The sequence below is a fragment of the Urocitellus parryii genome, chromosome 4, assembly GCF_045843805.1.
Source record: "Urocitellus parryii isolate mUroPar1 chromosome 4, mUroPar1.hap1, whole genome shotgun sequence".
NCBI lineage: Eukaryota > Metazoa > Chordata > Mammalia > Rodentia > Sciuridae > Urocitellus > Urocitellus parryii.
The window spans coordinates 107,389,113-107,833,674 of NC_135534.1; the positions used below are offsets into that span (position 1 = coordinate 107,389,113).

Sequence of the window (444,562 nt, forward strand, 5' to 3'; positions counted from 1 at the left end):
AGGATGTTATACCCAGGGTTGGGTCATGGAGCTTGGGATGCCTCTGCAGAGCCAGATGGGGAGGGTGGAACAGGTACACCAAAAAGTTTTAATTTCCTCCTGAAAGCTGGGATGGCCACTGAAAGCTTTTAAACTTAAATATGTTGATCAGATCAGTTTTCAGGCTTAATCCTTCTGACTGCTGTGTGGAGGATGGTGGGTCTCTATGCAGGCTGGAGCCCTGGAGAGTGGCCTGGGGACATGGGTGATGCAGTAGGAGAGGCTGGGGCAGGGCACAAGGTGCAGTGGAGACTGTGGCCCCAGAGGCGGGAAGGAGGCAGGATCTGCAGGACAGTGGGCCACACTGGACTGGATTGAGGGTGGGGGTGGGAGGCCAGCCTTCAGATGACTCTCAGGTTCTTCATGTGGACAGTTGGCCCCAGGACAGGGCAGCTAGGGTGGTCTAGACTGTGGAGGAAGATGGTGGATTCAGCTCCACGTTAGACGGAGTTTGAAGTGACTGAGGAAATATCCGCGTGCAACTGAATATACATGCCCAGAGCCCAGGAGACACAGGGCTGGGGCGCAGAATTTGGATCTAGATGTGGGGGTGAACGCCCTTTGGAAGAGCATTTCATGAAAAGGGAGGGATTGGAGACTGAGCCCTGAAACCACCCACACCCAGCACCAGGGCCCACCAAAGAGGTTAGAGGAAGTAGCCATACACAGAAGGATATCCAGGGCACAGCGGTGTCACAGGAGGCCAGATAGGAGGGGACCATAGAAAGGGGGAGCTGTCCTCAAGGTAAAATACTACAGTGAGGTATAGGTAGGGCGAGGGTAACAGTGTTCAGTGAATTTGGCAACGAGGACGTTTCTGGATGTCTCTCTTAGTCATCCCTGGGCATGGGCAGGAGGCAGCTGCAGTAAGAACACATTGGACAGGTTGGAGGGGACATGCAGAGAGATGGCCTTGATGGCCCATTAGGGAGGAAAGACTAGGAGAGGCTCCCGGGGGCAAGAGGACCAGGGCTCAGGGGGCTGCTCCCACAGCAAGGGGATGAGTGCAGGTTACTGAGGGGGGACTTAGAATCTGAGATGAAGAGGTTGGGGTGACCAGCCATCTGTTTAACCCAGGACCAAGGGACACTGAACTTCCCTGCTAGCCCAGGATGGTCCTGGGCAGACCTGAGGTGGGCTGGCTTCCTGAGGTGAGCTGGTGCTCTTCCGTAGCTCTCCTGGGGGGCTCAGATCTGCATGGTCTGCCAGTTCCTGGGCTGTAAACGCTGCCCCCTGCTCCTACCTACAAGTGGACTTTAAGCTTGGAAGATGGCAGTGCCACTGCAGAACCAGGAAGGGGAGTGCCCACCTGCTCTCCCAGGCTGCTCAGAGCCAGCCCCGGACCTCCAGGAGAAAGCATGTGGGCAGAGCCACCAAGGAGGTGGGGGCTCCAGGATAGAACCTGGAGGCAAGAGAGGCTGACCCTCCACGGAGACCACAGGGGAGAGCCAGGGTGGGTCAGGTGCAGATACGTGCAAGGAGGCAGAGGAGGGATTGGGGGGCAAGGCCACCTCATGGCCCTGGTGATCCCAATAACAGAAAAGATAGAAAGGCTTTGGGCAGTTTGGAATGACCTGGGGGAAAGGAAGGGGGAAGCAGCAGACCAGGGCCCCATGCTCCCAGCAGTATTCCAGGGCGGGGCGCTGGAGGGCGGGGCGCTGGAGGGCGGGGCGCTGGAGGGCGGGGCGCTGGAGGGCGGGGCGCTGGAGGGCGGGGCGCTGGAGGGCGGGGCGCTGGAGGGCGGGGCGCTGGAGGGCGGGGCGCTGGAGGGCGGGGCGCTGGAGGGCGGGGCGCTGGAGGGCGGGGCGCTGGAGGGCGGGGCGCTGGAGGGCGGGGCGCTGGAGGGCGGGGCGCTGGAGGGCGGGGCGCTGGAGGGCGGGGCGCTGGAGGGCGGGGCGCTGGAGGGCGGGGCGCTGGAGGGCGGGGCGCAGGAGGGCGGGGCGCAGGAGGGCAGGGGGCCACGCTGGCACTGTGCAGGTGCCCCAATGGTCCCTGGTGTTTAGAAGCTGGCGTGGGAGCTGAATGAGGTAGGCTGGGTAGGTTTTGTAGGGTGACTGAAGAAGCAGGGCTGGGCATGGCTCATGGTCATGGTAGAACTGTTGTTGACTGTGGACTTAGGACAAGCCAGAAAGGAAGGGGAGCCTTCCTGTGGAGGGAGCAGAGTGGGCCAGGGCTGGAGCCTGGAGAGAAGGGGGAATGCAGGAGAGGAAGGGGGCCAGACAGGGTGGGTGCTGGGTATAGGCAGCTCACTGGGGAGGGTGAGTCTGGGCTGGCTGGGGGAAGATGAACTGTACTCAGGCGCTGCATAGTCCTGCAAGGACAGGCTGGACGTGAGGTTGGGCATTCAGACCCATGTCCAAACCCCCCATGTGGGTAACACGCCTCTGTGAAGCTGGGCTGTCCTCAAAGGGAATGGATGAAGGGGAGGGTTCAGGGAAGGCCCGGTGTTGGTGGCAGCTCTGGGCAGGGTCTTGAGGCTGGAGGGGTATGTGGGGAGCCCTGGAGGGGACCTTGGGCCCTCTGCCCAGACCTCTCATTCTGGCAGCAGACCTGGACACCTGTGCAGGAGCCCATCCCTCGTGGCCCTGCCAGAACCTGTCTGCTCCTGCCTGCTGCCTCTGCCTCTCCTTTGGGCACATTTTGGAGCTGGAGCAGAGAGGACTCCTGGCTGGTGCAGTTTCAGACCAGCCACTTGAGCGGCTTAGGGGAGGCTGAACTGCTTGCTCTGGAGTCTGACAGGCTGGACTTAAGTCTGGCCCATCACTGAAACCCGTGGGCTGGTGGTCAAGATGCTCAGCCCTCTCCAGGCCTCCGTTTTCTCATCTGTGAGAGAGTAGGATGACAGCACTCACCTCACAGGTTTGGACGAATGACCAGTACAGACGGTCGGGTGCTGCGCCTGTTGGAGGGGACGGTGTGTAATGGTTGTCCCCTTGTGACATTGCGGATGCATTGCTCAGTATGGTCAGAACCCCCTCTCATCTGTATCTGACTCCTCGAATCAGTACTCAGAAGCTCTTGGCTCACTGTCACCAGCTCCAGCAGGTAGAATGTGGGTGCTGAGGGCCCTGCCCCTTCCCTGAAGCCTGACTAAGTTCAGTGGATGATTAAGGGGCACCCTCCCTGCTATTCTGGTCGGCAGCTGAGAAGTCTCAAGAGTTTAGATCCAAGAGTAAAATATCCCCTCATCTCCTGCCCAGACTTTCTGCCCATTTCCTGTCCCAGAGCACACACCACTTTCTAACATGCTGTGTTTTACTTATCTGTGGTGTTTACTGTCTCTCTTCTCTCTCTAGAAAGTAACTTTGTGAGTTTGTGTTTTGTTAGTTGCTCTATCCCAGCATCTGAACAGTGCCTGGAATACAATAGGTATCAAAAGTTTAATGAATTGATAAATAAGTGAGAGCCCCTGTAGGATTTATTCTTGCCATTTTATGTTGGCCTCTTGGTTTCTCAATCCTTATTCCAGAATATTTTACTGTTCGCAACGCTGATTAAGATATACTGGAGTATATCTGCAGTCCTGCCCCTTCCAGAAGGAAGAGAACAAATTATTCTATCTGACATAGGATTAGGGTATGCTTCACAGGGAAGGCAACATTGAACTGGGCTTTGAAGGATGAATAGGAGTTTTCTGAGTGGGCAAAAGGAGAAAGGATATTTCAGGCAGAGACAAAGGCATGAACAAAGATACAGTGGCTTGAAAGCACACGAAGTGTTCAGAGAATATTGAGGAATACCCAGATGTAAAGAATGCGTGGTGTGTGTTGGTGGGCTGGAGAAAATAGAGACCGTGGGATGGGGTCTTGCTGATGTATATAAAAATTATGAGAAGAGGCAACAGTAGTTGACAGCCCAAACTCTGGAGCCAGGCTGCTGGGGTTCCAGTCCCAGCTCTGCCACTTACAGCCATGTTCTTCATTTGCTGTAAATTGGGGATAATGATAGTACCCACCTCATAGGACTCTAGTGAGGATTAAATGAGTTAAAATATATGAAGCACTTACTACCTGAGCATAGTAAGTGATATAAAACATTAGCCATTATTATTATAGCAGGAACTGAATGCATGTTGAATTTTTTATACCTGTATCCACGCACATCTGCTTTCATTTGCATTGCCACACACATTCCTACCTTGCTCTCCATAATGAGCAGTCTGAGAAGAGAAAAGTGTCGCTGTGCCCTGCCTCCTTCAGTGGGCACGATTTTGCTTTTTCTCTAGTTGGCATGAGTGCACGTGAATATGATTTTTAGCATGCTTGACTGGCTCCTTTTTGCTAAGGGGCCACACTTATACCACGGTGGGCCAAAGCCAGGCACATAAACAGAGACCAGGACAAACAAAGGTAATGAGGAAGTCTTTCTCAGGGGAGCGGTGGAAGATTCTAAATGCAATTCCGGAAACACTGTGCATATTATTGAGAAACTGTGGAGAGGGTGAGCCGTGCCAGGAAGCTGAAGTTATGCAGATGTTTTCACAAAGAAGAAAAAGGTAGATTAAAAAAAAAAAACTCTCAAGCAATAAGTGTTAGGCCATTTTCCTCCAACATTTTGCAGGAGTGTTTGAAGCAGCTGGTTTTGGAGCTCTGAGAAAACGAAGAGATGGGAGCAGGGTCTGCAGCGGTTCATGAAGGACAGGTTAGGTCCAACTCATTCCCTTTCCCGTTTTCCAAAAGCTCGCACGTCTAAGCATCTTAGACACAGGGGGTCTTAATGGGAGTAGCCTCAAGTCCATCCTGATGGCATCTGTGAGAAAAAGATGAGGAGCTGTCTTTGCCCTCTGAGGCAGGCAGGTGGATTCCTCATGGGTGAGCCAGGGGGCTGAGGCACTGAAGCAGGATCAGTCCAGGTAGGCAGGAAGAGGCCACATAGCCTGTTGATGCATTGAGCTCATCTTGTCATCATGTGACATTTATGAACTGGGACCTTCTTGTAAGTCTCCGTGCCATGGGGCATCATTCTTGGGCCTGTCCCGTTTGACATGTTTATCGATGGTTTGAGTGGCAGATCTTCCAATTCCCACACAATGCCAGGCTAGCAGGGAGGAGGAGCTATTCCACGAGATGGCATAGTCAGAGGTAGAGTGGTCCACAGGAAGAGCAAGGGGCCTGGGCCAACAGGAGGAGTTAACCAAGAGCACAGGAGAAGCCCTGCATCTAGATTTTTTTTTTTTTTAAATTTAGTTGTAGTTGGACTCAATATCTTTATTTATTTTTTTATGTGATGCTGAGGATCGAACCCAGGGCCTCGCACGTGCTAGTTGAGCGCTCTACCAATGAGCCACAACCTCAGCCCTGCATCTAGATTTTTTAAAAAAATTAATTGCATGCCAGGTGTAGAGAGAGTCACATACCTGTAACCCAGAAGCTTGGGAGGCTGAGGCAGGAGGATTGTGAGTTCAAAGTCAGCTTCAGCAAAAACAAAGCAACTCTCTAAATAAAATATGAAATAGGGCTGAGGATGTAGCTCGGTGGTGGAGTGTCCCTGAGTTCAATCCCCAGTACCCACCCCCTCAAAAAAATCAATTGCATACATACAGGCTGGGGTGGCCTCTGTTGGCCTCATTCAGGATGGAGGGGCTGAGGTGGTTTGCCCACCAGCACCCTGGCCAGGTGGGAGCTGAGGGGGAGCCTGTGTTCCAGCCGTAAGCTGCTCACACTTCTGCACCCTGAGGAGCACATGGTGAAGCAGGGCTTCACTCAGACACGTGGATTAAAACCACAGCTCTCCCGAAAGGGCACTGCCAGCTGGTCAAGGGAGCTGAGACCCATTTCCTGGGAGGCTACCCTAAAGGAGAAAGGACCCAGTCAAGTACTTGAAGGGTTGTAGGAGAGCTCAACTCATTTGTGTCACTGTCCCTTATTCTTGGCTCCCAGTCTGTGGCCCCCAGGAGCCCTCCTTTTTCCTTCTGCAGTCCTATCACCCTGGAGTGACCTGGCTCACAGGTGCTTTGGGGATGAGAATATGGGAAGCAGGAGAAAATGTGGGATGTGGTCAGTGGGCGGAGGAGCAAAAAGCTGGAGATGTTTCAGGATTGGCAAGTTCCCAAAGCTTCAGAGGAACCCGTGGTGCCCTGGATAGGGATGTTTGCTTGGGGACAAGAGAAGGCAGGTGGGTGTGTAGGAGTGAGATAGGTAGATACTGTAGGACAGTACCCCCTGGGGGTGTCCTGTCTGGAAGCACAGTGAAGGAAGCCAAGACACCTGCCTCCTGGGAGCTCTCCCCATCCCGGAGGCGGAATTAATCACCCCCCTCTTTAGGTCTCCACGCACTCCGTACCCTCTGTATATGTCATCCTGCATCATGGATGGGCTCTCACGAGCCTGCTCCACCACTGCACTGCTCCCCGTGGCCCTTTACAACCTGCCTCTTGGCCCCGCGCCAGGCGCAAAGTAGGTGCTCAATAATGAATGAGGGAAGCTGTTGTAGACTAAATACATGTTCTTCTGCGTTCAGGCCGGGACGTCTACTCACTTTTCTTAAACAACAACTACCTTCAAATGGGTTTTCAGGGATATGTAGCTCCACATCACACAACAGGAAGGACCACATAGCAGGCTCAGGATTGGTCACCAAGGCCATGTTCAAATTAAATCCTCATCTTAATTATTTGGCCTTAACAAAGAAAAGTGGGTTTTGATGTCAGAGCCATAGACCTCCATAGATGAAGGGGCAGTCTCTGTAGCACTACGGAGAGGCCTGGCCTCCCGCCCGACCCTGTTCAGTCTCTAGAGCAGCACATATCCCTCCTGTTGGGTGCCTGTCCCCAGGATGTGGCTTCTTACCCGGATGGGGTCACACATCACTTTGGCACCAGGGCAGTGGGAGAGGACCTATTTCTGGAGACCGTGCCCCTTCTGTGCAGGAACAGGTGAGGCACTGTTGTTGGTTACAACAGGTGCCTGCTCAGGGAAGTCCAAAGTGTCCACAGGGCCCCCGCCCGGGCTCCCAGGCAGTGTCTGACTCCGCAGTGTCTGACTCCCTTCCCATGAAGTCCGTTGTGCAGCTCCCCTCTCCCAGCACAGGCATATCCAAACCTTCCGTGTCCTTGGGACTTAGCATTCCAATCAGATTTCCCCTTTCTTTCTCCATGAGTTAGAATCAATTTTCACATTAGTAATGAAATTGTGTGTATTGCATTAGCCATTATCGTTGGCTTCCTTGTGGCTTTGGGCTGACTGGGCAGACTGCCTCTGGCCCTTTTCCGCCTCAAGTGCTGAGATGGGCCAGGCATTCAAGTTGGCTGCTTGTCTGAGGCCTCACATCGGCCAGTCTTCCCGGTGAACTACCTGTCTGTCCCTGGAGGAGGAGGGAGTCAGGAGGAAAGAAGGGTGGGGCTTCTCCACAAGCAAGTCCACGCGATACAGCTTGCGCGTCTGTCATCCGAAAATCCAAAATCTGAAGTTCAAAATCCAAAACTTCTCAATATTGTCATGACACAGAAGTGGAAAATTCCAAATCTGACCTCATGTGATGGGCCAGCCCAAACACATGAAATTATTAAAAATGTTGGATAAAGTTATCTTCGGGCTATATGTATAAATGGTGTATGAGAAATAAATGAATTTCGTGTTTAGACCTGGGTCCCATCCCCAAGATATCTCATAATAATGCAAATAGATCTGAAGAACTCCAAAATCTGGTCCCCTGGGAAACTCACCTTGTCCCTGACAAGGAAGTCCACAGGACAGTCTGAAGGATGTCAGTGGGCTGGGGGCCAGCTTAGGGACTTCTCTTCTTGTTCTCTGGGTTGGGAAATTTTATACAAGGGAAGAAAAGGAGGTGGCAATCATCTTTCCCAGAGTGCCTTGAATGTACCTGAAAGCAGCACCACTTCCAGAACAGGTGAGGCGCACTCAGGAAGGGGACTCTAACTGGGGACACTCTGCAAGGTTTATGAGGTGGCACATGGAACACTGTGTGGGGGACAGTGCCCCTCAGAGGGACCATCTCCTTATGGAGAGAGTGTAGCTGATGAAGGTGTGGCTTTTGGAGCCTAAGGAACAGTGCTGGGCCTGTCACCCACTTTGGTCCCCTCTGTAGTAAAGCTCTTCTTGGGTAAAAGGTCTGGCAAATCACGGGGCAGACCCCTGATTGTGAGCTGCTGGCTTCTTTATCAATAGTCCCTATCCTTTACATTTACAAAGGGAAGCACTGCTGGAAGTAATTCCTGCTACTGTGATCTGATTTGCTTTTTGCCACAATGCAGTAAGTGTGAGTACTATTTATGTACCCCTCTTGGAAAATATTTATTTATTTGCCTGTTTATTTATTGTTGTACAGGGGTTTGGACCCAGGGAGGCTGCTGTTCCACTGAGCTACAACCCCAGCACTGTTTCTTTTCTCTTTTGAGACAATCTCATTCTGAGTTGCTGAGACTAGCCTCGAACTCATGATCCTCCTGCCTCAGCCTCCCGAGTGGTTGGGATGACAGGTGTGTGACACAGCAGTGGCTATGGGTCCCTCTTTGCAGATGGACTCCCAGTCCAGTGCTCCCCCCAGGATGCACCGCTGCCCCTTGTGGCCATCTGCTGTAAGGGAAGCTGGCCAGGGAGTTAATTAGAAGTATTTTAGGTTCAACAAATCTTATTTGATCTGGAGCTTAATTCGAGCTGCCGTCAGCAAAGTTATTATCATTACCAGTATGTTTAAAGTGGTTAAATATTTAAAGCCATGTCAGTGTCTCCCAGCTGAACAGGGTCACCAAACATACGCAAAACGCCTGCACCAGGGCTTGCGGGGGCGGTGGGGGTGGGGGTGAGGTGGGGGTTCTGCGCAGGACTGTGTGCCAGGGTGGTTTCTTGGAGCTCCTTGTGGGGCTGGGCAGCTAGAGGAAGTGGAGCCACAGCTCTGGTCTGCTTGGTTTTCAAAGCCTCTTCAAGGTTACTCACAATGGCAATTTTAAAATAATTGAGTTACTGTGGGGCTGAGTCTTCGACTTTGTCACAGGTGGAGGAGCTATCTAGTCACAGGGAGTGAAGGGTGGGATGGATGGGCCACTTGTTGGGGCTGGGCCAGGAAAGTCACTCTCGCAGCCTCCTGGTCTGTAGGAGATGCTCCCAGGTTCCCGGGAGAGAGCCAAGCAGGTTCATGGCCTGGGCAAGCGGCTGAGGATGAGCAGGGTAGTTTCACTGTGAGAAAGAGAGTCATGGTGCTGATAATCCAACCAGAGTGCAGGGTCTGAGGCATCCAGTGACTGGCAGAGGGTTGGGTCATGTTGCAGGGCTCCTTCCTGGTGCTCATCCTGAGTTCCCAACCTGGGGCTCATCGACACCCAGAGGGTTGCCACCAATTGCCACGGATGGATGGGAAGCCTCCTGTGTTGTATGCAAATTGTGAATACATGTATTTTGGGGCACAAGGTCAATAGCTTTCATTGCTTCTCAAGGGGGATTATGGGATAAAAAAAATAAAATAAAAGAGACAGACTCACTTGTTTGTCAGCCATATAAGGCCCTTTGCCATCTGCTCCAGCCCCACTCTCCCGCATATTTCTACCCACTCCTACCCTGCAGCCTGGGACCCAGGCACAGGATTAGCGGTGTCTTTCTGGAATGTCCTGGGCTGGTCCCTCTGTCTCTTTGCCTCTGTCCACATGCTGAAGTCCTGCTCATGCTCTGAGACCCCACTCAGCCTCTGCTGACAGACCTTCTTTGGACAGAGCTACTGAGTGTCCACTGTAGCACTGAAGTTTGAACAGGTGTATCGGAGCACTTGCCACAGAGTGTTGAAGCTATTTATTCCTGTGTCTGTTTCACCCCAAAGACTCAGTACTTTTCAAGGGCAGGGACTGTCCATGTCATTTCTGAGTAAGTCTTTTGAGTGAACTCTCAGTAAAATTTGATAAATTGACTAACCTATTTCAACCAAAAGACCACGACATGTAGTTGTCAATAAAAATGCTTTTTAATTGGAAGAGGCCACAACTAAATGGGAAAATATACTCTAGAATAATGAATACTGTTGAACTACACATATTATCCAAAGCAATCTACAGATTTAACACAATCACTATCAAAATAACAATGACATTTTTCATAGAAAGAGAAAAAAATCCTAAAATGTATATGGGACCCTAAAGGACTCCAAAGAGCTAAGGCAGTCTTGAGCAACAAGAACAAAGCTGGATGACATCACGCTTCCTGATTTTGAACTATATTATAAAGGTGTAGCTATCACAACAGTTTGGTATTGGTGTTAATAATGGACACATAGACCAATGGGATAGAGAACCCAGAAATAAACCCACACGTACATAGTCAACGAATCTTCAACAAAGGTGCAAGAACACATGGCAGGGAAAGAACAGTCTTTCAGCAAATAGAATTGGGAGCACAGATATCCACACAGGAAGAGTGAAATTGGACCCAAATTTTACACCATACACCAAAGTCAACTGGAAATGAACTGGACTTAAACATAAGTCCTGAAACCTCTAAGAGAAAACAGGGGAATCTCCTTGATGTTGGTCTCACCAATGATTGTTTTGGATGTGACACCAAAAACAGGCACAAAAACAAATGTACAAGCAGAAGTGCATCGGATTAAAAAGCTTCTTCACAGGCAAGGGAGTAGCCAACCAAAAGGAAGGAGCCAACAGAATGGCAGAAAATACCCCAAAGTCACATATTAAGTGAGGGATTAGTATCCAGAATACATAAAGAATCCCTATGCTTAATAGCGCCAAATCCAACAATCTGGTTTTTTAAAAATGGGCAATGGTGCTGGGTATGGTGGCACACACCTGTAATCTCAGCAACGCAGGAGGATCACAAGTTCAAAGCCAGGTTAACAATTTAGTGAAGCCCTGAGCAACCAAGTGAGACCTTGTCTCAAAATCAAAAAATCGAAAGGGCTGGGGATGTACTCGGTATTAAAGTGTCCCAGGTTTAATTCCCAGCACCAAAAAAAAAAAAAAAAAAAAAAAAGGGCAGTGAACCTGGGAAAAAGCCTTTCTCCAAGGAAGACTTAGGTAGCCAACAGGTCTATGAAAAGATGCTCAACACCATTCATCACAAGGTAAATGCAGAGCCAAACCACGGCGATAGGTCATTTCACACCAGTTAGTGTGGCTACAATAAAAAAGACAAAGTAACCAAAAAAAGGGCAAAAAAGGGCACCCCGGTGCATTGTTGGTGGGGTGTCAACAGGTAAAGCCATTGGAATCTGAATTTGGAGATGAAACCCTATTCCCTGGTGGGACCGGAGCTTCTCCACTTCTGCTGGCAGCTGGGCTGGGCATAAGGTTGCAGGCCTCTGCAGCCAGAAGTGGTGCCGCTCTTCATGCCCTCCGTGTGCGGCAGACCCCAGCAGCTCACCATCCATTTCTTCTGACGTGGATCTTGTCTCATGAATTCAAAGAATGAAATCCATAGGCCAGGATGAGTGAGTGTAACCATCCGATTTATTGAAAAATGGAAACAAGAACAGAACTCGATAGCAAGTTCTCTCCCGCCGAGTGTGCTAGTTAGGGGTTGATATAGCACGTGGGCCATTGCTACGGGTCCAAACTTATGCTACTTACGAGTTTGGAAACGTACTAACACTATTGTTCAACTCTCAACTCCCAACTTCCACTCAGGTCTGCCCCACCTCCTTTTTCTCACTGCAGGTCAGGAACGGGAGGTGGTGGTGGGACCAGTAGGCTGGCTGCATGGCTTGGCAGCCAGGGCACAGTGTCACCATTATGGAAAACTTATGTGGGTTCCTCAAATAATTCAAACATGATCCAACAGTCTTACTTGTAGGTATTTATCCAAAGGAATTGAAATCAGGACCTTAAAGAGATGTCTGTGCCCCTGTGCTCATTGCGGGATCATTCATAGTGGCCAAGGTCTTGTCCATTGATGGATGAATGGAATAGAGAAAACGTGGCATTTATATACAATGGAATATTATTCAGCCTTAAAAGAGAAGAAAATCCTATATTTGTGACAGGATGGATGGACCTGAAGAGCATTATGCTAAGTGAAATAAGCCAGGTACAGAGACAAATTCTGGGTGGTCTCACTTGAATTTGAAATAGATAGAAGGCAGGAGTAGAAGGGTGGCCTCCTGAGGTTGGAGGAATGGGGAAGGTGAGGTATTGGTCGGCAGGCACAGTGTTCTTACACAAGTCCTAGAGAGCAACTGTGCCAGATGGTGCTTACAGCTGACCATACTGTATTCTGTATCTAGAATTTGCAACAAGGGTAGGTCCTATGTTAAGTGTTCTCTCCACATACAAATAATAATAAAGAGCAGGAGAGAGACCTGGGGAAATACTTGATGAATTTTTTCAGTGTATACTTATCCCCGAACTCAGTTGTTTGTATACATCAAACACATACTGCTTTTACATGTTAATCAAACCTCCATAAAGGGGCCCTTTGTTTTCAACTTGGCACACTCAACACTGCTGGGATGAGGTGGCCACATACTCCACATTGTCCCCTTCCACCTCAGCAGTAGCTCTTTGCGTTTGGAACAGGTTGGGTTGAGTGACCAGGGGGCAAGGAAGAGAGATGTCCCTGTCCTGTGGGTCCTGAACGCTCTGGGAGTGAGAGGTCAAGGTTGGAGATGGAAGTTTGGGAGGAGTCAACAGACCCCTTCTAGCCAAGGGGTCATAGGGAGGAGACTGAGGAGCTCGGGAAAGAGGCATCAGGTTGAGCACAACCCTGGTGCCCAGCTTAATGCCAGGCAGCTGGCAGCGTCATTGCAGCCCTGGGCTACAGGGTTCCTGCTTTCTCTAACCGAGGAAACCGAGGCAGAGCAAATGCACAGCTAGCCAGGGGCAGGGATCCCTCCTTGAAGTTTAGGTGTCATTGATTCTGGTGGCTGAGGTGGGGGAGTCCCCACAGGGCCCTAGAGATGGAGAGAACCAGAGGAGGTGCAGGTCTGGCATGGAGGTGGCCCCACCTGCTGCCCGTGGCTCCCTGCGGGATCCAGTAGGTCAGCCACACGCTGAGCACTTCTGTGACTCTTTCCATAAGACCGAACAGAATCAACCAGAAAAGGAGCTTGCTCACTCAGAACCACCTTATCACTAGTCTTTAGAACGTTCTTTTGGCTGAAATTATATTAAGTTCATTTAATTGAAGGTTATTTTCCTAAGATAAATTTTTTCATTATTATAAAATGATGATATATGCTCATTGAAGAGAGTCTGACAATACAATGAGGCAACTGTAAGAGGATGGAAATTGTTCATAATCCTATCATGTGTAACAATATCAATAACAATAATAACTGACATGCATGGAGTAATTGCTGGGTAGTAAGTACTGTTCTAAGTGCTTTAAGACAGCACAGGTTGAGTGAGCCTAATCCAGAATGCCAGCCACCAGAAGTGTTTTGGATTTGGGATTTTTTGGGAATTGGAATATTTGCATATACATAATGAGGTATTGGGATGGGACCCAAGTCTAAATGCATAATTCCTTTGTGTTTCAGCGTGTGTAGGCTGAAGGTAATTCGTATTACATTTTTAGTGTGTGTTTTGTCTGTGACCCATCACATAAGGTCAGGTGTGGAATTTTCCACTAATGGCATCATGTTTTGGTGCCTTTTGGTGCCCAAAAGGCCTTGGATTTTGGAGCATTTCAGATGTTTGGAGTGAGGATGTTCAACTTGTATTAACTGCCCCCCTCCACGCCTTTTTTTAACATATGAGAAAAACAGAGAAGCTCAGTAACTTGGTAGAGGCTACACAGCTAGGAACTGATGAGACTTTAATACACAGTTCAACTCCAGGGCCCAGGCTCTTTACTTCTTTCTTTTGTGAAACAATAATGGCAATGAATTTGGAAAGGAAGGAGATGAAACTGTTTATTGAGTTTTACTTACCGTGGACTCCAGAAATCTTGATTGTAATTGTCAGGTAGGGACCACAGGCTTTAGATAACAACACCTAAGTGTTCTTTCACTCAAGCTTTATGAAGACAGAAAAAGTTATTGAGACCGCTGAAGTGTGTGGGGTGGTGATGCCATGTGCTGTGTGCTTACAGAGCACATCCCTGGGTGGGCAGCCTCTGTCCCTACCCAGCAGGGGCATGGCTCCCGGGGCTGGGTTTCATCTCACCTCTCACATGGGCCTCTGCTTTGTGGTCTGGTGTCCCACCTGTGACTGGTACCCCTTGGTTTCTCTCTCTGGTGTCTCCACAGTCAGTGACCCAGAGTCCTCGGGCTTCATGGGCTTGTCAGGGCATCATCCCTGAGGCCTGGGATCCGTGTCTCGGCAGGTCTCTTGGGGTGCATCTTCTAAGGGGGACCCACGTATGGAGGAGGCAGGAGATCTCACAGGCAGGTGCCCTCCCCAGAACCATCTGGTGCAGCCAAGCTTCGCTTTTTCTGTGTGATTGACTTGTCCCCAGTTGACACAGGACTGTGTGCAGTGTCCCTGGCAGTGGCTGGGTGTAGTTCCCAGGACTCAGGAAAGGTGAGCCAATTTGAGATCTGCCATGAGGGGTGTTTTCCAGTTTGGAGCATTTCTCCCTGGAAGGGCAAAGGACTTCCTGAGGAGCTGAGCCTGCCTGTGCCTCCGGGGTGGAGACTGCCTGCCAGGTGAGGAAGCCGGGCCTCTGCACCTGCCGTTCCAGCAGCCTGACTCTTTCCCTCTAGAGATTCACCCAGAGGAAGGGAATGCAGGGTGTACGGGAGTCCAGCAGCAACAGGGCTGGGTGCTGCACTCGGGGTCCCCAAGATAAAGGGTGGAGTCTGAGGAAAGTACAGTGCTTGGAAGGGGCCTGGGACCTGCCTCCTGCCTCAGCTCCCGGGTCACGAGTTAGCAAGTGGCTCAGCTTTCTGAGTTGCAGACACCCTCACCCCAGCCTTCCAAAGTCCCCTCCCCATTATTTGACTCTTAGGAATGAGGATGGAATAGGTGGGGGTCTTCTGGCCTCTGTGCTATTAGGAATGAGCATGAAATGGAAATGCAAGGAAAAGATTCATAATCTTGTGGAGGAACCAAATGTGACCCATCTCTGATCCCACAAAGTTCTGGGCGGAGTGCAGCCTCGCCACAGTGAGGTCCGGTGGGGGTGGCATTGCCGACTGTCCAGCTGAATCTCTTGCTCCCAGAGCTCCCTGGCACCATGCCCCTGGGCTCTGGCAGCGAGTTCTCCACATCCTGTGCCTTGCATGCCTTTGTGGGGGTGGGCCATCCACCCAAGTCCCAGCTCCCTTTCCCTTCCACTCATGCGAGGAGCCAGCTCCGTGGGCATCTTCTCTGTGAAGCTCCACCTGGAAGCTTTTCCTAGAGCCATCGACCTCTCTGCCTGCAGGACACCCCGAGCAGCCTCTCCTGTAGCTCCTAGCATCCTCATGACTGGACCATGGGCTCCTGGAGGTCGCAGGCCTTGCTCCAGGCATCCTTATGTCTAGCTTCTAGAGCAGAGTGACTGCCACATGTGGCTGCATGTGTGAGGGACAGAGGTGAATGAGCAATGTGATGCAGAGTGGGGCTCGGTCAGCATCTGGCTGCAGGTGACCAGATGCCCATGTGGGCATAATTCTCTCAGACACGTTCAAGGCAGCATTCAGATAAGTAAGAAAAAAGGCTTTGGAGGGGACTAGAGCTGGTGAGGACGGAGAAAACTTCTTGCTGGCAGCCGCTCAGGTGTGGATTTTGTCCTGACACAAGCAACTTGGTTTTTCCACGGTTAACACCTGACGTGGGAAATCAGAAAATCTTTCTTAGGGAGAGACCAGAAATTATATGAGCTTGTCATTATTATCTTTTAATTAAAAGATAGCAACTGCCTGGTATTTGGTAAATTCAGGCCCCTCCCCGTGGGTCTACTAATATGCTGGAATCTGAGTTTAATGTGCTAAATTTATTTTTTATAAGAATCTGTTACTGAACCCGCTCAGTGGAAACAGCCTTGTTAGGGCTTGAAGAAACTTCTCATTAGTGGGATAAATGTGCCGGGGTGAGGGGGGCTGCCGCCCGGTGCTGCTGAGCACAGCTGGGCTGGGAGACTCTCGGGGTACCTGTGGGAACACTCACGTGGGGACCGCAGTCCACAGAGGAAGGACACTGGGCATGGGCACCCTGCCTAATGTCTGTGTGAGAGTGTGGTCACCGTGTCTGGTATGCAGTCACAGTGCAGGCCTCCCAGTCTCTGAGGCCCACACTGCCCCCTACCCCTCAGGCACCCAGAGCTCCTTGCTGTGTGAGAATACTCCACACGCCTCGCTGGCTAGGGTAGGAGTGTAGGGGAGGACCCAACACCTGGACGCCCAGTGAGGGGACTTTCGTTCTGATTAGGGGCTGGCGGTGGGCTCGGATGCCGGGGCCATTCGAGCAGAGCCTTGTTAAGTAGAGAGTACTAGGTGGAGATGCGGGGCAAAGGGCAAGGGGATCCCAAGCACAGGGACAGCAGGGTGGACCTCAGTGTGCAGTAGAAGTGGGTGGAGAAGAGGCTCCAGAGGCAAGTTGGCTCCGGATGGCCTTGCTCAGGGACTTGGACTTTCTTTTCCCGGAGTTGGGTTTAGGAGAAAGATTGACACATCCTTTTGATGTTTGGGGAAGCATGCTCTGGTGGCAGCGGGAGGTTGCATGAAGAGGGGAGAATCACCATGGATGTGGAAACTCCAGGGCAGAGGCCTGACCTTAGGGCCACCTACCCCAGCACCAAGACCCCTGCCCTTTATAGACAGGGTCCTGGAGCCCTAAGAGGTTAGATGAGTTATCAAATATCATTGGCAGAGGTGACCAAATGTGCAGCGGGGAGAGAGGGCTCTCTTGCATAGAGAGGGGAGCACATGTCGCCTGACTGACCTACGACCATACAGTACCTGTGTGACGTGCTGGGTGGTGTGTGGCCAGGATTTCGCGCTTCCCCACTTTATCATCCAAGACAGTGATGGGATCCCGGGGGCTTGGAAGGATGCTGTGTTTCCTGGCTGTTTGTTATTGGAAAAGACATGCCCACGGGGTGCTGTGAGTGGGTTGATGTAGACAGACACAGCTGTAAGGAAGAAGGGGCGACACCTGCCTGGGTGCCGCAGCAGCACCTGCTTGGAGGCGTGGGCTTAAGAGGACATGAGGGAGACAGGAGGGAGGCCCAGCCAGAGCCCCCACCAGAGCCCAGCTGCTCTGCTCCCCATAGGAGCTGGGACAAGACCCAGGGAGGCTGAGGAGGGCTGGCTTGTGAGCAGCTGGCAGAGCCGGGGTGCAGAGGAGGAGCTGGGAGAGGCGGCAGCTGCTGCAATGAGGGGACACAAGGGACCCTGCTAAGCAGAGTCCCCGGGGGGCTGAGGACTCTCAGCTGAGCTGCGAGGGCTGCCTCTATCCTCGGGAGCCCCTCTATGGCTTTTAGAAAAAAAGCTGCCGCTGGATTTTGAGGTGTGAAGATGGGAGGGCGACAACTGCTTCAGCCATTTTACTATCAATAAATTAGTTGCTATCATTGAAGCCAGTTTGAGTTGGGTTTTCTGTCACTTGCAGCGGGTTTGGTTCTAAGTGCAGTGAAAAGCCATTAAAGGATTCTGAGTGGAAAAGCCACAAGATCTGATTTACATTTTTCAAAGGGCGCAGTGGCTGCCACAGGGAGAATGGGCTGTGGAGGGGTGACGGGGAAACAAGAGACCACCGCGTGAGGCTGCACTCAGGTGGGAGAAGAAGTGGCTTGGACTTGGCGGCTGCAGTTGAATGGACAGAGTGATGGTAGGAAACTCCTGCCACTGCTGGACTGGGGCTTTGGTGGGTGGAGGAGCAGGACGGGGCTGTTCCAGCGACTGACCAGGTCCAGGTTGGGTGGGTGTGAGTTGGAGGGAAGCTGTTCTCTGTAGAGCAGTCTCTTGCAGAAGGTCAAGGCTAGAGGTAGAATTTGAGGGTCATTGGACATAATGACCAATGATAATGAGGAGAGTGGAAGACACTGTAGGGAGGAAACAGATGTTGAAGAGAGGGCTGTGGTTGGTCCTGAGGCACACCAGGTGGAGGCGGGGAGGTCAGCAGTGGGAATGGAGCAGGGGTGGCCTCAGAAAAGAGAGGCCAGCCCAGAAAGCGCATCTCACTGCAGCATGGAGGAAGGAGTGCCCAGAGGAGCGGGGAAGGGAGAAGGGTCCTGTGGTGCTGAGAGGCCACTCAGGAGAACATGGAAACGTCTACAGCATGGTCATCAGTGACCTTGCTATGAGGTCAGATGGGTGACTAAAGCATTCGCATGGGAGAGGAACAGGAAGATGAGCACAGAGAGTCCTTTGAGGTGTGCTGTGGTCAGGAGCACAGGCTGGAGGAAGTGTGGGGTCAGGGAAGGCCTTCTATTTTGGGGGGGATGTACAAGACATTGATCCCAGAGATGCTTAACCACTGAGCCACATCCCAGCCCTTTTTTAAAGACATGCCTTGAACTTGTGATCCTCCTGCCTCAGCCTCCCTAGTTGCTGGGATTTCAGGCATGCACTGGGGCCTTTGGCTTTCGAGTTTTAAAGACAGGGGAAGGCAGAACATGAGTACCTAGTGATGGAATAACCTGAGTGCAGTGGGAAGCTGGTAGTTTCCAGGTGGGGGTAACTCCCTGAATGAAGGGCTGGAGGGAGTGAGAGATTGGCGTTCAGAAGACAAGTGGCTTGGCTGGAGCAGGAACTATTGTGCCACTGTGAGGAGGGAGGATGGAGATGAAGCCAGGAGGAGGTGAGCAGGTAGGGCTCGTGGTGGAGGTGCCCATGTGCCTGTTTTCCCAACAGACTGTGAGTGCAGGGGAGGCTGGAGGAGAGAGGAAGGGCAGAGCAGCCTGGGGGAGCTGGGTGATGGTGTTGCTGGGGCTGGCAGGAGGTCATAGAGCATCCTTGAGGGCCCTTTTGAAGCTTGCAGCTGCAAGTTGAAAATGCAAGGAAGCCGGGTGCAGTGGCACACACCTATGATCCCAGCAACTCAGAGGCTGAGGCAGGAGGATCCCAAGTTCAAGGCCAGCCTTAGCAACTTAGTGAAATTGTGTCTCAAAATAAAACACAGTGACTGAGGAGGCTGCAGCTCAGTGTTAGCATGCACCTGGGTTCAATGCCCAGTACTGAGAGAGAGTGAGAGAGAGAGAGAGAGAGAGAGAGAGAGAGAGAGAGAGAGAGAGAATGCCAGGAGACAACCTGCATTGTGGATTTCTCCAGAAATGCTCTGTTGCTGGTGTGGGCATTGGAGATAGAGAATTAGGTCTAGGTGGACTTGGGATTTAGCTAAGGAGGGAGTCAAAGGAAGGAGAGAGAAGGGGTGAAGGATTTGAGGTTATTGGCAAGGGAGGGGTAATAACGGGCTGTCATCACACATACCCAAGATTCCTCTAGACAGGGAAGGTGCTGGGAATGAGGGCTTGGGATCATCAGCAGATAGGCACAGGGTTCAGATGAGATTGGCCAGCAAGAGCACGAGGAGTTACAGCAGGGACAGCAGTCAAACCCTGACAGCCAGCTTCTCAGCCGTGGGCCTTTGGAAGGACAGAGGAGAATGGGGAAACCAGGAGAGGTGGCGCCATGGAAACCAAGAGACAGGAGAGGGGTGGCAACCAGGTCCCCCACTTCTGAGGAGTCACAGGAGGTTGAGATTAATTCAGAGGTCACTGGTGACCTAGGGGAGGACATCTGCAGAGGGGTGTGTGTCTCAGGGAGAGACAGGGAAGGGATGGAGTGGAAACAGTGAGGGGTAGGGAGGGAGTGAAATTGTTGGAGCCCACGTGAACTTGACCTGGGCCTGGAGAAATGAGAAACTGGCTAATTTTCTAAGAGGCTGAAGGGAAAAGAAATCCTGGCTTGAACTTGGGGGTTATAATAAACAAACACATGGATCCCTCAGGGTCAGGAGCAGTGTGTGAGAAAGCCATCTGGATCTGGAGAGAGGACAGGTTAAGAGGGGTCAGGGAACAGGCTGGGAGTGAGGACCGTGTGCTGTGGAAACTTGGGCAGGTGAGCAGCTGTCAGTTGCCTTGGGTGTCACAGACATTTCCTTCTCCCTAGCAAACTAGATGGTGCACTGGCAACACCGGCAGAGTGCAGGAGGGGCAGGGCAGGAGATCTGGGAAGGTCAAAGTCAGGGTCAAGTTCAGGTTTCCAAACAGAAACCACTTTGGAAGGTTTTGGTGCAGTTGAAATCAGGATGGATGAGGGGATGCTTACACTTATGCACAATGTTAAAAGGCTTCTCTCTCTCTCTCTCTCTCTCTCTCTCTCTCTCTCTCACACACACACACACACACACACACACACAGTATCTGAAAGGCCCTGTGCTATAGATACATGTAAGGCCATGTGAACAAAAGAAAGAAAGGTGGATAAACATGAATGTTTGAAACTTAGAAAATCTAGGGCCAGGCCCAAATAAGACCAGTGAAAGTATCTTCAGATGAGTTTTGGAGCCAGGATGTCATTAACAGAGAAAGTGCGTGTTCTGAGACAGCCCTGGGAACTGGCCGTGGCAGCTGATCATTCTTAACCTACGCAGCATCAAGTGAGTTCGGCCACTTTTTAAGAGTTCGTGTGGTGGTCAGTCCTTTGTGTTGAGTGACAGTGACTCCCAACCTAGTGGCCCCTGCACAGACTCCTGTCTCTATTTACATCTTGTTCTTCTCCAAGTCAAGGGGGGAGGCCGGCCTCCTCTTTCCTTCCCTTCTCTGGTGAGTCAGGCTCAGTTGGTGAGCCCTGATGCATCTGTTCCCTGCTTTCAAATGGAGAACGTCTGCTGGGCTCCAGGGTAAGGACAACAGTGGAGGAAGCGGGGGAGGGCTGGTGCCACCACATTTCAAAGCCAGTATCCCTAGAGGTGGCTTGCAGAAGTCAACAAGAAGGAGCTGGTTGCTTCTGAAGTGGGTGAGACATGGGAAGCTCTCTGCAGTCCCAGACCACAGCTGCTGTCCCCATGTCCTGCAGGCTATGCGCGTAATGGTCACAGCACTGATGTGGCTGTGCTGACTGTCCATCTGTCCCATGACTTCATGCTTAACTTGTGCAAATGGAAGCTAGAAGCTAAGCCCTAGAAGGTGTGTGCTTTTTGCTGGTTGGGATTTCCAACGGAAAGCCCAGCAAGGGGCTTCCTGTTTATGCATTAGGTGCGGGAGTGCTCATTATTGGGTGATGAACCAAAAGCCAGGCGAGGCAGCTAGGGCCAGATGAGAAGGAGAAAAGCCTCTCTGGCTCTGACACAGCAGGCAGAGGTCTGCCTTCATTTCTCCGAGTCTGATTTGCATCAAGGTTGCTAAGAAAGCTTCCTACCAGGCTCTGCTTATGTACTCGCTTCAAGGAGCCAATATTCAAATACTTTCTCATCTTCTCGCAGTAAAATCCACTCTGTGGCTGAGGCTACCGCCAGGTGCACTCAGTGGGCAACCTTTCCTCTTGTGGTCCACCTGCCTTTCCCAACCTACCCACTTCTGGGGAGGCTGGAATAGGCACATGCAGTCTAGAAGCATCCAGTGCCTAGGAAGTGAGATGTGAGGGGGGGTGGCCTTTCCACTTCTTGGGAAAGCTGCATGTTTCAGAGAATGCAACTTCCTCTTACCTGTCATCCTGAGAGGCCTTGAGGCTGCTTCCCCGTCACCATTATCCGTGCCCCTGCCCATGGGGAATCACGGCCATGCTGGGCCGTTTGTCTTGGGGCAATAAAAACTGCTTTACCTTGGAGTTGACAACTTAGGCAGCAGCAGTGTTTATCCAGCCACTGCCCACTGTGTACAGGTCGTATTTCTAACTTTTATTTATAAGTTCACTCTGGGCTACTTGAGCACAGTTCTCATAGAAATACATTTTCAGGGAGGGTGAGGTTTCCGTGCCAGCACCCACAGAGCCCTTTAACTTGGATTAAAGTCAGTTGTCAGATAGTCAGAGGGGCAGGTCTAGGTCAAGGTTTAAACTGAAGAAAGGTGGGGAGGACAAGCCCGGATGGGGAGCCTCATCGCCCGCCCTCTGCACTAGCACAGTCTGTCACCTGCATTCACGAATATATTCATCCATGATGCCTTTCCTCCTCCCCCACCCCAGAGTCCAGCCCCAACCACCTTGTTTGTCCTCCCTTTCAAACAGACCCCCAAATCTAACCACTGTTTCCCTCTGCCAGCTTCCCTTCTGGCCCAGTGACCACCCTCCCTTAACCTCCCTGTTTCTGCTTTGCCCTTCATGACAGCCAGCATAAACCCTTCCACATGCACACAGGATCCAGTCCCTCCATGAGGACAATACAAAGTGCCTGTCTCCCTCCCCCACCTCCTCGCCTGGGCAATTCCACTTACCTCCTGCAACTCCATGAAGACGAAGAGGCAGCAGACTCGGGTACACCTGCTGGGTTCTGGATTGGCCTGGCTTCCCTTTGGCCCACCCAGTCTCTCTAAGCCACCGGGTTCCTCGGCCTCCCCTAGGTAGCACCAGTCTTGGGAATGGATTGAACCTTGACCTTTACTTTAGGAGTAAAAAGAAATAGTACCTTCTGCTCTTGCGGGGGCACTTGGGGAACACTGTTGTTCTCAACTATGCCCCGCAGGTCATAATTACAGTGATTCATCTCCTCTCGCCTCCTTCTCCCTAATTGTGAATGGCAGTCCCATTCCCGCCCCTGGGTCGGTTTAGCTCCACTGTGTGCTGGGCCTCTGACTCTTCCGCCTTAGTCCCTACATCTTGCCACACCTTCCCCGTCCCTCTCTTCCTTCTTGGTGTGAGCTGACATCCTCCTGAGCAGCTCTTCCGGTCTACAGAAGGCACTGACCCCTGACCCCTGCTGCAAAGCCACCGGCTCTCAGTGCTGTCATAGGCTGGGTTTTATAGCTGCTTAGAATTTGGGAACTGGAAGAGCCCTGTGCCCTCCCTCGCCTCTACCTCTACCTTCACTCTTCCCCGTCCTCACATCCAGCCTGCCATCTTCTAGCTGCTCGCTCTGCTCCGCCATGTCAGGGCGAAGCCTCCTGTGTCCGAGTGTCCTCTCAGGCGGCACCGGCCCTGGCAGCCTCCTCTCGCGTCCCCTTGCTTACAGTTTCCAGCCTCCAGTCTGGGTGACAGGAGTACCTTGCCAAGACAATCGGAATTAATTTTGCAAGTAAAATTTCATCAGACGACCTATCAAGCGCTCCACTAAATCAAGACATATTATGTCTCACGTGTGCCTGAGCCCATTCATCACGTAAGTCAGCCTCCGAAACACCAGCCAGGCCAGGGCCACGGAGGAGCAACATTCTCGTCTGAAGGCAGAAGAGGTCTTTTTATTCCCAGATTTGCCCCTCAGAGCACTTCTCTCTCCTCCCCCAGCCCCTCCCTCTCTCTCTTCTCTTTTGCTGGTGATAACATCAGAAGATATTGGCCATGGTACTTGGAGTCAGACTCAGTGGACCTGAAGCAGAATCCCTGTTTTGACACTTATCAGCTGTGTGACATTGAGAAGTTACTTAAACCTGTCTGAGCCTCAGTTTTCTTTTTCTTTTTTTAAATTCATTTTTACATTGACTTTTTAAAAAAAATCTTTTCTTTCTTTCTTCTTCCTTCCTTCCTTCCTTCCTTCCTTCCTTCCTTCCTTCCTTCCTTCCTTCCTTCTTTACTTATTTATTTATTTTAACGTGGTGCTGAGGATTGAATCCAGAGCCTCACACATGCTACGTAAGCGCTCTACCACTGAGCCACAACCCTAGCCCAGCCTCAGTTTTCTGTGTCAAATGAAAATTATATTTACCTTTGAGGGCTCTTCTGAGATTAAATGAGATAAGCTAACATGAAGCGTGTTTCAGTAGGTTCTTTATAAATGTTAGTTCCTTTCCCCTGCATGAAGTAAGCTAAAAACTCCATGGAGGTCTTCAGTTCACAGTCATGTTGGTGTAGCCACGTTCGGACACAACGTAAATGCTAGGGAATTAACAAATGAGTGGATTAGATATAAGTAGTTGCAGGTGTTTAGCCAACAGAGCGGGTTCAGGGGACATTTGGGGCCCACAGAGAAAGACATACAGAAAGTTTTAGACTTCCAGGCTGGTGAGGCCTCTCTCCATCTCATTCTTTTTCTTTTTTTTTTTTTTATATTGTTTTAGTTGTAGTTGGACACTACACCTTTATTTTATTTACCTATTTTATGTGGTGCTGAGGATCGAACCCAGTGTCTCATACGTGTGAACCAAGCACTCTGCCGCTGAGCCGCAACCCCAGCCGCTCTCCCTCTGATTCTGTCTTGCTCCAGCTTGACAGTGAGTGGTTTGACCAAGACTCCTGAGATCCTTGAGAGGCCTCCCCATAGTGACACGAGGGGCCCTCATTTTTTTACTTTGTTCCTTCTTCCTATCACTTCTTCAGACAGTAGCTGACTAGAGCCATTTAGGACCAGGCAAGGGAAGATAGAAAGCCTTCATGCTTATCAGGTGGGGTGGCAGCTGGCGACGCAGACTCATGGAGAACTCTGGGAGTGTGGCCTCCATGGCGAAGCATGGGCCCCCTAAGCTAGGTGGTGGCAGCCTCCTGAGAGCTGAGGAAGCCAGGACCTCAGCCCCCAGGACTAACTCTGGAGGGAGTCCAGATGCCTGAGCTCTTCTCCTTCCTTGACCCTGGATAAAGGAGTCACATGGGCCCAGCACCCTGGTCACAGCCCTCTTTCCTGGGTGCCTGCCTGTGCTGGACCCTGAGCAGGCAGAATCCACTCCTGCCCACCGTAGACACCTCGTCCTGACTGGTCAAGGTGCTTACTTATGCTATAATTTGTATTTTATCTGGTATTTCAGCAGATTGAAGCTTATTCCTTTAAGCATCCAAACGTAAAACCAATATTCTGACCGCTGTGATGAAATGTTTCTGTCTAAAAGGGTGTAAGAAGAGTATGATTGTTATGCACATTTCCTCAAACGGCATGCATAGAACACCATTTGATCATTTTTTTCATTACTCAGGGTCATTAATATAAACACCAGCTCCTACTCTGTGCTCCAGCGAAGGTTCTCCCAGTGGCTGGCAGGATCTTCTGGGTTCTCTCCACCCTGCCACGTTGCCCAGACTGCTGAACTTCTTGAGCCCTTTATCCACTTCTCTGTTTTTCTCTCCTCTTCCCTTTCACTTGTCTCTCGCCTGCGCCAGACAGCTTGTTCTGCACTGAGTGCATATAAACCGAATCAGCACGGGAGATGGGCTGGGAGGGGGGCCTGTTCAGAGGTCTTTTTGTTTCCTGCTTGATATCAGGACAGAGGGGAGTCCCCTAGGGAGGTGGTGTCATTGTGCTGCCTGTTGTGGCTGCTGCTTGCATACATGCCCAGCTTTCCAAACAGACTGTAAGTCTGTGGTAGACAAGGGACCCCACCCCGTGTTTATTACGCTCTCCATCCCATAGGCTCTGTGTGTAGCTCATGTACGCACGTTGAACATGTCGATGAATCTACCCAGTAATGAGATATGGGATTAAATTGAATATGAAGTTGTGGAACCACCAGAAAGAAAGTTTCCACCATGCACCTAAAAGAGACAGTATGACAGTAAAGTCAGTCAAATTGGGGTTCTGGTTCCAGATCCTCCATTCTACCAGTTGGCTAATATTAGATTTTTCCACGCCTTGGTTTCCTCCAAATAGTGTCTCATAGGGTTGGGTTGTAAAATTTCAATACCTGGACATAATATCCATTGATACTGAGGCTCAAATAAAGATATTCTGCTTGCAGCAGTGTGGGAAGGGGGTAAGGAAGGGAAAGAAATCCTCGGGGGGGGAGGGGCAAATGAAATCCCCCAGAATTCATAGAGATGCTATGAATTCTGGGGGATTTCATTTGCCCCTCCCCCCGAGGATTTCTTTCCCTTCCTTACCCCCCTTCCACACTGCTGGGAATATCTTTATTTGGCCTCAGCTCTCAATGGATATTAATGTGGAAATGTTAGGGCTGGAGATTTCCACAGCCTTTGAATAATAGACATTTGGAAAATTAAATATTTCTGTCAAGTGTGCCATAAATCTTAGCTGTTTAGGAAGGTGAGAAATTAAAATTGCAAAACAGCTAGGGAGGGAGGGAGCCAGTCCCTCCCTCTGTGTGGTCCCAGGTGGAGAGGGAGATGCCGAGTAAGGTGGGTGGTGAGCATAATGTCACAGCTGAGGGGCATCTAGGGATAGGTTGGCTGCTGTGGGTCATCAGCATAGGAGACTTTGAAGTCCAGCCAGTTTGTTGTTTTTTTTTATTTCCCCCAGTGCTGGGGATCAAACCAGGGCCTTGTGTATGTTAGGTAAGTGCTCTACCACTGGGTTGCACCCCCAGCCCTCCAGTCAATTTTTTGGGGGGTACTAGGGATTGAACTCAGGGGCATTTAACCACTAAGCCACATCCCCAGCCCCCTTTTTATATTTTATTTAGAGACAGGGTCTTACTGTATTGCTTAGGGCCTCACTAAATTGCTGAGGCTGGCTTTGAACCCATGATCCTCCTGCCTCAGCCTCCTGAGTGCCTGGGATTACAGGCATGTGCCACCATGCCCGGCTCTCCAGTCAATTTTTTCATAATTATTTTATTTGTGCCTTACACATGCTAGGCAAGCACTCTGCCACTGAGCTACAGCCGCAGCTTTCAGTCACTTCAGTTTTGATACCGAGGATTGAACTCAGGGGCACTTAACCACCGAGCCACATCCCCAGCCCCATTTTGTATTTTTTATTTAGGTTCAGGGTGTCATTGAATTGCTTAGTGCCAGGGTAAGTTGCTGAGGCTGGCTCTGAACTCACGATCCTCCTGTCTCAGCCTCCCCAGTCACTGGGATTACAGGTGTGCGACACTGTGCACCGTCCCTCCAGTCAGTTTTGATGAAGGTTCTTTGTGTTCAAGCCTGCATCCCTGCATCCCTGTTGTCCCTTCCTTCTGTCCCTCAGGCCTGGCCTTTCTTGCCACATGCCCACCTGCAAGGCCCTGCTTTTCCCCACCTCAGAGGAAGCAGTCTGGTGCCTGCCCTGGTGGTCGTCTTTCCAATGCAGGGGGCAGTGGGGAGCTATTCTGGGACTCTCCAGAATACTCAGTAGGCATCCCAGCAATGGTTCTCAGGTTACACAGGGGGCAGCCCTTGTATCCCAGTCCACAAGGGTAGAGCAAAGGGAGGGACAGGATTCTGTCTTCCAGGGAGAATGACCACCTCACATCACCTTTCTCTCCTCCACAAGCCCCAAGGTGAGGGAGTTACCTGTCGCCTGCAGTCTTCTCTGTGTTGCTCTTTCCCACCTGGGCCAGATGGTGACTCGCACACATTGCACATGTACATCCAGTGACTAGCATATGATTTGGTGGCGCATGATTTGGTCACCAGTTCTTTGTGACTCACTTCAAAAGGGCTACAAATATACCAAAGCATATCTAGGGAAAACAGCCAGGGTGGTGAAGGACCTCGGAACCATGCCATGTTCTTCCTTTCATCACTCATTTACTCCATGATTATGACTAAGTGATTAGAATGTGCCAGATGTGCTTGATACAGAGGAGACGCAAATACTAAAGGGAAGAGTCTGGCCACCCTGTACCAGGCACTGTGCTAAATACTTTGAATACATTAATTCTTTTAATCCTACCAGCATTAAGATATTATTATCCATTTTTAATAAGGAAACTGTGATTCAGAGAAATTCAAATGCCATCCCAGAGCTAAGAATCAAATTGACATCTGACTAACCCCCAAACCAAAACTAAGGAGCTCACTGTCTATAGGAGGAGAATGGGAGTATATTTAGGGCTGCTATGGTTTGGGTATAGTTTGTCCCCAAAGGTACATAAGCTGGAAGTTTGATCTCCAATTTAATATAGAGAGGTAGTGGACCTTTAAAGAGATTGTGCCTACATCAGGTGCAGTGGCACACACTGTAATTCCAGCCACTCAGGAGGCTAAAGGAGGAGGATTGCAAGTTTGAGGTCAGCCTGGGCAATTTGGCAAGATCCTGTCTCAAAATACAAAGTAAAAAGGGCTGGGGTATAGCTCAGGGGTACAGCATCCCTGGGCCCAATCCCCAATACCAAAAAGAAAAGGAAATGAGGGAGGAAGAAAGGAAGAAAGAGAGGGAGGTGGGGCTTAAGGGGAGGTGATGAGGGCGAGGCCACCATCATGTTGGATTTAGTTCTGCTCTCCTGGAGGTGAGTTAGAGCTGAGTTAGATCTTGAAGGACAAGACTAGTTAATTCCAGAGCAGGTGTGATAAAAGAGCCAGACTGGCCCCTCCCTGCTCTCTTATTTCCATTCTTTGTCACCAAGTGTAATTTCTTCTGTACCCCCTGCTCAGGCTCTCAGGTGGCCCTATTTTATGATGCCATTGCTATGTTGGGAAGTAGTCAGAAGGCCCTCACCAGAGGCTGAACAGATGGGGCTACCTGATCTTAGAATTTCAGCCTCCAAAACTACAAGTCAAAGCAATCCCCTTTTCTTTATATGTCCCCCTGCATCATGTATTTTGTTATAATCGAAGACTGACCAAGATGGGGAACTGACTCAGCCTTGGATGGATGGCAAAGAACCAGGGAGGGCATCCTAGAGGAGACCATGTCTGAGCTTATGGGAGGATGTGTAGGGCCAGCCAGGGGAAGAAAGGGAGCTAGGATATTGGGGCAGGGAAGAGTTTACACAAACACTCAGAAGTGTGGGAGGTCTTTTGTTTAAGTCAAGGTAAGCGGGCTGGAGCCAGGGTGCAAGAGGAGAGAGAAGAAGCCAGGAAGGTGATAACAATCAGGTCACAGAGAGCCTCGAATACCAGACTTATACAAAAGGGAACTGGTTGACATCCTCTGGTGATGGTAGTGTGGGGCATGATAGGAGGCAGACACATCTGTTTCCAGGTGCCCTGGAACCCCAGCTTTTCTAGGCTGTAAAGAACAACTTCTGCCATCTGGATGAACCCTGTGCCCAAGAAGAAACTTGAAAAAGGAGATTAACACAATCCCTGGGAAGAAAGCAGGATGGAGAGCAACTTTAACTTTCTGGTTTATAAAATGCAAACTTGGAAAACTGAGTACCCAAGGCTGGATTCAGTCTTGGGCTCTGTTAGAAAGAGAAAGCAACAGCTGTGGTCTTGCGGTTAGGGGTGGGATGGAGGGGTTTGTTTATTATAGGGCTGGCTGCCTCCTTCAGTTCATCAACCGGAGCACTTCCAGAACCTGTCCTTTGGTCCCCCTCCATGCCAGGAAATCAAGTGGCGGCTCTGAATATCCCTCCACCCTTCCCTGGCGGCTGGGGAAGTACACAGCTCATGTTCAGACAGCTCACGAATCCCTAGGGCTTTCTCTCTGCTGTTTGTGCCAGTTCTGGCATCTATCAGTCCTTGGGGTCGGTTATATATCCCAGGCTGCTCTGAGCACAGCCAGGATTCAGTCTGCCTCCCCTCTGGTGACCAAGGACTGGCACATTATCTATCCATCTCAGAGTAGGCGCTCTTGTGGTGTCTGGGCACTTAATACAACTACCCTGAGAGCCTTTTAAAGGCTGGGGATCCTCAGAGAGTGTGCAATGGAAAAGCTGGGGTCGGGGGAGGTGATGCCCAAGAGAATGGGGTTGCCGGTCTGAGGAAGGTCTGCAGGGCCTGGGCGTGCTGGCGCGGTGGCGAGCCCTGGAGCAGCAGCCAGCTCCATCTCCCCACGTGTGCTCTAGGCCTTCGTTACTCTGGCAACTCGCCCCGCTCAGACGGCACCAGGCAGCTGAATCCAGCCCCTTGTTACGGGGGAAAATGCTCTCATTGAAGCGCCGGAGCGGATCTTCTGCCTTTTATTGCAAGCGGCGCCACCGGCTTCCATTTGTAAACTTATTAGTGTGCGCGCTCGGAGAGAGGGCCCAGGAATCCCGGCGGCCATGCAGGGGCCGGGAGGAGGCGACGGCAGCCGCATGCTAATCAGGGGTCCGCTCTGCTACTCCTTCCCCCCAGCTCCCCAGCCTCAGCCTTGACCTCGCTCGAGCCTGCCGGGCGGCCCGACGTTCCTCTAGGAATGGGGTCCAAGCGCACGGGAAGGCTCTTAGGACCCGGAGAGGAGACAGTGCCTCCTGGGGGAGCACGCCCTCCCCCTACGGGGACGGGGGCGGCTCCCTGCCTCGCCCCGGGGTGCCGTGGCCCCCCGGGCTTCCCGCAGCCCTGGCAGTCGGGGCTGGCGGTGGCCGCGGCCCCTGCGCGCCGAGGCCGCCCGCCGGGAATGCTAATGCGCCCGCTCCTCCGCGCGCCGCTGTTCTAAAGGGCAGCCGCCGCCGCTGGAGCAGGTAATTAGCTGGACAGATGGACCGGGCCCGACGCACCGCGCCCTGCTCGCCGTCTCGGCCCTCGAGGCGCCCGAGTGGGCTGACGAGCAGCGCGTGGGCCTTCCGGAAGCGGGCTGATTGGACCCGGCTCAGGACTCCGCACAAGGGCAGCTCTTTGTTTACAGCTCCTCTTTCCTCCCCTCCCCGCTTCCTTTTCGCCCACCGCCTCCCTTTTCCGGTTATCTGCTTCGCCCGGGGGCGAGGGTCCTGTCCAATCGCCCACCTCCCAGCCCCGCCTCTCGCTCTTCCGTTGGGGACCCGGTGCCGGTGAGTCTGTCGCACCCACGTCAGGGCCCAGGCAGCGCTACCCGGGCAGCGTGGGAGGACGGGCTGCGGAGCCCACGTCATCCTGGCCCTGGGGAGTGCTGTGTCCTCCCTCCCGCCAGCGAGCCGAGGTGCCCCGTCCGCCGCCACGCGGGGCATGCCTGCCATGTCGCCACCAGCTGCCGACCTCATTAGGGCTCCGATCATGGAGGAGCGGGTGGTTAAAGGACCATAAGAACCCAGCTAAAGTGGCCGCAAAGATATTGACAGCCTCCCTGGAAACCCACTTTCCAATGAGCTGCTGCACCCCCTCCTCCTTTAATTAGCAGGAGGGAGCTGGACAAGTTGTTACAACTGCAGGGAAAACGATAAAAGATGGCTTTGTATTAGTGTGGCAAATTTTATTAAACCGAGAGAAAGGGTAACTGAAACATGACAGCCGGGTGTGTAGTGCCTCCTGAATTTGTAATAACCCAATCTTGTTCTGAATCATCCCTGCGTTGGCAAACGGAATATAAAGCATTTAACAGATCCAGTATAGTAAGAGGTACAACAGAGAGCCTAGGAGCAGGGAGGGACAGGTGGGAGACCACTCCAGCACGGGGCAGATCTCAAGAGTTAATGAGACTGGAGCAGAAACACGGAGTGTGGCCTAAGGCTTTGTCTCATTAATTATTCCTGCCATTATGGCTCCTTTCTACAACTCTTTCCACTTATAATTCAGAGGTGATATCTGGCCACATGAGAAAACTTAACTAATAGCACATTAGTTGGAAGGGATGGACGAAGCCATTTCCTACAGGGAGTAAAAAGCAAGATAGGATGTCTGAGAGAAAGTTGAGATAGTGTGGTCAGTCTGTGCTTGGAGTGTGACTTTGTTACTTAAACTGAGAAGGAAAATGACTGTTTACTATGCATTAGCCCTGTTGCATGTAAGAGTCCTTATTTCTATGATAAGGATCTGAGCCAGGCCCACAGAGGTTAAGTAAATGGCAGCCTGGATTTCTACTTGGGTCCTTCAGACTCCAAAGCCTGTTCTTTGCCTGTTACCCTAGGCTTCAGATTTTATTTGACAAATGAGAAGGGGAAAAAGAAAAAAGCTTCGTTTGCAGAGGCTGTTTAGTAAGAAATTGTAGTTGTTAAGCTGCAAAGGATTTCAAGAGATGTTCTGATCTAGGTAATATTTTTCTATTTTTTTATTTTTCAGAGGAAGTAACTGCCATCCAGTTAAGCATCCTGTCCAGGGGGTTCCAGCCCTCAAATTTCTTCCTACTTCATAAGGCCTGAGATGTTAGATAAGTCCATGCTGGTATTCAAACAGGGATGCTTTAAGATGATTGCAAGCTAATCATGGACTACGTCATGCTAGCATATTATGATTTGGACTCTCTGGAGTCGGAATCGAGAAGATGTTTAGCATATGCATAACTAAGTCTTCCAACAACTTGCAAAACCCTTTTTGATTTTAGGTTCACTTTTCTGAATACGAGGTAGGATGGATCACTGGCTTCATAACTGCATGAGCAGTTAATGAGTTGATGTCCACTAACTGAGAGTTTATAGGGACATGTCACAGGACTGCCCTTATTCTTTGGCATTTTTGATGTGTTGACTATTGGAATTAAGACTCAGAAAGCTCTCAGCAGGATGGCAGCAGGGTTGGGAGGTGATTTAAGGGTTTGCAACAGACACGTGGAAACCAGATGGAGGCCTGGAGTGGCAGGACTCAAAGGGGACAACAAAGAGAGTGGCCTGTGCTTCCTGAGCAGGGGAAAGGAGTGAGTAAACAGTGGCCTCCAGGACAGAGGGACATTCCTGACCACACTGGGAAGCCCATATGTTCTTCAAGGACACTTATGCCTGGCCTTATGTAGCAAGATGTCAATAGGAAGAGTGTGACTCCTAGTCTTGTGTGACACTGTTGGGCTTTTAAAGAATCACCTGTCCTATTGCTCTGCCTAAGGGGAGAATGGATTGAAAACATCCCAAAAATCTCCAACAAAGATAGCCTCTTCAGGGGACGCAATCACATGTTCCCTTACAGTAAGACAGTTCCTTCTGGTATTCTGCCTAAGTTCTTACTGCTGCTGTTTTCTTCATTTCTGTCCTCAGTGGAGACTAAGATATATACCACCCTCTTCCCAGCCACTCTTTCTAGATTGGAAGGTAGGTGTATAGGTCTCACCTCTGCTCTCACTCAGTCCTTCCTGCCAAGGACAAAGCTGCACCCTCTGGGGAGTTTCTCTCCCCACCCAGGAGTGATTCACATGTCCTTTTCCCCAGCTTGGAGAGGAAATGAGCAAAACACTTCTGTTAAAAAAGGACAAAAATATGTAATACAACCCCAGGCTCCAGTTTGGGTTTGCAAAGTGGAAAACAAAACAGAGCCATTTTCCAGGTACTTTTATGTTATTGCCTCTATAATGTGCCCCAAAATATTTTTCAAGTGATTCATCCACAATCCAATAAGAACAAAGGCTGTTGCAATTCTGATGAAAGGAACTGAGGTGCACTAGCGAGCAATTGGATTTTAGGAAGGGGAAGAGGCACAGGTGTTCACAGCCGTTTGCCTGCCTGAGGCACCAGGATCTGTGCCTGGGGCCTCTGCTGCTCCTGGAGGGGCAGCTGGCACTTCCTCAGTAGGACGATAGACCAAGCAGGCTGCACCCGCGGTGACGGGGATTCGTGGTGCAGCCTTTTAATTCCAGTGCACTGGTTTCCTGCCCCTCGAGGATCTCTTTATAGTCTGCAAATTGTAAAAATTATTATTAATAATAAGGATAAAAATTCACATGTGAGGGGGTTTCCAGTTTAGCGCACTGCCTTTGCCCACCATCTGACCTGACCTTGGTCACCACTCGGGGATTGGAATAGGTGCTGTCATCATCCGCATTCTGTAGGTCAGAAAACTAAGGCTTCAAGATGTTTACTGTTTTGTCCAAGATGAAGGCTCCCCTTTTCTCTTTCATCTCCCATTTCTTCCTTCCTTCCTTTCTTTTGCAGGACTAGGGAGAGAATCTAGGGCCCTCTGCATGCTAGGCAGGTGCTCGGCTGCTCAGCTTCTGCCCAGGTGGATATTGCCTTGTGAATGTCAGGGATTTTTGTTGTTGTGGTTGTTGAATTTTGATAGGGGTTGGGGAAGAGTGGCTCTCCTCAGCCAGTGGCTCTCTAGTAGCCCCTGGGAATAGTTTCCCCGAGGTCAGTCTCTTTGGGGGATCAGTCAGTTCCAACCTGTTTCCTGGAGACTTTGCTCCAGGCACCTCTGTTCTTCTGTCTGTCCCACTTGCTCCCTAGGCAGGCAGTCCAGCTGCTCTCAGCGGCCTTCCTCTGCTCTCCTCAGCCTAGGGAATCCCTCTTGCCTTTCTGTGACTTGTGTTCCCTGTTTCTGGGGTCTTCCACATCTTCCTCTTTCTTGGTTTGGTTCACTCCACTTTTTTTTTTTTTTTTTTTTTTTATTATTCTGGAGGGCAGGTACCAGGCATTGAACTCAGGACACTCAACCACTGAGCCCTATTTTGTATTTTATTTAGAGACAGGGTCTCACTGAGTTGCTTAGCACCTCACTTTTGCTGAGGCTGGCTTTGAACTTGCAATCCTCCTGCCTCAGCCTCCTGAACCACTGGGATTACAGACGTGTGCCACTGCACCAGGCTCACTCCATTGTTTTGACGGAGCACGTTCTCCGGGAGTTTTCTCATGTTGAAAAGCTGCACAGCAGCCGAGGACGTTATGGTGACAGTCCTTGGTATGTCTCTGAACATTGTCTTCTGCACTGGGCACACAGTAGTCTCTTTTCCCTGATTGGGTCTCCTGTTTTCTGTAGCCCATATGGTCCTTTGGCTTAGGTGAGTCTATCATCTTGCTGGAGGATTCTGATTTACAGGAAGGCCAGTTGGTAGCAGGACTTCGTGCACATCACAGGAGTAAGTGGCAGAACTGTGGACTTGAAGCCAGATCTGAGCCAGAAGACCTGCTGTTCTTCCCTCTGGCTATGATCCTGACCCCTGCTCCTGCCAGGGCAGGGAGAGCTCCCACCCCCAGCCGTCGCCACATCATCCACCTGGCTTTGCTCACCTGTCCTCATCTCACTTCTTCCTCTCCAGTCCCCTTTCGATGTCTGTCTCTGGCACCCGGCCTGCACTTTTCCCTTGGTACCATCTACGCATGTTTTTCAGAAGGAAACACCAGGGTCCATGAAGTGATTTGGACTTTTTATATTTTTCTGGGTGACTTACCCACTTGATGGTGGGGAATGATGTTAGGAGGACCAAGGTCATCTCTGTCTCCTCCCTTTGCCTGTTATATGGCCCTACCCTTTCCCCTCTGAATTGGCAGGAAGTTGCGGGAGGCATTCTGTCAGTCTGTGGGGGCTACTAGAACAAATTATCACATACCAAGTGGCTTAAATAACAAACATTTATTTCTTGCCATTCTGGAGGCTGGGAAGCCCAAGTTGCTGGCAGAGCTGGTGTGTAAGGCCAACATGCAGGTTTACAGATGGCAGTCCTCCCATCTTCTCGCATGCAGAGCATAGAGCACAGAAAGCGCATAAGGGCACTAATCCCATTTGTGAGGGCTCCACCCTCCTGACCTTCTGACCTCTGAAAGGCTCCACCTCCTAATATCATACCTTGGGGGTTAGAATCTCAACATGTGAATTTCAGGGAGAAACAAAATTCCAGTTCCCTTACACATCTCTTCTACAATTTGCCAGATGGCCCTTCCCTAGAAAAATATATAGGCTTGGTTAAGTGGGTCAGAGAACAGTGCCCTGGGGTGGGGTCAGGTGGGGACCCCTGTGTCCCCAGGTCCCTTGCAATTCCCTGAGCTTGTTGGGGTGAAAGCTGCCTCCTTTTCAGGCTGTGTGTAGAAGGACTTGCCTGGCTGTGGGGAAGCTGCCCCCCTCCTCCTCCTGGTCTTCTCTCCTTCCCCTCCTTCAGTCACTTCCTGAAGCATTGTCTTCCTTGGGAAGTTTTCCAGGCAGAGTGGAGCAAGATGGCAGTGCGTGCCAAAAGTCATGCATAAATAAAAGCCACAGATAATTCCCAAGCCCTGCTTCAGCCATCAGTTTCCATCTTTCGGGTGACTAGCCCTCTCCCGGAGTTACTGAAGGGAACAGCAGTGACTGATCGGCGTCTTTCCCCTTTTCATTTCCTCTGCTCCCTCCCCCCTCTGATTGAGGTCCAAATTAGTAACAGAATGACCCCAGGAAGGCCATTAAATGTTCTGCAAGAAGATGGAAAAGCAAGGAGCCTCAGTAACCCATAAATTAGATCATCGGGCCTGAAGCCACGGAGAGGTGACTTGACTCCCTTCATTCATTCATTCATTTGTTCAGCAAACTATGGATCGAATCAAGTTCTGGGTTCTGGTGTTAGGAAATCGGTGTCTCTCAGTTTGAGGAATCTAAAGTATATTTAAAGCAGTGACCTCTTGTGGCTTGTCATCACCCCAGGGCCATGATCCACGTGGGTTTGGCAGTTCGATACAGTGTCCTGGGTGTTCTACTGCTTGGGTTGAAGGACAAGCGGGATTTGCAGAGGGAGAGCCCCGTAAATGTTTGTTGTTGATGATGGTGATGCTTGGTCAATAAAGCTAATCCTGCCATTGTCATCGGGATATAAATCTTTAGTCATTTGTGAGAGTTTCCCCTTGAATGTGAGGCGGAGGATGCTCAATCAGACTCTTTACTGTCTCCGGGAGCTGGGGCGCCATGAGAAAACGCTGGGCATGGGCTGCTGAGAAGTTGAGAAGATAACAGGGAGGTGCCCCATTGGTCTAGCCTCCCTGTAGCCCCATTCCTGCCCCCAAGATGCTGAGGACCCTGAGCCTCAATTCTGCTGAATAGGGTGAGCCCAGGACTGGGAGTAGCAGGCTCTGGGCCTGGTGGCCATAGGCAGTGTGTGTGTGGGCCTGGATGAGGAGCCAGGAAGCCACAGAGGCCTAGAGCTCGGGGCTCAGGGGTCCTCTCTAGCCAGGAGGTGACCTGGCTTTGCAGCTAAGACAGTGCTCTCCTGGGTCCTTGCCCACACTCGGGGCCTCAGTGGAGCCCAAAGAGCAAAGCCCCGGGCTCCTGCTAACTCATCTTACCCACTCCCAGGCTGGGCTACCCCGGAGGGCCTTAGAGCCCTGAGAGCTTCCTGGACAAATGCTGCCACCATTTGACCCAGCTATTCCCCTTCTCGGTCTATTCCCTAAAGCCCTAACAAGAGCATGCTACAGGGACACTGCTACATCGATGTTCATAGCAGCTCAATTCACGATAGCAAGACTGTGGAACCAGCCTAGATGCCCTTCAATAGATGAATGGATAAAAAAAATGTGGCATTTATATACTATGGAGTATTATTCTGCATTAAAAAATGACAAAATCATAGAATTTGGAGGAAAATGGATGGCATTAGAGCAGATTATGCTAAGTGAAGCTAGTCAATCTTTAAAAAACAAATACCAAATGACTCCTTTGATATAAGGGGAGTAAACAAGGACAGGGTAGGGACGAAGAGCTTGAGAAGAAGATCTACATTAAACAGGGATGAGAGGTGGGAGGGAAAGGGAGTGAGAAGGGAAATTGCATGGAAATGGAAGGCGATCCTCAGGGTTATACAAAATGTCATATAAGAGGAAAGGAGGGGTAAGACAAGATAATACAAATGGAAGAAATGATTTACAGTAGAAGGGGTAGAGAGAGAAAAGGGGAGGGGAGGGGAGGGGAGGGGGGATAGTAGAGAATAGGACAGACAGCAGAATACATCAGACACTAGAAAGGCAATATGTCAAGCAATGGAAGGGAAACTGATATGATACAGCAATTTGTATATGGGATAAAAGGGGGAGTTCATAATCCACGTGAATCAAACTGTGTAATATGATGTATTAAGAACTATGTAATGTTATGAACGACCAATAAAAAAAAAAAAAAATGCTGTGGCCCAGCAATGACACCAGTGCCTGGGGGTAGACCGTGCAATGTGAAGTTAGTGCTTCGTCCTGTCGTTCCTCCATAAGCTCTGAAGAACGAGTCGTGAGTGGTGTGCCTCTTCCCTGTTCCACGCACGCCCTAGTCCCCCATGGCAGGGACTCCACAAATGCCCGGTGAGCCACACAGTGGCCATGCTGGGGGATTAGGCCTGAGTGGCTGGGAGCAGCCTCCAAGATCCAGTTGGCCCAGCTGGCGACGCCCTTGATGGTAGGTCTTCTCAGAGAGGCTATGCTGGAGGGTGATGACAGCAAACACATCTCCAGCGCTGCCTAGGGGCCGCTGCTCGTGACCTCACTCGACCCTCAAAGCAGCCCCTGAGCCGGCACTCGTGACCCCTTTATACAGAAGAGGAAACGGAGGCCCTGGCTCACTCCTGTTCCTTCTTTAGATTCCAGTTCCAAGCGTCACTCCTTCCACCTGTCGGTCACTGCATTTCTTGTTCCCCCGGCTATTGTTCACCTGTCGCTCTTCCCCAGGGCTGAAGGCTTTAGGGCCTGTGCCTGTCTTGTGCACTGTTTGGCTCTCAGTTGTCTGGCTCATGGGTGGTATGGAGTCGGTGCTCAATCCTGTGTTTGAATGAGTAGATGAGCACTCTTAGGGCATCACTTGGTCTCCATGGATGCACTTCATCCACCAGTCTAGGGAGGACATTTTACTGGGCCTCCCCACAGGGCCTATTGACAGAAAGTGTCCCAGAACCAGGCATCTCTATTTCACAGGTGTTTATTGAGTAACTACTATGTGCCTAGGTCTACACCAAGTGATGAGGAAGGAGTCCCTGACCTTGGGAAACATCTAACATTGAGGGCGTGGGGGCTACAGACTACATCGGCAAAGAAATCCCTTCATTTGAATTTCTCCTAAAGCTCTTTCGTATTTTTGGTAAAATAATCTCTGCTTTGCCCCCTCAGACCCTGCCATGTCCACGAGTTCTCAGGGAGACCAGTAGAGATGAGTAAGTTCTGCACCTCAGTGTGGGCGCCCTCTTTTCCTCATTGGAGGACATGAGCATTTTGGCAAATTCTGAAGAATGCGTGTTTTTCCTGCTCAGCCTGTGGCGGGCTGACGGCGCCTCAGCGTGACTATCTTTCCTCTTATCACCCATGCTGCTCCTCCTCTCTCCCTGCCCAGCCGCTGCGGTCTACCTGACTTAATTTTCACACGTATTCAGCGGCTCCTCGGGGACCTTGTCTGCGTGGTTCTCCTTCTCTTCCCTCTGGCGTGTGTTGGGTGCCCCCACCCTGTCTGGCCCTCCTCCCCAACTGGAACGTGTTTTGCAGGAAATGCAAGGGGGTTCCTTCCTCAGTGCATCTAGCCAGGTGTTGCTGCAGCTGAGGGGGTGTGCTGGTGAGATTGAGGGTGGACTTGCCATTCGAGCCCCACGCACCTGCCCAGGTACAAACAGAGACAGGGCTTCTCGTTTCCTCAACCTCTGCCATTCTCCCCCCAGAAATTACAGGCAGCTGACATCCTGCTGGCTGTCCTGCAGAGTACAGAGTGTGCCACCAGCCACTCCTACCTTCACCTTGTGCTTAAGAACCCAGCAGTGGAAGCCCCTTGGCGTAAGGAGGGCCCTGAGAGGCAGCACCCAGGGTTTCAGACAGCGTCATTCTCCTGCAGCTGGGAGACGAGGCCCCTTTTATTTACTGGGAGGCGACTATAGGAAAACAAAGTATGAATGGCCATAATTTACTGGGCTCCTGGGTAAATTTGTATTTCATTCTGATTATTAAATGTGTCGCCTAATTGCAGCTCTAAAAAGGAATAGTCCATCTTCCCCGTGAAAGCCCAGAACTGGCTGATTGTTGTTTAATTAGTCGATTCCAGTGGTCGAGGGGTGAGTTTGGAATTACAATTACAGCTCCTATTATTTCAGGGAGATTGCCGAATTAATTAGTGGGACAATAGGATTCCTCATTGTTGACATCTTAAGAATCCCAAATAATAACTTTAAAATTGGTTGCAGTAATGGACGTTGAAAATAGATTTGTCTTTGCTGGTGAGACTGGACTTGAGGAAGACTGGGGCTTCCCCTGTCTGCTCCCTTCCCGGGGAGCGAAGACCTTCGACTGGCGTGGGTGGAAGAAGGAGGCGGGATGCACACACCTGCGCTTAGCTTTCTCATGACCTGGGCAGGTGGAGACCCCATTTCAGAGATGAGAAAGAAAGAAGACAGGAAGGAAAGGGTTCAGCCTCGAATGTGCAAGGTTTAATTTAAAATCAATGAAGAGGTAGTCTGTTTATAGCTCTAATGGACAGCCACCCTGGCCAGGAGCAAATATAGTGCCTCTTGAGAGGGCCCAAGGCCATGCTGAATGAATTTTTTTTTTTTTTGTGGTACTCAGAATGGAGCCCAGGGTGCTCTACCACTGAACTATATCCACAGCCTTTTTTATTTTTTGTTTTGAAACTGGGTCTCGCTAAGTTGCCCAGGCTGGCCTTGAACTTGCAATCTTTCTTCCTTGGCCTTTTGGACTCGCTGGGATTACAGGCGTGTGCCACCAAACGTGGCTTAATGGGTTCCTATGAGCCTGTTTTTCCCCAAACCTCTCTGGAAACACCTGGTGCTGGGCCACCATCAAGGCTGGCTATTATTTGGGTCCCGGTGACCTCCAGTCTTCCTTCTGGTCAAGGTCTTACTGTAGTCCTGCTGGAGGTGGGTGGGGAGCTGCCCGCAGTCCCTCTTCCCTTCCTTTCATCTTTCCCCTCTCCCCAGGAATCACCAGAAACATCTCTACTCTGGATATAAAAGAGAAATATTGCACTTTAGCATGAGCTGGAGAGGTGATAATGAGGATACAGGAAAACTGTTTATCCAGGTGGTTAATATTTGAATAATCCTGAAGGTCATGTGACATCTTTCTTTCAAGGAAAGATTTCTCCCTAGCCTCAGGTTATGTGCGTAGAGATGGGACAGATACAGGACTGTCCCCAAGGACATCTTGTGGATTGGAGCCTGTGGCTGCTGTAGCCTAGAGATGCATGTTAATGCCTGGGGTGGGGAGGAGTGGGTGGCGTGCAGAGGACTGAGTAGTCGGCCGTGCGAGGGTGCCAGGGCAGGGGTCCTCTGGGAAGAGCAGAAAGGGATGATGGAGATCTTCTGGTTTAGGAGGGGCTTCTTACTTCTGGTTCTGAAGACATTTGCCCAGTGAAAGATGGATGGGGCGTATGCCAGACGTGCTCTCCTGTGCGCTGGCCTTTCCCTTAGCCTCTCTAGCATCTCTCCCTGATAGTCCAGGACTAGGTGTCCTCAGGAGGACAAAGGGCTGGGGAGCTTCTTGGAAGGCAGATTATTAAGATTTAATGGGACATTTCCTGCCAGACGGGGGATTATAAAATATGGCTAATTTAGAGAGCAAGGGGATCACTGAGTCATATTGCCTGTTAGCTGGGAAAGGCCAGACATGAAGTTATACCGGTCCTCAGCCTCCTGCCTGAGGCCCCCGTCACACCACCAGGCTGCCACAGGCTGACCCAGAGCTACCTGGGCAGAGGCCGCCCTCCTCCTTCCCTTGAGGCTCCAGTGCAGGTGCAGCCGCTGAGGGTTTAATGACGACTGGTGATGCTGAGAAGGGTCCAGGCAGCCACAGCCCCCCTGTACCATGCACAGAATGCCCAGCTCAGACCCGAGGGTCACAGCCACGACCTGGACTTCCTTTGCACACCCTTGATCCCCTGCTGTGGATTTTCCAGAGCCTCCATCTGGCAGAGTCCAGTCCATTCAGCAGCGTGAGTTGAAAGAAGTGAATTGGAAAAGGGGCGGTGGCTGTGTGTGCGTGCAGGCATGAGCGTCAGTGTGGGTGTGTGGAGGTGCGAGACAGAGAAATAAAGATGAATGCAGAGACAGCAAAGGCCGGAAACAAGGGGACGCAGGGGATGGGGACAGGGAGAGGAGAGAAGTGAGTGCAGAGAGCAGGGCAGAGAAGAGTCCCTGGCCTCCTTACCCCCAGGGCTGGCTGTTTTGAGTTGATCTCTGCCACGTCCACTAGTCACAGAAATGAGAAAATGGAAGAGCAGAATTGGGTACATTTCAAGGATAAGAAATGGGAGGCCAGAAGTTGCAACAGCAGCAGATCTGCCGGGGCTCTCCGGTCTGCCTTCCAGTGGGGCTGAGATGAAGAGAAGGTGGGCTTTAGTGCGGCCCCCAAGGTGCACCATGGAACAGTCCCTAGATGTGGACCCCTAAAGGCTGTGCCCCTCCCCAGTGAGGATACGCTTGCTCACTTCACAAGGGTGAGACAGGTGTTAAATGACACAACACTGCCACAGGGTCGAGAACAGACGGGGTCCAACAAGCCAATGTGCTGTCTCCCTCCTTCCTGTCAAAGGGGACACAGAGATGCTTAGCGCCATGACAGACACAGGCTTGGCACTTAGTACCACTCCGGGAATTGAATTCTGAGTCCCAACAAGCACTCAGGAGCAGCCCTGGCAGCTAGCCTGGGAGCTGGGAGTGCTGCAGGCCTGGGAGTCGGCTGAACTGGCCAGCAGTCCATGTTTCCCAGCACCCTGCCATGTCTGCCTTCTTTCCCCACTTGGCCATCTGCATATACGCTCAGAGCCCGAGGAGGAAAGGGTTGCAGATGCCCCTGGGCAGCCAGGCTTGAGCTCCGGTCCTGCTGTTGACCTACTCAATGGCTGTTGGAGTTCTAGGTTCAGTTCTCCACCCCACAGTGCAGCAGGGTGGGAGAGGCTGGTGGCAGTGCTGTGCTGTTTCCTGCATGTCTGTGACATCTCCCCTCAATGAGTGCCTAGGAAGCCCTGGAGGCAGACTCCTGCCTGAAGTTGCCTGTCATGTTAAGCATTTACTGAGCACCTACTATATCCAGGTCGTGCCTAGTATGGGGACATAGCAGTAAATAAGGCTGCAGAGTAGTCTGTGGGGGAGGGGCAGGGACAACCAGTGGTTAATAAGGGAGCAATTAGTGCCAGTACAGAATGAAAATCCTAGGACGGACGGGCAGGGGGTGTGGAAAGAAGGAGCTTTTTGGGAGACCTCATTTATGTCAGATGGGGATAGGTAAGAAGGAGCCAGCCACACAGAGATCAGGGCAGGACCTCTCAGGCACAGGAAAGAGGCGGGAGCAAAATCCTCAAGGTGGGGCGCCCTGGTGTGTTGGGGAGAACAGGCAGGTTCCAGGGTGGCCTGTCGTGGGGGATGAAGGGCAGTGGTGTGAGGCGAGGTCTGAGAGGCGGGCTTGGCTTTGTGTGCCAGGGAAAGAATCGGTTTTTATTCTAAAATGAGATGAGACGACTTTGGAGGGGTCAGGCAGGGGAGTGACATGGTGTGATTTATTGTCTGAAAAAAGTAATTTTGACAGCTTTTTAAGAATCAACTGTAGGGGAGGCCATGTTAAGAAGTGCCGAGTCGCCGTAGGCTGGGTGAGAACTGGCAGCGGCTCAGGCAGAGCATGGCCCTGGAGGCAGCAGATCTGAGTGGGCAGCTCCGGGTCCATGCACCTGCCAGCTGTCACCAATATGCAACTCACACACAGCGAAGCTCACTATCTAGCGTAAATTCCCTGACTTTTGGCCAACCAGTAAGCCACGAAGCCACCACTACAACCAAGATATGGAACATCTCAGCACCCTGCCAATCCCCCCAGGTCCCACATCGTCAGCAGTCACCCGACTCCCACCCTGGGCACCCATGGATCCTTTCCTGTCCCTTCAGGCGTGCCATATAACGGGACCAAGCCGTAGATCGATGTTTGGGTCTGAATTCAGGACTCAGCACGATGTAGCTGAGACTCCTTCAATTGCTGCAGATCAGCTGATCACTCATTTTACTGCTGGAGTGCGTGCTGTGTATGGAAACGCCAGGTCATTCACTGACCAGTTGAGGGACATGGGGTTATTTTCAATTTTTTGGCAATTTTAAATAAGGCTCCTGTCCGCCTCCGAGTAGAGGGTATTGCATGAATGTAAGTTCTCCATTTTCTGGGATTGCCAGGTTCCATGGTGTACATGTGTTCACTTTATATGGGGCCACCACTCTGTGTTCCAGAGGGGACATGCCATTTTGCATTCCTACCAGCCATGCCCGGGAGTTCCTGTTGCTCTGCATCCTCACTAGCATGGAACAGTCACCTTTTTTTTTTTTAATATTTAGTTTTTAGTTGTAGTTGGACACAATACCTTTATTTTATTTATTTATTTTTATGTGTTGATGAGGATCAAATCCAGGGCTTCACGTGTGCTGGGCGAGCGCTCTACTGCTGCGCCACAACCCCAGCCCCCCTGTAACATTGACTTTTTTAAAAAAACCTGAAAAAAGTATTCTCTCTCTCCTCTCTCTCCTCTTCCTCTCTCTCTCTCTCTCTCTCTCTCTCTCTCTCTCTCTCTCTCTCTCTCTCTCGTTTGGTTGTGGGGATACAGAGACATCTTGTTGTGATTTTGATAGCATTTTCCTAATAGCGAAAGACAAATCTTTCCTTCTGTTTATTTGCAATCCCTATAATCATCTTTGATGTGTCTACTTAAGTCTTTTGAACATTTTTGTATTGGTTGTTGCTTTCCTGTTATTGAGTTTTGAGAGTTCTTTATCTATTCCAAATACGACTCCTTTAACTGATGTGTGATTTGTAAATATTTTCCTCAGTCTATGGTTGTCTCTCTATATTTATGAGATGGAGCAAAGATTAAAACACACGATTCTTTGATCACAGGCTATCCTCAGAGAATGGTTCTAGAAGATAGGGTCTTTGAAAATCTTGTGTTGATGGGCCAGAGTTTGTAGTTTTTATTTTTGTAATAAAATACACAAAACATAAAATTTACCATCATAACCATTTTTAAGTGTACAGTTCAATAGTGTTAACACATTCACATTTACAGTCACTCTCGAGAACTTTTTCATCTTTTAAAACTGAGACATGAAATAATGAAATAATAGCTCTCCATTCCCTCTTCCCCTCAGTCCCTGAAAAACACTAGTGTTTTCTGTCTTGTGAGTTGGACTTCTTTGGGTACCTGGAAGTGGAATCATATGGTATTTGTTCTTTGTGATTTCACTTAGCATAATATCCTCAGGGTTCACCCACAGAATAGCATATGTCAGAATATTCTTCCTTTTTAGGACTGAATAACATTCCAATGTATGGATAGACCACATTCTGTTTATTCTTCTATGGATGGACATGGGCGGCTTCAACCTTTTGGTTACTGGGAATAATGCTGCTATGGACATTGTGCACAAATCCCTCTCTGAAACTTGTTTTCAATCCTTTTAGTCTCTTTTCAGTCTCTTAACAGTGCCTTTTGAAGAGCGGAGCTAATTTCAGTAAAATCTTAATTGATCCAATTTTCTTTAATGGATTGTGCTTTTGGTATTACATCTAAGTACTCATTGCCTAATCCAAAATCACAAATGTTTTCCCCAAAAAGTTTTATAATTTTAGATTTTATGTTATGACCCATATTTAGTTATTTTTATTTATGGTGAGAGGCATGAACTAAGGTTCATTTTTAATTTTTATTTTTTTACAAAAGTGTATACAGTTGTTTTGACACTATTTATCTGTTGAGTTGTTTTTGCATTGGATAGGTTTGGAGATGGAATTGACAGGACTTATTTTTGGATGTAGAACATGAAGGAAAATTAAGAGTGGCAGTAGGGGCTGGGGCTGTGGTTCAGTGGTAGAATACTTGCCTAGCATGTGCCAGGCCCTGAGTTTCATCCCAGCAACACACACACACACACACACACACACACACACACGAGTGACCCTCAGTTTCAGATTGAGCAACTGCTTGGGCCAGGGTGCCAACATATCGTGATATGGGGATACCTTAGGTATGAGTTGGGGGTTGAGAGTTCAAAGTTACTTTTTGGAGATGTTCATGTGGCATCAAAGTACCTGTCAAGGACACCACTGGAGGTATGAGTCTGGAGGTCAGGAGGTATAGCCAGTCCTAGAGCCTGGCCGTAGGGCACCAGGAGTCTCCCACAGTGACGGAGAGTGAGGCAGGAGCACCCGGGAGCAGAGAGGAGCCTTAGAGGAAGTCAGATGAGTGGGTCTGAGCGGATGAACAGCAAGAGAGAATCTGGGAAACGGCATTTCAAGGCAGCAGCCGGAGAGAAGGCGTGTGGATAGGAAGAGAAGGTGTGTCCTCGACAGGTGCTTTTATGACACGTGAGCATCTCCACAACGCAACTTTTTTAAAAATATTGTTTTTTAGTTGTAGTCTGACACAATACCTTTATTTATTTATTTTTATGTGGCGCTGAGGATCAAACCCAGCGCCTCCCACGTGCTAGGCGAGCGCTCTACTGCTGAGCCCCAGGCCCAGCCCCCCCCACAATGCAGCTTTGAACCCCCACCCCAAGCTTGCATTTCCCCAAAGTTTCCCCATCTTACCATGGGGCACTGTTACCCAACCAGTTGCTCAAACCAAAACTGAAGAGAAGGCAGGGCCGGTTCAGGAGGGGCCGTATTTCCAGAGAGGAGATTGGGCCTTCTTACATAGGCCTTGGGGGATCAGTGAGAAGCCTTCTGTGAGAGAGAAGGCCTTGCTTCCTTCTTCCCTCTGCCACGTGTGTTATGGGCAGCCCAGAAGGCCTCAGTGTGAGTTAGGGGGCAGGGGGAGCAGGAGGGGCTCTGCTCAGTGTCAGCTCCTGCAGTGAGCCCCGGATCTGAGGCTACGTTTGTAGGCCTGGGCGGGGGGTCACGGTGACACTTCAGAATGAGTGCCTGTCTCTCCGGTCTTCCCTCCCTCTGGCCCCACAGACTGCCCTTCCTCTGACCTGAAGAGTGTGTCTGTCCGTAGGAGTCCTCTGATGAGGTCAAGTCCTGCAGTTTAGAGGAATCTCTGCGTTGGCCTTCCCTGTCAGGTGTGTGCTGGGGGCTGAGGCTCCTGCTCCTCTATCCTCCACTACAGGAGCAGGGGTCCCTGGGCCTGGCAGCCCGGGGGTTCAGACTCAAGCCTTCAGTGGACTGATGTTGGTCCGATCCTTCATCCATCGGCCTAATCAGACCCTGTCCACCCTGACAGGAATACAGATGTGCTGCTTCTTTCTCACTCTGTCTGAAATTGCTTTGTAATAACAGTAGGAGTTAGAGAGGCATTTTTATTGATTAAACAATCGAGGCGATTTGTCTTTACAAAACTGAAAATATAGAGGTGTCTTTTTCTCTCTCTGTATGCATTACACATGCTTATTTATTAGAAGCAACAGTCTCTGCTTGTAATCAAGCTGATGTTTATGATGGGGCCGCTCTATAATGCCGGGCTGATGACATCGCGGAATAGGAATGAAAGGAAGCCCTAATGTAATGACACTGACAATCAGGGGTGAGAGGCCTGGGAAGGCAGCCGGCAGGAGCGAGCTGTGGAGGGAACCTTTGAGCCCTGTTGATATGAAAAGAGGATTCTTACAGTGGGGAGAGGAACATGGTTCGGGATCAGATGGCCCAGGGTTTGAATCCTAGCTCTGCTTCTCATTGCTTCTATCACCTGGGAGAAGTTACTTAAGACTCTGACATCCAAAATAGGGATAATGATACCTAATGAGACGGCATATGTGAAATGCCTGGCGCAATAGCAGATAAATGCAGTTATTATTATCGTGATCTTTCCAGAATGGGGTTTGAGGTAGGAATGGGTGAGCTGAGGTGCCTAGGCCAGTAACTTGTGTAGGAAGCAAGTTACTAGCTCTTGGTGCATTTTCAGGCCCAGTCCATTCATCCTAGAATCTTTGTAAGGCCAACTGGACTCAATTGGGCAGGTTTGCTTGGTCTCGTGGCCTCGGGCCTGGTGGACCTCCTGCTAGAGGCTGCCTGGCTCTCATGCTGTAAGTTGCAGGGTGACACAGTCACCGGGAAGCTGGTGAGCTGCCGTTCCGATTGGGTGGGAGGAGCAGGGCCTTGTCATACAAGGACGCCACTACTGGAGCCACCAGCTGCATTATTAAGAGGTCTTTCTAATATCATCCTGATAGGGCGTAATTGCTCCAGCCCTGCCGGGCTCAGTATGAAAACCGCTGTCAGTCACTTGGCTGCCGGGATTCGTCAAACTGTATTCACAAATTTCATTTATCACCCAGGCTGTGTGTGAAGTGTGCAGGCAGACGGGGGGCTGGGCAGCTGGCTGACTGGAGGTGAGCAAGACGGGGAGGAGAGTGCCTGTGTCTGGGGCTGTGTGGCTGGGCTTGACCTGCACATGGTGACTGTGGGCATCCAGTCAGGGACTCGCTTCTGCCTTCAGGTTCCTCAGTCCTTGTGGCCAGGGTCTTCTAGAGGGGGCTTCCTGGACTGTGGTGTTCTTGGGGTTGAAGGGCAGCCAGTTCTGCACTAGCTGTCAGGGCACCGGCAGTGACTGCCACGTAGACTGCAAGGCTGGGAAGCCTTACAGCAGAAGCAGGGTTGGCAGGAGATCAGTCAGAATCAGTCCTTCCAGAGGTCAAGGGTGTGAGTCCAGGGTCCTGATGTTTGGTGTGGTGTTGGAGAGTTTGGCAGCAGGGGATAGTGTAGGATGGGGCTCTGGACACCTGGGGCCAGGTGAGAGGTTGTCCTGTGCAGCATTTCTGGCCTTTACCCACTAGATGCCAACTCCCCCAGGTGTGACAACAAAACAGGTCTCTAGACTTGTCAGGCGTCTCCTGGTGGCAGAGTCGTCCCCTGTTGGGAACTGAAAGTGTAGGGAGTAGAGATAAGTGTGAAGATGTTGGCGGGATCAAGTCTATAAGGGCCTTGGGTTTTGGCTTATGAGAGTTGGGACTTTATTTTGGGAACCTTGTATGAGCAGATGATGCAAAGACTGTGGCATCAAGAAACTCTCAAGGAGAAATTTGGTTCAAGATGGCACTCTTTTCTTTTTGCTTTCTGAAAAAATTATTAATTTGTTCTTTTTAGATATACATGACAGCAGAGTGTATTTTGGCATTTTATACATTCACGGAGTAGGACGTATTCTAATTAGGATCCCATTCTTGTGGTTGTCCATGAGGTGGAGTTACCCTGGTGGTGTATTCATACATGAACAGAGGAAAGTTGTGTCCAATTTATTCCACTGTCTTTCCAGTTCCTATCTTCCCTCCCTTGCTTTAATCCCTTTGTTTAATCCAATGAACTTCTGTCCCCCACTTATTGTGTGTTAGCATCCACATACCAGAGAGAACACTTAGCCTTTGGTTTTAGGGGATTGGCTTATTTCACTTAATATGCTATTTTCCAGATCCATCTATTTACCAGCAAATGCCATAATTTTATTTGTCTTTAAGGCTGAGTGATATTTCATTGGGTATATGTACCACATTTTCTTTATCCATTTATCTGCTGAAGGACACCTACGTTGATTCCATAGCTTAGCTAATGTGAATTGGGCTGCTATAAACATTGATGTGGCTGTGTCACTGAAGTATGCTGATTTCACATTCTTTGGGTATATGCTGAGGAGTGGGATAGCTGGGTCAAAAGGTGGTTCCATCCAAGTTTACTGAAGAATCTCCACACTGGTTTCCAGAGTGGCTGCACCAATTTGCAGTCCTACTAGCACTGTATGAGTGAACCTTTCCCCCACATCCTCACCAACATTGATTGTTACTTGTGTTCCTGATAATTGCCAGTCTGATTGGAGTGAGATGGAATCTCAGTGTAGTTTTAATTTACATTTCTCTAATTGTTGGAGATGTTGAGCAGTTTTTCATATATTTGTTGACCATTCGTATTTCTTCTTCTGTGAAGTGTCTGTTCAGTTTCTTTGCCCATTTTTTGATCAGGTTATTTGTTTTATTGGTGTTAAGTTTGTTGAGTTCTTTATATATCCTGGAAATTAATGGCACTCTTTTTTCTACTGTGGATCACACAAGTGAGATTCTCTCTGAGGCCCAGCAGGAAACAGGAAGTTGCTAACCAACTTGTAACAGATCCCCAAACAATCCCTACCTAGTTACACTATGTTAATGGTTCTCAGAGTACCAGGCATGCAGAATCAACTGGAGGACTTGTTAAAACACAGATGCTGGCCCCTATCCCCAGTGTTTCTGCTTCAGTAGGGCCCAAGAGTTTGCACTTCTAAAACATTCCCTGCTGGTGCTGGTGCTGATACTGACATTTTTGGTCTGGGGACCACACTTTGAGAACCTAGTTTTGATTCCCTGCCTGGGCCAAACAAAACAACACTGCTAGCCATCTGTAGGTGGGCAGCTCTGACCTCTACCTCGAACAAGTCAGAGTGCTACCTTGGCCACCATTTAAATGGTAAAGACCTTTTTAGGGAGGATGTGGCAGGTTGGAGACACCTGATTTGAGCCCAAGGTTCAGCTGGGGAATTCCTGCCAAGTGTACCCCGGGAACCTCTGGGGTGCTGCCACCCGTGTCTTGCTTTGGCAGTCAAGCCTCTTGAATTTGACACAACCCCTGCAGAAAGACAGGGCTCAGGTGGTTTGAAATAGGAACAAAGGCAATGAGCTGGCTGTGCGTGTTTGCACTCCTGGGGCCCCTCACCACCCGCTGCCTGCTCGGCTCCTCCAACCACAATGACTTCTATCCTAGGCAGGACATAGGCACATCTGTCTCTTTTAATATATATTTAAAAGGTATTGATAACCAAAAGGCCAGAGACACAGAGGTCAGCTTGGGCGGCTGGCATTTTCCTGTGTGAAGCCTTCTTTCTGACTTTGCTCATAGAAGGCCAGGGCAGGAAGGGCCTCGAAGGTCACTGGACCCTAGGGTCTGAAGGGAGGTAAGGACTTCATGGTGATGCACCCTAGGAGGGGCAGGAGCAGCCCTTGGGCTAACACACCCTGCTGGCTTGAGGACCTGCCTATGTCAAAGCTGCCTGGTGGGGAGGAGGGCGCATCCGTGCCCTTGCCATCCAGGAAGCCTGTGTAGCAATCACAAACCATTTTTCCTCTGCTCTCTCCACCACCATCAATACGAAAGACTTCTGCGACCCCCAAAGGTGTGAGGATTTCTTCCCACCCATAAGCAAGCGGTCATTTCTGTGGCGGACATCCCCTGTGTGTCCTCTAATCCAGGACAGTTCTGACACAGTCTCCCTGGAGGCAACTCACATCACACATGTTGGGCTCAGTCCCCAAGATGGCACCTCCACTTCAGATGCCCGTCACAAGCCCAGCTTGTTTTGTTTGTGCTTCTCTCTGACAGGCTGTAAACTGGGGTTCCCCCTCCTTGGGTTTGATGGATTTGCTGCAGCAGCTGTCAGAGCTCAGGGAAGCACTGCCACTGCTTCCTTATGAAGGATGTTTTAATGAACAGCTGGATGAAGAGACACTGAGGGTGAGGTCTGGGAGGGTCTCAGTGCCGGAGCTTCTGTTCCTATGCAGTTGGGTGCCCACCCTCCTGCATCAATTGTGTTTTTGGTCACTTCCTACAGGCCCCTACATGTTCAGCTAATTCCCTTTGAACCCTGTTCTTTTAGGGTTTTTTTTTTTTTTAAATTCTGGAGATTGAACTCAGGGACACTCGACCACTGAGCCACATCCCCAGCCCTATTTTATATTTTATTTAGGGACAGGGTCTCACTGAGTTGCTTAGCACCTCACTGTTTCTGAGGCTGGCTTTGAACTTGCAATCCTCCTACCTCACTCTCCTGAGCCACTGGGATTACAGGCATATGCCACTGTGTCCAGCTCATTTTGGGTTTTTATGGCCACTTCTTTACATAGGCATGGTTGACTAAACCAGTGGACATTGGTGATCAACTTAACCTTCAGCCCTTCTCCCTGCCTGAGGTTGGGAGTGGGGCTGGAAGTAACCAGTGCGCTAATCCTGCCCTGGTCGTTCCCCACCAGCCTGATCTGGAAGGTACCTGGGGACTTCCAGCCTTGGGTCAACTTGTTATTATACAAAATACACTTAATGCTTTGGAGATTCCAAGGATTTTAATTGTAAGCCAGAAAATGGGGATGAAGACCAAGTTTACATTTCACAATAGCACCAAGGATTAGTTTCCATTGACTTTTCTTTCCCTTTACTTTCAACCCTACCCCAGAGCTGCAGCTTACCCCTGCTTCTGCTTCCTCTCCACAAGCCCAGGAAGCCACATCTTCAGGCCTCAGCACTCGGACTCTGAGGCCATCGTGCCTGGCCGAGTGTGTCCTCACAGCTGCAGGCTGTGTCATTCCACGGGAATTAGGGTGGATCATGTCCCAGGCCTCTTACCCTGCCCAGAACTAGCGCCCTGCAACTTGGGTTTTGCCTTGCACATCATCTGGTAGCCAGGGACTGCAGCTTCAGATAGTCCTAGTGACGGTCACTGCACCCTGACATCCAGGTGACACCTGCTGCTGGCGTGTCATCTCGATTATTGCTGCATTTCCAGGCTGAGCACAGTCCCTGGAATGTAATTGGCACTCAATTCAATTGTCTAGTGAGTAAATGGATGAACACATCTGCTTTGCTCATTCTCTTGATTCAGACTCAGCCCTCTTCTTGGGAACTCCAAGACTCACCAGACCATGACTCGTGCACGACCCAGTGGCCTGTGTTGATAGACTCTTTGGGCCCCTGGAGGCAGCCTCTGCCGAGGGGTCCCTCCCCCAGGCCCATCTAACCTTCCATTTGTGAAATTCTTAGTATATGGCAGGCACTCGCTAAGGAACTTACACACATTCTTGATTCTCTCTGCAGCTCCTGAGATGGGTATTGAGGTCTCTGTTTCACAGGTGGGTTAAATAGAGATGAGAATTCAAGGAACTTGGCTTAACCAATCCTAGCCACACTCCCTTACTCATGGTGATAGTTATTGCCAAGAGGTGGCATATTCAGTGTTAAGTTACAGGAGATCTGGCTCCTTCACCTGCTTCCTTCTCAGCCTGTCCTGGAGGGGTAAACTGAGGCAAGTCACCATATTGGGCCATCTGGCCATATTTGAAACAAGACGACTCTGGTGACTACATTTATATTCTGTGCTCTCCTGGCACACCCCCTCCCTTCTGTGGAAGATGTCACCTCTCATGGTGATGCCCTCTCTTCCTGCCTTCCAGGCCTGAAGCTGGGCTTCATGCCAGCAGATGGGTCTGGGTATGAGTATGCCACTGATTGACAGAGCAGCCGAGGTTCCAAAGAGCACCTGCATGAGGCTCTTCTCTATACTACTCACCTCGGGATCCCTCTTCCTCCTAATGTCTTCTCTATGTGGCATTAGCACTAATCATGTCAGAGCTTTATCTTGAAAGTGTGTTGGAGGGGCTTACCAGTGCATACACTCATCGTTGGCCTCCGCTACCTCCTGCCTTCGCCTACCCACATCTTTTCTGGAAATTTCATACAGCTGTGCCCAGCTTTCTTCTCTCCCTGTCTTTGTCCCAGGCATCTCTGTTTGCATTGGCTCCTGGATCCATGCTTCTAGACAAACATTTTGGGTGTAGGGAAAGTGCTGAGGCTTCCCTTTTGGCCAGCTGCAGGATGCTGGAGCCATATGCCTCTTGCATGTTCCACTCTTCCATGTTCGCGTCGGCCCAGGAGCTCTTGTTGTCTCTGAATGAGCCAGGGGAGAGATCTCGGAAGAGTAATTAATTTGAACAGATGTGTGTCAATGTCCTAGGAAATAAAAGATGCCAGTACAAACCACCTGTGCATGATCTGGCCACAAAGCACCAGGAACGCAGGTGGACCTCTCTGCAGGAAAACCCAGTGGATGAGGCTGTTTGCATTACAAAATGACTTCGCTTTACAGGAGGATTTGCTGCCTGCTTCCTTAAAATCAGAGCTCTTTTGGCTTATTTAAGTCTTTTATAGGTCATTAAGTACTTGACAGAGAGGCTTTAGGGACTGGAAAACTTTTATGTTCAAGCTTAAGAAACAGTGCCAATTACGGATCCTTCAGAAATGAAGATGTAGCATCCTGGAAATTGTACATAAGTCCCTGGGGAAATTGCAATCAGACTCGCCCAGAAAAGTGCACACACCTCTTTAGAGATGATCACCACCAATGAAGGCTGAGGACCCTGTGTGGGCGCAAGTGTTCAACTTTTCTGTGCCAGTTTGCTAATGGATCCTCTGCTCCTCTCAGCACCACACTCCCCTGGGCTGGGAGACTTCTTAAGTGAAAATCATAGCACAACTCAGTGGCCTTTTAAGATTTTTTTTTTCTTGTATGATGTTTTCTATAGTAGGCTTCCTTTCACTCCCCAAGGCTCCTATGTCCTACCTTCTCTGACTTGAGATCTCCCACATCACCTCCCACATCCTCCCCCTGAGCTCAGCCTCACCTCAGCCTTCACAGGAGGCAGCGGGCAGCCAGTGTCTGGGAGCCGGCCTGCAGCAGCCCTCAGATACACCCCTCCAGAAAACCTGGGGGCCTGACCTTCTGCATGTGCTCTGGATCCTATTCCTCTCACCTTCTCTGGGTCTCACCAGGAAAGGGGTGTGCCATGTTCTCTGTTGCCTTCAAAAAAGCTACCTGCTGAGGAACCTTCTTCTTGGGCTCCCTCTCTGCATCGGTGCACTCCCTTTCAAGGCCAGTGTGCAAGAGCTGGGCACACGCTCTGCCTCTACTTTTTCACTAGAGTCTGGCACCTGACCCCACTCACCCACTTGTGGAGGTCACTAGTTGCTTCCATGTTGCCCAGTCCCGTGGACACTGCAGCAGCATCCACGTTCTCTCCTCGGTGGACACACTTTCTTTAGGCCCACTCCCCTGGACTGCCCCACCCGGGCTGGCTCTTGTTGTCTCCCTTTCTCTTTATTCTCCCTTTACTCTTGTCTAAGTATTGGATGTCTCCAGTCTTGGCTCCAGGTCTTTTCTCACCAAGGGATCTCACCCACAGCCATGCTTTGAATACCATCTAGAGCAATGACATCCAGCTTTCTCTCTTGAGCTCTGCTCCTGCAGTTCATCTGCCTCCTTACATTTTCATTTGGATGTTCTTCAGAGATCCTGAGCATATAAAAAAAACAAATTCTTGGTTTCTCTTCCCAAGTCTGCTTCTCCCTAAACCTTCCCCTATCTTAGTAAATGGCACCGTGGTCCATGGGTTTGCAAGCCCCAAAGCATGGAAGAGATCCCTGATTTCTTCTTCCTTTCACTCTCCAACCCATTTCCCACCAGTTCTGCCATTTCACCTCTACCGTGCGTCTCAAATTTAGACCTTTCTCCCTGCCACCCTTCAGCCAGGCCACCATCATCTTTTACCTGACCTAGGATGGGAGCCTCCTAGTTGGTCTCACTACTTTCTCTCTCGCCTTCTGTTTTTCACAAAGCACACGGCATTTTAAAAACCATGCACGTAAAAATGTGAACTGTTTCCTGCTATACTTCTGCTTAAAAGCTTTCCGTGGGTATTCATTACTGTTAAATAAAATCCCAGCTCCTTAAAGTGCCTGATAAGGGCCTGTGTAATCTGGCTCATCTTATTCTCCAACCTACCCTTACATTTTTGCCCAGATCGGGTGCTCTCCTGAATGTCATTTCCCACTATCTTTCCTGGTAGCAGAGCCCTGATTTTGTTCAGATGTGGGGGATTATTTTTCCATGAAAGAGGTGGTGACATTTGCCGGGAAGTGGAGTCCTTCTCTGCCTGCAGGATTTGAGCTAAACCCTTAATATCACAACTTGGCGACCAGTGGTTGGTTTAAGGGTGGGCCTATGATTTAGTTCTGGCCAATGGAACTTAAAAGAACGTTCCCTGGTGACTTTGAAAGATGGACTGCCTTTAGAGGAGGGTTGTACAGGAGGAGGAGACGCCTCCATGGGCATTTGACTTAGGACCTCCCAGCAGCCAGAACAAGAACCAAATAAGCGTTTGTTGTTTATAGCTCACTCAGTCTCTGGAGCCCTGTCATAGCAGCAGAAAACAAACCATGACCATGGATGAGGATGCAGCATTGAGCATGGCCATCTTACAACCTTGAAGGAAGATCGCAAGAAACAGGTCCTAGGAGACTCCATTGAGTTTCAGAATCAACCTCAGACCCCACAGCCTCCCTACATGGGATCATACATGTCTTTACAGCTTCAGGCCCTTTTAGGAAACTGAGCACATCTTGCTGACAGTTCCACACTGGCCTCCAGTAGTCTGGCCAGGCTCTCTCCTGCCTGAGGGGGTTTGCATACCTTCTTCCCCTGATCAGAGACTCTCCGCTGCTTTCAGCCAGCCAGTGCTTATCCAACCTTGAAGGCTCAGATCATCCTCCACCATGAGTCTCTGCTCTTTTTGTATCTTTATCTCTGCTTCTTGTGAGTTCATTAATAGTCGCAGCTTATTGTAAAAGTTCTTTTTCTTTCTTTCTTTCTTTTTTTTGTGGTGCTGGGGATTGAACTCAGGGGAGCTCTACCACCAAGCTACTTCCCCGTCTGTTCTGGGATCCTCCTGCGTCAGCCTTCCACCATGGGGAGTACAGGTGTGGACCACTGCACTGGGCTATGAAATTGCTTTTTGTATTTATCCCCCATCCCAACTGAAAGTTCCTTGAGGGTAGAGACTTGCTCTTGTGCACCACCTCACTGAATCAACTTGCAAGGGGCTCCACTGAGGGAAGGGGCTCACCACCTCTCTTATCACCTGACTCACTGCATGCAGAGAGGAGCAATTTGACTTATGTCCACCTCTCCATCCATATTCTCTGCTACACGAGGACTTCTCATACGTTATACTCTAGCCACACTGGCCTGTGGTATTGCAGTCTCTCGAACATTCCTTAGTTTCTGCCATCTCTGGACCTTCGCATATGCAGCTCTGTCTGCTGGTACAGCTCTCCTGTACCTGGACACTCCCACTCCTCAGGGGTCTCAGTCAAGATGCTCTTCTGGAAGCTTCTTTCCCTAGATCATGGACCCTTAGGACCCCGTTCTCACCCTCCAGAGCACTTATCAGACTGTACTGGAAGACACTGCTTGCCCGATTCCCTAGACTCTGGGCCCCTTGTGGGGTGCCTTTCTTATCCCTGGATCCCTTACACCAGCCTGAAGTGGAAATTAGAAAATTATGACATCACCAGGTACAGTGGTGCACACCTGTAATCCTAGTGACTCGGGTGGCTCAGACAGGAGCATTGCAAGTTTAAGGCTAGGCTTTACCACTTAGGGAGACTCTGTCTTGAAATAAATAAATAGATAAACAAACAAACAAATAAATAAAATGATTGTGGGTGTAATCTGAAGTCCCCCAAACTGAAAATAAAAACAAAATAAAAAGTTTAAAAGATGATTGCATCACCTGACGTTTTTGGCTGCCCACCATGTGTCAAACGTTATGTTGAATGTTGGGGATACAAAGATGAATGAGAACTTGCCTCTCTGCCTACGTTCTAGAAAGGGAGACAGGCCTATTAACCAGTGAGTGTAATGTCACACTGTGAGGAGTGTGGGAAAGCAGCTGTGGGAGCCGGCACTCTGCCTGGGAGGCAGGAGATGGGGTGCTGGGAACCCCACCCCGCTGAGGCAGGTGTCAGAGGAAGGTGGTGGGCTGGTTCAAGCCTGCAGTCATTTCGAAGAGGAAGGGTGGATATTTATATCTATGTCTGTGTGTCTGTATGTCCATGTCTGTGTGTCCATGTCTATATGCCCATGTCTGAGCTATGTCTACATATAAAATATATGGAGGAAGGGGCCAGGCTGGGAGGTCAGGGAGGGTGTGCAGGGCATATGAGGGTAGGAGAAGGGACCTCAGCAGCTGGACTCACACTCTGCCCATTTCTCAACTCACTTGGTGCCACTTCATGTGTAAATGCTGGTGAGGGGTCAATTTGGGAGGGGGCTCAGGTCCCTGGCTCGCAGCTACTCACCGGACTAAACATAGCAGCCTCGTGCCAGGCCAGCCCCTGTAAGCTGAGTTCCCGAGGCCCAGGTTGCCAGAGATGCCTATACTCACCTTGGAAGGCTGATGCTCCCTTCCTGAGTTCCCATGTGGCTGGGTTCCTTACCTGCTTGGGGACCAGTCCCTTCCTGCTATGCTGGGAGTGGCAGTATCCTGCACAGGGTTCTGGAGGGAGTCAGTAAGGTGGGTCTGCAAAGCTCTTCCCTGGGCCTGAACACTGGGGGACTGGGCAGTTGCCCATTCCTGTTGTCCTCACTCTCCCCCTGTTGGCTGGCTCTACCAAACAGGTGTCTGCTGCTCTGCTCTCTGTTCCTGATCCCTCTGCTGAGCCCAATGGCAGGCTGTGGCAGAGTCTCAGTGCAACTTCAAGGCAATTTCTTTAGCTGTTTTTTTAAAAAAAGACAGCAAAAATCAACTTGCTTCCCGGTCTTCCTGGGGGGAGTCATGTGAGTGCCCTGCCAGCGTGTCTGCACTAAGGGGTCTGTGAGGGGCCCTTCCAGGTCCCCGCTGTGTGTGTCTGCTTATCTAACAAGGCCCTCACTTGGTCTAATTTTCTGGGCAGTCTTCTAATATTTTCTTAAAGGATGTGGAAGGAACAGGGAACGCCTGGCCCCGGCTGAGCCCCTCCTCGGCAGTCTCCGAGGGAGCTCCTGAAGTCATTCTGCAGCCCAATTAGAAGCCTGCCTAGCTTTTAGGAGTGGGAGCGCCTGCCGACGAAGACTCCTGTTTGGAGCCCTAATTACCGCTTGATGGAATGAATAAAGACGTGGTGTTTTCTGCATTTTACTTACAGAGTTGCTGATGCGGTGAATGTTGGATGAAACGCCTCTTTCCTCAGAGAGATTAAAAACTAAGTATCTCAGCGACCCAGCTGAGCGGCTGTTTCAGACACTTTCCCTCCTGCCTTAGCTTGGTCTGGCAATTTGAGCAGGTCTGGGGTCAGGGAGAAAGGGCCCCTCTAGGGACCATTTCTCTACTTTCTGCAATTAAGGTAGAAGGCGTCTTGATCATCGAGTCCAGCTGCTTCAAAATAAAGACAAGCATTTACTGAGCATGAGTTGTGTGGGGTTTCCCTGTGCATCCACTCAGCTTCTCAGGACAGTGTTATGGGATGGCTTGTTGCACCCATTGTGCACATGGGGAAGCTGAGGCTCAGGTCAGTGTCTTGTCCAATGTCACACAGCTGGCAACTAGCAGAGGGACAGTTTGAACTCAGCTTTCTGGGGTTGAGGCCGGTCTTTCCCCATCCTGGGGACACTTTCCTAGCCTGCTTGGTAGAGTCTGCTCAATGCTGGAGGAGCCAACCATTTTTTTGCCTTAATGGTGAAGGGCAAAGAGAGTGTGGTGGTTAACTTCTACTGCAGAACAAACCTCCCCCAAACTTACTGGCTTGAAACACAAACTGGATTGATTTTCACAGTTCTAGGTAAATGGCTCTTTTAGGGCTAAGCCGGGTTGACTGAGGCCATCCCTCTAGGATGGCCTCATTTGGTATCAGTGGGCAAGGGCCATGTGCCTCTCATCCGTAGATTTCATATATGGACATAAACACTCATTTTCCTCTTTGAACATGACTTTGCTGGCGGAACCTTGTCTATCTTGACTCATTCTCATGGTGGTAGATTCCTCAGATCAGAAGAGGGAAGGATGTTTACATCCTGTTCTATTCCTTGTTAACATCTGATCATACAAAGGAAATCACGGGCCCAGATTCAAGGGCTGGACAACAGACCCCTGCTCTTGGTGGGAGGGGCTCAGAAGCCCCTTGGCACAGAGGGACACATGGGAGACTTTGGGGCCATCCTGTAGCCTGCCTCAAAGGTCAAGACCTGCTCCTGAGAAGGCCATTTCACAACTGCTGGTCCTATAAGCTAAGAACTGGCCCATCCTCTCCATCTGGACAGGTTGTCACCAAGGCTGATCCAGACAGATGTCTCAGATTTTTTCTTTTTCTTTTTTAACATGCAGACAGTGAGAATACAGAACCTCCCTTTGGTAATTTATCCATGTTCTCATAACCAGCCATTATCTGCCATGATTTTTATTTCTCAGGACCAGCTGTTTCAGGTGTGTGTGTGTGTGTGTGTGTGTGTGTGTGTGTGTGTGTGTGTGTGTTTGGAGCTAAGAGTAGGGAAGGTCCAGGCACCTTGGCTTATAGCTTCCAGAATGAAGGAGGGGACAGCTGGGTGTGTGAGCCTACCCACTTCTTTAGGTCACAGTGTGTTCTGGTTCCTCCTCCTAAACTCAGTGTGGCCCCACCTGTGATCTAAGACTGTAGTCCAGAGAGCTGTACAGCTCAGCTTCTGCATTCCCAGCCCCCAGCCTCTCTTCTTGTGCTTCCAAGGACAAAATGACCTGTTTGCAGAGCAGGAAATGCTATAATCAGATGTTTGTGGCACCCGTTTCCAGGGAGTTGCCTTGGATGTGACAGGGATGTGGTCCCTTGGGCCTCAGGTCAAGGCTGACCAGCATCTCTCCTTCTACCTGGGAGAGAAAAAGGCAGTGAGAGCCAAGTGCATTTTGGGTCACCCCCACTCCAGCCAGGTGAATACCCCGCCCCCCTGACTCAGTAGCTCAAACAGCTCAAAGAATGCTGTGTTTAAAAATCAGACAAAGTTTAGGTTTTCCTCTTTCCTGTGTTGTCTTGAGCACCTAGCACAGGGCCTGGCCCAGGAGAAATGCCCTTTGACCTCATGCAGGGGTTATGGAAGGACTCCAATGGAAGGCTCTCGGGAGGGAGGTGCTGGCAGCTGATTCAGGCGTGCTTGTGTAGGGGGAGTGAGACCCTCAGTGTGGGGACCCTGAGGCCTGCTTCATTTGCCTCTGAGGAGTGACCTTCTCCATCCTTCCGTACCTCTCACCAGTGGGAGCCCTGCTGACTCCTGATGCACTGTCGGCTTTTATGGGTCCCCTTAGAGACTCAAGGGAGCCAAAGGTCTTATGACTTAATAAGAGTTTTCCTGCAAATTAAACAAATGTCAAAGCAGGGCCAGAAGCAGTGCCTCAGGTTGACCCGGGAAGGCTTCTGTTCTCAAGGCCTCCCAGGAAGGCCCACCGGGCTCTTGTTCTCCTCAGACAGAGGGCTGGGGAGGGGTGCGGGTCCTCGTTCTGCCTCTGTGTGTGTGTGTGTGTGTGTGTGTGTGTGTGTGTGTGTGTGCAGTCTGGGCTGCAGGAGGTCCGGTTCCTGAGGGCCCGACTCCTCCCAACACATCCAGCCAAGAGGGTCTGCAAGGGTCCTGGGAGCCCTGACTTTATAGGTGGCATTTGGAATATGTGTAGCCAGTGAAATCAGAGTGGGTCAGTGCATAGCTTTCTTCAGATTCTCAAAGAGGTCGGTGACCCTGAAAATATCAAGAACTCATGATCACTAGTTCAGTCCCCTCAATTTGGACAAGAGGAAACTTAAGGCCCAGACAGGGCAAGGGACTTGATTCAAACCACACAGTATATTAGTGACTTTTTGCTTAAAGATCAAACTCCCATGTTTTGGGGGACCCTGTGGGGGGAGAGCTTTTTCTCATTTGCTAGAGATTTGCAAGCAGCTTGTCTCTTAATTGATGGTGACTTTTTGTTGTTGTTTGTGGTTTTTTTTTTTTTTTAAGTTGGAATCACTCCCAGAACTAAAGGGGCTGAGATGAGCAAAATAAATACAGAATAAACAGGCTCAACGTGTGTGTGTGGGGGGGTGGAAAGTGGAGAGTGGCTGAGTTGGGTGAAACTGACTCAGAGCTGAATGGGAGAGAGCGAAGCTGCGGGCCTGTGGGCCTCATCCAGGCTTAATGAGATGAAAAAGAGCAGCGGGAGTGATAAAGTGCCGGCCGGAGTTTCCATATTTTGTTTCTGGTACCTTGAGGCTAGGGGCTTCCCCTTCTCTAAACAGGATTGAAGCGTGACTCCCACCTGTGAACCATGGAGCCTCGCCCTTGCTTCTCCCTAGGTCCCTCTCAGGTGCCAGCCAGTACCCAGCCTCTCATCCTCTTCTTTCACCAGGAGCTCCTTAAATTTCTAGCGTGTACCCCTTAAAGCATTGGTTGGGGATCCTCTAAGGCCAGCCCCATGTGTGCGGCCTCTCCTCTCTGGGTCACCCTTGGCCAGCCGTGGCGCCCCTTCTTCAGTTTCTCAGAAACCAGGAAGATATTGAAAACATCCCTCTGCTATTTTCAACGGATGGGGCTTTGCTTCCTGGGGGCACTCTTGGTTTGGTTTAGCAGATGAATGGAAGCTATAGGAATTGATTGCCATCCGCTGGCTCCTCGTGGGCCCAGCAGCCCGCTCAGGGAGCGCGGGGCCCTTCAGAGGAGTGGGTGTTTGGCCTGGTGGGGACCTGTCTGAAGAGGAAGGAAGGAGAGAGCTGTGAGCAGAGGACTGTCCGACTCCCAGCCCATGGTCCTGGTTGAAGGTTTGGTGGTGTGTGAGGGTCATTGTCTTGCCCTCCCTTCCCAACTGCATTTTCATTTCCATCTTATTTATTAATAGTAGGAGGTATATCCATCATGTTCAGTATCAACAATAGAGGCCTGAGGCAGACAGGAGGAAGAAGGCCGAGGTGTGATTTGAGACGAGGAATCTCCAGGGCCGCACTCCCCCTTGGGTAGCAGAATCTCCCTGTGCAGAAACGCTGTTGTTCTGTTTGCTTGGAAATGGCTTTGAACACCTGTAGGTGGGGCAGGCGTTTTCCAGCAGTGCCACAGGCCCCCTCTCCCCGGCACTGTGCACCTGCTGGATCACACTTATCTTATTGGCTTGGCTGGCTCTAGAGCATGAGTCTTCACGTCTCCCCCCAGTTCTGCATTCGGTGACATCAGGTTGGTTGCTTGAAACTGGCTTTCCTGGGTGTATTCACACTATGGAAATCAGCAAACACTAATCAGAGCTTTTTATTTATTTAATTAGTTTAGGTTTTGAAAGGCGGTTCGCACGTACGCCACTGCCTGTCGGCATTTTCTTTTAGCTCTCTCTGAAAGCCCTCTCCAATTTGTTCAAGGCATGTTCACCCAGGCAGGTTTATTTAATTCAATCTCTTTTACTTCTCATAACACTGAGCTTGTCAGAAAGATAAAGAAACACGCGCTGGGGCGTAGGGCACAAAGAGTTTGGGTTCAAAGACAAGTCCTTTGCCTTCAAGCTCAGTGCTGCTTGATGCTTAGCTCCTTGGTTCTCAGCTGGGGAGGTTTGCCCTCCAGGAGACTTTAGGTAAGGTCTGAAGATGTCTTTGGTTGTCCCAATTGGAGGTGGCACCTAGGCAGAGGTCAGGGCTGCTGCTGAACATCCTATAGCGTGCAGGACAAGCCTCTCAATAAAGAACGATCTGGCCCTGAATGTCAGTAGCGCCTGGCTTGAGGAGACCTCGCTTGGCTGGTGGCACCGCCTCCTATCACTCCCCTTCTTTTTCTGCCTCAAAAGATGATGACAAGCAAGCAAGCATTTGTCCTGGTCAGGAAGTGAGGCACAGGGTTTGGGAAGAGCTGGCTGCCCCGTGGATTTCAGAATGAACCCATGGGCAGGTTTCAGCTGTGACTGGACCTGTGCCCAAGGTCAAAATAAGGCAGGAGAGAACCACAGACGCCCCCAAGTAGAGGGAACTGGGACCTAAAGCCAAATAAGGACTTGGAAAGATTTTATGAGAAAAAGAGGAGGGTGGAGGGCGGGTGCTCCAAGATAGAGCCCCCTGGGAAGGGGCCAGCTGGTCTTTCCTTGCCCTTAAGCCAGAGCTGGGGAAAATATATACTGTCAAGGTCTGAGTGAGAGGTTTGGAGCGCCACCTCAGTGTTCCCAGATCTGCCTCATCATCAGAATCATGGCGGGGGTGGGGTGGTTAGTAAGGAAAAATATGCATGTGGTCAGATCCCACCCCAGAATGGCCAAGAAATGGGGCCAGCACTTGGAATTTTTAAGAGTTCCCAAATGATACTGATGACCAGCCAAGTTTGGGAACCCCTGGGGTAGATGGACATGTCATTTGTCAGCGAGGGCTGTCACTTGCTGAGTATTTGAAGGAGGCTGGGACTCAACACCCATTCATGCAGCAAAGTGTTTGAAGACTTGCCACATGCCAGGCAGCGGTCCAGGCTCAGCAGGAGGCTGGGCCCGTCTCCTGCCCTCTCAGAGCATACAGGAAAACTTACAGAATAGGGTTAGGCTCAGGTGACTAAATCCCTCGGAGCCCTGTTTCCCTCATCCGTTAAATAAGAGGAATAATCCTCAGAGTGCAAGGTCCTTATGAGGATTACCTAAAGAGCAACGTGAGAACTGTAGCGAGTTCCTGGCTTCACATCTGAGCTTGTGGGTTCTCTATAGCTGCCTGTTGTCCATGGCTCCTTTTTTGGGGGTGAGGGCTTGCTTGGGACAGAATGCAGGGCCTCCCACAAGCTAGACAGGGCTCTCTCACTGAGCCACACCACCAGCCCTGCCCATGGTTCTTGCTCCAAGGTCCTTTCAGTTTCTTCCAGTTCCAGTTCCTCATGTGCTGCCATCCCACCCTGAGTCAGTGAGCCCAGCTCTGAAGGTTACTGAATTGTGGAAGACCTGGCGTCCTCCTCTGAGGGCTTGTGGTGTGGCAGAGCTGGGTGTGGAAGGCCCCAACCCTTCATTGTACAGAACACAGGTCATGCTGTGCACGAAGCAAGGCCCACTCTCCAGGGGCCTGGGGCGAGGACACCGAGTTCCAGAGGATTCTGCAGGATGAATAATGTTCCCCGGGTGGGCAAAGTGGAGAAGGCTAATAGGAGCTGGGAGAGATGTGCGAAAGTAGGAGGTGAGACAGCGTGTCGAGTGAGGGTCTCTGTACTGCTCCCTCTGGAGTCTCTGCACCTTGGGCCTTGCCCTCTTTCCATCCTCTTCCTCTCCTGAGGCAAGGCACACATCAGGTGGAGACACTTGAAAAAGTTCATCTGCTTGGTGCTTGATTTATCCTTCAAACCTTCAGTAACTGATTTCCAGTCTCATAAAATATTAAATACATCCATATATTGAATATCACATTTTGATATGTTTTCACGCCTCATTTGCCACCGAAGTCAAGGACAGATTCACATTTTTCATGGCATGGGGCCCAGATTTGTCCTCGCACAGTGTTTTATGATATCCCCTCACTCCACCCCTCCATGGCAGCCCCACATTCCTCCGCGTCTCACTTGAGCAGCCACATTGACAGCCCACTTGGCATGGACCATGGCAGGCCCAGGGCAGAAGGGCCACATACATCATCCCTGGGGAGAGTTATTTACATAGCACTGTAAACATTTGCGAAAGGACAAGGTCTCTGCCAGACATCTCCAGATTCCCCATCAGACAGTGGCGGGCAGGAGACCTGGAGGACAAGCTGCCTGGCTTGGAGTCGCTTGTTAGGACTGGCATTGGAGGGCTGCAGGGGACCCTGATGGGAGTTCAGTGTACACCGGAGGCCAGGGCAGTTCACACAAGGTCTTAGAAGCCACAAGGATAGAGCAGTCTGGGCTGTATCCTTCACACCGTGGGGGAGCGCTTCCACCTGATATGGGATTAGGAGTAGGGCAGGACCAGAGGCTGGGCAGCCAACGGCCAGGTGAGAGGCAGGGGGACCAATCAGGACTGATTTGGCTGTCCAGGTGATACAGGATGAGGGCCGGACCTGGCTGCAGGAGGAGGACACAGTGTGGGCAGGCTCTTGCCCTGAGTTCCCCAGAAGTATCCTCTGAGGAAGGCTTCAGGCTGTGCCGGGTTCAGTTGAGTGTTGACTACAGGAAACCCACTGGCAGAGTGAGGCCCGGAGGGGGACGCAGCGACTGCCGAGTGGAGAATCACTTTGTGGACACATGGCGTCAACTCTCTTGGGCCTCTGGGAGACAGTGGGGGGCGTGCATCTGGGAGTCCCATCCACAGGAGCAGGAAGCTTCTACTTATCATCTAGTTTCCATCGTCACTGGCTGAGGGGTCTTCCACATCAGCACCGCAGCAGGAGGCCAAGGGGAAGCTCTTGGGTGCTTGCTCTTGGGTGGGATGGGAGCGTCTGTAGGGGATGACGGAGTCCAGGTTGATTCCCAGCATAACTGATTGGAAGAGAGAATTTGGGGGAGTAGCCATTTGCGGGGAGAAAGGGAGATGACTCAGCTTGGCCAAACTGGGTTTGGGGTGCCCATATACAGCCACGTGGAAACATCCAGTAGGGAGCTAATTGGTGAGATCTAGGATGACAGGGGCGTGGGTGTGTGCTCTGGGCCTCTCTTGGGTAGAGAGGTAGCCAAGGCCGTGGATTCAGATGACGCCACTTATATTCACAGAGGAAGAGCAGAGAGCACCTGACAGGGAAGAGCTGGGAAGCACCAGGCTTTCACGGAACAAACTAAGGAATAAGCCCAGGGAGTCAACTGAGGAGTAGCAGGAAGGTAGGAGGAAAAAAGGCAAAACACGAGCCAGAGACCACAGACCCCAGGGAGGTGAGCGCCAGGAAAGAACAGGTGCTGCCGAGAGAGAGGGGTCAGGTCCAGTGAGGACAGAAGAGTGTCTGCCAGGCAGTGAGGAGGTCACAGGGCCTCTGAGGGGTGGGAACAGAAACCAGAGAGCCCAGGCAGCTGTATGAGGCCCTGGAGCACAGAAGTGTCAAGGTCAAAGTGGCATTATAGAAAATCATTCCAGAATGGGTGTGCAAGGTGAGAGGGAGGAGAGGCTGAGGTCCGAAGGCCAGCAAGGTGGCTGCCTGGAGTACAGCAGGCGGCTTATCAGAGAGGAGGCTGTGGGCAGGTTGCAAGGAAACTTGCTGGGGCTCTGGAGTACCAGGCCAAGGGGGTACGTTTACGTGGGCTTCAGTGCCAACTCTCTGATCACTTGGCAGGGAGCCTGCATGCATATGGGTACATCTGTGTCCATGCTCCAGGGCTAAATGCTGCCCTAAATCACATGGGCAGTCTCTGCCCTTCCCCCTACCAAGAGGTGACCTTGGTAGTGATCCTAGCCCCCCTAGGGCTCCCCCCCCCCCATTGTGGAGGAAGCTACGATCCACCTCAGGGAGTGATGCATTTCAAAGTGCTGCGTGGCTTTTCATGAACCTGGTGGGTTTTAACTATGGGCCAATCAACTAGCAGGACCAGTCTCTGTGGAGGCCCCCCAGGAGCTCCCAGAAGCTGCCCCACTGCCCTGCCCTGCTGCTCTGCCCCACTGGGCCTTGAGCCCCCAGCCTCCCCCTTCTGGAAGCGCCCATGTGTGCTGACCTTGGATGCTTCCACCTCAAGGTGGGAGGCCTGGCTGGGTGGCAGCCTGTGGACAAAAATGTGACCTGCCAGCAGGAGCCTTTTCTTCTGTTTCCTCTTCAATTCAGAGTCTGTCTGCAACCCACTGGCAGGGAGATTATTGAATCTGATTTGCTGAAACACAATAGCAGATTGACTTTGTAGCCACCAGCGCCTGTAACAAACTCCAAGTGAAGTTTGGATAGCACGATTGTGGGGTAATGACATTTTAATTAGATGTCATATTTAGTCTGATTAAAATTGGAGGCCTGGGGTGGAGGCCCAACCCTGAGCGCTCCTGGCTCCCCCTTCCTCCTTCAGCTGGTTTTGGTTGTCCCCTCTCAGAGACTGCTCTCCTTACCCAGCCCTCCACCTCAGGGCTCTCCTATGAGCAGTTGGGGTGCAGTGGAACACAGCTCTGAGTTAGCAGCAAGTTCCAATTTTTCCTTCTGTCCCTCCCTGCTTCCCCTTGCTCCCACTCTGCACTTCTTCATCGACCTGCCTTCTATGCTCTCTTCTACATTTAATGTTCCCCTCCTTTCTTTCCCTGGGCAAGTCACTTACCCGCTCTGAACCCAATCTTTTCATAATGAGGGATGAAGACTAATGGGTCTCTGTGGTCCTTTGGTCTAAATGTGGCTCCTCCTTAGATCCATCCCTCTTTCCCTCTCACCTCCCTTCTTCTCTCTTTCACTTTCTGCCTCACTTTGTTTTTATGGGCAGACTGCATTGGGCCCAGGCATCAGCTGTGAGTGCCCAGAGCAGGAATTTCCCCCTCCACAGTAAGGGTGGAGGCCCCGGGCTTCCTTTTATGATCCCTGAACCTTCCAAAGGAGATGGATTTAGTGAGGAGCCGACTTGCTCCCCTCCCCCAGAACAGCCAAGTAATTGAAGAAAACATGAATGTTAATGATGCATTTAGCATTTGGAAGTTAGAGGGGTGATTAATATGTTGTAAGTTGTATATTAACACCTTCACAGTGGCATAATGAAGACAAAATATACACTCAGAGATGAGATTGTTTATTCTTGTGTGTAGCGCTCCTGGTTGCCAGCCCCATAAGCCTCTGAACACACCGTGCGGCTGCGTGTGTGGTGGGAGGGAGTGGGTGGAGGGACAGTGTCTGTTCTGGCATCATGGTTGCCGTGGGTGGGCTCTCTCTCCTGTCTGGAGCTGGTTCAGGCAGCTGGCGAGGAGGATGGAGGGCAGAGTGGGGCAAGGACTTGGAGTCCTGGAGGGGTCTGATGGTGGGTGGGGACTCTGTCATTTAGCAGCGAGCATGCTCAGGAGACAAGGCGGCTTGTTCTTTGTGGTCCATGGGGCTGAGTTTCAGAGGTGCACTGGGGCAGGGGTGGGTGAAATGAAGGAAGAACAGAGGCGACAGGCAACCTCCGCAGGGTCTTCAGCTTCAGGGACTCTGGGGATTGGCCCAGGGTTTGCCCCTTGGCTCTGGGGAGGTCTCTCCCAGCATGCCACAGGGGCTCCTTGCTACAGGTTATGCCTGGCCGGTGCGCCTGGGTCCAAGCAGCGTTCACTGACTGGAACCTCTGAGCCCTCCCTGCCCCCTGCCCTATCTGTGCTCACTGAGGCCATGTGGACTAGAACCTCAGGGTCCCAGAATGTCAGGGCAGGGAGAGACTTGCAAGTGCATCCAGTCCCAGTCTTGTCATTTTCAATTTGTGACTGAGGCCCCGTGAGTGGAAGAGACATTGGTCTGGATGGACAGCTTGCAGCAGAGGCAGGAGCAGGTTGGCTCTCTCCTCTACTGCTCCTCGGGGACTCAGGTTGGGGTGCTGAGAGCTGAGTACTCCCTTGGCTCAGTTGTCCAAGAGGGTCACTGAGGAACTCAACCAAGAGCTCCAGAATATGGACCAGCAGATGGGTGGTTCCATCTCTGTAGGCCTTGGTCTCCCTGTTGTCAAATAGGAATAACATTTTCTATACTATAGTCAGGTCACTTTCATCTTAAACAATACACACACCCCAGAATGATTAGAATTAGTGTGTATGTGTGTGTGTGTGTGTGTGTGTGTGTGTGTGTGTGTGTGTGTGATATACCAAGTAAGTATTGTTTCTGGCATAAAACAGGTAGATACTCAAAGATGATGGTACCGAGAGTGTATTGTAATTATTGTTACTGTTCTCATCATCATTTTTACCTTTATTTATTTTAAAAATATTTCTTCTAGTAGATGGGCATAATGCCTTTATTTTATTTTTATGTGGTGCTGAGGATCAAACCCAGTTCTCTCATGTGCCCGGCAAGGGCTCTGCCATGAACCGCAACCCCAGCCCTGTTCTCATCATTATCTACTTTCTTGGCCATGGCCTTCATGGCCGCCTCCTGCTTGTCTTCGGGATTCTGCTTAGTCCCCACCTGCTCTGGGCATATTTCCTCACTGCCCCCTGCCTTGGTGGGTTCCGCACCCCCTGTGCTGTTGGGTGCTCCCCGTGGCTATTGACTGCTGAGACTCTGCTCCCCTCCGTCCCCATCTGACTCTTGAGCTCAGTGAGACCAGAGACTGTGCCTCCTCTTCTTTGGGGTCCTCGGCGCCAGCACCGGGTGAGTGTCTGTGGACTGCGTGCTCTCACTGCAGCCTGGGAAGGCTTCCTGGAGGAAAGCCAGGGGGTGTGAACGTCACCAGCTTCTCCTTTCCAAGATCAATCTGAGTTCTTTTGTGCAGCACAGAAAACACTATGCTTTGGGGTTTACGGCATCCTTTCCTAGCACTAGGGTGTCTGTGACTCGGCTTGCCTCCTTCTAGGAACAATTGTAACTTGAGTCCTTGCTTCTGGAAGCCTTCCACCGTAAGTCCATCTTTGCTCTGTTGCTATCATGGTGCTTGCTTCATTCTCCTTACATGCTTGTCACATTTCGCCTTATCCTATAGTCACTTGCTTATGTGACCTACTTCTGGTAGGTTCTTTGTGTGTGTAGCCCACGTTGATCCCTGTTGGACACCTTGCTTCACTGTGAACTGCCATAGTGTCCACACACAGGACATTTTACTGTGGGTAGAGTTCAAACGGGGTTTTGTTAACTCAATGAATGAACAAATGATTTTGTACTATATTTGTAGTATGGAAGCCTGTTTAACTCTTACCTTGTTAAACTAGCTTTCCTGATAAGTTCCATGAAAGCAAGGATTTTACTTAATACTTCTGTATCCTTGTAGTACTGGGCAAGTAATGTTTAATGGGAGATGATTATTGATTGATTTTTCTCAAATTTCCTATCCTATTGAGACTTTGGAAGCAAAAACCAAAAAACTAAAAATTAAAAAAAAAAACCCAAAAAACAAAAAAAACGTATTAGCCTCTTAAGAAGTTCCAACATTGGAAAGAATTGACTGAGTCTGAGTCCCTGTGATGAAGTGTATAGCATGTGGGATTCTATATCGAGAGTGGAAATCCTGAGGTTTCCTGATCATTTCCTGACAGGCACTGATCACTTTAATGAAGGCAAAAGGTCTGAGTTAAAGGGAATTATTCGACTTGACAATTGAAGGTGTAAATGCAGCCCTCATTAATGACTTGACTCATTTTTGAGCTGCCTTGTGGTGGATGGTAACTGGTTTTGGGCTTTGTCTATGACAGAAAGAGGAGAAGCCTCTGCTCATTCTGGGCCAGGCTGAGGCTACCTGAGGGCTCTCAGCTTCCACCATGTGTGTGGTCATGGGAGGGGAGAGGGAGGTGGAGACTTGGGGAGGACAGATGTGTCATGGGCACGTGATATGATGTGGACTAGAGTATTTGTGTGAGAAATTTTTTTTTCCAACCAATTACTTTCATGGTGAGTGGGGTCTGTGTGTGAGTGGTGACAGGTTTGGGAGAGGCAGTTGGGGACCAGAAGGGCTGGTCTCTGCAGTGGGAAAAATGTGAAAATAATGAGGATGATAGCAACATGTACCTGTAGTGTGATTAAGATTGCTGTGTCCTGGGTTGGAGAGACCTAAGTTGGTCACTGAGCTCACGGAGCCCTCGCTCACTGATCTGGGGTAAGTTGTTTCCACTGATCCTTTGCCTCTTGTGGGAGTATCGTGATAACTACCTCTCTGCCTCTTGTACAGAGAGACATGGCCCCCTGCATGGGACTAGAACCCTGGTCTTGGGAATTTATATCCTTTGCTTTCTACACACTGCAGCTGAGGTAAAGGGGACTATCTGTTACTTAGCTGATGTCAGTAAGCACTTTGGAGATGCAGAACTCTCCATGAGGGCGCATCCCCTTCCCCTGTGTGAATGTGAAACATGAGGCAGACAGAACTGGGAGGATTTCCTGGAGTGCAGGCAGCACGCGGTGTGCGCGTATGTGCGTGTGGATGCATGCATGTGCATGTGTTGTTCATGCTCCTCGCGAGGGTGCTGCAGCAATGAGGGGCAGGGACCATTGTATCATTTGGGGGCTTGGAGGAGATGCCCACTGTGTCTTTCCATCCCAGAAGTGTTGTGAGTCTGTCTCTGGTTGGAGGTGACCCAGGTCCTGGGCAGGAGAGGGACTGCGTTCTGAAGTAGCACCTGTGTGGTCCAAGGGGAGAATTTCTGAGCCTGCAGGCAGGTGTGGCTGGGTTTTCTGCACATCGCCCTGCTCCTTGTCTCAGGGTGCCTGTAGCAATTAAAACTGTTCTGCTAATCCTTCTGGCAAAACTGCCGGCCCCTCTGCAGCCTAGAACCGGGGGCTCTGTGAACTCGGAGACACTCTGTTCTGTTTTGACTCTGCAGCACACAATCTGTTTTCTCCCAGGAGTTCTGTTTGAGCCTTAGGTTGTCAATCATTCGCCCTCGCCTCTGTTCCCTCCTCTCCAAGAGCAGACTGTGCCCGTGTCCTGGCCAGCTGCCTTCTGTACACCTTCCCTCTTTGTGGTTGATGGGTACAGGCCCTCAGTGCAGGGCCCCGCCCACGCCCCATGCTAAGTGTGGCTCCCTCTGAAACAGGCCTCTAAGTGCAGGTAGTTATTTGGGAGGACAAGAGAGGTGGTTGTGGTTTCTCAAAGCCCAATCATGTGTCACAGAGGAACAGAGAAGTGAGACAGGGTAAGGAAGGAGGTAATAATGCAGAAGACCATATAGCCATGCACGGCCAGGGCCAGTCCCACTGGAAGATGGCAGGAGAGGATGTAGAGAATCCAAAGGTGGGACATTCTGTTGGCTTCCGACCCAGTCACCCCACTTGGGGCCTGCCCTGTGTATGTGGGCTGCATGAGCTCCAGAGACCAGGAAGTTCCCAGGTGAGCCACAGGTGCCTGAGCTGGATGCCACTGGTCAGTGAGTGAGAAGGAATGCGGGCTTCTCCATCCACTCTGAGCCTATCTGTAGGCCAGACCCCTGCCTAGTCTGGTGGGGTAAAGGTAGTTCCTGTGGCCATAACCCCACTCCCATTGGATGCCAGCTGCCCTCTAGGTTCTAGAAGCATCTCTGAAATTCTTATTTCTGGAAGGTATTGGTAGTGGTCTGATTTGTAAACCCACCAGTATGCATTCCATATGAATTTTTTAAGTGCCGAGTCCAGTGTTGAGTACTTCTCCTGAATATCTCATTTCTGTCCTCTTGATATCCCGTGAAATAGGTATTGCTATTTTTATTTTCCATTTGAGGCAACCCAGGCAGAGTGCTTGAGTGACTTGTCCCAGTTTACACAGCTTAGAAGAGGCAGATGGGGGACCCTCAGCAGGTCCCTACCTAATATTGCCCCAGCTCTCCTGTCAGATCGCAGGGTGCCTGTACTTGGTCTTGCCAAACGGCGTTTCACAAGGCACTGAGCTGCTTGGTTGGGCTACCTCTGTGGGCCTTCTGTGTACAAAGACACCAAACGAGATTCCATCCATCTATAAACCCGTTAGCTACTCCCCTGGATCATGGATTGATGGGGCCTTGGGCCTCCTTGAATGAAAATTGCCTTTAAGTTAGGCTCAGAGGAACACCCAGCTCTGGCCTTTTGATGAATTTGTCTCTGTCTGGCAGGACTGCTCTCCTCAGTTCCAGGAAGCCTGGCCATGCCAGCTCCTGCTTGTCACTCCCTTTGTCCAGGGAGCCCTGGAGACCTCGCAGTAGCACACTCTACCTGCTGGGCCTGGCTGGCATGCTCCCTGCCCCTGGGCCTGGTGCAGCAGCTTTGCCATCAGACTTTGTGGTGGCAGTCATGGGTGGGGGATCCCAGGGTCCTCTTCAACTGTGTGCTCAGTCTTCATTGCAGTCTTACGGCTGACAAGCCCCTGGAGGGAGGGTCAGGAGATCTGGATTTAAGTTCTGTGAATTGCGTCTGTCCTCATTCTTCTCTCCTCTGGACCTTGTTTCCTCATTTGCTAAGAAACAGAACCACTATCCCTTTCTGTCCCCAAATCATAGGAGCTGGAAGATCCAGGGACTGGCTTACCAAGAGGGCAGAGGCTACAACTGATCCCAGAGGCAGATCCTCCGGGGACTGACTGTTCACCTGCTGACAGTTCAAACACCCAGTGTCATTCTAGTTGTCCCAGATACCTTGGGTCCTGCCAGTCCTAGGAGCTTCGGATGTTGCTGCCCTCAGATCTCCATGGTGACAGGGAGGGGGGCACAGGAGGAACCTGGGGACCCGTGTATGGAGGATGGGGAAGAAGACTGTGGCCTCTGCTAGTCTGAGCCTTTGGAGCCTGGGCCAGCCCCAGGAGGTAAAGGGTCTATGCAGTGGACCAGGTCATGAGGGATTGTGACTCCTCACTGTCTCCGTCCATAATCCCTTCACTAAGGGATCCCCAGGTCCATCTTAGCTGGAGCTCAGTCATGAGGTCAGCAGTGCAGAATGGAGTTTCATAAGGGGGTGTCAAGGAAGAGCCATTAGGTCCCTCTCAAACTGGCCACAACAGACATGGCCCTCAGAGAGCCGTTATTGGTCTTCTCATCGGTTGGAAGGTGGCTACTGTGGCCCAGGGGATTTGATCCTGATCAGTTCAGTGGGATGGAGAGTCAGAGGTTGGTCCCAAAGTGCCTCAAACTGAGGCCACTGGGCTCAGTTAGAGGTGCTGGATCCGCTTAGTCATTCTGACAGCTGCCCCCACCCCCTGGCTTGTTGGCCATATTCTGTTTTCCCTGATAAGGAAGCCCCACAGATATAGCACCTACTGTGTGCCAGGCACTGTACTGGACTCTAGAGTGCTTAAAGGCAAATAAGACAGAGGCCCTTCTCTTGAGGGGTAGAACCTATGAGCAGAGACCTGTTGCATACACAAAAAGTTCTGGACATCTGCAGAAGAGCTCTACAGAAAAGTGTCACAGATGGAGAAATAGCTGAAAATTTCCCAGAGGAGGAGGACTGGCCAGGATAAAAGGCAGGAGGTGGGGTTTCTGTCTAGGGAAATTGCCCAGGCATCAGTGTGGTGGGCGGAACGTATCCCTTCCCAGCAAGAAGGAGATAGAGAGGGTGGGTGAGTCTAGACCTGCATCAAGCACCTGGGGACAGCGCCTTGTGGCCCTTGACCAGGAGGGAGACAGAGCATGGCGTGGGCAGTGAGTGGAGGGGTAGGAAATGGGCATGCATGAGGTTCCAGATTGTTCCAGGAGCAGTCGGGAAACCAAAGGGCACCGTATGCAGCCAAGTTGAGATCCTGAGGGAGCAGACAGATTTCAGACATGGGAACAGGATGCTCCCATGTTTCCAAATAATCCTCTCGGTGTTGGGCAGTGAACCAGAGTGCCCTTTGCACTGAACAAGCTCATGGTCTACTGTCATTACCCACACGGGAGGTTCCAGTGTCCCCTCTGCACCAAGCAGTTGTTTGGGCTTCTGCCATGAGCTTTTCTCAAGGCTCCTCCAGCCTCTACTGGAACGGTGAGGGAGGGCTCCAGGTGTGGACAGGTGTGATAAGGGCAGAAAGTTCCCCTGACCCAGAGGTTCTCAGCCCTCCGAGTCTCCTGAATGTTGGGAAAATATCACATACGTGGAGTGATGTGGTTTTTCTGGGGAAGAATCTAAAACCTCAGTCAGATTCTCAAAATGGTCTCTTGTTCTCCCAGAGGGATAAGGTCTCCAATAAGCTGGGCGAGAGAGGACTCTGTCCACTTTGCTCTCCCTTTATTCCTGGTGTCTAGTTCAGTACCTGGCACCTGTTAGGTGCTTAATAACTAATGTTGGGTGGTTAGTTGATTCAGAGGCCAATGGTTCATGATCGGGATGAACTTTTAGTGCAGATGTTCACATCTCTATGGAGCATTTCTGGCTTCATTTCTTTAATAAGTATCTGTTAAATTCTAATTTTGTGCCAGGTACATAGCATTATGACTTCTATGGCTGTCACTGCCACTACTGCTTTCTCCCGCTACCATGAGCCACCACTTCCTGGGCATACACGATGTGCTGGCATTGTGCTGGGCCTTTGCCACGTGATATCATTCAGTCCCTACGCCATCCAGCACAGGAGGTGTCTGTGCCTCTCTCTCATGACGAGGCTCAGAGAGCCCTGGGGTCACTTGCCTAGGATCATGCAGCCAGTGAGTAGAAATGCTGTCATTCCAACCCTCATCTGCCTGACTCCGAATCCTGTATCCTCAGCCATACTTTCTCGCTACAGCTGGGTGGCTCAATGCTGAGAGAGTCTCTCCTTGCCCCGCCTCTGCAGGCTGGCTGAGTCTTCCAGGGCTGGGAGAGACCATGGAGCACCATCTTCAAAGTCCAAGGTCAAAGGCCCCATCAAGTAGGAGAGGAACGCGGTTGCTCTGAGTCCTGGTGAGGTCGGGAAAGCTGCTGGGGGTGGACCTGATGGGCCTGGAGGGCGGTGGTGATTCTGGAACCATCTCCCCAGCTGACCCTTTCATGTGGTCCTTTTGGTCATTTTCTTGTCTGTGCTCAGCTGATTGCTTGCCGTTTTGCAGGCCCTTCTGCTTGAGAGGATCAGGGGATCAGGCACTTGGAGCTGTCAGGGAGAAATATTGGAATCATTTGAACAGGTAATCATAGGCTATTGTGAGCTTGTTTAGTGCAAGGAAAAGATCACAGTGTAGAAACCCCCTCCCAGATAATCAATGGGCACTGTATCTAAGGGATTTCCTGTGGGGCAGACACAAGAAGGTTTCCTCAGAGCTCTGGCAGTGGGGAAAGGGTCTGGGCTATCAGGAGACCAGAGGGAGTGGTGGTCATGACCTCTCAGGGGCCAATGAGAGTGTGTAAGCTGGAGCTAGCATGCCCATGCCTTTGCCTTAGACTGGGAGTTCAGAGACTTTGTTCTGGTAGGACCTCATTCAGTCATGACGTAGGTTTGAAATGTTGTCAACTTTCTGTTACTATAACAAAGTACCTGAGATGATCAACTTTTAAAGAGGAAAAGTTTATTGTGGCTCACAGCTTTGGAAATTTCAGCCTATGAACCATAGACCCTGTTGCTTTGAGCCTGTGGCAGCATATCACACCTGGAAGCAAAGTTTCTTGGCTGCATGGTTAGGACTCCAAAGAGAGGAAGAGACTAGGGTCCCAATATCCCCTTCAAGGGCATGCTCCCCAGGTCTGGAAGACCTCCCACTAGGCCTCCCCTCTTAAAGGTCCCACCACCTCCCAACAGTGCCACAGGCTGGGGACGGAGTCTAACACAGGAGCCTTTGGGGGGCACTTATCCAACAACTTGGCCAAGTGGTTATTTGAGGCTCATTTTCCTCTCCTCTGAAGTGAGCTGTTTGCATGGTGTTGGTCCGTTCTGACATTCAGGAATTCTATGATCTCTAGTGACTGTGCAGTTGGAGTAGCAGGATGAAGAGCCCATGTGATTCTTAACGTGGGTGTGGCGTGCAGCTTGTGCTTGTCTCTATGTATATCTATTATTATTATTACCACCATAACAAACATGCAGCACGTTAGGCACCGTGGCAAGGGCATTATCTCCTTTAATCCTCACAGCAGCGCGTGAGTGAGGGGCTGTCATCATCCCCATGGTTAGAGATAAGGATGACCTACCCCATGTTCTGCGTGCTGTTGAGGGCAGAAGTGAGATATTTATTGGACTGTTTAACTCCGAAGCCTTAACCACTGGGCCAGTGTGCCCATCTTGTTTGACCTCAACTCAGCAAGAAAAACGCTTCCAAGCACAGCCTTGACTGTGGTCCATGTATATCAAACGGAAGCCCTTGGTGCTGTGTGCTCTCCTGGTTCATATTTTCCTTAATTTTTTTTTTCTGGAGTGTCATTACTCGAGTAGTTTCCTGTGACTGCTGTAACAAATGATGACAAGCTGGGTGGCTTCAGATAGCAGAGATTCACTCTCTCATAGTTCTGGATGCCAGAAGTCTGAAATCAAGGTATCAGCAGGGCCTTGCTGTCTCTAAAGGTTCTAGCGGGAATCGATTCTGTGCCTTGTCTGGCTTCTGGTGGCTTTAGGCCATCCTTGGCCAACCCCCTCACTCCAGCTTCTGCCTTTGGGGTCACATCGCCCCCTGCTCCATGTCTGTTATAAGGTCGCACATGATTGCCTTTGGGGTCCCCCTACTAGTCCAGAAGTGTTCCTCCTTTCAAGGTCCTTGTCTTAGTCTTGTCGTTTGCCATGAAAGGTACAGTGGACAGGTTCTGAGGAGGAGGTTGTGGTCCTTTCTTTAGGGACCTCTTGTTAAGCCACTAGATTTAGGGATCAGTGGACTCCGTGTATTCAGTGTATTTCAGCAGCTCAGATGGTCACATCCTTGGCCAGCAGGAGCCCCTGGAGCAGCCCTTGTGTTCTTTGGGTCCTGCAGCCCGAGAGCTAGTCTTTGCTGTGACAAGAGGCTACAGGGCCACCGCGCGTGTTCCTGGCCCTTGACATGGAACTTCTCCAAGTCACTCTGATTCCTTTCTAGATAGGACTCTATTACTCTCACTTTCCATTCTTATTAAAGATAAATACTGATTATAATTACTGCAGTGATGGCAGGAACCTTCTTCAGGATTGTGACCTACAGTTTGGAGACCGCTGTATGAGAATGTTCCGCCTTTCCTTACTTTCTTCACAAATTGAGGAACTTCCTTCCCTTCAGAAAGTGAAGCACTCCAGAGACGAGGCCCTGGCTCTTCCCTGGCCCCAGGATGGGGTCTGCACACAGGGGACCCACACTTCCCAGCCCCTCCCCACCTCCTTACTCCACTTCCTGGTCTCTGCTTCTCCTCCGGGCTCCTTGCCCACCACCCCCTCCCTCCCCTGTCCCCTCCGTCACTGCCTGGCCTCTGCTTTGCCATTCTAAGAGGCTAATGTGGAAATTGCTCACAGATGGCACAAACAATATGGAAAAGAGCCTCTCTCTTCATTAGAGCAACACAAGATAGTGTTTTTAAATGATTAAATTGTTATCGTAATAATTATGCCGGAATCCAAACGTCTTCTCAAGGCGCTGCCTCAGCCTCTTGTCAAGGGCTTCCGAGGCTCCCTCCAGGAGTTTGCAAGGTGCAGCACCAACAGAGAGCCCATGAGCTGGCCGCATGGTCCTTTCTGTGACCTTCAACACAGAGCACACGGGAGGCAACTCTTTGGGCAGTGTCTGCCTGCATTGCTGCTCCTCACCTGTCACCAGATGAGGCCAGGTGCTAGCTGAGTGTGTCTTTGGTGGCCAGCCCGTCCCTTTGGTCTCCTCATCTCCATCCAGGTCCTGCTCTCGCAGGTGCTCCTAGAGGGCCTGTCCTACCCACTTCTCTCTGCTGGCCATTCCAGCTCCCAGAATCCTTTGCTCTCTCAGCCCCCTTCCTGGAGTGGAGAGAGGGCAAACTGGGTGAGGTCTTCTCGGGACGTTGTTGGAGGACAGACACTTGATCTCATCCCCCGCCACAGCACATTGGCATTTTCTGGAGCACCTTGGGATTGCCTTCAGCTTCGTTCTTCCTTCCAGGCCATGAGAAGGCTCCGGGCTTGGCTCCTGCCCTGAAGCTCCTGTCTCCACTGCTTCCCGTCTCTGGTTACCTTAGGGAAGGCAGTGGTGGGGACTGAGGAGACAACTAGGAAAGATGACATACAGCATTAAAAGCCAAGGCCAGCAATCATGAGCCTCATTTTATATCCATAAAATATGTAAAAATCAACGTTGGTTTCATTTGGTGGTCACCCAATGCCCTGCTAGGGTGTTTGGGGAAGAGGGAAAGAGGGAAAAGAGGAAAGATCATTGGGAAGGGAATAAATAAGCCTCTGGCCAAGGAGGAGACACAGGGGACAGGGCAGAAAGGAGGAGAAGGGCCCAGGGAGGCTGCAGGAGAGAAAGGGCCTAGAGGTGCAGAAGCTGAGGTGCGTTATTAACTAGCGTGGGGCTTCCTTTTCGTCGAGGGATGTAAAGAGCCATAGCTCTTATCCTAACATCTGTGATGCACTCTTCTTTTTTTCTAGATCTTTCTGTCTCCCCTTTTAGTAGGGACGCTCCATCTGCCCGGTAGAGGGAACATTTTGGTCTGGGCTTCAGTGGACAGAAGTCAGAGCTGGCTTGTGTATTCTTATCTTCTTCTCCCCCCGTCGCACAAGAGCCTGGGAGGTGGGAGAAGCTGGCGTGTCTGGTGGGTGGTGGGCGGCTGGTGGTGAATCAGCACTTCCAGGTGGAAGCGGGTCTGTTGGAGGATACAGTTATTGGGGGATGGAGCCCATGGCAGATGGGTGTGGGGAGGTTTCCTTGATGGCCACCCTCTGCCGTGCCCCAGCCTCCGTGAACCAAGGCTGCTCTGTCCCTCTTCCGTTTCGATTCTTTCTTTGATTAAGGGCCCTGACACAATATTTGAAGAAATATAAAAGGACAAGTTCATTCGCTGGGATGGAATTACATTAAGCAGGATGAAATTAAAGGCTTTTCATGGAAAGAGATCTCCAGGATAATTTGATGGAAGACTTTAATTATTTCAAAGTGCCCCCAAAAAAGATGCTTTTAAAAAGAATTCATTTGGGGGAATCACATAAAAATATTATATATGTGTATCTTTTTGAGTTTTATAGCTATGGATTTAGATGGCTGCCAGCAGCTCAGGAAAGCAGGGATTTGGTTCCTGGCCCCCTGTCCTATGTGCTAGTGACAGGTAAAGCAAGGCTGTGCCAGACTTGGGGACACAGACTCAGGAAGGGGAAATGGGTTTATATTACTTAGACACCAGGAAGAACTGAAAAACTTGTTGCCTGCTTTAATTGACTTGGTACAGATACTTTCTTAGAGGAAAGTGAATCTTTCCCCTACTCTTAGAAGAGGGAATGGTATGTCTATGTGAGTGGAACGTAGACTGCTCAAGAACTTGTTCCGTCCCAAGGTCACATAGCAGAGTGGCTCTTAGACTCCTTATCCTTTGTTCTTACCATCTTTCCACTGCCATATTGACCTTGCCTTTAGGGCTCTGAGTTCTCAGGCTTCTCCTGATCCAGGCTTTTCCAGGGAACCCTAGGCCCCTAGAGCCCCTCAGAGTTCTCTCCATCCATCCCTCGGCCTGAACACCCACCTGGGTTCAATCTCCAGGATTCCAAAGCTGCCAGTCATTGCCCTGGACCCACCTAATCTGGGCTTTCAACCCCTTCAGGTGTCATCAGGACAGGAATGATGGAGTCACAGAGCCAGGACTTTGTGGGAGAAATACACTAAAAAGCTTGCCTGGTGGTCTGCCCTGAAGAAACGGGGCTTGATGTGACTGAGAGGGAGCCAGCCTTAGTGGGGGTAAGCACTGATGGCTGCATACAGCTGGCTTCTTTACGTGCCTCCATGAAGGACCAATGGGCTCTTTCACTGCTTGAGGCCCGGGCCCTCCAGGCCATGGCACCTGAGAGACCGTGGCCAGGTGGCTGGCAGGCCTGGCCCTGCCATGCGGATCCTGTCTTGGGACCTCTGGGTTGTGCAACTGGAGCAGCACAGTTCAGTGTCCATCCATGTCAGCTGTCACTGTGTTCCCTGTTGAGTCCCCAGAGCTTTGCACAGAGTAGGTATTTCATCAGTGTTGGCTGATGAATCAACATTAAGAAGCCCCGATTTATGCCCTCTTTCCCCACTTCTACTTAACATAGTTCTTGAAACACTGGCCAGAGCAATTAGACAGATGAAAGAAATTAAAGGGGTACAGATAGGAAAAGAAGAACTCAAATTAGCACTATTTGCGATGAAATGATTCTATACCTAGAAGACTTGAGAAATTCCACCAGAAAACTTCTAGAACTAGTAAATGAATTCTGCAAAGTAGCAGGATTCAAAATCAACGCCCATAAATCGAAGGCATTTCTATATATCAGTGACAAATCCTCTAAAAGGCAAACGAGGAAAACTACCCCATTCACAATATCCTCAAAAAACAAAAACAAAACAAAGGGCTGGGATTGTGGCTCAGCGGTAGAGCGCTTGCCTAGCGAGGGCGGGACCCCGGTTGGTACTCAGCACCACATAAAAATAAAGGCATTGTGTTGTGTCCGTCTACACCAAATAAATAAATAAATAAATAAATAAATAAATCAATCAATCTTGGGAATCAATCTAAAAAAGGAGGTGAAAAAAAAGGAGGTTTCTGTACAATGAAAACTACAGAACATTAAAGAAAGAAATTAAAGAAGATCTTAGAAGATGGAAAGATCTACCTTGCTCTTTGATAGGCAGAATTAATATTGTCAAAATGACCATACTATCATATACAGATTTAATGCAATTTCAATCAAAATCCCAATGACAATCCTCGTAGAAATATAAAAACAGTCATGAAATTCATCTGGAAAAATAAGAGACCCAGAATAGCGGCAATCCTTAGCAGGAAGAGTGAAGCAGGTGGCATCACTATACCAGACCTTAAACTATACTACAGAGTAATAGTAACAAAAACAGCATGGTATTGGCACCAAAACAGATGGGTAAACCAATGGTACAGAATAGAGGACACAGAGACTAACCCACAAAATTACAATTATCTTATATTAGACAAAGGTGCCAAAATCATACATTGGAGGAAAGATAGCCTCTTCAACAAATGATGCTGGGAAAACTGGAAATCCATATGCAGCAAAATGAAATTCAATCCCTATCTCTCACCTTTCACCATGCACAAAACTCAACTCAAAGTGGATCAAGGACCTAATAATTAAACCAGAGACCCTGTGCCTAATAGAAGAAAAAGTAGGCCAAAATCATATTGGATTAGGCCCCTATTTCCTTAATAGACTTTTATAGCATAATAATTAAATTCAAGAATTAATAAATGGGATGGGTTCAAATTAATAAGCTTCTTCTCAGCAAAAGAAACAATCAGTGAGGTAAATAGAGAGCTTCTAGGTTGGGAACAAATTTTTACCCCTCACACATCAGACAGAGAACTAATCTCTAGGGTATATAAAGAACTCAAAAAGCTAAACACCAAAAAAATACAAATAACCCAATCAATAAATGGGCCAAGGACCTGAACAGACACTTCTCAGAAGAGGATATATAATCTATCAACGATACATGAAAAATGTTCAATATCTCTAGCAATTAGAAAAATGCAAATCATCTCACTCCAGTCAGAATGGCAGCTATTAAGAAATACAAACAACAATAAGTGTTGACAAGGGTGTGGGTAAAAAGGCACACTCATACATTGCTGGTGGGACTGAAAAATGGTGCAGCCAATATGGAAAGCAGTATGGAGATTTCTTGGAAAACTGGGAATGGAACTACCTTTTGACCCAGCTATCTCTCTCCTCCGTCTATACCCAAAATCAGCATACTACAGGGACACAGCCATATCAATGTTTATTGCAGCACAATTCACAATAGCTAAAATGTAGAACCAACCTAGATGTCCCTAAGTGGATGAATGGATAAAGAAAATGTGGTATATATACACAATGGAATATTACTCAGCAATAAAAGAGAATAAAATCATGGCATTTGCAGGTAAATGGATGGAGTTGGAGAATATAATGAAAAGTGAAGTTAGCCAATTCCAAAAAACCAAATGCTGAATGTTTTCTCTGATATAAGGAGGCTGATTCATTGTGGGGTTGGGAGGGGGAGCATGAGAAGATTAGACGAACTCTAGATAGGGCAAAGGGGAGGGAGGGGAAGGGAGGGGGCAAGGGGGTAAAAAAGATGGTGGAATGAGATGGAAATTATTACCCTAAGTACATGTATAAAGACATGAATGGTGTGAATATACTTTGTATACAACCAGAGAGAGATATGAAAAATTGTGCTCTATATGTGTAATATGAATTGTAATATATACCGCTGTCATATATAACAAATTAGAATAAAAAATTTTTTAAAAAAGAAGCCCCAATTTGTTGGGCGTGGTGGCACATGCCTGTAAGCCCAGAAGCTCAGGAGGCTGAGGCAGGAGGATCTTGAGTTCAAAGCCAGCCTCAGCAATTGAACAAGGCCTGAAGCAACTTAGTGAGACCCTGCCTCAAAATAAAACATAAAAGGGGCTGGAGGGCTGGGGTTATGGCTCAGCAGTAGAGTGCTCTCCTAGCTCGTGCAAGGCTTTGGGTTCGATCCTCAACACCACATAAATAAATAAATAAATAAATAAATGTAAAAGGGCGGGGGGGGGGGGGGCTGGGGATGTGGCTTAGTGGCTAAGTGCCTCTGGGTTCAATCCCCAGTACAAAAAAAAAAAAAAAAGAAAGAAAGAAAAAGTAAAGAAAAGAAGCCTCAATTTATCTAGCTCTTCTTCATTCACAGGGAATGAACCCTCGCCATTATTCACGAAACTGATTTTAGATGGAAATCCTCATCTTGGATTTCCCAAAAGGACAAGCCACTCCTCGTGGCGCATGGAGAACTCCAGGCTGGAGCTCCTGCCTGGGGTCTGGCCCCAGCTCTGCTGTGCAGGACTCTGCCAGTTTGGCGCTTCATCTTGGAGTCCCTATGCCCCTCTCTGTGGGCTGGGTGAACTCTCCCCCTCCCCCCTCAGTCCTGTGCAGACAGGAGACACAGCTGCCCGGCAGGTCCTGAAGACCTCTGGGAGCAAGGCCTCCTGTCCAGAGGGTCAGGTGCTGCCACAGCTGCTGGGACCTAGGCAGCTGGGACACAGGGCACGATGGCTTGGGTGGCCCTTGGGGAGCTGTGCACCAGGACCTTGTTCAGTCGGACCTGGCCCAGACAGACAGAGCCACCCCCATCTGGGTGCGCATTCCTCTTTCCCGGCATGAACTTGTTCTTCGGGTCATAGTGAGGAGTCAGGGTGGAGATATGTTCCACACACAACCCCTGGGCTCATGTCAGGGTGCCACCAACAATGGGCTACATGCCCAACCCAGGAGCCTCAGTTTCCTTTTCTGTAAATTGGGCCTCTGAATGCTCACATGGAGACATAAGAGCACTTGGAAGAGTGTGCAGAGCTCTGTCAACACATAGCTCCGGGGAGAGGAGGTGGCTTGTGGGGTGAGGGAGGTGCTGAAGGACTGCTGGAGGCCCCGCACGGTCCTCACAGGATGTTATGCAGATGCCCCAGGTGTAGTGAGGAATTCAGGGTGGCCACTGCTGGGTAGAGGCAGGTTGAGTGGGCTCTCTCCTTGTCACCTGGCCCTCGATCTGACATCTCTGGACCAGGTCAGATTCAGGTGCTGTCTTCTCCCCTTCTTGGAGGAGCCATTGATTTTGCCCCAGAAATAGATCTTTAGCCCATGGCACCGGGAGACCCCCACCACCCCAGCACTTCTCACCATCTTGTCACCACCCTTTCCCTTGGCTGAAATAAGAAATGTGGCTCTCAGCCTGCTTATTTGTGTTCCTTGGGCCCCTTGGAGACTATAGGTTTCCTGAAGCTAGGAGCTGAGTGTCCACGGGTCCTCTGGACAGCGTGTGCCTCATACAGAGACAGGCTTTAAAGGACAGTGCTCCGGGTGACAATGACACAGGTTGTCAGCTGCATCCCAGAGGTCCTGTCCATTTCACTGATGGGTGGAAGACGAGAGGTGAGGTCAGCTCCAGAGGAGCCCAAGAAAGGCAGTTCCCTGGGACCCAGGAGGGTCCAGAGACTTTGGCATGGCATGGGCTCTTGGGTGGGAGGGGCTTGTCCACCGGGGCGAGAAGCTCCATGCTCGGTTCTCTTTTTCTTATGCCATGAAAAATAGATGTGCAGTAAAGAGGGTTTCAGGGAAAGAGCCAACCTTCTTCCCTCCCTTCCTTTCTTAAATATTTATTGAGTGAGCAGCGTATGCCTTATTCTTTGCTAGACACTGAGAGCAGGAAACACGTCTGGTGCCCTCTCAGGAACGCACAGTCTAGTCAGGAGGATGAAATGACTATTGTGCAAGGCAGGAGATGCAGGCCTGCAGGCCCAGGCAGAGTGTCGAGCTTGGTGATGCCTGGTGTACCCAGGAGGGCATCCTGGGGGAGGTGGCTGGGTGCTGGGCCTCTGAGGACCTGGAGAGGTGGGAAGAGTCAGGGAAGCACACAGGGAGGACACAGTGGTGCCGGACAGTGGCTGAGGACCTCAGTTGAAATTGCGTCTGCACCTCCACACGTGGACAAGTCACCTTCCTATCAGTGCTTCAGCTTCTTCATCTGAAAAATGAGGATCATAATAGGACCTACCTTGAAAGGTTATTTGGGGATTAAATGAAATAAAATAGGAACCACCCAGGGCCAAGCCCCCTCCATGGTAACCACATTAACAGGACGGTTCTGCTGTCCTGCCTGCTGGGGGAGCTGTCTGCCCTCTGCCTCCCAGTTACTGCTCCTCTGTCCCCCTCAGACTCTCAGCCTCAGCTCCTTCCCTCTGATGAGACGGCACCTGGGCTTCCCCTCGGGCAGGTGTGAATCAAACCCGGCTTCCTCCTGCTCTGTCCTCCCGCTGTGGTTTATACTGACAGCTCCGGCCACCTTCTCCTCCTGGTGTCTCCCCATGCCGGGTGGCTGGGGAGCTGGCCTTTCTCTAGGAGAGGGGGACGCAGTCTCTCAGAGGCCGTGTGACCCACCCCCTCGTGAGCCTGACATTTTGTTTGCACCGGGGCAGAGGCCTCTGGGCTAATTGGGCCTGTCCCAGCTGTTTCAGCGCTAATCCAGGGTCATCGTGCCAGCTGTCAGAATGGTGAGTCTCAGTGCACAGTGCCCAGCCCAGGAATGAAAGGAGCCCGGCATTAGTGCTGGGGACAGGTCACTGTGGGCACAGAGGAGGGAGTGCTCTTCCCAGCCAGAGACTGGAAGCCCCAGTGGGCTCCTTCTGCAAGTGTCACTGTGTGGTTCCCTTTCTCCTTGCCTGGCAGTGGCTTGCAGGGTCCCTGCTCTGTGTTGTGCAGACCCTCAGAAGCCTCTCGCCTGCCGCATCTGGAGTGAGCAGAAGGCTCAGAGGCCCTGTGCTGGAGTCAGGCCCCTTGGGAGTGGCCAAGCCCTGCCTCCAGTGATCTGCTCTTTAGCTCAGACAAAAGACTGCCTGACCACTTTGTGGTGTGTTTCTGAAACAAATCGAAGGTTCTTGAAGAACAGTGGCTCGGCCTCCCTGGGGGATCATGTGTGCTCCTGGCGGCCCGCTGGGAAGGGGAGGCAGGCTTTGCACCCACACCACTTCTGTGGATGGTTTGGAGCCAGTATCATCTCCAGCTTTTCCTGCTCTGCTAGGAAAGAGTGAAACCCCAGGAGCAGCAGACTGGATTCCTCTTCCAAGGGCACGGGCCTGGGCTCTGGGGGACTGGGCCCCTGTCTCAGGAGCTATCAGGTAGGGGAAAATTGTGACCATCCATAAATTCATATTGTTTTGAGAATAAATGAGCAGTTGACTGAAAATTTATTTGCTTACTTTAAACTTTACTTTTGCTCCTTATCTGCAATACAATTGGCTGCTAATGAGAGGTGGTGTCCTATGTTGGAAAATATGCCAATAAGAGTCCTGGACTTGGGCTCTTGGGTGAGGCCACTTTTCTTACCAGGCCTGTGTCTCCATCTGAAAAGTGAAAGAAAGTGTGTCTACTCCATCTCTGGGTTCTTGGTTAAGAACTCCATCTGAGGTGGAGGAGAGCACGTGGGCTATGGCTTTGATGATTCTGGGTCTGGGTTCCATCTCTGGTATTTATATTCTAGTTGGTGTCTCCTTCAGTTTTTCATATGCAGAATCGAATAATCTAGCACCTGCCTCTTGGGGCTGTTGTGACAATTAATAGAGATGCATATAAAGTTCTTAGCACAGTGTCCAGCTCAGACACCCTCAGTAGGTGCCAGCTGTCCTGGTATTTTTGTTGGGATTATCATTGTCATTATTTCATTGTCCCTTCCAGTTCTGACAGTGCTGGGTAAGGGGCTGGCTGGGGGTTCCTGACCACTTCTTAATATTAATCTGTGTGGGGATCTCTTGAGGGTCTTATTAGAGGGCAGATTCTGCCTCAGATTTCTGTTTCTGGAAAGCTCCTGAGGATGTGGATGCTGCTGTCTGTGGGTCACACCTGGAGCCCCAGATGTGGATGGCCTACATAGGTGATGTGTCCTCCAGGGCCTCCAAGTCCAGTGGGAGACTCCTAGCATCCAAGGAGAGATGTGACGTGCCTAGTAAGTCTCACAGCCCTGCAGGAGGATGAGCACAAACATCTCACCAGACAAGAGTGAGGGGCAGGGCAGAGATCCGAGGGGACCATGTCAGGACAGTCTTCCTGGCTGAGGTCATGAGAGAGATTTTGATTCTTGCATAATTTAGGGCTGTTATGATTGCCTCCTGAGTATTGGGCTTTCCTCCTTGGTTATACTGGAGACTCTCAGAGGACAAGATCTTGTCTCCTGTTTCTCTTTACTGCAGGGCTCCCAGGATAGTGCTGGACTCGTAGAAGGCACACAGGATCTATCCACCCAGGAGCCTGAGCCTTGGGGCTTGGTGGGGCGTGGGGAGGAGAACGTGGACTTTGGAATCGGGTGGCCCCAAGTTTGAAGCTCAGCGCATAGTGTGCTATCATGCAGCAGTCTCCAGCAAGCTCCCTGCCTCTCTACACTGCCTCATCTTGAAAAATTAGGATGCTGACACCCACTGCTGTGGATGAAGTTAGGTGACCCCTCAAAATTCACATGCTGAAACCCTAGCTCCCAAAGTGTTGATATTTGGAGGTGGGCTTCAGGGTGGTTAGGTCTTGAATGTGGAGCCCTCATGAATGAGATCAGTTTCCTTATAAAACACATCACCCCAGAGCTGGGCTTGGTGGTGCATGTCTATGATCCCAGTGATTTGGAAGGCTGAAGCAGGAGGACTGCAAGTTAGAGGTCAGCCTGGGAAACTTAGTGAGACTTCTGTCTCAAAATATCAAGCTGGATGTGATGGCTCACTCCTGTAATCCCAGCCATTTGGGAGTCTGAGACAGGAGGATCACAAGTTAGAGGCTAGTCTCAGCAAATTATCAAGGCTCTAAGCAACTTAGTGAGTCCCTGTCTCAAGATGAAAAATACAGAGGATTAGTGCTCCAGTGGTTAAGCACCCCTGGATTCCATCCCCAGTACCAGACACAAAAGATGAATGCATTGAAAAAAAAAAAAAGGCCTGGGGGTGTAGCTCAGTGTTAGAGTACTTGCCTCACAGGTGCTGGGTTCCATTCCCAGCAGTGTGTGTGTGTGTGTGTGTGTGTGTGTGTGTGTGTGTGTGTGAGAGAGAGAGAGAGAGAGAGAGAGAGAGAGAGAGAGAGAGAGAGAGAAATGTGAACACATATTCAGAGAGCTTACTCTCTTTCCACCATGTGAAGATACAAGGAAAAGTCAGCAGTCTACAACTGGAAGAGGATGACCCTCACCTGAACCTGACCTTGCTGGACCCTTAATCTTGGTCTTCCAGCCTCCAGAACTATGAGAAATAATTTCTGTTATTTATAAGCCACGCAGCCTGTGGTACTTTGTTGTAGTTGTCCCAACTAAGACACCCACTTCTGAGATTCATAAGAACTAACTGAGCTTCCCTGAGCTGGGACCTGGTTCACAGCAGAGCTCCATGCCTGGTGGTGCCCTTTCTCCTCCTCCATATCTCCATTCTTCCCCCATGTCCTTAGCTAAGTCGGGTCATGTTTGAACCCTGGAGCCACTTAGAGCCCCATGCTCCACTCCAAGGGCCTTGCTGTGTTGGCCAGTTCTGCTTCTGCATTAGCTTAGGCTGTGAAAAATGTCACTTAGGCTGTCACTGGTTTCTTTTTTCCCCAGTAACCCACCCCACCCTTCATTCCTGCCCCTGTTTCTCTTGTTGAAAACTTTGCTCATTCAGGAATAGCACTCAGGTCACACCAGCCACACTTCCTGGGGCTGTGGTGGAAGAGCACCCACTGAACTGCGGGGCCATGCTTCTAAGAGTCCCCAGCACCCTGCCCACACCCCCTATAGGCCTCTGTGTGTTCATAGTACTCAAACCTTCTCCAAGGCACCTGGACACATCCCTTCTGTGTGCTGACATTGGGGAGCTGGGACACACTTCTCTACTGCAGAGGGACGCCTGGGTTGGGGCACTGATGATAATGCTTTGTTAAGAGCTATGGCTCACCCACTTAGAGTGCCTCACTATTCCCTTTGGCTCCTGCAAACAAGCTCGAGGTGGCCCTCTCGTCATCGTCCTCATTGACAGATGTGGAGACTTAGAAGTCCTATGGTTCTCCCAAGGACACAGTAAGATGGTAGCACCTTGGTCATCAGCTCCCCTTGTCTTGAGTCCATGGGGAAGACTGGAGTCAACTGGGGTGTCGTATGTTCAATGACAATGATTCAGATTCTTTTTTGGCCTGGCGCTACATTTCAGATGAAGTGCCGTCAGCAAGGTAATTATCATTATCAGCATATTTAAAGTACTTAAATATTTGAAATCCTGTCAAGCTTTTATGACTCTCTAAATCAGAGACACAGACCTGGGCAGGCCTCATAGGAATTCTAGCCCTTAGGAATCCCAGCCCTCTCCCTGGGGAGCAGAGAAAACCTGGCCTGAGGCGCACTCCCTGGAGGTGCCTGGTCTCAGCGCCTGCATGAGTGTGTGCACACATGATCTGCAGAGCCTTTGGCTTAGAAGTTTCCAGCAGAGGACTGTCTGATATGAGGCTGCTGCATCTGACACCGATGGTATTCAATTAGGGAACTGAGAAGCTTTCAACTTTCATCATTTATTGATAAAGATAAATTCTAAGCATTAAAACTGTTCAGTTTTGTCCATTTTAAGAGGGAAATGAAAGAGACATGTCCCCTAGGTGAGAGGGGATGAGCTGTCAGCATCAGAGGGCCCCTGAGCAGGGGGGTGCTGGGAGAGGACCCGTCAGTCTGTCTCCTTTCCCTGCTGATGCTGTGGTGGTTTGCCAGGGAGAATCCTTCCTCAGTAGAAGAAAAGGTGGAGACTTTTTGAGAGAATGACCCTCCTTGCTGAATAGACCAGCAGGGCCTATAAAAGACCACTACCAACCTCTTTGCTTATGCTATGAGCTATGAGCATAGGGGCCGACTGGGGGCATCAGGGAGGGACAGACCAGTAGTTAGCTGTGCGGATATTGGAGGTGGCTGTGTGAGGTGGCTTTCCATCGCTGTGATAGTGCCCGGGAAAATCAACTTCCAAGAGGAAAGGTTTGGGTCCCTGGTCCATTGGCCTGTAGCCCCCGGAGCTGTGGTGAGGCAGCACACCATGGTGGGAGGAGGTGGCAGAGCAGAGCTGCGTGCCTTACGGCAGCCAGGAAGTGAGCAAGAAGGAGAGGAAGAGGCCCTGGGTCCCAATAGCCCTTTCCAGGTCCTGCCTGCACTGACCTAACTTCCTTCCTCTGCGCCCACCTACTGAAGGCTCCACCACCTCCCAAGAGCACCACTGGCAGGTGACCAAGCCATTAGCAGATGGGACCCCTTCATAGTGGACAAACCGTGTGTGGACAAATGTGGATTCAAATCCTGGTGCCTCCACTTACAAGTTGTGTAGCGCTGGACTTGGGCGGCGCCTTTCTGGACCTGTCTCTATAACGGGGCTCTTCAGACCCACGTTTCTGCATGTGTACATGGCTCGAGAACAATAATGTCTGTAAAATGTTTGGCATGTGCCTGACCTGTTGTAAGCCACCTAATAAATGGCGAGAGGGGGACTCCGTGCCCTGTGTTTCATGGCACTTTCTCTGTCACTCTAGTGCTGTTGGACTATTAGTTGTCAAACATGACAGCTAGAATGCACTGAGACCCTACTGTCCGCCAGGGCTATGCCTGATTCTGCAGCTGGAATCCAAACCAGGTCCCCTAGCTCCGGAGGTGACGCTTTGCAGGCTGCAAATGCTGAAGCCTAGGAGAGCTCCTCCTTGTAACACAAAGGCCCCCCAGGAGTCCTTTCCTGGGGAGTCCCCTAGTTCTATCTGCAGAGCCTGGCACAGGCTTTTCTGGAGACAGCCTCTCAGACCCCAAAGTCCCTGAACCCTGCCAGCTTGCCTTCCCTAGAGATGCTTCAGAGAGACCCTTTGTTCCTGAAGGGACCCTTTGTGGGTGAGCCTGTCAGAAGGGAGACCTGGGACTGTCTGGAAAACCCAGTGACCTGGAGACAGTGGCTTTGGGAACTGAAGAGAGTCAGGAGCAGAGTCAGGAGACTGCAAGAGGCTCTTTGCAAGAGCAGGAGGGACATTCCACTCCTACCAGCGCTTCTCTCTCCCTCCCACCTGCCAGTCCTCCTGCCCAGCACGTGGAGCCACCAAGCCCAGCATGTGAGCCACCTGCCTGCGTGTGCAGGTGGCCAGCCTGAGTGACCCTTCATCTGCTGCCTGTGGAAGTGAGATGCCAAAGTGCCCCCACGTTCAGCTGAGCTCTGCCTTGACAGCTGGGGCCCAAAGCCCAGGAGAGGATAGACCTGTGAGGCCAGGACCTCTGTCCGCTGGGGGCTTGGCTTCCTGCCCCTTCATCCTTTCTTGGGGCAGAGAAGATGGGAGGGCAGGAAGGGCAGCCAGCATGACCTGGGACTCCCTGAGGAAGCCTCACTTTACAGTCCCCGCAGCGCGGCTGGTTCCTCTTCTCCTTTCCGTGAATTCTTCTCCCCAATAATGAATGTGACTGTGGAGTCACAAACCGAGGCCCTCCCCACCTGCTCAGAAGCGTAGGCATATTTGGGCAATTCTTGGAAACACCACAGAGCTGTCCAGGTTGCACTAGATCAGCTATGCAGATCGAGAGGCGGAGGCCACCGTCCCTTTTATTCCTTGGCAGCCTGAGAGTGTGGCTTCCCTCATAAGACCAGCACCAACTCAAGGTCCCTGCACACAGCTCCCCTCTCCAGTGGAGTGTTTTGACACTTCTGTTGTCACTTGGGGTTGACCCCAAGGCCTGGCTGCTGCACTCTGAGGCAGAACTGTGCATGGAGCTTACAGGTGAGATGCTGTTGCTCATTCTCTGAGAAGAGGGGACACTTGGCAGTGTCACACAGGACTTCCATGACATCAAGTGAATTGAGGGGTATTAGGAAAGTTTCCCCCCACTCTCGTCCCATCTCTCCTCACTCCTATTCCTGATGCATGGTAGTTATTATTTTTAGTTAAAGTAATTCAGCTTTATGGAAAAGGAAGTCCCTGTGGAGGGGTAATTTGGTTGAACCACTATCAGTTTTGGATAGTTTAGTATGAATTAATGAATGTGATGCTTTCCTGTTGACTGTAGAGTGAGGGGGGTGATGAGCGGTTGGAAGGGGCATGAGGTCACTGGTGATTATGGAGAGCCAGCGAAGGAGGGGAACTGAGGGTTCACAAGTGTGACCTCTGCTTTGCCAGGCTATCTCTTAAAATTCTTTCAATGTAAACTTTTCTACAAAGTAGTTCAAACACCAAAAACATACAAATCCTAAGTGTACAGCTTTGAATTTTTACAAAATGAACACACTCTTGTATCTAGCATCCAGTTTGAGAAACAGTACCCAGTTGCCCCTCCCAGACTTCCAACCAGTCACTGTGACTCCCCCAAGGTGCCCACTGTCCTGACTTCTTCTTTTAGTACTGGAGATTGAACCCAGGGGCACTTAACCACTGAGCCACATCCCCAGATATTTTTTGTATTTTATTTACAGACAGGGTCTGACTAAGATGCTTAGGGCCTCACTAAGTTGCTGAGGCCGGCTTTGAACTTGCAATCCTCCTGTCTCAGCCTCACGAGCTGCTGGTATTACAGGCGTGCTCCACCATGCTCAGCCGCTGTCCTGACTCCTAATACCATAGATAAGTGTTGCTTGTTTTTGAGCTCTCGGGGCACCCATAGGGCAGTATAGATACTCCTGTTTGTCCCCATGGCATCTTGCTACATTCCATGAGGCCAGCAGAGTTGCACAGTGATATTTCCAGCTCCTAAGCCAGTATCTGGCAGTGGTAGATATTTAAAAGTGTGGTTGCTTCCCACCTTTGCCTACAGTTCATCTCAATACCCAAGAAAAACAGCTTGTCGGGAGCCTTGGGCATCTATTAAGATTCTTTCCTTAAGAGAGACGTCCGGGCTCTGGGCTCTACCTGGGTCCTGGTGTCCTGAAATTGGGGCTAAAGTCTGAAAATTCAATCTGGCCTTCAGGAGCAGGCTTTTCTGGGAGTTCCACAGGGTGCCCTCCCTCCCTGCTGCCCCAGCACAAGCCGATGCAAAACCAGCTCTGACCCTGTGTGTCTTTGAGGACCCCCATGCTGTGGCCCTCCCTGGCCCCAGGCATGTGGTGGCCAGCTGGGAGGGAAGAATCATGAAGAACAGCAGAGAAAGAGAAGATGCAGGATGACAGGAAGAAGAAAGAGAAATAGAGAGGAGGCGAGAGGGAGAGAGGGAATCCAGGAGTCAATCTTTTTCCACTGGTTTCTAGAAGCACAGCATGGGGGAGGGCCAGACAGGCAGGGAGCTGGTGCTCCCAGGGGGAAGCGAGTGTCCTCCTGTTTGGGCTGTATTGTTTTTAGTAGCAAGTGACAGAGTGGAGGCAGGAACATGAGCCTGTGGAAATGCAATGTCAGGGTGCCCTGGTGGGACAGGGTTGTTGTTTTTTTTTTTTTTCTCCCCTGGCGCTTGGCAAATCCCTTTCACAGGCAGAGCGAGTAGCTCCGCTGCCTCTCCGGCTGCCTCTCCGGCTGCGCGGTGTTGATTGAGCAGGTTATTCTTTATTCATACACCTTTTGCTGAGCTGCATAACAAATGCGCTGTAAATTCCAGTGCTTTAGAGAGACTGATACAGAAAGCAGGACTACCTCCAGTACTAAAGTGGAGGTTGGTCAAACTCCACAAACATCAAAGCCATTTGCGTTGCTATGGTTCGGAAGTAAACATTACTTCTTGAAGAAGATCTGTACCCAGAATAATTATTTCTTGGAGTGATTTGAGGGTAAAGCTGGTTTATGTCTTCATTTCCCTTAGACCAATATTTTGCCCTAGTGGGGTGTGTCAGAGTGCTCAAAGCCCACGCTGCAGAGTGCCCCTTCTTTCTCTGGGGCCACTTTCTCTGCACAAATGCACCTCCCAACCCCCCTCATCTTGTTCCTAGAGATGCTGTCAGCATCCCTATCTTTGCATTTGTTAATTGATCAGTTATGTAGTGCTTAATATGGGCCACGCATTCTTCCAAGCTCTTTAACAAATACCGACTCGTTTAACCCTCACAACTCTATGAAGAGGTATCTGCATTTCCAAATGGGGTAAATGAGTCACAGGCAGGTTAAGTCACCTGTGTGAGATGGCACAGCTAGTGGATGATGGAGCTAGAATTTGCCCCAGCGTCCAGTGTTCTTTATCATCACACCCTGTAATCTCTATGTTTTCTCTAAGTGGTAGGTGAGCAGGAGACAGCCTTTTGTAGGGACTCAAAACAATTTTCTGTGCCTTTCTTAATGTTTCTATCCAAGGTGGCCCTTCACTTTGGAAGAGCAGGGGATCAGCTCCTGTGAGACTGGTCGCTGTCTACAAAGCACACACCTGCTCATAGGCTCAGCTGCACCAGCAACACCATGGACAGAGATGGGAAGGTGAACTTGGAGCACAGGCCAGGAGCCACCTGAGCTCTGGACTGCAGAATCTCGAGGCCCTGCTTGCTACACACACACAGCACGGGTGGTTCTGGTGTCTCTGGGTTGATTGTCCCTTTCTCTTGCTTTTTCCTTCCTCTGTTCTGGGGAGGTCATTTCCCCCTCCCCAGACTCTGCGCATCATGTGGCCCCACCGCCCGAGCAGTTGCTAAGTCTGGAAGGCTGCCATCTATTCTTGCTTCCTATTTCTCTGGGATCCACATCCATCTCCAGCTCTCATCCTCCACCACCTCTGTCTTACTTATATTGGCCCCCTCTCTCTCCAGGACTTCTTCAGGACCCACCTAATGAACCTTCCAGACTCCAGACTAACTCCTCTAAAAGTATTCTCAAATTGCAGTCAGAGCCATCTTTCTGTAAGAAATTCTGACTCTGCCACCCCTGAGCTTAAACCCTTCCTGGCCGTGCAGCACCCTTGGAATACAGTTCAGACTTCTTAGCTTGGCCGTTAAGGACCCCTTGGATGATGCTGTGGGTCTGTTCCCTCGGGGCAGCACCCTTCTCAGCTTTCAGGATCACTAAAGCTGGCTGTTTCCTCTCCCTTTGGGCCACACTTGGGCTGTTCCCTCCACCCACCCCTCCCTGTCCCTCTGGCTGATTGCAACGCATTGTTCAGGTCTCTACTTAAATGGCCTTTCTTCTGAGGAGTCTTCTTTGACCCTCCAAGCCTGGCTTGAGTACCCCAGCCCAGTGTTCCCATGGCAACCAGCGATGACACTGTTCACTTAGGATTTGGACTTGATAGTGACAGGTATGTTTTTCCTAACATACATACTCTGTCTTGTGCACAGCTGTGTCCCCAATACCTAGGGCAGGCTGGTTTGTGGGAGATACTTTGAAAAAGTCTTAATGAGTGAGTGCTGTCATAAAAAAGACATTGATGGAACATTCTGGAGGCTGGGCGTTTAGAACAGGCTCTGGTACAAACTCTTGACCTTGATTAAGTCATGGAGCCTCATTTTCATACCCCTGAAGCCCACGCCTGTGCTGGATGGTCTCCAAGCTCCTTTGCAGTTCTCAGACCCTGGGATCTGTCTTCTGAAGCAAGGTTTGTGCTCCTTGTCTCCCTTGACTTCCAGGCTGTGAGGATCCACCCTCTCCCTCTCCGGGGGCTTCTGCATGCTGGTAAGCGGTGCTGGGTGGCCTGCCTTCAGCTGCTCTCTGGCCTTGGCTTCTCCTTGTATCCAGACAAGAACTTCTTGATATTCTCTGGTGTCTTCCTCTTCACCTCATCTTGTTTGCTGTCAAAAATTTGCAAATAGGAAGATTCTAATGCTGCCTCGCTCTCTGAATTGTCACAATAATCAATAGGAAGGTGTTAAATCTACATGCTCCTGAGGCTACCCTTCTGCTCGCAGAAATAGGAGACCCCAAGTGGCCACAGCCCCTGCCCAGAATGCACACAACCTTCAGTCAGACTGGGAGGGCTTCATCTTCATCCGGGTTACTGTCTACACAAGTGGCTCCCAGATCCAGCCAGCACATTCATGGAGCATCTGTTGTGTGACAGGAATTGTCCTAGGTGCTTTGGACGCATAAAGAACAAAAGAGATAAAAATCTTGCTCTTGAGGAACTCACCTCTTAGACGCATATTCAGGGGAAGGCGTATAAATTAGAGATTCTCTACACAAGTGAATTGTGTGATGATAGGCCAGGAGGTGAGGTGTCCTACGGGAATAAAGGGAGATGGGGAAGGAGGATAAAGGTCCCTGGCAGGGATTTCATTTGTGGCGTGGACCAGGGTGAGGGAGTGTGCCACCTCTTCAGGGGAAGGGTGCAAAGCCCAGGGCAGAGTGTGAGCACAGCCCAGGGCAGAGTGTGAGCACAGGCCCAGGGCAGAGTGTGAGCACAGGCCCAGGGCAGAGTGTGAGCACAGGCCCAGGGCAGAGTGTGAGCACAGCCCAGGGCAGAGTGTGAGTACAGCCCATGGCAGAGTGTGAGCACAGGCCCAGGGCAGAGTGTGAACACAGGCCCAGGGCAGAGTGTGAGCACAGCCAGGGCACAGTGTGAGCACAGCCCAGGGCACAGTGTGAGCACAGCCCAGGGCAGAGTGTGAGCACAGCCCAGGGCAGAGTGTGAGCACAGGCCCAGGGCAGAGTGTGAGCACAGCCCAGGGCAGAGTGTGAGCACAGGCCCAGGGCAGAGTGTGAGCACAGGCCCAGGGCAGAGTGTGAGTACAGCCCAGGGCACAGTGTGAGCACAGGCCCAGGGCAGAGTGTGAGCACAGCCCAGGGCAGAGTGTGAGTACAGCCCATGGCAGAGTGTGAGCACAGGCCCAGGGCAGAGTGTGAACACAGGCCCAGGGCAGAGTGTGAGCACAGCCAGGGCACAGTGTGAGCACAGCCCAGGGCACAGTGTGAGCACAGCCCAGGGCAGAGTGTGAGCACAGCCCAGGGAAGAGTGTGAGCACAGGCCCAGGGCAGAGTGTGAGCACAGCCCAGGGCAGAGTGTGAGCACAGGCCCAGGGCAGAGTGTGAGCACAGCCCAGGGCACAGTGTGAGCACAGCCCAGGGCAGAGTGTGAGCACAGGCCCAGGGCAGAGTGTGAGCACAGCCCAGGGCAGAGTGTGAGCACAGGCCCAGGGCAGAGTGTGAGCACAGGCCCAGGGCAGAGTGTGAGCACAGCCCAGGGCAGAGTGTGAGCACAGGCCCAGGGCAGAGTGTGAGCACAGCCCAGGGCAGAGTGTGAGCACAGGCCCAGGGCAGAGTGTGAGCACAGCCCAGGGCACAGTGTGAGCACAGCCCAGGGCAGAGTGTGAGCACAGGCCCAGGGCAGAGTGTGAGCACAGCCCAGGGCAGAGTGTGAGCACAGGCCCAGGGCAGAGTGTGAGCACAGCCCAGGGCACAGTGTGAGCACAGCCCAGGGCAGAGTGTGAGCACAGGCCCAGGGCAGAGTGTGAGCACAGCCCAGGGCACAGTGTGAGCACAGGCCCAGGGCAGAGTGTGAGCACAGGCCCAGGGCAGAGTGTGAGCACAGCCCAGGGTGGGAACTCGCAGGCCATGTGTGCTTGAGGAACAGTGAGGCTGTGCACAGCATGTGGCAGCCATAGGCCAGGGCGTGTGGGAGCTGGAGGTTATAGCACAGCCCAGAACCTTCAGTTGAGTGTCCTGTGATTTGTTCACCTAGTGCCACTTACCAAACCCAGGCTGGTCCTGTTTGAGGTGAGCTGATCCCATGGTAGTGGAGGACTTTAGGGATATCCCTGGTGGCTGTCAGAGGTCTTCTCATCTGGGGCTCCTCCCTTCTCTCCTGGGTTCTCACTGGTTGTCTCTGAATACTTGGGTGTGGAAGGAAATGCTCTCTGGTCTTTTGCCGGCTGACAGGCTCTAGCTGGTATGTCGCACAGGGGTGCACCCTGGGGATCTTCTTGTGTTGTGTGTTCAGGTTTTAAACAGCTGTTTGGACCTTGGCTGGATCATTTTGGGGTACCTGTTGGTGTGGGGTGACATTCGGAAGGCCAGGAAGATCCTTAGAACCTCCTCTAGGGGGAAGTTGTTTGGAGAGTAGTTTTTGGCCGTTTCTCTTTGTCTGTTTACAACTACTTTGATTTCTGAAATGGACAACTTAGTTTCAATACCACCTAAGTCCTCTGGGCCACATACTTGCTGACAGCAGAGCTTTCAGTTGGAGCCCTATGACAGAAAAGGAATTGTCATCCATTGTGACACCGTGTGGCCTGTGTGTGTGTTTTTTGGATAAAAGATGGCCGCTTAGCAGATCTTTACACCTGGAGCTGTTTTGTTGAAGATCAGGTGAAGGAGAGGAAATCCCTCATGTACGGATTTTTATACTCCAACAAAGAGGGCACAAGGTTGATGGTGTAGGGAGGAAAGAAAGGCATTACTCCCCTCCCAGATAGTAAAACTCAGGGGGAAAGACAAAGGAAATTGGAATTCTAAATGCTTTAAATCTGTTCCCGTAGGTGTAGGAACGGAGGTACCACCAGGTCCTTTGGACTTTATATCTCTAGGGAATTTTTCACAGACATATTTTTGAGGGGTAGGGACTGAAGCCAGGGGTGGTCTACTGCTGAGCTACATCTCTGGCCCTTTTCTTATTTTCAGTTTTGAGACAGGGCCTCTCTAAGTCATTCAGGGTGACCCTGAACTTGCATTCAGATATTGTTAGACTTGTTTTTCAATTTCTTTTCTTTTTTGGGGGGGCCTGGGGATGGAGCCTAGGGGCACTTTACACTGAGTTACATCTCCGGTTCTTTTATTTTTTTTTTATTCTGAGACAGGGTCCCGCTAAGTTGCTGAGGCTGACCTGGAACTTGCAATGCCCCTGCCTCCGCCTCCTGAGTCGCTGGGGTTTCTGGTGTGTGCCCACGTCCTGCTTATCAGGACTTCTGCTTGCAAGCCTTTGTTTTTTTTTCCTTCTGCTACTGCTCCATTATCTAAATTTGCCTTTTGCTTCTTAATTTTTCTCCTGGAGAAGGGGAGCCTGTGCTAAAATGGGGAACAGCAATTCAAGAAAGGAGGAAGTATTTAGGGGAGAAACCAACATTTGGTACTCCAGCTGGATTTATGTTTGGTAATCATGGTGACTCAACTTGCACATACTTGGGAAAAATGGGGAAATTTAACTCAGAATGTCTTGCTTTATGTTTCCCTCCATGGGGGAACATTTGATATTCTTAAATTGGTTCTGTTGTGTGCTAAACGTGAGGTCTGAGGCAATAGAGCAAAAAAGGATTACATCTTCCTGCCTCAGCTTCCCGAGTAGCTGGCCTACAGGTTCATGTGAACAGGATGGCTAAGAACGGTGTCTTAGAGATATAAATTTTCCATCTTGTTTCAACCAAGAGTCAGACCTTTGGAAATGCAACTTTAGGAATTAGGATTGCTTAGGAGATGATCAAATCAATATTCTAATGGAAAACCTTTTAAAAATTGGCTAATGGGCTGTCTCTCCCTCTGGTGAAGGCCCACACTCTCCCTTGAATACATATTCCTTGCTTTACCCTAAAAGCTGTCACTTGAAATGGCCACATCCTCCCTTGAATGTATCTCTTACTTTACCCCAAGGGATGTCTCTCCCATGAGGAAGCCTGCATTCTCTCTTAAATACATATCTGCTTTCCTAAACAAATCTGTGTCTCTGAAAAAAAAAAAGGCAAAGATAAATCTAAATGGAAGCTATAGAATCTTTGCTTTCTGTTTGTATTGTGTGGTATGTCCATGTATACGCTTATGTTTGTGTGTTGTCTACATGGTAACTAATAGACTTGAAGAAAATGAGTGCTCTTACATTAAAAACATAACCATCTTCCCCCGCAAAAAAAAAAAAAAAAAAATCCCTTTCAAGTAGAGATGAAAATGTACTTTGCTGGATTAAACATGTGGATCAGAATCAATATAGCTGTTTGTTTCTAGGCTGCAGGAATGTGGTACCATTGTGAATTAAATTTGTAATATATTTAGTGAGAACTTACCTATGTACCAGCCACAGTATTAGGCACTTTGTAGTATTTCTCATTTGAAACTCCAACAGTTCTATGAGGTAAATACTATTACCTCTATTTTAATTTTATTATTACCTCTATTTTACACATGAGGCAAATGAGGCTCAGAGAAGTTACTGTCTTTGTTGCAGCCAGTAAGTGAGGGAGCTGAGATTAGAAACCACCTGTATCAGCAGCTTTCTGTTACTACAACAAAATACCTGAGATGAACAGCTTATAAGGAGGAAAGGTTTATTTTGACTCACAGTTTCAGTTTCAGTTCAATGGCTTTGGGGTCTGTATTGAGGCACATTACATTATGGCAGTTGGAGCATGTGGCAGAGGAGGCCTGTTTACCTCAGAGCAGCCAGGAAGCAAAGAGACAGGCAGGAGGGTCCAGGGTCCCCACATCCCCTTCAAGGAATGCCCCCCATGATCTAAGCTTTTTTTCACTATGTGCAACCTATTAAAGGTTCCACCTTCCAATAGCACCACAGGCTGCGGGCCAAGCCTTTAACCTGAGGGCCTTTGTGGAGTACTCCAGATCCATACTGCAGCACCAGCCTTCCAGAAGGAATGCACTCACCTGCTTCTCCAGACATGGCCTTGCCGTGGCCTGAGCTCTCAGGAGGAGGAAGGCTGTTCTTGCAGCCAGGGCTGTAGGAAATCAGAATCAATAAGCTGTTTGTTTCGGGGCTGTGAAGTCACCTCTCAGGTCACTAGCAAACCTTCCACTAGAAGGGGAGAGAGAAGGGGTTCCCTTTTCTTGCCTGCAATAGACAATGAAGTAGTCAAAGATAAGGTTGCTCTCTGAGTATATGTGAATTTATCCTTTTCTTCTTTGTCTTAGAGCATGTTAAGAACCTGGTGGAGCTGTGAGAATCCTGGGTCTCCCCTTTAGGTGCCTAAAATCTGAGGACACATGTGTGGTGTATGTACATGCACTTTGTGTGTGTGTGTGTGTGTGTGTATACGTGTACACGTGCATACATGCATGTATGGGTGTGTATTGCATGGAATGCATGTGCATGTGTGGTATGCAGTGTGTTGTAAGCTGTGTGTGTGTGAAAGGGTCTCAAGACAAGTGTAAGGGTCTCTTTTTCTGCAAAGCCTCCTGATCGTGCCTGGGCAGCCCTGAGAGCTCTCTGCCTGGTGCCAGCACTGCCTTGTGCCTGGACTGTGTTACCGCAGCTTCTGGCCTGTACTGGGTGACTGATGCCTGTCTCCCCTGCAGATGGGGAGCCCCTGGAAAGAATGTGTCACATTAGCGTTCTTTCCATAAACACATGTTGAGTGTGCAGATGTGCAAACGGATGTACAGAGGAGTGGACTTACGCCACCACTGCCTCCCCAGCCTTGGAGAGCCCATCATCTGTTCCTGATCACTCACGTGGGTGGGGGGTCTCATTGTCATGGAGGCTGCCTGCTTATGGCATGGAGCCCCTGGTCTGAACTCAGAAAGATGCTGAACATCCTTGGTGCCCAAGCTTACTAGGGGCCACCAGGCTGTGTGCAGCTGTGCTGGTCATCTGGAAGCGCCTTCTTTCTTCAGTTCTAGAGAGTTTCCTTGCCTACTGGCTTCTCCTTGGGTCGCATGGAAAATGAAAGTGTTGAGAAGTTGTTCTTCCCGTGGTTAATGTGTTCCATGCCCGCTGTGTCCCCCTGTGCTCAAGTTCCGGGCAATTACCCTCCTGCAGGGTTTTGTTGCTGAGCACAGCAGGTGGGCCTTGTTTGTAATTCACTTGCACCATTAACGCTGGGTTAGCACCATAAGGGCGCCTGATCCATTCAGTGCCCCCAGCCCCAGATGCCATTCGATATTGGGACGTTAAGATGGCTTTGGGGGTCCAACTGCTTCTCCCATTTGAAGCAATGAGAAGCTTAATCCATTGGTTGTCACAGAGCAGTGGCAGTCATCTACACTGATGGAAAATCTGTACCCAAACACCAGTTCCCTCCTCCCCAAATTGTGGAGATTTGGCTCTGGACAATAATAGCACTAATCACAATACCAGCTGTCAAGCATGGAGCACTGACTGTTTGCAGGCGTGCAAAGATCACAGCTGATCTTTGAAAGCAACCTAAAGGATAGTTAACATTCCCTCCATTTTATGGGTGGGGAAACAGGTTTGGAGAGATTGATCTCGTGCCTAGACCTAGTGAATAGCAGGGAGCTCTGTTTAAAGTGTGGAGTTGCTGTTGGTGACCGCCACATTGCCTCTAGTGGACATGAGTTGCGTAAAGCTTAGTGGGTGGAGGGGACAGGACAGATCTCCAGCTTGCCATTTTAATTACTTTTTTTTTCTAGCATTGCTATTATGGTAAGTCTCAGAGTAGGGGGAAGATGAATAGGATTTAAACATCCTCTTCTAGATTCACTTGTATTAATTAATCAATCATATGTTTACTGAGCTCTAACTAGGTGGAAAACATTGTCCTGGGTGTTTTATAGAAAACAAAGATAAATCATTCATCTGTTCAACAAATCTAAGAGATAGGGAACCAGACATGTATTGTAGAACCTAGCCCGGGGAGCAAGGTGCTGGGGGGTGTAGGGGAAGAATGCTAGGAACTAACCAAATACAGAGATCTCATTTAGAAAAAGCCTTCTCTAAGTCCGATTGTGTGTTTCCAAAGCATTTTTCATGTGTAACCTCTTCTTTGACCTTGAACAACAATGAAGTTATGTAGGGCAAGCAGTATGTCTTCGATTTCATGGGAAGCTCGGGTGCCAAGGGATTTTGATCAGACAGTGAACAAGTTCAGAGCCAGGTTTGAGGGCGGCCTTCTGACTCCAAGTTCAGACCCTTGTTTACAAAATCACCCCACTGTCAAGCTCCACATTTGGGACTGGACCTGCTTCAGACTCCTCAGTGTGCTTGATGTCCCATGTCCTGCTGAGGCTGGCTCCGGAGCTGCCCGGGCTCTGCCTCCCTTGGAGACTCACAGAGTACAAGCTTCTCCCCGACGCGAGGCTACTCAGAAACTTTTCCAGTTTGTGGGAAAATCCCAGTTCCCTGATGTGTGGGTAGTATCTGGTCAGGTCCCATCAGAGCTGGGTCGCCATGTTCCCGTGCCCTTCGCACGTGGCTAAGTGCCGTTACTCTCTAGGCCCTTTGGTATGCCTGATCATGCCGATTTCCTTAAAGCGCAGCTCGGGTCCTGCCTTCCCTTACCCAGAAACCCTCAGTAGCTCTTTATTGCCTGGAGGATAAAATCCAACCTCTTTAACCTTGGCATTTGAGGCCTTCTAGAATCCCAGCTCTTTCAGAATCATACACTTTCCTGTTTCTAGGCTGCTCAGACACAATGGGACCTGGCAGCTTGGTTTGGTCACTGCCCTTGCTTTTCCCAGCACATACCTGGGAGGTGTCTTCCCATGCAGCATGTGCCTTTCGAGAGTCTGTGGCCTGCATTTTACAAGGTTCTTGCTCCAACTGCAGGGGCCCAGGGTGCTTCCCTCTTCGGTCTTCCAGCCTGTTCCCTCATTTGGTGGCAAAGGCTGCTCTGCCGCGTGCACGCTGCTTTGTCGCCGTGATGCATCCTGAGCTCTGGTGCGCTCTTACTCTTTGCTGGAGGACATCATACTTTGCCAGGAGCTCCTTGGGGGAAGGCAGCATATTTGAGAGTCCCCATGGCTGCTAGCACCCAGCATGGATGCTGGTGCAGTGCTCCCCAGTTGCTGGGGCCGGGATGTGCCCAGCTCATGCCCATGTGGCAGCCCCCTCTTGGAGAACATACAGCACTTTTTTTTTTTTGGTACTAGGGGTCGAACCCAGGGGTGCTTTACTGCTGAGCTACATCTCTACCCCTTTTATTTTATTTATTTTGAGACAGAGTCTTGTGAGTTACCAAGGGTCTTGCTCAATTGCTGAGGCTGGTCTTGAGCTTGTGATTCTCCTGCCTCAGCCTCCTGAGTTGCAGTACTTACAGGCATGCGCCGTTGCTTCTGGCTGACGTAGAACATTCTTGATCTTTCTCCCTATGTCTTGTGGCTGGATCCGAGATTTTGGAAACATGTATTCCTTCACCAAGGAATGTATTATCTTGTATACATGTATGCCTTCCACTTCCCCATGGTTGGCAGGTATGTGGGGGTGTTAAGTGAGAAGAAGCCCCTTGCTTGGCTGAGGAAGCCTAGGATTTTCCCAGGGCACCCTGTGACTGGAGAAAATGAGGGGAAAAAGCCTGCAATCCCTGGACTCTCATCCCACAGACTGATTGGCTGAAGCCACTGGCAGAGAGAGGGTGATGAGGCCCTGACAGGTTCTCTTCTGTAGCCTGTGACAAATGCAGAAGCCTAGGACAATTCCTGGAGAGAGTGCCCTCTGCATTCGGACCCCTGGGAGAACGCTGAGTATGATGGTTTCCCAGGCCTCTCCTGCCTGAGGGAGAGCCCTCTTCTTGCACAGATCCTAGGACCCATCTAAGTACCAGAGCAGGGGTCTCTAAGGCAAGTACTGGGACTGCACGTTTTCTCAGGAGGGTGATAACTGGGGCAGGGGTAAGAGAACAGAGTGAGTTTTAGGGTGGACTTCCAGGGACAGCTCTGAGCAGCAACTTGGCTTTGTTGGAGAGCCAGAGCACCTGGGATGGGGAAGAGTCAGAGAGTCTTGGAGAGACCAGGGCAGGCCCAGCATCACCGAGCACCTGGGCCTGAGCAGAGGGGTGATTAGGAGGGACCCTGACTCAGGGGTTAAGGAGAATGGCCCTGTCTTGGAATCAGCCACACAGAGAATCAGATGCTTTATTGTGTGTGTGGTTTTTTTAAACAATGATTAATCAAGTTTTTTAATTGAAAAAGCAATCCAACCTCTTTGTTAAAAATGCAAACAACAGAGAACACTTTAGAATGAAAAGTGAGTCTCCTTCCTGTTCCTCACTGTGCTCCCCTAACCCCCCTGTCCAGGAGCAGCTGGCCAGCAGCCAGTTTCTGCTCTGCGCTCCTCATTGAGGGGGAATGGCAATTGGTGCAAATTGAACTGGACAGAAGGGACCGTGGGAGAGACCACGCATGATGCTTTCAAGCAATTCCCAGTGATTGTTCTGAACTTGGGTGACTCTAGACTAGGTCTGTCATTCTGAATTGCAGGGGGACATCACTTACTTTGCTATGGACTGTCATTTTAAAGTTTCTACATGTCCTATCATCTTATTCCTGACTTCTGGGAGTGCTTGGAGCCTGGGCCTGGGTTTCTTCAAGAAATGCTTGGGTCTGGGGGTAGCTGCTTCCTGACCTCTGCCTGGAATTTAGGGGAAAATAATAAAGTCTTACTTTATGACAGTGTTATCACAGGTGTCAGAAAGGCTGATGTGCATGAGAAGTGACCATTGGCAGGATGTGTGTGGTGAGATGTCCACTTGGGTGTGACAGAGCCAGGTCAGGGAGTTCCGTGTCTGTGACCCAGCAGCTCCCAGCCTCAGGGCTTCGTTGTCACTGATACTGGTTAGAGTGCTTTCCTGTGGTCTTGACCTGAGCACCATCATCTGAGTCTAGAATAATTCCTCTCTGATTTCCGGTGGTGAAATTCTGACCGTGTCATCCTTTTGCACAACTGCCTCCGGACCCCTGCCTCTTCTCCAGGCTGAGTGGCCTGCACCTTTCAGACATTGTCATGGAAGACTGCAGTACACACAGGAGACCAGCCCCTGCAGGACAGCCCTCCTCCTTCCAACACCAGAGAGGCTCCTAGCAGAGGAGAAGGCCATGTTTGGGAGGTGATTTAAATACCATCCTAAAAGTTGTTCTGTCCACCTCTCTTCCCCCTGCCCACTCCATTCCTCTGTGGACACTCCTTTGCAAGGTATTTCGGCTCTAAATGTGTTTCACACAGCTCCAGAACTGGACTGTTTTGTTTCAAAGTCTCAGCTCACGTGGTCTCTGCCAGCTCGTCTCTCCTGGGGCCCAGCCTGGTGGCCTCAGATAAATGCCAGGGCCATTTTTCACCATTCCCAGCCAGTCCTGCCCTTCCCCTCCGACCCTGTGGTCCTCGGTCCACCTCCCCTGGCTTGCTGTGCTGGTGATCAGCTCTCCATCTTCTTACCGCTAACCACCTCCTTTTCAGTGGGAAGGAGATGGGGATGCTGTGGCTGCCGCGCCTTTTCTGTGAAGGGTGCTGGGCCCAGCCTGAGGTTCATGGGGAAAATCAGCTTAGGCTGCACTAAAGACAGAGGGAGCAGGCTTTTGTCTTCAGAAAGGACATGCCTACCAGCAGGGCTAGACCTCACCACAGCAGATACAGAGAAACAGCCCTCAGCTTTCTGCTCTGTGTGGACACCTTGCCATTTCTGAAAGCCACCATGCCTTGTCCTATCAGAGGCCTCTGGTCTCACATGCTGATTTCTCTGCCCTGATCTCCACCCTGCCCCACCCCACTGCCCCCACTGAAGCTAACTCCTGTCAAATTGGTCATCCTCAGGGAAGATGTCCCTCCCTGACACCTTGCACTTTCCCTTTGCCATCTGTAAAGATGGTATCTACTTATCTGAAGATCTGATTCATAGCCGGGTGCCGTGGGGCATGCCTGTAATCTCAGGAGGCTGAGGCAGGAGGATGGCAAGTTCAAAGCCAACCTCAACCATAGTTAGGCACTAAGCAACTCAGTGAGACCCTGTCTCTAAATAAAATATGAAATAGGGCTGGGGATGTGGCTCAGTGGTTGAGTGCCCCTGAGTTCAATCCCCAGTACCAAATAAATAAACAAACAAATAAATAACTAAATAAAATAAACACTCTAATTCATGTATCTAAACAGCCCAGACTGGAAGGTCCATGAAGCCAGGGATTGCATCTCAGGGCCTGGAAAACTGCTTGTCATGCAGGGGACACTTGGCAGATGCAGTCATTGAATGAGGGAAACACAAATTGTACAGCGACACCGAGTGCGTCAGTATGCTTTGGGCAGACCAGGGTATGGAAACAATACATACCATTTTGCTTTAAGAGTACTTTACTCATTTGCAAAGCAATTCTGCATCCATTATCTCATTTGAGCCCCTTAGCAACCCTGTAAGGTAGATGGCATGACAGTAATTTCCCCACTTTACAGCAGAGGAGATTGAAGCCCTGAGAGGTTAAGTGGTGGGTCCAAGGTCATGCCAGTCTCCTCCTGCAATCTGCTGGCTTTCCTTCTGTGCCAGCCTGAAGCTCAGTGGGGGGAGGAGGGTGACTGCTTCCGGGGATGTTGACCTGCAGCAGCACCTTGAATATGTGAGGGCTGTGGATTCACACTACTTACAAGCAGGCGTGGGAGACCATCTTGTTGGGAGAAGATGTGGACATGGGCCAGGGAACTCTTATGTACAAGACCTGGAGGGAAGTGTTGAATGGGGATGGAGAGGTGAAAGGAAGGGAGTTCACATTTATCAATAGCATCATACCTAAGGTCCAGGCCACAACTTTTCCAGGGGTCATTATCTGAGTCTTTCAATTGAGGAAATGAAGCTCACAGAGATTAAGCAATCAGCTTAAGGACACACAATGGCAGCTGGGATGGAAACCCTGGCCTCTGGTGAGGGATATTTACTTAGAGGTGCATCAGGGGCATCTTTCTGAAATCTCCAAGGGAGTGGATTAGAGGGGAAAAAGGTTGGGTAGTCATTCCTCTTGCCCAATAGAGCCTGAAAATCCAGAGGCATTGTTCCTAGTCCTGTGTCTGGGTGCTACCACATCCCTGTACTTGGAGTGCTCATGGGACACCCTCTCTAGGGTCAGTCCCATGCTGGGCAGGCAGCTTGGCGGCTGCTCTTCAGTTCATCCTAAGAAGTCAGACCAGGTCCTGCTCCTGGGGCAGGTCCCGACCTCCTGTGGCTCCAGGGCAAGCTGTCTCATCATAACTCATCACAGACTCCTGGGGGCATCTCCTGTGGGAAACCCTAAGTCTCCTGACGGCACCGGGCTGAAGGTTTTGCCAGAGAGCCCCCTCCTTCTCATTGGTCCGTTGCTGCCCCTGATTCAGCAAGATGTGCAGATGGCCGGTGTCCACTTGCACTGTGCTGGGCTTGTCCTCCGACATCATTATGGTCATCCCAAGCACATTCTGGCATCTCCCCGGGGCCAACTCTGTGCTCGGTTCTGGGACACAAAGAGAAGGTGGGTGTTGAAGGGGGTGGAAGAGAGCCGGGTCCTGGAGCTGAGGATGGCCCCGTTCCTCCATTTGCCAGTGTAGTGACCTTGGCAAGTCACTCAACCTCTCTGCCCTTGGCTTCTGCATCTGCAGATGTAGAGGCCTATCTGCCTCCCAGGGGTCTTCTGAGGAGCAAATGAGTCCAAAATGGTCCTTTGCTCATAGCAAATATCCAATCAATATTATAAAATTCAGTTCTGAGAACTGTGGAATTTCAGAGCTTAAAAGAACCTTGGAGAACATCTAGTCTAATTCCCTCACTTTATAGCATCAGAAACTGAGGCTCAAAGAGTTGACTGACAGAGTGAGGGGGCACGCTGGCCCCCAACTCCCAGGATAGTCCAGCTTCCTCCCATCTCCTACTTATTACCATGGAAACTATATACCTACCAAGTGCACCCAAATGTATTAGGCCCCAAAGCTCACCTCTAGGAGGCCACAGGGCTTAGGGCTGCCTCTGTCCCCTTCCCTGGCCTCCCCTGCACTCTCCAGGCAGGTGCTGGCTGCTTCTTAGAGTTTCTCCCAGCCAGGGGGAGTCAGAGAACAGCGGAGAAGCCCACATCCATTTGTCTTGAGGAGCCTGGAGCGTCAGGAGGGGTAATCAAGATCTTGTTGCCCATAACTGAGAGAAAACCTGTAATTAATCTGGCTGCCCCTCTGATTTCCTCTGTCCTCCCCGCCACCAAACACTGTCTGGTGACTGTCAGCTTCCTCTCCATCCCACCCCAGAAAAACACGATTAATGATGTAGCAGCCTATGAGGTGAGAGAGAGAGGGAGAGAGAGCGAGCGAGCAGTGGAGGGACTGCAGACGAGTCAGGAGGGGAGAGGTCATTCAGCACAGCCGGGCTGCAGGGGTCCAGACAGAGTGTGCACCTCAGAATGTAGTGAGCTGTCAGCAAGCTATACCTGTCACGCTATCGGCCACTGCGCGTGACTCAGCAGGCGTTTATTGAGCTTCTACTCCATGTCGGCCCCATAGCAAGTCAGGTAGATGCATGCCTGAAAGAGATGCTCCTGCCCTGCAAAGTTAAGTAAGCACTCATTCATTCAGAGTCCACAGCGTTCCTTTGTAGCAGCCATGCTCCAGGCACTGTCCAAGGTGCTGGAGGTGCTGCCAAGAATAAGAGAAAGCTCCTGCCCGCCTGGGGCTTGCATTCCAAATAGAACATATCTCTTTGATCTGAAAGAGATATTTGAAGGGTGTCTCTCCTAACTTCGGGAATCAGAGCAATCTTGCCATTGTGAAAAATGACTAATTAGGTTTCCCTTCTGGAAAAAATGGGGAATGTCTGGAAACATCCAGGCAGGTACCAGGGAGAGCAGAGGGGAGAGTGCGGAAGCCCCAACTCCCAGTCCAGCTCTCTACAGCACATCTGTCAGGCTGTCTCAGTTCCGTGTGATAAATGGTGCCCTGGAGCCATGGTCAGTGGAGGGTCAAAGGAGGAGAGCTTGCAGGGGTGGAGAAACGGTATCTGGATTATATTCCTCATGGGCAAGGATGCTAACTGTAACTCACTATAAATACATGGTGGCTGGCAGAGTCGTCCACACACATTCTCTGATTGGATTCTTTCGTTATTTCGACAGATATTTTGTGAGTGCCTACTATGTGCCAGCCTGTGCCAGGCACTGGGGACACAGGTGGACAAGTCCGAATTGTTCCTTGCTTTCCTGGTGCTCATCATCCCAGAGGTAGGCATTCTTCTTCCCATGTTTCCAGTGGATAAGGAAACAGGCTCCAAAGGGTGCAGTGCCCAAGATCATTCCTTACAAGATTGAGAGCCAGATCCAGCCTGACTTCAGTCCAACCCTGACTCTGTATCCATTGCGGTTGGCATGGCTGCCCCAGGGTGTTCAGAACAACGCCCTCAATTGTATGGGAAGGGTATGTTTCTCAACTCTTTGTTCTCTGAGGTTGACTGTATCCCCAGAGCCTACAACAGAGCCTGGCATATATTACAGCCTCAATAAATATCACCGAGCAGATAAGTGAACTGTCAAAGAGGAAAGAACTGTAAAAATCTGGTTAGGTTGTATAAAAGTAATACTAAATACAGTCACTTACATCAAATGCTTTCTAAGTATGCTTGATCAGCAGGCTGCATAACAATTATTATTCAGATGGCTAAATAGGTGTCAGATTAGCCCATGTAAATTTTATTTGATGACAGAACTACACTCAATTTGAGCAAGTTCGGCTTATGTCGTTCATGGCCCTGAAGACTGGAGACCACATTTCAGAACGGTGATGGCGGAGGTCTGGGGCTGCCTTGGATTACAGCTGTGTGACCCTGAGCAGGATGATGAGAAATAATCTCCTCCTAAACTTTACAAGAATAAAACAAACCACCATGTTGAACGTGTGGAGGGCTCAGTGGTTTGGAAATTTTTTCCATGTTCTTTATTGTATTTAATCCACCACACAAACTGTTACAGATGAGGCAGTTGGGCGCAACATCAGCGAAGTGTGACGCTCAAGGTCACACAGAGGCAGGGCTGGGCAGGGCTCTGACTCCACCTCTTTCTTTTTCTGTCTTCACTTTTTCCACATGAGGCAGGAAGGGATCCTTCACAAAGAAATTTGATGTCTTAATTTTAGTTTAATGTTAAAATGAGTCTAGTCTAAAACTTAACAGCTTGGCTTTTATTAACTAAAAATATTTTAATAATTTAGGGCTAAAAAAAAAAAAGCATTGATCTTGGAGAAACAGGACAAGACCCCCTTTTCCATCTGGGAAATCACATAGCACTTTCCTTGCCAGGACTGAGGGAGGCCTGTGTATGCAGGCCGAACACTCCAGATCCTGGATCCTGGACCTTGAAACCTCACCAGAGGGACAAGGACTCAGTTCCACCTCTGTTGAGCTCACATGGTAGTGAGGAGACAGATAATCACTGAGTAATCAACTTTATCCATAACAAGCACCAACGCCCAGCTTCCCTTGAGACTGTTTGCTTTAACCTGTCTCTGCACTAACACCCGTGAATTAGGGGGACAAAGATTCTGGGCCTGACTTGCCAACAGTGCAGTTGCTTTATCCCATTCCTCTCCCCTTTATCTCCCTCTGTCTTCTTCTAGCAGGGGATTGCTTAAGGCCTTCCATTCATTGAGCAAGTAGGTACTGTGCGGACATTGTGCCTAAGTAGTCTCTGGGGACCCAACAGGAAGCTGGAAACAGCCCTTGCCCTTAAGGAGCTACAGTGATCCCAGGCAGAGACACACAAAGGCGGCAGCCATAGAGGGAAAAGTGCTGCTGTCACAGCCACCATGGTGGCAGTGATGGTGCAGGGAGAGGGGACACTGATTCTGGCAAGTGGCAGGGGCAAGGAGGGGAGCATGCTGCAGGGAGAGGGGACACTCTGCACAGGAAACTGCAAGTCAGAGAGGCGGGATGCTATTAAAAAAAAAACCGTTTTTTTTTTTTTTTTTTTTTTTTAGAAGTACAGCATAAAAAGAAAAGGCCCGTATCCTGGAAGCCCTCATGCTAGTGCACACCCTAACCGCTAACTGGACTTCTGACCGCGCAGCATAACTTTGCCCATTTTGCACTTTGGGTAGATAGAATCGTGTGCCTGGTTTCTTTTGCTCATATTATATTGATGAGAGCCATCCTTGCTGAGGCCTTGGCTGTTGTGTTGTGTTGACATTTCTGCATCCCATTCCGTTGTGTGAATATGCAGTATGTTTCCCCTTTCTGCTGCTGGACTTTTGCGTATCGTCCAGTTTGAGGAAATCCAAAGAGTGCAGCTTTGAGTGTTCCAGGCCAAGTCTTTGGTGAGCATATCTGTGCATTTTTGTGGGAGATGTAGCCAGGAGAGGAGTTGTTGGGTCTTTAGGGTTTATGAAAGGTGCTTGTAGACTGGTTTCCCAACGCAGCCGAATGCATTTACAGTCCCACTGACACTGTGTGAGAGTTCCAGTTGCTCGACAACCTCACTAACACTTGATGGTGTCTTTTTTTTTTTTTTTGGTGCCATTCTGGTGAGTAAACATATAATTGTTAGGATATAAAGTCATATTTTCCTGATGCCCAATGAAGCAGAGCTCCTTTTCAAATTTGTGCAGGTCATTGGAATACATTATCTAGTGAAGTATCTATTCAGATCTTTTGCTCATTATTCTATTGGATTGTCTGAGGGCAGGAGAAGGAAACATTCAAATGTTTTCTGCTTTCCTTTCCTGAGATTAGCATATCCAGGTGCTCACCAGCTCTATTCTCATCCTTGTGATGGGGGAAGAGCTGCTTGGTTATTGACTCTGAATCTTAAGGTGCCTGAGAGGTCTTGACAGTGGGAGGGGGATAGTAACCCTACTGCCCTGGGGGGAGGCGTTCCCCTTCACAGCTCTGCAGTTGATATCAGGAAGGAAGGGAGGAGTTGGTGGAGGAAGCTGGGGAGGGGGTTAATTTTTAGCAGGCCACAGAAGCAGGCGTGGAACCTTCTGATGGTCTGCAATGTGTGCTTCTGCCCTTGGTATTTGCAGCCAGGGAGGAACTGGAATTCTCATGGCCCCTCTTCAACAGCTTCTCCTATGTTTATGTTAGCTTAGTTATTCCTCAGGTCAGCTCCTCTAAGAGGGGTCATTGTCACTTTTACAAAACAAGAAAACTGAGACAGCTGGCGAGTGGAGGGGCTGGACTTAAACGCAGCCTCTTCCCCACCCCACTGTCTAGCACGGGAAAATGCCGGGGGCCTGGGGCTAGGGGTGACCCTCCCCCCTTCCTCTTCTGTTCAGTCTGGGGTGCTGTTCCTTAAGAGTAGGTGGAAGTCCTCATTCCCTAGTGGAGATTTTGAAAGAAAAGGAGGTGCTGTGAGTCCTGAGCCTCAGTTGCAGCACCTGCCCCCAGTGGACCAGGAGGCCGGTGGGCATGTTTTCTTTGGGCCTGGTGGGCATGGGGAGGAACGGCATGGCCCACTCCTACAGGAATTTCTGGTGTGGGGTTGTCACCCTCCCCAGTGGCTCTCCCTGGAGGCCCTGGTCTCTGAGCTGGGTAAGGGCGGCTCCCAAGCCCCTAGCACTCACCTGCTCCTCTGCTTTCTCACAGAGTTATGTCATGCCCAGACCAGCAGAGGGCTCCATGAGGATTTATAGAAGATGCCCGGCCTCTCGGCGCCTTTGGTGCTGCTTCCAGCGTGGCTCGTGATGGTGGCCTGCAGCCCACACTCCCTGAGGATCGGTAAGTGTGGCCTGGCTATGTGTGATGCTCCTAACCATTACTCCAAGGATCCATAGGCGACATCCGGGTGCTGCCCAAGCCTTGCAGGAGGCTGCCCGACCCTGCACTGTGCCTTCCTGAGTTTGGCTGAGGCAGAGGTGGGGACGGAGGAGGCGGAGGTGGTGGTATTGAGGCAGCAAGAGGTTGACAGATCTGATCTGGTTGACTTGAGCTCCCCTGGTGATAACTTCCTGGTACAGTTCATGACAGAATCAGCCTACCCATGAAGAGGCAAATATTAGTGACAAAGAAGGGTGAGAATGGCCGTGGGGGTTCAAATCCAGGGCTAGAGGTAAGAGAATGGGTCACTTCTTCTCTTCTCTGACCAATCAAAGAACCCTGGAGATGGTGGTGTGTCCTTGGCAAATTGGATGAATCCAGGAGTCTGCTTGGTGACCCTGCCCTTGGCTTGCTGTTTGCTGGCTGTGGCTTGATTCTGAGAGGAAGGGCAGGATCCCTTCCGTCTCTCCCTGTCCTTGTTGCTTGGGTGGGTAGCCAGAGCTGCTACCTGTACCATCAGCAACTCCAAACCTGGAGCCGGAGGTCGGGGGATCATGTGTCTCCTCTCTTGCTGGGACTGAGTGAGGCTGGCCAACTGCAGGCCAAGGCATTCCAGATCTCCAGTACTGGGGACTCAGTCCTGGCTGCAGGGCTGAGGACGGTCTAGTGCAGCAGGCCCAATGTGGGCATCAGAGGGCTCAGCCAGAGAACCTGTGGGGTCAGGTCAGATGGGAGGGTGTCGGTAGTTTCTACATGTGCATGTGGGGTGGGGGCCAGAGTGGACAGATGGGTGGGCCACAGCAGTGATAAATCTAACTCTGTGTTGGTTACAAGAAGACCCACCAGCAGGGACCCACGGACAAGGTTGGGTGACAGCCCTATAAGAGTCAAATACCAGGCAGGTTATCCAGATGGATGACCACATGAGGCTTCTCTTCACAGACTAGGGTGGGAGCCATGTGTGGGTGACCTAAATGATGCTGGATCTGGATCCTAAACCTGATCCTAAAAGGACTTAAAGTTTAAGACTAAATCCAGGGAAAGGACTTGAAACTCCAAGATTCCTCCAATTGCCATCAGGACTGGTCCTAAGGGCCGAGATTATGGTTGGCATGTGGTGATGGTCCAGCACGGGCAGAGGCAGGTCAATAGCTGAGACCCTGGCCAAGCCAGGTCGGAGGCTGAGCCTCCGGGTCTCTGAGCTGCCCCTTGTGATGCCGTGGGCATGTTTCTGTGCATATGTAGAGGCTCTGCTTGAAATCAGAAGTATGCACAAGTGACTCCACTCTCCTCTCACCCTGCCCTGACTTCCTGCTCTACAGTCTTTATAAAAAAAAAATTAGGGGGAATTAAAAACAAAATCTTCCCTCCCTCTTCTTCATTCATTTCTGCAGCAACTTCAAAATCTAATTTAATTCTGCTTAGTGGCAGTGCGAAAATGGTTCATATCCTTAAGATGCTTATTTATAAGATGCCTACAGTTATTCAGCATTTGCTGCAAGGTTTTCTAGGCCCTCTAAATGAGCGGATAAAGCGGTAACCCATCAATTTCCATTTGTCAATAATGGGAAGCGGAAAGGGATTGAGCCAGAATTGGGAGTGCCTCGCAGCCTTGGCTCTCCTGACACTTGTTCTCCTGGAGGGAAACAGAAAGTGGAGCCAACAGATCCCTCTCTTGGCTGCTGTGCTGACAACAGAGGGCTTTGCAGGGACCCCGTATGCTCCCACATCCACACTTTGCCCGGTGCTTGTTCAGCTGTCAATCAAGACTCTGCTGGCCTCCAGCTTTGGTTCATGCCAGGCCACTTCCCGTGATTTCCAGCTGAGGGCCTGCTGGCTGACAAGGTCAAACCGGCCCCATCTCCTGCAGAGACCAGGAAGCAGAGTTAAGCCAAGGAAGAGAAAGAAAAGAGAAAAACCCAAACAGCAATGCCAGGACCTGTTTTCCTGTCTCCTTGATTATCTTGAGAGTTAGGAGCTTTTAAAAATCTTCCCATCCTTGTGGATGGAGAGGTGCTAATTACATGCACTCCAGAAGGGAAGTGGAGTAGGGCAGGGATGGAAAGAGAAATAGGTCAAGAAAATATGAGTAGCTGTGCCTCATGGTAGGCAGCCGTGCACGCAGGTGGGCTTGCTGGGCAGACTGTTTTGGGGTCTCCCAAGTCCTTGAGAGTTTCCTGGGAAAGGGAATCACTGCTCCCAGCACTGGAGTTTTGGGGGGTTTTTCCCCAGTTCCCCAGTCTCAGAGTGGATGGCTGTCAAAACAGGTCTGCACAAAAGGACCCAGAATCTCAGAGATAAATGGTCCAGCCTGCTCCATCCTCAGCCCCGCTTGTCGCTGGTGACAATATGGATGTTTGTAAAGAAGCCGCCAAACCCATTACCCTGTCTTGTGATGGCTGTTTTTCATTCAAGTGAGGCACAGGGTGGGAGACAAAGCCAAACTGTCTATTGCAGTGTCCAATGTTTACCCTCAAATGAGGTTTTGGGTAAGAGAAAGGGATTTTATTTATGGCTGCGAGGCTGCCCGCATAAATTCCCCAAACTCACACGCATATGTCAGCCCCCTCAGCCATCCATCTTCTGAAAATATTCTTTGATTGTGTTTCTGTCCCTCTGGGTCCTGAGTGGTGACTGTGGAGCCACGAGTTAATAAATGTCCCAGGAAGACCCCACCCTGTCTCTATAGAACCTCCATTACTTAAAGAGATCAACTGTGGTCATAATATGTCAGAGACGTAAAAGGTAGTAAGGATCCATTATCCAACCTGCTTATTTTGCAGATGAGGAAACAGGCCCAAGGGTCAGTGGTTTGGCCAAGGTCACATGGCAAGTGACCTGGCTAGCAGTGGTCAGCTGAGAGCCTGTTGCCCTTGACTCTTCTCTCCATGTGCCCATGGGTGAACTCCCTTAGCCACTGGGGAACAGAGTCACCTTCCACAGTAGGTGAAGATTATTACCTCTTATAGTGTTCTCTAATTTCTTCTGGAAAATTTCAGACATTAGCCAATGCTGTCCTAATGCAGGGAACTCGGTATGTATTCTCTAGGCAGATGGACGCAGGGATTTCCAGCTGCCGCATTCTCTATCCCCGACTCCTGCCATGCTGAATTGCTCGCTGTGGCCCGGCTGTACCAGGAACTTGACTCCAAGCTTTGCCCATGCCCTTCCTGTGTCATAAGTGCTCTTCCTCCCATTCCATTCCCCTCTGCTTAGAAAGCATCTCCATCAACTCTCCTGCATCACCACTGGCTTAAACTGTTCTCTGCAAATCCTTTCCCAGTATCTTCCTGTCCTCCCAGGGAGAGTTCATCTTTTCTTTAACATTCTCCCATTCCCGCTGTTACATACATTTGTTCCTGCACTTATGGTGCAATATTCTAATTATCACAGCATTTTCTTACCAGACTTTGGACTCCACTGGAGGCTGGGCACATGGCGTATGCACATGTGTGGCTCCAACTCAGAAAGAGTGATGGATGCGTCCATGGCCTTTCCCAAATACTATGTTTGGTACCATGTTTTTAAACTGTTTTCTTCCTGTCTTACCTATGTGCAAAGAGTTAGACCTGTGGGAAGAAGTAGAAGGAGTAGACAGGAGAAAGAGGAGGAGAACATGTCCATATATCTGTTTTTCACAGAAGAGAGAATAAGAATTGGCTGAATGTCCTGATTGGGTTCTATGGAAAGTTTTGGCTGCAATAATAAATGCATTGATTCAATTATTCATTCATTAATTAATTCAATTCATTTATTGAATGCAGTGTGACAAGCACTGGGGATATGGTGCTAAATGATAACAGTCAAAATAATCACTTGCTGTGGGAAAGGCTTTAATCTCTGTTGGGCCGAGAATATTCTCTAAGTTGCCGAGGCTGGCTTTGAACTTGAGATCCTCCTGCCTCAGCCTCCTGAGCTGCTGGGATTACAGGTGTACACCACCGTGCTCAGCTTGGGATCTCTGATTATTATAGAGATCATATTAAGTACATTTTGTTGTGTTTGGTAAAGAAATTCAAAGATAGACTCATTATAGCTAACATACTCTTATCTTGCTTTTCTTTAACACTTTTACCTCCAAAGAATTTCCTAGAAACATATAGTGTAGCTGACAGATGAGGAAGCTGAGGCTTAGGAATTCCAGAGGTTTGGGAAGTCCTGCTTGGTATGGGTGGCACCAGACACATCGGTGAGTTATTGCAGCGATTGAATCTCTTTTCTGCTTAAGGTTTCCCTGCATGGTGGAGCAGCAAGTGCTTGGATTTATTGGACACTCTGCCTTACTAGGACCCCCGAGCACTTTACAACTACATTTTTTTACTTAGTTGCTTTCCTCCAAAGAGCTTGAATTCTTTGCAGGGAATGTTCAACTTAGAACATTCAAATGTTATAAAGATGAAGCTAATAGGAGAATTGGGGGAGACAAGAGGGAAGAATAAAAAACATTTTCTGTTGGCCTTCTGCTGTGTATTAAATATATGTGACACACCAAGATGCTTGGCCTAGTTGAGGGTTTACCATGGGGTTTTTTGAGTAGTGGGCTCCCCTAATAATCTTACCATGTGATTTGATTTATGAAATTTTGATCGGTGCGTAACTTTTCATCTTGGTTCCAAATTGAGTCATCCATATAGACAATCAATTGGTCTTTCACATTAGTGACAAATAGAAATTGATGACTTTCTCCTTCATCTGTCACCTAGAAAGGGAATATAGAAAGATTTCTGGGACATAAATCTCTCTTCTGCTGAGTAATTTAGGGGAGTCTGTGTCTGCTTTATTCATGCCTGTATTCCCAGGGTCTAGAGCAGCACCTGGCCCACCGAGGGCTTAGTCATGGTTTGCTCTGTGGGTTTTCTATGGGAAGCTCTGAATCTTGAGTTGACCTTTCAGTTCTCAAATTTCTCTCCTCCCGGAATGCTTAAGAATACTAATCAATTTTATTGTTAGCCCACAAAATATATAGTTAGGAGCATGAGTGTTTTGCCCGGCTGGGATTACAGGTGTAATCCCCCGCTCCCTGCCCCGGTCAATGTCTGTATGTGTGCCTGCACAGACCTCTGCATGCATCAGGACCTCTCTCCTCTCCCCCTTGCTTCACCTCTGCCACCAGCACATTTTTAGGTGGGCAAGGGAGGACTGGCTGCCGTCAGACAGGCACCTGGCCCTGTTCTGTGTGTCATTATCCATCCTCACTCAATTCGGGAGCATCACACAGGATGATTTCAGGGTGTTGACCTCCCTTCCCCTTTCCAGAACCCAGTGTGAGCCACAGACACACGCTGAAGTCTTTTCTGCTGAGAAGCCAGGGATGGATTAGGCCTAGATGCTTCATTTCATAGAGGAGAATTACTGGGGTCCCAAAGGCAAAGTGAACTGGCAGAGGCCCCTTTAGCAGCACCAGGGCCCCTGACTCTCAGCTGCCGGGTGGTATCAGGGTATTGGGCATTGCATGCACCAGTTCAGGTCCCCCAGCATCTGTGAAGCAGGTACAGGGGAACACATCTCGTGGAGGCAACCTGAAGCTCTCAGGGTCTGTGATTTGCTCAGGCTTGTGCAGTGATAAGTGACCAGGTCAAAGTGGACAAAGTGAGTAGTATCTGAGTCCTGAGTAGCTTCTTGGCAGTCCATTCACAATGGGTGACATCTCAAAGCCAATAGGGGCCAGTGTTCTGGTCCCTGGGCCTGACAAAGTAGGGCTGAGCCAAAGAGAACAGGCAAGTAATGACAGTGAACCTTGGTCAGTCTGGCTTATGTGTTCTGTTTTCTTAAACATTGTGCTTGGTCTCTGCAAGAAAACTAAGCAAGGTCCCAGTGGCAGGAATATCAGAGATGAAAGGGTGGGGCCCTTGGTCCGTAACTGCGAGTCCTAGAGATAATAGAGTTGATTTCCATATAATTTTGGTGTGTGGCTGCCTGTGTTCATTTGTGTTAGGGTGACCTGGTTCCCCCAGGCCTCATTTTGTCCCTCAATGAACTTCCCTTTTGGATACAGCAGATTTCAGGCCTGCCTGGCAGGGTGGCCGGTGGCCTAATCAGCCGCATTGGGGTGAACAGAGATCACCATGGCACTGGGAGAACCAGCACTGGTGATAACTTCTCGGAATATCAAAAGCCTGTCTCCAGCTCTGTGACATGCTTTACAAAGTCTCGCTTTGTGGAGCGAGTCATTTGCAAGCTGGATTTGTGGGGCAGGGGGCGGGAATGTAGAAATTATGGAGAGAGATTTTGCTTCTGTGTAAAACAAAATTGCTCACCAGGCAGAAGGAATGGGCTCTTCTGGACCCCAGGGTCCCCAGAGCTGGAAGTGGCCACAGATAGGTTGGAAAGGGATTTTAGTATCGGAGGCAGGGTTGGACCTGTTACTTCCAAGACCCCTTCCAACCTGGGATTCTGTGATATAATATTTTAGCCTTTGGTCTCGTGCTCTCACAGGAAGACATTTCAGTATCATTGTGTCCTCATTAATAACCATTAACAAGAGCTTAGATTGAGGCAGCCATCTGCCTAATTAAAGCTATGACCCCATTTGGTTCCAATTGCTTGGCTAAGCCAGGTAAGACACACAGCCCTGCTGATCCTTTAGTTCTGTCGGTGTGGACCTGGCCCGTCTGCTGCTTCCCTTCTCCCTGTGGACCCTGATGGAGGAGTTGGAGAAGCCCAGGTGATGGAGGCAGCTGCTTAGATCTCAGCCACACTGTGTGTGTGTGTGTGTGTGTGTGTGTGTGTGTGTGTGTGAGAGAGAGAGAGAGAGAGAGAGAGAGAGAGAGAGAGAGAGAGAGAGAGAGAGGGAGAGAGAGGGAGGGAGGGAGGGAGGGAGGGAGGGTGGGGTATGCTCATGTGCATTGGCAGAGCCAGAACGTCCCATTCAGCCTCATGGCTCACCTGCATGCGAGCCCGTGGTCACACTTGTCTGAACAAGCAGGCACACTTCCGTATATGCTTCCTGGGGGGGTGGTGGGGTGCACGGGTGGCAGAAAGCTGCAGACAGCTGTGCTTTCTCCTTCCACCTTGACTCCTGGTGGGCTGGGCTGAAGAGGCTCATTAGGTTCACCCTGAGAGAATGCTATGGAGAGGGCCCAGCCTAGTCGGCTGCTGGGCGTGCATTGGCCTGCACAGTCCCCTGGCCAGGGAGACAGTGCCTCTGTGCTGGCCTCCAGAAGGCTCCAGCATAGTGTAGAGGTTAACCCAGCTCATGGGCTCTGGAATCAGACTGCCTGGTGGTGAATCTGAGTTCCTCCCTTGATAGCTGTATGATTTGGGGCAAAGACTTAATTTCTGAGTGCCTCGATTTCTTCATCTGTCGCATGGGGTCATAGTGCCTACTTTGTTTTCATGAGAACTTGAGACGATTCTATGGAAAAAGCCCTTAAAGTGCTAGCCAGGCCTGTGCAGGCGCTGGGAAAGCGGCCTCTTTACTGAGAGAGAGCACTGATGGACGAGCTGGTCTCCATCTCTTCACCTTCCACTGCCCCTTTCCCTCCCCCGTTTCTTCACCAAATCTTGTCTCTTTCTTTTTTTTTTTTTTTAAACCTGCTTTAAATTCACCCTGTTCTAGGCGATGGGAGTCCCAGCTGGTTTGGAGAGCTCTTACTTCCAGAATTCTCCATGTGCAGGTGGGCACGTGCTCTGTCGCACGTGTCTCCCTGTCTTCATGGTACTTACCCACCTGTTTTATGCAAACAGTTTTTTAAAAACCTCATTTTAATTCCATCTACTCCAGGAGCCCGAGAGCATCCTGAAGGGATGGGCTCCAACTTCTGTGTCCTCACAGCACCGTGGACTCTCCACACGAGAGTTTCATCCCAGGCACTGGCTAATGGATTTGAATGATCACCTTCTCAAAGACCCCCTTTAGCCCCGTCCTGTTCATCATCCCTCTCTATTTTTCTCCTTCCTTTTACAGCAAAGCTCTGCAAAATAATTGCCTATTCAAGTTGTCTCCATTTTCTTTCTCGCTCTCCCTATCAATAGGACTCTCCACAATCAGACTCTCAGCTCTCAGTGACGCCCCTATGGCTAACTCAGGCGATCTGTTCCCAGGCCTCATCTTACTGGGCTCAGCAGCAGCATTTGGCCTGTCTTCCACTGCCTCCTGCCTGCAGGACTTCTTCTCTTGGCCCCAGGACCACATCTCACCCGGTCCTTGCTCCAGCTCTGTGGCTCTGCCTTGGACTCCTTTGCCGTTCCCTTTCCATGTCTTGATCTCTGCATGTGAATGTGTCCCAGGGCTCTGTCCTGAGGCTTCTTCTCTGTCCTCACCCAGTAGGTGATCTTGCTTTCTTCTGGTCCAGGTGCCTCTACAGGACATGACTCTCTGTCCTCACCTCCGGCTCTGACCTTGCTCCATGACTCAGTAACTCACACCTCCGACTGCCCACTCACATCCCCACTTGGATCGACAGAAGCTCAACCTTGACATGTGTTAAACTGAGCTCTTGATTTCCGTTCCAAGCCTGGTTCTCCTGCCGTCCGTCTTCCCCGTTTCATAGATGGTAATGCTGTGCTATCTGATTGGACTTGGGCTCTGAACTTTGGCCTGTCCGTAGTTTCCTCTTCCTCTGCCATCTGACACCCTCTCCATCCGCAATCCTGTTGGCTCTTCCTTCCAAGCACAGCTGGTAGCCCTTGACCACTTCCTTCCATCTCAACCATTGCCGTCCCAAACCATCTTCTGCCTCCCCTGCATTATCACGAAGCTTTCCTACCAGCTTCCCTGACATCCCCTGCCCGCCACACCATACTAGGGATGCAACTCAGGGTGCTTTACCACCTACGTTCCCAGCCCTTTTTATTTTTTTTTATTTTGAGGGTCTTGCTCAGTTCCTGAGTCTGGCCTTGAACTCCTCCTGCTTCAGCCTCCCGAGTCCCTGGTGTGTGCCACGGTGCCCAGCTCTCTGTGTCTCCCTGATGCGATCGCTTTTTTCTCAAAATGGCAGCAAAACAATTCTCCTAAACTGTAAGTTACATCACATCAGTTCTCTGCTCTGGCCCATCACTGGCTTCTTGTCAGAATAAAACACAGTCTTCATAATGGCATGGGGCCCTCTATGTTCTGGCCCCACTGTGTGTTCCATTCTCCCGCCTTACCCCTCTGCCTCTTGCTCACACCACACCAGCCCCAACCAAGACACACTCGCTTCTTTGTTTTTCCCCAAACATACTAACTGGGCTTCCACCCCAGGTCCTTTGTACCTGCTGTTTTCTCTGCTTAGAAAATTCTGGATATCTGCATGGTTCATTCTCTCATAACCGGTAGGTCACACCCTGACTGTCCTTGGCCCCTCCCCTGTCCCCATTACTTTCTATCTGCCCCTGCTTTATTTATTAATTTTTTGTAACATTTATTGCTAGCTGGCATTCTTGTCTTACGTGTTTCTTGTCTGAATCTTCCCATGAGGAAAAAGGCTTTGTTTTGTTCTCTGCTGTTCCCCCAGCACTTGAAATGGAACCTGGTATATAGAAGATGCTCACTAAATACCTGCTGAATGAATAAATGAATGATGCAGAGGCAAGGGAGGCCCCCGAGGAGCTTCAGAGTTGAAGGCACAGGCTGGTGGTCTTCCTGACGGAGAGGCACCTCTTCCCAAGCATTGCTTGTTGGGAACAGTGCCGTGATGCAGTTGGCTCCCTGTCCCCTTGTTCTCTGATTCCTGCAGCCAAACCCCAGGTCCTGAGGCTGATCTTGCTCCTGTTCTGAGGAAGCCCAGGCCAGCAGTTAAATGACTCAGCATTGACATGAGTCTTGGCTGTGGATCTTGCTTTGTTCCTCAGATCCAAACACCAGGTTCCTGGCTTGTAATCCACCCCCACCAGTGTGGCCCTTGCAGTACCCAAGTCTCTCCTGTCATCATGTCAGAGACCTCGCTTGAATACTGTGACTGTGCCCAGACCCCCCTGGGAGCATGTCTGGCCTTGTTGGTCTCAGTTTCCCAAAAGCCCAGAGACCTGCACCTGGGCCCAAATCCCAGTGGATCTCTGCCACCTGCTGCCAGTGCTTTCCTGACACTGCTGCTCTTGGCCAGGAGTCTGCTTGTTGTTTGCCAGGAGACTTTACCAATTATGACTATCCGCTTGTGCTTAGGTTTGCAAAATCCGAAATGGCGGCCGGGACCCAAATGTCGCCCATCCACCTTGAATAGTGATGACCATTGATTTTCTTTCTATCAAGCCCAATTCTGTCCCTCTATGCGGACTGTTCAGACTCCACCTTTCCCCCAGGGCCATACAGAGCAGTTCTGAGGCTGTTCCCTGTGATGGTACCTCGGAGACCAGAAGCACCGTCATTTCCTGTTCTAACATCTTCTTTCTCCCAGAGATCCATTATCAGGGCCGTTGTTCCTTCCATCGCATTGCTGGGCTTCCACTCATCATCCTGGCCACCCTCCTCGGAAAGGGTTTTTTTTCTTCTTCATAATGAGGACAAGATTCCCCAAATTAGAGGCAGGCACTCCCCTCCTCTGGTTCCAATGTCCGCAGGCACCTGCTCCCACCTGTGGCCTCAGTGCAGAGCCTGTTGTTAGACCCCTTCCCAGCAACCCTGGCTGCCCAAGCTCTGGTTCTGGAAGGCCAACCTGGGACTCAGCTGTGAGACACAGCCCTGCTCCTCCCAGACTGGGCTTTGCTCGCAGCACCCGGGGCTGCGGCTACTGCAAGGTCTGAAGGCACCTGTGTGAAGGGGCTGGGTGCTGGGTGGGTTTCCTAGGTAGAGTCACCTCTGTGACTTCCTCTGAGCTATGCGTTCTCAGGCTTTCTAGGACATGGTCTTTTGAGCAGAGTGACACAGGCAGGGGAGGGAGTGCCACTTTGCTGGCAATACTCATAAATTTCCCCCAGCGGCAGGGATCTAACAACATGAGACTTTGAGCTTTCAGCTCACAGATGAAAGAACAGGGATTTTCCCAGAGATGACAGAAAAGGGAGGCATGCAGCCCCAGGGGCCTCCACAGGAAGCTGTATTAAGGAGTCACTCCAAGGAGCCACCAGCCACCATCCCATGCTGGAGCACGGCTGCAGTGGGTGCACCCAGGCCCCTGGGCAGCCACCCGGAAATCTCAGGTCAACGGCCTGGAGCAGAGAGTGAGCTTCCCCAAGCTCATGGGTAAGGAATTCTCCTTGCACTTCCTAGAGTTGTTGGGGTTTCTGAAATTAAAGGGATCTTCATCTGGGAACCGTGGTTGAATGCAAATGTCTCCCTGTAGAGCCAATTTGGAGAACCTAGAGTTCTAAGGGAATCGAGGTTGCCTTAGAACCTCAAGGCAGTGGAGGTGGTGGAGATGAAACAGGGGAGGAGTCAGTTACCCATTGGAGCTTTCCCTTTATTTAATCGACCTCTTCCTCAGCTGTCACAGGAATGATCTCCCGGGGAACAAGGTGGCTCTTGGGAGGCTCCTGAGAAGGTGAGGCAGGGCCACCACCTCCTGGAGACTTGCTACTCTTGTCTTGTAGTCCCCACCTGGGTGGGGCTCCCTGCTGGGTCTCGAATGTGCGCCTGTCTTACCATGAAGCCATGAGGATGGACACAGTTCAGGTTCAAGTCTTCGCATCCCAGGCTTCATGGGGCAAGTCCAGTCTCAGATTCAAAATCCATGGGCACGGGTCAGGCATGGAGGCACAAGCTTGTAATCCCAGTGACTTGGAAACCAAGGGAGGAAGATTGCAAGTTTGAGGTCAGGCTGGGTATTTTACTGAGGTATCTACTCTACCATGGGCTGGAAGTGCGGCCCATGGTAGAGCACCCCTGGGTTCAATCCCTAGCACCAAAGAAGAAGAAAAGAAATCACGTACCCAAATACTACTTACCATCTGTGTGCACTTAGGCAAACTCAATTTCCCGTTTATAAACTGGAGATGACAGAGTTTATCACCCATCACTGTATTAATTAAGAGGAGCTATATAACATATCACACACAATGTGTAGCATATAGTAATACTCAGTAAATATCATTTCTGTTCTTTCTGCTCCTTTCAAGGAATAGTAGTTTGCTCCACAGTGATGGCAAGTAACTAGATGGCCTTCTAGGGACCCAGAGGGGTCTGGGCTTTACCGATACATAAACCTAGCATTGAACTATGGTTTCTGCATGTGACCTTGGGCAAATTAAAGTATTTGGTGTCTGTTGCCTGCTTTCAGATAGGGATAATAAAACTCACCTTATATAACTGTTGAGGTTTACGGGAGAGAAAAGGTGTAGAAGTCAGCGAGCGGAATGCTTGACAGTCATAGGAAGTCAATAAATAATAGCTGTTATTGGTGGGCCACCATGGTTGCTGTTGCTGTGGTTTTCTATTACTGTCATAACAAATTACCACGAATTTAGCAGCTCAAACAAGACAAATTTATTACCTCCGTCTATAGTTGAGAAGTCTCACTGAGCTAAAACTAAGATGTCGGCTGTGTTCTTTCCTGGAGGCTCCAGGGGAGAATCCATTGCCTGCTCTTTGGGGTCTCTGGAAGAACTCACTTCCTTGTGGTTTTATGACCAAGGTCCCTGCTTTCTTCCTGGCTGTGAGCCGAGAGCCCTTCCCAGCTTCTAGTCTACTGCGTCCTTGGCTCTTGGCCCTCTCCCTCCATTTTCAAAGCAGCCCTTCTCACCTCGAGGCCCACTGGCCTCCTCTGGGACAGGTTCTCCAGCGTTGAGGACTCCTGGGATTATCCAGGGTCATCTCCCCATCTTGAGCGCAATAACCTTAGTTGAATCTGCAAAGTCCCCTTTAGTGTGAGGGACTAACACACTCTCAGGGTGCAAGGTTTGGGATGTTCACAGCCTTTGGGGCCATTATTCTGCCTTCCACAGCCGCTGCTCAGTGTGGAAGCCTTCCAAGGTGGGAAGCTGAGCTATTCAGAAACCTCCTCATGAACAGGGCCTGATGCGTGGGCTGTGCCCTTGGAAACTGTCCCTAGCCCCATCCTTGTCCCAAATTACCCAGCTCCTGTTTGCATGAAAACCAGGCATCCAGAGCGCTGAAGCCCATGTGTTTCCTTGATGGGTGGCGGGTACCGCACATGCTGGCCACATTCCCGCAACTGGAGATTGTGCCAGCAGACGAGAGACAGCCGGGAAGGGGCTGTGTAACAGGAAGTACTTTATCACGTTGATTTAATAATCTCCCCGCTTCTAACATGTCAGGGCGCCAGCAGAGTAGCCTACAAGCTGAATGTTATCTGAGGCTGTCACGTGAGCTCTGCTGGGTTCTGCTTGGAGTGATGTGTTTATTTCTTGCCATAGGGCCCGGAGAGAATAATGTCCCCCCAGAGTCCCAGCAGACTCTTATTCTACCTGTCATCTTTCCAGAGAGGCCAGAGTCACTTGTGCTTCAAGAAGCAACTGCTGGGAGCAAGGGGTTCAGAAGCCCGGGGTCTGCAGCTGGTCCAGCCTGTTCCCTGTCTCCTAGAACTTAACAGAGTCCTGCTCTGCACTATGGTTGTGGGAAATACAAAGAAATGGGATATTTTGTGGGCCCATGTTCTAATTTGAAGTGGCAGGGCTACCAGACACGCGGGACCTGGAGGGTCGTGCAAACCATTTGTTACTCCGGTGTTGACTCTGGGATGCAGCAGAGGTGACTATGGTCCAGGGACTGTGGGCACATTGGCATATGGATTTCTTTTTACTCTCTTTCTGGTATTTCTTCTGTTGCCCCTCAGAGTAGAGGGAATGATAGGGCAGTGGACCATCACCTGAAAAGGCTGTGTCACAGGAGAGGGAGTGACATTGTGTTTACTGAGCACCTACTCTGTGTTCATGACTTCTGTTAAACTATATAATTTTTACAACCTTCAGAGGTGAGCTTGATGGTGTCTGGAACCTGGATGTGGAAACTCAAGCATGTAGGGACCAAGGTCTCCATGCAAAACGTGGAGGACCCTAGATTTGAACCAGATGGCTTACATGCCAGGGCTGTGCTCTGTCCCCATTGCCTTGTGGACCTGCAGGTGCAGGGAGAAGGTGGGCATGACCAAGGCCCACCCCAAACCATTGTGACATCGGGTGTCTTTAGAGAAGCAGGACAGATTCCACACAGAGGCCCCCAGTGCCCCCAGCCTCTGCAGGGGTCCCTTTCAGACACTTGAAAGAGAGAAAATCAACTCGAAATTGAAGTACAGAAGTAGTGCTCAAGACACCTTTAGGCTAAAAATAAGAGCAGAGGCTGCTGTGCTCAGAGGGACCAAGTCTCATGCTGGCTTTATTTATAGCCGCTTATTTATTAGATTCCAAATGATGTTTAACCAGGAATCATATGGCAGTGATCTTTGATTACTTATGCGGCTAATGGCTGAACATATATTATTATTGCTATTTATTTAGCCCTGCTAAATGTACCGGGTGCTTCTCTCCCATGAAGCCACTAAGGAAAGGGCCACGGGAATAGGGAAGTGGCCAGAAGTTGGCCTTAGAGACCAGGTGAGGGGCTCCCCCAGGAGGATTATTTTAAAAGGACCAATCCTTGGAAATGAGTAGAGGTGGGAGTGGAGAGAATTCCCTAAAAGGGAAGGAAGAGTTTGAGGCTAGAATTGGGATTTTCGGAACCAGAAATATCTAGCCTCATATTAATACCAACATTTATGGAGTGTTTCTTATGTGCCAGGAATAATACTAATGCCATTCAAAATTATTTAACCCTCCTTGGTCATTTTACAGATGAGCTCAGAGAAGTTAAATAACTTACCCTAGGTCACACAGCTGGTAGGAGACTGGAGCCAGCATTTAAGTCCAAGCCTGTCTGTCTCTAGAGACCGTGTCCCCATTATGATGCTCTGCCCTACTTCAAAGCCCGCAACCTTCTCTTGTTTTGGTTAAACTTAACTTTTTGAGTAAACAGCCCAAAAAGAGAATGGGAAGCATGTTGCCCAGGAGCCTGAGAAGGAGCGTGAAGATGGGGGCTGTTGACTTCCCCTCTCCTGTGGAGCTTTACAACCGGCTAGGGAGGACCTGTCAGCTGTCCCTGGGGCACAGCCCACCCAGGGCCCTTATTGCAAACCTGGGGCAGCCACTGGGGTGGGACAGGGAGTGCCAGGCTCAGGGTTACGAGAAGGGCTTCTCCGCCTCCTGGTGCTCCCTGACTATGCCACCGAGCGCAGCAGTGGGCCAGTGTGTCCTAGAAAGGGGGCAGGGTGGGGGTGTCCTGGGCTCAGCCGGCTCCAGGCCACAGCATCTGCATCTGAGGCGAGAAGGGGCCCCCACGGGGAGAGCCACGCCCACCCACCTTCCCCGCCCACTTCTGACCTGCACCCCTGCGCTGTCCCTGGCTCCCAGCCTCACCCTCACCTAGTTGTGTTTCCCCTGGAGAAGGCCCAGAGGCCTTTCCCGGGCATCAGAAGCCTCTGCAGGCAGCCCGAGGATGGTCTAGGTTCATTGCTCAGCCTCCCCTGGCCCAACCTCGTCCCAACCCCATAAAGGCTCCCTACCCAGCATCTGCTCACTGTGCTGGAGTCACAGAACATCCCAGCCGCTCAGTGGCTGGGCCTTTGCTCCCTCTGCCTGGAGCACCTGTCTTCTCGACTGGCCAGGCAGAACTGTGCTCATCATTCAAGGCCTGGCTTACAGGTGCTCTCCCTCCCCAAGGAGCTCTGCTGGTCTTTCTCATTCTCAGTGTGGGTGACTCGGCCCTCTCCTCACGTGGCACAGTGGCGTGGTTCCAGCAGGGGTCCACCAGAGCAAAGACCACATCCTATTCCCACCCACTCCCCCGGCCTGGTCTTGTTCACAGCGGGTGTCCTGGGGCTGGAGTTGCCTGACCCCTCTTCTCCCCAGCACAAGGGTCACGGCTGATACTCCTGTAGCAAAAGACAGGTGAACCAGAGGAAAGCATAACATATTTATTTAATCAGAGTTTTACATGACATAGGCGCCTTCAGAAACGAAGCTCCAAACAGGGAGAACTGTCTGTTTTATGCTTAGGTTCAACAAAGAGTGGGCAGCTGTGCACAGAAGTGATCAGAGGAATGGGCGAAATCCGATGGTAATAGGCTGGGTGGGGGCAGCAAGCCCAGTGTGTCTAGATTATTCTTGGCCTCTCTGGTGTCCTCTCTCCTGGGTGTAGGACAAGACTCCTCTGGAATGAGGGTCTTCAAAGGAGAAGGGAGAGAGGAATTATTCTAGGTTTTGTGGATTGCTTTGGGGAGAAGAAATTGAGTTACTATGATCTGCTTTGGGAAAGAGGAGTTCTGGCTTCTGTGACCCACTTTGAGGGTGAAATAGTGATGGGTTACAGGAGGACCAGTGCAAGTCAGAGACCTGCTCCTGAGACCCTTTGAATCTTCTTCGGTTCAAAGCATTCAATATGCCAAGGTGCCATGTTTTGGGATACTGTATTCTGAGCCCAGAAAGTGTTTAGGAAACTTGGTTGAGTGATTAGATGATGGGTTCATTCTTATTCTGGGCTGTCGTGGGAGAAGTATTTGTTCCACCAGGGGCCGAAGACCCACTGGTTTTTAAAATGGGGACATTAGGGCAGGAGACAGAGACTAAATGAGTCAAGTTGCACAGCCTGAAATAGAACAGCACAGAGCCCGATCCCCGTGGTTGGGGAGGGAGGGAAGCTGTTAGCTGGCTGGCTGGGTGCGGAGGGGAGGAGAGGAGACCTCACCGAGGGCAAGAAGGGGACTTCAGGAGCTCCCTTCCTGCGCCCTCTCCTCCCTCCAACACCACGGTCAGTCTCTGGCCTTTTCAGTTATAGCCAAATACATGGTGTGAAGTATTTGACCTTTAGAAGGAGGATTTGTGTGCGCAAGGCCCTGCATCACAGGGTCCCCTGCACTGTGTGGCTCTGATGTCCGACTCCCTCTGGGGAGGACCACCCTGCAGCGCGGTGGCCCATCCTTTCACCCCGTCTCTGGCTGCCATTCCCTTCATCTCAGAAACACAGCCAGCGGCTGCCTGGGGTTTGGCCAGATGCCAGGGGACTTGAAAAGAAGATCCTCGGACAATTGCAAAGAAGGCAGCAGGGGGAGGATGATGAGCGGGGGTTCGGGGAAGGGGCCAGGGTAGGACCAGCCACTAGGAAAGCTCCCGGTGAAGATGGAAGCCCAGGAGGAGGAGAGGCCCAGGCTGTGCAAGCTGGTGAATCTGCAGGGGTCAGGTCCCCTGTCTGAGCGTCCGTTTCTCCCCACCATGGTCTCCAAGGTCCTGTCAGGTCTGAGATTCCATGGGTGCCGTTCCTCTCTCTGGAGGCGACAGCAGATGCACTTTCTCTGTCCTGCTCCTCCGCCGTTATTTTCCGTCCCCTCCCTCTTCTTGCCCCTGTATGTATTTACTACCCACCTGGGTCTAGATGATTCCCCTGCTTAAGTGCCATTTAGCTGTTGGCCGCCCATTGGCTCAGTTTTATAGACACGTTCGTGAGGCACAGAGGCCAAGGCCTGGTTTTGGAGAGGGAGGGTAATGGGAACAGAGAGCGGTGGCGTCCCACTTAGATTGGATTTTAATAAAGTTTCCAGCCAACCTAAATCATCCCCGTCACAGGAGCCCAGCAACCGCCGAGTGTGGGGTCAGCTCAGGGCTGCTTCTCCCGGCTGGGGACAGGCAGAATTAAGAGCTGGGGGGCTGGAGGTGGGCAGCCCTTGGAGAGGAGATGTCCAACTCAAGCCTAGTGTCCCCTTTGGTGGCCAGGCTAGGACTGTCAGAGAAGGGCTCGAGGTAAAGGCTCTCGGAGGGGAAGCCGAATGCCTGCTCTTTCGGCAGCTGTTAATTAGTTGCAGATGATGAGATAATTCATAAAAATTAGCAGTGATTTCCTTCATTGTGTTAATATCACCGGGCAATAAAACTGCTGTTAAGGATGACTTTTCTCTGCATCAAGGAGCAGGATGTCAAGGAAAAAACAGCCCTCTGCAGGGGTGGAGGGAGGGAAGAAAGGAAAACAGAGCGGTGAGAGATGACGGGGAGTGATTTCCAAGCTTTGGCTGAAATCATCGGAAAGAAGTCAAATTGAAATGCAAATCCTGGTGTCTCAGAGCACTGGCTGGGAAGAAGTGCATTTGGTGGTGTCACCTTGGCGGCCACGGGCAGGCAGACGGTGGTGGGGAGGGCTTCCCCTGCTGCTCCGTGGAAAACAAGATGGGGTAACCAGAGGCAACCCAGACTTCCACTGTGCCCGGGCAGGGAGCTGGCCCCAGCCCACAGGACAGTTCCCTGGAGAGCAGACACACTTGCTTATTCAGCCTGTGGTGTGGTCTGGCCTTGACCTCCTCCGTCTATGACTGTTGATGCTTTCACCAAACTCTGTCTACACTGGCCTCACATGAGTTTCCCAGATGTGCCAAGAGCCTTCCTGATTTAGGGACTGGCCCCCACCACTCCCTCTGTCTAGACCATGATTTGCCCCCACTTTTTTTCTTTCAGTCTGGTTAACTTCTATTTTTCCCTCAGATAAAACATCATTCTTGTAGATAAAGCTTCCTTGAACTGTATTCCTAGGGGCTGGCACAGTCCCCAGGCTGCACACTGGGAGTGAGGGGTGGGTGGAACGGTGGTCTCTTCCTGCTTAAACCTTGCCCAGGCTACATTTTCTGCAGGACAGTTCCAAAGTCAGTTGCTTAAGAATACGCTGTGATCTCACCCCTGCCCACCTTGCTGACCACATCTCACAGGCCCTCCTACTTTGTGTCTGCCTGGGCGATCCTTACTAATTCCCTGCAACCTGGTTTAAGTGTCAAGTTCTCCATGATGTGTTCCCCGACGCTTCCACCCACCCACCACCTCTTACTGCACACAACCTTTTGAGTCATCATCCCTGTGACTATGTTATGGCAGCAGGTTTACTTGGCACCAATCCTGAACTCAGTTGAGAACATGGACTAACACAGAGCGGCCACTCCACAAATTGTGGCATGAACAAATGATTAAAGTTCAAAAATGGTTTTAGTACTATTTAATCATCCAGGCCAGAAATGATGTCGGCTTAGGGGAGGGACAGTGGTGATAGTGAGAAGTAAACAGGTCTTTCTTGAAGTCAAATTGACCAGTCTTAGTGGTGGATGAGATGCAGGGGATGAAGAAGAGCTAAAATATGCCCAAGTGGGTAGCCGTGTCACTAATTAAGAAAGGAAGGAGGAGGAGGAGCAACCTTGGGGTTTGGGTTGAGAGATAACAAATTCCTTTTGGCAAATGCAGAATTTGAGATGCTTGTAAAACATCTGAGCGGAGAGGCCAGGGAGTCAAAGGGACATACAGTATTAAACCTCAGAAGAGGAAGTCTCAGATGGAGATACACAAAGGAGAGTCATTGGCATGTATGTGGTGTCCAGAGCCATGGGACCAGGCAGCCTTCTAGGGAGAGAATGTGTGAATGGTGTGAAGGGCCCAGGACCAAGCAATCTAAATGTTTGCTCAAAAAAGAAAGATAATCAAAGGCTCTTGGGCCATTTTGCAAAATAGACACAGTCTAGTGAATTCATAATAAGCCACAGACTAAAGTATATATCAGATTTAATCATCCAAAAGATTTTAACCAGCAGGAAGGAGCAGAAAGCTGTGAATTTTGTGTCTGGGGGTGCATATTGGTGAGATGATGGTAGGCTAGCCATAGAAAAGTAGAAAATGGTCTCAAGAGCCCAGCATGTCTTTGGGTAGACCAGCTGAGCCTTGTGATACTAGCGTGGCCTCTCACCCTGTTCTAGATAAAGCAGAGGTTAGCCCAGAGTGCCCTTGGCCAAGCTAGGAAAAATTATCCATTGTGAAGCCCTGGAAGATTCTCAAGGAATGAAACACAAACACAGACTTGTAAATTAGTACAGAACTTTTCCAGACCATTAACATTTTCTGGCGAACCGTTTTTTTTTTTTTTTTTTCTGGGAAGAACTCAAAGTGAAGCAAATGGAATATGCATTTGATTTAATGCTGGTCGATTGATCCACTCACTCATTCATACTCAATACCGCTATGAACAAACCACTATGATTCAAGGTTAAGAAGAAAAAGAAGGATAGTATTTGATCCCTGACCATTGAGAGCTTGTGGAAATACTACCAACATGTATGAAAAATTGAGTGACAATGCAAGACAATTTAATAATTTCAAGGGAAAACTTATTTAAGTGCCCACTGAATGGTGCAGAGAGAACCCAGCAGCAGGGAGCTCACCTTCCCTGTAGCACAGTCGTCAAGGGCAGCTTTTCTACGCTCACCTGATCCGGTGACTTATTTTGGAGGAGTGAATAAAGGGTGCTGTTGTATAGGAGTCAGGTGGACTGAGTGGAATCTGAGCCGCTACGTCTCTGTCTACGGAAGATGACATTTAGATCTGCTGCCATCTGTTGGTAAGCGTGGGAAGGAGCCTGGAGCACAGTCAGCGGGTCGAGAAAACAAAATTGCCAAGAATTAGGTATTGGGACAAGAGAGCTTTGGTTTAGTTCATTGCCGTGAAAAACATGGCTCTCTGGCCAAGTCCATCGACATCCCGTGGGAGTGTGTCAGAATGCACAATGTCAAACCCTACCCCAAAGCAGGTGCTGCAGTTTAGCCAAATTTCCAGGTGATTCACAAGTTGGTTTAAGTTTGAGAAACAGTGGTCTAGCATTGGTGAAGTGGGATTCTGCTGGGGCGTTTCCCAGGTCCTTTCCCGGGTAGGTCCCGAGTGGCAGGGCTAGGACAAAACCTCAAAATTCCTATTTTTATTAAGTACACCCAGAGGATGGCTGTGAGCAGGACAGCTTTGAAGGGTCTGCTTGCTGCACGTGCATCCCCGGGTTGGGACAGCTTCCTCACCATGCAGGTGCCTGGTACTCATCCCTCACCATCAAACTCATTATTTGGAAGACCACTAACAAAATGGCATTTTCTTGGTCTTATTCTCTCCTTGCTCATTACCTCTCTGCAGCAGTTGCAGTTTGGATTGTTTCTTCGGAGCTCTCTCTTGATCTGGGGTTCCATCAGATGAAGCTTTTCTTCCTCAACTATTCTCAAACTCTGCCTCTTCCTTGACTCCCTTATGATTATTGTCTTCCTTCAACGGTTTGCTCTTCCCTCACCCTTTTTGGACAATCTGGTCCCCTCTGTGGCTGTGATTATCATCTCTAGGTAAATGGCTTCCAAGCCATCAGCAACCCCACATCTCTCCAGCTCCGGCTGCCTGCAGGAGGTTCTCCCGCAGGCTGTGATGCTGCTCGGGCTGTGCATGGGTAGTGCTACCCTCAGCATCAGCAGGAATGTGAGCTGGGACATCAGACACACTTGGATTTGAGTCCAGCACTCCTTTTGTCAGCTGAAGGTTTTTGGGTAGATTAATTCACTTTTGAGTCTCAGTTTACCCCTCTATTAATGTTAATTATATCTATGTCAGAGGATTATTTTGGATACCAAGTGGGATAATCGCTGTAAACCGCATGGTGCATAATAAGCACGTAATGAATGTTAGCTTCTTTTAAAAAATTATTCTTCATGATACTTTATTAAAATGAACTAGATTCCTTATACCTTTCCTTTTTTTTTTTTTTTTGGTACCAGGGATTGAACCCAGGGGTACTTAACCACACATTCACATTCCTAGCCCTTTTATATTTTATTTTGAGACAGGGTCTCTTTAAATTGCTGAGGCTGGTTTTGAACTCACGATCCTCCTGCCTCAGCCTCCCAAGCTGCTGGAATTATAGGCATGCCCACTCCTGGCTTATACATTTTTATTTTAGTTCTGTATTATTGCTTGTATTCTTCTCTTGGAATACCCAGCTTTGCTGTCTTTCAAGGCCAAACTCTGTGTCCACCTGGGCCAGGAAGGCTATGATCAGCCCATCCCCAACTCAGATTTTGCATAGATTCCTGTATCTCTTAGGGTCCCTACATCACTTTCTACCACGTATTATGATTGTTTAAGCACATGGTGTCTTCCCTATATGATTGAAAGCTCCCTTCAGGTCAGGCTTATTCCCCGAGCGACCTAGCCATTCCTGTGTCCTGTGCCAGCTCAGCTCAGCTGTTCTGCTGGTAGTGGACGGGCTGCGCCATCTTCCTCTGTGCAGGCCAAGCACATCACTCTCCATTTCATATGCTAATAGAGGGGAGCAGTGATGTGAAGAATCAAAATAGCAGACTGCCCCAACATTATTGCTCTTGGCTTCGGAAGGCATTTTGGTATTTCTGCTTCAGATTTACCTTGCTGATTATGTTTTATCAGGCACACATTAATATGAGTTTGCATTCCGTGAGCATACACCATCTGGGAAACTGAAAGGGGTGATCCAAGAGACTGCTGAGCAGGGGGAGAAACCAGTTTGAGATTTTTCAATTGTCCAGGGATAACTCATGAAGTGAATAACCAGCCCCAGCATAACTGAGAGTTGGTTGTTGTGTTATTATTTCTCTCTTCGCTTTCCCTGGTCAAAACCCTTTATGACAATTAGTCAAGGGCACACGAATCACCTGTCAGTGACATAATATACTTCTGGTGATAGAGCAGAAGCACTGTGTTTTGACTTGCTGCAAACTATTATAATCATGATAACTTACATTTGTGTAATGATTGGTCATGTTGAAGGGCCTTTGCACGTCTTACTTAGTTTTATCTGCATGACACTGAAGTCAGTGGAGTAGGTCTCCTTACTCCATCAGACAGACATGGAAACCAAGGTTCTGACCTAGAGGAGGACTGCCAGGCTCCCTTAGGGGCAGGGCCAGGACCAAGGCCACAGCCTTGTTCATTTCCCTCCCAGGTTCCAGGGCTGTTTCCACTCTTGCCCCAGCATTTCCTGAGCCTCCTCTTCTTTAAGATGTTGCTTATTCTCTTGTAGAATTTCCAGGTGAAACTTTTTTTTTTTTAATCATTTCCAACTTTCTGGTGAAATTCTTTATTTTTGCCCATTTTCTTTCTGTTGGGGGGGGGTGGAGTTTTCATATATGAGGTCCTTTTCTGTTGACTCTTCACTCTGGGTGACCTGGGGGTCTGTTGCTTTGGTTTGAGGGTTTTCCCCTCTCTCATATTTTGGCCATGTGGTTCTCTCTTTAAATATGTCTAATCTTTTTTTTTTCTTTTTAAAATTTGAATGCTGGATGTCACATAGGCTGTAGATGCCATGATTTTCCTCAGGAGAGGGCTGTTTCTTTGCTAGGCAGAATAAAACTAATGATCTTAATCCAATTACAGGCTGAACTGAGTCCAAGCGGGATTGTGTCTGCAGAAGGTTGTTTGCCTCTGCTTTGTCCCTCTCCCAGGGCACAGCCAGCGTTCACTGAGAGCCTGGTGTGTCTGCTGGGTGCCTTTTCAGTATGAGACTGTCCCCGAATCTCTCTTTGGGTTATAGAGACTTTTTTGGCTGAAGCTCACATTGGCCTTCTTCTCCCTTGAGCTTCAGAATTCTATCAATGACTTAAAGGAGGAACTGGCCGTGTATTTGGGGGCCCTCAAGTAGGCCGTGTATTAGGGGGCCCTAATTTTCTCTCTAGTCCTAAGATAAGCCAGAAGGTCTGTTGGCTTCTTTGTCTCCCAGCACCAGTCCTCTATTTGTGCAAAGCCTGGGTTCTCAGCCTTTTGTCCTGTACCCAGGAAGGACTGGGCACCGGGTGGGCCCAGGTTAGAAGCCATGACAGATCATGGGCTCATCTCCCTTCACCTTCCCTTCCTGCAGTCTTATCTTCTTGATCGGTTCTGTTCCAGCAGGTGTCTGGTGCTTTGAAACAGGTGAATATTGTATTTTCTCCAGCATTTCTAGTTCTTAGTAGAAATATTGATCTGCCACGAACTATCCCATCCTACCCGGAAGTCAGTCGCTTACTGTTATCATGTAAGAGCCACGGATTACAAGAGTGGTTCTTAGCTGGGGGTCTTGGGAGGTGACCCAGACAAGTGGGAGCAAGCTGTCCTCAGGCCTTCACTGGTCTCTGGGCTGCCCAGCCACGAAGGAGGCAGGGAAATGAATGGAAGTGGAACTACAGGCTGGGAGGAAGGCATTCATTAGGCTGAGGAATGAGTGTTCTGAAGCTCGGGAGGCCTCGATACTCCATCAGGTTTCTAATGATTTTGTCAGAGTGTTAATCCCCCGGGTGAGCAGCAGCATTTTGATATCAGCAAACAGATTGTGTTTCAGCCCAGATAACCCAATATGGAGTCCTGCATGAGAGCCGAAAATAATTCATCACATTTTAATGGGATTGGGAGAGGCCAGACAAGGATGATTTACGTTGGTGGGGCTCAGAGCAGGAGTGGGATGTGGGAGATGTTGGACGTGGGACTGGTCCAGATGTGTGTCAACAAGGACATTTGCTTGCGAGTGTGAAGGGGAGACATTGTGTACACACAGGGCGTCGCAGAGTTAGTCCCTTTTGTCACAGAATGCTTTCTGAATGCCCACTTTGGACCAGGTCCTGGGAATACAGAGAAAGAAGATTCAAGTCCTGCCCTTGAGGACTTACCATTCTGATGACCGAGCGGGCAAGTCCTTCCATGAATAAGGGCAGCAGTGAAGATGCTAGGTGGGAGAAGGCCACCGCTGCATGGGGACACTGGGTAGGGACAAAGAATGGCTTGAGCCACTGTCTGAACTGGTCCAGATAGATAGGGCAGAGGGCACTCCCAGCAGAAGGACCAGGGTGAGGAATGTGCTGCTTCATTTTGTGATAAGATGCTCTTGATTTGGCAGAAAACTGGGAGTGTCCCCGGCCTTTGCCGTTGGCCGGCCAGAGCCTCCTACCTGCCCCCCACCTCTTGGTTCTCTAGTCTTTCCTCCGTGTGTGTTGTGGTTTGAACACAGTTTGTCCTCTTATGTTGGCGTTTAATCCCCATGGGGAGGTGTTAAGAGGGTAGAAGCTTAATCGGACCATGATGTTCACAGGTGGGACCAATGGGAGGTGATGAGGTTTGGATAAGGTCTTCCAGGTTGAACTTGATGATTGGGTCATGGTGGGTCTATAAGAAGAGGGAGAGAAGCCAGAGGAGATATACATGCTTGCTCCCTGTCTCTCATCACATGAGTCCCTGTTCCATGTTGGGACCCTGCCATCAAGAAGGCCATCACCAGGTGGAGCTCCTTAACCTTGGGCCAGAACTTAGCCCAAATCAACCTCTTTTCTTTATAATGTACCCAGACTATGGCATTATGGTATTAGCAACAGAAAACAGACTAAGACAACATGGAACCCATGCTTTCATCTATTGTTGTTGACAACCCAGGAATTTCTTAGGGTTTCTGTAGTTTGTGAAATAAAGTGCAGACTCCTTAATGTGCAGGATATGACCACATTTTTTCCTTCATCATCTTCCTCCCCAATCCTATTCTGCACCTCTGTTCTCTGGTTTTATGGGCTCACTTGCTATTCCTGAGGACAGCCAGAACTTTCCTGACTCTAGCTTTGTTCATGGTATTCCTTATACCCAACATGGCCTTCCTTGACATCTTCACCAGATTGCTCAGGACCCAGATCCCATGACCTCCTTTTGGCAACATCCATGATGCTCCTAGAGAGTCATCTCCCCTCTGAGTTAGATAATAGTTCACACCTCTGTTCATGTAGATTACATCATGCCTACTTCATAACTTTCTGTGTTTCTGTCTGTTGGAGGCTGCTCCCCACATTCACCAGGGCAAACTCCTTGCAGGCAGAAAGACACCACACTCATGTTTGTGGTCTCTGTCACAGCTCACGTGGCACCTGGGGCATTCCTAGTACTTAATAAATATTTACTGATTAACTGAATAAGTGAGTATCAAATGGGCCTTCCATGTGTTTTGCTCTAGGTATCTCTTATTATAATTAAAGTTTTTTTTTAAAGTCAATTTCAGGCAAAGAGCAAGATAAATTTTATGTGAAGTTTGAGAAGGACTGTAAAAGTGATTTATGGGTGGAGAAGAGATTTTTGCAAACAGGTTAAGAAAATGCTCACAGTCACTTCTTCCTGCTCTTTCCATCACTGCAGACCCTAAATACAGATGCGCGTCTGCCCTCAGCAGCCCTGGCTGAGGCCTGGTGATCCTCAGGCAGAAGGTGCCCCTACCTGCCCATCTTCCTGGCATGTGAATGATTTTGTGTGAGGTGTTGAAGTGCCGTTGTTCCCTTGTATCCATGGAGAATCAGATCCAGGATCCCCCCCAACACCCGATGTCAAAATCCACAAATGCTCAACTTCGTCAAATGGCATAGCATTTGCATCTAGCCTTTGCATATCATCCTGTGTACTTCAAATCATCTCTAGGTCATTTATGATCCTAATACAGTGTGAATGCTATGTCAATAGTTGATACACGACATCATTTAGAGAATAATGACAAGGAAAAAATCTGTACATGTTCACTAAAGAGGCAGTATTTTTTCTCAATGTTTTTGGCTCATGGTTGTTCATATCCGCAGATGTGGAACCTACGGATACGGAAGGCCTGTGACTGGATAAAATGCTCACTCCTGGGAGTGGGTTGAGATGTTTATGGGTAGCATTCCCACAGAGAGTAGTGCATCCTGTGTTCTGTGCTGATTCATGCTCTTTGCCTGTCCAGGTAGGATCTCTCATGGCATGCCTTGGCAAAGCCCACTGAGGCTCAACCCTGTGACCTTCGTCTCCTGGTGTCAGGTTCCTATGCACAGAGTCAACCAGGCCCAGCAGAAGTGGCTGTACATGTCTTTTTTTTTTTTTTTTTTTTTTGCGGGGCGGGGGTGTACCAGGGATTGAACACTGAGTCACATCCCCAGCCCTGTTTTGTATTTTATTTAGAGACAGGGTCTCACTAGGTTGCTTAGGGCCTTGCCATTGATGAGGCTGGCTTTGAACTCGCCATCTTCCTGCCTCAGCCTCCTGAGCTGCTGGGATCACAGGCACGCGCCACTATGCCTGGTTGTGCCTGGCTGTACCTGTCTCTTTTCATTTCAAGAGTGAAGTTGAGCACGAGCAGCCTGGCAAACAGAGCCTGGTGCCCAGGCCCTGACCATCATGAATCAAATGCCTGGAAATAGCAGTTTAGCATGGAGATCCTCTGAGAACACCACAGGAGTGGTCCAGATGGGTTCCAAACTGGCCATTTCTCCCCAATGGGGATAACTACACTGGTACCTGTGGCTTTTGCTTTCTGATGCCTTTGTACCAATAGCCCAGTGTCTTGTCCCTCATCCTCTCCACCCGCCAATGTTCCCAAGGCCCAGATTTAACGGTCTCTTATTTTAGTTTCAGGCCATTTCTTCTTTTAATGGTGTCCCAAGCTACCTGAAATAATTCTTGCCCTTCTTTTATGTGGCTCTGTCTCGCATATTTATGGGAAGTTATCATGTCCTCATAGGCTGTGGTTCTCTGGGTTCCACATATTATGTCCCTTTAACCTCCCTTTATAGGTCAAGCCTTTAATTCCTTTAATCATTTTTATTACATTTCTTTGTATTCAATCAGCCTCCTTTTAAGAGCAAGAAAGCCCACACTACATGTGTTTCATTGGGCTTTGGCCCAATAGAGGGGCCTCTGGACCCCCGTTTTGGGCACTGTGCTCCTTTCCCTCTGATGAAGCTCTTGTGGCTTCTCCCCTTTACCTGGGCCTCTGCTGTTTCTGCATCCTGCACCCTGAACTTGCACTTCTCAGGGAGCAGTCTCATCCTCACTGTGGTCCAGTCCTCAGGCCTGACAAAGGATTTAGGGGACATCAAGAGCACAGAAATTAAGACCGGGAAGATCCAGGGTGGGAGCATAAGGGATCCAGCAGACGTCCCGCACCTGGGGTGTGACAGTCACCATGCAAGACCCTCATGTATATTATTCCAGTGAATCATCGTCCCCTCTTTGTAATTACAGAAACTGAGTCTCAAAATTGTGAAATAACTTTCCCAAGAGCAGACAGCTAATAAAGGGCACATCTAGGATTTGAACACAGGCTGTGAGATGGCCCCCAACCATCTTTCCTTTCTACTCTGTGCAGCCTCCTTTGAAGGAGGCAGGAGAAGGGTCCTGCAGCAGAACAGGATGCAATGGAAACAGCAGAACTCCAAGGTGCAGGTGGGAGAGGATTCTAAAGTTTCCCGTGTCCCCACTGAACCCAGACCCTGGGGACCAGCAGCTTTCTTCCTACGTGGCCTGATATATATAGACACCTCACTTGCTTTGGCCCAAATGCCTCCCCAGCCTGGACTCAGCTTACTTCCTGCTTCATGTCCTGTGGGCCACTGGGGACACCACTAATGGCCTTAAGGGGCATATTGGAGCTACTGTCTAGCCTTGGGTTTGGTGATTTTCCCAGGGGTTGATGCTGCCTCCAGTCCTTTCCTGCTCCCCATTAGGGCTGATGTGAGGGGTGTTCTACGATGTGTGTGATTACATTGGACGAACATGGCACCTCTGTGGATGGCCACCTAGACTGTGGGGGAGGATGTGATGGTTGCCGAGCCCAAGTAGGCAGAGTGGACAAGTTTCAGTGGTACCTGGTGTAACAGTTGACTCCCTTGCCTCTCGGTGGGGGCAGGGAGCCACCTGCCACTGTCTACTGTGCCCCACCTGATATAAGATGAAACACACGGGTGTTCCCATCAGAAGACATCCAGGGAAAACCTTGGTGGGCCCGGTGGGAGGTATCTAGGCCTGGGGGAGGCTGGAGAAGAGTTGGCCAGCTCAGTGCTGGGCAAGGTTTCCAGGCTTTGCTTCTCAGAATCAGCCCCTCTGGGGTGCATGTGCTTGTTGAGAAACCTCGCTGTTATCATTGTGCTGGTCTTGGAGCTGGGGAGACAGAGGTGAGTGGGGTGGAAGCCTGTGTTCAGGGAGCAAGTAGGTTGTGGGGAGATGACACATACAGGGGTCAAGGTAACTCAGTGTGTAACTTTAGGGATGGGGATTTGTCCGGGACCCAGCGGCCAGGCATCGAACAGCCTTGGATAGGAGTGGCAGAAGCTGGAATGATTTTTGAGGGAGATGTTGCCAGAACTGAGTTTAAAAGAAGAGTGAAAGTTGGCCAGATGACAGAGAAGGATGCTCCAGAGGGGAAATACAGGTGGGACAGATAGGTAGTGGGAGAGATTAGGCAGGAGAGGATCAGGGCCAGGTCACCGAGATTCCGTGGGCTGCAATGGGAAGTCTGAACTATGTTTTGCAGTAACAAGGAACTCTTACAGAGGGGTCTTAAGTAAGGACAATGTCATGGCAGTTACATGTTAGATAAATCAGCCCAAGGGTAAGATGTGGGATAAAACTTTAAAGAGAGAAAGCCCTACTGAGAAGCTATTGGAATAGCCCAACCATTTATCTATCCAAACACCCTCCTACCCACCATTAACCCTTTCAATGAGTACTTCCTGAGTACTACTGTGTTTCAGGTACTGGGAGAGCGCTGGGTATGAAGATGGGGATAAAAACGAGTCTCTGCCCTCCATTGTGGACATGGGAGAGGTTAGGAGGCCTGAGCTTCTCTTGCAGAGCAGCTAGAGAAAAGAAGCTCAAGTGAAGATCCTCTTGGGGATCAGTGTGATAGGATTTGGAGGTCCTGGGCCTGAAGGAGGGCCAAGCAAACTCCCTCATTCCATTTGGATGATGCAGTGACCTGTGGGGAGGGCCCTTCCCTTAGCATCTGCAGCTCCCTGGTCAAACATAGAAGCTGAGGAAGAGCAGTGTGCTTGCCACCCAGATTCAGCTGGGGACAAGTCTACCAGCACCCTTCCTCCGTGCAGTCCCCTGCCTTTATTCCCTCCCATGAAACCCCTGGAGCTGCTTGCTGGGTGGCCCACAGCTGAGGCATACATTCAGCCAGGGGCAGATAGTGAGCACAGCCGTGGTGGACATTTGGGCCAGTCAGCCAGGAGGCAGCTGGTAGACAGGTCAGAAGCAGTAGGCAGGGGTCTGGGCTGGAGGACAAGCTTTGGCACTATCAGTGGAGGAAACCACCAGAGCAGATAAGACGGGCGGGGGAGAGTGGTGTAGGGAAAGGAACCCTGGACTACATGTCAAGTTTCTTTTGTTTCAATCTTAGATTTGTTATTCGTACAGCATGACCTGAGACGGGCTCTTTTTTACTCCTCTGAGTCTTGGAAGCCCTCATCTGTAAAATGAAGTGATCAGACCAGACCAGTGGTCTCCAGACTTATTTTTGGTGGCTAAATCTTTTGTTCAAATAAAACCACAAGCAGCCTTCAACAGGTGGAAATCGAGCTGCCCTGGTGGGAGAGGAACATCAAGGACATGGAGATTGGACTCTGCTCTCGGTCTGTCGTACCTCTTGGTACCCCATTGGGCCCCGGAGGTGCTCTGTGGGGGCACAGTTTGAAAATAAAAAACATATGGGCCTTCCAAGGTCCATCCTCCAGTGCCTGACCCCCTGGAGCCTGCTTCCCAGCCTGGTGTTGAGTGCAGGAGGTGGAGACTGTGCCTCTGGCTCCCCGGAGCACAGTCGGGTGCAGGGAGACTGGGGAGAAGAAAATGCCAGCAGCCTATTCCCCGAAGCCCTGCATCATCTTTGACTTTCGGTAGTCTAATTAAAATCCAAGCCCTTTAATACGGTTCCCTTATGAAAGGAAAGAAAGACAGACCAGCAGCACAGGCCATAAAACACTGCAGCCCGTGACGCTTCCCTGTTCGCTCCTGTGGCTTCAGTGCCTTCTAGTTTATCATCATCAGGCTTCATCACGGGAACTTGATTATTTCCTTTTCCCCTTCAGAGCATTTAAAAAGGTATTAAAAATATCCCCGGTGTCCTCCTCAGCCAAACCCACTTCCTTCTCCCCCCTTTGAAGGGCCTGTGCCATTTACCATCCACTCTCCCAAGGGAGAGGACCCTAGTCGTCCTGCCCTCCTCCCGCAGGGGTGGGAGCCTGGCCCAGGAGGTGAGTGTTCCTGCCTAGGAGCTGGGCCAGTTCTAGCTGTCAGTGTGCAGCTGTGGGCCACCCCAGGGGGTTGGAAATGGGCCCAGGACCTTCAGCAACCCCTGGAGCCAAAGAGCCCCCTGAGGCGCTGGCCTCCCAAGGGGCTGCTCTGCTCTTTCCCCAGGCATGGCTCTCCCTCCAGCCCCTGTCACTGCTGGGTCCTTCTGTGAAGGGCTTTCTGTGGCTTGCCAAGGGATTGTTTGGAAGATGCATTTTGTCCATTTCCCCCGGAAAGAGACTCCAGTGTCCTCCCCAAGGGGCGGGGTCCTCACTTGCCCATTCCTAGGCGGTGCTCTCTGGTGCTCACGGCACTCTAGGCCATGCTTGTCAGCACTTCATTTATGCAGATGAGGGAGGGAGGTCAGCCTGTGGGGTCTGGCCTGCCCACTACCTCCCAGCCTGGAAGGCCACCACCGGTGGGAATTGGGGACTGGCAAGGCTGTCTCTGCCTTGTTAGTGGGCGGAGGCCTGGGGTTGAGCTGAAGGGAGCAGCAATTGGGTGAGCTGGGTGACCCGTTGATCAGCCCTGCAGAGGGAAGCACCATGGAGATTACTGTCCATGGACCTGGTTGAGTGCAACCCCTGGAAGGGGCATTTTGGGATGACAAGGCCAGAGTGGGCCCCAGAGACCTCATACCTTTCATAGAGACCTGCTCTGTGGACCAGCTGGATAGGGCGCAGGGTGGTCACACACCTCACCTGGGGGCCTGGAGGCCCTCTCTCAGGGGGATCCCCCCTGCAGGAACAGCTCTAGTGCTCCTCTCCAGCACAGGGATCTGGGCTGCCTGCCTCTGCAAGACGGGGCAGGGGCCCTTGGAGCGCCTCTGCGACTTGTCCTATAAATGACAATAGAGCTAACAAGCTCTAATTGGCTATTAAAGGAGAAAGCAGCCCTGTAGATGCTGCAGGCTAATTAACCCTGGGAGTGCAGAGCGAGAGGAAGAATCTCTGCAGGGACTGCGTGTGAGCGCATCTGTGCCCAAGCATGTCTGCCCAGTGGCTGCCAGGGAGACTGATGTGCCCCCGCAGCAGACCTCACACCGCCCACACAGCGTCCTGCTTGTTGGCCATCAGACCTGAAAAGAGCCTGAGACTTGTAAGATCCAATGTACTTATTTTACAGATAGGGAAACTAAGGCCCAGGGAGGAGGTAGGACTTACCTATGGCTACATAACTCATTGGTGGAGCCAAGACTGAGCTTGGATCGGGGAAGGCCGGTTGCCCCCGTGGTGTCTGGTGCCATGTGCAAAGGTCCGAACCTGGCCTGTGGTGTTCACTGTCTAATGTGGAGGCCATCTCTGTACATGATTATAGCCCAGTGTGCAGAGGCCTAGAGTAATGTCTGAGCACCATGGAGATTACTGTCCATAGACCTGGTTGAGTGAGTGCAACCCCTGGAAGGGGCATTTTGAGGTGACAAGGCCCGAGTGGGCCCCAGAGACCTCATACCATTCATAGAGACCTGTTCTGTGGACCAGCTGAACAGAGATGGGACCTCTGCTCTGCTTGGGGTCTCAGGGAGGGCTTCCTAGAGGAGGTGGAGTCTGAGCTATGTTTTGAGCAAGAAGGTTCTAGGTAGTTGGTTTGGCTTGTGGCAGGAAAAGTGGTGACAGCACACCGTGTCTGAGCTGGCTTAGCCACGCCTGGCCTTAGAGAGTGTGTTCCTCTAGCCCACCCAGCTGCCAGGGGTGCCAGGGGTGCCAGCGGAGCTGGAGGTGAGCCTCTGACCACACGAGGCTGAGTTTTCTCTACACAGAAACACTCTTGTGGAGGTGTTGGTGGCACACCTTGATGGTGCATGGGATTGGGGTGGCCATTCCTTGTTGGGAGAGGCTGGCAGTGGGGGTGGGACTCCCCAGATTGATCTCTGAGAAGGGTCTCAGCTCATCCTCCTGCCCTGCATATTCTCACGCCCTTTGGTGGTGCCCCTCCCTGCCCCTCCTCCTGCCACCATGCTGCCTCCAAGAGCCACCTTCCCCCGCTTCCAGCATGCCAGGGGCTGGGTTGGGGAGGTCAACCAGAGTACAGGGGATGTTTTGTGTGGTGTATTGTTTCTCAACTCTGTTCCATCCATTTTACACACATATTTTTTAAAAGCCTACTTCTAAAATGGAATTCAGATATAACTATTTTATATACAATTTAAAAATGCCTTAAATATAAGGGATAAATAAAAAGAAGATGACATAATAAAATGTGTTTCAATATATTAATGCTTGGGCATGACTACACTTATGGGGGCAAAAACATTCCACATTTCTAGAAAGTCCCAGAAGGTTCCTGTTAAAAACCACGGACTTTGGGGTTAGGGAAGCTCGGGTTCAAATTCCAATTCCAGTCGCTGTGACCTGAAGCCAGTAAGTCAGCCTCTTTGCAGCCCAGGCTCCTCACCTGTAGGCAGCACACCTAGATGACAGGCGTTCAGGAGCTGCAGGGTTTTGAAGCTGAGTTGCCTGCTCTTGCACCATCTCCTGGTCATATAATACCCTTATGCCTCACCTTTGTGCTGTGCTTCCCCTGTGAAAGCATTCTGCCTTCACCACGCCTCCGCAGCCAGATGTTCCAGGCTCCCTGGCTTCCTGTGCCCTGTGCGGCCAGCTTGGCAGCCAGTTCCTGCTTCCTCCCTGCCCTCAGCCCCAGCCCATCTTCTCACACCTTCCTGAGCCTCTGACTGGCCTGGGGCTTGTTTGGCTCCACCTGCTGTAGAGGAGGGCAGAGGCCACCCAGATGGCAGGAGCCCCCCTGATGGCAGAAGCCCATTTGCCCCCACCCAGAATGCATACACTCATTGTATTAATGAGAGGAAGTGGGGCTCTTGGCTTTTGATGGTCCCCAATGAGGCTTAGCCTGAGTCCTTAATAAATACTGATCACCCTCCCTGCTATAACAAAATGGATTGAAATCCTATCCAGCTCCGGGAAGACTTCCCGCCTGCATCTGTTTGCCTCATTGGCAGCCCCAAGCACGTGCAGCATCTCGCACTGTATATTTCCCATGGCCACTAGATGGTAATGGAACCAACTGCTTCAGTGTGGCACAGCTGCGTGTGACCCCTCTAACCCAGGTGGCAAGGCAAGGGCAGAGCACTGCCAGCTGTCCAATCTCTCCACTCTTGCAAAGCCTGGCTCACATTGTCTGTCTTAAGAAACATTCCAACGGGTGCTCCAGGGCTCCTGTCCTTGAATGTCAAGGACTGGTGGCCATGGCTGTGCCTGTAGTCTCCACAGCCCCAAGGCAGGGCAAGGTCTACAGCCAGGCCCACAGCCTTCAGTTCATCCATTCATTCAGCAAATAAAAATCTAGTGCCTTCTATGCACCACACACTGGGCATGTGTAGGTGAATTAAAACAGGAATTCCTCATTCCTCTCAGAGAATACAGGCAGTAAAGCCAGTGGTGTGTGTGTGTGTGTGTGTGTGTGTGTGTGTGTGTGTGTGTGTAGTCTGTTAGTGACAAGTACCAAAGAGAAAAATAAAGCAAGGAAAGGGAAAGGGCTTGGTGGGCAGGGAAAGTGGCATTTGAGTGAAGACCTGGAGGAGAGGGAGGTGGAGCCGTGCAGATGTCTGGGAAGAGCGCATCAGAGACAGGAAATAGCAGGTGCAGGTGTAGAGGAGACTTGGGGCAGGAGTGGGCCTGGGAGCTTCAGGGCACAGCCAGGCGGCCCCTGTGGCTGCTTTACAGTCAGCAGGGGGCAGAGCCATAGAGGAGGTATCAGAGGTGTGGGCGGGAGGGTCAGCCCACATGGTTCCTTCAAGCAAAATGGGAAGCAAAAGGTTTTGAGCAAAGTAAGGTCACGGTCTGACTTAGATTTTAATGGGCTCACTCCAGTTGCTGCATTGAGGATAGACTGGAGGGGGCAAGGAATGGGGCAGGGAGGCCAATTTAGGAGGCTCTTGTGATAATCCAGGTAAGAGAGGCTGAGGGCTTGCACAGGGAGAGCAGTAAAGGCAGGAGTGGTGAGATTCTGGGTGGATCTTGAAGATAAGGCCAACAGAATTTCCTGCTGGTTTGGATATGAGGTGAGAGGGAACAGAGGAGTCGGTGACTCCATGCCTCCGGCTTGGTACCTGTGAATAGGGAGCTGGCATTTGCTGTGACAGGGGAGGGAACTGGGCTGGCTTTGGGGGTGAGAGGAGTCTGAATTCAATCTTGGGTTGCTGAGCCTGGAAGCCAGTGAGGAGCCACGTGGAGGTGTCTGGAGGCGGATGGCTTGGGGGTCTCCAGTTCAAGTGAGTGGATTCTGGCGGAGGTGTGAGTTTGGGAGTCATGGACACATAGACTGTACTTAAAGCCCCAGGGCTGGGTTTGTGGGACAGAGAAGAGGACTTCCAGACGAGAGATCAGAGGCAAGTTGAGGAGCCCACAAAGGAGGATGAGGAGGAGTCGCAGGGGAGCCTGGTCTTCTGGAAGCCAAGCAGAGAGATTTCTTGGTCAAACACTCCGGAGAGGAGGAGGTCACTGAGAGATGGGCTCCCTGCTGTGGGGATTTCTGTTTCACCTTGTTTTCATGCTCCACGTTTTTATTTTAAAAAGGCTCCACAGGCCATGGTCTGGGGACATTTTTGTCTGAGTGGAGCTCGAGACCCCATCCCTGCAGAAAGCAGGAGGGAAGATTTGTGCACCTCGAAAGGAAAGAGAAGGGTACCAGTGCGCTTTCAAGCTCATCATCTCACTTGCTGCACACAAGTGCCGATGGGGAAGTATTTATAAAGAGAATGGGGTACAAAGAGGCAGCATGGCTAACTTTAGATCAGGGGCTTTTAAATTAGTGTTGGCCAATAGCACTTTCTTTGATGGTGGAAATACCCTCTCCCCTTGTCGGTGGGCTCCACGTGGCTGTTTATTCAACAGTTGAAATGTGGCTGGTGCAACAGAGCTGACCTTTTCATTGTGTTTGACTTCATTTAAATTTAAAGAGCCATCTATGTCTAGTGGCTACCTTCCTGGATAATGCAATTAATTCTAAGGGTCCAAATCTATATTTAAACGCAGGCCTTCTGACTCAAGGCCTGGATCTTCCACTCTACCTTCTGCTTCTCGAGAAGGAATGTTCCACAGCAGGCCAGGTCGGCTTGAACTGATGAGTCTAGGGGAGAGCAGAGCTGGAGAAGGAGGTAATGGATATGATCAAGGGACTCATCTGAAGTTCAAGGGTGTCCTAACGCCTTTTCCCTTGACTATCAGCCCATCCCAGGTTCTATGTGTGTGTGTGGGGGGGGGAGGGGGTACTTAGTCTGTGTGACCACTTATAAATCTTACCATCAGTCCGTCTCCTTCACGAAGCCTTCCCTGTCCATTCTAGCCCTAAGCACTCCAAATCCTTTCAAATAGTGTTATTTCAACCTGGTTTTGGACTCAGAATGAGGCTGGTGTCATTGTCAGTATTTCAGTTATGTTTGTGCCCTGTCTCCTGAATCACTTTATACATTCCTGCAGGCAGGTGAATGATGACCTGTTCTGTTTCCTGTTCATGGTGGGTACAGGACAGGATGGTGTAAAGAGACGATCTTTGCGACACCAGACACTAAGCATCAGACTAGACCCGATGCTTAGAAAATTGTGGGACCTCAATAAAAGTCTGTTTAATAGCTGAATGGCTAAAGTTAGAATCCTATAGACTCTTTTCAGATTTCTGAGTTTCTGCTCACCAGCTTTGTAGCCAAGAGCAAAATGCCAAGCTCTTTGAAATCCAATTTGTTCATCTTTCAAATGTGATGGCAGTGTTTTCTTGTGTTCTCAGGAGCACTGAATGAGAAAATAACTATAGAAGTTTTTGCACAGTGCCTGGCACGTAGCAGGTGCTCATTATGTGGTAGTGTTTCTTTGTATCTCTTACAATGATGTGCATTTGGTTCATTTTTCACCAGACTGTATCTTCTGCAAGCAAGGACTGTCTTGGACTCACTGATGTCCTCCACTTATACAAAGCCCCAAATATATCAGGTTCTTGGGAAAGCTATTGGATTTCTTGCTTGTTGGATACCTCTGGCCCCTGCTCAGGAGCTGCAGGGCAATAGGACACGACCCAGGATCAACAGAGAACATTTGTATGTGCCCAGACTTAGAAGGGTCATGGCCTCTATATCAGCTTAGAAGCCTGCTGGTAATTTACACTTGGACTCATTGCTTCTCCCCAGAGGGTCATTGAATTTCTTGAGATGGCAGGGCTGTCCTGGATAGTTTGCTGGAACATAAACTCCACGAGGACAGACACCTTTGTCGATTTTGTTTATTGCCGTCTCGGGAGCAGTGCATGGTAGGTAGTAGATGTTCAAGAAACGTTTGTTGGATGGAGGAACGTCCACAGGGGAGCATGAGAAGGAAGATATTAATACAGGAATCTGCAGACTCTTTTGGTAAATGGCCAGGCTAGATGTTTTAGACCTGAGTGCCATATTCTCTCCACTGGGGTTACTCAACTCCGCCGTGGTAGCTCAAAAGCAGCCATACATAATGAACGCTTGAGCAGGAATATGTTCCAATAAAGTGTAATTCACAAAAACAGGTAGCATGTGGTTTTCAGGTGTCCCAGCACCACTTGTTGAAGAGACTGTTATTTTCCTATTGAATAGTCTTGGCACTCTTGTAGAAATCAATTGGCCACAGGTGTTTTGGTCTATTATGGATTCTGAATTCTATTCTGCTGATTGATTTATTTGTCTATCCTTATGCCAGTACCAAACAGTTTTGTTGCTGTAGTTTTGTAGTTAGTTTTGAAATCAAGACGTTTGAAACCTTCACCTTTGTTTTTCTTTGTAAATATTGTGTTTGCCTGTTTAGGGTCCCTTGCAATCAATATGAATTTGAAGACCATCTTTCTATTAAAAATGCTGGTGGAATTTTGGTAGGGATTGTATCAAATCACTTTGGGAAGTATTACCCTCTTCACAATATTAAGTCTTCCAATTCATGAACAAGGGATATCTATCTATCCATTTAATTGGTCTAGTTCTTAGTATAAAACTCTTTTATACTCCTTAGTTTTGTTTACTCCTAGCCATTGTATTCTTTTTTTAATAATTGTTTTTCAATCATACTGGGACACAATATCTTTATTTTATTTATTTATTTTTATGTGGTGCTGAGGATTGAACCCAGCACCTTGCACAAGCTAGGCGAGTGCTCTGCCGCTGAGCCACAACCCAGCCCCGTGTTGTATTCTTTCTTTCTTTCTATCTATCTATCTATCTATCTATCTATCTATCTATCTATCTATCTATCTATCTTTTAGTTGCAGATGGACACAATATCTTTATTTATTTTTATGTGGTGCTTAGGATCGAACCCAGTGCCTCATGCATACAAGGCAAGCGCTATTATACCCCTGAGCTACAACCCCAGCCCCCCTGCATTGTATTCTTTTTAACGCTAATAAAAAAGGACCTGTTTTGTATTTTCTTTTCAGATTGTCCATTTCTGGTATCTAGAAAGTCCACTGGCTGGTCTTCTACACTATGACTGCTAACTTTGTTTTTTAGTTCCAGTAGTCTTTTGCAGATTTTCTAGGATTTTCTATATATACAAAAATGCAAAAGAATGAAACTGGACCCTTACCTTATTCCACATATAAAAAATAACTCAGTGAATCAAAAACCTAAATAGAAGAAGTGAAACTATTACAAGAAATCATGGGGATAAACATCCATAAATTTGGCTGTTGTGTTAATCATTTTTTTTGTGTGTGTGTGTGTGTGTGTATGTGTGCTTTACAAAAATACCAGAGACAATCAATTTATAAAGAAAAAAGGTTTATTTTGACCCTCATAAGTTTTAGAGGATTCAGTCAATGATCAGATAGATCTTTTGCTTTGGGGCCTGTGGCAAAGCAGCACGTCATGGTGGGGAGCATGTAGCCAAGCAGACCCATTCACCTCATGGCCAGGATGCAAAAAAGAGAGGAAGAGGAGGACCTAGGGTCCCATTGTCGCCTTTGAGAGCATGTCCCCAGTGACCAAAAGACGTCCCACCAACCCCATTAGTACCAATCTTGTACTGTGCCTTTAACACACAAGCCACTGGAGGACACACCATAGGAGGTGTTGTAATGGGTTCTTAAATCTGCTGCTTAAAGAATAGGCAACGAAACCCAAAGTAGACAAATTGGCCTTCATCAAATGAAAAACTTTTGTGTGTCAAGGGACATTATCAAGAAAGTGAAAAGAAAACCTACAAAACAGGAGAAAATATTTGCCAACTGTGTATTTGATAAGAGTTTAATATTCGGACCACGTAAAGAACTCTTACAAAACCACTACGGAAATCTACTCCCACTTATAACATGGGCAGGAGATTTGAATGGACATTTTTTTCTAAGAAAGATCTACAAATGACCGTCAAGCACCTGAAAAATGTTCAACTCCACAGATCCTTAAGGAAATGCAAATCAAAACCATAATGAAATACCACTTTACATCACTAGGAACACTGTATGTAAAGACTAAAAACTAAAATTAAAAACACCCAGAAAATAACAGGTGTTAGCAAGGATGTAGAGAAACGGGAATTTTCCTGCATTGCTAGGGGGGAGTTAAAATGGTGCAGCCGCGGTGACAAACGGCTGGCAGCTCCTCAAAAAGTTAAACATAGAATTGCCATATGGCCCAGCAATTCCACCCCTGATTCCTCAAGAGAAATGAAAACAGCTCTCCACATAGATTCTTATATACAAATGTTTATAGCAGCATTATCCTTAATAGCCCAAAAGGTGGAAACAACACAAATGTCCATCAGCATATGAATGGATAAACAGATCGTGGCAAATTCATGGAATGGAATATTATTTAGCCATAAAAAGGAAGGAAGGATGGATACAGGCTAGAACTTGGAGGAGCCTCAGAAATGTTTTACTGGGTGAGAGAAGCCAGATACAAAAGGACAGATATTGTGTGGCCCCTTTATGTGAGATTTACAGAATAGGTAGAACAATGGAGAGAACAAACAGATCAGTAGTTGCCAGGGGATTCAGGGAGGACAGGATGGGGATGGATTACGTTGAGGGCCTCAGATGTTATTTGGGGGTGATGAAAAAGTTTTGAAACTAGAGGAAGGTGGTGGTTGTACCACTTTGTGAATGCACGCACCACATTCTACACTCTAAAATGGAGCGACGGTACGAAATTGCATGTATTGTATAAACTGTATTTCAATTCTTAAAAAAATCCAGCAGATGGAGCTGGGGTTGTGGCTCAGTGGTAGAGTGTTCGCCTACCATGTGCGAGGCCCTGGGCTCGATCCTCAACACCACCTATAAATAAATAAGTAAACAAATAAATAAATAAAATAAAGGTGCTGTGTCCAACTATAACTAAAAAGTAAATATTAAAAAAAAATCAAGCAGATGACAGTGCTGCCGTTTGTTGACCTCTGTTTTACAGCAGCGTTTTTCAGATTGTAGGCCAAGACCCATTAGTGTGTTGAGAGCCACAGCCAAAGGGGCCCCAGCAAACTTCCAGCTGCCAGCTGATGATTGGCTCACAGAGGCCCCAGCAACATCTAGCTGATTGGCTCCTCCACGGAGCTGCTCATTGGGCTGTTTCCCTGCCCTTTCAGACCACGGAGCTGCTCACTGGGGGACTTCTTTGGCTCCGCCCACACGACCCAGCCAATCGGCCTCAAGAGCAGGAGGATTGTGGGAGGTGGTGAGGTTTGTGTGGGTGAGAGGCTTGTGGAAGCTGGTGGTGGCAGTTGGGTTCTGAGGGTTTTTTCCTGAGGAGCTGTTTCGTTTGGCGTTTGTAGTTCTAAAAATAAAGTTAGTTTCTTTTGACAAGTGGCTCCTGAATTGTGCCCAGACAGACTGCGGCATTAGTGGGTTGGGAAATCAGTTGAGTGGGTCACAAACAGCAATTTTAGAAAAATGAAGGGGGGGAATAAGGAAGAGGACGCACCATGGCCTCGTAGACAGTGACGTGTTCCTGGGTTGGAAGTTTGTTGTGGGTTTGTGGGTCCTGACCAGTGGTGTGATGCATATTCCTTGCTATAGACGCTGGTCAATAATAGCTGGAAAGCGACTTGAAAGTGGCCTTTTTGAGGGCTGTCAAATTCAGTGTCAACAGCTAAAGGCAGCCCACGTTGTCCACTCAATTTTTCCTGGAGGCCCGAGTGTCTTTGGCTCCTGACCTCCCCCTCGAGCACACGGAGGCCTCTGGGACATCACCCTCTGGCAATCCCAGAGGACTGCTTCCTAGCAGCTGGCCTGGTCTTTCTCTGGACGCTGGGCAGCCACCATGACCCAGTCCACTTAGCTTTACTTTCCCCCAGTGCTGGGGATGGAATCTGGGTCCCTCACATGTGCTAGGCCAATCTGTACCACCAAGCCCCACACCAGCCAGACCAAGTCACTTAGCGTCCCCTGGGGGGAGGTGCAGGAACCTCTTCCTGCCTGTTTGCAGGAGTCTGATGATCCATGCTGAAATCCATGCCTCTCCTGGCAAGGTGCAGAGGGCTCTGGAGCTGACCTTGATCTCTGTAGATAAGTCCTTGTCACATGTTTTGACCACCAGTCCGCTCCTCCAGCTGCCCCACGTCATCTACAAGATAGATTTCTTGTCTGTTCAATATTCAGGCCCACTGTCTTCTAATCCGGCTGAATAGGCCCCAGCTTTGCCTCCGTAGATCCTCGTTCCCAGCTGCCCGTCTCTTCCAACATGACCAGCGCGGCTTGCCTGGGTTCTGAGTGGAGTGGGCAGGTGTGGGTGTGGGCATGAGGGCTGCAAGCTCATGTCTGAATGTGACTCACTGCTCAGGCTTGCCCTCAGCCCCTTCCTTTCACCAGGCCTGGAGTCCTCCCATGGAGACCATGGCCAAGTCACAGTGGGGACGAGATGGACAGCCAGACTGCCAGGCTAGTTGGTGTGTGGTGTGCTCTGAGGTTTTAGGAGTACAGGGAACCCCTGAGGAATCCGGGTTGATTTCTGGCCCTCGAAATACTGAACCTGCTGGGACCTTTATGGCATAAGACATTCCATACTGTGGCAAAGCACTATGGGAGGTCAAGCGTGGGTAATGTGATCGAGACCCTGGGAAGCCGAGCCTGGGGTGGCAGCTAGCCTCTTTGTGACTGACAGACTAGCAGGCTTCCTGACTTCAGGCCCCTGCTCTGCAGGAACGTGATACTTGGTGGCCTTGCCTCCTATAAGTACTGATCTTCACTGTGACCAGCACGTCACACCAGGTGCTGGCATCTACATTACAGTGCTGTGGTCCGACACTGACAGGCCCCATGAAAGGAATTAATACCCGCAGATCCTCCGACTGTGGCAGATCCTAGAGCACCTAGCGCTCCTGGGACCACCTCGCAGAGCCTTTTCTTCTTCATCCACCTTGAGCCACCGGGCATGGGTGAACCCGCCAGGGCAGAGCTCTCGGGGGGACACTGAACTATGATGCCCGGTTACAGAGACCTGGGGACCAGAGGAAGGAGGAGGTAATGATATGAGAACCCCACAGAGCTGTGAGAAGGAGGCCTGGTGCCTGGGTCAGAATCTGAAGAACCTAGAGACCTGGAGCCTTCAGGTCTCCATTTATCATTTCATTAGTGAAACTCGCTGTCCTGGCCACAGACAACCAGGTATAGCTACTGCTCAGGGTGAAGTGGTGAGGGAAAGGCTGAGGTGTGGGCTGTCAGTGTGGGCTGAATTGATCCTGAGCATTGCCCTCAGCAGGCCCCACACTCTCGTCTAAGTGAATCCATGTGACTCTGTAACCTCAGAGCCCCCTTTTGGTGGCAGACTGGCAGGGTCCCGAGGCTGGGATCCCTGTGCCTAATCAAAATGGTTCCTGTTATCTACCATTGGTAACAAAGCACCTCACAATGTCATAGCTTAGCACAATAGCACAGGTCTGTCTAACTCACAAGTCTTTGATTTGAGCAAGGCACCATGGGGAAGGTTCTAGGCTCATTTCTGCTCCATGTATTATCTGTTGGGGTGGCTGGAGGATCTGCTCCAAGATGGCTCACTTCCATGGCTGGCAAGTTGGCTCTGGCTACAGGCTGGAGGTTCTGTCTGAACTAGGGCTGGGGCCTCTGTTCTTCTCCACGTGTCCCCTCCTCAGAGTGCTTGAGTTTCCTCACAACATGGTGGCTGAGGTCTGAGATTGAGCTCCCGAAAGAATTGTGCAGAAGCTGTCTTGTTTTGTGACCTAGCAGAAGTGACATAGAGTCACTTGCATGTGAGAGACCCCTTGTGAAAAAAGTCTTCATTGGAACTGTTTTTGTTGAGTCTCCTCCCCTCCTCCCACCTCTGGCTCAGCTCAGCAGACATCCCTGAGGAATCATCCTCATCAGGAAAGACCAGAAATATCTTGCTACTTAGCAGCCAGGCAGTGGGGTGGGGGTGAGCAGGGCCCAGGGGTGCTCACCCTGCAGCTGGCAGGCTGGTCACTGTGGGTTTTTTCCTTTCCAATCTCTGGTCCCTGGAACAGAGCCACATCCAGAGAGATGCCCCCTGCCTGGGGCTCCTTAAGGGACCTCGAGCAGGCTGCAGAGGACAGAGCAGCTGCTTATTCCAGTGCTGGAGCTGCCCTCTAAAGGTTAATTGCCCTCAGCTGTGAGGGGCCCAGAGCGATTGCCGAGATCCACGGTCCTGATATTCTGCTGAAGTCTTTCCTGTGCCCAGGCTCAGGAGCCCGCAGCTGGGAGAGTGGGACTGCTGCCCACGACATTCCTCTGCCACCCCTGCCCAGGGAGCGTTCAGAGGACCCCAGCAAGCCTTGCAGATGGTCCAGAGCAGAGCAGAGGCAGGGCCATCACCTTTCTACAGTTGGCCTGAGGATATTTATAAAACCCAAGAGCTTGGGGACCAACTGTGGATGGACATGTATAATGGCCCTCTGCAGAACCTGCCAGCTTGGGAATTTGGCATCATCTCTGAGGATCACCTATCCAGAGTCTTACCTGGACAACTTATTAAGTATGCAGACTCCAAGCCGGCTGAATCACCAGTGTCTGAATCAATTCTCCACATCTTAACAAGCACCCCGGAAGTCTGAGACCCAGTGCTTGTCCCAAGAGCAGCAGTGTCCCTCATCTCTCTCTAGCACCTGCTCTGTGCTGTGAGTTGTGTTAGATGTTGGAATAGGAGGATAAATAAGACAAGGTACCAGCCAAGGAGGGGATCATTATTTCCAGAAATTCCTGGACTGTTTTATGTTATGAAAACAGGGGTTCATTTCCCCAACCCTTCTCACCTGACAACAGGGTTTGGGAATTGCATTCTAGGAGAGTCTCTGTAAATGCTGACTTGCTTATAGAAAATAAAAGGTCAGTTTGACAGGAGTACTGGGGAACGGATGCCATCTGCTATGGCAATGTGGAATTTTAATAACCACACTTTACTTTTATATTTCTCCTCTGACTATCCCTGTAAACAGACAAATCTAGAAGTGTTTGTTCCATACTCAGAATGCTTTGGACAGCTGTTCACCCATTTCCCAAAGCCCCTTCCTTTTGAGGCTCTTTGAGGTTTTCTGATTATACCAAAGAGAGTCTCAGTTCTTCATTACAAAACAGAGCAAGAGCCCCTGACAAGGAATGAAGGGACCAGGATTTGAGGCCCTCGCAGTGACCCCTGAGACCTGGAGTGTGTCTTCCCGTCTCAGTGTTCCACCTGCCACATCACTGTCTGCCTCTGGGGATCCAGCAGATAGGGCTGCCAGGGTGCTTTGGAAATTGAGTGGCCCCTTCCCACATGCAAAGCATCGTGATTAGGAACCACAGCTTTGCATCTCAGTTTCTGAGGAGCTTCCAGTTCCAGCAGACGGCAGGCAGGGAGAGGAGAGGTGGAAACAAAATGAAACGATGACCCCGAGTCACATCTTCAATCCCGAATCCACAGATACAGGCTTCCTGCGTTCCAGAGAATCCGTCCAGCAACGTGGAGCCCTAGGTAGGACAGATGTTATCTGTACAGTGAGGAGATTGGACTAGATATTTTCTGGGGCCTCTTCCAGCTCTAAAATTAAATAATTCTATTATTTGCCATATGAGAAAACTGAATTGGACGGAGCCGAGAGACTGGGAGGTCAAAGGGCCTCATGAAGACCACATGACTCATTCCTGACAGGCCTAGTCCCGTGAGAGCCCCTGGCCCTCCACCCTCGGCTCTTCTCATAGGCCACAGTGTTTCCCTCTGGCCCCTCAGTGACCAAGTGTGTGTTGGTCACGAGTTTAGACCCTGTGGGGGCAAAACGGTTCCATTCTGGCTATGAGGGGCACCTGCTGTGGGCCAGTCTTTCTCGTGAGCACTGTGACTCATTGTGTCTTTCCGCATGGATTAGAATGTGCTAGAGGTTCTGTGCATGGGAACCAAACCGGAGCTGGAGCCCACTCTCCAAGGGAGAAAACGCACCTCAGCCTCCGTCCTCAGAGGCTTAAAGCCGGAGTCTCCACACGCACTCCTACTCCATGCTCTGAGCCGCTCTGCCAGCCCAGGAAGGCAGAGTGAACTACGCTGCCTGACCACTTCGAATGTCAGTGATTTGTATTATTTAAATGTCTGACTGTGTGCCCGGAGCCCCCTTTGCCAGAGACCCAGAGGTTTAACACAAGGGAGCCTTCAGGCTGATTCCCAGCTGTCTTCTCCTGAAGGGTGGGTGAGAACCCAAGTACCCTCCCCGTGGTACCTAGCATGCCACCTTGGGGTGGGGAGGTCATGTCAGCCACCACAGACCCCTGTTCTCCACTGTGGCCCAGGGTGGCCCATGCTGAGCTGCAGGAGGCCGTGAGCTCCAAGTCAGTCTCTGATTAATACTGCACCAGAGCTTGTCATGTCAGGGAAGTGTGGCTTCCTCCAGAGACATTAAATATTAATAGCAGCAATAGAGGCAGAGGGTAAACAAAAGTAAGTCATAAAATGTTCACTTGAGGGCAGTGGTGTTAACTCCGGCTGGTGAGAGGAGAAGGAGCATTTCAAGAGTGGAGCAATGGCCCTGAACGCCTTGGGTCTTAGAGACCCTCCAGGTTGGGGCCAGGTACTCTGCACTTCTCACCTCACCTGTCTCTGCCGTGGCCCAAAGTGTGCAGGAGAAAGAAGAGCTCATCCTGGTAGGACACACCCCTCCCTCTGGGCCCTGGGAGGCAAGGGATCTCTGCTGAGTCCCATGGGATGTGACATGTGTCTCTTCAAGGGGCATCACTCAGGATAGCCCAAGGTCAGGAGGAAAGGTACTTTAAAATCTAAGTGAGGAGATTCCCAGGACAGAAAGGGGCTCCAAGGCCATCTTTTTTGTTCTCTAGCTATCCGGCAAACCCACCTTGAACAGATTGATCCTCAGAGTTTTGCAGGAAAGGATTTCCTGAAATGTCCATTGCCTGAAGCCAATGGGAAGGTGTCGCTGATGAGCCTGTCAGCTGCAGAGGGCCTTGTGAGGGAAGGGGCTTCCTCCCCCGGGCCCTGAGCCAGGACAGAAAAAGCTTCCAAGCTGATTTGCAGCCCAGGGGAGACAGGAGATTTGTTCTGTAAGGGATGAGAAGCTCAGAAGTTCCAGCAACTGAATCCTACCCAGACTCTGTCGTCTGAGTGGCTCCATCTAGAATCCAATTCATTCATACACTTGTGCGCTCAGGACAAATTGATTTCGTGGCTTCACTGTGCAGTATGCTGGGCGAGAAGCTCTGGATGCAACAACGGGCAAAGCAGACAAGGGCTCTGCCTTCACCCAGCTACATTGAGCAGGGAGATACAAGCCAATGAGCAGTACCTATAAAGTGGACAGTACCATACTGAAATTGCAAGGTGCTAAGAGACCTTGAGGGGGGCACTCAGTTTGCCTCTCAGAAGAGCTCTGGTGTCCAGCATATAGTACGCTAGGATGGAGTTGGACAGCCAGGGACAAAAGTAGCAGGACACAAGACCAGAGAGGCAGGATTTAAAAGGAGAAAGGACTAGGCCTACTGACCTCAGGAAGGCCCCCAGCCAAGGCAGTCTGAGCCATTTTGAGTTCAATCAGGAAAAATCTCCAAACCCAGCCACTTATGGGCCTTGCGAAGGCCATATCAACAGAGGCCACAGGTCCTTCTGTTCTTTTCTCCTAAATTCACATTCACATCTCGCCAGGGGCAGGGAGCTCACAGCAGCCCGGTTGTCGGTCTGTTTTCGCAATGATGAATACAAATTGGAACCTCACCACTTCCTTCTGCTGGCCTGGCTCAGCCTTCATGGACCTGGCCATTCTTCAGAATGGCCCTTTCTACATCCAAAGTTATCAACCATAGTATTGCCAAGTTTTTTTTCCCCTCAGGATGAAAATTTCCTGTCTTTTCATTCACCTCTTATATGATTTGGTTTTTATGTGTGCTTGTCATCTGGAACCTTTCTACTTCTAGTATTGCTCTTCTAGAAAGAGGTGAGCATACTGGTCATGGTGTTCTGTGTTACTCTGTCTAGAGCGGAGGTCGGAAAAGCAATCCCCTTCTTTGTACCAGGCACTCTACTACTATTAATGCAGCCCAAGATCACACTTTTCCCCCCCCTTTCTTTAGCTTTTATTTTTGGGACAGGGCCTCACTAAGTTGCCCAGGCCGACCTTGAACTTGTGATCCTCCTGCCTCAACCTCCTGAATTGTTGGGATTACAGGTGCAAGTCACCATGCACAGCTTGTTCTTTCTTTCTTTCAATAAGTGACAGTTCTTCAGTAAGCGTGTGGTTCCAAAAACACATGAACAAGCAAAACCCACATCTTCCTCTTCATTAAAAACTCGTCCAAGCCAAGTGTTTTAGTCAGCTTTTTTTTGCTGCTATGACTAAAGGATTTGACCAAGACAATTGTAGAGGAGGAAAAATTTATTTGAGGGCTCATGGTTTCAGAGGTCTTAGTTTATAGAAGGCTGGCTCCATTCCTGGGGCTCCAGGTGAGGCAGAATATCATGGCAGAAGAGTGTGGCAGAGGGAAGCAGCTCACATGGTGATCAGGAAACAGAAAGAAAGACTCTATGCTCCAGACAGAAAATATATACCCCGTAGTCCCTCCTCCAATGACCCACTTGCTCCAGCCACACCCACCACCCTCCAGTTACCACTCAGAAATTCCCATCAGGGATTAATCCAATAATCCTTGGGTTAAGGCCATAACCCAAGCATTTATCCTCCAAACCTTGCATTGTCTCACTCGTGAGCTGTTGGAGGACACCTCACATCCAAACCACAGCACCAAGTGTCTTCCCGTGTGTGGTCTGCTGTTGAGTTCTTGAATCCAGATTGTCTTTACATTTTCCATCCAGGATTTCACTTAGTTGTTTTCCCTCTGTTTTGCATTCTGCTGGTCATTTTGAGTTTGGATTCTGTTACCTGACATGGTGAGTGTGTCCCCAGTCCTCCACCAGTGTTATGGCCCCTGCAGGAGGCAGGAGGAGCAGGAGGGAGACAGCGGGCTCTCCCTTGTATCCTAGCACGGGGCTGTTCAATCCCAGTCATGTGGTAATGGGCAAGTGCAGGAATCCCCAGCATGCTTTGTGCTTCCAGCCCTTCACCAGGCCGGGTTTAATTGCAAGGAGATTTATGACGATAGCTCCTAGGAGGTAATAGATGTGTCCACGTCTCTTTCATCCTCTGTGGCTACAGAGGATTTTTTTTTTTTTAAGGGAGGGGGAAGACAAGTGGGAACTGAACTGGGAAACTACAAGGTGGAGAGGTGGCTACAAATGACTTGATGAGTTGCAGACGCTGAGGTCGCCCTAAGAGAGGTTCACATGAATATTCAGAGTTCTGTGCGCTTAGGTAGCTGCTTTTCTGGTCTTATCTCTTCCCAGCAGCCTTGGAAGATAGGGGAAGGAGGACTCAATTCTCCATTTTACAGAGGGGGAAATTGAGTCGAGAATGGATTTGCTACTGATTCCAGGGACCAGTGAAGGTCACAAATAGAACTGGGGCTGACGTCTGGCGTCAGGTCTTGAGCTCTGGTCTTACCACAGAGCACCTGCTCCTCCAGCGTTGGTGACATCGCTGCCACTCTTCCCTCTTCCATCATGACTCATGAGATGACCAGTACGACAGGCAGTGGGAACTGAAGCCTGGAGGTGCCGCCCTAGTTCCTGCCGCCATGGCTGAGGCCGTGTGGCATGCCAGGTGCCAGGAGGTGCAGAAGCGGATGAAGCAACTGTCCTAATTTTCAACTGGGCTGACTTTATCCATGTTGGGAATTCACCCAGCCTGGAGGCTCCTCTTGACTTACACTCCAGGGGCTGGAGAAGGCAAGTGCCAAAGCCTGTGTCTATTGCAACCTGGAGTGAAGACAAGGGGCTCTCAGAAGGAAAAGCTGACCCCTGTCCTCCCCTCTCCTTCTCCCTGCTCTCTCCCTTCCTACCATCTTCCCTTCTGTCTCTCCCCAATTTATCCTATTTATTTTTTCTAACAAATCGATTATTAACCCATCGGTTTCTACCAATTATCTACTGAGCATCGACAGAGTGGCTGACCCTGAGGCGAATGCTGTGGACACAGTGGAGAACAGGCAGAAGTAGCTTCTGGCCTCTTGGGACTTAAATCTTGTGCGACAGGGGCAGGGATACCTAAGAGTAATTGCTTATGGCAAAGTGTCATGCCGTCCTAATTGGGGAGGTATGGGGTACCTTAGGGTCACTTAGCAAGGGCCTGTGACCTGGCCCAGAAGTTAGTGAAGGCATCCTAGAGGAAATTATGACTCAAAGACCTGAAGTTCAAATTAAAGGTGGGCCTTTGCCTAGATGAAGGGAATATGGTTGGATGCTCTGGGAAAGCCCAGAGCAAGAGAGCACATGAAGTTTGGAAATAAAGGGGGAGGTGGGGAAAGAGGATGCTGGAAAGGGAGCAGTGGCCAAGTCATGTGGGATGTGGAGTCCTGCTGAGGAGGGTTGGGCTTAGCCCAGTACAAGGGAAAGCTACCAGGGAGAGATGAGCAGGGGGACCCGGCTCGGATTTCTGTTTTAAGAGAGTCCTTTAGCTGCAGCAGGAGGATGGAAGGAAGGGGCAGGTGCTGTGTGCATGTCCTGCTGGCTCTGCAGGGCCTCCGGCTTTCCCGTGGCGCTCTCCATTCTGACAAGTAACTAGCTCCATGTGGGTCCAGAGCTCAGAAAAGAGGTGCAGGCTGGAAACTCGAGTTCACCGCCTTCCTGCTGCAACTCCTGCTGCATCAGGAGTCAGTGTATGGAGGAGTTATTGAAGCCAGGGATACGAAGCTGCCCTAGGAGGAGAAGAGGGTCCTGGCTAGGACCCTGAGGAGTCCCAGCCTGGGAGGGCAAGCAAGGAAATGGAGCCTGTATATTTATCTGTGAATAAAAGAAGCCCTTTTGGAATCACAGACCCTTTGAGACGCCAGTAGAAGTGGTAGGGCCTCTCTCAAAAAGCCAGAAAGGTCAAAGCGAGATTGGAGGTGCGAGCCCCTCAGCCTGATCCGTGAGCTCACGTGAAGACCCCCTGGCCTAGGTGGGTCTTTCCGCTCTTGATTCCACTGCTCCCCCTCTTCTCCCTTCCCTCCAGGTTTCCCTCTTCTAGACTTCTGTTTTCCCCACCGATGCCTTCCCAGTCAGGTATGGAGGATGACATTTGCAAAGGGCTCAGGGATTCTCGAGTCCCAGTGGCTCCACACCACTGGATAGGAAAGGTCGCATGTTGATAGCTTTATTCCACACCAGGCCCACGGGCAGCTCATCATCTCCCTTTTGTGGGTGGGTGAACTTGGGACAGATATCCCCATTTTTGAGACAGAGCTGAGGAGAGTGAAGCAGAAAATAGGCTGCAGCCTCCGCTAGGTTCCAGCTTTAATTTACTTCAGATGAATTAAATATACACTTCCTGAGCCCCAATGGATTCCAGGAGGGGGAAGTCACTCAAACCGTCACAGAGGCAGGACCATCCTGAGCAGAGAGAGCACCGTGGTGCCCTTCAAGAACTGGGTGTGGGGAGTTTGCTGCTAAGTGCTGGAAGGCTGGGGCCTGACGACGGTGGTCCTAAAGCAATGAGGGTAAGGGATCTGGGCTGTTCTGTAGGGAGCTGGACAAGGTTTGAAATGGGAATGACTTTATCAGAGCTGATGTGAAAGAACTAGAGCCCCTTGTGCACAGAATTCCACACCTGGATTTGTACTGATAAAAACTCATTAATTTACCCTTTGTGAATTGAGTGACTGCTACGTGGAGACTCAAGAGTCTCGATTCCAGAGATGCAAAGATAAATAAGAGGTGGTCCCCGCTGCAGAGCCGGCAGCCTAGCTGGGGAACAAGAACGAGGTTTAATAAGCCCAGACCCTTGGCATCTCCTGCTCGACATTCACCACTGTGCGCAGGAGTCCTTCCGGCAGTGAGAGAAGGTGAGCTCCCAGACATTTCCAGGAGGGGAAGCCGGCCTCAGCAGCCAGCGCTCTGACCAGGGTCATGGAACCAACCACACAGGAGGGAGGTTCCGCACGTGCTGGTCCCCAAACTCCATGTAGAGCGTCAGGGCCTTGTTGGCAAACCTATTTGCACAGCCCTGGGCTGAGATTTCAGCTCACAGAGTCAGAGAGGGCACGGGAAAGGATTAGGATGCAAATCCTCTAAATATTTGCTGTGGGGACCTCTCAGACCCAAGAGGGGAAAGAATGCCAAGGCAGAAGCTCCTCGTTGCTCTGACGGACAGTTGGAGGTCCAGCTGGGAGATTTCTCTCACTGACCAAATGACCTTTAAATGGGGGCCAGCCACCCTGCGCTCATCACAGACCCCATTGCTGTAATGTGAGCCTCCGGCAGGGGTTCACCGGCTGCAGCTGTGCTGAGGCAAAGTAAGGGAGGGTTGGAAAGGAGGAAGCAACCAGACACGAGGGTGGCAGCAGCCACCATCAGGGACAGATACCCTATGGAGCCAGGTGGCTGGGAATGTTTGCGTTGTCATGGGGCAGAGACCTGGCTGCCCTTGGGGCTTCCTCCCTGCTTCTCCTGCTGGTTGAACTTGCTCCCAGGGTGGGGAGCTCACCAGGCATGGAAGATAATGGAGAAGGAGGGGACCCATTTCTCTTTGGCCATGCCACCTGCCCCACTCCCCACCTCCTAGCTGTGCAGAAAGAGAGTAAGAGGTAGGATTTAATTTGAGCCTTGGTTGCATCAGCCTGTTGGGTTCTCATGTCCTTACTTATACCCAGGAAAATGACTCCCCTGCTTCCTGTCCACCCAAGTGACATGAAGAAAATAACTGAGATAATGAAAGAGAGAAAGTGGAAGGGGAGAAGGGTCAGGGTGTATGAGGGATGCTAACTGGAGAAGCCCTGGGCTTCCTGGGTAGGGACCTGCTCTCCCTGTGGCCCAGCCACTGCAGACTGTCACAGAGACTCACAGGGGCACGCCTCCCCAGCACCAGCTCTGCCCTCTCTGAAACCAGGCAGTCATCTGTGGCAAGGGGGTTTGAGGAAATTCTGAACCGAATTAAGCCTGTGTGGCTTTTTGTCTTCTTAAGTGTCTAGACACAACACCTGATTCTGGACAAGGAGATCATAAGTCATGCTCTTGCTGGGTGCTGAGAAGCTTGGCTTCTGCCTCCTGCTCTCTCCTCTTTTCTAACACCCTTCCTTCCTCCTTCCCTCCCTCCCTTTTTTCCTTCCTTCCTTCCTCACACAAAGGCAGGGCTCAGCCCTGGCCACAAGACTACAGTCCCTTGACTGTCTCTGGATTCTGATCAGGTGTGAATTTGCCCCCGATGTCCCCCAAGTCTATAAGTCAGAGCCTCCCAGCCGCTGGTCCTCTTTGCCTCTACCCAGGCATCTGGAAGGAGCAGAAAAACCTCAGACTCCGGGTAGACTGAGAGTGCTGTGACCAAGGGCTCTAATCGCTGAAGCATCCATATTCAGGAGAGGATGCTGGCCAGTTTCCATTTTCCCTGAGGACGGGGTGAGAAGGAGTAGGCTTAGGCAGCAGCCAGTGGGTTTAGGCTGGGGTTAGAGAAGAGCTCAGTGGCCCTGTACAGAGTGGTTTGCTCGGCTCCTTGCTCCTGTCCTCACCAGTGTTCTAAGCCAGCGACACTCAACGTCCAGCTGTAAGCACAGTCTCGCCCTGGCACGGGATTACTTCTGTCCCTGGGATGGAAGGCAGGAAGAGGGGAGTGTGTCCTCATCTTGAGCACTTGCCTGCATGCTGAAGCTGAGCGAGGCACCTTCCTATCCAGTGCCCCCTCGGCTCTGGTGGGCTGATAGTGCCCAGGGCGAGCGGTGAATCTGGCTGCTGTTGTCTGGGTCGCATTCTGGCGCCCACCAACACCCTCTTTGTCCTGCCTCAGTCACCTCTTTGCTGGTTTTTCCCTCATGTTGCTGGGCAAACTTTTATCCCTTCTCTCCCCTTCTGGTCTTCCTGCCTGGTTTCTGCTCCAAGCCGACTCTGATCTGAACCATTTCACAAGCAGCAGAATCCTTGGTGTTGAAAGCCAGAGTTGTTAATCAGTGGGATGATTTGCTAAGAAAGAAGATAGCCTCTTTCAGTCCTTTATAGAAAAAGTGCTTAAAGAATTACAATAGGTGTTAGAGTTTTATTTTACTTTTTAAAGATACCTGTCAGCTCTTGAGTTTGGTAAGTAATTTTTTTTAAGAGTTATCATGAACATTTTGAGTTTTAAATATATTAGATACAGGGGCTGGGGTTGTTGCTCAGTGGTAGAGCGCTTGCCTTACACACGTCAGGCACTGCGGTTTGATCTTCAGCACCACATAAAATAAATAAGTAAAACAAAGGTATTGTGCCCATGGTTCAACTAAAAAAAAATTTTAAAAAATATATTAGATTTTGAAGAAATCCAACAAATGAGATATTTCACATTCTTCTACAGATACACCGTGATAACTGAATAGCGTTTTATGCATGATTGAACAAATCTTTAATTAAAAATAAGTTTTAAAAATAATAGAAAGACGACAGTAACTTCTATGGGCACACATAAAGCACTATTTTCTACAATCTGTCTGGCCTAGTGATGGGATATGGGGGGATGGGGAGGGAGGAAGGGAGTATGGACCTGGAAGAAGGTGGAGGCTCTGAGTCAGGTCTAGATTCACATCCGTGCTCTGATACTCACCTGTGTGACCTTGGACCACCTTCCCTACCCCTTGGACCTTGAATGCTGCCTCTTTTGGTAAGAGACTCACCATTACCTCCCTCCTAGCTGTAGGTTTCAGACAATGAGATAAAGGATGTGAGTGAGTCTCCTGGAGCTGAGGCAGGCAGTTCCCCCACACTGCCACTCCCTTCTTCCCGCTCTTTAGGCCCCAGGAGCTCAGAGTTATTGCACACCCACCTTCTCATGCTCAAGAGCTACTTAATCTGAAATGAAAGAATTAGATAAGCTTCCCTCCCATCTAATATTAAAAATCAGAATTTACAAAATAGAAAATTAGGTGACAATGTCTAGACTTATTACAGAAGGATTATTCTTTTTGCCTAAAGATATTTCCTAAGGTGCTTTCACTCCAGAGCATTGTTTGCATGTTAGATGCTAATTTCCACCAGGCAGAGGGGAAAGGCTGAAAGCTAAAGGCTTGTATTAGGAACCTGTGTTTCCTAAAAGTGAATTTGAGAAAGATCTGGTGTAGTGGTCCCTCATTAGCTATGCTTTTCTTTTGTTTTCTCCGTGTTCTGTTAGCATGGTTGACAAGAAGTGCAATAAGATGTTGAGAGAGAAAATTGAGAGAGAGAAAGAGAGAGAGAGACAGGTCACGTTCACAAAATTTTATTACAGTATATTGGTATAATTATTCTATTTTATTAGTTATTATTAATCTCTTAATGTGCCTGATTTATTAATTAAACTTTGTCCTATTCATATTCATATGTAGGAAAAAAGCACAGTATATGTAGAATATGCTACCTGAAGTGTCAAATATCCACTGCAGGCCTTGCAATGTAACCCCCATAGATAATGGGGACTACTATAGAAAAGAAAATTTGGGGAAACTGGAATTTGATTGATAAAAATTCAAGTTGTTTCAAGAAATAACTTTTACATATAGCAAAGTTCATTTAGAAGTGAGTGTTGATGCTGTACCTGGAATTTGGAGTGTGTGTGTGTGTGTGTGTGTGTGTGTGTAAGTGTGTGTGTGTGAGTGTGTGTTTAGAGGGAGGCCCAGGGAGAGATTGGAAAGGAAGGGCTCCTATTGGTGTGTCCATTAAACCTACTTCTGCCTTTCACAGTCACAGCACATTAAGATTTGCTGAGGCAGAATTGGTCATGAAATCGATCAACACTGCATTTTGTGTTTGACTCTGGTTTATTGTAGACTGTTTTCTCCAGACATCCTCTGATGTGTCTTTGACCATGAGCAAACTGATATTGATCTTCCCTCCATGTTCCAGGACTTGAGGCTGACTTCCCTGCAGTCCTGCACTTAGGGGGTGACAGGAGTGATTTGGGATGGTACCTGAGCTCTCAGCTCCAAGATCTGGGTGGTGTGGGAGGAGGGCGCTGAGGATGTTGACGCATCCTTCATTGTCAGAATTAGCTCAAGACTGGCAAGAAACTAAGCTTGCAGGTGAGAGGTCATGGCACACGGCCGTAGATGGTTGGAGGAAGAGGCAGAGGAAACTGGCGAGGGGGAGGAGGTCCAGATCCTTAGGAGAGTCAATTGAGACTTCACATTTATTCTAAGAAGGTGGGGTATTTATTCTAAGAGGGTAGGGTTGGGAAGGGGCAGGGAGGGAAGTAGATGGAAGAGTTACATTTTAACAAGTCAGGGTGCAGTGTGGGTTGGAGGGGGAGAGACTGGTATCCGGAAAAAGACTTAGGATCTCACTGCTGTTTCAGCATGTGATGGTGGAGGATGATGTGGGAAGGAGAAGGAAGAGAGAAGACTGGAAGGACAGAAGAGAGAGGGATGAGTCGTTAAAGATGACTCCAAGTTATAAAATTGGGCAAGTTCATTCGTTCATGTGACCATTCATTCATTCTTTCAATGAAGAGTTTTTGCACAGCACAAGGTTAGCTGTGCTGCTCACTGGGGTGGGGGGGCATGTTTTCCTGGGTAGACCATCTAAGGGAGGCCTTTTTAGACCCACAAAAAGAGCAATTCCAACATCTGTGGGAGCATGTGGGGGGCAGTGGTCAGGAGCTTGGCAGGGGGCAGGAGAGTGGCTCAGGAAAACTTTTGGAACAAGTGACCTCTAAATTAGTCGGCAAAGTCAAATACTATAGTGAGGCAAGGAAACAAATAGTGGTGGGTAAGGCCATCTGGTTGGCAGCTAGAACACCACTGATGGCCTTTGCCGGAGCAGTTTCAGGAGAGTCAAAGCCATGGCAAAGAAGTGTTTTAAATTATGGTGTTTTCACAACAAATGGAGGCATGGTGAGGCCAACTGATCAGCAGACAATTGCCATTGAAAAGAAGTCAGCACACATGGTTCCCAAGGGGAAGGGGTGCACCATGTGGCACCGTGTGCACAGGGGAAACACAGGGATGAGTCTGGAGAAGGGGCAGGTGTGGGCAAGGGCCTTGGCTGTGGTTTCTGTGGGAAGGAAGGGAAGAGGCGGATAAGCAGGCCTGGGTTTGGCAAGGCTGAGTACCTTCAGCGGGTCTGGACACCTAGTTGTTTGATACATGGTTCTGGAGTGATCAAGGCCGGTGGCTAGTGGCCCAGAGGGTTAGCACCCCATAGAGGAGGTAGGTCGGCTGTGGACTCTAGATTGGTTGGTTTGTATTTAATAAACACCCTTGTAGGTGAGTTGTTTACAATCTCTAGGGAAAGGCTAACCCTGGGAGAGGCCATCTCTCTAGGGTCCCTTGCTTTGCTCCGGACCATTTCAATAGAAGTTAAGGATTTCTCGTATTTCCAGACGGCATTTTTCTCTTTTAAAACTCTCCATTTGATCATAGTAGTTCTACCATTATGGAGGCAATGGCATTTTGCAGTGGGATTAATTGAGAATCAGAAGGATTTTGAGGCTTTTCCAAAGAGACCTTGGCTCAGTTTAGGAGACTGATTCCCAATTGGGCTTCCTGGTCTGGGCAGCACCAGCAGACTTCCCCCAAGCACCACTCTCCCTTCATTTGCATGCACACCCAGTGCCTCCAGGTTTCAAGGAATCTTTTGCAAGTCTGCGTACTGTTCTTTCTATAAAGAAGGGGGAAGAACAGCCTGTGCTGGGGCCTTTGGAGCATGGAGTGAACCCAAATGAGATTTGCTCAGCAATTATGTTTTCCTTAATGCACTTTAAAGGAGGCGGTAACTAACAGGGCTTTATTCAGACACCAGCCATTCCTCATTGGGTAAATGGTGCTTCATAGCAGAATCCTGCACAAAGAATTCTGAAGGATTCGAATTCCAAAGGCTGCAGTGACCAGAAAGGGAGAAAGGAGGTGCTGAGAGTTGGGGTTTTTGTCCTGGCCTCTGATACCTGGCTTACCTTCCCCACTTCCAAGAGCTAAGGCTTTAGGGTGAGTTGCACACTTCCCAGTCTCTAGAACTGTCAGAAATAAATTTCTGTTGTTTAAATTGCCCAGACTGTGGTATTTTGTTATAGAAACCTGAATGGACCAAGATAGAGACAGAAGGAAAAATCTTTGCTCTTTAGAATCCCCGTCCTATTGGCCATAAGAAAGAGGACCTCAAGATTGGGACAGTTTGTAGCATGAGTGACCTTGACTTATGATTTGTCACCAAGGCTTATTGCCCAGACTTGTTTGCCATCTGAGCTCCCAACCCCTTTGCAGAAGGCACTGTTCTTCTACTCTCTGCCCTTCAGGGCTTCGCTTCTGACCTTTGACCTCTCCATCCACCCTCAGCTAGATAGCAGGCAGCTGATGGGTCTTGGCAGCTGGTGGAAGGTATCTCAGTGTTTAGCCCAGCAAGGGGAGTGGGTGATGGCCAGGACCTGGACACCCTGCAGCCTGGCCCTGGATCTGCCATTAGCCAGTCCTGTAGCCTCAGACAAATCACCGAGTCACAGAGGATCAGGACCACTGATTGGGGAACAGGTTCAGAGGAGTAAAGTGGCTTGCTGAAGGTCACACAGATATACTTTAATGGTAGATTGCAGGTGTTGGACCAGACTTTCAGCACAAGTGTTGGTTTTCCCACATACCATGCTTGTCTCCAGAAGAGGGCTGGTAAGTCTTGCCCAGCCTTCAGTGGACAGAATACCAGAACGAACTTTATCAACTGTGAAGCGCTCTGCAGTGGTTCTCAGTGGGAATGGGACCCGTTGTTTTAGACACATGTAAATTTTAAGGCATAACTTACATATAATAAAACTCACCTCTTACAACCATGCAGTTCTATGAGTTTTGGTGAACACATACAAGCATGTAAGCATAAACAATACAGAACAGTTGCATTACCCCCCCCCCAAATTCCCTTGATTACTTTGTTGTCAGTCTCTCTCCCCACCCCCAACTCCTGGCAACCACTCATTTATTACCTGACCCTATTATTTTGCCTTTTCCAAAAGGCTACAGAGTGTAGCCTTTTTGTCTGGCTTCTTTCACTTCTTTCTTTACGTTTGAGGATCAACTAGTTGTTGCCTTCATGAGACATTTACTCGTTTTTATGACTGAATGGTATTCCATTGTGTGAATGGACCACAGCTCTTCTATCCATTCACCAGTTGAAGGATGTTTGTGTTGTTTCCAGTTTTCTGTGACCATAGATAAAACTGATTTGTCATTACAATGCAAACGGAGTAGGCATTCTGTAAATTTGTTGGGTCAATTTTGTTTTTTACAGTGGCCAGGGCCTCTGACTCTTCACAGGCCTGGGTGCCAGGTACCTTCAGGATTCAGAATAGTCCAATGCAGTGAAGACATCCTGTCCTTCCAGTAAGACTTTAGGTATTCTACTAGACATTCATGTGTGATGAGCCAGTTTACAAATATCTAAACCTAGAAACTTTATGTGTCAATAAGCAGTATTTTTTTTTCAAGATTTAGTATGCATTGAATTTTCCATGAATGTAACTACTAGGTGAATGGAGAAGACCAGGCTTTGTTTTGTTCTGGATTTTATCAGCAGTTGTGCACCATTTTGGAAAATCACACCGTCATTCATCATGCCTGCCAACTCAGCCTGTGAGTTACCACAGCGACTCTCCTGTATTCATCTGAATTCGTAGTTGCTGTGTTCATAGTGATTCTACATAAAGGTGCAATCATCCGACTGCTTCATTATGTCTTCCAGTTTAGTCATGCTCAAGCATTTGCATAATGAAATACATATTATTTTATTATAAATTGCTTTCTTTTTTATTACCCCTTTATATTGTAGTTAGGGAATTATGTGAATTTTTAAAAACAATTAGGTATGCAGTTATATATAAATTCAATTTTCAAATAGAAAAGGAGTATTATAAGATATTTATTACAGAAAGGGAGTGTTGATTCTTAAAGAGTTGAGAGTCACTGCTCTTCCTAAGAGTTATGTGGTCAGGACACTATCCAGCTACCCAGACAGGGCCCGCATCTTGAGTGAAAGGTTTTGATTGATGACTGATAATTATAGGAAAATATTCATGTTCTGGGCATTGCTATGTACAGGGCATGGTTCTTTTGGTCATATTCAGAGGCATGCATGTGAACAAATATTTACTGAGAAACTGTCAGGTACCAGGTGCATTCTAGTAGTGCTGACGGTGGTGTTGGGAGTGTGTACAAATGAATAACATTTATACGTATGAGTGAATGACAAAGATAATTTTCAGGCAGTCATGAGTACTAAGACAGATAAAATGGGTATCAGGCTTACCTAGGGTTTCCCGGAAGGCATGTCTGAGTCAGATCTAATGGTGAGAAAGAGGCAGACTTGCAAAAATCTTGGAATAAAGCATTCTAACTGCAGGGAACAGCCAGGAAAAATGCCCTGAGATCTCAAGCATTTGAGCATGCTTTGGAGAGGAAACAAGACCCAATGTTGGGAACACAGAGAATATAGGAGAGTGGAGGGAGGTAGAATTAGAGAGAATAGCATGGTTTAAATTATGTAGGGTCTTATAGGCTATGGCTAGGTGTTGGAATGTTTTTGTTTGCAGCAAAAGCTTCTGGGATATGTTGAACATGGGAATAATATATCTGAGTTACACTTTAGAGAGATCACCTTGGCACCTTACAAGGGGACTGGGGTGAGAGACCAGTAAGAAAGCTAGTTCTGCAGCCCAGAAGAGAGATGGTGGAGGCCAAAGTTAAAGCAATGGAGAAGGTTAAATGACCAGGGCCTATGGATGTGATCAATCTTGGAGTGTGAGCAAGAGACTGAATCCTAAGTCTGAGCAATTGGGAGGGAAGTGGTGCCATTTAGGGAAAAGAAGATTAATGGAAATGGTTTAAATGGGTTTCTTTTGGCCAAGTTCAATTTGAAACACCTGCTAGATATCCATGAGGAGGTAGCATTGCTAGTGGGTATACAAGGTCAGATGAGAGCTGCAAGCTGCAGATGGACATTTGAGAGTCATTAGTGGGAGCTTTTTGGTAAAATATTGGCCACAGTGGCAGTATAGTTTTTGGATCTTCCCAAAACCCCACATAAAATAGAACAATGAGATAACAAAAACAAAAACTAGGGCTAGGGATTTGGCTTAATGGTAGAGCACTTGCCTAATACATATAAAGACCTGGGTCCAATATCCAGCACCACAAAAAATCAAAACAAAATAAAAGAACTACTTCAAAACCCCAAACTCATAGACAACATTTACAATAAAACTAGATGACAGGATATGTCCATAAGCTCCAAAATACAATAAGGTGGGGAGAAATTATTAATAAATATGAGGCTTGTCTGGTTTTGGTACATGGAAAGTAGAGGGAAGGTGGGCCTGAGAACAAGGAGCCTCAAAGCAGAAACAGAAAATGTGGTGGGTCAATGTGAGAACATCAGCCGAAACTAGGAAGGGCTCTGCTCACTCCAGTAGCAGATGAGTACAGGAGCCCTTCAGTGGACAGAAGGACCCCACACTAATAAAAGCATTTAATAAAACCTGACTGCCAGAGCTTCCTCCCAGGGTCCTTGCTGAAGAGAACCTTCTGGGAGTGGAGTAAAAATCAAACAGAATCAGGGCATAAAGACAAAAGTAAGAGAAACTCCAGATAAGAGTTGGTGAGGGGAATAGAACCAGGAAATCTCAGAGAGCAAGCCACCATATATTTTTTAACACTGTGTGGAACAACAGAAGTGTGAACTCAGCGGAGTTGGAAAGGGCATCTGAACAAAGCCTCTAAAAATGTTGGAAAATTTATTCCACAGAAAAACAAAATGATTTGATTCAAGGCCATGAAAGTTGCTACAAGAAAGAGAGAATGGAGAGGATAGCAACCCCATAGAAAATGATAGTGCACCAGAAAGATATGCTAAAAATAAAACAAATGACTTGTGCCAGTTAGATTTCTGTGGCTATGACAAAATGTGTGAGATAGTCTAGTCAAAAGAAGGAAAATTTTATTTTGGTTCATGGTTTTAGAGGTCTTAGTCCTTGGTCACTTGGTCCCATTCCATTTAGACCTTTGGTACAGCAGAACATAATGGTGAGGAGTGCATGATGGAGCAAAGCTGCTTACCTCATGGCTGCCAGAAAGCAAGAAAGAGAGAAGAAGAACCTGGGTCTCCATATCCTCTCCAAGACCATGCTCCAGTGACCTAACTTCCTCCCTCTAAGTCCCTCCTCCTAAAGGCTCCACCCATTCCCAGTAGTGCCACAGACTGGCAACCAAGCCTTTAGCACATGGGTCTTTGGGGAATATTCAAGATTCATGGGTCCTGGGGAATACCCAAGATCCAAGATATATCATATTATGTTATGTTATATTATATTATATTATCATCAAGATCCAAGCCATAACACCATAAGTATGTACACCATATGTAATATATACAAGATACTATTTAATGATGTGCTCAAAAGCCTTGTAAAATGATATAAGACATGGAAGACAATATAAATGTACAAAACCTTACAAGTAGGATGACAGAACTCAAGAAAAATTAGAAATGGAAGAAAAATATGATTTCATACACAAAAACTAAATCACAAGGAAAATGAGCAAACACTATAAATAAAGGCATAAAAAATTTAGAATCAAAAGGAAATTAATGAGATAGAAATGATTACTACTAAACATAGGCAAAGAAGACCCAATACATGAATAATAGACATCTCTGAAGGAAAAATAGCAATACAAAACCAAAACAAAGAAATAGAATAAATCCTAACAATTCTAATTAAAAAATTCCCCATGAAATTAAAAATATGTGTTTAAAGCTGTATATTAAAAGAGCAAACTGTGTACCTGAGAATACAGATCTAAAAGGACCAAAAAATATTTTAGTAAAATTACTGGGTGAAAGAGAAAAAAATCCTTTAGGCATCCAAGAAAGAAGAGTAGGTGCTTTTATATGGGAAAGGAAATGATATTGTCATCTGACTTCTCTATAGCCATATGTTATGACAGAAGAAAATGGAATAACACATTAAAGGTACTCAAAAGAGAAAATGTGAACATGGGCCAAGGATTTTATATTCAGCAGAATTGACCTTCAAGTATAAAAAGCATAAACTATTATTAACATAGCACATAAGAACTGAGAGAATATTGTTCCCATGAGCCTGTCCTTAGGAATCTGCTGGAGAATGAATGAGTCTTAGACAACCAAATGACCAGAGAGACATGGACACAAAGCAGGTTTGGACATCAGTTACAGGTAAGACCAGGAGAAAGTGAAGGCAACAGGGATATCATAGCATGTGTTGACCAGGTGAGCCGGCCAGGTGGACATAGTCTTTAAAATGGGGCCTGTGGAGATCATGTGTGCAAAGGATTTGCAGCTGTTTTAGTAATCATAATTTGCTCATGGCGGTGTTAGTATTCTTATTGTTCTCCTGAGACTGTTGTATGTATAATGTGGGATAAAGCAAGTGAATAATTTTGGGTCCTTCTATCATTTCTGTGTCCCTAAGGAGCAGGATTCTCAGTTCAAAAGAATAGAAGTACAGAATAGTTAGGAAGAGAGCACTGTAGAGCTGAACTTGAATTTTAATTTGTGTGGGTGTAGATAGATGAATGGGGAGAGAGAGGGGGGGGCGTATCTCCTCTTCCAACTCTGTCCTCTGAAAAAGGCCTAGAAACTTTGATAGATGCAATGAGCATCTTGTGCAAGATTATGGTCATGATCCAACATTTCCCATTGAAAGGAACCGGGGCTCCACGGGGCAATGGGGACTCAGGTCTGGGTAGCAGAGGTACAAGGTGAGCCTGGAACAGGCCACGTCAAAAAGTGTAGGAGCCAACTTAAAGAGGCTACCACTTGCTGCAATTTAGACTCTAATAAATTTAGACTCTAACGACAATTTAGACTCTAATAAAAATAGTAATTGCCTTGAATTGAAACCCATGTTTAAACGTGGGTTTAATATTTTTACATTAATGAGTTCATTATGACATACTAAAAATTAACTGATTGGTCATCTTCTGAGGAGGTCAGGGAACTAATTTGAAAAATGGGCAAACACAGGAAATAAGCATATATTCTGTCTTTCCTATCTGAACTATACTCCTGGGGAACCAAATAATAGATGAAGGACAGCGTCTCTGTATTAAATTATTCTGATATGTGAAGGCTAAAATGAATTATGGATCTAGTGTTGAAATTTTAGACATTGAGCACCAATAGCTGCTAATATTGAAGAAAAAAAAAAGGAAACTACAGACATATGTGCCTCCTGATCCCGATGAAGGAGCAAAGCATCACCACAGTCTTGGCTAACTTGAACCCGATGAAGCCTCAGAATCCAGCTGCCAAGGTCAGAAGAGCAGACAGGGGAATGTGTTGAACTGCCATGAGATGCAACACCAGCATTCAGATGGTGGGAAGCTCCACAGGGCAAATGAGCAGATGAATTGTCAAGGAAGGAAAGAGAAGAAGGAGGATTCTGTAAACTTACAGACTTAGCAGACAGCGTCTCAAAAACTAGGCAAGACTGGGAACACACTTGGTTGCTAAAAACCATGAAAGAACACAAAGACACAAGTGATTACACTGTAAGTCAGGAAAGTGGTTGCTTTCGGAGGGGAGAAGGGGTCTGGGATTGGAATGGGGCACATAAGGACCTTCTGGGTGGCTGACAAAGTTCTGTCTCTTAACTTTATAGTAATTTAATAAGCCATTTATTTGTTTTATGTGATTTTATGTGTAAAATATGTGTGGAATTTAAAGCTATGGAATGGATGATTTCATCTGAAAGAGATTTTTAGATAGGGAAGACAACCCACGAGTGAGCCTTGGAGATATTCCAACATTTGAAAGTCTGGTAAAGAAAGATTGAGGAGGAGCTATCATTGAGGCATATGTTAGTCTATTTTCTGTTACTATAATGAAATACACAAGGCAGGCCAACCTTATGAAGAAAAGAGGCTTATTCATCTAATAGTGTTGGAGGCTGAGATTCCAAGATTAGAAAGTCCCACAGCTTTAACCTCTGGTGAGGGGCCCAGGGCAGATGGCATCACAATGACAGGAGTGTGTGTGTTATAGGGACAAATGCGGCAAGGCACCAAAGATAGCAAGAAACAGTTTTATTTGGCTGTAGCCAGGTTCAGAGGGCACAGCTTTTGCTGTAATCAGTTAATCCCCTGAACCTCGAGTTCAGGGAGTTTCAGAGTTTTATACCCAGCATGTAAGGGGAGTGCAGTGACAATCAGAAGTTCACAGTCTACAGAAGTTCACATAAAAGCAGCTTTTAATTTTACTGCTTTGGGCAAATGAACCCTTCAAGGATAACACCTGAGAAAGGGAGAGCTTCTTCTCCCCTCTCTTTCCTTCCCTTCTGGCTAGTTACCATGGAGCCCAATTGGTAACTTATCTTAAAAATGTAGACATCCCTGTGAAGCCCAGCCCAAGGCCCGAGGCCTTGTTTGTTCATTTCTACAAACTACTACACTGGATATGTTTGTGAAAACCTAGTGAGGGGGTGTCCAGCACCTGGAGTGCTGGTATCTTCCCAGCCAGTGGCCAAGTAAAACAGGGCAACATGAAAATGGGAAGTTTATCTACAGTGAACTCTTGTGCAGAGACTCTTTTGCTGACAGTCCTAAAATCAACCATGGCGAAGATTCCTGGAGAAGCCCAGTTGAGACTTTTCTGTGGAGAAAGGGGGTGCCACTTCATGTGCAGGAGCGAGACATCACATTTCCAGACAAGAAGTCAGAGAGTTGCACGAGATGAGCTTGCTCCTTTTATAACACCCCTTCCTCAAAATCTATGAGAACTACCTTTAGTCCTTCTGAGAGCAGCGCCCCTGTTATCCAAGGAACTTCCTGTCTCTCACACTGCCACACTAAGGACTGAGCCGCCCTCATGTGAACCCTCAGGAACAAACCACTGAGCACAGCAGGACAGAAGGCTGGGAAGCAGCAGACACGGGTCAGATGGGGGGAAGCTTAGAGAAGTCAGCCAAGGGCTTAACCAGTCAGTGCCACCAAGGGGCTTGGTGGAGTGAGTGTGGATGAGTCCCCCGGGGTTTGGTTTAGTGCAATGACAATTCAATGAACCCCGTCCCCACGTGGAAGCCCAGTGCAGAAGGAAGGTCGGGGTGAGAATGGGAAGTGACGTGGCGAGTAAAAACGACAGTTCCAAGAGGGTCTTGAGGGACATAAAGGAAGGGTGAGGAGTGCATCAGGAAAGACAAGGCACAAGGTGATTCTACCCAACCTGGACGTCAGGGACACCCTGGTTGGAAGATGAGCTACAGGATCTGTTCTGCTGAGGTCCATCTGCACCCAGGGGCCCTGCCCTTGCCAGTGCGGGATGCTGAGGACAGACCTGCAGCCAGGCAGCCGGCAGCTAGCAGGAGCTGTGTGTGCAGGGCCAGGAGGGCACAGGCATCAGGCTTTTGGGCAACCTCAGCCAACTGTGGAAGGGAGATGCCAATCAGATCAAAGCTGTCAGCTGGGATTTCTGCTCTCTGTCACCACCTGCTTTGGCAATGCCGAGAGAGAATCAATTCTCCCTGTGTCTTGTCCATGCCTTCGCCTTGAAGGCCAGTCACAGCCATTTATTATCCCAGTGCTGGAGGAGGGCCTGGTGCTGAGGATGCGGCCCGCGGGGTGGTGGGAGTCAGCCAGCCGGGGTAGGTTCCGGCTGCTCGATGTTGAGGGGCGCAGCAGTCCCTGCTCACAAAAGTTGGGAGCCATGAAGTGGAGGCTGAGGGCCTTCACAGCAGGCCTGATACCCTCCTTAGAGCAACTTGGCAATTTGTGGACCATGATCCACTTGGGCCTGGATCTAGTGTTCTCCCCTTTGTGAATTTGTTCCCAAGGCTCTAGATCCCCGCCCCCTGTAGCCCCCCACACCTGTGGGCAGAGGCTGTCTAGCAGGATGGCCTAGTGATAAAGAGCCAGGCTTGGGTCTGCTCATCTACGTGGAAATAGTAGTGGTACCTACCCCACAGAATTATTGTCAGACACGTTACACCTAAGTGCTTGGAGCAGCGTCTGCCACACAGGTGGGGCCAATCTTGGCTGGTCTGGTCCAGACACTTCTGATAGGTTCTTGCTGCTTTACTGCCCCCTCTATCAGAAACTAATGACATTCCTGCATGTCTGAGCCTGGGTCTCCTTCTCCAGGTCTTACTCCATACCTAGAGTGCTCATGGAGAGACCTCAGAGATGATTTTCTAGATGAGAGAACTGAGGCTCTTTGGAGAGGAATCTTATTCTGCTGCTAGGATCTCTTCTGTGTTTCTCTGAGACAAAACATTTAGACACATCTTATTTAAATATATGCCTCTTGGAGCCATTGTGTTTAGGGAAACTTTGGAGTCCTAAATGGATTCAGGTGTATGTGTCTAGCAGCAGCCTTTCTACTCTCAGGTGAGGATACTGAGCATCAGTAATGCATATGCAGTTGTCTTCTAGCATTGGCAGTGAACTTGCTCTGAACTGGCCTAGTCACATGACTGTCTAACATCCCGGCAGCCAGCCTAAGCTAAAGGTGACTTCTGTGGCTGTACCCAGAGTCAGGCTAACAAGATCACACATGGACCAGACCCATTACCCTTGTTGTGGGACTGCAACTGACCCCACATGTGCTCTAAGCTGGTCCACCAGGACAGCCCATCTGTTGGCCCAAGCCTGCATTTGGAAAGTGCAGATGGCTGGTTTGCATGACATGGAACAGCTTGGGGCCTGGACTACATGGGCAATTGGCTGAACTTTTGCAGATCCAACCAGATGTTTGGCATCACACAGGGGCAGATTGTCTTTCTTCCCCTTCTGAGCCTACTGTCAGGCTCGGGGGAGTTTTAATAAATGCTGGAACCTGACTGGACTCCACAACTGTGAGGCCCAAGTGTAACATCTGATTGAAGTTAGGTCGCTGGAAAAGTTCTATGCCGTCCATGCATCTGCTTTTGATTTAGAGACCAAGGGGACACAGGATGATCACAGACAGCCTCTCACAGTGGCAGTAACTTCTGCCTTTCCCTCCACATGAATGGCAGAGCCTCTATTTAGAGTAAGGGTGGAGACTAGGGCATCCCTCAGGAATGTACTGACCCTACACCATCCATAGCCATCTCATGGCCCTGCTCTCAGCTGGGACTCTGAGCATCAGAGAGCTGTGGCTGTGTGTGTGTGTGTGGTGCACTTCCAGGAACCTTCCCTGGGGCAGGTTTCTGGTGAGTGTTCCATAACCCACTGTTACATTCTTCTTCTCCTTCATATAATTGCTAGCATTGAGCATTTCCCAGGTGCCACGTGTCATTCTGAGCATCTGTGTGTGTCAACTCACTTGCCATCCACAGCCTCTTCCACTTTGCAGTGGAGGAATTGGAGGCATGGACGAGGTAAGAGCTCCACCTCAGTGTTCTCAGCGGAGAGGTGCAGAGCAGGTGGTACTCTCTCAATGATGGTGCACTCCTGCCTTTCTGCAAAGAACAAACATGCAGATTTTCCTCCTCGGGTGACCTTCTGTTCATGGGAGTGCATCAGACGGGATGTTAACCTTTCGAGTCAGATGCAAAATGCCTTCTGTTCTCATGAATATCAATATCCACACGAGTGTGCCTGTGTGCAACCAGACACACACACATAAACAAATAGTTGTCGCCTTACCATTCATTCATTCATAATTCAATCATTCATTCGGCCAAACCACAATCAAAGCCCTCGTGAGCCCAGTGGTGGATGCCAGGGCTTTGAAGAGGACTACAATGCAGTCCCTGCCCTAGGGAAGTTCTCAGGTAAGAGGAGACGCAGACCTGTCCATATGCAGTACTCTAGGGTAGGTGTGGCCTCAGAGGGATGTGTAACCTACCAGGGGGACAGAGGACCCAATATGACCTGAGAATCTGGAGACTGAGATCTCATCTCAGAGAAGATGTTTTAAAAAGGTAAAAAGGTGTGTAAGAGAATCTTAAGCCCTGTGCATGCCTGTAGTCCCAACAACTCAGGAGGCTGAGGCAAGAGGATCACTTGAAGCTAGAGTTTGAGGCCAACCTGGAAACATAGTGAGACTCTGCTCAAACACAAAAATAGAATCTTGGAGTTAGCATAAGGAAGACCTGGATTCAAATCCTACCTAGCTCTGTCGATTCCTTCATGGGACATTGTTGCAAAGATGATGGGCAAAGGACCCAGGAGGAAGTCCAGCACCTATAAGGTCTCAGAGACATTTCCTGACTTTTTTTTTTTTTTTTTGAAGAATGAGCTCTGTGACCTTGAACAAGCTGAGTAAATTCGGGGCCTCAGTTTCCCCATTTACAAAATGGGAGTGATGGTATCTGCCTTGATTACCTCTAAAGATGAGAGTAAGGAGAAAACAATTTATAGTGGGTGCAGGGGCTTTAAAATATGAAAGTCAATCTGCATTTTAGTAATCAGCACAGGGAGGCCAGAGCAGGAGTGGTAGTCGTGGGAGCCAGGATCTCTGTGTTAAGGGCACACATGGCAGAATCAATTCCTTTAATAAGATGCTTGGCTGAAAGACCCTAGAGACTGCCACAGAGTCAAGTGCAATTCTCCTGGCACCCTGGTCTCTCCCGTGAAATGACTGTCAAGCACTTTGCAGTGACAGAGTCTTTCGTAAATACTTCCTAATAATAACAACCTACAAGATTTCCAGGGGGAGCGGGCCTAGAAGGAACGTTCATGAAGCTCTGGGTGTCTGTTAAAGTGTGGCTCCCTCTGGTGAGTTGAGCTTTGGGACTTGGGAATGTTTAGAAAGCTGATTGGGACCCTCTTTTCCCTGGGCCAGAAGGACCTGAACCCTGCAAGACTCATGACACCACTACCTCCTCCTGCCAATCAGTGAGGGTTTTTTGTTGTTTAGACATTTTACTTTGTAGTTTTAATTAGTAGGAGACAGGAAGAAAGTGCCGAAGGGCTTGTTCTCTGGCTGGTGGAGGGAGAGTGGGGCCGCAGACAACCTGACAGCAAGAAATAACGTCAGCCACCACTGGGGCGATGCCAGGCCCTGGCAGGCGGGTCCCATCAGTGTCCCCACATGGACTTTCCCACCGGCGAATGGAGCATCCTTTTTCCTGGGAAGAGGAGACGTGGAGGAAGCAGGAGAGATAGGTGGAAGGAGCTGGTGGCTCTGGGTGGAAGGGATGGCGTTTGTATAAAAGGACTCACGGGGAGATTTATGTGGAAGTTAGCACTGGGAAAAGCCATGGTTCTAAGTGGAATATTAATGGCATCCATTTTCTTGCCATCTCCTGCAGGAACACTTTGGAAGTGCAGGGGAAAAAAATCGCTTTGCAGTAATAACTGTTATTTATATAAGAGAACAGCATTGGATATATCAAAATGTGAGGTTTCAAGGTAATAACTGGACCCTCAGAATCATCATTATCTATTTAAAAGGCAATTTCTAGGCTTGGAAATTGATAGAAAAAAAATGGCTCAATCCTTCCACGGTGGTAAATAAATTTGTGTTTCATTTTTATGATTTGATTTCATTGTGAATCCGATGAGACTGGATGACTGAAGGGAACCGAGGAGGGCGTAACTGGCAATGACCTTCCTAGCACATCCTTATCGATGTCCACATTTGACTGTTGGGCAGAGGCCTCCTGTTTTCATCCTGGACACAGCTGGAGGGAAATCAGTGGAGACGGAGGAGACAATTCCTGCCAGCGTCCGTTGGGCACTTCTAGAGTCTCACTCCCAGCCCCTGTAATACAGCCCCTCCAACCTGCCAGGTTAACCACTATGGGTGAACGTTTTCCTGAATTTTTTCTATTCATAGTCTCTCATACATTTTTTTCTATTTTTAAAAAATAGGGATCATTTTATAGATACTGTATTTCAGTTTGCCCATTTCATTCTATTGGAATGGCTTTCCATATGAGTTCATAGGAGATTATACCTCTTGCTATAGTTTGGATCTTGAATGTTCCCCAAAGGCCCATGGACTGAAGACTTGGTCCCCCAGCATGGTGCTATTGGGAACTGATGGGAACCTTTAAGAGAAGGGGGGCCAACTTCAGGTCATTTGGCGTGTCCTTGAAGGGGATAGTAGGACCCCGGACTCTTACGCCATCTCTTGCTTCCTAGCTGTATGCTTCTTGCCTTGTCACAGGCCTGAAAACTATAAATCCATCTGATCAAAATGGATCGAAACCTCCCGAACCATGAACCAAAATTTTTTCTTTATGAGTTGATTAGTTTAAGTGTTTGTTATAGCAACAGAAAGCTGATTAATACATCTATTTCCTTTGAAAAGCTGTATGCTCTTTCTTTATGTGACTGCACCAACATTTAAGTAACTTCCCTTCTAGACGGGCATGTGGGTTATCTCCATCCCTGTACCTGAGTGTACATTTGCAAGAGGATTTCTAGAGAACAATTCCTAGAAGTGAAAGAATTGGGTGAAAGGTTGTGAACATTTTAAATTAGAATCAATTGGGGGTATTTTTCACCTTAAAAAAGAAAATCTGGCAATCTCTGTCCACTAAGTCAAATAGGTTCTCTTGATGTCGGGTCAGTGACAGACCTTTGGGTAATTAGTGGCTTTGCCCACTTCGGGGCCAGGGGAAGGCTGAGAAGAAGATGCAGCTGGTTTTGGAACATGGCTATTTAGCTCCTGCCCCTGCTGGTGGCAGTGGTGTGGCCTGGGAGGTGTTCAAGAGGGAGAATCCCCTTGCTCCCTCTGCTGTTAATGACCAGAGTTGTGGCGGCATGACAAGGACAGTCCCACACCAGCTTTGCTGCTGATGAGCTCAGGGCTTGATGTGCCTTTTAACCCCTTCCTGGGTGAAATAGGACCACACACCTCATGGTCATTGTAAGGACTGAGTGTGATGATTCTGTAATAGTGCTTTATAAAGTGTTGCCTAAATGTCAGTGTCTTTATCAATAAAGAATCTGAGGCTTTGAGCTGACTGGAGTGATCCCATCCTCACCAGTGTCCTGGGACCTAAAGGACAGATGCCTGTTTTTCCTTTTAGCCCTGTGACAAGTTATTAAATCTCTGTAAGCCAGAGTTTCCCCTTTTTGAAGACTTGAGAGAGGCAAGATTGTGTAAGCGGCTCAGTCCTGAGGAGATTAGTAGCACTTTTCTTTCTTTTTCTTTTTTTTTTTTTGAGGTGTCAGTAGCATCTTTAGCCAGAGTGCACACATCCAGCTTGGTACCCCTGAACAGAGATGTTCTTTAGGTAGAGCATGGGACAGGTGGGCAGGGAGGTGTGAGTAGGACAGGTAGATAGGTGGATAGGCAGGCAGGACCAGTGGATAGGGAGGGCAGGAGAGAGGACAGGTAGATGGGTCCTTTGAGAAGAACAAACTGTTCCTTCCCTCCCAGCCAGGAGCGGAGGGTCCTGTGCTACCAGAGCCCAAGACAGTGTGGAGTACTGATGCGGGAAGTGACCCAGGAGCCCAGGGACTAGGAAGCAGGTTGGGAGGGGCCTATGCTCACCCAAAGGCGGAACAAAGATCCCATTTTCAGTCAACTCCACTCCAGAGAAATTAAGAAATATTCACAATTCATGTCCTGGGGCCCCCCATTCTCTCTGCCATCCTCAGGAATGCAGGACCCTGCAGCAGAGAGTCAGGGAGAGCCCGGGTTTCTCACCTCCTCTTAGCACATCGAGTCCCTAGAGTTTAAACTCATGCAATTCTTGAATTAACCCATGAAGTGCTAAGTTTTCAATTCTGCAAATATTTCAATGAAACTGGCACAGGTGCATTAAAATTAGTTGGAAGTCATAATCTAGAGTTTATGAATTATTATAATTAATAAAATAACAAATATTATATTATCGCTGATCATTCACCTATTGCTCTTTGCTAAAGAATAGAATATTCATTTTAAAGTTACCATAAGTTGGACAGTTGAAGGTTTTGAGGTGTTTCATAAATGGGATGATGGGACATAATGTGTTAAGAAAGTCAGTCCAAAGGGAGGCAGGGTCGAAGGATGGGGATAGGTCAACAGAGTGATTAAGGCTATGGGGTTGAAATCCCAGCTTGACCACTGGTAAGCTGTGTGATCTTGTGCAAATCACTTAACCATTCTGAGCCAGCGTTCGTTCCTTTATTTCCATAACAGGGAAATGATGCTTTTCTCTAATCTCACTGTAAGAATTAAATGAGATAAATGCCTAGAACATAGGAAGCACTTGGTGAGGTATGGCATCCCCAAAGCAACAGCTGTATGTTATTGCCAAACTCTAACAAGCAATTAAGGTCCACGCACTCAGGTCTTCCTGGTATCAGCAACAGGGACTGCCTTGATGTGTTAACAACCCCTAACGAGGACCATGATCATCACTTAAGTAAACAAGCAATTAGGGGGTGGGGAGAGGCTTTTTTCCTCAGCTCCTTCTATTAATCTGCTGGTCGTTGGTTCACATTAGTTGGAAGCTGATTAACTGCAGGTCCCAAGTCACTGGGCTGCTTCAATTCTGAGTCAGACCTGCGTGTCTGTCCCCAGGCTGTCCTGGCTTGCAGCAGTCTCCTCCCCTCCTGGGATTTGTGACAAACCGAGTCAGTGTTCAGGACGGTGGAAGTGTCTGGCGGGAAGCCAGGCAGTGATGGAGAAAGTCCAAAACCCCATAAACACATCGCCCCAGATGTAGGCGGGAGCACTCAGGTGGCTTGAGGCTGATGAAAAAATGAGACAAATAACTAAGGAACCAATTTGGAAGTCTCCAGAACAGTATGGGAGGTGCAGGGTCGAGGAGAGGCGTGCCGGCTTCCGGGATCCCTGGTTCCATCTGTTATTCCCATTTGCGGTAGTTTTGCTTGAGCACAGCCTCATATTACCATGAAAATTTTTAGCCCTGTTTTAATAACATGAATATTATGGTCAGATACTTCAATCAGGATTTTATCAAGGTGCCTGGGAGTGGGCAGAGGGTTCACAACCTAGCTGGGCGTGCAGGAACACGCACACACGTGGGTGGGCACAGCCCTCAGTTTTCAAGCCTCCTCCTCTCCCAGTGTCCTTTCCAGACAAGACCCAGGGCGAGGGCCACTCAGGTTGGAATCCTTATAGGATGAGCGAACTTGACCGTCTGTAACCCAAGCCCATGATCCAGTAACTAAGTGGTTTAATTACGCTTATCACTGCTACCCTGAGCCAGGCGCCTCTGTGGATTAATGTAGCTAATTCAATATCCTCTCTAAGAAGCACTATCAGGGAACGCCATTCTGCTCTGAGGAGCAGCCTGTGGCCTCTCCCCTCGCCACCGAGGCCCTGGCTGGGTGTCTTGTGTTGCCTCTGGAGGTCTCTGGAGAGCCCGCTGACAGGTTAATCCCTGCCCTCCTGGCTCTGTCTCCCTCCTCCTGGCTGGGCTGGGCTGGCCATTGGAAACCTTCCCAGCCTCCCTTCCTCCTCCCACCTCTGTCTACCCCCCGCTGAGCACTTTTAATTTGCTTGGAATAATTGATTCTGTCTTCTTCTTGCACCTCATTTTCTCCTGGCTTTTATTTATCTTCTTGGTAGAAGCAGCTGTGGGGAGAAGACAGCGTTAGGTACCGGGTACCGTGTGGCAGGCAGGTGCATGAAGCTGCTCTGGTGCTGAAATCCAGTTTCCATGTCTCCCCCACGCACTGGTGACCTCAGGGCCGTCTCAAGTCTCAAAAGCACCTGGCACATAGGAGAGCTGTGGCGAGGGAGAGTGGAAACGATGGGGGAGCAGGGCTCTGCATTTTCTGGCTCAGGCGCGCCCCTGGCTTTCACCTGATGGCAAAGCCCTCCCATCCGTCCCTCACCCCTGCTCACCCTTCACAATAGCACCGGCCAATCCTCCCTCTGTAAAGCCCTCCCCATCACCTTTAGCTCTTCTCATGGAAAATGCAAGGTTTCCAATGAAACCACCAGACAGTGGATGACCCAGCGTCCCTTGGGAGTGGAGAGAAACTGGGCGAGCTGCAGCTTTCCATCTGCCTGAGAGGGTTGCAGCCACGTGCCTGTCTTTCCTGCTAACTCTTAGAAAGCCTCTTCGCCTTTCCCAGAACAACGTTGGTGCCCTTTAGCCAAATTCTGAGTAGTCTATCATTGTGGTGCGAGCTGGGAACAGGGTGGGGAACTGAGATCAAAAGCACTGGACCGTCAAACCACCCTCGAGCATGGTACTGGCCACCAATGCCTGGGCCGGAAACTTGGTGGCTTCCTGCTTTTAGATCCTTTGCCTTGGCTCTATGGCTATTTTTAAGATTTTAAGCCCCGTCTCTTCCTTCTAATGATCTGTGAGGATTGAAATTGGCCAGGGAGGGTCTAAATAAGCAAGAATGAGAGAGCTCCAGTGGGTGTGGGATTTTGTAGGCAGAGTTGGATCTATGTTCGACTCTGTAGTACTTCTCTCTCTCTCTCTCTCTCTCTCTCTCTTGCTGCTAACGCCTCACCCCAACCTCCAACATCAGTCTGGTATTCTGCTGATCTTAGAAACCTGGGGAAACACACAGAACATTCTGGCATTGGCAGGTAGTGTCAGTCTGGGAGGAAGCCCCACCTCTTTCCTGAGGCATCAGATGGGGAGGGGTGGGCAAAGGGGCCAGAGAGTCTCTATTTGCCCAGTTCACAGATGGGGGCGAGGAGCCAGGGAGAGGCGTGCAGCCCTGCCTCTGCTCTTGCCACCCACTGTTGTGGAAACCATTTGGCTGCTGGCATCAGAGCTATGTGCAGGTCTCTCCAGGTAGGAAGAGGGGGTGCAAAACGGAGCAGAGGAACTCTTCAGAAGGAGTGACACTGAAACCCCAAATGTCTGGGTCTGACTAAGCAACATGGGCTTAGCCAAGCAGCAAGCACAGCTTCCTGGAGGACAGACGGCAGGGCTCTGGACCATAAGTCCCGCATTGCTTCTCACCCAGGCAAGCTGCAGTAAAGAGGCCCCCCTGCAGCGTGGCCCTTCCACATCTCAGCCTTGGTAGGGCGCCATGGGTGGGCCATGGGCTCAGTGGGTTTTAGAATAATTTTAAAATTTACTTATTTAGTTTTATTTTTTGCTATTAGATTAGAAAGAGAAATCAATGTGGCGGTGGGTCTCAGGTGTAGGGTTTGGTACCCTGTGTGCCCTTTTGCTGCAGTCTGGCTGGCACAATTCATAAGCCACTTGTCAAGCAGAAACAAACTTTATTTTTAGAACACACAGGGCACCACATGAGCTATTCAGGAATTCCCTCAGAGCCCAACTGCCACCACCGGCTTCCTACAGAGCCCCTCAACCCCCACTCCTCCTGCTCTTGAGGCCGATTGGCTGGTTCTCGTGGGCGGAGCCAAACGAGTCCCCCAGTGAGCAGCTTCATGGTCTGAAAGGGCGGGGAAACAGCCCAATGAGCAACACCGCAGAGGAGCCAATCAATTGGAAGTTTGCTGGGGCCGTGGTGAGCCAATCAGCTGGAAGTTTGCTGGGGCCACTTCGGCTGTTGCTCTCAACACCCTTTGTCAATGTGCTTTCTTAGTGGAGCTATGGGGGAAGGAAGGCCAGCAGCCTCAGGGGTCCTGGTGCAAACACCTTATTTTACAGATGGATAAACCGAGGCAGAGATGAAAAATGACTTCCGTGAGGTAAAAGGCTACTTTGTGGTGGAGTTAAGACCAAGACCCAAGGCCCTTGACTCCCAGGCTAATAACTCCATGACAGGATGGGGGATATGCCACGGGAGCATCAGATTGGAGTTTCTTGTGTCTCACAGGGTGTTTCATTCACAGTTAGTCATAAAAAACATACTCTCTGACTTAGAAAAAAATTGTTGTACTGTGTGGTGTTGGTACACCCTGCCCCCTGCCCTGGTTATAAACAGGGATCTTGGAAACCTCTTTTTCTGTAATTACACCCCCTCATCTGGGAGGAAAGCTCCTCAAAGTGAGGTTCTCTATGTTCTTTTTTATTAAAATAATGATATCTTTTGGTCAGCCAGTCTGGAATGGACCCTGTAATGAGAACTTCAGATAAATGATTCCATGTCATCTCCATCAAGTCAGGAAATAGACACTGTTTATCCTTACCACAGAGGGGGAATCAGAAGTCTGAAGACATTTTAGTCATTTGTCCAAATCCCACAGCTGGTGAGTGGTAGTGTCAGGATTTGAGCCCAGGTCTGCAGGTTGCAAGGAAATACAAGCTCAGGAAGGCCTGTTCATTGCAGAGGGTTCCTTAAAACAGCATCCTTGTATCAAACTTAACTTGTGGGTACAAGACTCGTCGTGAGTCTCAGTGGAGAGCTAGGGGTTCTTTCCACCTTGGCAGGACCCCTAGGTGCACTCACCAACCCGGACCTGCTAGTTTGAGTGCAATTAAGCAGCTCTCTACAGCAAGCTCGGAACTCATGCCTGGCTGGATCCAGCAGAACCCTGACAGTGGCTGCCAGTGGGGAGCATGTGGCAAGGAAGCTGCTGAGCCCAGGGCAGGAGTCCAGGCAGGAGGTGCTACTGTGCCATTACGACTTAAAAAAAGACGAAAGAAAAAAGCCTCAGAGGTTCTCAGTGGCTCCAAATCCCAATTTGCATCTCATCTGGGAGTTATTTGCATAAAAGTCCTATTGGTTGCTTTATGAAATAAAATAAATAAAATGAATGGGCAGATGGGACTGCAAGCAGACTCTCATACCTGTGCTCTGAGGGGAAGTTACTGCTTCCTTGGGGGTCTCCTTAGAGTCTCCAAGAACCCTTAACTGCAAGGTTGTGGGTGTGGTGGGGCTGGGGAAGGGCAGGTTTTAGGAATCAGGCTCCAGAGGAGGCAGGGAGGTCAGGCTTTCAGTCAGGCCTGGATGCAGTATTAAGTCCCATGTTGCACTAGGACACAGTTGTGTGGGCCGCTCCAGATCTTTGGTGTCATCTTGAAGACAGCAGTGACTTCCCTTGAAGGGTCTCCTTGCTCCTCAGTCCTGCTGGGCTTCTGGGCCGCCTTCTGTGCTTCCCTGAACAGCAAGTCTCAATGTTGAGTGAGCAGGATGAGCCTGGGAAGCTTGCCAGTGTCCACAGACACGCTGTGGATGCCAGAAGTGAAGCCCAGGAGTCTCTAGCAGGCAATTCGGGGGCGGAAGCCACTTCCTGAGGATCTTGCTTCCAGGTGTGGGTGGCAGGAACTGGTAAGATGCCAAGTGTTCCCTGCTGGGTGGCAGGGCAGCAGCACACCCCAGCAAACCCAGGTCTCCACATCAAGCTCTCTGTGTATCTTTCCTACAACCTGGGAAAAGAGAAGACCGACTCTCTGTGACCCACGAGGGCTCTTGGACAGGCCAGGATCACTCAGCCAGGAAGCAGGAGGGTTTGATTTACAAGCTAGTTCCTCAGACTCAAATCCTGCAGCATTTTAGGGGGAGATCCTTGCAAATGAAGCCACTGCTCCACTGGCATAGTTTCCTGGTAAGTGGGAGTGGAGGGTGTGATCCTGCCAGGGGGGCCATCTCAGCAGCTATCTCTACCTTACCTGATGCTAAAGTCCTGAGGGACAGACAGGGCCACATCCAGAATCATACAGGCCACGAGGTGGGGCCAGGCTACCATCTGAGAGCACCAACCCCAGCTTGGTCTCATACTCTCAGGTAGTTTGACAGCATTGGCCTCCTGACCCTTAAAGTTCATCCCATTAAAATTTTCTTTCTCTTAAAGGTATTTTTCTTAAAGTACGTTCTCCAGGTACTTTCTCTTAAAGTGTTTTTCTTTCTCTTAAAGCTCTCTTGCTTTCACTATTTCACTTCTACCTTTTCTGGAACAATCAGGCAGCAAGGAGCACATGACCCTTCAGAGGGGTCAGGGTGAGGACTCCGTCTCCTCTCCCGGGTCAACACTCCCTTTATCGACCCTGGTTGTCACTATTTGCACAGCCAAAGCACCCAACAAATGTGATTGGTGCCCCACAGTGGCTGCTAAACCTGTTCACCCTGCTCCACAGGGAGGTCAGGGGTGGTCCCCTCCAACCCCCAGTGGGAGGCAGGAAGCTTTGCCTTGGCTAGAAGAAGTCCTTTAGGTGCCACTCGCTCCCTGGGTTCTGCCCTCCTCCTCCACTCTCTCTCCGTCTTGCAGCCTTCAGGGACATGGTCCTGGGGGAACAGGGTACCCTGTGAGTGGAGGCTGATGAGGGAGGAGTCCCCTGCTCTTCCCATCATGTCCTTGGCAAAGCCCAGGATGGGTGGTTTGGAGGTGAGAAAGCTGTGGAGTTTTGCCCAGCTTCCCCCAGAGCAGAACAGAGGTGCTTCCATGGGGCCCTGCTCTGCATTCAGCCCATTCAGGTGAATCCCAGGAATGTAAAAGAGGGACCCTGGGGGGGGGGGCGGCAGGGGGCCAGTGACTTTTGGCTGTAGACTGGGGAGTAGAGACAGATGCCAGACCCTGAACCAGCAGCAGAGCTGTCATCCACAGTGAGGGGTGTGGGGGAGGGGGAGGAATGAGGGGAAGACTGGGGGGAGGGGAGGAGGTAAATTAGGGTGGTTTTACTTAGGAAATGAAAAGGCAGCCAGGTCTGGAGACAGTAGCACCTGACTTCATCTGTGTCATTCACTAGCTGTGTGACCACAGAAAAGTGACCACATTTCACTGGTTCTCAATATTCTCTTTGGTAAAATTGAGATCACATCCATTCTCACTGGTTGTGGTTAGACAAAAATGAAATAAATGAGTCCCATCAGATAACAGAAGATGCATCCCTAATCATGTTGAATTGGAATGGCAGGCGAAATGCCTTGTTTTCTTTCTTGGCCCAACAGTCCTGGTTTTCACTTGCAGAAATTCCATATCCAGCCTGGGTTTGGGTGCCATGGGGTTATGAGAGGTAAAATGCAACTTAGGCTCCTGTCCCCCAACACTGGATGCCTGAGAAAGTTGAAATAAAAACCTGGCTCTTCTTTGTGTTTCATTTTTTAAATATCTTTATTGAGAGGAATTCATATACTGTACCATTCACTCATTTAAGATGCACAAATAAACAGTTTTGAGCACATTCTCAGAGAAGTGCAACCATCACCACAGTCATTTTTAGAAAAAATGTTGTTATCCTCAAAAGGAACCTCATCCTTTTTAGCTATTGCTCCTCAATACCCAAATCCCTCCCAGTCCCTGACAACCACTTATGTACTTTCTGAATCTGTAAATGTGCCAATTTTGGACATTTCATATAAATGGAACCATTTGGCATGGAAGCTATTTGTGTCTGGCTTCTTTCATTTAATGTATTTTCAAGGTCCATCCATGTTGGAGCATGCGTTAGTACTTCATCATTTTTCATGGTTGAATAATGTCCCATTGTATATGTGGACCACATTTTATTCATTCATCAGTTCATAAATACTTCAGTTTTTTTTCTACTTTTTGGTTATTATAAATGAAATGTCTGTGAACATTCAGGCACAGGTTTTTATGTGCACACTTTTTTTTTTTTTGGTGCACGCAGTTTTTTATTCTCTTGGGTATATACATGCTAGATCATATGGTAGCTCTATGTGTTTTGCAAACCATCTGCAACCATTTTGCATTCCCGTTGGTCATGTGTGAGGGTTCTAACTTCTCCACATCCCGTCTTATGTGGTTTTGATTAGCATTTCTCTAAGATCTAATGATGTTGAGCACCTTTTCTTGGACTTATTGCTCATTTGTAGGTCTTCTTTGAAGATTGATTTTTTCAGATCTTCTGCCCATGCTTGATTGGATTATTTGTCTTTTTTAAAATGTTTTTTAGTTGTAGTTGGACATAATACCTTTTTTTTTAATGTGGTGCTGAGGATCAAATCCAAGGCCTCACATGTGCTAGGCAAGCGCTCTACCGCTGAGGCACGACCCCAGCCCTGGATTATTTGTCATTTATTAAGTTGTAAGAGTTCTTTACATATACTGGATCATATATATAATTTGCAGGCATTTTCTCCCATTTCTTTTTCCTTTTTTTGACAGTGTCCTTTGAAGCAGGACTTCTGAATCTGAACAGCAAAAAATGTCAGTGTTGATTACATTGAAACCTCATTAATTTGGACTCTAGTAATTTAGAATTGGGTAGGGCAGAGGGTCAAAATCCATTCTTTTCAACAAACAGTTAAGAGACCAATGGTGGTCAGGGACTGTGCCAGGCCCTGGGGACAGGGAGGTGAGCAGGGCAGAGCCTTTGCAGGTCCCCTGCCTGCAGTGAGGAGAATCCCCTCACACCCTCCAGGCCAGGGGGCCAGGAGCTAATGGCACAGCTGGGTGCTTGGGAGCCCTGGGAAAGGAAGACCTAACTATTTAAAAAGGGTTTACTGAGCAAATGAGCAATAGAAACTGTTTAGGAAAATAAACAGCTTTTGAGGTCCCTGAGGCTTTCATTTCTGTTCTCACAGAAGACATGGTTGGGCTCGTCCTCCTACCCTCCTGGCGGAGTCGGTTTGGATGGCTTCCCTGCTCCTCAGCAGGCCCAGGCCGTTTCATCACCTTGGATTCTCATGCCATGCGGTATGGGAATTTACCACTTACACATGGCAGCTGAGTGGGAAATTAAGTGACGTGTGCAATGTGGCAATCACTAATTATTGGGATTGGCTTTGCACCGTGGAGCTCTGTTCTGGACTCCAGACTTGACTGGAAACTGATGGTGTGAACTTGGTGTCCTCCATAAGCCAGGAATGATGCTGGCCCTGGGGGTGGTAAAGCCCTTGGCCACCTGTTCCACATGAGACCAGTGTATGGCATTCTGTTGCCATGCTGGGACTCTGAGCCACACCAGGCTGAGGACTAGCAGTTTGAAGGTTTATTTTCATTCTTCAAACACAGTGTGCCTACTTTACACGCTGTGCCCCCACCTTCCAACAATATTGCTGGGACCCCATACCCCAGCCTGCTCTCCACTCTCCATGGATCTCAGTGGCTCTGTGCCCATCTCTAACTCCTGACCTTTAAGTCCTCTGTGGTGTCTTGATGTGGAGAAAATGTACCCCAGCCCACTTTGCCACATTCCACTGCACAGGTAAGAAAATCAGGCTGCCTGGATTCTCTTGGTTCCGGTTCTTTATTGTGCACCTCCTAGCCTCTACTCCAAGGGCAGAGTGAGGTCCACGAGTCATGTTGGACTCAAAGTCATTTCTTTTGCTGCCAGTTCTTCTTAAACTCTTAAACCAAGTTGACCATTCCTGCCTTTCCTTGCAGGGGGAATTTTCCTCTCCCGAGGCTCCTTAGTCCTTCATGCAAATGGACCCCAATAGTTCCACCCTGTCAGTCTTCCAGACTTTCCATTGATCTGCCATGGACGTGCAGCTCAGATGCTGATACCCAGACTCCTGGACAATTTTGTTATTTAGGAGGTAGGACGTGCGGTGGCTCATCCTGGCTCTAAGGTTGTGACATGGGTGGGACTGTCCCCTGTAGCTACTTGACAGGCTTTGTGCCATCCAAATAGCTCAATCCCCTCTCCACCTCTGTCTTCCACTGCACTAAACACCTTCAGCTGCACGGCCTGGAGGTGTTTAGTTCCTGAAGAACACAGTTCAATGGATCTAATTTTTTCTGCTCTTAAAGGAGGTTCAGCGTTCACCCATGAGTGAATCAAGTATATGCTCATCAACTCAATGGCCCGTGAGTGTCTTGTCTCATAGACACAGTGGCAGTGTTGGTGGAGCTGCCTCCTCTCTGAGCAGGGGGAGACTCCCAGAGGAGGCTTGAGAGGCCACTGGAGGCACACCCTTGGCCACTGCAAGCCACCAGCGTGGCAGTGATACTAATGATTCCTTGGAAGTAGTGTCTGGAAAGAGACCCACAGAGAGAGGGTCATGAGGTAGGACACAGATTTTTGTCTACAGGGCCATGCTACTCTCCTTGGGCTTCCAGGAAGTACGACCTACTCGAAGGAACCTGGGCTTTTTACCAAATCCCAGCTTTACCTGTTTGGGACTGCATCTTTGTGCAGAACTCTACCTTCTTGAGCTCCAGATGTTATGGGGAGTCACTCCAGAAAGCACTCTAAGTCCAAATTTCAAATCAAAAAAGAGCTTTATTTACCTGGCCAGGGACTGTCGCCCACCACAGAGACTCAAGCTCTGTAGGAGGACAGCCCCTTCCTGGTCCATCCAAAGAGAATATAAACACAAAATCCACAACTCAGTGACTTGCTTATTGTCATGTAAGAAAGCCAATCACAGAAATTAAAACATTAATAAGTGGGACCTGTGGGCTCTAGGCAGGACTGGACTTTTCCAGTCAGCAAACAAGTGATGAACAGAAACTAAAAAAGCATTAGCTTTGCAGTTCAGTTGACCATAGTCCCGGGTTCAAGCAGGTGCTAGACAGTCACATCCTGAATTTGGGCGGGGGAGTCCGCGGGGCAAGAATCTACTTCAAAGTCATGTAGATCCACAAGGGCATTCAAACTCAGGAAGTAGCTCATCACGACCACCGCTACATCCTGAGTAGGGTACAATTTGTGGGGTACAAAGTACAGAAAGACAATTTTTTTTTTTTATAAGAAAACAGCTTCATTTCAGTTTCTCAGAAACAGCTCTTGTAACCGTTTTTTATAGATGGCAGCAAAATGGAGTCTTAGGTCTGTCTCTGACAGTTCTTGCTTTATAATTGTCTTATCTCACTTGTCAAAAATCTTATATCTATAATCTATATTTTTTACTGTTCTATAACCTATAACTTACACTCTTATTGATTGTATTTATCAATACAATTGTGTATATCTATAATCTATATTTTTTACTATTCTATAACCGATAGCTTACACTCTTATTGATTGTATTCATTAGTTCCCACCACAACACAGGTACCCTCTGTGTGAGGTGTGGAAAACAGAGCTACCTGTCTCATGGGGTGGGGGATGGGAAGCAAATGAACTTACCAAGGATGGTGCGTGGCCCAGGGGAGCTTAGCAACTGTTAGTCTCCTTCTTGAGACTCTGTCCGCCTCCGCAGCTGTGGAGGGAGATGAGCTCTGGGGGTCAGACGGGAAGCAGCTAGACCTCAACGGCTCAGGCCCTGTATTCTATTTTTTGTGTTCCAAAATAGAACTTGGGTTCCAGAAAGGAGGAGAGAGCAACATTAAGTACTGGGTTTCTCTCTTGGGCAGGGAGCCACTATTCCTCCCTCCGTGTGCAGGGGCTGGTACCGAGTCTCAGTTGTCTGGAGGGAGGGTTTGGATAGGGAAATGTGGATCCCATGGGACTCCTTCCCTCTGGACTTCAGGGGACAGGTTCCTCCCCTACACTTGATGTTTCCAGAAACATGAAGCCTCTAGCTTTTCCACCAGAGCTCCCCTTGGCAGTGCCTCGTGAGAGGCTGCAAGCTCCTCCCAGTTCACAGAGGGACAGCGTGGAGACCCGTGTCATAGCTGGTAGAGGGGAGTTGTGCAGAAGAAGTGGCCTCCCCTGTGGCTCCCACCTCTTTAGAGGAATGTCTCTGTAGCCAACACTGAAGACAGTTTTAATTCCCAGCCCAGGAGCAGGGGGTTTGGCCTGGATTGCCAGCCAGGGCTGCCCTTGGCCTCCAAGTGACCCTTCTGGATCCTTTTTCCTGGGCATCCCTTACTGCTCAATGCAGCACCATCTGTGCCCCTCAAACCCCACTAGGAAACCCTCCCTGAAGCCTCACACTCTTCAGACCTCCCCGCCCCTGACCTTTTGGCTGTCCCAGTCTCTCCATCCTAAAGACCTAGTGGGGGCTATGCTTAGCATCTGCAATCCTGAAGCTAATTAGAAAACCTGTTGCTTTATGCTGGGTATTTGGAAGGACCTCTTAATGTATTGCCACTGTATTTGTCATTTCCCAAAGGCCCTAAGCCAGTGAGTTTCACACATATTTTTTTTTTTTTTAAACTGGTAAGATGTTACTTGTTTTGGAGAAAAGGGTACCGTCAACAAATAAATTTGGGAAATGCTGCATGTCACACTCCCCTCCTATAGGCTCCCAACCAGGGCTCCAGCATGCCCCTGTCCCTCACCACCCACCACTGCCTGCTGGGCACTGTAACAATGGCTCCCAATAATGCTGTTGTAAAGGCAACTGCGTAGCTTGTTCCTTGAAATCATGTAGGAATCAGACCTGGAGTTCCTGATAACAGTAGGGTGGCCTCTACTCTTCACACTATAGGGGACCCTGGAGTGAAGTATCGTGGTGGGAAAAGGGAGGGACAGCTGGACATAACCATCTGCTCCTCATTGGTCTCCAACGGGCATGAATAAATGGGAAGGTCTTGCTGCTTTACTCAACAACATCTCATGGGATGCTAGTGCTCTGTGGATCAGTCTGGGAAATTCTGCTTCTTGTGCCGTTTAGTTACCACCTAATTTCCAGGCACTGTGCTAGGCACTTGGTTCACAGTGGAGAACGTAATGAACATGATTCTTAGCTGAGATGGTGCATGAAGGCTAGCATGCAATGTAGACAACATGAGAGAGAAATGATGTGTGTTACCGGAGGATCTGTGTCTGTGGATGGGCATGGTGTACAGCACAGGGTTGTTACCTAGCCTAGGAGGTAACAGGTGACCTTCCTGTGACATTGCTACTTATTTTGAAACTTGAAAGATGAGTGAATGTTAACTGGGCAAGGGGTGGGGAATGGAGAGCTTTCTGGGCAGAGAGAATAGTATGTGCAAATGGTGAGAGTCAAGAGATGCTTTCGGCTGCAAGCCACAGAAAATCAAACTCAAAGCAGCTTAAACGATGGGAAAGTGGATTTGTCTCCACAACAGGAAGTCTAGCAGTGGGGAAGCACCAGCATTTGTTGTTCTGGTGCCCAGCGATGGCAGTGGGAGCTCGGCTCTCCCCGTCTCTGCTGTCTGCAGCACCTACTTCATCCTCGGATTGATTGGACCCCCCACGCCCCTGGATTGTGAGCTATCAGTAGCAATTGTTTTCCAAGCCTAGCGGGAGAGCAAGACCCAGCAAGGCAGCATCCTCTCCCCTCAAGTCTTAATGGGACAATTTGGATCACTAACCACCCTGAACCAGTTACTGTCAAGAGCGGGGTACCTAGTGCTGATTGACTTAGCCTCTTCAGGGAAAAGCAAACCACTGTTATGGGAAATGGTATTACTAGGCTGACTTACCAACGGTTGGCAAAGTTTTTCCACAAAGGGCTAGATAGAAGTATTTTCTGCTTTGTGGGTCTCTGTTGCAATTTCTTAAGTATCCCTGAGGCACTAGAGCGGCTATAGACATATGTAAATGAATGAGTGTGGCTGTGTTCTAATAAACCTTTTTTAGTGGATATTAATATTTTAATTTGACATAATTTTATATATTATGAAATAAGCTTCTTTTCCCAACCATTAAAAAATGTAAGAAATCATTCTTAGTTTGCAGATCTTCTCCCTCATCCCCCCCCTCTTTTAAACACACACACACACACACACACACACACATGCACAATAAAAGGTACAGGCTAGATTTGACCCAGGGAACACAGTTTGCCTTGCCCCTGAATTACACTAATCAGATCTCACTCCCTAAACTAGGTTCCAACCCTAAACTAGGTTGTTGTTATACACCGAGAAAGGGATAGGATGGATGGGGAGGCGACCTTGGACTCTTCCTCTGAGAACCTGATGCTTTTGAGGGTCTTCAAGAACATCCTGTGGCTGCACTGTGGACAGCATGATGCTCCATGGTGGACCAGGGCTCCACCAACAGCTCACAGATAATACTTCTCTTCTCCCTGCCTGGGGACAGCTATGGCTCCCTCCTGGCTTAAGCAATCTACTATATGACAAATTAATCTTTGAAAATGGTTAGCAGTGGGTTGAGGACTTCCCCTCTCCCTTCTAGGGAACACCTGAACCCATGCATCTGAGCAGGGTCTTCCTGACAACAAGGCTCCCACTTTTGTTGCTAGACCCAAAGGAGTTCCTGCAATTAGTCAGTTAGTCAGTAAGCAGTCATTGAAACACTGACTAGGTTTGCAGCCCCCCTGGGTGCAATAGAGAAGCAGGAGGAGTGGAATGAGCCTCCTTTATAGCGAAGCCATGGCATACAAAACAAACACACACAAATCTTCCCAAATCCTACAGTGCAGAGCTGCCTGGGTGACAGTGGCATGATAAAATGACCTCAACTCCCAGCATCTGTTTATGCCACACAGTGAAAGTTAATGAGGGCTGACCCTCAGCAAAACTGGGAAGTCAACCAAAGTTCAGCTGTGGCTCCAGCCATCGTTCCTGAAGACATGCCCCCTCTTTTAGTGGCAAACCCTTTCCCAGTCCCATTACCATCTCAGCTCTCTGTCCCTTTGCTGACCTTGCTTTAATTCTAAAAGCAAGGATCTGCCACGTGTCCTTCCTACTGGACACTCGCCAATAAGGCACACTTTTTTAAGAATGGATTTCAGTTGTATTCTTTCCTCATAACTATGCTTATATTTTGGTATTTTATACCTAATTTTCCATTTTATGCAATGAGAGACTTTGTCTTTGGAGCAATGGTATAGTTTGGGGTAATGCCTGTATCCCCTCAATATTTATGTTGACACCTGTTTCAGTCAACTTTTTTTGCTGTTGTGACTAAGATCTGACAAAACAATTTTAGGAGGGAAAGTTTATTTGGGGGCTCATGGTTTCAGAGGTCTCAGTCCATGGAAGGCTGGCTTCATTCCTCAGGGCTCACGGAAGAACATCATGGAAGAGTTGGGAGGAAAGTAACTCAGGACATTACCAGGAAGCACAGAGAGACTCCATTCTCCAGATATAAAATAGATACCCCAAAGGGATTCTCCCAATGCCCACCTCCTCCAGCCACACCCTACCTGCCTTCAGGAACCACCTAGTTAATATCTCAGCAGATTAATTCACTGAGTGGATTAAGGCTTTCATAACACAATAATTTCACCTCTGACTATTCTTTCATTGTTTCACACATGACACCTCATATCTAAACCATAACAAACTGATCACTGATGTGATGGTGATAGGAAATGGAGCCTCTGGGAGGTTTTGAGATCATGAACCCACATGAGATTAGTGCCCTTATAAAAGGCGCAGAGGGCGAATTGCCCCTTTCTTCATGTGAGGACACAGCAAGAAGGAGTTATTTATGAACCAGAAAGTGGCCCTCACCAGACACCAAATCTGCTGGTACCTTGGTCTTGGACTTACCAGCCTCCAGAATGGTGAGAAATAATAATCATTTAGTTATTACTCACTCAGTATATCATATTTTTTAAAAACAGTAACCTAAATGAAACAGATTGAAAATTTGTACCAAAATGTGGAGATCCTACTGTGTAATAATAGATGCCTGAAAATGTATAAGCAGCTTTGGATCTGAGTAAAGGGTAGAAGTTGGAAGAGTTTTGGGGTGACTGCTAGAAAAAATCTACATTTCTGTGAATGTACTACTTAAGGTGATCTTGGTGAGGGTCCAGAAAGGAAGGAGAACACTAGAGAAAGTCTCATCTTCTTAGATAATACCTAAGTGGTCACGAATGGATTGTGTGTAGAAGTATCCATTCTGCTCAGACAGAAATGAGGAACATGTTATTAGACAATGGAGGAAAGGCCACCCTTGTCATAAAGTGGCAAACAATGTAGCTGAATCATGTTTATGTTCCATTGGTTTCTGGGAAGGTAGAACTTGTGGGCAATGGAGTGGATCTTTGGCTAAGGAAATTCTAAGCAAAATTTTAAGGTGCATCTTGGCTTCCTTTGAGTGTTTACAGTAAAATGTGAAGAGAGACAATGAGTTAAGGATTGATTGAACATAAGGATTTGGAAAACTTTCAGACTATCCATATTATAAAGAGTGAGCCGTGTGTGGTGGTGCATACCTGAAATCCCAGTGTCTTGGGAGGCTAATTCAGGAGGATCGTGAGTTCAAAGTCAGCCTCAGCAACTTAGCAAGGCTCTGAGCAACTCAACAAGACCCTGTCTCTAAATAAAATACAAAATAGGGCTGGGGATGTGGCTCAGTGGTTAAGTGCTCCTGGGTTCAATCCCTGGTACAAAAAAATAAAAGAAGGAGAGAGAGAGAAAGCATATTGGGGAGAGAAAACCAAACCAAAGTTGTAGTCTGCGTAGATTGGTATAGATCAGCCATCTCAATGGAATCCACACCCTATTGTCCAAGGTAAAGAGAGAAACACCATGAAGGCACTTTGGAGATCCTCAGAACTGTTTCTCCTAGAGACCAGGGCCTGGGGCACTGAATGCTTTCAGAGGAAGGGACATGGGCACTTTAGTACTCACTCTTTGGTGCCTTCCCCCAGCTCTGATCCCCATGCTCCATAACTGCCCCAGCCTGACTCTGCAGGCCCTGGTAGGGGTACGCTGCATCTACTGGGAGGGAGTGATTACTTCTACCTACATTTTAAAGGAAGCTCTGGGTAGCCACAGGTCCAGCTAGGAAAGCTCCCTAGAGAAATGATCTGAGGAGCCAGAGGGGCAGGGCATGCCTAGGACCTCAGACTGATGGAGCTGCTATCATACAATTCCAGCCCAAGAGAGAAGCAAGCATGAGACTCCAACCCAGGAAATTGGTGATGTGGGCTTCTCCCAGCCAAGCCATGGCAGGGGTGGGTGCTCAAAGTGTGGGGAAAGGGCTCCCCAGACCACTGGGAGACCCAGTGCCTTCCCAGTGTGTAGGGAAGGCAGGAACCCTGCCACAGCAGGCCTAGAGGACAGAGCTTCACGGCAAAGATGATTTCTTCTTGAGGCCCAAGATTTTGGACTTGCCTGAGACCTGTTGCCCCTTTCTTCTTTCCTGTTTCTCCATTTGGAAAGGGAATGTCCATTCTCTGCCTGTTCCACTACTGAATTGTTGAATCACATAGCATGTTTGATGTCTAAGGTTCACAGCAGGAGAGCAACTTGCCTCAGGATGAATTCTACCTTGAGTTTCACCCCATCTAAATTTAGATGATATGTAGACGAGACTCTGGACTTAAGATAAGTTGATACTGGAATAACTCAAAAATTGGGGAGCTGTTGGATGGAAATCATGTATTTTGTGTGTGAGAAGGAAATGGATGGGGGAGGCAGGACAGAATGCCAGGGTGTGTGTGTGTGTGTGTGTGTGTGTGTGTGTGTGTGTGTGTGTCTGATTCATGTGCTAGGCATCAATGTGAAGGGCATCAGGATGGGCCCTTTATGAGGTGATTGGTCATGAGGGCTCCATCTCTATGAACCTGCCCTGCCCCTCGTCCCATGAAGGACACTGGGAAAAGGCATCACCTTGGAACCAAAAAGTGGACACCAGACTTGTCAGCTCCTTGATGGTGAATGTTCCAGCCTGCTGAACTGTGAGAAATAAATTACTGTCATTTAAAAGCTACTCGGTCTAAGATAGTTTGTTAGAGCAGCCCAAAGAGTCTTAGGCAGACAGAATTTCAGGCCAAAGTAAACATGGCAGGGCTGATCTGGAGCTGGGTGAAGAGGACAGCAGAAGCATGAGGATGTTAAAAGATATTTCGGTGTCACTTCACAGTTCAGAGTATGTACACTTGCTGTTTCTTACAAAATCCTACGATAGTAAGGCTACAGGGTGTCATCATTGTTCTGCTCACTTTATAGGTAAAGGACCTGAGACTCAGAGAGATGGGCTCCACGGCTAGTATTGGAAGGACAGAGTTGACTATGTTTTCATTTAGCCGAACTGCCCCCTCCCCAGCCCCTGGGCATCCTTACTTCCTATGCCAGCTCAACGGGGCAGCTGCAAGGACAAATCTAACTTGGATCTTTGACAAGCAACTGATTCATTAGATGACCCAAAGTTTAGCTGAACTATGAATACTGAAGATTCTTTTGGTTCCTTTTTATAGTCTTATTTTTTAAGCTCCTGGTGGGTGGGATAATAAATACATATTATTTTGTCACTGGATTCTATTTGTTAATTTCTTTAATTGGCATTTATTGAGCACCTAGTACATGTTAAGTTCTATGCTAGGTATTGGGGACATCAAGAGAAGACCTGTACTCCCCATCCTCTGTGACCAGAGGGCCAGGGTGGTATTTAGGGCATGGGCTCATGGAAGAAGGGAACCCAGCCCAGTCTGGGGGGATCAGGAAAGCAATCAGCTCAGATGCTGACCTTGGTTAGGAAGTGAGGATAGGCAATGAAGGGACTTACTGTCAGGGGAGGGGTGTGTGTGTGTGTGTGTGTGTGTGTGTGTGTGTGTGTGTGTGTGTTACATGGGAGAAATAAACCTAATTTGTATATTGAGGAGGAGAGGGAAGGTGGAGTGTGGTGGAAATGAACAGGAAGAGGCAAGAAGGGATGAGATCACTGGAAGGACTGGCCTTACACAGGTGAGGGGTACCTTTCTACTGGGACAGGAGGAAAAATGGGTATAAGTGTTGATTGATTGATTGATTTTCATGTAATCATCTAGTCCTATTAACTCATGAAACATGAACTGAATGCTGTGAGGTGCCAACATTGCTATGCTAGGTAATGAGGATATAAAGTTGAAAATAATGAAATTCAGTACATATCGGCTGAGCATTGTCCTAACAATAACAGCAAGTATTGTGTGTTGCTTGTGCGCCTGTTCCTGTTTGAAATGTTATGCATGTTTTATTTTACTTCATCATCAGAACTGTAGATGCTAATGTTATCATTAAATTCTTTGAGGGTAAACTAAGACAGAAACTAGGTAACCTGTCGGGGTTTTCACAGCTAGTAAATGGCAGAGACAGACTTTGAATTCAGTGAAGCCACTGAACGCATTGTCTCAAGGAGCTTGTGGGCCCCGTGGGAATAGACAGATGGGCACACAAACAATTAAAATATGGCCGATTTCCACTCCTGGAAGTGTGGTTGAATAGATAAACTGAAAAGGCTTCCCCTCTAAAATACCAGGAAATGCTGGATAAAATAGGATTAAAAAAAAAAACATTTATAGAAGGCTGCTGAGCAAGATGGGAAATAAGGAAAACCACCAGGGACCAGGAATGAACGAGAGCTGAACGTCAAAGTGGTGAGTGTGTGACGTGACCCTGTGCAGCCAGTCAGGGGCCTTGGGGTGATGCTGGCCTTGGAGTCAAGGGATTTGGATTTTATTGCCCAACAAGAGAAAGAAGGCAAGACCTTGGAACTGCAGAAGGCCAGAGTTAGGAGAACCCCCCTAAAGATGAAGTCCTTGAAGCCATGACTTCAAACGGGGACCCACTTATAGGTTTAGGGTGACTGCATGGACTCTGAGAGAAAATAATCCCCAAGAGACTTCATAAACACGAGGTACCCTTAATGTATTTGAGGTTTAAGTTTATACTTCCTGCTGACCCAAGAATCACCAAGTTGAAAAATCACAAACATGGCCACAGGATAGCAGGGCTCCTGGGGTTTATGACAGAAGCAAAACTAAACCCCTCAAATGGATCACCCTCAACCCTGGCTGCACAGGATTCCCACAGAGCAAGCACCTCTGAAGATGAGCTTGAATCCAAAATTATAACACCAGGGAGAACAGCGCCATGAACCAGAGTCAGTAGGTGGAACAGACGTGGGGATCAGGCCCCGGAGAGCTGTAGCCGGGAGAGCTGCTGGACAGAGCGGTTACAGCCCCACACGGTCATTTTCATACTGGAAGGAGGCTTGGGGCCTCAGCTCCTGGGCAGGGAAGGCCTCATTTAAGCATACACTGAAGGAGGGGCTGGAGGGAGTTGACCCAAAAGATTGCTGGGGACATAGCATTAGAGGGCGATGTATTAGTCGAGGTTTTCTCTCTGTCTCCCTCAGTCTGGAGACCCAGGGAAGATTGACGTTGCAGCCTGGGTCCTAAGACCATTCAGAGGCAGAATTCCCTCTCCCTCAGAGGCCTCAGTCTTTTTTTTTTTCCCTCCCCGTGAAGCCTTCAGTTGATTCGATGATGCCCGCCCACATTATGGAAATTATTCTTCTTTACTCCGAGTCTACTAATTTAAATGTTAATCACATCTAAAAAATACCGTGGAGCAACATCTAGACTGGTGTTTGATCAAACACCTAGGTGCTGCGGCCTAACCAAGTCGACACATACATCAACCCTCACGACGACGTGGGATCTGATTGTCTTATCCCCTCTGTGAACTGGGAAGCAAGGTAATCTGCTGGGAGTGAGGACAACAGGGATGCCTAGGAGGCTGTGGAGAGCAGGGAGTCGGGAGATGGTCACGTCAGGGCCACAGACCAGGGTGGCTGGCCCCTGTGGTCCCAGCTGAGCGTGGGCTAGTGAGAGTGTGTGAAAGAATGAATAAAAATCTAGATGAAGTGGAGGCCTGGCTGATGCTGGCAATGAGTGACACCCCTGCCACTGAGGCCAGAGAGGAGAAAAGATGAGGTTGGGTGCCTATGGGTGTACGGGGACACAGCAGGAGGGGGAGGCACCGGAAACCCCTCCTTCCCCTCTCCTTCTCCGACCTGAGCATCCCAGAAGGGTGGTTTGTGTTTTCAGCACTTCTGTTCATTTGGGTGGGTTTTGAAGGAGAGCCTAATAATGTGCCCTCCTTATCCAACGTCCTGGAGCATGCCCCTGGCCTCTTGTCAGCAGACCTTCTACACCTGGTCTGCTCACAAGCCCAGGTCTCCAGCTTTGGATAATCTGCCATCAGCTGAAAAATGTGGACACACACGTGAAAACACACACAAGCCATTCAAGAGACCCCTCCCCCAAGTGGCGAAGCGTGTGATGGCAGGAAGGAGGAAGAAGGGCCCGAGAGACCCTGCTGGGGACCTGTGGCAGGAGGACTGGGGATTGGCCTGGGTTCTGGTCCCATCTCTCTGGTGGCTCACTTAAATGAGGCCTCACCGTCTCTGCCCCCAGACCTCATGACAATTCAGAAGTATGGACGAGCTCTGTGAAGTGTAAAACTTGGCAGTTTTTATCCTTTGTAGGGATGCTTACTACATGGACCAAACAAAGGAAAAAGGATTTTGCAGCCTTCCTGACGCGGTGCGTGGGTTGAGACTTTCCATCTCATCCCAGCAGGAAGGCCTTCCCTGAGCAACTGCTGTATTCCAGGTCCTGCGGTGGGCACTTTAGATGTGGTTTCTTATTTACCCCTGATGACAACACCGCTGAGAACTCTTGGTTCAGACAAATGAAGTAACGCGCTTCAGGGCAAAAACTAAATGATAGAGCTGAATTGGAATTCAGGAGTGCCCGACTCTAAAATCCATGGTCTCCCCACCATGTGGGGCTACCTCTTGGGGTTTTTGCAAGAGACTTTTATGATTGACTTTGGGTCAGGCTGAGCCCTCTTTTGCCACCTGGTTGTCACTATTGCCTCCCTGGCAGGCTGTGCCATACAATAGTGTGTTCAGAAGACTTCAGAAGTTTGAGGACCTGGGTACCCAAGCCTTCTAAGTGTTAATAACCCTTAATAAAAGTGGCAGAGAAAGGTCAGTCTCCAGGTGTTGTGCCAACAGGAGATAAACCTGCCCCGGAACATCTGTTCTCTGTCATTGTTGTGGAATTGTGGTTGCAATGTCCTCTGATTAGTTCATGAATTAAGTGGAGGGGAGGCAGTAAAACAGACCGTGCTCCCATCTCGACTGCACCTCTGGGACCGTTGTGGGCTGAGAACCAGGTGTCAGGTGGGGGATCAGCAAGTCTCTGGAGTAGGGGAAGGGAGGGCTGTGTCTGTCCCAGCTTATGGGGAAGCTGAGTTCCCTACATTCTTTCCCCCTACTGGGCTTTGGAGCAAAGAAGTCCAAAGGTCCCTTATCTCTGATTAGTGGCCGTTGAGGAAGATAGCCCCAATACTCTACTATACTTTCTGTCCCAAAAGCAAGAGGTCATTGCATGCTCTTGGAGAGGAATTAAGTTGTATTAGTGACCTATTGGTGCATAATAAAGTACCCTCAAACTTAGCAGCTTCAAACAACAACCATTTATCACCTCTCATAGTTTGTGAAGATCAGGAATCCAGCGGCTTCGCCGGCTCAGACTCCCTCGCAAGGCTGTGGTCAAGTTGGCTAAGGCTGCAGTCAACTCAGGGCCCCCCCAGGATGAAGTGTCTCCTTCCAAGCTCACTTCCCTGCTGGCTGTTGGCCCTAGGCTTTATCACCTGGCCTAGCAGTTCTCTCCATGGGGCTGCTCTCAACAGGGGGCAGATTGCTTACTCCAGAAGAGAGAGAGAGAGAGAGAGAGAGAGAGAGAGAGAGACTAATATGGAAGCAAGCAGCACTTTCAGAAGCAACATCCCATCTTCCGCCACCGGCAGTTGGCCAGGCCAACCCCATACAAGTAGGAGAGAGCTCAAAAGGTGTGAATAGGGGGAGACAGAGGTCATGGGGTCATCTTGGGGAATGGCTGCTACATGGTCCTAGCAGGACTCTGCCCTGGTGGACTCATGTCAGGAACTAAAATCTTCACCTGGAAGGCTGCCCTCCAGCCCCCCAAATATGGCTATGGATCTCTCAACCAGTTCAGATCAAATTCAGGTTCCTTTAAATGGTTCACAGAGCTCTTCACACTTTCCTCCCCTCAGTACCTCCAGCCTCATTTTCTGGTCTTTTCTCTAGTCACCCCAATCCCAGCTGCACGGATGATTTATTTTCATTCATCTGTGTCCGTAGACCTGCCATTTCCCTTCTCCAGTCAGTGGATTTCTAAGTCACAGCCGAGGTTAGCAGTCTCCCTCGTGAAACATTCCCACGCAGCTCCCCAGAAAGAAGAGTTCTCTCCCTGTGCCCCAGAAGCACTCCATGCCTGTCTACAGCACGGACTGCCACACTGAGCAAGCGTGAGTGCCTCCTGCATGCCCATGTGCACAGTAGGACCAGCAGAGCTGTGAGCCAGGACACATGGAGGGTGTTGGGTGTCGAGTGCCGTGGACCAAAGTAAAGTGAGGCAAGGAAGGGTGAGTGGCCCTGGCAGAGGGGGTGGGGTCCACTCCCTGCACTGAACTGAGGGAAAGCCCTGCTGCTGAGGTGACATGATGCAGGGGCAGCAGGCAAGGCATTGAGTTGAGAGGATGTCCAGGGACAGTATTTTGAGTGAGTGTAACGTGATTACGGTCATGTGTCTCTGAATGATGGGGATACATTCTGAGATGTGCCTTGTTACACACTATTGTCATTGTGCCAACATTGTAGAGTGTACTTACCCAAACCTACATGGTCCACACACACACACCCACACCCACACCCACACACAGGACAGGTGGTGTGTGTGTGTGTGTGTGTGTGTGTGTGTGTGTGTGTAGTCAGCCTAATGTTCCTAGGGCCAAGATGAACAAAACAATGCGCACTATACTAACAGAAGATCAAATCAACTATATTAACATAAGATTAAATCAACTACAAGAGAAAATGGTACAATTAAGAGAGGCAGTAAACACATGATGTATGAGGCTGCTGCCGGTGTCACTTGGCACATACTATTTTACAGTAAACATTTTCTTTGTAAATAGAAAGTGCACACTCCAGAATAATGATAAAAACTGCAGTAAACACACAAACCAGTAACAGTCAATTATCGTTGCACTTATTGTGAGTATTGTGCACTGCACAGAATTGCACATGCTATACATGAATGTGCTTGGGAGTGACGTGGGTTTGTTTACCCTGTGTCACTACAAACATGTGAGTGACATGTTGCACTATGATGTCACAAAAGCTAGGAAGTCACTAGGTGATAGAAAAAAAAATTTTTATTTTTTATTTTTAAATTTTAAGCCTGAAATTGAACCCAAGAGTGCTTACCCACTGAGCTACATCTTCATCCCTTTTTTGTATTTTAATTGGAGACAGGGTCTTGCTAAGTTGCCTAGGGCCTCGATAAGTTGCTAAGGCTGGCTTTGAACTTGCAATTTTCCTGCCTCAACCTCCCAAGCCACTGGGATTACAGGTGTGTGCCACTGTGTCTGGCGGTGACAGGAATTTTGCCGTCTTGTTGTTAAGGTATAGGATCTGCATGGTACGGCAGCCCACTGTTGACTTAAGTGTCTTCTGCAGTGTCTGACTATTGCTGCTTGTGTTTCCATGTGAGTCTGTAAGCAACTCAAGGACAGGGACCATGAAGATATCAGTTTTGTCCATTCTGCCTCCTGCTGCTTAGCACAGCATTAGCATATGGTAGAGGCTGATGAATGAGCTCCTTTTGATGCACAGGATTCGAGGAGCATCTGAGGGAGACAGGATGGGACACCCAGGGAACTTCCAGACACCAGGATGGAGGACGAGGAGAGAGACTAGAACAGATAAATTTGTTTTGAGGGTTAAAGACTCGTGCTGTATATATCCCTGTGTTTTATAGACAGGGGTGAGATGAAAGCGAATTTAAATAAAGACTTTAGTCTGTATTTAATGATGTAGTTATTAGGCTGCTTTTGGCAATGCGTCCCCTGACATAAAGTTTTAACATCGGCCTTTTCAAATACTAAATTACCTTTTGGATCTGCCAGCTGTAATGATAAATAAAGTGAAAGTCGACCTCATTACCATCAGATTCATGAAGTGGGTTAACATTTGGTGGATTTAACCAGTTCTGGATGCTGAAAAATGAAGGCCACTAAATGACAGATTTTGATGGAGAATCAGGGGCTGGAGTCACATTTGCAGCTGAGTTCATTACACAGGGGTTGATGAGCCCCTGCTTTAAATCAATGGGACCTCAGCTCCCTACACATTCTTAAAATGGGGAAGGCTGTGGATGCCTTTGTTTGGCTCAGGCAGCTCCAAAGCACTAGCCAGGAGGCAGGGACCAGGAAGGGCTGCTGCAGAGGAGGTGCCATGAGGTGCCTTTGTGAGTGAGGCCCTGGGGGTCAGCCAGGGGTGACTTCCATAGACTGTCAGAGGTGGTTCCCTTCTCAGGTCCCTTCTCTCAGCCCTGGACAGTTGTCCCTCTGAGGGAGTCTGTCCAGCTCAACCAGGGGAGCTCCTTTACCCTTCACCTGTCAGGCCAGGGAATGGCGGAGGCTGGTTTGGTGGGAGAGGTTCTCCTGGACCTCCACTGTGTGTTCCTTTGTGAGCGAGGGGAAGGACTTCGAGAAAGGAGAGAATGCCCTCATGTGGTTCTTGCCTGTCTCCTGAGAAGGCCCATGGCGGTAGGAATCCTGCGATAGACGGGAGGGACCATCTACTCTTGGAGCAGGTGGTGTGTAGGTCTGAGTGAGCCACGAGGAAGGAGAGTGAATGAAGGTGTTTCCACAGGCCCTGTCTCTCCTCACCCCAGAAAGCCCAAGCAGGTAGAGTTGCTCAGGACCTGGGTAAAGTATGGCCGAGTGGGTGAGTTCATGGAGAGGCAAGAACATTCCAGAAAAGTGTCCCTTTAAATTGCAGGTACCCTGTTTGTGGTGGTGTTGGAGGAAGAAGAGTGAGTTAGCCAAGTAATGCTGGCCTAGATCGTGGAGACTGGATGCACATGTTGGCATCTAGACCATTCCAGAGCAAGGAAGGGGCTGCGTTTCCAGGAGCCAGATTCTGGACTCAGACGCCACACAGATCGAGACTTCTTAAAAATGTCAAAATTGTTCCGGTGGTTTATGGATTCTATTTTCTTTACCATCACCTGTACAAGAATAATAATAATAATCAATAATGATGATAACTATCCACTATAGAGGGCAGAAACGTTGGTTTTCCTCAAATCAAACAATCGCTTCCTCCCTCCCTTCCCGTCTTCCCTTCCTTGCAGCTGGGCAGCTTGCATTTTCCTTAGCACACAGAAGGTGATTTAGTCCACAGAACATTATGATCTACTGGTCAGAGTGCTGAGAGTAGAGCAAAAGATATGATTTTTAGTTTTAATCCCTGACACATCCACGGTGTGTCCTTGAGTTGATTTAAATCTTTCCAGGCTTCTGTATACTCATCTCTAAAATGGGACTGAGAGTATTTTGCTATTATAATCAAGGTTATGAAAAGATATAAATGTGTGAGAGTCCTTTGTAAAATATACAGCAAGACTTTTGCATTTTAAAATTATTTTTAATTATGGTAGAAAACACAATTAAATTTACCATTGTAAGCATTTTTAAGTGCATAGTTAAGTTCTGATAAATATATTCACATTGATTATTGTGCTATCATCAACCATCCACCTCCAGAACTCTTCTCGTTTTACAAAACTGAAACTACATACCCATTAAAAAAAAAATTCCCATTGCTCTTACCCCCAATCACTGGCAACTATATCCTTTCTGTCTAGAATTTGACTACTCTATGTATCTCACCTGTGTGGGACCAAACAGTGTATGTCTTTTTTTTTTTTTTTGATAGTACTGAAGATCAAACCTAGAAGTGCTTTACCACTGACCTACAACCCCAGAATTTTTTTTTTTTTTTTAATTTTGATACAGGGACTCAAAGTTGTTGAGGCTGGCCTCAAACTAGCAATCTCTTGTTTCAGCCTCCAATATTTGTATTTCTAAGATTGGTTTATTTCATTTAGCCTAATGATGTCAAGGTCTTAGCATGTGTCAGAATTTTCTTCCTTTGTAAGGCTGAATAATATTTCATTTATATATATATATATATATATATATATATATTGGTCTATTCATCTGTTGATAGACACTTGGATTGCTTCCATCTTTTGACCCTTGTGAATGATGCTGTTATAGGTACATAAATATTAATTTGAGACCCTGCTTTAAATTCTTGTGGTAATTCCACTCTAATTTTTAGGGGATACACCATTATTGTTTTTCAATGGCTGTGCCATTTTGGATTCCAATAGCAATGCACAAGGGTTCCATCTCCCTGCCATGACTTCTAATTTTCTATTTTTTGTTTGGTTTTGGTTTTGTTTGTTTTGCAGTAGACATTCTAATAGGCGTGAGGTGATGACACATACATATCAGTCATTTATACAAGTGACTGATTTGATGAGAGTGTGCCTTATTCAAAACAGAAGAGAAGAGGGATCTTAGCAGCTCTGTTAGGATGGGTACTTGCCTAGAAGAAGTCATGGTTTAGAAGTGGAACCGAGGCTCTGGTGCAAGTGTTTGCACTCTAGGCCAGAAGATGTTGACCTGTTGCCAACTGTGTCCCGGATGATGCTTGGCTGGGGCTGTGGTCCTTGGGCCTGAAGATCACTGAAAGAATGTGTGAGAGTCGCTTTTGAGTCAGACTTTGAAAAGTGACTGGGATTTCAAAACACAGCCATTGCAGAGGAGGGAGTGGGCTCTCACGGTGTGTGATGGAAATAGCGTGATTGAAGACAGCGCGGAAGCTTGTTCAGAGAGTGATGCTCCCAGCGTGGGCCCTGGATTAGCAGTGTCAGCAGCTCCCGGGAACTTGTGAGAAATGAACATTCTTGGGCACCGTTCCAGCCCTTTACTGAATCAGAAGCTGTGGGCGTGGGCCCGGCAATCTGTGTTTTAACAAGTCCCGTGGGTGATGCTGATGCACGCTCAAGTGAGTAGAGAGTACGAGAAGTCTAATCTGGGCAGGGTGGGCAAGGCCGGGTTGTGGGTTCTGGATCAGCTGAGGGAGTTTGGGTTGAGCTTATAACATTCAGCCACTACCCTCTGCAACCGGAACAGTATCCAGCTTCTTGCTATGGCCCAGAGGCCATCGGGCCACCTGTGGCTCCCCACTCCGTTCTTCTCTACAGTCCAACACCCTACAAGCTCTCTCTTACCTTGCTCCTCCCTCGTGGCTTCTCCCTCCTCATCGTTCAGGTCTCAGCTTAGGTGGCGCCTTGGTAAAGACAGACCTTCCTTCCCCAGCCTGCAGCATTTGCTCAGTCTACCCAACGTTCCAGCTCTTCCTGCCATCTGGATCATCCAGAGGGTCCTCTTGGGTGCCTCTCTTAGTAAGAGCACCAGATCCTTGAACTGGGTCTCTGTCCTATTCACTGCTCTGTTTCCAGAGCTTGGAAGAAGCTCTGCACACAGTAGGGCACCAGCACTCTTCAGTGAACCCTGGGATGCTTTGAAGCAATTCTGAATAGTGAAGTGACACCATCCAAGAGGTGCTTTATGGGGCCTCATGCAGCCTTACAGGGCAACCCCTCTTGTGGGTAGATGGGGTGGAGGGATGACTTCCTAGGGCAGGAGTGCAGTTAGGAGGTGACAGTGGTCTAAACCAGTGGTTCTCAACTAGGGGCAGTTGCTGTCCCCCAGCCCCACCGATGGACATTGGGCATATTGATCTGGAGACATTTTTAGTTATCACAGCTGGAGAGGGTGCTGCTGGCATCTAGCGGTTAGAGGCCAGGGATGCTGCTGAACTTTTTTGGGTGTCCAGAGCAGCCTCCTGCAATAAAGACTTATCTGGTCCCAAATATCAGTAGTGCTGAAGTTTTGAAACCCTACTGTAAACTAAGGTGGTAGTCATGGGAATAGAAAGGAAAAGAAAAACAATAACCACCACCAGTGAACGTTTTCCAGTCAGCAGAGAAAGCGTTTGTCCCATCTGTGCAGCATTGTGGCTTTAAGTCTCTCTGGCAGCAGAATCAGAAGACCCCTCAGAATGGGAAGCTCCCCTGAGGATGTGAGAGCCACCAGCCTCTCTTTCTGTGTCATCCCCCCTGCCCCCCCCCCGTAGGTGGATAGCATGCCTTTATTTTATTTGTTTATTTTTATGCGGTGTTAAGGATGGACCCCAGTGCCTCCCATGTGCTAGGCAAGCGCTCTGCCTCTGAGCCCCAGCCCAGCCCAGCCCCGTTCCCTGTCTCTTTCTTGGTGCCCGTCTCAAGTTCAGTCTTGCTAGCTCTGCGTTTCTTGTCCTCTACCCTTCCTTCTTTCTCCTCTTTCTTCTCTCACCTCCTCTTTCCCTTTCCTTCCCTTCCCCCTTCCCCTCCTCTCTGGTCTTATCCCTTGTTTTCCTCCCCCTCTGCACCTTTTCTCTTTGTCTGTCTCATCTAACTGCCCATTATGAAGATTTGAAGTTTAGTGGGTTTATGGTCTCGGTCCTTAACTTTTAAAGTGGGTAATTGCGTGATCTATACTAAATTAAATTTACTAGCTTTTTACTTCTATGGCATATGGCATCTGAACAGGGCTGCTTTTTATCCCCTGCAGTTAGCGATCTTTCTTTTCCCTTGTCCCTCTATGCATTCAGAGTAGTCTGACAACTGCCAGCTTAGCATCTCTCTCAGCCAGCAGCTCTTGAAGAAACTCAGCCAGTCAGCGTAATGCTACCCAGAAAGGAAGTCAGAGCCCGATCTCTGGGTTCTGGTGCAGAGCCCTGTTGAGCCCTGCTCTCAGCCTGCTCCTCTCCTCATCTCTGACTAATCTCCTGAGCCCTCACTTGAAGAAAGGCCCTTGGAGTTGGCCTCCCAACTGCTCCTCATTATTCTTCCACAAAGTGCTTCTCAGGGCTAGCCTGTGACACCTGCTAAGGAAACAAGTTAGTTTGAGGGGGAAAAAAAATACGATGTATAGTATTGGATTTTGATGGTGGATGGACCTGAGAGGTGTTTGATTCTGTGAATTGTCAGGAAGGGTGCTTGAGATCTCTGCAGGCTACTAGGAAGGTGATGTGGAGGTCCCGGCCCCAGGGGTGGAGGGGTAGGGAGACAACTTTCCAAATCACATTCTAGACACGGGCTCCTGGAGGACTTTGCCTGTCTCCTGGGCATGTAGAACAGTGACTGTCACCCCCCATCAGGAATCATGAGCTCAAAGTTTGACATATTTTGTTGATATGAATCTCTTCCTTTCTACCTTAGGAAAAGGGCAAAAGTGAAAGTGTGACAGATTATCTGAATATTTTTCAAGTGAATGAACACATGAATATTCCATTCTCGTCCCACTGGGGGTACCTCGCTTAGACGCTAAAGCCCAGTGTCCTCCTGGATAAATAGTTCCTGCCCTGTTCTGTCTCCTTCCTTGGGGGATGATGACAATGAATAAAAAGATCCATTACTTGTGGTTTGTTCTCCTGGGAAAAGAGACAGATAACTCCAAGGTGGAAACAATCAAAGTAATGGCCCTTCAGATTTTTCTAGCCATCTTCTTGCAAAGAACTCAAAGCAGTTCTAATTTGTCATTTTCTCTTGCTCGCCCTTTTCCCTGGGGTGGAGGGGAGATCAGTATCAACCAAATGCGTCAACCCTCAACCCGTTAGTCTCCATTGTCATTGCCGTTTCTTTGATCAGAGGTGACAGGGTCCTGTATTGTAAATTCTCTTGGGCATGACACTCATTTATTCAAAGCTTTGAGTAGAATGTATGACTTAGGGTCTCCCTCCCTGGAGTCAGGGGGGTGGCATGGTGTAATGGGGAGGGACTTGATGGAGACTGATGGATGGGTCCCAGCATCATGTGGAGTGCTGTTGGCCCAGAGGTAAGTGAATTCTTGGGCTGGCACCTGCCAGCTGCCCAGCTTTTTAGAGTCTGCTCAGCACATGTCTTATGATCTTTACTCTTACTCCCCACCCCATTGCCATTTCCCCCAACTAGCCCACGAATCTTTGTGAGCAGGTGCCAGAGCTGCTTCAAGTTGTTTGTTTTCAATTGCATCTTCCCATGCCCCCGCACTGGAGCCCGGCATAAGATAGGTACTCAATAAATGCTCGCCGGATTAAACTCCCCAGGCAGTGAAGCTGACCTGGGTTCAGTCTCCTCTGGAGTTAAAAGGCAGACCTTGCCTGGCATCCTTGTACACGCAAACCCATTAAAACTCCCAGCTGCCTCCATCGCTCCGTGTCCCTTCTGCCTTCATTTCCACTCTGTCCCACAACCCGGCCAGAAGGCTGTCACCAGCAGCCATTAGACAAGACAAACGGGCAGCTCCAGCTCACTATTTCTCGCCCGTCCTGGCTCTGTGTGCAGGGAGGCGTGAGTGTGGGTACGATGGGTGCTTCGCTGCCACAGTCATGCATCTGGGCCGGTCAGAGCTGCCCACTAGCACTGCCCCAGACATGGCAGGGGCTCCCTCTGTGGTGATGGCTGAAAGAGTAAACAGATGGGGACAGACTTCCCTGAAAGAAAACTGGGAGGGAGCTGACCAGATTCAGGGAAAGACAAGACCAGTTTAAAGCAGCTAACTGGGAATATCAATCAGATTATACGGTGACCTTACACCCTGGCCCGATTTTAAGGCACTAAATGTAGATATAATTGCTGGTTGTGCTAAGGACTTTATTAATAATTTTTCCCCAGGGCTGATGTCCTTTATTTAACTGTGGGAGTGTGAAAGGTTAAGATGAACCGTGATGTCAAAGTTGAACCATGAACTCATAGCAGGATCCACCTCTTAGGCATCTTGGAAGGTGCATGTGCCTGAGGGTGTCTAGGTTTAAGCTGAGCTGTTCTGGTGACACTGACACACTGACACGGTGTCCATACTCAGGTGTTTCCCGTTTAGGTGGCAGTGCTTCCAACACCATTACCGGGGCAGCATCAGTCCAGGCATGTGACCCACATGAGGCTCCGCTGCAGCCCTGAGCTGTCCTCGGCGCTGGCTCCCTCTCCTGGCCACCCTTTGGGCCCTGCAGCAGGCACACAGAGCTCCCATTTCATCTGGGGCATCATGTCCATCACACACACTCCCCTCTGTGGCCAGAACCCAGCGCTGGCGGGCACATCTCCAGAGGCAACCCAAGGGTGGCCACAGCTTCGCCCTCACTCCCTGGTGCAACCTACCAACACTTTCCCTCTGTCATTTCCCTTCCAGGTCCCCACTCACCTGTGGCTGCCATTGCCATGAAGGGATGGGACTCGGGGCTCCCTGCCTTCCTCGCACCCTGCCTTCCGCTGGCCTGGCTGTGCTCAGTGCCCACATACCCACCCCTCCAGTGCCTCTGGGCATCCTCCCTTTTCAGGCCTTTCTCCCACCCCTGGTCACCATCACAGTCCCCCTGGATCATGGCAGCTCTTGATCCTCTGCTTCTCAAACCTTACATTTCCAGATCCCATGGTCTGCAAACAGCCTCCTGGCCATCTAACTTTGAGCACCTTGCTTCTATGTCTCCTGCTGTTCTGGACGCCCTCGGGTCCACATGTTCAGATGTGCCTTCCCTCTGGTCTCTGCTGGGTCTCACCCGCTGGATAGCTTTTCTGGGCTTCACTCCCTTCTTTGTCCAGTCAAAAGACCACAGCCCATCCCTTCTCGGTCAGCTCACTTGTCCCCTGTCCTGCACACCCTCCTGATAACCTAATCTTGAGAGTTTTGACAGCTACATCCCTGGCTTTTGTCTGTGCCCTGAGACGCACGGATGGGTCTCCACTTCACCTGGGCCCAGAGGGAAATGCATTTACCGTCAGAGCAGCCATGTGATAGGCATTTTCATGTCACAGCTTCAAAGCTGTGCCCCTGAAGCCACTTACCCTATCATTGCCCAGTCTTACTTGCAGAAGAGCAAGAACTTACCTCACCCCAAATAAAATGGAAGGATGCCAGCTCAGTTCATCTCCATTCCCCTCCTACCCAATACTGATTGGCAGTGGTCTCTGTCACTCTGTTTAGACCTGCACCATCTAATTCAGCAACTAAGATCTGTCGAGCACTTGAAGTGGAGCTAGTCTGATTGGAGATGTGCTGTAAATATAAAGTACATACAAGAGCTTGATGTTTTAAGATGAAAACAAGAAGATAAAATAGCTCAGTGATTTTTGTATTGATTAGATGTTGACATAATACAATTTTGAAAATTTTAGTTTAATTTCATAATCTCATCTCTTTCTTTTGACCTTTTGCAATGTGACCACTAGAACATTTCAAAAGGCCCATGTGGCTTGCATTATGTTGCTGTGGGACAGCACTGAGTTGGGATATAGGCTGAGCCCCAGGAACAAAAAAAACACTAAAAGTTTTGGCCTCAGAGATAGAAGGGTATTTCTCCTACCCGTGAGTCTGGAGTAAGTGGCAGCCCAAGGATGGGGAGGGATGAGGGACGTTGCCATCGTCAACTTATGGTTTCTGTATGTTCCTGTTGTCACCACTTTGAGCAAACAGAAAAGGGAAGGAGAGTCCAGAGCACAGAGATGACCTGGATGTCCTGGTCACTTCCACTCACAGCTGCTAACCCAGAGTCAGCCAATGGCTTCTCTGAGCTCAGGGGAGGCTGGGGCATGTAGTCGGGCAGCCACGCATCCAGTTAAAACTTGGAGTGTTGCATTATTAACTGGAAGGAAAGGACACAGGACTGGGGGTTGGTGAGCAGTCTTTGCCACACCTCCTTTCCTGATACCCTGCCATCTTGGAGGAGGAACAGTCCCTTCTGTCAAACTAGTAAAGTTGTACTTGTCACAGCTCCAGACTCTTCTCTGTCCTTTTGCTGGACTTGCTTCAGAATATGCCCCACTTTCAACTTAAAAATCAACATGTTATAGTGATGCAGCCTCATCCATGTTTATAGCAGCTAAGCTATGGAACCATCCTTCAATAGATGAATGGATAAAGAAACTGTGGTATATGTACACAATGGAATATTACTCAGTCCTAAAGAAGAATAAAATTATGGCATTTGCCAGTATAGGGATGGAGCTGGAGAATATCATGCTAAGTGAAATATGCCAATCCCCAAAAAACCAAAGGCCAAATGTTCTCTCTGATATGTGGATAATAATCCACAATAAGGAGTAGGGGGGAGAATAGAAGTTTGTTGAATTACACAAAGGGGAATGAAGGGAAGGGAGGGGGCATGGGAATAGGAAAGAGAATAGAATGAATCGGACATAACTTTCCTGGGTTTATAGATGAACACACCACCAGGGTAACTCCACATCATGTTCATCCACAAGAATGGGTAGTTAAACTCCATGTAGGTATGATATGTCAAAATACATTCTACTGTCATGTATTACTAAAAAGAACAGATAAAAAATAAAAAGGAAGAAAATGTCCTCCTTCTTCTAACGTGATCAGGTTGCCCTCTCCACTGGCTCCTCCTTCCGAGCCCCTCTCATCTTAATTTGAAGACCCTCCCTGGGACAGCGAGATTGCCCACCGTGGTGCTAATCAGACACTGCCAAAACAAGCTACTTGACCCTTCATTCTCTTCTCCTTCACTTAGCTACCTGCTGCCATCTAAGTGTCACCCCCAATTCTCGGCTGGAAAGACTCTTGCTAATTTCCCCCAGGGACTTCCTGCTTGCCAAATCTCATGCAAAGTCCACAGTCTTTGTTTTATTTGACTTCTGTCTTCCTTAGATGTTCTGGTCTAACCATTGCTTCTCCATCTCTTCCCACGTTCTCTCCAAGGATCAAGTCTCCAGGATCTTAGACATGTTCCCCCTCTCCACAGCGCTGGCCACCTAGCGCTGGATCCAAATTGTCATTACAGCCTCACCTTCGGATTCCCAGATCTGGGTCTAGGGTGGACCGTTTCCAGAGAGCCAGACCAGTAACTTTGTTACTAAACACTTAACAAATATACACCAAAATCATCATCTTTGCCCTTCTTCAAATACAGAAAAGAGCAGTCTCATCTCTGTCACCCCATATCCTTTATCCTGCTCAATGACACATCTAAATAGAAAGTGAATCCAGGAGCCCATCCCGTCTGCACCCTCCCTCTGCAGGCTTATTGATTCTGACCCTCCTTGGCCTCTCTGTCTTCTCCTACCAGAGCACCCAGGCCAGTCTTCCTAGCTTACATTTCTACTCTCTCTCCAATATATCTTTAAGGGCGATAGGCCTAAAATGCAAGCCTTATGATGTCATGGCCTTTTGAAAGGCCCCCAGCTGTACCTCATTACCTTCAAGGTGTCACCCCCAATGCCTAGAGAGTCACACAAGGTCTTTCATGTTCCTTCAGCCTCCCCTGCTGGGCGCCAGCAGAGCCGGTCCGCCAGGCTTCCTCATGCCTCAGGAGTCTGCACACTGGAACACACTTTACATTTGGCTTCCGTGCCTTTCTGGCTGCCTCTTCTGTGAGGCCTGGTAGGTAGGATGCATTCGACCTATAGATGTTGGATACCTGCTGAGGCCTCCCCTAAATCTCCCCCCAACACAGAGAGTTTGTTTTCTTTATTGGTGTTTCCTTAGGATTTTGTGACTCTGTCTGTGGAAACACTTGCTTCATTGTACACCAAAGATCTGGCTCTGTCCCCAGCCCCCAGGATGTCCTTGGGAACCAAGGCCCAGTCTTCTTTGCCTGTGTGATTTCCAAGAACATGAACACCTTGTCCACGGCTGAAGCACAATAGGATTTTATCACATCACTTACCACATTGGGTTGTTGCTATTTGTTTATTGGGCCGTGTTCTCTCCTGGACACTTTGAAAGCAGAAACACGTCCTGTCTTTCTCTGTATACCTAGTTCCTTGATTAAGATACATGGTTAATAGGTATTGGGTAAATTAATAAATAGAGGGGCAACTGAGTGAATGAAAGCCTTTCCCTTCTCAGTGAGAAGGTTCAGGACTGAGTAAGAGATGAACAATAGGGACAATAAATGCTTTGAAGGATTAGGGGCCGGAGCAGCTCAGTGCTTGCCTGTGGTTAGGGTGCAAGGGGGGCATGAGCATGGGGTGCTATTTACATGGGATTGGATGTGGGTACCAAAGAGGCAGGAAGAAGAGACCACCCATACCAAAAAAGTGTGGGGGAGAGTGACATGCTGTGCTCATGTTCAGCTAGTGTCACAGAGTAGAATAGAATGAGCCTGGGAAAGCTCACTGGGGCCGACTGTGGAGGACCTGGTGGCCTGATGGCCTGGTAGCCTGGTGGGCAGATCTGCAGTGGACAGAAGCTGTCATGGTGTGAGAGCCACTGAGGCAGGGGGAGGAAGGCAGGGGGAGGGAGGCAGGGGGAGGAAGGGCGGCAGCAAGAACACAGTGTCCATGGGTGGAAGCAGATCAGGTCCCTTGGCAGTCCTCAGTGACCGAGCAGATGGAGTGGCTGAAGGGATGGGGAGAGCCAGGACATGCCGCCAGGGATCTGCACGTGGGCAACTGTGCTGCTCACTGAGGCCAAGAAGTCACCAAGAGCCCCCTTTCTATGGAAAAAATAATGGGTTATATTTGGGACAAAAATCTGGAAGAACTTCCAACAGGATCCTAGTAGCAGACAGAGTGGTGTGTGGATGAAAAATTGGGCCTAGAGATGGAGATTTTGGCATTTCACATGCAGCTGAGAGTTGAATGTAAGTTGTCTGAGAGAGAGAGAGAGAGAGAGAGAGAGAGAGAGAGAGAGCAAGGACAGAGGGCTGAGGACTGGGCCTGGCGTGTGGGATTTGGGGAGCACTCACAGGCTGAGATAGCAGAGGGAGGAGGGATGGGGAAGGAGCTGGGCGTCTGAGAGCCCGGGTGCTGAATTCTCTCCAGCTCTTGGTATGGCCAGTCAAGCTCTCTAATTTCAGCCATTCTGATAGTTTTGCAGTGCTATCTCATTCTAGTTTTCATATGCGTTTCCCGGTGACCAGCCCTGTTGAGCACATTCCCCACAGGCTCATCTGCCACCCGCCCGCATCACTTCTCTGTTAACGTGTCAATTCAAATGTTTTGCTCATTTTCAAAATTGGGTTGTTCCCTTATTATTGAGTCTTAGGAGTTCTTTGTGTATTCCGGAGACAAGTCCTTGATTGAATGTGTTTTGTATATAATATTTTCTCCCAATCGGCAGCTTGTCTTTCCTTCTGGTAACAGTGTGTTTTGAATAATAGACATTTCTATTTTAGATGAAGTTTCATTTACTAGATTTTTGTTTTTGTTCTTTGTTTTACTTCATAGGTTGATTTTGGTGTCATACTTAAGAAATCTTTGTTTAACTTAAGGTGGTGACTATTTTCTTCTAGAAGTTTTATAGTGGTATGTTTTACTTTTATGTCTATAGACCACTTGGTGTTCATTTTTGCATATGGTGTGAGATAGGGTTTAAAGTTTTCTTTTTCCCCTTTAGCATATGGATATCCAGGTATTCCAGTACAACATGGTGAAAAGACCATTATTTTTCCACTGCAGCTTTTTTCAAAATAAGTTTTTCATCTATGTATGGGTCAGGATAGTAATTTTGAGGGAAGGACTAGAAGTTGATATAGAATCCCTCAAAAGCCAAGGCGATTTGGCTAAACCATCTATACAGCATGTGTTGTTACCAGGTTAGGTACCAGGCTTGGGGATAGAGAGAATTAAGGAGTGAAGGTTGAACACTAAACTGATGATGAAAATGTAGTGCGAGTGTCTTCTGTGAAAACACACAGCGGTGGTGCTTGCTCAGCCTTTGTGTTCTGGGAAGGCTTCCTGGAGGAGGTGTCTGAGCAAAAGCAAGTGGGGACGGAATAGGGGGCAGTGAGGAGCTGGAGAGGGCCCCATGTCAGGGTAGCTACTGTCATTAACTGAGACCAGGAATATGGCAGGAAGAACAGGAGGGAAGGAGGGATGCTTGAAGCATGGTAGGGTTGAGATGCTCCTTAGACATGCAGACCTCACCAGATTGCTGGATGTGCAGAAAGCAGCCCCATGAAGGTGGGCACAAAGGAGAGAGATCATTTTAGGAAGCTTCTGAGATCAAGGTAAGAAGAGGGATCTGCAGAGACCCTGGGAATTCATCACTATGTAAAGGACAGGCAGGACAAGAACGTATCTGCAAGAATGGCCAGAGAATTAGGAGGACCTGGGAGGGTTGACTCTTGGAAGCCAAGGAGGCTGAGGGTCTCAGACAAGGAGTGCTCGGGCCTCTCGGGTGCTGATGAAGCACCAGCCAGGAGCAGCGCCCAGGATCTGGACCCAGGCTGCCATTGAGAGCTGTGCTCTCTTGGGAAAATTGCTTAACCTGCCCATTTCTCACGTGTCTGATCTGAAGTAACCAATTGTAGGGTTGTGTGAGGTTAAATGAGATGATACATTTGATGTTCTTAGAGCAGCACCTGGAGGTACATAGAGATGGCAGCCAGCGATATCATTGCACCAAGAATCCACAGTGTCCACTGAGTTTGCACAAGTGGTTGTTGAGGTTGACTGCGCCGTTTGCCTGAGGGGGCGGGGACAGGAGGCAGGGTGCCGTGGGTGGAGGAGTCCAGGGTGAGGTGAAGTCAGCAAACGTGGAGGGACCATTTGACCAGCCTGGCTTGGGTTGAAGGGGAAGCGAGAAGCAGAGTCCACCTAGGGCTGATGTGGTCAGGGAGGGCTTTAGCCACTTCCAGGCTCAGGGGGACATGCTTGTCTGGGAGATACTAAAGACAGAGGAGAGAAGGGAGGTAGGGTGAGACGTGGAGACCCCAGGCAGAGGAGGGAGGCCACGGGGAGCAGGGTCACCTGGAAGAAGAGCCCTTGTTCTCTGAGCCTGGGGGAAGGCTTGAGGGTGGGGAGTTCAGGTGGTGGCTCCAGAGTGGCCTCACTTTAACCAGTCTGAGGGCCAAGAATGAGGGGAGGGAGCTGGGCAGTGGTTAGAGGTGACAGGTCATGTTATAGGTTGAACTGTATCTGCCCCCTCTCCAAATTCTTATTTGGAACTCGTAAACCCCCATCTATTCAAATGTGGCTCTACTTGGAAATGGTGTCTTCATCGAGGTAGCAGTAAAGCGGGTCCTTAGGTTGGGCCCTCATCCAACATAAGGGGTGTCCTCTTAAGAAATTAGGACACAGACACAGACAGAGGGAGGAGTGAGAGGACAGGGCAAAGACAGCCATCCCGGCCAGGGAGGGAGGCTCCGGAGGAAACCAGCTCGGCCACAGACAGAAAGACAGGTGAGTGGAAGAGGCTGGTGCAGATGAGTGACTGGTCTCAGACTTCCAGCCTCCAGAACCATGAGAAAGTAAGTTTCTGTGATTGAAGCCCAGTGGGGAACGCTTGGCTATGGCAGTCCCAGCCAATGAACATGGAGAACACAGCCAGGAACTGCAGAGAGGGAGCTGGCCAAGGGCCAATGAAAGTCCAGTGTTGGGTCCCAGCAGAGGATGCAGGTGTGAGCTGGTGGTGTGAGCTGGTGGCATGAGTCTGCATGGTGGTATGAGCTGGTGGCGTGAGCTGGTGGCGTGAGCTGGTGGTGTGAACTGGTGATGTGGAGCCTGTGCAGTGGTGTGAGCTGGTGGTATGAGCTGGGGCATGAGCCTGCATGGTGGTGTGAGCTGGAGGCTGAGCTGGTGGTGAGAGCCTGCACGGTGTTGTGATTGCCTCCAGCAGCAGGGATGACCAGAAACAACGGGGGAAGGGAGGGCCACCGAAAGACAGAGGTGAGTGGAAGAGGCTGGTGCAGATGAGTGACAGGGCTGGGACTGTTTCTGGGGACCAGGAGCTGGAGAGGGAGCAGCCAGGGGTCAGCCGTGGAGCAAAGCTAACTGGCTCCCCAGGGCGCAACTCATCTCTTTTTCTTGTTAGCACAGGGCTGTAACAGGCTGAGCCCAACAGCCAGAGGCAGCGTTATGGGGACTGCCTATAAAGAACTCTCCAGTAAAACCTCTTGATTCCTCCCCTTGAAGAAGCAAGAGTTTTCTGAGTGCCTCTTCACGGTGAGCCTCCGGAGGAGCCCAGGGTTAAGGAGGCTGACTTCCCACCCAAGGGGTCACTCCTGGGCTGTTGAGGGACGGCAAGCCCCATTCCAGTTTGCACAGGTGAAGGGCGAACAGGAGGACAACCAGGGCCACAGAGGCACCCCCAGGTCCTCTCCCCTGTGGGCCCCATGAATAGAGGCCGCCCTCAGCCCTCACTTCTAGAGCTGACAGCACCACTAGGTGTCATAGGGGCACCTGCTGTGGGGGATGGGAATGCAGGTGACCTCACACTGTTGGTTCACTCAGGAGCAATTCACCAAGAGCCACTGTGTGTCCAGAACTGCAGTTACCCAGAGGGTCAGTCGTGGTCCTCACCCTCAAGGAGCCCACTGTCTAGGGGGGGATAGAGAGGCAGACATAAGGACACCAGGGCAGAGGCACAAGGCCATAGGGAGTTCCAAGGACAGGGAGTTCATTTGGGATGGGGATCTGGGAAGACGGGAAGGAGGGATCACTCTGGGCTTACAAACCATAAGCAGCTGAGGACTCTCACAGAGACAAATGGAAAGGTCAACCCCTCCGTGGCAGCGTCGGGGTGGCCGGGGGCTCTCAGGAAAGTTGTGAGGGGCTTCTGGAAAAGGTGAACCTGAGGGGAAAGAGGCCTGCTGGAGAAAGGAGGTCAAGGGGCAGGGACAGCATCAACAAAGCTGTGAAGAGAGAGGCTAGGCCAGTCTAGGTCTTTTCACGGGGCTCTGTCACTGTGCAGGTGGAAGGGGATGCTGCAGCCCCAAAGGTGGGTGGAAGCCAGGCTGTGCAGGGCCTGGGCACTTCTGGATGATAAACTGAGACCCCCTCTGGAGACTGTAATAAGGAGACCCAGAGGCCTTTGAGCAGGTCAGTGGCAGACACCCCTCTCCTGGGTAGTCATGGCCACACTCAGGGCTGAGCTGGAGGGTGTGGCAGTAGGCAAAGCCAGGCCCTCTCCAGGGCTGGCACAGGCATGGGACTAGAGCAGCAGGGAAGCTTGGGGTGGGGATGGGCACAGTCGCAGATCACCCTTTCATTGCCGTGAGGCTCAGGCTTCAGGGAGAACTGGGCAGAGACTACAGTGCGTGGGGCTTGTGGGGAGAATGGCTCAGTGGGAAGGCCACGACCCTGGCTCCTAAGCATGGGAAGACATGCTGAGTCTACCTGAGTTGAGGGACCACTGTGTGCTGCATCCCTATGGCTGGAAAGGGGGGTCCCTGTGTGTGTGTGTGTGTGTGTGTGTGTGTGTCGCCATCTCAGCCCTGGCCCCTGCAGTCCCCACCTCCAGCCTCACTGTGACTGCTGGTCGACTTACATGTGAGCAGTCCCCAGGGCCGGAGGATGTGCTGGCTCATGTTGCTCCTCATTTGGCAGCAGCTGGGAACTCTGAACATCCTGGCCTCGCCGGGCGCCTCGCCGGGCAGCCAGGCCTGAGGGACATGGCGCAGGCCAGAAGCCTCCGCTGCACATTAAGTCTCGAGCACGCGGCTCTCCCTCATCCATCTGGCCCCTCTCATGGGACTGCCAAAGAACAAGTGTGCTGTTTGGTAATTGCCTGGTGGGGACATGTCCCTCTGATGTCCCAAGACAGCCTGAGCCTCTACCTTGTCTTTGGTGTCCACAGCCCCAGAATCTGGTTCCTATTGTCATCCCAATTATCCTGATCCCAATATGTTTGATGCCAACCAACTACCCAGTGAGGCTTTTCCCAGCCAAAAATTAATCACTGTCTAGAACTAAAACCTTAATGAAAAATGGTGCCCAGAGTGGCATGGGAGTGGAGGACGGGATATGGGACCTTAGCGCATTGGCTGGCACCTGCCAAGTGCCTGTGAGTGCAGAATCCCTGCTAAAACCACCTTGTGGGTGGGAAATAAGAAGGGGGTGCAGAGGGGATCTCATGATCCCCTTTCATATAAGAGTCTCACATTCCCTAATTGCCTGCCGGTCATCTCTGTCTCGAGTGTGCCCAGTGGTGCCGTGAGCTGGTTGTCCATTTACACACTGGTGGCAGTCCTGCTCCTCTGGGTCTGTGCTAACACATCGGCTTCATCAGTTCTGGCTTCCATAAGGAGGTCCCCTAGACTGAGTGGCTTCAACAGTAGAACTTCACTGCTCCACTGGTCTGGAGTGGGGAAGTTCAAGATCAAGGTGCTAGCTCCTTGGGTTCCCTAGTAAGGATTCTCTTCCTGACAGAGGATGGCCGCCTTCTCACTGTGTCTTCACGTGGTGGAGTGAGCCTGTCTGCTGTCTTCTGAGAGAAGCACTAATCCTATGAGATGAGGGTCCCACCCCATGACCTCATTTAACCTCAGTTGCCTCCTAAAAACTTAATTTCCGAGCATAGTCACTTTAAGAGGTAGGGATGCACCATGTATGTGGGAGACACAAAGGCCATGGCATCAGTGGCACACAGCTTGAACGTGTCCTTTGCAAGAAGAGAACAGATGGAACCAATCAGCTCTGACACAGACCCTTTAATGAGTGCTACTTCCTTCAGTACAGCTTTAATTGTGCCTTTGGTGTAGCTATGATACAGGGACAAGTCCAGCATGACTCTGTAACTCCAGCATCCAGGTCAAAATGTTCCTGAGTTCCCAGATTCAGAGTGTGTGGGCATTGTTAGTCAGCTTTCCACCACAGTGACAAAATACCTGAGATAAGTCAACTTAAAGGAGGAAAGATGTCTTTTGTCTCATGGTTTCAGAGGTTTCAGTCCATAGTCATTTGACTCTATCACTGTGGGGCTGTGGCAAGGCAGAAATTATGGTGGGGAGCACATGGTGGAGCAAACTGGTCCCTTCACGGTGGCCAGGGAGCAGGGAGGGGGAGAGAGAGAAACAGCACATCCAAGGGACCTAACTTTCTTACCCACCTCCCAGTGGCTGAATAGACCAGAGACCAAGCTTCTATAAATGGGCGTTTGGGGAACACTTTAGATCCAAACCATAAGAGGCATTTTTCTGAGAAATTATTTTATTACAACTGATTTGTTAAATAACTAGTAGGCTGTTGTTTTAGTCAGCTTTTTCACTGTTGTAGCCAAAAGACATGATGAGAACAATTTTAAGAGGAAAAGGTTGTTTTGGGGCTCATGGTTTCAGAAGTCTCAGTCCATAGATGGCCAACTCCATTTCTTAGGGCCCAAGTTAGGAAGGACATCAGGGTGGAAGAGTGTGGTGAAGGAAAGCAGCTTAGGACATGGTACTGGGGAGCAGAGAGAAAGCGTTCTCCTTACTATAGACAAAATATAAACCCCAAAGTCATGCTCCCAATGACCCACCTCCCCCAGCCACGCTCTGCATGCCTACCGTGATCACCCAGTTAATCCCTATCAGGGGACCAATGCACTTAGATTAAGGCTCTTGGAACCCAATCATTTCAACTCTAAGCTTCCTTGCATTATCTCACACACATCTAAACTATAGCAGTTGTAGATGGAAAAGTTGGTAATATTGAGATCACATGGCCCAAAGGGAGGGATAGCTACTCTAATCTAAAGTCTGGCTGGGCATGGTGGTACACAACTGTAATCCTAGCAGCTCTGGAGGCTGAGGTAGGAGAATCACAAGTTCAAAGCCAGCCTCAGCAATGATGAGGCACTAAGCAACTCAGTGAGACCCTGTCTCTAAATAAAATACAAAATAGGGCTGGGGATGTGGCTCAGTGGTTGAGTGCCCCTGAGTTCAATCCCTGGTACCCCACCCCCAAAATAATAAAACCTCATGTAAGTGGGGTGGATGGAAGTAGGGAAATTACCTGGGGATATTTTTGGAGGCCCAGGCTCCAGCCTGTCACTGTTGGTGTCTCAGAGTTGATTTGCCTTGGAGACACTTCCTTCACAGTGCCTACAAGTCTCATGGGTCCTGCCTCTGCACCCTACCTTCAACTCATGTCCCTGGAGAACAGGTCTTCATGAGGAGGAAGGTCCAAAGTCAAGCCAGCCTGAGCTCACCTTCTCCTCTCCTGCTCGCCAGCTTCAAGATGGTGGACTCAATCGTTCACCTCCATGTGGAAATAAACACCCATCTTGCAGAGTTGTTTCAGAGCTTGAGAGAGACTGTACCTACTAAGCACTTACCCCAGGGTTGTCATTGGATAATATAAAGGTGATGTGTTGCGGGCCTGGGGTCTCTTGCCCATGATTCATGCTTGGTGGCATTACAAGTTCCAGATGTCTCTTTCCCATGTTCTAAATGTTTTCTTTGTATTTTTAACCACAAAACATTTTCCCCCAATCGAATCTTATGTGGAACCTTGGAATCTATAACCAGTGGATGTGGAGATGTATTGGTTGAAACTGGCCTGGGGCTAGATGCCCTCAGACAGCCTTCTGACCATCTCTAGGAGCCCCAGGGGTCCACCAAGGAACACTATTTGAGGAGCACTCCTCTATTTACTCTTTTCTTCCAGTCCTAAAGTTGGCATCCTGGTGTAGCAGTGTAATTGTTTCAGTTCTGCATCCCAAGGAACCCTCTCATCTGGTCTTGCTCCCTGAGGTCACCTTGCCCAAATTCTTCAGTCACACATTCACAGTCCTCTGGTCACTCCTGCACAGGGCTCATCACCTCAGGCTCGCATGGACTTTGCTAGTCAATTTATAGAGGCCCATATAAGGCCACCCTAAGTAATTTAGATTTAACTTTTATTGTTCAAAGGGGTTATGATATAAATATATCTACAAATCATAAAAAGTGTTTTGTAATATTCTGTAGTCTCCTTTCTCATTTGTGAAATGGTGGAAGTAAGCCTGGGAGCAATATACAGAAAAGACAGCACGGCCTGGGTCTCTCTGCCACCCCAGTCACAGAGATTCAAGGGCCATGTGTTAGAGAAGTCTGTTCAGCTTGATTCCCCCTGTTTCCTTCCACCTCTGAAAGATAAGTTGGACATTGATTTTTTTCTATAATGGTTTTCTTGTGATATATATTACATGTCATATAATTCGTCCATTTAAAGTATACAATTCAGTGTTCTTTTTACTGTATTTGCAGGGATACACAACTATCACCACAATCAATTTTAGAATGTTTTCATCACCCCAAAAGAAATATTCTACTCAGTAACAGTCCCTCTCCCTTTTTCCACAAATCTCCTAATCCTAGGCAACCAGTAATCTACTTTCTGTCTCTGTGGATTCACGTAGTCTAGACATTTCATAAAAATAGAACTTCTCAATATGTGATCTTTCATGTCTGACTTCTTTTACTAGTATAATGTTTCTAGGTTCATCCATGTCCTAGCATGTGCCAGCACATTGTCCCTTTTTATTGTTGAATTATATTCTAGTGCATAGAAAACCAAATTCTCTTATCTATCACTTGATGGACATTTAGTTTGTTTCCACTTTTTGGCACTCAGGAATAATGCAGCTATAAATGTTGAATACAAGTTTTTGTGTGTGGATCTTCAGTTTTTTTGTAAGTTTCCCTATCAAGAGAATGAGGATCTCAGTATCTAGTGAGTATCTATTATGTTCAAGATACTGTGCTGAGCACATACTATCTCATATTATATTCACTGTGGCCCAAGGTGTAGGGTTTTTCCAAGGGAGAAAACTGAGGTCCCAAAGCTAATAATATGCAATGAAACTAGGATTTGAACCCAGTTTTCTATGGTTCCATAACAGTAGCCTTTCACACTGCTTCCAGAAGTTGGGCAGCTGTTGGTACTTCACCACTCCAGTCACCCACACTGATTGTCACTCTGATAAAGTCCATATCATGGGCCACTTACCTACACTATTTTAATTGCACCCTCATTCCAGCCCTGTGAGGTTGTCCTACTGTTACTAATGTTGAGGTAAGATAAGAAGTTCCTAGAAGCTCCATAGCTCACCTGAGTGACATGGCTCAGGACATCAGAGCCTGGGGTGGCAGCATTCAGCAGTATCTGGCAGCTGCTCCTTGCTCCCACAGTTCTCACTTGCAATCCTAGCCTTCTCTAGTCTTCATCCTCCCCAGGAAGCATTTCTCACATGCCAAGAATTCCATTTTCAAAGGACAGCACATGTAGACATATGAGAGCCAAGGACCTCATTGTGCCTGAACCCAGGGACCTCATACAGTTGGGACCCCTGGTGGCCAGCCTTGGCATTGCCGGACTCCCTGCTACACATCTGCATCAGAATTCACTCCTAGATGTGCCTGCAAACCAACACCCTAAAGCACACAGAAAACTTCCTTGGGAGGTAGTTCTGAGGATGTCAAGGTGGAAAGCGATTTGTGGAGCTGCCTGGAACAGGAAGACGGCAGTTGAAGGGAGGCTGTAGAAGGAGGAGGGGTAACGGTCATGGGTAACGTATCAACTGTCTCCATGTGGTTGCCTGCCCACAGCTGCTATCTTGGACGACCCCATGGAGTGCAGCAGAGGGGAGCGGCTCTCCATCACCCTGGCCAAGAACCGCATCAACCGCGCTCCTGAGAGGCTGGGCAAGGCCAAGGTTGAAGTGGACATCTTTGAGCTTCTCAGAGACAGCGAGTACGAGACTGCAGAAACCAGTACGTAGAATGGACAGGGCCGGCAGAGGACGAGCTGGTGGTGTGAGCTGCACCTGTTGCCAGGCCTCTGATGTAGATATACTCAGGGGTGGGAGAGAAACCAGCACCTGGAGGTCCTATGGGGTTCTTGGCCTGCATGAGACTCCCAGGTTTTATTGGGAATCTTGTGTAGAATAGAACTGAGACAGAATACAAATTCATTCGTCTTCCCGTTCATTCATTCCTTCATATAGTGATTCATTCAGCCACTGGAAATTTTGTGCACACATCCCTAAATGAAATCTTGTGTATGATTGAGAAAGAAGAAGTAGAGCCCTCCCATGGGAACTCAGCCACTGCTTGTTGGGTCACTTGTCTTGCTTTCATGTGCTGAGGGCAGCATTGTAAAACCTGGGACTTCTTCATCTGTAAAATGGAAACTCTAGGCTCTTCTTCGCAAATGTTGCAAGTTATTGTGAGATTTAAACTACTTAACATATAAGAAAATCCTTTGAATTGCAGTGTTGTACAGGCATACACAGTAGGTCACTAAAGTCACATATCAGGTGCCCCTACTATGTGATGAACATTACTTTTAATTCTCACAGTATCTTGAGAGTTAAGTGTTATTCATCCTTTGAGGGAAAAAACCATGGAGTTGAAAGGTATTGAATAGTTTGCCTGATGACAGAACTAAAGAGTAGATCCCGCAAACCCAGTGCGTGACCCACTACGCCTCCACTGTGATGCTCTGGCACCTTGCAGCGGTTACCTTGGTGACTACATAGGATTAGACCCAAGTAAGTGGGCCAGTGTCTTGTAGCTAAGCTGAAAATGAACAGTTCCAGTGCAGAAGGAAGGTAAAGGGCTGTGTTAATCAACCCTCTGTTACTGTAGTAAAGTATTTGAGATAATCAACTTAAAAAGAGAAAAAAGGTTATTTTGCTCTACAGTTTTGAAAGTTTCAGTTCATGATTGATTGGACCTGTTACTTTGGGCCTGTGGAGAGGCAGAACATCATGGTGGGAACACCTGGTGAAGCTAAGTTGCTCACCTCCTGATGGCTAGGAAGCAAAAAAGAGATAGGAAGAGGAGAGGCTGATAACTTCTACGTGGGCACAACTCCCAATGACCTTAGTTCCTTCCTTGAGGCCCTGTCTACTAGAGATTCCAGCATCTCCCATTAGCATCACAGGGCAGCAACTCACAGGCCTCCAGATCCAAACTATAGCAAGGGTCCCTCAGCCCTGACAGATGATGAAATCTATTCCCTGGGAATTGAAGAGTCCCTGTTTCCTCCTTTTTCAACACATATGAACCTTTAACAACACTCAGTGGAAAAACAAACAAATGAAACAAATAATTTGCTTGAGTATTTATGCCAGGCATCTGGTCTTCCATACGAGCCACGCTCTAACCTGGCCTGATATTGTTGCAAGAAAAGAAACACATCCTCACTGGCCCGAGAAGAGCAGAAGGATATTGTAAAGAGGGAGGTAGGCAGTGGCTCCTGGACCCATCAGCCTCTCTCTCATATTTTCACAACTTTTTAATGCTTTTAAGCTGTTGCATCCAGACTCTTCCATCTCTGCTAGATTGGTTTCTCTGGCTTATCCATCATGTACTGTCCCATAATGGCAGTCCCACCCAATTTTGCTCTTTGTTCGTTCCTTCAGGAACTTTTATGAGCAGTTGTTCTATTTATGGCATGATTGAAGACATCATGCTTTGGGAACAGTGTGGAAACAAGGCAGACCTGGTCCCTGCACCTGGGGGGATTGCAGTCTCTCTTTGGAGTGCACATCAGTGGCAACCTCCCCTCAGCTCCTCTTCCTCTGGATCCCCAAGGTAGAGCATAGCATCTGTTTAGCTCATCTTGTCATGTGACCAGTGTAACAAGTTACAGGTGTTGGACAGATTGCCTACTGACTACCCTTGGGGACTGTATCTGTGCCTCATCTGGTAGCTGTGATGGAAGGTGGTTCATACTGTAGAGAACAGGGCCAATGAGTCCAGCAGCATCTATGGGCACAGATTGCTCCAGAAGAGGGTGTGGTGGAACAAGTACCGAAATAGTCGATCATTTATTCATTCAGTCAGTCAGTTGATGAGTATTTATCGAGTGCCTGTTAGTCTTTAATCTAGACAATGAGGACGCAGCAGGGAACAGATGAAAGTCCCTAGTTGTCAAGGAGGCTAATTTCTAGTAGAATGAAAGAAGATTCTGATTTCCCAAGATCATTCAAATGAAATTGGAAACACCAGCAATGACTTCTTAAGGCTCTCTTAGTCCAGTCTGCAGGGTTTCTTTGTCCAGGTCTCAGACAGGCGTCCAGATTTCTGTTGCCCATAGTTTGAAAAACAACCTGCTCATTCCTTTCCTTTGGTTCCTCTGGGCTTCCCTGGCGGGACCCGGAGCACAGATTTACCTGTGGTGAATGGTATCATTAGCAGATGGAAATTTCCTCTCCTGATGACCCACGCAGGCTGTCTTCTTAAAGTCAATACATCTAAAATATTAAGCCAGGTGAATCAGGGGAACAAAGGAAATTGATACATTTATTCCACATTACAGGGCTCTGGGTGTCTTTTTAGTGGCCTTCTTGTAGGCACTCAGTATTTTATTAGCAAATGCCTCTTGGTTAAGCTTTTACATCTCAGTGCGATTAAGGTGTGATTAGCATTTGTTAGAAAAGAGGGCTTCTGGATCTTTCTACCTCCAAGGCCTTTCATTGGATGCCAAAGCGTACCCCCACCCCCCATAGGTTTCACACACTACCCAGGTACTTCACGGGAAGATGCCAGCCTGGCTCTTTCCCTCCCAAAGGGAGGGGGTCTTGGTGCTGCTGGCGGAAGAAGGATGGGGTAGGACTGGACGTCAGTGGGAATAGGGTGGGAAGGAAGGAACAAGGAAAAGGCCAGCAGCTCTGTGATCCCTTCTTTGGGGAGCTTGTGTGGTATAAAGGTGAGGATCATGGATTTTGGGAACTGGATTGACCAGGATTAATCCTGTTTCTGCTGTTTATCAGCTGTGCGGTGTTGGCAGGCTATTTAACCATTTGGAGCCTCAGTTTCCGCACATGTCAACAAGGGTGCTGGTTACATTGCCTCATGGATTCCATCGTGGGGTGCTTGCCATATTGCACATGGCAGGAATTCAGTAAGCGGTAGCCATGGCTTTTCTTGTTGGCCTTGTCCTCTCCTGTCACAGTTGAGCAGGCTTCTTCCAGGCTGTCACGTGGCCCCCCTCTCTGTTTCAAAGTTGGGCCACACCCAGGGGCAGCAGTATCTCCAGGGCTCCTCTCAGGTGGCCTGCTTCAGGTTGGCCCCATTGTAATTGGATATTCCTCTTCTCTTTCCAGTTTTCTGGGCTTGATGCATCTGACAGCTTTGAGCCTTTGGAAGTTGGGGTGGGTCACTCATGCTAGCTGATGCTCAATGTCACAGGCTGTTTTCCCTGAGCTAGTGGCCCGCGGCTAATTTGGATTGTTTATTTTAAAATTTATGAGTACTCTGGGACCCTGGGAAACTGCCTCAGCCCCACACCTATCACCCTGTGGCCAAGGAAATCTGCTTCAAGGAGAACAAAGAGATCCTAGTGAGGATGTTTTTGGTTGTGGGAGGTGGAGGCTCTGATTGAAGTTGAGGCTGTAGCAATCCAGCAGGGTATAGCTGTACCCAGCTCTCAGTAATAGGTGGGTTTCTAAAAGCTCCGTACACACCATACTTAATGAATCACTTTGGGGGTGGGAGAGTCATTCCAGGGAAGCCGTGGTTATTTCGAGAATCAAAGATGATCAAGTATAAAGATGCTGGAGTCTGGCGGTCACCACTCTCATCTGATAGTTGAACATGAGACTTGGAAATGGGAAGTATCATGCAGGGCGTTAATTAATAGCCAACCTGGAAACTGGAAAGATAGAGGAGTCGAGAATCAACCCCTGTTCTATCTGGTTCAAACAGACAGATTTTCATACAGTGGGTTGAGTTCAAGTGAGGGTCACTTGTAAAATTTCCTCAGTCCACATGGGATCCCCCCATCTCTGCCCTTTCACCATTATTGCCTCTGGCTTCTAGATGTCTGACTTTCCAATTCCCTCCACACCACCCACAGATCTGAAATAAAAGGATGGACAAGACCCCGTAGGTCGTCTCCCGCCGCCCCCCACCCCCCGCCCTTACTCTTCCCTTCACTGTCTTATCTCCATCATAGCCTTTCTTTTGCAGGGAGCTCCGGGGAGGCATCACCCTCCTGTTCCACAGATCACTCTATCTCCTGCGGGGCTCCTGTATTAGAGCTTAACTAAGCGCCACCCCTTTACCACCCAGATGCCCCGAGGCACTGTCTCTGCTGCTGCCAGAAATGTTTTGAGGTTTAATTTACTGCAGAGCTAGAAGCAGGGGCCTCCCTACCAACCCCTGGCCTTTGCCTCTGTTGGTCTCTGAGGCCACGCGTGCCACCAGCTGTCCAAGCTGTCTCCCCTTGAAACCCAGAAGCACACTGGTTACTGGGGTCTCGTGCTACTGCAGTGCACGTAGCATGGGGCATGGTGGGTGCTATTCTGGCTCTGAGGGGCTGTGCTCCTCTTGCAAGGCCCCTGAGCTTCTCCAAGTTTCCATGGGCATGAGTTCCAGTGATTCAGAGCCGCCTCAACTAAGTGGGGGCTGGCGTCCCTCCCTCAGTTCAGTAGAATAAATCAAAGTCAGAGCAAAGCAAAAGAGTAAGAAGCTGGAAGATAAAGACATACAAACAATGGCGAGTCATTCAACAAACATTCCCCTTGCTCGACGTCTCTGAGTTACCTGTGTCACATACACATGATAAAGATTCAGAGCTGCATTAAATTATGACAATGTTGGAAATCATCTGCTCCAAGCCCTTTGCTTTTACAGATGGAGAAACTGAGGTTCATGATCTTTCCCAGGAAGAAGTTAAGACCTGCACATCTGCAAAGTGACATGATCCTGAGAATGTGTGGGTGGGGAGTGGCTCAGAGAGGGCACCGGGAAGTCAGAGCTAGGACACAGGCCAGAGGTCAGGTGAGGCCTCAGGAGCAGACCTTAGAATGCCCAATAGGTGACAAGAGGGGAGGAAGGCAGCTAGGGACATGGTGTAGTAAGTAGCATGAGCTGAGGCTTGAACCAGGACAAAACAGGGTCCATTGGGACAGGGTGACAGATTGGTATGGCTGTGCAGGAGAGTTTATGCAGGGGCAGAGGTGGCAGAGGGCCAGGTAGACGGGTGCTCACACTTGGGGCTGGATTCTAAGCGCTGGCTCCGCCCACACCTTGGGCTTCTGTCTTAGGCCCCCACATCCTCATGGGAGAATAATCAGAATTCTCCCCAAAATGGGCATAATGTTCTCACTTCATGAAGTCACCGTGAGGATGAAATGAGAGATGCTTCAAGGACTCAGAGCAGCGCCTGGCGTGGGCTGAGCTCTCGGTGAGCATCTCCGGCTCCCGCCAACTGTAGGAGAATCGACACTGCAGCTCCGCCCTCTCGGGTCATTCTGAGGTCTTCAAGTGGGATAGTGTGCCTGCCAGCCGGGTGCTTGGCGCATGGGAAACTCCAGTAAATGGTGTTGTTCCTCTTGCAATGGTTGGAACCAGGCTGGGGTCCTTCACAGTGTGCCACTAGTGAGGGAGGCGATGGCAGTTTCGAGTCCTCTGGTGTGTCTCTCAGGGAATTCTGACACTCTGTGGTGGAGCAGGATGGTATAGACCTGGGACACCCACCTTTACACAACCCCTTCCTTGGCTTGAGAACAGCACGTCCAATCTGTCTAGCCCACTGTCCACCATGGAGAGTTCAGTAAGGAAGGCGTTCATGAGAACGGATTGAGGTGACTGTTGGCCTTGCCCTGGGATGATCATGGCTTATCTGTATGCTCTGTGTGTGGCCTAAACAGGCACAAAGAGGGACCTCTCCCCACAGCCTCTGGGACTCTCAGGCTCTGGCACAGTGAAGTGTCTCGATGACTTGTGAAGCTAGGATTGTCTTTATGCCCCATAAAGCTCCATAAAGCTGCCCCCATCTATTCCTGGGCTCAGAGGGTGGCCGAGTGCTCATCAAGTGCTGCCCAGTCATTGAGGGGACTCAGGAAGCTGGAGGGACTCAGAGGTCCCTAGGGTCAGCCCCTCTGGGCCATCTGCACCAGAGCCACCCTTTCCCTCTGCTGTCCGGGAGGGACCTGTGAAGTCTCTGGGGAGAGCTGAGTTCCCCTGAGTGCTCCTGTCCAGCCCCGGTTTCTCAGGGGAGCTAGTTTCCAGGCCAGATCTGGCATTTGGAGGGGAAGAAGTCCCCCCACTGGCTGCCACACCGCATCCCAGTCCTTTATTCCAGCAGCTGCTCTAACAGTTGCTTCCGACTCCTCTGCTGGCTGGAAAACTTAGTTGCCATGGCAGTGCCACTCATATCTCCATGTTCCTTCTCTTCCCTCTCCCCAGGAGGCAGAGGTAAAGCTGTTTCCCTCCCCTGCTCTCCCTCCCTAAACTGCTCAGAGTCCTCACTCAGATGCCCTGGCCTATGGAGTCAGGGCCCAGGGAGCTCTACAGCTGCAGCCCTTTTTAGAAGGTCCCCATTTCTGCTGAGCAGGGCATCCTTCATAGGGAACAAAAACCACTTCTGTGATCCCAGCAAATACCCAGACCATGGCTGCTAGAAGATCAGAGTTCAATTTCATTGAACTCATTTTGGATCATTTCAATTCAGTTGAGCAAATGTCTGGCGAGCAATTCCTTTTTGCCAGGACTAAATAGATTGACCTCTGCCCTCAAGAAGCTTATAATCCATCCAGGGAAATGGACACATGGACATGGGTGTGAGGAGCTCCGAAGACAGGCCTACGTCCTCAAACCCCTGACCCAACGCATTTAGAATCCAGAGCTTCTAAGACACTGGCATGGTCATATTGAGCTCAGGCCATATGCTAAAGAACATCTCTAGTGACATGCCAAGCCCAAACAAATGCATGCTTGTATTCTTTTATTCACACTTTGTACAAGTTGAGTACCCTTTTCTGAGATGCTTGGAGCCAAAAGTGTTTCCAATTTCAGGGTTTTTTTAAAAAAAAAAAAAACATTTAAATATTCACTGCATAGACTTTACTTGTTGAGCATCCCTAATCTGAAAATGCGAAATACGAAATCCTAAATGTTTTGAGCATCATGTCAGTGCTTAAAAAGGTTCAGATTTCAGAGCCTTTCAGATTTCGGATTAGGATAGCTATACATCTGTCTATTTAGATCAGATTTTGCCACTAAATGAGTTTGATGAAAAACATCCCATCTCAGAGCCTTATGGATTATGGACTTCGGCAAGAATTTATTTTTAGGAGAAACTTCCTTCTGTTGAGAGCCAACATCATGAGACTGCTTGGGGCAGAACTTGGCTCGGAATTTAGAAAGCAGGGGAAATTTCCCTGTCTCCGAAAGGCAGCTGACTCAGATGTAGGGAAGGACAGATGCCTTGGGCAAGATCCCAGCTGGGTGTTAGAGGAGCAGTAGGAATTTGCCAGGAGAGGGCCAAAGACGGTGTAGACCACGGTAGACTAAGGATGCTAATGGACCCTTCTCAGAAAATTGTTTTAAAGTGGACAAAATAGTGAATGGTTCAGATGACCATGGAAACTAATTGTACAGAAATGCAGTTAAAATATTTTAATAGTCATATATTAACACCTGTGCTTCTTTATTAATGTATTCAATAGCTAAACCCAGCACTGGGTGTAACTTCTAGGGTAATTTTGAAGTAGTAATGAATATAAATGACATTTTAAGATATCTACAGCTCTGTAAAGTGATGCAAAAACACTGGTGATTTCAGTTGGTGACCAAGTCACAGACACTGTTACTAGACCATGGTTTGCTGCCTACATTCAAAATGGAAGGAAATTCTACCTTTCAGCTGGGGTTAGAGGAAAGAGCGATGTGATTCCCCCCACAATGTTCAGACTCCTGACCTCTCCCTCAGGTCCAGGCAGCAGGTTAGGAACCCCTGGTCTTGTCAGAGATAACCACTCAGGGACAGATAAGGAAGCAGATAGAACATTCTAGTCAAGCTGGCATGGGAGATGGCACCATGAGAGAAAAGGCCAGAAAAGCAGGGTCCCAGGAAGACCAGACTCACTTGAATTTTCCTAGTCAGCTGGAGGAATTCTTTTTATTATTATTATGCCATATTCCTTATAAGACATTACAAAAGGAGTGCATGCTCATATTGGAAAGCAAAGGAAGTAAAACAGGAAGAAAGTCACTCAGCGTCCCAGCAGCCAAGGCAGTGTCCATGACTGTTCTCCATGGGAGCCTGTGCTGAAGGAACAGGGCCCTGGAGCCTGGGGGTGGGCAGCTGAATCTTCACCCTGCTCTTTCCATCTCGTTTTTGTGTCTATGAAGTGAGGTGCAGTAATAGTACCTCTTTACCAGGTTGTGTTGGAACTAAATAGATAAAAGTTCCTGTAGCGGCGTGCTTTGAATGGGCCACAATTAGCACTCAATAAACACTGGTTTCAGTCACATCTTGTTCCAGTCATTCCTCGTGCATAACTATCCCCTGAATTTGCCAAGTTGGAGCCCTCCGATAGATGGACATATAATTTTATTTCCTGCTTCCTTCTCTTAATAATATTACATAAATATTTTTAATGCTATTATAAACTGCTCATAAGCATTTTAAATTCCTAAATAATATCCCATTTCCGTGTATGACCCACACTTTATATAACGATTCCCTTATGATTAGACATTTAGTTTATTTATGGAAAGCGTTGAGCGGGCTTCAGTGTGGTGGACAGTGATTTATTGGACACATAATTCCGAGTCAGGCCCTGTGCTCAGTATGGAGGGTACCAGGGTAAATAAGACAAGCTTTCTGACTTAGAGGAACATGCAGATCGTTGCTTTATTATTATAATTTGCCTCACAGTTTGGAGAAAGGATTGGAAATGAAGAATGCTGGAGACAGGGAGACCCTTTGGAAGACAGGTGGCCAAAGGAACTGACCAGACACAATGGCAGTGGTGTAGGAAGGAGAGGGTGCCAGATGTGAGCATGTCAGAAGGGCAGATTTGGCCCCCGACTCAGTAGTGAGTAAATAGATTTAGCAAGGAAGGGTCAAGGGTGGGCCTGGCTTTGACCTTGAGGAGCTAAGGGGAGAAAAGTTGAGTGGTTAAGAGCCTGGGCTTTGATGCCTGATGGATCCCCAAGGTCAAATACAGTTCTACCATATATTACCCACATCCAGTTGGACAAGTTACATTTTCTAAGCCTCAGTTTTTCTATCTGTAAAGTGGGGACAAGATGAATCTTCCTCATAGAAGTATAAGATCAAATTAGATTATGAAGAATATAAGCCAGGCTCAGTGGCACATACCTGTAATCCCAGCAGCTCAGGAGGCAGAGGCAGGAGGTTCGAAAGTTCAAACCCAGCCTCAGCAAAAGTGAGGCACTAAGTAACTCAGTGAGACCCTGTGTCTAAATAAAATACAAAACAGGGCTGGGGATGTGGCTCAGTGGTTGAGTGTCCTGAGTTCAATTACTGGCAGCCCCCTCATATATATATATATGTGACATGATTTACCAGGGACAATGAAAAGGGTTGAAGGAGCCATTCTAAGCACTTTGTACGTATTAACTCACTTTAATCCTTACAACGTGCCCATGAGAGAGGTGATGTTAGTATCCTAGTTTTAGAGGTAATCAAATGGGCCCAGGGAGGTTCAGTAACTTGCTCAAGGTCTCACAACCAGTAAGTGCCAGCCCTGAGACTCAGACTCAGACAGCCTCACAACAGAGTTCACGCTCATGAGGACCTTGCCGCCGGTGGCCTTGTTGAGTGTGAGGTGCTAGAAAGAAGGCCCTGAGGTCACATCCAGCAGGTGCTTGGAACTTGATTGTGTAACCAGGCCATAGGTTAGAATATAGGATCATCTGGGCAGAGAGGAGGCAAGGGCAGACTTCCAGATAGAGGGCGGCCCAGGCAAAACCTAAATTTAGCAGGTGGGAGAAGGAAGAGGAGTCAGCAGAGGAAACGATGCTCAGACAACTGGGTGAGCGTGAGGACTGGAGGGAGTCGTGAAATTCCAGCGAACAGTGGGCTCGGCAACAGCAGATGCTGCACAAAGAGACCTGGACGAGGACCAGTAACTGGTCATGGTGACCTTGGAGAAAGCGGATTCTAAGGACAAGGTGGGCAGGCAGACCTCAGCTGTGAGGGATTGAGAAGAGCTGGGTGACAGAGTGGCTGCCTGGAATCCTGCAGACGAAGTAGGTGGCTGTGAGAGCGCAGGATGAACCCTGGACAGGGTCCAGAGGCTGGAACCCAAATGCTGGCTTTGACTTTGATCAGGTGTGTGACCTAATGGGAGTCACTTTGTCCCTCAGGGATAGTAGTTCCTATTGGTAAAGAGGAGGTAGGAGTCCTAAAGGGGAGACCCTCATAGGGATACATGGGGTGACAAACTAAAAGCACCTATCGGGCCAATTAAGAGTTAGGCAGGCTGCAATCACTTGAGGTCACTTGCAAGAAAATAGCTTAAACCTAGAAGAGGCTCTCAGGGCTGAGGCCTGGTCCTCACTTCCTCTGCCCCTGGGATGGATCTGACACTTAGAGCTGATGAGTCCCCCTCAGGTGTCCTCTGCAGGCAGACTCGGGGTTGGCTGAGATTTGGGAGGTTGTGGGGTCCCTGCTGGAGCTGCAGCTAAGCCAAGAGGAGGCCTGGAGGATGTGTGGTTCGTGTGGTCAATTGCCACTCTGGGATGTGACCCCAGCATCTGCCTTGCTGCCTGGGCGCCATTCCAATGATTGCTTGGCCATGTTGGCCAGTGGTTAGGACTCTCACTCGGGAGAAAGAACATCCAGGGGGCAGGTGTGGCTTTGCAGCTGTCTCAAGAAGAAGCTTCCTGGCCCAGAAATGGCTGCCTTACTCCTAATGTGAAGTGAGGGAAAGTCTTTGTGAAATGAAGCTTTGGGCTTTGCAGACAAGGATGTCCCGTCATGCATGGGGAACTTTGAGGCATATTCTGAATGCAGAGTCTCGGTTCTGATGTCAAATGCCTGGACAGAGAACGAGCTCTTGTCCTCTCTCTTCACATTTTCCCCACTCTTCTCCCATTCTTCCTTTCTTGGTCTCTAACATTTTAATGTTCTAGATCCTTCCTTCCTCTTCTGACCATGCCCCACCCATTCATGCTTTTGTTGGACAAATGTGAACTGGGCACCTACTGTCTAGAAAATGTGCTAGACACTGAAGAAATGGGAAGCGGCAGTTTAGAAATAAGCATGGCTCTGTTCCTGCAAGGGGTTTGAAATCTAGTGAAAAGAGTCTGGCGCCTGCTCCTGGGGCCCAACTCGAAGCAATAAACCAAAGTAGAGGGGCTGGGGATGTGGCTCAAGCGGTAGCGCGCTCGCCTGGCATGCGTGCGGCCCGGGTTCGATCCTCAGCACCACATACAAACAAAGTAGACACAATTGCAAGTGTCTTAGAATACAGGCACAAAATGGGGACCTTGGAAGCCCCAGGCCTGGTTAGTTCCACCTAAATAACCCAGGAAGGTCTCAGGAGAAGGTGGCAGTTGAGATGACATTTGACAGATGACTGCCCAGAGTCCAGGAGGGAAGGGCACCTTCCCAGCGGAGGCAGGGCGAGGTCACAGGTCTGCTGGTGGGTCAGGACAGTGGCCAACATGCTAGGGAAGGAGGTGAACGGAGGGGCCCTTGACAGTGGGCCCCCTCTGCCTTGCATTCTCTTTTGGCTCCTCCTATTGAACCTGCTTTCTTGTTGTCTGTCTGCATCAATCCTGCCACCTTTGTTCCCTGTATTCCCGCCCTTCTTCCTCCTCTACTCTGGGTATCTGGAGGCGTGACCGCTCTGGGAGCTGGGCCCTCAATCCCTGCAGCACATGCCCGGGCTGCCTCCACCCCACTGCAGACGAGGCCGGGAGGGCATCTCAGGGTTCCTCCATTAGCCTCTGTCCTTTGGTGACAGCCCAGATGATTTATATACCCGGCTGGCTGTGGCCGTATGTTGTCATAACCTGGGTCATTTCCTCATTTAATACTGCCCATAAACTCCAATAAAACTGTCCTAGAGCCCAGTGGTCCAGGGGGAGAAGGAGGGACACTAGGTTTGGAAGGGTTGGAGAGGGGCCGGGGCTGAGGGTGGGTAGAAGGTGAGAGGTGGCCGATGAAGATTGAAGGACTCAAGCCTGCCACCCAGGGGGGCAGCTGAACCATGCGCCATCTGATGGGTGCCTTGCTTCCTTTCCTGTCCCTACCTCTGGCTGCAGTGTGTCAGATCCTCCCCAAGGGGGTGGTTGCTGTCCTGGGACCATCATCCAGCCCGGCTTCCAGCTCCATCATCAGCAACATCTGTGGGGAGAAAGAGGTGAGTACTGGGCTGGGGTGAGGGGATATCTAGAGGCTGAAGCCTGGGCCTGGGCCTGGGCCTGGACCCCAAAGGGATCATGGATTTGGAGGGGCCGGAAGGGCCCATCAAGACTGGGTTGGGCAGGGCGTGGTGGCGCAAGACTGTAAAGCCAGTTGGTTCGGGAGGCTGAGGCAGAAGAGTCACGAGTTCAAAGCCAGCCTCAGCAACTAAGCCAGGCCCTAAGCAACTCAGTGAGACCTTGTCTCTGTTGTGGCTCAGTGGTAGAATGCTCGCCTCACATGTGCAAGGCCCTGGGTTCGATCCTCAGCACCACATAAAAATAAATAAATAAAACGACCACATAGTCCTCGGTTTAGCTCACTTTGCTCCAAACTGTTTTAATAGGGGAGCCTCAGGGGAGATGTTTGATAATGGGATTTTCAAGCTGAGCTCCCGAGTCTTCAGAGTCCCATGGTGGTGTCTCCAGGGGCCTCTTGGTGATGGGGTGGAGAGGCTGGTGAGGGTGGTGGTGGGGAGGGAGGCTAAGAGGACTCTGTTCAGACACTGGGATTCTGGGGTAGAATGCCTTTAGGGGAAGGCACTGCTACATTTTATTACAAAATATAAAGTTTGAAAGCCTCTATTTTATAGTTCTTGAGAAAAGGGTTTTATTCTGTGTTCTTCCCTCGTTCACCGATTCCAGATTCCAGCGTCTGGTCTACTCCTTCAGGCGGGATGGGCTTCCTGGGCGGGGGAGGGGAGCTCCCCAAGTGTTGAGGCGCTTTCCTCTGGTTCTAGCTCCAAGAGAGAACAATGTGGGAGGGGCAAGTTTCTGAGCAGCAGCCCCTCTCTATTCTGTCCACTCTCCCCTCCTTCTTCCCTGGAGAAGATGGACTTGGAGCTTCTGAGAGTCTCTGTTGCTGGCATCTTTCTACGTCCTTCCTGGAGTCCGCCAGTCCTTCCCCTTCAGCTGTATCTGGGAGATGGGGAGCAGGTGGCCCCTTAGCCCCTCTCTGCTCCTATGGCCTTCCAGCCAGGTCCTGGGGGGCAGCTGCAGCTTGGTGCAGAGGCACAGGAGGGGCCAGGGGAGGAGCCTAGGGAAAAGGCAATACCTTACATCTGCGTTAGAGACCTGGAGTCTCCGGCTTCCAGAAGCTTCACTCCTGGCAGGTCCAGCTCTTGGAAATAGGAGGGGGCACCCCCTAACTGACAGACTGGATGCCTCCCCAGGGAGCTGCCCCTGTAGAAACGGGGAGCTGTGGACAGGCTTCTGCCTGCCCCACATCCTCCTGGAAGCTACCCCCTTGAGGTTATGATCAGAGGGTTTGGGAGTCCCTGAGCCTTTGTGCAGAATATTTACCCTCCCTATTTGATGAGCCCTAAGAATTGCTATCAGCACATTTGGATGCCTTGCAGCCCCAGGCTGGTCCCAGGTGATCTTGCTCCTCCAGGGGCTGGCTTGCCCTTCTGGCCTCCCACTGGGGCCATGCTGACAGCTCCCCATCCTTTCCCCTCCCACACCTAGAAGAGGGCTCAGGCTAGCCCAGGGCACAAAGCAGCTTCCGTCCCTCTCAGACCCTTCCAGCCTCTTACTGTCCTCAGCCCAGGAGTTTCTCCTGATATTTAATTGAAATCTTTCTGCCATGCTCCAAACAATAGCTCAGATATGTGGCAGGTCATTATTTCAGCGGTGGCTCTGATCTTCACCAGCCGAGGTCGCCAAGACTTCAGCTTCCCATTTTCTCTCTCCCTTTCTTTTCTCTTCTCCCCTATTTCTTTCTTCATTGGCTCTTTCTGTCCTCCCCACAAACCCACTTGAACATGACCTCCTGGTGGGATTCAGTGGCCATTCATCTCAGCCAGCAGATCCCTCAGCTCCATTTGGCCTTTGGGGCCCAAGGCTGAGCCCCTCACTTGTAGTGTCCCACCCTGGCCCTGTGCCAGGGACCAGCCTGCCAGGCTGCACTGCCCAGGGAGCTGCCAGACGGTCACCCCTCCTTTGTCTGGTCGTGTTCCTTCCTGAGCCACCTTTCCTCTCTGTTCAGATTATGCATTTCTTTTAATATTTTATGAGGCCGAACAGCCTTCCACCGATTCCCCCTGGCTCCTGGGAAAGCGGTGGACTTCTCACCCAGGAGTCCATCCCTTTAAATGCTGCTGATGTCCCTGTAGCCCTGGCGACTGGCTGCTCTCTGCCTTGATGCTCTCTCTCCACACTTCCAGGACGACTTCCTGGGACGCATTTGCAATTGCAAATCGATTATGGATTGATCTTCTTAGAGAGACAACTGGCAGGACGGGCAGGGTCCTCCCTGCCTGGGCACGCCAAGCAGCTGGCTGCCTTTGCAGTGCCCTGTGCTGGAGACCCCTACAGCTTCCCTTCCCAGGGGCCCCTCCACCCTTGGCCCTGCACTCACAGCTCTGGGATCTCCGTGGGAACTCTGACCTTTGGGGGAGAAAGGAGAGTGGAGGGAGAAAAGGCATTGCCCAAGCTCTGAGGATCTGGTGGGAGGGAGCTATTCCCACCCGCCCTTCATCCCGACATCTCATTGTATCTTCCAGAGCTCTTCTTAGGAAGTGCCTCTGGCTGTCTCCGTCTGAGTGAAGTGTAGACAGGTTAAGTGGTTTGCCCCCAAATCACACAGCAGGACCTAAATGCAAACCCAGGGCTACAGTCTCTAAAACCTACGCTTCCTTCATCTTCCTGAAGGACTCCCCCACCAAACCAAGGCTGGAAACCATGGGTTTGTGGGTCTCCCTAGGGGCTCTGCACTATTGGAAGTGCTTGATGCCCAATGCCCTAACGGGTTAGCTGCTACTGAAAATCAGCAGCCTGCAATGGCCACACCAGGAGACCTTGGCCAGAGAAGCTCAGATGTCTAAACCAGCCAGCCCCCCGCCCCCCACGCCCAGTCTTGAACTTCATCTTGACCCTCTGTAACCTCTTTTCCTGTCAAGGTGCATTGGTTCTTCATTCAAGATCAACTGTGTGGGATGCAAAGTGCGAGTGGGGAGAAAGGCCCCTTATGACACAGGCCAGCTCCTCTCCCGAGAGTCATCATTCAGGACTCACTGGTTCTTGTGAGTTCTGTGCCCCTGCTGAACAAAATATGGTCGTGTTCTCTCTGAAGTTCAAGGGCTAACCCTCATTGAATTCAGTAATTTCTCTCTCTCTCTCTCTCTCTCTCTCTCTCTCTCTCTCTCTCTGCCAAATCAAATCTTTATTCTCCTTCCACTCCAATTTCAGAAGAGTTCTAGTCTCTGGCCAACTTCTCCCCAAAACTTAAAAAGAATAAAGAAGTAGATTTCTTTTCTTTTCTTTTTTTTTAAATTTTAGGTACCAGGGTTTGAACTTAGGAGCACTCAACCACTGAACCACATCCCCAGCCCTATTTTGTATTTTATTTAGAGACAGCCTCTTGCTGAGGCTGGCTTTGAACTCGTGATCCTCCTGCCTCAGCCTCCCGGGCTGCTGGGACTATAGACATAAGAAGTAGATTCTTACATGGACAATCACAGCTCCCAGACTCCTGGCAGCACAACTCTGGGCCAGGCAAGGCAAAGAAAACTTCTGTAACCATTTTCTGAATAATCTAGTCTAGAATCCAACCAAGTCACCATCAGAAAGTTCTTCCTGCTGTCTACCTTCAACCTTACTGGCTTTAACATTAGGACAAACTCCCCCTCCCCTTCAGCTCTCCCAGCATAGGGTGACAAGGATGATCCTGGCAGAGTAAAATCAAGGTGGATGGCAGCTTATTACATTTTAACTTCCCTATTACGTACCAGATAGCCCAAGCTGACAATAAAGCAGACACTGCAGCCTGTTAATATCTCTTTCCCAGAAAGAGAGGCAGAAGGCAGGGCAGTGCCGCTCAGAAATGTCAGCAATAGATGCAGACAGAAGCCGACACTGTCCTGATGAAACCAGAGCAGGTATTTATTCACAGGAATCCATCCAGAGGCTTCTCCATGGTTTCTCTAGATGCCAGGTCTCGGTCCCCACATAGGCACGGGTCCCCTCCTGCCCTGCTGTCGCCTGGACATTCACCCAGGACGTTGGTTGGGAGCTGGTTTACACACCTGTCGACTGGGCTAAGGGGCTTCTCTCTTGGTCCCCAGGGGAGTGTTCCTCTCTCCTGCCATCTCTGCTCTGCTTTAGTAACTACACATAAAATATTATCAGGGCCAGGATTTCAAGACCCATTTGTCTCTGCCCAGCAGCACGCCCTTCTGAGGAGGATAAAACCTCTTCTTTTTCCTTCCCAGCTTGGCAGACCCAGCTCCCAGGCTCCCCGTATCTTTACACAGGTCTTTGGCCAAAGGGTTCCTGGTGGGGTCCTGGCAGGGGTGCCGTCTTGTCTCCCCACCCCCAGCCCTGGCCCCTGCGCTGGGTCCTGTGCACTCCAACTCCACTGGTGTGCACACAGGGTCGTGTCCCGGGACCCTCCCTCCACAGCCTGGTCCGCCCCTCACCCTTCCCTTTTTACTCACTCATTTTGGATGCTCCTTGCTGCCCATTTTTGCTCCTCCTGCCAGGTCCCTCATTTCAAAGTGGCCCCAGAGGAATTTGTCAAGTTCCAGTTCCAGAGATTCACAACCCTGAACCTGCACCCCAGCAACACCGACATCAGCGTGGCTGTAGCTGGGATCCTGAATTTCTTCAACTGCACCACCGCCTGCCTCATCTGTGCCAAAGCAGAATGTAAGTGTCCCCAGGCTGGATCCGCCTCCGACAGGTGGGTCCTGTTGATCCTCCCCTGGCTCCCTGTGCCCCTGGCTCCCCCACCAGGAAGGGAGGTCTCTCTCAGATCCCAGGCTGATAACCAACAGGTTCAGGTGTTCGTCCATGTGTACGCCTGCGCGCGTGTTGGTGTGTGTGTGTAAGACAGAGAAAGAGCCCGTGGTCCAGGTGTACCCTTTGCCAGGACTCCCTGGGCATGGCCAGAACAGAAAGGAACTAGGTTAGAGGGAGACTGGCCAACTGCCAAACCTTTTTGCATCTGCAAACTCAATTCCCACATTTTCAGCCTCATTGTTAAGGAGGTACAAAGAGAGAAAGAGAGAGAGAGAGAGAGAGGGAAAATATAAATTGAATGCATTTGTACTTGATGGGTTGAAGAGCTTCTTCCCCTGGAGAGCAGGTTTTGCTGATGGAACAAGGTCCAAGGTCAATTCCTGATAAAGCATTTTTTTTTTTTTGGTAAATGCAGGCTTTGGAAATGCACTTTCTGTGACTCTCAGACAATTTGTGACATAAATTTAGTGTTTATGAGATTTAGCTAATTTAAGCCCACGCCTCCCAGCAAATTGGAGCGTCTGTGTGTTTCTGCAGCTGCACCCACATGTGGTCAACAGGTGCCGGGCACTGGCTTGCACTGGGGACCAGTGCTTGAGCCTGATACCTGTGGCCTGCCCGGCTTTCTTACCCTGCAGGTCTTCCTGGGCTGCACTGGTAGAGCTGCTCCATCTTGGAGCCGGGCTCCCTTCTTTGCCTTCTCTGAACTGCTCAGAGTTCTCAAGTCTTCCCCGCATCCTAGAATCCCCAGGGCACCCCAAAACAAAAGCCCCCTCCCCATGATGGTCAGGACCACCTATGTCAACACCCGTGTTGCTGCCCGCCCTGGCACGTGTATTCATTCATTCATTCGACACAATTCCATTGGGTCTTTACTTTGTGGTACTCAAGAAACAAGTCACTGAGGCCCAACTCTATGCTTTATATGTACCTTGTCTAATCATTACAACCACCCAGTGGTTTAGGAGGAGTTGGGATCCCCATCAGAGGAAGTTCAGACCAGAGAGGTGCAGTGACTTGCCCAGGGTCACACGATTTGAGTAGCAGGGCCCACACTCAGATGCCGGTCCTCTTGCTATGTGTCCAGAACTTCTTCCAGAGCTCTGGAGTGGAGGCAGAGGAGACGTGACCCTGCCATTGGTGGGAGAAGGCACCCAGTAGTTTGTGGTCAGTGTCAAATGTGCTATGTGGCTAGTCGAGGAGCCATCCTGGGCACAGGGTGACAGGAAGGGCTTCAGGACCAGGGCAGGGCTTCAAATGGGGCTCGAAGAATCACAAAGATCTAGGTCAGTGGAGAAGTGAGATAGAGTGTGCCCGACGAGGAGGAGAGGAAGCAGGCCTCCGGAGCTCAGAGGCTCTACTGAAGTGGAGAGGGCCTGCGGAAGGGGCTGGGAGCCGTGGCAGGTGAGGGAGCGTGGACTTGGTTCTGCATCAACTGTAGGGACTTTAGGCCTCTGCCCTAGGAATGTCCTCTGGGTAAAGGCCATTCCAATCATGGGCCCACCCTCCAGGAACAATTAGTTTGGGGTACTAGTTTTGGGAATCCTGAATTAGATCCAAGGATCTGGGGACTCTCAGGCTTGGAAATAGAAAGGTGGTTTTGGGTCTTTTTCAACAAGCAGCTCCTAAGAAGGACCCACGAGATGGGCACGTGTAAGAGCAGGCCAGTCCTTCACTTAGTCAACCAACAGGTATTTATTTACTGGCCATATTTTATGTGCCAGGCACCGTGCCAGGCTCTGTGAGAGATAGAACAGCACAGTGTCTTTTCTCAAAGGTGAAGCAGCCTTGTTGGAGATCAGGCAGGACCTTTGCACATGAAGCAGTTAGGACAGTAAAGGATGGGTCTGAACTCCTAGGGAATGCAGGTGCCCTGGAGACTGGGGTCCACGGAGGGGGCTTGGCAAGAGCTCAGTGAATAGAGACTCCAACCACTTTGTTTATAAAAGAGGAGACCGAGGGTCAGAGAGTAGCTTGACTTGCCCAGGGTGCCATAACGAGGAAGTGGTCCAGCTGGGATTTGGCCCCGGTTCTCTGGATCATAGTCCCATACACCATCACCATTACACCAGTATTTCTTAAACTGGGTTCCCCCGGGGTTCTGTTGACCAGTGCAGTAGCCCCAAGTCACTTGAGACTCTTTAAATCTAAATCTGAATTCATTAAAATTAAATAAGACTAAAAATCCAGTTCCTCATCCTGACTGGCCACATATCAAGTGCTCACCACCTGTACGTGGCCGCCGCGGCTCTGTACTGAACAGCCCAGGTACAGAACAGTCCCATCGCGGCAGAGAGTTTACTGTACAACACCGCCGTCGATGATGAGTGCTACAGGGGCGAAGAAAAAAGTCTGGGGAGTCCTCCAGTCTGTTTCCACTTCATGCAGATCACAAGGCACATTAGCATGGACCCTCTGAGATGTCCCGTGGCCAAACCAATTATTTACCTCATTGTCTTCCAAATGGGTTTGCCTACAAGCCCCCGAAAGAATGCTGACGGAAAACTGCACAGGAAGCTAGATATTAAGAGACCGAAGGCAGGGACAAGATTTTCCTACAGTCTTCTTCAGTGCTGGGCACAATGGCTCACCAACCTGCCAGGAAGTTCTTTCTTTTGTCCAGCCACCAATCCCTCCTGCTTTTAGGCTGAGTTCTCTTTCCTCTGCTTCAGCTCTCACTGGGCTTTAGAAAATGAGTTGCTCTGCTCAGATGTTAAACGTATACAAGTCACTGAGCTCTTGGCCAGGTACCTTTGCCTCTGGCCCAGGACTCTTTCCCTTAGAATTACCACCTTGATTGACTTTCAAACAGTTCCTTGTGGAGGACAAATCACTTTCCATTTCTGTGTTCCCATTTGACCTCTTCCTCCTCCTCTTTCCCAGTCTTGCTAGAGCTGAGAGAATAGGCCTGGAGCCTTGCAGGGACTTAGATCACACCCTGGGTTCCATGGAAAATCCAGGACTCTGCCTCAGGGGCTCTGACCCTCAGTTGGGGCTGCCTCCTCCACACAGCGGCCCTGGGCCATGATCCCAACAAACAACCCAGAGCAGTGCCAGAGGGCAGAGAGTTCTCAGGCAGAATGGCTGTCCTGGAGGAGGTGAGGCAAGGCCACCCCCTGGGGCTCAGCAGCCACCATACACTGCTCTCCTGCAGCTGCTGCTGCTGCTGAGGGTCTCTGTCCCACCCCCCAGGGCCAGGGGAAGGAAGGCAGAACAGAGCCGGGAAGTTCAAGGGCAAAGGAGATTAAAAATCAAATCAAAGGACAGGGACTGAGGGGAGTGGGGCCCAGGGCTCTGAAGGAGACTCTCCTCCATCTTCCTTATTAATGCAAGGCCAGGAGATGCTGCAAGCAGAATTAGGAACAGGAATCTAATTCCCTTTTTCAGCCATCAGAATCAGGCGGAGCGGAGATCATTCCATGGGGAATCTTGCCACTTATCCTCCAGTTTCCCAAAAGTAGATTTTTAATAAGCAGGTTTTAGACCAAGTGGAGATATATTGTGAATCATGTTATTTTTTTCTTTAATGAGAAAAAAAAATGAGGGCATCTGCAAGTCCCCGTTTCTAAGAGGCTGGCGAGGAAGTGAGTGAGTGGCCCAATGTGGTAGGTCCTGGGAACTGAGGAACTGGTGTTTGGGCTTCCAGGGACAGCGAGCACCTGCTGGGCTCCCCGCTGGGCTCCCCCGGAGGGTCCGTTTGGTTGGGCCGCCTGGTGAGACCCTCAGGACGGGCCCAGGGCACAGGTGGGCCACGCTGAGTGTGCCCTGGCAATGGCTGTTCTTCACCTGCGTTTTTTACAAATTGGCTTTGGTGTTTCGAAGTCCTTTTTATGGCTCTGGACCCTGTGTCCCCACATCTTGTGCCACTTATTCACTATCTGTGTGACCTGGGGGCAGTGACTTCACCGTCCCCCCACCCCCGACCTCTGCTGTCTCGTTTATAAGGCAGGGATCATGGCACCTCCCTCCCAAGGTGGCTGAGGGGACAAACACAGAGTGGCTAACACGGTGTCCACACTGAGGGGAACACTGGCTACACACATGTTCTCCTTCACTGGATCCCTTTGAACGAGCCTGGCTGGGACCTGGAGCAAGAGTGAGCCGCCATTTGGTGTGATTCTCCTCCCATCCCCAGGTTCCCCAAACACAGTCCAAGTTGTGGGAGCAGAGAGATTTGAACTCCAGGAGGTATCACTCCCAGGGAAGACGTGTTGCCCAAGAGAAAGAGGCAGGATGGTGGAGTAAAAAGAGCCATCTTTGGAGTCAAACTGAGCTGTGGCACCATTTAGGAGCTGTGTGATGTTGAGCAGGTCACTCCACCTCTCTGAGCCTTCATTTCCTCTGTGTGATAGGGGAATAAGGCTGTTGGGGTCATGGGGAAGGAAAGTAACTGGGCCCAGAACACAAGCCACATTTAATGACTGTTTTCCATCCTGCAACCTTGGTGGAGGCAGCGGTGGTGAGGATGGAGCGGTAGGGTATGACTCCCAGGCCCCTGCATGAGAGTCAGGGTGGCAGTAGTGGGCTTTCCCCAGGCCACCCCCAGGAGGCGCTGTGGGAGGCCTCTGGCTCAACGTGAACCCTCACATCTGAACCCTGTGGAGGACAGAGTGAGGAGCTGCCGTCCCATGCCAACCTGAGTGGTGGGTCAGGAGCAGGGCCTTGGAGTCAGAAGCCTGGGTGTGGGTCCCGTCCTGTCCCCCAGGTCCTCCGGCTGTGACCTCAGGCCCTGGAGCCCTCCTGCCTCCCAGTGTCTTTCCTCAGGCAGTCGTGAGGGCCTGGTCAGCCAAGAAAGTAGAGGAGCCTCAGCCACACTGCAGGGTACCCAGAGGGGGATGCCTGCTGGCCCCGCTGGGAACGCTCAGGAGGCGAGTTCTTCCACGCCCGTCCTTGCCATCAGAGAAGGGACAGCAGGGCAGCCCCAGGCAGCCTCAGGCAGCCCCCAGCCACTCTGCCCTCCCCCAGACCCTGCCCTGCCTGCCTCCGTCCTCCCCTGCCTGCCTGCTCGGGGGCCAAGCTGTGAGGCGGGACAAGACAGAGGAGCAGGTGGCGGGGTCAGTGGCATCTGGCAGGTGAATTTGTTCTGTGTCCCTCTCTGCCTTGGACCAGGTCCTGGCCAACACGCGCCCAGGGGAGCACCGGGTCAGCACCTCCCACGGGTTTAAAAGAACCGTCTCTCCTGGGAACATCGGTGTCTTCCCAGGGCCAAAGCTCTACATCAAGGGAACCAGGCCATATTTTTAATACAGGGGTCCTCTGTGTCCCCCGCAGAACCGGCACTTGAGCATTTGTGTCCTTGTCCTGAGGTTGTGTCTGACCCTGGCTGTGCCTTTCAGGGTTCCCTGTCCTCCTCCTGCCCCTCCCTGTTTTAGGGAGGCCCCTGCCCCCGTTCCAGAATCCAGCCTTGCTCCCTCCTCCCAGAACAGCTGGCCTGCTGGGCTCTCATCGATCCACCCTGCTACCTCCTGAGTGAGGCTAATAGGTTCCCCAGGTCCCTCTCCACCTTAGACTTGGCAGGCAACTGCTGCTGGGCCAGCGGTCTGCCCTGCGGAGAGAAGGTTGGGGTGGAGGTGGAAGGGCTCAAGAGAGCAGATTTGCACCCCTCGGATGGCAAATGCCCTTGGTAAATCCCTTAGTTCCATTAAACAGAGGTGAGGAGAATGACAAACGCCTAATATTCTTAACATAATCAAACCACACTTTCTCCTTGGCAAATTTCTTCCACTGCCTAGAATTTAAAAGTATCCTAGTTGATTCACAGAATTAGAGAGTTTCTGGGCTGGAAAGACATCAATGTTTTTCCTAGTTCCACCTTCCATGCACTGATTGAATCCCCTCTACAGCAGTCCTCAAGAGTCAATCCCTCTATTTGACTACCTCCCGCCCTGGGGAACTCACTACCTCATGTGTGCCCGAGCAGCTTCACACAGCTCAGACCGAAGGCTCTTCCCTAGGTTGTGCTATCTCCCTGCGACACCCATCCACTCCGTGTGGCTGGCTTTAGTCCTTCAGGCTGCCAAGAACAAGTCTACCTCATGACTGCCTTCCCGTGCAGCCCTTCCTTCAGCTGCTACCCTAGTGACAAGCTGACAGTGCCTGCCAGGTGCTGCTGCTTCCCTGGCCTGTTAGGATGCAGATTCTCTTTCTTTCCCACAATCCAGTTCGTGCAAACACTGGGCACCTGTGCCCTGGGGATATGCAGGAATTTTTGAAATGGGATCCCTACCTTTGTTAGCTTTGCATTGCTGCAACAAAACACCCGACTTAGACAACTTAAAAGGAAGAAAGGTTTATTTTGACTCACAATTGCAGAGGTTTAGGTCCATGTCACTTGACCCCATAACTTGTGCTTGTTGGGAGGTGGAACATCATGGCAGGGAACTCGTGTGGGAGCACAGCTGCTAACCTCACAGGGGCCAGAAGGCAAAGAAAGAAAAAGAAGGGGGCCAGGAACAAACTATATATCCCTCAAGGGCACACCCTCAGTGACTCCCTTCCTCCAACTACGCCCCACAGCCTACATGTCCCCCCTGTCCCAATAGTCCATTAAGTTAGACGTCAATCAATGAATCAGTCCATGGATGAAGTCAGAGCTCTCATGATCCAATTACCTTCTAAAGGCCCCACCTCTGAACAGTGGGGACCAAGCCTTCAACGCAGGAGCTTTTGGGGACATTTAAGATCCAAATCACAACACTGCATAAAACCATGAAAGAACTCATGTAGACATTTCTCATTACCATTATATATAACCCACAAATACATATAGACATATGTATACAAATACATGATGATTCCAGTTATGATTTTTCCACCTGGCCACGGTGCAGTCCCATACTATGCCATGAGTCATAGCATCGGGTGCCCGAGATCACCAGGGAAAACGGCCTCCACTCTAGCATCCTGTGTTGCTCAGCCAGGATATTTGATAGGTTACATGCATTCAATATGTTTCCAATTTACGATGTTTTCAACTTACAATGGGTTTATCAACATAACCCATTGAAATTGAGGATTATGTGCATGCTATCAAGTATTGTGTATGGCTTATACCTAAGCTCCTGTTTTGAGGGTTAGATGATAAATCCTGCAAGAGTTGGGGGAAGGGAGAAGTAGGTGAGATTGGAGATTGGAGAGAAGTTTTCAGGGAGGAGATGGGGTGACAGGTGTTTGGGGGAAGAATGGGAATCAAGATTTGTTCAGCCCATTCTAGGTGACGGGTGCCCTTGAGGTCCTCCTGCTAACCCTGCCAGGCCACCATTCTGATTTCACACACGGGGACACAGAGGCACAGAGGAGCAAGGGCACTGCACTCTGACCTGCCCAGCCCGTGGGAGTTGCAGTCACCTCCCAGTGCTGTTTTCTTCTCTGTCCCCGGTGCTCTCCAGGTTGGGCTGAGGAACGGCTAGCTGGGGGGTGGGCCTGAGAGGGCTGCCCACCTCCCCGAGGACCCACTGCCATTCTCTCCTGCATGTCCCCGCCTGCCTCTCTGCACACACGGAGTGCTAGGCAGGATTAGGAACCCTGCTGTTTTTGTTTAAAGGGCAGCCAAGGGCCCCAAGGAGGTGGCAGGCAGGGGATTGAGCAGAGTGTCTGGGGTGCTCTCTCCCTGGGAGCTTAGTGTACCTGCCAGTTTTAAAGGGATGAAGGGTCCCTGGGCTGTCTCTGTCAGACATCACCATGCTGAGCATAATCCTGCTCTCAAGCCCCGGCTTCCCTGTCTCGTCCCATGGAATTTCATTGCCCATCTGAAGAATCCCAAGGGTTTTGGCCTCATTCCCAGCCAGACTATGAAGATTTTCTGTGCTGCACACGAGGACCTGTGGAGCTGGCCCTCCCGTGTGTCTCTCCAGCAGTGGGGCTGCCATAACCCCAGCACGCACAGGAGACCCTGAGGCCCCAGGAGGCCAGGTCTGTGGCCTCTCCTGGCCTCCTTATTAAAAGTGCCTTTGGGGGCTGGGGATGTGGCTCAAGCGGTAGCGCGCTCGCCTGGCATGCGTGCGGCCTGGGTTCGATCCTCAGCACCACATACCAACAAAGATGTTGTGTCCGCCGAGAACTAAAAAATAAATATTAAAAAAAATTCTCTCTCTCTCTCTCTCTCTCTCTCTCTCTCTCTCTCTCTCTCTCTCTCCCTCTCTTTCCCACACACACTCTCTCTTTAAAAAAAAAAAAAAGTGCCTTTGGGTCAGGTGTTCCGGCTTTTGTCCAGGTGAGGGTTTGCTTTTGGCATCGTGTTAGAGGAAGCTGTGGTGAATATCGCCATCATCTCACTTGTGAGGCAGAATGAGGCAGCCCCACAGAAAACCAAGTGAACTCAAACCGCCAAATAAAATAGGGACGTGATTCACACTTGCCCTTGGTATAGGTGCCATCCTGGACTCTGAGCTCCCAGGGGTGGGGACCTCATCCACCCATCTCCTCTGCCTTATGTCTGTCTTCATGGTGCCTGCCACTTAGGACAGGCCAGTAGTAAGCAGTGGATATGTGCCAGCTTCTCTCCCTTCTCTGTGTGGTCCTGCGTCAGAATGGGCGTAAATCAATACAAGAGAAACGAACTGAAGATGGCACAGCCCACTCCTGGCCTGTTCCCTGGTCCTCTCCCTCTTATGCCATTTCACAGATGAAGAATGAAGCCGTGAGGTTAGAAGATGGGGGCTGGTGCTGGGGGACTGCCAGAGGCAGTGCAGTATTGCAGGTCTCTCTGGGGGCCCTCTTGGGGGCTGAGAGGAAAGGCCAGTTCCACGTGGTGACTTGCCCAGCGGGGCCTCTTTGTAAAGATCTAGCCCTCCCAGGGCTTCCGCCTCCCTGCCCTTTCTCAAAACCAGGGACAGGATGATTAGGGTTTCAGTGTGTTAAAACAAAAAGACCCCAGCCCCCAACAAGTTGTAGCCTCTGTCCCTTCATTCCCAGACGCACTGTCCCTCATCCCCAGTACTATGCCTATTGCTACCTGCTTAATTTGTCCTGGGGGGTGGCCTGGTCTCATGGGAAGAAGGTTGGAGGCACATCAGAAAGTGAGAATTCGGGTTCCACTGGTGTCCCTGCATTCATGTAACTTAGACAAGCTGTGCCCTTTCTCTGCAACATGAGGAGGTGGAGGGTAGCTTTTTCAATGTCCCCTCCCACTCTATGATCTTTTGGACCTCAAGATTCAGAAGGGCACAGGAAAGAGTCTTCAGGGTTCTCTATTCAACACATCGCCAAATGGGCCAGCGTAGAAACAGGCAGTTTGGGGACCAGGACTGGCAGGTCATCCACAGCATGTGAGCTGAGTTGCTCACCCTCCTGCCTCTGTCCTCCTCTGAACTCCTGATATCGTGATATTTCATGGATTTCTGTGAGGACTTACATGAAATCAGTCATGTAAAAATTTTAGCACATTAGCTGGAACATAAAGGTTCAGTAAATGTTACTCACGTCATTGCTCGGGGAACAAATGCCCACACTTCTCTTTCCACTGGGATTGAGACCACTGCTTTTCTGGACAGTAACCCTCTGGCTACACATCTACCCGACCCCTGGACTATCTTTTCAGAGCCGAGGCAGAATTAGCACGCTCCCCTCTCAGTGACATCATGCTGGGCTCTTCTTCCTACCACAGCCCCAAGCAGCCAATAGCTGGGGGTGGAGGGTGGAAGGAGAGTCCTCAGCAAAAGATTCCTTTTTTCCATTTTGTTCTGGGCTCCGATTCTTGCCTGCTGGAGTTAGTTCAAAGCCTGTTCTCTTATGATCATCATAATGCCTGTCTTAATGCAGCCAGGAGGCTCTGAGGAGTTCAAAGGGTTTTGCCAGGCCTTTTTTTTTTTTTTTTTTTTTGGTCTGGATCTTGAGGGAACCACTTCTCCACCTCTAAAATGCAAACAAAGGTTTTCTAGAGCCTGATGTCCCTTCATGCGATTTCCAGGGTCCTAGTGCTTCACATGCTCCCTAGTTTGGAGTTCACACCCTCTGAGGCTCCTGCTGCTGTGATTCTCACTTTTCAGATGAGGAAACTGATACCAACATAACTGACCAGGTGAAAAAGTCCTGGAAGTGGGGAAAGAGACCCTGGCTGGGTGGCCTCTGAACCCAGTTCTCAGCCCCTGGGTACACTGCTGAAGGGAAGGGTTGGGGACTCTCACCCCACCTGACATTCCAAGCAGGCCATTCTCCAGCGAGCTGGGTAGGGGACAATGGAAGCTTAAGACATTCTTTTTATTTTAGATGGGATAACCGAAGCCCAGAGAAGCCAAGAAACCTGCTCAAGTCATGATATAGCTCCTTAGCACTAGCCACAACCCTACTTCCTGCCCAAGTCACCGTGTGTCCGTGTGTGCCCAGGCATCTGTTGGGGCAGGTGTGCAGAGCCTCAGGGACTTCCTCCTCTCTCCCTCTCCAGGCCTTTTAAACCTAGAGAAGCTGCTCCGGCAATTCCTTATCTCCAAGGACACACTCTCGGTCCGGATGCTGGATGACACCAGGGACCCCACCCCGCTCCTCAAGGAGATCCGGGACGACAAGACAGCCACCATCATCATCCATGCCAATGCCTCCATGTCCCACACCATCCTCCTGAAGGTGGGAGCCGGGCTGGGTGGCTGGTGGGCATCCTTCTGTCTCCTTCCTCCTTCCCTCCTTCCCTCCAGCATCCCTGCTCCATGGCTGTTCTTCAGCCCTGGGCTGGACTGAACCCTGACCAAACTCCCTGTGCTTCTCTTTGAATGGACGGTTCCTAAAAGTTGAAAGGAGAAAACAGGGTGATGGGTGATGCCCTAAGAAATATCTAACAGCTGGTGAGGCAGGGCAGCAAGCTTCTAAAACACCAATGCTAGACCTGCCAGGGCCCAGGGGAGAGGTCAGGTTCCTGGGGGGATCAGGAGTGGGGGTGGTGCACTTGGGGGACTCCAACAGAGACTGCTGGTCAGACGGCATAGAAACAGCTCCACATTTTGACAAGCAGGACGGTCACACCAGTGTGTGTTGCCCTGTCTTTAATCCTGACACCGCGTTCAACAGTTTACAAAGCGCTCCTGTGTAATTTCCCAGTGATGAGGCAGGTGTGCGGTGCTCAGAGAAGCAACAGAGGCTCTGAAGACGAGCAGATTTGTCTGCTGCCAGTCCTGGGAGGGGCAGAGCCAGACTGCTTGGTCTCCTGCCCGCAAGGCAGGAAGTTTCCCTGATGCTCCCGAAGACAAGGGGCAGCTACCTGGCCCTGAGTCGGAGCAAACACCCCTGGGAACTAGAACACATGAGGCGGGCCAGCCCAAGAAAGCAAGAACTCAGGTGGCTGAGGGCCATGGTGGACATGCTGGACACCATTGGGCAGCCGGGGAGTCAGCTGTCACCGGTTCCTGGGCTGGTGGTTGGGGTAGACATACTACCTCAGAGAGAGCCGCCTGCTTCTAGGCCGGCAGGCCATCTCTTCCCTGGCTCATCAGCAGCTCCCCCAACCTCTCAGGCATACTGGCCTCTTCTAATGCCATTTTAATTGCACATTTAAACACAACCTGCCATCTTCCACTGGGGGAGCCAGGCTCCTCGTTAACCTCTGCCAAGCTGTGAGGACCTGGTGGACTCTTGGATGATTGTCTCTTCCTCTCCCTCCCTCCTTCGCTCTGGTCCTCCCCTCCATGGCTAGTTTTTGTCTGAGACTTAATAAGAGATTTGAATGAGCGTTCCCAGTACTGAGGGCTGTCCCTTCAGCCCGTTGCTATAGTAATTTTCCACAGCACCAAGCCACGTCTGTCCATGGGTATATACCCAACGCACACTCACACACACAGACACTCTCTCCGACACATCATTTCTCTCTTTATCTCTTTCTTCTCTCATGTCTGGACCTGTCATCAATGAAGTCACTAAGGACGGAAGCTCTTCCCCAGGTCCCAGGAGATGAGAGACACAGGGTGAGGGGTCTTTCTCAGGGAAGGTAGGAGGTTCCGCTTCGTAGTTCAGTGTCCTCCAGCCCCAGGTGGAGAGTGGGACTGAACAGCCCTCAGGTGGGAGCCTCAGAGGGCAGCCCCCTGCCCAGGAATGTTCTGTGGCTCCTAACGTACGAAGTTGGGCTCCCCTATCCAATGCTGTATGACTAGTTCATTGTTGACATTTTGGAAAGTACAGAAAGCACATAGAAGAAAATACAAATCATTCATAATCCCATCCCTGGAGTTAACCATTCCTAAATTTTGATGTCTCTTCTTTCTGTTTCAGTCACATTCCCCGCCAGATTATTGCACAAACATTTTTTTTCTGTAAATTGCTTTTAAAAAACTTAATTATGAGCTATGTATTTTGCCCATGTTGTAAAATATATTTCTACCAATATTTTAATGGCTGTGCCATTTCCTATCATATAGACGTCTCGTAATTTATTTAACCATCCCCTTATTGTTGGAGAGATGGGTTGTTTCCAGTCTTTTGCTATAATAAGTAGTTCTGGGATGCACATCTTTGTACATAAATCTTGATGCACGTTCATGACTATTTCCTCCATGTAAATTTCTAGAAGAGGAACACTGAATTAAGGTGTGCATGTTTTTAAGGACATTGAGATGATTTGCCAGATTGCCTGTTGGAAATCTGTTAACAGTTTACACTTATATCAGCAGCATGTAGGTATCTTATTGCACCTAGCCAATACTAGAAATTGTCATTGCAAATGTTTCGTGGGTTGTCTTTTTGTTTTTGTCTTTAGGGTTTTTATTTGGTTGGGATTTTAAATTTTGCTTTTGTGGTCATAATTTCAAAGAAAATTCTGCCTGTAGTGACTCTCATTAGAAAACCGCTCTGCTGGATGCCTGTGGCCATCTTTCCTGATCCCCCTTGGCCTAAGCTTCTGTGTCTTTGCAGCCAAACTGATCAATGAGCAGTGAGTTTCAGGAAAGCCTCTTCTCTTTGTTCCTATTGGACATCCTGCTGGTCCTAGGCAGGCCGGCCTGGCCTCCCTCTGCCCTGGGGTTCTCTGTTCCTCCCTCCAGGGGGCGTCCATAGAGCCTTCGTGGGCCTCAAGGAAGATGGACTTGATGTGGGAAATGGGGTGTGCAGAGTGCACACGTGGCCTCTGGGAGCCCCAGAGTGAGCCCGGGAGCCTGGCCTCAGCTCTTGGCTGTCTCTTGATATCAGGAGGATTTGCAGAGTAATCCCCTACTTTATTGAGCAGCTGTTCCAGCAACAAGCTCTATGTTTACCCAGAAATCAGGTCTTAAAAACCAAGGATCTCTTGTCTTTTATCTCTAGGATAGCATATTTCACAAAATGAATTTTAACCATCCGACCCCTTTTCCATCCCCACCAGCCCGTTCCTGCAAGCAGTGGGCTCAGGTGGGTCAGGTCAGGCCATCCTCTCCAAGGCAGAGGACATGTAGCTTTGCTTGGAGGGAGAAGGAACCTCACCATGAAAGCCTTGAGCTCCACTGAGCCCCCAAGTGATCCTGCCCTTGTCACTAAGCCCTGCTGCACTTTAGCTTCCCATTGCGATATGGTGACATAATCCTTAGCCATTTCCTCCAGGAGCCTGAGCAGGTTCCGGTAAGAATGCTCATAAAGTTTTTGGAGGTCCTTGAGAGATAAACACCAAGTACGAGGAAAGTGCAATCATCCCTGGTCTTGTTTCTCCCCCATCCACCTCAACAATCATGACAAGAACTGTCTCCCAGTGGCCCCGGGCTGCAGGATATATTATGAAAATCTAACCAACTGTCAGGAGGGATGAGGGCCCTGGAGAGAGCCAGGCTCATTATTTACCTGATCTACTTGTCAGTTTCTGTAGCACCTGTCACCCTCAAAGCCGGGCACAATGACAGAGAAGGTTGGCTAAGGGGTATTTCTGATGGGTAGAGAGATCAGACAAAAGGGAGGCTGTTCTGAAGTTGCAGTTCCACTGTGAATGAGTCTGCCCATGTGCTGTGATCAAGGGCAACTGGTTCCTTACTATTAATAAAGGACCAAAGTGGGCAGATGATTTACTTGTTTCCTAGATTATTATAGACTCAGAATATTCTTAATGAGTTTCACCTGCATTCTGATGGGGGTGAGGTTCATTTTCACAGTCTCTCTTACCTACTCCATGGCCCTAAAAGATTGGGTGTACAGTTTCATCCATAACATTGTCCTCAAAGGGGAGTAGAGTTTGGTTAAAAGCACTGAAATTAGGCTGCCTAGCTTAATTTCATCTGTTCCGTGTATGAGACTCTTATATAAGTGATTTAGCTTGTTTTCCTTTTGGTTGCTTCTGTTATGAAATGAGGGTAGGGGATGTAATCTTGCCTCCCCCCCCCCATGATTGACCCCTATAGAATAGTTTGTAGAGCCTGGTATCTAATGGGTAAATGTTAGCCATTGTTATCATTAATATTTGTGGAGAAAATTATTCTAGTCTATTTTATTATTTGCTTCATTTTATGTAAAGCCGCTTTGTTCCCCACAATATCACCTTAAATCCATGGGAGTGTACACCAGCTACTATGGGTGTCATGGCGGGGTCGGGGGACAGAGGTGGGGAGACCTTTAGAGGCCAGTGTTTCTGTGTTCCATCATCCAAGATTCAGGGTAACATAAGAACCTGTCAAGAGATCCCACTTTGCCTGGTGCTGCAGGGTGGTGGCCAGACAAAGCACAGGTCCTTGATGCCCTCTCTGCTCATTTGCTTCCAGTGAGTCTTGTTTTCTTCTCTAATCTCCTTCTCTTTACTTTGCAGGCAGCTGAACTAGGGATGGTGTCAGCCTATTACACATACATCTTCACTAATCTGGTAAGAAGTTTCCACAGCTCACCTCTTTGGTATAGAGAATTGTCAGTGGTTGGGGTCAGCAGGTCCTGATGGGACCTAGGAAATGGGGAGTAAGTGGAGAAATTAAGGCAGAGGAGCAGAAGCCAACCAGAGCCAAGGCATCTTGGAAACATGGGAGTCTGAGAGCCCAGTGGGATTCTCATTCTAATGATTCTTAGCCTCAAAAAAATGGAAATTTGGGGAATTTAATGCCTCCATTTGAATGCCTCTAGCTACTTAGCACTGATACCTTGGGCTGTATCATGATGGATGGGCCTTGCTGGTAGGTCCGGTGACTGACCTGCAGTCCAGTCTCTACATCACCAGCTCCCCATGATAACTCAGAAGTACAACACCGGGGTGCAGAAAGTATACATGTCTTATAGTGGTTTAATTGGATGGACTTCTAGAAGCAATCTTAGCCAAATCCCCTTATTTTGCAGATGAGAAAGGTGAGATCTGTAGAAATTTTATTGAGTCAAGGTTTAATACTGGCTTTCCCAAATGCCAACCATGTGCCCTTCAACAAAACACTAAGCTTTGGTGTCTTTATCTACAAAATGGAAGTATGAACAGCAACATCATTGAGCTGTTATAATTTTGAAACCAGAGGATTTAAGGCAGATATCAATTAGTTGAAAGAGCCCTGCTAAGTTTAGAGAGCAGAATTCAACCTCACAGCTTGGTATTTTCGACTTTAAAAAGAATAAGCTTACTGAGAAGCAAAGACTTTCTTGCTGAAAGTGTGCAAGAGGGTAATTTAGGAGATGGTGCAGTCTCCCTCCCTGGACATAGGGACTAGATCTCCCTGCGGTGTATAGGAGCTGCCTACCTACGGAGACGGGCGTGGACTCTGAGATCCTTGTTCTTTCCTAGCTGTAGGTGTCCATGAGCAGCCCTTTCTTGGGCTTCTGTGGACTATTAACCTTGAAGCATACAACAGGCTTTTGCTCTCAGAGTTGAAAGAGATCTTAGAGGTTTGCCAGAGAGTCATTCCCCTTTGCTTGAACTCAAGTTTAAACGGCTGGTTCAACACCGTCTCAAAACTGCCTGTGCTATGGTTGGAATTGTTGATCGAAGTAGACCACGCTTGCTATGTGTTGACGGCACAACGAACTTTCTCCAAGGAGCACACCTGTGTAAGCAGCTCTTGCATCCAGAAATAGAGCCTCACTAGCACCCCAAGGCCCACTCTCATGCCCCCCAAACGTAAAACAGCACGAAGGCCTTGTTTGCCACTTTTTAATTTTTTTCCTAACACTGCTGCTGTAAATCAGAGTATTAACATGTAAAAGGGGAGACAAGGATTAGGCTATTCCCAGAGCAGTGCAAAAGCATTTGCTTCAAGTAAAGAGGCCTCTGGGGCGGCCTGGGCAAGTTGGCAGAAGAGTAAAGAGAGATTAAAGTACAGTTGGGTTCCATTTGGGGAGCCTGGGAGATGGAGAGGAGGAGGGACAAAAGGCAGGCCAGGGTCTGCAGCGCTGTGCCAGTCTGCTAGGGCAGCTCTCTCCCAGCACCAGGCAGCTGCAGCAGAGGAGGAGAAAAGCTGCAGCCAGGAGTCACTGGGTCACTTGGCAGTGGGGCAGGGAGGAGGCCAGTGGTTTGGAGGGGAATCAGAAATCAGATGGCGCTGGGTACAGTGGCACACTCCTGTAATCCCAGTGGCTCCAGAGGCTGAGGCAGGAGTTCACAGCCAGCCTCAGCAATGGCAAGGTGCAACTCAGTGAGGCCATGTCTTTAAATAAAATACAAAAATGGGCTGGGATGTGGTTCAGTAGTCAAGGTCCCCCTGAGTTCAATCCTGAGGAAGGAAGGAAGGAAGGGAGGGAGGGAGGGAGGGAGGGAGGAAGGAAGGAAGGAGATGGAGAAGCTCAACTTAGATTTTTAAGAAGATGTCATTCTATCTGCTCTGACATGGTGGGGATGTTAGCATGTTATCTAGTAGAAGAAGCACTGGCCTGTGACATCAGGGGACTCAGGGTCATGTCCCCACTCTGTCCTGTTCTCTCTGAAACAGTCAACTCTGCCCTCAGAGCCCCAGTTTTCACATTTTTAAAATGGGTATAACAACCTTACGAGGTTGTTGTGAGGATTAACTGGAATTCTGTAAGTAAAAACGCGCATAAATCATAAAGTACTGTATGCGCTGAAGTGCTGTGTTTTTCAACATAGCGCTATAATACTTTCAGTTTTCAAAGGACTTTCTTCCTTTTCAGGTGGGCGTGGAGCAGAGAAGCTCCGAGAGATGCCTCAGTCTGAGAGCTCTTTGAACTTGGAATTAACAGGAATTTCATAGTTTGTGAGTTTGCAAGGGAGAAAAACCAGAGAATTAATTATATGAGTGATGCTGGTTGAATAATAGTCAAGAAAATAGAAACAGAAGTATTGCATCAAATCAGTGAGAAAATATTCTAAAAGCTCCTCATTAGTGCCTTGGTTTTCTGGAAGAGTCAGGGTGGTAGCAAGACTGAAACACTGTTTTGAGCTAGAGAAGGAGGTACTTTATAGAGTTCATTATCTTTTGCATTTATCCAGCTCCATCCCCCAAACACAGATGCCGCCTGAGCCTTGGTTTTTATTTATTTCTTCTCTGCATTCCTTGGGGATCCCCATCATGACCCATCTCTCTGAATTCTGCCACATTGATGCAGTGGGTTCTCAGAATAGCTTTTTTGAGAACTGGAAGAGGCATGGACCTCAGCTTTAGGTAGATTAGACTTAAAATTCTAGTTTGAATAGATGTTGGCCACGTGATCCTGTGTGAGTTATTTAACCTCTGAGTCTTTGTGACATCTTCTGTAAATGGGCACTAATAGTACCTTCTTTGGGAGATAATATACATGCAGCAATTGGTTCTCATATGAATTTAGTAAAGGGGGATTATTTTTTAAAGTCCTAGTTTTGCTTCTCATCAGCTAAAAGAAATGGAAGATACATATTTTGCATGTAATGGCCTGTAAAAATGACTCCTAAATTGCTGTTTTATTTATTTCCAGAGAATGAATAGATGTAGGTAGTTTGGTTATTGTGCATGACTGAACCCACCATTGCAGGGCTTATTTGTGTCAGTAATTACTGAGTAATTGACCAAGTCCCCATACCTGAGTTCTCATGCAGGCATTAAGAGAGCTGATTGATTTAGGGCATCTGTAACGAATGCATTGGGTTGTCTTCTCTGGATTCCATCAGTTGATTAGCCATTACAAGAGTTGGAACAAAATGATCCATCATGAATCAGACTTGCAAACCGTCAATTCATTGGCCCCCACAGAAGAACTGTCTTTTCCTCTCTCAGGGTCTAGGCAGCAGGGAGAATAAGTGTGCCAACCCTGGGCCTTGGTTGACAGAGAGGACAAATGTGACAAGAGGAACTGAGTCAGAGGGAGTTGAGGCTACTGGAGGGTTCCCAGTTCTCACTGCCAAGCTGGGGATAAGCTGGTTGAACCCAGGGAAGAGCCAAGTCTGTGGGTCAGGAGAAGTCCAGCTCAGTAGCACCGTGATGGTGGGGTATCAGACCAAGAGAGAGGTGCTTCCTCAGAGGGTGAGAGAACCACATGCAGTAACAGATGCTTCCCAGAACAAAGGAGGTGACTGAAATGTGAAGATGTTCAAGCCCCCAGTCATACAAATGGTGGACAGAGGTCCAGGTCTTTTATTTGCATTATCTACTTCAAGGTGGGATTTGGGGGGAGTTGGTGCTGGTGTGAAAGGTTTGATCAGTGAAGCAGCTTCCTGCCCCGGTTCCAGGTTCTAAATGGTCAGGACTCATTCCCAGCACAGCATGTCCCTGATTAGTAGGTGAGAATGGCAACTGGTTGAGGCCGGAGCCCAGGAGCAGAGGGTCAGCTTATGAGGTCCAAGTCACAGAACTTGAAAGGCAAATTGAAAGCCAGATGTGCTCTTGGCCAGAGGTCAGGCCTATGGAGAGGAACTAGGAGGAAGCAAGGCCCGGCTGGCAGACCAAAGTAAAAGGACAAGAGTTTAGGCCCAAGTGAGACTGGACCAAATAGGGAACCAAGCAAAGCAGCCGAATTACTGCTCAAAGTCACATGTGCAACCCTGAGAACTGGTTCCTGCCCTCATCCAGAGATCAATCAGCCCTTCCCTCCTTTCATCCCTCCCTGTCTCCCTCCTTCCCTCTCTCCTCAAAATTGTCATTTTAACCATTTCTGAGTTTACATTTCCATGGCATTAATACAACTATTACCTCTATTTATTTCTAAGTTTGTTTTTCTTTGTTTCTTTCTTTGGCACTAGGGATTGCACTCGGGGGTGCTTAACCACTGAGTCACACTCCCAGCTCTTTTTATTTTTTATTTTGAGACAGGGTCTCCCTAAGTTGCATAGAGCCTCACTATGTTGCTGGGGCTGGCTTTGAACTTCTGATCCTCCTACCTCAGCCTCCCAAGCTGCTGGAATTAGAGACGTGTCCACCACTCCCGGCTACTTCTAGAATTTTTTTTCCTCAACCTAAAGAAATTCTGTTTGTTAAAAAGTAGCTTTCCATACCCTCTTCTCTAGCCCCTGTCAAACTGTTTTTTTTTTTTTTCCTTTTCTCTGGAGTTTGCCTATCCTGGGCCCCCTTTATAAGTGGAGTTATAGAATATTTCTCCTTTTGTGTCTCATTTATTTCACTTATCAGATTTTCTAGGTTCTTCTCTGTCATAGCATGTATCAAAATTTCATTCTACTTTAAAAAAATTTTTTTTAGTTGTTGATGGACCTTATTTTATTCATTTATTTATATGCAGTGCTGTGGATGGAACTCAGGGCCTCACACGTGAGAGGCAAGCGCTCTACCACTGAGCCACAACCCCAGCCCTCATTCCATTTTTAAAAGACATTTTTATTGTGATAAAAAAAATATATATATATAGCAAAATTTACTATTTTAACCAGTTTTTTTTAGTATTCCTTTCAGTGACATGAAGTATGTTTACGTTTCTATGCGACCATCAACTCCATCCATCTCCAGAACAGCTTTTATCTTCCCAGACTGGAACTCTCTGTACCTATTAGACAGGTTCTCCCCAGTTCCTCCTCCTCCCAGCTGCCGGAAACCACCATTCCACCCTCTATCTATCTCTATGAATTTGACCAGGCATTTCTTATAAATGGAATTATACACTATTTAGCCTCTTGTGTCTGCTCTTTTTACTTACAATATTGTCTTTGAGGTTGATCCATGTGTCAAAATTTCCTGCCTTCTTAAAGCTGAATAAGATATCATTGTGTATGTAGACCATACTCTGTTTATTTATTAATCCATGGGTAGACACTTGGGTTGCTTCCTCCTTTTGATTATTGCAAAGAATGCTGCTATGAACATAGATGTACAAATGTCTGTTCAAGTTCCTGCTTTAAACCCCTACAGGTATATGCCTAGGAGGGGAATGGCTGGATCACAGAGTCATAATATGTTTAATTTATTGAGTAACCAACAAACTAGTATCTAAATGACAGCACCACTTTTCATTCCCACCAGAAATGTACAAGGTTTGAGTTTCACTGCAACTTTTTCAATACTTGCTACTTTTCATTTTTAAAATAATAGCCATCCCAAGGGGTGTGATATGGTCAGGTATGTTTCTTGTTTCTATTTGGAGTTTGCAAGAAGCAAGACCACCTGGCTGTGGTTGAGGGGGATGCTGTTAAGAAGCTCTGTGATGAGAGGAAGGAGCTGATGTATAAAACCCCAGTCCTTACAGTCATTCACAACTGGTGAAAATCGTTTAGGAGCTCAGGATTCTCATGGCCCTGAGGTTCCTGGGCTTCAGTTTCCTCAGAGTTAAATTGGGAATAATAATAATAATATCCATCTTTTAAAAACCTTGGTAAGAATTAAAAATTAATTATTGATAACACTGTTTGTGTCTGGCAGGTAATTCTAGCTGCTATGATTGATCCACCCTAAATCTCCAAGCTTCCCCACAATGGAGGTACAGTCACCTCTCCATGTCTGTGGGGGACTGGTTCCAGAACCCCTCACAGATGACAACCTATGGATAGAAAATGCCATGGTATTTACTCCCCTGTACTTTAAATCATCTCCTAGATTATAATTCTTAATATAACATAAATGCAGCATACTCACTGCGTAATTTAGAGAATAGTGACAAGAAAAAAGCCAGTACAGACCCAACTTTGGAGGCACATGCCTCTAATCCCAGCAACTCAGGAGGCTGAGGCAGGAGGATCTCGAGTTCAAAGCTAGCGTCAGCAGATTAGTGAGGTACTTAGCAACTCAGTGAGACCTTGTCTCTAAATAAAATATTTAAAAAGGGCTGGGGATGTGACTCAGTGGTCAATCAAGCACCCCAGAGTTTAATCCCTGGTTCAAAAAAAAAAACCCAAACCAAAAAACTATTTATTGGGGCTAGGGTTGTATTTCAGTAGTAGAGCGCTTGCCTAGAATGTGTGAGGCACTGGGTCTAATTCTCCGCACCACAAATTAATTAATTAATTAATTGTCCATTAACAACTCAAAATTATTTTTAATTAAACAATTAAAGGTCCATTAACAACTCAAAAATATTTTTTAAAATGTATTTATTCATTTATTTTAGTGCATTATGATGATGGAGCTCATTTTGACATGTTCATAAATACATATAATGTACTTTTCTCCATTTCAATGCCAATTACAGCTCCCTTCTCTACCCTCTTTCTGATCCCCTCCCTCTGCTCTATTGGTCTTCCTTTTATTGATTGATTGATTGATTGATGCATTATAGTTACACATAAGATTGTAATGCATTGTGCTCTATTCCTGGTATAATTTGGTCAGCTTCACTCCCTGGTCCTTCCCCTGTTCCCTCCCTCTAAGTCTCCCATCTCTACCTTCTATTAAAAATAAAGCCCCATTATCATTCCTTTTTTCTCTTTAGCTTCCACATCTGAGAGAAAACATTTAACCCTTGAAATTCCAAATCTGACTTATTTCATTTAGCATGATGTTCTCCATTTCCATCCATTTACCAGAAAAGGACTTAATTCCATTCTTTTCATGGCTGAGTAGAACTCCATTGTGTATATCCACATTTTCTTTATTCATTCATCTATTGATGAAAACCTAGATTGGTTTGTCTATTATGGATTGTGCTGCTCTAAACATGGGTATTCATGTAACACTATAATATGCTGATTTTAGTTCTTTTGGATAAATACCAAGGACCGGGATAGCTGGATCCTATGGTGGTTCTATTCCTAGTCTTTTGAGGAATCTCCATATTGCTTTCCAAAGTGTTTGTACTAATTTGCATTCCCACCAACAATAGATAAGTGTACCTCTTCCCCTACATGCTCACCAGCAATTATTGATATTTGTATTTTTGAAGATTGCCATTCTAACTGGGTGAGATGAAGTCTCAGTGTAGTTTTGGCTGCATCTCCCTGATTGCTGAAGATGTTAAAGCTTTTTTCATATATTTGTTGGCCATTTGTATTTCTTCATTTGAGAAATGTCTCTTTTAGATCTTTTTGCCTATTTATTGAGTGGATTATTGTTATTATTATTATTATTATTATTATTATTATTATTGGTGTTCAGTTTTTGAGTTCTGATTTTCTCCCACTCTGTGGGCTCCCTCTTCACACTTTTGTTTCCTTTGCTGAACCAAAGGCTTTAAATGTAATGCAATTCCACCGATTGATTCTTGGTTTCTTTCTTTTTGTAGGGGTTACTAGGATTGAACTCAGGGGCGCTCGACCACTGAGCCATATCCCCAGCCCTATTTTGTATTTTATTTAGAGACAGGGTCTCACTGAGTTGCTTAGCTCCTCGCCTTTGCTGAGGCTGGCTTTGAACTCGCCATCCTCCTGCGTCAGTCTCTGGAGCCACTGGGATTACAGGCCTGTGCCACCGCTCCTGGCTTGGTTTTATTTCTTGAGTTTTAGGAATCTTATTAAGAAAGTCGGTCAGTGCCTGTGCCAAAGTGTTGAAGTGTGGCCCCTGTGTTTTCTTCTAGTAGTTTCACTGCTTCTGGTCTAATTCCTAGGTCTTTGATCCACTTTGAGTTGATTTTTGTGCAGGGCGAGAGGTAGGGATTTAGTTTCATTCTTCTACATATTAATATCCATTTTTCTCCCAGGATAATTTGTTTAAAAGGCTGTCTTTTCTCCAATGTATGCTTTTGGCACCTTTGTTAAGGATTGGCTGACTGTATTTATGTCGATTTATCTCTTTTTAGTTCATATTTCCCCAAATATTTTCAATCTACAGTTGGTTGGATCCATGGGTGTGGAACCCACATATAATAAGGACCAACTCACTATTTATTACTTTAACTGAAGTCCCAGAAATATGTTCTTGATAACTGGGTAGACTTCCCTAAGGTCTTTCAGGGGCCTGGGTATCTTCTAGCTTATATATGTGTCCTCTTAGAAACCAGGGGTGGGAAAAAACATGGAGGATCCCTCACAGGAGGGTTTATGGATCAGGTCTGGAATTGGTACATATTTCTCAGAATTCTATTGGCTAGAACACATTATATGGTAACACCTACCTGCAAGGGCAACTGGGAAATGTAGTCTAGCTGTGTGCCCAGGGAAAAGAGGAAATGAGCTTGGTGATCGGAGAGCAATCTCTGTATGATGATCATCAGTCATCATCACACATCTTTTCCATGTATGCTAGAAAAGCAGTTGGCATGGTAGGCCCTGGCTTGCCTGTTTAGAGGATCCTATGAATGGAGTTGAGCACTTAGTTTAAAGGGTGTCAGCTCCCTTATACCAAAAGAGTCTGTGCCCAGAGTGCTCTCTCTGGGTGGATGCACAGGACAGTCACAGATGCTCTGAGCTCCTTCTGCTCTGTGGTCTGGAAGGAAGCCTCTGTCCTCCAGTTGGCCTCTGGGTTTGTCTGGGGGAACCTTTGTTCCACAAGATTGATGGAAGTTTGAATAGAGAACATGAAGAGTTAAGGGCCTTTGGTCACAGCCCTGTCTGCTACTGAGACAGCAAAGGCAGCTGATGTTTTCTGAAGAGGTGAAGAACGAAGCGAGGAAGCTCGATTTGAGCTAATAAATCTGGAGGGATTACCTAGCGACTAATGAACCCAGGGAGAGTTGCAATCACTGCCTAATAGAAAAGATAAAATCACCCTAATCTATTGTCAGAGAGTGCCGATGGGCTCTGTGCCGTGGGAGGGAGCTGTCTCCTCGACAGGGAGATGTGCAGAGATTTAAGGGTAAAGATCAACAGTCATGGGACATCAGTGAAAAGTGGGACATAACTGGGCCCTGGAAGCAGGAAACTTGGGCTCCCCCAGGGCCACTGTCTCCTTCTGACCTTACTAGCAGCATGGGGAGCTGCCTGCTGTTTCCACCAGAACCCCCAGTTCCTGGCACTACCCCCACACGGGAGAGCAGGCTGCCATTTGTGAGGTGTATATAGAGACAGTGGCATCTCTGAGTTTTCTCTGGAGGAACTGAGAGAGAAGGTGCAGAGCACTGACTGTGCCCTGTTGGAAGGCAGGGGAAAGGGTCACTCTATCGGGAGCCAAAGCACTGGACTGGCAGTGAAGCCACTGTGGCTTAAAGGTCCAGCCCTGACACTAATGCTGGGTAACACAGTATTTGCAACAGTTGATATTTATTGAACATCTTCTCTGTGCAAGACTCCTTAATAAATGCTTCGTAGTTATTTTCTCATTTAAGCCCCATGCCAACTCTAGCAAAGGGCACCATTTATTCCTATTTTAGAGATGAGCAGGCTGAGGTTTGAAGGCCTTCCTGTCTTATTCAGGGTAGTGGATCCAGATCATGAACCAAGCAGATAGCTCTAACCATGCCATTCTACTGCCTTCAACTATGTAACCATTTCTCCTTGCTGGGCTTCAGTTCTTCATCTGCAAATTCTGAGGTTGCATTAGGTGATGTCTGTGGGTCTTTCCAACCCTGGACTTGTTTTGTGTGGTTGGGAGCATTCCAATTCACAACTCCCCCACACTGGGAATGTTCCCTGGAGATTCGGGAGAATGACCCATTGAACTGGAGGGTCCACATGACCCATGGAAGCAGTTCCTGTTTACCAAACAGCTACTTGGATTCACAGACTCAAGGTCCCAGCAAGCCCTGCAGTAATGTCCCAACTCCCCCCACCACCCCCGCCCCCACACTCAGTCTCAGTTTTGTTTAGGCAGAATGGACATAAGCAGCCAATCTTCCTCCTCTGCATCCATTTTATTGTCAAGCAGACAAGAGCTTGTGTTTATTTTTCCAAGGGTTTAACACAGATTAGTCATAAGTAATTGAAATTGCTAAAATTATAACAGAAAGGGGAGCTGGGGCAGCAGAGGAAGAAGCAGCAATTGATTCCAGGAGAAAATGAGGATGCTACAGCCCCACTCTCCTTCTCCCTTCCAGCCCTACCCACATTTCAGGTCTTATTTAAATGTCATTTTTTCCCAGGGATGTCTCCTCTGACACCCGGCTAGATTGAGTCTGCTGTCATACACTCCCATAGTAACCTGTGTTCTGTATTTTGTGGCATTCAGCTCTTGTGGGAATTCTTTCATCTTTATCTCCCTTCTCCATACTCAGAGTTTCCTAAAGGCAGGACCAAGTCTGTCTTGTAACTCTAGTAGCCTATAGAAGCATAAAAGGTACTCAAGAAATATTGATTGAATGAATAAATGAATGGAGCATTTCATCACATTGTAAGTATGTGGCAGGGGGCAGAGGTGACTGGTCAGGTGAGATAGCTCATCTCCTTGCATCCAACAGGCATTTAGCTCACCCTGATGAAACCTCTAACACAAAGTAGCCCACACAGTAACTGGTAGCGACTCAGTCTGGGAAGACCCTCCTCCCATTCTGTCCTGGACAGATCTGAAAGAGTTTGCAGGACCATGCAGGTGGCTTATTTCAGGATCTGAGAGCCAGGGATTGGGGACTCTGCTTAGTGCAGGTAATGTCAAAACCTGAGGCCCAGTGTTGACACCAAGAATGACCACTGAGGCGGAAAGGGGAAGAAGAATGCAAGGGCAGTCAAGCTGATCATGCTGAGTGGCCTCTCTGACACCAGGAGCTGCTTCATTTGCTGTCCATCATGCCTGCCCTGGTCAGCCTTGGTCAAGTGGCCCCTTAAGACCAGAACCTGGCACCAGACTCATGGAGTCAGATCCCAAGGGTTTTTGAAACAAAACCTCTCCTTCAGGTTTTCAGATCATTATGAAATTAATTGGTCCCCTGTTCCCAAAGCTGGGCACATGAGGTCAGTTATCTCATCCCTGTGCTGTGCTGACCCTTAGAATATTGTTTATGGAGGCAGCCAGGGCATTGGATCAGAGAGGACCCTCTATACATAGATGTGCATGTGGCAAGTCACTTAAACTCTTTTTGTAGCATGAGAAAATAAAGCTTATCTCTTCACATCATTTTGTGAAGAACATGGGAAGTTTCTAATCCTCAGTGGATTGCTAGTAAATATTTCCCTACCTTCTCTGTTTTCAACTTCCCTGTTGAGTCTTTCCATCCTTAGGCCTGGTTTCTAGTTACTGCCTCTATCTAGCTTTCAAAGCTCCAAAGCTGTTATCAGAAACATTCCAAAATTGGCCTCTCAACCAGTTGGACCCATAGTTCCTGGGATACCACATTGTTCACTCTTTCACTGAAAGTGTACCACACACATTTCTACATCCCTATGCGCACGCGCGCACACACACACACACACACACACACACACACACATAGAGCCAGAAGCTACCATCCATCTCTGGCAACTTTCTAGTGCCAGAGAAATTGATTCTAAAGTGTAGTTTATTGTAAAATTATTAAGAGTATCCACATATTTCAGCTTTATTGAGCCTTTTAGGAGAGCCACTCTGCATACTACAGTATTCTTTGGTGAATAAATATGTTTTTAGTGCAACTAGGAACAGAGTAATGAAGTGAAAACTCCCCATGTGTCTATGTGAGCTGCCAAAGTCCCACCCCCACCAAATGTGAATCGAGAGGTGGCAGGGCTGGCAGGGACAAATGTTTCTCGGGCATACGTGAGCACAATGGCATCCTAAGGAGAAACTCTGACTCTAAGATGGTGCTATCTGAAGCTGCTAACCTCCAGTGTGTTCTCTAAGCTAAGTTGTTGGAAAATGTGGGAGTGTTCAAAAATGACCGGAGAATCCAAAAGGGGTTCACAGGCTTTGACTGAGTTTTATTGCTTTGCATTTGCATTTGAGGAAATGGTGGCTAACAGCTTGAAGCCCCCTGGCCCAAGTGATAGGATTACAAAATGATGAGCCAGCCATGATTAAACAACTTTTCTGTGGAAAATGCTGAAATCAACTACACTTACTCAGCAAATGCCTATTAAGTGCCTGCTGTATGGTGGGGAACTCAAGGACCAGTCTGATGTGGTCCAGCAGGATGCGTCTCCATGGAGCCTCTGTGGAGCAACACAAGTGTGGGGGCCCAGAGGCAGGAGCATTAGGTACTCCTCAGGGAGCTTGGATAGCGATTTACAGATACAGCTGCTTATTTCTTTATTTAGTGGTCCTGGGGATTGAACCCAGGGTCTTGTGCATGCCAGGCAAGTGCTCTACCACTGAGATTCATCCCTAGCCATTTTTTTTTTTTAAATTTTGAGACAGCATCTCACTAAGTTGCCCGGCTGACCACTAGCTTGCAATCCTCCTGCCTCAGCCTCCTGAATAGCTGGGATTATAGGTATGCACCACCTTGCCTAGCTCACACACCACTTCTTGATGGAAAGACAGGTTTGAAATGAGAATGGGAGAGTGACAGTGGACACAGTAAGCTAGGTACCTGTGGTGGGGTGACCAAGATGTGTGATGGAGAAGGGTGGCCAGAGCCAGCAAAGGGAGGTTCTGCTCAGATGGTAACCTAACATTGGAGTTGGCATCAGTAGAGATCTCGTCTTGGCCATCTCCCTGCGTGTGACCTTGGATAGCCCTTTAACCTCCGAGAATAAGCTAGAGGATCTTCAAAGACCTTTCAGTTCTGAAATCCAGTTGAGTCTGTGGATAACTGTCTGGGTGAATTTTCCTGCTCAGCCTGAGTTCCACTGAAGCAGGTGACTTTCCTGTCATGGAGTTTGTGTCTTTGTCTGGCTTGCTCATCTCTTCCTTGCCCTTAGCTGTCTCCCTGGGGAGTGAGTGCCCTGGTCTTGGAAGCTGTCTTGATCTCTCACTCTCTTTTGCCCGGGAATAACTGCCTGGTTCCATATCTCGATTCACTCTTCACAGCCCCGATGAATGACAGGCCTCTCCGATCTGGAAATACAATCCATGCCAAGGTGTTAATGGCTGGTGACAGCATTGAATTTTTCTGAATCATTGAAAGCATCTAACTAAATCTGAAGCGAGGAATTGAAGGGCCTGAACTCTCTCAGAGAGTCAAAAGGTCTCCTCACGCTCACACATTCACAGGATCGACATTAATCGAGCACCTACTGTGCTGTGTGTTGGGGAGTCAAACTGCTGCAGGAAAAGATCTCAAATAGGTGATTGTAAATGTAGGGGTTCCATAAAGTGATGAGGACTCATAGCACAGGAATTATGGGGCCACCAAGGAAGGGCCTCTGGACTAGCTTGGCAGGTTCTCAGACTTCCTGGGGAGGCCTCACCCAGTGGGCCTGAAAGAGTCAATAGTAGTTAACCAGGTGGAGGATGGGGAGAGGCAGAGATTCTAAGATGAGGATGGACACAGCTGTCACCTCACCCACCCGGGTAACATTTGCATTTTAATCAAGGCTTTAATAGAGTGGGAAATTGTGGTGCTGGTGAGGAAGGTGTTTGGGATGTAGGAAGAACCTTTTAGAGCCTTCATACAGGTAGCTAACTTTCCTGTCCTGTGTAAGACAGGGAAAGAGGAAAACTACGAGTTTTAAGTGGCCCTTGGTGGTAGTTGTCACAAATGCCTGTTTCAGACCAGTTGTCACAAATCCCAGGCCCAGGGATAACCACTTAGATAGCTATCAACAATTGTGCGTAGGCAAGGCAATGAGAACCACTGGCCTAGAAGAGAACATAAGCTCTCGGTGCCTCAGGAAAGAGCAGGGAGATTTGCCCATCCCCAAGGTGAAATGCCCTGCTTCTCTCATGGCACCAGCCACTCATTAGTGTCTGACAGGGAAACTCCATTCTTCCAACCCAGGAGTCTGTCCCGTCCCTGACCATGATGGGGCCTGCTAACCCTGAGACCTGAGGACACAGGGACTCCTTCCTGGATGAAGAATGCCGTTTAGCAGCCTTGAGAGAAGCAGAGGATGCGGGCACAGCACAGCCCAGCTCTAAGGTGCTAGGTGGGGTGGATTCACTTCAGTTGCAGCCCTGGGCTACCCTGGGCCAACCCTCTGTCCACCTTTCTTATTGCCAACATTTATAGATAGCCACTCTTTCCTCAGAACCGCTGAAGTGTTCCCTCCCCTTGCTCTGAAAGTTACCTGGTGCAGGGCTCAGGATCAGGGGACATTTGGATGGAGTCACTGCCTTATTTGATTGGCAGGAGTATGGCTGCTCAGAAAGTCCTATGGGGACAGGAAAAGGTCTTAGAGATGAGACCCTTTTCTTGGCAAACCCAGGTGACCAAAAGAAGCACCCCAAACTGCATGTGAGTCTCCCCAAGAACTTAACTATTTGAGATATTCTGCTGTCTTCATTGCAAGAGTGAGTGTTAATGGGGACTGAGGAATCAGAATGCCCCGGGCAGGAGATGAGGCACTATTGTCGAGACAGGGCTGTGGAACCACTGGAAATAGAAATGATCCAGTTAGGCCTCAACCTGGGGCTTGAGTGGGGGAGCAGGAGCCCCCACATGGGCCTCTGGGGGATCTCTGGTTACCCAAGATGAGGCAGGAGTTCCCAAAGCCATCTGACACCTAAGCCCACGGGGCAGGGGCGTGAGGAGAGAATGAGTATTGCCAAGAAAATCAAGGGAAGCTGAAAAGCCTTCGATGGAGAAGACCTGTGTGAGATGAAGAAACCCTTCCTCACATGGGAGGAGGCAATTATCAGAAAACCTTTCTGCTGATGTTTGACAAACAGCATGACACTGAAGATAAGTCCCAGGGGGATCCCAGAACCAAATAGTGTTTTATTCATTGAATCAAAATTGAAACTCTCTCCTTTTATCAGCTCCTGTCTTCCCCCACCCCCACCATCTCTCTCTCTCTCTCTCTCTCTCTCTCTCTCACACACACACACACACACACACACACACACACTCATGCGCGCACACACATTCGTTTCTTCTGTGCCTGTGTGTGTTGGTGACTGGGTGCATCAGGCTGTGCATAGGAAATAAATCAAATTGAAATAAGATCCAGGCTCTGCGAACTGCTCTGCTTCAGTATCCCTGGAAACATAATGGAAATGTCCCCTCTGACTGCCCAGGACACTGTCTAGTAAAGCTTGTGGAGAAGGGAGACTGCCTTGCTTCTGTCATAAAGTTGCTAAAAATTCAAAAGTCCCGTTCATTCCGTAAGAGAAACCTTGGCCGTCCCTTCTGTCTATGGATCCAGCAATTTCCAGTTGTCCACAATCAAGAGAATCTTAATAAAAATCTACCCATTTCCACAAGCTGGAATGGTGACACTAGTTGCCCCTGGCTCTGAATGTAGCAATGTGCCAGATGCCGTAACAAGCATTTATATTCAAGATATTTAATCCTCAGCCCTGCCAAGTGGGTGCTCCAGTTTTACAGAGCAGCAAAGTGAGGCTCAGAGAAGTTTGAGAGCCTTGTTTAAGGGTTTCCAACCACATGGTGGATGTGAGGAATTGCCTTCTCCTCTCATCCCCCATCTTCCTCCTTCAGACTGATCTTTATGGCTTTTCTGGGCTGTGTCACTTTTCTATTGCTGTGCTACTGTAAGTTACCACAAAGTTAGCAGCTTCAAAGAGCATCATTTATCAGCTCCAAGTTCTGTCGGTCACAAGTCTGGATCTGTGTGACAGGCTCTGCTCAGGCTGAAATCAAGGTGCTGACCAGCCACAGTGTCATCTGGCATGTAGGGTCCCTTCTGAGCTCCCTTCCTGTCATCACTTCCTTGTGGCCCTTGGACTGAAATCCCTGTCTTCTTGCAGTTTCTGGGCCAGGGGCATCTCTCAGTGTCTAGAGGCTGCCTGGGGTATTTCCCCCTGACTGTTCCATCTCCACAGGGAGGCTCCACAAGAAGGCTCTAGTGCCTTCTTCCCACTCTTTTTTTTTAAATCTCTTTGACCTCCTCTCCTGCAACCAGTCCTTTAAAAGATGCTGCATATAAAGGACCCATGGGCCTAGGTCAGGCTCACCTGGATAATTCCCTTCTTTAAAAGCAAGCATTCCATGCAGCATAACCCAGTCACATAGCCAAGGTCCTGGGGATATTGTGTGTGTGTATTGCAGGGGAGTGGGCGTGTCTTAGGGGTGGACTTAGAATCCTGCCTGTAATGCATGCCGACTATGGAAGTGACTTTATTTCTTTAACGTTCCCCAAAACCACTGGTGAGAGAGTAGTCAAGGAGCCATGGAGGCAGGGAACCAGGAAGCATGGACTAGAGACAGCTGGGGCAGGAAATCAGCACCTCCCCTGACAATGCCAATCACAGATCACAACCACACCGCCAGCCCAGGGTGGGGCTTTGGGGAGAGCGCCTCTCTTGGCCTCTGAGGGAAAACTGAGAACCACAGGGGGAAACTGAGGCATTTTGAGGCTGCTACAGTTACTAGGGAGGCCTTCTGCCTTGAGGAATTTGGTTCCTGCTGAAAGAAGTGTTGAGTGTTTAATGAATGTTTGGGAAGCATAGGGAGAAGGAGAAGAAAAGACATTATGGCAAATCATATTATTATTATTATTATTACATTATAAGTGCTATTGTATTAGAAGCACCATTAGGAGGAGCAAGTGCTGTTATTATTAAGCAATCCAGCTTCTCCATCCTTAGCGTCAGGCTCCACTCTGTGGCAAAGGCATCCACAGCTCCATTAATCACCAGGCTTCCCCTTCCTGGGTATGCAGAGCTGACAGCTGGCATTCACAGCCCAGTGGCACACATGGCACCTGCCCTCCTGCCGTAGCCTCCAGCCATAAGTCACACAGTGGACACCTCTCCTGTGTTTTCCACAGCTGGATTTTTAAAAAATCTAGGTCAAAAGTTAAGATCTTCCTAAAACCACTCCTGATCATGTTGCACTCTGCTTAAGACCCTTAAATGATTCCCCATTATCCAGAGGATAAAGCCCAGACTCCTACAGTGACTTCTGCAGCCTCTCATGAACTTGCCTCTTGGCTTTCTCCTGACCCATTCCTCATCACCACACATACCCCGGCCAGATCTAGTAACTCACTGTTTCTGGAATCAAAGCCCTCCCTCTCCTGGACTCTCACATGCTCTTGTTTCAGCCTGGGAAGCTCCTCTTCCTGCCTCTTTACCTGACTGTCCCTTTCGGGTCTCAGCTTGCACTCTGCTCTTAGCTCAGGAAAATCCACAGCAATTCTGGTTGAGGAGACCATCTTGTATATGCTTCTCACACAAGACCTGCCCCCCTTTACCATAAATATAAGCATCTTGAGGCCAGGCTTTCTCACTGTCATAGTTCTAGTCCTTCACATGACATGTGTGCTGAGGAAACACTCGTATTTGTGTTGAATGGAGGAATGAATGAGACTAGCCCACATGGCCAAGATCAAAGAATCTTGTGTATATTTCCTCCCACTATGGGAACCCATCTGAAAGCCTAGTGACCTTGAGCATGTCAGAGTCAAAGATGCTCAGCCTTCCTGGAAAGCCTGCTCCACAGATGGGACAGGCAAAGTCAGTAAGGAGTCAGAGATTGCAGTGTCACTGATCTTCCTAAACTCCTGTTTCTCTGGTGGGAAGGGTGGTGCCTTGCTTCAGTCTCTGCATGCCTGAGGCTAATGCTTTGGGACCTGGAAAAGGGGAAGTTTAGCTCCTGAGGTGTAGACAGAAGGTCTGATCAGTGAACCTTAGTTCAGAGGACTTCACAGGTAAGGAATCAATGCCTGATGAAGGAAGCAAGCCACAGGAAAACAGTAACCCTCCCTAGCCTAAGGCAGAGAGCACAAGGTGTCCGCCATTTTCATTCACAGAGGTTTCAGCTGCACAGTTAACTACATAGTTAACAGCTACTTATTTAGTGTCCAGGACTCAGAACAGTCTCCTAAATACAAAGTGAAGACAGTCACAGCTGCTGTGTAGAAGTGGTGGTGGGAGGGGGCTCTCCAACTGGCCTGTGCCTGTCTCTTGGTGGGAGGTGACTAAAGTCCTTGTAAAGGTGCTTCCACCCTGAAGGGTGTTTGCTGGAGACCATTAATTTGTTTAGTGAATGTACACTGAGCACTTGCTAGGTGCAGGTGAGGTGTACGGTACAGGGGATAGAGCCATGAACAAAACAGAATGTGATCTGCCTTTGAAGTCTTATTTGTGGACTCACATTGGGAGAGAAAAGCAGGGAAGGGACAGAGTGGCTGGAAAGAAAAGAAATTCATGTTCAGGTCATGGGAGAACTCAATAGGAAACATGCAGGCAGAAGAATCCAGGAAAGCTGGGAACTGGGAGGTTTGGGACCAAATCTCCCATTAAATAGATTTACTGACAGGTATGAATTAGCCTTCCAGCTGCTACTGTCTTCAAAGACCTGTTACACAAAAAGCAATCTCCCAGCCTGCAGAAAGCACAGGCTTTGATGCAGATAAATAGACTGATGGGTACACAGTTAGGTGAATTCTGGAGGGAGGCAGAGGAGGCCAAGGTGCCCAGGAGATCCTGGCTTTCTGCTGCTTTTAGGACTTTCATAAGGAAAGCTAAGGCAGGACTTGTGAGACAACAGTCTAGACCCTGGCTTCTGCCACGCAATGGAACCTGAGGAGAAGTGCATAGACCTTAGCTACAAAGAAGAGCCTTGAGAAGTTCTGAGGACCAGGCTGGCCGTGTGAGATGAGGGACATCCTGACAGATGCTGTCTCTCAAAATTTTCAGTCAACAGCACTGAGGTTTGTGTCTGTGACCTAGATTAGATGCCAATAATGTAAGTGTGTGTGCTTCACATGGCAGACAGGCCTGGGGTGGTAGCTTTGCATAAACTCCTGAGGAACAAAAAAGCTCAAAGTGGTAATTGGTATATATGGGGGAACAGGGAGTGGCCAGTTCTGCCTGACTGGGGTACTGGAGGAGGTCAAGGTGGGGACAGAGGTGAAGGTCGGCAGCAATCATAATTTGTTGCCCAGTTGAGGAGTTTGTTTTCATCTTGAATGCAGGTGAGGAGATTGGGGGTGGAGGTTCCTGATCAAGTTTACAATTTAGAGACTTTCTTCCAAGCAACAGCATAGAGAAAGAACTTGGAGAATTGCAAGACAGAGGAAGGGAAACCAATTGGTCTATAGTCCAGGAAAAACCTGTTGAGGACCCATTTGAGGTGCAGGTAACAGCGATGGAGGGCAGGGGAGGGATTCAAGAGATGCAAAGGGACAAAAATGTTCTCAAATAACAAGGAATGAAGTGTGCATGCAGGAGATGTGGATGGTGAGAGCATGGAAGAAGTAGAAGATGAATTCTGTTGAAAAGCCAGTGAATAATGGTGACAGTCACAGAAGGGAACTGAGAGAGAAGATCAGATTGATGCAGAAAGATAAAGAGCTCAAGCTGAGGAGTGATATAATCTTAAGGGTTCCTTCCACCTTTCCTGCCTATAATAATAGGTTAAGAACTCAGGACTCCTGGGGTGCGAACATTTTAAGTTGTCAGTCATCAACACTCTCAGTGACAGGGGCATTTGCTTGACACCATCTCCTGGAGTCCTAGCCCAGTGCTGAGCATGCAGTAGGGAAGGTAAGATAAGCTCTGATCCTGAAGCTAGTACTGGCATCTTTTTGGGGGATGGGGAGTACCGGGGATTGAACTCAGGGCCACTCAACCACTGAGACACATCCCCAGCCCTATTTTGTATTTTATTTAGAGACAGGATCTCACTGAATCACTGAGCACCTGGCCATTGCCAATGTTGGCTTTGAAGTCTCAATCCTCCTGCCTCAAGCCTCTCAAGCTGCTGAGATTACAGGTGTGCGCCACTGTGCCTGGCCAGTAATGGCATCTTAATCCCACATCTGTCTTTTGGGCAAGACACTTAGCTTCCAGGAACCTCAGTTTCTTTTTCTACCAAATAGGAATATGAATAAAACCCGTCCTGTCCAAGTGTGTCCAGGAGGACCCAAAGAACATAGGAAAGCTCCCTGTAAGCTACATAGGGCCACCCGATGGAAGCAGTTGGTGTTATTATATAACTGATATTTACTAACTTGTGATTGGGTGACTAAGGCTGCCAGCTCCTCTCCCAGGCAGTTTAGGGGACAGAGGCTGAGCATGTAGCCAAGAGGACCAAAGACTGAAGTTTGGGTGACAACAGCCCAAAGGACTGTTGGAAATCCCACTGTTAGGGGAGCTAGGGGAATTGTCACACCACTGTTAAGAAGTCAAACCAGCTCTGGATTGAAGAAGCTGCAAATAAGAACAGTCAACCCAACTGGATTCAGGTGGCAGAACTGAGAGGCACCCCAGAGGCCCTAGAGGCATTGGATGAGACCTTTAAATAATGACTTAAAAATTTTTTTCTTTGTTGATGGATCTTTTATTTGTTGATATGTGGTGCTAAGAATCGAACACAGTGCCAACACATTCTAGGCAAGAGCTCTGCCATTGAACTACAGCCCCAGCCCTGGATGAGACCTTTTATGAGTTGCCTGTGGCCCTAGGAAGAGGTAGCTATTAAGGTTTCAGGGCCAACTGGGGCCCAGGGCTTGTGCAGAAGCAGAGAGAAGCCTCCTGAGCAGCAGAATCTAGTAGGCTGCAGGAAGGTTCCCTGCCCACCCTGTCTTCCTTACTGCCTGTTAATGACACCTGAAAGTGCATGAAAAATGTATTCCTTCAGCTATTTTATTGTGACTTCTAATAATATTAATAACTCAAGGAGTCTGTATCCTACTTCCAGAATATATAGAGCCTTTCTTTCTTTCTTTTCTTCTTCTTCCTTTTTTTTTTTGAGTCTCACAACAGCACTGTGAAGCATCACTTCCCCCATTTTATAATGAGGAAACTTGTCTAATTAAAAGAGATAGAAATGAAGAAATTAAAAAATTGAACAAAAAAACCCCAAACAAACAAACAAAACAACCCAGCGATTGGTTTTTGAAATGTGGGGTTTCAGAAAGGAAAATCTAGGACAAAATAGCAATAAATAGGATATGATTTCAAATGTCACAACTCTAAATCTATATCCATTCTCCCCAGCATAATTATCATGCTAATCATTTAATTAAACCAGAGGCGGGTTTGGGTTTCACTGATTTTTGTCTAGGTACCAGGGATATGGCCAAGAGTGAGACAGCCCACTCTACCTGTCAGGAGTTCACAGGCCAGCAGGGAAAGCATTTGTGGCCAAATACTTGTGACTATAGAGAGATTTTACTGGGGATGGCTGTGGCCCCTCAACCACGTTCTATAGAACTGGCCAGGTTGCAGAGCTGCATGTGACCTCCTGCTTCTCTGCACCATCTTAGCCACACATGTATCTGTATTTATTTCGGATTCCTCCCCACCTACCACACCTGGGCTGACTCTTGTTCCTTCTCTGGGTTCTTCCTGCCGAGGTGGACATGCTGGGGGAAAAACGGCAGTTCTCCCATTTTCTCAAGGTCACAGTTCAGCCCCGGATGCCCTTTTGATTAGAACCTTCTCCTACAGAGATTCAGTGGATGTTTGATAATTGCTTTATTCTCTTAGACCACCAGTGTTTGTTTTGTTGTTGCAAATCTTCTCCCTGGTGTTAAGGTCAACATAAATAGTCTGAAATCAGCTTGACTTCAATTTTGCTGGTTATTCTACAGCACAGCCCAAAGAACCCAATCCCTCTGACTCCTGTAAGGAGTAATTGGTACAAGAACACAGAGCTCTCAGTGGCACAGGAGGAGGCTGAGACAGGAGGATCGCCAGTTCAAAGCCAGCCTCAGCAACTTGGCAAGGCCCTAAGCAACATAGTGAGACCCTGCCTTGAATAATATACAAAGTGTGGGGATGTTGCTTAGTGGTTAAGCACCCCTAGATTCAAGCCCTGGTATCAAAAAATAAACAAACATAGAGCACTGACTTTCAGAACCTCTTGTGTGGCCTTGGAAGGGTAACTTCAGTACACTGGGCCTCAGTTTTATAGCTATAAAATGGCAGTAATAATATGCATGACTTTTCTCATTTGACAAGTAGCTAAGATTAGCTTCTTAGAGAGTGAGAAGGAGAAGGAGAGAAAGGCCCTCTGGCCAAATATTTTGGCTGGTGAGGAGGAAAAGCAAGTGTGTGTGTGTGGGGGGGCAGCTCACCTTCTTTAACATCAGCAGCACAGAGGTTGGATAACACTGGAGAGAAGAAGGTTCATGTTCTGAGGGCTCCTTTGTGGATTAGCCCTGCAAGGTCGCTGCTCTTATCCACATTTCACAGGTAGACAAACTGAGAGTTCAGAGGCCTTCCCAACCAGAGATCACTGAGCCAGCATGTGACTAAATCAGGGTTTGAATCCAGGACAGTCCTATTCTCAAGCCTGTGCTTTTTCTAATACATTCTGCTATTTCCTGATAAGATTGCCACATTGCACGATGCCAGTAGACACCATCCACACTGTCGTCAGGAAAAATGGCACCTGAGCATCCTATAATATATTGGCTGTGACTCCCAAGATCAGGAGCAGTACCTCTGTTAAGTAGGCAGTCATTATAAAGGAGAAATGATGAGGGTCTAACCTGGAGGGATTGGAAAAGAAAGGACAGATTCAAGAGTGAGGAGACAGATTTGACCAACTTGGCAATTAATGAGGTGTGGCGTTGAAAAAGAAAGAGCAGAGCTGCCTCTGAAGATTCTAGCATAGATGCTCAGGAAATGGTACTGCACTTACTCCATTAGGAATAGGAGAAGGGACTGCTGAGCAGGGAGCACGTGGCACATGCCATTTCTCCCGCTTCCCCATTTGTCCCGGGTTAGGAGGTGGATTTGACTCAAGGTACTGTGTGGACCTATGCTTTGGTTTCTTGCTTTTCTTCTTGAATCCAAGTGCACAAGCTAAATCTGGATCATTCAAAGTTCCTCTGCTTGTAGCTCTATTTGACTAACCTTGTCCTATTCCCTTTGTTGACTAACAGGGACTTGGCTGCTTAGTCCAGGCTGGATGTGTCCCTGCTCCTCGGAGAGGACACCTCTTCCTCTGGCCCCTTCCCTCTTCCCTCTGCAGAAGTTGCACACAGCTTATCCTCTGAGCCACCCAAACACCTGTACCAAAGTTGTATGCTTCTTGGCATTTGGACCCTGTGTGGTATGAACCTAGTCATCCCACTCTCAACCAGGTCATGTAACAGTCTCCAAACCCTTCTTCCCCTTGCTCTTCCTCTACTACTTCCACTTCTCTGGGCCCTATTCCCAATTCAGCCATCCCTTCCAGCCTGCCCCTGCTGCTCGGCCCAGGTGGATGAATAGGCTAGATTTGGGGAAATTTTCCTGCAGCCGATCAGTGAATGCATGCCTGTTTATAAACCAGGGTATTGGAAATGTCACACCTGCTGGAGAAAGTGAGGGGCCCTTACCCAGCCCTAAAGCCATTATTAATGAGGCATTCCTTTATCCCAGGGTGACATTCACCTACGTTCCTTTGTGGCTATAACCTGACCTTCAGCTATAGTTATTTGGACCCTTTTATGTACCATTAAACACACACACACACACACACACACACACACACACAGAGGCATGCACAGTTTTAAGCTTTTTTGTTTTTTAAATGAGAACACCCAGTGATAAGAAAACAAGCTGACAAGAATTTGTCTTTGAAATACAATAATGCAACTTCCAATCGGGGGTTGGTAAAACTTCTACTCATGTTCTCACACCTTGTGTAGGTGTGAGGCACCGTTGTTAGTGATAGAGATGGCTACGGTGAGGACCCCAAGGCATCGAGGTGTCTTCAATCAACAGTCTTCAACCAACACTGAGTGAGCCGTTTCTAAGAGTCAGCACTCTACTAAGTGTGGGCTTCAAAAGTGAGGCAGGCCCATCTTTGCTTTTCAGGAATATACAGCCCTTTGGAGAGAGTCCACCCATGTGAGCAAGTAATGGTGACAGGAGGGCTGTCACAAAGCCATGCACACATGGAGTAATGGAAGGCCTGGTCTTGGTGGATGTTTCACCACTTGGCCTTACCACATGCAGAAGCGCTTATCCAGGGAGATTCACCCTGGTTCTTCGGGGTGGTTCCTCTGGTGTTGGGATAATGGGCATACACCCTCACTGACAGCAGACACCCCCTTCCCTTTCATAAAAGGATCAAGATTCCTATAGAAACCTGTTCTATCTCAGGGATGCTCTTTCTGTCAATTTATAAAGTCCGTAGGCAGTGAGACTGAGGAAGGGGCACCCAGGACCCTAAGTGAGCCAGGTATGCATTCTTAGAGGTGGAGATGGGCTGCAGCACTGGATGACTCCTAACTCCTTCCAATTCTGACATTCATTAATTTTATGACATATCTGTTGGCATAATGTTCCCACCATTTTATTGGGTTCATAATATGCATTTCTCTGAAAACATTTTAGGTAGCATTCCCCAAATGGTGTTCTGTAGAATGTCATTGCAAATCACTCATGGTTTTAGGGGGAAAAGTGTTCCACGGTCAATATGTTTGGAAAGTTTGGGGTTAAACAAAATTAAACAAGCTCCTTCCCTGCGGGTCTCCTTTCAACCTTTAATGTGCTTTCGTGTGTGTCATGAATATCGAAAAGGCAAATATACTATGCAATGATTTCTAACGCTATTTGAACATGAAAACCTTGTTTTCATGAAGTTTTAGTTCCTTCTGGAAAGCTGATATCCTTGGGAACACACTTGGAGGAATACTGGTACAGAAAGTTTTCATTGTATATAAATTAGTAGGGGGCAGCTGTTTCCCATAGTCTTTTAGAATAGCACCAGGACAGTCTAAGTTTAGATTTAAAGAAGAATTTCCTAACTGTAAGGGTGCTTGGAGAGTAGAATCCTACAGTGTCCTGGGAAATTGCAGTAAAAGAACATGCCACCCACTTTCTTGTCCTTCTGCAGGGCTCTCCCGTGAGTCATTATAAATAGAATGAATCATGAAGGAAACTCCTGGAATCTTTTTATCTTAACAGGCCTTTGAAAATAGGAAATAGGATGTAGTTGAGGGATAAGAAGGTAGGAATTAAAAAGGCAGGAAGACAGACTGGCTGACTTCTGGATGGACTGTCTCTCAGTGTCTGCAATTAACTCGTTCATTTTCATTGTGCCCAGAACACACATTGAAGGAAATACTTTCCTCACTCAGTTTTCTAAGGCAAGTGAAAATAAAGAAGGAGAGGGCCCGATGTCACCTAAAGTCTCATGGAAGTCTTTCAGTGACTATCATACACTAAAAATTCTCCTTTGTCAGATGTAATGTTAAGCCTTTGCAGAATCTTATTTGTTCCTTGAAACAGCCTAGAAGGCTGCTAATATTCTTGCACCCTTTTTGCAAAATGCAGATCTGAAGCCCACAAAGATTAAAGGCCCTGCTGCAGGTCACATGTCCAGTACAGTGAGGAAGCGGGATTGGATGCAGAAGCCCTTATCCATTCTGTCCCCCTTCACCACTGTGAGTCTGTGGACACCCAAGACTTCCTTGAAATGGCCCTGCAATCACCAGCCTATGTGCAGGGAAAGCACAGAGATGGGACCATGTGTCTGCCTACATTGATAAGGAAGCCAGGAGGAGAGGACATTTTTCAGCCCCCACCATCCACGGCCAGTGAGGCCCCTTGGTTTCCCGACAACAGCCTGGCTCTGTGCCCTAGTCACCTCACCCTTGCCAAATGCATCTCTTCTCATTAGCCATCTGCCCCCTCACGCCTGCTGATAGCCCACAGCGCATGGGCAGCTGCCCTGTTAGAGAGACAGGATATAATATCAGCTTATGAATCAATACATTCTCTGGCACATCCGTGTTCCCCTAATGGGAGTGTGGCAGGATCCAAAACACACTTAATCTGCATCCAACTCCACTCTGTCAGGAGTTGGTGGCTCCATAGGAGTCTTTGTAACTCCACTCTGCAGGCTGAAACCAGTCAGGCTGGGCTCTGGGCAGGTGAGCTCGGGCCTGCAGCCTGAGGCCCTGGCGGTCACTGTGGATGGCAGTGAGAGAGCAAAGGAGATGCCAGGGGCTAGAGGAGCTGTCTTCAGAAGGGAGACTGCCTGAAGGAGAGCGGTGTCTCCACCTGGCCAGAAAGTAAGCCCCAGGCGCTTGCCATCTGTCACATCAGGTTGAATGGGTTAGTCCTAGGGTCTGTAAGTACCGAGTGTCTATGGGCTGCAGAGATGGCATAAATGTTCGAATAAACGTGATGAGTGTGATTTTGGTCTGAGATGGCCTGACCTGCCTTTGAAGGCATTTTTCCAAGAGTGGGGATTAGTGAGCTAAAAAGTCAATATTCTCTTGCCTGATTTTCTTGTGTTGGGCCAAGTGGGACCTTGGAGGTCCAGGTCTCTGAGCTCAGGGGACTCTGCCTCTGTCTGTAACGCTCACCGGCCTGGAAGGCATGAACACCTGCAGGCTCATGTGTGGTCAGGTGATTGTATGAGGACCTTGGGTTGCTGGAAGAGCTTCCTAGAACTTATAGATGTCACTGCTTCTCAGATGGGCTTCTCTGGCCACCTCATCTAATGCAGCAGCCCCAGGCCCCATAGCTATCTGAAATGATCACAAATTTATTTCCTTACTTGCTGTCCTTGAGAGCAGCTATTCATGTCCTCTATGCCTAAAATAGTGTCTGGCACATGAAAAACACTTTAAAAAATGTGTTAAATGAATGAAAAAAAAAAAAAATAATGACGAGGGAAGGCACAGCCTGCCTGCAGAACTTCAAGTTGGGATTCTTCAAAAGCAAACTCGATTTTGACACTCTTCTGTTGACAGTCTCCTTGCACCCAGACTGAGGTGACTACAGGACAAAATGTGAACCCCTTAGCCTGGCATCCAGGCCTACAGGATCCAATCCCAGTGGTTGCCCCCAGCCCCATCTCTCAGCATTCCTCCCCCAGATCCCTGGGAGGAGGTCCTTTGTGCTCATCTGGTGTCCCCTGTACTTTGGTGTGCAGGGACCTACTGAGAAGGCAGCCTCCTGGGCCCCAGCTCTAGAGATGTATACTCAGGTGGTGGCAGGGGGTGCAGGAGTTGTCCCTTTTTAAAAAGACACCTGGGTGGTTCATCAAAAGATGGTTGGTGGAATCAGTCTGAGGAGCTGTGCTTTCATCAGGTGCACTGTGGGCAGCTCGCTGAATGACCATGTACTTTGTCACCTCTGTGCTTTTGTCTACCTGGAGATTTCAAGGCTGGGATAGCCTTTATCCATCCACATTTTCCACCTGGAAATCGTCTACATATCCTTTAAGGCTCAGCTCAAGTGTCCTGCCTCCCGTGGACGCAGTCCTGCCTTCACCAGGCACACGTGTCTGATGATCCTCTCTCTCCATCCTGTGCATCATGTATATACTTGGCTTAGAGTTCATTCTGCTCATTTCTCTTTTTCTCCCTTGCACCCCAACATGGTGAGCTTCTAGACCCCTCGACCCCTAGCATCCAGCAGAGCGCCTTATGTTTACTGGACTAGAGTGAGGTCCCTGGATGTGCTCCAGCGTAGTCCCCGCCTCTTCCTCCCCTCCTAACTGTGTTCTCTATTTCTGACTGCTGGGTCTTTTCAGGAGTTCTCACTCCAGAGAATGGACAGCCTTGTGGATGATCGTGTCAACATCCTGGGATTTTCCATTTTCAACCAATCCCATGCTTTCTTCCAAGAGTTTGCCCAGAGCCTCAATCAGTCCTGGCAGGAGAACTGTGACCACGTGCCCTTCACTGGGCCTGCGGTAAGTGTCCCCCAGAGTTTCTCCCTGGAGCTCCTGGGCCTCCACCTGCACCCCACTGTGGGCTGACACTGGGAAACAAGTTAGAATCCAGCCTTCTCCCTTCTCCAGTCCCATCTCGGAAAGATGTATGTGGGTCTGCTGGGAAGTGGGTCTAGAAATAAGGTCTGGGAAGTAAAAAGCTTAGAACATGCAGCTGGGTTCACAGAGCAGCAAGGGAAGTCATGTGGAGGTACCGAGCTCTCTTGACTGATGTCTGCAAGTCTCCTGAGGCCAGAGTCTCCCGTAATGCTGTTGCTGGGGACTGCCTGAATTTAGTATCCAAGAATCTCACTATTAAAGGGCCTTTTGGAGCTGATCAGCTCCCTCATTTCTCAAACAAGGAAACTGAAACTTAGGCTGGGAATAGAGTTGGGAGTAGGGATGAGTCTTTTGCAGAGGGAAACTGGATTCTGAGACTCCTGGCCCCTGGTTCAGTGCTCTTTCTACCTCACAGAGTCACTGCCCTGAGTAGTTCATCCAGGGAAGCTTCCTTTCTGTCCTCTCTGCCCCATATTCATGTCCCCATAGTCCCTTCTCTGAACTGCATGCAATGGAGGCAAACCCTTTACTTGCCATTCTCCACAGGGTTGATCATTCTTACTCTGAGGCGGGACAGGCATATCTGTTGTGTCCGTTGGTTAAAAGTCGAGTTCTCAGAAGCCTGGGATCATGTGGCTTTCTGACCCTGTCCTAGCCAGATTACATGCACCATTTCATTTGAAAAAGCCCCTGTGCTGGCAGTTCATGTGGCATAACCTGAGGCAGCTCATGGGATGCTCACCACAATATTCTGAAGCAACTGCTCTCAGTATCTCCATCTTACTTATGGTAAAACTAGGGCCCAGAAAGTTTGAGTAACTAGCCCAGAGTCACACAATGAGCAGAGAAACTAAGTTCAGAACTCAGGCTTCACTATATAGGTTTACGGTTTTCCTTTCAGCCACAGTGCCATTTTGCCTTGCTCTAGGATCACCATTTCTTTACCACGCTGCACTGTCATTGAGCCTGAAAAAATGAAAGTAGTTAATAGGTATTTGTTGAATGAATGAATGAATGAATGAATGAATGAATAAGTCAGGCAGAATGATGAGTTAGAGATAGAAAAACATGAAAAAAGAATTAGGCCTAAGAGTTGGAGATGGGGTATCCTCCTGGAGTGCGAAGATCTCTGCTGGGCTCTTAAAGCCGGAGCCATGCCTGTCTTTGATAAGATATGCCTAGGGGCAAAGCTAGGTCTAGAACACGCATGCTCAGTGCCTAGTTAGTGGTGGTGGTGTTGCAGGGTAGGGCGGCTGGGGCAGGGCATGGACATAGTGGCCTTTCACAAGACCCTGTGTAGCCTGGTGGACTCTTAGGAAGAAAGGGGTAGCTGAGGGAGTCAGAGCTCATGAAGAACTCAGGAAGCTTTGATCCAAGGAAGCAGGTGGAAGGTTTGTGCAATGTGTCCAAACAAAATATTTTAGACCTGAAAGAAGTAAGGATCCATAGGAAGGGTTTGGGGAGGGTGAGATCTGAAGGAAGAGGGTCCTCACCCCATTAGATGGCTTAAGGGCCAGTGAGGATGCCCTCAAGCACATGTGTGCAGGATTTGTCATCCCCCTGCTGAGCAAGAGGTTCTTGTAGGCCACTAATACTCCAGTGGCATGCTGATGACCTTGAAAGGCTCACAGCAGGACATCAGGAAAGGGGAAATAATCTGCCTCCTCCTCTCCAGCCCAAACCTTACCTCCTTCCGCTTCTAGTCCAGTGAAATTAAAGGTCCCCATGTCCTATTTCCAGTTTCTCTCCTAGGGTTTCAGCCCTGTCATTCTGCTTATATTAGCCAGCAGCAGGCACTCAAGATGACCTTAGTACCCACTAGGATCCTTCATAAGGACCTGACACAGAAGCCAGGCAGAGCCTTGCATAGAGCTGCTGGGCCAGCTCTGGCTGTGGTCACCCATGCTGTAAAGACTACTGGCCTTGGAGGCACAGGGTCCCTCTCCATTTTCTTGCTGTGTGATCTTAGATAATTGTGTGACCCCTCTGGACCTTGTATTCTCTATCTGTGATATTGGGCTAATTAATTATACTTAACCATCTTAGAAGAACATTGTGAAGATAAAATGAGATACAATCCTATCTTTAATTCACAATTACTCATTGAATAAGTTTATTTAACAATCTATATGCCAGACATTAGTAAATATATCAGATAGCTTTTGCTACATAAATGCCTCGTAACAACCAACCACGTAATCTTACTAGCAAACAACACTGCACATTTATATAGCTCATGCATCGGGGGCTCAACTGGGGATCATCTCTTCCAAGCTGGCCCAGGAGACAAACACGGATTTACTGATCTCAGCTGGGCCTGCCCAGACAGCTCTGCTCCACATGCTTCTCATGATGGCAGAGGGGCAGCAAAACAAGTAGAAATCCATAAGCCCTTCAGACCTAGGTCTGCAGAACACACTCTGTGACTTCTTCCACCTCTTTTTTTTTTTTTTTTTTTTTTGGTAAATATAAAAGACAGTGTAAGTGCATTTTTAGTTTGTAAGTTCTTTTCCCCTCATTTTTCTGATAGAAAAGACAGCTGCATAATGCAGCAATTATAACTTACTGGGCCTAGAATACCTACAGGTGACAATAAGATGATAAAGTATAGAGAATAAGATGCTATATTGGAGAAAATTTTCTATATACTATTTTTTTCCAAGAAGAAAGATGATTATTTTAATAATTCTTTTAGAAAACAAATAGCCCCTGTATCAAACCTGCCCTGCCAGGATTTTATTTTTGTCATAGATGTACATGACAGTAGAGTGTATTTTGACGTAGGGTACATACAATGGAGTATGAGTTATTTATAATTAGGATCCTGTTCTTGTTGCACCTGTTTTGTTCACCAAAAAAACACATGTGGACAAAGTCAGAGAGTGAGGAACTATAGTCTTTCCTTTTAGATGGTGAAGAAATATCACGTGCAAAGGGCCTGAATGCCTGGATTCAGGGCTAGGTGAGGAATTGGGGCTCATCACGCAGTGCAGAGGGGGGGAAGGGACAAAGCTGCTGTCTGTCCTCCAAGGTGCACCGTGGGGAGTGGATCCACCTCCACCTCTAAGAAAACGCTCTGGAGACACATGACTCCTGCAGGAAAGGCAGGGAATCCCTCCGCCTGTAGCGGCCAGAGAAGCCTTCCCAGAACAGGGAAGCCAATATAGTCGTGAGCAGCATAGCACTGTTTTGGCCTACCATGGGTCACAGAACAGCAGTGTCCTATAGTTATACCATGCGGTGACTTGGTGATCATCTTGGTTTGTGTAGGTGTCCTCTGTGATGGTCACACAGTGACGGTTGACTAATGATGCACTTGTCAGAACATAACCCCATCGTGTTCTGACATATAACTGTGACTTGCTGCTCATTTTCTGTGTATAAGACAGTGGGCAGGGTATGCAGCATCCGGGCCAGAGCTGCCCTGCTCAATGGAGCTGAAGAGGCTGTCCTGTGGCGTGGAGGCTGCCTAGAGCACTGTAAAAGGTAGAAACCCTGGCCTCATCTGTTTCTTTCTAGTTCCGTTCTCAGACCTCCATGGCCTCCACAGCTCATGTTCCCAGGATGTCTGGGGGGCTTCGGGCAGCTGGGAGTGCTCTCTGGAGGTTCCGTCCCCTGCAGGGATTGAAAGCTGTGGCCTTACTGGAGGCCTGGAGGGGGCTGGTAGGAGGAGGACCAGGCAGCCTCAGACCTGGACCTCCAGGTCCCTCTGGTTGTACCCCACTCGGCTTTCTCCACCCAGCCCTCCTGTTTTCTGGCTGGTCATGTGTTGCTCAGGAGCCTGGGGCACTCATGGTCATGACTTTCACCTCCACGCAGAGCTGCTGTAGCACTCCCCAGAAAATTACCCAGCCATGACCTTTTTTCCTCTCTGTGGCATCCTAGTAACAGTTAAGGGCAGTCATGCAGCCCTTTATGACAAATGAGGAAACCGAGGCACCAAAGAGCCAGGTGGCACATAAGGGTCACCCCCGGGGTCCACACTTTAACACAGCCAGAACCAGAAGCCAAATCTCTCCCTTGGTGCCAGAGAACCTTCCAGCCACGTCTCTGTGATGGCCTCTGAGGGGGATGGGAGGTGTTCCAGACACTGTCACCTCAAGGAGAGCGCAAGGGAAGCTCTCACAGCAGTGACAATAGCGGCACATCTCTCTCTAGCTTCTCACTTTAGCAGCCTACCTTTTGAAAGGCGTCCTCTTCCTGTCTGTCTTGGGGGCTGAGAATTCCCAGCACAAACAGCCCAGCTCTTTCCTGACAGAGAGCTGGAAGGCGAGGGAGTTCCAGGAACACACAGCCTGGTCTGCCTCCCCCATCCTGCTCTTCGAAAACACTGCAACCCGCTCCTGCCTAGTGGGATGGTCTCATTCCTCCCCCCTCCTCCCTTCCTGGCCCTCCTCCCCTCCCTTCTCTCTCCATCTCAGGCCCATGCTCTTTCTTTGCCTGCTCCCATATTCTCCCTTCACTCCCCCCTTTCCCCCTGTGATCTCCTTTCCGTCTCCTACTCCAGATGTTCCCCACTTGTGGCATTTTCTCCTTTCCTTTTGTGTGTGGGTCTCTCCCTCCCCCCGCCCCACTTTCCATATTCCAGGTGGAGCTTGCAGGACAGGGAGCCCAGGTCTAAGGGCATCAGTGGAATGGAGTGTCTGGAGCCCAAGGGAACCAGGGAGGAAACTCAGGGTAGCCTCCCCTGCAGCAGGACCTGCCAGGTGGCCCACAGCAGTCTGCAAAGATGCGTCCTGCCTGCCGGGGACCTTGCAAACAGAAAAGGGAGTGTCGTGAGCGGAGACACACACCCACTAGTTTCATATGCCATTCCCATTAATCACGCTGCAAAGAACGAAAATCGTGGGAAATCATTAAAATTACAGATGGCTAGATTAAGTAATTAGAATTTAGGCTAAAGCAGATGTTTGTAATTAAGTGTTTATTTCATTGAATAAAATCCAGATTGTAAGAACTATTCCATGAGATTTTTAATGGTTCTTGCCCTGCTATTATATCCGGGGTGAGGGGCAGAGTTTAAGCTTACAGAGGTTCAGCAACAAATGGGCATCCAAGAGGATCCTGGGAATCCAGGCTTCGGAGGCTCAGGGAGAGACGAGGGCTACAGGTGTGTGTCTAGAAGTTATTCCGATTTCATGTCAAGGGAGGGGGAAGGAATCCAACCAGAACTCCCTGAGTCAGACTTGATTCATCTTAATTTATACAAAGTCTTTCCTTCCCCGAAACAATTTGCAAACAGCTCAAAAGAAAATAACAATGAAGAACCAAATGAAAATATAAAAACAAGGGAGTCGAGGGTTTCTTGCCAAACAACATTTTGGTGCCAAGATAGAGGAGAGGATTTTAAATGAGGATTGAGCTGGAGGATTTAATATTTAGAAGAGACAGGGACAGACACGGAGACAAAAACAGGCACGTGCATGCACAGAGGAGGAACAGAGACCTCGGAAAGAGAGAGGGGGATCGTGAGGGGAAAAGGAAATGGAAGGGAAGGCAGTGGGAAAGGAGGGAGGAGCAGAGACGCCCCCTTCCCTTGTGCCCAGAAGTGGAGACAGAAACTAGGGCTTTTGTGATGGGAACCGCTTTCCCTGACTGCGGTCCCAAATGCTTTCCAGAGCTAAATTAGTAAATAATAGCAGAGGGAGAAAGCAATTAGGAGAGCAAAGAGATGCTTCAGGATGGAGATGTGGAACAACAACGAGAGGGGAAACTGATGAGGCAGAGCAATTGCAGCCCCTCACACCTTGGGAGGTGAAGCTGGGCAAGGGGAGGAGTCCGGAGATTGGAGGAGTGGGGGCGAGTTCTCGGAGTGGTAATGAGAGGGTGGATGGCCAGGAGCCTGCCAAAGAGGGGCAGTCTGGTAATGAGGGGAGGACCCTCAGGAGACTGAACCAAGGTTGGGGTGTGGGCAGAAGGATGTTCATGACTTAGAAGGGATCAGCTCCATCAGCCCAGGCTGAACTGTGGAGACCTGTGAAGCCCAGACCTACTTGGGACATATCACCCATGTCAGCTCTGAAGGCAATTTATCAGCGGAGGTGAGACAGGAGTCTTGATGACTTTCCTTCTACTGGCTCCCCACCCCCCACCCCCTCCCCACATCACCAGCTGGTGTTGTAATTACTAGGAGAATCTTGAAGGCCCCAGAGTTGGAGGCGCCAAAGGACATTGGAAACAGGCACAAGCTGATCTCCCAGCATCCGGCTCGTGTGCTAATAAGAGCATCAGCCAAGAAAACCACATCCCAGACGGAGTGGGAACATTGACAACAGGTGGCAGGAGCAAGCTGGGGGCTTGGTGGAGGATGTGCGGAACAGCAGAGAGAGCTTCCTCAGCTGGTGTGGAGTCCTGATGGTCTCTCAGGGACTAGCGCACAGCCTCACCCAGGAAGGCCCCTCCTTGAGGGGGCTGAGGCCCAAGTCTCCCTGGGGACCTGGTTCGACAATACTCCTGAGAGGCCAGGATCCTCAGAGCCTCCGTACCAGTTAGTGTGCTCTCAGCTTCCTATAATAGAAAGGCTAATTAAAATTCCCTGTGCACAAAAGGCAGGGTGGTGTCATATGGCTCAGCAAGACTCCAGAGTGATGTGGTTGGAGACCCACATGTTTTCCATCTCTGCTTGGTCACCCTTGGTGACAACTTCATGCTCAGGCTAGGGTCCAGTTTGGCTGAAGCTGCTCCAGGCATTTCCCCAGATGCAGAAGTGTCCAAAGCAGGAACAAAGACTCTCTCCTAGGACACAGAATGCTCCTGAGAAGCAGACTCCTCTCTCCAGATCTCAGCTCTTCCCTCATTGGTTTGAACTGGGTCACTTGTCCTGAATCACACGTTGGCAGGGGGATGAGGAGATTGGGATCACTCAGGCTCACCTGGGCCCTGGTGCCACAGTCCGGCTGCAGCAAAATAACTGGGGGGTGATGAACAACTTGTGTACCTTGATACAACAGGAGTGGGAACCGTTTATTGTAGGACAGGAGGGGTATATATACATTCCACACAGCTTATCTTAATTAGCATAAACTAGATACAGCAGTCAACCAATAAGAAATCTCCACACTTAATGGCTCTCTGGTGCCACCTCACAAACCACTCCCTCTGGCAAAATGCCAGGCGCCATCCAGACTTGTTTATAGACTCTAACACCCTGGGGCTGGGTCAGCCCCCTCTGAAGCTCCTGGTAGTGGAGGGGGGGAGGGGAGGCACCTAAACAAAATGGGGGAAAGAAAGGGAGAATGTGTGCTCAGCTAATGATTCTTACCTGAGTTAATGTGAGGACAAATGGCCAGGGATGCCAGGAAGCTACTGGGTGATGACCCAAAGCCAGGGCATCAGAAGAGCCTGCCCACCATTCCTCTGTGGCCCAGGTGCCCAGTGTTCTTATCTGTTGTGGAGAAGGTGACCATGTCTTGAAAGATTGTTCCAAGTCATCCTGGCACAAGAATAGATCTGATAGAGTGGATTACCTAGGCTTCTCTAGGGCCACCCTGTGGGCAGTGGGTAGGAAAACAGGGCTACAGAATTAGGAAGAAACCAAACTGGACAAAGGGGTGCAGGGGTCCAGTTGTGGCCCTGTGCTGTCTTGCTGGGTGATCTTGGGCAAGAGAACTCCTTCAGCCTCAGTTTCTCCATTTGTAATACGAGAGCCTGACTAGTTGATTTCTAGGATCCTTTCCAGCTCAGACACTGTGATCTGGGGAATCTTAGAATGGAGAGAGTAACTGGGAGGCAAGGGAGAGGGCGGGCCAGGAATTGGTTTACAGTATCACTTAAATAGCCAAACTGAAGGCTCTGGAAGCCAATAGCAATAAAGGTAACTAGCTCCCCCTGAGGGAGATGCTTGTGCACGCTGGAAAGGGAGAGCGTGTGGCATTCATCATTTCCATTTCTCCTCTTGGCGAGGAAATGTGAGAGGCCCATTAATAAAAGAACTACACAGGCCTGGGGGAAAATGAATTATGTGCAAGGGACAAGGAAAGTTGTAGGCTCTCGGAGGAGCACCAGGTGCCATGCAGGTGAGCCTTGAATCAAATGAGGAAGGAGCTAGGTGGCCAAGGGGAAGGGCAGTGGGGTCGAGGAGGGGTGATAGATTGGAGGATTCGCAGGAGTGCTCAGCCTGGCTCAGCCTCGCTCCGCAGGGCCATAGGATTCTCCTCTGGTCCTGATCAGGGATTTGGGTACCCTTGTCTGCCTGGTGTTTGGGTCATAGGCAGATTCAGGACCAGAGGACAGAGAGGAGGGCTGGCCTCATTGACTGAGTCAGTCAGGGGAAATTTGAGGTCTAGGGTGCCTGCTAGAGGGTGGGGGCACCGGAGTGGGAAGAAAGAAAAGAAGCAGAGGAAGAAGGAAGGCAAGAGAGAGGGAGAGAAGGAGGGGCGAAGAAGGGATTCCCTGGCCAGGTGATTTTTACCGCACAGGTGAACTTGGACTAGAGAAACTGTGTTGTCTGTGTTTCCTGTAACTGCCTTTGAAAGAGATTGGCCAAAATCAGCTCACCCAGTTCCCCTGATAGGTCTCCTGGCCCAAAACTACAGGAAATAAGGCGCTCTGCCCAGCCTGTTTTCTGACCTGGTAGCTCCCCGTTTCTGCTGCTCCCCCGAGGCTGCATTCAGCCAGCCTGTTTCCTGAGCACCTGCCAATACCTGGCAGACCTGGCGGTGCAGGTCCCTGCTCTCAGGAAGGCTGACCCCTGACTCCTGCCATTATAGAATGCTTTTACAGCCTTGTGAGGCAAAGACTGCTGTGTCTCTTTTATAAATATGGAACTGTCACTGATTTTGAGAGGTTCAAGGTTCAAGATGCTCAGGGTCAACTCAGCACCCAAAGGAGGGACTGGGGTCTGGACTCTGGGTTGAAGTTCTGCTTCCAGGCTCTTTCCTCTGTACTTTGCTATCTCATGCCAAGCATATTCTCTCTGGAGGGCTTGAAGAAACATTAGGTGGGCTTCCTCCATCCTTGGAGGGGCCATTGTTGTGGAGCCTGGCCAGGTGGGAGGCCAGTTGTAAGAAGCCTGTCACATGAGAGAGTGCTCTAACAGTCTTATAAAGGTAGTCTTTAAAAAGTAGTCTTCAGTCCAAAGGAGAGTCTTGGAAGGGCAGCACTGAACTGCTGATAGGGGGACATGGTGCTTCTGTGAAGGAACTCACCTTGCAATGGGATCCTGCATGAGCTGCTAGTCCCTCAAACTCACTCCTCCTGGGAGAGCTCCACCTGCCTTCCTGGAGCACCCCCAAGGCCCCTGAACTGTGTTGACCACAATTTACACTTGGTAGGTATTTCTGGTCAGGGACCTTGTGAACATTAACTCAGCATATTATTATTTCCTTCTTAGATTGAACATGTCCCAAGGACAGGAGTCTCTGCTGTCACCACCTGAACCCAAACACCTCAGGCTTCCCCTCTCCAAAGGCCATAACCATAGATTAACTCGCTGGGCAGTGGGCATCTGTCAACCAATAGTAAAGTCAAGAAATAGGTCTTGGGAACCAACCACCTGCCAGACCCCATGCAAGCTGCCATGCAGCATAGAGACATTAAGGTCCTGGGTGCCCTAAGGAGCTTGCGTTTTAATAGGGAAGATGGAAATATGGACACTACCATGGCTTAAGGCGGTCCACAGTATGACCCTGTGTATGAATGAATCTGATTCACGGCTCCCTCCTGGGGTGCTCCACACTTTCCATCTCCTAGTCTTCGCATTTCTTCCTCCCTAGCTGCTCCCCACCCTCATATCCAATAATGTGTCACCCAAACCCTTAGTGCCCCCATCCAGTGTGGCATCCTCCACGATGTGTTCTCTTGATCACCCAAAAGACATCTCCCTTTTTTGGACCCCTACAGACTTCGGTGGGTCCATCTCACTCAGTCTTCTGCTGCCCTGATTGGTGTCCTCTCTCCCTGCTCCTTCCTTCCACATCCTTCTGTGGAATATCACAGGAGGAGGCCCCTCCTCTTCTGAACTTACCTTGTGCTTCAAATATACTTGTCAGATTGAACAGTACAAGTTAGACACTAATTCTAAGTGTATTTAGGAAGAAACAGCATCTTTGGGGGACTTCCAGGAGGAAGTGACCTTCCACTAAGCCTAGTAGAATAGGCTAAGCTGAGGGAAGTGGTCAGTTTCCTTCCCTGTGCCTGAGATAAGCAGCCCCACCTCCTTCTTGGGAATTCCTGGGAACAATGGAAGTTGCAATTTCCCCAGGGGTTGGGGGGCATATCCTTGGAGTCATTTGGAGCCCACACGGGTAGCTTGATGCTTCTATCCCAGAGAAGGCTTTGCACAGTGCCTGTGGACAAGAGCCTGGGCAGTCAGCAGAAGTGCAAGCCCAGACACAGGGAGGGCCGAGGGCAGTGGCAATGCACCCTTATTTCCCCTTTCTTTTGCTCTCCTTTTTCTTCCTTCCTTTCTCTCTTTTTCTCTCTCCTCTTTCCTCCATATCTCTGCATCTCGTCAACTCCTCTCTCTTCCTTGCTTCCTACCTCCCCCAGCTGTCCTCAGCCCTGCTATTTGATGCCGTCTATGCTGTGGTGTCAGCGGTCCAGGAACTGAATCGGAGCCAGGAGATTGGCGTGAAGCCCCTGTCCTGCGGCTCAGCCCAGATCTGGCAGCATGGCACCAGCCTCATGAACTACCTGCGCATGGTGAGGAGCAGCTGAGGGTCTGCCCAGCCTAGTTTGATGGGGTGGGATGCTTGGTTCAAGACACAAGGAAGCCCTTGAGCTCCAGGCTTCCCAGTAGGTAGATCACAGTCCTACATAAAGTCATCTATGGTGGCCCTGGTTGACTAGATCATGGGTCACTAATACCTAATGCCCACTGAGAATACATGGCAAGTTTGTTCCAAAGGCAATGACCTTTGAACCTTCGACTACTAAGGGGCCCTGAAAGCCAGGCTTGGAAGCTGGCCTCTCTGCTCAGCAATGGTTTTAGCAAAGCTCTGCATAGCTGGGAAGACCCTCACTCTGGAGCCTGTGAGGTCTCCAGAAGCTGCAGCCTGGAGACTTCTAGCTCAGTGCTGGGTTCTCCCATGTTCCTCTCCATGGCTACGCTTCCTCTGAGGAGCAGCATGGATTTCCACCCACAAGTAAGACATCTCCTGACAGAGAGGCCTGGTGCAGAGGGTCTTGGACTTAGTGTTTTTTGAGTCAGTTTCAGGGGCATCCTGGCTTCCTGAAGGTTTGAGAGATGGTGAGCACCTGCCCAAAGAGAATAAATGCTATGGACAGGTCCCCAGAGAAGGGGCAGAGGGACTCTGAGCTCAAGCTGGCATCTTGACTTGTATTGAAATAGAATTGGCATGGGGTTATTGGATGTGGGTGGGCAGGAGACTGTGTCTCAGCGACTTCTCCTTTCTTGGACATCCCCCAAAGCCCATGGAATGCTTGCTTGGAGCCAAGGGCATGTGGGGCCTCTTTGGTGCTGTAACTCACTCTCTCTTGGACAGGTAGAATTGGAAGGTCTCACCGGCCACATTGAATTCAACAGCAAAGGCCAGAGGTCCAACTACGCCCTGAAAATCTTACAGTTCACAAGGAATGGCTTTCGACAGGTAAGCCTGGCTGTGTTGCTGTGGTGACAGACCCCACCCCGTTGTTCCTGTCTCTGTCCCTGGCCTATTTCTTTAACTCCTTGCTAGAACAGCAGGCTGCATCCCAGGCAGGGTCCTGCACAGCACTGATGTCCCCCTCCTGCACCAGGTCAGCCAGCACAGTGTCACAGAGGGAGGTGACCAATGGGGTGAGAAGGGGAATGGTGTCACTTAAGGAAGGAATTCCCTGTCCTTGTTCCCTCTTTTGGATTATTCTACTCACTGAATTTTACCCTAACTGTGGAACCCATGAGATTCCAGGGATCCACTGGCGAAGCACAGACTGGATCCCAGATGGGCTGAGGAGGCCCTTCAGCGATGGAGTGGAGGCCCATCTCTCCCGTCAGCTCTTCTCCGGCCAACCCACAGCCCCACCTCGTGCCAATCAACCCCTCCTCTCCTGTCTGCTCCCATCATCCCAGGGCTGCTCTGTCCTTCCTGGCTCCTCTCAGCTTTCTAGTCCTGTTCTCATTCTCTTTCGTTAACCTTCTTACCTTTTCTCGGATCCTCCTCCATCAGAGGGATCAGGGATTCTGACAGCCATTCCGAGTGTCTCTCAGGTCGCTCATCCTCCCCACCACCCTAATAATCAACTTCCTGTCTAGGAGCCCTTCTCCAACCTTAGAAAAGCCTGGAAATGGGGAGGCAGGTCCTAATCACAGCAGGAAACAGGCATGTTAAAGAGCCTCCTGACTATCCACGTGGCTGAGCCAGGGAATGCTCCCTGCGGGGCTTGCAGAGTCCCCCCTTCTAGCAGATGAGGAAGAATCACTGTCTTCATGTCACCATCACCAGCATAAAGATGGCAACTCTCACTTAGTAAGCACTTACCGTCGGCTGCCACATAACATGTATTCACTAATGAACCCTACAGAGTTAGGTGCATTTTGTTAATGCTGTCACTATCAGTGAGGAAACTGGGGCTCTGGGAGACTGATTGACTTGTCCTCAGTGAAGAGCACTGAACACAGGAGAGCTGGTTTTGGGTATAGACCTCCTAGTAGATTCCACATTTCTAACCATGATGGCAAATTATGCATCAGAATCATGTTGTTAATGTGCACAAATGCAAATTTTTAGGCTCCACCCCACAAGAGTGGGGTGGTCTAGGGTGGGGCTCAGGAATGCACTCAGTCATCAGGTTCCCTAACTTGATGAATGCCTGTACCATAGAGGCCCGCAACATTTGCCTCCCACACTCTATGCTCATAGGGAGTCCTCCTCAGCCTTTCTCACGTATCCAGTGGAGTTCCTTGTAGAAGGGCAATGATTAGAACACTTTTGGTAAGATCACCCTTCTTGGAAGACAATAAATCCCCCATGGAGGGAGATGGCCCCAACCCTGGTGCCGACTCTGTTATCAGGTCCTCACAGCTCTGAGCTGGGGCTATGTGATCTTTAAGCAACAACCACCATTTTTCATAGCTTCTTAAATGGGCACAAGGTCAGGCAGGCAGCCAGAAAACTATGGGGATGGAATATCACAGAGTGGTCGTTCCATTGAGCTAACCCATCATTTATTGAGCGTGTACTATGTGTCAGGCACTGTGCTGGGCCTGGGGGAAACAAAGCTGAAAGAGACAGTCCCTGCACTGAGAAAGAGCTCACGGTCTGGTGAACAAGAGTGACACAGGAAAAAATAACTTCAATTTTGGGTTATTAAACTCAAATCATGCCCTCGGGCTCATCAGTCCCTGAATAAGTAAGCTGCTGCCAGCCTGTGGGAAATTGTCAGGCAGGCTTTTCCCTGAGCTCTGATATGCTTGGGGGATGCAAAATGAAGACCATTCATTCATTCTTTCAAGAAGTGTATGTTGAGCCCCTTCTTTGTGCTGGCCTGCCTTCTAGGTACAGGGTTTTTTAAGAGAAAGTGTCTGCTTTTGTGGAGTATGTATTCTAGTAGGGGACAGATGACAGGTGTACAAACACAAATAACATCAGGTCAAAAGCAGTAAGTACTCTAAGGAAGACTACAACAGGGCAAGGGAGGGGGTACAAAGAAATCAAAGGTTTGAAAGGGCAGGGAGAATGTCCTGCTCGTGCCAGCCCCCCACCCACCCATAGAAGCCCCTCTCAGGCATCGAAAAATTCCTCTTGGACCTCAGTCCTGCTCTAGGAGTGACCCTGGAAAGAACCCATCTCCAGCACTCCTCCTATCCAGGGACAACTCCAGTGGCCCTGGTCTTGCCTCTCACTTGAAAGACAGCTGATTGGGCTCAAAGTCTCTCTGCACCTGAGTTGTGCTTCTACATTAGCTGCCACTCAGACACACTTCTGCCAGCTGTGAGGCCACAAGGTTGCCTGGATCATGAAGAATTGTCATCATCATGCTGGGTATGGTGGTGTATGCCCATGACTCTGGAGGCTGAGCAGGAGGCTGACACAGTTTGAGGCCAGCCTCAGCAATTTAGGGAGACATGGTCTCATTATAAAAGAAAAAGGGCTGAGGATGTAGCTCAGTGGAGAGAACTTACCTAGCATGTGCTAGGTCCTATGTTCAAACCCCAGTACCCAACCATCCATACATAAGAATCAGTATCATAAACCACAAGCACCCACCTTGCAGCCCCCAGACTCTACCCTAAGGCTGCCCTTTAACAGCAGCTCCCAGTAGCCCCACAGGAACTCACGACAATATCTTTTGATTAGTAAAGCCAGAATCTGCTTTTTAACTGGCACCTAGATGGAAGACTGGGATGTGAGTGGTCCACAGGTTACCCTTTGGCAAATCCTGCCTTAGCAAGAGTAAAATTCCTGTTTGATCTCCTGCACCTCACCCCACTCTTCTGAGCTAATCTGCCACACAAGTGACCATTAAAGAGGATGTGATGTTTTTGACCTTCGGCTGCCCGAAGAGACACACTCCTGGCTGGACTTACAAAGTGGATGGTGAAAATCCTTTTTATGACCTATTTTTTTCCTTTGGAAAATCTGATGAATGTCCTGCTGCTTCTGTCTGGTTCTGGTACCAAGTAGATACTGTGCATGATGTGTCATGGGCACAGATGTAGCTTCGCAGTGCTGGTCCCCAGGTCCCATCCCAATCACCGCCCAGTCTTCACCTCTTAACAGGTGTCCTTCCCCTGCTTATTGCAGGATGAAGAAATGGTTTAGGAAGTGATAATTAATCGTGCTTCTCTTCCAGGGCGGAAGGAAGGAATGCCAATATCTCTGCCCCAACAGTCTCCCAATTCCATCCAAGGTGACGCTGGCAGGGGAGGGCAAGTGACATGGAGCAAAGGAAATATCTTTTGAGTGCCAGTTGTCACATGTGCACTTTGCAGTCTTGAGAAGGACCCTTCACAGTAGGCCAGTTCCCAGTTCAACAATAAGAAAGCTCAAGTCTTACTCAAGGGTAAGGCCATTGGCCCACGTCCTGCTATCAGCAAGGACTTGGGCACACTGGAATCTATGTTCAGGTTTGTCCAGCTCCAAAGCCCATGCCCTCGACTCTCCCACTTCCCTGGTCTCCTGGTTCTTAAGACCTGCTGGACTGGGTCTTCTTTAGTAATGGCATCTTCTTATTTGGATCTGGTTTTATTCTTTCTCTGCCAGCCTGGGCAAATGACTATTAAGAGCTGGTTTTGATTATTTAGAAAGCACCACGCAGGGACCCAGTGGGTTGTAATTGGTAAAATGTCTGAACCAAATACTATATTCCCTGCCAGTAGCTGATTAAAGGATTATTACCATTTTAAAAATAGTCTTTCAGAATTCAGGGTTATTTTTTTACTATTTAAAAAATTACTATTTTGATTCGGCTCAGAGAGCATTTCCCATTTTGGGATTCCAGGGAGCTTCCATTGGAACATGTTTGGGGGAACATGTTTCCTGTGGTATCTGTGACATTCTGAACCTGGACCATCTCCTGATTTTGCATGTGTTGGCATAGAAGTCGATAATGTTGCCTCAGTCCATGCTCCATTTCTGCCCATGTGAGATCCCCATTCTCACCCAATGTTCCCCTTCTCCTCCCCAAGAAGGCATCCTGGGTAATATGGGCACAGCACAGTCCCCTTCCTGATCTGGAAGAAGTTCTGCTTGAAAGAGAGTAGGGAAAAAAGAAGCATGGCGTTAGAAGGCCCTTCATTTCTTTATTTATTTGTCTGAAGATCAGAGATTCTTAGCCCCAGATGATCGGATATGGGTTAACAGGCTCTAATTAAGCCTGAGGGGTTTGACATCCAGAGCTAAAGGTGTGGATCTACTCTTTTCCTATTGGCTCACTGTGGACCAGGAGGTAGGCACCTCAGTTTTCTTCCCAAGTGCAGTGAAGATGGTAACCTGTCCACATCTGGTTCCACATCTGGCCGGCTGAGCCCAAGGATTATTGGAACTAGATTCCCATGGCTCTCTTCTGCTTTTTTATGATTATGTGGAAGGCTGGCTCGACTGATACAATAATAATAGATGGCATTCATTGTCGCCTATGTGAGGGACCGTGCTGAGTGGTGTACATACATATTTAAATTTTTGCATCCTTTTATCAACCCTGCATGAAAGCTATTCTCTCTTCTTGTAGGTGGAAAAAAAAAACAGAGGCAGAGAGATAAAGAAATGTATCCATATTCATAGACTCAGTAAGTGCCAGACTGAAGAACTGAGTTTGGGTCTTGCTTCTTCAAAGTCCAAGGCACTTTACAACTGAGCTGCACCCCAGCCCTTTCAATTTTATTTCGAGGCTAGGAGAAGACCTGGAAGGCTGCTCCATGAAACTTGCAAACCAATGCAAAAATGTTCTGTGTTGTGCGTGAGAGACAGCCCCCAGCCTCCCTGTGAGTATGTCCTGGGCTGGGGAATTCACCATCTCTTCAGGCCACATTCCAGATTTTTCCAGGCACTGGGTCAAACTCTACTTCCTAATTCTGCCCTCTGGAGCATCCTAGAATAATCTGCTTCTCCTTTCTTAACAGCTCTCAGATGTATAAAAACAGTTTGATCTTACGTCACTCATTCATTCTTTCATTCCTGAATTTAGACTAAAATCTTTTCACATTTACTCTTTGTCAAAGGCTGGGAATGCATGAAAATGAGTCACAATCTATTTCAGAGCTTGTGATCTTTGGGGAAGGCAGAAGTTGCAGCCAGTGATGACTGTACAGTGTTCTAATCATGCTCCTCTTCTTTTCCTTGAGAAGCAGCCTGCACCTATTCCCAACATGTCGTGTCTTACCAATCTCTCACCGTGGATGATTTTTTTTGTTTGTTTAGTTCTCTATCAAGACGCAAGGCTCCAGATGATCCAGGGCCCCAAACTGAGGCTCTGTGGAACTATCAGTCATCTCAAACCGAACACTCAATTTCTATTTGCTAAATTAGCTTGCTTACTGAAGTTTGTTTTCAATTTTTTCTGAACTCTGGGCAGTAGGGTCAATTAATTACTCTGGTTGCCATCTTCCCCAGTCTAGTTCACATGGACTTTTCATGGAAACTAGACCTGAGCCACCCTTTCCTTGAACCACCAATCCCTTTAACAATCTTCCTATGGAAATGGAGAGACTAGCAGGGTTGGCCAGGAGAAGGCAAGTAAAATGTCTTATAAGTTGACTGCCTTATCTTGTTTTCCAAAGCAGATATAATCTTAGTTTTCAAGGGGTCAGTCTCAGTGATTTGAGTGTGGTTTTTATCAGAGGCAGGAGGATAGCTTATCTGAATCACCTCTCCAAGCCAGGAACTCAGGGATCTAAGGTCCTCTTGAGAAGCTTCTGGAAATCAGGATCCAACCTCCTGTCCCCCATAGCTGCAATGGCAGCCTGCATGTCTTCAATCTTCCCTGCCGCCATCTTGCCTGACACAGTCCACAAAGAGGCCGGTCTGCCCCTTTCCTGGGGAGTCTTGGCAATGGTAGAGCTTGCTTTGCAGCACCCCTGATGGGTACAGAGGCGGCTGCATTTCTTATTACAACCCTGTACAGTGGGGCCACCAGGAAGTGCTTCTGTTACTCTGAAGGCAATTTGAACAGAGCTGCTTGTGGGATCCGCTCCGGTGGTCCCCATCTTCTGACCCCTTCCCCCACTTCAAACGCACTCCAACATAGAACTACAGAAGACTTCAAAACGCCCCATCTCAGGGGAGATTCTGCACTGATGCATTCGTCACATGACACTGGAGGAACAGCGAAGAGAGTGTCACCTCCGTAGAGAGGCCCCACCCGTCATCTGTGCCCTTGCTCCCAGCCCTCTTATTATGAGCCTCCTCCATGACAGCATCAGTCCCTTCTGCACCAAGAACAGCCATCAAGGCTCACACAGGTTGCCAGTGGGGGAGGTAGCTCCAAGAAGGGCCTGATTGCCACCGTCTAATGCATTTTCAATTTGAGGAAGGAGTTTACCATAAATATGCAGATCCTTTGAAGCTGCCTTGCTGGGACCTGGCTCTGAGCGCTGGGGTGGGGGTTTGATTGCTGCAAATGAGCAGCCTCAGAGTGCCAGCTCCCCAGTGGGGGACAGACCTATGAGAGTGGGCCAGCTGGGGAGGCTGCTTGGCCTGCCATCCCCCCCGGGCCAGCCTGAGCAGCTTTGCCTTTGATGAAGAAACTGAGAGGCAGCAGATTGGGGTGAGGGAGGGTGGTTTGGGGGCTGCTTTGAAGGTGACTGAGAAGTCACTTATTTCTTCTTTTTAATTAAGGAGCTGGGAGAAGGGGAATTGACACGAAGTTTAAAATAGTTGACACCATCTCTTAGAATGTCATAAATTCTCAGAGCTGGAGGTCAGCTAGGCCAACTTTTCCACCAGAGAATGCATAGGTGAAAGTCTCATTCCTGGGCTTAAAACCCCTCAGGAACCCCCGCTTGCTTTCAGGTTGAAATGTGCAGTGTCCTGCTTGCCTTGAGCTTCCTCTCCTGCCCACCCCACTCCCACACTGCCCCAGCCATCCTAGATGATGGTTTCCTTGGACACACCAGGCCGTCTCGCAGTCCACGCCTGCGCACCATCACAGATCTCTGTGCCCACTCATTTTGCACCTGGCCACTCCTCCCCAGCACTCAGCTCAGGAAGTCTTTCCTGACGCTCCTGCAGACACGGGTGATGTGCCCTGTGTGTTGTCCCCCTGTGCCTTCCTGTGCTGTAGCACCCTCACACTGCTGTCATTCTGGGCCTGGGGACTCTTTCAGTGTGAGCCAGCACCGCCCTGCTAGAGTGGGTGCAGCAGTGAGCAGGGCCTGGGCTGTGCAGAGCCTCACTGGGTCGAAGGGAGGGTTGCACACAGCAGGTGCCTTCCAGGTCTCAAGGATCTCAGAGCCAACAGGGACAGTGGAGCCCTAGGATCTGAGGGTTTGGTTGTCAGAGTCTTCTAAAGCTCCCCAACTTGTTCAAGAGAGATTTCATGGGCCAAACCTCCCTGCTGGCAACTGGTACTCTAAAAAATACAAATGAAAGGTCCCTTGAATCACTGATCCATTTCTCTCTCTTTCCATTTTCTTCCTCTAAGAGCAGGGCTCCCATGGTTCTTTAGAAGACTTCCTTATCTTCTCCTGTGAGGATCTGGCTCTCCTGGCACCTCGGGGTCAAAGGCAGATGACCTCTGAAGGGCTTTCTCTCTCCTCTGGCCTCTCTAGTGCCCTGGTTCTTTGTCCCAAAGCATAGGAAATTTCTGCTTATCAGCCTTGATGGAAAATTCACTGACTGCAGAAACTTATTCACACATCAGCCGGCAAACAAATTAAAGCTACTTAAATTTTTGAACAGGGGGCTGCTTTTGGGCAGAGGAGCAGGATTCTGAAGTGTTGCGTTTTAAATATATTTCGTGTAATGTGCCCGATCACGCTTCTGCCTGAGATCAGCCTGGGGAAGTTTGCCAGTTCCCAGTGACTCCTTTCTGTGCCTCTTCAGCCAGCTCATGCCTGGGGGAGCTGGAAGAGGGCGACCTGCTAATTCCATCTCCTGAAGCTGCCTGCAGCAGCCAGCTCTAAAGAGAAGTGGAGCAGACCCCTGGCCAGAGATCGAGGACTGCCAGCAGGCCATGCATCCACCTTCAGGGTGGGTGGGGAGCCTGGCAGGGGCAGGCAGTGTGGCTTAGTGGGAAGAACCTAGGTTTTAGCAACAGAGGACTCAGGGTTAAGCCAAGATCTCACAGTTTTTGGCATTTGGTTCCTAAATTTTCTCCTCAGTAAAATAGACATGATGATCATAATAATATCTGCTTCATGTGCATCATAAAATTATTGAGCACAAAATGGAACGTTGTTTATAGCTGTGCTTTGAGGATTCTATTATATTGTGCAAATTTTAGTTCTGTGGTCTCACATGGTGGATGTCTATCTATATATTTCTCAGTCTTTGTTTGCAATATTCCTCGAATCTTGCTTGTAGCCTACCACAGGGCACAGAAGACAAAGGTGGGGTGAGCAAGGCTTTCAGTCACTCCTGAAGCCCTGGACGAGAACTGCAAGGACCAGGCCATGTCAGCCATGCTTGGCAGAGATCAGTTCTGCCAAGTGGCCCCTCCTTGCTTCGAGAAGTTTCCTATGGCCTCCTCCCTGCCCTCCCTTTCTCTGTTCTCTAGCCCTAATCTTTGTCCTTTCTACCTCCATCTGTTTCTCCACTCCCTCACATTCAGTCCCACTTTTCAGTGACTCTGGGTGGGTGTGAAGCTGATAGCTGTTCCTAGGAGAGGCCACAGCACATCAAGTACCTGCGTAGCATGGCATGCCTCAGACAAGAGCAACTGACTCTCCAAGCTAGGAATTCCCCATCTTCCCAGAGCACAGAGCACAGTGAGGCCCAGACCCACACTCCCCATGGCCCCCAGCACAGCCTGCATCCAGTGAGGGCCACTTACCAGTCATACCCAGCCCATCACTGAAAGCTCAGAAGCTGACCCTCCCTTGCCCCCCAGCATTCTCCTGACTTTAGCAACCAGCCTTCCTGAGAGCCAGGGAATGATCAGCTTTCTTCAGCCCCGAGGCTTCTTCCAAGTCATGAGTTCAACTGGCACCTGCACTTGGAGCTCAAAGTTATGCGATTAGTAGAGCAGCTTTCCCAAGGTACTTCTCACTTGGTGAGCTGAACAAATGAAGCCAGGCGTGCCCTGACTGAGTCATGTTCTTTGGCAGTAATTTTCTTATAAGATGAAAAATCTCTAGCATGCCCAAGTTCCCTGACAAATTCTCTCCTCAGCAGCTCATTTGAAATATCTTCAGTCTTCCGGGAGGTGGGAGAGAGAAGGGCAGATGAGTCTTCCTGTTTGCAGACTCTGCCATGCCCTCACCACATGAGGAAGGCCAACTGGATCATCCCCCCAAAATACTTAAGGCTCTGAGAGTTTTGATGATAGAAGAAGTCAGAAAAAGAGGGAGTTGGGGTATAGGCAAAAGAAAATTTTAAACTTGCTTAGTGCATCTGTCCCCAAAAGAAAGAGATCTGAGCGTCCTTCCAGGCCTTCTCCAGGGAGCTTAACTTCTGAAATCCTGAACTAGGTGGGGAGTACCTTAAATCCACAGGAGCATGATTGAAGGGTGACATTTGTAGTCAGAGCCAACAGAAGTGGCCCAAGCTCCACTCCTGCCCTAAGTAATAGTTATCAGTCACTAGAGCACAGTCAGGGTGGGCTTATTGTCTTTGGCAGTCAGAATGGTGACCAAATTCTGCATCACTTCCCAGAGGTTGGAAATTAAGGATGGCAGTCTGAGCACATCTTGGCAAAAGCCAGACACTCAAGTGCAGATGAATACAACTGATTCTCATTATTTATGGGTTCCATATTTGCAAATTTGACTACTTGATCGAATCTTTGTGTAAACCCCCAAACAGTATTTATAGCTTTTTTTTTTTTCTGCTGACATTCATAAAGTGGCAAAACATTTGAGTCACCTGATGTACACGTCTCTGGCTGACACTGATCAAGAAGAGGCCCTGCCTTCTTGTTTCAGCTCTCTTACTATAAACAAGTATCTTTTCCACGGTGCCATAGCTTTGGTATTTTTGTGCTATTTTCCCTTACTAGTAAGTTTTCTGTTTAACTTCCAATCAGTGTTCCAGTGCTGTCTGGTGTTCCTGAAGACACAAAGACTGGAATGTGCCTTATAGAGAAAAATCCATGTTCGGTAAGCTTTGGGGGTGAATTATTATGCTGTTGTTCATTGTTAATGAACCAGCATTATTAAGTGAGATATATCTGGAAACAGAAACACATATAAATCAACAGGGCTATATATTGAAATTATATATAATATACCACCTATGATATATATTATATATCGGCTGATTAAAATGTGATGAGGCTCATAGGAACCTAGCACTTCATTTCCCCTGGGAGCAGAGGTTCAGTGTTCCCTAATTCAGTGTAGGTAGCAGGTTTATAGATCAGAACTACTATGAATAACAAGAACCAAGTGTAATGAGATTCAGCCAGGAGAGGAAACAAGTGGAAGCAAACTTAGGAATGGCTAAAGTTTTCCTGTGTGGCCTTCTCTCTCTCTGCATTCCCTGCTCCCATTCTCTGGGCCTCCTGTTTTCTTAACAGTGTTCAAGTGCCTCATCTGTCTCTTGGTGCCCTGCCTTCTTCCTGGTTCCCCTCATGTAGAAGTCAAACCTAGCTCCTACATATCTGGGGCCAAATAGAATAACAAAGGTCCTCTAGACCAGTTCTCTGATTAGCTCCTTGGTTTCTTGCAAATGCATCTTCTTGAAGGAGAGTCTGTAATTAAATGTCTTTGGTGTCAGGGGACTCACTACCATATTCCATCTTGGAAAGTTTTTATTTCTAGAAAGTTCTTCCATCTGTTGGGCAGACATCTTTCTTTATGAAGCCTCTTGCTCTTGTCCTTGGCTCTGTTTCTTGGGTCCACACATCTGTTCCAGCCTTCTGTTATCTGCCTTCACTTCATGGGGCTCAGAGAGGGCTGGTTTGTGGCAGATTGGAGAAGGGTCTTCCTTGTGTCCTTCATGTAGATGACCACCTGCTTCAGCTTTGTGTCTAGTGTGGCCTCTTGGTGTCATCTCTTCTAGGCCTGTTTTTCCAGGCTCTTCCCCAAAGCACTTTGAAAATGACATCACTCAACACTTTCAGAAATTTCTCTTTGAGCTGGAAGGAAAGCTAGCCTCTACCCTTCTCTTACAGGTACAATAACTAAAGACTAAAAAGAAGCGACTTGCCCAAGGGAATTTTATAATTCAATCCAATGGATGCTTATTGAGTGTCATTATGGGCCAGGCACTGCCCTGAGAGCTGGGGACATAAAAGGGTATTTATTCATATAGTCACAAAATGTTTAGTAAGTGCTGATTTCATGCTAGATATTGGGGGTATGATGGAGGATAAGATGGAGTCTTGTCACTCATGGGATGAATTATCTAGTGGGGGGAATGGGCTGGGAGAAATAATTACATAAATAGTTGTATGACTGCGAGTGGGATGAGTGCTACCAACGAGTGACCCAGGGAACAACATGAGTCCCTGCAGTGGGGACCTGACTGATTCAAGGGGGGGCCTTGCAAGCAGTTGAGATTCAGGCTGAAGCCCTGGGGAGGGGAATGTGAGGAATCAAGACAAGGGCCTCCCACATGCATAGGAGTTGACCACAAAGCCACGTCAGGAGGACAAAGCTCCTGATGCTTCACTTTTCCAGAGGCCCCCTCTTTCCCTTTATTTATATTCTCTTCTAAATATGAAAGTCAAAATCAAAGGCAAGGAAACTCAAAGGAATGTGGAATCTAAGGCAGAAAATGCTTATGGCAGATACCAATGGACAAAGAATGATTCCAATGTTTACTAAATGATTAACCATATATCCACAGCCCAGGAAAATTCATATCTTGGGAGAAGTGTAGCATAGGAAATCTGTCCAGGTTTCAATCTCCCTGGGTCTCAGTTTTCTGATCAGTAAGATGGGAATGAGGGCAATCCCTTCCTAGAAATGCGGGTTGGGTGGGAAGATTAAATGAAATAACAGATATAAAGCATCTAGTTCCGTGTTTGGCCTCCAGTAAATATTCAAAAATATTAGCTTGTATAATTTTCTTACAGCTCTCCTGTAGTTACAACAGATGACCAAGACTAGGAGTTCATTGATGCTGAAAATATACTTAGTGAGCATCAATTATGTTTCAGGTACAGTGGGAGGGGCTGGTGGTGCAGGGTGAACAGGTGGCCTGTGCAAATCCCTCTGCTAGGCCTTTCACGCACTGAGCATGACTTGCCATTCAGGAGGTGCACAAATACCCACCTCTGTGCAACTTCAACCAAACTTATGAAACAATAGTTACTTCTGCTACACGTATTTGACTCTGTACTCCATATAGATTTCATTTTTTAAATGCAGGTCTTGGGCTGGGATTGTGGCTCAGCAGTAGAGCTCTCGACTAGCACTGGCACAACCCAGGTTCCATCCTCAGCACCACATAAAAATATGGCCACCGTGTTTCACCCCTAGACGTCACTTTTCTGCCCAGATTTCAAGGCATTGTGTTGTGTCCATCTACACCTAAAAACTAAATGTTAAAAAAAATTTAAAAAATGGTGCTGATAACGCCAAGGTCGCGGGTTCGTTCCCCGTACGGGCCACCAAAATGCTGCAGGCTGCTCGGCCGGGCCCGTGGGCTCTGCCGAGCTCCGCTCCTGCCGTCTGCTCTTGCCGAGCACCGCCTGCTGCCTTCCTGCTGGGCGCCTCCCTGCTGGGCTGTCAGTGCACGCCGGCTTGCAATCTTGCAACCCGGCTGGGCACAAAAACACAAGCCAGTCAAACTGAAACAAAGTTTTATTTTGTGAGAGGCCGTGTGCGTCCCCTAACAAGCTGGTCCACACACGTGTGTGTCTACCTGAGCCGGGGGCTCCACTTCCCCCGGAACACCCTCCTACCATCCTTCCCCAACCAATGGGAACTCTCCGGGAGTCCAGTAACTTGAGTTCCCAAATGGGCCTAGGTGAACAGCAGGAGTCCATTTACCATATGAATGTAATACTTTTGCAGTGGCTCCTAGCATCCTTGACCAACTAAATTGATGTCATAATCCATGAATGGGTTGCAGCCCACAGTTTAACAGAGCAGTGCCTTAGAGCAATTAGGTCAAATGCTTAATAAAGCCAGGGTAGAATCTATTTGATATGGAATCTTCCCAGATGTCCCCAGACTTGCGTTTGATCTCTTACCTTTGGCATTTGCCATTGCTGTCCTATGATGGTGAATTTGCACAGCATTCTGCACTCAAGCACATAGATGATGGCTCCTCTCACTCCACTTTTAGCAACTCCCCTTGCTCCTCAGAGCACCCTTCAGTGCTCAGGTGCTAGCTCATGCCCTAGTCTCCCACGTGAACTAAACTCCTGTAATTAGAGATGGTAGATTTAAACTCAGTAAACATTTGCTCCTTCAAGCCAGGTGTTCACCATGGAGGCTGATATTATACAACTTTTTAAGCAGGTCCTGAATCAGTACAGACCACTGCTGTGGAGACTGGAACACCAATTCAATCTCCATTCACTCCTGGGATCTATGGCCACCTTGTTTCACCCCTAGACGTCGCTTTTCTGCCCAGATTTCAAAACCATTTCTGTGCACTCAAGAAGACTAATATGTTATCATTGGCATCCTTTCTAATGAGAACTATAACTTAGAACCCTGAGCCTGAGACTGAAACCAAAAACAAAATACAAGTCATTGGTTATGGTTCATCCAACTCTAGTTGGCCCTAGGGAAGAAGAAACTGGGATAGAAAGAACTTGCATTTGGCTAGGGCTTTAAAGTTTTGTCACATCTGAGATTGCCTCAGAGAATCCAAATAAGGGGAGAAGGAAAAGGAGATTATCCTTATCTTATAAGTAGCATGGTAAACGGCAGACATGGTAGAACCCAAACCCAGATGTCCTGAATTCTGATCATTTGCATTCCCACCAGATGCCAGAAGTGCTGCTGTCTTACATTCCCTGGGCTTATTATGGCTCATTAGAAGCCGTTGTGTATATTATCTTGGTTGCTCATAAACAACACTCTACTGTGTTGTATTAATTGGCTTTCCATGGCTTTAACAAACTCCCTAGATAATCTTCTTATAAAGAAAAAAGGTTTATTTTGGCTCATAGTTTTGGGGTTCCAGTCCATGGTTGGTTGGCCCTATTGCTTTGGGCTGGGTGGCACATCATGGAGAAGAATGTGTGGTAGAGCAAAGCTATTGACCTTATTATGGCCAGGGCTGGAAAGCAGAAGAAGTGTCAAGAGGGGTGGGGGTCCCTCTGTCCTCTTCAAGGGCGTGTTCTCAATGACCTTCAGGCCTCCCACTAGGCCCTACCTCTTAAAGTTTGTGTCTCCTCCCAGTTGTGCCAAGTTGAAGAACAAGTCCTTGACACCTGAGCCTTTGGGAGAATATTCCAGACCAAACTGTAGAATATATATAAATTTCATTTATCCCCATTTTAGATATGTAAGGTTTCAGATAGGGGTTAAGTAACTTACCCAAGGTCATACAGCTTATACATACTATAGGAGAAAAGGGGTGCCCTATGTATCCCCTTGTTCCAAGCTCCTAATCAACTACCCTGGACCCTGGCCAGGATCATTCATGTGGGTCCTTTCCTCTGGCTCCATTCAGAACTGCATCCTTCAACAAACAAGTTAGTTCATGATGATCAGGGATGTGCATGGGAAGGTGCAGGTCTTAAGGTCAAGATATTCTTCATTTGCCCCAACTCAAACTGATGGCACAGTAGTAAGTAGCATCTGAGTTCAAATCCCAGTTTAAACCCCTATTAACTGTGTGATCCTCAGCAAGTTGCTTGACATCTCTGAGTCTCAGTTTCATTCATTCATTCATCAAAACTTGTTTGAAAGCCCCTCACTAAGTGCTGTAATTGTGGTCTGAAGTACCTATATTATACCTGCATCTCTCAGGTGGGAATAATAACAGGGTTGTTATGTAGAATCAGGAAAATTTATGTAAGCAAACCACAGGGCCCAGCGCCTAGCAAGCAAAGAAGATCAGTAAGTATTTGCAGAATCTGACTCTGGAGCAGGACTTAGCCTGCCTTGGAGTTATGTCAGCCTCCCTAGAAGAGGCTGGGTCCTGGCAGCACTAAATGCAAAGAACAATCGTGTAAATGTACACAAAATATCAAATGTTATGGCGTTGTATGCACATCCACGGATGCAGAGGGGATGTGAGGAAATCCCTCAGAGCTTTAGAAATGAATCTTTTTACCTACTTGAAAGAGAACAAAGTGGTAAAATGACAACCCTGAGTGTTTCGAGGCAGGAGGGAGAGGGCCATGAGCCAGCAGGTTCCCTAGGGCTCCCCATCAGCGGCAGGTCCTGAGAGTCCCAGGGACATCCATCAAGTGAGTCCCTGGATCTCCAGGACCAGCCTGCAGGAGAGGGCCTGGGGGCTCATTGTGACAGGAGGTCAGCTCTGCCAATAAGCCTGGCACTGCACTGAGCCTGTTCCCGTCATTGTCTTGACTCTGTAACAAAATAGCGCACTGGTAAGGAGCACATACATGCTCTGGGGACAGAGAAGAAGGCATGGATTTGAATCCCCATACTGGAGTTGAGCAGCGTGTGACATTAATTCCTAACCTCACTAGGACAGGGAGATTTTTTTAAATCTGCAAAATCAGTATGAAAAGATCTCTCTCTTAGGGATGTGCTGAGGATTAAACAAGATCTGCAAATTCCTGGTGTATCTGTGCAACTAGATTTTATTGTACATCTATAATAATAAGCGAGGCACTCTGCCGGGCTCTGGGGATGAAAGGGCAGGCTGAACCAGCCAGGACGCGTGCTTTCCTGAAGCTTATCACACAGCAAGAAAGACAGAGAGTAAGTGCTAGCGCATTAACAAGTAGTCTGAAGGAAAAGAATAGGGTTCTAAGCAGCTTGACTATGGGAGATAAGGAAAGGCTTCCTGGAGGAAGTGACCTTTGAGCTGAAGCCCGAAGGAGCAACAAGAGAAAACCAGACCAGGGCGGGCAAACACTATCTATGAAAGTCCAGGCAGTAGGCACTTGGTCTTTACTGGCCTCACAAGCTCTGTTGCAGTTCCGCTGTGGTGGATGAAAACAGCCAGAGGGGACATAGACGAGGGGGCGTGGCTGTGTTCCAACACAACAGGCAGTGGGGCAGGTTCGGCCTGTAGTCTCTGGTGTGCCATCCCTTAAATGAGCTGGAAGAGGGCTGGAGGCGGGGGGTCGTGGCCGGGAGAGTCCCAGACAGGGAGTGGCATGCACACCTGGCAGGATGGAGCTTGCTGCCCTTGAACATGAGAAGAAGGCAGGTGTGACTGGAACCAACAACGTGAGGTGAGGGTGGAGAGCCGCCAGAGAGCAGGCCTTGTAGGCTGCAGTAAGGATTTGGGTCTCTACCCTTAAACCTAAATGGAAAAGACCTGTAGAGCCTGTAAGAGGCTGGTGTGATGGAGGTGGAGGGGAGATGTCGCAGTGCTGGCTGGATGCTGCCATGTGAGAAACCCAATGGAGGGGACACAGCAATTCTAGCCTGAGGCAAGTTGAGGGGAACTTGGATGAGGTTGGGGAAGGGTGAGGCTGGGGGAAATTAACCCACCCAACTCTGTGATCCCACTGTCAGATATCAGTGCAGGTCTCCTGACTCCAGATGTCACACTGCCATCTCATAGGGAAGCAGCAGGGGACACCAAGGGTCAGGGGTCCTCAAGTACTTCCCCTGGAGACCAGCTTGCTCTTACTTTCCTGTGACCAGAGGGCAGACTAAATCCAGGTATCAGGCACTCATTCAGTTGTACAGATGTCACCTTTCAAAGACCTGGAGAGCTCCTATCAAAGTCAGGGAGCCCACTCCCTGGCCTATTGTCCCCCTATCCAAGCTTCCCTTCCGGCAGATTCTTTTTTTTTTTCTTTTTTTTTTTTATTGGTTGTTCACAACATTACAAAGCTCTTGACATATCATATTTCATACATTAGATTGAAGTGGGTTATGAACTCCCAATTTTACCCCAAATGCAGATTGCAGAATCACATCGGTTACACATCCACAATTTTACATAATGCCCAATTAGTAATTGTTGTATTCTGCTACCTTTCCTATCCCCTACTATCCCCCCTCCCCTCCCCTCCCATCTTCTCTCTCTACCCCATCTACTGTAATTCATTTCTCTCCTTGTTTATTTTCCCATTCCCCTCTCAACCTCTTATATGTAATTTTGTATAGCAATGAGGGTCTCCCTTCATTTCCAGCAGATTCTTTCAGGCTTGGTCTCTTGGCTACTCCACCCATGGGACTTAAACATAGCTCTTGGAAGAACAATGGATCAAAAATAGCTGTCCTACTAGAAGCAAGAAGCAACAGCTGAGAGAGAGAGAGAGAGAGAGAGAGAGAGAGAGAGAGAGAGAAAAGAAACCAACACTATGAAAAGCAGACAGATTAACTTATAAAGGCACAGAAATGTAGGCAAGGTGCCCTGCACATTACTGTCACCCTGGAGCAATACTATATCACCGCACAGTGTAATAACTGGCTTCCCGATGATAACAATGCATATTAAGGTAAAGATGCCCACTCTATTTAAGAGGACAGAGGAACGGATTCCTTTGGAAAGGATTTTTGAAAAGAATGCTTTTGAATACGTAATTAAGATCTCCAAAATTTAGTGCTCAAAGGAGCAAGATTATTATTAATTTATATAGATCTGTGTCCCTTGGTAATGTTGGGCAAATGGTGCTTTCTATGCACGTTCAAGCACATCTCTTACCCGTTATATTTACCTAAATTTTCATATTTGACTAAGCACTTCTATTATAAGATGTTTCTCCTAATAGTATTAGCATCATAGTTAGAAGGGCTACACATTTGTTTTAAATAATGTGATTCCAGTGAAGCAGCACCTTGGCCTCTTTTGAGTGCTATGTTTTTTTTACTTGCTAGCTCTGTGACTTGGGTAAGATATTAACTTACCTGGACTTGACTTTCCAGGTGGGGCAGCACTGAGATTAGTATCCATAAACTTCTAATGCCCAGGCCAGAGGCTTTTTGTGCATTTCGGGCCCCAGCATACACTGGAGCCAGCTTGCCCCAGCTGCAAGAGCCCACTGTACAAATCTTCCCAGCTTTGTGTTCTCTAACATCATGTCAGCAACCAGGGGAGTGTTTGCACCATAGAAATTGGTAAATGCCTTTAACCAAGGCCTCTTTTTCAGGAGAGTCAGTTTTTAAGCATTCCCTAGCCCACCCTGGGTGGGTACTCAAGTCATTACTAATCTCTACAGTCTAGTCTTTCCCCATCATCCTGTTTCTTCTCTGAGTTTGTCCTCTGCTCTGATCCAGCTAGCATCCGAGCCACCTGGACCCTTGCTACAACACAGATTGCTGGACCCTCCCCAGGCAGTGTCTGATTTAGTTCATTCGAGATGGGCTGAAGAATCTGCATCTTGAATGCTGATACAGCTGGTCTGGACATCAAACTTGGAGACACTGACCTAATCTAATAAGCCGAGTCCCCAGAAGAGACTGCATCTTCTGTCTCAGGCAGTGGCACGATTATGAGTACTGACCTAGTACTTTGCACATATGCTATCTCCTTTAATCTTCTTAAGAACTTCTTAAGGCAGTAATTACTATTTTAATCCCCACTATATAGAGGGGGGAGGACAAAGTTCAGAGGGATTCAGCAACTCAGGTGAGATCGTGTGGCTTATAAACTGGGAAGCCAAGCTAGACCCAGGTCCTCCAACTCTGGGTCCTCACCTGGGTGGTGAGTTGTACAGTGCTCAAGGGTGGGTAAGACTGAAATGCAGCCTGAGCTCCACATGCCCAGCTGGGCACTGGCAGGGCCACCTCAGCCTAGAGAGCTGTTTTTTTTTTTCTCTCTCTCTCTCTCTGCATTAAGATGCCATTAAGGCTGGTGGTGGCCCTGTGCAATGCATATTCTCCTCCCTCACTATCACTTCTAGGGCCTCTAAACTGGTGGAAAGGCAGAGTGAGTGGGAGAGAGAAAATACAGAGAGGGCCCAGCAGAGATGTCATCTGAAGTGAACTCAAGCCCACACTTGGGCATGGAGACAAGGCTCACAAAACAGCTGTTCCCACAGGAGGGTTTGGGGGCAGGTGTCAGTGGGGTGGAGCGAAGGGATTTGGCTGCAGACAGAGGCACAGATTGTCTGTGATGTGAGAGCTGTATCTCCTGCCCACCCCTGGCACGTGTGTGGCATCGAAGGTGCCCAGTGGGTGGGGCAATTAGCCTGTATCCCAGGGCGCCTGGCTCTGCCTCTCCCCTTCCTTCCCACTGTCTTTTTGCAATTAGATTGCACTGGGTAATAGCTGCCAAACCATTTTGTTGGATCTGATGAGTTTATTAATTTCTTAGGGGCTAATAGAAGAGTGGGTGGGAGATTCATTTCCTGACTGGATCTTGGGGGCTAATTAGTCTCTTTGCCAGGTTCCCAGAGGTGAGGGGTGGGAGGGTGCATTGCTCAGGCTGTTGGACTTGGCTCTGGATAAATCATCTCTATGCTTGGCTTTTACAGGAAACTAGCTCACTGAGTAAGAGCACAGAGGCTGGGGCTGGGCCCCTAACGCAGGGCTGAGTTAGAATTGCCTCCCTTGGGAACAGTGGAGGTGGGAAGAGAGGTAGGGGTGGGAGCTGAGTTCTGCCTCAATTGGTGTGAAGTGTAGGTTTAGGGTGACAAATGGGACTCTAGAAAGTTCGGTCCTGTCCCACACATCCAAATGCTAACATCCAGCCCAAATCTTTTTTGTTTCTTCTGTCCAAATATAGTCCTTCCAAGCTTAACACACCATCAAGGTCTGGTTGTATACATTTTGAAGGCAGGGAAACTGAGCCTCAGAGAGGAGAATAATTCTACCTGGCTTTGTGGAGTGCCAAGACCAAGAAGAAAGCTGTGTGTCTGGAGTTTGAATTGGATGGTTGACACCCCTCAAAGCCACCTCCTGGTCAGCTGGGTCTGCTCAAATGAAGGACATATTAGTGTTCCCACCCTAAGAGACAACAGCAGAAACAGGGAAGAACCCATTCTTAGGAATCAGATCAGAATTCAAGCCTATGCTATGCCTGCCTACCCAGAGGGTGACCTTAGGCAAGCCACTAAACTCTCTGAGTCTCAGTTTCTTCATAAATAACATGGAAACACCATAAGCATTCCAAAGGGTAATAGGAGAATCCAAAGAGGCGATAGAACTTTCTAACACAACAGTTGTCTACAAACTGTTACCCTTTTCTCTTCATTTGGAAATCCAGTGCATTCCTCAGCCTCCCTGTACCTTTCTTGTGTAGAGAGGAAGAGGAAGGAGAGGATCAGGCAATAGCATGGACTGTCTGGTCTGTTTGAGAGACCACAGGAGCTCCAGAGGCCAGAGGAGGGCTTGCCTGCCTTCTGCCCATGCCTGGCTAACAAGAGCAACCTGCCAACAGGAGATGAGGACTTTCCCCTGCTTCTAAAACCAGTCCTGGAGCAAGATGCTGGGGTCTGTGCATAAATAAAGTCTTTTGTCCTAAGCCACAAAGACTGTGGGGGAGACCACAGGGAACTGAAAACGTGCAGAACACTGAAAAACTCAGACAAGACGGCTGTGCTGACTTCTTTGGAAAAATCATCTGGTTTGAAGAGCACAGGGCAGTGTCACCTCACACTAGTTGGCTGTGTCACCTCACACTAGTTGGCTGTGTCACCTCACACTAGTTGGGTGGATTTTCTGATTTTGGGGGCTATTTTCTGATAGTTTGGGGCTCTTTATTTGTAAAACGGGGCTTGCTATCTGGATATGCATGAGACACTGCTTGCAAACTAAAACCAAACATGAGCATATAGAGAACCATCCTGCCTTAGAGAGGTGGAAAAAACTACCCCCACCCCTTTTCCGGGTGGCGTCCCGTCCCAGGGGCATTTTTGGTGATCTCCCCTTTGCCGCCTGAAAGGGCATCTTGGGAGACCCTCAGTTTCTTTCCTGGAACTGGAAAGGCTCCCAGTGGATGGTCCACAGTCCCCAGTGGATCCTGCCCTCCACACTGTGAAGTCAGGAAACTGGTTCTGCTCAGTGTGCCCCTGAGTCCACCTGCCCCACGGGTCTGGGGTGAAGGCCAAGGCAGAGCCAAGTCTCCATTGTTGTTGGCGCTTCCAGAAGAGACCCTAGAGCCCTGCTCTGGGGAATAGAGCCACCGGCACCCATGGAACTCAAAGAGAGTTTCCCAGGGAAACTGCCGCTGGTGCTCGGAGATGCCTGGTGGAGGCGGCTGTGTGTGTCTCCATAGGTTGGTGGCCAGCTGTCAGCTGTCTCTCTTGGCTGCCCACCTCCAGTCTCAGCAGCAGACATTTGTCAGCGGCTCCAGCTTGTAGAACTATATTGGGATTTTATCTCTGTATATTATATATTTACATATTATTTATACATTTGACATATCATGGACTTCTGTATTATTTACACATAGCATATATATTTATACAATGTCTACATAGATATATTATTGAAAGGGTTCTACTGAGAAAAACAATCTAACAATCCACTGTGCTATTGAGTTTAGGCTTAGGTAACATTCTAAAATGGGGAACTAAGTAAATTATGGATTTTATTCCCCCTAGGGGTCTTTAAGACAATGGGAAAGTCAACAATAATATGTTGTGCACCTAAAAATTTATTAAGAAGTTAGAGCTCATGATAATTGTTTTTAACACAATAAAATAAAACTAAGGCTAATACAAGGAAGAAAGCAATAGGGAAGTAGAAGAAAAATAATTACTAGGTTTCTGTTGCTTCGACAAAATACTTGGGAAAATCAACTTAAAGAAGGAAAGCCTTATCTTGGCTCATGATTTCAGAGGTTTCTGTTCATGGTCACCGGGCTCCATTGTTTCCGGGCCTGTGGGGAGCTCAAGGCGGAGCAGAGCTTCGTACCTGATGGTAACCAGGAAGGGCAGGGAGAGAGAGTGAGAGAAAGAGGTGGGAGACAGATGTACCCTTCAAGGACACATGCCTTCCAACTAGGACCCACATCTTCCAACTAGGACCTATCTCCTAATATTCCATTAAGTTATGAATACACCAGGAATTAATGCATTGATGAGGCCAGAGCCCTCATGATCCAATCACCTACCGGGGTGCCGCCTCTGAACAGTGCTGTACTGGGGACCAAACCTTTAGCACATGAGCTTTTGGGGGGATATTTCAGATTCAGATGGTACATTCAAATGCCAGATTAAATTCATTCTCACAACGACCCAAAGAAGTTTCTATCATTCCCATTTTACAGATGAGGAAACAAGGTTAGTGAGGTTCAGAAACTCTTCTGGGGTTACACAGGGAGATCTGTGCTTCTGGGTCTGTGAGAACAATGCAATGTCAAGATGGCACATAAATGATCTTTAAGAAGGTAGAGAAATGTTACCGTGCCCATTTGTAGATGCCGAGGCTCTGGAGAACATAGGTGTCTAAATTTTGACAGTGAACAAATAGATCAAACAGGGTCTGGCCTCTTCCAGTTTATTTACTCATCTATATATTTAACCATTCAGCACACATTTATTAAAGGCCTTGTATCTGCCTGTTTCCTCCAGTATGCCATTGTAATTCTTATTTTGATAAACACAATTATTGAATTCAGGCCAAAGCACAAGAGTACCTGTGGTTATTCTTGCCTGAAAATATTTTGCCATTCCCTTCTGGACACAGAATTTCCTGAACTGTGTTTCATTCCTAATTGGTTTTTCCCTTTACCCTCTCAGGCTCTCCCAAGCCTTCACAGTCCTTTCTTGGCTTAGCCTGTCAGTGTCCCCTTCCCTCTACCCTGTCCTGATCCAGCCCCCTGCACCATGCTCCACACACCACCCCCCCCCATGGCTTATACACAGCCCAAGAAGACACCTGGGACTGTCCCCTTGGCTCCTCCAAGCCTGGGGCCCCAGCCTGCCAGGCCTCTCCTTCCTCCATGTCTTCCCAGTTCTCTCTCATTGGTCTCCTCAGATTGGCCAGTGGCACGTGGCGGAGGGCCTCAGCATGGACAGCCGCCTCTACGCCTCCAACAGCTCGGACAGTCTCTTCAACACCACCCTGGTTGTCACCACCATCCTGGTAAGCGGGATCTCCCGAGCCACCCAGCTGCAGCTCCCCGGGGTACCTCTCCTGAGCCAGTGCAGAGAGCTCCCAGGCTTCCCAGGGAACAGAAGATGGGAGCGCTAATCACAGCACCGAGGCCAATTTATGACGGTGTAATTACACTCAAGTTGCTGTTTCATGTGGAAATGATATTTGATGAGTTCCCAAGCAGCTGGGGAAGAGGTATAGGGTGGAGAGACTCCACAGTTTGTGGGTGCCTCTTTCAGGGGCACCCTGAAGGCTGGGGCAGCTATGCAGGGCCACGTGGAGAGGACACCCTGGGGGAAGCTGGATCCAGTCCACTGGGGTGGCTGCTGCTTTTTCCCAGAAGCCCACCTTGCTTGGCACCTAGAGTATACAAAATGAGGCCTTCCCATACTGCATCCCCCAAATGGACACCTGAACGTCTGTGGGTTTATAAGGCCTCTTTTTTTTTTTCATTTCCAGACGGTAAAAAGAGGGTTCTTAATTAACCTATCGGGCAAGGGACCATCTGCTTTTCTATTTGATTCAGTTCTATTCAGTAATTACCAAGTCCAACCCCTGACTCTAGTCTCCTGCCATGTACCAGGCACTGTGCTCAGTCATGGAGACCAAAGATAGGTAAGACTCCGTCTCCATCCTCAGAGGTTGTAATTTAGCAGATGGGATAAGTCAAGTGCATACACGGCGAAGGTATTATTTGTCTTCCCCCCCAGAAGACCTCATGTTTTAAAAGATTTTTCAATTAAACCAGCTGCATGTATTAAGCAATAATTACTCTGTTCCCCCTCCCTTCCCCCTATTAACTAATCAAAAGTGTATTTCCCCTGCTTGGCACAGCATCTTATCAGCAGGAGATAACCAGTGTAGTCACACTGATAATGCAGCTCAAAGCAGGGACGATGTATGGGAAAGCCTGCTCCTCTTGTCTCATCCCTCTTAAATGTGCAAGGTCTGCAACGGGTTTGTTTCTTTTAGGCTTTTTAAGATAATAAAGAGAGCTCAGGGACCCCATGGTGACTTCACAAACTCTGGGGTCCAGGGAATGCTTAGCTGGAATTATTGACCTACTGTGAATGGAATAGCATTGAAGCTAGGAAAGAGGTGCAACCTAGAATTGTGGAGTGTGGGGGAGAGGGCTGACCTGCAGCAATGCCTGAGAAGGAACCTTTAATTACAGATGGAGACTGAAAGGGAGCACTTCGGAAGGGGAAAGTGAATGAGGGAGAGCATTGTTAGGTGTTTAGGAAATGTAGAAAAATACCAGCTTTCCCCCCAAAATGGGCTTCAGTAGGGAAAGGCAGGAGCACCAGCCAGAAATGTGGGTTGAGTCCATAGTGCTGAGGAACTTGAACGTCAGGCCCTCAGTTTTTATTTCATCTGGCAGGAGATGGGTGGCTGAATAGTTTCATTCATCCTGTGAATATTTGTTGGGCACTATGATTTGCTTGGTACTATTCCCAGTACTCAGAGTACAGCAATGAATGAAACACAAAACCCGCTGTCTATATTGAACTTCCATTTTGGTGGGGAATGTGAGACAGACAATAAAAAGCCATTGCAGGCTGGGCACAGTGGCACATACCTATCATCCCAGTGGCTCGGGAGGCTGAGGCAGGAGGATTGCAAGTTCAAAGGCCAGCCCTAGCAACTTAGCAAAGCCCTACGCAATTTAACAAGACCCTGTCTCAAAATAAAAAATAAAAAAAGGACTGGGGATGTGGCTCAGTGGTTAAGCACCCCTGGGTTCAATCCCTGGTTATAAAACAAACAAACAAAAACCGAAAAACCAAACTAATACAAGTTGACTGTCCCTTATCCCTTATCGAAAATGCCTGGCCTTCTCAATGGCTCCATCCTCACTTGCTTGTGTATTTCCCCAACTAAAATCAGAATTGTCCTGTAATTGGCTTACTTTGCCCCCTGCCGCCCCCCCCCTTGGTATTCAGAACTAGCCCTCCTTACTTGCTTCCTCTCCACGCTCCTTGGGGTCTAGTGGTGAGGGATTGCCCTCCATTTCCTCACTGTATCTTGCCTCTCCCTTCCTTTGCATGCACATGCTGTTCCCTCAGACTGGAATGCCTTCCCTGCATTCCTGTCTCATCTGGAGAGGCCCGCACACCCTCACAGTTCTGCTCAGACGTTGCCTGTTCCATGGAATCTTTCTCCCCCTGTCTGACTTCCGCCTCTCCTTCTCTAGTTTTTTGTACACTCCTCCCTCTGCGTGGCACATCCTCTTAAGGGATGTCATTTGAATATCTACCTCCCCTTCTAGAATGAGAGCTCCTTAAAGATCCGGTTGCCTGGCCCACATCAGAGCTCAATAATCAGAACTGGAGTCAAGAATTTCTTCCTGCAGAATTTGAGGGAGGAATTTTAAGGAATTCTTTAAGAGTCAAGGAGAGTTTGGAGGGAAAGGGGGAACTTTCTGGGACATGCTTCCTGCCTCTCAAGTTTGGGGATTTGACTGCACTTGGAGATCTGGCTGTGCTGAGACTCCAGGGTCCAGTTTCCAGGCTGAGAAAGTCACTCTGATCCGCGCGCGCGTGTGTGTGTGTGTGTGTGTGTACCCGTGTGCACATGCATGCTCACTGCCCACATGTAAGTTCACAAGGAGTGGGGGTGCTGGAGGGACTGTTTCATGTGACGTGACATTTAATGACATGGTAAGAACACTCAAGCCAAAATTAGCACTGGCTCTTTTTTTTTTTTTTTTGGTGCATGTGTGTCTGAGGCTGCTGATCCGAATCAGTAGCTCCTACCAGGAATGATGATGATCCTAATTCAGTCCCTAGGTGACCGTTTGTGGGTTTTCCCTAGCAAAAGGTAATCCTGAATGATTTATCCCTTAAAACTCCGCACATATCCATGTTGTCTCTCGCTCCTGTCAGGGTGCGCTTGGGACGTGTGAATGATTTATTGGTTAATACCAGCAAACACACAGAATTAGCTACAGCTCCTGTTCCCTGAAGACATTCTCTGTGTCAGGCCCTGTGTCAAACATTTCGCTGCATTGTTGCCTTGGGGTCTCCCCAACCCCCTTTCTGGATAGACCAGTGTGTAGCCCCCCACACATTTTCTACAGTCCAGGGAGCCCCAGCCTTTCTGATATTTTGACCATTAGACACATCTCCTCCCTCCGGAATCCAGTTCTGTATATTTATTTTGGTTATGTCAGTGAAATTTAAATGAACTTGAGAGTAGAGAGTATTTGGGGAGGAGATTCTAGGATGCTTCTCAGGATAATTAAAGATACCCTGGTCCTAGGTTGGAAGCCCTCCGCCAAGCTGTGTCTGTCAGACCATTTTGGCCCTTCTTTCTCTCTGTCTGTCTCCTAATCACCAAGCTCTTGACACAGGGGACCAGAGAAGGGGAAGGGTCAGGTCCAGGCTGACTTGCTCTGCATCTGGGCTCCTGACAGCCTCAATGTTGGATGCAGAGAGGAGGACTTTGGGGGACTCATGGGCACCCTGGTGTTAGCACAGGGGTTGGTGGAGGAGGCAGGACAGGGACAAGGAGAAGTTAGGTTAGGTGGAAGATGGGGAGGGAGAGGAGTTGTGGCATGAGAAGCCCTTGAGGCAGGGTTGGCAAGTGTGGAAGGTAGGGAGGTGGCCCGTCACACTGCCATGACAGTGGACTTGGTCATAGGTCAAAATCATGTCACTTTCAACTCTGAGCTCATGCCCAGAACTAAACTGCCCTCTCTGCCCTCCCCCATAACCTCTGGTCTGTCTAGCCCTCCAGCTGCCCCCATCCCAGGAATAGAAGCCCATCCCAGGAATTCCACGTCAGCATTTCAGCACTTCCCCCTCTTACCCTCTAGAAACATCTCTACCATAGTGTTCAGCCATCTGGCCAGAATACCCGTCCCCAAGCCTGATGGCCTTTGTGACCCCTGCTCCCTGCTCAGTCTGCATTCAGCCTCCTCTCCTCAGCTGGGCCCCAGGGCTCCCGTGCTCTCCTGCTTCTCTCTCCTTATTATATCCCCCTCCAGCATTCTGCCAGACCTTCCCACACACCAAGCCATCCATCCCACCTGCTCCCACCTTCAGCACAGCTCTGGGGTAGGCACAGGCTCGCCTCTCCGCACGTCCACACCCACACCCTGCACCGTGCCCCAGCCTCTTCCTACCCTCACACTCACCAGGGCCCTGTCTCCATCTCCTGGTTCCTGGGACCCTGCTCCTCCCACCACTCCTCTTCCTTCCTTCTCTAAGCTCTCCTTTTGCAGCATTTCCTGTCTGCCTGCCTGCACGGCTCTCTCCCACCCTAAAACCACCCCATCACCTAGACACTGCTAATCTTCAGCTACCCTCCAACTGGAGAACGGGGAATCAGATTTGAGTGCACCCTTGGGGACCCGCCCACCCTGCTATTTGCAGAGGAGAACCACAGCAGCTTGGAGGGAGGCCCAGCTCCCTCCATCTCCCACTTTCTCAAAAATGCCTGTTCCTTCACTCCTGATCCTTGCAGTGTCCCAGTGCCTGCTTGCTTCTGCCTCCCAGCAGTCACGTGACTTGTAATCCAGCCACCCCTCTCAGTCCTGTTTCTTCTCTGCATTCTCCTTCTTCAGACTTTCCCCCTGTTCCCTGGTTTCCAGCCTCTGGTTGCTGTTGAGTTGGTTCTATGGCTGCTCTTCACTTTTCCACTCTCAAAGATCAGGTTCTTCCCAGGGATGAGATTCCTGCTCCTCTCTGTCCTGTCTCAGTTCTCCCCCACAATGGTGTCACACATTTTACTGCTCCTGCCTTCACTTCTGCTCAGAGGCCTTCGGGTCCTTATCACTGTCTTACCTTCATCCCGTATGTTACATACCCCATCAATCATTTCCTCCTGGATAGCCTGCTACTGCCTCAAACTCAACATGTTCCTAGTCCCTTTCCCTTCCAAGCCACCTATGGCACCCAACCAGTCATCAATCCTGTCTTCCCTCTGTCTCTTACACCCTTCCAGCCCTCTCCCGTCCAGCCCAAGCCATGAGCAGCTCAGGACACAATGTCCTGCTCTAGGGTTAGTTGCCCCCTCGTGTATGGCTTGGTGTTCTTTACTTCCAGCTTTGTGTTTAAAACCCAAGATGCTTCCCCATCAGGCCTAATGTGTTGTACAGTCCCTGGCCTCAAGGCCCATGCTGACTCTAAGTCATCCAAATTTTTCCTCCCACATACACTTCCCTAACACATGCTGCAGTTAAACTGAGGATCCATCTGAGTGGACCACACTCCTTCTCACCTGCAACTGTGTCCCGATGGTGCCTCTCTTCTGTCCATAATGCTTCTCATTCCCATCTGCCAATGTTCTTCCATTCTCTGGAGACATCTCCTCTGTGAAACCTTCTCTGCACATTTCATTAGAGAGGCCCACCCCAATCCTCAGTGCTCTCTGCCTGGGATTGCAGTTGTTCATGTGCCTGCTCTTACCTAGGAGGCTGTGCGATAAGCATCCTGCACCTCTTATTGCTCTGCAGTGTATATGTGTGTGTGTGTGTGTGTGTGTGTGTGCGTGTGTGTGTGTGTGTGTGTGTGTATGTGAGAGAGAGAGAGAGAGAGAGAGAGAGAGAGAGAGAGAGAGAGAGAAGGGATGGAGGAGAGTAGGGCCAGATAATGACCTTTTACCATGTGGAACTTCAACTTGACCTTCTGGGCAGTGGGAGCCAGTGTGTGTTCCTGGTAAGAGAAGCAGCTTGAAAGAGCACTTTGGGAGTGGGTCAGGATAGGGGAGCCATTCCCGGGGTCAGCCATTACCCAAGCCACTTCCCTCCTTCTACCTACCTCTTCCCCAACCTTCTTTGCCCTCCTGCCTCCCGCTGTCCCATCACGTGTGACTGGGATGCCAGGCTAAGATGAGAATGACAGCTGCCCAGTTTTGCTGCAGGAAAACCCGTATTTAATGCTGAAGGGGAACCACCAGGAGATGGAAGGCAATGACCGCTACGAGGGCTTCTGCGTGGACATGCTCAAGGAGCTGGCGGAGATCCTGCGCTTCAACTACAAGATCCGCTTGGTGGGCGACGGCGTGTATGGCGTACCCGAGGCTAATGGCACCTGGACTGGAATGGTGGGGGAGCTGATCGCTAGGGTAAGGAAAGGGCGGGGATCTGCGCTTGCCAAGGGTGGGAGGGCGGTGGGAGGCCGTCAAGTTGTGCTGTACGTGTGCTCTTGAACCCTCCATTTCCTTAGTCAGTCATGAGTGCCTTTTTCACTTATTGATGGGTTTGTTCCACACTCTTTACTGAGCTGGCCTGGAGCCAGCCACTTGTGCTGAGCTGTGATGAATAGACCACGGTGATCCTGCCCCATGGCTCTCCCAGGCCAGCCCTGTAATAAGTCATGGAGGCTTTGACATACCAACCTGAACTTTGGAGTCTGGGTTCTATTTTGAGGTAATTCTGGTACTTTCTGTTTGCTGTGATGACTTTGTTGCTCATTGGCACCAGCTGGCAGAGCTTGGGCAGGCCCTGGGAGAGGGCACACACCCATCAGCTGACTCTGATACTTGAGAGATACTGTCAAGGCAGACATGGTTAAATAAGGTGGAAAAGGGATCCACCATCAGAGCTGCTGGTCACAGTATCGGTTATTTTGTTACTTCTCATATTATCTTCCATTATCACAAATGTCCTTTTATAGACCACGGATCAAGGTGCATTTGGATATGCTATAGATTTTCAGGGTGAATGTGGAGACTTGTTTAAAATGCAAGTGAGCTTCCCAGGATGTCAATCTTCTGATAGGTTAGAGCAAGGGTAGAGAAAGTTCTTCCATGGGGAAATCTCTTGTTTTCTTTGTACACACTATTAACAACTGTAAAAATTAATTAAATCATGGCTAATTCACTGTCCACATTTCTACCAACTGAGTTTTTATGATCAGGACAGATGATGAGGACCCAGTGCAGAGAACACAGACCCATGTTATTAGTGTCACCTTGGACCAGTCCCTTTTCCTCTCTGTGCTTTCGAGGGGAGAAGGAGCCGCTGCCGCAGCCCAGAGCGTGCTGACATGCAAGGCACTCTCCACAGTGTCTCCAGTCCTCTTTACATTTATTATCCCCGCCTTAGGAAGGAGCCATCGGAAGCTCAGTGAGCTTAACGGCTTGTCCAGAAACACACAGTTAATATTTGCCAGAGCTGGGATTTAAACCCAGATCCCTTTATTTACTGAATTACAATCATGTTCTGCATGATGATGTTTTGGTTAACCATGGGCTGTGGATATGATAGTGGTTCTGTAAGATTATGTTGCCTAGTGACATCGTCGCTGTCTTTTTGTAGGTGTACTCTGTGCTGTGTGCGCCATGATGAAATTGCCTAACAACTCATTTCTCCGAACATGTCCTCATTGTTAAGTGACCTAAGATTGCAATATAACTTTAATCCTTTGCATCTACCAAACTTGGAATATAAAATAAACTTTTAAAATCCCAGTCTTTAAGGGTGTTAATATGAAGTTTGATTGTTAAGGAACATCGTTGACAATGTCATGTGAGACATTCAACATGGATGGCAGCTGTGAAAGGGGCACCTCAGGGCTGAGCAGGGAGGATGCTTGGGAGTTGGCCTGGCAATAACAGCAAGCCTTGTTCAGGGGATTTGGAATCATGAACTTTCCAGAGGGACTGGAGTCCCGAGGGAGCTGGTTCAGACAGGAACCTCAGAGAGGCTGGCAAATGGAAGGCTGACGAACCAACAGAAGGTCACAGAAGGATAGGTACCCTGCAGGGAGTCTCATGTGGGGGTCATAGGAGGGGTAGAGGCTTCAGCAGGGATCCCTGCAGTCTTTGAGACTCCAACCCACCCTGCTGACGATGCACATGCTTCTGCAGAAAAAGATTTGCTGCTTTTCTCTGTAGACCCAGACCCCCTCCTGGAACATTCTTCTTGTTGGGATTCCACTGCAAAGTCTCAGCCCAGCAGTTAATCCACAGGAGGCTGAAATGCCTTTTCCTTACCCTCCCACAATGTACTTGGTCACCTTGAGCCATTTCTTCAGCCTCGTTGGGCTGCCTGGTGCCTGGTAGGGTGACTTCAGGGATGGTGGAGTCAGTGCACAGCCATCTCCTTATTAGCCCCCTAATGAGCTGTGACGTGGACTGGCAGGACAGGGAGAGGAGCTGGGGACTCAAGGACATGCAGCTACATACTGAGCAACTTGGGTAATCAGTCAGGGATCTTAAAATTCACTCCGGCTCATCTTTAGAGCAAAACGACTTGGCTTGTTCTCATCAAGGTACTTTGATCTCATCAAGAATTTGGTGACATGATATTAATTAACCAATTAACCCATTAATTCAACAGCTATTTACTGAAGATCTTTCACTGTTGTAGACATTAGAAACACAATGGGAACAAAATAAACATGGGCATTGCCCTCGTGGACCTTTCGGACTAGGAAGCAAGACAGATGCTGATGAATGATCACATTTTTAGATAATTTCATCCTGTAATAAAAGTGCAAGGGAAGCAATGTTGCAAGGCGTTCTGTGGGAGCATCTAGAAGGAGGGGTTCAGTCTAGAGAGGCAGGGGCAAGGCTGACCTTGAGAGATTATCCCTTCTGAAGAATTAGTAGGAGCTACTTGGGCAGAAGCCTGATGCCACTGGGGTTGGCCCTGCTCAGGAGTGAGCCATGCTATGACCCCACCTTCCCCAGGTTTGAGGCTTTGGTGTGTTTTGCAGGATGCTCTTCTATAATCACAGTAATTCTAGGCTTTATCCATCCTCTAAGACCCATTCCTCAAGCTAGACTAGAAAATTCCAGCACAGAGTAGCAACAGAGAGTCCCTCAGGAGATCTCCGGGGCTACTGAATGTTCACACTGGATGCAACCTTAGAACTCATTGCATCTAAACCTGTCCCTTATATACATAAGGAAATAGAAACAGAAGAGGTTAAGTAATCTGGCATAGTTCACCCAGCCAGCAAATTCAGAGCCAGCACTTAAACCCTGGTCTGACTTCAGTCCTCATGATCTGAGAGAGTATCATCTTGATATTAGACCTGAGCGAACGTTTCAATTACCTGCTAACTAGCTGTGTGTCTTGGGCAAGCTATTCTATACTTTCCCCCCGTGCCACCTGCCCCAGCATTCACCTTCAAAGAAGTTTTTGTGAAGACTGAAAGTGTGCGTGCGCGCGCGCGCGCACACACACACACACACACACACACACACACACACTCACATAGAGAGAGTATTTGGCATATAGGAAAGATTAGTTGTCTTAGGCCAAGGTCCCTGAAAATCAGGGGCCAAGTCCAAAGCTTATTCTGTAAGACAGGGAGTGAAATTCCAAGGAAGCACAAGTGAGGGGAAGGGGAAATTGATGGGCAAGAGGACAGCACATACATAAGGGAGCGTGTTAACAAAATGGTCGTACATAGTTTTATACCAAGCATAGCTGACTATTCAGTCTGCAGGGGCCTCACCCAGTCCATAGCAGGGAGGGACACACATGCACCTCTCTTTGGCCCAAGTTCATATCATAGGAGATCACCTCTCCTACTCTCCTGGGCTATGCACCAGGACTTTCTGGTGTCTTCAAAGAAGTTAGATCCAGAGGTAGCAATGACAGTCTTGAAGTGCAAGGCAGATCCATGAGCTGATCCAGGAAGTCATGAGCCCCACCCCCACCTGCACACAGCCTTGCCTTCAGCTGGGGAGCTGGTGCAAGCCAGGGTTAGGAGAAGACCTGTATATTCTCACATCAGCAGCCTGAGGTAGCCTCAGGACTGGAGGCTGGAGGCACATGGTGTGAGGAGTGAGGCAAGGCAACATGGAGGGTCAGCAAGAGCAGACCAGTGGCTAGGCCAGCCATGCTGATGGAGCACTGAGATGGCACAGCCCCCACCAAGGAGGCAGTGAGTTTCAGAGCTGGCTGAGCCTGCCTCCAGGAGGCTGGGGGCTGCCCTTTGTGGATCACTAGAATGCACTCAGTACTGAGCCATAGTCCTGGAGGGCTGCTGGAATCCTCATGGCTGAGCAAACCCACAGATAAGAAAAAGCTGGTTTGGCCCAGAAGGGATGATTATTAGGCCCTTTTAGGTACACTATACGTCTCTGGGTGTTCCTCTTCTTCTGTATGTTCTGATGCAGAGAATAAAACAAATCATCTACCAACAGCTGAGAGTGAAAATCACTGTTTGCATCACATTGGGGCAAATCTGAGATTTCTTCTTATGGGTCCAGGACTCTGAACACCTCTGTGCCAGGGCTTTGGGGGTTGTCCTGCAGGCAGGGGTGGCTCCTCCAGGCTCTTACTCAAGCAGCACATGCAGCACACAGTAGGGCATGTGTGTGCATGGCTGCCCATTATTTCCGCCTGGATGAAGAGCAAGGGCAAATGCAGCTGAAACTACAACAACTGACATGGAGGCTGGATGTCAAGGAGGACCCCTGAACTCGGGGTCAGCTCGGGCTGACTGCAGAATCTGGGTCTTTGGAGAGCCTGAAGACTATAGCAGCTGCCTGCATGTCTGAGTGGTAGAAGTAAAGGATAGTGGCACAGAGTTACCGCTGGTGGGAGACTCACTCTGTTGTCACCTGCTTCCCTAAGACAGTGGGCTTGGACCCTTGGTGCCTTAGCTGTGAGGAGCATTCAAGCACCTTTCCTGCATATGTATGGAAATCCTCAAAGCCTGTGTTTTCATGCAAATCCCATTTAAAGGGAGCGTGGTTGGAGCTAAAACCAGTGGGTTCACATAAACTGGCCTGTGGTCAGCCTCTTGTACTCAGGATTGAGTCTGAGCAGGAGAGAGGAGAGGGTGGCTGTTTGAAAAGTCTCAGGCTTGTATTTATTTTGCCCCAGTCAGCTGCTTTTCATGTCCTCGGGGTCCTGTTTGGGAGAAAGGAAAGCACATTCAGGAGATAGAGCCCCCATCTAGCTTCACGATTCAGAACAAAGTACCCCGTTGGTATTTGACTCCATGTTGGCAGAAGGGCACATTTTGGTTTAAAGAGAAAAGGGCTTTGGAAGGCTTACATTCAAGGCTCATAAGCCTTGGACATCAAATAGCTCTTACCAATGACATTTTGACGAATTAAGTGTAAATGAAGCTGAAATGCCTTATTCCACTTCCCCTTCTGGAAAGGGAATTTGCTAGGACCTGGTGGGGTGGCTGTCCATGGCCTCAATCCATTGGGAAGGTTGTCCAGAGACATTTTGCTGAATGGAAAAAATTTCAACTAGTCCCCTGGGATCACTTTTCACCTTGAAGCCAGAGACTATTTTAACTGCAAATAGGTCATAGAATTCTATTCAGCATTCTTTAAAGTAAAGAAACTCATTCAGGGGCCAAAACTGAGTGTTCAACTCTTTCCCTATGTGAAAGCCACGCTCAGGGAGGACTTCACTTTACCTTCCTTGTGGAGGCTTGGTTTCTGCACTTACTCAAATCAAGAAGAGTTGGACTTCAATTATGATGATTCATTCATTCATTCATCCATCAAAGTGCCTACTTGCTGACAAGCACTATTTAAATGTGAGGAATTGCCCATAAAATGTACAGGAGCTACTCAAAGAAGCAGACAGGTAAACCAAGAATCACTGTACAGTGTGACACATGCTATATTAATAATGGTTATAATGATGATGATAATAAAAATGGTTGACACTTATTAATTGTGTCCTATGAGCCAAGCACTTTTCGAAGCCCTTAAGTATCAACCAAATAAAACAACCAAAGGTTGCAGAGAAGGAAACTGAGTCACAAAGCACTTAAGAAACCTGTTCAGAATCATGTGACTCATGAGTGACAGGGATAGGTTCAGTAGAAGAACAAGGTATGGTATAGGACCAGGGAAGGGCTCACCAAGGAAATGACAAATTTGCAGTTCCATTGTCTGTGGTTTCAGTTACCCAAAGTAAAGTGTGGTCTGAAAATATTAAATGGGAAATTCCAAAAGTCAACAATTTATAAGTGTTAAATTGTGTGCTATTATGGGTAGCATAATAAAATCTTGCACAATCCTACTCCTTCCCACCTGAGATGTGAATCATTCCTTGGTCCAGCACATCCATACTGTATATGCTACCCACCTGTTAGTAACCCGGTAACTAAGTTATCATATTGACTGTCAAGGACCCCAGAACACAGCCTGTGTTCTTATAACCCTCACTTTACCTAGTAATGGCCCCCAAATACAAAAGCAGTGATGGGCTGGCAATTCTAATATGCCAAAGAGAAGCCAGAAAGCACTTCCTTTAAGTGAAAATGTAAAAGTTCTCAACTTAATAAAGAAAAAAAAATGCATGCTGAGATTGCTAAGATCTACAAATCTTAGAACAAATCCTCTATCCATCAAATTTTGGAAAAAGAAATTCAAGCTCATTTTACTGTTGCACATCAAACTGCAAACGTTACAGTCACAGTGTATGAGAAGTACTTAGTTAAGACGGGCAGGACATTAAATTACAGGGTTCGGTACTTTGCACTGTTTCAGGCATCCAGTGGGTGTCTTGGAATGCATCCCCCGCAGATAAGAGAGGACTGCTGTATCAAGGATCTAAAGAATCATCTTGGTAGGAAAAGATGATGTGCTGTGGTGGATGCTGGGATATACACTGTGTAGCACTGTTGGTTCTGGAAAACAGAAATCAAGCATGAGGAGGGGCAGAAGGGAATAGGGCTGAAGTCAGGGGCCAGCCATGGCAGGATTCAGGTATGTGGATGTTTGTGTCCAGAGGGCTAGTGGAGGCTGTTGGAGAGCTGGTGGTTTGTGTGCTTTATTCAAAGAGGGGAGAAGTATAATTTTCTTTGGTTTCAGAAGGTTCCTCTAGCAGGGGATGGGGGCACAGATTGGAGGTGGGAGGATCAGCTGCAGATTTACTCATTAGACAACTGCTGGTGATCCAAGAGGATGGGGAGAGCCATGACAGCAAGGCTGCCCGGGGAACTGCAGGGACAGCAGGGGGATTTCAGCATCCAGGCCCAGGGACTGGAGCTGAGGGGAGCTTCTCTTTCTTTAGACTCATAAGCATGGGTTAAGGTCACCCTGCCTCTCAGGGGTAGAGAATTGGGCTGTTTGGCTTTCACAAAAGTCCTTTCTAGAACCGCTTCCTGAGGGATGTGCACCACATGTGACCCCTGCCTGCAACCTGCTGAGACCTGGGAAGGGAGGGAATCCATCTAGTCTGGCTCATTGTCCACTGACAATTGTACTTGGAAATCAAAGGGCCAGAGAGCTGGACTGCATCTTGGGTCCCAACTGCCTTCACTCCCCCTCCCTCACAACACAGTGTCATTGTGAGTCTCTCAGGGTTCTTTTAAGTCACTCAAGTCCTTTCACCCACTGACAAAAAGCCAATAAAAGCAGTTTATTGACAGCCCCTCTCCTTTCTGAAGAGGGGGTGCCACCCCTGCCCAGGGCTCTCCAGACTCCCTCCCTCTTCAGGAATGGGCACACTCCCCATATAATTGTAGTGGGAACCCAAGCCACGGCCTGTCCTTGGTGTGAGCCAGGCCAATGCTGGTGACAACCTGGTTGTCACCTGCTTTCAGGAGAGGGCTAAAGCCCTCCAGGGCTTCTAGGTTTTCTCCCTCCTCTGGCTTCCCTTGGTGGTGTCAAGGGTCAGAAAGGGTCCTCTCTGCTCCAAACTCTGGTGGCATCTCTTCCCAGCTCAAAGCTGAGCCACAAGGAAGGAAGGGAGTAGAAGGGGCAGGGTGGGGATGACTCCTCACAAGGTCAGACACCATGCAGGAGCTCTCTGTTTGCTAATCCATTTAATCATTTACTTATTTATGGTACTGGGGATTGAACTCAGGGGCACTTGGCCACTGAGCCACATCCCCAGCCCTATTTTGTATTTTATTTAGAGACAAGGTCTCACTCAGAGCTTGGCGCCTTGCATTTGCTAAGGCTGGCTTTGAACTCACAATCCTCCTGCCTCAGCCTCTTGAGCGGCTGGGATTACAGGCATCTGCCACCATGCCCAGCAAATAATCCAATTTTATTTTTACATGGCCACAAGGCAGGGATTGTTGCCCCACTCCACAGGCGAGAATGTAGTGGCCTTGAAGTTCTATAATTAACCCAAGTTTAGGCACATAGCATATGATCGATTCAGACCCCAATCTGGTTTTCTTCTTCCTGCACAAAGGGACACATGAGGAATGGTGACTTCAACAGAGAATGATTTGGGCAGAGTCTGCCTGTTCTGTTCATAGGCTTGATATAAGGGGACAGAGGAGCAGGGGGTGGCAGATATGCTAAGTCCAGGAAAATGACAATAAAGGAGGTAGCTCTGAGTGACCAGTTCGGGAGGAACTCTTGGATGACAATTATGTCCTCAACCCCCTTATCTGGAAAGTCAGTGTTATTATTACCACCTCCTTTTTATAGACAAGGAAGCAGAGCCTGGAGTGGCGAATGCCTGGACATCCTTGGACATGAAGCCAGGTCCTTTTCCTTGGGGAGCTTTTTAGCTAGAATCTCCACAGACAGACACCAGCAGAAATCCCTTTAACACAGGTTCATATGGGATAAGCACTGTCCTCTACCCGAGTATATGAAACTGACACAGAAAAGTAGGAGGCAGAAGGGACTTCTGAGTGAGGACCCCAGGGTGGATTTTCAGTGGAAGGAAGACCGGCAACTCCCTGAGGGAAAGCCCATGTCTTTTGCCTCTTGGCATCCTTGGGCATGTAACACAGGGCTTGGAAGAGCTGGGTGTGAATAAGTAGTTCTTGAGTCACACAGGTCAAGGCGCCTTGTATACTCCTGTATACCCCTAGGAGGAGCTGCCTTTGGCTTGTGTATGTCAACTCACTGTCAGCCCAGGGTTTAGAAAACCAGGATTCTACTGATTGCTCAATCAGTAGACAGTGACTTCATACCTTAGTATGCGTTGATGGCTGTGTTAGGGGTTCTGGTGCCAAAGGACAATCAGATTTGTTTCTGTCTTTGGAAGCTTATAGATTAAGTAGCATGAAGGTAGGAAAAGTACAGGGATAGAAAAGATATGTGTATAGGTGTGAGTACATCTCAGGGGAGCCCCAAGCTGGGCAGGGTTAAGGAATGTCACTGTAACATCACCTGTGAGATCAACTGCCCATCTCTCATACAGCAGGCCAAAACCTGGTCCCTCCCTGACTTCACAGAACCTGAGGCCATGTCTGCAAGACCAGCCAGACTCAGAGAAGGACCTCAGAGTCCTGCCACCCATGTTTAGTTCCCTGTGTTGGTTGTTTTGCACCAGAGGTGTTAATCTGAGGGACCTGGAGGGGCTTGGAGTTCAGTTAGGTTCAAAAGTCTCTTATCAGCTTCAGACTGGGAACTCCCCCAAATGCCCGGGGTATCTGGAAACAGCCTGGGAAATCTGTCAGAAGGTTCACTTCTTGGGAATTATTTCCACCTTCCCCACTGAGTACCAGCTGTTAAGGGAGGCAGAGGTCTGCAGTGGAAATGAGAATGTATTCATGGAGGCACCTGAGAGCCTACTAAGAGACAGGCTCACTGTTAAGCTGAAGAGACAGAAGAGACAGGCAGTAGGGAATTGAATGGGGTCAGGAGCAGGAATCAAAACTATAGACAGTGACATCTTGGTGCCCTCTAAGAATACCCTGGTCCCAGTTCCCACCTCTACAGCAGAGGTGAGGATGTCACTTGCAGCCTCTACCATGCACCAGGCTCTAGTCTGAGATCTTGTGTACTTTTAAGACCTCTGGTTTAACAAGCAGGGACATAGCCTCTGCCTTGTTCTCCAGAAGACTCTCTCTTCCACCATCCAGTTTTAGGGTTACTCTCAAAACTCAAGTTTCCAAAGTTGCTAAGCCTGGTTCTTGCACTCCCCAAAGTTAAGTATTCTGTTTCTGAGCCTGGGGCTAGGACTCTGTTGGTCCTGTTGATATATTTCCTGTCCTTGGCCAATATTTCCTGCCCCTAAATGCACTGATTCAATATTGGTTGTGGTTTCAGTTAAATTAGACACAGTTCCCCCTTTTCAAGAGGCCACATTCTGTGTATACAGGACCTCCAAGTACAAATTGTCTGTTTTCCAAGGGGTGAATGTGGACTGAAACCAGCCACCCCTCTGCTCACCAAGCCTGTGTTCTGGTGTGGGGTTCTATCCACCTGTGGGAGATTTTCTTTCTGCAAAGATACGTCCAACTTGCCAACCCATGTGCCTAAAAGTCTGCTGGGAGAGTCAGTGTTTATTATTCATAAAATAGCCCCAGTTCTACTGGGAATGAAGCTCAGAGTATAAACATAATATGAGACTATAGCATGAGAAATATGCAAAGTGAAATCATGTACAACAGTCTATAGGAGGACAGAGAAGAAAGGAGGTTATTCTGGAGGGAGCCAGGCAAGGCTTTAGAGAAGAAAAAAGGTAATGAAAACTGCTTATTGAACACACACTACCTATTAGGCACTTATTATGCACCATTTCCTCTCCATGCAATAACCTTATAAGATAAATATTATTATTTGCATTTTATAATGATGACGCTGAAGTTAATTTTGGCTTACCAGAAAGGCTAACTCACATCACACAGCTAACAAGTTATCGGTCTGGAATTTTAAAAAACCATGCTCACTTAACATCAAAGTCCATGGTTATTCTAATGCACAGTGATGTCTTCAAGTCAAGTTGGACCTTGATGGACAAGTAGGAATTTGACAAACAATAGGACAGAAAGAATTGCAGGCAAAAGAAACTATGTGTACAGGACAGGATTAAGGAATGTGGCCATTTCATAGGTTGGAGGGATGTCAGTGGCTTAAGATGCTGAGAGACAAGTCCAGCCCAGCTTGTGAAGACCATGGTAGACCATGGTGAGGAGTTGGAACACATTCTGAAAACAGTGGAAGGAGTCATGGAGTGTTGTAAGCAGGGGGTGACATGATTTGATTGTGTTCTCAAAGTGGCCTTTGAACCAGCAGCATGAGCATCACATAAGATTTGTCAGAAACCCCAAATCTGGGGTCCCATCCAGGCCTAGAGAATGAGAAATTTGGGGTGTGGCCCAGCAGTTTGCAATTAACAAGCCCTCCAGGTGATTCTGATCCATGCTCAAGTTTGAGAACAACTGGACCACATGTGGCTGGAGTTTGAGAACCCCTGGTGCCCAGTGCAATTTAGTAGATGGACAGAATGGGAAAGAACTGGAAGCAAAGAGACCAGTTCAGGGACTATTGAGTAACTCACAGGAGCTTGAATGATGATCGTGGCAGTAAGAGCTGTAATGGGTTAAACAGGCATTTCAGAGGTGGATGGATGGGGCTTGGATATTGACTGAGGAGAGAGCAGGCAAGGGAGGAAGGGGGGGAAGACTCCAGACTCACTCCTGGTCTCTGTTTTGGATTCCAGATGGGTAAGGAAGTCACCCAAGGTACACGGGGAAAAGAGTAGCTTTAGGTGAAAGAGATGAGGAGTAGATGACGTGGGTACAGTAAGTCAGTAAGTGGGTGAGAGGGCAGAGCTGGCCCCCAGCTGCACCCCGGAGTTGTCCACTCAGGTGTTGGTGAAATGGGAGGACTGTGCTCACCCCGCCTTCCCTCCCTGCTGGCCACCCTGTACAGATCCATCCTTTCTTTGTGAGTAATGAGAGTGTCAACTTGTCAAGTCACCTAACTTTTCTGACCTGCGATGTCCTCATCCCCAAAATGGAAATGATAGTATTGGGTTGTTGTGAGAAAGAGATGAAATCTAATATCCTTAGTGTCCAGCACTTTGTGAACTCTCAGCGACTGTTACCTGTCTCCTATCCTTGGCTCCTGAGACTTTGCTGGCATCTCCTCTCCTGGCCTGGAGCTTAGCTCCACCATTGGTCCCCAGACACAGGCACACACGTGCCTGCTTCCATGTGACGTGCTCACCCAGGTGCAGGGCCTTCCCTCTCCTAGGTTGTCCTGTGTCAATTTTTTGTTGCCATGCCTCATCCAGACTCTCCAACACAAAGTCCTGGCTTTCTGTCACCCAGTCTTGATCCTGTGATAAGGAAGCACAGCAGCTTTCCAAGGTTATATGCCATAGTGGCAACCTGCTGTGCTGTTCCTGTCGCCATCCTTCTTGCCCTTTGCAGGTAGGGGAGCAAAAATCCCTTCCAGGGGGTGCTAGTGTCTGGGCCTCCTACTGTTAGGTATTGAGTTGGGGACTGCGGTGGCAAGTCCACTATTTGTCTTGGGCCTAGAGGGAAGTGACTTGAGTTAGAAGTCAGGGTCTGTCCCTGAATGTTAAATAACTATCTGAATCTTCCTGGGCTACCATTTGCTCACCCGTTAAGTAAGCACAACCATTTCCCCCAGGTCATGCCTTAGCTTCACCTGTATCCCTTCAGTCTGGAATCGCTCATCAGGAGCCATTCCACCAGGCCCTGCATCTCCCATCACTTGCCACTCACTCCTGAAGCTTCGTCACTACTGGCCTTGTTTGTTCCTTGGACGTAGCATGGTTAATTGAGCACATGGCCTTTATATTCACTCTTCCTTCTAACACATGCTTGATTCCCCACAGCACCAGTCTGTTATTTCCATCTCATTATCTAGGTCAAAACCCAATGTTACCTTCCCCAAGAAATGTTTTTTCTCTACCACGCCACAGAATCCATTCCCTCTGCCCATCGCATTCTGCTGCATTACCCTATTTTATTGTCTTCCAAGAAATTATTACCACGTAAAATCATCTTGCTCATTACAGGACTATTTGTTCATCGTCTGTCTCCTCTCACTAGAATGTAAATTCTTTGAGATCAGGAATTATACCCATCTTGTTCATCCCTATACTTGTAGCATCTGGAACAGGTGCCAGCATACAATAGCACTTAAAATTATGGGATGGATAGATGAATGGATTGACAGATGGATGAGTGGATGACTATATGAATGTTCAAATATATAGATGTATGAATGGAAAGATGGATAGGTGAATGGGTGGGTGAATATACAGATGGATGAATGGATGGGTGGATGGATATATGTATGGAAGAGTGGGTGTGTGGGTGCTCTGAAGACATGTGGGAGAGAACTAGCCATGATAGCCCCAGACCCCCAGGAACTTAGAGCCTAGACAGCCCACCCAGTGCCGAGAACCATCTGTTGGTTTCCAGACAATGCCTTTGACAAGTAGCAGGGAAAGTGCAGCAGCGATCCCACTCTGCCGATGCCTCCAGCAGGTTGGGGCTGAAGGCAAAGCTTGTTTTGCTGAGCCCACCCTCCCACGGAATCCATGGGGCCTGTGCATTCCTCCTGCTGTCCCGCCTCCCCCTCCTGGCTCTGCCTCTTTCAGCTCCTTGCAGCTGGGCCTCCAGCTCACCCACGGCATGCTCAACCCCCACCCCACTTCCCAGAGCCACAGGAGCTTGAGAAAGAAGCGTGTGGGTAACCATGTCCTCCTTCCTCTCCCCGTGGGGGTGCCAGGGACAGTCTCCTGTTTTGTTTTCAGAGTCACAGTGATTCCCCTCTTCACACGTTAGGCTGTGGTTGGCCTAATCGGGTATCTGTTCAGCTCCTTCCACATACACATTTACACTCCAACTGCCTGTTGAATAAACCGACTCCATAAAACTTGCTGTCTTTATTTTCTTGGGTATGGTGTTGGAGGTCAGGGGAATCAAAAGCCCACACATCATGGAACCGGTGTCAGGACCCATCTGGACTTGAATCCACCCATTACTGCCATGTGCTATGCTCAACCCCTTATGCCTCTCAGTGTGACTTTTTGCCTATCCCTTGGCTGAAAATTGCTCTATAGATCGCAACAGGCACGATGCTGTGGGTTGAATATAGTGCCAATCACGGCTTTACAGATATCATCTCATTCAATCTTTAAACACAACCCTAAAGTATTATTGTGCTCAATTTAAAATCAGAAAAGCAAAGCTCAAGATGAAGCAATTTATCCTAGGTCACGAGGCTGAGAAGTGACAGAATCTGAATTCAGATGGGTCCACAGTGTGTTCTGGTTCTTGTGCGGTACTGCCCTGAACACAGGCTGTGTTTACCTACTCGAGGTACCTAGGATCCCTGTCCTGCCCCAGCAGGCAGACCCCGCTCATCCCTCACCTTTCTGTGAGTAATAGTCCTGCTTCACAGAATCCCAAGTGTGCCACTGCCCTCTGTCCCCCGTCCTTCACCAGAAGGTCTGGTGGTGTTCAGCTTGCCTGTTGCCATGGCTTGGCCTAGCTGGCTTGGGATTCCTGGCCAGAATCACTCTATACTCTGGGAGGCTAATTCACAGACTGTTTTCTGTGCTGTCCTGTAGCTTGTTGGGGGCACCTGACATCCCACCATCCATGAATGCAAGAGCCAGACTGGCTTGGTCGTGCCAGTGGCATGTTGGCAGCCATCGCAGCAGCCATCCCCAAACCCTGCTGTGGCCCATCCTTCTCAGAACTGTGGAATTATCCCTTATCTTCTGTAGTCCTCAGATAGGCTCCCTTGGTTTAGGACAATCTCCTGTCCCCAGCTGTGTCTATATTTGCTATTTAGGCAACAAAGGGAAGGCTCAGATCCTTTGAGATGGCAGCATGTAGCTGGGTCAGTGGATTTGGACTGCTCAGAAAGATGCTGTTGACTGGTGCCGGGCAGATCCTTGCCCAATCCAGGAGGCACCCTGAGCAGCCCTGCTGTGTCCTGGATGGCAGCAGGACAGTGGACCAGAGGCCTGGCTGGCTGCCAGGGGGTGGCACTCCATGATACACAGGCTGGAGATCAAAACAGAGGGTAGGGATCAGTGAGTGCTGCAGGTGTGCCAACAGCTGTCCATGTGGCTGACGGTAAAGTGGGGGTCAGAAGGAGCAACCCAGGGCTGGGTTTAGCCTTAGAGAACCCCGCCAGGCAGGACAGTGCTGCCTGAAGCAGAGTCCAGGTCTCTGGCACTCAAGGGATGAACAGAGGATGGAAACAGAGTGCCAGGATCAAAACCAGCATGGAAATAATCACAGCAAACACTTATTAAGCACTTAGTCTGTGCGAGGCCCTGTGCATTAGCACATGTGATCCTCACAACAACCCAGGAACTAGAAACTGGTACCATTTATACTTTACTGATGAGAAAACAAGTTCAGGGCTCAGTAATTTGCTCAAGATCACACAGCTAGCCAGGGACAGCTTAGACCCAGGGCCCCTGAAGGCTCTTTGGCCTACTGTCTGATACTAAGAGGTTGTCCACACAAAACACTATGAGCATCCATCTCCATTGAATCTGAGATGAACTGGGCCCCTTCTCCCCTGAGTCCTAAGGCCCCTCTGGGGTCTGGAGGGTGACTGTGGCTCCCTCCCCTCCCTGGGGCTTTGCCTGGTGTTCCCAGGAGGCAGATTGGCTCTTCAGGGAGTTTCACAGCCTGCTCAGCAGTTTGGCCCAGAAGAGAAATCTGGAGTGTTCTCCATGTGAATGCAAATGCAAACCCAGTTAAAATGTCTGGATGTTCCTCTCACTCCTTCTCCCATTAGAAGCCACACCAGGCGTGAAAGCACAATACCCAGGAGACGCGCTGGGCCTGCACTAAACTTTCTTGTTTGTGAGAGATAACTGCCACTGCTGCTGCCCCCGTAGAACCTTCCGGGCTTTCTACCCCAGAGAGCCAGCAGGCGTTTGAAGTCAGGCCTGACAGTGGCCATTCTCTCTTCTACTTGGGAAATCACCTTGCATTTTAAAACCCATTTTTATATTGAAATACACACACAGGAAAGTGCACAAACGTAAGTCAGCTTGAGGAACTATGACAAGGGGACACGCCTTGTAACCACTGTCCAGCACCTGAAGACGCCCTTGTCCCACCCCACTCTGCCCTCCCTCCTTCCAAAGGTGGCCATTATCCCAAATTCAACATCACATAGCTTTGCCAGGCCTCATTCCGCTCTGCTCTAAATAAGCCACGGCTGACCTTAGAGATGGTTGTGGGGCTCAAGTACAATCTGGGGAAAATAACTCTGGAGATGTTGTTACTGACGGGCACGTGAGCCATGTCAACAGGCAAAGCATCTCTCTGAAGTAGACCAAGCAGACCTTAGCTTCCAGAAAGGGTGGCCAAAGGTTTCCCACAATGTCTCTTGCTCTCTTTCTCACAAGACTGCAGGGATCCTTGGGAAAATGCCCCGCTGCCCTTCGCAGTGTTTGAGCTTGCACGCCTATGAATAAGAAATGAGAAACGGGCTAGATGATACCCACTCGGTGCTCTAATTGGTCAGATCATTGCTTGCCTCCTGGTGCGGCTGGACAGCTCAGGGGCTGGTCTCTGGGGCAGAGCTGGAGTGGGGAAGAAGTTGGAGGGGGCTTCTTGTTGGCTGAGAGAAAAGAGGGGGCCCTGGAGGAGGCTTCTGGAGGTTCTCTATGGCTGTTAGCAATGCTCCCAGCAATTGGTGCTACTTTATTTCACCCGACATAAACAGTCCTGATAACAGGCCTGTGAATCACACCATTTCTAATTACAGGGCTGACAAGTGAGAAGGAAAATGAAAGATAGCATGGTGAGCTGGTGGTACCACCATATTCCTGCAGCGGCCCCAAACAGCTGCCTGAGCTTGCTTTATGCAGGTCCTTAACAGGCCCAGAAACCATCACCTTTGACAGGTGGAGGGCTAGCCAGGCCAACTCAGTGCAAGCCCCTGCATGAAGACAGGGCTGCAAGTGTGAACTCCACGTGGGCCAGTGAGCTTGCTCAGTGTTCTGTCCCATGCTGCTTCCAGAACATAGCCAGCATTTTTTGTGGCCGGCAGAGAGGGGAGACAAGTAGAAGAGGGTGGACTCAGGGTTGAAATTCAGTGTGTCTGAGCACCTGGCCTGTTGGTGACCCCATTGCAAGGCAGGCTGAAGTTTGCATCAGTAAAGTGGGCATTTGGATTACAAATGAGCATATCACCCTGAAACCTCAGACAGGATTCTGTTTCCTTTCTTAATGTGATGTGTAAGTTGGTGGTCACCTTCAGAAGATCAGGTGTGACAACAGTGGCCTGGTGGTAGTGTGGTGAGGAAGCCAGCCCAGCCTGAGCCTCCTGGGGCTTCATAGCAGGTGTGGAAAATGCCAAGGCCCACTCTTGGTTCTGTTTCACATCCCAACTACGTCAACCCTGTGTGACATATATAATACATATTGATTGTCCAACCATGTGACTTTTTTGCAATCTCTTCAAAACCTACATTGAATTTTCTACAACAACAACTTTTTCAAAGTTGCAATCAAACTGTACTAGATGACACTCCTCTAGTGTTTCTTGTGTTCCAGGCACTGTCCTAAGTGCTGTTCATGTACCCATTCACTTAACCTTTACAACATGTTTATGACATATATAGTATCACTTACCCCCATTTTCCAGATGAGGAAACCAAGGAACAGAGAAGTGAAGTAATTTTCCTGTGGCCACATGGCTGATAAGTAGCTGAGCTGGCCCTCCTGTGTATGCTCCTACTCAAAACACTACTCTAAAGTTGTTCCCTGAGTTGAGAGTCAAGGTGAGAGAATCACATTAATTGAGCTTCTCTTTTTTGGATTCATCCATTCATTCATTTGATTTTTCCAGTTCAACAAATATTTATTTAATGCCTACCATGTGCCAGGCATTGCTGTAGACTCAGGAGAGATCTGGTGGATAAAGCAGATGGGAGGCAGAGCGGGACTGCAGCTAGGACAGAGCATTTTTGGAAAGGAAAGAGCAGATGCAAATATCCTCAGGGGAAAGTGGATTTAGGCAGGACAAAAGTCAGTGTGGCCAGCTAGCGTAGCCACAGGATGCTGCTGGATCAGTCAATGCAAGTCCAAGGTGAAGAGTTAGGATTTTATCACCAATAAACTAGGTATTGATAAAAGTATCTATGGATTGTTTTCCTGGGTCCACAGCCCACCCCCACAAAGATCTGAGGATAGCAGTAAGAAAGTCCATAAATTTAGAAGGGAAAAATTGACATCTCTATTTTTTCTAAATTCAAACAAACATATTATTTCTTTCAAATGATGGTCGTTAGCTATAAACCTTCATAGCATCAGCCATATCTTTGACTTTGTCACTGATAGCAATATAGTGTTGCTATAAAAACCACCTCTAAAAGTTCTTGGGACATAAAAATGCACAGGTCACCGTATCACAAAGACTATAAAATATTTTGATAACCATATTTCTCTGTAATCATTTAAAAACATTTTTAATGAAGAGGCTTCACCCAGATGTCATTGGATCGCCAGAAGCATCATGGCATGAAAGAAATGAAGACAGCGTTTTAGTTAGCTTTTACTCTACTGTGACTAAAAGACCTGATAGAACAACTGTAAAGGGGGAAAGTTTATTTGGGGGCTCATGGTTTCACAGGCCTCAATCCATAGACAGCTGGCTCCATTCCTCCAGGTGAGGCAGAAAACCATGGCAGAAGAGTGTGGCGGAAGGAAGCAGCTCACATGATGATCAGGAAGCAGAGAGAGAGAGAGAGAATCCACTCACCAGATACAAAGTGTATACCCCAAAGGCATATCCCCAGTGATCTACCTCCTCCAGCCTCACCCTACCCGCCTTCAGTTACCACTCAGTTAATCCCCATCAAGGGGATTAAGATTATGTTAAGACTCTCATAACCCACTCATTTTTCCTCTAAACCTTCTTGCGTTGTAATAATGAGCTTTTTGGGGGACACCTCACATCCAAACCATAATAGACAGTGATGTAGGGGAGATGACTTGTTCTGCTTTAGCTTTTCAAAAGAGCCCCCTGGCTGCAGGGAAAGTGGGGATTTAACACCTGAGCTGTTCGCACAGGTCCTGGGAGGAAACCTTCCCACTGGTGACAAGAAGTAGACGTTATTTGACCCATTTTAGAGACGAGGAGACTGAAACTCAGGTTTCACACAGTGTGCTCAGCAGGTGAATAGCAGATCTGGGATTTAAAAGGGCATCTCTCTGACCCCACAGGTCAGTGAATGCCTGTGGCAAGAGATCAAAGATGAACAATGTCTGCTTGGTCTTCTGACCCAGCGTGGACCTCTGTGCCCCACAACTTTACCCGTGAATGACTTGCCAACTCCTTCTGTCCTTAGCTCTGAATCTTGGCTAAAATCTGCCCTCACAGGCCAATAACATAGCCTTGTGCTGAGCCAACTAAATATTTGATGGGGATTTTAATTTAACTTTAAAGAAATTCATCCAACCCTGAGAATAGTCTGTCACCTCAAGAAATAGCACCAGGGTGCACGTGGACCTATGAATGACATTGCCACTTCCCCAGGAATGCTAATGCTCCTCTGTGCCTCTGCCTCCTGGAGCATCACCAAGGAGAGGCTCAGCCCAGGGAGCATGGATAAATCCTACAAACCTGAGCTCACAGTGGTTGCAGAGACTCTGATTGGGCCCTGCTCTGCACAGGAAGTAGGCCTTCTTTGGGAGTTTGCGGGGGTGCAGGCTGGGTTAACTGTGTGGTGTGCGTGTGTGTGTTGGCACAGGTGACGAAATGCATGCCATTTGCTATTCTCTTATCCTTGTCCCCATATCCTGGTTCTGAAAGCAGGGAGAGTGGTGGGGCCGTCATCCTCTCTCCCTGTAGACAAGGACATCAAACATTTTTACAGGCCCTGTGTGACCCTATGAGTTTCTCCTTGGTCCCACCCACGGTGGATAGAGTGGGCAGACAGGCTGACTCATGTGGCAGGAGGGCAGATGTGCATACTCCCGAGGCATGTTATTATGAAGTCTACATGACGGCTCCTGCCAATGCACGAGGAGCCAGGAGTGGGAGTGAGCTTCCCCAGCTCCTGCAGATCCCACTGCCTCACAGCTCAGTGACCCCCATGAGTCACACCAAGCTCCCTGACTATCTTCATAGGTAGGGGCAGGAAGGGAAGAGAGACAGGCTCACAGCAGATAAATCGATCAAAAGACAAGAAGTGAGCAGATCATCTAATTTCAAATGAGCTGCGATGCATCTGCTCAACTGGGCAACAAAAGAGGAACAGGGCTGGGGAGAAGTTGGAAGCAGCTCCGTGGAAGCTGGTCCTTCTGCTGGCCTCTGGCTCAGGCTGAGGCTGTCATCTCCCTTTCTTCCTAGAGTGTAATTAACACCCCTCTGCTGACAGCCACCTTGCACCGGACTGCAGGAGTGTGGGGCTTTGGGCAGCCTGCCTGGCGCTGTCCAAGGTATTAGAGGGAACTGAGCTGTGGACAGGGCAAGGGGAGAAGGGCGCACCCTAGTGGGGAATCCAGGGCTTCACGTCTCCCTTAGACTGGAGGATGAGGACTTGGTGCTGACCATGTCCTGAAAGTGACAAGAATTTGCTTCTACCATTCCAGCTTCCTGACAAAAATGCCCCCTGCATACCATGCAGCCACTTGTCACACATGGGCCTGTTTCTGCAGCCAGCAAGATGGGGCTCAGAGCAGGCTTTGTTTAGAGGGTTCCACTCCTTATTCTATGGTGTTTGTTCCATAGGGACTTATTGTGAGCTCACTTGGGGAACGTCACCTTGATTAGTGCAGCAATAAGAGAGCAAAGGGCCCAGTCTGTTCCTTTGGGTCAGAAGTCATCTTTCTCCACGTCCTAGCTGTGTGCACTTGAGCAAGTTACCAACTTCTCTGGGCCTCAGCTCTTTGTGTTGAGTTTTTAAAAGACTCAGTCCGTGCTTCAAGAAAATCAGGTGGGGGCTGTAGCTCAGTGGTAGAGCACTTGCCTTGCGTGTGTGAGTCACTGGGTTCAATCCTCAGGACTACCTAAAAATAAATAAAGATACGGTGTCCTTCTACAACTAAAAACCAAATAATAATTAAAAAGAAATGTATACTCTAATGGGGAGATAAAATATGCACCAAATGTCAACAATAGCAATAATTGTAAGAGCTAATATTTATTGAGAGTTATTCTGTGCTGAGCTTAGACTTTGTATTTAATTCCCATTGAGGCTTCCTGAGGATAGGAATATTGTCCCTACTTTATTGGGGAAGAAACTGAGGCACAGAGAAGTTAAGGTCATACAACTTGTAAGTGGCAGAGTTGGAGAATGAGCCTAGATCCCCTGTTCTAACACAAGGCAGTTGACTCCTCATGCCTCAGGGGTGGTACAGGCCACGGCTTACCCCCTCTAGCCACCAAGAAGTGGCAGGACTCGTTCCTGGGAAGATGATAGGGAAACCTTTTTTGGAGAAGGCAAACTCTAAATGGACCTTGATGGGTAGGTGGAGTTGATGGTTGGATTTTCACATGAAGAAAATAGAACTGTAGATAAGTATGAGGGGTAGCAAAGAGTGGGCAGTGGGCCCTGCAGGCAGCCACTGCCAATATGGAGATCCCACATGCGAGGGCAGACTCCATGACACGATGCTTCCTGGAGGTTCCCACCAGTTCAACAATTCCCTATCACCCTCTCTCCAAATGCTCCACCAGAGCCCAGGGTGCCTTCTCCCTCCCAGGAAAGCCATGCTTGCTGGACTCAAAGCTCCTTCCTGTCTGCGGATAATGCCAGCCCTGTTTTCACAGCCCTGGGCCGGACCTTGCTTGGGATTCTGTAAGTTCTTTCAGTATACAGGGGCTCTCCAGAGGCAATTGCCTTGGAATGAAGGCTTCCAGGAGTGCTCAGTACAACCTTATTCTGTGTAGTGTTTTCTCATTCCAGCTGTAACCTCCTGAAGCTTTCCAGAGTTAAGTAACACAATTACAGAGTTAACTAAATGACAACAGAGAGTGGGAGGCTCCATGGGGCCCGAGCAGCAGCGGAAACAGGGCCTGTGGATGCCATGGCTTGTAAAGGAGTCGAAAGCTGCTGGCCGGATGGGGTGGCCAGGGCAGAGGCTGGAGGCAAGAGAGAGGGGGAAGTAAAAAATATAGTGAGAGAAAAGATCTAAAAGCTGATCAGAGAGGGCACAGTGTGTCTGGGAGAGAATCATGAAGAGCTTGAGCAGGCCATTTAATCCACTCTCCCAGAAGAGAACCATATAGTGAGGAATAAGCTCCTCTCCAGTGTTTTCAAGCTGGACTTTATTTTTTTTCCCCCTAGAAATTTCCAAAGCATGAGGCAGTGTGAGGCTTGGGAAGGTCTTCATGTGGGTCTTTAAAGCCAGACAATACCACAGGGAAGCTGTGGTATTGACACAGCTGTGTGCATGCTCCAGGGCACCTGAGAAACAACAGCAGAGGGCTGGACGTGGTGGGGGCACGCCTGTAGCCCCAGCTACTCAGGAGGCTGAGGCAAGAGGATGGCAAGTTTCTGGCCAGCCTGGGCAACTTAGCAAGACCCTATCTGAAAATGGAGAGGACTGGGGATGTAGCTCAGTGGTAGAGAACTCCTGGGTTCAATCCCCTCTACTGCAAAAAAGCAAAAACACTACCAAAGATTGAGTGATGGTGGGAGAGTGGGTACTGGTGCACAGTCAGTATTGCACAGAGAACAAGCTTGCCCACCTCCAGACACACCTACAACTCATCATGGGCTAAGATCTCCCCAGAGGCCCTTGTTGACATAACCATCATTGTCTAGTGCACCAACGCCCTATCACCATTGCCATCCTGCAGCAAATACTTTTGGAACCAGGCCCGTCAGCACTCACAGGCACTGTCCCTGTGAAGCTCTAGGGTTGGGGACTATTATTATCCCACTTTATAGATGAGCGGACAGAGGCTGAAAGAACTGAAATGACACATCTAGTAAGTGACAGAGTCCAAATGAGTCTGACCCATGCTCATCCTCTGGATGTACTCTGCAATTTCTACAGCCTCTAAGGCTCTTCCATCCCCGTCTCTGTTGACCCTCACATCATATCAATAAGCAGGCACTGCACCCATTTTACAGCTGAAAAAGATGAGTCCCTGAGAATGCAGAGGAGTTGCTCAGGGACATGTGAGTGGCCAAGGCATCCTCCTGCCCATTGCCTCCTCCATGTGGGTGTGAAGAAGGAGACTCTGCCAGGCACCAGGGAGAGGATTTTGCCCAAAAGGGGGCAGCAGCTGTCTAAATAAAGAAGCAAGGATGAGAGGGCAGGCTTCCTCTGCTTCAGGTGGCCCGGGATCTGCTGCTGCCATCAGAACACCTCTAACTTGTTCTCTGGGAAGCCCGGGTGGGAGCAGCAGGCTAAGTGACAAAGAGCAGGGCTCTGCAGTGAAGACAGCCCCCGCCCTCCCCCAACCAGGCCACAGTCCCTGGAGAAGTCTTGGGCTGTGACAGCAATGGCAGTGGTTGTGTGACCCCCATTGAACCCCATGAGGCAAGGGAGCGTGTGTTTTGGAAGTGGCCTAGGCTGGCTCCTGCCTGCCCTTCTTTTATCAACACCACAGACATCCAGGAGATAAAAATGGGGCTGGCTCAGTTTCTTCCAGGGACACTTTCAATCAAAAATGAGGAGAGGAGAGAGGCCTCTCGTGCTCAGTCAATGTCTGTATATGCCCCTGTGCACGTGTGCACACCAGAGTCATTTCCAGGGCCTGTGACATGTGGAGAGCTCTCGGCCACTGCCCTGCTCTGGTCCTTCTCTGCTTCCGACAGACCCTAGCTCTCTGGCTCGGGCTGTCCTGGTCTCTTCTGATTTCACAGTCCCCTGAGATTCCGTTTTCAGGCCTGGGTGTCCCAGAGAGTTTGCACCTTCCCGGTATTTCCAGATTTCCTCCCCTAAAAACAGAATCCTAAAATAAATAAAGTAAAATGTCCCTAAATAAATAAAATGAAACACCTCTAAAATAAAACATCTCTGCCTTGGGTCCGCTGCTCCTCTCCCCAAGTTCGGTCCCCTCATCTGTTCCCCACCATTCGATTCTGCTGACCTGACCGCCGTCATCTTCTCCGCAGAGCAGGGGCTGATTAAACCAAGCCATACTTCCTCCAGCTGAGCAGACCAAGCACAGGGCTTTAGAGCTGGACAAGAGCTGGTGAGCTCTCTAGTTGGACCCTTTCATTTTACAGTTGAGGAGACTACTCCAGACAGAAGAATAACTTGCCCAAGGTCACAATGAGGTTGGGACCCAATGGAGACAAGAGCCACTTGTCTGTCCTGTCCACGGCTCTTTCCACTGGAGGTCAAGCCCCCCCCAACCCCGGCCCAGGAGAGGCCGGAGGAGCAGAAGGCCTTGGATGCGCTGCCCTTGTGACCGCCCTGCCCTCCGCCTCCACTCAGCGGTTCCTGGCATTCTCACACCCCAGCCCCTTCCTTGTTAGTTTGGTTTCATGGCACATTATCTCTTCATCTGAAGGCTGCTTTAGTATAATGTCTTTTTAACTAAGGTGAAAATAAACGAATTCACGCCTCTTGGAATAATCTGGTCCCGTGTGATTGGTCTGATACCCTGGGGTACACCGAAGCCAAGCTACATCATTACCGTTCCATAGCGAGTCAGTTAAATATAAGAAAGAAGCATCACCAAACCTCCATGGCTTCTTGTAGCTTGCTGCTGCCCTTTCTCTCCTCCTTCCATGCCTTCTCTGTCCCCAACTTACCCTGAACTGGGACAAAGAAAAGAGAAGTGGGGCTGGAGCCCGAGTCAGCAATGTGGGCAGGAAGTGGTTTCTCTGCTTGGCCCAGTTTGGGGAAGTGTCTGTTTGTGACTAGAATGAAATGCCCTCTCGGGCTTGGGGCACAGGCTCTGCTGGATACGTGGTCATTCTGCATGTATTTAGGAAGAGGTCTGGCAGTGGGATGTGCTCCATTTCCAGCTTCCTCCCCATATGGACATATGGAATTGTTTAGCATAATGTCATTGTTGGCCAACTTCTGTAAACTTGTGAAATGGTTTCCAGCTTTTAATCCAAAGTTTGCCCTTTTTGGAGGAAAGCTAAATGTGGGAAAAAGAAATTTGAGGACAGAATTGTTTACTTTGGCTAATTGATTTTAATTTAAGAAAAATAACCAGAGAAAAGACTGGGTGCTATGATTACCCTTTGTCTATTTTAGCAGTTTTAGTTTCCTTAATCTGTTCTTTAGTCCAAAGCTTTGAACTTGTTACCTCCCCCATTTCTGGCAGGGTGGGGCTGTCAGTTTCCAGCAAATCTGACCGCTTGGACGGATGCCGCACCTGCTGGCCTTCCTAGTTGGTTTCTGCTGCTCTGTGCCCATGTCACAAACTACATTTGTCAGAGCCACAGTCATGGAGAGGCTGAGGTTCTGAAAGACCCAAGAAGCCCTCTAAAGAGTCCCTCAGATGAAGGCACTAGCAATCTTCTAATCAAACTCCACTCTCTAATCCAAGGGTTGATTCATTTGATAGCAGTAATCAACATTCTCTTGGAGAAATACAGAATGAGTCACTCAGTTTCCATTCTTTATTAAAGATCTCTTTCATCTGCACTCTAGTTTCTTTTAAGGATGCCTTGACTTTAGAAGTTTGTTAACCTTTGCTGGGTCAGGGTTTGGAACATGTATGAGGGTGGAGGACGGGTGTTTAGATGTAGAAGAAACTGACCTTCACCCATGGATTTATCCTTCCTGGGCATACATTGCAATTCCCTTGGGAGCTATTCCCTTTCTACATTTTTTGCAATGGGTAAGCAAGGATCGTGTGTGTGTGTGTGTGTGTGTGTGTGTAGTGTGTGTGTGTGTGTGTGTGTTCATGTGGGCTCATTCAGAACTGATTGGCTTTTTTGTAGATTGTTTGACATTTTACTTTTCCTCATTTCTTTGTTCATCTTTTACATGAACTGATCAAAAAACTGAAATGTAAATTGCCAGAGGCTTGTCTGAAAGATAGTGCCTAGGTTTATAAACATGCTTCTTAAATATCAGTATAAGTCACCTGAGCAACTTGTTAATGTGAGTCCTATAATTTCCCAATAGAGTCAGATCCAGGGTGTGAAAAAGACTCTGGAATTCACATTGATTGGCTCACTAGGTGATTCTGATGCAGGTGGCCCCGTGGACTGACTGCATTTTGAGAACCATGCTGGAGAAATGTTGGGACAGGTCTAGCACTTTTAACATTTCATCGTTTGTGAATGAGGTTAAGGAAGCCTGGAGAAACAAAGAAACTAGCCTTGGTTGGTTGAGTGGTTAGTTAGGGCAGACCTGGACTAGAACTGAGTGCTAGCTCAGTCCAGGTATCCAAGAACAGACCAATAGGGAATGAGCTTGCTTTCAACGGGATGGAAAGGAAACCTACAGCATCTCTTTTTCCAGTGGGGGCCAGATCCCATCAGAAATGAACACTCGAGGGAGGTGCAATTAGGAGGCAAAGAAAAAGGAAGGGAAAGCTCTTCAGAACAGATTTTGGTTCTTTTGCATCAAAAAGACCAGAGACTCTTCTTTTGGTCCTGCCAGTGACACCTGAATTTCCATCTGGACAACAATGTAATTGGTCAGTGATCAGGAGGCCTGAATCAGCCCCATCTCTGGCAAGGGTGGGCTTTGTGACGTTGGGCCCCGTGCCCAATTTGTTGACATCCCTTTTTTTCTGTGAAATGAGTGGGGTTGCATTAGACTGTTTCAGATGCCTGTGTTCCTGGCATTTTTACCTCTCACTGTGACTCTCCCTGTTGAAGTATCTCACCTGCCAAAGGCACTCCGTGAAGTTGTGTTGACTGGACAAGTGAATAAGGGGAATAAAAATTATTCAGTGCGGAGAACTCCAGAGCCTATCTGCCAGTTCTCCCCTCCTGAGCCCCTCCTCAGGGCAGAACAGTCTAGCAGTGATCCTCCTGCTTCTAAATCACCTGTGTGTTTAGAGGGCTCTAACCAGGAATGGACACAAGCCACGGCTTCAACATCCTGTCCTTTCCAGGGTGATTGTTTGGATCTGGGCTATGCTGGCTTCTCCCCAAGCCAGGAAGCCAGACTGAGTACCCTCTCCTCGGGGACAGCCTCTAGTCACAAGTCCCCATGCCCCACCTCACCTCACGTGGCTACCCCGCTGATGGGATCTCTCTGTTCCTTTCAGAAAGCAGATCTGGCTGTGGCAGGCCTCACCATCACAGCCGAACGTGAGAAGGTGATTGATTTCTCTAAGCCATTCATGACGCTGGGAATTAGCATTCTTTACCGAGTTCATATGGTAAGAGACTTATTTTATAAGCATTTATGTCATTAAAGTTATTTGCATGCAAACACTGAGTTATATGGTAATAATGAGTGACTCACAGAAATATTTAGATTTTGAGATTTAAATGCAAATGTGCTGGGCTATTTTTTCCTCCATCAGCTGTGAGAACTTGCAACCAGGAGGGATGGAAAAGTCACACTTGTGAGCTTTCCAGTAAAAATGGCTCATGAATAGGGATGACCAAGAGAGTAATCTGGTAGCACTTGGTGCATAGTCTGTCGGTGACTGTCTCTGTCAGTCACACTTCTTTCTCCGGGGGGCAGGGCCTGAAGCCTAGATAAGTCACCCCAACCTTCTCAAAGATTCCTTCGATTCCCAGATCCACTTGTGTTCATTCTGAGCATTGTGTCTGGTTAGGGAATACAGACTTCTTCCTCTTCTGATTATTCTTATTGATGCATAAAGAGCAAATATCTAATGTCATTTTTACCTTGTCTTCTGCACCATACCCCCTCCCCCATGCCCACACAGAAAGATTTCTCTGGCTAGGTTAGCTAGAGTGAGCATCAAAATGAGTGTATGAGAACACACCAATAAGTGGCCAAGGATGGACATGATCCCTGATATCCATCATGACTGGCTGGGTCATTTCTATCAAGTGGGCAATTGTTGTGCTCCCAGCAAATAGCTGTCTTTATCTAGTTTACCAAACTGGACCAGAAGAGCCTTTCTCTCCTCTTTTCATCCACACTGGCTCCAAGTGTGTGGCTACATGGATTTCCCCAGCTCTCTAGTCAGTTTTTGGTGTGCATACTTCAGTTTCTATGCATATTTCTGAACATAGCCTGGCACCAAGAGGCTGGCCAACAGGAAAGGACTGCATGCCTGCTGAAGTGACCCCAGCCCTAGAGAAAGAGGAGGTTTGCACCCCCAGTGGATCCCACCGCTGCAGCTGTTGAGGCATCAGGAGCTGTTCCCAGGTTTCTCTAGGAGGGTCATCTCCTGTCATGGAGCCCATGCAACAGGCCCACTGTTCAGTTGAGTGATGTTCTGTGCTGGGCCTCAGTGTCCTTCATGGTTACCACCTGACCTGGGAAAGATGACCAGATCATCTGGAAGAAGTGATGCCATTGAAATCTCAAACTCCACAGGCTAAGACAGAAAGAAAGGCAAAGATTTCACAGTCAGGCTGTTATTGATGTTTGTTTTTGTGCAGTCAGGTGCATTTGGATCCCTCCCAGCCAATGTCCTCCTCTTGTCTTTCTTACTGATGATAGTTCCCATTTGTGGAGTACCTTCTATGTCCCCAAGAGTCTACCAGGTGCCTGTGACATGGGTTGAATTGTCTCCCCTTGAAATGCATGGTGAAGTCTTAGCTCCAGGACCTGTGAATGTGACCTTATTTGGAAATAGAGTCATTGCAAATGTTATCAAGTGAAGATCATACTGGATTTCCATGGGCCCTAATCCAATGAAGGGTGTTCTTATAAGATGAGGAAAATTTGGACACAGATACATAGGGGAGAATTCAAAGGCAGAGATGGGAGTGGTGTGTCTATAAGCCAAGGAGCACCCAGGGTTGCCAGAAACCACCAGAAGATTCCTCCCCTAGAGCCTGCATGGGGAGCCTGGCTCTAATGATGCCTTGGCTTTGGCCTTCTGGCCTCTAGAACTTTGAAGTGAAAGATTTCTGTTATTTTAAGCCAGTCAGTTTGGATACTTCGTTTTGATGGTCCCAGGAAATGTGCACAGTTGTGTTGTTCTTATTTTAGAAATGAGAAAACTGAGATGGGATTAGTTTAAAAACCAGGACAAGGACACATGCTAATAAGGCAAAGGGTAGGGTACAAACCCAAGGACAGAGTGACTCCAGCCCGTGCTCTCTCTGTGACCCCAGCCTGCCACCCTCATGTTTTGCACATCCTTCTTCATGTGGTTCTCAGAGCCGTTCTCTGAAGAGGGAGGCAGGTACCATAATCCCTGACTCGAAGATAAGGGAGCCAGAGTGTCACTTGCAGCTGATCCAGGGCAAGGCTAGGGTGAGGCCTCCCAGCTCCAGAACAGTGCTTCGGTCACTGTCCCCCTGTCATTACTCCTCCTGCAATTTTCCAACCAGCACCTTGGTTTGAGGTTCCTCCTCCCTACACTTGGCCCTGAGGGAACATCCAAAAGACATGGAGATGCACAGCCTTTTTCAAGACCACCCTGCTGTATTAGTTCCTGGGATATTAAGTTTTATGTGTCAAGTAGGCATTGCTGTGAAGGTATTTTGTAGTGTAATTAATGTCGACAGTGAACTGCTTTAAGTAAAGGAGGTTACCTTCAATACTGTGAGTGGCCTCATCCCATAAATTGAAGGCAGTGAAAGGCAAAGAACTCAGGTTTCCTGGAGAAAAAAATTCTGACCCAAGGCAATAACATGGACATCCTGCCCATTCAGATATATTCACCTTTTGGACTTAGCAGCTCCCCCAACATGTGAGCTAGGTAGGTAGGTAGGTAGATAGATAGATAGATAGATAGATAGATATGATATGATATGATATGATATGATATCATATGATATGATATGATATACATATAGATATAGATATAAATATAGTTATGTCTCCCATTGGTTCTGGTACAGTTCCCCAGCGTGGCCTGGATTCCTCCCTCCTCTGGCCTCCCCTTGGAGGCCCCAGTATGCCACATGGCTGCTCAGATCTGATTTATAACAGGGCCAAACTGAGCAAAATATGAGCACTGGAATGAACAGCTTACACTGAACAGAACTGACAGTTTATGCATTTATTCAACAAATATTTATCGAGTACATTCTGTGTGTGAGGCACTGTGCTTAGAGAGAACCAAAAAGTCAGCTCGAGAGAGAATGTTCCTGTATCTACTGGTGATCCTGGTGAGAGTGAGTCCAAGATGAACTTTGCTATATCTGACCCAAAGAGGTCTCCTCAGGAATCGCTAATGCTGAAGTGTAGATGGGTGGAGTCCACCCCGAGAGCCTAGATCAAAAACTACATGGAGAGGCCGTCTCCAGTGTGATAGTGCTATGGAAATTAAAACCAAGTACTGGGTATTTATTATTTTGTGAATTTTCTCTAATTGATGGTTATCTTGGAATGAAAAATGTGCTTAATTTTGTTTATCATTTCTAAGAATATAGAATTTCTCTCTCACTTCTCTATCTATGAACTTACCTGACTGATGAGCAGTCGTCACCAAAACGTGAGCATCTGGTGGCAATCAATCCCCTGTGCAAAAGTAGAAATCATTAACTCAAAGTGAAATGCCTTGTGAAGAATTATTTTTAATCACTTAATTTTAAACTGATGCACAAAAGCATAAACATTTTATATATTAATGGGGTCCCATGTCATGGCCCGTTACCTGCATATGTTATTACATAATATAATTCCTAGTTAAGAATTATTGACAAAGCCTCCCAAATCATAAGTGATGGCAAGTGTGTCTCTGAATGTAAAGATAACCAGAAGTAATTTGTGAATTTCCAACAATCTAAAGTTATCTGGGCTTTTCCATGAACATAGATCATTAAGAGTTGATTATGTGATACTTTCCTTCTTCCCCACATCAGGTTATAATCTCTCTTTCTGAGGAGACATCTCTAGGACCAAAATAAGAAAAATGTTTTGCTCCCTTTACCACCTACGCCCTGCTACTTGACAGCCCAGCTGAGGAGTCTGGGTTTGGTATTTGTCCCTGTTGATATGTCCTGCTTTTAAAAACTCTCTGTTCTTAGCATCCAAGTCACCATTTTCTCCTGGAGTCCCTCATGCCTCCTTATCATTTTGGTTGATTCCTTTTTCTTTTCTTTTTTCCCCCTATATAATTTTCTATTTATTTATTTTTTTTGTTTATTTTTTTATTTTTTATTTTTATTAGTTACACATGACAGTACAATGATCTTGACATATCATACATTTGAATCAAATGGGGTATTTCTTTTTCTTCCTCTTCTCTCTCTTCTGTCTCCCTCCCCCTGGATAATCTCACCCACGACTCATCTGTGACCCACCCCAGCCTCACCCCTCAATTCCAGGAGTATATTTCTCACTCATTACTGTAGCTATCCACCTGGGTCTCATAGACTGCTCCTCCCCCCCAAAAAAAAATAGCATCACAAACTGCATTCAGTGTACTCAAACATGACCCTCCTCCTCCACCCTGAACCCCCTTCCAGTAATGACATCTCCGTCCAGTACCCCAGATCGTCCTGCCCTGTCCTCACCTCTCATGTCACCTCCTAGGTAGTTCTCAAGCGCGCTTCAGGTCTCCTAATCTCTAACCTGAACTGTCGACTCAGTGGGACGAACATCAAAGTGTAGGTAGCCCCTTGTCAGACTACAGATTTTTGTATTTTTGATATGAAAAATGTAATCATCCTAAACCTTCAGTGTTTACTGGATAGGTATGAAAGGAAGGAAGGAAGGAAGAAATGGCTGGCAGGTCCTGAATCTAGGGACTCTGAGGTCACCGAGCTCCATCCTTTACTCTTGGCTCCTGTTGGGCAGAGCACTGAGCCCCAACAACCTGGGTTTCTATTAGGGGATCCTGTGGGGCCAGTATTCTAGGAAGCAAGATGAAGGCCCTAAATAGATGATCTTTTTCTTTTTGGTCTTTACCCTCAATGGTCTTGACAATAAGAAGAGATGGGAGGCAGATCCCTCTTCTGCTCAAGCCTGGCCATAGTTGCCACCTGAGCGCATTACAACACCTACATGCCCTGCGTACAGCACAATCTCCACCTGAGAAGGTATCAGGGTCCTTGGTGGGGGCCAGATGTGCTTCTAGGCCATATGTAGATGGCTCAGCCTTTGGAATCTGGGGTGTCTCCCAGTTGACTCCAAGGATGGGAGTCAGGTGATAGGATCTACAAAGTTCAAGAGTCTTTATTTCCCTGGCAAATGAGCTTAGTTCTTACTGAGAAGCTCAGTATCTGGTCTTGCCGTATAACTCCAAGGGCATTTTGCTTTCGAGGGTTTTATGATGTTGCTGCATACTGTGAGCTCTCAAATATCTGTGTGAATGGAGGGGAGAAGAGCATGGGAAAATAAAAACATTTATACTTGACATCAGAGTATATCATGCAATTTTCTGTCTTTTCCCCCTCCTGCTGCAGCAATTTGCCTAATGATGTTTTGCCCAGACTAATATTAAAATAAGTTTGTATTCCTCAAGCACACCGTGACTGCCGTAGCAAGGCATCCTTAGAATGTGCCAGAACCACCCTGGGAGTCAACGTTTGGCCCATACAACCCCCAAATGGATCAATCTCTTCTGAATAATTTAGTCTTGGCATCTTCAGGGAGCCTGTGTATGTCTAAGATATTTTTTGTGTTGACCAGCGGCTGTTACTTTTGATACATTTCCACATATACACTCTAGTTTATTGCAGCAATGCTTCAAAGCAGATAGTGTGATTCCCATTTTACAGGAGTCTGAGGCTCCATGAGCCCAGCCAGTGCAGTGGAAGAGGAGAGGCAGCACAGGCGTGCCAGGTTTTCTGTCTCTTACGTCCTCGATGTTTCCAGCTACCTGTGTGCAGGAAGTGGGTCCATGGCTAACGGGTACTTTTCTTTCAGTGTCAAGGACATGCATTGGATGATCTTTAAAAAAATAAGTCCTTTCCTATTGGAGGACACTATCTATGATTCTATGTCAGGTCCCAGTCCAGCCAGAGCATTGGAAATTCACTAAAAAATATGAGCTGACCATTTCCCCTCTATACCAACCAGCATCCTATTCTATCTTTGATTAAGCAACGGAAAATGTTCTCACTCTTCTTAACTTACAGCTAGACTTTTCTCTCTCAAGAAAGTTAAAAAATAAAAATCAGACAGTGATTAAAAAGTGAGAGAGAAATAAATGCCAACATTAAATTAATTACGGCATTTGGTGGATATATGACTCGTTTTTCCAAGAAGGTCTGTTTCATTTCAGAAAGACTGTCTAGGAAAATGGAGAACAGTGCTAAGTAAACCAGTGAATCATTTCTAATACTCCTTAATACTCTGTTATAAGGAAATAGAAAATGAATAGTGTTCTATTCCTTAACGCTAAGTAACACGATAGCCCGTCTAATGGAAATATAGATCCCTGAATGTATAATCATTTTAATATTGGTTATTTATTAAGTGCTTCTCTCTCAAGAAGCTCAAGGTGTCTTATCAGCGTTAGTTTAGTAATCCTCACATTCTCCATTCATGGGGATCATGGCGCTCTATTTTACGGAAGAAGAAAATGACACCCAAACATGTCAAGTGGCTTACCAAGGACCACTCAGCAAGTCAAGGTTGGTGCCAGGATGAGAACATAGGTCTCCTCACATTAGATTCCCGACCAGCAAAGTGAAAACTGGGATATGGTAGCTTGTGGGTCATGTGTAGGCAACAAGCCATCTGGGTGTTATAGGTGGAGAGGAATTAATTGTTTGCTTTCCTTTCTCCTCTTGGAGTCCAGGGTGAGTGCATGCTAAACTGAAATACACAAGGCGATTCATTGCCAACTCCTTTGGGCAGGCTGTCTGTGGGTTCCTGCAGTGGGTTGAGAATTACCCTCTTCCACGTCTCCCAAGCGTCATGGAGAGACTGTTTTTTTCCCTCTTCAGCCCTAGAGAGTATTTTGTTGACCATTGACCACTATTGGAAGTTGACTATCTAACAGGAAACCTCTCTATAAATTACCATTTAGAACTAAAGTCAAAAATCACATGACAGACGTGACAACCCTCTGTCATTGATATGCTGGGGAGGGGACAGAGCACAGGGAAGAAAGAGAGTTGATATCATTAGTTTTTGTGTAGGAAACTGGGCAACATAGCCCTTACACAGATCCAACAGAGCAGCTGCAGGTCTGACCCACTGTGCTGGTGAGTTTTTTGGGGAAGGCTGAGATGGAACAGAGTTGTAAATGTTGGTTGTTAAAAGCCATTCTTCCAGAAGAAATTCTGCAATTGCCCCAATTGCTTCCCCAGAGAGCCCTAGGGGAACCCCCATGATCCATGTTTTACAACTCATATAAACTCCAGGAATTATGGGAAATGACTGTAGCCAGATGACATTTGTCCCTCAAGGATTTTTAGTGTCACCCTAGGGCAGGAGATAGTATTTTTGTTCATTGAGGAATGCCTGAGTATAAAAGGACGTTCCCTCCTTGATCACATACCCTCTTCCCCTTCTAAGTTACTCCCAGCTGCCATTAGATACAAGGGAAGCAGACACGCATGTACACCTCACCACATGGTAACTTACTTCATCCTCAGAACCACCCCAGGTAGGTTTTATCACTACCCTCATGTTACAGAAGAGGGAACAGATCAGGAGGTTAGGCAGCTTGTCCAACATCATACAACTTGGAAGTGGCAGAGCAAGGATTCAGTCCTGGGCAGTCTGGCTCCAGAGTCTGTGTTTTAATTCACCACCTGCCCTGCTTTACCCAGTTCTAGGCCCATAGCTTTGGTCCAGACTCTGAGAAAAGTGATTGCACTTTTACCACAATACCATTTCCTCTAGTACAGATAGAGCAAGGTAACAGTGGGTTAACAGAATTTGTTTTAAGGAGAGAAGGAATTTTTAACATGTAAGAGGAGTTTAGTGCCTCTCAGCTCTACAGGCAGCCCCACTACTACATTGTTATCAAAGGACCGGAACACACCAGAATCATGGTCTGTGGGTGACCAGCCCTTTGGGTCTCTCCCATCATCAAAGAGCATCAAGGATGCTGACTCTGATGTGGTCAGTCTGAACCACAGTTCAAAAGCTAGGGAACTGGTTCTAATTTTGCTGCCATCTAATATTCAATTCTGCCAGCCAGGCTTGATCTGTCCTTGACATTGAGGCATATATCTATATCATCTATTTATCTATATAAAACACCACTTATCTACCTCCAAAGTGGTTGTATTCACCAGAAGGAACTAGCCCAACTTGTAGTCAGCAGTTATATTGATTGTAGAAATCAATACAAATGTCTATAAATACAACAGAGTCACAGTAAATGATGATGAGTATAAATAAATAACACGACTACTTCAAGGGGTTCAGATAAAATAGGTTGGGATTCTGCTGGCACTGGGGGAAGGTGTGGGATTAATTAGGGAGTTTATTGGAACAAGTTGCAAAATTAAAAGGAGAGAAAGATTTGATACAGCTGCCATTTGAATGAAAAGAGTATGGCACAGCTTGATGAACGAGAACCAGAGAAATTGAAGCCATCACCAGTTGTTGGAGCACGACACTTAACCTCCCTGGGACTCAGTTCTTCCATCTGTCAGTATGGAAAATTGGGTGTTTAAATCAAGAAAACATAGGGAAGCATTTTTGAGTTCTTCAGAAGAAAAGCATCACCATCATACATCCTTGGGGTTCAGGAAAAACTATTATTTGGAAGAAATGCCTATGGCATGTGACACCTGATTTGCTCCAAGTGCTGGTAACTCAGGTGTCCTTGGGGAAGGAAGCAATCTAAAGCACCACATAGAAAAAAAATGGTAGGCATTCAGAGTCCTGCAAGAAGCGCACTTCTCTTTGGCATCGTCTCAATGGCCTGAGCCAAGGCTGTAACAACCCCAGACCCAAATCTCAAATGACTGCCCAGTCCTTCCTCTTCTGGTTGGCGTCAGACAATCACATGTGGAATCAGATATTGCCTTGCCAACAGGACTGATACGTTCCTGGCGGAGCTGTGTTTGTGTCTTGGTCCTTGTTTGTGTGATGTTCTGTTTTATAACTTTAGTCTCCAAGATTTTTTCTCACGGCTGTGCATCATTCCTTATCACCCATAACCAAATATGGCAGCTTTAAATAGTGTTGTCATTTTCCTCAATTTCACTCATTGTGATATAATCAGGTATAGATTTCTGACATTGAGCATCTAATGGGGTTTCAGATTCAGAAAACAACAATAAAAGATGGGGTTTTTTTCCTTCCTGGATATTTCTCAGCTGAGAGATACAAAGTGAAATAGTCCTGAGTGACAGGGAACATGGGATTCACACACATTTTCCCCAAGAAAGTCTGGGGTTAAGAGGGACCCCAGGAGTAGACCAGCTAGTGATTTATGCTTCAGTAGGAGCTCAGACAGGAACAGATCCTTTGTCCCCTTCCAGACTCTGCCTATGCCTTCTGTACTGTCTGTGTTTTTCTGTGCCTGACACTGGCTCTTGGTATGATGAAGAAGACACAGCCCATGATGGACACCAGCATGACCAAGCAGGGACCCTGAGTCTGCTGCTCTTGAGTCCCTTACTTTCTGTTAGAGGATTTATGTAATGGTGGGATCAGACATGCTCACGTGATCTTCTCCCCATTCCTCTCCTATTCCCTTCCCTTAGTTAGTGGGACTTGTCCCTCAAATTATTTCATTTTCCCAGTAGATGACCTGAGTGGCCTGTGCATGCACTACAAGGAAGATAATTGCAATTTGCTCCAAAGGGCTGTTCTCTGGCCTAAGCCATACTGTGAAAGAAAACCAGTTTGAGAAAGACCACCTGAGATGTCCCTGTCGCATTGCTAAAAGGCCACAAAACCCAAGAAAGGCTGCCCCATTGGCAAGGATGAGTTATTGATGTCTTCTCTGTACCCCCTCTGGTCTGTTGTCCCAAAGGATAAAGTAAACTGTTCCTGAGTTGATTCAGGAATGTGCCCACTGGCACTCTGAAAAGGAATGAAAAACCATCCACAAGAGAAGGTGAAAATCACCCATGACTGGGGCTGTGTAAAGACAGAAGGATCGGGCACAACTGTCTCCCACCTGCCACACATGTGACTAATGGGACAAGTATTGTCACTTGGAGTTTCTCAGCTTCTTCTGGCCTCTTGTGAATAATGCAAGCTTTGAGAGCTGGTTGATTTCGGCTCAGTATTGGCATAGATGGTTCCCATTTGTGTTTCAGAGGACCCCAGGGTAAAAATGACACACTTGGATATTGATGGCAGGTTGTTACCACGACAGATATGATCTTGAGGTTGAAAGCTCATCTGTTCATAGAATACCTGAGCTTAACACTGATTTCCAGTCCTATCTGTGGACTGACATCCCGGACTCCTGAGATCATGAAAGCATAGCATTTTCCATTTAGAATGGTCCTTAGGGGACATCTAGTCCAGTGGTTCCATAGTAAATGGAAGAAGCAAGCCTGGCACAGGATCAAGTCATCAGGCAGGAGCTAGAGACGACACGCCGTCTACAGTGGCAGCACCGTTCAGCTCCAGTGCTGCTAGATCTCCCGTGTTGTTTGTTCTTAGATATGTGAAATCTAGCTATTTATGTGAAATCTCCTAATCGTTTAATACTGGCAACTAATACAAAATGAAACACTGCTAGGTCAACAAATAAGCAAACAAGTCCACGGGCTATATGTGGTTCATAGGCCACCAGTGAGTTGGTTCTGATCTATCCCAGCTCCAGCCACGCCCAGAGACCATCAGGGACTTGCCCAAGGCCACACAGCTAAAGGCAAGGCAGACAGCTTAACTCCATTCTTTTTATTCCAGTTTGCTTTCTTGCAAAAAATGACAGGGAGCTGGCATCCAGTTTTCATTTCTGCCCACAGGTGCTGTCTGAGCCAGTGCACACAGACAGTATTGAGTGGCACTGGGGGCTGGTCCACTCTCCTGGTACAAAGCATAAAAAGTGATATGCTCAAGCTGTTGTTCTGTTTCGTCTGCTGAATTTAGAGTGGGAGGTGTTCTGGAGAGGCCCCCACTAACCCTTTATCCCAATGTATCATTTAAACTAATCACCCAGAAACCAAAGAAATTTGGGGCCAAATCTACACACGCCATACCCTCTGCGCTGCCCTGCCCAAGGGCCATTTTGACTGAATGTGTATGGTGAATCTTGTTTTCATCTCCATTTCTAGGGACGCAGACCCGGCTATTTCTCCTTCCTGGACCCCTTTTCTCCCGGTGTCTGGCTCTTCATGCTCCTAGCCTATCTGGCTGTCAGCTGTGTCCTCTTCCTCGTGGCTCGGTACTATCCGTTCCCCTTCCCTGTCCTCACACCGCCACCTCGTGTCCACCTCTGGAAACTGCATGGGGTGGGGGGTTGGGAGGAGGAGATGGGTGGTTAAGAGGACCTTGCTGCCAAACTAGGGGACTGGGAGAGGGACTCGGGGCCTGAAATGCTCTCTGCCCAGCTGTCGACCTCCCGCTACCCACCCATCCATCTTCCTGTGTGTTCCCTGACTTGCACAGTGCAGACAGGTGAGCTCGTCTGGATTTGTTTCTACACCCCTGACTCTTGTCCCCTCCTGCTGTCTGGTCTCTGGCCCCCTGCTTGTGTAGGAGATTTAGGAAAGGGAGGAGGGGAGAAGGTGGCAGGAAGATCACTCTGATTAAGTACTATGCATTTGGCTGCCCTGACATCAATCCTTGCCAGAATCCACCACAAAGTGCGGAATGACAAGAAACAGATCCTGCAAATTCAGAGTCGGGGGGACTGGAGGCTGCAGTGACATAGGCCAGGGAGAATACTTCCTCTGCACAGAGCCTGAATCTGCCCCTGAAAACACAGCTGTTCTGTTCAATAAGAACCATAGAGGGTGGCAGGCGCAAGAGGACAGGATGGAGGGAAGCATTTGCAGTTAATGTTGAGTGGAAACAAATGGTTCAGATCAGCAGTTGGGGAGGATAATCCCTCCCCTCTCCTCAGAAGCCAGGGGCTGCCTCTAGCCCTACAGAGACACCTAAGGGCATCCCAAGCTATGTCCTACTGAGAATGTGCAGAGAGGGTTGTTTCTCTCTGAGCTTACGGCCTGTTGAGCCAGCCTGGGCTTCAGGAGAGCCAAATTATATCCAGAAGTGGAACAAGCCCTAGTGGCCCTAGGCCACTCACTCAAGTGCTCACTGTCTATTCAGCCTACTGCAATGGAGGGAGTGGAGAATAGTTCAGGATGAGCTCCTAGAAATTCAATGGAGGCTCTATTGCAAGTGTCTTTTCAGTGGACTCCTTTGCCTCCATCCCACAGCACTGGGCCACTAATGTGCATCCCACCTCTGCAGGCTGGGGTCTTCCCCATGGGTGTGTTTGTTCCCAGGATCAAGGGGAACATGCTCTTTCCACTTAGGACAGGCGGTTACGGGGTCCTGAGGCCTAAAGAATCTCAGTGTGCCTAACCTCAGCACAGTTCCCATCCTGCCCAAGATGAGTTGTCTTACCCTGTCAGTGCTTTTCCCAGGGAGATAAGGCCATGATTGGGAAAGCCTTCTGGGCCAGAAGATCCAACCCGACCAAGAATGGCCCTGCTTACAGCCTGGTAGAGGCGGCTGAGTTGCTGCTCGGGTGCCACCTACCCCTCTTGGGCCTGTAGGCATTGCCACTGTCAAGTATCTGTTGTCAGTGACAGCTGGCAAGGCGCGGGAGCTCACACACTGTCTGACACTCCGCTCTCCATTTCGCAGCGCTGTCTGCTGCCGCCGTTAGGAAGCTGTCGGTGGAGCCAGCGCCGCGCTCTGTGATGCTCTCGGTGACTGAGCCCCTGAGAGCACGCCACAGCTCTCAGGTCACCTCCAGGGCCCTGAAAAGGGTCTTGGGGCTTGGTTACCAGACATGCACACACAAGCCTGCCACACCATGCCAGAGGAAGCTAAAGCTCCCTGGGAGGCTATGTCACCCTTCTTCCTTGCCCCACTCCCACTCACTGACCCCAGGATCCTGCATGGACAAAACATAACAAAAATGTATTAAAGGGCTATCCATAGAGTCTGTCCATACAGCGTAAACATACACACACGCACATGTACACACACATGAGCAAGCCCACGCGCGCACACACACACACACACACACACACACACACACAATAAACTAGCCCAGAATATTCTATCCTAAGGTAGTGGTTTGCAAACAGGGTTCTATGGAATGCAAAGGCCCTTGGGACCTACCACAGACTCTGGGGGCAGCCAGAGCTCTGGGGCCCTAATGTTTCTTCATCCAGATCCACTGGACTTTTATTTCTTATATATTGTACTTTTGGGTAAGATTTTAGAGAGAAAATGTTTCAAACCTATAGCTCTCAGGCAGCCATTCCAAAGCCAGCTGATCATCAGAGTTACACAGGGAGCTTTTAAACATTTGAATTCCCCAGTCCCAGTGTCTTAGAATCTCCAGGTCCGGGCCCTGGGAAGCTGCATCTCACAAGTGTGAGCTGGTTATTATCAGTGTAGACTCTGAATTGGAGGGGGTCAGTATCACCTGGGAACTTGCAGATTCTTAGGCCCCACCCACATTTACTGGTTCAGAGGCTGTGGGGTAGGGCCTGGTGATCTGTGTTTAAACAAGCCTCTTGGTGACTCTAATATGAAGTCTGGAGTTTGAGAATGGTAGAACTGGGCGAGGGTTTTCAAACCATGGTCCTATAGGAGCTTAAGTTTCTTGAGGTGGAGAACAAGCGACTTCCCAGACGGCCCAGCCCCTGATACTCTCAGCTTCCAGGCAGATGCCTCCACTTTTATCTATTTTATATATGAAAGTTCCGCACCAGAATTTATTTGAAGGAAAAAAAAGTGTTTAAAAGTATGGCTTTTTTTTTTTTAATTAAAGAAAAAGCATTTGAGAACCACCAACTTAATCCAACTACTCCATTAATTTTTATATTTTTTTATTTTTGGATGGGGAAAAAATCCAAGTCCAGCAAAGGGGAATGACTGGCCCAAGGTGACAAGGCCCAGTCCTGAGGCAGAGAGGTGAGGCCAGAATGGAGAGCACCTCCCGCCTCTCCAGCACCCTCCAATCATGCCCATCCTCCCTGGCACTGAAGTCTGTTCCTTTTCTCCCACAGGTTGACGCCCTACGAGTGGTACAGCCCACACCCGTGTGCCCAGGGCCGGTGCAACCTCCTGGTGAACCAGTACTCTCTCGGCAACAGCCTCTGGTTTCCGGTTGGGGGCTTCATGCAGCAGGGCTCCACCATTGCCCCTCGCGCCTTATCCACCCGCTGTGTTAGTGGAGTCTGGTAAGGACCCAGGATGGGACAGGGCCAGGTCTCAAGGGGTGGTGGGACTCAATGGGAGTCTTCAGATAAGGCTGGCCCCAGCTGCTGGAGGCAGGAACCTTAGCAGCCCCGAGGAGGTTCAGAAGCCTTGCCTCTTCAGCAGACCCTCGCTCAGAGCTGAGGTCACTTCTGCCAGGTCACAAGGTGGGGAGTGGGGGCCCGTGTGCACTCTCACTTCTCTGTTTCCCCTTTCTCTGCCTCCGTGGTCTGGACACAGAGAGGAGCCAAGACTGGAAGGAAGAGGAGACAAGAAAACACTTGCTGGCCCACAGCAAAGTAAAGATAACTTCTTGACCTGGCAAAACCTGAGGTTGAAGGGGCTGCGCCAACTAAGGCATATGCAGATTTATGCAAATCTGATGCTGCAGCAGGAAATCCCTGCAGGAGGACGCTGCCACACCATGCCCCCCTTCTCCTGGCTTTCTCAGGCTTTGGCCCTGCTCTTACCTCTGGGGCTTGACCCATCCACCTCAGCAAGTGTGGGAAAATGCAGAAATGGACAAATGATTCAATGGGTGGGAAAACTCTTTGAAAACTTGAGAATTCTATATGAATATACGAGACTAATAATTTTTATTAGACTGTTATGGTGGAAATGAAAAATATAGGTATGTGGATTAGAGATGAAAGTTCACAAAATACAAGTCTTGGTCTTCTCTTAAAAATCCACTGCAGGTTTGGCAGTTATCACTTACATGACTTACAGCCTCCGTCTTCTTGCCTCCTTCTTGGCTTGTTTAAGCCAAGGAAAAGGAAAAGTGGTGGTGCTTCCATCCTTGGGTATTGGTGCAGGTCAGACAGAAGTACTGGAGTTGCCTCTGGGGCTGTGTAGTAGCTGGGACAGTCACCCCTACCAATCTGGAGTCTTCACTTCCCTTGATAAATAATAATTGTGGGATTTAAACCTCCTGATCTCACCTATTACCAGACATTGCCAGGAAGTCACTGATTATGTCAGTATGGAGAACTGGGCCCTTGTCCCCAGAAGAAGGGATAGGCCTGGCAGGGACAGTCACAGGCAGCCTGGGCAGAAGCCCGGGAGATGAGAACTTGTCAGCTAGGGATGTTAATTTTCTTCTCTCTGGGCTCCTGCCTTCCAGAGAGTTCTCTGCTATTCATACAGTTAGGGCCTATTGCCCACTTCATCCACCTATAAACTCCCTTCACCCCATCCCAGGAAATTCCTCTTCTAGATAGTTTCAGAGGCCAGAGTCCTATGGGCTTCTCTGCCACAGGCCACCATTCAGTGCTGCCCTACATAGCTGCCCCAGGCGGCTTGGTTACTGTGTTTCAGAGCACATTGGGAAGAGGGCTCAGCACTGAAAGGAAGCCGCTGTGAAGGATCCTCATCAGCCTCTCATCCCAAATTGTCAGCGTACCCCTCTGCCTCTCAGAGTTCTTAGTTATTAAACGAGGGCCTTGGTTGGGTCAGTTCTTCTACGTGGCCTCCTCACCCAGAGCAAGTGAAAGAAAATGCCTTGTTGCTCACAAGACTGCCAGCTTTACAACTGATGGTGCCCTCTGACCTGCCAGAGACAGCATCGCTTGCTTTCTCAGCTCAGGCAGTGGGCTTGCACTGGTCACGTCGGCTCCCTGACCCCTTCCCTAGTGCTCAGGAACCTAAACAGCCGCACGCTGTCCAATGTGGAACAGATGCCAGAGTGCAGCCACGTGGCTGAGGGGACCTGCCAGTCAGCTCTCAACCCAGCCCAGGGCGCATCGACCCCCAGTTCTTACCAAAGCCACTAAGTAGCTGCAGAGCACAGGCTTGTTCCTGGGCATGGTCATGGAAACAGCTTCCCAGAGTGGAAGAGCTGAGGCAGGCCCGAGACAGCAGGCCTTGAGCAGAGAGGGTCACCTAATAAGGAGGTGGCCCAGAGATTTTCATCCCATATGGAGGTCGAGGGCCTTCCTCTACATTTCTGTCTCCCATCCATCTAGTCTTCAAGGATATGCTACCTCATTTGATCTCACAACTCTGAAGACAGGCAGAGCTGGCATTATTATCCCCAAACATAGTCCAGTCATTGTCTATTTATCATTAGACAAATGAGCTCAGAGAAGGCCAGTGACTTCCCCCACAATCTCACAGGTGCAATGTGACCAGAACAGAAAACCAGTTCACCTCCCTGCAGGTCCAGCATATCGATGTGCTCATCGAGTTGGTATATGCCCCTATTACTTCACCCCCCCCCCCAGGGAGGCAGCTAGCAGGAGGTCTTGGTGACAGTGGGAAAAGAGACAAGGGAAATTTTTGCTCTTGAAAATCCATCCAGTGGCTGCCAGCTGCTGGGTCTTGGGGCAACACTGTGCTTTAACTGGTGCTGAGTTCACAATGTGTAAAGGCATTCAGACCCCATTAATTCAGAATCTGTGCTTCTCTAACCTGAACTGGGCATGGATCTATCTTCAAACCCGTTATACACAAACAAAGGGATCAGTATGCAGATCTGTACTGTTGACCAGATAGGAAAAGCTTGTTTAACCTACCAACGCGAACAAACTGTCATTAATGACTTTAGTGTATATGCTGCCTGCATCGAAAAATTATTGCAATTATAAATGAGCTCTAGCTACTCATTACAATAATCTTCTAGTATGGAATAGCATAACTGTTGTAAGACTGTTGCCAGATTCCAACTTTTTTAGCAGTTCAAAGATACTTCCCACCAGTCTGTCTTCATGAAAGATTTTCTGCTATTAAGAGTTATAGAACTGGTTCTAAAATGAGAATTTAACAATGTGTTATTCAGCAAGCTACTTCACTTCTCTGACCCTCCGTTTCCTCATCTGTAAAACAGAGAAAGGAAATGTGCCTCCCTGAGTTGTAGGGATTCTATAAGGTGGTGGTTGTAGCTCATGGCAGGTGGTCAGTACCTGGAGAGGCCCATCTGAAGGTTGACCTCAGTGTGAGGGACAAGGGAGGTGGCCTGGCTCAGGATTGGCACCCTTTGCTCATTCACTGGCTCATTTCCCATAGCCCCCCAACTATCTCATGTGCATGGACTACATATCTTCTGAATAACAACCAATAATCACCTCCTTTCGGAAATAAGAAAAAAAATCGATTGTCTACTTCCAGGCAACATTCACCAACTCAATTCATTTCTCTTGACATCCTATGCTCCGCCTCCTTCCTCTTCCCCCACTGAGTTGAGAGCTTCTGCAGGTCTCTCCTGTGCCATAGCAAGTCTGGGTTTGGGGGCCAAGGCTCCCGAAAGTGCCCGGGCAGTGATGACTTCCTGGTCTTTTCCTACGTAGGTGGGCATTCACGCTGATCATCATCTCATCCTACACGGCCAACCTGGCAGCCTTCCTGACTGTGCAGCGCATGGATGTGCCCATTGAGTCAGTGGATGACCTGGCTGACCAGACCGCCATTGAGTATGGCACAATTCACGGAGGCTCCAGCATGACTTTCTTCCAAGTAAACCCCATTTGGTTGCTCACCAACATTGGGAATTGGGCAGAATAAAGTTGAGATGTTTGTCCACTGGAGATAAAAACATCTCTCCTCATCTCATTATCTCTTTTGAACATCTAATTTGAAGGTCCACCTGGGGCTCATTTTTCTTTTGCTCCACAAAATGTCCCCAGAATGGGGTCCCCAAAGGACTTTGGGTTCATACCAGCCCATCCTGAAACATTATACATGCACCTGAGGTGATTTGAAGCTTAATGTGATGGAACATTTTTAAAATTGTAATAGTTTCATCTTTATTTTATGTGCATTAGGAAAAAAAGATATATGCTATGAATCAAACCAGTAGTTTTATTTACATCACTGGATAGGAGGAGGCATCTTTAAATTTTAAGAAGTAAGAGATTTTATGGGTAGCACTTAACCAAAGCAAGATTAAAATATTACACAAATGACTGAAGTTTGAGCAACACTAGATTAAGAAGAACTGGTGTCATTGATCCCAAACTGACAGGCCTCAGATAGGGACCCTCTTGGCTTCTTTGGGATTCCCTTGCAATGCTCAGGAGGAGGTGCTGCCACAATATCTTGCTGACAGGCAAAACTGATTGATCACCAAGGCTGACAGAACCAGGCCAGACAGAATAGTAGTTTTCGTAAGCCTCAAGAGCTCAAGGGAAGCAGATTTCCCCTGGGGCTAATAAGTGTCCAACCAACCTAATATCCAAGAAGTTCATTTTCACATGAAATGAGATCAAGGCCTTCAGTTTTTTGTTTTTCATACAAGTCTCTGTGCCTGTTGACATAGAGGCCAGAGAAAGCATAATGTAAATGCAGAGTTTGGATAGACGCTCAGAATTCTGTTTTGTTATTATTGGCAAAACAGAAGCTAGTGTTGGCCGTGTGGTTGATAAATTGCTTTAGGGTGGATAAAAAATACCTCACTGGTTTTTCAGATGGTGTCTCTGTATAAGTCTTCATGAACCTGAGTTCACTGCCCCAAACTAAGGGATGATGAAGGGATGCAACCAGAGTTTTAATTCTTCTACCAGAAAATGAAAGTAGGCAATAGAAGACCTCTCTAGGGTAGATGAGGCAGAACCGAAGATCAAACCAGGAGACAGAATTCACAGTGCCTGGGGACCCTGTTGCTTCCTGGTCTTTCTGTAAAGACACAAGTCCCTCCTTGGCCACCATTCAGTGATAGCGAACATGTTGAGTTGAGAGATAGAAGGGGAGAGGTGGAGTGGCAGAAGGGCCAGCAGTTTAAGGCTTTGATTCCCTCCCTCTTTAAACCCACATTTCCTTTCTCTTTTCCCAATCCTGCTTCCTGTCTGTTCTTTCTCCAGAATTCCCGCTACCAGACCTACCAACGCATGTGGAATTACATGTACTCCAAGCAGCCAAGTGTGTTCGTGAAGAGTACAGAGGAGGGAATCGCCAGGGTGTTGAATTCCAACTACGCCTTCCTGTTGGAGTCCACCATGAATGAGTACTATCGGCAGCGAAACTGCAACCTCACTCAGATCGGGGGCCTGCTGGACACCAAGGGCTATGGGATTGGCATGCCAGTCGGTATGCAGGAGAGGAGCAGCCTCTGTGGGGAGCTTCATCCAGGCAGGGCCAGCGTAGCTTCAACCACTGACTGCTGTGTTGAATTCAGTAACCCCTGTTTCTAGAGCCAGTTTAACAGTGACTTGAGGTGGGCAGTCTTAAAGCTAAAGAAAGATAAAAGCCAACCCCAATGCTTCCACTAATCGGTGATCAGAGCTCAGCTCTAATTATTAAAGAGCTCGTTGATTGTTCATTTAATTGATTCATTATCAAAGGCTAATTCTAATTATTAAAGGGCATATTGATGCCCTGGGTGGATTCTTTAGGCCTTTTGTTCCTTCTCTCTCTTGCTTCCTGCCCCTTGGCCATTTCTTTCTTGATTGACATCTCCATTAGCAGTGGGAAGAAAGAAGAGATGGGAACACTAGAATTAATTTTTCTATTTGTTAATGTCCCCTGTGAAAGTTTACTGACATGATTGTATGAGATGGCTTTTAAATTACTTGCGGGTTTCACTGATCCATCCATTCCAAGTCCACAAGGGTCATTGAGAACAGGCAGTAAGGCTCTGGTGTTGTTCGCTGACTGGGTGCTGTCCAGCTTTGTTATAGGAGGATGGAGATGTTTGGCTTGCAGAAAGGTTTCCCAGGTGTGCTTTATAAAGGATACTCACACTTGGGGCCTTCTCCTGCTGATAGTACCTCCACCAGAAGATAAGGGTAGACATGTTTAAATGCTCTTGTGAATGAGTAGGGATTGGAACATGTTCCCCGAGTGAGTCTGACATGCAGGCTTTCCCCATACGTGCACCATTGAGAGCAGTTGCTGCATAGGTTTGTCCTGCACAAGGCATCAGGGGAAGAACTGAGGCCATCAGGTCATGTGAGAGCACTGATACCTCCATGCACATCCTTGTGGTTACATGACATGTCCCTTCTATTGATCTTGACCTAACTCAGAGCTCTCCAAATTATAGGATTCTCTTACACCTGTGGAGTGTAATGAGCTTGGTCTTAGAATCAGGCAGACCTGGGAAGGCATTCTGGTTTCTGGCCATGGTATCTCAATATATGTTTATTTAACCTTTCTGAGCCACAGTGATCCCATTCATAAAATTGGTTTCTCATTCCTATTCATGGAATTATTGTGAAGATTAAACCTCATAATTTGGCCAGATACCTTACTGCAGCATGTCACACTCTTGGTAAATATTAGTGCCCTTTTCATCTTTCCCATAGTTCCCTATGTTATTTGATAAAAAGAGAAAACTTCTTGAATATGAACCAGAAATCAAGCAAATAAACATAAGTAATAATTCAGATTACACTCTCAACTCCATAGATTCTGACAATAGCAGTTCTGCAAGCTGGAAGCCTCACTCAGGGAACTCATAAACCTACACATACTCCATTTACTGTCGGATTTTATTGATGTCTATTAATGTTACAGATTATGGGCCTGTTTAAGAAATGTATTGGATGACATTTTCTTTCAAGATAGTAGAATAAACTACAGAATGAACTTAGGATGCACCTGGTAATAGTCTAGTGACTTAACACATTTAATCCAGGTGTCCGGTGTTTTGAAAGTTTTCATGAAGCCAAGTGCAGTGATACACATCTATAATCCCAGAAACCTGGGAGGATAAGGTAAGAGGACCACAAGTTTGAGGCCAGCCTCAGCAACTTAGTAAAATCCTGTCAAAAATAAAAAGGGCTGGGTATGTAGATCAGTGATTAAGTGTCCCTGGGTTCAATCCTTAATACTGGAAAAATAAAAGTTTCCTTGAGAAGTTTGAGGTAAAACAATAGTTGGTGTTTATTATAACTAATATAGTTGAGGTAAAACACCAATTCTAGAAATGTTCATCAATAAACAAGGAAAAAGGAAAAGAAATGCATTTATTTCTTATCTGAGCTGAGGCTATTTCACATGTGTTTTTTCACTTAATTGTCCCACCTGAGTGAGGTCAAGTGATTACTCCTGTTATATAGAAGACAGAACTGAGATTCAGAGCAGATGACTTACTTGTCCAAGGCTACAGAACAAGTGGAGAAGCTGGCTTGAATCTAGGATGCTTGTCTTTAAATCCAGTACTTCACTGACAAAACCCTGCAGCCAACTGGGACCCATCAGCTGGGAAGGGGGGGATAGGTGACAAGGTGGGATGAGGGCTGGCCCAGATTCTCACAGGAGGCTGGAAAGAACATTACATAGTCCATTGGTGAGATAGGCTTTTTAGATCCCCTGAGGTTATGCATGTCTGTCATTCTGAAGTGAGAGGTAAGGGCATAACTACAGAATAAGCGATGTGGTTGGATCCAGGAAAATTAAGAGAAACAAAATGAAGAACAAGATGGAAAATTTATCAGGTTGTTTTGAGCTAAGTAAGCAACCAAAGAATGAGCAGGATAGCCCTTTCATGTGGTGTGTTGTGAGGCTGGCCTCAAAGTTCCTTGAGAGAGATTGAAATGCTTTGCCGGGCTGCACACTTGTCTCTAAACCCCACATAGTCATCAGCTCCATACACAGACACATCTGTTTTGCAGCTTATTTGTGTATCCATTCACTGCAGATGTGTTTTAAGCACCTACCGTACAAGAGACCCTACAGATGTTCTCCCAAATTAATTAAATAGACATATTCAATGCTGCAGGCATTGTGTGTGTGCTCAAGCATAGTTGTGTCCACAGTAGGGAAGATTCTACCATGCAGGCTTGTGCAGCCAGAGTCAGAAGAGATCTGGGAGATGGCTGAGTCCTTTGCTTCTCAAAGTGCAGCCCGTGACCCAGAAGCCTGGGCATCACTCTGGAACTTGATGGAAATGCACAATCTCAGGCCCACATCCCAGAGCTATTGAATCAGAACCTGCACTTTTAACAAAAGCCCCAGATGATTCCTATGCACATTAAAACTTGAGAAGCACTCATCTATTTGTTCCAAGTTTATGCCTGAATCCTTCACTATAACCTTTTTCCTCTGCAGCATCTGTTGACATCAGACCTTCATTGAGTTTGGGCAAAGAAACTGGGCAACATACTTGTTTTCCAGTCTCTTGGCAGATTTCTGTTAATGATCTCCAGCCTCCGCCTGTTGTGGGACACTGAGCTTTCCAAGGTTTCATTTAAGCTGTTCTTGTGATTAAACCTTAATTCTAGAAGCAAATCTCCTTGACCACATTCCATCAGAAAAATTAAACAAGAATTGCACTAAACAGAAAGAGGCTTTTTGTTTGAGGAGGAAGGGAGCAGCAGGGGGCATGGGGTGGTGGATGGGCCAGAGGGTTCTGGTGCACTTGGTGGGCAGCCATGGGGATCGGAGGACCCCTGGTGACTGGCTTCTCCACATGGATGGACAAGAGGAGGCATCTGTTACACCCTGGGTGGCTCTCCCGTCACTGGTTGGGGACTGCTCTGAGTGTGCATTGTCAAGTATAATGTAATGACAGTTACAAGTGCCCGAGAAATTAGTTTAAGTAGAAATCAGACAACTGACTGAGAGATTTGTATTCCAGAAGCACAGGCTTAGGCTTCCTAGAGGCAGACGGAAAGCTCTGCATCCAGTTTCCCATGTGTCTGTGGGCAGGTCACTTAACCTGAATAGGCCACCTTTATAATCTAGAAAGTGGGAGTGCCCAGGCAGGGAGGTGGGGTGGCAGCACCATCTGGAAAGCCATTACTTGATCCATACTGGGGTCTTTGGCCATGGGCTGGATGTGCCAGTCAGTATGGAGGGAACAAAAGTAGAAAAGATGGAGAAGCATGCCTGAAGCCAGAAGGCTCCCAGCTGCTTCCTGCAGAGGAAGAGACAGCGAGAGGGCACAGCCTTCCTGTGGGCAGGCCCACCTGTCTCCCTTGCTGAGGTTCAAGCAGGCAGTGGCCAACAGGTGTGCTGGGAAGGGGAGCGAGCAGAGTGGTGCCTCAGAGGGCACTCATGTCCTGTGTCCTGGGCTCTCCTGTGACCCCGCAGGCTCGGTTTTCCGGGACGAGTTTGATCTGGCCATTCTCCAGCTGCAGGAAAACAACCGCCTGGAAATCCTGAAGCGCAAGTGGTGGGAAGGGGGGAAGTGCCCCAAAGAGGAAGATCACAGAGCTAAAGGTATGGACATGCAGGGCCTTCCTCCTGTGACCCAGAGGACCAAGTTTGCTTGTTTCTTGTGTCCAGATTTCAGGAATCGACTTCTAGGACACAGAGAAAATAAGTCTGGGAAGACACCGAGGAGGGCTAGGCTGGGGCTGGCTGATCAGTCCTATCCCAAGGTCCCCTACCTCCAGCTCATAAGTGCTGGAGGCTCGGCCTCCACTGTGTTCCCTGACTCCACCCCTCTCACCCCAGCGTCCAGGCTTCTGCCTGTTCCCCCTTTCCCAGCCTGGCATCTCCACAGTGGATTCTCCACTCCAATCAGAGTGGTTCTTTTTTAAAATGCAAATCAGATTGCTGCATTCCTCTGCACGAACCTTCCTGTGGCTTCCCATCTCACTCAAAATGAAATTCAAGCTTTCCATAGCCTCTCCATCTTTCCTTCCTGCTCCCCAAGTCTCTGCCCTTGCTTCCACCCCAGGACAGGCTCATGTTTCCTGCCCAGCCTCCTGGAGGAGGCCTCCCTCTGAGAGGGCTTCTCTCCACTCTTACCCTCACCCCATTTTCTCTTTTCAGATCTCATCACTACCTTATACATTTTTTTATGTGTTCTTTGTTTATTTTCCACCTCCTCCACTAGAATGTAGGTTTCACGAGGCCAGGGTTCATCTTCTTCACAGGGCTGTCCACAGGCCCCAACCCATGGAGAGTTTACTGAATGAATGAATGACTTTTAAATTGGGTTGAATGGCAAGCAGTCACTGACTAGTGTATTAAGGGCTGGGGAGGGTCCCTGAGCATCCGGTATTTTCTGTAAGGAACACATATCCTGGTTTGCCTAGGACATTCCTGATGACATCTGTTGTACATCATTTAATGCTTGTTAATAATATTTAGATAACTTTTGTTCTTGAGGTATTCTAGTTTGAACAATAAATCATGTGGTCACCCAGTATCTACTGCAGCCTTGCTAAAATATGCATCAGATTTACCTGTGTGTGCTCTCCCCTTGGAAGGCAGCTGAGGATTAAAATGAACGATAGCATGTGCTTGCCTTTCTGCTCAGCATGAATGATTATCCCTGATGAGACAGTGAATGAGCGACCATGTGTTTCTAACTGTCTATACGTGGATCTCTATCTGGCAAGGCAAGGTCTCAAGAATATGGATCTAGGGGGCAAGTCATTTGCAATGTAAAGGAAACACTGCCCTTAAAACAACCCAGTGAGAACACACAGTCCTTGGCTCTTCTTTCCACAAAAGGCCAGAGCTGCCCATAGGGAAGGCAGTAGCTACTAACAGATCCAGGGCATGGGCAGGTGTCATTTGAATCCCAGCTGCACTAGTTGCTCGTCTGTGAGTTTAGTTAAGCACATTAGTTAACACTGATGAGTCCTCATTTCTTTCTTTCTTTTTTAAAAATATATATTTAGTTGTTGATAGACCTTTATTTTATATATATAGCTTAGAACCGAACCCAGCGCCTCACACATGCCAGGCAAGTGCTCTACCACTGAGCTATAACTCCTGCCCCGAGTCTTCGTTTCTATATCTGTGAAATAAATGCAGTAACCAGCTACAGGGCTGTTGTGAAGGTGGAGTGAAATAGCAGGTAGCTTAGCTGTTTTTCAAACAGAAAAGTCCCTGTGTTTTTGTTAATCAGGTGAAATGTAAGTTTGAAGTCAAAATTAATTTCATTCATAGAAAAATAAAATCATCATTTTTGCAGTTGTTGGCTCTGGAAATTCTTCTCCATTCTTCAGAGGTTCAAGAAGACTGGTCTGACAGTAGGGTTCAGGGTGGAAGAAGAAGGGAGATAGTGGGATCAAGCCCCCAGGAAAGATGGAAAGCCATGAACAGGAGGCCTCTGTCTGCTGCACATGGGGGCCAAATGTTCCCTGGCATGGAGAAGAGAACTGAACACGTGAAAAGGGATAATCAACAGGGGAAGGCATCCTGCCTAGGTCCCAGTGTTCAGAAGATGACTGGGCCCATCAACCAGTGTTGGCTTGCCTCTCTACAGCCATCCTTTGGAGCAAGGGGTCAAGCTGTATTAATAAGAGGCAGTGTCCAAGCGTGGGTTTGTCTGGGAGAGGCTGTGCAAATCACCATGAAAGCCAGGCCATGGGCTGCCAGTCCAGCTGCAGCAGCTAAGGCCAGTGTCACCCAGTGGCCCTATTTTTGCCATGGTTGGGAGTCCAGGCTTTACTTGGAGAGGCTCAAAGCCTTCTTGGACTTGTGAAATTCCGCATGACGTCCTCCAGGCCAAGCAAGAAGCAGGTCCTGTTACTTCTCTCTGGCAAATTAGTCATCAGGCTCACTATGGTGTATAACTCATTACTCAAGAGACTTGGAAAAACAGGACCAGAATGACCCTAAAAATCTCTTCCTTGAAGTTTTGAAATGGCCACCAGGAATCAAGCCCCAGGAATGTTTATTCTCTCGTGTCTTGACGAGAACAGAGAGCTGTAGTTTTAATTTGCTTTCCACAGAAGCTCCTAGGTGATCTTTCTTTTTTATAATTTGAATCAGTTGACTTTCGCATGTGCCTAAAGGAATGAGTCTAATATGGAACAGGCAGAGAGAGATGAGGGCGAAGGGAAGGAGACGGGGATCTTTTTTCCAGAGACCTCTGAAATTCACAGTGCCTAAAGGCACTTTAGTTTCAATTAAAAGTACCAGACAACACGCTGATGCCTAACATAATTCTTTTCTGCTTTGTTATCCTAATAAAATGCAAGAAATTTAAAAGAAAATGAACTGGTGCTTACCCTACCTCTAATCCTACACTACAGCTTGAACATCACTGCCAAATTCCAAAGAAGAATCCTAACATTGGGCTGCTGCCACCCATCCTGAGCCTTCTTGCCAGGTCTTACTTGGCTCTGATAAGAGCCACCACAACCCTGCCTTCATCTCCCCATCTTATTTTCCCTGCCGATAGCTTGGTGACCATGTACCTTCATACAACCAACCGAAAAATGCAATAACAGATCCTGTGGAAGACTAGAGATTACAAAAAGGAGCAGGCTCCGTTCCAAGCTGTTCCATTTGCTTCTACCTTGTCTTTTCAAAACAACACTTGTTTTATTTATTTATTTTCTCACCCAGCTCCTATAAAAAGAAATATTGCTAGCCACTCACAGATGCCGACGTCCCAATTCACGGAGATTGGATTACTGAAGGCTTTGCAGAACAATTGTTAGACAAAAAGGTGGTTGGTGAACTCCAAGGAAATTAAATGCCATTATCTTGAAAAAAAAATACAAACTCACAATCAGGCTTCAAAGGAACACAAATACACCACCAGGCTGTGAAAACCAGGGTTCCCTTTCAAGAATGGAAAGGAGGCCGGTGGCATTAACTCACAGAATCCTTAGAGAACAGGAAGTTTGCTGTCTGGCACGGTGGGAGCGAAGGCATGAGACATCTCAGCTAGAGTGGGGGCGGGTGATGGGGAAAGGGGGAGTCTGGGGACCTTTCCCTCTCTCTTTCTTCTTAGGGGCCCTGCGTGGCTATACGGCTTCTCTGGTTTCTCTGGAGAGCGAGTGCCAAGGCTGGAAACCTGAATGTGGGAGTTTGATAGTGTCTCAGAAAGATGCTACAGAGGAAGCCTGTCCTTAATCAAATCAGATTGATTGCTGAGAGTCGGAGAAACTCCAGAAACGTTGCCAGAAAGCTTGATCGGAAACAGGCAAATGGCGGCCCAGAGACTCTGCGACACAGGAGGGCAGCGATTATAAAGATGACAGCCCACCTTTGTCTGTAAACTGAGCCAAGAGGAAGTCAACAAATCATCGACTGAAACATTTTATGTAACGTTCTACAGGATAGAAAGGGGCTTTATAGGCTGAACTTGAAGCTCATACATAGAACCCTCACCCCTTGTCACACTGGAGTTTCCCAGGAATGAATGCAGTCCTCAGGATACCAGCTTGAGTTCTGTGATCACACCCATGCATCCAGAGTGGATGCAGAGTGCCAGGGAGACTCAATGTGGCATGAGGACCAAGGGCCTCTCTGGCTTCAGTGTGGACTTGGGCACTTCTATGTGACAACCATGGGCAAGCTTGGGCAACCTCCCTGACTTCTTTACACCTTGGTTTCCTCATTAAGAAAATGAGGGTAAAAGCAGTGCTCATGTCCCAGGGCAGCGGTAAAACAGCATGGGAACCTTGCTCATGGTAAACACAAAGGTGAGCTTCACTTTTATAAGGATCATAAGCGTTAGAATCAGATTTGTCTAGAATTCACATCTTAACTAGGAAAACTTAGGTAACTTAAGTTCTCTGAGTTTCCTTTAGAGTGTTTTTAATAACTGAATGAGATAACAGTGTTTTTAAAAATAAGATACTTGAGCTTGTATTCTGACAAATTGTAAAGTGCCTCTCCAGTAACTTGTGTTTTGATAAGTTGCAAAATTTATCAAATACCTCTCCCGTTCCTCTTCTATTTTGTGGTCCTTTTCCCTACTTTTTTCCCATCACTCTCTCCAGAATCTGGTAAGTCTAGGCAATAGACGTCACTGTGAATGCAAGAAGCAAGTGCAAGCCTACTGTTTGACAATCATCAGTAGCACCAACGTGATGGGTCACGTTGCATTTTCTGGGAAGGTCATATAGGTCACTTTACACAGGGGCATGTGAAGGTGCAGTAAAGTTTGTACAGATGGGACCATTTGACATATCTGCAAGGAAGTAGGTGAATGCGGCTCTGAGAAAATGTTTGAAAGCCGTATGGACCCAGGAACCCATGTCCAATGCTCTTGTTATAGAGACATTACACAGAGCTTCAGCACCCAGGATGGCGCCCAGCTCATGGAATATCCTTGATAAAGATGTATTGGCTGATGTCAAAGAGCAAATGTACTGTCCCTTGTCAAGATCAGGACATGAGTCTGTCCACCCCCTGCACCTCTGGATTCTCTGCACACCTGGATTCTCTGCACGTGTCTGCACGGCTCCTGTGGCCTCTTGCTCTTTGCCTCTGGGATATGACCCCCTACCTCCCACCACATTTTTGTTCAAAAGGAGCTTCCCCTCTCAGTCAGATGACCACAGTGCTACCTGGAGTTCTGTGGGGGTTTTAAGGGCTAAGACAGAGTGTACCTGAGTTCAAAGGGTGGTTATTAGCTAGTCAGAAAAAAAGGACAGCAAGTCAATTGGTGGCAATTTGAATTTCTCTGAATTGTATTCTCTCCCTTCTGCCATTCCATCTCTAGTGCTAGGGACAGTGACAGGGATACATTTGTATTTGCAAACTATTGTTTGTATTTGTGGGCAATTTGCGAGTGACACCAAAGTTAGTATTTAACCAACCTAGAGTTTGCAAGGAGAGTTTGATTCTTTTTCAGCCTGATTGTGGGGCATAGGAGACTCAAGCATCAGGAGAAAAATCCCAGTTTTCAAGCCATCTGTCTGGATGGCTTGTGTGTGGTTCCATCTGAAGAAAGGAAAGGATGAGTCGACTCCATGGCTTCCCGGTCCCTCTTACAGGTGCCCAGGCATCTGTGAGTGCAGAAAGGGCCTCGCAGGCTGGGGGAGCCCACATGGCCCCCTCTGATGAATGGCTGCATGCTGTGGCAGGTGCTTGACTTCTGGGAGGGTGGCTGATGACAGTGTTAAATGGAGCTGCCGCACTCTCCCAACGCTCCCTTCCCGCTCCCCGCTCCATCTGTTTCTCAGCTCTCGCTCTGCCAGCGCTCTATTCTTGCTTCCACTTTCCAATAACTTCCTAAAGGCACGAATGGAATAGAAGCCTTACTCCTAGGAGGAGGCCAGTCAGAAATTGGCACACTGGAGCCAACACCCATGATTAATATGCAGGCCCTGAAAGGCAGGAAACTGGGAAAGAAAGACAAGGGGACGTTGCAGTGACTCATGGTTCCTACCAGCATCCTGTTGAAACCTCAGCTCCTGCAAGAAGTTTGCTCTGGTTGGATCAGAGTTATCCCAGAACAGATCACAGGTCTGTTTATGACACTCCCCCACTTCCACCCAATACAGAAGGTCCGTGTCATAGACCACGTCAATGTTCAGTTCCCTTTTAGCCCGAGGCATAGTACAGTATGAGCCATCTGCCTCTGTGGCCAGGAGAAGCCCTCAGTGAGAACTGTCGCATTTTACTATTATCTCAAACAAAACTTAATTAGGCAATGAATACATATCCCTGTGTGGATGGAGGTTTTTGGTATTACAGGCCTCTTCATCTGGAATCCAACCTTTTTTTTTTTTTTTTTCCTGTTCATTCTTTCAACAACCACTGATTGAGCTCTTCCTAAGTCCCGTGATTGGGGACTGCAGATTGAACATGGCATTGTTCTTCCCTCAAAGAATTCACAGTCTAATGAAAAACCCAAGGATATAAACTGAAAACTAATTTTTACACCTGATCGGAATGAGGCACAATGTATTATTAGTGAAACACAAAAGCAGTGTAACTAAGTTAGATGAGAAATGCACTCGGAGGAGTGGCCCTGGTGTAAGACTTCAAGGAAAGGCTGAGGTTGGCCAGGTGTGTATCTGGGGAATGGGGTGGATGCCAGGCAGCCAGGCTAACAGGAGCAGAGGAACAGTGATCATGGCTATGGCAAATGGTTGTACTACAATATTAGATGATTCTCGCGTCAGATTCTACATTTCAGGAAGATCACTGAGGCAACTATGTGGAGGGTAAAGTTGAAGAGGAGACAGGTCTGAGCCTCTTGCAATCACCTGAATAAGAAAGAGGTGGTGGGCATCTGAAGGAGGGAAGTGGTAGGAGGGGTGGGGAGAAGGTAAGAAGTTGAAGCTTATAAAGGAGAGGAAAACAGCAGGGCTTGGTAATAACTTGGTGCGCCGAGGAGAGGCCAGAGACCAAATGCTGGAAGAGGAGAGAATGTTCCCATAGCAAGGAAAAGAGGTCAGTTGGTAAGACTGGAAGAGAGCAGCAGCAATGGCTTCATGAAGGGAAAGTGTTTGACAGTGTCAAGTTCTAAGAGAGGTTGCATGAGATCAGATCTGGCGAATTTCCAAGAAGTTAGAAACTAAGTGGTGAGGGTGGTTTTAATGGTTCGAGGCAGAATTGCATGGGGTGAGCATCGAATGAGAAAGAACAAAAGTAAATTCAGTACGGAATCATCTGCTCTTTCAGATACTGCAGACAGAGCCTAGAGCCTAAAAGCTTTTCTGGTGTCCAAAATTATATTTGAGGACTGAACAAAATGATTGGCTTCCAAATGCAGGGAAAAAACCTGCAAAATTAAATTAAGACATGTTTAATTAAATATCTCCAAAATGGAACATTGTTTCAACTTCATTAATTTTTAAATTTAATATTCATAAAAACTGCGTCACATTTAGAAATAATTTTTGATTTAGATTTTCTCATTCTGAAAATATTCTCTTGTATGCATGGTGATTGCTGAGAAATCACAGCCAATTGTGAATTAACTGTTACTTGCCCCTCAGTAATATTGGAAGCAAAAAATTTTTAATGTATTTTACGCAAGATGTGAGGACATTTCCTTCTACTGCTTTTTATATGAGATGGGATCTTCAAATAGGTTTTAGAGCTTTTAGAATGTCTCAAAATAATGCTGCTATAGAGATCTCTTTTAAAAAGCTTGGCCAGGGCCGAAAGGAAAGGGAAGGTCTTTGAATAGATAGAATTGGAAGGGTCAGGAGGATATTTTTTTCTTTAAGGAGGGAGAAACATAAATGATAAAGAGCTAGTAGGGAGGAGAAGCTTGAAGAGGACCCAGGTAGTGACTAATAAGAGGCTGGGGACATAGCTAGAGCATAGGGGGCAGAATGAGAACCAGAGAAGAAATACCCACTTCCAGAAACAAGAGGAAGGGGAAGCCGTTTGAGGGGTCTCTAGTCCTTTCTCCTTTCTCAGGCAGAACTAACCCCAAATGATGGGGGCAGTCCTAGAATATCCTAATGGTCACCTGGTGACCATTTTTCGTATCACTGTTGTTACTTCCTCCTCACTGGGCATCTCCTTCCAGCCTCCCTCCTCAGGGGCTGGCTGGAGAAGCTAGTTTATCCAGGATGCACAGAACAGATCCCAAATACCCCAATTCTCACCATCCCCAAACTGTGGGCCTAAGGAGCACCTGACTACAAACCCCAGCCAGACCCTTTTCAGTATGCATTCCATCTTCAGTTTTCCTTTTTGTCCCCCATTCACGTGGATCCTGATGCATCCACAATCAACAGTCTTGCCTAAGTGGCCCTACGTGAAGGAGGCAGATGTTCAAATGACCCAAAGCATCTTCCGTTTTTGCCTATTCAAATTAGAAGTTCCTTCATTCACACGGTTTCACAAGAGTTGACTGGTCTGTTTGATGCATTCATCATGTAAGCTCTGGGAACTATTGGAAGCAGATTCTCAGTGTAGGCAGGGACTGCTACCATGCTGAGTTATTTCAAAATAGCAACCGACACCCACTTGAGGCTTTGTGGGAGGTAACCCAAGACATCTTGAAATGGCCAGGTAGGGCTATTTTCCCAGCTGATTTCTGTTCCTTAACAGTGGCTCATCCTATAGGGTTTTGTGGAGCTGGCTCACCCTGACAATGACATAGCTCTGTGTGTGTGATGACTGAACAAGCATTAGAATGTGCAAGCATTTCCAAAGAGCAGAACATGTAAGCTATCATCTTGGCATTTTCATGGATAAAAGTTCCCTTTTGATTTATGATTATAGCCCCTGTTGAATGAAGTTTTCATTGTTTTATGATAGACCCCCCCCCCTTAAATTTAGGTTTCTCTGATGCCAAAGAAAGCAGTTAGTTACATAGCTAAACTTGATGTTTGACACTGTGGAAATGAAATGGTCACATATGTGTTGAATATATTCTATAGGTCAGGCATCATGCTAGGCAATGAGGATACAGCTAGGCTTTAAGGAACCTAAAAACTTGTACAATTCTTCCAAACAGACCAATTTGCAATTAATTATAGGCCTTCCTGGCTAGAAAAGAGTCACCTGTGAAACTCGTATTAAGGTACAGATTCCTGGGGTTCATCTCCAGAGATACCGATTCAGTAGATCTGGGGTAAAGACTAGGAATCTCTGTGTTTAACAAGCTAATACAGGCAGTCTTGATGGCAACCAGGTTTGGAATGACTTAGTCCTATGGAATAAAAATTTTTACTTTCCAAAGAAGTATTTTAGTAACATGTTGAGCATCTCTTATCTGAAATGTTTGGGACTAGAAGTGTTTCAGATTTTGGATTGAGCATCCCTAATCTGAAAATCTGAAATTTGAAATAATCCAAGATCAGAAACTCTGTAAACATCACATTGGTGCCCAAAATGTTTCAGATTTCAGATTTTTGGATTAGGGATGATTAATCAGTAACATGCTGACACTGGTAAACAAGTTTTTCCTATCCATGATTTAGTCAGAACAGTTGCTTTATATCACACAGACACAGTGTTAAGAGGATTGATTAAAATTTACATAAAACTTCTAGAATTTATGTGTAGTTTGGTGTTGCTATAAGCTAAATTAAATTCAGCATGTGCCCTCCTTTTAGGATGATCTTCACCACCCAGTCCAGACCATCTTCTGTAGCTTTTCCAGTCTCCTTCATTTGAAACTGGATCTCCCTCCCCCATTTTACTGCACCTACACTACATTAGTGTTAAAACAAACAGTTAGCTCTCTTCCAGCAATGTGTGTCGAAGATGTCTGCAAGACTCAAATTCCCATTGTTCATATAATTTAGCATTGTTGGTAGGGTGATTATCTTTCTACTCTTTTACATTCATTTTTTCTTCTTGTCATTTTCTTATAGGCCTGGGAATGGAGAATATTGGTGGAATCTTCGTGGTTCTTATTTGTGGCTTAATCGTGGCCATTTTTATGGCTATGTTGGAGTTTTTATGGACTCTCAGACACTCAGAAGCAACCGAGGTAAACTTCCAAAGTTGTATGACCTACAGTGCTGGCAATGCGGTCAAGTTCCCAGGCTCATGCACATATTTCAGACAGTAGCTGTGAAATCCCCTAGGAGGGTGCAGGCTACCATGCAATGAAAAGAATTCCAGGCCCCCTGTGGGAAATCTGAGTTCGTGCTTTATCACTTCCTAATTGTACAGCCTCAGGAAAGGTACTAACTAACCTCTCTGGGTTTCACATTCTTCTTTGAAACAGCTGAGGACATAAATATGTGAAAAATGTTTCATGAACAACGAAAGAGTTTCACGGACAAAAACCCTTATAGAACTATAGTTTAAGATGTAGTGTGTGTGTGTGTGTGTGTGTGTGTGTGTGTGTGTGTGTGACAGAGAGAGAGAGAGAGAGAGAGAGAGAGAGAGAGAGAGCTAATTAATGGAAAATATGACCTCAGTCCTTCCATTTTAAATATGGTTTGCCTTACAGGTGAAAAAAAACCCTTAGAGATATAACAACTTACAGGAACCAAGAATTATATCTTCCTTCTTGGGGATTTTGAATAAATGAAATTTTCCAGAGTAGCTTAGAGTCTGGGTTAATATAAACTTCACACTGAAGGAAAAGTCTGAGAAGATTTGGTCTATTCTTCCCTTGCACCCCAGAGAAAGTGCAAAAATTCTTGCATGTTAATTGCATTATGAGATTTTATTTAATTTTTTTTAAGTTCACTAGTCTCTACCTCAAGGTTCCAACTCTGGATCATTCCCAAATCCCCTTCCCTAGTTGATGCTGGAAAAATATCTCATGACTGTACGGCCAGCACCCTGGAAGTCCACAGAGTCCCGCCACAAGTGGGCCCTGGACACAATACTGCCTGCCAGTCCTTTTACTTTTCTGAGCTCAGCCTCTTTCCCATCCTCACATAGACCCTCCATGACATCACCCATTCCTCAAGGTCTCTGTTCCTGCATGCACAGAGATTAGTTTTACTCCCCACCTCACTGAGAAATTAAGACTAGCCACAAGTTAAAATCCTTACCTAAAAATGCACCCACAACTCTGTTAATCCTGTGGCTACAGCAGATGTCTCAGTGTTCATGTCTCTACCTTTATCCTACCATTTCTACTCTCAGATTAATCTCTGTCTTCCCTATAATTTTTTTTCTGTCTTCTCTCTCTAAAAATCCATAACTATGCTCTAGTTAACCCATATTTTTAAAATAAGAGTAACATTACTCTTGCTCTTACTTTATCCCTCTCTTCTTCCAAACCAACCAGGTCTGATGATAATCTGTTTCTATTTCCTCACCTCCCATTTGGTCCTCAATATAGGTCAGCCTGGCTTTTCTCCATCGTTGCGTTGAAAGGCTATTGATAAAAGGTCTGACCTCTTTTAGCAAAGGATGACACCAAAGAGAAGCCATGGGGCCTTACTGGACTGCATGCAGTGTGCCCCTTGATCATGTGGACAGCTCCTCCCAGAATCTCTCTTTGCATGGCCCCCAGCTTTTTTGTTCTCCTTATGTTCCTCTCTTCAGCTCTACTCTCTCCCTTTTCTCACTCCTTAAGTGGAGGAGGTACTAACTAATTCCATAAGACCTAATTCAGGTGATTCCTTCTCCTCCCGCCTCCCTTTGTCTAGTAGAGCTGATCATTTCTGCTCCTTCCCAGCACCACTGTAACTTACATGCAACGTTGCAATGACTAGACACTCAACTGCCTCCAGTAAGGATTATGTCTTTCATTTCTACTGCAGAGCACAGTGCCTGACCACTAGTAGACAGTTAGTAAATACATGTGGTTATATTCTTGTCACACATGATGGATTAGGTAGGTGGTGTTTACTGTTGTTAATAGTTATTAGAAGCACAGAGAGGTAAAGTGATTTGCCAGGAGTCTTTGTTATTTACTAACAATGGTGGGTTTAGAATTCAGATCTGAAGTCCTAATGTAAGCCATATTTCACTAGGTGACACTGTCTATAGTTGTTTCATGTTTGGTTTTTCTCCCAAGAGCTCACCCATGGTCTAGACATACATTGAAAAATTCAGCAAGAATGAGAGTTCTCTTGATGGCTAAAATGAGAGCTGGGGCTACATTGGCTATTTGGCTGTGGTAGAACAACCATTCCATTGACAGAACTGGGAGAGAAAGCGTGGAAGAACAGACGCTGCTTCTCCCATCATGGTCCATCCAGAAAAGTCTCCTTAGAGAGAACTCAGTAGAGCATGCATGGGCTTTAGAGTTAGATAGGTTGAAGCTCAAATTCTCAGTTATTTATTAGCAGTTTTTGTCAGATATGTTAACTTTTCAGAATCTCCATTTGCACATCTGTGAGATGGATAAACTAATAACACTAGTAGTACAGGCGCACAATCCTTCATCCACAATTCTCAAACCCAGAAAGCTTGGAAAGTTCTAAGTTCTTTATAAGTTTGATGCAAATGTATTCAGTGACAAAACTTTACTAATGTTTGTGGTCTTTATCACACTCAGTGTGAGCATACATACATTTTGCTCCAGAAATATTAATGTGCTTGAAAACAGAATCTGCCTGAGACCCACTGGATGTGATACATAATATACTGTTTGTACCTTATATTATCTTCCTAAAATTCAAATATCCTGAATTATGCATCACAGCTGGAGTCAAGCATTTCCTATCAGGAGACTATGGACCTGTAGTAGTAGCACTTGCTCTCATTTTAGCTATTATCAGAATGCATCTTCTCCAGCCAAAACCAGTTGGTTAAAGGAAATGAGAATCTTTGGCCTGAAGACAGAAAGTTATGGAGGCCTGGCAGTTTTTTCAAATATTTGAGAGACTGAGGTGTAGAGGGGTCTTTACTGGGATTCAAAGTCCAAATTAAGCTAGGATCAGTGGATGAAAATGTCAGGAGTAGAAATTAACTCAGTAGAAGGAAGCAGCATTTAATACAAATGTGCAAAAATCTTTCCCAAGATGGTGACATCATTGTCTTTGAATGTGTTCAAAGATAAGTCAAGCAGCTGACAAAACTATTGAACACTGAGGCATAAAGGGCTTTTAGACATTCAGTGGGGCTGGGAGGGAGGCGATGGATTGCAAGACCTTCGTGTAATTTTCGTACCTAAAATTATAGGTGAGCCCTCTCCCTTCATCCCATCCTGCGGGGTTTATCCTGAGGGGCTGGCTGTGTCTTCGCTGTCTCTTCCAGGTGTCCGTCTGCCAGGAGATGGTGACCGAGCTGCGAAGCATCATCCTGTGTCAGGACAGTATCCACCCCCGCCGGCGGCGAGCTGGGATCCCACAGCCCCGGCCCCCCATCCCGGAGGAGCGCCGGCCCAGGGGCACCGCGACGCTCAGCAATGGCAAGCTGTGCGGGGCTGGGGAGCCCGACCAGCTGGCGCAGAGACTAGCCCAGGAGGCCGCCCTGGTGGCCCGCGGCTGCACCCACATCCGCGTCTGCCCCGAGTGCCGCCGCTTCCAAGGCCTGCGGGCGCGGCCTTCGCCTGCGCGCAGCGAGGAGAGCCTGGAGTGGGAGAAGACCACCAACAGCAGCGAGCCCGAGTAGCCCCAGCGGCCGCAGGACGCGGAGCCAGGAGAGGAGGCGGGAGGGCTGGGCAGGAGCTGCTGTCCGCCGCGAGCCAGGACTTGTACAGCGTCCATACTTCTCTCCGGATTGGGGATCCAGTCACTTTACAAAACGGTCAAAGAGCCTGTCGCCCCAGCCAGACACGGACAGCGCCTGGTCGGGAGCGGTCCACCCAGAGACATTACACCCAAGTGGCAAAGGAATGCGCTCCCTGGTGGGCACAAGGACCCACCTTCCCCCAGTGGGTCTTTCTCTCCTGCCCAAACAACATAGAGTCTGGGTGGGGGACCTTGCCTGGACCAGTCCAAGGAATTGATGAAATCATCAGTTGAATTTCCCCCTAAGAAGGGGCCATTGTACCCTGGGTCTAATTCTTACAGAAAACAAAAACAGAAACAAAAATTAAACTCAACAGGGAAGATTTTTTTTTTCTTCTGAATTTGTATATTTTTGTTAATGCTCCTTTCCTCCCTCCTTTTCTTTTGTCGTCTTTTCAATTCTGTTCATTTGCTTTGTGTTGTTTGGAGGGGGAGGCTGGTTAGGAAATGGAAGTCTAAATCATCCCTATTCCCTTTTCCTGGATTTTAGGATATGAAGTTGCCAGTGCATCAGATTTCCTTCCGGTGCTGAACTCCCAGTCCTTGTGGGGGTTGGGGGCCTAAAGGAGTGTGGGAGAAGGATCTGAAGAAGAACCAGGGGGGCAAGTCTCCACTGAAAGTCCATTAAAGCAGTTTTTCAAATGCCAAAAAGCAATTAACCCATAGTTCACTCAGAGAGACCTTAAAATGCCTGGGATTTCAAGGGTTAATCTGTTTTTTTTTTCTTTCTCTTTATTTTCCTGACTTTTGCTATTATTGTGTTGGGTTTGGTCTTTTGGGAATGTGGTGTCTAAAGACAGACAGGGGAGGGAGGAAAACAGAGGGCATAGTGTCCTGGGGCCTTGTGAAAGGAGCAGAGAGGGTAGATACAATTTTCCCATACCATGGCCTTGGCTTCTATTGTAGTGCGCTACTTACAGAGGAAGGACGGGCTGCCCTATTGGTATGGTGCATACTTTATCATAACTGCATCTCTTTTTAACCAAACTCAGTAGCTGCCTATGATGCCCCATCCCCAAGGCTATGAAGGATTTGGTGATTTCTTGTTACTAGATTTGAAACCTGAGTGCAAGTGTGTGTGTGTGTGTGTGTGTGTGTGTGTGTGCGCGCGCGCGCGCGCGTGTGCACGCCCACACTTATTAAATGGAAAGACCTTAAGCAATCAAGAATTTACTGGGTTCCTGAGAAAGGTATAGAGTTTCTTTGGCAATCACAGACTGGGAACCTCAAATTCTTGAATCCTAACCTCAGCTTGGGCAGTAGCCTCCCTTGTGTGACTTTAAGCTAAAGTATTTAACTTCTCCTGCATCCACAGAATCAGATTATTGATGCCTTCCTGGCTACGAGGTGACTGCTAGTCAGTGCTCCACTTGGGAGAAGTTTGCGGGGTCCAGAGCACACCTGTGATGGGAGGAGTGAGGCCTCCCAGCAGCTGCTTGACTTTGGCTTGGGCGTCACCAATTGGGAGTTTCGTGCAGAGAGTTGTCATTTTCTGATGGAAAACAAATTCTATGCAATTTCTGATTGTAAACTTAGAAAATTCAGAGGGAGAGAGAAATAAACAGTTGCTACCACCACCTCCACCTCCACCACGCTGCCACCTTGAATCAAGTTGTCCTCACGTTGCTTCTGTTCTGAATGTACTAAAATAAAGACGTTTTTGGAGATGACGAGCTGAATTCCATGTTTTTGCCATTTGGGTAGGTCCCCATCCTCTTTGTGTTGGGACAGCTAGAGCTGCCCCAATGGGGGCCAAATGGTACCCTAATTATTCCCATGCAGGATGCTGGTTTTGCCCTAAGCTGATCTCTTCTCTCATGAATTTGAATCCCTTCTCTTTTTCTCTTTTTTAACCATCCCATGACAGCACGCTGTGCAGGACACTGAGTATTTTTTTGAACCTTGCCACAAGCCTTGTGGAGACATGGATTTGGCACCCAATGGCCAATGGCCGGCAGACTCCCATGGTGCCACACTGTTCCAACCCCATGGTTCCATCCCATGCTTCTGACACGTGGTCCCTCCAGTCAGATCACATTTGGGGTGGGAAGGGTTGTTTTTCTAAAAACTTGTTTTTATGAGTAGGATATCTTGATCAATAGCAAACTTTTTTTAATGGATTAGTGAAATAAATGTCCCCATGCATCATTTATAAAGTGTGTTTTCCTTCACCGTGTGGAATAAAGATAAGACTGACAGTGTAGACAGTTTTCTCTTAGTTTCTCTGAGACCATGGCTGCGCCTCTCTCCAGCTGCTGTGTGACATGGCAACCACCTAGCTCTCTTCCTCGGTTTGTCTCCACTTTTTATCCGTTGGTTGTCGGCTCTCTTTTCCATTCTGTATTTTCTATCTGACTCTGTGAACTGTACAAAGCAGTTTTTTCTTGTCTGTTATCTTTCTTCGACTGGAATATTTACAATAAAACAACAAACCCTGAAATGTTAGTGATGGGTGAGAGCTGTTTTGGTTTAGAAAGCACGGGGTCTGGTGTGTCTAATGTCCAGGTAGGAGACTCTAAAAGCAAATAAAAATAGAAACCCACTTTGTGCTTTCCCCTCCCCCTGTCCTTTTCTTTTCTCTCTGTTCTCCAACTCTCTCCACTCCCCCACCCCTTTCAACCTTTTGTTCAGATCCCAGAAAAATCTAGGTGGCTTCTTTCAGTTTTTAGTCCTGTGAGTCTGAGCCAAACAGCCCCCCACCCCCAAACGGATACACATGTTAATGAAGTTCAGAATTCGTGGGGTTTTGTCTTCCTAAATGCACTTTCACAGAATGGCCATCTACTGATACCTAGGGTAACTCTAGTCAGATATCACCCCAGATTCCACTGGGAGCGTGAAGATTACATCAATTAAAATATAATACATTGCTTTATTTCTTTTAATTGCTCTACAGGGCCCAATGGTCACAAGATCTCTACTTAAGAACCCAGGTGGGGTGTAAATTGAGCATGTAGATGGCCGAAAATCTTTTGGCTTCCTCTAATCCAATGCTCGTATGAGAATATTCATCCTGGGAGCTTGCCAGCCAGCCCTCTTATTGGTTAGGTGAGACTGAAATATCATGATAACCAATCCACCTGGGGCTGCTCTGTGAAAGTTTATTAGTTTTGGATTCCAAGGAGTTTAATTTTCTTTTGGAATTCAAGGGGGACTTCCCCGTGGTGACCGAGGCCAGAACAGGGCTGGGACATTTCAGACACAGCAGATTGGTGGATGAAGTGAAGCTTGAGAGAAGCATTTGTGGCCCTCCCACCAATAGGTGTTCACAGCAAGGTAAAGTAGTCTGGAAATGATAAGGGAGATTTTATTCCCGACTGGTTGTCAGCTCTCTTGGGTAATAACAAAGAGGCCTGTTTTGAAAATGTAGAGAAGGAATCCTTTCATAAAGATTTTTCTTAAAGCTAGTGCTTCCTATGGGGCCTTCTCAACAGAAAAATTGAATCTTAAGTTGCCTTGAGCTTTGAGTAATTCCCCTGCCTTTCTAGAAAAGGAGATTTTCTCTCCACAGGCAGGTCCCCCCCCCCAGGGCCAAACAGAATGCCCTTGGCCTGACAATCCAGTTGTCCTCTGCTATGCCTCAAAAATTGGTGATGGAAGGCTTTGAAAAGACTTTTCCCATAGGTGTGACTTCCGGAGGGGAAAAACCCTCCAAATTCTAGAAGGGAAGTGATCAACAACCTCATTGTCATTTAAGAGAAACTACTCAAGAGAAGTATTGATAGAACATTATCATTTGCATTTTATTAATTTCATATTAATTTTCAAATCTGAGGAGTAAATGATAAAATATTAATATTATCGTAAAACAAATAACAGAACTCATGCTCAGGAAAGAAGGAAATCTTCAAAGGTAATAAAGTGAAAAACAACCCCTCTGACCAGAAATGGCAGAAAAGTTGAGGCCCCAGGAAGGAACATAAAGAAACTGAGCATATAATATGACCATATGGTAACTAAGTGTGTGCATATAAATATTCTCCTAGCTGAGGCATGTCAGGGGATCAGTGCATTTTTCTCAGATAAAGTCAGGGGACTTGATCCTATTTACAGATCAGACTATATACAGACTTTATTATAGAGGGTGGAGGTCAAAACCTTAAGAGCAAAGATCTTCCTGCTAAAAATTAGCTAAAGAATCCAAACTGCCATTTTTTATTCCTAGTGCCCAACCTAATATAATCTCTTGACTATGTAAGAGGAAAATAAAGATGGAAGGGCCTCCTACCTTGTTGGCACTTTTTCACAGATTGGTGAGTAATCCAGAGAGCCATGTAGAAATTCACAAGGGCTCCATAGTCCAGGTGGTCAAGATAGCAAGAGAAAGCTTAGTGGAAGAAGCAGTTTCGTCTTTGGGTTGTTAAAATGTTTTTGATGCCTGCAGAAACAAGCTTTTGCTTCATCTCCTTTGGAATGAGATATAGTTAATTCATGTTGATGGATTTAGCCCTCCTCTGATAAAAGATAGTTTGTTGTTGCTGTTTTCCCCCCACCCACAGCATTCCTTTTGGAGAATTCTGGCCCTCCTATGATGCTTGTTCAAGTTGGCTGACAATCTATTTAGAGATTCTTACCACTATCTCATTCCTGGGCATTTTTAAGTTGTGTTAGTGGAATTAGCTACAGAGACAAATGGCCTCACTCAACAGAATACAGAAAGACTAACTGAAATGAGCAATGAAACTGTCTGAAATGGATTATGAGCTCTTTTTTTTTTTTTTTAAGAATCCAACAGTTTTAAAATTGGAGGAGATGAATGAATGCAGAACTGAAGATTCAGAGTCGATGTGAAATTGATACAGAACAAAACCCCCAATTTTTGATGTACAGGACCATTCGAACTGTCTTCCTCCTTTTCAACCCATTAAACCATCCTGTTATCTAGAGCACAGGAGACTGCCTGGGAAGTTATTCTACTTGGATTGTTCTGATTAGATTTTTAGTAACTTTTCCATTAAAAATAATAGAAGACAACTTCTATTTCTACATCATTTGTAATCCTATAGTGCCAAGTGAGCTTAAAAAAAAAAAAAGGCATTTAAAATCACTAAAGGTCCAAAGAGAGAAGTCCCAGACAGGTGAATAGCACAGGCCAGCATCCCCAAGTGACTGTGCGTGCCCGCAAGCTAAAGCGTAGCTACACAGCTGTAAAACTGGCTTAGAGAGAATCTGACAAAAATAGTTCTGTACAAAGACTTAAAGTTATTTTTCTTTACTGCTTTCCCCCTTTTTATATAAGCTAAATTTTGTGTGTGTTTGTGGTGTGGTTGTGGGTGGTGTGTGCAGTAGTTTAGTACAGATATGTGGGTTCTTGTGTGTGGGGGGATATACGGGGGTATGAGTGTGATAAATGTGTTTATGTAGCATTTTAGCACAGATATGCAGGTTGTTGTCTGTGTGTGTGGTAAATATGAGTGTGGTATGTGTGTGAGTATATGATGTGTGTGGTATGAGTGTGGGGTGTGTGTTATTTGTGTGGTGTTTGTGTGAATGCAGTGTATATGTGAGAATGTGGTGTGTGCATGTATATGTTGTATGTGTGAGTTGATATGAGGTACATGGTGTGTGTGATTGTGTGGTGTGTATGTGAGTGTGGTTGAGTGTGGTGTGTGTGAGTGTAGTGTATGTGTGCAGCAAGTGTGTAGTACTGTATGAGAGTGCTGTGTGTATGGCATTGTGTGAGTAGTTTCTTGTGAGTGTGTTGTGTTATATATATGGTATTGTGCGGGTGTAGTGTTGTGTGTGAGTGTGGTGTGTGTGTGGTGTGTTTGTGTGGTATTATGTGGGTAGTGTGTGTGGTATTGTGTGAGTATGGTGTTGGGGGGGTGACAGTTTGGCACAGACATGCTGGTGCCTATTGTGTTCCTTGTGTCCATTTCAAAAGCCAGAAGACAGTCCCATTACCACTTCGGTTCTTCTCCAGTGCTTCCAGGTAAGGGGGCTGGGCTTAGTCTTTGGGCTTTTAGTGGCTTAGTTCTCATTGAATGGTCTTTGATATCATTTATTGCTAACAGAACATATATGTAGATACATTCACAAGGCAGAAGAAAGTTTTTTAAATTCCCATTCCCAGTTGAGTGATAACATGAGCTGACTTCTGAAGACCTATTCCCAGCCAGGCACAGTGGTGCATGCCTGTAATCCTCAGCTCAGGAGGCTGAGGCAGGAGGATTGTGAGCTCAAGCCAGACTCAGCAACTTAGCAAGGTCCTAAAGCAACTCAGCAAGACCCTGTTCCTAAATAAAATATTATAAAGGGCTGGGGATGTGGCTCTGTGCTTAAGTGCTCCTGGGTTCAATCCCTAGTACCAAAAAACAAAAACTACAAAACAACAACAAAAACCTATTCCCCTCCATTCCTCTGGCATTAGTAAGTGACCAGACAAAATGTTCCACCGATAGTGTGATAGGGCACAGCCAGGAGAGAGGAGAGCAGCGCAGGCTAACTCTCATTTATACTTCATACCCGTGGATAGCCTTGCCCATTTCAGGCAAGATACAATTTCAAAAAGGTTAGACAATAAAATTGTTAATATTTGAGTGGGTTAGATTAGCCAAGAAAGTACAGGATTCAGAAAGAATATTTTAATTCAGCTAGTTTATTTTTTATTTAAAATAAAACAGCAGATTTGCTGAGGTTTCTGTTATTTTCAGAAAACTCAAGGCTGTTTCTGATCTGGCTCCTGCTGATCTTTCAACCTTCTCCTGACACTTTTCTCACTTCCCTACCATGCCATGCTGCAGTCAAACCACACCATTTACTCCTCTGATAATCCCATGCTTATCTTCTGTGCCTTTGCTCCGGCAGTTCCCACTTTCTGGAATTTCTTCCTGATCATCTCTGCATTGCCAAAGCCTCCCCATAGTTAAGATCTAGCTTAACTACCATCTCTCCTATGAAGTCTTCATTAATCTCCCCTCTCCTGAACATTCTCATCCTTCCTCCATAGCCCCTGATGGTTTTCTGCATTACATTGTAAATGACACACGCTGTCCCCTTACTTCCCACGTTTAAGCCCTTGAAAATGCAGAGCAAATGGCTTTTCCCACTTTCCTCCTCTGATAGTGTGTGGGATTCCTGGCACATAGTTAGTTCCAATGAATGAATGCATGAATGAATGAGGCAAATTCAACTGAGAGCAAATGTACATAAAAATGCTGCAGATAGGAAACTGAGTGGCAGGAATATGCTAATACACATTTGATTTAAAGCAACCATGAGAAGAACAACTTAATAATTTATATCAAGCAAAAATACGACTTCATTTATTTTGCTGGACATGAGCCTGGTGAGGAGAGCAAGTTGATAACATGCGTGGGTTGGGAGAGGGTTGGTTCCAGTCGGTAGGTGGGAGGGAATGTTTTCTTCCAGCTGTTTCCATGCCTTCCATATAGATTACAAGAACTCAGTCTCCTGACACCCAAACCAGCTTTGGCAAAACCAACCAGCTTTCTCTTCTCTCTCCTCATTATCCTTAAGGAGTGATTTCTACCCCAAAATAAAATTACCAAGACTTGGTTTGTGGGCTATCCATTTTGATGAAAGTCCAGCCAAGTGGTAATTGCCCAGAAACACAGTCATTGTTACCAAAATAATCAAAATCAACCTGATTTTCTTCCTTACTTGCCAGGAAAAGACAAATTTCCCCTTGGTAGCTTGCTTCTAAAATGTGAAAACACCATCACTGTTTGAAGGGCAACAAATTATAGTTCTAGCATTTATAGTGATTTTTTTTACTGGGAAGTCTGGCCATTTTTGACAAGTTTAGGAAACGGCTGCTATTTTCCTAAGTATTCCTATTTAGACCAAAGAGGAGAGGCATGGGGGACGGAACCAGCATTTCTCCATTATCTCCTACGTGCCAAACACATTTGTTTATATAATCCTCCTGGTAGCCCCACAAATTAAATCTTATTACTTTCAGGAGAGAAAAAAAGAAAGCTTGTGGAAGTAAAATAACATGTCCAGAGTTCCACAGCTAGTGAAAGGCCAAGCTTCAAGGTGAAGGGTAAAGATCTGAACCTAGTTCTTACTTTTTCCCATTACCAGGGTATCTTCCATTATATCAAATTTCCTGACCCCACTTGGAGGATTTGCTCCAGAAAGGATAGAAACCTGGCAAGGCTCCACATGTGATCATGCTTGATTTTCCTTAGTTAGGACCATTGCTTTTTAAATTATTATTAATAGATAAATCGCTTTGATTCCATGACTTTGTCCAAACCTAATATTTTGCATTTGTTTTTGAAGAACTTGCTTCTATAATGCTCAGAAGTCATCAGAGAAGCTAAATATGTTATTTACAAAAGAGATGGAATTTTACTGTAAGAAAGGTTTTTATTAGGGTTTCTGACTGTTTCTCATTATTAATCTCCATGAGGAGATTTCAGGATAGCACACATCAACCACTCATTTAGTTGAGCATCCAGCTGCTCTGATCTTTTTTTCCAGTGTAAGAAAGTCATGTTAAATGATCAGAGAAGATAATCTAATTGAGGAAAGCTGTATGTCAGGCCCTAGAGATCTAGAAGTTTACCACCAAATTTAGAAAACTATAAGGTTCCTCTAGCAGTCAGTTGCTTCACTTGAATTCATTTCCCTCCTATTTAGACCATAGCCAAGCCATTACAACTAAAAATGTAACTCTCAATTCCAAGGAACAAACCTCTATTAAATGCTGAGCTGGTGGGGAGGGAGGGAAGTTTGTGGGTTCAGCTGAGGGGTATTAAGATGGATGAGGCCATATGGAAAAGGCAGTAGAATTTACATTCTGAGTAGTCCCTAGAACTAATAGTGCATATTGCTGAGATACAGAATTCAAAAGGAAGAAAGTTTAAACAAAGCAGTGAGTTTCTTGCCACTGTAAGTTATGGGTTTATATCACCTTAACAAATAAAGATATCAGAGAGAATTCTGATATTTTGTTGAAAGTCACAGTAGCTGAACTATTATGGTGAACTATTATGGTGACAATTATTCTATAAAAGTAATATAATAATAGCAACTGTCTTTTATTGAGTACATAATAATTACCAGATATGTTCTCTGTGTTTTTCATATGCCATTTTTATTTTTGTAACAGGTAGATATTATTTTCCTTATAGTTCAGAAAAGGAAACCTGGCCAGCATTGAGTTAGAAGTCAGCAGTGGAGCCAGGATTTGAATACAGATGCCTGGCTCCAAAGTTTAACCTTGAAATTGTGTAATTACAAGACATGGGACCTGTCTTCATTAAAAGAGTCAAGAAGAGGACACAAAGGAATCTATGTATATACACAGTAATGAAAGGGAGAAAGAAATACAACATGTGACATAAAAGATTATCATCTTGTTGAAGAGATATGAAATGTGCAATCAAAAAGCAACAAAAGATTTATTTAATAACAAGATATTACTACAAAAGACACAACAGGATATTTTGTTACCAACAAACAACAATTATATTCAACAGGATATTTTGTTACCAACAAACAACAATTATATTCAACATGTATTTATTATATTATGGTCAAACGCGTCCTCAAACATCTGCTATGTACCCATTTCTGTTCTAGATACTGAAGGGTACAGAAAACAAGCACTTAAAGTTGAAAAAACTCATTTTTTGGATCACTTATTTGATCCTGAACCTTAATTTGGTTTTGTGATTTTTTTTATTGTATTGCTACTTAGCCCATACTCAAAGTCTTATTTTTTTCTTTTATCATCAGTAAAGTAATATACATACATTATAGAAAATTTGGAAAATCCAAAAGGCAGAAGAAAAAAGTATCCCAAATGTCAGTATCTAAAAATGTTCATATGAAAATTTTGTCCTCTGGTAATTTTAAGTGATTTGAATCATGGTGCTCCTATTGCATTATTATCTAATTTTCTCTTCATACATACCAAGCTTATCCACAAGACTATGTATGAGTTACTGGAAGTCAGTAGGCAGACAAAGCACTTCTTTGGTGTCCCTGAAACACTTGCACAATTCTCTGAGTTATAGGTGCTGGAATAATCCATGGGTTTACTGCTGACTCATTTATCAATCAATAAATGAATGAATACAAAATAGCAGAACAATCTTCTTGCTCTTGAGACATTTACAATCTCTGTTGAAGGTCAAGTCTAAGACATTGTATGATAAAATGCAAAATGAGTGGTTGTGCGAAACTCCTTAGAAAGAAATGGTATGTGGTTAGGAAAGGTGACTTGGGACATGCCTGAAGGGCAGACCCAAAGAATCTGAGATCTTTATTTATTTATTTATTTATTTTACCATCCAATAAGCACCCTGATAGAATGGGTTGGTCTATATCAAGCCAGTTCCCATTCTTCTACCCGGTGCCAGGCAGTCTCTCCATCAACTGTCTCAGAGGACCCACTCTATGCTATACAGGCAAAAGAAACTAGACTCCTCTCTCTCCACAGGGGGAATTTCCCAGCTAGTGTTTCCTCTCAGCTCTGGGACAAGGAGGGAATTCTAGGCTACATTGTAGCCACTATGAGGATATCTTTCTCCAGTGGTAAACTTACTAGAAAAGGGGTTTCAAACTTTTTATAGTTCTCTCTCTCTTCTAAGTGAAGTCTTCTTGGGTGGAAGTGCTGAAATAATACTCTCCCCCTGCCTAGTTATCTGATAATCATGGTCTCAGGGTTCCCACTATACAATGTGTGCTGAAGCATATTGGAGCTGGGTGACCTGTCTTGGCTGTGATGGGCAGCATGTGAGGGTCACAAGGGAGACCTGTGGGCTTCTCAGATGGCCTGAATTCAATTAACCATTCACAGCTAATCAATAAGGGCATAGCAATCAGATGGATGTAAGCAATGCTGGATTTGAAGGATTTTCAAGTAATCACATTGGAGAATTGCCCTGGGCATAAAGAAAGGTATAATATCAAACCACATTTGGCACACTGTAGCTAAGGTAGTAGAAGCTTGTCTGACGGGATGTCCGCCCCTTTAACAGCTCTTTTAATTCCAGAGGAAATGAAAATTCCCTTCCTACTAGTCATTAAGGCTCCAATTTTATTTCTCATTATTAAACCATGAAGTTGGCCAAAACATTTAAATTAAGCAAAATGAAGAGATTTATGAGCAAATTAGAGTCTAGGTGAAAAATTCAGGCCTAATCCCCCGAGATTAAGAAATACACAATAGCTAAATTATTAGAAAGGAAAAAACAAATCTCAGAGTTAACAGGAGGATGTGTTCTTTCTTATTTTTTTCCAAAGAAACAGCTCTTTCAAATTGAGTTTTTAGTTGATAATTTCATGCTTGGTAATACCCACACGATTTGAGAAATGTTGGAAGAAGACCTAAATGGTATTTTAGTCTCTATGCAGAACTAGAGAAATATGTCAGGTTGATAGCCCTAAGCAGCTGACAGCCTCCTATGGAGAGAAAACACTGTGAAGAGAACACTATGAATTAATTCAGATCCCCCTGCCCTGAAGACAGAACCCTGCTAGGTGGCCAGCAGGGAGGTCAGAGATTAAACTTGGTTGATCTTCAGTTACCCCACTGAGACTGTCATGCCAGAGGGAAGGATGTTTCCAGCTAGCTGAGTGGCCAAGGGTAAAGGACAGGACTGAGACCCCATTCCATTTCCTCATCAAAGGCCACCTTCTTGCTGAAGATTGCTGTCACAGAGGCAGATTCTAAATGGTAACTGAGAGATGAAAGGTTTCACCATCTGCCACCCAAACCACCAACCATTAAAAGCATCTTAATTTAAGACCAAAGAATATCAGGAATATTCATATTCCCCTCTCCAGGATCTAGAACTTTATCAGTTATGAGAAGAGAGACTTAACCTAAGAGCAGGTGAGGACATCAATTGTTCCTGGGGACTTTCAGGGGAAAAAAAATAAATGTGCTCACTTCAGAATGAACACCAAAGCTTGCCTTGAAGTTAAATGTTTTGTTCTGCAGGTTAGTTTTAATTACTTCAAGACTCTACTGTTCCCAGACACTGCATCTCCCCTGTACACCTGCAGTGGTACCTGAAATTGTCATCAGTAGAGTCATTTCTTTGGATTAAGGAAACATAAAATGAATTAGCCATTTTAAGGCAGTCATTACACAGTAACAGGGACAAAGTCGGGAATTTGACAAGGAGGAAGTTCACTTTGGTGTAGATCCACACAAAGCCTGATGCTAGCAGGCCCCACTTGGGAGTTCTAGAGGTGTTGGGGATGCAAATCAAGTTAAGATGGCGCCTGGCAGTTTGCCAGGAGGAGTGGTCTGTGAAGCAACGCCAGCAAGCCATTCAGCTGATGAGGATTCCGTAATGACTGACTGCCGTATCTAGATGATGCTAATTGAGTTAAGCTGTGTGTAATTAGTTATGTATATATACCTCTGCTGTCCCGCAGAGAAGCGGCTCCTGCTACCTTGGGTGCCCGCTACTTTGAGTTCTCACTCAGTTCCCGCTGAGTTCACTCGCCATAAAGTAGTTCCCGCTTCAACCTTCAAGTTGCTTGTCACCTCCCGGTTATTTAGCCCAGCCTGACTGCGGCATAGAGGCACTGAGTACCATGGAAATGCTGGTCCTGGGACACAGGGTGGGAAAGAGGGGAAGAAGGAAAGAACTGTGTTAGCTTTTCTTGCCTGAGACAAATACCTGAAAAAATCAACATAGGGAAGGAAAGATTTATTCCGAGTCACAGTTTCAGAGATTTCAGTCCATGCAGAAGGGCATGGTATATTAAAGCTGCTTACCTCATGGCAACTGGGAAGCAAAGAGAGAGCAAAGAAGGGGCTGGGGGAAATACACACTCTTCCAAGGCATGCCCTGAGGGACCCACTTCCTGCAACTAGGCCTCACCTCCTACCGGTTCTACCACTTCCCAGTAATGCCATCATATTATGAATCTACCAATGGATTAATCCACTGATGAGGACAGAGCCCTCATGTTCCAATCATTTCCCAAGAGCTCCACTCCTGAACATGCGTTGGGGACCAATCTTTCAACAGAATTTTTTTGGGGACATTCCAAATCTAAACTGTAACACGAAGTAACATTTCTGCCATCTCTACTATATTCCATGCATTTACTAGGTGCCTTTATGTAAGGTTTTCACATTTAATACTCACAATTAACTCTCCAAGTTAGCCTTCTTACCCTTGTTTTAGAGCTGCAAATTAAAGGCTCAGGGAATTGAAGTAATTTTCCTAAGTTCTCCCAGCATGCATCTGAGCTCAAGTTGGCCAGGCTTCAAAGATCTCACTCTTTCTGTGATATCATGCTGACTCCCTAGAAATGGAGGAATAAAGGCTTATTTCACAGCTGGGTCCACCAGGATTCACTATCGTGGTCTATGTGGGAAAATATAATTGGAAGAAACCCCAGATTCTCCCTTAATAAAAACATTCCAATATTGGAATGGAGGTTGTTACAGTTTAGATCTAGAATGTTCTCCAGAAGTCCATGTATTAAAGTCTTAGTCTCAGCTTGGTGCTATTAAGAAGTGGTAGAAGTTTGAGAGGAGTTCTTAGGTCATTGTGAGAGGGAGTTCTTAGGTCATTGGGGTGTGCCCTCAAAGAGGATAGTTAATATCTAGCCTGTTTCTCTCTCTCTCTCTCTCTCTCTCTCTCTCTCTCTCTCTCTCTCTCTCCCCCTCTCCTAACAGCTATCATGATATGCTGTCTCATTTTAGGCCCCAAAGCAATGGATCATAGATTAAAACCTCCAAAACTGTGAGCCAAAATAAACCTTTCCTCTTTAAAAAGTTGATTTATCTCAGGTATTTGTTACAATAAAAGAAAAATAATTATCACAGAGGTATTACATGAGAGTTGGAGGCTGGATTTGATAGCCAGATTTTGTCCCCTCAAGACTCATCTTCCCTTCCGAGTCTTATCACAAATCACTGTTGCTGCCATCTTTGCTGATGGGGCCATTTCTCCTCTTTCACAAATCAGACTCCAGTGGACTTAACTCATTCCTTAATTCCCTGAAACAGAATCTCAGTAAGACCAAATGGTGAAATAAAGCTTAGCTAAAAGGCTCAGAGACAATGAAGGGGAAATGTACACAGATTACAAGGTGACTTGTAATGGACTCAGGGGTGTGGCTGCTCTCAGAGCACAGTCCATTTCTACAGGGCCCTGTCAAAGCCCCTCCCTGACTAATTTTCAGTCTTCTTCCATGTGACAGAGATTAAGGCCTCATCCTACTAGCCCACTCCAAGAAACTGGGAGCAATTTAAAGCATATCTGTGGTCACCAAATAAAGCCATCTTTGAAATTACTAGGCAATTGTGTTCCCCATGCAGACGGGTGTCAATACTGACATTTCTGTTTGTATAGCACCAAATTTATAACTCAATCTGAAAAGAGACAGGTAAGTAGCAAAGTAGCATAGGGACGAAGGAAGACCTCTGCTCTAGTGAGTTTTTCATCACGGTGACCAAAAGAACTATGTAGAGGAGAAATTTATTTGGGGTTCAACATTTCAGAAGTTTCGTTCCCTAGATGGCCAACTTCATTGCTCTGGCCCCTGGTGAGGCAGAACATCATGGCAGAAGTGCATGGAGGAGGAATGCAGCTCCAGACATGGCAAGAAGGAGAGGGAGGGGGAGAGGGGAGAGCGAGAGAGAGTAGCAGGGGTGTTCAACTCACCAAGGTCAAAGTGTCAAGCCCAAAGGCATGCCCCCAGTTCCTACTTCCTCCAGGCATACCCTACTGTCTACATTCAATTAATCCACATCAGTGTATTAATCAACTGATTAGATTCATGCTCTCATAACCCAATCATTTCCCCTTTGAAATTTCTCACATTGTCTAACACATGAGTTTTTTTATTATTTATTCAAATTTGTTATACCCGATGGCAGAATGCAATTCATTTCCTATTACACATATAGAGCACAATTTTTCAAGTCACTGCACACAAAGTATTTTCACACCATTCATGTCTTCATACATGTACTTAGTAATGATGTCTAACTCATTCCACCATCATTCCTACCCCCTTGCCCCCTCCCTTCCCCTCCCTCTTCTTTGCCACATCTAAATTTCCTCCTTTCCTCCCATGCTCCCATCGCCATTATGAGTCAGCATCCTCATATCAAAGAAAACATTCCGCCTTTGGTTTTTTGGGATTGGCTTACTTCATTTAGCATTTCTCCAACTCCATCCATTTACCTGCAAATGCCATGATTTTATTCTCTTTTAATTCTGAGTAATGTTCCATTGTATATATATACCACAATTTCCCTATCCATTCATCTTCTGAAGGGCATCTGGGTTGGTTCCACAATTTAGCTATTGTGAATTGTGCTGCTATAAACATTGATGTAGCTGTGTCCTTGTAGTATGCTGTTTTTAAGTCCTTTGGGTATAGACTGAGGAGTGGGATAGCTGGGTCAAATGATGGTTCCATTCCAAGTTTTCCAAGGAATCTCCATACTGCTTTCCATATTGGATGTACCAATTTGCAGTCCCACCAGCAGTGTATGAGTGTGCCTTTTCCCCCACATCCTCACCAACACTTAGTGTTGTTTGTATTCTTTTTTTTTTAATATTTATTTTTTAGTTTTTGGTGGACACAACATCTTTGTGTTTGTATGTGGTGCTGAGGATCGAACCCAGGCCGCACGCATGCCAGGCAAGCGCGATACCGCTTGAGCCACATCCCCAGCCCCATTGTTTGTATTCTTGATAGCTGCCATTCTGACTGGAGTGAGATAAAGTTTTGATTTGCATTTCTCTAATTGCTAGATATGTTGAACATTTTTTCATATGTTTGTTGATTAATTGTATATCCTCTTCTGAGATGTGTCTGTTCAGTTCCTTGGCCCATTTATTGATTGGGTTATTTGTTTTTTGGTGTTAAGGTATTTGAGTGCTTTATATATCCTAAAGATTAGTGCTCTATCTGATGTGCTTGTGGTAAAGATTTTCTCCCATTCTGTAAGTTCTGTATTCACCTCACTGATTGTTTCTTTAGCTGAGAAAAAATGTTTTAGTTTGACTCCATCCCATTTATTGATTCTAGGTTTTAATTCTTGCACAGGAGTCTTATTAAGGAAGTTGGGGCCTAATCCAACATGATGGAGATTTGGGCCTACTTTTCCTTCCATTAGGTCCAAGGTCTCTGGTTTAATTCCTAGGTCCTTGATCCACTTTGAATTGAGTTTTATGCATGGTGAGAGATAGAGGTTTAATTTCATTTTGTTACATGTGGATTTCTAGTTTTCCCAGCATCATTTGTTGAAGATGCTATCTTTTCTCCAATGTATGTTTTGGTGTCTTTGTCTAATATAAGATAACTGTAGTTTTGTGGGTTAGTCTCTGTGTACTCTATTCTGTACCATTGGTCTTTAAGTCTATTTTGGTGCCAATACCATGCTGTTTTTGTTACTATTTCTCTGTAATATAGTTTAGGGTCTGAAATAGTAATGCCACCAGCTTCACTCTTCTTGATAAGGATTGCTATGGCTATACTGGCTCTCTTATTTTTCCAGATGAATTTCTTGATTGCTTTTTCTATTTCTATGAGGAATTCACTGGGATTTTTATTGGGGTTGCTTTGACTCTGTATAGTGCTTTTGGTAGTATGGTCATTTTGACAATATTAATTATGCCTATCCAAGAACAAGGCAGATCTTTCCATTTTCTAAGGTCTTCTTTAATTTCTTTCTTTAGCATGCTGTAGTTTTCATTGTAGAAGTCTTTCACCTCTTTCATTAAGTTTTTTTTTTTAGGCTATTATAAATGGGGTGGTTTTCCTATTTTCTCTTTCTGAGGATTTGTCACTGATGAACAGAAATGCCTTTGATTTATGGGTGTTGATTTTATATCCAGCTACTTTGCTGAATTCATTTATTAGTTCTAGGAGATTTCTGGTGGAATGTTTGGGTCTTCTAGGTATAATAGAATCATATTGTCTGCAAATAGTGATAATTTGAGTTCTTCTTTTCCTATTTGAATACCTTTAATTTCATTCATCTGTCTGATTGCTCTGGCTAGGTTTCAAGAATTATGTTAAATAGAAGTGGTGAAAGAGGGCATCCCTGTCTTGTTCCAGTTTTTAGAGGGAATGCTTTTAATTTTTCTCCATTTAGAATGATGCTGGCCTGGGGCTTAGCATAGATAGCTTTTACAATGTTGAGATATGTTCCTGTTATCCCTAGTTTTTCTAGTGTTTTGAACATGAAAGGGTGCTATATTTTGTTGAATGCTTTCTCTGCATCTATTGAGATATCAAATGATTTTTATCTTTGAGTCTATTGATGTGATGAAATACATTTATTGATTTCCATATGTTGAACCAACCTCACATCCCTGGAATGAACCCCACTTGATCATGGTGCACTGTCTTTTTGATATATTTTTGTATTCAATTTGCCAGAATTTTACTGAAAATTTTTGCATCTATATTCATTAGAGATATTGGTCTGAAGTTTTCCTTCTTTGATGTGCCTTTGTCTGGTTTTAGAATCAAGGTGATATTGGCTTCATAGAATGTGTTTGGAAGTGTTCCATTTTTTTCTCTCTTTCATGAAATAGTTTGAGAAGTATGTGTGTTAATTTTTCTTTAAAGGTCTTGTAGAACTCAGCTATGTATCCATTCAGTTCTGGGCTTTTCTTGGTTGGTAGGCTTCTGATGGCATCCTCTATTTCTTTGCTTGAAATTGATCTGTTTAAATCATATATATTATCCAGATTTAGTTTGGGCATATTATATGCCTCTAGAAATTTGTCAATGCCTTTAATATTTTCTATTTTATTTGAGTACAATAATTCCTAAATATTTGTAGTGTCAGTCATAATATTTCCTTTTTCATCATGGATGTTAGTAATCGGAGTTTTCTCTCTCTTTTTCTTCATTATTAGCATGGCTAATGGTTTATCAATTTTATTTATTTTTTCAAAGAATGAACTTTTTGTCAATTTTTTTCAATTGTTTCTTTTGTTTCAATTTCATTGATTTCAGTTCTGATTTTAATTATTTACTGTCTTCTACTGCTTTGGGGGTTGATTGTTCTTCTTCTTATAGGGTTCTGAGATGTAATGAGAGGTCATTTTTTGTTGACTTTTTCTTTTTTGAAGGAATGAACTCCATGCAATGAACTTTCCTCTTAGAACTGCCTTCATAGTGTCCCAGAGATTTCAATATGTTGTATTTGTGTTCTCATTTACCTCTAAGAATTTTTAAATCTCCTCCTTGATATCTTTTGCAACCCATTATTCATTCAATAGCATATTATTTAGTCTCAAGGTGTTGGAGTATCTTTGATTTTATCTAATTTCATTCCATGTGGTCTGAGAGAATGCAGGGTGGTATCTGTACTTTTTTGGATTTACTAAGATTTGCTTTGTGGCATAGTATATGATCTATTTTAGAGAAGGGTCCATGTGCTGCTGAGAAGAAATTGTATTTGTTTGTTGATGGATAATATACTCTATATATTTCAGTTAAGTCTAAGTTAATGATTATATTATTGAGCTCTATAGTTTCTTTGTTTAGTTTTTCTTTCAAAGATCTCTCCAGTGATGAAAGAGGTGTGTTAAAGTCACCCAGAATTATTGTGTTGTGGTCTATTTGACTCTCAAACTTGAGAAAGAGTTTGATTGATATCGATGCTCCATTATTTTGGGCATATATAACTGTTACGTCATGTTGATGTATGTTTCCCTTAAGCAGTATGAAATGTTCATCTTTATCCCTTTTGATTAACTTTGGCTTGAAGTCTACTTTATTTGATATGAGGATGGAAACCTGTGGTTGTTTACATAGATCATGTGAATAGTATATTTTATCCCAAACTTTCATCTTCAATCTGTGCGTGTCTTTTCCTATGGGATGAATCTCTTGAAGGCAGCATATTGTTGGGTACTTTTTAAAATCCAATCTACCATCCTATGTATTTGATTGCTGAAGTTAGGCCATTAACATTTAGAGTTATTATTGAGACATGATTTGTATTACCGGTCATTTTTGTTTACTTTTGGTATTTAGCTTGACTTGGTTTCTTCTTTGGTTGGCTTTTCCTTTATTTTCATTTTTGTTATTCATTTTCTCCTTGTGGAATATTTTACCAAGAATGTTCTGTAGTGCAGGTTTTCTTGCTATAAATTCTTTTAGCTTTTGTTTATCATGGAAGGTTTTTATTTCATTCTCAAATTTGAAGCTTAACTTTTCTGGATATAAGATTCTTGATTGGCATCCATTATATGTAGAGCTTGGTACATGTTGTTCTAGGATCTCCTGGCTTTGAGTTTGGGTTGAAAAATCTGCTGAGACCCGAATTGTTCTTCCCTTATAGGTAATCTAATTGTTCTCTCTTGCAGCCTTTAAAATTCTATCCTTTTTCTGTATGCTAGGCATTTTCGTTATAATGTGTCTTGGTGTAGATCTGTTGAACTTTTGTACATTTGGTGTCCTGTAAGCCTCTTTTATTTGATTTTCCAGTTCATTCTTTATGCTTGGGAAATTTTCTGATATTATTTCATTGAAGAGATTGTGCATTCCTTTGGTTTGAATCTCTAAACCTTCCTCTATCCCAAAAAATCTTAAATTTGGTCTTTTGATGGTATTTCATAATTCTTGAATATACTGCTCGTGGTTTCTTACCATCTTCACTGTGATGACCTCACCGTGAAGATTGTATATTTTGTCTTCATTGTCTGAGGGTCTATCTTCCAAGTGATCTAGTCTGTTGGTGACGCTATCTATTGAGTTTTTAAATTGTCTCATTGTTTCTTTCACTTGAAGGATTTCTGTTTGTTTGTTTGTTTGTTTTTTAGTATCTCTTTCTTGAAGTAATCTCTTGCAATCTGTATTTGCTCTCTTATCTCTTTGTTGGAGTGATTGATTTTTGCCTGTATTTTCTCACTTAGGTCATTCTTCAATTCCCAAATCATTTTAGTTATGTATATTCTGAACTCCTTCTCTGACATTTCATCTACTGTGCTATCTCTAGATTCTATTGTTGTAGTATCTTGGTTTGTTTGGGGCACTTTCCTCCCTTATTTTTTCATGATGTCTATATGTCTTCTTCTCTTGCAGTGCAGATCTGAGGTATTACAGCTTCTGCACTATTGTCTTATAGTCTTCCTATAGGTTACCAACACCTCACTTTTAAGGGAGAGATCAATATTACAGCACTTAATGTACCGAACGTGCAGCCATATATCAGTTAGCTTCTATTTTTACATTTACAGTTTTGGCACTATAATCAGAAATTAGGAGCTTGGTTATTTTCTACCATATAGTCAATAGGTTTGCATAATGCTTTACAGTTTCTAATGGTAGAATGGGGGAACTGGGGGATTGGCTGAGATGTTTATGAGGTAGGATGTGAGAATATGGAGGTATTAGACTATATGACTATATGAGAGGTAATCATATTATTAGACTATATGAGAGGGGAATCATAAGAAGTTGGCTGTTAATAGGAGAAACAAGAGATAGGCAAACTCATGTAGACTCCCTGTTATCTCAGCAACAGGATAACTGTTAGTACCCCTAGTAGAGAAACCTCTGGTGCAGCCAGGCCTACAGGGACCTTGGTGACTTCTTACCAGGTCCTAATTGTTGTCCCTTGATAGAAATGGTAATATTCCAGTTTCATGGTGGTGGCAGTGCAAGCCTATATGTACCCTGATGTTGGACAGTGAATCCACCTTTGGTGAATAAAGAACCCCAAGCAGAGTGGCTCCGCATGCAAGTTCAGAGTGAGCCTCTCTCCAGATCACCAGGCTATGGTGTGGGGGGGTGGGAGGGCAGGCAGGCCTCTGTCTGGATCTCCCTAACACATGAGTTTTGGAAGGATATCTTGTATCTAAACCAACATTCTGACCCTGGCCTCCAAAAGCTCACATAATTCAAAATACATTCAGTTCATTTCCAAGAATTCCCATAGTCTTTAATAGTTACAGCATTGCCCAAAAGTCCAAGTCCAAAAATCTCCTCTGAGATTCAAGGCTAACTTCCCCCCATAAAGATCAAAAACAAGTTACATATATCCAATGTACAATGGCACAGAGTAAACATTTCCACTCCACAAGGGAGAGACGGGGGCATGTACAGAAGGAATGGGGACCAAAGCAAGACTGAAACCCATCTGGGCAAACAATTCCTGTAGCTTAACATACAGTATCTGGAGCACATGGCATGTTACATACTCACCAAGGGGCTTGTGTAGCTCTGCCCATATGGCTTTGCTGATTGAAATCTATGTTTTTTTTTTTTTTTTTTTTTTTTTTTTTGCTTGTTTCTGCTCAATTCCTGCAGCTTTCCTTGGCAGACATTCTTTTTGGCATCTCTTCATCTCAGAGGTCTCCACTACAGCTTCAGCTTCCTTCTCACTTCCTTATGCATCAACCTCCCAGGGGCTGCCATCAGGGACTTGGGCCCTACTATACTTTGCTAGCCTCCCAGGCCATCCTTAGAAATCTTGGTGGAAGCCTCCATAATCCCCTAACTCCAGCATCCCTGTAGAACCAACACCACATATTTGATGCCAAGATCTGACACCATCTTGAGTGGTAATCAAGGCTTGTGGGACCACAGCTGGAGAAACCTCAGAGTTACTGATTGACTAAGCACAGTGAAACAACTTCCTAGGCCTCCCTGTGCAAGCAGAGTTCCCCACTGGTCTCTTCTCAAAGAAAGTTTTACTTTTACACCCTTGAGCCTGAGATGGCCTCAAGCCATCTTTCCCATTGTCTCTGGGTAAAATATTCAGCATTTATTTAGTGGTTGCAATCTCTTTAACAACCACACCTTCCTCGGCCCTAGTTTCACTTGCACTTTTTTTTTTTTTTTTGGCTAAACTTCAAGTTTTCAAATATTTCTGCTCCTGAATTATCACAGTAAACTTGGCTGAAAGCTGTCAGCAGTATCCATGCCACTGCCTGAATTCTGTGTTGCCTTGAAATTTCCTCAACCAGATTGATTAGTACATCACCTTTAAATTTGGCCTCAAAAAGTCTCAAGACAGGAGCAAAATGTAGACAAGTTCTTTGCTAGAAGCTAACATGAATGGCCTCCAATCCAATTTCCAATAGTGTCCTTCTGCTCTGAAACCTAATGAGCCCAGTCTTTACTGTCTGTAGTCCTTTTGGCTTTCTGGTCTTTGGCACTCCCATCAGTGGGCCCAGCTTACAACATTCTAAAGCTTTTCCAGATTGTATCTCTAAACTTGTCAAAATTCCTCCCCTTGCAAACCAGATTGAAAGGCTTCTGAACCATGTGGTCAGGTTAGTCACAGACACAATCCCACTCTCAGTACCATTTTCTGCTTTGGTCAGCTTTTCCATCATTGTGACCAAAAGACCTAACAAGAACTTCATGGAGAAGAAATTGTTTATTTGGAGTTCACCATTTCAGAAGTCTCAGCTTATAGATGGCTGACTCCATTGTTCTGGCCCAAGGTGAAGCAGAACATTATGACAGGAGGGCATGAAAAAGGAATGAAGTTCTGGGTATGGCAACAAGGAAGCAGAGAGAGAGAAGAGAGAGTTATATTAACCAGGGACAAAATTTAAAGCCCAAAGGCATGCCCCAGTGACCTATCTCCTCCAGGCAGACACTACCTGTAAACTGTTCCTTCCCAGTTATCCCCATCAGTAGAATTAGATTAAGGCTCTCAATACCCAATCAGTTTCTTCTGAAATTTCTCACATGGTCTAACACCTGAGCTTTTGGGGAATACCTCACAATTAAACCACTACAACATTTTATGACTTGTCAAAATATGAATGCCAGTAATTCATTTTAAAAAAGTGCTTAAAGCACTGGTAGTAACTGAACTCCTTTACCCTGGTCATTTGGGATCTCAATGAAAACATTCTTCATGCATTATGCACTTCATTTAGAACAAAGGTATGTTTTCACAAAATTACCAAGCCAGTTATTTTCAAACACTTGAAGACCTTCAAGTCAACAATGAAAAAAATGTTTCACAACTCTCAGGTAGGTTAGATAAATATATAATTCTGAGAGTACCAGAGCTAGCAAAAATGTGGGATATAGGAAACTCTCATACTTCTATTGCTGGTAAGAGTGTAAACTGAAGAAAAAATTGATAATGTTTATTAAAGGTAAAGATGAGGAATGCTCTATGAAGATAATGTTTATTAAAGGTAAAGATGAGGAATGCTCTATGAACGTTCAATTTCTTTTCTTGGCATATGTTGTAGAAAAATTCTTGCAAATGTTCACAAGTAGACTTCAAGAAGAATATTCACTGTAGCAGTTTGTAACAGGAAAACAAACAGACAAAATCAGTCTAAAACAAAACAAATATACCCTGGAAAGAGTTTAAAGGTACACAAAAAAGGAATGGATTTTTAAAGCTCTGACTTAAGCAATGTTATGCAACAATTCATCGTGGTAAAAGGAATGAATCGGCTCTACATATTTCCATATGGATGAGTCTTTACAACATAAGATTAAGTGAAAACCCCAGCAGCTCAGGTGTCAGCTATGCTACCACTCAAATGTTCTTAATTATATGGACGAGGCCTCAGATTTTCAGAGGTTGAACTGCTGATCATTTGCCAACAAAGAAGCTTTTGGGGGGTCTCGTGATTTGTGTGTATCTGTAATGTACAGAGAAAGCCACTTGTGTTTTGTGTAGGCATGGATTTGATGTGCACTGATGAACTGAAACAGAGAGGCAAGCAGGAAAACAAAACCCAAATCAACTCCCTATCACAAATGGAGAAAAGGAGCAACGACCTGGTTAAAGGAATGCAGATAAGTGGTTTTTAATGAGAATGTGTTAGTCAACACAAATCCAGACTGGACTGTTCAAGAACAGATTGCACTGTTTAACCTACCAACCGAGTAAAAGAATTAGGAGTGTTTTGTTTTTTTCTTTACTCAATATTGAATCTACTCAAAGGATCAACAGAATGTTTTTTTCTTTTCCAAAAGATTTTTAGTCCTATGTGGCATTTGGCAGGAAATAATACCAAATAGAAAGTGATTACAAGAAATCAAGAGGGAACAACCCTTCTAATCAAGTGGTAGAAACACATAGAAACACAGAGGTGGCATGGCACAATGGAAAACTAAGTCAAATTCTGGCTCTATACTTAAGAGCTGGTGGTACTTTGGGAAATTCATTAAATGGTTCGAATCTCCAGTTTCTTTTCTGTTTTCTTAAAAATAGAAACTCTTACAGTGTTGCTGGGGTTGTCACAGAGGTAGCACATGGAAAGTGCATATTAACAGAGCTTGATAAATAAGGGTCCAAGAAATGGTTGAGAAGATGATGTGGTGGTGGTGGTGATGATGATGATGATGATGATTTCTTTTGCAGGTGGCTTCTCCTCACTGTTATCATCTATATCCTCCTTCTGACAATACTTATTGTATGAATAGAAAAGAAAAAGGAAACTGATCAAAAGTTATCTATAAAGTATTTAGTGACAAAATGTAAGTCTTGCACTCAGAGCATAACTGGCCAGTCTCTCATTAACACAATGTTTTCCAGTGTCAACCTTCTTTTCTGTTTGTACATTATGGATTAGCAAACAGCTGGTGGATTCTGAATTACATCAGAAGTATGCAGAATTATTCCTAAAAATTACCTTTTGGTGAGCTGCTATCAGCTGAGGTGGAACCCAGTGACACTCACTGGCTTTATTATAAAGAAAGTTTTTGAGTATAAGGCTCACTGCATTATCCAGTATCCATCATTAGACGTCCAGAGATAAAATCTTATCTGATCTTGGTGACAAAAATAGCAAAAAGTCCCCTGAGCAATTGGTTTTATCCTATAGATTCTGTGAACTGAGAAAGTTCTTTTCCTTTTTTGAATCAATATCTGGAGTGCTAAACCTGAGTTCCATCCATCTGTAAGATGCATATGTCACCACCAGGAGCATTTTTAACCCTCCGTCTGGAATCATCTATGCTCTGGCCCTGTTTTTTCTTCTCCTTCCACCCCACTTTTGGGCAGAAAAACACATATACACAAATAAATATGCCTACATCTACAATGTCGCGCTCCATCCTAGAAAAGAAATTATGCAGAGTTGTCACTTTGGGCATTCTGAGAGGAAATCAATAAAGAGTAGACTAGTGCAAAGTTTTGTTTCTCCCAGAGAAACTTCCTATGCACATGTTTAAATGTAGCCCTTTAAAAAGGCAGTTAAGTTGATAAGTCCCATCTAGATTCAAAGTGTTTTTCCCAACACATCATTTATAATATTGTTGCACCTCAGGAATCGAGGTATGAAAGTGCCGTTTGAGACATGCTGGGGAAACTCTGGAAAATAACTTGCTAAAAGAAAAGCAGTTTAAGAGAGCAATTTTATGGTCCATTTTCCTGGTGGGATACTATCTGGGATGGGGCAGCACTGTTTATGTGTAAGCAAAAGTCTATTCCGCGTGCTAAAAGAAAGGCAAAAGCAACTCCAATTTGAAACATTAAGCAGAAGCACACAGTGGATAATTTATGGAGCAGAAAGTCAAGGACTTGAGCTTTTTCAATCATTGTCATTTTTATGCATGGCAGACCACCATTTCACTTTTTGCCTTCCTTTGGCTCTCTGGTGTATACACTTTTTCCCCTTAATTATATATATTAAGCTCTACCATAGGTTCAAAAGTACATCCTAACACACTTAAAGCTCATACCTTGTCCCTGACTGAGAATAGTGAACATAATTCAACATTATAACCAAGAGGGAGGTGATGTGCCTCAGTTCAGAAGCAGGTATAGTCATCCTTCTGTAGCCATGAAGGATGGTTCCAGGACCCCTCAGAATACCAAGGCTCAAGTCCCTTATATAAAATGGCACAATATTTTCATAAAACCTATGCAATCCTCCCATATGCTTTAAATCACTTCTAGACACTTATTGTACCTACTGCAATGAACATGCTATGGAAATAATTGTTACACTGTATGGTTCAGAGAATAATGACAAAAAACTGTACATAATCAGTACAGATGCAATTAAAAAAACACAGTTTCTATGCAGATTGATGTGGAATCCACAGACACACAGGTCCAACTGTAATTCCCTCTTTTAGGAAAAACTCATTGATGATCCTCTCCCAGGGACTATTTTGCTCCATAACTCTCAGGGTAATTCTATCAGAGTTTGCTTTTTGCAATTCTTTTTGGACCAAAGAGATACTGTGGAGATGAACATGATTTCATGAAAGAAGAGTGTTAATGTTTTTTAGTTTTAAAAAAAAGGTAAGGGAAGGTCCCTTCTTTCCACCTTTATTTTCCTCAAAATGATGAATTGCTGTTTAATTGCACAATTGATGAAGAAAGGGAGAGAGAGTGGACTTGTGAAGGGGAGATCAACAGAGAAGTTCTCAGGAACTTGTAGGAACAGGCCCAGCTGCCATAAAACAAAGCACAGGAGCCTCTATTTTCTACTGAAAAGGACTGAAAGTGCACCTGTGCCTTCCTCCCTTCAGGACACATTGCCCTGGTGAGGGTCACAGGCCTGGTAGAGTCAGGCTCCCAGATCAAATCCCTGTTCTGCCACTTTATATTGTGTGCTTTCAACAAATTGCTGCACTTAAAGTCACAAAATTCCATTTTTGTCAACTAAACATGGGAATGATGATAAAAGATTCCACTTCATAGGGCAACTGTAAAGGTTAAATCTATAAAGCACTTGCACAGTACCTGAGCATATTAAGCACCAAAAGATAACAGATGATTTTAGGAAGTCAGAATCATTTTAAGGATGATTGATGCACAAATTTTTCATTTTTACCAGAAAGACCCCTTTCTAAGAAAAAAATTCATGCTCTCACATAAAAGGAATCCTGCTACACATTTAGTATCAGATGACTAAGAACTAGTGTTTTTAAAATCTTAAGTATGAAAACATTTTTTTTTTTAAAAAAAAGTAGCACATGGGTACTTGAGAACCAATTTGTTCAGGGTGTGGTGATTTTGGAGATTTGCAGACCCCTTGTGAATAACTCTCCATGATCACGGAATCTGAGTCCATGTCAAATGAAAGACTGCCTCCCTGCAGTCCTCCGTGTTTTGTGGAACAAGGGTTCAGTGACTTGTTGTGTTAGTCATATTTCCATTACTATAATAAAGAGAAAATATTTATTGTGGCTCAATTTTAGAGGTTTCAGATCCCATTGCTGGGCCTGCAGCAGGAATATATGGCAGAGGAAACCCATTTACCTCATAACTGGGTATGAATAAGAAAGAGGAAAAGCCTAGGGTCCCCAAATCCCCTTTGAGGGTACATGCCTTGTGACCTAATCTCTTCCCAACAAGGCGCTGCCTCCTTAAGGTTTTAGCACTTCCAATAGCATTATTGGCTGGAGGACAAGCCTTTAACACATGGGCCATCAGGGGGACACTCCAAACACAAATGATACTACATGTTAAGATGTATTTGTGACAAAGGATTATAAGGCCAAATATATTTGGAGCATGTTGCATGAAATAGTCAAACCACTTTTCTTTTGCAGAACTTTGGGGAGTATTTGTATTGCAAAGCTATACAGTGATTCTCCAAGGGGGTAAGATGAAATGGGACTTTTCCCAGGCATTTTGACAAAAATTGTGGTGTGTGTGTGTGTGTGTGTGTGTGTGTGTGTGTGTAAGACACCTGTAACAACTTGTGGGCGTGAGGCTTGGAAACACACCTGCACTGGACCTCCTTATCACACATCTTCAATGGCTTCAAAGTATCTCTGCTGCTTTACTCCTGCTTTTTGTTACTACTGCTATTGACCACAGTGCTTCCTGCCCTAACTGCTCAGAGCTGCCCTTCTTAAACTATTAGGCTCCTTTTAATAGGCTCCACAAAGTGATGCCTCATTTTCTGAGTTTACAAACTTTCCCATGAATATAGTTGGATAGACTTTCCAAGGTGAACCTAAAGAGGTTTAATCCCTATCTTGCATGAGTATTCCTCCTTGCCCACCACCATTTGGAAACTCAAAAGCACCTAGGTTCCTTGATTCTAACCTATCCCCAGACAATTTCCCTACCTGTCCCAGAAGCTGAGAAAAGCTTTCTCTACTCCTTTTTAGCATGCTTACGTTCCAATGTTTTCTTACCCTACTGGCAACAAGAACGCCAACTTCTCCTATCTACGACTCCTGGCAATCTGTTCCAGAGTTTCTCAAGTGAGAAAACATTAATCTTTTTCCTATTTGTTTGTTCGTTAAACACGTATTTATAGAGTGCGTATCTGAGCTGGGAATCTGCAGAGACAGAGATCAGTATATTTTGGAGGTAGACAGCATTTGGTAGAGTCAAGAATGAATTCCATGTTACTGGCTTTAGTAATCCGTGTGGAAAGTGGTACTGTTTACTAAAATGGGAAGGCAGATAAGGAGGGGGAGAGAGGACGGAGAGTACTCTTTGATGTATACTAAATTTGAGACATCTGTGGACTATCTGAATGGAAATATTGACTAGCCTGTTGGATATGCAAATCTTGGAGTCCAGAAGATAAAGAATTCGTCAGTGTGAAGATGGTCTAAATCCAGAGCAACATATCACAGGATCTAGGGAGAAATTAGAGAGAGAGAGAAAGGAGAGAAGAGGCCTTAGAACTGAATCCTAAGCAACTCTAACATTTGGAGGATAGAGGAGTGTGAACTAGTCAAGTGACTAAGAAGGAGCAGCAATATGGACAAGAATGACTAGAAGAAAGATGCTCCAGAGGCCAGAAAGAAGGAAAGGGTTATGTTAGCTTTCCACCCTGTAACAAATACCTGACATAATCAGCCTGTTTAAAAAAAAAAAAAAAAAAAAAGGTTTATTTTGGCTCTTAGTTTTTGAGGGTTTAGTTCATAATAAACTGGCTCTGTTGCTTTTTTGGGCCCATGGCAGGCAGCACATCATTATGGGAGCACGCAGTGGAGCAAAATCACTCACCATGCACTTGGAAAGAGAGAAAGAAGAGACTGGGATCCCACACTCTCCTTGAGGGCATCTCCACAATGACCTGAAGATCTCCCACTAGACCCTCTTAAACTTCCACTACCTCCTCACAGCACCACACTGGGGACTAAGCCTTTAACACATGGACCTTTTTGGGGACCCTTATGATTCAAACTATCACAGGGGCTAAGTGAAGCAAAAGTGACTGTGAATTTAAAGTGAAAACAAAGAAGTATCCATTGGTGATCCTAAGAAAAATTTTGTGGAGAATGGTAGAAAGAGAATCCAATTGGTGAGAGAAGAAGCAGAGATAACATGTGTAGTCACTATTTCAACGAAAGTATGAAAAGTAGAGCAATAGGGCAAAGGCATAGAACATGAAGAAGGAAAATGGCAAAGCATTTGCCATTTGTAATGAATATTTCTTGCTTATGTTCCCACCAGCATGATTTGGTGGAGAGGAAGAGATTGATGAAGCATGAAAAGAAGAAGAAATCAAAAGATGGAAAATACTGAGTGGCTGAGAGAAGAAAAAGTCCAGAACACAAATGGTGGAACTATTCTTGGGTGGGAAAAGGGACACGTTCTTCATTTTGGCAGGATAAATGGAGATGTGCACAAGACTTTTAGGAAAGATGCAGATAGATAGGTAAATTCACACTGATGCTATTTGTTTTTTCTAATAAAGTCTGAAGCCTGCTCAGCAGGAAAGAAAAGGAGGAATGCAGGAAGTCTGAGGAGAAAGAGTCATCTTAAAGAATGTAGGAAGCAGGCTGGGCATGGTGGTGCAAGCTCATAATTGTAGCAACTTGGGGAGGACTGAGGCAGGAGTATTGCAATTTCAAGGTCAGCCTTAGCAACTTAGTGAAGCCCTAAGCAACTTAGTGATACATGTCTCAAAACAAAAGGTTTGGGTATGTAACTCTATGGTAAAATGCCCCTGAGTTCGATCTCCAGCATGCATACGTGCTTGCGCGCGCTCGCGCACACACACACAAGAATGTAGAAAGTAAGAAAAATTTAATAAGGTGGGTGGGCAGTCCCAAGTGCCATTTGCATTTAAAGATGAAGTTAAAGGACATGCAGTTGGCTTATTTATGCGAGTCTCTCTGGCAGTGTTCAGCTCCTCTATTTCTGGCATAGTCAGGTTCATCCTGGGGTTTTCCATGCAATATGGACAACAGAGAAAACAGGAGGCACTTCCATTGGCAATATTTGCAAGGGGGTGAGTACATTGAAGAGCCATGGAATTTAAATTGTATATCACCTACTACAGTGACTGGAACACATTGGATAATGAAGAACTAATGTACCCTACACATCTCCCTTTATACATCTTCCACAATTCATCTGTGTATCATTAACAAAGTTGAAAAGTAGAAGTCTTGTGAAAGTTATGGGACAGGGACCAGGTTCTGTAAATTACTGAGTCTTGCCGTACCATGTATAACCAATTTTCACTTCCCTTTCCCCATCATGATAGTTGATGTACATATACATCAAGTCAATCTGCACATACACAAACATTCATATACATACATACAAGAGACAAGGGCATCCTTTACTTCTGTGAGGACGTTGTCTTAAATCTTTTCCTTGGAGAGTGTGGGATCTGATGTGGGTCACATATGCAATAAATTACATGCCAAAAGGAAGAATGTGAAAATACTTGGGAGCATAATGGAAGGAGCCATTTAATTTTGCCTGATAGGTGAGGATGTCATCTTGGAGAGATTGACCAGAGGTCTCATTTAAGCCTTTATGTTCAATAGAAACTCACTTAAGAGAACGGAAAGAACTTATAACTAATATTTATTGTTAACTACACCAGGCACTAAGCACTTTACATACTTCAGCCACTTAATGTATGAATAGGTTCTATTTTTATCCCCCATTTTGCTGTTGAGAATCAGAGGTTGATTACTCTGCCATTGGGTGGCCCAGGAAGAGAGGCCAGCAGAGACTCAGGTTGCTCAGACGTCTGGTTGTTCATGTTAGCTGTTGGCTGAGACTTGAGCTTGGGTTGGGGGTCAAGGTGTTAGGACACCTTACATGACCTCTCTGTGCGGCTACCTAGGCTTCCTCATAGCAGGGTGGCTGAGGTCGAAGTCTGAATGCCCCAACAGAGTCAGGCAGAAGTATGTGGCACGTTATTGCACTAATAGAGTCAGCCACAAAGCCCGTCCAAGTTCAAGAGGAGAGAATGTAGATCCCACTACTTAATGGATGAAGTGTCAAGACATTTGTTGATATATTCTAAAAGTACCACAGTCAGAAGATCAGATCATTCAATCAGGGAAGATCTTTAAGGTGATGGAATGCTGGTCTACCAGCATTGGGGTGACGTCTGTTGTTATTATAGCTTCTCCATGAGCAATATATGGGATAGTGCTGTTTGCTCTTGCAAAGTCCCTCCTGACCCTTTCCTCTCATTTCAGTCATCTTCCTTACTTCCCTCATTTATAACTTTATGTGAGAAGAATCAAGTTTAAAAGAGCCATATGGGAGTACCTTGAACATTTTTGGAGAAAAATAGCTACAAAATTCTAACAAATAAATAATGAGATAACATGTAATAGGATAATTTTACATCAGAGAGGATTATCTTCCTAGTGCCTCAATAGTTGGCTGAATATTCTGGACTCACATCATGCACAATAATTTTAATTGCACTCAGTGTTATTTTTAAATTGGTACAATTTTTTAAATGACACATTCACAGAGTTCAATAAAGCCTCCTGAGGTAGGTGAATGGCTAAACCTTCCAAGACAGATGGCTACTTATGTGCAATATTTAATCTTAATGGCAAGCCAGGTCTACCTATGACAAGTTCCTGGCTTGGAAGCAATGCTTACTGTGACACAATTTTGCTGAGCTAAATGTTTGCAGCCAGTGGAAGACAACAGGAGAGCCAAATAGCTGCATTATTGTAAGCCATCCTTTAGAACATGTCTCTGAACCCTTGATGAGGCTTTTCTCTGAATCCTCAATTGACCTACACATGCTTCTTCAAAGTGTAACTCCATAATACAATCATTACCTCAATTGTGTGTTCCAATGTTATTCTTTTCTTCATTTATTTAAGCTTTTTTTTTAACCCCAACTATCATAATCAAATCTAGAGCTTCTTCTGGAAGGTTAACATAAAACTACAGGCCTAGACGAGTTTGTGTGTGTGTGTGTGTGTGAGTGTGTGTGTGCATGCACGTGCATGCGCTCTGTATGAAGATATATCTATAGATACAGATTATTTTTGTTGGAGCTGGTAATCTAACAGAGAGCCTTATACATACTATTTGAGTGCTCTACTTCTGAGCTACCTCTCCATCCTAGAAATATATAATTTTTAAAGATATTCCCTTTTAAATGATTAATCTTTACTTGCTGAAGAAAAGTACCTTGAGTTTACAAAAAAAAAATGTATCTTTAGAAGTTACATAAGTACATGAAAAGCTAAGAACAATATATATTTAGCTACTATTAAACCCAAAATCCTCACTAAAATTCTCTCAAGTTACTCATACCCGTTCTCATTATATTTCTTGGGTGGGATTGGAGATCAGTAAAAATACCAAAAAGGAAGGAGGGTGGAAATGAATTGGCAGCTTCCATTTCTAGCATGTTGAGCCAGATGATATCTACTAAGCCTCCCTTTGAAGACAAGTGAAACACTGGACAAATATTTTTTCAATGTACTGTAAGCATCAGAGAACTAATAATGCAACGAGAGGAGCAAGGGTCCCTGTGAAGACAGAAACCCTGGGAGGCGCTGATGCTGCTTTCCCCTGTGTTCTGCTGATTGGAGAGATGATTGAGAGGCGCAGAAGCTGAGCCACGTTTTGAGAGCTTCATGGGGCTAGGAAGAAAAAACTGGAGAAAAAAAACATGCGCGAGGCTTGATAACCCCATGTGCGGTTTAATTCACACCTATAGTCATGTACCACATAAAGAAAAATTGGTCAAGAACAGACTGCATATAAAAGGATGGTCACATGAAATTATAAAGGAGCTGAAAGAGTTCTATCACTCATTGATATTGTAGCCTTCCTAACGTCACAACACAATATATCATTCATGTGTTTGTGGTGAAGCTAGCATTAACAAACCTACTGTGTTCCCGGGTATACACAAGCATAGACATTTGAATATGTATAGTACATAATACCTGAGAAGGATAATAATGGATGATGTAACTGGCTTATGTAATTACTATAGTCTGCTTTTTATCAGTACTTTAGAGTGTAATCCTTCTAATCATTAAAAAAGTTAACTGTGGCCAGGCACTGTGGCGCATACCTATAATCCCAGGAGCTTGGGAAGCTGGGGCAGGAGGATTGTGAGTTCAAAGCCAGCCTCATTTAACTTTTGTGCATGGCGAGAGAAAGGGATTCAGTTTCATTTTGTTGCATATGGATTTCCAGTTTTCCCAGCACCATTTGTTGAAGACGCTATCCTTCCTCCATTGCATGCTTTTAGCCCCTTTCAAATCAGAGACACGGCATCTGATAGAAGAAAAAGTTGGCTACGACCTACACACTGTGGGGTCGGGCTCCAAATTCCTCAATAGGACACCCGTAGCACAAGAGTTAATATCTAGAATCAACAAATGGGACTTACTCAAACTAAAAAGTTTTTTCTCAGCAAAAGAAACAATAAGAGAGGTAAATAGGGAGCCTACATCATGGGAACAAATCTTTACTCCTCACACTTCAGATAGAGCCCTAATATCCAGAGTATATAAAGAACTCAAAATATTAGACAATAAGATAACAAATAACCCAATCAACAAATGGGCCAAGGACCTGAACAGACACTTCTCAGAGGAGGACATACAATCAATCAACAAGTTTTACATGAAAAAATGCTCACCATCTCTAGCAGTCAGAGAAATGCAAATCAAAACCACCCTAAGATACCATCTCACTCCAGTAAGATTGGCAGCCATTATGAAGTCAAACAACAACAAGTGCTGTCGAGGATGTGGGGAAAAGGGTACACTTGTACATTGTTGGTGGGACTGCAAATTGGTGCAGCCAATTTGGAAAGCAGTATGGAGATTTCTTGGAAAGCTGGGAATGGAACCACCATTTGACCCAGCTATTCCCCTTCTGGGTCTTTTCCCTAAAGACCTAAAAAGAGCATGCTACAGGGACACTGCTACATTGATGTTCATAGCAGCACAATTCACAATAGCAGGACTGTGGAAGCAACCTAGATGCCCTTCAATAGACGAATGGATAAAAAAAAAAATGTGGCATTTATACACAATGGAGTATTACTCTGCATTAAAAAATGACAAAATCATAGAATTTGGAGGGAAATGGATGGCATTAGAGCAGATTATGCTAAGTGAAGCTAGCCAATCCCTAAAAAGCAAATGCCAAATTTCTTCTTTGATATAAGGAGAGTAACTAAGAACAGAGTAGGGAAGAAGAGCATGAGAAGAAGACTAACATTAAACAGGGATGAAAGGTGGGAGGGAAAGGGAGAGAGAAGGGAAATTGCATGGAAATGGAAGGAGACCCTCAGGGTTATACAAAATTACATACAAGAGGAAGTCAGGGGAAAGGAAAAAATAATACAAGGGGGAGAAATGAATTGCAGTAGAGGGGGTAGAGAGAGAAGAGGGAAGGGGAGGGGAGGGGAGGGGAGGGGGATAGTAGAGGATAGGAAAGGCAGCAGAATACAACAGACACTAGTATGGCAATATGTAAATCAATGGATGTGTAACTGATGTGATTCTGCCATCTGTATACGGGGTAAAAATGGGAGTTCATAACCCACTTGAATCAAAGTGTGAAATATGATATATCAAGAACTATGTAATGTTTTGAACAACCAACAATAAAAAAAAGGAAAAAAAAGGGAAAAAAGCCAGCCTCAGCAAAAAAGAGGTGCTAAGCAACTCAGTGAGACCCTGTCTCTAAATAAAATATAAAATAGGGCTGGGGATGTGGCTCAGTAAGTCAAGTGCCCCTAAGTTCAAACCCCAGTACCAAAATATAAATAAATAAATAAATAAATAAAATAAAAAGTTAACTGTGAAACGGTATGTTGTGTTATGCCAGCAGCACCTGCATACAACTTATGTTTATCACATCTCTTGATTGGTAGCCATGTCTACTAGCCATGTCTAGTGACTGATTTATCTCATCTAGGTCTGTGTAAAAACACTATGGTGTTTTCACAATGACCAAATCACACAAAAATGCATTTCTTAGAATATAACCCCTTCATGAAGCAACATATGACTGTATCCCAGATTCTTTCAAATCCTTCCAAGAAATTGAAGAGGAGGAAATACTTCCTAACTCATTTTATGATACCAGAATTATACAATACCAAAACCAGCTAATGTTTCTACAAAAAAAAAATACAGACCAATGATCCTTATAAATATCCATGCAAAAAATCCTCAGCAAAACACTAGCAAACCGAATTTAACAGCATACTACAAAGACTATACGTTATAATCAAGTGGAATTTCCCAGAATACAAGATGTGAAAATCAATCAAAACAATTATACCAATTTAACAAAATGAAGGAAAACAGCCATGTGATCAATTGATATTGAAGCACAGTTTTACAAATTCAGTATTCTTCCAAAATAAAACATTCAGCAAATTAGAAGTCGAAGGAAACTACTTCACCATAATAAAGAGCATATATGAAAAGGTCACAGCTAACATCATGCTCTACAGTGAAAGACTGAAAGCTTTTCCTTGAAGAACAGAAACAAGGGGCTGGGGTTGTGGCTCAGTGGTAGAGCACTTGCCTAGTGTGTGCAAGGTGCTGGGTTCGATCCTCAGCACCACATTAAAAAATAAATAAGTAAAGGTATTATGTCAGACTACAACAAAAAAATATTTTAAAAAAGATCAGAAACAAGGCAAGGGTGTCCACTTTTGCCACTTTTATTTAACATATTATTAGAAGTGTAAGCCAGAGCAATTAGGTTAAAAGAAAGAAGAAAGAAAGAAGGAAGAAAGAAAGGAAGATAAAAGGAAAAGGAAGAATGGATATCCAATTATAAAGGCAGAAGTCAAATTATCTCTGCTTCTGGATGAAATGATCCCGTATGTAAAGAACTCCCATAGGTAGATATCCCTCCCTTCAAAATTAGTAGAACTAATAAAATAACTAAACAAAGTTATAGGACACAAAATTAATATGAAAAAATTAGTTACATTTCTATACACTAACAAGGTACACTCAGAAAACAAAATCAAGGAAACAGTTCCCTTTAGGATAAAATAATGAAGAAGATCACTATTTATCAAGAAAAATAGTTCTGGGATATAGCTCAGTGGTGGGGTGCTTGCCTTGCATGTTCAAACCAAACAAAAGAAAAATGAAGATTAAAAAACACTTAGGAATAAACTTAACTGGAAGACAAAAGACTTATACACTGAAAACTACAAAATGTTGCTGAAAGAGATGGAAAAAGACACACAAAAAAAGGAAAGCAATCATATGTTTATCGGGTGGAAGACTTAATACTGTTAAGATGTCAATGTTAACCAAAGTGATCTACAAATTGAATAAAATCCCAATGATGTTTCTTGTAAATGTAGAAAAGTCCACCTTAACATTTATTTGGAATCTGAAGGGAGATTCAATAGCCAAAGTCATCCAAAACAAGGGAACAAAGTTAGAAGTCTCACACATTCTGACTTAAAAACTTAGTACAAAGCTCTAATAATAAAAACTGTGGTACTAGTATAAAGACAGACATAGAAACCAATGGAATAGAATAGAGAGCTCAGAAATAAACCCTTGCATATTTTGTCCCTTGATTTTCAACAACAGTGCCAAAGTCATTCAATAGGGAGAGGACAATAGTTTCAACAAATTGTGCTAGAAAAAATGGATATCCACACAGTAAAAGATTGAATTTGAATCCTTTCTGCCGCAGTCCGGCTGGCTGCAGCAAAATAAGGGGGGGGGGTGACGAATAACTTGTGTACGTTGATACAGCAGGAGTAGGAGCCGTTTATTCTAGGACAACAGAGGTATTTATACATTCCACACAGCTTATCTTAATTAGCATAAACTAGATACATCAGTCAACCAATAAGAAATCTCCACACTTAATGGCTTGCTTTTGTTACTTCTCAAACCACTCCCTCTGGCATTTTGCCAGGCACCAATCAGACTTGTTTATGAACTGTAACATTCCCCTGGCAAAATACCAGGTGTTATTTTGACTTGTTTACAGACCTTAACACCTTTCCTCATACCATATTCAAAAATAAGTTCAAAGTTAATCAAACCTAAACATAAGAGGGAAAACCATAAAATTATCAGAATCCAGAAATGGGGAAACTTCATGACATAGGATTTGGCAATTATTTTCTTGGCATGGGCAAAGAAAACAACAAAATAGACAAACTGGACCAAAATCAAAACCTTCATGCATCAGGGACACTATCAGGAGAGTGAAAACACCTACCACAGAAGGGAGAAAATGTGGCCACTATGGAAAACAGTGTGGCAGCTTCTCCAAAGGTCTAGCACAGAGATGCCATTTGATCCAACATGTCTGCTTCTAGATATGTATCGGTCATCTCAGGCTGCCGTAAGGAAAGAGTACCTTCTGTATGACTTAAAAACAAAAATTTATTTTCCCATAGTTCAGCAGTCTGAAAAGATCAAGATCAGCTTTCTAACAGGGCACTTCCTTACTTGCAGATAGTCACTTTGTCCCAACATGGACTGTCCTCTGAGCAGACACAGGGGAGAGGAAAAGTGCCACAGAGAGCACCCTGCTCCTGTATCTCTTTTTATAAGGTCATTATTGCTATCAAATCAGGGCCCCACCCATGTGACTTTCTTTAACCTAATCACTTTCTGAGCAATTCATCTCCAAATACAGAAACCCTGGAGGTTATTTTTTTTTTTTAAAGAGAGAGTGAGAGAGGAGAGAGAGAGAGAGAGAAATTTTTTTTTTTAATATTTATTTTTTAGTTCTCGGCGGACACAACATCTTTGTTGGTATGTGGTGCTGAGGATCGAACCCGGGCCGCATGCATGCCAGGCGAGCGCGCTACCGCTTGAGCCACATCCCCAGCCCCCCCTGGAGGTTATTTTAACACAGTGCTTACTCTGTGGAGACATAAACATTCTATTCATGACAAGGTACAACCCCCCTCCCCCTGAAAAAAATTGAAAACAGGGAATCAAACAAGTATTCTACACCAGTGTTCATAGCATTATTGACATAAGTCAAAAGGTGGAAACATCCCAAATGTCCATGAACATATGTAGTCCAACTGGCTTTCCAAATCCCCAGGTTCAGCATCTAACGATTCAAAGAATTAAGGACAGAAAATACTCAGAAAAAGATTGTGTCCATTGAACATGAACACATTTTTTTTTCTCTTAATTATTCCCTCAATGGTACAGTGTAACAATTTATTTACAAAGCATTTAATTGTGTTAGGCATTATAAGTAATAAAGAGATGATATAAAGTATATAGGAGGATGTGCATAAATTATATCCAACGCTACATCACCTTTTGTAAGGGACTTGGGTATCTTCAAGGGGGTCCTAGAACAATTCTCCACAGATACTGAGGGACAGCTGCATATCTACACAATGGAATTTCATTCAACCTTAAACACGAATGATATCTCAATACATGCTTTCAACCTTTAGAGCATTATGCTCAATGAAATGAGTAAGATTCATGATTCTACTTACATGAAGTAAATTCATAGAGTCAGAAAGTATAAAGCTTATAAGGTTGAAGAACAGGCGGATGTTGGTAAAGTGTGTTTTTAGAAATTATGGAGAGTGATCATGGCTGCATTAAATTGTGAATATATTTAGGTACATTGCTGAATTGTACAACTTAAAAATTTTAAATGGCAAATTTTAAGTTTCATATGTTTCACCATAATATAAAAGGAAAATAAGCAATAAAATTGATAACTATATAGATCTATCTAAATGAATACTGATTACCAAAGGAATATTAACACCATCTTGTGGGCTTTAAATATTTATTTAAATAATTATGTTAAAATAAATGAGAGTGATAGCATATAATTCAGGATGAGATAAATTGGAACTACAAATTTTTGCACTGACAAATAGTCTCTACTAACCAATAAGAGAACAGTAAAATCATATGTAACTTCCAAGATAATAGTAGTGAAAATGAATAAAAAATATGCTCAATTATTTAAAAGTAGGGGAAAATAAACATGAAGTAGTAAAGTAAAATAAACATAAAGTAGTAAAGTGATGATTTAACCCCATATGTATCCATATTTATATTAAACATATATGGATAATATTCTCCAATTAAAAGATAAATAATATCAGGGTGAATTTAGAAATAATAACACCATGCTTTTAATGAAAGGTACACCTGATAGATAAGGTTGTAGATATAACATGATGGAAGATAGTTTAGCAGAAGAAAGCTGGTTAATATCAGATGAAATAATCTTTAAGGCTATTAAAAAAGCATTACTTGGAGATAAGTGGGATATTTCATAATGAGAAGTTTAATTTACTAGAAATATAACATAATTTTAATTTATGTAAATAATCTTTTGGTCTGTATCTTAAGTTACAAACACACAAATCAAAAATTGTCAGAATAACAAGTAAAAAAAAGATTCATCAATAGTTAGAGTGAGACATTTTAACATATTTCTCTCAGTAGCAAATACAATAAACAGTCAATCTGATGATAAGAATTATTACAAAATAAATAAGGATATAGGTAAGTTTACTCACATAATTAATGAACTTGATCTATTGCTTATAAAGAATATTAAATCAACAACTGTGAAATATAAGTTCTTTTTAAGCATTCACAAAGAAATTTATCCCAGTTTCACCATAAACTGATCCTTAAGGCAAAGCTTTATGCTTTACAAAACATGCTGTCTGGTTACGGTTTAATTAAATAGAAATTATAGGCTGGGGGTGTATATCAGTGGTAAAGCATAGGACAAACATGTTTGAGGCCTTGGGTTTGACCCTTAGCACTGTTAAACACTCTCTCTCTCTCTCTCTCTCTCTCTCTCTCTCTCTCTCTCTCACACACACACACACACACACACACACACACACACACACAAACACTTAAAAAATCTTCATGCATTTGAAGATTAAGAAATATGCTTCAGGGGCTGGGGATGTGGCTCAAGCGGTAGCGCGCTCTCCTGGCATGCGTGCGGCCCAGGTTCGATCCTCAGCACCACATACCAACAAAGATGTTGTGTCCGCCGAGAACTAAAAAATAAATATTAAAAATTCTCTCTCTCTCTCTCCTCTCTCACTCTCTCTTTAAAAAAAAAAAAAAAGAAATATGCTCCATAGATTTTCTTCTAATTTGGTCTTGAGGTTTCTCTCTAAAGAGAGGTCACAAAAGTTAGCCCTGTCTGGATAGAGCTCCAGGAGATTTGGCTATGGATATTGACAGTGTGCTTTTACAGGACATTTCTTCATCCTGAAGAACAGCCAATGCCTGTGTCTGACCCATGACCAGGTATGCCTCACACAGGAAACTGGCAAATCTCTTGTGGCTCTTGTTTGACATGTGTATAGTTCATTCCTACAAAGATAGGCACTCTCTAGAGTGTCTGAACTAGGAAAGAAATTTGGGTATGTTGATCAGGTGAGACAGAAGAAGACAGCACAACGAAACACATGAAATAAGAGAGGCGTGTGTATTACTTACTGATTCCTGAGAGAAGAGGTTATCAAGCTTTCCAGAGTCAACCGGAAGTTGGGACATATGTGTTCAACCTGCTGGTAATTAGAGAGGAAGGGAGGGAAGAATAGAGAGAGGGGGGAGAGAAAGAGAGAGAAAGAGATGGACAGAGGGAGAAAGGGAAAGAGAAAGAGGGAGAGATATTTGTGCATCAAAGCTTTATTAGGGTTCAAAGTGTTACCCAAGCAGATGGGGAATTCTAATTAGTGGATTTAGAGAGCAGGCAATGAGGTCTGTCTGGGCACACTGTGACTGGGTGGGAGGCAGAGGTCACATTCACATATCTGCATAGTTTGTGTTTTCTCTGGAGATCAGTGGGGCAAGTCAAGTGGGTTGTATCTAGCTGTCCCATAGGGAGGTGGTCACCAGCGGGTTCTTATATAATACAGATTACTGAATCAACCACCTTAAAGAACTGGAGAGAAGTGAAGAACTATAAAGTGTGTCTAAGGTGAATAAGACTTTGTCTAGTATAAGAAAGCTAAACACTTTAAATGAATGTTTAGGCAACATAAAAATTGTAGGCAGGGCTGGGGATGTGGCTCAAGTGGTAGTGCGCTCACCTGGCATGCGTGCGGCCCGGGTTGGATCCTCAGCACCACATACAAACAAAAATGTTGTGTCTGCAAAAAACTAAAAAAAGTAAATATTAAAATTTTTTTAAAAAAATCATAGGCATTCACTGCACTTACAAACATCCCATGGGCCAAAGGAAAAAAATCACAAATGAAATTAGAAAATATTTTGAACTAAAGAAACACAAAAATATGATATCAAAATTTTGGGATGCAGCAAGAGGAAAATTCATAGCATTGAATACATATATTAGAAAAGATCTAAAATCAGTCATTTAAACTTTTACCTTAGGAAACTAGAAAAATGAGAGCAAGTTGAACCCAAATTAAGCAAAAGAAAAACAAAAATTAGAGCAGAAATCAATGAAATCCAAACAAAAAATTAAGAGAGAAAAATCAATGGAACCCAAAGCTTTTTCTTCTGGTAAGTCTCTAGCTGGGCTCAGAGAAAGAGAAAGAAGATACAAACTACCAATATCAGAAATGAAAGAAGAACAATCTTTACAGATTCTATGGTCATTAAAAGAATAATAAAGGAATATCATGAACTCTATGATCACAAATTTAGTAAGTAGATGAAATGGATCAATTCCTTGAAAGACATGATCTTCCAAAACACACATACGAAGAAATAGACAATATGAATAGGTATATATATTTATAAAAGAAATTGAATAGATATTAAATAACCTTCCAAAAGAGAGAATGCCTAGTCCACATGTGTTAACTGGCAAATTCTATCTACCATTTAAAGAAGGAATTATTCCAGTTCTCTATAATCTTTCCAGAGAATAGAAGCAGAGGCAATGCTTCCTAAGTCATCCTATGAGGCCAGCATGACCCTAATACCAAAACAAGACAATGTCATTACAAGAAAAGAAAATCATAGAGCAGCATTTCTAATGAATATAGATTAAAAAAAACTCAACAAAATATTTACAAATTGGGACTAGAGTTGTGGCTCAGCGGTAGGGTGCACACCTAATGTGTGTGAGGTGCTGAGTTATATCCTCAGCACCACATATGAATAAATAAAGAAAAATTTAAAAAAGGTATTGTGTCCACCTACAACTAAAAAATAAAAATAAAAACATATATTTATAAATCAAATCCAACAATTTACGAGAAGAATTTTATACCACACTGAAGGAGATACACTCCAGGCATGCAACACTGGTTCAGCATTCGAAAATTAGTGTAATCCATCACATCAACAGGCTAGAAAAATCAGAAAATATTTAAAAATGAATGAGAACAATAATGTTACTTATCAAAACTGAGGCATACAATTAACACTCTACTTAGAGATGTACAGTTTCAGAAGCATATTTTAGAAAATAAGAAAGAGGAAAAGAACAATAATTTATATCAAATAATAGCAGAAGGAAGGAAATAATAAAGACAAAGGCAGAAAATAATCAGGAGAAAAATATAACAAGAAGTTCAACAAAACCAATAATAGAGTTTTTCAGAAGAGTAACATAATTGGTAAAGCTAACAGAAAAAGAAAGGCACTAGCAATTAGAGAAATGCAAATCAAAACTACTCTGAAAGATATCATCTCTCTCCAGTCAGAATGGCAGCTATTTGAAAACAAACAATAATAAATGTTGACAAGGATGTGGGGAAGAAGGAACATTCATACATTGTTGGTGGGACTGCAAATTGGTGCAGCCAATATGGAAAGCAGTATGGCGATTTCCTCGGAAATATGAGAATGGAACCACCATTTGACCCAGCTATCCTTCTCCTCAGTCTATACCCAAAGGACTTAAAAACAGCATACTACAGGGACACAGCCACATCAATGTTTTTAGCAGCACAATTCACAAAAGCCAGACTGTGGAGCCAAACTAGATGCCCTTCAATGGATGAATGGATAAAAAAAAATGTGGCATGTATACACAATGGAATTTTACTCAGCAATAAAAAAGAATAAAATCATGGCATTTGCAGGTAAATGGATGGTGTTGGAGAAGACAATGCTAAGTGAAATTAGCCAATCCCCCCAAAAAAACAAATGTGGAATGTTTTCTCTGATATAAGGAGGCTGACTCATAGTGGGATAAGGAGGGGGAGCATGGGAGGAACAGACAAACTCTAGATAGGGCAGAGGGGTGGGAGGGAAAGGGAGGGGGCAGGGGATTAGCAAGGATGGTGGAATGTTATAGACATCATTATCCAAAGTACATGTACGAAGAAAACGAATTGGTGTCAACATACTTTATATAAAACCAGAGATATGAAAGATTGTGCTGTATACGTGTAATAAGAATTGTAATGCATTCAGCTGTCATTTTTTAAAATCAATTATAAAAAGAAAAAAAGAAAGGCATGGCACAAGTAACCAGTATTTAGAATAAAAGAATATTAATGTAGAGCCTAAAGATATGATGAACATAATAGATTATCATAAACAACTTTATGCCAATAAATTGAAAATTTAGATGGCATGAACAAATTTCTAGAAAAAAAATTCAATCTACTAAAATGGACACAAGAAGTATAAAAAATTGAACAGTTCTATAATTATGAAATAAATTGAATCTGAGCCCTCCCACCGCCCTCTCCCTCCAATGCTGGCAATTGAATCCAGGGCCTATATATGCTACGCCAGTGCTCTACTACTGAGCTATACCCCGAACCCTGAATTGAAGCTGTGATTAAAAACTGTCCTATATAGAAAATTCTGTCAAAATGGTTTCACTAAAGAAACCTAATAATCTTCTAAAGAATTAAGAATGTGAATGTTGTAAAAACTTTTTTTGCAGATAACATAAAGAGATCTATTTTATTGTTGGTCTATAGACCAACAATAAAAAAACAGACAAGATTAACAGAAGAAACAACCTAGTCTCTTCATGAAAGAGATTACCAATTGGCCTATAAACATGAAAAGATACTCAACCTCTTATCAGTAATGAAATTCAAATTAAAACAAAATATTATTACAAAACCACCATCAGAGTGGTTAAAATTAAAAAGATTGACAGTAACAAGTGTTGAGGAAGATGTGAACAATTGTAACTCCAATACATTGCTTTCAGGAATGAATATTAGCACAACCATTGTAGAAAGCTGTTTTGTAAATATCACTTACAGCCATACCATCCAATATGGTGGTTAATAGCCTTTCTTTTTTTAGTATTTGAAATGTGACTAGCCCAAATTACTATGAATATAAAATACACACTGAGTTCTAAAGATTGAATATCAAAAAGACTGTAAATACCTACTCAATCATTTTATATCGATGACATTAGTAGAATGAAAATACTTTAGATATATGGGTTAAATAAAATTGATGATAATATTAATTTTGCTTTTTCAAAATTTCTTTATTGGGGCCACTAGAAAAATTTAAATTTTATGTGTGATTTGACTTATACTGTATTTTTATTGGGCAATGCTGATCTAAAACTATGATCCTCCAGCTTTACTAGTGGGTATATTCTTAATTTAAATGGGTATAAATGTGCCCTAAAAGTCAAGGACAAGAATGTTCACAGCAGAGTTAGGTGTAATAGCTCCAATCTGGAAAAAACTCAAATTCCCATCAATAGTGCAATGGATAAATAAGTTATAATGTGATTATAATATGAAATACTATTTAGCAACAAAAGTGAACAAACCACAGCTACATACTACAATAGTATTCATGACTCTACAATGTTGTCAAAGAATTCAAATCACTTGATCCCATTTATATAAAACTTATAGAGGTTTTATGGGTTGGATATGTAGCATCTCCCAAAAACTCATGTGAGAGACAATGCAAGAATGTTCAGAGCTGAAGTGATCAGATCTTGAAATTGTAACTTAATCAGTGGATTAATCTACTTGAATGGATTAACAGGGTGGTAACTGTAGACGGGTAGGATATGGATGAAAGAAGTAGGTCACTGGTGTCTTGGTGGTTTACATTCTGCCTGTCTGCTTCCTGACTGTCATGTCCTGAGCTGCTTTCCTCAGAATACCTTTCCACCATGATATTCTGCCTCATGTTTGGTCCAGAGATATGGAGTTGACCAACCCTGGATGGAACCTCTGAAACCATGACCCCAAATAAATTTTTCCTCCTCTAAGTTGTTTTTGTTGGATCCTTTGGTTGCAATGATGAAAAGCTGACAAAAACAAGGGGAGGAATAAGCTACAGTATTAGAAGTCAGAAAGGCAGCTAACTTTGGGGAGAATGGTAGGTGTAGGGACCGAGGGAAATCGGCAATGTTCTGTGACATGAACAGTGGATGTTCATGACAATTAATTGAACTATACATTATACAAATTGTGTTCATTTTTCTGCATTTGTTATTGTTTCCACTAAAAAATTAAGAAGGGTTAATGAGGCTACTCACAATTTGTTAAATATTATTTTTAAACGCTTTTATTAGTACATTATAGTTATATATACTAATGGGCTTCATTCTGACATAATCATATGTGCATGAAAATTAATTTGCTCCATTTCAGTCCCCAGTGCCTCTGTGTTTCCTCCTTTCCTCCCTCCCACTGTTCCTGTTCCTCGAGGGGTCTTCCTTCAATTTATTTATTTATTTATTTATTTATTTATTTATTTATTTATTTATTTATAATTGGTGCTTTATAGGTGTATATAAAGGTGGCTTTCACTGTGCTATGCTTTTACACGTGCATAGCATAATTTTGTCAAATCCATTTCACATTTCCTGCCCTTTCTCTTTTTTCCTTCCTCCTCTCCTACTCAATATTCTTTTACTCACTTATCTTCCCTGTATTCTTATGAGATCTGCTAACTTCCCCTTTCTCCCTTAGTTTGCTCTAGCTTCCACATGTGAGAGGAAACATTCTTCCCTTGATTTTCTCAGTCTGGCTTATTTCACTTAGCATGATGTTCTCTAGTTCCATCCATTTACATACTAATTCCACAGTTTAATTCTTTGAGGAGCACTTAGGCTGGTTCCACAACTTGACTACCATGAATTGTGCTACTATAAACATTGATGTGGCTGGATCCCTACAGTGTGCTGATTTTAGATCATTTGGATAAATACCCAGGAGTGGGAAAGCTGAGTCATATGGTGATTCTATTCCTATTTTTTTTTTTTTTAGGAATTTTCAAACTACTTTCCAAAGTAGTTATTCTAATTTGCAGCCCTACCAACGATGTGTGAGTGTAACTTCCCCCCATATCCTCACCAACATTTATTATTTTTTGTATTCTTATGATTAACAATCTGACTGGAGTAAGATGGAATCTCAATGTAGTTTTGATTTGCATTTCCCTGAGGGCTAGGAATGTTGAACATTTTTCATATATTTGTTGGCTATTTGTTACAAAATAATTTTAATAAATGTAAGGCCTTCTTGAAAATTAAGCTTGTTGTTAAGCTTAATGCTATCCATGGAAACTGCAGAAAACCAAACTGTTTTTTGTAGATTGTATTCTGTCCAGTAGGAAATACTGACAACTTTCTAAATAGTATAACTTTCAGTTTAAAAATTGATTAATCACTCAGCTTGGCATAACAGCCCATTTCCTGAAAAAAATGTGTCAATAATGTTGACAAAAATAAAATACAGAATCTGAAAATGACAAAATTTAAAGGGGTGATGTATTCTACATTTTCCTGGGTCATGATTTCTTTATCAATCTGGTGGAATCTATGATACTTCCTCTTTAAAATACATATGTGTAAAGTATGCATAATAGTAGCATATATAATAAATTACACATAATTTCAGGTGGTCCATCATGGTAGTTAATTGTAGATAATAGTTTGAGGCCAAAATGTTCAAGAGACACAGCTGGTTAGTGAAACAACCAGAACAGGAATTAAAGTCTTTTAATTTTCCAAACCATCATTCTTTCATGATAAGCAGCTGCCTTTGTTCTTTCCCCGTCTTCCTATCTGTGTACTGACATTCACATTGCACTCTCACAAGATTTTGTCCTTATCCCTTTATCTACATGGGAAGAGCCTTCAGCTATAAAGTGCAAGACATACAATTATTATAAAATAAGCATTTATTGAGTTAAGAGGACCTTCAAATGTCTGTCTGAAACCTCATAATATAACCATGTCCCAATGTTACAGGGTTTTTAGGAACTCAGATTTTGATGTCAGATTGATCTAAACATGAATTTGGTCTTTGCCCTTTAGCTGTATATTGCTGGGTCTCACTTGGAAAACCCCATAGTACCAAATATACTTCATAAGAACATTGTGAGGTTAAAGGAAGTAAGTATCTCAAGCAGCATCTGGCACAGTAAATACTCAGAAAGAGGCTATGATTGTCTTTAGGTCATGGTAAACCCTGAATTAGAGAATCAGTTGAGCTTAGAATCTCAGTAATGATTAGTCAATCAGTCTAGGTGATCCAGGAATTATTTATACATTAATCTCATAGATTCAGCCTTTGATTAACCTATTCCAATGATAGCAAATTCACTAGAACTGACTAAAGCATCTCCAAGTTCTTCCTTATTGTTGTGTTGAATCATATGAAATTGCTGCATGTTGGTCAAAAATATCAAATTAGAAACAGTTTTTAATAAAATAACCAGAATTTTCCTTTCTGTTGCTTCCTTTACATTTTGTTTGATATTTACTTTTTCCTTCCTCTAAATGACAGCACTTTAGAAATAATGGAGAGTCAGTGATGAATCCCATAGATCTAGCTGCTGCCTTCACTGCAGTTCACATACTCATCAAGAAGTCAACAAGAAAATAAGCAATTATATATAATTTTCCATCTCAAGGAGTAAGAAGAATGTTTCAAGCAAATGGCTTAGTAAGAAGAATTCCTATAGAATATATCATACATGGAGATTTGAGAATATAGAAAAGCATCATCCTATAGAACTGTGCTCTATCTAATATGACAGCCACCAGTCACACCCAAAATGAGAGTAGTGTCATGTGACTGAGGAAATGAAATTCTAACTCTGACTAATGAGGCTACCAAATCAAATGGACAGAGGCAAGAGACAAGGCTGGAAAATCAGCAGGGTCTATCTAGGTTATAAAGAACTTTGAGAAGCAAGTTAAAGATTGTGGATTTTATCCTAAGTGCCATAGGGAATCTTGGAAGGGTTTTAAGCTCCAGGGAGTTGCATAATCAGATACAAATCTGTATTTAGGAAGATAATTCTGGCTGTCTTGGGGATATGGACAGGAGACAGGTAGAGACATTGATCTTGTCTTTAGGAGTTTGCTCTCAGGGGAGAGATGGGTACAAAAGAGAGAAATGACTAAAGGATATTTCAAAGAAACAAATACATAACCAATCACACCCTGTCACATTCAATACTCATGTATGTATTTATATACCTTGCATGTATTATTTGTTAACAGTAATGACTTGCCTGTAGCAGTGACACATACCTATAATCCCAGCAGTTCAGAAGGCTAAAGCAGGAGGATTGCAAGTTCAAAGCCAGCCTCAGCAAAAGCGAGGTGCTAAGCAACTCAGTGAGACCCTGCCTCTAAATAAAATACAAAACAGGGCTGGGGATGTGGCTCAGTGGTTGGGCGTCCCTGAGTTCAATCCCCAGTTACATCCTGCCAAAAAAAAAAAAACCCTAATGATTTATAGTTCTTCCTAATTCTTCACAAGACATCTAGACTTTTAGGTATTTTGGGGTGTCCTCAAAGGTCTCTAAGATGACAAGTATGTCTGTCATCAGAATAACCAGGTAATCCCCCCAGGTCTTTCTCCTCTCTGTATATTTCACTCTGATTTTCTCATTTTTCCGGGGCTACTTTTGGCTATGGCCATGTCACTGATCCCAGTGGTCCCAAAGTCATTAATTCTTAAGGTGTCAGAAAGGTACTTTATTCTTTGCAGAAGGAGGAGGAAAACACCCCATGTGAGCCATGTCAGCCAAGTTGCTTGGTTCTTCCTCCCCTCTATCAGAGCAGTTTTCTTTAGCTAGTTCCTTCTGGATTTACTTTCCCCTCTCAACCCCTGTAAGCCCTACCTACCAGGTAAGGCAAAACAAAACAAGGTTCAAAGCAAGTCCTCAGGAACTGGTGATAGTAAGAGGCCATTGGGCCTACCTGAAGAATTTTGTTTTCCCTCTCCAGGATGCATGTCACATTCCCCCCACCACCTCACTGACACATACCACAGAAAAACACACACATCTATGAATGTATATATTCCTCTTCAATACGTTGACATGTTGACATGTCCGTACAAGGCTGAGTTCTCATCAGGATCAGACAGCATCATTCCTATTCTATGAATGATCCTATAGAAGAAATGTATAAGAAAGTACGCAATCAACAACATCCCAACAGTCAGATATAATGTATATGGAGCTGGAGCAATAACATGTCATAATGGGAAGTGTATGTTCTTTGATGTCAGCCTGATCTGCATTCATATCTCAGCCTGGTCATTTTTACTAACTACAAGGTCTTTAGGCAAATACTTATCTTCTGAACTTCAGTTTTCAATTCGATAACATATTCTTTGGAGAGTTGTAAAGATCAAAAGTTGCATATGTGCACTGGCTGTAGCCATAAGGTGCTAAACAAATGAAAGCTGTGATTACTACATTGGTGTTGGAAGCCTCAGATGCCACAGGTATGGGAAGAGGACACAGAAGTTCAGACTGCCCCACATCTTGCCACACCATGGTGCTTAAGAGCATAGGATCTTATGATACTACAGTCAGGTCTCTTCTGGTATGGATGAGGCCACTAAAGCCAGAAAGAGGAAGTGACTCTATCAGTGTCATTGAGTTCATTAGTGCCAAAGCCAGGCCAAGATTCCAGGTGGGTGTG

At 47.5% G+C, this 444,562-nt stretch overlaps 1 protein-coding gene across 4 annotated transcripts; it reads left to right on the plus strand.

The window, feature by feature from the left end:
- Positions 1-112,843: 112,843 nt before the first annotated feature.
- On the plus strand, positions 112,844-394,516 carry Grik4 (glutamate ionotropic receptor kainate type subunit 4). 4 transcript variants are annotated; one of them, XM_026403467.2, is made up of 19 exons: positions 112,844-112,925; positions 230,546-230,710; positions 242,978-243,075; positions 247,597-247,762; positions 258,237-258,415; positions 262,533-262,586; positions 290,336-290,497; positions 301,064-301,216; positions 302,020-302,124; positions 325,038-325,145; positions 331,023-331,226; positions 357,903-358,016; positions 368,887-368,996; positions 371,806-371,979; positions 375,280-375,445; positions 376,789-377,014; positions 380,963-381,091; positions 390,862-390,980; positions 394,160-394,516. In XM_026403467.2, the coding sequence occupies exons 1-19, from the start codon at positions 112,844-112,846 to the stop codon at positions 394,514-394,516; spliced, it is 2,871 nt and encodes a 956-aa protein (XP_026259252.2). The 4 variants fall into 4 exon arrangements, with proteins under 4 accessions (XP_026259252.2, XP_077653878.1, XP_077653877.1 ...); XM_077797752.1 differs by lacking the exon at positions 371,806-371,979; XM_077797751.1 differs by lacking the exon at positions 290,336-290,497.
- The last annotated feature ends 50,046 nt before the right edge of the window (positions 394,517-444,562 follow it).

Coding starts and splice junctions, on each gene's coding strand:
- Grik4 (XM_026403467.2), top strand. CDS start 112,844: ATGCCCGGCCTCTCGGCGCCTTTGGTGCTGCTTCCAGCGTGGCTCGTG. Junction 230,711..242,977: donor GTACGAGACTGCAGAAACCA/GTACGTAGAATG, acceptor CTCTGGCTGCAG/TGTGTCAGATCCTCCCCAAG. Junction 301,217..302,019: donor TCATGAACTACCTGCGCATG/GTGAGGAGCAGC, acceptor TCTCTTGGACAG/GTAGAATTGGAAGGTCTCAC.